General features: G+C 43.3%; 4 protein-coding genes across 9 annotated transcripts; 3 read left to right on the forward strand and 1 right to left on the reverse strand.

The window, feature by feature from the left end:
* The first annotated feature begins 206 nt into the window (after nt 1-206).
* Nucleotides 207-56,609, forward strand: MXD4 (MAX dimerization protein 4). Of its 3 annotated transcripts, none has more exons than XM_074951809.1 (6): nt 207-412; nt 943-1,039; nt 20,369-20,398; nt 41,574-41,688; nt 48,338-48,497; nt 51,061-56,609. In XM_074951809.1, the coding sequence occupies exons 1-6, from the start codon at nt 349-351 to the stop codon at nt 51,207-51,209; spliced, it is 615 nt and encodes a 204-aa protein (XP_074807910.1). In that variant the 5' UTR covers nt 207-348; the 3' UTR covers nt 51,210-56,609. The 3 variants fall into 3 exon arrangements, with proteins under 3 accessions (XP_074807910.1, XP_074807909.1, XP_074807911.1); XM_074951808.1 differs by having other exon boundaries at nt 209-412; nt 940-1,039; nt 51,061-56,608; XM_074951810.1 differs by having other exon boundaries at nt 274-412; nt 873-1,039.
* Nucleotides 56,610-61,736: 5,127 nt separating this feature from the next.
* Nucleotides 61,737-75,212, forward strand: HAUS3 (HAUS augmin like complex subunit 3). 3 transcript variants are annotated; one of them, XM_074951804.1, is made up of 6 exons: nt 61,737-61,842; nt 63,106-63,212; nt 63,772-64,774; nt 68,190-68,632; nt 71,906-72,134; nt 73,764-75,212. In XM_074951804.1, the coding sequence occupies exons 3-6, from the start codon at nt 63,863-63,865 to the stop codon at nt 73,995-73,997; spliced, it is 1,818 nt and encodes a 605-aa protein (XP_074807905.1). In that variant the 5' UTR covers nt 61,737-61,842; nt 63,106-63,212; nt 63,772-63,862; the 3' UTR covers nt 73,998-75,212. The 3 variants fall into 3 exon arrangements, with proteins under 3 accessions (XP_074807905.1, XP_074807904.1, XP_074807906.1); XM_074951803.1 differs by lacking the exon at nt 61,737-61,842 and having other exon boundaries at nt 63,108-63,212; nt 63,775-64,774; XM_074951805.1 differs by lacking the exons at nt 61,737-61,842; nt 63,106-63,212 and having other exon boundaries at nt 63,348-64,774.
* POLN (DNA polymerase nu) lies at nt 62,018-266,139 on the forward strand. The gene is made up of 23 exons (XM_074952070.1): nt 62,018-62,050; nt 63,106-63,212; nt 76,935-77,081; nt 89,042-89,106; nt 91,091-91,606; nt 96,582-96,778; nt 105,841-105,947; nt 115,699-115,856; nt 122,651-122,719; nt 137,763-137,823; nt 138,378-138,442; nt 155,787-155,870; nt 156,806-156,895; nt 166,861-166,917; nt 167,767-167,820; nt 168,072-168,137; nt 211,475-211,532; nt 213,325-213,402; nt 214,273-214,387; nt 244,745-244,827; nt 249,873-250,004; nt 263,263-263,373; nt 265,976-266,139. Exons 3-23 carry the CDS (start codon nt 76,940-76,942, stop codon nt 266,137-266,139), a joined length of 2,472 nt encoding a protein of 823 aa, XP_074808171.1. The 5' UTR covers nt 62,018-62,050; nt 63,106-63,212; nt 76,935-76,939.
* A 61,409-nt stretch (nt 266,140-327,548) lies between these two features.
* Nucleotides 327,549-388,285, reverse strand: NAT8L (N-acetyltransferase 8 like). Of its 2 annotated transcripts, XM_074951806.1 has the most exons (3): nt 387,763-388,279; nt 385,051-385,215; nt 327,549-337,741 (listed from the first exon to the last, which is right to left on the reverse strand). In XM_074951806.1, exons 1-3 carry the CDS (start codon nt 388,094-388,096, stop codon nt 337,374-337,376), a joined length of 867 nt encoding a protein of 288 aa, XP_074807907.1. In that variant the 5' UTR covers nt 388,097-388,279; the 3' UTR covers nt 327,549-337,373. The 2 variants fall into 2 exon arrangements, with proteins under 2 accessions (XP_074807907.1, XP_074807908.1); XM_074951807.1 differs by lacking the exon at nt 385,051-385,215 and having other exon boundaries at nt 387,763-388,285.
* Between the last annotated feature and the right edge of the window lie 166,424 nt (nt 388,286-554,709).

The raw sequence follows: 554,709 nt of genomic DNA on the forward strand, positions 1-554,709 counted from the left end.
TGCTGTTGCTAAGCTTCGGCTTCTAAATTGTTACTGTAGTGGCTGACCTATCAGGGAGAAGATTCAGATCTGTCAACATTCTGTCTCCTAACCAGAGGGCGCTTGTCTGCCCTGATTGGCTCTACCTTAGGACTAAAGCCCGCCTCTGCCTAGAAATTCTGCCCATGATTGGCTATGCCAGTCGCCCTTCGCCTGTGTGTCAAATGTAGGTTGAGAGAGGTGGTTTATATAGGGGACTTGGAAGTCCCCAGCCCGTGAACTCAGTGCAGTTTTAATGCTCATTGCCTTCCTCAGCTGTTTGAAAGGCAGACATAGAGTTTGGGGGTAACTCAAAGAACACACATAAAAATGGAGCTGAACTCTCTATTAATTCTCCTGGAAGCAGCTGAGTATTTGGAAAGAAGAGACAGAGGTATTCAGAGAAATGACTAGCAGGCACTTCTAAACATTTCACTCTCTTTGTTGCGTGGGTATTCGGACGCCCTTTTCTCTGAGTCCATATTTCCTTCACCTGCAAAGGTGCCATGGGATTTAAACATGTTTTTGTCAGATGCATTGCGGGGGGGAACAAATGCTATTTTCTTGCAAAATCTTTGAACAAACGAGCCGTGGCTCGAGTCTGTTTGGACTGTATGTATGTTGCAGCATTTAGTGTAGGTTACATTGTTGTGCATGTTGCCGTTTGTGATTGCATTGCAGTTTCCCTTCCCCCTTGTCACAGTGTTACAAGATGTGCATGATTTAGCCAATTTTTTTTACTATTTACTCGGATGATCCTCCTATTCTGGCACTTTTTGTTTTGTTGTCTTTCTTTTAAAAATTCCGGAATGAAATCCAAACAAATCAACCAAAATTTTTGTTTTTTACCCTAGCGTTCCTGCAAAGGAGGAAAAAATGCATGGGAAAATATATTGCCACTAATGCTGACTTTGTCCCTAGAAGCAGAACATGGCTATGCATCAGTGTTACCCTTCGATAGTGACTATTCCAGAAAGAAAACAAAGGCAGGCACGCTGGCCAGAAAATCCCAGAATAACAGGTAATAGATGTACCGTCATTTTCCACAGTGAACTGGCAGCCTTTCCTATATGTCTAGCTTTGTGTGTAGCGCATAGATGCATAAAAATAATAACTAATCCTGTGTCTTAGTTCCCAGTAGTCGCCATTTTCCCCCTGTATGGGCTTGGCTCTGTTTTGATCTCTCATATAAACACTGCCACGCGTACACCATCGCCTTAGCACTCACTGCCTTTCTAAACCATCTGCACTCACGCTTCTTCCCCTGGTTTGTTAATGGGTGTGGGCGCCTTGTTTTCCTATGTATTTTTAAAGTAATAATCAAAATCCTGACTTCCCTTGCAAATTCCCTCCCCGTCCTTATTTACAATCTCTTTATTGCTGCGAGATCGAATGCAGCCTCCAGTCGCAGTGTAACGCTGGGATCTTGATGGCGGGGGAAGAGTGGAGGGGAAGGGGAAAGGAGGGAAAATTTATCTCCTAGTGAACTTGGATTTATGTATGTATTTTCAAGTGTTTGAGTGAACTTGACCTTTCCGGAGGGTCTGCTGCACCTTTGCTCTGGTCTGTGCATCGCCTGCACGAGCGAGTCCCTCTGCATGCAGTTGAATTACAGTGCATGGTTACATTATTATCAGCTGCCTTTTTTGTTTGTTTGTTTGTTTGTTTTTTCTTGCAGCCACTACCTGTTCTGTGATCACCCTTAGCTCAAGGTTTTCTGCGCAGCCTCCCTGCAGCTTTGTTTGCCTGACCGGGCAGTGCTCAGAGTGCACTGTCTACGTGCAGAAGGCTGTCTTAAAGAGACAGCGCCTCCTCTTTACGTAGGAATTCCTTCTTTTCTTGCGCTTTATGTTCTTACACACACACACACACACACACACACACAAAATATGCCCAGATGGTTCCCTCCTTCTCCAAAGCATTGGTGGTCTGCTCTTTACAAAACGACTCCTTTAAAAAAATTGTTTGATTATGATGAGCCCTGCAGAATAGCCTAAAATGAACAAAACTTGCACATGACTTATTTTCCAAATGAGAGGAAAGTTAGTCTGATCGGGCCAGTTGTTTGAGCTCAGTTAGTCCAGCATAAATCCTGCACAACCCTAGTGTGGTCAATGGGATTACTGGCAAAATGGGAAAGTAGAAAACAGCCCAGTTACGGATATTAAATTTTGAAAATATGAGCTAAACAAAAATCCAGCATCTCCCTTAGAAACATACAAGATCACAATGAGCTATGCTTGCAGTAACCGCTGCAGGGCAATGTGCTTGAACACAACTGAGGAAATACAGGGTGTAAATCCTTCCCTCCCCATCCCTTACTCCAAACAGTGCTGATATTTCTGGGGATATAAATTCGGGAGGAGGGGGTAATAGTTAAATTGGTGTACAAAGATACAAGATCTGTTTATTTTAAAGGGGTGTGATCAGGCATCACAGGGGTACCTAGATTTGGAGACATTTTTCATCTCTGTACATTTCTCCATATTGTACAAAGGCAGTTAATTTAAACAGAATTCTTAGGGTTTCTAGTTCTAGAGTTCATGGTCTTGTTCTGATCCTTCTTTCTTGTATGCAAGAGACAGAAATCTGTATAACTTGTGGAAGCATTATTCCATCATTTCCTTTCTTGGGTTTCTCGCTGTCCACAGCAAAACAATCATTTATTTGAACTGTAAGCTGCTTTTAGGAATTTTTAGCAGAAGCTATGTAATCTATCTATTTCAGCAGAATTGAAAAAACAATTGTTACAGGTTTGGTAGCATTATTTATTAAAGCCAGAACACACATCACTACTGACAGATACCATTGTCTGTCAGATATTTCTCACAGTTTTTTTTCTCACTCTGATTCTTGTCGTGCACACCCAAACACTTTTTAAAAAAATGCATAATGATATTTTTATTATTTTCCTGCCAGCTTTATCGTTTATAGACTAGAAAGGGCTCATTCATACTAGGGTAAGGCAACACCTCTGGAGAAGTAGGGCCACAAATTCAGTCTTAGTGTTTAGTTCACCATGGATATTTGTTCACACCCTAAGGAAAACAACAACCACCTCCGCTGGGCATACCTGACAATCTCTCTATAACACAGACCTCTGGCTGGAAATAGCAGGATCTTGTGATAAGGTACATTGGCAGTCCTGCGTTGTGCTTGCCTACAACATGCACTTGTGTTTCAAGTTTAAGTAACAGGTAAAAACGGGCATCTCGACCTATGAGCTTATGATCCCAAATTCAAATCACACCACTGCTGTTATTCGTATTGGGAGCACAGGTGCCGGAATTAGGGGTGTTGGGGGTCTGCTGCACCCCCGGGCTTGAAGTGGTTTTCATTAAATGCAGGGTTTATAGTTTGGTTCAATGACTCGCAGCACTCCCACTATAAACATTGTTCCAGCACCACTGATTGGGAGCTAATTTAATGGTTATTTAGATGTTGGGTCACAGCCTCAGAGTGCACAGAATTTGAATGTAGTGTTCAATTTGATCATGCAATCAAATCTTTATAAGCAATTCAGGAATTAAGAGGGGTAGACAACTGGCCAGAGTTCGGAGGATCCTGGGGTGGGGGCAATTGCATAGTGCAAAATTGCACAATGTTATTTTTCAGTAATTTGGTTATTTCTAAATCCGATTTCTTCCAGCAGTCTCAGCAGGTTTGAAAACTAACCTTTGCATATGTCATTTGAGCACAAATAAAAGCACACAAACAATTGTTTTTAAAGCCTGAAAAGCATCTCTTTCGTGCATGGATAACTCAAAAATCGGGCACAGAATTGTATCAAACTTAAAAAAATTAAATTAGCCTTTGGACTGAGAACAAGTATGAAAAATTTCCTCTCCCCAAACAAGTTACAGGCAACTGGACACACGTGCATATCGGGGAAAGTGTTTCTTCAGCCGTAGCTCTGGCCATTACCAGAAAGCTATAATTAGACAGTCCATTGAAAGAGTTCATAATTTTTACATTTTTTTTGTTTGTTGATGTTTGTTTAAAATATTACTTGTCAATTTTTAATTTTATGTTGATAGAGGAAACATTTTCATGTTACTGTGAAGATGGTAGAAAATGCTGCTTGATGCCATTTTTTGCCCCATCTTTGTATAATATATATTAAATTTATTTATGATGAATTGATCTATAAATTTCCTTTTATGATTTGTAGTTTCTTGCCCTTGAGTCAGGAGCTCGCTCGCTCGCGCTCTCTCTCTCTCTCATATATATATATATATATATATAATGTTCCCACTTTACACAAAACAGAATTGAAAGGTTTTTTTAGTAAAACTTCTTTGTTTATATAGCGTTCTCTCCTGAGATTTGGAAGTGTTCCCCTCAGATGATTATGACGAAAATCCCCTAGTAGATGAAATTGGATTTTTGTTTTCCAATCTGAATGGATGATTTGAGAAAGGCGCAAGTTTGTAATTGATTTTCCAGGGTAGGGGAGGTAAACCCAGGTCAGCTCTTCTTGTAATGGTGATAACTAGACAGTATTTAGTTGTAGTGCAGAAAATGTCTCCTCTTGATAGACTAATAACTGTAGTTCCTAAAAGCAATACAGTGGAGCTCATTAACATGCTTGCTAATATGCTGTTGGAATAAAATCAGGCTAGAAAAAATGTCATATTTAGTAGAGTTGTGCCTTGGAGGTTGTAATGTTAAACTTTCAAATGTCTTTCCAGTGAGTACAGTGGGTGTAATGAAATGGATGTATTGCAGATGTCTGCAATTTGTTCAGAGGGAATATTTCACAGAAGCAGAAAGTCAATGAAGTTCAGAAGCTTACTTGGTTGCAGAAAGTTATTTGTTAATAGGAATTCACTGTAGCTTTCAGATAATTGGAGCTTTCTTGTTTTGTTTCCTGTTTGTGATGCTGACTTAAGAGAGATAAGCCTATACATTTTTGTGTTTATATAAGGGGAAAAACTGGTAGCCTGAACTGACCCCCTTGTGGACAGTGGCCCACATCGCACCACCAGCACATATAACAACTAGACAGGCCTGATTTTCCACTGCCTTGTACTTTGTGCAGTCTCTTATCACTGTGTATAGTGGGTAGCATGACCAGAAAGCAAGTGTGAAAAATCAGGATGGTGATGGGGGTAATAAGCACTTATATAAGACAAAGCCACAAATATCGGGACTGTCCCTATAAAATCGGGACATCTGGTCACCCTAATAGTGGGTGTAAAATGCCCATTGTACCTTTATGTGAGTGTAAAAGACTGCACAAAGCAGCAGACCATCAGGCCCAATGTGTGTTCTGTGCCCATGAAAAGATCAGAAGTTAAATTAATATGCAGAGTAAAACCTTAGTGCTCAATGCCTGTCTATTGGGTCACAGTTAAATTTACTGGCAGAGCAGGAAATGGAAGTCTGTGAAGTAGCCTGCTTGGCCTGTTAATTTAGGAGCTGATAAAAAGGAGGGAAAATGAAAGCAAAACTTAGGCTTATAAATATCCCCACTGCATCTGTTGAAACTAATCAATATTTGATAATGGTTTTTGTATCAATAAATAGAGTTGTGTACAGTGTACTCTGCTCTGATGAAGGGATATATGTGCAAAAGAAGGTGTTGGGTCAAAACGGTCTGATGTTTCAAATGAAAACATTGTTTAATGTCTCCATTCTTTTGTTAATATTGCACGTCTGTCACTGCAAACCAGTCTCTGGCCCATATCTGGCAAGCTGCTCTTTGCAGACTAGAGGTGTGTGAAATTGTTCAGCCAAAACTTTCTTAGCCAAAAAATGCAGATTTGGTCAACTGAAACATTTTGTGAATTCATGTTGACTTTGGTGAATTGTTTCGGTTGCAGTGGAAAAAAGAAGAAACTCCAGAAATGTCAAAAGGAACCATTTTGACATTTCTGAAATGTCTCATTTTGATTTTTTCCAAGCTAGATTCATATAGCAAAACCGGTGAATGTGCCCCTCTTATAACCATTAGCCCAATACTTAGGGCACTCACCTGGGTTGTGGGAGTCCCAAGTCTGAATCTCCACTCTGGAGCAGGGACTTGAATCCTAACCACTGGACTATCGAGTCACTCTGTCTCTGGCCCAATGGCTATTAAAGTATTTCATTTAAAGTAGCACACCTTCAGCAAGAGCGGCTGAGAGATCCACTCCAGAATAGCCTGTGTGGTAGGGCACTCATCTGGGATGGGGAAGACCTGGTTCACGTCCCTGCTCCGAATCAGGCAGAGCAGGGATTTTGAACTTGAGTTTCCTACAGTCTAGGTGGTGCCCTAACCACTGGGCTAAAGATTATAAGAAGAGCACCAATTCCCTCTCCTCCGGCTGTGAATCTAGCCCTTTCTTTCTTTTCATTTTATTAAAAATACCCAAAAAATTTAGTTCAACCCAAAACAATATTTTTCTAACTTTTTTGATTCACTGAAAATTCTGAAAGTTTGAATTTAGTTCAGCCTGAACTGAAAGCCTATTTTGATTTCCTGCCCTCCCCCCTGAACTGTCAGAGACTGACAATTCAGTTATGTTCCGAGCTCCAATGCAGATAGACCTCTACACCCAGAGGAAGCAACTTAGGGATCAGCGCCTATTTTCCTTCATTTTTAAAATGAAAGGCAGAGAATAAAATACCATAACATCCAGACTGTGGAAACAAAACAATCTGCTTTGCACTCTCTAAACTCAGTGTATCCTTCTTGTTATTTTCCCCCCAGGAAAATGAGGCATGAAGGAAAATGGTCTATATTACAGAATGCATTAAAAAAATTAAATAATGCTAGTGGTACACTAATAAAATTGTAAGTTGATCTATTACCAATGAGGAACTATAGTATATACGAAAGTAGCAGTCTTTATGTGGTTTTTTTTTTTTTTTTTTTTTAAGAAAGTTACCAAATGAGAAGTAATATCAGGCCTTCCTCTTACACCCAGATTTATCATACAAACTTTTGAACCTCACTAGAGTCAAGGCTCTGCATAAGGAACTGCACCAATGTATCTATTTGCAGAATCCCAGCCCTCATCCATAATACTGACAAAATTCTGCTTTGAGGTGGAACTAAAAGAGAAATATTTTTAAGAGATACTATGTGGTCAATTTTTTTAAAAAAAGGGTGGGGGTGAGGTTCAGAATAAATGAATGCAGAACTGAGTGAGGCTGTGCTCTAACCACTCAAATATCAGGTAATTCCAAAGTTAGGCCCTGATCCTGCAATATACAGCCCCGCTGCAGATTGGTGTGCTGGCACCAAGTTCAAGTAAAGCTGATTGAAACCTTCAACTTGAAAATACAACCCTATCTCTGCCCCACGCATGTCTATTACATTGCAGACTCTTATTAGATGATCACATGCTGTGTCTTGAATAATGCATTGTCATGTTTATTTGTTTCAGAGTAGCAGCCGTGTTAGTCTGTATCCACAAAAAGAAAAGGAGTACTTGTGGCACTTTAGAGACTAACAAATTTATTTAAATATGTTTATTTGTGTGTTTTTCCTCCAATGTGGATATATATGTGTAGCATCTTGTGGAACTTACCACTCTCTTTGTTCTTGTGTTTTGGCCTGATCTAATATTTCTAATATATTTTCAATGCTGACAGTACACCAGTAATGCTAGGTGTCGCTCACCATCATTTTAAGCACACTTTCTACAATGCTGCTCTAATAGACATGGGGCTTAAAATAATGGTGGCAGCCAGTAACTTATCTATGGCTCCCAGTGTTTGAACTGCAGTAGTGCCTGGAGCGCACAGACTAGGTTTGACATGACAGAAGAGGAAGATGAGACAGATGGGTGGGGGAAGGGGAGAGGAAGATGAGTTAACAGGAAAGCAGTCAAACTACAGAACATTGTGCAGAGGTCTCTGCTCCCCACCTGCACAGCCAGTGTCAGCTGGTAGGCAGGGTCATAGTCTTTTGACCTTAATTTTGATATTTCTTTACATCTGAGCATTTTAACATGTAGTCTTAACATTGCACTAACACGATATCTGAAAGGTAACTTCCTAAGGGTACCTTTTTAAAAAAAAAAAAAAAAAAAGGAATAAAGATGAAGAGGAGAAAGAGCTTTTGTCTTCACTATTAAGAAACTGCTGGTTTGTAAAATATTGCAATTGGAGCATGTAAATGCCATAATCTATAATTACTTGGCTAGAGACTCTTTAGGTGCTGCCATCCCTGACTCCAACTACAGAAGAAAACATGCCCCTTAATCCTATTTGATAATTTGCATTTTAAAAGAATCAGAGCTTAGAATTTCACACCTGGTTAATCACCATTTAACTCCTTGGTACTAGATAATGAATGCTAATGCTGTCTCACCTATATCCAGTTGGGATCCAGGAAGTGGGCAGACTGCTAAAGGACCTCCCCTCAGTCTAAGGGGCGGATCCACAGGTCCGGGATTCCAAATCATTGCAGGGGACAACTAAAGATATAACAGGAACAGGAGTGAGGTCACAGGGTTAAATGAAGGGAACTGGATAGGGACGCTGAGCAGAGAACCCCAGACAGCGCCCACTGCTTCTTGAAGGTGTCAAGGGAGCCAGCGGTCGCTGCCCCGAGGAACTCTGCCAAGATACGTGAATGAACTGAGAAGCAGAAATAGGGTTTCCTGCAGCCGTGAGGCCTATCAGCCAACCTCCTCTCCCTGGTTTTGCAGATGGCCATTTTGGCCAGGGCTAGGAGGAGGTTGACAAGGAGGTCCCGTGACTTTGTGGGGCCATGGATAGGGAGTGCATAGATGAGAAGGTGAGGGGAAAAGTGCAACCAAAAATGTAATAATATATCTAGGAGGAATTGGAATAGGGGCTGCAACCTGGCTGACTCCAGATATACGTGCGCCAGGGTCTCCCTCAAGCTGCAAAAGGGGCAGGTGTCTGGGAGGGGAGTGAACACTGCCAAGTACACGCCTATGCTCACGGCTCCGTGAAGGAGCTGATGTCCCCGGTGGGCCGCAGGACCAGGGTGGAATATAGGCTGACCCACCGGGGTGCCTCACCCTCCAGAGGTGGCAGGGGGTCCTGCCACTTTGTGTCGGGGCGGGATGCGAGAGTGAGGACGTGAAGAGTGTGGAGCATGAGCATGTACAGATGTTTCCTTGGTGAGGTCCGGAACCGAACCGGCTGCAATTCATGCATCCAGCTCGCGGTAAAGGGGTGGGATAGCCGGGTAGGTCCACCGGGCAGGGACCCGATGAAAAGGTCCTGAGGGCCTGTGGTGTAGGGTGGGCAGGGCACGCCCTCTCTCAGGACCCGGTCGAGGAACCCTGAGCAGTGGGCGGTAAAGCAGCCCTCAGCTCCTGAAGTATGCGCCGGGGAGTATGAGGCCTGGAGAGCCCCAGGCGTTGAGTGAGTGTCAGGGGATCCAGCCAGTCTCCCTGGTCGTAGTCCAGGAGGTCTCAGACTTTGGTGACTTCTGCCAGGACCAGCCTCTGGTGCACCGAGGGGGACTCTGCCACCTGCATATGGAGCTGCGGGTTGTGTAGCAGGGGCTCTGCGAGGAGATCCACCTCCCCGGTGGCTGCCACGGACCTGGTCACCAAGAGCAGTTTCCAGGTCCGGAGGAGGTCCTGGTAGAAGACTGGCAGCCCGGAGAGGTCTTTTGGATGGAGCTAAAAGAGCTGCTGGTCGTATTGGAGCCCTTGAAAGCGGCGCAGGAAGGCATGTGCCAGTACACTCCATGCTGGGCTACCTGCACCATAAAGGAGCCTCTTCAGGGCCTGGAGGCGGAAGCCATGGACCTGAGTGTGCAGGCACTTCAGGCCCTGTTCTCCCTCCTCCAGGGGCAGGTGGAGGACCCCTGCAGAGAACCAGTGCAGTCCTGGCCAGAAGAATTCCAGAACACCTAGATAGTAGCCATTTCTATTTGCAACAGCTGCTTTGCATCTTAAAGTAGCCAGAGTTTCTGTGGATCTGGCCTCTCTTCTTTCTCCACAGGAAATGTTTGTGGCAAACATTCCCCTACCCAGTCCCTTCTATTCTTCCTCTGCTTCTGGCTCGCCAAACACAGTTTTGTGCTGAAATAACAAAAGATATGGATTAAAATCACTTATTTATTTTGGTGCAAGTATGTGTGTAAATCTGCCCTTAGATTTCTTCCCATCTGCCCTCTGGGTTGTGTGAAAAGCAGAGGATACAGGATGAGGGGTCGCAGAAATATTGGTTCTCACTGGGGCAGTGCTCTGTGCTTCTCAGAACTGACGGGGTGAAAAATAGTAATTACTTATATCGAGCTTTATCCTCTCAAAGAACTATACAACCTTTCCTGATGAACCCTCATCGTGTGGGGAGTTAGGTATTGTAGAACTATTAATAACTCCCATTTTACAACTGGGAAACTGGCAGGTTATGTCAGATCTCAGATTTTTTCAATGCCTAAACCACCCCATATAGCAGGGGTGCTATAACAATTTTTGTAATGGGGGTGCTGAAAGTAGAAGCCAAGTATTTGGTGGTTGTTACTACTTCAAGCCACAGGGTGCTGCAGGTCTCTATTTGCTTCCTTCCACACCAGTCTCATGTTGGGGGTGTAACACATGGCTAGAAAGGGTTAAACATCCTGCAAAATAAATAACCCTCAAAAGAAATGTGGAGAGAGAATGTTTGTGTTTTTGTGAATTTACATCTGTATGAGTAGGGTCCACAATGTAATCAACAGTCCCTGTCTGTGCTGTATTCTGATAATTCAGAGATCAAAAGAACATTCTAGCATTTAAATGAATTGTAAACACGGGATATCTCAGTATTCATCTCTCTTTGAAATGTACTGTGAATGGTGGAGGAACAAACAAATTGCCTTATGCTAAGTACCGGTGATGGACCTTCAAAGTCATGCTAATTACCTTTTGAACGCCAACTTGTCAGAAGACAGGAAATTGTATAAAAGATCCTTGGGTCCTGATTCTGTTCTCTCAGATATGCTTAGGCTTCATCAGGGGAAGTTTGAGTCACAAGACGGAGGTCCCAGTTATGCTGGTACGTCCTGAGTAAGATATTTGGATATTGGACTATAGTCTGTGAACTATTTCTGAAAGAACTCTTTGCAACTACAAAGCTCACCATCTATGCTGTGAATCTGAACCTCAATGAATTGAACTCATGTCTGTATGTATATTGATCTTTTAACCATACTCTCTCTCTCTCGCTCTCTTGTTTTTTAATAAATTTTAGTTTAGTTAATAAGAATTGGCTGTAGCATGTATTTGGGTAAGATCTGGAATATTCAATAACCTGGGAGGTAATGTGTCCGATCCTTTGGGACTGGTACAACCTTTTCTTTTATGTGATATAAGATTTTCAGAAATCCATCGTATTTGACTTAGGCACCTGGATGGAGCCCTGAGGCTGGATCACTTTAAGGGAGCTGTGTTATTTGGACTTCTGAGTAACCAGTGAGATAGTAAAGAAGCTGTTTTATGCTGGTTTGGTAAATCTAAGTATTGGAATATCCACGAGCTTTCTGGGGATTGTCTGCCCCATTCTTTGCAGTTCACCCTAATGGAGTGACCACACCTGGCTCCCCACTAGGACCCTGGTCACAGTGGTGTGGTCATGCTTGGATACACATTACCACAGGTTTTTGGATCAGAACCACACGCTTGTGAAAAATTTAATTTTGATATTGGAGCGCTTAAGGGTTAAAAATCAGTTACAGTGAGTGACTCATGATCAAGATTCTGACAGAAAAAGCCTGGAAGAACTGTGCTCAAAGAGGGAGTTGTCATTTAAGAAAAAGGCCTAGAACAGGAACTGAAAAATCTGTTAATTGCCAGTGATAAAGAAGCAGACCCAGTGAAGATGCTTGCAGTGAGAAACCAGCAGCTAGCACTTGAACAAAAGCAAAAAATAGCTGATCTGGAAGGAGAAGTTGCTGAAAGAAAACACCTGTGTTTTGACCATGAACAAAGAATGGCATATATTCGATTGCAAGAACTAGAAGCTAAGGCAAAAGTGAAAAACTTAAGCTCCAACTCAACAGAATAAAGGAACAACAGGAACTGTATCATCCTGAAAAGCCAGCTCCTCTCAACAGCAAAGGTGGGGATAGAATCTATCCAGTTGGTAACAATGTTGGTATGTTGTTTGACTCTAAGCAGTTGTCTGTGTGTAACCAAATATACCCCAACACTGTCACCTTCTATGTAAATGCTTTTACTGTGAGCTCAGGTGGAGGTAACCCCATAACTTGTGCAGAGAATGTAAAAGTCAATGGAAAATGCTGTTTAGGGCAAATTACAGCTTCTAACATCACTCTTGTTAAAGCAGATCTTCTCAAAGAGGAAGATTACTTACCAAATAGGAGTGTGAATGTTGTAATCCTCTGTGAGTTTACTGTAAATGTGCCTTTAGCCAGAATCCATCTTGAATGGAATGGTGTTAAACATGAAGTTATAGCTGGTGTAAGGAAGCTTATTGCCTAAGGATCTTTTGATTGGGGATGATATTAAAGCTTTGTTCAGTCAGGTTGACATAAATCAGTCACAGGACAGAAATAATCCTGAACCTGTATCTGCTAGGGGCAAGGATTTGCCTATGTTGGGTTTCTCCAAATGTTTGTCTGAGGAAAATAGCTGTTTGTGCAAAAAAGCAGTGCATCTGTGGAAGAAATTTCTGAGTGTCTGTCTGGTACCTCACAAGTGAATCTGGCATTAGATAAGGCTCAGGAAGATGTTTCTCTAGAGCAAATTTAAAGTTGGTGACCAGGTTAAAGCCCTAACTGAGGAAGGAAGGGGTACATTCTTGGTGAGTGATTAAATTGTTGGCTGGTAAAGCTTGGGAAAGTAAGCCTGACCATGTAAAAGTGATATGCTTAAAGAAGCTCAGTGTAATACGACACTATTTGTGGAAAACAGCAGCTTATCTGTTAAGGGAGGGAAAGGCAAAGAAAGTTTTTTTTTTTTTTAGATGAGCGTAGGCAGCCTTTTGAGTTGATGGCTTTGTCTAATCAGCGGTTTGGGAAGGCAAGGTTAGTGGAACATGAGTATCCCCATATCTTACCTATTACCAGTGTGGAGAATTGTGATGGTGAAGGAAATGTTCCTGTGTCTGTTAGGGGTAATGACTTGCCCATAAAGGGAGCTACCCCAATCTCCAAGCAGTTGTCTATGAATAGCCATGTGTGCTGGGACAAAGGAAAGGATATCCCAAGCTGTTTGTCTGTTAAAGGGGAATGTTTCTCCAGCTCTTTTCTGTCTGTAAAGCAGACAGAAGAAGCCTGTCAGCCTACGATGGTTGAAAATTTATCAGTTGACCCAAAGTTGATTCTGGATACAACTAAGCCCAAGAAGGAAGTGGTCCTAAGTTTGTATCTGCTAGGGATGATGACACTGCAACTAGGTTACATTCAGTTGATGTCCTAAATAGCTCCCAGAGACCAAGCGATTCTTATGCTTCTATTTTGCCTGTTGCTAGTGTGTTGCTGGGTAAAGATATGACAACCTTGTCTGATCAGAGTGATGTGATATACCCAGGGCACAAGGAAAGCATGAAGGTAATTTGACTGTTACCTACTGACAGTGTGGAAACGTGGAACAAGGCAGAGAATACTTCTAATCTTGTGACTATGAAGTCCAGCAGGTTACCTGAAAGAGGGTTGTGTGAAAATCCTCCTGATGGGCCAGAGGTGATTCTGGATGTGAGTGAAATTCAGAAGAAGTTTGGTGATTTGTCTGTTGTGCCAAAGTTGGTTCTAGACATAAATAAAGCTCAGAAAAAATCTGTTGCAGTGCATGATATTGCAAAAGAAAAGGAATTTCGTAGTGAAGTCTTTGAAGTCTGTGAAAAGGAATTGTTTCCAGTGACTCTTAATGGGCCATTGTTGATAGTAAACAGTCTCTCTTCTGAGGAAAGTGTGATGGTGCCTAATGGCCAGAGTCTTTCAAATGTGTATGAATCCAATGGGCTTGCTTCAGAAAGACCCAGTGTGGATAGCTTTGAAAAGATTTCAGATGTAATAAAAAATGTTAGGGAGTTTAAACAGCCCTGTAAGCTTAATCAGCTTGTTGGGGAGACGTTGTTGGAACATGAATGTCTCCATGTTGATTCTGTAAATAAGCAGTTTGTGACTCAGGTACTGAGAAAAGATCGGGTTACTGGTTTTTCAGCGCATAACAGCCTTATAACTGAACCCACAAGGATGCAGAGGAGAGCAAGTAAACTCTCATCTCTAGACAATTTGAATATGACTTGTAGTCTCTTAGTGGACTTGACATCTGTTTCCATGTGGAAGCAGAGGTTGGTAATGGAAGGACAAAAGAACCTTGAGTCTAACATGCTAGTGAAAATGGATGGTATCTCTTTAAGACCGAGTCCAGCCTTGGAATCGGTGAATCTTGAGCATCTGAAAACTAGTAAACAGGCTAGTGTCTGTGTTGATGCAAATTACCTGACTGACTAGGGGGAGAAAGACTTGCCCATAGCCCTTAGCAAAGAGGAGGTACCCAGCCAGCCAATGGATTGTTATTCAGGAGTTCAGATTTTGACCCTACTGGACAGGGAGGAAGGGAAGGATTAAACATTGCAAATAAAAGCCACAGGTTAACCATAAAATACCAGAACCCCAAGGAAGTGGTTAAACTAAAAGCCTATGTTAAGGAAGACCCTGAGGTCAAGAAAAAGCTACAAAGGTTCAAAAGGGATATTGAACAACCTGATCTAAAGAATGATTTGCCTAAACAAAAGACTTGGCATAACAAAAACTGATTGTAAATGTACACTTGTAATAAATTTGATGTTAATGCTAATATTAACTTTTGTGACTGTGGTGCTGATACCAAGAACTGTAAAAATGTAGAATGTGCAGGGTCTATTGGGAAAACCCTTGAACATGTTGGGAGTAATACGTAAGAACTCATGGTGTAAGAGCCTTCATGGTTATACTGTTTCATTGACAACACACTTTATGTTAAAAGGCCTGTTGATGCTGATATTTTAGTTAGTGCCTGTATCTAATCTTGAAACTGTACACAGCAGAAAAACCACCACAAGCTTGAACTGCGGTGCAAAAGGGGAAACTGAGGTACAACTCCTCACAGCCTTCATGGCTGAATGCCAGAGTAAGTGCTCTCTAAAGAACATTAATGGCTATGTTAAGTCAACACATAAACCAAACCCTGGAATCACTAAAGTGTTTCACAGAGTATGGACTAAGTTTTTAACTTGGGCCAAAGCGTGCCTCAATCATTTGCCTTACAAAGAATTCAGTGTAAACACAAATGATATCAATGTTGGAAGGTCTTAAAGGTGTATCCAGGAGCTCTATTTGCTCCCTTCCACACGTTGGGGGTATGACGCATGGCTAGAAAGGGTTAAACATCCTGCAAAATAAATAACTCTCAAAAGACATGTGGCGAGAGAATGTTTGTGTTTTTGTGTATTTACATCTGTATGAGTAGGGTCCACAATGTAATCAACAGTCCCTGTCTGTGCTGTATTCTGATAATTCAGAGATCAAAAGAACATCCTAGCATTTAAATGAATTGTAAACACGGGATATCTCAGTATTCATCTCTCTTTGAAATGTACTGTGAATGGTGGAGGAACAAACAAATTGCCTTATGCTAAGTACCGGTGATGGATCATCAAAGTCATGCTAATTACCTTTTGAATGCCAACTTGTCAGAAGACAGGAAATTGTATAAAAGATCCTTGGGTCCTGATTCTGTTCTCTCAGATATGCTTAAGCTTCATCAGGGGAAGTTTGAGTTGCAAGACGGAGGTCCCAGTTATGCTGGTACGTCCTGAGTATGATATTTGGATATTGGACTATAGTCTGTGAACTATTTCTGAAAGAACTCTTTGCAACTACAAAGCTCACCATCTATGCTATGAATCTGAACCTCAATGAATTGAATTCATGTCTGTATGTATATTCATCTTTCAGCCATACCCTCTCTCTCTCTCCCTCCCCCCCCTTTTGTTTTTTAATAAATAGTTTAGTTAATAAGAATTGGCTGTAGCATGTATTTGGGTAAGATTTGGAATATTCAATAACCTGGGAGGTAATGTGTCCGATCCTTTGGGACTGGTACAACCTTTTCTTTTATATGATGAAATAAGATTTTCAGATATCATCATATTTGACTTAAGCACCTGGATGGAGGCCTGAGGCTGGATCACTTTAAGGGAACTGTGTTGTTTGGACTTCTGAGTAACCAGTGAGGTAACAAAGAAGCTGTTTTGTGCTGGTTTGGTAAATCTAAGTATTGGAATATCCACGAGCTTTCTGGGGATTGTCTGCCTGATTCTTTGCAGTTCACCTTAATGGAGTGACCACAGCTGGCGCCCCACTAGGACCCTGGTTACAGGGGGGCCTAGGAATTTTACTACAAAGCTCACTTAGCTACATTCATATGTACAGTGCAGTCTGGAGTCACATCATAGCTTAGTGCAGCAACGTTGTAACTTCACTTGTACCCAGGCAGACTTTCAAACATGTGTAAGACTTATAACAATTTTTTCTTTAACTTAGCAAAGCATACCCTGCACATCAAGGATTCAGTCTATGCAAAAATTTTTGTTGAAGGATTCCGCTGCTTTTTCTGTTCTGCTACAGTATACGGGTTGTTACCTTTGTCTGCTCCAATAATCCAAGTGTGATGTACGCTGTACAGTCTGTCTTATAGCAGGCTGATTTCTGGAGCGACGTTGGAGCTGATTGGCTGTGTCAGATTCAGGTCAGATTCATCCTAGGTTCACCTCTAGTGACTTCCATAAAGTTACTGTGCAGTAGGGATGATTTAGCCCAACACCTGTTTCATCTGCTATGTAAAACGCTTTATGTGAGCAATTTTCTTGTAATTTAAGCGGATATGCTCATGAGAGCTTTGGAAATCTTTTCCTGCTGAAAGATTATTTCCCTGTATGTGTGTCTTTACTGAACAGTTAACACGGGCTCTTACTGGGTTTTAGCCCAACCCCCCTACCATCCACACAGAAAAACTTTTTATCCAAGTTTGGAGGATGCTTTAAACACAGGCCAGTTTTGTGTAGAGTTTGCTTTGCTGTTCTAAGGCCAAAAATCACAGGCCAGTGTCCTTCTCCTCTGCCAGTGCCACCTCCTCACCCTGCAGAGGGGCACCAACAACCTGCAGCTTCACCCTCCATCATGGCCTGGTGCGGAGGTGGGGCCCTGGATGGAAGGAGGGGGTTGGAGAGTGAGCCCGTCCCACTCTCACCTCATAGTGGCAGCTCCTGTCTCCTCCGAGCCCGTCTCCCTGCTCTGAGCATTGCAACCTGGCACAAGGACTTGCAATGCCACTCAGGTTGGCCCAGCCGCCCCTCCTTCGTGATGGGGAGGGCAGGGACGAAGGGGAAGGGCGGCTAGGCCAAACTTGACTGAGCAGCTCTGTGACCTCGTGTGCTGGGTCACAACACCAGGAGCAGAGCTGGGCCCAGCCCCGGGGAAAGAAACCACTACTATGGGGTAAGCGTAGGGAGGGCTCGCTTTCCAATACCTTTCTCCTCCTCTGGGCCTCCTCTCCGCACTGGGCCTGTGACCCGCCTAGAACCTTTTCACAACCCTCCATTCGGGAAACACTGGGTTAGAATCCAGGCTCAGCTTTAACTTGCGTTGGAACCTGCCCACTTTGCCCCTAGGATGCCGGCAAAATCACTGGAGAGCTAATAGTGCCTCAGTGCCCTTTCCACAGTTCTCCCTGAACAACCAACAAATTTTCCTGCAGTTGACTGGGAAAGAATTCTGGAGCATTTCAGCACAAAGAAGCATGGAATATGCCCACAGACACACAGGGGCAAGTTCAGAAATGATGCACACACAGTTATATGGAGAGGTTTTACAGTAGGGATGCCACACTGGTTGGTTTGTTGCAGGGTTGCTTTTTTTTTTTTTCTGGGAGCTAAATTCTGTCTTTGTTTTGGGGGTCTGTGTGTGTAACACAACTACATAATAAGTGATAAACTGATAAAAAGGCAGATCACATTTTTGGTCTACCACTGTTGGTCTGATTACGTTTAAATAGTTTTCACGTGATTAATTTGAGCAGGAAATAATGTGTATATGTATTCCCATTGTTTCACTTTATGATATGGTGCACTTAGTTTAAGATTTAAAATATAAAGACATTTTTTTTCCCAAAAAGATACCAACTCGTATATGATCTGTTCAACTCTCACTAAAATCAATGGGGAGGTTTCCACAGAAGCCTGGATTGGGCTCAGAGGCCCTGATCCTTCAAAAGTTTACACGTTCCGACCCTTATGTGAGTAGTCCCATTTAAGTCAGTGCATAAATGTTTGCAGGATTCGGGCCATAGTGGGTAGACTTGGACCTGGAAAAAACCATTTCAGGGTCTGATCATCAGTGATTACTAGGACACTACCAAATTCACGGCCATTTTGGTCATTTCACGGTCATAGGATTTTAAAAATAGTAAACTTCATGATTTCAGCAATTTAAATATGAAATGTCACTGTGGTGTAATTGTAGGGCTCCTGACCCAAAAAGGAGCTCTGTGTGTGTGCGTGTGTGTGTGTGGGGGGGCGGCAGGGGGTCGCAAGGTTATTGTAGGGGTGGTTGCAGTACTACTTTTGCGCTGCTGGGCGGTGGCGCTGCCTTCAGAGCTGGGCAGCTGGTGAGCGGTGGCTGCTGGCTGGGAGCCCAGCTCTGAAGGCAGAGCCGCCGCCAGCAGCAGCACAGAAGTAAGGACGGCGTGGGATGGTATTGCCTCCCTTACTTCTGCGCTGCTGCCTGCAGAACTGGGCCCTCAGTCAGCAGCCACCGCTCTCTGGCCACTCAGCTCTGAAGGCAGCAGCAGCGCAGAAGTCAGGGTGGCATGATATGGTATGATCACCCTTACTTCTGCGCTGCTGCTGGTGGGGCGCCGCCGCTTTCTGACCACCCAGCCCTGAAGGCAGTGCAGAAGTCAGGGTGGCAATACTGTGACCTCCCACCCCTGCAACTCCCTTGTGGGTGAGGACCACCAATTTGAAAAACGCTGGTTTCCCCTGTGAAATTTTTATAGTAGGGTAAAAGCACACAAGACCGGATTTCATGGGGGAAGACCAGATTTCACGGTCCGTGACATGTTTTTCATGGTCATGAATTTGGTGATTACACGATCCTAGCTTTGCTTTCCCTGTGCAGCCAGATGGGTACATTGGTTGCAGTGTTCACATCAATAAGAAATTTCAAGTATGCTGCAACATCTGTGTGGGCGGTTTGCTTAAGAGCCAGCCACATGCTTCTGTAGGAACGATCGATGACCCTGTGCTGCACCTGGTAACTACACATGTCTTAGAATGGACTGTGCTCTTTACACCTAAGGCATGAACAAAGCAACCTCTGTCAGCACACAGTGCACAGAACCTGGTTCGGTTTCTAGCATACTGTTGGAAAACTGATTCAACAAAATCTGCTGGCATGGATCTTGATGCTGCAGTGTGTTGCACCCTAAAAGCTGCTGCTGCCGCCTTCATATTCATGATCTTCACACACTGGAATAATAAACATCTATTTCCATTCTCAGAGAACTAGAACTACTGGTCCAGGAAATGACTGGTTTTGTAACAGTGACAATAATTTCATCTGAGAAATGTTTTTAATTTCAGTTGTATAAATAAATGTAATTAGTGTTTCTGTCTGAATCTGGTGGGTTTTTGTTCGTTTGTTTTTTTAAACGGAGTTTTTGATAGTAGATTCAATTTTTCTAGAATGGGAAATGGTCCTAATTTCTTGGAAGTTTTATTTTTTTAAAGTTCTAGGTTTCTCATCGATACACAGGTTTAGCAAAAGAAAAGATACATCTTTTCTGCATTAAGACTGATATTCACAATTACTCCAGCTTTTAAATGGTGATTTTTTTTTTAAATGCTTCCCTCAGGGTCTCCCAGAAACTAAGTTTTGAGTCTGTTCTTTTGGGATTTCGTCCCTCTCATTCTTACAGTTCTTATCTTTTACCAATTAAATCTTGCAACTGTTTTGTTTGTTTGATCTTTTTTCCCTTTTCTCCATGGCTGAAAATGTTGTGTGGTTTGTTTCTCGTACCACTTGGGTCAGATTAAGAGGCAGAAGTGTACTTAGTGCCTGAAGACATTTAAGAAACTTTTCTGTACAAATTGTAGTCTGTGCAAAAAGATTTACCCATGCAAATGGAGTAGTTAGATATTCTAGGGAAACAACTAAAAAAATGTTGACACCTTGAAGTCTTTCGAAAGCTATGTTAAAAGCAACCAATTAAAAACATATATTGCATTAAAATCCATGTGAAGTCTAGGCTTTAGTTTAGTTTATAATCTGTTTTAAATTGCAGGCTTTTAACATCTCTTTTGAAAGCCATATAGGTGACATTTTTAGCTATTCTAAAATCCAGTATTCATCATTCTAAAATATTTTTTTTTCTATTTTTAATAGGTCATCACACAACGAACTAGAAAAACATAGGTAAGTCATGAAAAGAAAGTGAAATTATCTAGAAAAAGCATCGTAGATGTTAGGACGACCATGTATAGACAGGGATATGGTGTTAGAATGGTGTCCTGAATGAATCATCTAAACTTATAGTTGATTAATACTGTACTTATAGAAGTATAACTTTAATATTAATGATATTGAAGAAGTTGATTCCCCTAGTTGTTTGCTAGCAAACCTTAAGAGTTATTAATACAATAGAAATTGAGTTATCATGATTAAGCTGCATGAATTTGGGGCTAGGGGAGGAGTATGAAATGCATAATTACTTTACTGTTTAACAACACTTAAAGTAAACTTATGTGTCACAGAGGAAGGATTTAGTCTTGCAACTCCCACTCTATATAAACTGGTGCAAACAAATTTCCCATTAACTCAGCTTCCTTGTAGAGACAGCAGGGTCCATCCAGAGGATTATGTTCAGGGCTGGAAACCAGGGCTAGAAGTGTCTGCAACACTTTGAAAAACTATTACACCTCTACCCCGATATAATGCGGTCCTTGGGAGACAAAAAATCTCACTGCGTTATAGGTGAGACCGCATTATATCGAACTTGCTTTGGCCCCCCTGTTCCTTGTTCCCTGACCGCCCCCTCCAGAGACCCCCCCCCCATCCCTAATCACCACCAGGACCCCACCCCCTACCCAACCCCCCTGCTACCTGTCCCCTGACTGCTCGGACCCCTATCCACACCCTCCGCCCCCTGACAGGCACTCACCGGCAGCGGCGGGAAGCGGAGCAACGCGGCCCCAGCCCGCTCCACTCCGCCACCTCCCAGCCGCAGCGCTCCGCTTCCCGCTGCTGGTGAGTGCAGGGAGGTTGGGGAAAGGATGCCCCCCGTACTCACCCGCAACTGGAAGCGGAGCGACGCGGCTGGGAGCTGGCGGAGTGGAGCGGTCTGGGGCCGCATTGCTCTGCTTCCACCGCTGCCGGTGAGTGCGGAGGGGATCCCTTCCCCCAAGCCCCCTCCCCCGAGCAGCGCGGCTGGGGCTGGGCAAGGGGAGCGGGCTGCTCCCGGCCCCCTGCTAATCCCCCGGGCCACTCTGGGACTGCGGAGCCCCCCAAAGTCCCCCCCCCCACAGCTCCTGCCTCCCAGACCCTGCGGGGGGAGCCCCTGACTGCCCCCGAGACCCTCTGCCCCCTTATCCAACCCCCGGCCCAGCACCCTTAACATGCTGCTCAGAGCAGCATGTTGGAGCTTTACTGCGTTGTATGCAAACCCGCGTTATATCTGGTCGCGTTATATCGGGGTAGAGGTGTATTTATTAATTAAAGAAGTTCACAAAACCCTTTAGGCCCAGAATTTTAAATAGACTCTTCATAACTATAGTAACAGCTACACAAGTGCACAATTTTGGGGTTTGGACTCTATAGAAAAAAGAGGCCATGGATCCTAAGGCAGTTACTGGAGCTGAGGACAATGTATGCAAACAAACTATGGCAGTATAGAATAGGTGACAAATATGGCTCATTAAATTATGCACACAGATTTGATGCATTCTTCAGACTACGTGAAGGGTGATTGATAGTTACTCTTACTGTGTTGCATCCAAAGGGAAGGGTAATATTTGTAATGTTGACATTTTCTTCCTGTCCTATCCCAAAATAGGACAAAGTACCTTAATCACAATTTCTTTATTAAAGTTCCTGTCCCTGTGCTTTCACCTTGTTGTTTTTTTCCTCCTTCTTGTCTTTGATCTTCCATTTAATCTCTTAGTACCCTTCCTTGCTCTCTCACTACCAATCTGTCCATCTTTACTGAGTATCCGTTTTCCCCCATTCCTCTTTTATTATCTCAGCATGTAGTTTCCTATTTCTCCCTCTGTTCTGGTCCTGAGCACATTTAAGCAGCACGGGCTGGGGGAGGCATTAGCACTGCATGCAGGTGCAGGAAAGGAGTGATTTTTTTTTTTTATATGTGTATAATCACATTTCAGTTTCTCACTTTGAGTTCTGCAATGCGTCTTTTCACATGCATGTCAATAGTACTTGCCACTGTGGCATTATCTCTCTGCAGTTTACTTATTTTCACATTGGAACTGGAAGATATAGCTTCTAATTGCATTCAGTTAGGAATATTTAATTGTAGTTACATACTGCGGGTCCTAAAGTTAAACTGTAGTTAAAGCCAAATTTTCAAATAGCCTTAATCCAGCCTGCAAACATGAATGTGTAAAATTAAGAACATAAGAATGGCCATACTGGGTCAGAATCAATAGTCCATCTAGCCCAGTAACCTGTCTTCTCACAGTGACCAATGCCAGATGCTTCTGGCAGTTGGAGATTTAGGGACACCCAGAACATGGGTTTGCATGCCTGACCATTTTGGCTATCTGCCATGAATTTATCTAATTCTTTTTTTGAACCCAGTTATACTTTTGGCCTTCACATCATCTCCATGGTAACAGGTTCTGTGGGTTGACTCTGTGTTGTGTGAAGAAGTACCTACTTATGTTTGTTTTAAACCTACTGCCTGTTAATTTTGTCAGGTGACCCCTAATTCTTGTGTTATGTGAAGGGATAAAATAATGTTTCCCTATTCACTTTCTCTACACCATTCATGATTTTATCCCCCAGTCATCTCTTTTTCTACGATGAACAGTTCCAATCTTGTTAATCTCTTTTTATGTAAAAGCTGTTCCTTCCCCCTAATAATTTGTTGCCCTTCTCTATACATTTTCCAATTCTAATATATATATTTTTTAGATGGGGCAAAAGGCGTGGGCATCCCATGGATTTATATACTGGCCTTATGATATTTTCTGTCTTATTATCTATCCCTTTTCTAATGGTTCTTAACATTGTTAGCTTTTTTGACTGCCCCTGCATGTTGAGTGGATGTTTTCAAGGAACTAACCACGAAGACTCCAAGATCTCTTTCTTGAGTGGTAAATCTAATGATTAATGACCCAATAATTTTGTATGTATCGTTGGGATTTTATTTCCAGTGTACATTACTTTGCATTTATCAACAATGAATTTCATCTGCCGTTTTGTCACCAGTCACATAGTTTAGTGAGATCCCTTTGTAACTCTTCAGTCAGTTTTGGAGTTAACTGTCTTGAGTAATTTTGTATCATGTGCAAACTTTGCCATCTCTAGGTACCTAAACTCACTCAGTGCTTACATTTTAGGGGAAATAAACGTTTACCCAATGCTTGTGTTCCTGCTTCTGGGCATGAGCATCGCTGCCTCGCTCTAGGCGACTGGGTGCCTATCTGCCGCCTAAGTCCCAGAGCAATTCATGAATGGGGATAGACTTGCTCAGAGGCTGCCTACTGGATTGGGTCCCATTCAGAATCTGGCCGGAGGAGGAAGTGGTGGTGCTCACCTTAAAACTTGTAGTCCAGTGATTAGAACATTCGCTGGGATGTGGGCGACATCTTTTTGGCCCAGTGACTGTTTTTATCCACAGTCACTGGGCCGGAGAGAGCTAAAGAGGGAATGACTCTGTAGCCCAGTGGTTATGGCACCCACCTGAGAGGTGGGAGACCCAGGATCCCCTGCCCCAGTCACACTTTCATTGTTTATCCACAGTGGAACAGCTTCAACAGGAGAGACCTAGCAAAGCCCACATCAGAATATCCCATAACCCAGTGGTTAGAGCCCTGCTTCTGAGAGGTGTGGGAGACCCCTGTTCAAATTCCTTCTCACCCACCAGCAAAGAGGGGAACTGAGTCTCTAAAAGTTATAAGGTGGGCACCCCCCTCCTCCTCTGCCATTTCATCCTTCAAGAAATGTCTTCGGCACGTAAGCCTGCAGGCGGCAGGTTCCTGTTTGTAGAACACTAACGAGAGATAGGCGCCTCCCTGCAGCCCTGACTTAAGTTCTAGTCTCTGAGAGAGGGGCAGGGCTTCGCAACACCCTGACTGTGAGAATCTCCCATTGGCTAGCGTAGGCGGCTCCTGACCTTGTGTGCTGACTTCTGTTGATTGCATCCTAAGGTGCCCGTCTCTCTCCATTCATTGTATAGGGAGCCTGGGCGCCTGACTTGGCTTTGTGGATCACAGTGTTGTTCCTCTGTTTTTTCCACTTGCCTAAAAGTTCCATGTTACAGTGCCTAAGTCCCTTTGTGAATCCAGGCCCTAAAAATCTGGAGTAGAGTTTAGTCTTGTGCATCATCAACAGAACTGTTTATTAAATCGCCGTCAGTTACAGCTTTGGAAACCTACAAAGAGCAACGGGTTTACCCAGGTGTCATGCGGGGCATCATTTGAAGATCATGAGCGTTCACAAGTATAACAAAAGGTCTAATTTGGCCTGCGAATCCTTAATAGTGATAATGGCATGAGAAATCTAGAACCCAGGTTGAATTTTCAGGGCTGACCATTAGAAATGCTTCTTTTTTTTTAAATTGTATACTGAGCACAGAATCCGTGATGGACAATAAACATGGAATTCCATAGTGCCTTTTCTTACAGTCTGCTTTCAGTGTGTATCCAAAGGGATCAACTTAAGTTTCAACCTTCAGTTTATTGTAGATTGAACTGGGGCCTCAATTGCAGGAGTAATAATCCTTTTCTGAACAGTGAGGCTTTACCTTCAAACTTTTTTTTGGTGTAGAAAGACTGGAAGGATGGCCTTCTTCCCAAATTAAGCTCTCTACTTACTAAGCATTGTACAGTGTATATGTCCCTGTTATAGCTTGTGAAATATTACCCTTTTTCATTCTCGTTGGCTGGGACTTGTGCATAAAAATCTGTGTCTTAAATTTATTGCACAAAATTCTTTCGGGGTCAATTAATTTTTAATCTGCTTTTTTCCCCCCTGAAGCAGATATGGTGGTTTAGCTTGTTGCAGACTGGTTATCCAAATCTGCTCTCAGTTTTAGGGAATTCAATGGGAGTTAGGCATGCCATCTGAGAACAGAATTGGGCCTACTGTGTTGTGAAATATGCAGTTCGGGTTCCAGAAATAGTGCTAAATGTGAACATTTAACCTAGCAGATAATAAACAATGCTAGTGAAAAGCATAATGCTATCTCTTCATAGCAGTCTAAATTGGATCAGTTCTTTCAATGCTTTTGATCCAGGTAAAGCATCATTTTTTGGCAAGTTTTGTTGTATTTTTTTTTTTTTGGTTATTTTGTTTGGGTTTTGTTTTGTTTTTTAATAGATTAAACTGAACTTTGTAGGTATATATATTTTATAGCTGGAGACCAAGCCCTATTAGACAGCAATAGCAGGCTTCCAGGGAGTTCGTTGGGTTTTTTTTTCAGTGTTAAATAGTTACTTTTCCCCTACGCTTACATACATATCACTGTAGCCCACAGCCTGCCGCTCTGGAGATCAAACAATGACAATTATATCATACCCAGGAGTGCAACCCAGAAATATACCCTACAATCAATGGCCACAATTATTAAAAAGGGATGTGCAAGAGGGGACTGGCCCTTGGGATGCATATATATATATGTCGTAGTTTGTCCGCTCTGGCCCTTGGACCTCTTAAAGCTGGGAGCTGAGTTGCAGATCACATGCTTGCTTTCCTAGATGGGATATAATTACTCATTGTAAATTCCATTGGGAGGGTGGGGGTAATCACCAGGGAGGGAGAAAAGCTATTTAAATTAAAGGATGATGGTTGCACAAAAACAAATGGGTATAAAAGGCCCAGGAATAAATTTTAAGTTGGAAACTAGAAGAAGGTTTCTAACCATCAGAGGGGTGGAATAACACCCTCCCCCCCCCATAGGAATGATGGGGGCAAATAATCTTAACTAGTTTTAAAATGGAGCTTGATAAGTTTATGATCCAGATTATATGATGGGGGTGCCTGGAGATTTCAGGGGACTCAATGATCCAGGCGGTTCCTTTCAGTCCTTTGTCCCTATGTAGTCATGTGCTGCACAGGAAATCACATATAAAGCTTCCTGCCTCTTTGGCAGAGAAGGGAGACCCTAAGGTCAGGGAAACAACTGGGAGGGGGCTCTCTGAACCTGCTCGGCAAAAAGCCTAAGATGGAGGCATGCAGGAAGCAGGAACTGGCTAGGGGGAAGCCTTGGCTGGGGATGGCTGTGAGTTCCTGGAAGGACTTTAAGAACTGTGACTAGTGATTGGGAAGAGCAACTAGAGGAGAAGGGTGTGTCCTTTCCCGTCCTAGATGGTGGAAACTAGGCTACCCTAAGGGGAAGGGTATGTCCTTTCCCCTCCTGGCTGGCCAAAGCCTCTGGGGGATTAGTGCCCAGTGTGTTTCAGTTGCTTTTGTTTTGTGACCATTTTGTGGGTGGTCCAAGTTATGCTCTGTGACATACCCAGGGTACAGTCCAGACTAATGAGTAGCTGTGTCACCTCTGCCCTCTAACCTGGGGTGCCCTTTATGCTGCTATCGCCTCCAGTCTGGACAGCTCACAAACAGCCTCCAGCATGCAAGTCGCTCCCAGCAATGTCTGTATGTGTGCTGCAGCCAACCAGCCACACCTTGGCTCTTACCAGCCTTGGTTATATTGCATGGTGACCCTATGAACCAGGCATACTCCAGAAATGTATGTCCTTTACTGCCCAGGCCTCTGCTGGACAATACAAGTTTATACAAAATCGGTCATTTTATGAAAGAACAAGGAGCAATGGTCTCAAGTTGCAGTGTGGGAGGTCTAGGTTGGATATTAGGAAACACTATTTCCCTAGGAGGGTGGTGAAGGACTGGAATGGGTTACCTAGGGAGGTGGTGAAATCTCTATCCTTAGAGGTTTTTAAGGCCTGGCTTGACAAAGCCCTGGCTGGGATGATTTAGTTAGTGTTGGTCCGGCCTTGAGCAGGGGGTTGGACTCGATGACCTCCTGAGGTCTCTTCCAACCCTAATATTCTATGATTCTATGAATAGAAATGTGATACACATAGCTAGTTACCCCAAATGGAGTTTCCCAAACACTTCAATTCAAACCGACCAGATTAGCTATAACAATAAAACAAGTTTATTAACTACAAAGAGAGAGATTTTGAGTGCAAGAAATGAGGCACAAAGGCCAGAAATGGTTACAGTAAAAATAAAGATAAACTGCAACTGTTAAATTCAAAGCAAAGTTTTTCTCACCACACTCTCAGCAGTCTGACTAAACTTCTTAGGTCAGGACCCCTTCAATAGTTACTTCCTTTGTTCCTTCTGATGCAGTAAATCAATAGGGAGAGAGAGGAGGGTGTCCTTTGGGGTGTCTGCCACTTCTTTTTGTAGTCCTGCCCCCATTCTGAAAAGCATTTCCCCCTGGGAGCAACGTGACAGGCAGTTTGTATGGAAGGGAACTCCATGCTGTATCTTTGCTAAGTTTTACTCCTGGGGGAATTCTGCGCCACTGCACACATGCAGAATTCATGTCCCCCGTGGATTTCTTTGCTTCCCTGTAGAAAAATGACTTCTGATGAGGAAGTAAAGGGAAGCTGCAAAAGTGGTCACCCACCCCTCCCCAGCAGTGTAGTCATGTCATTTTGGGTACCCAGAGCAGCTGGTGGAGAGGTAAATCACTGGGGTAAGGGAGGGCTGGGGATGCTCCGATTAGTGGCTCCTACCCTGTGGTGGGCTCAGCTGCTAGTCCCAGCTGGACTGAGGGTGGGGGATGTTGTGACTTCCTATTTCCCTGCAGGAAAGGGCTGGGTCCAGGGTTAGGGCCAACCCCAGAAACCTCCGCTAGCTGCGGGGAGCTTCACCCGCCCCCCCCATTTCCTGCCCACATTGCTCCTCAGCCACAGGGGAAGGGATCACTGTATTAATTAATTGCGATTGGTTAATCTCACTGTTAAACAATAGAATACCAATTGAAATTTATTAAATATTTTGGATGTTTTTCTACATTTTCAAATGTATTGATTTCTGTTACAACACAGAATACAAAGTGTACACTGCTCACTTTTTATATTATTTTTATTACAAATATTTGCACTCTAAAAATGATAAATAGTATTTTTCAATTCACCTCATACAAGTACTGTAGTGCAATCTCGTTATTGTGAAAGTGTAATTTACAAAGGTAGACTTTTTTTTTTTAAATAACTGCATTCAAAAACAAAACAATGTAAAACTTTAGAGCCTACAAGTCCACTCAGTTCTACTTCTTGTTCAGCCAATTGCTAAGATAAACAAGTTTGTTTTCATATACAGGAGATACTGCTGCCTGCTTCTTATTTACAATGTCACCTGAAATTGAGAACAGGCTTTCACATGGCACTTTTGTAGCCGTGTTGCAAGGTATTTACATGCCAGATATGCTAAACATTCGTATGCCCCTTCATGTTTCCATGCTGATGATGCTCATTAAAAAAACCCAACCCATTAATCTATGTCTCCTGTTCTGTTTTACCCATATTCTGCCATATATTTCATGTTATAGCAGTCTTGGATGATGACCTAGCACATGTTTGTTTTAAGAACACGTTCACAGCAGATTTCACAAAATGCAAAGAAGGAACCAATGTGAGATTTCTAAAAATAGCTACATCACTCGACCCAAGGTTTAAGAATCTGAAGTGCCATCTAAAATCTGAGAGGGACGAGGTGTGGAGCATGCTTTCAGAAGTCTTAAAAGAGAAAAACTCAGATGTGGAAACTATAGAACCCGAACCACCAAAAAAAATCAACCTTCTACTGGTGGCATCTGACTCAGATGATGAAAATGAACATGCGTTGGTCTGTTCTGCTTTGGATTGTTATCGAGCAGAACCCATCATCAACATGTACCCATGTTGTCTGGAATGGTGGTTGAAGCATAAAGGCACATATGAATCTTTAGCACATCTGGCACGTAAATATCGTGTGACACCAGCTACAACAGTGCCATGCAAATGACTGTTCTCACTTTAAGGTGACATTGTAAACAAGAAGCCGGCAGCATTATCTCCTACAAATGTAAACAAACTTGTTTGTCTGAGCGATTGGCTGAGTGGACTTGTAGGCTGTAAAGTTTTACATTGTTTTATTTTTGAATGCAGTTATTTTTTGTACATAATTGTACATTTGTAAGTTCAACTTACATGGTAAAAAGATTGCACTGGCAGTACTTGTAAAAAAACAAAAATAGTATTTTTCAGTTCACCTAATACAATGCAAATATTTGTAATCAAAAATATATATATAAAATGAGCGCTGTACACTTTGTGTTCTGTATTGTAATTGAAATCAATGTGTTTGAAAATGTAGAAAACATCCAAAAATATTTAAATAAATGGTATTATATTTAACAACACAATTAATCGTGATTAATTTTTTTAATTGTGCGTTTAATCAAGATTAAAGTTTTTAATTGCTTAACAACCCTACTTTTTATACATATTATTAATATTCCTAAATGTAAAGGTAACATAGTCTATCATAGCAGAACTCAAAAAGCTGATCTAATACTACTGGAAGTGCTTTGGTGTTGGTCTCTTACACCAAGCAGCATAGAGTAAGTCAAGCATGGTTTTAATCCATTTCTATTGGGAAATCTAAACTCAATATGTTTTATTTGTTGGCTAGAAGCAGGCAGTGGTTTAGGTGTTTTGCATTTAGCAGTGAAACCAATATTCAATCTTAAGTGCTAATGTGTGACACTTAAAACAGACTTTCAGGTGCTTGGCTGTAGGTTTAGCTGCCTAACTTTCAGTGCTCAAGTTTAAAATTTAGACTCATAACTAGTTCTGTCCTGCTATCACCAGATGTTTCTCAGGATATTTATGAAGCAAGACAATTTTTTTTTTTTTGGGCGAGGGAGAGAAAAGATTGTAAAAGCTGTTCCCTACCTTACCACTCCAGAACGATGGTTCCAATCTTCTACCTGACCACATCCTGTCTACCACAAAGAAATACCAGTTTCATGCTGTTAAATGTAAAGGGCAATAGAATGGAACTGCCTTTATATCAAGGACCTACACACTCTGTGGCAAGGTAAATCTAAATTCTGTCGCAAGGCCCTTTTTAATCTGCCATGCTCCAGGTTGGGAGACAAGGAATTCTGCAGCAGTTTGGGGGAAGTATTAAACAAATGAAAGTTTACAGTTTTTTATTTCATTACATTTGAAAATGAATAATAGAATCAGTAGAGTCCTTTGTGCTTATATATTATGTTCACTTTATTTTACTCTTGCCCCCCTAAATTTTCAGTTTTCTTTGTGCTGGGGACTGCTATATTAACACCTAATTATGTTGCAGAAGCTAAAGGTTTTGATAGATGGGGTTTAAGCGGTGTAGGAGAGGCTTGGGCCATTGATATGTTCACATCACTGAGGAGGGTTTTTAGCTTCTCTGTTCTTGCTCAGGGCATTACTCAGTCATTGCTTTGCAGAGAGATCTACCAAATGTTGTTCATTCCAGGGGAGCAACACAACTGCCCTGTTCTGACATCAGCATTATAAATATTAACGACTTCCACAGCTCTAAACACAGGCAGAAAGCTAGAGCTGCTTTAGCATTCAGTCTGCTTGTATACACTCAGGTTCCCGCCATTTGGGTGACCAAATAGAAAGTGAAAAATTGGGACAGAAGGTTGGGGGGGCGGGTAATAGGCGCCTATATAAGAAAAAGTCCCGAATATCGGGACTGTCCCTATAAACTCGGGACATCTGCTCACCCTACTGTCATTACATATGCACACCCCATGTGCTCAGACCCTGCGACGGCTAAAACTTCAGGTGCTGAGAAGGGATTATCACGAGCAGGATGGCTCCAGCAGAGAGAGAAGCTCATCTGGGCATATACAGAAATGTCGTTGAATAAAATTTCTGTTTTTTGATATTTAAAAACTCTTCCCCCCAAATATGATTTTTTTTCTAGTAACTAAAATGTTAGTTATATAAACTGAGTCAGAGGCCTAATCTTGTGGGTACCTAGAAGCAGTCATCTGATTAAAAGTTACCTGATTTTCAGAGATGCTGGGCACATACAACTCCCACAAAAGCCAGTGAGAGTTAAAGGCACTTGTTACCTCACAAAATCAGATGTTTAGTTAGGTGCCTAACTATAGAATTAAATTTGGGTACCCAGCTTTGAAAACAAGGTTCTGAGCTACAATAGCAGCATAGGTGTATCCTGCCCTCGCTCCCTGGAGGAATTCCTGTTTGTCTGTGACATTTGCCTGGTATATGGATAGCTCTTAGAAGTCAATAGCTGGCACCTAAATATTTAACTTGCAATAATAAGGATATTCTACCTTGCCAGGATATCAGTAAAAACACACATGCATCTATCTTATCTGCTTATCTATTCTCTAGTTAACTGTGGGTAGGAGAAGGGATTTAATGTGGATATATATTGCCTTCACCCACTGATCACTGTTTCTTCTGGGTGATTAGCAAAGCAGGGTGTGTACCTGCCACCAACTTTGTGTTTTGTCATAAAGCAAAGAGGATATTGTTTTCAGCATTTATGGATACTGTCCCTAATTAATCTCCATATCTAACTTGGCCTGTCTTGCCATCAACTCAGTACCACCTGCTAAGGGAAACGGAGTGTTTCAAAAATGCCTTTTCTTTTTAGTAAAAAAACCCCAAGAAATCCTCTATCATTCTTAGACTAAAGACTTGCTGAGAGCCCAGTACTGTGCGTTGTTGATTTAGTCTGTGTTGCAGCTCAGATTTGCTAGCATTACACTTTTTTTTCTAGATCCCTTCCTCTTGGCCACAGTCCAGAGACACAATGTCCTTGTTTAGCATTTTGATGTGGGGAAACACTGATAATTAAAGCAGGTTTCAAGCCATGAGCTGATTTGTAAGCAGCAACTTGCTCCAGGATGTGTGTTGTCAGTCGATAAATACCCAGTTGGTGTGTGCTGAGCGACAGTGTGTCTTGTGCCTGATTATGCACAGTGTGTGTGCGTACATGTTGATTGAACCCACACCCTAGGGGGAGTATTGTTTTAAATTAATAAAGTAAATATATAGAAGAATGGAGATGTCATTCTCCCTTACACTGGTATAAAACCAGTTTAACCACACACTGACTTTAGTGGAGTTTCTCCTTATTTACCGTGGTATAGTTTAGGGCAGAATCAGGCCCTGGAGTATTAAGACATATGTCCAGGATGTGTGTATATATAAAGTAATGGAATTAAACCTATAATGTACCAGCATCTGAATAAATAGGTTGTGCAATGGAAATCTCATTGCCCTCAAGGGTTTGTTGGACTGGGCCTTCAGTTTCCTTAGGCACCTGACTGACTTATGAAGATTTGGGATTTTCTATTTTGCAGAGTTAACAAATAAATAAAACCAAAATTAAAACAGATGGATTTGTGGAGCTGTGTTACATGGGGAAAAGAGTTCCAGCATGTTAGTGTGCAAAATGAGTGAGTGAAAGGCTATGATGTGGCGGTAAGCCTTTTAAAAAAAACAACTTTGAAGAAATGAACCCATTAAAAGTCTTATTTTTGTAAATGCTGTTTCCAGCCCTCTGTACGCTTGTGCATGTATATTTGTGTGTGTATTTTCAAGAGTTTGCATAGTTCTCCAAGAGGCGTTGCTGTTCATCTACCTAAATTATATAGGTGCCATGGGATGTAGGCATGCCATTGGATTTTTTTAGTATACTGAAGAGGAAATAATCTCAGCAAATCCTGTATGAATGCACCTTTTTCATTCAGATGTATTTTTTCATTGTACAAGATGTCATTGGAGTTATTGCTCAAAATTTCTTATACTTAAGAGGTATATACGAGGATTGGCCTCTTTCCTACTTCTGTTCACCATTTCAGTAGAGCCACTCATAGCCATATCAAACAGTATGGGGGTGGGGGAGGAGAAAAAGGGATAAAACAGGGAATATCTTTAAACAGAATTTCCTTTTATGCAGGTGATAAATTTAATATACCATCTCAAACCTTCAAAATTAATGTCAGTTATTCACAACAACAAAAGAATGGTGCTTTGTTTCCAGCTGTAAGATAAATGGACATGCAACAAAAGATCTAGGCCCACTTCACACTCTTCTGCAAAAAAAAAAGTCACAAAGGGTGAAAACTTACTGGTTTGTACAACCAGCAACAGAACCAGCGTTGTCAGACCTTGCAGATTCTCAACCAGGTATGTGCAGTTAACTATGTGAAAACAGATTTATACATATATATTTATATAAGTTGATTCTTAGCTGCTGCCCAGATGGGCAAAACCACAAATGGAATGAGCGTTGCCCTATAGTTCAAATTGGAGCCTAACATTCTGCGTATAATCAAGATGGTACCATGTACAAGTGTCAGTAGGATAAAGGTGCAGCGCTGAGATGGTGGGACAAAGATACCTTCAAGCCATTTTTATGCCTTCCATACTCTAGGTTGCTCTGAAAGTCATTGCAGTGCTCAGAGTCTGCTTTAATTTACCACAGTCTTAGCAACTGCCTCTAACTTATGGCAGTACTCGTCATTCCTGCTTGTGTCTGACATGCCTCTATACCCCTAGTTTACACCTACCACCCCTCCTTTGAAACCCATACAGGGTGTCATCAAACAACTACAACCCATATAATCAGTGGGGACCCCATCCTGAAAGAAGTCTTTCCTGCATTCCCTCTTTTGGCTTCAAACGATCCCCCAGCCTCTCCAAGTTCATCATCAGAAGCAAGCTCCCTGCAGACCAGGACATACCAACTCAAAGCAGCACCAGACCCTGCCAAAACAGATGCAAAACCTGAAGACATATTTCTACTGCTACAATGATCAACACTGCCCACAACACACCTTTCGAGATTCATGGGTCCTACACATGCTTATCACAACATGTGGTGTATACCTCATCCAATGCACTAAATCCCCCAACACCAATTATGTGGATGAACCCAATCACTATTCTCTCAACAGGAAAATGATAAAAGATAAAAACACCAGATGACCTGTAGTGTGAACACTTTTCACAAAGCAGTCACTCTATATCTGACCTCTCAGTCCTCATCCTTAAAGGAAACCTGCACAGCACTTTCAAAATACGAGTATGTGAGTTTAAATTCATAACTCTGCTTGACAGTAAAAATTATGGTCTTAATAAAAACACTGGCTTTATGGCTTATTACAGCAATCTGTAAATGCACTAACCCCCTTTTTTTGTCCTATGACTACAGGGGTTTTAATGAGCCACTTCACCTTGAATGGTCCCTTAGCACATATTCTAACTACTTATACTAAACCATCTGTTCATTCTTGTATTTAGCTGTGATACTCTGAGTACCTTTCCCAGACCTGAAGAAGAGCTCTGGGTAGCTCGAAAGCTTGTCTCTCTCACCAACAGAAGTTGGTCCAATAAAAGATATTACTTCAGCCAGCTTATCTCTCTAATATGCCTCTATTCTGGCATATACAGCCAGGTGTTGTCCCTGTGCTAGGGAATTCTCTGGGGCTGCTCCGCCTCTTTTATCATATTGCTCCAATTCTTTTTCTCCTAGTTTGCTGATGTGTCAGCACTTCACTGTTATTTAGGAAACATGGTGGCGTGACTATCCCTTTTTGTCTCTAAAGGGCAGCCATCAGTGGTACTCATCTGTGAACTGATTGTGAGAAAAACGCTGTAGAGACTTTCTGCCAGGCACTCTCTTTCTAATGAGTCAAGTACATCCCTGACACAATGCAGTCTGTGTTCACCTGTCCCCAACTTGCTCCAGCCCATCTTTCTGGATGCTGCTGCCAACTTGCAGAGCTGGGCAAGAATTTATACATTTGTGGTATTACAGATATTTCCCCGTATTTATGTTTGCTAAAAGATGTAGGAATAGTTTCTGGTGTCACACAAATATTCTTCTATAGCATGGACAAGCTTCAGACTTCAAAGGAAAAAGGCCCAAGTCAAAGTTTTGAACCTGGGCTCAGGATAGGTAGTAATTAATGTAGTCCCATTTTTTAAGAGCTGAAGTATGCACTGAATACTATGGAATATAAATTTGTGTACAGTGATCTAAACCAGATGTCACCATTCTGAAAAAGGATAAATACACAGGAGACTGAATGTAATAGGTAGTCAGTCTTTTCTTTGTCTTCTGCAGGAGGTTTTTGTAGAACAGGTCTAGGTTCCCAAGTCCTCAATCTTCTTGTTTTACTTCATAGCCGGTAGGCAAACTTTGACAATAATGTAATTTAATTAGGTGGTTGGAGAATGAGGTTCCATTACAACCAACCAATCAACTGGATGGTATATATGGTGGCTCTTGTTTATTGAGGGTCATGTTTTAGGGCTTGAAAAAAATACCAGTTGCCTACTTTTTAGAAAACTGAACCTATTAAAGCTAATAAAAATGACAGGGTTTCACCAATGTGGTCCCTGGTAAGAATTCAGAGAATGGATAAGGTTCTACACTGTCCCTTCCTATGGTTTCCATTTTTGAGTTATCCTCCTACATGGTTAGCTCCAGTGACCCATCTCTACTTTTGCTCAAAGCTTTCTTTCCACTGAATCCACCCCTTGCTGCAGAATTGTGCTCCAAGCAAAAAGCTTTTGTTTTTAAGAAAAAACAAATTTCTAGTTGTCTGGTTGTGAAGAAAAGCTTGAAAATGTGAACCAAGCATGAACTGATGTAGGGTTGTGTTCCTGAATCTGTAGACAGCCTGAAACGTTAGCTCAAGAGATGTGAACAGCACCACTCATTTCAGTGGGGTGTATACACTGAAGCTAAAAGATCATTTTAATGTCAACATTGTTAAGTTTTTCATTGTTGATCGTTTTAGAAGATTTGTCCAGCCAATGTGCTTATGCCTCAAACCCAAGCCACCTCCTAAACCTTTCCAAATAAAAAGCCCCAACTCATCCTTATCAAGCTGCAAAAACCGTTCACCTTCTTTCCAGATTGCTTCAGCCATGCAGATGCATGGACAATATAGAAATCTGCTGTAGAACACTGAAAATGTAGGGAGAGAATGAAATTAATGCTACTATTAAAGTAAATAACACAGGGGCTACTGCACAGATTGTATGACTGACTTTCAGAGCTATTTCACTACAGTCCACCTCTTTTTAAATTAAATTAAGCAGCTACAGTTTTTCCTGTGTGCTGTGCCAGAGTAACACACACTCCACAGACCTTGCTGCAGAATTTAGGTCCAGGGGCCCACATGAGGTCTTGTGTGTGCATTTAAGGCCTGATCCAAAGTCCTTTGAAATCAATGGAAAGCCCCCTTCTGATTTCCAGGGACTTTGACTTATACTCCATGCACACAGAACAACTTGCAGAATTGAGGCCTTAGTGAGCAAAAAAACGGTACATCTACCATAAAATGTGCTACATATATATATCTTTTTGTTGTTGTTGTTGCTTGCACAATAGAAGCACGGAGGTCTGCTATAGATAGAGAACACTACTGAATGTTCAGCTTTTAGCTCTAAGGCACTAGACTGTAAGCAACTATTTCACATATCTCATAGCTATCAGAATGTTCAAGTGCAGCACACTGGGTGCCTTGCCATGGTACAGTGCCTTAGTACTAAGAGTTTCTCTTCCCTCTTCATTAGGGCGAAATTGCTATATAGCTGAAGCATATTGTGAAATTTGAATTCGACTTGGGATTCACTGTAAAATATTTGTTGGAAATATTTATAGGGAAGGCAAAAAAAATAAAAATAATCAGGACTCTTTCTGACTGGGGCCTGGACTCTTTGTGGCTGAATAAATATGGAAAAAGTAGAATGTCATGCTTTGAAAAGCAAAGTTCATACTGTCTTACATTGCAATTAATCTTTTTTTAAATTGTGTCTAGGCCACAACTGAGTTGGTTTCTCTAGAAACATTTCTTATTAGCATTGATTGATGCTTTCCTTTTACTTACAGAATACTTTAAACAACGATAATTTTATATTTTCATAGACACAAAATAACTTTAATTAGCCTGTAAAAATATTATTAGAATCATAAATAGGATATATTTGATACCTCTCCTTTAAGAAAAAGTGTTATAGAATTTAATAGGGATTAAGGCCCTCATTCATCAATGCCCTTGAGCACAAGCCTATCGTTGGGCAGATAGTAAAACACACACACACAGAGAAAGAGTAAGGCAATTTACAGCAAAACCCTTAGCTCAATACATACAGTGTGACCAGGTGTAAAATATTAGTTGCTATACAGAATGATAACTGTATTGATTAAAAAGATGTTAACTGCAGGAGCAGGCACAGTGATTCAATGAAGAAAAGGCCTGATCCTGCAACATGTAAAACTTTTACTGACTTAACTCTTTAGGATTGGCCCGTAAGTCATTACAGGGTAAACATTCCACGAATGATTTCTAGAGGTGACCTGCATTTTAAAAAAATTATATGAAGTTACATTTAACAAGGAATGAAAATACTACATATTTTCAATGTGACCAAGTTCACATTGCTGTAACACTTCCAAACTCAGTACCTCTTCGTGAATCTCATTTCATCATACATGTAAGCGGGGGAATAGTCCTGCTATTGTGGGGAACTTTCCTGGCTTCTGCACTACCCCGGTGAAATGGGCTAGCGAAAGGATCTGAGTCCTCGCTCCCACTTCCTTTACCCAGTGGCCTCCCTGCTCTTGAGGACTCCCCTTCCACACTCCTGTCTGGCAGAGTCTTCGTAACCCCAACAAGGCTGGGCCCAGGATTCCTGGGGGGCTCGACCCCCAACCCTCCTGTGGTCACTTAGGACAGGGGCTAGGGTGTCCCCACTCCAGGGTACTCTCTCTGCACTGGGCACTTCTCTGACCCACTGACCATTACATACAATTTAAAGCAAATGAAATTATTTAATCAACAATTAATTTTAAAAAGAATAAGGGAAAATGAGAAAGGTTAAAGGAAACACTCAACCCACTCTGTGGCAGGGAACATCCCAAACAGTGTCTCTGGAATGTCAGGACAGTTCACAGTCTGCTCCTTGTAAGTCCCAGGCCGCCTTCTCAGGCCCTGGCTGTGCTGCAGGGATGCTGTGGGTTGGACACTTGCTGTGCCGGTGGCCACACGCTCTAGGTGGCAGGGCCCTTCTTCCCAGTGTTGCCCCCGCCCTGTCAGGGTTACCAATCCCCCTTCGAGTCTGGCCTGCAGAGCCTCTTGGCTGAGGCATCTCCCTGTGTTGGGCCCGCTGTCCAGGGTCCCCCCTTGCTCTCCCCAGCTGCTCACGACACCCGGCTCCGGACTGCTCCAGCCCCAGCTCCAGCTCTACTCTGTCTTAGCTCCAGCTCCACTCTGCCCCAGCACGGCTGCTGCTCTGCCTCCAGCTCCCTGGGCTGCTTCTTTGGCCCCTCTGGCTCTGGTTGCTGTAGCTCTGCTCCCAGGGCAAGTCTGCTGTCTCTGGGCTGTGCCTCTGGCTTTGGGGCTGCAGCTCTGCTCCCCAGCTCAGCTTGGGCCCCTGCTTTCTCCTTAGCTCGGCCCCACTCAGTCTGACCCAGGCAATTCCAGCTCACACTTGGCCTTTTCAGACTTGGGGTCATTGCTTTACCTTTGTTTTATGTAAACATGTATGTACATTTATCAGAATAGTTTAAGCTTTTAGCATCAGGAATACGTATATATTGAATACATTAGAAAACAGTTTAAGGAGATCTCAACTTCCAGGCATTAAGTTGGTTTCCAACCAGTTAGAATCTCATTTATGTGGAGCTGGCTCTGAACGTATCCATGCTTTGGAATACTTATCAAGATTATTAAAAGTGAAGACATTTTAAAAATGTAATATGCTTATCGCTGTTAAGGTCATTTGTCGTTTTGTATTTTTCTCACTGATCAGTGAAAAGAGTCTAGTCAGTTTCTGTTAGTTTTTCTTTCTGGTTAGTATGCACAAATGCTGCAATCTCTGAGTTGCACATAATACAGAGGAATAGATGCTTTACAAATAAAGAAATAGATAAAACTATTTCCACTGGAATTAGTGTGTGTTCACTCAGAGAGCAAGTAAGCTTAGTAAAAAGGTTCCATTTTTATATGAGTTTTTCTGGATTAACAATACAAATCCCATTTATTAACAGTCCTGTATATTTCTACATAATTTAGCTACTCTTAATCTATTGATTGCTAAAGTACAGTTTATTTAACTTTTTACTGCACGACTTTGTGTTCTAGTCTCATCTGCTTCATTGCTGCTTCTTCCTTAATCTCCACTTTCCTGATGTATGTGCAAAAATCCTGCTGGTGCATCTAAAGTCTGCTACTTGCACACACAAATGATTGTGTGCAAAGTTAGAAAATTTCCCTTTTGAAAATGTTTCCCCTAGTTTCATCCAAGAAGCAAATTGTTAATTCAAAAAAACAAAACAACCCCAGACACCTTTTAGAGGTTACAGATGTATAGACGATAAATCTCCCGGGTTGAAAGTGTCTGCATTTGTAGAAGTAGACTCTAATAATGTTATTTAACCTTTCAGATTGGTTTAAAGATCAGAATCCGGGCCCTGACTCTGCAAGCTGCTTAAGTATTCCTGTGCAATGGGCTGCTCATGTTTAGAGTTAGGCATGTACTTGAGCAGGTTGTTGAATTTGGCCCTATTCATGGGATCTTTTCCCATTTTTAAAGTTTAGATTACGAAAGTAAAGCCTTGTATTTAAACCAAAGATCCCATGCACAGACAGGAAGTCTTGTGGTGATCTTTCTCCAAAGACATCACATTTTTCAACAGCGTTCTCCTTTCCTGATTGGCTGAAGGAGGAAAAATTATCTCACATTAGCACTTTTTACAGTTATGCCATTTTAATTCACACTTATTGTATTAATTATTCATATATGTTAATCTCTGTGCATTCAATAAAAAGTAACTAATAAGTGTGATGTATCTAGTCAGACATGCAGTACTACAGATGTCATATGTTTTGCAATTATCTGTATTTTAATAGTTCATCTGTCATAAAAAGTTAAAAAATTTTTTTTCTACGTTTGTCTTCTGTCTTTGTTCATGCAAATTACATGGCCTTTTATGCATTAATAAATTGTGTTAGACTTTGTTAAATGTTGATGTTGAACACTTATTCTAAATAGTAATAAAAAAAAGCAAAGTGTAAGCAATTTTTGTTCAGAAGCATATAATTACCATGCTAAGATGGTTGGATGTACTGCAGCATGTAGCAGAATTTAAATGAAAAGTTATATCTTTGCAGAAAATGATTATTTATGGCATATTTGTAATTTTCATTAGTAATTAATTATTATTACTGCTTCTGGTGGTCTTAGGCAGCTTTAGGATCATCAGTCTATTAAGACTTTAATCTTCTCTGATGTTAAAAAGGCCCATTCATGCTAACACATGTGAAGAATGCTGATTTTAATTTCTCACTGAGATAAGACTGACAGAAAAGGGCACAAGATTACAAACATTGCTTAAGTAATTACTTGGATATCCATGTCATTGTAAAGATACATGGGAACTTCATATTGCTTCTTGTTCAATTGTATGTACAAAAAAGTAGGAAGTATTTATTTTTTAAATGCAGAAATATACTCTTGGAATGTTTTGTTTTATCACTTGGTTTGTTTTAGGGTTCTAAAGTAAAAATATTGAACAAACTGTTTTACTGCCAGCCAGTTGGTGAAAGAAAACACAGAATGCTTTAAAAACACACACAGAATACCAGCTTATAGATGTTTATCATCTTTCTTTTTACTGATGAACTGGGTGGTGTTTAATGTAGAAGGCAGATTGTTGTAGCTAGAAGTGTTACTTACGAAGGAATATTGTAGTAAACATGACAGAATATGCCATAGTTGTAACTGCTCATTTTCCCCTTTTATTTTTAGTGCAAACACCATTCTTGATGTATGGTGAAAGATAGAACATATATATATATATATATTTGGAGGGGTATATTTTCCCAGGAGATAGGGCACAGGAATGGGAGTCAGGAGACATAGTGCTCGATCCAATTCCCGTTTAAGTCAATTGAAAAACTCACTCTGACATGAATAGCAGTTGGATTGAGCCTGTTTTCTCTTCCTGGCTCTGCCACTGATTCACTTTGTGGCCTTGGCCAAGTTAATCCACATCTCTGTTTTTGTTTCCCCCCTCTAAAATGGGGATAACGATTCATACTCACACTTGCAAACTGCTTTGAGATCTAGATATGTAAAGCACTACAGAAGTGCCAGCTATTATTTCAAGTGACCTGAAGCTTTGGGGCCTGAAGCTTTGACAAAGGGAGAGGAAAGGAAGCCATTGTTGTTGAATCAACTTCTATACAGAAATCCAGGCAAGCAGATGGTGTTTGTATACAGGATATGCTATCACAGAGTAACTTTTCTACAACATTCTTCATTTTTAATAATTTCAGACGGGCTAAACTCCGGCTATATTTGGAGCAGCTAAAACAGCTTGTGCCTCTTGGGCCAGATAGCACCAGACACACCACTCTAAGTCTGTTGAAAAGAGCCAAGATGCATATCAAGGTAAAAACAAAAATATCCATCCATACTTTGTTTTCTTTAAAATAGAACCTTCAGGAATATGTATTGGTTGAAAAGGAACTTTTTTTTTTTTAGTTTTTTACAGTAAATCCACATGTAGTATTTCTGATCTTCCCTATGTCCACGTCTTTATTAAACACTGTGGTCAGACGTTTGGCTGCGTGTGTTCTTTCAGTATGCTGTCCCAGCTCCGCACAGATAGCGGAGACAGCAGACTTTGACTGAACTGCCCAGTAACCACAGACTCAGTTTGTAGCGAAGGAACTTGGTCAGGTTTATTGTTGATGAAGCACGGGATTGGTGTCTTATACTTGCTACAAGTACACTCAGTGCATGTATGCCTGTGACAACAGACGCAGCTCAGTTAATGATGGGACTTTCCGCTGTCCCCCTCGGCTGGCCAAAGACACTCCCTCTGAGGTAACCTCTTTATACACCAATACAAACAAGTTATGTATTCCTTCTGTGGTGTATCTAGGTGTCACCCTCTGACATATTTGGGTACCACACATTGCCTTGTACCTATTGGTTTAATCAAAACATATTTATCCATCATGCTGTCATCCTGACCTTATCGTTAAGATGGGTCAGCGTGTTCCTGTTATCTTTGAGGAATGTACTAGTATCGGGTTTTCTGGTACCACCCTTTTGGAATGTGTTTGTGTGTATATTCTTGTATCTAGCACTACTTAGGAATATATGTTTCTGCAATATCAGTTCTGTTCTTGCCAGATTCTGTGAGCAGGGCCTGCCTCTTGTTCACAACTTAACTTTGCTTTATACCTAGGGTTGCAAGGCATCTGGTTTTCGACTGGAATGCCCGGTCAAAAAGGGTCCCTGGTGGCTCCAGTCAGCACTGCTGACTGGGCCATTAAAACCGGGTCGGTGGCGCAGCAGGGCTAAGGCAAACTCCCTGCCTGCCTTGGCTCCGCGCAGCTCCCAGAAGTGGCTGGCATGTCCCTGCGGCCCGTAGGTGCAGGGGTGGCCAGGGAGGCTCCGCACGCTGTCCCTGCCTCGAGCGCCGGCTCTGCAGCTCCCATTGACCGGGCACTGCGGCCAGTAGGAGCTGCAGGGGCAGTGCTTGCAGGTGTGAGCAGCGCGTTCTGCATAGAACCACCTGGCCACACCTCCGCCTAGGGGCCGGACATGCTGGCCGCTTCCAGGAGAAGCGCAGAGCCAGGGCAGGCAGGGAGCCTACCTTAGCCCCACTGCACTGCCAACCAGGAGCTGCCTGAGGTAAGCACTGCCTGGCAGGAGCCCACACCGTGAACTCCCTGCCCCAGGTCAGAACCCCCTTCTGCACCCTAACTCCTTCCCAGACCCCAACTCCCTGCCCCAGCCCTGAACCTCTTTCCAGACCCCACATCCCCTCCTGTACCCCAACCCCTGACCCCAGCCCTGTGCCCCCTCCCACACCCAAACTCCCTCCTGGAGCCTGCACCCCAGGCCTGTGCCCCCTCCCGCACACATACTACTTCCCAGACCCTGCTCCTGCACCCCAGTCCCCTGCCCCAGCCCTGAGCCCCTTCCCTGACCCCAGCTCTGAGCTCCCTCCCACACCCAAACTCTCTCCCGGAGCCTGTACCCCAACCCCCTGCCCCAGCCCTGAGCCTCCTCCCACACTCGAAACCCCTTGGTCCTGGTCCCAATCCAGAGCCAACACTCCCAGCTGGAGCCAGCACCTGCTCCCGCACTCCAACCCCCTGCTGCAGCCCAGTGCCCCCTCCCATACCCTGAACCCCTCATTTCTGGTCTCACCCCAGAGCCCGCACCCCCCAGCCAGAGCACTCACCCCCTCCCGTACCCTAACCCCCTTTCCCAGCCCAGTGAAGGTCGGGGAGAGTGAGCGATGGATGGAGGGTGACCGGAGTGAGTTGCAGGCGGGGCTTCAGCAAAGGGGCGGGGCAAGCGTGTTTGGTTTTGTGCAATTTGAAAGTTGGCATCCCTATTTATAGCAGCAAAGCTTTTACTCCTACTTTAGCCCAGGCCTCGGACCAGGCCTTAGATGCAAGGCCTTATGTCTCAAGCCCTCTGGATCAAGTATTGTTTCATCTGAAGTAACACTTTAAAAATGACCTTGCAGTCCCAAGCATATAAAATGTTGATTTCTGCTCAGTCTCTGCTGGTTTATACTCTGCCTTATAACCATAATGCACAAGTCAATAATGGCTGTTCTCTGATTTTTTGAAAGGCTGGGGGCAGGCAGGTATGCTACTGCACTGCTGTTAATGTAAAAGACAACCCTATTCACGGCTGAAATAACTGATGGAGTGGAAAAGCTTATTACTATTAGTAACACTATGTGCCCTGTACCTTGACGGTCATTAAGAAGAAACTGAAAGATGGCTCCTGCTTTCAAAATATTTTTTTATCTGCTATACTAATTGAGTATAACAAAAATTACTTAAAAAAAATTCTGTTTTTATATCCAGTATTGTAGTCATTCAGTTGGTTCATTCTAAAGTTACAGCAAAGTTCACTGTGTAATGAGAAAAGTGTTAAAGGGAATATAATACTTTTTAGTAAAAATGTTGAAATATGATGGAAGAAGCCTGCTGTCATACAGCATTGTATTAATTATGCAGCTAACAGGAGTGGAACATATAGTTTTTGTCAAATATTGTAGATGAAGTTAAGCAAATCCATCCTTGTTAGTAATAAATATATTAGGGAGATCCTCAGCTGGTGTAAATCATTATAACTCCCATTTCCTTCAACAAGGCTACACAAATTTATACCAGCTGAGAATCAGGCCTCTCATAGTTTAGATTAAAGTGAATGAAAGGCCGTGAATGCTCTTTTTGTTCTGGTCTGCAAGTGATACTACCTGTATTGGGCCTTTGTACTACAGAATTCAGAACTACAATTTGCTTTGGAAAGTGACAAGTTTGTGTGATTAACCATGGAAACATCATTCAGATGCCAGTAAAGCTAGGAATAAATGCCCTTTGCTTGCTTTGTTCCTTGACCACGCTGAACATTATGATTAATCTCCAATTTTTGGAAAGTGAATAGTTTTTCTTTTTAAAGAGTTAGACTGAACCTATTCCTCTCGAATGGCCACTGGATTTCTTCTCTCCAGCAGGTGTAGAGGCTTTTCAGATTGTCAGCAATTTTCTGAAGACTGGCTGGAACTGTTCTTGTAGCTGCAATGACAGTCACACTAGTGCTTGTCTTCCTTCACTATTGCTAAAATGGCAGAATCACTTTAACAGATTTTGAACATTCCCTTCCCTTCCCCCAACAGACCTTACTGAATGAGGGAGGCAACCTAGTGACAGAGGATGTGGAAAAAGCTAATGTACTCAATGCTTTTTTTGCCTCTGTCTTCACTAACAAGGACAGCTCCCAGACTGCTGCGCTGGGCATCGCAACATGGGGAGTAGATGGCCAGCCCTCTGTGGAGAAAGAGGTGGTTAGGGACTATTTAGAAAAGCTGGACGTGCACAAGTCCATGGGGCCGGACGAGTTGCATCCGAGAGTGCTAAAGGAATTGGCGGATGTGATTGCAGAGCCATTGGCCATTATCTTTGAAAACTCGTGGCGAACGGGGGAAGTCCCGGATGACTGGAAAAAGGCTAATGTAGTGCCAATCTTTAAAAAAGGGAAGAAGGAGGATCGTGGGAACTACAGGCCAGTCAGCCTCACTTCAGTCCCCGGGAAAATCATGGAGCAGGTCCTCAAGGAATCAATCCTGAAGCACTTACACGAGAGGAAAGTGATCAGGAACAGTCAGCATGGATCATGCCTGACTAATCTAATCGCCTTCTATGATGAGATTACTGATTCTGTGGATGAAGGGAAAGCAGTGGATGTATTGTTTCTTGACTTTAGCAAAGCTTTTGACACGGTCTCCCACAGTATTCTTGTCAGCAAGTTAAAGAAGTATGGGCTGGATGAATGCACTATAAGGTGGGTAGAAAGTTGGCTAGATTGTCGGGCTCAAAGGGTAGTGATCAATGGCTCCATGTCTAGTTGGCAGCCAGTGTCAAGTGGAGTGCCCAAGGGGTCGGTCCTGGGGCCGGTTTTGTTCAATATCTTCATAAATGATCTGGAGGATGGTGTGGATTGCACTCTCAGCAAATTTGCGGATGATACTAAACTGGGAGGAATGGTAGATACGCTGGAGGGCAGGGATAGGATACAGAGGGACCTAGACAAATTGGAGGATTGGGCCAAAAGAAATCTGATGAGGTTCAATAAGGATAAGTGCAGGGTCCTGCACTTAGGACAGAAGAACCCAATGCACAGCTACAGACTAGGGACCGAATGGCTAGGCAGCAGTTCTGCGGAAAAGGACCTGGGGGTGACAGTGGACGAGAAGCTGGATATGAGTCAGCAGTGTGCCCTTGTTGCCAAGAAGGCCAATGGCATTTTGGGATGTATAAGTAGGGGCATAGCGAGCAGATCGAGGGACGTGATCGTTCCCCTCTATTTGACATTGGTGAGGCCTCATCTGGAGTACTGTGTCCAGTTTTGGGCCCCACACTACAAGAAGGATGTGGATAAATTGGAGAGAGTCCAGCGAAGGGCAACAAAAATGATTAGGGATCTGGAACACATGACTTATGAGGAGAGGCTGAGGGAACTGGGATTGTTTAGTCTGCAGAAGAGAAGAATGAGGGGGGATTTGATAGCTACTTTCAACTACCTGAGAGGTGGTTCCAGATAGGATGGTTCTAGACTATTCTCAGTGGTAGAAGAGGACAGGACAAGGAGTAATGGTCTCAAGTTGCAGTGGGGAAGGTTTAGGTTGGATATTAGGAAAAACTTTTTCACTAGGAGGGTGGTGAAACACTGGAATGCGTTACCTAGGGAGGTGATAGAATCTCCTTCCTTGGAAGTTTTTAAGGTCAGGCTTGACAAAGCCCTGGCTGGGATGATTTGATTGGGGATTGGTCCTGCTTTGAGCAGGGGGTTTGACTAGATGACCTCCTGAGGTCCCTTCCAACCCTGATATTCTATGATTCTATGACCTATATTTTCACTGAAGTCCTGGATAGAGTTTTCAGTCTGACTGTGAATCAAGAGTTAAAGTCAAAGTGTTCCTAAGAGCTCAGGTTTGTGGCAGATAAGTAGCAGCTGGAGAATAAGGAAATCTGATCAGCTGGGCTCAGGTAGTTTGATAAATCAACAAGTGTAGGTGGATTAATCTCTCTTCCAATTGGTATGTTGTATGTATCTATGTATAATATATATATACAAATGGTGCCTGGCCTTGGACAAGCCTTAATGTGAGGCAAATGTCCAAGATCAACAGTGCACATTATTCCTTCCTTCAAAAGGTCAATACGTCTATTTTATGATGGCTACTCTGAAACAGCAGGATCTTTGAAATCATTCAGGATGGCAACCTGCTGTTTGCTCTACACTTTCACGAAGCACTCTCCTCTAGAAAATCAGGCATAAACAAATTGATATGGTGAGCGAAGAGTCCTTCCAGCAACCACGGTCCTTCCTAATAAGTCTCTTGAATTTTGGTAATCATGTGAAGGCATGTAAAGTGGGAGTTTTCTATACATACCCTTACTGCTAATTCCTGCATCATTCTGGACCAACTAGCAAAAAGAATGACATATTTTTGATTGTTAATGGAGTTGGTCTCTGAGGAAAATATATTACATGTACACGTGAAAGGTCTTGATTTGTGGATATTTTTTGCATATGATTCCAAATTTCTTTATATTTACTTCCATGTTAGTGTAGTATCTTGTTCCGTTTTTTCCTCCATAAATACCTTATGTGACTTGGCAAAAAGGCTCAAGACAAAATGGCAGAAAATAATTGACATGAATAATGCAGCCATCTATATAAGCAACACGGTACAAATGTTGGGGCTGTTTTTCTTTTGAGTATTAACTGATCAGTAACTTCTCTTATTAAAACTAGAAGGGAAATTTTGGGTAGACAATAATTATCTTACTGGCTTTTTGTCTACGACATTTGGCTTTACACCTCTATTTCATAACAAATGTATGAACAGTACATACCAAGGAGAAATTTGGGGGAAAGCAAATAGACCATACAAGTAGAAAATTCACCATTAGCAAACCATTTCCAATGTAATGATATTGCAGTATTGCCTAACTAATGAGAACCTTAAATAGTAAAACTTCTCTGACCTGTGTTACGCAGGTCAGACAGTGATCAGAATGGTCCCTTCTGGCCTTAAAGTCTATGATTAAAACCCCTTTTACACCTAAGGAACCATTACATTGTGACTGAAAACTGGTTCTTGCTTGTTATTTTATTCTGTATTAATCTAATATGGTCTGTTTTTCATTTCTTTTGTTAATGATTGGTACAGTGATTTAAGTATTTCCCAGCACTAATGTAACAATAATTGGGTCTTAGTCTGAGAGAGCCTTGCCAGTTGCTCAGCTATTTCTAAGGGATATTTTCAAAGCATAGGTGTTCTATTATGGGCCAAACTCACTGCTGGCTTCCGCAGTTGAAACTACTGAAGTCAGTGGAACTAAAGAAAAGATTTTGGCCCAACATATATGTTTGGTTTTTTAAAAAATATTACATATATATGAGAAACATAGATTGAAATATTTTGAAACAAGTTACTTACATTTTAAAATTGGTATATGTTAATGATTTAATTATTTATTTTTCACCCCCAAAGAAATTGGAAGAACAGGACCGAAAAGCTCTAAATATTAAAGAACAATTACAGCGGGAGCACCGCTACCTCAAACGCAGATTGGAGCAGCTATCCGTGCAGGGCATGGAACGTATCCGCACTGACAGTATGGGATCAACAATATCCACTGATTCTGAACAAGGTAATCTAACAAGAGAGGTCTCCTGGTTTATTAAAACTTTGGACCAGCTTCTTCCACCCTTACTCAAATTTAGTAGTGTCTTATGCTACGTGCTGTCCCATTGGAATCTGTTCTATTCTGAGTAAATTCTTATGTCATCAGTGGGACTAATTACAAAGTAAGGTTACTACTTCACATGAGTAATGCAAAATCTAGCTGAGTGTATTTATGATAATCAGTAATCAATGCAAGTATTAAAAATGAAATTTACTCCAATATAATGGATTATCGTTAAGAACTTTTATTGTCTTCTGTATTGCACATTATAATTTTGTATTAAAAATTAGATTGTAAATATGTTTATTCTAATATATATTGGTAACATATTAGAAAATGTATTACAGAGTAGATGTATTGTAGTTAATATAATCCATGACTACAGCACATTTTCCAAATGCTGTTGCCCATCGTACTTGAGACTAAGGGCAAGATCCTCAGCTGCTGTAAATCTTTGTGAATTTATTGAAGTCAATGGACCTATCCTGATTTTCACCAGCTGATGATCCAGCACATGATCTAGTAGCTCATTTATCAGTTTCTACAAGGGGATGTGAGCAGCACTGTAACAAGGCAGGATTGTAAAGGCAGTAAACCATATAGAAATGTAAGAGTTAGAGTATTGGCAGCTATCTTACTGAGTGAATAACAACATAAATTCCTCTATGCCATGATTTTAATAACACATTGTGGGGACTATTCTCTCCTGATTAGTGAGATGAGTTCCCACTAACATTAATGGGAATTTTACACCTGCATCAAGGATAATATCCCCTGGTAGATATTTATCTTCTCTGTTACTTCTTGTATTACATTTTTTATTTTGGCTTGAAGTTATAATGAAGGATATAGTCAGTGTTTATTTTCTTAAGAGGTAATTATGTCCTTTTTGAAGACAGGTCCCAGTCTTGCCAGCTGTGACTTAAGGGTGGCATGTCAAATTTACCTTTTTTATTTCCTGGTTTTGATTACTTGCTGTCACAAGTTAAATTTATTACTTCAATAATAGTTTTTGTTTATAAGTAACTGCAGTGCAATTTTCTTTATGTCATATGCATGTACCATACTGGTGCCTTGGACTTGATCCTGCACCTTTCTAAGTCAGTGGTAGTATTGCCATTGACTTCACTGGGATTAGTGTTGAGCTCTTGGAATTAGATGTAGATATCCTCGGTCAGGGTGATAAGAGTTCAGTCCAAAAGTGGTCCCATTGGAATGAAAGGGACTGTTTGTGAAACAAGGTGCTGCTTGTTGTGAGCAAGAATGTCAGAATCTGACCCTTCATTAGGACATTTCTTCAGATGGCTGCTAAGTCTCTAGTACTGCTTGTCTCCTGGTTGTTTCATGTTCTTCCTCCTCTGGATAATAAGCAGAGCTAGTTGAGATTTTTCAAACAAAAAATCTTTAATTGAAAAACAGCCTTTTCTAAATCGGAAATCTTCAGAAAAATGTTTTCAGTTTTTCCACGGAAGCTGAAAGACAAAAAATTTAGTTCATTTTTTCATTCATCAGTTTATCGTCCCCTCCCATAACCCTTTTTTCAGTGGCAAAATCAAAAAAGGGAAAAGGGAGAAGGAAAATAAAAAAAAAAAAAAAGATTTTCTTTTAATAAAAAATTGAAACTTCAAATAAACAAAACATTGTTCCACTTTGAACCCCGTGGAATGAAAATTTCTGAAAATTACTAAAATTTTGGCAAAAATGTCTGTTTTTTGACCAGCTGTAATAATACATTCAGAGTTTTGTACTGCCACTTAGTATTTGTATTGCATGCATTTTTGTCAGTTTTTTTTAAAATTTAGCATTACATGGTTAGAGTTGTTTTTGTGAAGGATTGGTAAAATGGGCATATCTTCCCTTAAATTATATTGCTTAATAGACTGTTTTATTTCTGTGTAAAGCATTAGTCAGACCAGAAAATGCTTGAAAATTTTGTCCAGGATGATATTGACCACCAAAAGTTTGGGCTGTGTGATTCAAAGTATTAGTCATAAAATATGGATTTTTCAACTCTATGGTACCCTCCCTTGTTAGTTGTTATTACTTAAACTTGTTACCAAATGATGGATTTTCAGTGGCTTGTGTGAAATGAGTTGTTGGTATCAGTCCAATTCTTAGGGGACAGATATACCATAGCTGTCACTAGCTGTCACCTTTGTTGGTAGTGTCAGCAGAGACAGCTAGTATTAAATTGTCTTGGGAGCTAAACTATTATTTTTCAGCCCTAGAGATGATCTTTCCACATCGTGAGATAGTCTCTTCATACCAGGGTTCGGGACAGTATGAGAAAGCCTTTAGTGCTGATGTCATGTTGTATTTGTTATGTGGATAAATATGTAGAGGATTTAATTCCTAGGGCTGTCGGTCTGGTACTTTTCACTAAGACTGAATTTAAAAATATTATTTGGGAAAACTAAGTGTGGTTTGAGTTTCACATTAGGCTTTTAATAACATGTTCAATATCAGCCCACAGTAACTGACTGTATTCTCTACGTTTCTGAAAATCTGCCTTTTGTATTTCATTTAGAAGTAGACATTGAAGGAATGGAATTTACACCAGGTGAAATGGACAGTATTGGAAGTGCCAGTGATGTTGAAGACCACTACAGTTTGCAAAGCAGTTCAAGTGATGGTGGCTATACACATTCCCGCAGACTTAATGCCAGGCTCTCATAGTGCCTGAGTTACCAATTCAGCTCAGGACCATCTAACTGAAGCACTTATAGAAGAAAATTCCAGAGGTGTCAACTGCCACTCTTCCGGGAAACCCCAACCACAGCACTCTGAAATGGAAGTTTCGTACCCACGGTTCCCTGCGCTGTAACCACAATATTCGATATTGTAAATCATGGTTTTGCTGCAGAGAACTGTGGTTAGGTACAGTTGTGACTTAAAGCTAGCTTGATGTAGCCATTCTGCAAATTTTAAAAAATCATATCATTCCATGCAAGAAGTATTAAATTCAAACTGTTGGAAGCCTATGATGGCATAAGGAAGTTTAATAAGAAAATCATTTTGATTTTGCAGAAACCATTTTCAAATATTGAAGAATAAATGGAATCTATGATGTGTTAGTGATTCAAATCTATAAAAATTCAACTACTTTTTTTTCTTGGTTTTTTTCCTTCATGAAAAATTATTAATGCTTTATAGCAGGCTGTAGAGTATAAATTCTTTTACTAGTTGTGTTTGAGAGAGGCAGACAGAAAAAAATCTCCAAATCTCAGATGATCTTTAGAAAAAAGATCATATTAACAAGTCACTACTGTACTTCAAAATGGAGAGGAAAAAAGCCAGCTCTAATAACGACTTCATGTGGGATTATCTCAACTTTCTTTTGCTTTTTGCATTCAGCATCCAACCAGCAGCAAATCATTCTCACCGTGATAACAGAGCTAGCACAAAGCAACATTGCAGTGTTAACCTGTTATCATGGAAGAGATGACTTTTGAAACATTTCGGTATTTTTTGTAAAGAATACAGAGCTCAAATGAGCCAAATTTTGATAATTTAAACCTCTCCTTACAAGGAATGTTTGCTAATGTTTCTTTTTTCCTATTTATAGCTACCAGTACATTTTTATGGAAGGCATGGCTTATAATTACAGTATTCAGCTAGAGGATAATTAATCATTTTTTCTTCTTTTGCACGCTATAATTGCATTTTCTTTTGTTACATAAAGTGCAAAAAAATAAAGTGTATGCTGTAAAACAGCAAAGTTTTATTTAGTACTCATCAAGCTGTTCAGAACATATTTACCGAAATTGTAGCAATACTACGAAGCTGTATTTTAATACAACTTTGGCTTAGTGAAGTCATTAGAGCTTGGCTTGCTGGGTAAGAAAAATGGACCAGTCTTTGCATTATCTGTATAAAGAAGGTCTTTTAAAAAAAAAAAGAAAAAAAAAAAGAAAAGAAAAAAGAAAAAAAGCTACAAACACTTCTAGAGAAGTGATTTTAGCAAGTGTAGTCTATATTTCCTGTAAGAGATTTTGTATTATATTTTCCTAAATGTTCTCATTTACTTGTATAGGGAGGGGAATGGTACAGACCCAAACCAGAGTCTCAGGGACTCTTCACCCTTGTCATATTGTGCCTTGGTGACCATTTATGTATGTCTCTCCTTTTTCATTGTTTAAAGGCAACTAAGCTTTGTTTCTTTCAAGACCCTCTGTTTGAATGGTCAGTTGTCCATCTTATTACAAATGAAGCACTGAGAGTTATAAATTCTCTCACATCCAATCAGTGTGTCTTTTTAGTACAATTATAAAATTAGGTTTTGGTGAGAGGGTTAACCATTAATTACATTATACTTCATAGAGGCCCTCCCTTTGATTCTTCAGCACAGAGATCTACATTTTGTTAGCTTTTTGAACCAGGGTCTCTGTGAGACCAATATTAAATGGCTATGGAGACAAATGTATTGTATAATGCTATAGGATGTCTAACTGTGGTACCATTTTAATATTCAAATATAAAAAACTCATGACATACTGACCATAATGATCAAAACAAAGATTCAGTTGTTCTTTCAACATTAGACATATGTGCCCTCCCTTTGGCTTTTACAACAGAGAGTAGAAATATGAATACATTTTGTGGCAGCTTACAATCCTTGTTTGCACTCTCGCTTACTGCTTGGAACTTGCCAACAAGGAAAATGTATACTTTAAGGTTACATAACCTAATTTATGGCCATTCGTACTTTGGCTTTGGGGAGGGGGCCTAAGGTTATAAACTCTGGCAGCTGAATAATAAAAAACAACAATTAACCTTTTCTGTAATGCAGGTTTTGGTATTATGTTATACACCGTTGCATATTACTAAAATCCTCATTGTTGGGGAAAACACACAGCAATATATTCATTGTGTGTAGCTGACAAGCAGCAAAAATTACTAGCTCCTTTGGTGCATATGTAACTAATTTCCAAATCTGGAAAAATTAAGTGTTTACTTTAACACACGACTGTTAACAGGGGGGGAAAAGGCTAGTATATTGTTGCTGTTCATTTATTATATAATGAACACATTCATAAATTGTAAAGTGTTTCCTTTTGTGACAAGCAGCTCTTGCACAGAACCTCCTAATAAAAAGAGATTTGAAACTCACAGAAGGGGAGTAGAGATTTTAAATCCAACATTGTTGTACCTTATGTTGATCTGAAGTTCTCCTTTTAAAGATGAATGTGCTAATTTAATGAGTTCTTCCACGCTGGGTATCCATGGCTTTGTAGATCTTATATTTTCAATAAAAATTACTCCAATAATCTGAATGGAAATAAAAAGGGTTTTATTTGTTTTTACTCTTTTGCATATTATTATGGTAACCATTATCAAGACAAAGAAATATGGTATCATTTTCATGGAGTGTTTGTCTTAGTTAAAGCCTGATGTAATATGACACTTTCAGACATGGGACCCATTCCTGCAAATCCTTCCTCATAGAAGTAGTTCCATTGAAGTCAATGGCACAACTGATGTACTATTTGCATGAGTAAGGGTGTGCAGGATCAGACCAATAGCCCAAACAGTATCATTCCCATAGCAAAGTGCTAACAGCTCTCTCCATCTCCCTTTGATTTCTGTGGCGATGGATGGATTCCTATGATTCTGTTCCAAAACATTATTCTCCATCCTATTCAGCAGTGTTATGACATTACCTTATGGCATGGCAACTAGGGATGAATACAGTTTCCTGTTTTGCTTTGTTTTTTAAATAATTTTAAGGTGGATGTTTGTCATTCGTTTTGTGTGTAATTATTAGGGTTGTGATCAAAATAGTACAGCAAAAAAGGGAGGAGGGATGGGAGAGAGACATTTAATCATTTTCTTGGAGTAACTGCTCTTAATCCAATCATCCTGCCATGTTGTGTTATATTGTTTTTAAAATTGAGAATATCACATTTCTAAGTTTCTTTCTTTTGCACTTTCTAAATGTGGAAAGTTGTGAGGTCTACAGGCGTATGGGGCTGGAGCTTCTCTCCCATGGAAGAAGGCCTGGAGGAAATTGCCATGAAATTTTCTTCGCAGAATTTTCTCAAATTGTTCCATAAGGAGATGAGGAGGTTTGACTGCTCTCCTACCCATGGAACAAGGAGGAAATTCTGCCTTCAGAACCTGCAGGTCCCAGGGTATCTGCAAGAGGCCAGGTCCCGGCCAGGATCTGTGCCTCTACACTTGTTCTGGTGCCTATTGTTCATCACCTCCTCAGCTCTACTTGGGTCACGTTGTGAGTATTTTCTGTACCACTGCCTGGGTGGGGCAATGAAAAAGTCAAAGCAGCTTAAGGCAGCATTTATTTTTTTCAGATTCCCCACAAGACTTAGGGGGACAATGGATGTCCCATCCTACCCTCCCCAGGTGTGTTTCCACAAATTAATGGATGGCTAACCAACCTACCCTCCCCTTTTTAGAAGAGTAAGATCTGTGCAAGAACTGGATACTGTATTTCCTTATGCAAAGCTCCTACTGACTTCAATGTGAGTTTTGCCAGAGTGAAGAATGCAGGAATGGGCCAAAAAAAAATTAAATCTGTGATATGCCCCCCCCCCCCAAAAAAAAAAGAAAAAAAAAGAGTGATAGGGCTAAAATTCATGTCTGGTATTTACAAAGATACTAAATGTTAATTTCTTATTGTAAAACTTTCTTCAGATTTGGAAGTATTGTCTGCTAGGACCTGGTACAACTCACACTTAAGTTAAAGAAAAGACTCTCACTGACTTGAATGGGTATTGGATCAGGCATATCAACTGCAACTTAATTTTTTTTGCAAGCAGGTAGTTTGTAACAATCTGGAGAGTACATATGACAAATGGAGAATTTTTTGTTTAATAAATATTTACGTGGTTTTTGTTTTCTTTTTTCCACAAGTTCTATCAAACCAATGTTATTTTAGTATTTTTCAGTTAAAATGATAAAGTAATTAATCACAACGTTTTAAAAAACAGTAAGATTGTGTACATGTGAGTTTGGTCTACAAGTGTGCTCTTGTCTACTACACCAATACTTGCTCAACTGTGGAATACAGTCCCCAGTTCTTTTGCAGTTGTATAAAACAGTATATACGGATAGGACGAGTGATCATTTGACCCTTTTATCTATGTTAAATCAATTATTAATCTATTTAATTGTCACTGTTTTTTTCCTCAAAGGTCATTTCCATGTGCAAATAAAATGCTTCTCAATTATGAACCCAGTCAGCACAATCACTGAACAAAGGATATTAATTTTATATAATTGTTTTGTGAAGTCATTACCTTATTAATGTTTAAAAACCAAATTTCAGAATCCTTCTTAATTATATTTATTTACTGCTAGAGGCCAGCACCTTGTGTTTAAAAAAAATTGTGTCAAAACATTCAATCCATCAAAAATGTCCTTTCCAAAACTGAATGAATGAGATTTCACCAACAATGAATGTGTGTTAGTGTGGTTAGTGAATGAAAGGCAATATTCCTAATTGATAGCTCCAACAGAAATATCCAAGTTATGTGTACTACGTAACTGCTTAAAATGAAGGTAAAGTATAAGGTGGGACCTACTAGAAAGCATTTGGTCATGTGGGCCTGTCATTATCCTAAATTCTAGAAATGAATCCCAACGAAGATTACTGGTGACCCAAGCACACCTATAGAAAACTTGGTAGTGAATCATAGTGAAGGCAGTCTAACTTCAGAACTTCAGCCTTCAACTTTGCATAGGTAATGTGGGTATAAAATATGGTAACATTCAATTTATGTGGTTTAAAGGGTCTGTGCAATAAGTCTTAATGGGTGATATTTCACTACATGTGAAGTACAGGGTAGGCACTGAAAAAGAGCCTCCTGCTGTGGAGGTTTATGTTTCTGGTGAAATTCTAGAGGTGTACTGGGTGCGTTCTGTGCCAGAGCCATTGGAATATATATCTGAAAAGGAACGCTTCATAGCTTCTAAGATGTATTATATTGTAAAGATTCATTTGTACACACGTACATGGTGCATGCTACGTGTGTAGCACACGCTGAAAGAATTGTGTTATATTATTCTTTCCTTGTAATATAAATACAATTTTTATACCTGAGATTTGTGGTGGTTTTCAGTTTTAATTTTTTCTTCTTTCATCATTTGTTTTGTTTGTGTACTTTTCCTTTTCCTTGCAATTCATTTCACACAGGGTTAACAAACATTTTATAAAAAGCTCATTGGTAAAAGACCCTTGCAAGTCTTCATGGTGGTGCTATAGCTAGTTTGGAGCTACCACTCAAAGTTCTCTGCTAAATATACTGGCCCAAATAAAAATGCTACCTAATTCCACTTTAGTCAATAGCATTACACCAGGAATTAATTAGGCCCATTATTTTAAAAGAGTTGGGTTTTTTTTTCTTAACATGTATGCCCAGAACTACCCTAGAACATGCATACCAATACTGTATTTGTGTGAAACCAAACCAAACTAAAAAAACCAGACATTAATTTCTGCTCTAAATATGAAGAAAATATAACCACTTAAAATCATTCCATCTGTATACAAGGTATAACCAAAATGAGGCGTTAACACAGCATAGAAAGCTGTATGTTTGACTAAAATGTGTTTTACTAAACTGAGCATAGACCTCACATCAAAAGTGGTAGATATCCTGATTAAAGACTGAGTTTTTGGCCTGCTAATGTGAGAATAAAAAATAAATACAGCAATTTAACATGCAAAAGCACATTGGTTATATCATTTCATATTGAATTGGTATTCAGCAATATGATCTCACTTGTCTTTGTTCCATAGTGAGTGCTTCTTACCCATATTTCCTGTGCAGGTTTAAGACAGATTTATTTCAATACATAATAATTTAGGTTTTAACTTGTAATGAATCACAAGAAATTTGTCAAATTGCAATTAGCCTGGATTCAGATGAGTTGTATATCAGACTGAGAGTCTTTGTTCTTCTGTAGAATCACTAAAGATTCTTACACAAAACATAACTGAACCTTCACAAACTATTCTTTCAGTAGAGCTTTGAAAATGCAGGTGGTGCAGAATGCGTACAAATGGCAATTTAGCAAATTATTAGATTATAATAAATTTTTAATAGAAAAAAGGATTTAATCATCTTAATTTGTTATTTTGACCTTCGCATATTTTGGGGCAGTACTAAGGTGAGGTGAGTAGTGCGGGACAGCTGCGGTAATAATGAATAATGAAAGATAATGTGACAATACTTTCATAAACAGCATGTAATTTGTGGATTGTACGGGCCTAATCTTTTAATATATTTATAATTTGTTTTCTTTACAGTTAGGATACATTTGATCTCCCAATTAATGGTGGGCTGTTTTGCTGGTTAAATATTAAAGTGCCTACAACTTTGAAGTATTTATTAATTGGGCAAACAAACATTTTATACCACTGTGCAACTCAATTTAAATTTGAGAAAGAGCCATAGATGGTAGATTAGTCTCATGATGATGTAGCCAACAATTTCTTTTAGAATAACCAGTTTACAGGGGTTTTAGTGCAATGTTTCAACTGATTTGCTCCAAATTCTATGCTACCTATAGCTTTTGTAATAACCCTCTCAATTCCACAATCCTTTTCAGTTTCAAAGGATACTGGTCCAGGGACTCCTCTGCCCCCAGGTGATTATGGGTTGATGGGTGAGCTAGGGATGGGGCCTGGCACTAAGGTGGGTAAGCAGGCTGGGTCTGGGTCAAAGGGTAGGGGCTTCTTCCCTCTCGTCCATGAAAGGCTCAGCTCCAAGACAGAGTAAGTGGCACTGCAAGAGGCTAGAAAGCCATCTCCACAGCTTTTTGCAGTGCCACTTCCCTCATCCCCCTCACTGTGAGGGTGGGGAATAGCTACTCTGCAATTTGATGCAAGCAGAGCCAAGGAAGCAGAAACAGAAGGGAAGGGGCAAGAGAGCAAGTTACTCTTCCCATTCTTTGCCCTGGCTCCTAGTGTGTGTACAGAAAACATGTCAACTTGTAATGAACAAAAAGAAAAGGAGTACTTGTGGCACCTTAGAGACTAACCAATTTATTTGAGCATAAGCTTTCGTGAGCTACAGCTCACTTCACTGGATGCATAAAGCCGCAAGTACTCCTTTTCTTTTTGCGAATACAGACTAACAGGGCTGCTACTCTGAAACCTGTAATGAACAAAGACCACTTAGTGATAATTAAAATGATTTTTTATTAGCCCAGCTATGGGCTTTACTCTAAACAGTGTCCAAGAGATTAACCCTCCAAGCACGCCAACTTCGTGCATCATGTATGGTAATTACACTAGCTAAACCAGTATCACTAGTAGTAAGAGATAGACAGGGTAAATAGGGACCTGAAGAAGAAATAGAATAATGTAAATGATGCCATAACACCTCTCCCTTTTTCTATTTACTTGTTTTTAGAGCCAAATTTTGCTCCTTACATACCAGTATAAATCAAGAAATTACCTCCAGATTTACACTAGAGTCTGGCTTTCTCAGTTTTTTTAGTTTCTCACTACCATTCTAAATCATATTGGTAAATATCTGTTACACAAAAAAAGTTTGTTTAATCCAACTGCACTAACATTTCAGGTTGGAAATCAGCAAACCCAATATAAAATATGGGCACATATATTCTGTATATGAAAATTTGTATCCAACAGCACGCAAGGAAAATAATAAGCACTGTGATTTTTTAGCAGCACCAGAGTCTCAGCATTGAATCTCTATTGTTCCTGTAGATTTTGCTTACGGTTTGGTTGCCAAACTGTTTTACATAGTAAATGTATCATTATAGAATTGTTAGAGACCTCTTAGAAGTGCTACATTTATAATGAAAATGAATCCACATAACAATGACGTGTTCTGCACACCACATTACCAGATAATGGCTAATACAGCAAGGATCTGCTTCAAGAATTCCTTAACTACTGCTGTTTGTCCAAAGTTACAAGCTGATGTGGCTGTGAGCAAGAGTGACGACACTTCTGTTTGAAAATGACTGCTGGGACAAATGCAAAAAAATAAGTTGCTAAATAGTTACAAATAAGTTCAAAATTTTTATTTCAATGCTTTCATTTCAGTTGGTATTAACCATTGTTTTGCATAGTAAACATTTGAAAGCAACAAAAAGCCAAAGCCTTCAATGAGACAATGTAAGAAACAGCAATTGCTCTCACCTAGCACTGAACAAAGTACTTTATTAGAATAAAGAAAAGTATTATTCCTAAACCTACTTTCTCTTTCCGACGCAGAGCATCTACTTGGACTTTCCCCATCCCCTTGCCTGCTTAGTTTCCTTCTGCAAGTTAAATGAAAACAATACACGTGCCTTGCCTTCATATCTGCTACCTATTTTTATTTACTCACCCTTTTTTCAAAGGCAATAATAATTGACAATTTTTCTTTACAAACTTCAGTGAAGATCATTTATGAGACTTGGAATGGAAATAAGAACACATAGTGGTTTTGCAATTGTATCCTATTAGTCTGGGAGTTTAATGAAGAAAAATCTCACTCCAGATGCAAGTTAGGTACAGAACGGTAAGGAAGGTGTCATTTGGGTCATAAAAATCTACAGAACCATAATTTCAATGGTGTGGGAATTTGCCCAACCCCCTCCTTCCAGCTCCAAGATCCTCCAGTTGGTGGAAATTCTGATAATACAATGTCATTGGAAATGGGTCAAGTGGGGTATCAACTTTCTCACACAAACACAATGGTAACAAACATGGAAAAGCTAGAACGATTATGTGGATACATATTTGAGAAAATGTTTAGAAGTCAATTGTTTTAAATTGTATTTTAACACATAGCTGCACCATATTTTATGTAGAGTTGCCGTTGCCATTCTAAGCACTGGTCTATTATGTTTCGTAGAGTGAAGATCTGGTCTCTGCATCCCCACCCTTTCCAAAAACCAGACTGCTCTTTTCTGAGAATGCTATCGATTGCCTCTGATATATGCTGGACTATGATCTTACAGAATACTTTGCTTGGCACAGATAAAAGTGTGATACCATGTCAGTTATTACAATCACTGAGAGTTCCTTTCTTTGGTATCTTCACTATAAGCCCATTGGTCCACTTATCTGGCACTTTTTCCCTTTCCCAGACTGATGTAAATAGAGGGTCCAGGATAGACACTGCTAATTTAGGATTTACCTTGAACAATTCTGCATTCAAATTATCCTTGCCAGGAGCTTTCCCATTTTTTAAGGCTATGATGGCTTGAATGATCTCTTCCTTAGTTGGGATGTCTCTGTTGATATCAGGATCTTCTTCTGCCTCCTGGATGTTTGCTTCCTCTTTAGGTGGCTCCCTGGTCAGCAATTCTTTGAAATGCTCTGTCCAGTGCACTTCTTGTTCTTTCTCAGTTGTTAGTGGGTGGCTTTGTTTGTTCCTGATGAGAGTATTTATTGGTGTCTGCCATTTACCACTGATAAGCCACATCATTTTGTAGATGGTTCCTTGTTCACGGGCTTCGGAAGGAAACTAATTCCATCACCAGAGTAGCAATAAGATGTACAGCTGAAGGCAAGCAAAAGCAAGGCCATCCACAAACAACATGGCAAAGAGCTGTGGAAGCCAAGCTGAAAAACCTGGCGCACAGCTGGGGAACCACTGAAAGACTTGCCAGAAACACACAGGAGCGGAGGAGCTTTGTATACCAGGGGCATAACAGGACCATGATGATGACACAGATGCACTCCTTACATAAAAATTAAAAAAAGACCTTGATCTCTGATAATCTTAGGGAACTTAGCCTTGACATTTAGGACTGAAAACCTTTTGTTGTGCCTACACGTCCTTCATGCCTTACAGCTACGGAACCAAGTGAGCTAGGATTAAAAGGTCAGGTTGCTGCTCTACTCTCCCCTCAGGTGTTCTCAGAACTAAGGGCATTGAGGTGTTTTGCTCCGATGGGAGTTAAGCACCGGCAGCCTCAGCTCCCTTTGTAGCAAACTTCTCCTATTTCAACGTGGAACCTAAAAATGACCCCAATGGGTTCCTTTTGCTTTGTCACCCCTCCCCCCACCCGCCAGGCTCCTAAGGCGGAGAGCCCTAAATCAGTCAGCGGCCCCACCTCCGCGAGACGGAACGCGCGCTGGGACACGCCGTTTCTCTGCCATATCGGGCTGACGGGGAAACCTTGCATGCTGGGTAGTTTAGTCGATGCCGGCCGCTGCGTTCTCCGGCGAGCGTTGCATTCTGGGTAGTGTAGTCTCCCCCCCCGCCCCTCGCTCAGTGTGTCGGAGAAATCGTGGCGTACGGTGCTTGCGCCGGCCGGCTGCCAAAGGCCCCGAATAACTCCGCCCAGTGCTTCCCCCTCAGAGCGGTATCGCGAATCCGAGGTGGGTATCGTGCTCCGTTCCGCCCCCTGTCCCTTCGGGGTGGGGCAGTTTTCACCGCGTGGCAGGAGTTTGAATCGCTCTCGCGGGTGCCGCGCTAACGGTTTCCCCTCGCCTCAGCGCGGCCGTTGGCCCGGCCTTTCCCTCGGGCACGGCGAGGTCACGGTGCCCTTTTGGGCCGTTCTGTTTCCGAACTGGGGCGAGCCGTGTGGTGAGTACCTGGCAGAGGGGTGGCTGGGCTGGCGTCTGCGGCGGCTTCTCGACATCCAGGCCGGCAGGGACCTCCGTTCCCGCGCGGCGCGAGGGGGCGGTGGCTCGCCGGCCGTGAGTCCCTCCCCTGCTGCTGGCTAAGCCGGGAGCGCCCGCGCGCGGTAGCCGCGTCGCTCGCGGCCGGAGTGGGGGGGGGCAGGTCGTACTCAGCGTCGCTACCTTCGGGCCTGGCGCGGTTATGACTCCCACCGCTCCTGCCCTGCCAGGCCTGCCCCGTCGGCTGAGCTGCCCGTGCCTGTGGTGGCAGCCGCTGCGGCTGTTGTCGGGGGTGGGCTGCTTGGCTGAGTGAAAGGGGCCTTCAGACTGACTAATAGGAGTGGGTTTGTCGCTTGTTTTTTAGGAGGGTCATGAAGTCTTGAAGGATTTTATAATCCCGGATTTTTTAAAGTGTCTCTTTGCTTGTTTCAGAGTAAGAGCCATGTCAGTCTGTGTTCGCAAAAAGAAAAGGAGTACTTGTGGGACCTTAGAGACTAACCAATTTATTTGAGCATAAGCTTTCGTGAGCTACAGCTCACTTCATCGGATGTCTACTGTGGAAAATACAGAAGACATTTGTTTTTATACACACAAATCATGAAAAAATGGGTGTTTATCACTACAAAAAGTTTTCTCTCCCCCCACCCCACTCTCCTGCTGGTAATAGCTTATCTAAAGTGATCACTCTCCTTACAATGTGTATGATAATCAAGGTGGGCCATTTCCAGCACAGATCCAGGTTTTCTCCCCCCCAAACAAACCCACTCTCCTGTTGGTAATAGCTTATCTAAAGTGATCACTCTCCTTACAATCGGCAGGAGAGTGGGGTGGAGGGAGAGAGAACCTCTCTAAGGGGTCCCAGTGTCACTAGATGGGACAGAACACCACAACCAGGAGGCCTGTGGGTTATATGTGCACCTACCCCCCCGCCGTCCCCCACCACCACACAATTGACAGCTCTTGTTATTCTTAATCATTCAAAGTGGCTTTACTGAAATCTTCTTCCCTGTCCCCAAACAGGAAATAATTGATGAACATTGGAGTATTAAGAGAAAAATAAAAAGGTTTTAAAGGACACATTTCTAGGGGCTGAAGGAAAAATCTTAAGTAATACTTTGAAGTGAAAGGTAACTGACTTTTTTGTATTTTATCACATTATATAATATTGGTAGATTTTACACTTTATCGGATATCTGTTCTTAAATACCATGTTTTAAAATGTTGCTGTGATTCTAGGATATCTAGTTGTAGGTCTGGATTGTAGGGAAAGCTTTTAATTTAAATCAAGCAGTTTTGCATAAAAGTGCACTACTTTCTTAGGCTGTAATCCTGCAAATACTTACTTGCTTAACTTGACTAACACTGAGAAATCCCACTAAAATCAGTGGGACTACTCACAGTAGTGAACTTAAGCAAGTGTTGGGACTTCACTTGGCATCAAAATTGCAAAGCAACTGAAAATATTTTTGTTAAATGGTTATATTTAGAAAGCAATTATTATAATTCAGGGATGGCTAATTCAGTTTTGTAAATGGGAGAATTGATATACACTGTGCAAATCCTATTAGCATGGTATTTCCTTATTTGTGATCTGACACTTGCTTTTTTCTGTGCAGTGCCTTTCTTATTAAAATCACTGTATACGTATTTTAAACAACTTCTTTTTTTTATTTACCATTGGGCTAGCAGACAGACTCCAGATTTTCCTTGTGTTTGGATATTTTTTTAAGGCTGCTTGTAGATCTTTATATTCATAGCAAAAGTGTTACTTATAATCATGAACAGTGGAAATCAATTTGTGGAAACTCTGAAGAAAGTTGGTTATCCAAAAGCTGCTCAACTTAATGGAGAAGACTTTGACTGGTTGTTTGAAACTGTGGAAGATAAATCATTTTTGGTATGGTTTTGTGGAAATGTGAATGAGCAGCATGTGTTAGCTGAAAAAGAACTGCAAGCTTTTGATGCTCTTCTTAAATCTGGCAAGCCTATTTTAGAAGAAGAGGCTTTGGATGAAGTTCTTAAAACCTGCAAAACCTTTGATTCAAAATCAAGTAGCATGGAAGAAGGAGAACTTCAGAAGCTAGAGGAAGAGTTTCAAGCTCTTCAGAAAATTAAAAACCTAAACATTCATCGTCGTAATAAGCTTCAAATGATGGCCTCAACAAACAGCCATATGTCACTGAAGTTAAATGATAAAGCAGAACAAGCAGCTAAAATTCTGAAAGAGGGACAAGGAATTTTCAATGCTGTAAATACTAAGATAAATAATGAACTTCACTCTCTTACTGAAGGAGTTAAGAAGTTGACCTTTTTCTTCACCTTTTCTGACTCAGAACAAGGGTTAGGTCCTCATCCAGTATTTTTATCCCAACTTGCCTTGGATAAATATTTGTGTCAGGAAGAGAAAAGCACTGCAGCACTTACTTCATACACAAAAAAACAGTTTTTTCAAGGTATATCAGAATTGGTTGAGAGCTCAAATGAAGAAAATTTCCAACTTGTAGATATAAGCAAACCATTAATTTGTGATGAGAACAATGAAGTCTGCAAGGAGAGACTTGAGATGGCTAGGCTGCAGATGGCATATATTTGTGCTCAACATCAGCTGATTCAACTGAAAGCTAAAGATATAAGCATAAACTCAGCTGTACAATGGGCAGAGAATAATCTTCAATCCTTAAAGAACAAGGTAAGCTGTTAAAGAGAATTATGTAATCTAGTGGAAGTCTAAACAAAACCTAGACTTGTTGTTTTGGATTTAACAAAAGAATAACTGACGATTACTCACTTTTTAACTTGAATTGTATTCCTTTAGTAGTAATAACAAATTTTAATTGTTATGAAATATCACCGGATTCTGGTGCATTTAGCAAAATATAATTTCTTAGGTATCAAATGGTGGTAGTACCACATTTGCTAGCTTTCTATAAATGTAGTAATTCTAGAAATATTTTTAAATAGCTGGTTGGTCCTTTGATTATGTACAGTTGATTTCATTTGATCGATACTATATGACAGAATGGAGAGCCTACTGCATGTATATAATATATGAATACAAGTAGAGGTTGAGTTTAAAATTTTTTGTTGCATGTTGGGCAAAAATTAAAAATTCTTCACACAAAAGGTAGATGGGGTGTGGCAGGTATTAAAAAGTTATGCTAAACAAGAAAAAGGGGCAGGAAAATGTTTCCTATTTTAAAGTTACAAATTACTGTTTTGAATCTGGCTAATCACAAATAGGATTCTGTTTGACTAAAAAGATTTTATCTTCCTATATTGATCACACCATTCAGGATTTTCTGTTTGTTTACTTTTTGGAATGGTAGTTCTAGATGTCCCTTGACTTTCACAGAGGAGCCATCGTTCCTTGAGAGAAAGAAGTCTGGTGGCTGGGAAAGTGGGGGGGAAACAAGGATCAGATGTGTCTGCAAAAGTTTGGCTGACGGAAGGAAACATTTTGTTTGGGAGGTTTGGCATGGGGAGCTAATTTGTAAGGCAGGAGTGTGTGTGCAAGGGAGCTGGGTTGGCCTGAGGGAATCGGATTGGAGGCCATGCCACACTACTAATGGAAAACACTACATACAGAACCAAGAGGAAAGGATGGGTTGGATAAGACTGGTATCTCAAAAAATTTCCAAAATAAAACTCTAGTCATTTTGGAATCACCTTATGAAAGTGTGGTGGTGATTTCCCTCCCCACCATACAACTTTAAAACCTTGGTTATTTATCTGGTACCGTAAGAATTGTTTCCAAATGGCATAATGGTTCAGGCTACGTTTTAGTCACGGGTATTTTTAGTAAAAGTCATGGACAGATCATGGGCAGAAAACAAAAGTTCACAGGAACCTTAGTCAATGGGAGCTGTGGGGCCATGCCTGGCTGCTGGCACAGGCAGCATGTGGAGCTACAGGAGCTGAGGGAGAGGAGCCCCCACCCAGGTAAGCAGCAGCTCCAAGCCCTGAGCCCCCTCACACTCAAACTCCTGCTGCTGGAGTTGGGGGGTGGGACAGAGACTGCCCCAGCAGCAGTCAGTACGACTGACCCCGGGGCTGACTGAGCTGCTCAGGCAGCTCCTGGGCCAGCCACGCGGTGCTGCTGCAGACGTCTTGGAGATCCTGGAAAGTTGCAGAATCTGTGACCTCTGTGACAAACACGGAGCCTTAATAATGATTGATGAGTAGGACTGTGGTTCTGGTAAGAGAGACTGCAAAACATGGTTGTAAAAAGTTTTGTTGTCTTGGATAAGAACATGTCTGCCAGTTCCTACTCCTTTCCTCAGCAGCACAGAGACAGCTAGCATTGTTGTGAACGAGGTCATCGGGCACTACCTTCGGTGGTTGTGATTTTCATTGTTCTGAAAAACTTAGGTATTAAAAAACAGTGTTTAACACACATACATTGTGATTCACATTTAATTGTATTTACTTCTCAGACATAAAAAGGCTCACATTGTCTAAGATGAAAAGCTGCCAATTCTAAGTAAAATACAAACACAATAGCTGAGCTGACAAATGACCATTTTTTTTAATCTAGCCTTAGAGACTGATATGCTAATGTTTTAGCTTCAGCACCTAGTTTATTATGAAACATTTAGAAAACCAGTCTGAAAATGTGATTAAATATGCTGCATGGTGTGCTGTCTGGACATCAGAGCAGGTATTAATTGACAAAACTCTGAACTCAACTGTTCTGTCCTCTGATTTTACTTCCATAATTTTCTACCACTTTGATTCAACAAATGGTGGCAGATTTAGGGTAGAAATCTGGATCTTCAATTTTATGCAGTTTATGGTGTAGGATTATGTTGCAGCCTATTCATGTTACAGAAGTCGTAGGGTTTTGAACCTGAATTTGGAATCAGTCGTGTTAGCTAAATAATGGAAAAGTTCCATAATTTCTTTGAATTATTTTTGATTCCAGTCTTGCTTGTTCCAAGTTTTTTTGTAATTATTAGATTATGCCAGATTTCCATGTGACCGTAGAGTCATCAGCCTGTAATCTTTCTATGTAGTCTGATCCACTTGATTTTGGAAGTTTAGTCTCTTTAGAGTTTCTTGTTGTGTAAAACATGAGCTATTGTTTTGATCAGTCCTTCTTGTGCTTACTGAAAACAGCATACTTTAAGATAGTTGTACGCAAATATAAAGACAAAGGTTTTCTTGACTGCTCCATCTAGTGTTACTGGGAAATAGAGGATCCAGTCCCCATACAACCAGCTGTGAGGCTGATGGTGGTTGCAGAAGAATTTCTGAATTTCCAGAACGTATTTTTGGCACCTCAGGTGTATTTTCAAAAGCTCAGACACTGCATCTCTTGAGATTAAATCATCATTATTTGTTTTATAATAGGATTGGGGCACTGTACAGACAAATAAGACATTTATTGTTCAGAGAGTTAGAATCTACATGTCACGTTACTACAAGACACACAAACAAACTGGTTGGGGGAAAGTATAGATGGTGAGAGCCATAACATTAAAATTTAGCTGAAAAGAGAATCTCAAATCACCCACCATTTCCCCAGTCAATGCCAGAGAGAAGTGACTTGTAGCCATCACATTAATTCATGTACAGTATTTCTATTTATGGATGAGTAACTGAGACGACCCTGATAAGTCTTCATGAAAAAGACACAGCTTCTGCTATCAGGAGTGTTGTGAACCCATTGTAAACTAGCTTCCATCAGCTGGGCATGTTAGTTGTCGTATTTGTACCTGAAGGATTTTCACTATGCAAAATTTAATATATATTTTGTTCAACACACCTTTCTCATTAACTGCCAGCAGCAAATGGTTTAAATTATAACACTTTAATGTTCTAAGCTAGAATCCATTAGTAGGTATTGAAATATTCATATTTGAATCTATTTTTTATCTCTGTAATAAAATATCTGATTACTTTCCACAGTCCTATGGAAATATTTCTTTGGGTCTTTCCTTAATCTTACATCTCCTCAGCTATTTTCCATTTGACTTGTTAATTGTATGATCCTTAATATGGAGGTAAAACTAAATTCTTTAGGGAAAATGGGAAATGCATGGAACATGAATAAAAATGTTAGTCGTCTTTGAATATATTCTTACAAGTACTTTTGCTTTTTGTAGACTTTTGGAAAAGAAGAACACCTTGAGGCTAGAATCTGTAGTTTAAACAGTGAAATTTCAAAAATAAAAAAACAGCTAACTCAAATAAATAATGAAATACTGCCTTCCCTGGTGAAGGAGAATGCACAGCTATTGAACATGCCTGTGGTGAAAGGCGATTTTGATTTGCAGATTGCTAGACAGGACTACTATACATCAAGACAAGATCAAGTATGCAATCAGTTGCTAAAACAGAAAGCATCATTTGAACTTCTTCAGCTAGCTTATGAAATTGAATTGAGGAAACATCGGGATATCCATCGTCAACTCGAAAACATAATACAAGATCTGAAACAGAGCAGCAAGGCCCTAGAACAGAGACTGGAGATGATGTCTGACCCACTTATATCTCGGCATGCAGTACCAAGGAACACTATTGATTCAAGGGATGATGTCTCTCATAGGTAAATGTTGTACAGTGGTTGTCAAACTTTTATATGAAGTATTATGTGGGAGCTAGTAGATCTCAGTGTAAGTTGCCTACCATTTGCCATTATAATCTTCTTGCAATCTCTTACTGAGACACTCTAACTGCAAGAGGCCTTTAAAATTCCTACCAGGGACAAATCCCTGTGGCTAGAGACTTGCTTTTACTTGTCCTGTGAAATTCTGTTTGGATTTGGCTGAAATAGTTCAAATTGCCATTTCCCTGCTTTCCATGGTATTGCTCCGGAATACTTTAGCAGCATGCCAGAATAACTGAGTGTGACTGTTCTAAGGCCAGGCCCATGCTACAGTTGGGGTAGCAGAACACACTGAACTGGGAATACCTAGTACCAGCTAGAGCAGGGTAAAGACGGCGAGTACCAGGCTGGAATGAACTGCCCCTTGGATCAAGTATGAGACTCCATCAGCCCAATCCCACCCCTTTAGTTTACCATCGGGGGCAGGATCATTCCCATCTCTGAGGGGGGTACAGAACTGGGTTTGGCTCCCCCCAAATACTTCCAGGCCCAACATAGCCCCAGTGACCACCGCCCTACATTGGAATAATAGGATTCTCCTGCTTTTAGCTGATATAGCTATCTAGTCCTGTAGCTCAAGTGGTCGGAATGTGGTGGGGTGCTGTAGGTTCAGGATTCAAACCCTGCTGATGAGACACATTGGGAGCTTTTGTTCCAATTGTATATTTATAGACTTATTTTTACCTTTTAAAAAAAAAAACCTATTAAAATACATAACAAAATAACTATATTAAAAGAACACTTTGGTTATGGTGAAGCTCTCAGAAGATAAGAGAAGTTGGATTTATGGTTCCCTGTACAATTTTAATTCTGCTCCCTTGGTAAAACTGCATGTATATTCATAACTTGAGTCTCATGGTATTTGGGTTTTACTTAAAGCCTCAACTTTTTGAATCCGAGTATTACATAAAAATCTCACTTTTCATTTAAAAACAACAATGAAGTCCTCATGGTTGTGCAGAAAAGCTTGAAAACAAGAATAGAGTGCACCCTAAAGGCTCAGAAACCAAAAGGCACATGAAAAGAACCTTTGGCTTAAAAATTAGACATATTTGTAAAACGCATATCTTATGATTTTGGGGGGCATGACTCATGAGTTTTGAGTGTTTGCAGTTAGCAGTAACTATGATACTGTAGAACAGTGATTCTCAACCTGAGGCCCAGTCAGCACAGAGCTCTGGCCCATGTGACATCCTCAGGGCCATACAAGTAGTATTGGATGCGGTCCACAATAGTAAATAAGTTGAGAACCGCTACAGTAGAACCTCAGAGTTACGAACTCACCAGTCCACCACATGTCTCATTTGGAACTAGAAGTATGCAATCAGGTAGCAGCAGAGATGAAAAACTAAAAAAAAAATAAAAAAAATTGTTTAACACAGTACTGAGCTGTACTTGAGTTTTTTTAAGTAATTTGACAGAGTAAGGGAACTGTTTCTGTGCTTGCTTCACTTAAATCAATGGTTCTCAAATTTTTCTACTCGTGACCCCTTTCAAACAGAAAGCTGCTGAGTCTGACACCCCCTTAAATATATAAAAATGTTTTTATATGTTTAACACCATTATAAATGCTGGATGCAAAGCGGGGTTTGGGGAGAAGGCTGACAAGTTGCGACCCCCCACGTAATAACCTCGTGACTCCCTGAGAGGCTCCGATCCCCAGTTTGAGAACCCCTGATTTAAGATGCTTAAAAGCAGCTTTTTTCTTCTGCATAGTAAACTTTCAAAGCTGTATTAAGTCAATGTTCACTTGTAAACTTTTGAAAGAACAGCTATAACGTTTTGTTCAGAGTTAGTCTTCGTTCCTGAGGTGCTCATAACTCTGAGGGTCTACTGTACAATCTTTAATAACATGATTACATACATTTTTTTCTCCCACCTAATGCTATAAGAATGCAACACAATATAGGAGACATCATTATTTTCTGAGTAACTGCTGTCCCCTCAATGATACAGTCAATTAAAATATTAGCTTTGGACTAGTTCCCTCTTCATATTTAGTTATAAATGCCATGTTGAAAATTTAATGAAGATTAGTATGGATTCATGGCAGGTATGTCAAGGTCCAAAAGTAGATTGATTTACAGAGATACTGAGAATCTCCCATTTCCACTGAAGTGAGTGTGAACTACAGTTGCACAGCACTCTTGGAAAATTAGGTCGTATTTTATTTGGTGTCAAAATAGGGACTGAGATTTAGGCACCCCAATTTGAAAATGTAGGCCCTAATGTACAAAACTGGCTTTGTTTTGATTCAGATTAGCAGGTACAGCAGTATGAGTGGGTTGGGATGCTAGAGAAGTGCAAGGTAATTTTATTCTACAGATCTATAAACTACTAAGTGATAAAAGAAAATCTTTAATACTGTTAATTAATTCAATTTTTGATTGTATTGCTAAAATAGTAGAATTTATGGCAACATAGAGCAGTAACAGTGTACCAAATTCAGATGCATCAGTGTCCCAAAAGTAAAGAATACCATTTTAAATAGGTTAGCGGTTGAGTATGTAGAGTTCTACCATTTACAGGAAGGAACATGTGTTACAAATTCACAAGTACTCTATATTTTTAGGGATACTTAAAAATTACTGCCATTAGAGAATTATCTTAAAATTCACTCCTGTCAGAATCCGTTTTACCATCTATTAAACAAGTAATTCCTAAGATTACAGCAACTGAATAGAGGACAAACATTTTTCTGATTTTTTTTTTTTTAATGTATTTGAAAGTACTTTGTAGCTAGTTTCACTGCTTACCTTTTTATACAGTCTTTTTTTCTTGTTTGTGTAGGTTTTTTTTCTCAGGGAGAGTTATTTTTCAAATATAAGAAAATGCTTGCTAAAGCACAAAAATTGGCAGTGGGACTTGGGTAGGTGTACTGTCCTCAGACTACTTTTAAACTAATTGTTTTTAATAGACTAGATTTCAAGATGACAGTGTCCCTTTAATTGTAGCTTGAAATATTTCCATCTCCTACCAACCAAGGCTTAAACCAAAAAATTAGGGTGGTCCTAGAAGTGACCAGGAGCAGCTCAGAAGTTAGCAAGACGCATAATTCTGACATTGTTGGGCAGGACTGTACTTACCTTTTCAGCAGAATGACTTCCCAGAGATGAATGTGCAAAAGCTCTGTCTTAACTAATCAACTGATGGCATAAATGTGTACTGAATTTTTTAAGATGAACGCTGCATCTCAAATTTTTGTCACTGTAGGCTATACCAGCTTTTGGAAGGAGAGAATCCGAAACAACAATTGTTCAGAACACATGAAGGCATTCAACAAATGGCTCAGAAATTAAAGCAAGACATTACTTCAGTGCAAGATCAGCTAGCAGTATCTTCTCAAGAACAATTTCTCTTTTTGTCTAAGCTGGATAGTGATTTAGATGCACTTTGTGACTCTCTGTATTGGGGAGGAAATCAGATCTTGCTTAGTAACCAGGTAAGTCCTTATTGTAGAATTACAGCTATTGCTACATTAGTAAGCATATTTTGCAAATGATTAGTTATACAGACAAAAGGGTCTGAACATGTAATGTAATATATTTTTATCTATTTCACGAATTAATACTTCCTTTAGTATTAAAGAAGTAAAAGTAGCTTTTTTCCAAATGTGTAATGATCATATATAGGTCATCATTAGCCATGGCAGCTTAACAACTGATGTATACCTCTTTGTAGGGTATGTGTTTCATCAGAGTATATTATGTCATAAATTGCATCTATGAATTTCTAATAGAAAAACTTAAGATGTTTCTTTCCTGCTACTGTGGTATGGTTTGATGGAAATCTATGGGCTGAAAGATAATGTTACACTATCACTTTAACAATCTATAGTAATAATTTTTCCTGGCAGCAACTCTTTCTAAGAATGTCTTTGTTCTGTGTTCATATAGTGCAGGGGAGGGCAAACTATGGCCCGCCGGCCGGATCCGGCCCATCAGGGCTTTCAGTCCGGCCCACAGGATTGACAGCCCTGTGGTGCAGAGAGGTTAAGGCAGGCTCCCTGCCTGCCCTGGCCCTGTGCCGCTCCCAGAAGCGGCCGGCACCATGTCCCTGCGGCCACTGGCGGGGTGGGGGTCAGAGGACTCCGTGCACTGTCCTCACCTGCAGGCACCGCCCCCACTGGCCGGGATCAGGGAACCGTGGTCAATGGGAGCTTCGGGGGTGGTACCCACAGGTGAGGGCAGCGTGCAGCGGAGCCGCCAGCCTCCCCTCCCCTGGAGCCGCTGCCAGACATGCTGACCGCTTCTGGGAGCGGCATGGGGCCAGGGCAGGCAGGGAGCCTGCCTGAGCCCTGCTGCGCGCTACTGCCATTCCAGAGCCGCTCGAGGTAAGTGGTGCCAGGCCAGAGCCCGCACCCCTCAGGCACCCGAATCCCCTGCCCTGAGCCCCTTGCCACACACCCTGCACCCCAACCCCTTGCCATGAGCCCCCTCCTGCACAACACACCCCCTCCTAATGTGGTCCTGGCCAGTGACTAGGCTCCATGATAATACAAATAGTAATAACAAGACATTTGCATTGAGTGCTTATAACATAATAAAATGAATAGCCTACCTGCGCTAAAAAAAATTAAGATTAATTCAAGCTATGAAGCAGTGAAAGATGGAAAAATACAGGTGCCAATAATCTGGTTCCAGTTTAAATCTACAAAGTATTATTTTTGTCTAAGTGTGAGGAGTAGTTTGTAGAATTGTAACCACTTTTAATGTGAGTAAAATTGTTCTACCGTCTTGATCCAATACAAAACAGATGGATAGATTCTGATACTCTTGTTCACATTAAGTACTAGCTGTCTCTATTTGTAATCTCACTTAGTTGAGTGGGACTATTTGTAAAGTAAGATACTACTCAGTGTGAGTAAGGGTATTACAGTCTGGCCCAGATGAGCTCTATAAATCAAATGACATTCATTACCTTGTACTTTTGCTTCTTTTCATTAGGCATATCCTGTGTGCTGTGCAAACCTGCCTCCAAAACTTAATTTGTTTTATATTTTAGTTTGAATTAATGTATCAACAACGCAAATGTAATAAACTTTCCTTTTTTCTTTCTTTCTTTCTGTTAGGAACTAACAGAGCAACTTTATCAACTAGAAGTGAACTTAAATAAACTAAATCAGCTTATTATGGATCTTCTTGCTGATGTAAAGGCCAAACGAAAGGTTTTAGAGACAAATACACTGCATCAGATGGAAAGAAAATTGTATGTGTATTTTTTCAAAGATGAAGACTATTTGAAAGCTATTGTGGAGAAGCTAGAGCATCAGTCTCAGGCTCAAACCATTGGTCTAGAGGATTAAACATTAAATGCATCTTTGTTCTACTGTTAAGATGTGGACATATTTAGTGTAGACTTTTTATGATTCAATGGAAAAACAAACTGTTTTGATAAACTAATATATCATTATTAGCCTTATCAAGAACAGACTGTAAGCCCCTGTATAGCTTTTGGCATACAGAGACTTTGGGTTCATACTTCGGTTTTGAGGGTTTGCTTTACAAGAGAGAGGGAATGCATTAAGTATCTAGATACTGCTAGACTACATATTACCCTCTATTACTTAATGTGCAGAGTAAAATGCAGATTCCTGCTTCCATGATGTGCTTTTCCTTTGTCTTCAGATGTTATGAAATCCTCTTCATGTGTGAAGCGGATGGTTTTCCTAATAGTAAAATTTTACAGTAATTTCTGTCCTGCGATCCTTTGAGAGGACGTAAGGTGCAGTTGTGCAAAAGTGACAGCATGTTTGATTATAGACCAAGTGTGTCTGCATTTTTTTTCTACAAACTGTCCAAAATCCTTTGGATTAATTGATTGCCCTTCTTTCCCCTTCTTGCTATTCTTTCAAACTCTTCCTAGAATCTTGACGCTCTAAGAGCAAGAGTTTTGAACTTGCCTTTTTTAGCAGGGTGTCCCAAGGATGTTTGTGTTTAGCAGATAATTAATCTGCTATGATCTGTTTCTTTTTTTGGCTCACTCTAGAATTTGTAGTAACACAAATTTCAGAATGTTTTAATAACTCTGCCAGAATTATTAAATTTTTAATGAGAGAGATTTTTTGACTCATCAACTGCAACCCCAAGATATGTGTAGCAAACTATATAGGAAACTTACTACAGATTAAAGAAAATTTAATGTGATTGCACACAGTTATGATGCCTTTTCTCTGCTGTGTCCATTGGATCTGGATCCTGATGGGAGCAGCAGTTCTTCTTGCTTTCAGGTCATATACAGATATGTTTATAATATGTATTTGGTAAAGGGAAGCAAATTAAGACTGACTATTTTTATAACTGCAGGTAAAATTATTTTTAGTGTATAAATAACATTTTAAATTTGTTTTTAACTGTAAAATTGTATTTGATTACCTTTCATCTTTAAATGAATAAGAGCATAACCTCTGTTAAAAGTATTAAGTACTTTAAAATATTTGACGTTTGTAAGTCTGCACTGTCTTTTTTTGAACCCTGTTAAATGTTTAATCATCTGGACTATAAACAATAAATCATATCAAGGGTAAAAACACTACAAGTTAATGGAATGTGTCCTCCTACACCCTTTATTAAAAAGAAAAAACACAATATGTGCATTTATATCCTTAATATTCAGTGATTTAAATCCACAAACATAAGAACGTTTCAGGTTAAGGGTGGGATTTGGTTGTGAAATGCATAACATTTCTATATATTCTGATCCATGGTATATTGTACCTTTTTGCCTGCCAAATTCTAAATCTAATCTAGGTTTGCCACCTGAGGTAAGACTGACCCCTCCCACAAGAGAAAAAGTTAGTTTACATTTAAAAAACCTCTTCCTCTAGGGAGAAGCTACAGACCTAAGGAACAATCTCTTGACTGTTGTTTTTCTATCCAAGGTAGGAAAAGAGGCTTGGTCATGACTATATGACCATTCTTGACTTGAGACATATACTGGACAGAGATGACCATAGGCATTGCAAATCTTTCTCCTGAGCTAAGATGAGTGGTTCCCTTTAAAGAGGGAGAAAATACTGTCTGATAGAATTTGATTTGGAAATGTACTAGTCATGTGAAGGGAGCCAAGAGTGGCCAGTGAATAGTCAAGACCTCTGTATGGGAATAAGTTATTTAACCACTACTGAACTTCCAGTTGTATCCACCAACACTATGGAGTTTGAACCCCAGTTGAGAGCTTGAACCCCTAGAAATACTGTAAGGCATGCTATGTAAATATTTGTAGTATCTTGTAAATGGTTCAAAATGTTACCCCTATTGTCTGAATCTCCATGTATAATTTACACTGATAGTCTTTTCTCTACTGACATGAACGATTTTGCTTCTCATGCTCTCCAGTGGCCCATGTGATTACATTCTGTACTTATGTTGCATCTAGATATTATAGAATGTGATTAAATGCAGGCCAATTGAAATATAAGATCCCAGACCAGTAGTAATATATGTGGAGGTTTAAACATCAGAGAACAATTGAAAATGCTGAACTTTGTGTCTAAATAATCGGCTCTTCTTTCCATCTTTTAATGATGTTTCAGCCTTCTGAGGTTTTTTTGCTTTTAGCCTTAAGACTTGAAAACTGTTTAGAGGTGTTTGCTTTGCTGTAAGGATAGAAAGTAATGAATATCTGCATGCATTAATTTTAGATCTTCATTAGAAAACAAAGACACACATGACATTGTTTTGGAGTTCTTGTCAGACTGATTCTTAAAGGCACTGTGTGTTGCTGAATACACCTCTTAAAGGCTGTGACTACCTCTTTTTGAAAATCTGTTGGTAGCGTGTATCAAACTGTTTCAGTCATGCTTCAGTGCTTATTTCTCTCAAATTGGCAGCTGCCAGTACTCATAAGAAACTGTTTGACAAACCAATGTGCATACATGGTAGTAAGGGAAAAAAATCAGTTTGTATATTGATATTAAAGTCTCTAGGTCAGTGGTTCTCAACCTATTAACCATTGTGGACCACATATGCAGCTCTCTGTGTTACGTGGGCCGTGTCCACACACACACACACTATTAAAAATATTACCTGTATGGCTCTGAGGATGTTACATGAGCCACAGCTGTGTGCTGATTCAGCTGCAAAAGGTCACAGGTTGAGAACCGCTGCTCTAGGTAGAGGGTGGATATACTAGATATTATGTATGCATTATCCATTCCATTTTCAGCCTTATGTAATAGATGCTAATTATTTCATGATCTTAATGTCTCTTGTATAATACACATGTGATATCTTGTATTCAGGGTTGATGAGAAAAATGGAGAGTTACAAGGAGTACATAGGACATGACCTTTGTAAAGTGCCGCTATCAAATATTGCTCAAAGGATTATGTCAGCAATGCAGTCTGTTCCTTTAGAGGAAGCTCAGAATAGCAGAGAAGGTGAACAGAGTGAGTAACTTGTTCAGTTTTTAACTTTGTACTATATTATGTATTTTTGGAAATGGATCATGAAAATGGAAAGACTTAAGGAAAAATTACCTTTCTTAAACACTCACTTTGGCATCTTGAGGGGTAAAAGTAGAGTTTCAATGGTTTTACATAGAAATATCTCCAACACTAAGGCCTTGTCTAAACTACCCAGTTTTGTCAACAAAAATCAACTTTCATCAACAAACCAGTGGAGGTGTGCACGCTGAAATGCTCCTTCCACTGATGTAACTCCCCTGTTATGCCGACATAATACAACCACCTCATCGAGAGGCATAGAACTCTTTGGGATGTAGTTAGTGATACAGCATTAGTGTGGACACTGCGCTTATGTTGCCGTAATTGGCCTTCAGAGAGTGTCCCACAATGCCCATTCTGACCGCTCTGGTTAGCGCTTTGGAGTCCGCTGCGCTGCAGGTACACAGACATGCACCCCATCTCTGTTTAAAGGCCTGGGAACTTTTGAAATTCCTCTTCCTCTTTGCCCGGTGTGTACTGTTCACACAGCATCTTCCCAGCTGACTATGCCGGCTTTCCACAACAGATGCACTCCTGCTTGGAGTCGCCAGAGCTGTTGGATCTGCTAGGTCTGTGGGGAGAGGAGGCTAAGCAGTCTCGGCTTCACTCAAGCTGTAGGAACTTTGATATCTACGAGCAGATTGCTCATGGCATGCAGGAGAACGGACTTGAAAGGGACACGCAGCAGTGCTGTGCTAAGATCAAGGAGCTGAGGCAGACGTACCAGAAGGCAAGGGAGGTCAACTGTTGCTCTGGTGCATTGCCGAAGACATGCCACTTCAAGGAGCTGCACACTATCCTTGGCTGTGACCCACTGCCAAGAGCACTGTGCAACGGGGTTCTCTGGTGTGATGGCAAGTTAGCAGGGAGTTGGAGCAATCAGATTTTTGAATTGCTCCGCTCCGGCACCAATAGTGACTGCTCCGACTCCGCTCCGTACTCTGACTCAAATTAATTTTTAACTAAATAAAAAAGTGCATACTGTAATTTTGAGAACATTATTTTTACTCACTTTTAAAACAATTTAAATGTCATCAACAATGATACAAACTAGAATCATTCATAATTCATTCTGTAAAAAATTATTGCAGCAATCAAGTAGTCTTTCATAGCCTGCTGCAAATCATTTAAAAAACTTTAAAGCTGAAAACAGTTGCTCTACACAGGTTTGAGTTGTTGGCATGCTCAAAGCAATTCTACAGGCAGCCTGAATGCGGTGTGGGTAGTCTCAAACAGACTTAACTTTTAGCCTACCAATAGACTCCATCGCCTCACAATCTTCCCGAAAAGTTTCTCTTGAAAAATGCTTCATTACCATTATGAATTGCAGAAACTCGCCGGCATCTTTCTTGTTTATCCAATTCCTTTTCGAAGGCATCATCTTCTGAAGAATTGGTGCTTGAATTATCTCCATTTTCCTGTAATGGTTGAAGACATCTCAGGGACTGATGCTTGAACAAGTTCAGAGTGGAGATGGAAGTTTGAGAACAGCCTGCTATTTCTGAAGGATGTGAACTTTCCGAAACTGCAAATTCGATTGACTCCTTTTTGTGTTTCGTTTTCTTCAACCTCTTTTGCAGAGTTCAAATGTAGCAATAGATTTTGGGTTTTGAGTCATTGAGCGGGAGCCCTTCCTTTTGCCTTTTGTATTTCCCTTGAGGTAAAAAGAATCCAATACCGTGGGTCAACATAAACCCCAGCAAGGAAATGAATATTGTTAAAAATATTGTTCGCATTTCTGCATGGAGGATAGAATTCCTTCTGCAATTTGTTCACCATTTTCTTGCAAGAATTTTGACAGTTTTCACTATCCCTTCATTAAAACTCCTGGGATTACATCAATAGCTTGAAGATTCACGGTTGTTTGGTTTGGCTTTGCCAAGAGGTCTCGCAGGTTCTTCACTTCGTCCCATTCAGCTTTTGTTAACTTGAGTTCTCTTGTTCCAGCAGCAGCCTCTTGTTCACAATAAGATTGAAAAACGAAGCCGATCAATCATCGCAAATGTTGAACCCCAGCAAGTTACAGTATCCAATGATTGAGTTACCCCATGTAGATCAAGCAGAACACTTTGAGTACTTGGGGTTCGTAGTTTGACAACGACTTGTCGAATTTTTGCCAGTAATTTCTTCGCATTTTCTCTGTTCAGTCCGTCGAAGAGGTGTGAATACCACCCCTCATTAGTTGGACTTGTGAGTCGTCCTCCTGAAGCCATGTTGGAAATATGAGGCTAGGGTCATTAACCCATTGCGCAGCAACATCCATGTTGAGTTTAATTTCATCCATTCCTTTAGTTCCTTCATCAGGCAAAATAGCTTCCATTCTGTCCACATCCCTGTTCTCAGAGGTAGAAATGGTTTCATTGTCCTCGCTGAAATTTTTGATGGCACACATCATGTTTGCTGCATTGTCAACGCAGATGCTCAGCACTTGCATTTGACCCCAGATTTTTCTAAAATAGCTTTTACTTGACTTTTCACGTATGAAGAATTGTGACGCCCTTCAGTGTCGATTATGTCCAAGATTTTTACCACAGCTTTATCTTTTCCTTCTTTGTAGTATTGAGCATTGATTGCAAGGAAATTTCTGTCTCCACGGGTTGCCTAATCCATTTTCAGGTAGCACAGTTTTTGCTCCAAAGCTTTCTTGAGCTCTTTGCAACCAGACTCAACTGTGTTGACAACTAAATGACAAACCGCATCGTGCCCCGTCGAAACACAAAGCTGCCGACCCATTTCACCTGCAGTTTTTTGGAATCCTTTGTTCTTTAGCCTGAATGTAGTGAGCAGTGTTGAACTCAAGCAAATCATCTCCATCAGCCCTTCATGGAAAGTATTGGCATCCATGGTGATTGTAACCTTTGAGGACTTCAAATATGAGTCAAGTTTTGTTTGCTCAGTTATGCGTTTCTTCTCAGATGAAGCTCCGCAAAAAATCTTTTCTCCAGGAGTTTTCAAAGAGCCAGATGAATGTCATTTAGCCGTGTTAGCTTTCTGTTTTTGCTTCATCTTCCTGGTCCTTTTTTGTAACCAGAGCCGCATAGTTTTCAGGATGGTTACGTTTTACATGCTGCCAAAAGTTGTAACTTTTCGGCACTTGCTTCACTTGTCTTGAAGCTACATGGTTTGAGCTCGCCATTCACTTTTCCACTTTGCATGTTGCCGATTTCTTCTTTGCTTTTCCCAAAAGCTCAAATTTGGGCTTTTTTTCAAATTCAAAAGTAAAGACGTCGTTTAGATCCTTTCCATAAATTGGCTATAAGCCATGGCCAAATCTTCTTATACTGCTACTGCATCCAAATGTTTCTTGTTATGATCTTCAAAAAGCAATGAACAAAAGCATTACATTTGTTTATAATGTACCTGCTCTTGATATCTTAACCACTGAGGTACTTCAAATTTATTTTGGATTTTCTGAACAAACATGATCACATTTTCTTTTTACACAATTATTAAAGTATATTTTAATATTTTAACGTGTTTCTTGCAGTTTACAATACAAGTATTTTTAATATACTTTTTTTATAAATTGCAAGTTTTTCTTTAATATCTCAAACTCTTTAATATAGATATATCAATGAAATTTGGTATGCGCTGTAGCGTTAGTACATGCTGTCGCTGTTCTGCAACATTAATTGTTGGGAAGTAACGAGGCTACACATTACAAGGTTGAAAATAAACTGTAACGGGAAAGTGGATTCAAATTGCAAGCACAGTCCTTTAGTAAAGAGAACAAATTTTCGGAAATATGTTTTTGCTTCATCAGCCTGATTAGATTATACAAGATAGAACCTGTTATTTGCTCTATCTTGTATAATGTTTCCAGCCTGATGAAGGAAAAACGTTTCTGAAAATTTGCTCTCTTTACTAAAAGGACTGCTTGCAATTTGAATCTGCTTTCCCATTAAAGTTTATTTCGAACATTCTATCATACAACATCATTAAAAAAAATTATTTAAACTACAGGCATCGTGAACTGGGGGGGACTGGGCCAATTTTATTTAATATTTTTTAAATCTTCGCCTGTTTAACAGATACAACCATGGAATGTGGTTTAATGCTAAAACATGCATTAAAATGCATAAATACTCTTAATTTATTTTGTATAATTAACCATTTCCGAGAAAACTGTTTAAAAATTTTAAACTGCTTAGATGCTTAGAATGATACAAACAATTTTACTTATTACTTATTTTTAAAATTTATGGTTCCAAAGTTTAAATGTAGTATTAAATAACCAAAAATTATCAACTTATTATGGAACATATTACCGCTTGTAGCCAGGGGCAGTCAACGACAAGCCTTTCAAAGTGTTTTTGAGAGATTAATCATCAATTAACTTTTCATCACCTCCTTGAAGGGACACTAGCTCCCTTAGGAAGAATTTTAGGACATGTGTTCACAAATGTTTTTTCTTAAAATGACCTAAGGATTCACCCCCAAAGTTGTGTTGGACATTTTCCAATCATTCTGGATATATCACAAAAATCACTCCTAATTTATGCAAAAGTTTACTGTATATTTATATGCCTGCTGCACGCGACTTTTTCAGTAAATGTAAAATTACAAACAACGCTACCAAAAGACCGTTGAACAGATGACATATAAAATAAGTCTGCCAGAGTGATATGGGAGCAGGTACAAATGAACAAATGTACCGGAAACGGGAGCCCGTGTGAGAAATGAGCTTAAGTGGTTAATATGTCTTGCAATATTTTAATATATCAATAAACAAAAATATTTTTTTCAATATACCTGTTTGATATCTAAAATGTTGCGTCTTGCGTCACACTTTTCCATAATCGCAGCACTCATCGCGTCTCGTTGATCAACCCTTACAAAAGAAGTATCAACACATACTTATCTAACTAATCTACGCGAGTACGTACTCGCCTAATGTTGGCACGAGGGTGGGAGCAGTCTGCAGTGTTGCCGGATGTCTGATAATTATCAGATTCTTTAAAACGTATCTCCAAAAAACTTGGTAATTTTGTATCTGTACATTAAATCTTGACTTTGCCGAAAGTGAGAATAACTGTGATATATAAAATAGATGTTAATATCAATTGTTATACAAGCTGAAACTTTTGGGCACCTTTAGGACTTCCTTGCTAAATATCATTCATTTTGGATTGAAAGTGAAGGGGGAAAAAAAAAAAGAAAACTGGAGCAGTCAAGATTTTCTGTGCTCCGGCTCTGCTCCAGCTCCGGGCAAAAACCTGCAGCTCCACTGCTCCATGCTCCAGCTCCAGGCTCCGCTCCAAAGCCCTGTAAGCTAGGACCTATTTTTGACTCCAGAGGGGTCTATCCAGCCCCAGTACTCAGGCTCTGGCACACATGAAGCCGGAGAGGCAAGCTCTGGTAAGCACCCATTTTGCTTTCATACTGCACAGTGATTGAGGTCTCACTGTTCCTCGGACGTTCCTGTTAACTGCTGGAAATGGCCCACCTTGATTATCACTACAAAAGGTTTTCTCCCCCCTTCCCGCTCTCCTGCTGGTAATAGCTCATCTTAAGTGATCACTCTCCTTACAGTGTGTATGATAACACCCATTTTTTCATGTTCTGTGTGTATATAAATCTCCTCACTGTATTTTCCACTGAATGCATCCGATGAAGTGAGCTGTAGCTCACGAAAGCTTATGTTCAGATAAATTGGTTAGTCTCTAAGGTGCCACTAGTACTCCTTTTCTTTTTGCTAATATCTAGCCTAATATTTCCCTGGCAGCAGATTAAGCCTGTTATTTCTTGTTTTACCGTTGATGGCCATGGAGAACAATTGGTCACCATTTTCTTTATATCAGCCCTTAACATACTTGAAGACTATTATTAGGTTCCCCCTCAGTCTTCTTTTCTCAAGACTAAACGTACATAGGTTGTTTTTTTAATAAGTCAGATTTTCTAAATCTTTTATAATTTTTGTTGCTCTCTTATGGACCATCTCCAATTTGTCCATGTCTTTCCTAAAGCTTGGTGCCCAGAATTGGATACTCTACTCCAGCTGAGGCCTTACCAATGCTGAGTAGAGCACAACAGTTACCGCCCTTGTCTTAAATACATACATACAAAAGCAGTCAGGTATAGTATATACATGTACTCTTGTTTGTAGGTTGTTGGTCTTGAATTTTTTTTTTAAAATGGAGTTAGTTGGGCACTGTTCTAAAGACCAACCAAACCAATAAAAAGTTCTTACTCAAAGGAACATAAAACATTAGGAACTGTACCACAGTCAAATATACCTAAACATGACACACACGTCATCTAAATATTACATTGCCATGAGGTGGACTGACAGAGAACATATTACTTATTCCAGGCCAACAGCTGGTAGTGAAGATCTGCTTTTTTGACCGCCACGTTTCCAGTTTTTAACTTTTTTTTTTTTTAAAGTATCTTGCCTAAGTAGATTTTCCTTTCCGTAGTCCATTGAGGCAGTAACCCCTGTAATATGTTCAAACATGTCATGCTTGAACCAAACTCTTCCATTTCTTTATTTGCTTCTTGGGCAGGTGACTGACTCATCTGAGAAAAAGAACACCAATGCTTCAGGAATAATTAAAGCAATATGGAAACTTGTGTTTGGAAAAAAATTGTGATTTGTCAGCAGCAATATCTCTTGACCCAAGCTTCAAAAACTTGATGATAAACCATTGGGCTACTTGCTAAATCGTATCTTATGTATGATGCAGTAGTAGCTGGAAGGTTCATTTGTTATCTAAGATGTACTTTCTAATTCTAGAATGGTAGTGATTTGTACCTAAGCATTACATCTCAACAAGAACCTAAACTGTCCTGAGTTAGCCTAATGAAGTCATGCTTTTCATGTTGTTGCTCGTTATAACTTATATATACCTTTCAGTACTCTTAAACTGTCAGAACTATAAAAACATAATTAAGAAAAAGCTACAATAGTAGATTTAGTCATAGCTGTAAATTTATGTAATACAATTTACACAAAGTGGATGACAATCTAAAGATTTCCAGTTTGAGAAACATTAATAAAAATAGTCCCTGGACAAAGGTTGCAGTTCTGACTTGGCCTGTTATTACATCCTGACAACCCCAAACATACCTACCAAATAAAAGTATACAAATACATATGCAACAATATCCATAACACTTTTTAATCAGTCTTGCCCTCCAAGACCCCAGCCCTCCTCTCAAAGGGATAAGCTTGCTGCCTCTATTCTGTTCTCAAGCCCCTACTTCCTTGGAAACGAGGGACTGAGTTCTAGTGTAGGTCCATTTTTCTGTGTGATATTATGTTGCTCTGCTGCTAGATCTTTGTGATCTCTCTTCTCTTCATATTTAAAATGAGAAATTAAAGGTATTACTTTTATAAAAGAAAATGTAGACAATTCACAGAACTCTTTTGTAGGTGGAAAAGAGAAAGTAGATATAAAAACAGTAACTTGTAAACTTGAGGAAAAACAAAAAATAGAGTACCTACTTCTAATTAGAATTGTCCTACTTACCTAAAACTGAATACTTTTAAAAACAAACTTACAGAAAATACAACATTTTTGTGAAACCACTTTCAACCTAGTAAACAAGGTCTTGATTATTCCTATTCTATACTTTTAAAAATAAGTTTACAATTTGTGCTCTATTCTGAGAATTTCCTAGGTTTAAGCCTGTTAATTTGTATGATAGATGGAAAAAGAAGTCAATTCTCAAGAACAGGTAGACTCAAAATGGAGAGGAATCACAATTTTCTGTTTTAACTGTTTTTCCTGACACACACAATTCAACTTCTGAGATAAGCCTTTTAGAAACCCCTCTATGGAGACACTTTTAGACCGTATTTTATTGTAATACATGGAGAATTGAATGTGATTTTGCTAATCTCTTGGAAGTGCCTGTTGGAAAGTTTGTATGTCTCTATTTCATCCAGAAATTATGGGCTTTATGAAGGAATTTACTGAGTGAAATTCTATGGCCTCTGGTATGAGAGTAGATCACAGTTGTCTTTCTTCTAGCCTTTAAAATCTTTGAAAGCGAAGATAGGTTTATATTGCCATCTAGTGTCATTTTTTTCAGACTGCAGGAAAAAATATACAAAACAGAACTAAGGTTGGATATTAAGATACAGGTGAGAGCCACTGAACAGTGCATGGTGAGGAAGGTATAAGTGGGCAAAACTAGAGATTCCCTTGGAATAAAATCTAGAACGTTAATGGATTATTTTTTTTAATTGCATTAAATGAGGTCCTTAGCAGAATTAATGTTTTACAATTTTTTCTCATTTAATATTGTCCACTGATCTTCATCCTATAATGCAACAGTGTAGTATAATTTATTTGATGTTTATTAGCTTTATGTTTTTAGCGTCTGGCCTTACTGAAGGAAAGGTCCCACTTACTACAGTAAGAGTTTTACCTGAATAAATACTTCAGAATTTGGCCAACTTGTTGCTTTTAAATAAATAGTAGAACTTACCTATTGGTTGCCTGTTTCATTGTAATAGCAGTTTGATATTCAAGATATAAATAAATATAATTTGCTTTATAAATACACATACTCTGTATATATTATGGTGGAGCTGTAGTGATACCATAGTTAAGGTTGTGGCAACATTTATATTTTGACAAAACTGTGAAATGGGTATTTTTTCAGAAATGTAAAAGTGTATGTGTGGAGCAGGGAAACGCCATTGAAATTAAAATTCATTGTATTTGAATTTTTATGTTGGTTTGGTGCAGATCAATTTAATACATTTGGATACATTACATGTTGATGTAAAAATGATCAATCGATTTTTTTAATAGGATAAGGACTATTTTGGGTGCCTTTTGTTAAAAATGTACAAGTTCCAAGGGGTCTGAGTTTTGCCTCACACATTACATCTGCTAAGTAGGACAATATTAACTAGAAGTAGGTACTCCTATTTTTTGTTTTGTTTTTTTTTGTTTATGCGTTACTATTTTTTAATTTTGTCTGCATGAAGCAGACATATTAAGCACTCTCAACACTATCATCAGCATGTGACAAGTGTTGTCTGCATTGTAGGACTTCTATATAGTATAATATATAATATTGGTCTATGGGAAAGTTCCCTGAGCTGCAAAATAGGAGACCATGAGGTGAAATCTTCTCTACTGAGGGTGCTTTATATTTCCATTACGTTCACCACCCTTATTACCAAACAAGGCTGTGATCCTAACCCTGGAAGGCAGGTAAGTATGAGCTGCTGCTTCTATACCACCCCCCTGGCCCCCATTGATTCCACTTTTACAAATATGTTAACAGCAAAATTACATAAGGTCATTCTGATATTTGGGAATGTAGAACCCAGTTCTGTAATGTGGTAGATCCAAACCGTACCCACTTAATCCCCTTTTATATGCTTTGGTTATCTCCTCAAAATCCATTATAGTGGGACTAGAATCCAGGATTCCTCATCTCTGGTTTTCTACAGCTGTCTAGCAAAGAGTGGTGTAATCCAATGGGAAATTGCCAAGTTGTCCACCCCGGCCTTACTGTCTGGTCCATAGAAAGGCTAGCTCAAGTCTTAAGGGTCTCGGGATTCTACAGGGCCAGGTTTCAAACCCTTGCTGATGATCCATGTTGGGGGAAGCTGCTGTGAATGTATGTGATACTAGAGGGTTGCACGTTTCATTGTTTCTGTAGCCCAAGCTCATTGTGCAGACCAGGAATGTAAGTTACATACCTCCATGTGCCATCCCCACTCTGGCTCATGCAGGCTGAGGTCTGTGTATTGTTTAACTCTTTAAGTGCAAATGGCATTTGAGAGGAAAAAACATGCAGTGAGAATCTGTGGAATGTATGGCTAGATTAGAGCCTATAGCCATTTACAGTGTACTGCCACAGAACTTAAATTCAATTGTCATTTAAGCTGCTCGTCTTTTTCTTATATATTATATATATAATCTGTTAGTTATTGAACCCAGGGTCAAACATAATTCCTCAAATGTTTGGGCCTATGCTGTGATAAATCATAAAATTCAAAAACATAACATAATACACCTACTACATATGACATAAAGATAAGTGGTGAATTTAAATTAAGTACCTCCAAACAGCCATAAGAAGGAGTGTTGAATAACCCAAATATCTAAAGCAGGAGTATTTTCAGTTCATCTTGCACTCACCCCACCTCATGCCAGGGGTTGTGCATCTCCCCTCCACCTCTCCTCCCATGCCAGAGTCTCTATGTGTCTCCAAAGTAAATTTAGTCTCCCACTGGATTGGAAGGGATGGGCAGATAGCTGGTGCCCTCCCCCACATGGAATAGGCTTTGGGGAAGCAAAGTACTAAGAGGGAGGAAGGAATAAAACCTCTTTCATTCTCCTCTCCCTCTGGCTCCCCCTGATATTTCTTTTCTTTCTGTCTGGGAGATAAATCTTACAGGATATCAACATTTTAAACTCTATTGGGATATGGGCAGAGCTGAGATGGAGGTTGGGGATAGTGTTGGGATGGAAGGTCAGTTACTGAGCTGGTTAAAACAGCTAAGTGAGCTAAGCAGATGCAAAGGGGCTCTGTGTCCCTCATTTCCACTTTCCTGTTTGCTGATTCTCTCTGGTCCCAAAAAATCAATAGGGTTCTGCCCAGAACTTTCCTTGAAATTTTGGAATCTATCAAATATGGTGCTCCAAAGTTATTGGGTTACTTACAGACAAACTGAGAAATTCTATCGAGTTGAGTATAGGGCCTTGTTCACTCTGCCAATTTTTTGAAACAATTTAATTCAGCAAACTGGAAAAAAAAAAATTCCAGCATGTGGAATGGTGCTGATCCCCACATGGGTCATTAGCAGGGTTGGGATATTTAGATACACGGCACAGACCTCTATCACTTGAGCTAACTGGTAGCTGGTAACGGTAGTAAGTTGTTATCCTCTGGGCCAGCAGCTAAAAGGGGCTGGCGTGCACTTTGCCAATGGGTTTCATGTCTATTTGCTAGACAGCAGAAAAATGCTGAGACTTTGGAATACCAGTTTCAGTTCCAGGTTCTGGAGGGAGATGTTCTCTAGAAGCTATATACCCTTCTGTCCCTGTTCACCCTTTAGGCTTGTCCCTGTCCCCCTTCTGCTCCTGTTCTGTTGGTGTCTATCCTTGTTCTCCTTGGTTCCTATCTTCCTATCAACTACCCTGGCTCCTGTCCCTGTTTCCCCTCTGTTCTAACCTCTCCCAGCCTACTCCTGCTTCTTATCCCTTTGCATTTGATGCAGATTGTTCTTGTTCCTCCATCTGTCTTGAGCTCTGGTAAGCTCAAGAGGAAAGAATTTCCTTGCTCTCAGTTCTGGTGCCTAGCACCAGAGTGCATCACCTGCTGCCAGAAGGGTCAGTTATAAATAAAATCCTGCTCAGCCCTAGCAGTTCTTCTGGGATAAGGCATGCTCAGGCACTCTGTGGGAATGAAGCATGCGCAGTCTGGTTGACACACAGGATTTGTGTGCACGAATGGAGCCTCTTGGTGAAGGAGGACTCTTTGGAGAATAAAGCTGCCAGCCTCTAAGGGTTAGAATTGTATATGAATTGCGATTTTTCAGATGCTTATAACTTGCCCAAATGTGAACGAATGGATTTTTCACAGGAATGGGAAAACGCACATCCTTAACACCAGAGACTGACCTCTGCCAAATGTCAAGCCCTTGCAACAGCACACAGAGGTATTAATGCATCTCAGCAAAGTTGTGCAGGTTTTTTCAACATGGGAAAAATGTATTTTTCCTTATAATTATTCTAGGAAACAGCCGAATGACTTTAACACAATCTTTTTTAAAAAATTTCAGCCTGAAGCATATAAATGGCAGGGAAAATTTCAGTGCAAAAGCTTAAAGTTTGGTGAAGTTAAAAGCAACTGAAAATAGGGCCTTTTAAAGGAAAGTTTTTGGAGATCTTAGCCATAGGTATTGCTGCCACTTTTTTTTTTTTTTTAAGGTAATAGTGAGAAGATGAATGAGTATAAATTCAGGGGAAAGAAAATCACTTTGGAGAATGAAGAGGCAAGTATATTGTAAAACTAAGGAAAAAGTTCAAAAAATGTACTTTTTATGTTTTATTTTCCATCATAAATGTTATAAACAAACTCTGTGTGTATGATTAGTCACCCATTCAGACAATATGCATCCTTCTTCTAGCTTTCTGTCTTACCTCTGTCATCCAGCTAGCAGCAGGAGTCTTGGTTCCAGTTCTGCCTCCTTTGTCAGCTCACTCTAATGACTCCCAAGTTGTCTCTAGCTGTTTCTCCAGGAAGAAGCTGGTATTACTTTTGAGGTGCCATTTCTTTCCACCACTAGTGTAATATGGGGACTATGTTTACCTTGCTTCTTTGTGGCTCCTGGGGACATAGCTGTAGTCAGCCATAGGAGGTGAGTGGAAAGGGTATATTGTGCATGCAGAGTCAACCCTGTCCCACCCCCAAAATAAACACACTCAGAGGCGTATATTCTAACTAGCAGAAAGAGAATTATAGTGAGCAGAGGAGGAAAGGAGACATGCCCAAATTTCTGCTTCCTGTTTCCAGCAAGAACATTTTTTACCCTAGGAGCCATAGCCTGGAACAGTCAGGATTACAGTATTGCCAGCCCCAACTGTTGAGAATTCATGAGTCAAACCTTTCCTTCCTCCCAAAATGACATTTTGAAATAGAGTAAATTAATCATTTTGTTTGTCCTGCCTTTGAGCCTTTACAGGAGAACTGTCACCCACAGTTTTATGTGTAATACTTTCAGTGTCAATTTAATTCAATTTTACATGCACACAAAGTGAACACAAAAAATGTAGAACTCGCTGCTTCCTATTTGGCAGTAGAATTCACTCCACTGCATCAGCTGATAGAATGTTTGGGTGTCATGCTAAGGATATTCCCTCTCTTTCAGCCTTAATGGTGTCCTATTGGGAACAGGGGCTCTGGAACAATTTTTATAGTGGGAGTGCTGAGAGCTATTGAACCAAACTGTAAACCCTTCATATAATGGAAACCACTTCAAGCCAGGGGGGGTTCCAGCACATGTGATTGGGAATGCTGGTTGGGGCAAACTCTTTCTAGTGCCCCCCACTCCATTCACTTCAGATTCATTCAGTTTGTCTTCTTCCCTAACCAGATACTATCAGTCTAGGGTGACTAGACAGCAAATGTGAAAAATCGGGACGGGGTGGGGGATAATAGGAGCCTATATAAGAAAGAGACCCAAAAATCGGGACTGTCCCTATAAAATCAGGACATCTGGTCACCCTATATCAGTCAGAACCATTAGCTACATTGATGGCAGACAAGCCACATACAAGAAGACAGATTTTTCTGTTAATCGTGTTTGGTTATCAACGTGTTCCCAGAGTGTGTAGTCTCAGGCTAGAGAATTGGTTTCATAACTTTGAAGCTAGGGAGCATGAGGAATAAGCTGAGGAAGGGGAAATTAATGTCACATTTTTGGTACCCTGCTTGATAAATGAGGCGAAAGAGTGAATGGGCATGGAAAATAAGCTTCCATTTGGCCTCTGAAGACTGTCTTTCCAGGTCATGGATGAAGCACTTTAATCTGAATGATAGAGAAGCTTGTACAGCAGCTGCTAATACCAGTTTTGCAGTCAGTAGGCTGTTAACTTTGCACTTTCCATGAGCCCTGTAATTCACTTAAATATGACCCCAACGGTGACAATTGAAAATAATAGTAATTTTTATTACAAATAATATAAAGGAGGAGAGTGATTTTTTTAAAGGGATACATATTTAGTCTTTATAGTGTTTTCTCTTTGTTTTTATAGTCTTGTTAAATTGAATCTTTCTATCTTAATAGAACTCATAAAATGCATCAGGCAGATTTATTTTAAAATGAAAGTAAGACACTATCAACATATTTGTGTTTTTTCTGCATAAATCATTTTGAAAAGCTTTTCAGGAAATGTTAAATTTATATTTGCTTAATTTTCTGACCTATAATACTAAGGTGAATAATGTATCCACTAAAAAGTTTTTGGTTCTTCCAGGAGATCCATGATTTTACGGCTGTATCATTAAATATGAATACCAGCACTGCAAAAAGCAATAGTCCGTTAGCTAGTACAGAACTGACGGACAAAATGTTCTGTAATCAAAACACTAAAATAGTGAGCTCAGTATTGCTCACTTCTAGTATGAGCACTTTTATAAATTACCAGGATGTAGACCTACCAAAATGGGACTATACAGAGAGAAACTCGTCAGTACAAAGAAAGAAAAATAAGAATAGTGAGAATAATAAAATCACCAGTCTTAAAAGGAAACAGGATATATCTACTTATTGCTCATACAAGATGGAACGGTGGTTACCAATGAAAGAAGATGTTAATTCACATAAAACAAAGCATGATTGGGCTGCTGAACAAGCAGAAAAAACATTTTGTGACATCAGAAATTTAGGACATGAGGAAAAAAGCCAGTTAATCACAACTATAAAAGAGGCAGTAGCTCTGGTAGTTACTATGGTATTTCAAGATGGTTCTTCACAGCTGAGCTCAGATCAGGTTAGTGAATAATAATCTGTTTTGTTTTATGAATTTAAGAAAATGTTCATACTAGAGCTGTGAAAAATGTGTGAAACTTGCCTGATTTAGAGTTTCGTTAAGCTCTGACAAGGATCAATAAATGGTTTGAGAGAACTTGGCCAATTTGTGGAGTTTTGAAAAATATTGATGCAAAACCAGGTGAAACATAGAGGCTCCAGGTGAATTTTCTTTTTAGATTCAAAGCAAAACTCATGGAATGTAGAACCATATGGGTGAATATGTTGATGGGTATACAGATCGACTCACTCAAGGAAAGAGGCTTTATTGGGGCTGATTGTACAGAGAAGCCTGGAGTCAACATGGAATGGTGTTTGAGGACTTCAGAAATCTGCATAGGTGGTGATTCTTTTGGATTAATCAAGAATTTTATGATTATCAGGCCAACAATTGGTCTGTCTCAGGTGGTTATAGAGTCTTCTAAGGCTGGATATGTGGAGTATGCAGTGCAGTATGGAGGGTTGGATTACCCGTGTCAGATACTTATGGTTTCCTTTGGTTTGAGGTTGGGGTACATGTATTCCAACTGGAGAGGGACCTGATCTAATGATCCTCCTTGAATGGTGGTTGGAACCAGGATGTTTTCAGGTATCCTTAAGGGACATGGTTGATTCCCAAATGACTACTCACAATGGTTAGGAGTTTTTTGTCTCCCACTACTGGTACAATAGCTCTTAATAGCCACCCCCCTTTGCTGGCTTTTCTCTCACAGATCAGTCATCTAGGTACGGGTATACCTGCACCTGCCTCCTCTAGAGGAAGTCTGCTATGACCGACATGCATTTGGTGAATACCTGGGGGCTGTTGACAGATCGAATGGGAGGACTGTGAACTGATAGTGTTTGAGCACAAACTGGAGAAAATGTCTGTGTGCAGGTCGAATGGTTATATGAAAGTATGCGTCTTTCATGTTGAGTGCGGCGTACCAGTCTCCGGGATCCAGGGAAGGTATAATAATGCTCAGGGAGACCACGCGGAACTTCAACTTCACCATGGAGTCTGAGACCCCCTTTTGCCTGGGGGATTAGGAAATAATGGGAGTAGAAGCTCTTTCCCCTTAGCTCCTGAGGAATCTCCTCCACTCCCCCTATGGCGAGGAGCGATTGCACCTCCTGGATAAGGAGTTGCTCATGAGAGGGGTTCCTGAAGGGGGGGGTGGGAGAGGGGGAAGGAACAGAATTGGAGAGAGTATCCCACTTCTATCATGCAAAGAACCCAGTGATGCTATGTTATTTGGGACCAAGCATGGTAGAAGTGGGATAGACGATTCAGAAAACATGGTAGCGTGGTGGGTGTGCCGTCCTTGGGCACATCTTCAAAAGGCCTGTTTAGAGCCTGTTTAGACTGGCCATGACCTTGCCCGAAGGGGGGTTGGAAGGTTTCCGCCTGCCGTTCCTGCCCCTTCATCTATAAAAATCCTGCCTCAACCGAGGAGGATATAAGCACTGTTGTTGTGGTTGAGACTTAAAGTGCTTGCATTGGGTTGCCAGCGTATGCATTCCCAGCGACTTCATGGTCGCCCTGGAGTCTTTCAAGCTCTGCAGCTTGGAGTCTGTCTGCTCTGAAAAAATCCCCGCGCCCTCGAAGGAAAGGTCCTGTAGGGTTTGCTGCACTTCCGGGTATAAGCATTAAAATATGTTAATTCGCAACTACATATACTATAATATACATATATGCTAAATATTATATATAAATCTTTACTAAATTTGGTGCTCCTCTTTGCTAACCAGGAGGAAATACTATATCTGTAAATATTTTATTTAAGCATTTATATAGCTCAATATAAATGTATTCAGATTCTAAATTTTTACATTTTTATTGTGTTAGAATATGAAAATTTACCATTGATTCTGAAGCCATAAGGGACCATTGTGATAATGTAATCCATGCGTTCTCAAACTTCATTGCACTGCAACCCCCCTTCTGACAATAATGTTACTACATGATCCGTGTCGGGGGAGGCGTGGAGCCCAAGCCCTGGGGAGTGGGAGAGAGGGCTTCAGCCCTGGGTCCAAACAAGTCTAATGCTGGCCCTGGTGACCCCATTAAAATGGGGTCCTGACTCACTTTGGGGTCCCGACCCACAGTTTGAGAACTCCTGATCTAATCGGATGTCCTGTATAGCACAGCCTATAGAATTTACTCAAAATAATTCCTAGAGTATAGCTTTTGGAAAAACAGCCAATCTTGATTTAGAAATTATCACTGATCCATTTCTTATTGTACTAGATGCTTAATTTTGTATTCATGAGTTGTATCAAGCTGCATTTGAATTGAAATTGAAATTCAATTAAAAATACACAGAACTAGCACTTAATTTTTTTTTAATTAAACGTGGCTACCTTAAATGTGTTGGATACATAAGGGGAAAAAAAGTAAATATATCAAAACATATTTTACATTTAAAACTGATTTATGAAGCAAAGTATTAACTGTAGTTAATGAATTCTCAGATTGTTTCTGGTTTCCATGTGCCAGATTTTCAGAGGTATTTAGGTACCTAGTAGGATTTTCAAAAGTCCCTAAGCAGGTTAGGTGCCTAACTCCCATTGAAATCTGTATTTTTAGCTGTCTAGCTGCATCTTCTGGTGCCTAAATACCTTTGAAAATCTAGCCACATGCCCTTCAAGTTTTTTAGAATTAGTAGAGCTCATTGTCTCTCAGCTGGTTTTTGTTTTCCAATCTATAAATAATCTTTTCTGCTTTTTCATCTCCCGCTCTGTTTCTCAACTTTGAATGAAATATTCCCAATGAAGTAAATATTATCTCTGCACCTCTTAACTGAAACCAAAAATAACCAATGCAAAACCTTTTCTGCACAACAGAAACTGAAAATACTTATATTTGGAAAAATGTAAATATCAGCATCCACTCTATTATGAAGACCACAAGTATTGTAGATACTTATTGTAGTACATGGTTTTGTGGCATATTTATAAAGCTTGTATTGATCTTAAAAAGTTAGTCCCCCTCTCCCATTTCTGTATATACTTTAAAAAACAGCATCCTCTAACTCACTAAAATTTGAGAAGGGTGCATTTTGATGCAGGGTGGGGTTTTTTTTTTTTTTTTGCTTATTTAGAAGATGTTAATACACTATAGTAATGTTAGGCCATACTGCAGTTGTGAACAGGTAAGGTGCTTGAGCAGAAGCTCCCTCAACACAAACTCAGAGAGTCACTGGCAGGTATTTATTGAGATTTCCCTAACTTTGAAATTCACTGCTCTACCTTGGTCCACCAGAAACTTCTGGACAATAAGGCAAAGACCATCTTTTTCCTCCAGGTTTTTGAGAGTGTTTGTGCCGAGAGTTGGAAGGGTTAATTTATTCTACTATTCTCATATTAGTAGTTGGATGTGTATGTACTTATATGTCAAGATGTTATGACTAGTCTTTAATATTATATAGTATTTTATACTGTGTTTGTTTTCCAATGGGATGAGTATCCAGGGTTAATGACTTAAATTATAAACTCTTGGGTCAGGGACCATCTTTTTTATTTGTGTTTGTACAGCGCCTACGACAATGAGGTTTGGTGCATGACTGGGGCTTATAGGTGCTACCATAATAGAAATATGTAATAATATTGAAGACTGTCAAGCTATTAAAAAAATGAATTGTGATTAATCGTGTGATTAATCGCACTGTTAAACAATAATAGAATACCATTTACTTAAATATTTTTGGATGTTTTCTACATTTTCAAATATATTGATTTCAGTTACAACACAGAATACGAAGTGTACGGTGCTCACTTTCTATTTTTGAATACAAATATTTGCACTGTAAAAAAACAAAACAAATAGTATATTTCAATTCATCAAATACAAGTACTGTAGTGCAATCTCTTTATCATAAAAGTTGATCTTACAAATGTTGAATTATGTACAGAAAAATAACTGCATTCAAAAATAAAACAATGTAAAACTTTAGAGCCTACAAGTCCACTCAGTCCTACTTCAGCCAATTGTTTAGACAAACAAGTTTGGTTACATTTGCCAGAGATAATCATGCCTGCTTCTTGTTTACAAGGGAGAAGAGGCGTTTGCATGGCACTGTTGTAACCAGTGTTGCAAGATATTTACGTGCCAGATGTGCTAAAGATTCTTATGTCCCTTCATGCTTCAACCACCATTCCTGAAGATATGCATCCATGCTGATGACTGTTTCTGCTTGATAACAGTCCAAAGCAGACTGGACCAGTGCATGTTCGTTTTCGTCGTCTGAGTCAGATGCCACCAACAGAAAGTTGGTTTTCTTATAACGCCAGCTACAACAGTGCCATGTGAATGCCTGTTCTCACTTTCAGGTGACAATGTAAATAAGAAGTGGGCAGCATTATTTCCTGTAAGTGTAAAGAAACTTGTTTGTCTTAGCAATTGGCTGAACAAGAAGTAGGACTGAGTGGACTTGTAGGCTCTAAAGTTTTACATTGTTTTGTTTTTGTTACGTAAAAATCTACATTTGTAAGTTGCACTTTCACAATAAAGAGATTGCTCTACAGTAATTGTATTAGGTGAATTGAAAAATACTATTTCTTTTATCTTTTTTACAGTGCAAATATTTCTAATAAAAAATAATATAAAGCCCTGTGCACTTTGTATTGTGTGCTGTAATTGAAATCAATATATTTGAAAATGTAGAAAAACAGCCAAAAGTATTTATAATAAATGTAAATTGTTGTTCTATTATTGTTTTACAGTACGATTAAAACTACGATTAATCGGAACTAATTTTTTAATCTAGTTAATTTGTTTTGCATTAATTGTTTGAGTTAATTGCCATTAATTGACGGCCCTAAAAATGTGTGTTTTTTTAAATAAATGTAATGTACGTAACACACTGCATCTAGGGAAATGTGGAAATTTCTATATAGAATTGCATAAAGGTGCTCAGTAGAAAAATATTACTCATCTTAATCAATTGTACTTATAGGGCGTAGTCTCATCAGTAAGAGGAATTGTTATGTTAATAAAGAGACAGACAGATCAACTTTGTCCTTCCAATGGCTCTTCAATTGTTAATCCAATTGTTTGGGATGCCTGTACCAGAAATGATAAGTTTATTTATTTAAAAATAGAGCACTCTTCTGTTTGGGAGCAACAGGAACAGACTCATAAGCAGTACATCAGGTGAGGGAACAGACAATAATCTTTGTTCTATATGTGTGTAAATAGTAGTGATGTTGATTGTCACTGTTGTCTAATACTACAACAAATGTCTAAGTAATTCTTCTTCTTTGAGTGCTTATTTGCATGTGTTCCATTTCTAGTGGCGTGAATATGCCCCATGTGTAGGGTGACCATATTTCCCAAAGGGAAAACGGGACACTGCGTGGGGCCCGCTCACCCAAGCCATGGCCCCTCCCCCTCTGCACCTGGGGCTGTCCATTCCCTGCCATCTTCCCCCCCTGCACATGGGGCTGGCCTGTGCCCTGCCTCCCCTCCCCACAAGCACAGGGCTGACCTGAGTTGCTGGCCCCAGCACTGCCACCACCATGCACAGGGCTCTTACCTGACCCCAGCCTGCTCCCCATGTGGGGCTGGTGTCATTCTTCACCTGATCCCTGCTGCCTCCCACAAGGCTGGTGTCGCTGCTCGCCTGAACCCTACCTCCCCCCATGCGGCTGGCATCACTGTTTGTCCATACCCTGCCTGCCCCCTCTCCCCCGGCTGGCATCGCTGCTCGCCAGAGTCCTATTCACCCCCCCTTCCCCGCCCGTGCACACACTCACATTCCTCTCTGCCTCTCTAGGGGTGCACGCTGAACTTTTGCCAAAAAAGTCACGACGGCTGGGACAGGGCTTAAAAAAGGAAGTCTCCTGGCCAAAACGGGACATATGGTCACCCTACCCATGTGCTAGAGATCAGAATGCTTTAGCCAGCAATGTTGTTTGGTTGCATCTGCTCCGCTGGTGGCCTCAAAGGTATAAAGCGGGGGGGCAAAGTGTCCAGCTGGCCCTCAGTTCCTTTCAGCTGCTCCTGGATGTGAGACTGAGCCAGCCAACAATGTCCACTCTTTTTTTCCAGTTGCATATTTTATTCTGACTTTGTAAATAGTTAATTATTTAGACTAGATATTTAGTATAGTGATGAGTGTAGGTTTCAGCTTTCTCTAGGTTCATTTTTTACCCTGTATGGAAGGTGGGGATGGGTGGGTCTGGCATGATGTTGGGACAGAAAAATCCAGGCTTTAAAGTTAAGGATATGTAAAAGAAAAGTTTAAGAATTGTAAAATCCTTACAAGAGGACAACTAAATCTAGGGACATCAGGATGAAGTTCCTTTTAGAGAAAGCTATAAGGCTGGTCTCTGAACCAGATGGGAGACAGGATCCGTCTAGTCTGGGATTGTCCTCAGGGAAAAGTGTCCCAGTAACTGCCTTTATTTCTGGGGCTCTGCCTGCTCCTACCTCTGTGGCTGCGAGCAGGGATAGGCATCACACCTCTCAGGAGCACAGAGGAAGATCTCTCAAGATTCCCTTAAAAGAGAGAGGATTGGTTCACTTCTTTATGTCTTCAGGAAGAAGAAAGCTCTGAAAGCAGCCCCTCCCTTCTCTTTCCAGCAGGAGGCAGCCTGGAAGGCTTCTCTGGTGTCCATGTTATTGGACAATTGGTTGGTGAGAGGATCATCTCCAGAGCAGGTGATAAGCAGTGTTCAGTACATCATACTTCTGTTGTCCAGATTGGGACTGAGAGTGAACATGGAAGTCTCATTTAATTCCAACACAAAAGAGAGTTTATTGGGACTCTAATCGATTCCATGATGGCTCGAGCGTACCTACTGCAGGGCAGATTCAACAATAGGTCAGAGTTGATAAATGAACTGCAAAACAAATCTACTTCAAGGACATGTCTCTGGTTTTAAGGTCACATGGCTTCAGGTACTCTGGTGACCCCAATTATAGATTTTTTTTTTTCTTTCACAGATTCATAGATTCCAAGGGACCATTGTGACAGTCTAGCCTATCTATATAACACAGGCCTACTAGTGCATATCTTTTAGAAAAACCTCTAATCTTGATTTAAAATTTCCAGTGATGGAGAATCCACCACGACCCTTGGTAAATTGTTCCAGTGATTAATTATTCTCACTGTTTAAAAAAAATTACACTTTATTTCCAGTCTGAATTTTTGCCTATGTTCAACTTCCAGTCATTGTATCGTGTTGTACCTTTCTCTGCTAGATTGAAGAGCTCATTATCAAATATTTGTTCCCTGTGTAGATACTTATAAACTGTAATCAAGTCACCTCTTAACCTTATCTTTTGCTCAGCTAAATAGATTGAGCACCTTGAATCTGTCACTGTAGGGTATGTCTTCCAATTCTTCCAGTCATCATGCTTGTGGCTCTTCTCTGGACTTGTCCAGTTTATTAACATCCTTCTTGAATTGTGGACACTAGAACTGGACACAGTATTCTTGCAGAGCCAAATACAGAGGTTAAAATAACCACTCTACTCCTATTCGAGATTCCTCTGTTTATGCATCCAAGGATAGCATTATCCTATTTGGGCAGTGTCATTCTGGGGCATCATGTTCAGCTGTTGATACACTAGACCGTGTCTCTGTTGTCGTAAGGGGTGGTAATGGATGGATTATCACCCTGATGGCCACAATATAGATATGAGGGTACACATACCTCAAGAAGTTTTGAACTCCTTCAACTGGTGGAAAGATCCATATTAGGTCTGCAAGGGATTTCTGTTCTCCTCAGAATTTACCACTAAGTCAGTAGTGACGGATGTATCATTGCTGGAGTGTACAGTACAGGGTCAATGGTCTCAAAGAGATGCTTGGGTTCATATCAGTGTCCTGGAGCTCAGAGCAATATGGCTTGCCTGCATGGCCTTTCTACCTCATATCAAATATCAGAGTGTTCAGATGAGAATCAACCATACCACCACAATGTTTTATGTAAACAAACATGGGAACCAGATCAACAATGTTGTGCAGGGAAGCAGTCGATCTATGGAATTGATGTATCCTGCACAACATAATACTAACTGTATATCACCTTCCAGGACTATACGACATGCTGGCAGACAATCTAAGCAGACCTATTTCTCCGAATCATAAATGGTCCTTAGAGGATTTGGTCATCAAGTCCATTTTCAATCAGTAGTGTCTGTTTGCAGCTGACCAGAACAAGAAATACAAAGTATTTTGTTCCAAGGGAGGACAAAGTCTGAGTTCTCAAGAAGATGCCTTCCTAATCCCCTGGGTTCAGGCCATATTGTATGTTTATTCCCCCAGTTCCTCTGACCCTACGTGTGTTAAGGAAGGTCAAACCGGACAAGGCCTCAATCATCCTAATAGCCCTAGACTGGCCCAGGCAATACTGGTTCAAGGAAATCAGAAATCTCTCTGACACCTCCAGTATCTACCAGACTTAATTACTCAGAATAATGGGACAACATTTCATCCAGATTTGTTGTTCCTAAACCTCACAGCATGGAAACTCTCTGGCTAACAGTTCTGTTGATATATACAGCATATTGATTCAGAGCAGAAAGGAGTCTCCGAGGACTGAAAAATGGAAATGTTTTTCATCCATTCAGTAAACTGTTGCCCATGAGAGACATCAGTCCCTCATATCAAGTATCTATTATTCTTAAAAACTTTTGGTTTGTTGCTAAGCTCATTACGTGTGTGTTTGGCTGCTATCTCTGCACATCATCCACCAATTCACGACCATCTCATCCTTCAGTTAAAAAGTTTGTGAAAGGTCTTCTGAGAGTTTTTCCTTCAATAACTTATTTTACGTTACTTTTATCTTGGAATCTTAATGTGGTACTTATCTCCTTGGAGGGACCTCCATTTGAGCTATTAGCCTTGTGCTCATTACTCCTTTTGTCTATGAAGATGGCATTTTTTGTTGCAGTTATATTGGTAGGCCCTACCAGTTTTATGGCCATGAAAAACATGTCACAGACTGTGAAATAAGCCTTTCCACAAGAAATGTGATCTCTCCCATGTTCCTGGGAGCACCCCAGCTGGGGGCTCCTAATTGCTAGTCCCAGCTTGGCTGGCAAGACACAGGACTTGTTCTTCCACAGCACAGCCACTCTCGGGGGGAGATTAGACCCACCTCTGCATACCTCCCGCTGCTGCAGGAAGCTCCGGGGCTGGGCAGCATCCCCGAAGCTTTCTGCAGCCAGAAGAGGCTTCTGGAGGTGGTGGGTCCAATCTCCCATGTACTGTTGGGAGCACCTCAGCCAGGTGCTCCTAGCTGCTAACCTGTGTTGGGTGGGGAGATGAGACCTACCTCCAGTGGCAGCGCAGAAGTGAGGGAGCACAGGGAGATCAGTCTCACTTCCATCTGAAATCGTGATATTGACCAATTTTAAAATCCTCCGGCCTTGAAATCGACCAAAATGGACTGTGAATTTGGTAGGGCCCTATAGATCGGCATGCAGGGTCTGGGAATCATAGAATATCAGGGTTGGAAGGGACCTCAGGAGGTCATCTAGTCCAACCCCTTGCTCAAAGCAGGACCAATTCCCAATTTTTGCCCCAGATTCCTAAATGGCCCCCTCAAGGATTGAACTCACAACCCTGGGTTTAGCAGGCCAATGCTCAAACCACTGACCTATCCCTCCCCCAACCCATGTTTTCCACAGTCCAGGCTAGTGCTCTAACCACTGGACAATCCTTCCTCAGATAATTGCAAGCTCTATGGTGAAACCCCCATATATAATTTTTCACAGCGTTAAAGTTACACTCTGGTCACAACCTAAATTTCTTCCCAAAGTAATCTCTGACACTTATTTAAATCAGTCCATTCACTTACCTGTTTTTTCCCAAAGTGTGAGGCTGCATTACATACTCTGATGTTTTCCAAGCTCTGTCTTGTAGGGTTGCCAACTTTTTAATTGCAGAAAACTGAATGCCCTGGCCCCGCCCCTCGCCCACACCCCTTCTCCAAGGCCCCGCCGGCCGCTCACTCCATCCCTCCTCCCTCCATCGCTTACTTTCCCCCACTCTCGCTCACTTGCTCATTTTCACTGGGCTGGGGCAGGGAATGGGGTGTGAAAGGGGGTGAGAGCTCCAGCTGAGGTTGTGGGCTCTCAGGTGGGGCCGGGGATGAAGGGTTTGGGGGTAGAGGAGGGGGCTCCAGGCTGGGGCCGAGAGGTTCAGAGTGCAGGAGGGAGCTCAGAGCTGGGGCAGAGGGTTGGGGTGCAGGAGGGGGTGCGGGCTCCAGGTGGCTCTGACCTCCGGTGGCCCCAGCATTTCTTGGGGACTGAGGAAGACCTCACGGCTCCCAGAAAGTGATGGCACGCGCCTCCAGCTTCTAGGCGGCGCGGTGGCCAGGTGGCCTCTGCAAGCTGCTCCCGCCCACAGGCACTGAACGCCGCCCGGAGGCGCTGTCCCAAGCGCCGGCTCCACAGCTCCCATTGGCTGCAGCCACGGCGTTCCCAGCCAATGGGAGCTGTGGACCTGGTGCTGTGGGCGGCGCCTGCACGCAGAGCCTCTATGGCTACCCCTCTGCCTAGGAGCTGGAGGGACATGCTGCCATTTCCTGGGAGCCATGCAGAGCTGCTGGGCACAGAGCCTGCCTGCCCACCTTAGGCCAACCAGACTTTTAGCGGCCTGGTCAGCTGTGCTGACTGGAGCTGCCAGGGTCCATTTTCAACTGGGTGTTCCAGTCAAAAACCGGATGCCTGGCAACCCTATCATTTTGTCTAGAACAAAACCATTCAGAGAACCTCCTAGGCTAGGGAAGTAGAGCCTGAGCCCAGGCTGCCTCCCGATGAAGGATTAGCCAGGGGTGGGGAAGGAGAGCCCAGGCAGTAGGGGGTCTGGCAGTAAGCCCCAGGCAGTGGGAGGTCTGACTGTCCCCTTTATCCCCTCCATCCCACCTCCCGGGTGTGCCCAGCTCTTCTGCAAGAGCTTCAGCCACCAGGGGCTGACAGCTGGAGCTCTTCCAAAAAAAAAAAAAAGGGGGGGGGGTGGCGGCAGCACAAAACTTGTGCCTCCCTTGACACATTCCCATGCCTTCCTTGGAAGGTGCGCCCCATAGTTTGAGAACCGCTGTAATAGAGTACAGGCCACTTCCGCAGCCTCTGAGAGGGATAACTGTAGCTGATATATGTAGGGCTACTACTTATAGTAGTATACATACTTTCACTAGCCAAAGCCATTATGCTTTAGTTCAGGAATCTCATTCAGATGCCCAGTTTGGGAAGGCTGTGTTGCATTCTCTATTTAATTAGACTTGCAGTACTCTGCTCCATCTATTACTTACTGCTTGGGAGCACATGTAAACAAGCATTCAAAATGGAAAGTAAAGTTACTTTTAGTAACTGGAGTTCTTAGAGATGAATTGTTTACATGTGTTGCATAACCCACTCTCCTTTTCCCCACTACTATGCAGACCGATAGCCTGGAGTTGATAGTGGTGCTGGGACTGAGGGTGGTTGGTCACCCTTTTATATCGCATAGTGAGAAGGCCTCAAGGTCATCGGGGAGCAGGTGTGACCAACAGACACTGCTGGCTAAAGCCTTCCAATCTCCAGTGCATGGGGCATATGTATACAACTCGAAGTGGAACACATGTAAACAACACGTCTTGAATAGCTCTAGTTACTAAAGGTAAATAACTTTCCTTTCCAATTTTATTTTTCTTTCTTGCCTATGGATGTTGTACTTCATTTCTGGGAGATTTTTGATGGGCGTTCGTAAAGAGACCATATGAACAGGATTACAGCACAGCTTTTGAACTGTATTCATAATTTTTTAAAATTTTTGAATAGAGTAGATTTTTTAAAAATAGCATTTAAGATTCCTGAGGATATTCCTTAGCAGCCGGTAGCAATTTTTATAACATTATAGATCAAAAGTTCAGTCTAAATTATAAGATAGTGTTGTTTAAAGTATAAATCTCTCTTTGCTATTGCCACTTAATTTTAAAGATTGCATTTATTTCTTTTAAATATCCATTTTTTAAATTTAATCAAATTCCATTGTTAATTTATTTAAAAAAATTAATATATTATTATATGTCAGACTTTGGGAGACACAGGACTTAGAATTCTAAAGGGACCAGAATGTAATGTTAGTCAATTTTTTAAAATTTATTAGAATTTAGCTAATTTACCCTAATGACTGGGAGGTCTATTGTGAATTACTGAATTTTGTAAATGAGCAAAAAGTAAAAAACAAAACAACAACAAAATCAGATTATAAAGTATAATTAATTTTGACAAAGTATAAGATGGAGGACAGGGACTTCGGTTCTGTCGCAGTTCTTGAGTTAACTATATCAAAGGGCAAGTCACTTTATTTTTTTATGTCTCTCTCTCTCTCTCCATCTATAAAATTGTAAATTTAAAGATGCTAGTTATTACTATTCATATTCTGCTAGTAATTTTAATGTAAATTATTATTGTTTAATACTTACACTGGGCACTGTGCTGTGCAATTCAGAAAAATAGAATAATCCCTTCCTTAAAGCACTTTCAAAAGTGAAGTTTCAGTAATATGAAATCCCAGCATTAGTTTTTCTTTCAGATTATAAATTGTGCAACTCATCAGTATACTACTGTATACAATAGTTCACCTCTATAAAACCAGCATATCATTTTAATGTGGAATCATTAGCATTTAGACAAAACCTATATCTATTAGTCCACTGTTATTTAAAGCTTTGTTTACTATTAAACACAATCTTTTTTGTCCATGAGAACTCCTTTTAGTGACATCCTAGTTTTGATTCATAGCAAAGTCTACATAAATCTCCCTTCTTTTTATAACTGTGCGTCATAAATTCTTAAATACAGCACAGGCAAAGAAACTGTAACTAGTTTGAGAAGGACGAAAAGTAGTGTGATGCGCTTATGCTTTCCCAAGGGATCTTAGAGCAACAAGCAGGTTATATTTAAATATCACTTTGTACAGTGTTAAAATATTGACAATTTGTTTGTAGCTTTCAGTAACTGTTTAAATCATGGTTTCACTAACGTGCCTGCATAAACTGCTGATTTAATTTATTTTAGCACCATTAGCATGGTTAAGTTTGTTATGGAGATGCCACTTGTGGCTTGATAAGAATATTGAGTTGAGTTTTGCACTTAAAGTAGGGATTTTTAACCCCTTTGCTATATAGGAAGAATACATCATATCCTTCCTAAAATTACACCTCTTTGAATATAGAATTTTCTGAGAATTTATAAGTGAATCTGTTAATTAGTCTAGGAATGGTTAAGAAACAGGCCTTAAAATCTAACAGCGGGTGCTATTTTTTTTTTTTAATTTGGACTCAGATTCTCTTAATAACAGAAAAATGCACAGGTCTGTTTGAGCCATGTCAACAACCTGTGGCATTCCTGCACAATGTATCCATTCCGGATATTTGCAAAGCCGCCACATGGGCCTCAGACCATACCTTTGCCAAACACTATGCCAATACACACGACCCCAGAGCGGATGCCATAGTAGGCCTTACTGTCCTTTCTGCTGCTACCATGCACCTAACTCCAAAGTCCCCCCAACCATAGTGGGTACTGCTCTACTTTCACCTTGAGTGGAGCACCCACAGAGACAGCACTTGAAGAAGAAGAGAAGGTTACTCACCTTGTGCAGTAATTGAGGTTCTTTGAGATGTGTGTCCCTGTCTATGCTCCACTACCCCTCCCCTCTACTCTGGAAAAAAGAGGACTCTACGGTAGAGGAGGAACTGAGGGGGTCATGCTGTGCGCGCACTGAACAGACTCCAGCAATGCCACGAGACAGCAGCTGCGCATGCGTGGCCTGGCTAGGCACTGCTACTGAAGATGTCTAATCAATGGCGCTGGGACGCACCATCACCTAGAGTGCAGCACCCACAGGGACACACATCTCAAAGAACCTCAGTTACTACACAAGGTGAGTAACCTTCTCTTATGAAAGCATATCAACTAAGTGGTTATTTGAAAAACATAATTTAGGGGAAAAAAGTTAATTTAGTAAAATGAAAATACAATCCTGTTTTCCTATTCATTGCTCAGCAGAAGCAATGGGGAGGGAGAGGGAAACCACATTTATATCTAATCCCCGATAGCCTATTTGTACAAGAAGTAAGAATCCTTATTTGTTTTAACTAAATAAGTGATATTAATTCATGTTCAACAGAAATGTACATAATGTAAATTTTGCATTCAGTAATATGAAAAAATGAAATGCTCAGTTAGTGAATTTATTTTTATATCTTATATAGGGAAATACTATTTCAAATACTACACTGTACTGTTGTTTGCTTCAATGCAAAGGATTTTTTGAGAACACTGCTTCATGTTTATGGTGATGATATTAACTGGAAACAAGGTAAGATGTTTTGTGCCTAATTATGCCATCTTTGCATTGGCAAAACTCCTATTGAAATCAGTGTATAATTGATAATAAATATACTTTATTAAAACAATTATACAGTGACATTAATAGTTTTACATGTAATTTTAAAGACAGAATCATATCAGAACTGACCCTTACCCACTCTTTCTGGACCGGGGCTCAGAGACTTTTGCGTTGCTCTGCCCAGATCATGGGCCAGAACCTCTAACTGTTTGCTGCTCTGTCCTGACTATAGGCAGGAGTCAGAGACTGGTTGGTGCCTCGCTCTGCTTGAGGATCTGGGGCCCAGAGACTCATTTGCTGCTCTGCCTGGACTGCAGGCCAGAGCCATAGGCTGTGCAATGCTCTGCTAATTCCCTGACAGTGAGCAATGCACAGTGAGTGGCCTCCCACTGACCCAGAGTGGGAGGGACTACTGCTAACCCACTACGCAACCGTAAATCTCTGACTGCCAGAGGCTGGGAGGGGAAGATGGGGGTGGATCTCTCCAAAATTGTCCTGTTCTGTATATTCCCTTTGAAGTTCTGGTATCTGCCATTGTTAGAGACAGGATACTGGGCTATATGGACCATTGGTCTGACCCAGTATGGCAGTTCTTATAATTTTGGAAGTCTCCAGGATTCTTTGAGTAGTGTCCTGACGGGTGCTCCACTGTCGGTGTGTCTGCATCCCTGCACTGCTGATCGGAGAATTTTGGTAATAGTATCCATTCCGTTTGCGCATGCGCTGCTCCTCACCTGGCACAAAACTAGCCAACGTGCCTGGGCGAGTCCTCCTCAGTGCCTTCTCAACCATCCCTGGTTAGAGATGGAGCTGGAGCTGTTCGTTTGCAGATTAACTCTTTCAGAATTGCTATTTTTTATCTTCCCTTGAAGCCTTTTTTCTTTCCCAACTTTATTTGCATTTTATTTTGGCCTTGCCTTAAAAAACAAACAAACAGTCTTCTGCCAACACCCTGGACAAGGGTATGCCCGGCTCCCCAGGCTTCAAAAAGTGCCTCAGTTGAAAGGAATCTATCCCAGTGACTGACAGACGCTCGCAGTGTGTTCACTGCCTGGAAGAGAAACACATTCCATAGAAGTGTTTCTTGTGTCAGCGACTGAAGCCCATATCCAGGAAAGAGAACTGAGACTCAAACTTCTACTCATGGAGTCAGGTCTTCAACCTCTGGAGTCCTGGCAGGAACCCTCACCGCAACCCTCTCCTTTGAAGGGAGGTGAGTCCAGGGAGACACCTGCGAACCACTCACATAAGGCCTCTAAGAAAAGGTTTGCGAGGCCGCATAGTGAGCCCCAATCAAGCCCAAAACAATCAGTATCATTGGTACCAACGGCACCGAAGCCATCTATATCTGGTACCATGGGCATGGTGGTACCAAGTTGACAGAGCAAGTTGGGCTGCCTAAAGACCCAATGGGCACAAGCAAAGAAGCTCCAGTACTGTGGGGGGCATGAAAAACATAGGCGTGTGCAGCACAAAGGTGGACAGTCTCAGCCACAAATTCCCACATGACCACGAGTGGGAAATAGATTCAGTGTTCCTCCATGACATATTCCAACAATGGGGGACACCGACAGTAGACCTATTAGCTACTTACAAGAACAAGAAATGACCACAGTACTGCTTTAGAGTGGGGATCGGACAACGCTCCATGGGAGATGCTCTCCTCCTTTTCTGAGACAAGGGTCTTCTTTACACCTTTCTCCCATTCCTTCTAATACTGAAAGTCCTGTTGAAAGTGAAAAGAGAGAAAACAAACATCATATTGATTTCTCCCACCTGGCCCAGACAGAAATGGTACCCTTACCTGACACAGTTGACACTGTGCACCTATGACTCTTCCAGTCACTCCTTACCTGCTATCCATCCCAACCTGCGGATTCTTTGACTCAAAGCCTGCCTCCTTCATGGTTCCAGCACATAGAGACATCTTGCTCTGAGGTGGTACAGGAGGTGTTATTACACATTAGGAAAGGAGGTACTCATTGTACCTACCTACAAAAGGAAAAGGTTTCAAATCTGGTGTCGGCCCAAAGGTGTCACCCCAAATGCAGCCACCCTACCAGTAGTCCTGGACTACTTGTTGACTCTCAAGAAATCGGGTCTCTCTCTATTAGCTCGCTAAAGATTCACCTAGCAGCAATTGAAACCTTCCACCAGCAGGTAGAAGGGTACTCAGTCTTTTTCTATCCAACTACAAAGAGGTTTCTCAAAGGCATAGCAGACCTCTTTCTCTAACCCAGACTTCCCAGTCCTCAATGGGTCTCAACCTAGTGTTAAAAGGACTGACTAGACCTCCATTTGAACCCATGAACACTTGTTCATTAACTCTCCTTTCAATGAAGACAGCATTCCTGATCACCATTACCTCAGCAAGAAGGATCGGGGAGATAGTGGCTCTAATGGCGCATCCCCTGTTCACTGTGTTCTTCTCTGACAAAGTCACTCTTAGACCACATCCAAAGTTCATTCCCAAGGTGACTTCAACATTTCATATAAATCAGCTTATTTGGCTTCCAACCTTTTATCCCAGACCTCATCAGGATAATAGGGAAGGCATCCTCCATACGCTAGATGTGAGGAGAGCCTTGGCCTTCTGTTTGGACAGAACAAGAGATTTCAGAAAGTCTCTGAGACTCTTCCTCTCCATTGCAGATAGGTTAAAAGGTACAGCGATTTCAGCTCAAAGACTCTTCAAATGGGTCTCGAACTGTATTAAGCTCTGTTACCTGATGCGTAATGTAACACTCCTGTCTTCAATATGCATGCATTCTACGAGATCGGTTTCCTCTTCCATCACCTTCTCCAAGGATATCAGAAAATCTGTATCAGAAATCTGCAGAGCAGCTACCTGAGCATCTTGCACATACCTTTGCAGAACATTATGCCATCCTGGGGGACTCGACTGCAGATGCCAGATTTAGTGCCATGGAGCCAGCATCTATAACAGTCTCGACTCTGAAGCCCCAGTCACTAGTGGTGGGCACTTCTCGGGAGTCACCTACAGTGTAGAACCCGTAGGGACACTACTCAAAAAAGAAGTTACTCACCTTTGTGCAGTAATGATGGTTCATCGAGATGTCTCTCTCTATGGGTGGTCCACGACCCACCCTCTTCCCCTCTGTGGTAGAGAAGGAATCGAGGAGGGTTTGCCTGTGCATGTTGGCTAACCTCCTGGTAGACGAGGAACAGCTCAGGTGGAATGTACAGTGATACCAAAGTTTTCCAATCAGCAGCACAAGGATGCAGACACATCTACAGTGGAGCACCCATAGGGGGACACACCTCAAAGAACCATCATTACTGCACAAGGTGAGTGACTTCTTTCCCTAGGTTCTTTGTTCCCTTTTCCTTTGTTCTTCTATGACTGGAAAATTTATGGATTCATGGAAAACTCTCCTCATATGTTTTAGTCTCTAAGCGTAGGAATCCAGTTAATATGGCTTCTTTAGAGAAAGGATAACCTGTAATTGTGCTTCTTGGAAGATATCTTCTGACCGGATTCTTACTCATCCACCTGTGTCCCCTCACTATTGAGGAGGAGGCAATAATTTTTCAAAAGCTGATTCTTTTTTTCTGATGGACTCCTCCTACCTTATAAATATTCGTTGACTGTTAGTTACACTTAGAATTTAGGGATAACTCCACTTCCTTCTCTTGAAGAAACTACATTAGAGTGATCCAGGGAGTACTGAGGCATTGGTAATTGGTCTCAGAATAGGGCTAAACTACCTGGGCTTCAAAAACCCCAACTCTTTGAGATTTAGGGGGTTCCAACTTTCTTTGCACTAGCGAGTGGAAGTAGAAAAGTAGGAATCTGGTAAAACAATACAGTCAGACAAGTAGTATTACAAGTAAATAATTATCCCTTCACTGTAGAAACTCAACTTTGAACTACTGGTATCACCCAGTTTATTCCTCAAATTTAAATTCTCTACCTTTTAAAAACATCTCTTCCCAGGCACTCAACAAAAGTATGAGTCATAGAGTATTGACTGTAATTTAGATCTTAGTTTTATTGTCATAGGAATGTGTCTTCAAAAAAGATGGGAAAGTGCTACTTTGCAAAACCTTTTTTTTTAGTCTTTTGCTATAATGTAAATAAATTTGAAATATTCTTCTTTGAGTGCTTTCTTATGTCCACTCCGTGTTAGGTGTGTGCACTGTTGCCGGCGATTTTTCCCTCCGTGGTATCCATTGGGCTGGCTCTAGCACCTTCTGTTGCTGCGTGCTTATGCACCGGTAAAAGGGGCACCACCAGCCACAAACATTCTCAGTTCCTTCTTACCGCCCATGACAGTTGCTTGAATGACCCGTCTTGCTTTGGCAAGGCTTCTCCCCAGTAGTTTTTGGACTATAACTCTTAGTTTATCATTGTTTAGAGTATATAGTTATTGTGATTAATGTTAGTGTACATAGTTACTGTAAATATTCCCTATCATCAAGGGACATGCCTCTGTCCCCGGGCTTCAAACCTTGTGCCTCCTGTGGCAAACCTATGCCCATGAGCAATCTGCACTCCAGCTGGTTGAAGTGCTTGGGGGAAACTCATGTGAAGGACAAATGCCAGATCTATTGGGACTTCAGACCCCATACTAAAAAAAGACAGACACATCAGGTTGATGACTATCATCATGGAAGCTCCCCTCACACCTGCCTCAGAGCTGAGCTGCTCTGATTTGGCACCGAGCACTTCGGTGTCAGTGCAAAGTGCTCCTCCAGAACCAAGCTCTTCCTGGTAACGTTTGACATCTCTGGTGCTATGGAAAAAGCACAAAAAATAGCGCCCCATAGAGGGCGCTCACTGTTGCAGAAGAAGGACAAGCGGGGGGTGGGGAGGAGGAGGGAAGGAATCACGGTGAGACCTGTGCCACACTTCCACTCCTGGCTCCGTGATGGCACCATCAACTATGCCCAGAGCATTGAGTCCGGTGTGGTATCCTCCGCTCACACCCGGAAGCCACCGTGGCACCAGCAATCTGACTGTTCCATCAACAGGAATTTACTATCTCTCCCGGTCCCCCTGCCCAACTCTGATGGGATACCTGCCAGCTCTGATTACTGGAAGGAGCAAGGAGCATCGAGCTCCTTCCCGGCACTGGGCCCTCCAGCACTCTCTAGAGGCAAGCTGTCCCTCACCCTGATGTCCCAACCATCTCTAGTCTGCCACAGGTCCCTGGATCCCCGGCATCACATGGAGGCAGAGGCAGGTACCACTGTGCCATGGTCTCTAAGAGAGGACTTCTCTTCCAAGTCTGAAAGGGAACCCTGTGTGTAACCTCAGGGTCACCACCAGTACCCAGTCAACATGCCACTGGACTTTGGTACTGGTCCCCCAGATGGCACCTGGCCAGCAGGTTGCTGACTGATACAGTGGCCTTACAGAACCCCTGGGGCTTTCCCCTCATACCGGGTCTTCCCTTCCATTGCCTCTCCTACTCAGATTTCCAAGAGGCAGGCTTCTGCTTCTTCCCGCCCGGCACCAGACCCCGACTTCTACAGCCAAAAGTTCCTTTACTGAGCCCCTCTCTGCTTCCTCATCATACCCCACTCACAGTGGTTGTTGGTCAGTGAGGACCCAGGGTTCAGAGGTGCATCTGTGTGAGTTCCCTTCCCACCTGGGGAAGAAGGCACCTTGCTCCGCCATCTGAGCACTTGGTCTGGCTGGCCGCCTTGCCGGCCGCCGCTTCTCTCCACGAGCCTCCTCACCAGCTGCTGTTCCTCTCACCAGTCACCGTCTGCTACCTGCCTCTATGCTGTGACCTCTGTAAGTCAGGCTCTTGAGAGTACACCCAACCCTTAGTGACTTTCGGTTCTTAGTGAGCAATTAACATAACAAAAGACTCCTAATGGAGCCTATTTAGCTCTGTCTTTGAACTGTGGGGAGGAACAGGTTAAACCAGACTGGCGACCCTTAGGGAGAGTCCACACCTCCTGGCTGGGACACCTGTCTCCACCCCTCTTACTTTCACAGGTATCTGACATTTGAGCCCTTGGCTTATTGAGGTCCTTTCAGCTGAAGGTGACCCCCTCATTTAGGACAGTTAAGCACAGTTCTTCAAGTACTGTCCCTGTGGGTGCTTCAGGTGTTGGTGCATCCCGGCACTGCTGATCAGAGATTTTTGGTTGCAGTGCCTGGTTGGCACGCGCATGGGCAGTAGCTGTCTCGTGGTGTCATTGGCGCTTCACCTAGCACTCGTGCGGCCCGACCCCCTCAGTTCCTTCTCAACTATCGTCGGCTGCAGACGGCGCTCCAATGGTAGTGTCAGAAAATAACTTACAAGATGCGTTTACTTATCCCCTTTACTCCTACAATAAAGAGAACAACATTGATAACAACATTTCACTGCCCCTGCTTTCAGTACTAAAGTGATTTGTAACCCAACACCAGCCAAAGTTGATCACTTTGAGCAACACAGCTCTATCTGCTGGATATCTAGGCAGAATAGGTGTGTTCATGTAAATACAATTTGCTCCTGAAGTCTCTCCCCTTTTCCAACTAGCTGTTGGGAGAGTTCATTCAGACCTTGCTTATAACTCTACCCACCGATTGTGTTAGCAGCCAATGAGAGAGACAGGCAGGGCCAGCTGAGTGCTACCCCCAAACAAAAAGACGCCAAGAAACTGGGTCTTTTTGGAAGAAAGGATTATTCGATGGGTAGCCTCCAACTACGTATCTCTAACCAGCAACCTTTGCTGAGGAGATACAACTATTATCTGTGGGACTCCTTGGGTAAATTTAAGGACTCCCTGCCTCAAAATTAAAGGCAGCAGGTCATTGCCCTCTTGGAGGGTAAGAATGGGCTGGGACCTCTCTCCAGGCAGCTCTGGATGCAGCCAACTTGGCAGCCAGAATAATGGACTCCATGAGGTGGTGATCTTGACTCCTGTCCTTGGGACTTCCTCACAAAGTCCAACCATCCACGGCCACTCCTTTGAATGTTCCTCGTTATTCTTGGAGCAGATGGACACACGACTTCACAGCCTGAAGGACTCAAGGGCCACCCTCCAGTCTTTAGACCTTTACGCTCCGATGGCTTCCAGGAAGTTATTCAGGCCCCAGCAGCCTCCTCATTCTCAGCATCAGAAGTTATCAACTGTGCCAACCACTCCAGTCCACCTCAACCTCCCAGCCAGGGTCTCAGAGGTACTCTGAGGGGCCCAAGTGGCCCTTTTGAAGGTGTGCCGTCACTGCTTCAGATCCAACTTCCCTTTTATTTTTGGACTGTCTGTCCCATTTCAGCCTAGTGTGGTCCCACACAACCTCGGACCATTGGGTACAAAGTACAGTGACAGTCAGCTATACCCTTCAGTTTTTGTCTACCCTCCCTATCACCCACCATCCCCGTCCCTCTTCAGGGACCCTTCTCATGAGCAATACTTCGTCCAGGAGGTGCAATCCCCCTTACGAATGGGGCCCTGGAGGAGGTTCTGCAAGACGTGAGAGGGAAGGGGTTTTACTCCCAATATTTCCTTATCCCAAAGGCCGGGAGGGGCCTCCAGCCCATTCTGGACCTGTATTGCCTCAACAGATATCTCAAGAAACTGAGCTTCTGCATGGTCTCCCTGGCCTCTATCATTCCCACTCTGGATCCAGGGGACTGGTATGGCACCCTCGACTTAAAGGACACATATTTTCACATTTCTATCTTCCATGGCCACAGAAGATTTCTCAGATTTATTGTGAATCAACACCACTACCAATTCACCACCCTACCGTTCAGCCTCTCTGCATCCCCTTGTGTTTTCATGAAGTATATGGCAGTAGTAGTGGCCTTGCTCAGACGGCGAGGCATCCAGGTCTATCCATAACGCGACGACTGGCTGACCAAGCTTCGGTCAGAGGCTCAAGTACAGAACAGCATCAGCACTGTCCAAGCCACCTGCAGAGCACTGGGTCTGCTGATAAACAAAAGCCAACTCTTGTCCCAGTTCAGAGAATAGAATTTATTAGGGCAGTGCTTGACTTGACCTAAGCCATGGCCTTCCTGCCGGAGACCCGATTCCAGACCATATCGGACCTGATGTCCGATGTCATGGTCCACCCAATTACGACAGCTCGGGTTTGCCTCAAGTTACTGGGGCACATGGCTGCAAATACTTACATGGTTCAACATGCAAGATTGTGCCTCAGACCCCTCCAGATGTGGCTAGCTTCAATGTTCTCCCCGAGCAGACAACACTTGGATTCAGTGCTAACAATTCCTCCCCTGGTCCTTGCCTCCCTGGACTGGTGGAAAGAGTCAAGATCAGAAGTGATGGGGGGTGCCCTTTGTTCCCCCACAAACCGTCAGTGTCTTTGGTCTCAGATGTGTCAGACCTAGAGTGCGGAGCCCACCTCAACAACTTCAGGACTCGGTCTTTGGTCCCAAGAACTCTCCCTGCACATAAATGTAAGGGAGTTCAGGGCGATTCACTTAGTATGCCAAATGTTCCTTCCTCAGATCTCAGGCGAGGTGGTGCAAGTCCTGACAAACAATACTGCAGCCATGTTCTATATCAACAAGCAGGGAGGGGCTCAGTCCTTGACCCTGTGTGGACATGAGCCAGCACCCACAAAGAAAAATTAGCAGGTGCTTAGCACCCACTGGCCGCCAAGCTACCCTCCCACCTCCCCACTCCTGCCCATTGGCAGCCCTCACTGATTAGCTCCTTCCCCTTCCTCCCAGTGTCTCCTGAACACTGTGGAACAACTGTTCAGCAGCATGCAGGAGGCGCTGGAAGGGAGGGGGAGGAGTGAGGATGGGGCACACTCATGGGAGTGGGTGGGAAGAGGCCGGACGGGGTGGAGCAGGGGCAGGGCCTGGAGCTGAGTTGGGGTTGAGTACCCTGGGGTAAATTAGAAGCTGGCGCCTGTGGTCTGAAATCAAGGCCCTTATGTTGGAACTACTTTACACAGTGTTCTTCAAGGACAAGGTCCAACTGTACTCCCACCCGGCCTTCCTGCAAAAGGTGGTGCACAATTCCATAGCAACCAGGCCAACTCTTCGTAGCGATAGAAGAAAGGAGAGGGCTACCTGTGTCAACCCAGAGGATCTCGTCCTAGATAACTGCCTGTATTCAGGCTTGCTACAAGCAGGCAAATGTCCTGCCTTCAGCCATCTTAACTGCTCACTCCACAAAAGCTCGGACTTTGTCAGCAGCATTCCTCATACAGGTCCCAGTCCAGGACATGAGCAAGGCCACAACCTGGTCATCAGTACATACCTTCACATCTCACTATGCCATCACTCAACAGGCCAGAGACGATGCCAGATTAGAGAGTGATGTTGCAGTCAACATGTCCATGAATTCTGAGCCTATCTCCTGGGGTACTACTTGTGAGTCACCTAACGTGGAATGGACATGAGCAAGCACTTGAAGAAGAAGAAAAGGTTACTAACCTTTTGTAACTGTTGTTCTTTGAGATGTGTTGTTCATGTCCATTCCATGACTCTCCCTCCTACCCATCTGTTGGAGTAAACCAGCAAGAAAGAACTGAGAGGTTGTGTGGGTGGCGGGGTATCTTGTACCAGCGCATAAGCGCGCGGCAGCAAAGGGCACTAGTTGGCCCGACAGATACCACTGAGGGAAAAATCTCTGGCAATGGTGCATGCTGTGTGCACACATCTAATGTGGAATGGATGTGAGCAACACATCTCGAAGAACAACAGTTACTAAAGGTCAGTAACCGTTTTTTATTAAATCAGCAATGAATGATTAAAATAGTTTTTTATTTTTGTAGTGGCTGATTGTGTTGTGTTAGATCCAAGGATTGCTGCATGGCTGATAAACCCCAGTGACACTGTCCCCTCTTTTGAATATTTGATACATAAGCATTTTGAAAAGCCTGTCTCAGAAAGAACAGTGAATATGAATGCAGATTCCTTGAGAAATACATTGGTAAGTAGTTTTTAGAGACTCATAGTCAGATAAACCAAACAGTGAAATAGTAAAGATATTTAGATACTTTGTAAGGTACAGTAGAGAAAAATATACCAGAAAAATACATGCAGGATTTTCTTCTGAGAGCGAAGGGTTATCTTGGTTAGCAATATATGCCAGATAATTGGTATAGAAGAATCAGGGCTTGTTGTATTCTGTGGGCCAATGGAATCAAATTCCCTATGAGTAGCTCCTAAATCCTGCAGAACAAACCCTAAATTCCATGGCAACATTAATTAATGTTATCAACATGAAATCTCCTTTGTTCTCTTCCTCCCACTCCTTGGCTGCAAGCTGGACTGCAACTCTCACTCCCAGCATCTCCAATGCCCTGCTGCCTCGTTGCATGGAATAGTACAGGGTGCATGCATCATAATCTAATTAATTCTCCTTTGTGAGGTAAATTGAAAAGAGAGATGCATTTGCAGGCAGAGTGCTGGTAGGGTGAGAAAATACAAAATGTTGAGCACTTGGCTGCAGCAAAATGGTGAATTCCATGCCAGAAATGCTGAATTTCATGGCATCTTGGGAAAATGTCAAATTACATAGCCATGGGATCATGGGGAACTTTATGTACAACTACACAACATGCACACAGAAAATCTGTGAATTTGTCACAGTCAGTATGATAGAAATTTTGTTTAGTTGCTGCTCTGATGACTAGGAGATTGCTGAGCAATGTTTGGTTGCCGAGTTGCTGGCATTTGTTGTGAATTCTCACTTAACAGAGTGAGAAGGCTGTCATCTTCCACTCTGGAAGAAATATATGGCATGAGGCAATGGTAATTGCCATTCCAAAGCGTGAAAAGCCCCCTGATGAAGCGGGAAGCTATAGGCCAATTTCTCTACTATGTACGACCTATAAACTTCTTGAACATATCCCCCTCAAAAAAAACGCCCTTTTGCTGAGCCAATTATCTCTGTCGAACAGGCAGGCTTCTGGCCAAAACTTAGTTGTTGTGACCAAGTTCTGGCACTCACAACTCACATTGAGGCTGGCTATCAAAAAACCCCCTAAAGACTGGTGCAGTATTTGTTGTCCTGTCATCTGCGTATGATACTGTATGGATTAAGGGCCTGATGCTGAAACTTGCTAAAATTATACCTTGCTACCAAACACTTCACCTGCTGTGGACCATGCTGAGTAACAGATGCCTGCGGATGTACCTGGGTAATAAGACCAGCTCACCTCGTAACATAGACAAAGGGCTACCATAAGGCTCTGTACTTGCACCAACCCTTTTTTATATATACATAAATGAGATACCTCCAACTAAATCACGAAAATTTGGATATGCAGATGATCTTGCCATGACGATCCAAGGTAGCTGCAAAGATCAAAATGAGAGCCAACATAATCCTGAAATTAGCAGGTACAACCTGGAGTGCATCAGCATCAGTGTTGTGAATATCTGCAGTAGCACTTGTATATTCAGTAACTGAATATTGTGCACCAGTATGGATCAGATGCAGCCGCACATGACTTGTGGAAACACAGCTAAATACTGTGATGCGGTGCATCACGGGAACCCTTAAGTCGACTCCAACACCGTGGCTACCTGTTCTAACATTGCTCCCTCCTGGCTTGGAAAGTAGATTGGGCTAAACAAGACTTAAAAAATAAGCACCGTGTGCCAGATCCCATGCAGAAGGTTCCTGGGTTTGACCTTCCACGCTCATCTTGGTCAATTCTGAACTGAATTTGTACCAACCATGGTAGATGCAGATATCTAATGAACAAATGGAAAATCAAGGACTCCCCAGTGTGTGTGTGTGTGGTTCCCCACGACAGACCATCAGACATATCACTACCTACTACCCAATTTATAAATATGAAGGAGGCATTACTGCAATAAATTCTGCTATTACTGATGTAGTCATTTGACTCGATCAACTTCAGGTGAAATTGTAGTTGCTGTTCTACACTAGTCATATGAAAGAAGAAGAATAGAAATGTTTTGTCTATTTAATGAAGCTTTTTAAAAAAATAGAATTCTTAATTGTTAGCCCTGCTGAAATAGAAATGTTCCACAGAAATCATCATTCTGCTGGCAAAACTTTTTCATGAACAATGTTATGTAGCCAAGGGTTTGGGGTCATATTTTTGGCCACAACAGTGTAGTCTGAGCAAAAATTTGAGACCCAGTTTGGAGAGACAAGGCTTCATAGGATGTGTTATTTATTCTGGGAGTTTAGAGAGTTAGGGAGAACTATTCAGATCTCAATCTGTGTCCAGTAGTCTAAATGAAGTGTTATTTTTGATATCACTAAAACAGTCTTGTCTCTTGTATACCCTATAAGAATGCTTTAAAAAATTCCAAAACATCTAGCTTATCTGAGGAATTTTATTGACTGATGCTGTAGAAATCCTTCACTGAAATTAGGTTTCGGAGTAGCAGCCGTGTTAGTCTGTATTCACAAAAAGAAAAGGAGTACTTGTGGCACCTTAGAGACTAACAAATTTATTTGAGCATAAGCTTTCATGAGCTACAGCTCACTTCATCGGATGCATTCAGTGGAAAATACAGTGGGGAGATTTATGTACACAGAGAACATGAAACAATGGGTGTTACCATACACACTGTAAGGAGAGTGATCACTTTCTCCTTACAGTGTGTATAACAACACCCATTGTTTCATGTTCTCTGGGTATATAAATCTCCCCACTGTATTTTCCACTGAATGCATCCGATGAAGTGAGCTGTAGCTTACGAAAGCTTATGCTCAGATAAATTCGTTAGTCTCTAAGGTGCCACAAGTCCTCCTTTTCTTTTCACTGAAATTAGTGGAACATTTAGATTGAACGTACAGTAATAGACATGTCTTGAAGTTCTTATTAGGTATCCTAAAACACTCATGTTTAAAAAGTGTATTTTTGTACTGCAAGGTGCATGCAATACTCAGACATAATGGGAGTTTTCCTCTACTTCCTCCCATTTATTGTGTAGCTGTCTTGTTGCCTTCTGGGGGTTTCCACCTTCTGGCTACTACGTTACTTACTCTTCTTTGTCTTCTGTGCCAATCCCCTCCCTTGCTTGTGACTGCCTCTGTACTACATCATTCTATGTGAACCACAGCTGCATTTCACTCTCCATCCCATGGCGCATACAGAAGGGAATGAAGTGGTGTAGCGTAAGCAAAGGGAGGAATGAAATAATCAAGTAGTGTGTCATAGGAGGAAAAAGTGGGCAGGTTAGTAAAAGACAGAGGAATGCAGCAAGTAGACGAGAGAACATCCAGGAAGAAGAAGGGCAATAAGAAATTGGGGGAGTATGGTGAGTTAATAATATGGAGAGAACACTGGGCATGGGAATGGGATGTACAGAATGAGAATATCATTTTAAGAAAGAGAGCGGAGTATAAGAAAAGAGGAGAGGTAATTGAAAATGGAAAATACTCCCAGGAAGCGGGAAAGAGAAATGGGCAAGAGATTCTACTCTTTCCACAAAAAAGAAAAATGTTCAAATTTTAGTGAAAAATATATATATAGAGAAGACAGAGTAGAGCCAAGCAAGAGAAGGAAATAAGAAATTAAAAAAATTAAAAAGGTAAATGAGATAAGTACATCTTGTTGCATTTCCCACACGTCTCTTATTTTGGTGGTTAGGAGGAGGAAGTGATAATTGTTAATTTTACCCTACCCTACCTAATTTTATTTAACCTTAACTTTAGTCTAGTCAAGCAGTCAACAGAAGAGAAACATTTTACAACCAACTAGATTAACTGAGAAGAGTTTTCATAAATTCCATGCCAGAGTGGCAAGTAATTTTCTCCTTTTCACCCAAGACCACTCACACAGCCTCTCAAAATTTAAAGCTCTGCAATGTAATCTGATGATCAGCACTATTGGGTTTAATGGAAATGAACTGTATAGACTGCCTAATTAAAAATACTGGACACTTCTGCAAGAGATGAGGTGACAACAGTTACCTTGAACTAGTTTTCATGATTAAAAACTTTGTTTTTGAAGGCTCATTCACAGAATGAAGATCTTCATTTTAAGGAGGAAACATCAGTTTAGTTAAATAAATAAATAAATAAATAAAATAAAGGATGATGCTGTAGAAGAGATGAAAGACACTGAGTCTGTCTGTACACTTGGAGCTAGGAGTGTGATTCCCAGCTCATGTAAACATACTCATGCTAGCTCTGCCTCAAGCTAATGTGCTAAAAATAATAGTGTAGACACAGTAGCATGGGCAGTGTTGAGTGCTTGCATGGGCTAGCCTCCTTGAATATGTACCAACCAGTTCCAGGTATATTTGTACTTGGGGAGGCTAGCCAATGCAGAAACTACAGAACCCAAACCACCAAAAAAGAAAACCAACCTTCTCTTGGTGGCCTCTGACTCAGATGATGAAAATGAACGTGCATCAGTCTGCACTGCTTTGGATTGTTATTGAGCAGAACCCATTATCAGCATGGAAGCATGTCCTCTGGAATAGTGGCCGAAGCATGAAGGACATATGAATGCTTAGCATACCTGGCACATAAATACCTTGCAATGCTGGCTACAACAGTGCCATGTGAATGCCTGTTCTCACTTTCAGGTGACATTGTAAATAAGAGGTAGTATTATCGCCCATAAATGTAAACAAACTTGTTTGTTTTAGCGATTGGCTGAACAGGAAGTAGGACTGAGTGGATTGCTAGGTTCTAAAGTTTTACATTGCTTTATTTTTGAGTGCAGTTATGTAAAAAAGATTCTACATTTGTAAGTGGCACTTGCATGATAGAGATTGCACTACAGTACTTGTATGAGGTAAATTGAAAAATACTATTTTATCTTCTTTACAGTTCAAATATTTGTAATAATAATATAAAGTGAGCACTGTACATTTCATATTCAAAGTTGTAATGGAAATCAATATGATTGCATGGCTATTGAGAGGGAAGCATAAGCAGTCATTTTATCCTCCAAGATGGTCAGCACTCTGCTGGTCTCCTGACAGACTTTATCACTAAAGGCCTACTCTTCCACATGGGTATGGTTAAACTCCTGGAGATAAACAGAAATCCCAAATACCCTGGAATTCCAGCTATTCTGGATTTTCTTCAGGACAGTATAGACAAGGGACTACAGTTATGCCTTTGTTTTTTATCTATCAAAACATGCTTCTTGGTCACTATTATGTTAGCTTGACAAGTCTGAGTTGGCAGCTCTATCCATACAGCAACACACTGTTCCATGATGACAAGTTGGTTCTAAGGACTCCAGAATCTTTCTTACCAAAGGTGAGATTTCTCTTTCCATACCACACAGGAAGAGATCCTCCCATTATTCTGTCCAAAGCCCCAGCATCCTACAGAAAAGCTGTGGCATATTCTGGATGTATGTAAAGCACTTAAGAACTACTTCAAGTGCAATGAATTGATGAGAAGATCAAGCTCCTTGTTTGTATTCTTTCACCCAAAGTGCCAAAGCCTTTTGGCATTCTACCAATCACTGGCCAGATGGATGAAGTTATGTGTAATGGAGACACATGGCATCAAGTTCACCTATTCCTGAAGACTTCTGAGATCTCTACCAATATCATCTAGCAGAAAGGATGTATGCCTCAACTGAGGAAATCTGAAGGTCTCCAATCTGGTCTTCTGTCAACAGCTTTATCAAACATTGTAAGATGGATTTTCTATCCCCTGCAGAGGCCTCTTTTGGAATGAAGGTTCTGCATGTGGTGATACGAAAATAACTTGCCATGTACTTTCAAACAGAGTTCTCTATTTCAGTCTGTTTTTTTGGTCCTTTCTTTCTTATAATTCATTACTCGTTACTTCCTAAGCATCGTATAATTGAGATGCCAGGCTACAGAATGTCGTGGCTTACCTGGTGATCTCCTTTTTGCTAGCAGCATCTCCCACAATTCTACCCGTCCCTGATGAGATTCCAGTAGCCAAAGGACAACATTTATTTTATGTCTACAATTTGTGGGCCAGATAGCCTACTGTACGTAGTTCACTGACTGGCACTATTGTTACTAATCATATTGTAAGAGTTTCTACACAGCTTTGGAATGATTCTTCTGGTGTGCAGCTGGAGAAGGGAACATAGCCAGCATGAGCTATGCTGCAACTCTGAACTGCCTTCATTTTTTCAGAGAGGAGGGGAACAGCCCAGAGTCACAGAATTGTGGCAGATACTGCTAGCAGAATGGAAATGATCAGGTAAGAAACTTTCCATTGTGTAGACATGATGGTAGAACTTTTGAAAAGGGACTGCTCAGTGCAACAAAGATAAGTCTATTCGCAGGACTTAAGGCTGGGGACTTGCTGTATATCTAACTGTATCGCAACAGAGTGGGGAGAACACTTCCATGGACTAAAACAGGAAGTAAGGCACAGGGGAGGAGCATGGCTCCATCCCATAATGCTCTCGATAACCCAGTTAACCCTATCATGATCACTTTGCTACAAGAACTTTAACTTTAGTATCAAAAGCCCAATGTTACAATATTATCTCTTAAAAGTAAGTACACCTCTTCAATATTCATGCTCAGATTGTGTTCCCAGGTGCGGTATGTAAAATAAGGAATACATTAAGTTCCAAATATTCCAGATCATACTTCCCCAGGAGCTCTTGAAATGTGATTTATCAGTGGCCTAAGAATATTACTAGATATGCAAGAGTTAGCATCAGTAGGTGCACAAGGAAAAATGCTTTCATGTTGGTTAGTCACTTAGTATTGAAGTAATAATCTTACCAGTTTTATATTAGTAATTGAGTATTCTTGATTTATTTATTTTTAAATCAGCACCAGAACTTGGTTCTAAACTTGAAGATACTTTACAGCATAATGATCGATCTGGCTGATGAATTACAGGTAAGATTTTCATAGCAAAATATACCAAAAAATTGTACCTACATAGTGATATGGTGAATGAAAAAAACATTTGTGATTTACCTTTAATTAAAAGTAAAGTCACAGTCTATATATGGAAAAAGACAAGAAGGCCTCATATGTTAAATATTATTAGACACTGAATCCACAAGTGGTGCTGTTTTCAGTAACAGAGGCACTCCCATGATTTAGGGCCATGTGTGCTAAGTGGGGTTCACACAGATTTTGAAGCAGTGAGAGCTAATGAAGGCTGTTTCCAAATCATAGTGTATATCTACACTGCAGTTGCCTCCCACCTGGTTAAACAGACTAGCATTAGTTCTGTTTGAGATACCGTGCTTAAAATAGCAGTGAGCAGGTTGTTGCATGGGTGGTGACTCAGGCTAGCTATCTGAGCCCAAACCCGCCTGACCTTTTGTCTGAGCTCAGATGGCTAGTCCAAGCTGCTGCTAGTGCCATAACCTCCTCACTGCTGTTTTTAGCTCTGTGGCTAGGGTGAGTCTCTCCATCTATGCTGGGAGGGATGCTCCCAGCTGCTGTGTAGACATAACCATAGAATTTAAGGCCAGAAGGGATCACCAGATCATATAGTCTGACCTCCTGTATATCACAGGCCATCAACACCATCCAGCCACCAGCACACCCCAAACCCAAGAACTGAAATTAGACCAAATTATCAGGAATCTAAACTACTGTGTGCCAGAGTCAGAGAATAGGAGGGACCAAGGTGCACCAATGCCTGAGGCCCCTGTAATGGCCTGTGGTTGGCATCAGAAGATTATGCCAAAAGTGTTCTCAAGATGATTTTATTTGTTTAATTTATAAGACCACAAGAGGCACCTATTTCATCTTTCAGTGCCACTAACATTTAAGTACATGCACAGTCAATATAAATCAAAGGGAAATAAGTAAATAAACCTATAGCCAAATAAAATGAAAAGAAATATTACACACTCCTTAAATGTAACCTCCTTAAGCAAGCTTTCTCTCCCCAAAAGGTATCTTAAAAAGATGAGCCTTGCAGTATATGTCTTGAATATCAATAAATACAGACTATTTTGGACCAAGGAGGAAAAATTCCAAAAGAACGGAGCTCTCACAGAAAATGGCCTGCCAGAAACCCTCTCTCTCATACTTAGGAATGTAGGAATTGCCATACTAGAACAGACCCATTTTATGTTTATTTCAGTATCCTATCTCTGACAGTGTCAAGCACTAGATGCATAAGAGTAAGATGCAAAAAACACTAGTAGTACGCAGATATGGGATAATCTGTGCCCTGTGAAAACTTTGACCTAACCTCTAATTGTTGTTAGAGATTGGTTTAAACCCAGAGTCATGAGGTTTTATATCCCTTCCAATATTCTTCGTTAGTCTTTATTGTTATAACTGAATATTCTAATTATCCACATAAATGTCAAAACTTTCTTTAAATCTTTCGGAGTTGTAGGCCTTGTGGCAATGAGTTCCATGGTCTAATTTTACAAGATGAAATTCAGTAAAGACAAGTGTAAAATACTACACTTAGGAAGGAAAAACCAAATTCCCAAATAGAAAATGGGAAATAAGTGACTAGTCAGTGATACTGCTAAAATGGATCTGGAGGTTGTAGTGGATCACAAATTGAATATCAATCAGCAGTGTGGAGCTGACAGATATACTGGGTATACTAACAGGAGTGTCATGTGGAAGACATGGGATTGTTCTGCTCTACGTTGTGCTGGTGAAGCCTCAGCTGGCGTATTGTCCAATTTTAGATGCCACACTTAAAGATGTGGACGAATTGGAGAGAGTCCGGAGGATATCTACAAAAATGATACAAAGTTTAGAAAACCTAACCTATGAGTAAAGATTTTTAAAAAAGTGTATGTTTAGTCTTGAGAAAAGAATACTGAGGGTGGGGGTAACTTGATGGCAGTCTTCAATTACATTGAGGGCTGTTTTGAAAAGGATGGTGATCAATTGTTCTGTATGTTCTGTATGAAGCATAGGACAAGAAGTAATGGGCTTAATCTGCAGCAAGGGAGATTTAGATTAGATATTAGGAAAAACTTTCTAATTATGGCTACATCTATCCTTGCACGCATACTCAGGTACGCTTCCACGTGTACCCCATACCTGTACTGAGTGTCCATGTATGCTGTACATGTGTATACCACCATCCACACTGCCGGTGTTTGGTATGTGATGTTAGCACTACCATTTCAGGGGCATATCCCAGGTTTCTGTGCATCAGAGGAGAAGCTCTAGGAACTGCCTTGCTATTTGGTATTGGTGCTGTCCTCCACCTTCATATATTTGCCGATGGCAGTTCCTGTTCACCTCTCCCTTCTGCCAAACTAGGTGGAAGATGTGGAGCAAGTGAATGATGATGTGGTTCTGCTCCTGCTCCGTCTTGGGGACATAGTTTTCTCCGGTGCAATAGGCAATGTGATGGGGCAAGGCCAGCTGGCTATAGAAAAGTAGTGGGAGATAGCTATATTAGCTCCAGGCTAAACAAATCCCTGGTACCAGGATAAGTGAAATGGCAGCTGCTCCAGGTCAATTAAGACACCTGGGGCCAATTAAGAACTTTCCAGAAGGCAGGGAGAACGTTAGGTTGATTGGGACACCTGAAGCCAATCAGGGGGTGGCTGAAACTAGTTAAAAGCCTCCCAGTTAGTCAGGTGAGTGTGCATGTCAGGAGCTGTCAGGAGTGTGCATGTCAGGGAGGAAGTTGTGCTGTTGGAGAGACTGATTAGCACACATCATATCAGGCATAAGGAAGGAGGCCCTGAGGTAAGGGTGAAGTGGAGCTTGAGGAAGTGAGGGCTGCTGTGGGGGAAGTAGCCCAGGGAATTGTACATGTCATGTTTCTAAAAGGTCAGATACCATAGCTGATACTATTAGAGTCCCTGGGCTGGAGCCCGGAGTAGAGGGTGGGCCCGGGTTCCCCCCCCCCTCTTTTGCCCCCTGATTAATCACTGAGACTGGGAGACAACAGAGACTGTGCAAGGAAGGATAACTTCTCCTCCTTTCCCTCTCTGGCTTATGATGAAAATGGCTCACTAGACTGTGACCCTTGTCTCTAGAGAGAGAAGGGTTACGTGGAGGGTCACAGTGAGCCTCTGAGGCTACCGAAATCTGCCAGGAAACGCAGAACCCACGGAGGCAAGGACAGAGCTTTGTCACAGCAATCAGTGAGAGATACTGGATGGAATTGTGCTAGAACTTTTTGAAAAGCCAAAGACAGCTGACCAAGCAGGTGACTGACAATCCACTATGGTCCCATGGAACAGATATGGTGTCTACTGCTATTGCCATGGTATGCCCATGAGTAGACTGCCGCTACTGGTCCAGGAGAATGAGCACGATGTGGTAAGATCACGTGGTTTTGGAAACCTGGGATTAGGAGCAGTGGGTTCAGAACTTCCGAATGAGGAAGCAGACCTTGATGGAGTTGTGAGAGAGCTTGCTCCAACCCTTCAGTGCCAGAGCACTTGATTTTGGAAAGCCATACCAATACAGAAGTACATGGCTTTTGCCTTGTGGAACCTGGTAACACCAGCTGGCTTCTGGTCAGTTGCAAACCAGTATGGGTTTGGGAAGTCTACTGTCAGGGTCATGGTTGTACAGATTTGTGAGACAAATAGTACTGTCATCTAGCCACGAGTGGTTGCCATAATCCAAGTACTGGACATTATAGCTGGATTTCAGAGAATAAGGTTTCCGAACTCTGCAAGGGCCACTGATGGCATCCATATCCCAATACTTTGCCCACCAAAAGGAGCAAGTGAGTATGTGGGCCGAAAAGGTTACTACTCAATCATTCTTCAGGGCTTAGTGGACCACAGAGTTCATGAACACTGTTGGAAACACAGTAAAGATTCATGACACCAGGGTGCTGAGGAGATTGGGATTGTACTTTGGGGGAAGAAGGGACTTCATTCCCTAGAAACTAAGCAGTACTCTACAGTGGGTTTGTGCCAACAGTTATTTTGGAAGACCCTGCATACCCACTCTTAGCTTGGCTCATGAAACCGTACCCCTGACATCAATGACCCTGGAAAAAGGGAACTCAACTACAAATTGCATAGATAGCGAATGGTCATGAAGTTCAAGTCTGGGTGGCTGAAAGTTCGATGATGCTTACACACCAGTCTGGATGCCAGTGTGGCCAATGCTGTTCTCATAATTGTGGCCTGCTGTGCCCTTCACAGCATATGTGAGGGTAAAGGCGGGTACTTCCATATAGTGTGGGCACAAGAAAGGACTTGTTTGCAAAGCGTTTAGACAGCCAGATCCTGCCTGCTTGCATGGTGGTCCTGGTTCTTGGAGGGCAAGAAAAATCTGGGATACCTGATGTGCATGCATTCTGGAACAGTGGGATGCAGTGGGTGACTTCTGCATTTTTGAGGGACAATATCACACCCTATGGAGCTGCTGGAGTTGCACAGGAGTGACCATAGGCACATATTTGGGTGTGAATGTACCTTTGTGGAGGATAGGTCCATCAATGGCTATTGTCCAAGATGGTCAGGGATGCAACCGCATGCTCTGAGTGTCCCTAAACCTCTGACTGCCAGAAGCTGGGACTGGATGATGGGATGGAAGATTTGATAAATTGCTCTGTTTATTTCCTCTGAAGCATCTGGCACCAGCCACTTTCACAAGACAGGATATTGAGCTTGATGGACCAGTGGTCTGACTCAGTATGGCTGTTCTTATGTTTGTGAGGGTTTGGTTCCCTGTAATTGTGTAATTAGCCATTCATTTCTGTAACTATTGACTCTTTATGGACAGTTGTGGCAGGGCACCTCCACAGCATTAACACTATGGGGCCTGAGTTTTTGCTGTGGAGTGTGTTTACTCAGTTCTGTTGCCATCATTATAAAATGCTTTGGTGTTAACGTTAACATCTGTTTTGAAGACTATATTAAGGGGAGCACTCAGTCAGTTTCAATGACCTTCAAAACAATTCTTTAAGGGTTTGGGAGGGGCTTCAGAAATTCTTTTAGCATTTGACTGAGTGCAGAGATAACAGCACTTGTCAGCTATTATGCATGAGTACACCCAAGGTTGAAAACTGGCCTTGATTTCCTGAGAGTGGGGGAAGAGGGTCACTTCGTCACTGTTCAGCGTCTGTTGGCTTTACTGTCACTTTAATTGTGTTTCCTCCTTGTTCTATATATGAACCAAGCAATAAAGAAGTTTACTTAACCTGTTTTGTGTCTTCTGTTAAAACTATTAGTGTGTTCTGGGCACAACTTTAGCTATCCCTCTGGTGTATTCTTTGGAATCCTTATATTTACGGAACTGTGGTGGCGGCGAAGTGGGCATGGGAGGGACAAAGAATTCTTTGCAGTCTGATGGCACCACTGAGTTACACAAATCAAAACTGTACTATGTATCATGGGGCCCTATCTTGAACCTGAATAAAAAGTTCCCATTTGTCAGGAAGGAGGATCCACACATAAGAACATAAGAATGGCCATACTGGGTCAGACCAAAGGTCCATCCAGCCCAGTATCCTGTCTACCGACAGTGGCCAATGCCAGGTGCCCCAGAGGAAGTGAACCTGACAGGTAATGATCTAGTGATCCATCTCCACCCTCTGACAAACAGAGGCTAGGGACACCATTCCTTACCCATCCTGGCTAATAGCCATTAATGGACTTAACCTCCATGAATTTAGCCAGTTCTCTTTTAAACCCTGTTGTAGTCCTAGCCTTCACAACCTCCTCAGGCAAGGAGTTCCACAGGTTGACTGTGCGCTGAGTGAAGAAGAACTTCCTTTTATTTGTTTAAAACCTGCTGCCCATTAATTTCATTTGGTGGCCCCTAGTTCTTATATTATGGGAACAAGTAAATAATTTTTCCATATTCACTTTCTCCACACCACTCATGATTTTATATACCTCTATCATATCCCCCCTTAGTCTCCTCTTGTCCAAGCTGAAAAGTCCTAGCCTCTTTAATCTCTCCTCATATGGGACCCGTTCCATACCCCTAATCATTTTAGTTGCCCTTTTCTGAACCTTTTCTAACGCCAGTAGATCTTTTTTGAGATGAGGGGACCACATCTGTACGCAGTATTCAAGATGTGGGCATACCATGGATTTATATAAGGGCAATAAGATATTCTCTGTCTTATTCTCTATCCCTTTTTTAATGATTCCTAACATCCAGTTTGCTTTTTTGACTGCCGCTGCACACGGCGTGGACATCTTCAGAGAACTATCCACGATGACTCCAAGATCTTTTTCCTGATTAGTTGTAGCTAAATTAGCCCCCATCATATTGTATATATAGTTGGGGTTATTTTTTCCAATGTGCATTAGTTTACATTTATCCACATTAAATTTCATTTGCCATTTTTGTTGCCCAATCACTTAGTTTTGTGAGATCTTTTTGAAGTTCTTCACAGTATGCTTTGGTCTTAACTATCCTGGGCAGTTTAGTATCATCTGCAAACTTTGCCACCTTACTGTTTACCCCTTTCTCCAGATCATTTATGAATAAGTTGAATAGGATTGGTCCTAGGACTGACCCTTGGGGAACACCACTAGTTACCCCTCTCCATTCTGAAAATTTACCATTTATTCCTACCCTTTGTTCCCTGTATTTTAACCAGTTCTCAATCCATGAAAGGATCTTCCCTCTTATCCCATGACAACTTAATTTACATAAGAGCCTTTGGTGAGGGACCTTGTCAAAGGCTTTCTGGAAATCTAAGTACACTATGTTCACTGGATCCCCCTTGTCCACATGTTTGTTGACCCCCTCAAAGAACGCTAATAGATTAGTAAAACATGATCTCCCTTTACAGAAACATGTTGACTTTTGCACAACAATTTATGTTCCTCTGTGTGTCTATTTGTTCTTTACTATTGTTTCAACTAATTTGCCTGGTACTGACATAAGACTTACCGGTCTATAATTGCTAGGATCACCTCTAGAGCCCTTCTTAAATATTGGTGTTACATTAGTTATCTTCCAGTCATTGGGTACAGTAGTTGATTTAAAGGACAGGTTACAAACCATAGTTAATAGTTCCACAATTTCACATTTGAGTTCTTTCAGAACTCGGGTGAATGCCATTTGGTCCCAGTGACTTGTTACTATTAAGTTTCTCAATTAATTCCCAAACCTCCTCTAGTGATACTTCAATATGTGACAACTCCTCAGATTTGTCACCTACAAAAGCTGGCTCAGGTTTGGGAATCTCCCTAACATCCTCAGCTGTGAAGACTGAAGCAAAGAGTTCATTTAGTTTCTCTGCAATGACTTTATCGTCTTTAAGTGCTCCTTTTGTTTCTCGATCGTCCAGGGGCCCCACTGGTTGTTTAGCTTCTTGCTTCTGATGTACTTAAAAAATATTTTGTTATTACCTTTTGAGTTTTTGGCTAGCTGTTCTTCCAACTCCTTTTTGGCTTTTCTTATTACATTTTTACATTTAATTTGGCAGTGTATGTTCCTTTCTATTTACCTCACTAGGATTTGACTTCCACTTTTTAAAAGATGCCTTTTTATCTCTCACTGCTTCTTTTACATGGTTGTTAAGCCACGATGACTCTTTTTTAGTTCTTTTACTGTGTTTTTTAATTTGGGGTATACATTTAAGTTGGGCCTCTCTTATGGTGTCTTTGAAAAGTGTCCATGCAGCTTGCAGGGATTTCACTCTAGTCACTGTACCTTTTAATTTCTGTTTAACTAACCCCCTCATTTTTACATAGTTCCCCTTTCTGAAATTAAATGCCACAGTGTTGGGCTGTTGAGGTGTTCTTCCCACCACAGGAATGTTAAATGTTATTATATTATGGTCACTATTTCCAAGCAGTTCTGTTATAATTACCTCTTGGACCAGATCCTGTGCTCCACTCAGGACTAGATCGAGTGTTGCCTCTCCCCTTATGGGTTCCTGTACCAGCTGCTCCAAGAAGCAGTCATTTCAAGTATTGAGAAATTTTGTCTCTGCATTTTGTCCTGAGGTGACATGTACCCAGTCAATATGGGGATAATTTAAATCCCCCACTATTACTGAGTTTTTTATTTTGATAGCCTCTCTAATCTCCCTTAGCATTTCATCATCACTATCACTGTCCTGGTCAGGTGATCGATAATAGATCCCTAGTGTTATATTCTTATTAGAGCATGGAATTACTATTCATAGAGATTCTTTGGAACATGTGGATTCATTTAAGATTTTTATTTCATTTGATTCTACATTTTCTTTCACATATAGTGCCACTCCTTCCCCTCCCCCCCCCATGACCTGTTCTGTCCTTCTGATATATTTTGTACCCCGGAATGATTGTGTCCCATTGATTGTCCTCACTCCACCAGGTTTCTGTGATGCCTATTATATCAATATCCTCCTTTAGCACAAGGCACTCTAGTTCACCCATCTTATTATTTAGACTAAGGAAACTGTAACCTTTATTAAAAGCGACACATGAAATGTAAAAGTGAAACTTGTTTTTTTTAAAGGAACTGCACATGAAATTACAAGTGGTCTGGCTTCCTGAGCACCATGCATGCTACTGTCTCTAAACCCATCTCATTGCCTTTCTCCTTCCCCTTCCCAACAAGGGGGGGAACAGGTGCGGAAAATTGTCTGGAGTAGACAACCAGGGATGTCTCCTGTGCAGGGTTTGGGGCTTCTGGGCTTCAGGGATTGCTGGGCTTCAGGGATTGCTTCAGGTAACGGTTCGTTGTTCCTCTCCTGCATGTTCAAGGGGTTTCCTTGTTAGGGGTTTAAGGTAGTAGTGGAGGGTGTTGTGTCGGGAGTCCTGCAGGCTCCTCCCAGTCACTTGCGGGTGTGGGTCCTCTGCTTCAGTAGCACCCTGGGCAGCAGCTAGAAGAGGAGGAGTAGCAGAGGTGGAGTCCTAGAAAGTAGCAGTAGTCACAGCAGCAGGTGGGCCCCAAATTCGTTTGGCCATCAGTTGTATTAGTGACTGCATCGGCAAGGTTCCATTCTCTTTGGGCAAGCTCCTGTTCCCTTTAAGCCTTCTCCTGTTTCCTTTGGGCATGCTCCCTTGCCCTGTGGCATGGATTCTGTGTCTCCTCCTGCTGAAGAACCTGAGCCTCCCATGCCAGGAGAAACTCAAATGGCTCCTGGTCCCTCCTGTCCATGCAGTGAGCATGTACTCTAGAGCAGTGGTTCTCAAAGCCGGTCCACTGCTTGTTTAGGGAAACCCCCTGGCGGGCCGGGCTGGTTTGTTTACCTGCCGCATCTGCAGGTTCGGCCGATCGCGGCTCCCACTGGCCGCGGTTCGCCGCTCCAGGCCAACAGGGGCTGCGGGAAGGGCAGCTAGCACGTCCCTTGGCCCATGCTGCTTTCTGCAGCCCCTATTGGCCTGGAGTGGCTAACCGCGGCCAGTGGGAGCTGCGATCGGCTGAACCTGCGGGTGCAGCAGGTAAACAAACTGGCCCAGCCCACCAGGGGGTTCCCTGAACAAGCAGCGGACCGGCTTTGAGAACCACTGCTCTAGAGTCTTTCTCCATCTGCGTCTGTCATCTCTGTGGTGATATTCCTGCCCTCCTAGCAAAATGGTTTTCCTCTCAGCAGCTGAAGGGCCTTCCAATTCTTTTATTCATTTTGAAAGAAGCTAAGAAATCCCCACACATAACATAACTTTGTTATAGAAGGCCACAATGTCTGTACTTTTTTGCATTTCAAGAATGCGACTGTTAGACTGTTCTTTGTTCTCAAACAACTTTTGCAGCTTCCAAAGAAGGAGCCGAGGCTAATAATGGTAAGATACATCTAGGAATGTTTTAAAAATATTATAATGTTTACAGTGTCTCAAAGGGGCAGTTGGAGTGGAGTTCAGTTCCTTCCAAGAGTTATGTTACCCGTTGTCAATTTCTTCTTTAAAGGCTGGTCATCAGAGATGCCTTTTCAGTCCTTGAAGGAGAGCCAACAATCTATGCCAGAGAAATGTTTCTGCTAATTGTCACCCCTCTACATATTGCTGCTTGGAGGGTTTGGTCGGCTATGAAGTTGGACCAAGTACATTTGTGCTGCTGTTGAACTTCAAAACAAGCTGGTATTTCTGCTAAACCAGACATTTGTTGAAATGTGCTTACAGGCAGGGCCGGCTCCAGGCACCAGCAAAGGAAGCAGGTGCCTGGGGCGGCCAATAGAAAGGAGCGGCACTCCATCAGTTATTGGGGCGGCACGTCTGGGTCTTCGGCGGCGAGTCCTTCATTCCCTCCCTTCCACTTCAGCAGCTCAATCGGGATTTTTTTTTTCCCCACCGCTTGGGGCAGCAAAAAAGCTGGAGCCGGCCCTGCTTACAGGATTGGGAAGGCAATTTGACAGGAAATTGATGATATTCTAAGCCTGCAGATGGAGCTTCCATGGAACAGGAGAAGCAAACCCCTCCCCCCGCAATTCCCGCCCCCCGCAGCATCAGAATATCCAATCCCGGTGTCCCCCGAACAGTGGTGAAAGGCTCAGGGAAAGAAAGACACACACCACAACTTCTTTTTGTTCCTTGAAGCTTCCAATCAACACTGCGAGCCACTCACCTGTCCATTGCAAAAGGACATGGCATTGTGTTAGTGCTACCTCCGGAGTGCATCTCTCACCCACCCACATTTCTCATGGCTCATTGGAACAGTTTAAAAAAAAAAAAAAAGTAATCTCCAAAGAGAGTGAGGACTGCTGTGATGTTCCTCAGACATCCAAAGGATTCCCTTTCCCTTCCTGTACCTAACACACGTGCACCTTTGTGCTGCGTGGCTCCCAGTTGTAAGGTGACAGGAAGACTGAGGTGAGGCAGGGTTAACTCAGGTAAATCACTTAAACTCTTTTGTAATCTTCAAAGGAGCCAAAGACCGCTGTAACTTTGGACAACCATCAGGTTTCTACAACTGTCCTATCCTCAACTGGGCTCTTTCCAAACCTGCCCTCTCCCTTTTCCCTGGTCCACAGGGCCCCAGGACTGTCACTGACAGCATACTGGCTGAGAAATGTACAGGCACAAGGGTAGTTTAAAAGTCTTTTTTATAGCCTCTGCCAATATGTAATAGTGGTTCATACAAATTCTATAAAATCATTGCTTTATAGCTGCCTCTGCTTGGGGACCATTTTGGGGTGATGCAGAGCCAGGCGCTGGGCTTAAAATCAGGTATATCGCATTAGAGCAAGAGGGGATACTGGCAGGGAAGGTGGGGGGGGGTCTACTGTAATTTACCAGTCTTTGGTGCTCATTCCTGCCATGCCTCGGGATCCTCCTCAGGCTAATTGGGGGGCTTGCTCAACTGGCTTCTCTGGGTAGAGGTGCAAAATGACACGCTCCTCTTCATCTGGGTCTTTCAGTATTCCTCCATGGTCCCTTGCTGCCTCCTTGCCTTGCCCTGGTCCTCATCAGCATCCTGTCAGATGATGAGGTTGGCAGGGTTGAGGAGGGGGTTGACCCACTTCAGGCTCTGTACTGTGAACCCTGGAGAGCACCCTGTCCAGTTCATCATAGAAAAGGCACGTATGACAATCCCATCTAGAGTGAATGTTGGAGTCCTTTTGCTCTACGGTACAGAGCCTCAGGTGCTTCATGTGTTCCTAGCATTGGGCTGGAGTCCAGAGAATGACTACTTTCTCCAGCCTCTGTAACGTTTCCTGGTACAGGAGAAGACGTAGAGGATGGTATTGTCTGACCACACATGTATCAAGACTGCTGTGTGCTTGGCAAAGCAAGTGGCTGCTCTCCAAACATTATCCATGGTCACCTGTACTGATCAAAGGAGTGCAGTGAAAAATCATTCTCAAGTGGTCAGCACAACTTGCTACTAGTGGTGACAGCAGAGCAACAGGGACCTTTTGTAGATGTGGGTAAAGGTTAGGCAGAAAAGGGTTCACTGCATTGTGGGAATGGGGCTGGAGGACCACTGACAATTTTTCTTCTTCTAGTGCTTGTTCATGTCCATTGCATTGTAGGTGTGTGTGCTCGCCACATGCACTGGTACCGGAAGTTTTTTCCTCAGTGGTATCCATAGGGGACCGGCTCAGGTGCCCTCTGGAGTGGCGCACGTATGCACCGGTATAAGGGACGCCAGCGGCTCCCCCTCTCAGTTCCTTCTTACCACCAGTGATGGTGCTGGAATGTCTCCTTGCTTTGGCAAGCTTACTCCTCTCAACTGTGCCTAGTTGTGAACTTTTTGTATATAGTTGTTAAAAACTTTGTTGTTAAAAAGTTTTATAGTTCCCTTAGTGTAGAGTTAGTGATAGTTTGTTAGTTCCAAATGGGACTTAGCCTAGGGACGGGCATACCCCAGTGACTGTTGCAAGAAGCCCATGCTAGTCAGTGATCACCATAGAAGCTGTCTGAAGTGTTTAGGGGAAATCCACGTTAGCGACAAGGGTTGCATCTGCAAGAGCTTTTTCCGCAGACCAAAAAGGAGCGGGACATTAGCCTCCGAGCACTACTTATGGAGTCGGCCCTTGCACCGGCCTCAGAGCCGACCAGATCGGACAATGCTCCTAGCACCATGGCTCAGTGTGGAGTGCGCTGCTGACACTACCCTGGCATGGCCTTGCCAGCATTGGTTTGGCACGCTCATGGACCTGGCAGTGGCAGCCCCATCGCCACTTCCCAGCCGCCCAGACCTACTCTTGCGGGATTACGGTCAGCTCCTGCATCCAAACCTTGCCTCTCTCCACCTCACAGCTTGGATGCTGGGTGGCTGAATCCAGAGGAACAGGCTTGCTCTAGTCAGGTATAGCAGGTTCTCTTGGAAAGCAGAAAACCCTCCACTAGAGTGATTTACCTGGCAAAGTGGAAGCATTTCTCCTGCTGGGTGTCGGAGTGCAACATCTCCCTGACCCAGTCATCTCTGCAGTCTGTCCTGGATTACCTGTTCTACATAAAGCACCAGGGCCTCACCTTCTCTTCGATCAAGGAGCACCTGGTAGCCATACCAGCCTTCCATCCTCACATTCAGGGTAAATCGGTATTCTCGCATGAGATGCCGATCAGGTTCCTGAAGGGCCTTGAAAGGCTCTTTCCGCCAATATGGGACCAGGTTCCCCAATAGGACCTTAACCTTGTCCTCTCCAGGCTCACGGGGTCCGCCATGGCTTCTTGTTCCCTATCCGACCTGTTATGGAAGGTCGCATTCCTTGTAGCGCTTACCTCGGCAAGGCGTGTCTCCAAGATTAAAGCCCTCACTTCAGAGTCGCTGTACATGGTATTTTACAAAGACGAGGTCCAGCTGCGGCCCCATCCAGCTTTTCTGCTTAAGGTAGTGTCTCACTTTCGTGTCAACCAGGATATCTTCCTCCCAGTGTTCTGCCTGAAGCCTCATTCGACCAAAGAGGAGAGGTGGCTGCACACTCTGGATGTCAAGCATGTCCTGGCATTCTACCTGGAGCACACCAAGCCCTTCTGCAGATCGACCCAGCTCTTTTTCGCGATAGCTGACAGGATGAAGGGCCTTCCGGTGTCCTCTCAGAGAATTTCGAATTGGATTACCACCTGCATCCATACTCGTTATGAGTTGGCTCAGGCTGTGCCTCCACTGATTGTGAAGGCCCATTTGTCTAGGGCGCAGGCATCTTCGGCTGTCTTCCTGGTGCATGTCTCTGTCCAGGATATATGCAGGGCCATGACGTGGTCTTCACTACACACATTCATGATGCATTATGCCATCACTCAGCAGGCCAGAGATTATGCTGGCTTCAGCAGAGTTGCGTTGCAATCAACACATCCATGAACTCCTACCCGCTTCCAGTGGTACTGTTTGGGAATCACCTACAATGGTATGGTCATGAGCAAGCACTCGAAGAAGACAAGACAGTTACCTTTTCGTAACCGTTGTTCTTCGAGATGTGGTGTTCATGTCCATTCCATGACCCACCCTCCTTCCCCACTGTCAGAGTTTCTGGCAAGAAAGAACTGAGGGGGCGGGGAGCTGGTGGCGCCCCTTATACTGGTGCATACACGCACCACTCCAGTAGGCACCAGAGCTCATCCTCATCCACTGCGGGAAAACTTCTGGCACCAGTGCATGTGACGAGCACACTCACCTACAATGGAATGGACATAAGCAACACATCTAGAAGAACAACAGTTACAAAAAGGTAACTCTCTATTCTCCCTCCTCCTTCTAACAACCTTTTATGTACTTGAAAACGGTTACCATATCCCCTCTCACTCTTCTCTTCTCCAGCCTAAACAAATCCAGTTTTTTCAATCTTCCCTCAAAGGTACTGTTTTCTAGACCTTTAATAATTGTGTAGCTCTTCTTTGGACTTTCTCCAATTTGTCCACATCTTTCTTGAAATGTGGCACCCAGAACTGGCCACAATTCTCCAGTTGAGGCTTAATCAGTGTGGAATAGAGTAGAAAATTTACTTTTTGTGTCTTGCTTACAACACTCCTGCTAATACATCCCAAAATGATGTTTTCTCTCCCCCACCCCACAGTGTTGTACTATTGACTCATATTTAGCTTGTGATCCACTATGACCCCCAGATCCCTTTCTGCAGTACTCCTTCCTAGGCAGTCATTTCCCATTTTGTATGTGTGCAACTGATTGATTGTTCCTTCCTAAGTGGAGTACTTTGCATTTGTCCTTATTGAATTTCATCCTATATACTTCAGACCATTTCTCCAGTTTGTCCAGATCATTTTGAATTTTAATGCTATCCTCCAAAGCGTTTGCAACTCCTCCCAGTTTGGTATCCTCCACAATCTTTAAGTGTATTCTCTGCTATTATCTGTGCATATAAATGTCTCAGCATGAATATGAATTTACATTACAATGAGTATTTCTCTTTATATATCACTTCAAAGAATGAGACACGTGCTCATCATTAGCATAATTGTACCTCTCCCAGGAAGACTACATGTTTATAAGCCAGATTGTGATCCTGTTATTCACATAGAGTAGTAGTTCACTCCACATTCGGTCCCATTTACTTAATAGTACTACTTGTGGATTCACGTAGTACTCATGGTGAATAACAGTATCTCACCCTGGCCCAATTTCATAATTAAAATAAGTTTATATTGAAAAGATTTTGTGTTCTGCCTTACAGGTTCAAGGCTTGTGGAAACTCTTTTGCACTTTGGAGCTTCCCTTGATAAAAATTTTGGCAGGTAAGAAAATGTGAGTAAAATATAAGATTGTTCAACAATTTTTTCAGACAGCATTTTCTAGTATGATTTATAATGCTTGATAGTTAAATAGAACATTGCACCTTTAAAGTGCTATATAATCATCATTATATCATCCTCACAACACTTCTCTAATGCTATTTTCCTCATTTTACAGACGGAGAAACAGAGCTTCAGACCAAAACTGTCAAATTTGGGTGCCTAAAGATAGGCACTCAAATCCATATTTAGGTACCTAGAAAAGCATACCTCTGAAAATCAAGCCATTTTTCTAGGTACTTAAATATGGACATATGTGCCTAATTCTGAACTTTGCACCCAAGTTTAAAAAATTTGTCCTTTGTGACTTACTCAGGGTCATATTGCAAGTCAGTGGCAAAACTGGGAGTAGAACCCAGGAATTCCTGGTTCCCAAGGTGATGCTTAGTTCATTATACAACACTATTTTTTAATATTATGGCTTGAATATAGAATTGATGCCTCTAAGGTTTTTTCAAAATTATATTTTGTTCTCAGTTATATACTTGTATTTACAGTGATGGAAACCCATAAAATACATGTGAATAAAGAAGAACTAAAAAGAACATCAGAGATTCTAGGGGTAAACTATTGTATTTCCTTTTTTGAAATTTTGCTACATATAGTGTGAGGACCACTCCCCCATTGACCGGGAGAGGACAAGATTATAGTTAAAAAAAATATTTTAACATTCATTTCCATTTTGACTTTGTAATATGTTCTCCAATTAACAGTCTTGTAGCCCGTAGGCTTTTGTTGTATGAAAGTTCAAATATAGGTGTGGGTCCTCTGATATATTGTAGCTAATGATGAGTTAACTTAAAGTTGGGATAATTTTAAATTTATTTATAAAAGCAAGACATAGATCTATTTGCCAAAACCCTTTATACGGCAGATAGTTTATTGTTTTATGGGTAAATTGGTTTTCTGATTTGAGTGTCCATTCACCAAACCTCTTTGTTCCTATCTTTGTTCTTATCTGTTAGTATTCCTGCTTTTGGAGTAATACTTTGAGAAGAAGGTATAACAAAGCCTTATAGGGTCAGATTTGACGACCAAAACAAGTATTTTCATAGGTTTGCCTCCACATAGGAATTGCCATGCTGCGGTATTGCCATCTCCAAAATTAAAAAAAAAAATCATGAGTCAACCCCCCTGCCTTCCAACATCATGAGATTTAAAAGTAAATATTGTGTTTTAGTCTTTGATTTTTTGAATTCCCCTTGCCCAACCTTACTGTATGTGTGTGACAATTAGTGTTGGCAACTCTCCCAAATTTATGAATTACAGTGATTTTAGCTCCTGTTGCCTGAGGGTGCGGAGTTCCCGCTTCTCCCTAAAACCACAAAATTCTGATCTATTAAATCTCCCACCCTCACATCTGCCCATCCCCTGCAGTCGAGCAATTAATTCTGCCCCTCATTCCCCACATCAGTTCTGCTCCCTGACCTCCCCTCGGGTTTTTCAGCACCCTCTCTCAAGGCTAGGGTGTGTGTCTCTACTGGGGCTTTTCCACCCTCTTATTCCCCTCCTACTAGGCTTGGTGTTGCAGGGAAGGTGAGGATGGGGGAATATTAGGAAGTAGACTGACCCAGAGTTCGCAGAAGGGGCAAGGAGAAGAGGGAGCAGAACCATCCTGAGCTGCCAGGATGTTTCTCCTGTTTCCTCCCCACTGCCTCTCCTATGAGAATGGTCTCAGCTGCTCCCTCTCCTCTACCCCTCCATTCTTCTGGCACCTGAGAGAAGGGGAAAGAGAGATATGGCTAACTCTCGCAGCAGCTCTGATTGGAGGATGGGGAAGTTGGGGATGGCAGCCAGTCAGAGGGTGTTTTCCTCCCAGTAAGGACTGAAATTTGCTAAAGGGGTGGCACATCTTGCATCATAGTGAGACTGGCTCCAGTCTCAGCCAAAAGCATGTTACTTGTGAGAAAATCGCAAGAGTTGGTAGACCTTATACTAGATCAGATCTGAGATCCAGCTGGTTCAGTATCCTGTCTGACAGTGGCCAGTACCAGATATTTCAGAGAAAGGTATAAAATCCCTGCAATGGGCAGATGTGTGATATTCTGTCATATAGCTTCTCTTCACATTCATCACAAATGAGTAATGCCTCTCACCTGTGAAATCTGTGGGTGGTTCAATGTTGATGCTGAAGGTTCCAGGACTAAGCCCTACCCTTCAACTCAAGCCACAAGAGTTTCTGCCTTTGGCAGTGGAACAAGTTGGCGGTTCAATTTCTCATCACCACTTTGTTGTATAATTGTAATTTTTACTTGTTTTAATGCAGTGGTTACTACCTTTCAATTTCTGCCTTTGCTTTCTCTCTCAAGAATTGAGGAATCACTAGAGTTTTGAGTTTCTAGCCCTCTAGTTTCTCCAGTGCAACCACCTCTCTTGTGGGTTCCCTCTGGCTCCCACCATAGCAGCAGTAAAGCCCTGCAAGCATCAGGCTAAGTCTAAGAGTTTCTACGGGCAGCTTTGAGGAGCCTCAGAGATCAAGTTATGTCTTCCTGCTGCAAGCTCCTGACCCTTCCTTTGCCAGCACAATGGGCTCTGAGTCATTTAGGCATGCAGAGGCCTAGACCACCACCCAAAGCAATGACTCCACTGTAGGAAAGCTTGATGAGTTGTATGAGGATTCCCAGGGAGAGGAAAACTCCTCACAGCTTTCTGGAGTGTGCAAAACTTGCCCACAAGAGACCAAGTTCCAAAAAGCTAGTATCCCCTTCATAAGGCAGCAACGCATATTGTTAACAAGCAAGTGGTTAAAAAAAAGGGTATAAAGTCTTCCTCTTTTGCCTTCCCACCCTGAAGGAGTGTTTGCTGGGGCGTTTCTCATACACAGAAGCTCTCATTGTGCTCTCTATCAGGCTCACTGCTCCCAGCTCCCCCAGCCCCGCCGCCCAATATACAGAGAAGTCTGTTACATTGTAGTCTGATGCAGAACTTCACAGGAGTAACAGGAATTATGTCTGTCTGGTTTTCAGCCCATGTAAGCTGATAGACTCTGAGCCCTTTTCCCTACCTATCAGGTGAACATAAGAATGGCCTCACTGGGTCAGATCAAAGGTCCACCTAACCCAGTATCCTGTCTTCTGACAGTAGCCAATGCCAGGTGCCCCAGAGGGAATGAACGAAACAGGTAATCATCAAGTGATCCATCCCATCACCCATTCCTAGCTTCTGACAAACAGAGACTAGAGACGCCATCCCTGTCCACTGGCTAATAGCCATTGATCCTCAATGAATTTATCTAGTTTTTTTTGGAACCCTGTTATAGTCTTGGCCTTCACACCATCCTCTGGCAAAGAGTTCCACAGGTTGACTGTGTGTTGAATGAAGAAATACTTCCTTTTGTTTGTTTTAAATCTGCTGCCTATTAATTTCGTTTGGTGACACCTAGTTCTTGTGTTATGAGAAGGAGTAAATAACACCACCTTATTTACTTTCTCCACACCAGTCATGATTTTATAGACCTCAGTCATATCCCCCCTTAGCTGTCTCTTTTCCAAGCTGAAAAGTCCCAGTCTTATTTATCTCTCCTCATATGGAAGCTGTTCCATGCCCATAATCATTTTTGTTGCCCTTTTCTGAACCTTTCCAATATATCTTTTTTGAGATGGGACGACCATATCTGCACGCAGTATTCAAGGTGTGGGCATACCATGGATTTGTATAGAGGCAATATGATATTTTCTGTCTTATTATCTATCCCTTTCTTAATGATTCCTAACATTCTGTTAGCTTTTTTGAGTGGATGTTTTCAGAGAACGATCCACAATGACTCCAAGATCTCTTTCTTGAGTGGTAACAGCTAATTTAGACCCCATCATTGTATATGTATTGTTGGGATTATGTTTTCCAATGCTCATTAATTTGCATTTATCAACATTGAATTTCATCTGCCATTTTGTTGCCCAGTCACCCAGTTTTGAGAGATCCTTTTGTAGCTCTTCGCAGTCTGCCTGGGACTTAACTATCTTGAGTATTTTTGTATCATCTGCCAATTTTGCCACCTCACTTTTTACCCCTTTTTCCAGATCATTTATGAATATATTGAATAGGACCGGTCCCAGTACAGTCCCCTGGGGGACACCACTAATTACCTCTCTCCATTCTGAAAACTGACCATTTATTCCTATCCTCTGTATCCTATCTTTTAACCAGTTACCAATCCATGAGATGACCTTCCCTCTTATCCCAGGACAGCTTACTTTGCTTAAGAGCCTTTGGTGAGGGACCTTGTCAAAGGCTTTCTGAAAATCTAAGTACGCTATAGCCACTGGATCCCCCTTGTCCACATGCGTGTTGACCCTCTCAAAGAATTGTAGTCGGTGGGAGGGGGTCTTTCTCATCCCTCCTTCTCAACATATACTCTCTCCACATTAAAGCATACGGAGTACTTCAAGCAGTCTGTGCCCAGAACAGAGTCATATAATGTATCATGCAGCTGCACTACTGCAAGATAACAAAGAGGTAAGAGAGAAATCCCTTCCCATATTCAAAATATCTCCTCATTACTGAGTAAAGCCCCAAATGGTAGTAGGTTTCTCAAATGGTTGCTAGGGAGTCTAATAGTCTTCAGAGTTCTGGGTGGCCTAGTGGGTAGTGTACCCAGTTTCCAGTCTCACCAGGCTTTCATTCCAGTTCTTAACCCTTGTATATGGCTTAGCTTCATCTCAGGGATTTCAATATCCTTACCTTCTCCTTACTAGAAGGGGAGTGGGGTGGAAATGAGGCTTATGCCCCTCCTGCAACAAGGGAAGTTGGTAGGGGAGCCCAGGCCCTTCTAGTCCACTGGGCTCTGACACAGGGCCCTATAACAGAGTTGCCTCCTGGCTCACTTTCTATCATTTTGCCTGTCTCTCATCTCCAAATCTAATATAGGATAGCAAAAGAAAAGCACTAAACCTTCATTTCCAACCTGGCTCAGCAGGCAGTCTTCTTCCTCACAGGGAGTCTTCTTTGGCACCTTTATTCAAGAGCCCTTAGGATAGGTCTGTCTGACTCCCCAACCTTCCTTTTTGGAGCTGATTTGCTCCCTTTTAAGCTTCCTCTCCAGTTGGAACATGCTCTTCAGGTCTGGAGGGCATGTGGGGCCTACCACGGCCCAGTACTGTCATATTGTCAGGGGCACCAATTAGGGAGGGCGGGGGGGCTCCTGCCGCCCCCGAGTTTCATACATGAGGTGTACTAACAGGCAGAGCTCTTAACTGCACAAAATTAGTGTGGAATGTGAGTTCTGCAGAAAGGTGCTTCTCCCAGCTTGTGCCCTGGGGCAGGGAGTCAGTGTTTTGTTTACAAGCAGAGGCAGGGTGTTTAAGATAAGAAAGGGCTGGTAATTAAATTAAGGCTCTGGAAGTGAAGTGGTTAGATGAATCCCTGCAGGGGTAATTGAAGAGAGAACGCAGGGGACTCAAAATACAGCTAAGCCCTCTGAGCCAAGTTTACATTCAGAAAAGAGGGAGATGTGAGGGAGGTAGATGAAAAGAAGGGGCCAAAACTCAGGGAACGGATAGCAGTGGTACAGAGAAGTTCCCACTCTACTGTGGTACTTATGTAGCCCCATCACCATAGTATCTGAGCGCCTCAAATCACAGCCCCTCCGTGAGGTAGAGCAGTGCTGTTATTCCCATTGCACTGAGAGACACAGACTAAAGACCAGATTTTCAAAGGTATTGAGGCACCTAGTAGGGTTTTCAAAAGAGCCTAGAAGGTTAGGTGCTTTGTAAACCCCACTAGATGCCTAGCTGTATCTTTGGGTATCTAAAAACCTTTGAAACTCTGTCCCTAAGGCACTGACCTGAGGTCATACAGGAAGTCCATGGGGGTCGGGGAGTAGAACCCTGGTCTCACTGGACCAGCCTTTCTCTCTGCTGCAAGCTGCAAAAAAGAAGACTCAGATGGGAGCAAAACCAAGAAGTCCAGTTCTCAGACTCCAGCAATTGGTCCCAGGTGATTGGGAAGGATGTCATGGTTGATGGTATGAAAAGCAGCACAGAGGTCAGGAATGATGAAGAAAGAAAGAAACAGAAAGAATCAGAGTCAGATGAGAGGAGAGAACTTAACCTCCAATGGGTAGCATGTTGTGCCCCGGGCTCGGTTGTACAGCAATGGCTGCTGTGCAATTTTAGATTTTAATTGAAAACCATTTTGTTTTGTCACTTTTTATTCTGAGTTTAAGAAAAGAAAGGAATGAGAAAGTTTCATATGAGTATCAAATGTAATTCTACCTCAAATTCTTAGGGTTTCAGCTGTATTCAGGCCAATTCCAGAACAAAGAACAGAAATTGCATCCACAGAGTCCATAAAGTCGATGATTATTGTCATGGTTTGTATTATTCACTGGGCACCATCTGTGTGCTCACCACAGTTCAGAATATGCCAGAAACTGTAGTCCCTGAGCCAATGCATATAAAATGTCTAACTCTGGATAGGATGACTCAGATATTTAAGTACAAAGTGTATAGTTATTGAGCACATGTTAATATCTATGAATGGAGATGCTGACAGCAATAGAAGTTTTACTGGATTAAGGACTAGAAGATTTGACCCTTCAACTTTCTTTCAAGAGGAAGAGCTGCACAGAGCTTCTGTACCTGTTTATTTTCCTTTCCTTTCCTGCCTGCTGTGGCCCTGATATACCTCAGAAATCTTAATTTTTTTCCTCAACTTGAAAACATGGAATTTTCTTGGTGTTTCGTTTAAAACATTCTCCTGTGAAAACTGCAAAAAGCAGAATGTAAATAAAAAGGAAATCAAATCTATTATTTTTACATAATCTCATTATTTTAAAGCCAATCTCATATTGTTTGGTGAGCCTGGTTCATGATTTTTGAACATTTGGGGTTGGCAATACTATGAAAGTGACTTGGAAATGTCAATTTCACTCCTATTTTAAGTTAGTTTCTAGTCTATTATTTGTAGTGGGGTAACACCCCTAGAGCCCCAGGCAGGTTCAGAATAATCTCATGGGGCCTTGTCCTAATAGGATGTTTCCAAAAGTTAAAGGATCTGTGTCCCTGTGGGTGTGCTGCTACCTGCTCTCCTTCCCTCTACTTCGGAGTTCATATATACACTCTGTGGTGGAGAAGGAACTGAGGACGGTTTGGTAGCACCGCACTATGTAGCTCCCAGGAGTGACACAAGTCTGGGAGAACGCATGTGTGACCCAAAGGGGCACTGCTACTGAAATTCTCCGATCACAGGCAAAGGAACGCACATTCACCTAAAGTGGAGCATCCACAGGGACACCCATCCTGAAGAACCTCAATTACTACACAAATTACTACTCTCTCTTAATAAAGAAAACCTAGTTGGTGACCAGCAAGTGGCTCATCTAGAGATCTGATTTGAGTGTAAGAAGTCTTGGGTTCATATTCTGGTCAAATCCTTAATGTGATTTGTGACAAGAACAATGGCTCTAACTCTGTAGCTATAACAAAGGCATGTTACACCCATGAATAGCAGTCAATCATCGTAAGCAGATACCCTGTGTATCCAAATGAACAGGTATGCAGTTGTTTGGGAATGTTAGAAAAATTGGTAGCTGAGAATGCAGAGGGGCCTTGTCCCTTACTGGCAAAGCCAGCATAGCAGTTCATAAGTCACTGCCAAAACCAATGGTGTTGAAGAAGGGACTGTTAGCCAAGCAGAGGGGAAAATCTGGAGCAGAGGCTCCCAAGGAAACCTATAAACATTATTTTTTCCAAACCAAGAGAATTCTCAACATGACTAAGACAAAATGTTTGCAGTGTTGTAGCCATGTTGGTCCCAGGATATAGACGAGACAAGGTGGGTGTTATAGTAAAACACAACTTTGTCCTCCAAACCACCATCGAAACGGCCAGAAGGGCGTGGAGGTAGCGCATGGTAGTGTGGCTCGACCTGGCTAATGCCTTTGGGTCCATGCCCCACCACCACATCTTTGCCACACTCCAGGAGTTTGGGATGCCCGAGAACTTCCTTCGTGTGATCCGAGAGGTGTACGAGGGATGCAGCACCACCATTCGCTCGGTCGAAGGGGAGACTGCCGAGATCCCGATCCGGAGCGGAGTTAAGCAGGGCTGTCCCCTCAGCCCCATCATCTTTAACCTTGCCATGGAGCCATTGCTGCGAGCAATCTCCAATGGCACAGATGGCTTCAACCTCCACTGTGAGAGGGTGAGCGTCCTGGCTTATGCGGATGACCTGGTCCTGACCGCGGACGACCCAGAGAACCTCCAACATATGCTAGATTCCACCAGTCGAGCTGCCGATTGGATGGGGCTCCGCTTCAATGCAAAGAAGTATGCAACTCTCCACATCGACAGCAGCAAAAGGGACTTGGTGCAGATGACAGGGTTCCAGATCCAGAGCAAGCTCATCATCCCCCTGGCAGAGGGGCAGGCGTACCAGCACCTCGGCACGCCGACAGGTTTCCGTGTCCGGCAGACATTCAAGGACACCATCAAGAAGATCTTTCAGGATGCCGCCAAGATGGATGCCTCCCTGCTAGCACCGTGGCAGAAGATAAATGCCCTGAACACCTTCCTGATCCCCCGCATCTGATTCATCCTAAGGGGATCCACCATGGCGAAGGTACCCCTCAACAAGGCAGACAAGATCGTCCGGCAGCTGGCAAAGAAGTGGCTGTTCCTTCCCCAGAGAGCCAGCAACGAGCTGGTCTACATCGCCCACAGGCATGGCGGTGCCAATGTCCCTCGCATGGGCGACCTGTGTGATATCACGGTAATCACCCAAGCCTTCCGTCTGCTGCCGTGTCCCGACTCCATGGTTAGGAACATCGCAGCAAACGTCCTCCATGACGCAACAAAGAAGCCACCTTCCTGAGCGGTTCCCTGGATGGCGAATTTGGACGGGATGGGCGTGACATTGCTTCACTGTGGTCCCGTGCTCGCAATGCCACGCATCGCCTGGGGAAGCGCATTGGCTGCTGCTGGGAGTGGTGCGAGGAGTGCCAGGAGCTGGGAGTCCTGGTGCTGCAGATCAGGTCCAACGACAACACCATCGTCACCCCGAGCACCCAGGGCATGCGGGAGAGGACCCTGAAGGCAGCCATCCACTCACTGTACATGGAAACCCTGAAGTGTAAACCGGACCAGGGTAAAGCCTTCGAACTGACCAGCAAGTGGGACACCAGAAACCACTTCCTCGCTGGGGGCAGCTTCACCCGTTTCGCCGACTGGCAGTTCATCCACCGTGCCCAGCTCAACTGCGTCCCGCTCAACGGAGCCGTCCGCCATGGGAACCGAGACAAGCGTTGCAGGAAGTGCGGCTACGCCAACGAGACCCTGCCCCACGTCCTGTGCAGCTGCAAGCCCCACTCCAGAGCCTGGCAGCTGCGCCACAATGCCATCCAGAACCGCCTGGTGAAAGCCATTGCACCGTGCCTGGGGGAGGTCGCTGTGAACTGCGCCATCCCTGGTACTGACAGCCAGTTGTGACCTGACGTGGTAGTCACCAACGAGGCCCAGAAAAAGATCATCCTCATCGATGTCACGGTCTCCTTTGAGAACAGGACCCCGGCCTTCCGCGAAGCCCAAGCTCGTTAGCTGGAAAAATATGCCCCCCTGGCCAACGCCCTGAGAGCAAAGGGCTACGAGGTGCAGATGGATGCCCTGATCATCTGAGCCCTGGGCGCTTGGGACCCCTGCAACAAGAGTGTGCCACGGACCTGTGGGATCGGTCGACGCTACGCATGGCTCATGTGGCGCCTCATGGTCTCGGACTCCATCCGATGGTGCAGGGACATCTACATTGAACACATCACCGTCCACCGACAGTACCTGGAAGTGTGAGCCGGTACGACATCGTGCATCAACTATGGGAAAGGGACTGAGAGACTTTTTCCATTGGACCATATGAACTGGAACCATAAACTCACTAAACATTTAAATTGGAAAAAATTTTGAAGGAGAAGGTAGTTAAGGTGGTTAAGGACATTGAAGTCAATGGTAAATGGGACAAAATACAACATGGTTTTACAAAAGGTAGATTGTGCCAAACCAACCTGATCTCCTTCTTTGAGAAAGTAACAGATTTTTTAGACAAAGGAAACGCAGTGGATCTAATTTACCTAGATTTTAGTAAGGCATTTGATACTGTGCCACATGGGGAATTATTAGTTAAATTGGATAAGATGGGGATCAATAGGAAAATTGAAAGGTGGATAAGGAATTGGTTAAAGGGGAGACTACAACGGGTCCTACTGAAAGGTGAACTGTCAGGCTGGAGGGAGGTTACCCATGGAGTTCCTCAAGGATCGGTTTTGGGACCAATCTTATTTAATCTTTTTATTACTGACCTTGGCACAAAAAGTGGGAGTGTGCTAATAAAGTTTGCAGATGATACAAAGCTGGGAGGTATTGCCAATTTAGAGAAGGACAGGGATATCCTACAGGAGGATCTGGATGACCTTGTAAACTGGAGTAATAGTAATAGGATGAAATTTAATAGTGAGAAGTGTAAGGTCATGCATTTAGGGATTAATAACAAGAATTCTAGTTATAAGCTAGGGACGCATCAATTAGAAGTAACAGAGGAGGAAAAGGACCTTGGAGTATTGATTGATCATAGGATGACTATGAGCCGCCAATGTGATATGGCCGTGAAAAAAGCTAATGTGGTCTTAGGATGCATCAGGAGAGGTATTTCCAGTAGGGATAAGGAGGTTTTAGTACCGTTATACAAGGCACTGGTGAGACCTCACCTGGAATACTTTGTGCAGTTCTGGTCTCCCATGTTTAAGAAGGATGGATTCAAACTGGAACAGGTACAGAGAAGGGCTACTAGGATGATCCGAGGAATGGAAAACTTGTCTTATGAAAGGAGACTCAAGGAGCTTGGCTTGTTTAGCCTAACTAAAAGAAGGTTGAGGGGAAATATGATTGCTCTCTATAAATATATCAGAGGGATAAATACCGGAGAGGGAGAGGAATTATTTAAGCTCAGTACCAATGTGGACACAAGAACAAATGGATATAAACTGGCCACTAGGAAATTTAGACTAGAAATTAGACGAAGGTTTTTAACCATCAGAGGAGTGAAGTTTTGGAATAGCCTTCCAAGGGAAGCAGTGGGGGCAAAAGATCTATCTGGCTTTAAGATTAAACTCGATAAGTTTATGGATGAGATGGTTTGATGGGATAACATGGTTTTGGTAATTAAATATTCATGGTAAATAAGCCCAATGGCCTGTGATGGGATATTAGATGGGGTGGGATCCGAGTTACCCAGGAAAGAATTTTCTGTAGTATCTGGCTGATGAATCTTGCCCATACGCTCAGGGTTTAGCTGATCGCCATATTTGGGGTCGGGAAGGAATTTTCCTCCCGGGCAGATTGGAAGAGGCCCTGGTGGTTTTTCGCCTTCCTCTGTAGCATGGGGCATGGGTCACTTGCTGGAGGATTCTCTGCTCCTTGAAGTCTTTAAACTACGATTTGAGGACTTCAATAGCACAGATATAGGTATGAGGTTTTTTGCAGGAGTGGTGGGTAAAATTCTGTGGTCTGCGTTGTGCAGGAGGTCAGACTAGATGACCATAATGGTCCCTTCTGACCTAAATATCTATGAAAAACATACCCCCATACCTTGGTGTCTGTGCTTTGACCCGTTAAAATTTTACCCCCAATTGGGGAGATTGCAGATTATGTATTCCTTACGCCACCTGTTCCTAAACCAAATTTTGCACCCCTTGATAATCTGTACCTTATTCCCTGATAACAAGAAACTTCTATGCTTAAACTCTGTACCGTTTTCTTTTTACTTCTACATCATCTTAATAAAATTATTAAATCTTTTATTGACCAACTTCTGTTGGTCTTGAATCTGAAGAAGAGCTCTGTGTAGCTCAAAAGCTTGTCTCTTCCACCAACAGAAGTTGGTTCAATAAAAGATATTACCTCATCCACCTCGTCTCTCTCAAAGACAAAGTGAACATTTGTGCATGAGTTATTACAATTCCTGTACAGTCTTGATCTTCTTTTTGATCTACCCTTTCCAACCAGAGTCTTACATGGCTGGTAGTAGTCATAGCATGGCTCATGTCGCAAGCTACACATCTATTTCCATTCATGGACAACTTACCTGTCAGTGCCCTGTCCAGAAAAACATACCCACTCGTAATTCACCAGCTGCTGAAAAGGATTCAAACCCACCAGATGTTTAAAATCAAGAAGAATTTTTTAAATCCATTACAGAGAACTGCTCATGCAGGGGTAAAAACAGGCATGACTCTGGCCATAATTTTATCACCACAGTAAAGATTTGCAAAGAGCCAAAACGTTATTGTATCAGTCATTTCCTGTCGGTGGTCATTCATAGACAGTTATTGCCAGTGGCTAGGATTGTTGGTGACATGCATGGAATTTCACAAAATGTGCCTCCAGAAATTCCTTCTGAGGATATGGAATCACTCACATGATGCGATGCAATGCAAAATTAAGCATCTGTAACAGGGTCAGTCATCTCCTGAGCCCCGCTCATGGCTGAGGATGCCTCAGTGGTTCCCTGCATCAGTTTCTGCTCTCAAGTAGTGCAGTAACTTCATATGCAATCTCTTCTCTATCAAGAATACCGCTCCTTGGGGCTAATTTATTATAAAAAGAACCTCGTGAAAACCGGTCCGTAACAAAAGTCCTAACACAAAATCAATTTCTCACTTCCAGTGCAAATAGTCATTAAGTTCACCTGACATCTCAGCCTTTTATGCCCCACATCCATACACCAGTACCTTTGGCCATATCTGGACTGTCAGCCTTCTTCTGTCCCTCTGGCCTTGGGCAGCCACCCCAGCCTCTAAGCTAGACTGCAACCCTGCTCTTCCCCACAGGAACCCCCACAGCCTCCCTGCTGGGACACTTCCACAGCCCTCTCACTGTTCCTCTAGGTTCAGCTGTCTGGCCCTGGAGATGTCAGTGGGTAAACCCTTCTGCTGCTCCCCTGCCTTCAGCCTTCTCTGGCCCTTGGCTCCAGCTTAGAGCAAGTGGGCAGCTCCCTGTGCTGCTCCCTGGCCCTTCAGCCCAGGCTCTCTGGGATGGAGACACCAGACAGCAAACTCCTCTTGCTGCTCTTCTGCATTCAGTCTCCACCCAGTAACAACATACAGTCTCTACCAGTGCTCATTTCCTACTCAGTCGTCTCCTTCTAGGCAGCCCTGACTCACTAGGTCTTCTTTTCTAGAGCGCTATTTTAAGTCCAATTGGCCAAACTGGAGCGTGCAGGTAAGGCATGAGCGCACTGGCCCTGTTCCCTCTTAAAGGGTCAATATCACCCCATGACAGCATAATTCCCAGGTCATATCCAAATGTCCCTTTATGAGCAGTAGTTACAAACATGTTGAAAGACCATTGGTTTTCACTCTAGACTCTTGCAGGGACAAGCCTTGCAGGCTGGGCAACATACCTGCAAGACAAACTTCCAAAATCTTTGAGTACACATCCTTTTAATTCACGTAATTCTGTCAGTGTTGTGTCCGATCAAAAACGTACGAATGGCCACACAGGATCGGACCAATGATCCATTGAGTCCGGTATCCTGCCTATGACACTGGTCAGTACCAGATGCAAGAAACCCTACAGAAGGAAGTTAGAGAATATCCCAGAGGGGAAATTTAGTCCAATAAGAGGTTTGCTTATGATCTGAAGCATGAGTATTTATATTCCTTCCAAAACCAGGGAGTAATCAGGAGTCAAAGCTTCTCTGTAGCAATGGAAATAATGTTCTGGGCAGAAAAAAATCTTTTTCCTCTTTTCGGTATCTGTGTCTTTAAAAAAGAGAGAGCTGAAGTCGTCCTCCTAGTTCTACATTGGCTCACAAGGCACTTGTTTGGACTTGATAGCCCAGGAACCTCCATTGCATCCGCAGAGGTCAGACCTCTTAAAGCAGACTCCTTCATCTGGATCTGGGCCACCTACTGTTACAGCCTGGGCATTGGAAGAGAAGTGTTGTTCAATGGGGATTCTCCATTATCCTCATTGCCACATTTTGGTATCCAGTCAACTCAACCAAGAAATTTCATTCATCTGCTCAGATTACATTTCTGATCTGAAGGGAAAATCTCTGGGGGCAAGAACTGTCTTTTGTACAGTTCCCTGCACAATGCAGCCCAGCCCTGACCTCTAGATGCTATCATAATAGAAAGAAATAATAACAATAAAGTTCTGGAAATCTTATCTACAGTAGAGTTGCTCCAAGATGGTTGCTTGGAGTCCTAAAACCAAGTATCACAGAAAAGTGGGTAACAGCCTTAGGAGCATTCTTTAGTTCGGCGTTGAATTGAGTATAATTAAATGTCAAGATTAATCAAAATGATAAATTAAATAAAACTGTGGCTGATTTCTCTAGTTACCATTGCCTTCAAAAGACAGGTTTTGGCATTAGTTCTGCTGTCTATAAAAGAAGTACATTGCTGCTGTTGTGAGGAAAAAGTTGTTATAGCTCCAGAAATCATTCTGCCCATGGTAAATTCTTTTTCTGCAATTCCTGGGAAATAGTTCTTCCACCATTTTGCTCTAATCCAGTGATTCCCAAACTTAATTTGTTCACTTACAACCTTCTTAAAATATGGTTGTGAAGTGATTTGATGGAACATCAAACCCATGTTTCACCAGAGATAATTGTATCAGTTTAGGGAACCATTTTCTAATCCTTGGCCTTCCTTTGGAAGGCTGTGGCATAAATGGGCATTCCGAGACCTCTAAAGATACATCTCATGCATACAGAGTACACATACCAATTGTATCCTGTTTGTCTCATTCACTCCAAAGTGGAAAGGTGTTAAGACCTCAAGGGTGCTGCAGGCAAGATGTTAAAAGATATGTGAAACCATATACCAAGGGACTCGGGATGACTTCTTCAAGGCTCCTGGTATCACTGTCAGAAGAAGGAGGCTAAGCCACATCTGAGGAAGATTGGCAAAGTAGATTTCCATTCCTCTGCCGCGGCATCCTTTGGTAGGAAGGTGCTGTTGGCTTGGTTCTCAAATAATTATTTAAATTATGAAGCATTTACTATATGGGAGGTGGAACTTCTATTCCTATTGTTCTACTGTTTAATAATAATTAAAATTCTGCTTTATCCTTTCCTCTCCTACTTCTGTGAATCACTGCTCTTTGCTTTCCATATGTGATGAACTAGTAGCTGAAGGCCCGTGCTGTCACACAGGTGTAATTCGTAAGTTGTATGTGTGGGGAAAAAAGCCAAAAGTGGCTGAAAACTTAAAAGATGGACACCGAATCACAGTGATGATTGAATCTGGTGATATTCTAAACAAAAGGAACTCGCCATGCTTGCACCTGTTTCCAACAGAAATTCTAGGCTTCAGAGTGATGTTTGGGGTTACTGTATGTGCTGGTTGTATATGGATAGTTATGTTGATTTAGCTGAGTAACAGTTGAGCACGTGGATGAGGCAGTTGGCCAAGTAATCCACCATCTGTGCAGTCTCCCTCATACAATGAAATTGTTGCATGCTAATTGGCTATAGAGTTAGAATGGTGATTGGTTGAGTTAACCTGTGATATCACAATGGTTTGGGACTCTTGGCATGGCATAGATACATGCCTTACTATAGCTGTACACTGCACAAGTGTAATATGTAAAGTCAAAATGGCTGAGAACTTACAAATTGCTTGGTAACAGACTGTGAAACCTAGTGATGATTGAATCTGGTGATATCTGAACAAAAAGAGCCCTCAACGATGCTTGACAAACCTAGAATCCTAGAATCTTGTTATATGGATAAGTACAGAAGCTGTGCAGCAGAAACAAAAAATTCTTTTCTGATAATTGTCTTTCTGTTTGCAGCTTTTCTCCTCATTCAACCCATCCGGATAGTCTAAATGACTGGAATACAAATTAGAATTTTTCTCCAAAGGGGGACTGTGATGGGGTGATCCACTCACTGTCAAGAAGGCAGCGTCTCCTGATTGTTCTGGGGAATAGCTCACCAGGTCAATGTCCCTTCCTGCAATTGCATGCCATCTCTCCATGGATCTGCGGCCCCTCTCTCATCCCACTAGCTGCTGCAGCATCTTTGTGATTCAGCCTTCTGGCCAGGTCACTAAGTTGGTTCCCCTTGCAGGGTATCAAAGTCTTTCCCTGCTAGCAGTCCTAGGCAGTCTTCCCATTCACTACCTCGGTGCCACTTCCTCAGTGGCTAGCAGGGAAACCCAGGCCTGCCCTCTACTCTGGTTTCCGGCTCAGTGACCCTCTAGCCAGCAGTCAAGACCTGTTCCCTTCTAGACTTTATGACATTTCCCTGAGCCCTGTCCTACCTTCCTGGTTTCCCTCCTCTGGGTTTGCCAGCTCAAATGCACCTCCCTTCTCCCAGGGAGTGACTGTAGACATTCCCAGCAGTGCCCCTCTGCTGCCAATTTCCTGTCTTTATTATCCCCGCTCAGCTCATTTCCCCTCAGCTGGGCTTCCTCATTGGGTCAGGGGATTGCTTAGCCACCTGATTCCTCCTAGCTATGGCCTGTTGGGTTAAATAGCTCCCTTCTCAGTCTGCATTAACCCTTTCAGGGCAAATGTGGGGTGAACACCTCATCACAGAGACTTAAAACATTTTTTTTTGGCCTTAAGGTTAGGCAATATAATTTAAAGTTGTTGTTTTAATGCTAGTAATTGGTGGTTGAAGAGTTTTTACAGCTTTGTAAGAACTTTTCTGTGGCCTGAGTTGGAGGGTGGAGATTAGTCCTGAAGCCTTCAGAAACAACATAAAATCACCTCCAAAGTCCACAGGCATTACTCCCTTGTGATGAATCAGAAGAGAAAGTGATAATTTTGTTTCTGTTACCAGGTAAACTATTTTTCAGTTTGCCTCCATATTAGGGTTCATCCTGTTCTATAGAGATTAGCTTAAGACCTGCAGCATGAGATTCAATATCACTTACAGTTTTTCATCAGTAATTATATCTCTGGATATTCTTGTTATCCATATAAATATCCAGTCCCTTTTTGAATGTTGCTAATTTTTTGGCCTCAGCAATGTTCTGTGGCAATGAGTTCCACAGTCTTATTGCATAATGTATGAAAAAAGTATTTTTATCAATTTTGAATTTTCTACACTTTTAATTTAATAGAATGTCCCTTGTTCTTGTGTTGTGAGACAGAGAAGAGAAGTTCCTGATCTACCTTCTTTATACTATTCATTATTTCATATACTTTTATCTCATCCCCTCCCATTTGCCTTCTTTTTAGGTAAACAGTTGAAGGTTTTTTTCAGTTTCTTCATCTGAGAGTTTTTGCATGCCATTTATCATTCTTATTGCCCTTCTGTGAGCATGTTCCAATTCTGTAATATCTTTTTTTTAGATGAGGTGGTAAGTGCTGCAACAGAGTATTGTGGATTCGGCCACACCATTGATTCATATAATGGAATTGTAATATTTTCTGTATTATTCTCCATCTTATTTCTTATGCATCCAAAAATCTTATTTGCTTTTTTGACTGCAACTGCTCATTCAGCAGAGGTCTTCACTGAGCAGTCCACATCATAATGCCTAGGTCCCTTTCCTGAGCTGATACAATTAATTTAGAAATTTGTAAAGTGCATGAGTAGTTTTAATTTTGCCCTCCAATTTGCATTCCTTTGCATTTATCAACACTGAACTTAATTTGCTATCATGTTGCCCATTCACCTAGATGGTGTAGATCTCTAACGTTCTTCACAGTCCTTTCTGGTCCTGACTAACCTAAATAACTTGGTCCACTGCAAAGTTTGCTAGTCACTACTCATTACTCAGCCCCTTTCCAAATCATTAATAAATTACGTTCTCCAACCAAACATAGCCAAAAATGGTGACACATACAGTGATCAAATTGCAAGTAAGTAAAAATAGTCCTGAATGCTTGTTAAATTAGACTGTAACTCTAAATTGAACAAAGTAGTGCAAGTGGAATAATTATGATGTACCAATTTTATAGTTGCGATTGAAAGAGCTTGAGCAGGAAGCCCATCGAGCTGCTGGACAAAAATTCCTATTGACCAGCAGTAGTCAGCTGAGAGAGGTACTGTTTAGATTGCTACCTTTCTTTAAATTATTAACACTATAAAATATTCATGGAGACGGATTATAAAGCAGTAATGCTCACAACTTTGGAAATCTTGTCCTTATTGTACTAGTTATGTCATTTTATGATGATGATGGAGGATATGTCATCAGCTTTCTCACAAACATAGCGTTGCCCCTTTTTGACTTGAGCAAAGTTTTGGGTCCTGGGGATGTTCCAACTGGAAGAAGAAATTGATGGAGACTGGTATTTTCTTTGATGAAGTCTTGTTTATTTCTTACAAGGAATGTACAAAGTCCTGTGACTCTGAATGCAGAAGGAACCAAGAACAAAAGGAGCAATTTCTTAGCTTAAGTCCCTAAGCCTTGTTAGCCAACACCAGATCAAAAGCTCTTTCACTAGCTTTTTCCAGCGTCACACCATGCTTCCAACCTCCAAACTGGCTTTCTTGTCTGTCCCTCTCTCTCTGTTCTTGTCTGTTCTCTGTTTCTGTGTGATCTGCCTTCACACACAACCACACATCCCAAAAAAATATTTAGCTGAAAGTTCCTATGCAGGATCACCACACACCATTTGTCTTAGATGGGGGCTTATGCTTGCTGTCATGTTAACTGAAGGGTGAGTTCATATCTGTCAATCTCAATGGGGTTTTAACTCAATCCATAACAAGGTTTCACCCAAGTCATAGCAATAGCAATATATTTGACTCATCTGTTTTAGGCATCTTTAAAATTAAAGATCTGTTTGATTTTGATAAATACAACAATTTTACAAATATCTAACAATTTTTACCCATTTTGTTCCCTCTTTGCTACAGAATGCTTTTTGTTTTCTATAGAGTTTAAGGCCAGATGCACAATAGTAATGCTCCATTATGTTTCAATTTTCAAACGTTTTCATCACCTTGAAATATATATTTTTTGTTAATATAGGTATTGTTCGAAAAACTAAAGCTCCATATGCTGTGTGAGAAAGTTCCCAGAACTGAGATGCAGCATCTTCAATCCACTTCTGAAGTTGTGGTGAGAACTGAAAGGTTTTTTAAACATATACCTAGTTTAGAATTCGCTAGCATAACAAAACTCCTAAGTATGTATTTGTTGTTTTTTAAGTTTTAAACTTGATTCAAATTTACGGTCTAGTTTACTTAGTTCAGAAATTGTCAAACTTTTTCATATGATGGAGAGAGATGTCTTATGGATGAACTTACTGCTGTTCATGATCACATTACATCCCTGTGGCTTCTACAGCAATAATGTAAGGAAAAGTAATATTAAGAAAGTGTGTAGTGTATTTCTAGCTGTCTTTTGATGCAATTTAACATCTGAAAACCAGGAGGAGAGCTGGCAGCCAGCTTTCCAGGCAGCTTTCTGCTGACCACCAGTAAGTATTCTTGGGAATTGCCTCTGGACATTGGGGTCCCTTGTCTTAGTTTAGTTCTATGGCTCTCGTGTGTCTGGAACATTTGACTAACTGTATGCATGAAAGGCTGGGAAGGTGAGAAAAATTGATTGCATAACTTGGAAAAATGACATAGTAGAAAGACATTTAATGGAATGAAGTTGGAAAGGCAAAAATATAGACAGGCTTGGAAGGATTAGATTTTAATCAGTAAATGTTGGTAAACATCAATTTTACCAACCACACACAAACAAAAAAATGTTTCCATTGATAATAGAAATTTACATCTAGGCAAAGTAAGAAAAATGCTGCTTGTGAACTTAGAGTTTGATCAAGGATATTTACTTTGTATATTTTGACATCTGATATTAACAATTTGTGTTGTAATAGTTATGAAGCTTTAACTTTTTGAATCTCAAAGTCTATTGTTATTAAACAATCCTGATCTTCCCTTTTCTGATCTCTCCATAATTTCCTGCAACTGTGAAAATTTATATTGATAAAAGAAAAATGCTTAAAAATAACCATAGATATTATCCGTTGAAACTATTAAAAAAAAAATCAAATGATGGAGGCTCAGATAGAGCACACAGTGAGTGCAGTGCAAGAAAGAGAAAGTAAGAAAAGAAGAAACACAACTGTAAACCATGCAGGAAAAATTACATCAAAATCTATTATAGGAAGGATAAGAAAAAGTGAACTCAGGAACAGAAAAAAGGCATAGCAAAAATGAGAAACACAGTAAATTACATTTTACAATTATTAAGTAGAAAATTGATTGACAGTTTATTACAAATAAATATCGTACTTAAGAAACCATGCATACCTGTTTAATGCTCTCATTTTACAGGAGTATAACCTTGGGGGTCTGTTATTACATTGGTGGTTTTCATCCTTGTTATTTTCAATAATAATAGTGAGAGTTTATAGGAATACAATTTATTTATTTATTGCATCAGTAGACTTGTCATTTGCTTAAAAATTTTCCTTCACTTTCTGAATTGTCATAATCTCATTTTAGTTTTCTTGTGCCAGAAATTAAAAAGAATTTTTGTCCAATGTAGGTACTGTTTATCAATAATAAAAAGGCTAGTGAAGAACTCAATTGCTCCTGATATTTGCAGGCTTAATATAGAAAATCTGATTATAATTCTATTTAGCTACTACAAGGCTTTTCAGTGATAATGGAGTACTCTCTAGCTTTTTGGCTATAAAGTTCTTAAAATTCCCCAGAACCTTACCTTGGTATTGCCGGGAAGATACACCTAATGGCAGGTATTTTTTCGCCTGTAGAAGGGACTCTCTTGAACTTGGCAGTGGGCTGCCTAGGTATATTTTAACTTTCAGGATTCCTTCCTTGGTTTTTAAAAATATTTATTCACAGGCACAGGCACTGGAACAGACTACTAGGTAACAATACTCACAGGCACTCATGGAGGCAGTTCACTGGAGAGATTTTGGCACCAAAGTGCTCCCTATAGATCGATAGCTTGGAACTCTGCCAAAAGTCCAGTGTTTTGCCTCCATTTGGTAGAAGCACCTCACTCTGCTGTTTCTGCCTGGTTTGTTGAGAGAACCATCAGACTCAGATCTTGGAGACAGTCTATTTCCCGCTTTTTCTGTCATCTCTCTTCACCCTTCCATCTCGGAGGACACAGACTGATCTACCTCAATGGTGGACCAGTTAGGAGTAGGCAAATGCAACTTGTCTGCCAGTGTCTTCCTCCAGCTGCAAGATATACCGGCTGAACTATTAGCACGGGCTATCTCATTAGTGGGTGCAGCAGCTTTTGTTGGTCCCTCTCTGGAGATGGCACAATTGTTCAGCCCTGCTAAGTGAACAGCTCTGTGGGATGACATTTGATGCCCGTGGCTGGAATAGGAATCACCCTTTTTTTTTTTATGTACAGCCTTCTTCACATGAGGCCTTTTCACTAGGGCTGTCAATTAATCACAGTTAACTCACGCGATTAACTAAAAAAAATTAATTGTGATTTAAAAAAATTAATCACGATTAATCAGTTTTAATCGCAGTGTTAAACAATAGAATATCAATAGAAATTTAATACATATTTTTGATGTTTTTCTACATTTTCAAATATATTGATTTCAATTACAACAGAATACAAAGAGTACAGTACTCACTTTGTATTTTTATTACAAATATTTGCACTGTAAAAATGATAAACAAGAGAAATTGTATTTTTCAGTTCATGTCGTACAAATACTGTACTGCAATCTCTTTATCATGAAAGTGTAACTTACAAATATAGATTTTTTTGTTTGTTACATAACTGCACTCAAAAACAAAACAATGTAAAACTTGAGCCAGAAGTCCACTCAGTCTGACGTCTTGTTCAGCCAATTGCTAAGACAAACAAGTTTGTTTACATTTACGGGAGATAATGCTGCCGCGCTTCTTATTTACAATGTCACCTGAAAGTGAGAATAGGCATTCACATGGCACTTTGTAGCCAGTGTTGCAAGGTATTTACGTGCCAGATATGCTAAACATTCGTATGCCCCTTCATACTTTGACCACCGTTCCAGAGGACATGCTTCCATACTGATGATGCTCATTAAAAAAAATGCATTAATTAAATTTGTGACTGAACTCCTTCGGGGAGAACTGTATGTCTCCTGCTCTTTTACCCGCATTCTGCCATATATTTCATGTTATAGCAGTCTCAGATGATAACCCAGCATATGTTGTTCATTTTAAGAACACTTTCACTGCAGATTTGACAAAATGCAAAGAAGGTACCAATGTGAGATTTCTAAAGATAGCTACAGCACTCAACCCAAGGTTTAAGAATCTGAAGTACCTTCCAAAATCTGAGAGGGACAAGGTGTGGAACATGCTTTCAGAAGTCTTAAAAGAGGAACACTTCAGTGTGGAAACTACAGAACCCAAATCAACAAAAAAGAAAATCCTCCTTCTACTGGTGGCATCTGACTCAGATGGTGAAAATGAATGTCTGTCAGTCCGCACTGTTTTGGATTATTATTGAGCAGAACCCGTCATCAGCACATCCTCTGGAATGGTAGTTGAAACATGAAGGGACATATGAATCTTTAGCGCTTCTTGCAACGCCAGCTACAACAGTTACATGTGAACGCCTATTCTCACTTTCAGGTGACATTGTAAACAAGACGCGGGTAGCATTATCTCCTGCAAATGCGTAAACAAACTTGTTTGTCTTAGCAAATGGCTGAATAAGAAGTAGGACTGAGTGGACTTTGTTTTATTTTTTGATGCAGTTTTTATATACATAATTCTACATTTGTAAGTTCAACTTTAATGATAAAGAGATTTCACTACAGTACTTGTATTAGGTGAATTGAAAAATACTATTTATTTTGTTTTTTACAATGCAAATATTTGTAATAAAAATAAATATAAAGAGAACACTGTACACTTTGTATTCTGTGTGGTAACTGAAATCAATATATTTGAAAATGTAGAAAGCATCCCAACATATTTAAATGGTATTCTATTATTATTTCACAGTGCGATTAATTGTGATTAATTTTTTTAATCTTTTGACAGCCCTACTTTTCACCTGTTTCTTTGGCCTTTCATCAGCTCCAAGAATCTTCTTCAACCTTTCTGGGGTATGATTATTGCCTCCTTCAAAGATGAGGTATCTGCATTTTTCACTACTTGTATGATCTCTCCATCAGATCTCAGTGCAGACAGAAGGTGATTTTGGGCTCACGGAGAGAGAGGTTCTTTAACAACATGAGTTTGTGAACAATTAGGACAAGATTCTTTTATCCCATTCACAAGATTTGACACCTTGGGGCCAGGCTCTGTTCACTCTCAGAGTATCTTACTTCTCTTAGAGCAACAAACATCAAACAGCTACTTCAGACCCTACTGAGATCTAACTACAACAATTTGGTAGGCCCTTGGTCTCCTAGGATTCAGATACAGTTTGACTCCTGTTTAGATATAGTTAAGTGAGTGATTATTTACATGAGGCCTTTTCACCTGTTTCTTCTATCAGTGTGAGTTCACTTGACCTATTCAGTCCTTCAGTTCATGATATGGAGCAGATATAGAAACCTGACCAAAGGGAAATCTTTGTCTGAAATTCCTGAATTCAGGATCACTATGAAAGCCTGCCTGGCCAATTTGTGGGTGCACATGGGTACACTTTCCTGTTGGGAAAAATGGTTCCTCTCTGGAATACAAGAGGAGCACTGTGGATAAGGGATAAGACATAAGATGCCTAGTGACCCCTGCAACTGCCACTGCCACTCTGAGTTAGTTTCTCAGACCTGAAGAAGAGCTCTGTGTAAGCACAAAAGCTTGTATCCTTCACCAAAAGAAGTTGGTCCAATGAAAGATACTACCTTATCCACTAGCTGTAGCTTATGTAACAAAGTAGCACCCTCAACTGTCAGTTGAGAATGGAAGTCTTTTGGACTGACTTAATTGAGTGAAAAGTTGGAGTGCAGTACTTTCAGCTTTTCAATATATTCATGCGGAAACTCGACATTCAGAACTGTCTCCAAGGAAATGAGAACTGAACAACAATTTGCAGCAGTCTATATTCCAAGATAGGGGATACCACAGACAGAGTTTTCTATATCAGTCAAAAACAAAAATGTGGACTACTTCTGATTCAGAGGCTGGGAGACAAAGTCATGGAAAAACCTGTCTTCTGTGTCATAGGAACATAGGAATTATCATACTGGATTAGATGCATGGTTCATCTAGTCCAGTATTCTGCCTCCAACAGTTGCCAGCACAGTATACGTAAGAGGAATGTGTGATAAACCTCACAATATGCAGGTATGAGGCAATCAGCCCCCCTGCAGGTGTAATCTAATCCATAATAGTTAGAAATGTGCGTAAACCCTAAAACATGAAGTTTCATCTCCTTTACTAACATACTCTGTTAGTTAGCATTAACTATAATAAATCTGGATGCTCTTGTCTGTATAAATGTCCCAATCCCTCTTTGAATCTTGTTTAGTTCTTGTCCTCAGCAACAAGTCCTTGGTAATGAGTTCCACAGTCTACCTAAGTGTTGTGTGAGATACTATTTCCTTTGATTGATTTTGGATTTGCCACCTTTCAATTTCATTGGATATTTCTTTAGTCATATATTATGAGACATGGAGAACAGATTCTTCTTTGAGTGGTTGCACATGTGCATTCTGCTCTTGGTGTCTCTGTGCCCAGCACACGGTCATAGGAAACTTTTTCCCTCATCAGTATCTCTTGGGTGGCTCAAGCGCCCTCTGCTGCCGCACACCACTGCATGCAGGTATAAAGGGCAGAACCACCTCTGGTCCCCGATAGTTTTTTTTTTTTTTCTTACTACCCGTAACAGTCATTGGAATGCCTGTCAATTGCTAGAGCAGTTTTCTCTCAACCTTTATGTACATAGTCTAGTTATCGTTAGTTGTTACTGTCGTTAGTAAGTTTTAGTAGTTTAAACATTTTGCTTTTATTGTTTTTCCCCATTTTGGGGTTCTGTTGCCAGTACCGAGTCGTGCCCTGATCACTAGGCTTCAAACCATGTGCTTCCTGTCAAAGCCTATGCCTGTGAGGAACCTGCACAACAGTTGTTTCAAGTGCTTGGGCAAGGCATATACGAAGGACTGATGCCGGATTTGACCAGAGGAAGATCTCCACCCCCACAAACTCTGTAAAGCAGGGGGAAAGGGAGTCGACTAGAGTGCAAGAGAGAACCAAACATTCCTCCTCCAAATTAGTGCCTAAGACAGCATCACTAATTGACCGTAATGCAAGAATGGGCACCGTTGAGTCCCGTTCCAGAAACTACACTGTCAACTTCAGCATCATCGCATCGACCAAATATGATCTCAGTGCCAACTATGCCAGAGTGTGATGTTCCCCTAAGGTATTATCTGGACCAGTGATCTGCTAGGTCACTCCAATCTTTGACTTTGGGAGCCAGCCTTACCCTGCTCTGAGAACCCCCACTTCTGGTCTGTTCACACAGAGCCTCTAGCATGTAAGCTGCTCCTTGGATTCTGCAACTGTATGACACTAGCCAATATCTCCGGTCCCAGACACAACCCTGGGAATCTCCGCCTTGCAGTGTCCAGTTATGCCTGTTGGATGCTGCAAGCTTATGAGTTTGTCAGTTTAACAAAGAAATTGATATGGACCAGGCTTGTTATCCCAAGGGGAGTCTCTGACACACTTCAAACCAAACACACTGCTTCAGGTAGAATAAACAAACAGATTTATTAACTACAAAGATATGTTTTGACTTATAATCACTTAAAATCTAACAAGTAAGATTTGGTCAAATGAAATAAAAGCAAAACGCATTCTAAGCTGATCTTAACACTTTCAGTACCCTTACAAACTTAGATGCTTCTCACCAGAGACTGGCTGGTTGTCCTTCAGCCAGGCTCTCCCCTTTGATCCGCTAGCACTTCAATCACTTGCTGTTGGTGGTGTCTGTAGATGTAGGTGGAAGAGGGAGGAAGAGCATAGCAAACATCTCTCCCTTTTATCATGTTCTTTCTTCCCTCTTGGCTTTGCCCCCTCCCCGTCAGAGTCAGGTGAGCATTACCTCATCGCAGTCCCAAACTGACCAAAGGAAGGGGGGGTGACTCACTTGAGTCCAACTAATCCTTTTGTTGCTGCTGAGGCCAGCGTCCTTTGTTTCTGTGAGGCTGGGCTGGGTTTGTCCCATACATGCCTTGATGAGGTGCTATTAGAGAGTTTTTGCCTGGACTTATTTTAAGCCATGAAGACACATTTTCAGCCTCATAACTATATACATGAAATTACAACCTATAACATTACTATAACATTACTGTAACAACAATTACTATAACATCACTATAACAACAATGTTCAGTGCATCATGAGCCTTCCGAAGACACCTGACATGACAAACTTTTGCAAGGGATACCACACAATCATTTAAGGATGAACATGGGGGCATGCTGGGTGTTCCCCCGAGGTACAGAGCGTCATACACAGGCATTCACAGCAGTGAAGAATTTACTCTGCTTCTTGATGCCAGACAATCCAGGAAGTTTTTGGAAAGTGTATGGGACAATTTCCTGGTGCAAGTGCTGGAGGAACCAACTAGGGGCAGAGCTGCTCTTGACCTGCTGCTCACAAACAGGGAAGAATTAGTAGGGGAAGCAAAAGTGGATGGGAACCTGGGAGGCAGTGACCATGAGATGGTCAAGTTTAGGATCCTGACACAAGGAAGAAAGGAGAGCAGCAGAATACGGACCCTGGACTTCAGAAAAGCAGACTTTGACAAACTCAGGGAACTGATGGGCAGGATCCCCTGGGAGAATAACATGAGGGGGAAAGGAGTCCAGGAGAGCTGGCTGTATTTTAAAGAATCCTTATTGAGGTTACAGGGACAAACCATCCCGATGTGAAGGAAGAATAGTAAATATGGCAGGCGACCAGCTTGGCTTAACAGTGAAATCCTTGCTGATCTTAAACACAAAAAAGAAGCTTACAAGAAGTGGAAGATTGGACCAATGATCAGGGAAGAGTATAAAAATATTGCTCAGGCATGCAGGAGTGAAATCAGGAAGGCCAAATCACACCTGGATGTTGCAGCTAGCAGGAGATGTTAAGACTAACAAGAAGGGTTTCTTCAGGTATGTTAGCAACAAGAAGAAAGTCAAGGAAAGTGTGGGCCCCTTACTGAATGAGGGAGGCAACCTAGTGACAGAGGATGTGGAAAAAGCTAATGTACTCAATGCTTTTTTTGCCTCTGTCTTCACGAACAAGGTCAGCTCCCAGACTACTGCACTGGGCAGCACAGCATGGGGAGGAGGCGACCAGCCCTCTGTGGAGAAAGAAGTGGTTAGGGACTATTTAGAAAAGCTGGACGAGCACAAGTCCATGGGGCCGGATGCGCTGCATCCAAGAGTGCTAAAGGAGTTGGCGGATGTGATTGCAGAGCCATTGGCCATTATCTTTGAAAACTCATGGCGATCGGGAGAAAAAGGCTACTGTGGTGCCCATCTTTAAAAAAGGGAAGGAGGAGGATCCGGGGAACTACAGGCCAGTCAGCCTCCCCTCAGTCCCTGGAAAAATCATGGAGCAGGTCCTCAAGGAATCCATTCTGAAGCACTTAGAAGAGAGGAAAGTGATCAGGAACAGTCAGCATGGATTCACCAAGGGCAAGTCATGCCTGACTAATCTAATTGCCTTCTATGTTGAGATAACTGGCTCTGTGGATGAGTGTTGTTTCTTGACTTTAGCAAAGCTTTTGCAATGGTCTCCCACAGTATTCTTGCCAGGAAGCTAAAGTAGTATGGGCTGGATGAATGGACTATAAGGTGGATAGAAAGCTGGCTAGATTGTCGGGCTCAATGGGTAGTGATCAATGGCTCCATGTCTAGTTGGCAGCCGGTATCAAGTGGAGTGCCCCAAGGGTCGGTCCTGGGGCCGGTTTTGTTCAATATCTTCATAAATGATCTGGAGGATGGTGTGGATTGCACCCTCAGCAAGTTTGCAGATGACACTAAACTGGGAGGAGAGGTAGATATGCTGGAGGGTATGGATAGGATACAGAGGGCCCTAGACAAATTAGAGGATTGGGCCAAAAGAAATCTGATGAGGTTCAACAAGGACAAGTGCAGAGTCCTGCACTTAGGACAGAAGAATCCAATGCACCAGTACAGACTAGGGACCGAATGGCTCGGCAGCAGTTCTGCAGAAAAGGACCTAGGGGTTACAGTGGATGAGAAGCTGTATATGTGTCAAAAGTGTGCCGTTGTTGCCAAGAAGGCCAATGGCATTTTGGGATGTATAAGTAGGGGCATAGCGAGCAGATCGAGGGACGTGATCGTTCCCCTCTATTCGACATTGGTGAGGCCTCATCTGGAGTACTGTGTCCAGTTTTGGGCCCCACACTACAAGAAGGATTTGGAAAAATTGGAAAATGTCCAGTGGAGGGCAACAAAAATGATTAGGGGACTGGAATACATGACTTATGGGAAGAGGCTTAGAGAACTGGGATTTAGTCTGTGGAAGAGAAGAATGAGGGGGGATTTGATAGCTGCTTTCAACTACCTGAAAGGGGGTTCCAAAGAGGATGGATCTAGACTGTTCTCAGTGGTAGCAGATGGCAGAACAAGGAGTAATAGTCTCAAGTTGCAGTGGGGGAAGTTTAGGTTGGATATTAGGAAAAACTTTTTCATTGGGAGGGTGGTGAAATACTGGAATGCGTTACCTAGGGAGGTGGTGGAATCTCCTTCCTTTGAAGTTTTTAAGGTCAGGCTTGACAAAGCCCTGGCTGGGATGATTTGATTGGGGATTGGTCCTGCTTTGAGCAGGGGGTTGGACTAGATGACCTCCTGAGGTCCCTTCCAACCCTGATATTCTTTGATTCTATGAAAAGTCCCCTCCTGTCCCACTTCTCAGCTTCTAGAAATTCTGCTTGACCTTTAACACTACTGATGCTGCTCCTAACTACTAAAAGAGGTAGTATTCAGGTTTCAGCCATCTAGAAATCAGTCAGTATTCTAAATGCTAAATTAAGTTTGTTAACATAACAAAATTTAATTAAATAACTAGCACACTACTAAGTCAAATTCTTTATTTATTCTCCAGTTAAATAAACTGCAAGATCTTCATCCATTGCCTAAGATAATTTTAGAATACCGACAGGTGAGTTCATTTTTCATAAAGAACATATTTGCATTGAAAGCAAGAATTAACTGAAGAAAAATATAGCTTTACTACACCACTTGTCTGAGAATCTTTTGGCTAGCATATGATTTCACGTATTTCTTTAAATCTTCATATTTCTGGAGCAATAGGTAAATTCTTAGTATGAGTTCAAAAATAAGTTTGGTTTGCACGAGATTTTTTGCAGTTAACAGCTGAAGCCACATTTTTTGTTAAATGTTCGTTGCACAAACAATTTTAGAAAACTTCACTAACAAAATTGGTTTGGTGATACAGTGCACTGCCAATGAGAAAATCTGGAACAAGAAAAGAGCTCGAGATTGTAAGGGTCTACATCAGTGGACTTTTTGATATGTTGCTATTTCTTATTTTTACAGTAGTCTGCTGACAATCCATCACAGCATTAGTTTAGTATGCCCATTTCAGTTAACAATTGGGTTTTCAATGGATGTGTTTCCAGAGTAAAACTAAAAAATCAGTCTTTGGCTTCCTTGTGTCATCCTTTGTTTCTGCATCTCTGAGTGCCAAACTCTAAAACTTTCACACTGCAACACCTGCATAGCCAAATATTCAGACTAGAGCCAAATATTCAACACCATTAAAGTCAGTGTATTGAACCATTATTGAATATGTCTGTCATCCTCTCTATTGAAAATGTTTTGCGGTATCTACACATTTTCTATAGTTGTCAATGGGTTGAAGAGTATGAGTTTCCACTTGAAAACCTCTTATAATTTACATAACTCTATATATATATATATATATATAGAGAGAGAGAGAGAGAGAGAGAGAGAGAGAGAGAAGTACTAAACTCTTTTTCTAATTTAGGTTCACAAGATAAAGTCAACCTATGTGGATGGACTACTTTCATGCATGAAAAAGGTAAGAATATAAAAAAGCTCCCCCTGTAAATTTGAGTATTCTATATAAGATGCTTTGAAATAATTCTGAAGTTTTTTAAAATTATAACATTTTTATTAAAAATATGATCCTTGTTTCTACTTATATGGAAATATTGATAACATAGTATATATAAGCTTTAGAGTAAAATTTCATTTTCACATATTGACTTCTGCAACAATTTACAACATGCTTTTATATTTGTATTTTTTTTTTTTTTTACTTGACTAAAGGGATTTATTTCATCTACATGGAATCAGACAGGAACTGTGACTGGCAGACTTTCAGCCAAGGATCCTGTAAGTGAGTGTTTTAGAAGCCTTCTTCATTCAAAGAAAGTGTGGTGAAAATGCATTTCATTGTCAGCCATGTCCAATAGAGGGCTCCAGGTTAGCTAAATGGAAATATACACTCCCTTTACATAATTTTGCTTCATGCTCTTTAATATGCATGAAAAATTCCAAACTAGTATTCCTTTGGCTATCAGAGGGATCAAAGAACTAGTAATTTCAATATTGTATGTAGATGGGAGAGAGGAACAAAATATATAGTTAAGTGGGTATTGCACTTTAGACAGATTACATTAAATAATATTGACAACTACTTTTAGAACAGAGTATAATATTCATTGCTTAGCATTTAGGTTACCTAAAAGAGACAGGGATATTACAAATCCTCTGTTCTGAGCCATGTAGCCTCTGGTTCCTGATATTGTTAGAGCAATTAGTGAAAACTTTTGACCTGAGGTACAGCCATTGTGCTCTGCAAGGACAGCAAATCACACCCACACCTTGTAACATAACCCTTCATGCCTTTAAACCCAATACATAAGATGATACTTTTTCTTTGAATTTCTGTCTCATTAACTTTGTTTCATTTCAGTGTCTGTATATTTATTCTATTTATTTTTTCTTTTCTTTTTTTAATTTTCTACCTTAATTCTTTACTCCTTGTAGCTAGAGCTGTAATGAGTGCCAGATCACACCCATTATATAAACTCCTGTTTTCAGTTGCTCCTAATTTTCCAAAACTTTCGTCTTTTTGGATTGCAATTCTGAGGCCTGGTCTCTGCTTCAAGGTGACTTTTTTATTTAAAAGGCTTAAGTAAAACTCATCTGCCATTTGTTTAGATTGCAGAGAGTGACTGGATTTGACTTTTGAGTCTGACATGTATTTGGTTTGTGACATTGGTCAAGTTACATAATTTCCCTTTTCCATTTGTGAAATGGCAGTATTAAGGGGAGTTGGGATCTTTCTACTGAATAGGTCAGCCTGCCATTGAGCCTTATCTGCATCCTTCTGGGGCTTGCACGTCTTAGGTCATGTCAACTTCACTGGGTCAAAAAATAATAAACCAAAAAATAAATATGTATCAGATCTTATCAGTATGAATGTTTAAAATTAATGACATTTTGCTATTTCTGACATTGTAGTGTACATGTACAGTAAAAAGGAGAAAAGGCTAAACCTGGTTAAATGTATTTAAAATAATGTGCCACAATTATTGCTAATAGCTTTGGGGAATGTAAAGATTAAAGAATGAGGGAACTAAGGCAGAAACTTAAAGAGAGATCAGCACTTAACACATATATTTAAGATGTGCTAATTGTTCTTACCTTTCTTATGTTAATGCAAGTGGGTCTATATTTCATTTTATATTGAAACCTAACTGGTTTTCTAACCTAATTCTGGATATCTTGAATTACTAAATCATATTAAATGTGATTACTTCTTATGACATTGATGGGACCCCATAACTACCTAGATAGACAGAAACGTTCAAGAGGCATTTATACAAAACAAGTACCTTAGTTCTAATAGTACTGACATGTCTTTTAATAAATAAAACTAATTTGATTTCTGTTCATGCCTTTTTTGAGGCAGAGGAACATGTTTGCTTATAAGTGCACTGTGTATATGAAGTTTTTAAAATGTTTCAGTATGACTTCTCTGACATTACAAAGTATCTTGTGCATGTTTCTTGCACAAGATTGTATTTTTAGACATTTTCATTGTCAGCATTAGATAACATGCCATATAAATTGGCTGTGGGTATGTGGCAAACAGAAGAAGGTTATGCATTTTTAACCTGAGCTCTTCAAAGTGTATAAATGGAGGGACAGGAGGAGAAAATAGTGTTTTTACACTCCAGCATTCAAAATTATCGTCATTTTACATTATTTACATTATACTTTTCATGATTTTGGTTTATAAATGTTTGTGAAAAAGCACTTATGTCTGACATACTACAGTCCGACAAATGAACTAGGAGAATGCTAAAAGGTTGATGATTATTCTGTCTGTAACGCAGTATAGTTCAACTAAACATAACATTTTTCTTTTGTATTTCACAGTAAACTGATACTTGCATCGTAGTATGTATTAACACTATGACCAGAATTTCCAGAAGTGGGGCCAGAATTTAAAAAAACACTCTGCTGCCCTTTAGGCACCTAAATAACAGTCAGCACTCTTCAACTCTTATTGAAAATATTGAAATTATGGTCCCAGTTGTTGGTGCTGGGCACTTTTGAAAATCTAGCCAATATCTTCCCTCCTGTTTCAAATAAACAAAACAAAATTTTTCTTATAGTTTTCATAAATATACAACTAATATACAATTTTTGCAGTGATTGTCAGCTTCTGTTTTCACTATTATGCAAAAATATTGAAGGGACGACTATACAGGGTCTAATTTTGACCAGGATCTCACAATGTGCTCCCTTATGTGAGGTTAGTCTTACTGCACTACCACCATGTTCTTATCAACTGTGCAAATTGCACCCTTACTTATGCTGGCAAACTGTGCATTTAAAGAAGGTTGAGTTTTAAAAATCTGATCCATTTGTGTTTTCTGTGTGAAGAGTATAAGGCACAAAAGAAACTGATGGGCATTTTGTGTCTCATGTTCACATCTCCCATCATGAGCATGCTTGAGATCATCACAAGACATTAGTCAGGACTTCCCGGCAGCTTTAATACTTCAACAAGGAACAGAGATATACTCCTTTGTTTTTCAGGCCAAGTCTAGCAGTCCCCCCAAAAATCCCCAAACCCCAACACCCCACTAAAAAAGTAAGGAGTAACAATTTAATGAAGAATTTACTTGCCTGCATTGTCTCTTCCTACGGTTTGTGGTTGGTCAGACATGCTACCAGTTCGTGGTGGTCCCATTTGGCCTAGTGACAGCACCAAGAGTGTTTACAAAGTTCATGGCAGTAGTCGCAACCTCCCTCAGATGTCAAGGTATCCAGATCTATCCCTAACTCAGCGACTGGTTCATCAAGGGCCGCTTCAAAGAGCAGGTGCAGCTCAGTGTCGCAAGGTTGCGAGTCACTTGTCAAGCTCTGGGCCTGCTGATAAACAAAAATCAACATTGGTTCCTGTTCAGAGGATAGAGTTCATAAGAGCCGTCCTTTACTCCACACAGGCCCGAGCATTTTTATCACAGGCCAGGGTCAGGGCAATGTCAGATCTGATCCAAGTCACCGCACACCTGCTCACTACAGCTCAGGTCTGCCTCAGACTCCTAGGACACATGGCTGCGTGCACCTATGTCGTCTGGCATGCAAGGCTGCAGCTAAGGCTCCTTCAAATGTGGCTGTCATTGATCTATTCTCCAGCCAGACACCCTGTGGACAGGCTCTTCACGATCCTGCCCCAGGTACTCACCTCCCTTCAAAGGTGGTCCAAACTGGATCCAGTGTTGGAAGATGTTCCATTTGCGACTCCTCGACCCACAGTTTCTCTGGTGTCAGATGAGTCTGACCTCAGTTGGGGTGTGCACCTCGGAGCTCCCAAGACTTAGGGCCTATGGTTGCAAGAGTTGTCGCTTCACAGAAATGTCAGAGAGCTCAAGGCCATCCGCCTGGCTTGCGAGGTATTCCTTATCTATCTGTCTGGTCGCGTGATGCAGGTGCTGACAGACAACACGGCCTCCATGTTCTATGTCAGCAGACGGGGGAACCCACCCATCAGCCCTTTGTCAGGAAGCCCTATGCCTGTGGGACTTCTGCATCCAGTATGCGATCTACCTGGAAGCCTCCCGCCTCCCCGGTGTTTGGAAGACACTGGCAGATTACCTCAGCAGGTCCTTCTTTCACTACAAGTGGTCATCAGGATGCTCTTCTAGAGGTGGGGAGCTCCCCAAGTGGGCCTGTTCGCTACCAGGCAGAACAGAAAATGCCACCAGTTTCACTCTCTGCAAGGCCTTGACAGTGGCCCACTATCCAATGCCTTTCTCCTGTCATGGTCGGGCACTCTGATGTATGCCTTCCTGCCAATCCCTCTGATCAGCAGGGTCCTTTCCAAGATCAAGAAGGATAAAGCTCGGGTCATTAGGATCGCCCCGGCCTGACCTCATCAGCATTGGTTCGGCACGCTCGTGGACTTGACCGTAGCAACACTATGGCCTCTTCTCAACCGTCCAGACCTGCTCTCTCAGGATCACAGGCAGTTGCTGCACCCGAATCTCACCCCTCTACATTTCACAGCATGGATGCTGGGCAGCTGAACTCTGAGAAGCAGGCCTGCTCCAGTCAGGTCCAGCAGGTTCTTCTGGAAAGCAGAAAGCCCTCCACTAGGGCTACCTACCTCGTAAAGTGGAAGCGCTTCTCCTGCTGGGCGTCAGAGCGAAACATCTTTCCGGTCAGCATGTCTCTGCAGTCCATCCTGGATTACCTCCTTCATTTAAAGCATCAAGACCTTACCTTTTCATTGATCAAGGTGCACTTGACGGCCATATTGGCCTTCCACCCTGACGTCCACGGTAGATTGGTATTCTCACATGAGAGGATGATCAGGCTCCTGAAGGGCCTCAAAAGACTGTTTCCTCCAGTCCAGGATCCAGTTCCCCAATGGGATCTCTACCTGGTCCTTTCCAGGCTCACCGGTCCTCCTTTTGAGCCTTGGGCCTCTTGCGCCCTCTCTCGCACCTGTTGTGGAAGGTCGCATTCCTTGTAGTGATTACCTCAGCGAGGCAAGAGTCTGAGATTAAGGCTCTTACATTGGAGCCCCTGTACACGGTGTTCTACAAGGATAAAGTCCAACGGCGTCCCCATCTTGCTTTCCTGCCAAAGGTGGTGTTGCACTTCCATGTCAACCAGGACATCTTCCTCCCAATTTTCTGTCCAAAGCCCCATGCGTCCAACAAGGAAAGGCGTCTACACACCCTAGGCATCCAGCGTGCCCTGGCTTTCTACCTTGCGCGTACTAAGCCCTTCCGCAGATTGACTCAATACTTTGTTGCAATGGCTGACACAATGAAGGGCCTCCCAGTGTCGGCTCAGAGGATTTCATCCTGGATCATTACCTGCATCCGTACCTATTATGAATTGGCGTGGCTGGTGCCTCCACCATTAATAACTGCTCACTCCATGAGGGCTCATGCATCATTGGCCTCATTTCTGGCCCATATCCCCATTCAGGACATCTGTAGAGCTGCGACATCGTCGTTGGTGCACACCTTCACAACGCATTATGCTATCATCCAGCAAGCCAGGGATGACGCTGGATTTGGCAGAGCTGTGTTGCGATTGACTTGTCTATGAACTCCTACCTGCCTCTGAAGGTACTGCTTGGGAGTCACCTACAATGGAATGGACATGAGCAAGCATTCGTAACTGTTGTTCTTTGAGATGTTGCTTATATCCATTCCATGACCCACCTTCCTTCCCCTCTGTTGGAGTTCCAGAAGAAGGAACTGAGGGAGGGAGAGGGCCGGCAGCACCCCTTATACCAGCGCATATACGCACCACTCCAGAGAGCACCAGAGGCAGTCCCCTATGGATACAACTGAGGGAAAAACTTCAGGCGAGCACACACCCCTACAATGGAATGGACATGAGCAACACATCTCGAAGAACAATAGTTATGAAAGGTAACTGTTTTTTCTTTTGTGTTACAGTAAGCTGAGCTGCTCTGATTCTTGCCCAGTGAATTGTGAGATAACTTGTCTGTCCCTCTGGACACATGGATGGAATTTTGGGAAGGCATTGGAAGACTGTCGGCACTCAAATGATTTAGTCTGCATCCTGAGTGCATGGCAGGTTACTCTCCAGGTGAAAGTGGAAACCATGCTAATCCACACCCCACCTGTGCCAGCTAACCCATTTAAAAATCACCACTTAACTTGGGTGAGAGGCTTTTGTGTGTGGATGGGAGAAGGAGTTAGGGACAGCACCCAAGTAAGAGCGAGAAATATCCCCTGTGTAATATGGTTGATATTCAGGCAGTGAAGAAATTTTAATGGGGCCATTGAGCCCAAAGATGGCATTTGCATGGCTAAAGTCTGTCACTGAATTCACTCAGAGTAGAGATGTAATCCATCATGCTGACAATTATTTCCTTCCAAACGTCCACAAACACTGGTCTGGGAAATCAGCAGGAGAGATCTGTCCTTCTGTGGGGAAGGATCACAGACTTTAAAGCATAATATTAGTGAGTATCCATAATTCCTCATGTAGTGCTAATACATACATTTCACAATGATATTAATCACCAATGTGTCACCAGTTCACATATGATACCTTATGTGACCCATTTTAGATACAGATTATGACAATAATGAGTTAGCATACACTGGGCTGGTCAAGCCAGCTGAAACTCACAGCTACATACTAGGAAGTCCCTTGCCATCTGGCAGTGAGATACTCTTAAGGTTACACCTCCCCTCTTACAAAACTGGAGGAGGGTTAACCACTGGCTGACCTGGAGGCAGCAGGTCAGAATCATCTTTCCTGGACAGGGCATCTGCCACCATATTTTCTTTCCCCTTTATATGGCAAATCCCGTTTTGTCCCCTTTGTCTGCTCATAGTATCCAAGACATCATATAAGAATAGCCATACTGGGTCAGACCAATGGTCCATGTAGCCCAGTGCCAGATGACAGACATAATATCAGTGTCCCCGTAATTTCACCTACAGTGTTGTTCCAAACATTTCACAGTGAAATCAATGAGCAAACTATATATTACATGTCACCTTTTAAATAAATACGACACCAGGATGTGAGGTGTAGTGAGTATGTCAGAATTGATAAGAGTGGCCAAATACAGTGGTGTTGTAGGCATGTCCCAGGATATTAGAGAGACAGGGTGGGCGAGGTAACATCTTTTATTCGACCAGCTTCTGTTGGTGAGAGAGACAAACTTTGGAGCTACACAGAGCTCTTCCTCAGGTTTGGGAAAGGTACTCAGAGTATCACAGCTAAATACAAGATAGAGCAGATAGTTTAGCATAAGTAGTAGTAAACACACATTCTGAGGGACCATTCAAGGTGATGTGGCCCATTAACATTTTTGTAGTTATAGGACAAAAAGGGGGGGTTAAGGGTTACAGATTGTTGTTATAAGCCATAAATCCAGTGTCTTTATTAAGACCATGATTTTTAGTGTCTAGCAAGGTTATGAATTCAAGCTCCCAGGCTCATCCTTTGAAAGTGTTGTGCAGGTTTCCTTTGAGGATGAGGACTGATAGGTCAGATATAGAGTGATCGCTTTGTGAAAAGTGTTCACCCACAGGTGATATGGTGTTTTTGTCTTTTATCATTTTCCTGTGTGAGTTCATTTGAGAGCATAGTGGTTGTCTGGTTTCACCCTTATAGTTGTTTGTTGGGGCATTTAGTCATTGAGTGAGGTACACCATGTGTTATGATAAGCAAGTGTACGACCCATGAATCTTAAAAGATGTATTGTGCGGGGGCACTGATCGTTGTAGCTGGGGCCAGAGTTACACCTTATGAACCCCAAGGCACAGCATCTGCAGCACCGCTGCTTCCCGCCTATGGCTGACCTTCGTGTTGCACACAGTTTTAGAGAGGTAAGGTGCCCCTAGAATGCCGGCGCCCCAACACACATGCCTACTGTGACTAATTGGAAATCTAGCCCTGGTTGTAGAAGTTTTGTGTTTGTTGTTTCTGGCAGGGTCTGGTGCTGCTTTGAGTTGGTGTGTCCTGGTCTGTGGGGAACTTGCTTCTGATGATGAGGTAGGAGTAGTTGGGTAGTTGTTTGAAGGCCAGAAGAGGGGGTTCAGGAAAGATTTTTTTTCAGGATGGGGTCCCCATCGAGTATGGGTTGTAGCTGTTTGATGATACACTGTATGGGTTCAAGTGTGGGGTGGTAGGTGACAATTAAGGGTGTGTGGTCGGAGTGGGTTTTATTTCTATATTGAAGCAGGTTCTCTTGAGGTATTTGGGTGGTCCATTCCATGATGCAATCTACTTCTCTGGTGGAGTGTCCTTGTTTGGTGATGGTAGTTTTGAGTGTGTTAAGGTGTATATCCCAGACTTTCTCCTCAGGGCATATTCTGTGGTATCTGAGTGCCTGGCTAAAGATAACAGATTTCTTTGTTTGTTTTGGGGTAGTTACTAGACCTATGAAGGTAGATGATGTGATCCGTGGGTTTCTTGTACATAGTTGTCTGTAGGATTCCATAGTGAAGTAAGAGCAAAGAGCAAAAAGAATGATAAAAGGTTTAGAAAACATGACCCCCTGAGGACAGGTTAAAAACCTGGGCATGTTTAGTCTTGAGAAGAGTGAAGTGGGGACCTGATCAGTCTTCAAATATGTTTAGGACCATTATAAAGAGAACAGTGATTAGTTGTTCTTTGTGTCCATTGAAGATAGGACAAGAAGTAATTGGCTTGATCTTCAGCAAGAGAGATTTTTCTATCTATAAGGAATAGGCTACCAAGGGCAAACACTCGTCGGGGATGGTCTAGGTATACTTGGCCCTGTTTCAGTGTGAGGCGGGAGATGGACTAGATGATCTCTCAAGGTCCCTTTTCAAGCCCTACATTTCTGTGATTTTGTGACTTACAGTAACTTTCCACTAGCCCGTCCCCCAGCAGCTCCACAACTCTCAAATATTTCTTTTTGGCTTTCAGTGAACTAGACTTTACCCTGAATAGATCAACATGCTCGACAGTCAGTGCATGTGACTTTTGATGTTGTTTTTTATTTTGGTTTTTTGTTGTTTTATGCAGTAGTGTTCACATTATCTCCCCCTCCCCCCATGACCCAGTTTAGTTTAACTTTGTTTCTTCTATTTTTCCTCAACGCTGGTGTGTCTGGAGTTTGATTTCTTCACCTGCATTATAAATATACAGTGCATAGCTGATTCATTTCTCACTAGCAGCAGAAAGCGATGTATAGTAATATAGCACATCCTTAAACAACAGTGCATTTTGGAACTGTGATCTTTCTGTAGGCATTATAAATGTTTATTTACAACTGGATGACTGAATACATTTTGTATTTGTGAAAAGCTAAAAATAAAACACTTTAACTCTTCAGTTAAATTCCTTTATTACAGTACCATACCATTCCTAGTTATCCTCTTTTCATTCTGATGTAGATAATCTGTGTTTATTATAAATAGAGCTAATGGGGGTCCCTTTTCTGAGTATATTTTTATAACTAAATAAATTCTTTTCTTGAATGAATACATATGTTAGAATCTTACCTTCCATTTCTGCATGCTGCTGTTTTTAGTTATTTTGCTGCTAATCTTCTTATTAAATGTACTGACTACATTCCTAAATTAACAGTGAAATAAAAATTCACTTGCTATTTTCTCCATCTATCATAAGATGTGACTTTCAGCCTAAGAACATTTATAGCAAAAGAAAGTCATAACAGATGTTAGGAAGATTTCAGTATGGAATGGCATATTAATTGAAATAAGGATATACAAGTACCTTGCCTTTTATTAAGATGATAGTTGCTATTCTATCATGTATCACTATTGCAGTGATTCTGTAAAACAGATGCAGCTTTGATAACTACTCATGAAAGGTTGTATGATTAGTTTTTCCATGTTCCCTTGTTTTGTTTTTTTTTCTCGTGTCTTCTCTCATGTTCAGGATGGAGAACATGGCAATGTTCTGAAAATCTACAAATATATTTCAAATTATTTATTGTTTTTAATAAAATCACATCTCCAAACAATATTTCAGAACTAATGTAAATGAGTGAACAAGCTGAAATTTAGCCAAGCATACATACTGTTCGACAAGTGCATACTCTATGATTAAAAGATCCTGTGGTCCTTGCTATGGAAGATACCTGCTACAGGTTGCATCTGCCCCGGGTACGTATGCAATGAAAGACCTGATAATAGCATAAAAGAGTGTAGAAAATATTTACCTTATGGTAGTGGTGTTATGTGCATTTAGAATTTTTGAAAATTTATAGCCAGTTGATTTGCTGATTTTCATTTAGTGAAAGGAGAATTCTCACTTCCTTTTTCTCCCTCTTTTCGTATTGTCTTTTATCCTGTATACTTGGGCTAGTCATGTGGCTCCACTGAGCATAGAAAATAAGATTTCCCTAATCACTGGGAATCCAAGTACAAACCCTGTTCAATCCAGATTAATGTGGCTGTCTTAGACTCAGGAGCCACAGAGGGGGTGAATTTTGCCTAGTGAATTTTGCAAGGGCTGATCTATTGGAATTTGATAAAGAGTTTATTAAAGATGCCAATGTAAATGGCAAGATATGTCAAGGGTGCAGGTACACTAATGCCCAGATTTCTCTGGTCAGAAAATATATGGTTTTGGAAGCTGATTTCCACCTAGGGGAAAATGTTATACTCCTTGAATTAGGAAAATTTGAAGCCACTGTGCCTTTTAGCCTAAATAGAATTGGAGTGGGAAAGTTTAAAAGGTACTTCAAATATTAGTATAAAGGATACCATTCTGGTGGATATGTTAAAGGGTAATAATAAAGGTCTTTGCGTAAAGCTGTTAAAATTATAACTCTCAGTAAGAAAGAGTATAATTGTGAGTCCCCAAACACTGACCTTGTAGGAGGAGAAGCCTCCGTAACCTTAGTGGCAGGAAGTAGCAGCTGGTCTTCAGAGCAGGGAGTTGAGAAATCAGCCTCTTTGTGTAAGACAGCTTTGGATATAAACAAAAACACAGCAAAGTTTGCCACAGAGCAAGATGCTGATCTTCTCTAGAAAGTATAAAGGAGGCTATCTGCACTGATGCCCCAACAGCGAAAACAGGGGTAGGCTCTTTATGTAAGAGGGCAGAGTGTACACAGAAGCCACAGTCGGGAAGAATTGATGTCCTGGGGAACCCTTGAGTCAATTTATAGTTCCCCAAAGGCATCATGCAGAGCTGCTACAATTAATGCACAATTGCCCATTTGCAGGTCACTTGGGAATACAGAGAACTTATGAGGCTTAAGAAAAATTTCTGTTGGCCCCATATTCAGGAGTTAAGTAGTATTGTAAAACTTGTGACCAAGAAGTGGAAGAAACCAACAGGTTGCCACAAAGCTCTGTTGCAGCCTTTGCCTGTGATTAAAGAATTACACTTTACAGGGTCATCATGGATATCATTTCCTAGGCCATCCAAAACTGGGAAAAGATACATATTAGTTGTCAATTTTGCTGCCAGATATCCAGAGGGCAGTCACCTGGCAAATGTGGAAGTTGAGACAGTTGCAGATTTACTGTTCTCTATATTCCGCAGGGTGGGCTTTCCAAAGGAAATCCTATCAGATAGAGGGTCAAATTTTATGTCCCTGAATATTGAGTGAATTGTGGAAGAACTGCGGGATAAAACAGTTAAAGTCTGCTCCTTACTACCCAGAGACAAAGAGGTTCAATGGAATTCTTAAGTCCATGCTAAGAATGTATGTGGACAGAAAAGTTGGAGATTTCAGAAAGTGAAATTGGAGGTTCTTGTGGCTGACCCTGCTATAGTACCTTTCATAAGGGATTAAATGTGTTTTAAATCTCATCTGAAATTTTTGCTAAGGATGGTAACAGATTTTTTTTTACGATAATTAAAACAATATAACTCTCCCTATATTTTTTTCCTAGGCCTCACAGGGGAAATGAGATTGCACAGACTAGATATTAAAAGGATATAATTAGTATTTGGAAAGAACTAAGCCTTACTGTAACTTTGTTGTTTAATTGTTGCTTATGGAGAGAAGTCCAAAGGCCAAAGCCCTCTTAGTTCATTGTCTTTATGTCTGTTATGAGCAGGGGGTGAAACAGAAAGATTAAGAAATCATTCTGAGAGGAATGTCTACATCAGCTGCTTGTCTGTGTAATATTTCTATTCTTAAAATTTTATCAAGTGGGCACCTAGACATTTTTTCATTTTAGAACTGATTTATAGTCGTTGTTTGGGAGGGCAGTGGCTCTATCCTTGTTTGAGTTCTTCTAAGCAGTCCTGCTGAATCATGATACTGCTGACTTAGTTTAATTCAGTATTGATCTAAAGAGGCACTTCACGAAGGAGGAAAGAAGGTTACTTACTCTGCAGATCCACATGACTCTTCATTCTCTCTTCTGTAGAGACTTTTTTGGGATGCCTTGAGCCAGAAAGGAACTGAATAGGGATACAGGGGGAACATTTTATAGACTGAGGCCATAAATTATCTAGATACTTGCATGTGGAGAAGTGCCCCCTACTGGCTTCATTGTTATCAATGATTCTGTAGCTTATGAGTATGGTGTATGACTCCTACAGTGTGACTCTGAAGAAGCAATATATAAGAACTAACTGGTAAGTACTTTTTCTTGCCTTTAGGAAACACAGTAATCCATATATTTAAAATATCTTGCCAAGAAAGTCTCATTGAAAGGAAACATATCCTTTTTAATACTGCTTCTTTTGGAGCAGAAAAGAGAGGGGTAGAAATACACATCCATAGCATCACAACAGTTGTACAGTTAAGACTGTAGCATATTTTAGAAAGTCCTCATATAATAAAAGTTTTAGTTAGGAACAGATGCACGATTTCTATGCACAGTTGGAAAGAATTCTAGAACACTCAAGCGCAATCGTTAGTATTTACTTAAATTTAGGCATAGACATTCATCAAACAGTGATCAATGCTTGATCTAAAGGTATTAAATTTTTCTGTTTCAGCTACAGGAACCAGTAGGCTATGACTCTCTTCTTTTAAATTCTAAAAGTTCAAAGATACATTGTACATTTGCACGATTATCTGAAAGAAAGAATACACTTTGTATGAAGATAAGAGTACTGTTATGCACAGCCTTCATGTAGTTAGACACACACGTTGCTTATCCAATATTGATACTGTGAAATGGGCAAGTAATGTTACAGTATAGCCATTAAACTTTGTGCTGTACCTGTTTTAGTATGTCTTGATAAATAAAGAAAAAAATTGGGTCTTTATTGAAAAACACCATGGAAATTGGCACATAAGTGACACTTCTACCATGTTCATTTGAGGCATCTAGTTGAAAGGCTTCTTTTAACATTATCTAGAGTTAGCAGCAAGCATTTTTCAGATAAGTATGCTGTGACATCAGCTTCACTAAAATAATGGTAGATTGTCTTAACAGGGATGAGAAATTGGACTGACTTTGTCTAGGCATATTCTTAGACCTTTGGATCAAAGCAATTCAGTGTCATATTTTTTAGCTGATACAAAACAATGCATCACTCAGATGTGCTGACATGTTGATAGAGAAAGTCAGGACACACATGCCATTTATTATAGTAGATCTCTGTTCTTTGAGTATCCCTTGCATTCAAAGCATATTTTAATTTTGGATCATGTTCCTTTTTATTTATTTGTCCCAATACTATGTAGTCACAAGATGACTATGACTGCATTAGTACTGCCAAAAGAGTCTTGGACTTTTTTATGTACATGTTGTCAAGTTCTAATGTGTTTACAGTTCTTTTTGCTGTTTTAAACTTTAAAAGTGTTTGAATTAAGGTTTTAGTGCTTGTGAAAGGAGCTGGATTTACATTCTTGGAGACTAAAATGCTCTATCCACCTTCTTTTGTTATTGTTGGTGTTTGTCTTAAAGTGAATCATAGAAATTTAGGGCTGGCAGGGACCTCAAGAGGTCATCTAGTCCAGCCCCCATCTGCTGAGGCAGGACCAGGTAAACCTTGACTATCCCTGACAGGTGTTAGTGTAACCCAGGGGTCGGCAACCTTTCAAAGAAGAAGAGCCATTTTTTTGTTTTTGGCTTTGACCAAAGTATTTTGAGAGCCGCATCACACACAAAGCTACTTGTAGAGTTAGAATTTATCAACTAATAATAATTGAACATATTAAAGTTATTACTACTCACCAATAGTTTCAATGCGACTAGAATCTAGGTGCTTCAACAAGGACTGTACCAGTCTGTCCACAGCCTGGGTATGTAGCCACAGTGTTAGACCATGGTGGGTCCATGCCGCTGCATCTGCACTGCTATCTTTAGCCAGGGTAGCTGGATTAAAGCTATCAGAGCTGCAGTCATGCTTCTGATGGCAATGTAGGCACACCCCCTGTGTTTGTACAGCACCTAGCACAATGGAGACTTGATCTCAGTTGGGTCTACTGAAAAGTTACTAACATACAAATAAGTTTGGACCCATCTCTCCTGCAAATACTTGCATTCAGATTTGGGTATGTTAAAATGCATTTGCTACAGGGCGTGCAGTGATGTGACAATCCCTCAAATGAGGCTCTGAATAAGGCCAGTATCCTGGAGGGGGGTCACAGTAATGTGATGTCACTGTACAATGTGTGTGCTCCCTGGGGGCTGAGTGGTCTCTGCCCTTCTGAATCACGGGGTGCCAGGAGCATTGTGTACCTGAGATGACACAATAACTACGCCCATGCTGCAGTGGATTATATGCTTATGAGAACCTCACCCTGGCTTTGTATTGGACTCCGAAACCCCTGCATGCAAACCTCCCACCTCTGCTGATGGGTGCCAGTCTTCCTTGATTAAAAAGCAGGGGATTGGGGTGCAGGAGGGGGGAGCGGGGTCTTAGTTTGGGTGCAGGAGGGGTTCTGACCTGGGGCAGGGGATTGGGGTGCGGGAGAGTGTGTGAGGTACAGGCTCTGGCAGGGAGGTGCTTATCACAGGCGGCTTCCACCCGGAGGCGCAGCAGGGCTCAGCAGGCTGCCTTCCTGCCGTGGCCCCAGGCCACTCCCGGAAGCGGCTGGCTGCTGTCACGGCTCTGTGTGCCTCTGGCGGGGGGGAGGTGGCTCCACGCGCTGCTCCCACCCCCAACACCATGCTCATAGCTCCCATTGGCTGAGAACTGGACAATGGGAGCTGCGGGGGCAGTGCTTGCAGGCATGGGAAGCACATGGGGACCCGCTGCTCTCCTTCTCCCAAGGGGGATGTAGAGACATGCCAGCAGCCAGCCACTTCTGGGAGTGGTATGGGGCCCGGGCCGGCAGGCAGCCTGCTGAGCCCTGCTGTGCCGCCGGCTGGGAGCCGCCTGTGGTAAGCACCTCCCTGCCAGAGCCTCCACCTCGCATCCCTTCAAAAAACGGCTGCCCACAAGGGGACAGCCAAAGAGCCGCATGTGGCTCCGGAGCTGCAGGTTGCCAACCCCTGGTCTAACCTGTTCATAAAGAAACCCAATGACAGGGATTCTACAACCTCCTTAGGAAACTTGTTCCAATGCTTAACTATCCTTTATAGTTAGAAAGTTTTTCCTAATATCTAACTTGAATCTCCCTTGCTACAAACTAAACCAATTATTTCTTATCCTATCCTTGGTGAATATGAAGAACAATTGATCACCATTTTCTTTAGAACAGCCTTTAACATATTTGAAGACTGTAATTGGGTCCCCCCCACAGTCGTCTTTTCTCAAGACTAAATATGCCCAGTTTTTTTAACCTTTCCTCATAAGTTAGGTTTTCTAAACCTTTTATCATTTTTGTTGCTCTCTGTGCTCTCTCCAATTTGTCCACATCTTAAAGTGTAGCACCCAGAATTGGACTCACTACTCCACAGTGAATGAGCATACTGACAAGAATGTAATGAGAATTTACATAATTAAAGCAATTGAACAAATGAAGCATTGAGAATTCTATGGTAACTATAACCAAATTATTAAAGGTTGTTATTTATTATTACCACCATAGCACCTAGGAGCCCTAGTCAAAGACCAGGACCCCATTGTGCTAGGCACTGAACGAACAAACAAAACAAAAAGACAGCCCCTGCCTCAGAGCTTAATTATGTGAGAATTGCCTTTATGATACCCACTGTAAGTTCTGTGCATACCTTTGGCAATTTTGGAAAGCAGCGTGCATAATTAAGGCTAAGATTATATCACGGATGTCATGGAATCCATGATTTCCAGAGACCTCCATGACATTTTCTGCTTCAGGCCCCGCAGTTTCCAGCTGCCACGGGGAGGAAGGGCGGGGGGACAGGACCCCAGGACTCTCAGCTGCTGCGAGTGGCAGGGGGACCCCAGAGCCACAGCTAGGGTGACCAAATAGCAAATGTGAAAAATCGGGACAGGGGGTGGGGGGTAATAGGTGCCTGTATAAGGAAAAAGTCCCAAATAAAGGAATGTCCCTGTAAAATCAGGACATCTGGTCACCCTAGCCACAGCAGTGGTGGGTGCTGGACTCCCCCTCCCCATTTTGTCATAGTCATTTTTAGTAAAAGTCAGGGGCAGTCAGGGCTTCCGTGAATTTTTGTTTATTGCCTGTGACCTGTCTGTGACTTTTACTAAAAATAATAACTGACAATCTTAACCTTATGCACAATCTATGTAACATAGCAAACTGCATAATTAATATAGTGGCGTGGTCTGTGTGGAAACTACAAATCCTAGCATGCTTTGTTGCATCTTGATCTCAAAAGCTTGGAGCATCATGTGATGGGATCTGTAACACTGAAATAATAAGATGAGGGCAGAAACACAGCTAAACCCTATTTAGGTATTTGGGATGATCTTTTTATATATAGTTACGTAGTTCGGGGTTGTAGTTGGAGATAAATAGTGCAAAGCTTACAAACACCTACTGTGATACAGAAATCAATACAGAGGAAAACATTTCTATTTGTAAAAAACAGACTGGTAGGCTCCATCACAAATTTTGGAAGCACAATATGTTTTAATCAGTCTTCTAGCCAACAGCCCAAAACTTCAACCGAAAAGAAAAATGTAATGTTTAAATAGCTCATTCATACTTGGCAAAATTTTCCAGTTGGCACCAATCTTACCTCTAAAATTAAGGAAGTCATTTTTCTGCTACAGAATTTTTGAGTGTACACAAACTGAATAAGTGTGCATATAAAATGTATATGCATAATTTTAGGGGCTATTTTAAAAAAAAATTCATACTCCATTTATTTGCTGCTATTTATCCTTAACATACTACAAGGATAACATATGAACAATAGTTTAGAACAGTTAAAATTAGTAGCTCAGAAATGATTTCTGAGTGGGGGACGTTTAGGTTGGATATTAGGAAAAACTTTTTCACTAGGAGGGTGGTGAAACACTGGAATGCGTTACCTAGGGAGGTGGTAGAATCTCCTTCCTTGGAAGTTTTTAAGGTCAGGCTTGACAAAGCCCTGGCTGGGATGATTTGATTGGGGATTGGTCCTGCTTTGAGCAGGGGGTTGGACTAGATGACCTCCTGAGGTCCCTTCCAACCCTGATATTCTATGATTCTATGATTTTTCGCACAATCCAAGATAATATGAACTAAAATATATTTTTAGAACATAATAAAATATTCACTTGTGGCCAAATTCACCGGTGGCCTTTTGCTAATGCACATCCTGACAGATAGCTCCTCAGGGAAGTTTAGCCTTTTGAAGGGAGATTTATACTATTGTAAAGTACCTGTAAACCTTTTCTGTTCAGAGAGAGACAGGTGACCAGCACAGTCACAAATATGAGCTATTTTGACTGCTTTGTAGGTTTTGTTAAGCTAGCTGGGGATGTGCTGCTTCACTTTGTTTCCTAGACCAATGGTTTTCAACCATTGTTCCATGAACCCCTGAGGGTCCGCAGACTAAGATTTCCATAGGGGTCCACACCTCCATTTGAAATTTTTGGGGGGTCTGCAAATGAAAAAAGGTTGAAAACCACTGTCTTAGACATCCTCTGCTGGTGGTGCTACTTTGGAGCTCTGGTGCAAACTAAAACTGCCCACTCAGTCCCTTACGGAAATCCTACTTGATTTCCACTTCCACTTCCACAAAAACACTTGCCCTCTCCCAAGTGAATGCCCCTGGAGCACAGCAGCAAAGGTTGATATAAGCAAGTGTAGTTTGCATCTTCGTGTCAACAGGATGAATTTGGATTTGTAAATGCCTTTGAAATTATATTGCACACATCTATAATGTGGCATAATAGAATTTCATTAATATCTTCCCTTTGAGGGTGCTAGATCTTTTCAGTGTGAAAACTGATGAGATACTTCACTCATTGAAAGATTCCTGGGCCATACTCTCACTTGCTTCAAATAGAGACCATCACCTGATTCCTTTTTCCATCAAAGAATCTTGGAGCCCCCAGGAAAGAGGCAGTGCTTGCAGAAATGGAGACCTCCTGCCTGGGCTACTATTTTATCCCACTCTGCGCCTGCTTCCAAACAACCATTTTGATGGGTTGGTCAGGAGTTGCACAATGACCAGACTAAAGGTTAATAGATTTGTCACCCTTCTGCCAGTCAGAGTTGGCAGCAAAAAGGGCCGGGTTCAGTATCTAGGGGTTCCTTTTCAACAATACGACACAAAACCGGCTCGAGCTCCCACCCTGTGACCTGGGACAATGACACACCACTGCCTTGGTGCCTCTAACAAGCTTCCCTCTTACAAGCTCAGAGTCTGAGAGTAGCAAAAAAAACTTTTAATAAAAGGAGGGAAGTAACTGGGCATTAATTTGGGAAAACATCACACAAAAGGTTCATAAACATAAGCCATTAGCAAAAGACCCATCCCCAAGTAAGTTGTGCAGTGCCTTTTCCCTCAGATTCTTAAATCCAGCAACCAAAAGTCCCTTTAATATGGCCGTCCTTTCTCTGCACCCCACTCACAGTTGTTCTCCTTGGTCAGTGCAAACCCAGAGTTCAGAGGTACATTTGCAGAGTTCACTCCCACTGTGAGTGGAGGAGGGATAAGAAGCACCTTACTCGATCCACTGCCTTGGCACTTGCTCGCTGCTCCTCTTCATTGGCTGCCCTGCTGGCCAATCACCATGCCTCTCTGCCGGGCTCTGCTCCTCTCCGCCAGCCGCCCTGCTGGCTGATTACCATGGTGCTCTGTGGGGCTCTGTTCCTCTCTGCCGGCTGCCTTGCCAGCTGATTGCCGCACCTCTCCACTGGCTGCCCTGCCAGCTGATTGCTGATCCACCAGGATGTCTTCAGGTCCCACCACTTAACACAGCTCTCAGTGATTTCAGCTGTTAGTGGGGGAGCCTCACTGCTGGTGCACACTGGACAGTCTCTTGTATCAGAGAGACTGTACCAAAGCAGGTCTAATGCTTAGACCTAAGTATCAGTGATTTCAGCTCTGGGATGTGTAACAAGATTCTCAATTGAGTCTAAATTAACTCTTGTGTTACACAGTGAAGAGCAAAAGGGTCAAACAGTGTCTAAGACCCTTAAGCAGGGCTCACATCACCATGTACAAAGTGGTGTCCACCTCTGCTCAACTCACTGGGCTTTGGAACCCATGTCCCCTGCCTAGTGAGTGCCATTTAGTTGAGGGAGAGTCCCTCAATCGGGGTATGCCAAGTACATTTCTGGTGCCCTTGATTCACACAACAAGGATGCGAACTCTTGAAGGCTAGACAGGTTTTTCCACCCCATTATGGTTAAACTTCTTAAGGACCTAATTTGTGTTTTGCCACTAGTAAGGGAACTACCTTCCCCATGGGAACTTAATGTAGTTTTGGCAGGTTTAATGAAATCGCTCCCGCCCCCCCACCATTTGAACCCATGGGAAGCTGCTCCTTATTGCACTTATCTATAAAAACTCTTTTTTGGTAGCAATTACATCTTCTAGAAAAATTGGAGAGGTACAGGCTCTCATGGAAGTATGGCAAGAGACTACCCTGGCTTAACCTGAAGATCTTCAATGATCTAAAACTCAAAAAAAAAAAAAAAAAAAGTCCTATAAAAAGTGGAAACTTGGTCAAATTACAAAGGATGAATATAAACAAACAACAAGTATGTAGGGACAAAATAAGAAAAGCCAAGGCACAAAATGAGATCAAACTAGCTAGGGACATAAAAGGAAACAAGAAAACATTCTACAAATACATTAGAAGCAAGAGGAAGACCAAGGACAGAGTAAGCCCTTTACTCAATGAGGGGGGAAAGACAATAACAGAAAATGTGAAAATGGCAGAGGTGCTTACTGACTTCGTTTCAGTTTTCACCAAGAAGGTTGGTGGCAATTGGACGTCTAACATAGTGAATGTTAGTGAAAATGAAGTAGGATCAGAGTCTAAACTAGGGAAAGAACAAGTCAAAAATTACTTAGACAAGTTAGATGTCTTCAAATCACCAGGGCCTGATGAAATGCATCCTAGCATACTCAAGGAGCTGACTGAGGAGATATGAGACATTAGCAATTATCTTTGAAAAGTCATGGAAGACTGGAGAGATTCCAGAAGTCTGGAAAAGGGAAAATATAGTGCCCATCTTAAAAAGAGAAATAAGGACAACCTGGGGAATTACAGACCAGTCAGCTTAATTTCTGTACCTGGGAAGATAATGGAGCAAATAATTAAGCAATCAATTTGCAAACAACTAAAAGATAATAAGGTGATAAATAACAGTCAGCATGGATTTGTCAAGAACAAATCGTGTCAAACCAACCTAATAGCTTTCTTTGACAGGGTAACAAGCCTTGTGGATGGGGGGAAATCGATAGATGTGGTATATCTTGACTTTAGTAAGGCTTTTGTTATGGTCTCACATGACCTTCTCATAATCAAACTAGGGAAATACAACCTAGATGGAGCAACTATATGGTGGGAGCATAACTGGTTGGAAAATCGTTCCCAGAGAGTAGTTACCAGTGATCCACAGTCATGCTGGAAGGGCATAGAATCATAGAATCATAGAATATCAGGGTTGGAAGGGACCCCAGAAGGTCATCTAGTCCAACCCCCTGCTTGAAGCAGGACCAATTCCCAGTTAAATCATCCCAGCCAGGGCTTTGTCAAGCCTGACCTTAAAAACCTCTAAGGAAGGAGATTCTACCACCTCCCTAGGTAACGCATTCCAGTGTTTCACCACCCTCTTAGTGAAAAAGTTTTTCCTAATATCCAATCTAAACCTCCCCCATTGCAACTTGAGACCATTACTCCTCGTTCTGTCATCTGCTACCATTGAGAACAGTCTAGAGCCATCCTCTTTGGAACCCCCTTTCAGGTAGTTGAAAGCAGCTATCAAATCCCCCCTCATTCTTCTCTTCTGCAGACTAAACAATCCCAGCTCCCTCAGCCTCTCTTCATAAGTCATGTGCTCTAGACCCCTAATCATTTTTGTTGCCCTTCGCTGGACTCTTTCCAATTTATCCACATCCTTCTTGTAGTGTGGGGCCCAAAACTGGACACAGTACTCCAGATGAGGCCTCACCAGTGTCGAATAGAGGGGAACGATCACGTCCCTCGATCTGCTCGCTATGCCCCTACTTATACATCCCAAAATGCCATTGGCCTTCTTGGCAACAAGGGCACACTGTTGACTCATATCCAGCTTCTCGTCCACTGTCACCCCTAGGTCCTTTTCCGCAGAACTGCTGCCTAGCCATTCGGTCCCTAGTCTGTAGCGGTGCATTGGATTCTTCCATCCTAAGTGCAGGACCCTGCACTTATCCTTATTGAACCTCATCAGATTTCTTTTGGCCCAATCCTCCAATTTGTCTAGGTCCTTCTGTATCCTATCCCTCCCCTCCAGCGTATCTACCACTCCTCCCAGTTTAGTATCATCTGCAAATTTGCTGAGAGTGCAATCCACACCATCCTCCAGATCATTTATGAAGATATTGAACAAAACCGGCCCCAGGACCGACCCCTGGGGCACTCCACTTGACACCGGCTGCCAACTAGACATGGAGCCATTGACCACTACCCGTTGAGCCCGACAATCTAGCCAGCTTTCTACCCACCTTATAGTGCATTCATCCAGCCCATACTTCCTTAACTTGCTGACAAGAATACTGTGGGAGACCGTGTCAAAAGCTTTGCTAAAGTCAAGAAACAATACATCCACTGCATAACGAGTAGGGTCCTGCAGGGATCGGTTCTGGGTCCGGTTCTGTTCAATATCTTCTTCAATGATTTAGATAATGGCATATAGAGTACACTTATTATGTTTGCAGACGATACAAGCTGGGAGGGGTTGCAAGTGCTTTGGAGGATAGGATTAAAATTCAAAATGATCTGGACAAACTGGAGAAATGGTCTGAAGTAAACAGGATGAAATTCAGTAAGGATAAATGCAAAGTACTCCACTTAGGAAGGAACAATCAGTTGCACACTGTGATACAGGAGGGCCAGGGAGCAGTGGGAGAGTGCTAGAGCGGAAATATATAAACTCAAGGCTAATTAAGGCGTGATTCCCCGTAGACTAGGGAAGGTGGCTGCAGGTTAATTGGAGCACCTGCAGTCAATTAAGGCCCTGTTAAGAACCTAATAAAACCCCCTGCTTCAGGCAGACCGAGGAGGAGGAAGGAGAGAGGACTGGAGCTTGGAGGTGTGCTGTGAGACTTGGAAAATCAGAGAACCGAAGTAAGAGGGACCCTGCCCCAGTAGGGGAGGGAGACTCCCTTCCCCAGCATCTAAGCACTGCAGGTACCCCACCCAAGGGGGAAGAGGGTAAGAACCCACAGGAGTTGAGAGGGGCTGGGGCTCAGAGTGAGGAGCAAACCCAGACCCCTCCCCCGCTTCCCTTCTTTACCACCTTCCTGGGACTCTAGTGGGGCCATCGATGCCCCAAGAACAGGGGCAAGGGGTGGCATCTTAGCTCCCCACCAAGAAAAGTGCAGGACTCACCAGACTAACATCGGCCATCTTGTCACACACACATACAAAATGGGAAATGACTGCCTCGGAAGGAGTACTGCAGAAAGGGATCTGGGGGTCATAGTGGATCACAAGCTAAATATGAGTCAACAGTGTAACGTTGCTGCAAAAAAAGCAAACATCATTCTGGGATGTATTAGCAGGAGTGTTGTAAGCAAGACATGAAATGTAATTCTTCTGCTCCACTCCGCGCTGATTAGGCCTCAACTGGGGTATTGTGCCCGGTTCTGGGTGCCACATTTCAAGAAGGATGTGAACGAATTGGAGAAAGTCCAGAGAAGAGCAACAAAAATGATTAAAGGTCTAGAAAACATGACCTATGAGGAAAGATCGAAAAAACTGGTTTTGTTTAGTCTGGAAAAGAGAAGACTGAGAAGGGACATAACAGTTTAAGTATGAAAAACGTTGTTTCAAGTAGGAGGGAGAAAAATTGTTTTTCTTAACCTCTGAGGATAGGACAAGAAGCAATGGGTTTAAATTGCAGCAAGGGTGGTTTAGGTTGGACATTAGGAAAAATTTTCTAATTGTCAGAGTGGTTAAGCACTGGAATAAATTGCCTAAGGAGGTTGTGGAATCTCCATCATTGGGGATTTTTAAGAGCAGGTTGGACAAACAGCTGTCAGGGATGAAATAGATAATATTTAGTCCTGCCTTGAGTGCAGGGCACTCAACAAGAGGACCTCTCGAGGTCCCTTCCCAGTTCTATGATTCTATGTACAGCCCTGGCAAACACTGCTGGCCAAATAACTCTGATTTTGAGCATATGAAGTATGTGTGTACCATAAGTGGAATACATATTTACAATACAACTCAAAGAACTCCCATTACTGAAAGATTAGTAACTTTTTTTTTATTGTAAAATAGGAAAAGGTGAACTAAATAGTTTTAAAATTTGTTTTAATAAATTAACATACAGAGTCTGTAAACAAGACAAAAGATGTATTTGTAGACTTATAAATAAATGTGCATAGCTATTAAAATAAGAATTGAAAATCAATTGCTGCATATCTGCGAAGACCTGAGGTTAGGATTCTGTGTTTCTCACCTGTTGACATCACAGTGAAGGCCCCAATTCAGTAAGGCACTTAAGCACATTTTAGATTCAAATGTGTGATTAGTTCCATTGATTTCAATGGAAGTCATGGAGGTGGAAGTTACATAAGTAAAATTTATAACTTAATGTTATTTAATCTGTAGGGACAATACTTACAGATTACTGGAAAGCAAACTAGCCATATTTTGATTGGATTGGAATGTCATTTTTTCAACTTTTTAAACAGAATTCATAAGTAATTCAGCAACACTTAAAGCTGTAAAAATTATATTTATGTTTCAAAAATAGAAAGGTTTATGGCATATGTGGCCAACAATCATTGACACTGCAAATAAATGTCCAGGGATTTTTGATCAGGAAAAAAAAAACCCAACCAAAACTCCACTAAATTATGTACTGGCTAATACATGTTGTTTTCTTATGAACTTAGTAAAATTAAACAGACTAAGAAAGTAGCTGTGGGAGGGTTACTAAAAAAAAATCTGATTTATAATAGCAATTGAACTTCAAGGTTATATGGAATCAAACTATAGAATACTGAAGCTTCCAGTCAGTGAACACAGATTAATGTGGTCTCCTCTCTCTGGTGAAAACCTATTAAGGAAAGTGATTTTCTCTAGATTATATAAATCTAATGCAATCTGATACCATAGGGTAATATCATGTAAGACAGCTTCACCACAAGTCATGCCAAGGGAGCCAAAGTCTCTCCAATAATGATAATTTAAACACATACGGTATAAACACGTTGGGATTGTGAATTTAAACAAAACTGTTCAGCACAAAAAGAAACATCACAAATAAAATTCCAGAAGTAGAAAGTATTCTTACATATAAATACCCCTTACTCTTTTCCCTGTGATTTCCCACATGGCTTTGTTCCTAGAATTATAAGATAGAAATAGTGCCTAATAAATATGAACACTTCTTGGTTATGATACATCATTGTGGAGTATAGTACTATTCTAAAGTACCACCAGATATTCTAAAGCACCAGGTAATCTGTAAGTAAATTAACCAGGAGCTGTGAGGTAAGCATCTTTTTAAGGCTGACTAAAGGCATGTAGCAAGTGTTTCAGCCCTGCTCTCTTGCCATACTGGGAAGATCCTTTGGGTTAGAGGAACGCAAATGTGTTCTGACAGCTGTTTTTAACATCTTCATGATCAGTTCAGAAGTCAAGTAGGATTAGCCTTCTTTGCAACCCAATGATTTTAGTACCAGAGACTTTTTTTGTTCATTCCCTGCGCTGTTTGTGACCTTTATAGAGAGTTCACAAGAGAGAAAAGCTCCTTGAGCCCTTCTTTGCTACAATGCACGCCCATAAAAGGGCTATGGACAGTCTGCCCCTTTATTAGAGGGCTCTGAGTAAGTGGAAAGAACTGGAATGTTTGGTGATACAAGAGAGCATATGAGTAGTCCCTACAGTCGCTATTTTCCAGAACATTCAGACTTCACTGAAGGTACTTGCATACCTCAGAAGTGTAAATATGTACAGACATTCAGTTCAAATAACCATAGTTAGTGGTAAGTAACCTTTATTCACTTTCTCAGTGAAATACCTATAATCACCTCTGAGTATCTGACCTCATTTACCCAAAATGTTTATGGCTATGTGAACTTTCTTGCGTATATTTGTATTTTTCTAGTACTGGAAAAGATAATACAGGGTTGATCTAAGCTATTTCCTTTTAAATCTGGAGAAATATTACTTAGAAGAAATGAAGATGAGTTTTCTTTACCTGTGAACCTATTGCCTGTAAATCTTACCTCCTGGCCTGTAGTAGAGTCATGGTACTCTGCATGAGAAGTACGAACTTAATATACTACAAGTAGGATTTAAATAGTTTTTATAGTTTAGAGGGATATTTTTATTGTCTGTTACGTTGATTGACAACCCTTTCATACTGCAATAAATTTAAAGGCTTGATCATCTATATTTGAAAGCAAGGACAAGCTAGAAAATCAGAAATTTTGAAATCAGAATTTTGTAAATGCTGCACATAGCACATGCATGAGAAACAAAAATCTAATCTCTACTATCAAAGTGCGGATTGCTACCTTTATTGTAATGAATCTAGAAAAGAGAAGGATGTAGTGAGAATTCTTTTTCAGGAACTATCGGAAGATTTTATACTCATTCCAGTTTATTCTGTCTGCAAAACACATCTACAGCCTTCTGATTTTCAGTGTGATAAGTATCGTTATATAATCATCTATTAGAGAAGAAACATTGTATCTTGAAGTCGGGACCTATTAATGGATTAGTAATCAGTGCCTCAACTCGAACAAAGTGATGATGTGTTTACTGTTCTAAACACTAAGACTGGAACTGGTTGAAAGGTTCTCTTCCTCTATCCCTCAGGGATGCAATTACCCCATCTAAATGTTTAAAATTATTTTTTCTATATTTCATTTTTCTAATACTTTTCAATTGTCCAATATTTTTTCCATTTTTCAAAATTTAAAAGCATTTTCTCAGCATTAGTTTTTCTTGCAGCTTTTAGGCAAGTTGTTTTTCCGTATAACCACCGTGATATGTGTAACATTACTATTTACTATTAACCCCATATTTTATGGTCATAGTGATCACAAGTACTTTGCTTCTAAAAAGACAGCAACTTTTCCCAGATACTTCTCCAGGCACTTTGTCCCTAGAACTCTGTGAATAGAAGCATTCTCTCAGGATTGGAGCACAGAAGTGAATTAGTGCTTACCATGGTGTTACTGAAGATAGACAGAATAGGGCAGAGGTCATTCTGCTGGCTTGCATGAGACCTTGTCATTGGCTCTCCAGAATGATGAGTCTTATCACTTACTGTGTGTGGAAGCTGACTTAGACAAGATCTCAGTGTAGGCCCTATTCACTTTTCCAGTCCAGAAAATCCAACTCAAACAGACTGGAGATTGAATAGCTCTAGTATCTAAGAAGGATTTTTGTTGTGTGACAGGTACACAATCTCTGAAATACTCCCTGTTTCAGGAGTACCATCTCTCACTGGAAGGAAGAGAAGCATATTGACATTTATTATGGATTTCTTCATTCATCCTCATGTCTGCAGGCTTTTCTTTACAGGGTTTTTATTGGCCTGATGGTGAATTCCCTGCTAGTGCATGCTGTCACTCTTCCTGAGTTAATTGCACCTCTGCCCCCCTTGTGGCCTCCTCGAAGGCACCTTACTTAGGTCTCAGGCCTACAGCTGTCACCTTCCTTGGCGCGGGATCCCACAGTCCTCTCCCTGTAGGCCAGGGCCTTACACTGCAGGCTCCTGATGTTCACCGTGATCACCTCAGCAGATCTGACTTCAGTTCAGCACCTGAAATTCTGTTGTCCCTGGGCAATGAAAAGTTTATCCAGTGGCACAGACAGCTTTCATAAAGTAAAGTTCTATTTATTCAGAACAAAAGGCATTTCAGAGAAAATGCCTCTCAAAAACAATAAGCAGCTTATATGCATGCTTAGCTTACCAGATGGTCAACTATCTTCCACATGGAGACCCTAGCAGGGATTAAGTACTTAAGAGCCAAGCTGCATGCAAGACTTCCATTGTCTGTTGGTAAAGGACTGTAACCTATCAGAGTGTTGTAAGCCAGTATGTTGTAGTCTTCTTTCAGCCAAGTCTCGTGGAGTGTTACTTAGCGTGGGTTCTTCTTCACTTATTCTACTTTTTCTCATTCTTTCATGCTTTTACAAGCTTTTCAAACCGAGGGAAAGGAACTTAAATACCACAGTTCATTGATAGATCTTGCTCCCTTCTTCTTGATAGGTGGAGCCATAATCCTGATAGTTACAGCTCTTTTGAATAAGATGGGTGAACAGGGTTATGACCAACTGCATTACTTGTGAGTAATCTTTCCTTTTTGAAAACCAGTATCTGTGGCTTTGTCCTCAATGAAAATGTATGCCTTTAATTTGTTAGTAGCCACTAGGTGGCAACTACACACAAGTCAAACCAGCTACTTGGTACTGCATATGCGCACTAGTTCCAAGTCTGATGTTGTTGCCATGGTGACTTTGATCACTGCCATACTTCCCCTATTTTTTGTACTGCATACTCTATCTCTCTAAACCTTACAGACATGACCTTGGGAAATGTATCTTTTTTACTGTAACCATTTGTCTCACAAAGTTCCTGTAGAAATGTTAATAGCCACGTACTATTTTTATTCTTCTACACTGAGAAAGCTACCATGACCAATATTCAAACAATAGAATTTTTCAAATGGTAAGTCTTATAGTACATATTTTTCATCTTTCTGTAGTATAATCTCTCTAGAATAGCATTTCCCAACATAGGAGGTGCTAGTCTGGTTTAGGATGGCCCGGTTGGGGAAGTCTTCATTGTCTCCCCGCTGCAAATGTACTGCTGCAAGTGGAGTGCAGTTTCCCTCCCTACTTCGGCAGCAGCCATGATCCGTAGTAAAGGAGCAGTTCATAAGTACAGGTCTTCAGAATCAGGAAGCAGCTCACCGGACCAAACTTTACATCTCTTCTCTCATGACACTTAGCTGAGTGGTGGGAGCATGTCTTGGCTCCACAGAGCAACCAATAGGTGCCCCTCTGTGATGGAGTATACAAACCCCTAGGGTTGCCAACTTTTTGACTGAACAAAACCGAACACCCTTGTCCCGCCCCTTCTCCGAGGCCCTGTCCCGCTCACTCCATACCCCCTCCCTCCGTCACTTGCTCTCCCCCACCCTCACTCACTCATTTTCACCAGGCTGCAGGGAGGGTCCCTTTTCGACCAGTTGTTTGGTTGAAAACTGGACATCTGGCAACCTTAACCCCACACTGGACAATAAGGGGTTAAGGAGCTGTTCTGGGCTTAGGCAGCTCTGCCATGGCATAACTGCAAGGCATGCACAGGCTGGAGGAGGAACTTAAAAAGGGGACAGAGCAACTTTTGTTACTTGTTGGCAAACCCAGGAAGAAAACAGACCTTCAGCCCTCAGCTCCCGAGGAAAGGACTGACTGAAGGCAGGAGCTTCCCAGACCACCGCTGGCCAAACGCCCCTCCCTGAGGGAAGGGAGGGCCAAATTCAGATGCACCTTGAGAATAAATCCTTTCCCTCTATTTCCTATTAACTCAGTTTATTTGTGTTAATTCCCCTTACTTATTTTGTTCATGGAGGACCTTAGAAGAGGACCTTTTGTTCATGGAGGACCTTAGAGATTCTCAAGTGACCTGGCTGGAGGGTCATGTCACAGGAAGAGGCAGACTGCCACAAAGACAGATCGGCTGTTGGCAGAGACACCCAGCGGGGAGAGAGCTACTACATCACTCCTGGCCATAATGAAGTGCCAGCAATGAGTCAGTCCTTTCGCACCCCCACTTTGAAGATGTAGGTAAGGACAGCCCGCCAAAAAAAGGGGGAAGAAGAGAGAGCAAAACTTCATTTAAAAAAGACAGACAAAAGAGGAATAAAGACAAAAAATGAAAGACATAGAAACTCTGCTGGGAACATGGTATGCAAAGTTCTGGACAGTGTCTGTCCACCAGTCTGTCACAAGAATCTCCAACACAAAAGTGCTGGGCAGCACTGCTTCAGAAGGACAAAAGTACTAAGCATCAAAATGTGTTCTCATATGTTCCCTTGTAGGGTTTGGGTTCTTATTGGAGAGTTCTCTGCATGAATTTCACCAGAGCTCTGAGAGAGTAAAATACCCTGAAAGGGATAGGAAACAAGGGCAATATCAATATGTAATTATGTTCTGACAGTGGAACTAGCAGAGCTATCACTAGTGCTAGCATTGAAAATGTGAATCCAATCCAGGAGAACAAGATATTCAGAGAATACGGTAGAAGATGTGACTAAGTTCCTCCTCTATCTTGGTGGGTCTTGCGCTTATTGGCGGATTTGCTCTCCTTGGAGCTTCATGGTAGCCCTCAGTTTGGCTGTTTTCGTGAACCCACAGTCCAGGTCAACTCCTCCCATGTCTGACCAGGAGTTGGGAGGTTTGGGGTGAACCTGGGCCTGCCCTCTACTCTGGGTTCCAGCCCAGGGCCCTGTGGAATGCAGCTATCTAGAGTGCCTCCTGGAACAGCTGGGCGACAGCTTCAACTCCCTGGGCTACTTCCCCATGGCCTCCTCCCAACATCTTCTTTAGCCTCACCATAGGACCTTCCTCCTGGTGTCTGATAATGCTTGTACTCAGCCTTCCAGTAGTATGCCTTCTCACTCTCAGCTCCTAGCGCCTCTTGCTCCCAGCTCCTTACGCACGCACCACAAACTGAAGTGAGCTCCTTTTTAAATCCAGGGTGACCTGATTAGCCTGCCTTAATTGATTCTAGCAGCTTCTTGATTGGCTGCAGGTGTTCTAATCAGCCTGTCTGTCTTAATTGTCTCCAGAAGGTTCCTGATTGTTCTGGAACCTTCCCTGTTACCTTACCCAGGGAAAAGGGACCTACTTAACCTGGGGCTAATATATCTGCCTTTTATTACTCTCCTGTAGCCATCTGGCCCGACCCTGTCACAAAGACTTCACAAGCATGTTTTGTTGCTGGTAAACTAACTTATTTTTGCTGAAATATTCAAATCATGGGTTAATAAAATGGAACTTTGCTAGAAGCATATGGAAATTTTGGCTTTCTTTGAATATTAGGGAATGTGGTTGAATTTCTGGGGCAAGGTTTCTGAAAGTAATTGAACCTGGCAAGATTAAAGCAGTGGTGAATATTTTCTTTTGCTTGCTTATAAAAAAATTGATTTTATTAACACTTGTGTGTTAGTACAGATCAAAGTGTTAAATGTATAAGTGTGTATTCAGATGTTTAAACTTCATGAAAACTAGTGGAATGTTACTTGTATTGTTTTCACTTATCTGTTTCTGTTATAATGTGACAGCAAACATTTACATTGTATGTACCCTGTAACTAAATAACCCCTCAAAGAAATCTTGTGGAATGCCAATGAAGGACCTAAGGCCTTCAACAGAAAAAAGCTAATTTCAAAGAAATGGCCATTATGTATCATGGTTGGAAGTCAAAAGACTAAGTGCATTCCTCACATACCATCAAAGGAAAAGCTCAGGTGTATAGAGACACTGTCAGCTTGCTTTATGTGTGAAGATACTAAAAATATGGATTCAAAGAATACCTCTGAACGGTTTTGACTCTTTCAGGGAAGTGTACCAGATGCAAAGTGGAGATCCCCAGAGACAATCTGGTTACCCTGAAAGACTTTTGGGAAACTAATAATTTATTACATCACTGCCACCATTTGGAGTTACAAACTGTGATTACCAGCATTGTCTTTGGTGTAAGATCTGGAGTACCAATTGATCTGGGGTAAGTAACTGGTCTCTTGGGATTGGGAGAAACCTGATGGTGTGATTTTTTTTGTTTTAATAGCATTTTATCACAAAGTTGTTTGTCTGGGTGGCAAGATAGACTGGAGAGGCTAAGGGGACTGACTGTGATTCCATGGTAAGACTGTCTTGCCCTGAGACAGGCACTCACAGTTCTGAGCCACTCCAGGCAACGTGACACTAGGACCAGAGAATATTTCCTAGCAGTGTCCATTTGGTCCATGCATGCACCTTCACTCTCCTTATGCTCTTCACTGAGGGTATAAAGGGGGATGCTGGCCTGTCACTGTTTTAGTTCCTTCTTACTGCTTGTGGTCTAGGAGAGAGATTCAGTGTTTGTGCTGACTTCTACAGTGGCAGAGAGCATATCAAGGATCCCCGGCTTCAAGAATTGTATTGACTGCCAGAAAATGACACTCATGAAGCTGGTATATACACAACTGCGATGAAGCAGAAATCCAGCAAGCCCCAGTTTAGGCAAAGACACCAGCCTCCACTAACATTCTGCATGAGCTGTCCTGCAAATGTCAGAGAATGCACAGAGACATAGGCACCAACTCCATAGTGGGCTCAAGCACCCACAGCAAAAAAAAAATAGGGAGTGTTCAGCACCCAGCAACCACAGCTGTTCAGCAGTGCCACCGATCAGCTATTAGGTGGCTGCTGGAGGTGCTAGGGGGAGGGTAGAGAGCAGCAAGTGGGCAGGGAACCTCAGGGGATAGGGCAGAACGGGAGCAGGAAGAGGCAGAGCAAGGGCAGGGCCTCGGGGGAAGGAGCGGAGTGGGGGTGGAGCACCCACCTGGAAAAATAAGTCAGTGCCTGTGCACAGGGAGCTTGTCCAGGGGCAGTCGTCTTCTGTCTCTCAGCCAACTCTGGCTCCTAAGTTGGTGTTTTGATGAAACTCTCAAGAGCCAAGCACAAGCAGCCCTGTTGGATTTAGACTAGTCTCATGGTTCTTCCCCTCACCCCCTTTTGGAGAGTGAATATCCCACTATCTATTAGCCTGGACAGAGATCACCACAGACAGATGGGTATTAGAAATTGACTCATCTCATGAGTAGGTTCCTCTGCAGGAGGCAGAGTCACTCCTTCAACTAGGGATTATAGAACTTGTGCTTCCAGCAGCAAAGGGGAAGGTGTTATTCTGGAAGTACTTCCTCATATCCCAAAAAGACAGGGGGGATGAAGACCCGTGTTGGACCTCAGGGAACTGAACAAGTTTATCCACCATGTGGAGTTCAGAATAGTCACCATGTCCTCAATTATCCCCTCACTAGATCCAGGAAATTTGTTCAGACCTCTCCATCTCAAAGACATCTGTTTTCACATGAACATCCATCTGGCACACAGGAGATTTGTGAGGTTTGTCTCCGATTAGCAACCCAGCCAGGAACTGGTGCTCCATTCGGATCCTCAGTGGCACCAAGAGTTTTCATCAAGTTACTGTTAGTGGTGTCAACTCACTTACACCAGCAGGGAGTGGCAGTGTACCCCTGCTTTGATGATTGGTTCTGTCATGGGGCAGGTGTGCCCCGTCCCCTTTTTGGGATGGGGTAAGAGTTGTTATAGACCTGCTGCTAAGTCTGCATGATCACTCTGGGTTTCGGGGTAGTGTGGCCTAATGTCCAAAGTCAAAATGGCTGCCCTCTCCTTCCAGGCTGTGTGGCCCAATGGCCGAAGTCTAGATGGCTGCCCTCAGGTGCGGGCTATGTGGCCTACTGACCAGGGTCTATATATCTGCATAGTCTATCGGCCAGGGTCAGTATGGCTGCCTTTCTGCTGGGGTGGCCTAGCAGCCAAAGTCAGTATTGCTGCCCTCTTCAGCAGGGCTGATTGGCCTAGTGGCCAGTCAGGGAAGTGGGCCACCACTTAGGGGTGGGAGGCAGCCAGGTCAAGGGACCCAGGCCCTCCCTGCTCCACTGGGGCCCAGGCTGGGGCCCTGGAAGTGGCAAGTGTGCTCACCACTGAGTCAGTGGGGAATCTGACCAAAACACACTGATGCCACCAGCACAATGACTAGTCCCTGTGAGCTACTTCCTACCCTGTCCTGGTGCATTGGCCCAGATGTCTCTGGGCTCCTTGGCCTGGGCAGCTTTCAGCCACTCCAACACTCTTTGAGTGTTCATAGATGCTTGGGCATCTACCTGGGTTTCGGCACCTCTTGGTTCCGCCAGCTGGGGCCTCTGCAGTTCCCAGGGTGGAGCCTGCAACGTGCATCCTCCCTCCTCGGTAGTCAGCCCTGAATGAGCTGGGCTGCTCCCTTTTATGCCTGGTCTCTAGTCGGAGTTTGCCCAGCAGGGCTGAGAGGTGTGGCCTCCTCAGCTGAAAGGGAGGAGTTAACCCCTGCAGTACCAGTGTGGGGCAGGTGCGCCCTGTCACAGGCTCCTACAGGTAATATTTTACCAGGTAACTCAGGAAGTGACCACAGTGCTTCTGGACTTGTTCAAGAGGCTAGGTCTCAGGGTGATCCTTGAAAAGTCTACCCTGGAACCAATGTAAACTATAGAGTTTATCGGGGCAATGCTAGATACAGTATTGGCCAGGACATACTTATCAAGAAAGAGATTGTCTGGTATGAGCAGACTCTCACAGTAAATTCAGATGAACCCCAGGACATCCGTGTCGTCTTACCTGGTCCTGTTGAGTCATATGGCTGCAAAAACATACATGGCCCCATTTGCAAGACTTCACTTCAGATGCCTACAAGGATGGCTACAGACAGCGTACGCCCCAGGCAGACACAGTCTTGACTTTCTAGTCATGGTTCCTTGAAAGGTCCTGGACTTCATCTGGTGGAAAGATAGGGGTGTATGGATGTGTGTGGGGGCTTCCTGTTTAGTTCCCCACTGCTAACAAAGACGATAACAATGAGTACATCCCTCAGAGGGTGAGGGGCACACATGGAGGGGCAGGTAGTGTAAAGGACATGGTCTCCTCAAGAATCTATGCTCCATATCATCATATTGAAGTTTAGAGCAATCAGGCTGTCCTGCAAACAATTTCTCCTTCACATTCACAAAGCTGGTTAGAAAACCATTCCCAGAGAGTAGTTATCAGTGGTTCACAGTCATGCTGGAAGAGCATAACGAGTGGGGTCCCGCAGGGATCAGTTCTGGGTCTGGTTCTGTTCAATATCTTCATCAGTGATTTAGATAATGGCACAGAGAGTACACTTATAAATTTTGCGGCCGGCACCAAGCTGGGAGGGGTTACAAGAGCTTTGGAGGATAGGATTAAAATTCAAAATGATCTGGACAAACTGGAGAAGTGGTCTGAAGTAAATAGGATGAAATTTAATAAGGACAAATGCAAAGTACTCCACTTAGGAAGGAACAATCAGTTGCACACATACAAAATGGGAAATGACTGCCTAGGAAGGAGTACTGCAGAAAGGGATCTGGGGGTCATAGTGAACCACAAGCTAAATATGAGTCAACAGTGTAAAGCTGTTGCAAAAAAAGCGAACATAATTCTGGGATGTCTTAGCAGGAGTATTGTAATCAAGACACGAGAAGTAATTCTTCCGCTCTACTCTGCGCTGATTAGGCCTCAACTGGAGTATTGTGTCCGGTTCTGGGTGCCACATTTCAGGAAGGATGTGGACAAATTGGAGAAAGTCTAGAGGAGAGCGACAAAAATGATTAAAGGTCTAAAAAACATGACCTATGAGGGAAGATTGAAAAAACTGGGTTTGTTTAGTCTGGAAAAGAGAAGACAGAGAGAGGACATAACAGTTTTCAAGTATGTAAAAGGTTGTTACAAGGAGGAGGGAGAAAAATTGTTTTTCTTAACCTCTGAGGATAGGACAAGAAGCAATGGGCTTAAATTGCAGCAAGGGAGGTTTAGGTTGGACATTAGGAAAAATTTCCTAACTGTCAGAGTGGTTAAGCACTGGAATAAATTGCGTAAGGAGGTTGTGGAATCTCCATCATTGGAGGTTTTTAAGAGCAGGTTGGACAGACACCTGTCAGGAATGGTCTAGATAATACTTAGTCCTGCCATGAGTGTAGGGGAGTGGACTAGATGACCTCTTGAGGTCCCTTCCAGTCCTATGATTCCATGATTCGTAGCCAGTCAGTCTAGATGTTTTGAACAATATGATGATAGTCTGTTCCATCAACAGGCATGGAGGGGCATGCTGCTCACAGCTATATGTGGAGGCCATTGTCCTGGTGCATACCTCTGTAAATTGCCCTATGATCCATCTGCCAGGACTTCAAAGTACCCTGGTAGATCCCACGATCTGAGAAGATGGTGGAGGTGGAAGCCATGATGGTGAAGCTTACTCCTTTCCCTTCTTTCAGTTAGCAGTTGTCCCCCCAAAGGTCTAATTTCTGATACTCTAATTTTGGTTAATTCATATCTGGTCCCCCACTTTTCTTGTTCACCAGGCATCATCTTAACATAATCCTTGAGTTATATTAGTGGGCCTTTTTGATTTTTTTTCTTTTTGCACATTTCCCCATCAACATTTGTTGTTACAGGTTATTTTGAAACTTTTTGAATTTTCACTCACTTCTACTTTTTTACAGTTGAGCTCACAATTAGGGTAAATTTGTAGGCCCAGTTATTACAACATAATCCTCTTGCGTGTCCTTTCACAAGGACAAAGTATCCATGAGGCTGTACTTGAAGTTCATCCCTAAGGCAGAGTCAGACTTTCACATCAACCAGTGTATCCACTTACCTGTGTCCTACTGTAAACCACACACCAGTAAGAAGAAGTGAAGTGGCATCTGGCATCTTGCTGTCTACAAGACCTTTCCATAAAGGTGGCAATTTTGTACCTGATCACATTGGCTAGAGGGTAGAGGAGTTAGGGGCACTCATGGTAAACCTATTGCATTAATTTAGGCTGTCAAAATGGATCTCAGGATGCATAATATTTTGCTATGAGCAGTACAATGATTTACTGGGGGAATTCAGTGCCACTGCACAATGCAGAATTTTGAAGAAATTAATGTTGGGCATGCAGAATTTCCTTTTCTCCCCACAGAAATGGGCTGCAGAGATGTTGACCACCACTAGGGTCTGCTGGACTCAGCAGAGCTCAGCTTGCAAATAGAAGACAAGGCTAGGGGGAGAGGGAGGGAACTGGGGGGTTCCCAGCAGCTGCAATTCCCAACACACCCTGAAGGAGGAAGGTCTGTGCAAGGAAAAGTCTGGAAAGTCTGAAAAGCAGGAAAGTCTGTGCAAGCCCAGAACCCAGCATCAAGCCATTTCTCCCTCTGGATCCCTGGGATCTAGGAGGGTAGGATTGGTAAGTGTCTTGGCGGAGGTGGGGGATACAGCTTGCTCTGGGGAGGAGGGGGCATGGCTGGCCTCTGGAGGGAAGGGGGTGTGAGTGTCTGAGATGCTGGGGGTGAGGGGATGTATGTCTGGATTTGGGGGGGGCCTGTGGCTGGCCTCTGGGGAGGAGGGGTGTGAGTGTCTGGGCTGGGGGCGGCTCATGGCTGGGCTCTGGGGGGAAGGAGGTGAGAGTGTCTGGGCTGGGGTGGGGGCATGGCTGGGCTCAGCTCTGGGGAAAAGGGGTTGTGAGTGGCTGGGCTCTGGAAGGGAAGGGGCAGAGAAGCAGGAACTGGGTTTTCATAGGGGTTTCTTTAACTCTCTTCTCCTGGGGGAATTTTTGTATGTGTCTGTAGTGTTACAGACATACTTGCTGACAGATTTTTTGAAACAAATTACCAAAATAATTGAAACTGGTGTGATTATAAAGTGTTATTTTGACAAATAAAATTTGCAGAATTTTAAAATATTGTGCACAGAATTTTTAATTTTTTGGCACAGAATTTTTAATATTTTGGCGCAGAATTTCCCCAGGAGTAGTAATGTCCTTCTTGAGGGCAGCATGAGAGCACATTCAATAAGAGCCCAAGCAGCCTTGGTAGCTTCCCTCAAGGATGTCCCTATTATTGACATCTGTAGAGCAACGACTTGGAGTTCTGTATACACTATTAGCTGCCTTGGATGCTTCCCTGGGCAGGTCAGTTCTGCATTTCATTGTGGCATAGGACTCCGGGTACCTGCCTCCTTGAGAAGGACACTGAATCACCTGAAGCACTCAAAGAAGGTGTCAAGGTTCCTTCCCCACTCTGAACTCTAGGGTACAGATGTGGGGACCTGCATGAAAACCTCCTAAGCTTACTTTTATCAGCTTAGGTTAAAACTTCCCCAAGGTACAAACTATTTTACCCTTTGCCCTTGGACTTCCACTGCCACCACCAAACTTTATTTGGGTTCCTGAGAAAACATTGTTTGGAAATGTCTTTCCCCCCAAAATCCTCCCAACCCTTCACCCCACTTCCTGGGGAAGGTTTGGTAAAAATCCTCACCAATTTGCATAGGTGACCACAGACCCAAACCCTTGGATCTTAGAACAATGAAAAAGCATTCAGTTTCCTTACAAGAAGACTTTTAATAGAAGTAAAAAAGAATCCCCTCTGTAAAATCAGGATGGTAAATACCTTACAGGGTAATTAGATTCAAAACATAGAGAATCCCTCTAGGCAAAACCTTAAGTTACAAAAAAGACACACAGACAGGAATATTCATTCTATTCAGCACAGCTATTTTCTCAGCCATTTAAACAAATCATAATCTAACACATACCTAGATAGATTACTTACTAAGTTCTAAGACTCCATTCTTGTTCTGTCCCTGGCAAAAGTATCACACAGACAGAGAGCCTTTGTTTCTCCCTCCCCCCCTCCAGCTTTTGAAAGTATCTTTTCTCCTCATTGGTCATTTTGGTCAGGTGCCAGCGAGGTTACCTTTAGCTTCTTAACCCTTTACAGGTGAAAGGATTTTTCCTCTGGCCAGGAGGGATTTTAAAGGTGTTTACCCTTCCCTTTATATTTATGACAGAAGGAAACTTGCCTTGTAGTAACTGGAGTTCTATGAGATGTGTTGTCCCTATGTGCAGTAGATTATCCATCTTCCTGCCCCTCTGCCTCAGGTCCTACTGGTGGAGAAGGAACTAAAATGGCAATGGAGAAGCAGCCCTCTTTATACCATCGGTGAAGCACACAAAGGAGAGTGGGGGTGCATGTGCAGACCAAACACACACTGATAGGAAAAATTCTCTGGTCCCAGGTTATGGAGTGCATGTGCAACCTGAAGTGTACTACACATAGGGAACCACATTTGTTCTTATATATAAAATATATATTTCTCTAGAAAGATGATTGAGCAGTCTACTGAAATTTGTAGGCTCTTTTTTAAATTTTTATTTTTACACATGGCTATCACTATTCTTTATCTGGCATTTCCATGTACAACTACTACATTTTAAACTAATCCCAGAGTTCTCTTGTTAATCATCCAGTAGAATAGCTTGCTTTTTTGATTCATAGATTCATAGATATTAAGGTCAGAAGGGACCATTATGATCATCTAGTCTGACCTCCTGCACAACGCAGGCCACAGAATTTCACCCACCACTCCTGTGAAAAACCTCTCACCTATGTCTGAGCTATTGAAAGTCCTCAAATCATGGTTTAAAGACTTCAGGGAGCAGAGAATCCTCCAGCAAGTGACCCATGCCCCATGCTACAGAGGAAGGCGAAAAACCTCCAGGGCCTTTGATCATCTAGAAACAATGAGGAAATGCCAGTGGTGGATTCTTTCATGACTTGCTTTTTCTTCCCTGTTTAGAGCCTCAATTCAGAGTAACATAACAATATTATAACTTGGGAGAGAATGGTTTTGTTTCTGTGTTACTTCTTACAATCCTGTGGATGTCTCCATCTAACATCATAGGACCATAATCACATGTCAAGATAGCATTTATGACATGGTTACAGTATTGTACTCGATACATAAATTAATAGGCTGTGCAAAGTGCTACTAGAGAAGTTATAGCCATATTCCTAAGGCACATCAACCATCCACCTCTGAAATAATAAATAATACTTTTAGAGAACTGTCAGACTCAAGTAGTGAGAAGATTTTTATGAAGAGGCTTCTTTTAAGTTCCTTATCTTTGTTTCTCTACCTTCTTAAATCTCTAAATGCTCTTAAAAATCAGCATTAACTTGCACACATTTTCCAAATTCTCTTCTGAAGAGTTATTTAAATTGTAATTTGCTGACTATTTTACATGAGAAAATAGGTGCAGTATACATTTTTCTTGCCTTGGGATTGCATGAATGGAATTTTAAGAGACATTAGTAAAACTTCTGAAAACACTAAAATTAGCATGATGAACACTCTACTTGCATTTGGTTTTCAGTGAGAATAGGATTGTAATACAGCATCCTTTTACCTTGGTAAAGTAATTTTTAAGGAAATCTGTATCATTTTCACTTTGTGCAGGAATTTGGAAATTCACAAGTTCAGGCTCTCCAATCAGCAGGAATAACTGAAAGTTATTGTTTTTAAAGTTTTTGTTTACAAGTGGCATTCCTTAACATAGAGCTGGACTCGCACATCTTGCGAGCAGTGTCACTCGCCTTGTGAAAGCCCAATGAAAAAGAATATAAAATAATATTCAATATTTGAATTGTCAGAAGAAAAACCTTTAAGCCAAATTTTTCAAAAATGGGTAGGTAGACTCTTAAATCTGTACCTAGAAATATTTGAATCAGTGATCTGATTTCAATCAGTGATCTGATTTTCAAAAATGCTGAGCATCCAGCAGCTCGCACACCCACTTAGACTGTCCACATTATTCACATTAACAAGCACATAGACACCCATTTACTATACTTGTTTTGTGCACATAAATGTGGATTATGTGCATACAATTTATGTAGCTGTCATTTTGAAAATTTATCCCTGGTATCACAAACCACATTATTTTACATCAGAATGGCTATCAACACAAATGTTTAGAACTGCTACTTTCAAATCAAGAATTAAAAAACAAAAAATAAATTTCAAAACTTTTATTCGTGGTAATAAGTGTTTCTTTCCTTGTCAGTCTGCACATTAGTGGGCTGAGAAAAATGTTCTTAGTTTTCTTGTAATGTGAAAAAATAATGGACTTAATTTAGTAATGCACTATATATTTGTGTGTGTTGTTTAGGCAGAGGCCCATCTTGTACACATTGACAGATTGACAGAGCCAGAAGAGTACCTAGAAGTCACCTACTACAGGACAGGCCCAACAAAGAAAATAACAGAACGCCACTAGCCGTCACCTTCAGCCCCCAACTAAAACCTCTCCAACGCATCATCAAGGATCTACAACCTATCCTGAAGGACGACCCATCACACTCACAGATCTTGGGAGACAGGCCAGTCATTGCTTACAGACAGCCCCCCAACCTGAAGCAAATACTCACCAGCAACCACACACCACACAACAGAAACACTAACCCAGGAACCTATCCTTGCAACAAAGCCCATTGCCAACTGTGTCCACATATCTATTCAGGGGACACCATCACAGGGCCTAATAACATCAGCCACACTATCAGAGGCTCGTTCACCTGCACATCCACCAATGTGATATATGCCATCATGTGCCAGCAATGCCCCTCTGCCATGTACATTGGTCAAACTGGACAGTCTCTACGTAGAAAAATAAATGGACACAAATCAGACGTCAAGAATTATAACATTCAAAAACCAGTTGGAGAACACTTCAATCTCTCTGGTCACTCGATTACAGACCTAAAAGTGTCAATTCTTCAACAAAAAAACCTTCAAAAACAGACTCCAACGAGAGGCTGCTGAATTGGAATTAATTTGCGAACTGGATACAATTAACTTTAGGCTTGAATAGAGGCTGGGAGTGGATGGGTCATTACACAAAGTAAAACTATTTCCCCATGTTTATCCCCCCCCACTCCCCACTGTTCCTCAGACATTCTTTTCAACTGCTGGAAATGGCCCAACTTGGTTATCACTACAAAAGGTCCACCCTCTCCCCCTCCCCTGCTCTCCTGCTGGTAATAGCTCACCTTACCTGATCACTCTCGTTACAGTGTGTATGGTAACACCCATTGTTTCATGTTCTGTGTGTATATAAATCTCCCCACTGTATTTTCCACTGAATGCATCCGATGAAGTGAGCTGTAGCTCACGAAAGCTTATGCTCAAATAAATTTGTTAGTCTCTAAGGTGCCACAAGTACTCCTTTTCTTTTTGCAAATACAGACTAACACGGCTGCTACTCTGAAACATTTAATTGTGAATACCGTCATAGTGGTACTGGGGGAAATCATTTTTACTTTTTCCTATTTTATTCCATTATAAGTGTACATGGATTGCTAAAATTTTAACTTAATTTACTTTTTAATTTGATTGCATACCTTTTAGTTTTAAAAAAAATGGTTCTGAGTTCAAAACTGCATAGGGAGTGACTTTTCTTATTTTGAAATTGTACATCCCTGCTCCCAGCATTCTTGAATCCTCCAACATATAACTTTGGCACATTCATCTAACCACTGAGTTATGTACAGATGTATTATATGAACTGATAACAATTGGGTTGACACACATTATCATATGCTAGATGTTACGTGTCATGTATTGTCAGATGCTGCCTGTCTAGGTGATGGGGAATAGTGTTACAAAATAACAGGAGGAAGTTATCACGGATGTCATGTTTCACACTTCACTGATAGTCCTTACTGTTTGCAGTGATACCTTTCATTGGTAACTCTTACAGGCTGTGAATCCAGGTCTCTAAAAGTGAAGGCTAAATTATTATCCCTTTGACACCTAGCCCTGCATTGTCTTCTTTACCGATAAGCTAGACAGTTCTCAGCTTTTATACTTGTAGATTTGCTGTACTTAATAAACAACCCCTTCCATAACTTATTATAAATTTAAAAATGCAACTATAGTAGGTAGTGTAAGCTCATGATGCTATAGTATCTGAAAATAATATTTGAGATAAAACAGGTTAAAATTTAAAAAAAGCTTTTTGTCTGAATTATTATGTTTGGTGGTTCATCCACAAATCAGGATCAACATGTAAGAGTCTTTCAAGGATAAATAATTCCTGTAGAATTCAATTTTATTCCCAAAAGAGAAGACAACTGTGTTAGAACATCTTACAACTTTGGAAAATCTTAGATTTTTACTTGAATCCTATCCTTACATAAAGCATGATTCATCCAGATATCCATTCTCATTGTTCAAAGTTTCACAGTACGCCAGAAATATTGTAGTAAAGAAGGGCAAAGATCCGCAGGTGTCTTTCTTGTTCAGTCACAGAAAAATTGACAGCAATGTATGCCCACTTGCTTTTACCAGGTGATGGTTCCAAAGAAAAGGGTGAAGAAAAATGTGGAATAGCAAATAAAATGGTAAATATAGGGCAAAACTTTGTCCTGTGTTGCAGAGGTGTGCTAGTAGAGGAAAAGAGTGTTCAGAACCCTTAATTTTCCCAGGGCTTAAATTCTCATTGAGTATTTCCCAGAGCCACAGGGCTCGGGGCTTCAGCCCTGCAAGGCACACCGGGGCTCCTGAGGGTTTGAAAATATTTACCAGAGCTCTGCTCTGGACATCTCCGGCTGAATTTAAGCCTGGCCCAGGCCCTTCCCATCGGTGTATCAGCAGAGAGGGATTTTGCTCTAGATTTAGGGTAAGATTCTGGCTGACTGCCCTGGCTGGTGCATCACAGTGCTGGGGGAAGTGATCTGCTAGCTTGGGAGTTTGATCAGCCTTTCAGTATGTAAGCCGTAGTCTGCAGCTAGGATGAATATTGTTTCTCTAAAGGAGCAGAAAGGTGTACCCAGCCATGTGTTTCCCCCATTATTCCAAGTTGCCCTGAAGCATCCTGTCCTGCGCTGACAGATTGGCTCCAAGTATATACAGTACACAGAATGGCTACTTGGGTTAACTGAAAACATATTTTTTAGATAAGCAAAATAACAATTCTATGTATTATGATATGAAAGAGTCCAGATTTAACCTCGTACCCTAATTTAATGATTCTTAAGCCAACATGAGTAACCTGCATATATGGCAATCACTCCACCCAAAACTTACCTCGAATCTCTCTTATCATAATAATGCCTTCTCTTCTCTTAAGCTTTTTGGACTTTCTCAATTCTCCATCATGTAAGTCTTTATAGCCTTCTCTTCTACTTAATATGGCTTTCCAGACCACACTCAATTTTCATAGTTTTGCTGTGCTTGCTTCTCTTTCTCATCTGTTGATACAATAATTTAGTTACCCTGCTTAACTCCACTAGACTCTCTAACACCCCAATTCCATACTTGAAATTTTAGTGTACATTTCATGACGTACATGTGAGTGTATGCCGTACATAATTATCATTTCCATTAATTGGGTTTTTATGTCATATAATTCAAAATCTTAATTTTACATTATGTACTGAAAAATTAAGTATATGTATATTGTCAAAATATAGTTCAAATATTGTTTAATATAAAACAAACAAAATATGTTAATGTTATATAATCAAATTAATATTTGACGTTCTGCTAAATTATACTTTTAAAATATATTTTCAATTCCTGTAAATTTTTACTTCCTGTTATTTTATTTACAGAATATCCAAGGTATCTCCAAGCATCCAGTTCAAATTATTAAGAAGCAATATGTAAAAGGTAAAGGTAAAAGTTTTTGTTTATGTAGTTTTATAAAAGGACATGCATTTATCTAAGTAAGTGTTTGAATAAAAATATGTGATCAAGTACTATTAAGGCATACCAACATCTCAAAAATGAAGAAAGACTACATTCTAACTGTGTAGTTATAATACAACATTATCTTTTAAACTAATCTTTCCGCTGCTTCTTGCAGGTACAGAATGTGGGTTTGCTGCCTCTTCCTTGATTTATGCAAGCAAGTTCATCAATTTAAATATTCTCTGTTCTCCTGGCCAGTCCCCCTACCTTCAGTTTGTGTTCTTTTCCCACAGTTTGGAGCTTGCATAGTTGTAATGGAACCAAGTTATCATGCCTTATCTTACTAAGAAGTTTTCCTGTGCTTTCATCTCAGAAAGCTTCTCCTAGGGAGGTGCCAATGCTAGATTGACTAGGCCATGTAAATCAAACTAATGGCTAAGGACCAAAATATCCTTTGATTGCTTGTCAGATGGATGCTATAAACTGGATTCAAGGAAGATAGTACAGAGAGGGCTGTAAGTCCTAGGGAATCATGACCCAAGTGATAGAGAAAGGACTGGACCCTCAACAGTGAACCGTAGTGTAAGAGAGACTTGCTTACATAACCTTTTCTTCCCGCAGGTAGCTGCACAGGACCACTGTGTAGAACTGCTGCTGCTGCTTTGTTGCTCTTGGTTTTTGGAGGGAGTAGTGGTTGGCTTTGCACTGGAGGCTTTGGAATAGGATACAGTTCAATATAATGAAGCAAAAGGGTTTATATAAGTGCAAGTGAAAGGAGGAGTGGAGTTTGGAATAACAATAAAAACCTTAAAATGATAAGAGTCTATCTGAGATGAGAAAAAAATCTAAATTTCTAAAGCTGGCAATTTGTTTGTAATTTCCCATGTTATTTTTAGCTGTCATCTGTACAAACAGTGGATACATACGCATGCTACCCAATGTGTACTACAACACATAGGCAGACCTAGACTGAGTCTGCCAAAATTCATTAATGATGCTCATGGATCATATGTAAGGCGACAATTTAATCATGAGTATTTTTAGTAAAAGTCATGGACAGGTCATGGGCAAGAAACAAAAAATCACGGCCCGTGACCTATCCATGACTTATGCCATAAATACTCCTGAATGAATCTTAGGGGAAGGGGCACTGCTCGGGGGGGAGACCTGGGGGCCAGCAACTGCTCTGGCCACCGCCATGGAAGGGGGAGCCCCAGGGGGCCAGTGGCTGCTCCAGACACGACATGGGAGGAGTCCTGGGGGGCCAGTGGCTTCTCCGACTGCCACCGGGGGGGGAGGCCCTGCGGGGGCCAGCAGCTGCTCCGGCCACTGCCAGGGAGTGAGGAGCCCCGGGGCCAGCCGCTGTTCCGGCTGCCTTGGGACTGCTACTGGGAGCCGCCAAGCTGCGGCAGCTCCAGCCGCCCCTGGGACTGCTTTCCTACACCAAGTGCCTTTCCTACACCAAGTGGAATAGGATTCCAGTAATGCATTCACTTTACTTGTCATCCTGTCCTTTCTTCTGTAAAGACTCAGTACACATGGAAATAATTTCCTAGGAAATTGTGTCTGCAGTAGGAAATTAATTCATTATTTATTTGTAGAGTACAGGGTAAGTGCTGTTAGATGGCTTAACTTTTCAATTCCTTGCATTTGTGGTGGTCTGTCAGATAGGTCCTGTGCTTAGCAACCTTGCCTGTTTTACAACAAAGTTTTATTATTGTTTTATTTTGTTTCTGTGATGTAATATATGTTTCTCCCATCTCCTCTCTAGGAAAAGAAAATGAAATAGTAACTATTTCTCCAAGAACATTGTTTGTTTCAGCTAAAGGATATATGTTCTTAGCAGCAGGTAAGAAAATTTCCATTATAATTGTTTATTATTAACAAATGTCCTGTGATATCTGCTGCCAGTCCTCTTTTGGATGCCACTACATCTTCATTGACCTTGTGAAGAAAAAGCATTGATGTTAAGTGTAGTTATCTTCAAGAGTGGCCCATTCCTCACAAGCAGAGTCTGAATGTCTCTGTATTATAGGCAGTGCTGGTAGCAACATCTATCTGTAAAGCTACCTAATACTTTTCAGCATAAGCACCTATAACTTTGCCAAACTTTAATCATTCATTCAGAAAGTTTTCATGCCTTGGGCAAGGTTAATTCTCGCTAGAGCTGTCAATTAATCACAGTTAATGCATGTGATTATTTCAAAGCAAATTAACTAGATTAAAAAGTAGTCAGTCAATTGCAGGTTTAATCACACTGTTAATAGTAGAATACCAATTTAAATGTATTATAAATATTTTGGATGTTTTTCTATTCATCTCATAGAAGTCCACTCAGTCCTACTTCTTGTTCAGTCAATTGCTAAAACAAACAAGTTTGTTTACATTTATGGGAGATAATGCTGGTTCCTTTTAATTTACAATGTCACTTGAAAGTAAGAACAGGCATTGTAGCTGGTGATGCAAAGTATTTACATGCCAGATATGCTAAACATTTGTATGTCCCTTCATGCTTCGACTTGTAGGCGCTAAAGTATTACATTGTTTTGTTTTTGAGTTTTTTTCACAAAAGTATAACCTTTTGTGAAAAAACATGAATTCTATAAAATTCTGTTGCCCTGTAACTGAAAAATATAAGAATGGAAATAAATATGGAAAGGATGTTAAAAAGTATAATAGAAAAGTTGCAAGGGTACTAATTAAGAGTTTTATTTGCTAGATTTTTCCCATATTGAATTAAGAATCCTTGCACACCTATCCTGTGATCCAGAACTTCTGAAACTATTCCAAGAACCTGAAACCACTGATGTGTTTACTACACTGGCTTCTCAATGGTAAGAGTACATTTACACCATCTGATGTAAACTAGGCCAGTGGTTTTCAACTTGTCATCTGCAGACTCCTGGGTGTCTGCAGACTATGTCTAAGATTTTCAAAGAGATCCATACCTCCATTTGAAATGTTTTAGGGGGCCACAAAAGAAAAATGGTTGAAAACCAATGAACTAGACCAACAAAATGACAAAAGTACCTTCAACTTTTGTATTACTGTATATTCATAGTGAAATCTTGTATTTAGAAACAATACTTATTTTCTTGAAAATTTGTTACTTTTTCAAAAGATTGGGAGCGGACAAGCATACCAAAAGGATTTCAGAATTATGAAAGGGTATTGGGGTTCCTCACCCGTGTCCTCCAAAGCAATGCAGGGGTTCTATTCACCCCCTTCTCCTCCACAGCTCTCATTACCATTGGCTAATAATATGAATAATCTGTCTCAAGACTCAAATAATACTGACCTAGATGAGCCTGACGACTAGAACTGGTCAAATAACTCATTGCAAATAACATGTTATAAATGTTGACAATCTGTTATTGCATAATTATTCACAAATACATTTTAAAAGGATCGGCTCAGCTGTTGACCTAAATTAGCTTCGTGAAGGATTACAAAACATCTTTTCTCTCTGTCAAGTCTCCTGATGATAATATTCTCTCTAATTACATCACAAGTATTTTGAAAACCTTAGACATCTGCTAAAGGTGTTGGAAAACAAAGTTCTACCTGTACAGAAAACAGAGAGGACAGCACTCATGGGATTCTTGTGGCTCCAATCGGGGCTTATCTACTTGTTGATACTTCCGTCTCCTGGCAGAGCCTCAGAGAAAGAGCAGTGTTTCACTCCTTATTTAATTAAGTCCTTCTCAGCCCTGTCCTTGGGATTATTACTCTTTGTTGATCTCCAGAGAATGAAGAAAAAATGGTGTATTTCTAGTAACTGCATTATTTAAAGTGTATATTTATTAGTAAGGCTATGTTTTAGTCACAGGTATTTTTAGTAAAAGTCATGGATAGGTCATGGGCAGTAAACAAAAATTCACGGCTCGCGACCTGTTCATGACTTGTACTATATACTCCTGACTAAATCTTGGGGTAGGGGTAGCCTGGGGGTGCCACGGGTGTTTGGGGATGGGCGCTCGGGTGGGAGGTGGACAGCGCGCGGCCTGGTACCCCCACTGGTGCTGGGGAGGGGTGGCGGGGCTGGCAGGTTCCCTACGTGACTCCATGCCTCCCTGGAAGCAGTGACATACCCCTCCCTCAGCTCCTAGGCAGAGACGAGGCCAGGCAGCTCTGCACACTGCCTCCACCCCGAGCACTGGCTCCGCAGCTCCCATTGGCCAGGAACCACGGTCAATGGGAGCTGCAGGTGTGGCACCTGCAGGTGGAGGCAGCGCACAGAGTCCCCTGGCCATGGCTCCGCCTAGGAGCCAAGGGATGTTGCCACTTCCAGGGAGCACCTCCCGAGATAATACCACCCTAAGCCCTCACCCCCTCCTGTGCCCCAACCCTGAGCCTCCTCCCACATCCAAACTCCTGCTGCTGCTGTGGGGGGACGGCGGCCCGAAACTGCCCCAGCAGTGGCCGATGCACCTGGCCAGGCACACGGGCCACTGCAGAAGTTATGGAGGTCACAGAAAGTCACAGAATCCATGACCTCCATGACAAACTCGCAGCCTTACTTATTAGTTTGTATATGGTAGTACCTAGAGACACCAACTGAGATTGGGACTCCATTGTGCTAGGCACTTTACAAACATGCAATAAGAGATAGTCCATGCCCCAAAGAGTTTACAGTCTCAATAGACAAGATAGATAAATGATTGGAGAGAGAGGGCGTAGCGTACAAGCAGAGTGAACAAAGTGATGGTCTGCAAGCCTTATGTAAATTACCCTTTTTTTTTGTTTTTCTTTTTTTTTAAATTTGTTTGTATGGAATTTTGTTGGGAGCAAAGGGGGGAGAGAGGCCATCCACTGTAAAGGGTGTAAAAACCAGTCCGGCACTGATAACATCATCAGAGTCCATCAGTCCCAGCATCTGCTGATTTTCTCTGCTACTGAGTTTCTACTAAAAGAAAAGGAGGACTTGTGGCACCTTAGAGACTAACAAATTTATTTGAGCATAAGCTTTCATGAGCTACAGCTCACTTCATTGGATGCATCCAATGAAGTGAGCTGTAGCTCACGAAAGCTTATGCTCAAATAAATTTGTTAGTCTCTAAGGTGCTACAAGTCCTCCTTTTCTTTTTGCGGATACAGACTAACACAGCTGCTACTCTGAAACCTGTCATTATGCGAGTTTCTACTGTTTCCAAATTTCTGCAGAAGCACACTTCCAACCCTCATTCTCCCTTTCTCTGGAGTATTTACCAAAGAACTCTGAAGTAGTGGAAAGAAACTGAGGGCAGATGAAGTTGCGGTTTCCCACCTTACGATTCTTGAATCAATGCAGGTGGGATGGGTAGCCCGATGGTACAAGACTCACAGATGCGCAGATCCCCAGGAGTGGAGCTCTAGAAAGACAATCGACTGATAAGAGCACACTTGTTAGAAAATAATTGTTAGATTCGATTTTGAGCATCTCCTGATATAATTAAGTGTGACATATTATCATGTCATTGGAACCTCTTGAAATTAAATCCTTATTTCATTTTGGAGGTATATTGTAAGTATATGCATGAATATGAATCAAATTTTGTCTCAGTTCTAGGCAGGGCTCCAGATATGTTATTCTCGTCAGTAATCTCACAGCTCTTGGCAGCTTCCAGCCTCGTATAGTTGCTACACAGGAACTTCAACTTCAATGAAATGTTACAGTCAAATATTTTTATCAGATATGAGTGTGATGATGAGTCTACAAAACTATTACATAATGATTCTTCAAACAGTGGCTGCCTTCTCTTTTCCACTTCAAGAAAACTTTCTGTTTGGAAGCAAGTTTATAATATACATATTATTATGATAATTATTAATTACAGAAACCCCCAGTGACTTTAACCAGGATCGGGGACCTAGTGTACTAGGTTCTGTATGAGCACACAGACTTTCTGTAGTTTTCTCTCCTTGTTGCTGGTTAAGAAGTCTTCTATTAAAAACAAGAACTTTTAGAATATTTTGTCATTCCTAATTCTTATTCAGCTCTCATAGTCAGAATCCTTAATTTATGACATATGTTTAGCTGCTGTGGAAACGATTATGATATTGCAAAGAGACTTATGGTTTCAGATGGGTTATAAGCTGTATGGATCCAAACTAACATTTAGGGACATATTTTAAAATTCATGCCCTACATTCTGCCTGGAAAACATTGAGTATCTGAATGTGTGCAAATATCTAATTTCCATACACTAGGGTACAGTTTGTGTATGTGGTGGTTCTATGTAAATACATGGCAAATAAAACATAACAATCTAAAAAACAGTGAACAAAATAGCAAAGACAAAAACACTGAGTACACTGTGTTTAAACATAGCCAGTACAAACACTGGTAAAACAAAAACATCTAGTAGATAAAATATTTTTCCAATTATTAAAACCTTACAAAGGTTAGAAGACAGTGTTTGCTTATTGCATATTAAGTTCAGTAATCAAAGAAATAAGCAAATAAATAGTTTTTATATAAAACTAAAATTAATTAAAATGTAAAGATCTTGTAGAAGGAAGTTGAGTGCAGGTTAGTTGTGATTTGTAGTTACACAATCAAAGACACTGTTTTGCCCTTTGATGGCTCTTAAGCAATGATTAACTGCTAACACTACCCATATGAGAAAGCACCATGATCTACTAGAAAGAGATACCTGCACCTGGGCCAGGAACTCCTCCTATATTTCAAGTCTTGCTCTGCCACTGGCTCTGTTTGGTCCTGGAAATAACTTGATATAAATATTTTCTCTGATTTTCCCACCTCTGTAAAATAGGGATGATAATACTTAGCTCACAGCAGTGTTCTGAGAGCTAATTCATGTTTATACAGTGTTTTACCTTTTTAAAGTGCTATATAAGTTCTCAATTTTATAATTATATATGTCAACGTATCGCAATAATCTTAAAACAATAAATGAGTTATTTGAATTTTCCCTTTAAGATGATTGTGATTCAAACAGAATAATTTCAATGCTAATAAATTAAGACTTAATTATAGATCCTATGAGGTTGACTTGTCCATGAGAGGCAATAGGAGGCACATTCATCCTCCCTGCCTTCCCCACAGGCCCACTGTATCTCCCCAGCAGTGCGCCTGAAAAGCTCTTGTCAACTTCGCTTTTTCCCTGATGGCTGAAAGTGAAAGTGACAAGATCCTTCCAGGCAGGCAGCAAGGAGCCCAATTTTCAAAGGTTTATAACTTTCAAGGCCAGAAGGGACCATTGTGATCATGTCTGACCTCCTGTATAACACGGACCATAAAATTTCCCCAGTAGAACTCCTGTTTGAACTAGAGCATATATTTTTATTTTTAAAAAAAATCCAATCTAGATTTTAAAATTGCCAGCAATATTCTGGATGGAAAATGAAAATTTTTTGTCAAATTGAAATTTACCTGTATCAAATTTTGATTTTACGAAAAGGGCATTTTCTGTTGAAAAATAGTTCCAGTGGAAAATTCCCAACCAGCCCTTTTATCTCTAACAAAGACAACCACAAATACATTGCCCTAGTGCACCACTCATCATCAAATACAGTGAAGTTCAAGATTTTGGTCCTGATCTTCAAAATCCTTTATATAATTGGTCCAAGCAACCTGCAAGATCACCTCACTCTCCATAATCATGATCCCCCATGACAGTTTCATTTCTCTGGAAGAATAGAACTGTCACCACAAGACTGAGACTCATAAGAGGGAAAATGAAAACATTCTTGGCAGCTGTCCGAGCACTGTAGCGTTTACTGCCACAAGAGATCCAAATGACAACCAACTCAGAGTAAAATGTAAATCTGACTTCTCTGACCTAGCCTTCCCACAATAAATGAATAATAAGCAATTTTGTTTAAAAATTCCACTGAGAAGAAGGAAAGAGAGAGTATGAATTAAATCTGGGAGGCACTCAAATACTAAGGTAAAGTGCTGTATAATTCCTAGCTAGACAGAGGGATCAATAGTTTATGAATTCTCTGTCAAAGATAGACTGGGATTAAAGAATAAATGAAGTTAAAAGTCAATGAGTCCTTTTGGTGTCCTGTGGCAAAGTGTTTTTTGCTGGCTGCATTGTGGCTGTAGATCTCTGATATAAAATGGAGCTTTGTTATGCTTCTCAGCTGGGGAGCAGTTCACCACCACAGGATGTGCTAGTCCTGGTCTTGGCATACCTATTTATGAAAGCACTTAAGCACAGACTTAACTTTAAGCATGTGCTTAAGTACTTCCCTGAACGGGGCCATCAGTACGTGGCTGATATGTTCCCCTGAGTCAAACCACTGGAATTCACCTTTCTGCTTTAGTTATTTCCTTTTAACTTGTCCAGAACTACTGAACAAAGTTCTTTCTGCTGCTTCTTTCTCTGGTGTCTGACTAGGTCTCCCACAGTTCTTTCAAGAATTGCCCATATAGATTTGTGGAAAATGAACTACTAATAATCTTCAAAGGCAGTGTGTTTGAGCATAACTGGTTAAATAATGATTGAAGCCCTTCTCTGCTAAATCAGACATCAGGCTAGAGGCCAAGTCAATAATATTGCATAAATGTGTGAACTGAGCTTTCAGGTATCAGCCTTAAATATTTTGTTATGCAGCAGAAATGCTGCTTTCGGACCTCATGCTCTAAGACATTCATGTGCAGAAACCAGCAAGGTCATAACAGGTTTGAATCCACTGAGACAATCTCTACTCAGACTTGTCTACGTATACCACAAACACCCTAAGAGATTTATGAAAAACCTTTGTCCTGTCTAAATAGTAACTAAGAGACCATTTAATATATAGCCTGTATAACCTAGCCTCGCCTGTAAATCATAAGGTTTAGAGAAAAACTCTACTAAATAGTAGTTTTACAGATGTATTAAGGTGAAACTCCAACACTACCTTAAGTCATAAATTTAGAATGAGAATGCAGAGCCACCTTATACTTATGCAAAAAGAAAAGGAGTACTTGTGGCACCTTAGAGACCAACAAATTTATTAGAGCATAAGCTTTCGTGAGCTATAGCTCACTTCATCGGATGCATTCAGTGGAAAATACAGTGGGGAGATTTATATACACACAGAACATGAAACAATGGGTGTTACCATACACACTGTAATGAGTGATCACTTAAGGTGAGCTATTACCAGCAGGAGAGCAGAGGGGAGGCGGGGGGGGGGGGGGCCTTTCCAGCAGTTGACAAGAACGTCTGAGGAACAGTGGGGTGTGTGTTGAAGGGAATAAACACGGGGAAATAGTTTTACTTTGTGTAATGACCCTCCCACTCCCAGTCTCTATTCAAGCCTAAGTTAATTGTATCCAGTTTGCAAATTAATTCCAATTCAGCAGTCTCTCGTTGGAGTCTGTTTTTGAAGTTTTTTTGTTGAAGAATTGCCACTTTTAGGTCTGTAATCGAGTGACCAAAGAGATTGAAGTGTTCTCCAACTGGTTTATGAATGTTATAATTCTTGACGTCTGATTTGTGTCCATTTATTCTTTTATGTAGAGACTGTCCAGTTTGACCAATGTACATGGCAGAGGGGCATTGCTGGCACATTGGTAGATATGCAGGTGAATGAGCCTCTGATGGTGTGGCTGATGTGATTAGGTCCTATGATGTCCCCTGAATAGATACGTGGACACATTTGGCAATGGGCTTTGTTGCAAGGATAGGTTCCTGGGTTAGTGGTTCTGTTGTGTGGTTGCTGGTGAGTATTTGCTTCAGGTTGGGGGCTGTCTGTAAGCAAGGACTGGCCTGTCTCCCAAGATCTGTGAGAGTGATGGGTCATCCTTAAGGATAGGTTGTAGATCCTTGATGATGCGTTGGAGAGGTTTTAGTTGGGGGCTGAAGGTAACGGCTAGTGGTGTTCTGTTATTTTCTTTGTTGGGCCTGTCCTGTAGTAGGTGACTTCTGGGTACTCTTCTGGCTCTGTCAATCTGTTTCTTCACTTCAGCAGGTGGGTATTGTAGTTGTAAGAACACTTGACAGAGATCTTGTAGGTGTTTGTCTCTGTCTGAGGGGTTGAAGCAAATGCAGTTGTATCGTAGAGCTTGGCTGTAGACAATGGATTGTGTGGTGTGGTCTGGCTGAAACCTGGATGCATGTAGGTAGGCATAGCGGTCAGTAGGTTTCCGGTATAGGGTGGTGTTTATGTGACCATCGCTTATTAGCACCGTAGTGTCCAGGAAGTGGGTCTCTTGTGTGGACTGGTCCAGGCTGAGGTTGATGGTGGGATGGAAATTGTTGAAATCATGGTGGAATTCCTCAAGGGCTTCTTTTCCATAGGTCCAGATGATGAAGATGTCATCAATGTAGCGCAAGTAGAGTAGGGGCATTAGGGGACGAGAGCTGAGGAAGCGTTGTTCTAAGTCAGCCATAAAAATGTTGGCATACTGTGGGGCCATGCGGGTACCCATAGCAGTGCCGCTGATTTGAAGGTATACATTGTCCCCAAATGTGAAATAGTTATGGGTGAGGACAAAGTCACAAAGTTCAGCCACCAGGTTTGCCGTGACATTATCGGGGATAGTGTTCCTGACGGCTTATAGTCCATCTTTGTGTGGAATGTTGGTGTAGAGGGCTTCAACATCCATAGTAGCCAGGATGGTGTTTTCAGGAAGATCACCGATGGACTGTAGTTTCCTCAGGAAGTCAGTGGTGTCTCGAAGATAGCTGGGAGTGCTGGTAGCGTAGGGCCTGAGGAGGGAGTCTACGTAGCCAGACAATCCTGCTGTCAGGGTGCTAGTGCCTGAGATGATGGGGCGTCCAGGATTTCCAGGTTTATGGATCTTGGGTAGCAGATAGAATACCCCTGGTCGGGGTTCCAGGAGTGTGTCTGTGCAGATTTGGTCTTGTGCTTTTTCAAGGAGTTTCTTGAGCAAATGGTGTAGTTTCTTTTGGTAACCCTCAGTGGGATCAGAGGGTAATGGCTTGTAGAAAGTGGTGTTGGAGAGCTGCCTAGCAGCCTCTTGTTCATATTCCGACCTATTCATGATGACGACAGCACCTCTTTTGTCAGCCTTTTTGATTATGATGTCAGAGTTGTTTCTGAGGCTGTGGATGGCATTGTGTTTTGCACAGCTGAGGTTATGGGGCAAGTCATGCTGCTTTTCCACAATTTCAGCCCATGCACATCGGCGGACGCACTCTATGTAGAAGTCCAGTCTGTTGTTTTGACCTTCAGGAGGAGCCCACCCAGAATCCTTCTTTTTGTAGTCTTGGTAGGAACATCTCTGTGGGTTAGTATATTGTTCAGAGGTGTGTTGGAAATATTCCTTGAGTCGGAGACGTCGAAAATAGGATTCTTGGTCACCACAGAACTGTATCATGTTCGTGGGGGTGGAGGGGCAGAAGGAGAGGCCCCGAGATAGGACAGATTCTTTTGCTGGGCTAAGAGTATAGTTGGATAGATTAACAATATTGCTGGGTGGGTTAAGGGAACCACTGTTGTGGCCTCTTGTGGCATGTAGTAGTTTAGATAGTTTAGTGTCCTTTTTCTTTTGTAGAGAAGCAAAGTGTGTGTTGTAAATGGCTTGTCTAGTTTTAGTAAAGTCCAGCCACGAGGAAGTTTGTGTGGAAGGTTGGTTTTTTATGAGAGTATCCAGTTTTGAGAGCTCATTCTTAATCTTTCCCTGTTTCCTTTAGAGGATGTTGATCAGGTGGTTCCACAGTTTCTCTGAGAGCATGTGGCACAAGCTGTCAGCATAGTCTGTGTGGTATGTAGATTGTAATGGATTTTTTACCTTCAGTCCTTTTGGTATGATGTCCATCTGTTTGTATTTGGAAAGGAATATGATGCCTGTCTGTATCTGTACCAGTTTTTTCATGAAGTTGATAGATTTCCACTCCATACGGCTAAATTCAGTGCCTCGCATAATGACAGGTTTCAGAGTAGCAGCCGTGTTAGTCTGTGTTCGCAAAAAGAAAGGGTACTTGTGGCATCTTAGAGACTAACCAATTTATTTGAGCATAAGCTTTCGTGAGCTACAGCTCACTTCATCGGATGCATTCAGTGGAAAATTACACAAAGGGTCATTACAGAAAGTAAAACTATTTCCCCATGTTTATCCCCCCCCTCCCCCACTCCCCATTGTTCCTCGGACGTTCTTGTCAACTGCCGGAAATGGCCCATCTTGATTATCACTACAAAAGGTTCCCTCCGCCCCTGCTCTCCTGCTGGTAATAGCTCACCTTACCTGATCACTCTCATTACAGTGTGTATGGTAACACCCATTGTTTCATGTTCTCTATGTATATAAATCTCCCCACTGTATTTTCCACCGAATGCATCCGATGAAGTGAGCTGTAGCTCACGAAAGCTTATGCTCAAATAAATTTGTTAGTCTCTAAGGTGCCACAAGTATTCCTTTTCTTTTTGCGCACACAGACTAACATGGCTGTTACTCTGAAACCTTATACTTATGGAACACTGTGTAGAAAAGCTTAGATATCAGAACTTGGATTATAGTTACTATCCTTGCTGATTGAGCCACTAGGAATGCTATCTTAATGTGTGAAACCAGAAAAATTCCTTTAATCACAATACCATGCTTCCTTCCTGGATAAAATGGTGACATAAGCCTAGGAATCTCAGTAAATATTACTTTTTCAGGGCCTTCTCCAAATTATACAAGCTATTTGAGGATAACAGCAATTACTGAAGCTCCTTAAACAAACATATATAGTGTAATATAACTGCAAAAATAAATCTTCTATTACCCTGAAATGCATATTTCCATTTCAGACCCTGGTGTCAGAAAGATAATTATCTCTGTAGGTAATCATTTTCAGGAAGTGACTAAAGATCTAATCATGTCCCCATATATATGCTGTTCCATATGAAGTTCGTTGGTCTACTCTAAAGAAATCCCTACGAAACTGTAGCCTCGGAAGCACCTCCTGGCAACTAAAGAAGATAGATTGTTGGAAAAGTGTGGTGTTTACTAGTCAAGTTCAAGTACTTTTCAGCTCTTCCAAGTTCACTTTCATTTCAGAGTTTTATCATCTGAATCTGGGAGCAAAGAGAACATTTTCGGAGTGCTTGTGTGTGCAGTAAATTCTTTCTTATCTTCTACAGATTAAAGATAGGATGAGAATACAAAGTTTAACCATTTCTATTATAAACCACTTAGTACCATGAAGACAGAAGGACATATTAATGAAATTCCAGACCTATATGTGGTATGCATTGAAAGAGAATTACCTGAATGATGTAGCTAACTGCCAGTATTCTAATATTAAAATAGATTATCCCCAGTAAATAGTATATAATTTAACCTACACACATTATGATGATAACAATCTCTCTCCATATGTACAATGATGCATTTGTCCTTCACTGCTATTTATCTTTGATGCTACAAAAACAATGTTATAAAATATTAAGACTGAAAGTTTAATGACTTAACCAGATTCTGGATAGGACTGATTAGTCTGTGGTAGAAAAGGCTTAGGTCAGGATTCAGTCTTGAATTTCTTTTAGTGTGATTGATGTGACTGGCTTCTCCTTTCTCAAAAACTAACAATAACAAGAAAATTGGTGTATGATTCTGAATGGTGAAATTGAAGTTGTTTATAAAAATGAAAGAAGATATAATTTTGTGGTAACATAAAGTGCTCAAGACTTAGGGTAGTCGAGGACTGAGAGAACTCTGAAGGGATTGACAGTGACCCAACTTTTACTGTTCCACTTTATGGTTTGCATTTTATAAAAGCCAAACCCACATGAAACCCCTTCAATGTACCCCTTTCCTCCCAATCTGTTTCTTCCTATTCAGGCCCTGAGCCGCCTCTCTTTGCCATTCCTTGCTCCATTGATGGGTAAGTTATAGATTTCCTGCTTTCTGGGTAATGATGCTTCCTGCACCCTGTCTCTTCAGGTAGGGCCACTGCTCACTTAAATCCACTGGGTCTTCAGAGAGGTCAGGAAAAGGTCTGTCCCCTTCAAAGGCATCCAGAAAGAAGGGGACGCACCCTTTCCCTTTATACCACTGCTAGAAGAAGTAGCAGAGGAAACAAGTGCCCCATAATTAGGATAGTGCATGTAAGCAATGGAATCCAAGTGGATCTATAAAACTCCTCTTAAAAGTTAGTTATTTTGAAGAGTGTTTCTTTACATCTTGTCACAGGATGAGCTTGGTTGGCTCCTTAAGAGGACGAAGTTCACCTCACTTCTGTGGATATCGCCTCTGCCAAAACCAGAGGAATCTGAGAACTTGGAAGTCATGGGAACTGTAGGCTGCCGACAGAGCATGTTGGGTATAAAAGGCTTGCTTTTCTCTGTCTGAGGGAGGTCAGGGCAATGGTCAGACATGCAGTGAATCTCTCTGGCAAGGAGGAGACAAGAGACAAGTGTGCTGATGTTGCTGAAAGGAAAGGGCTTAAGGAAGAAGCCTGCAAAAGTAGCCTGGAGAGGAGCTGAAGAAAGATCTATTGAGGAACCTTTCATGAAGGGGAGAAAACTGTTGAAAAAGGGACGAGATGTTCACCCAGACCCTGTTGAGTGGACTGTAATGCAGAGATGTAATGTCTTTTCCTTTTGGACTGCTATATTGTACTCTGGGAGAGGGAGGATTTTCGTTCAGCTGAAGGGTTAAACCACCCAACTAATAAGATAAATTGAGGCACTGGCCATATCTGATAATGGGAAGATTGCCATTTAGTCTAGCAGGAGCTACAATGAGACACCGTGACTGTGTACCTTCTCCCTGCTGGTTCAGGCTACTTCCTGATCCCCCAGAAAAGCAGTGGATTGTGGTGGACAGTAGTTCTACCTAATGCAGCCCTAAAAATATAATATAGAAGAGGAATTGCCTTGCACTTCCTGAAGACCTCTGGAAAGTCAGCAGCAGCAAGCAGAAGGGACACAGAAATGAGGGAGAAGCTGTGAGGGGGTAGAGGGATATGAAAGGGTAGGGTGCCAGGGCTCTTCAAGTCTGGAGCTAGGCTCATTGTATCTATATTTAGGTAGATTTTGGCCTACCCTTATTTCAGGTGAATTAAGGGTTTTTCAGGACCTTTTGCACAATCCTAGTTGTTGCCCTGATTCCTCTATATAAATTTACAGTAGCATATATTAATGCCAGTCCTTAGGCTGATTTCCACCTACTGTTACTTTTAAGTATAAACATCAGTCACAAGGGGAAAGAAATTAAGACTAGTCCTAATTCTAATACTTAAAAATTGGAAGCTAAATTTTAATAACAGTAGATAATAAAACAGGAATGGAATATATACATTTTACAAAGGAAAAATTGCTTTTACATACAGGAAAATGTTAGATAATAGCTACAAAGCCAACAACGATTACTTGTGCTTACCTACATATTTTTATAAATATATTACCAACAGACTCTCACAGTGTCTCACATTACTCAGGAGATGTCTGGGCTTCTGTTCAGGTAGTCTAGGGAATCAAGCAATCAGACTTTTCTTCACTGTCTTATGGATGAGACATATCAGCCTAGGGCTCCATCTTTGTCGACAGGCTTTTCAGGCAGTCACAGACTATTCCATGTGCTGCTTATACATAAGTTAGAGCACACTGTTTCCTGAATGTGGTTGCCCAACTTCTCACTGTTCTCAGTATTGAGCTCCAAACTACATTTATTCTGAATAGGTTTTAACAATTTGCTCATTACCATTGTGTCTGAGCACCGGCTTCCAGTAATGCATTAGGGCAATGTGACTACACTTCTGTCACATGTTGCTTGCTCTCTCATCCTCTTCCCATAGAGAGAGGAGTGGAGTGTCTTATTTTAGTAGATTTGTTTTTTGTTTTTTTGATAAATATACCTGTTGTTGTGGGTTCATATTAGATAAGTGAAGGTCACAGAATTGCTCTTTGCACTGGGAGCAGAAAGTGGTGAGGTTTGTGATAGTCCTTAGTTCTAGTTCATTCCACAGTCTCAGACCTCCCCCAGAGAAGGTTCAGTTCCCACACAGATGAGCTTTACCTTACCATTGAGAGTTCCATTACACCAGCAAAGTGAAGTTGTCAACCACAGTATTTATCGCAGAGTTTTAAATGGTCTTTAGGTATCCTGGGCCCCGGCCATGGGGAGCTTTGAAGATAAGGACTCAGACCTCATTTGAAATTCTATGGGAAGCCAGTGTAGAGAGAGGAGGACATGGGTGGTATGCTCACTGTAGCCTCTGTGACTGAGGAGACCTGCTACAGTATTAGTTAGAGTTTCCTAAGTGCTAAGATTTGATGTCCAGTTACATTATGCTGTTGTAGTCCAGTTGTGAGGTGACGAAGGCATGAATAACTCAGGCCAGAATGGGACAGAGTCTCCTAGCCAACTGGAGAGGGTAGAAAACTTTACTCCTGGCCATTGCAATGTGAGAGCTCAGTGAGGAATCTAAGACTACTCCTAGACTATGGACTGAATTGATCAATTGTGGATGTAAACATTGTGAAAAGAGACTGCACTCAAACTACTTTCCTCTGCCCACCAATATCAGTATCACCTCTCTTTTGCTCTAGTTCAGCTTCAGCCAGATGTTCTTTATCCATGAAATGATCTCATCCAAGCACTGGGCCATCTTGGTGGTGGTCATGATGTCATATGTGCTGGGGGATAGTTAGAGGCAGAACTGTGTGTCATCTGCATATTGCTGCCACTTAACTCCTTGTCATCTGACCAGTTCACGTAGTGGATGAATGTAGATGTTGAAAAGGACCAGAGAGAAACTTGATCCTTGTGGAACCCCGTAAGTTAGGGGTGGAGAGATGTAGTTTCCCATCACTGCTTATTGGATGCATCACTCCAGGAAGGACTCAAAATGTTTTAGTGCATTACCTGGGATTCCTGCCATCTCCATCAGGCAAAAGAGCAGTATCTCATGGTCAACAATATTGAATGCTGCAGAGAGGACCAGGAGGATGAGAATGGATTCTGCCCTCTATCTATTAACAGGAGATCATCAGTTCCATTAAAGTAGTTTCAATTCTGTGTCCTGGCCTAAATCCAGATTGTGCTGGGTCTGGGATGCTGGCTTCAATTAAATGAGCTTGTGGTTTAATTTTTGGTAGCTTCTCCATGAGTTTGTTCAGGAAAGACAAGTTTGACACTGGTTCAAACACTAGTACTGAAGTATCCAGGGTGGGTTTCTTCAGTGTTGGTCAAGGAGGAAGGGACGATTCCTTCTCTGAATGAGGCATTGGTTATTTCAGTTAGGAGTGGCACCAGCTGTTCATGACTCTCTTTCGCTTGCTAGGGTGAGTTCCTTTATTTCCAAAAGATGGAAAGAACCCATATCTCTGTTTTCTTGGAGCTGCAGTGAAGTTGTCTTTCAAGCCACTGGACATAAATAGGGCTTGAAATCTAAACCTCACACTAGTAAAACAATATGCCAATACATATCTCTTCCCTGCGCCTCTGTACATTGCAATATTGCAGTGGTTTCTAGGATCCTTCCTTTGAAGAAATAGGAGAGAAGTTGGCTTATGTATCATATATGTAACCCATAGAGCTTGTGTGATTGGCACAACTTGTACAAATTGGCTGGCCAGGCCTGATGTTATTGGTTTGAAATTGGAGTTTTCCTTCTCCTGGGTGTGCTGCCTGCCACTGCAGACAAGCTGCACCTACCTGATAGAGGCATAGAGAGGTGATGTGACCTGCCCAAGATCACCCAGCAGGTCAGTGGCAGAGCAAGGAATGGAACCTAGGTCTCCTGAGGCCCAGTCCAGCACCCTGTCCATTGTATCATGCTGCCTCCCACTCGAACACCCACTAACAGTGTGGCTCTGAATTCGCCTTCCAGTGGTTAGCCCATGTATAGAATTTGATGAGTCTGCTGTAGCCTTTGAGCTATGAACCCTGGGGGTTTTTTAGCTCAGGCAGTAGAGGTTCATTTTAAATTCAAAGGTCTTTGGTTTGATCCTAGCTGCTGCAAGGTCCATCGAGGGGCATCACATTACATATACTCTAACCTTTTCTTTTACGAACACTGGAAAAACTGGTTATGTGGTAGTAATTTAATCATTTTTAAATTAGTTGAATACCCTCTAGTCATTTTCTTCTGTTGAGACGGATTTGAAGAAATAATTCCTACTGTATTTTTTTAACCTAAGAATGATTTCTACTTGCCCATTGTCTCTATTGTTTTATAAGCTAAGTTTAATTTCTGTTCTAGTTTTTATTTCCAAAATATCTTTAATTCTATATCTTGTGTTATTTCTATTTTGTTTATATCAGACTCTTCCATTCAGCACTGCTGTTAATGAAATGAGAAATGGGGTACAGGTGAGGTGCTGCTCAAATATACTACTGAGGGGTACAGCTCATGGCTCTTAGAAGAGGTGGTTTGAAAACTGCTCTATCTGTTAGTAGGATTTTGTGCACGGTCCAGATTCCTCTCCCATTTTGTTACCAGCAGCACTGATTGGGCAAGCCCTTCCGTGTTTAGACAGAGATTAAAGACAAATTACTCTTGTTATTTGTGCAGAGGACGAGAATGGTGGCTGGAATAAGCAATTGAAAAATACAATTTAATTGTGATGCAATTTATTATTTATTCACTTATGATCCCTTCCTTCCTCAGGGGCAAGGATGAGTGGGGAGACATAATGAGTCTAGGACAGATGGAGTGAGAGGTTAGGAAATAAGGTGGCCATGTTTCACATGGGTGTATGGATGGGGAGTTCTGAGGACAGTACAGTCAGGGATAAGAAATTTTTAGTAGCCAATAGAAGAGAAGCAGACTCACTCAGCAGACATGTTGTGATTGACCACGAGTGGGAACTTCATGATTCGATAGTACATGACATCTTTGCTCAATGAGGGACCCTGACCAGAGACCTATTCACTTCACAGGTGAACAGCAAACGCGTGACATATTGCTCCAGGGGAGCCCTTGGCTACAGCTCCCAGGGTGATGCCCTCTTACTCCCCTGGTTGGACCAACTCAGCTACGCCTTTCCTCCACTACCACTCTTTCTTTGAGTACTACACAAGATTCAACAAGACAGAGCCATGATAATTCTGATCACCCCACAGTGGCCCAGACAGTTCTGGTTCCCCAGTCTTCTCTATTGATCACAGTAGCAGAGAGACTCAAGGGACAGGCCATCTCCACCCAGAGAATCTCTAAATGGATTTTGGGGTGTATTAAATTCTGCAACCAACTATCCAGTCTATGTCCCCTTACAGGAGTACAAGCTGACGCCATGAGGGCTCAGGCTTCGACCTTGGCCTCCCTTCAGAATGTGCCACTCATTGACATATGTAGAGAGGCATGTGTAGTTCTTTACATACCTTCACTGTGCACTACGCATTAGTACAGGACTCAGCCATGGATGCCTCCTTCAGCACAGCAGTCCTCCACACTACTATACCATCCTCATCCTTACACCCTCATTTAATTTAGGTACTGCTTGTTAATCACCCTCAGTGGAATACAAGAGGGACTACCACTCAAAAAAAGAAGAGGATGTTACTTACCTGTAATTGGAGGTTCTTTGAGGTGTGTAGTCCCTATCTGTATTCCACTTCCTACCCTCCTTCCCCTCTGCTACTGATCTGCTGGATTTAAAGTGGAGAAGGAACTGAAGACACGGTTGGTCTGCCCCATCCTTTATCATCTTGGACAGAAGCATGAGGAGAACCAGGGCGCATGCGTGGACCAATGGACACTACTTTCAAATTCTCCTAATCTGGAGACACAGAGAGCATGCATAACTCCTCAGTGGAATACAACTACACTTCAAAAGACTTCCAGTTACAGGCAAGCAACCTCCTCTTTCAACTATATTTATACTGAACTGGAGTGGCCTCAGCCAAAAAGAGTGCAGAAATGCTGTGCAGTTACTGACTAGGTAGAGCATGTGCAACCCTTTGCACTCTGGTTTATTACGGCATTTAAATAATCCACGTTCTCAAGTTTTTGTACCCAGCTGACCAAAGAAAAACATAACCTAATTATGTTTCCAAAATATTTAAGGGCAGATACTGCCACCCTTACTCATGTGGAGTAGTTCCTTACTCCAAAATTAGCTTAATTGATATCAATAGGTCTTCTTGTGAACTGTAGTACTACTCATTGTGAGCAATAGTACTAGGTTCTCTGGCTCTTAATAATTAGATATTTTGATTATATAATTGTGGGCTAGATTTTGGCAGAGCCCTACAGTTGTAACAGTGCAGAACTGTGTGGCTCCAAAAGAAGGCCTGGAAGCATTCTTCTGGAAAGATTTCATAGGATTGTATTTGAGAGAGAAGATTTGATTCTGAATGTTCCATAACAGAAACTTTAATTCTTGTGGGGGATAGCTATAGCTTATTGTAATAATGAAAAATGTTAACAGAGTTACTACAGCTATTAATGAAGACATGGGTATGTTTTCAGAAGTGAAGCTCTGGAAGAAAAGAATGGAAGATATCATACTCTGCGAGTTAATGTTGTGCCTGATCCAAGCAGGCCTGATCTTAAGTAATCAAATTTCTCCGAAAAACAGTTATTCAGTCTGTTATCCTCATTATTGTTCCTTAAATTCTGTGAAGTAAAATTCTTCCTGGAGCTCCCCAGCTCACAGGGAGTGCAATACCCTTAAGAGGTACAACATACTTTCCCTCACACACAGCTGGAGGGGACAAGATGGAGCCCTGATGCCACCTATACTTTGCTCCTCTGCACCTATTGCAGCACAATGCACCAATGGGAGAATAATAGAGAGCAGCAGCTGTGTATTCCTCTGGACTGCAGTTCTATTTTCCGTTCTCCCTACTCCTGTTATATACTCACTTATCGGGTAGGCAGAATCTGGTCCTATTTGAAGGTGCTGCTCCTTAAATCTGTTGTATCAATGTCCTCAGCTAATAATTCTGGTTTATGAGTTTATTTAAACCAGTATATGATTTGTAATCATGCACATAAATTTGAAGCATCTCAGGCTGGTTATCTAAATAACTGTAATGATAACAGATTGAATCATTGTTCTGGGTAAGTGTGATTATTTAAGACGTTGCATACTTGGATCAGGCACAAAGCACTAACCCTCAGAGTATCAGATCCTGCATTCCTTTCTTATGTAGCATCACTTCTGAAAACATACCTGTTTCTTAATTAGTAGTTACAGTAACTGTTGGAATTTTTATATTAGTGTAATAAGCTACATGTACTCTTCACAGGAATGTAAGTTTCTGCTATGGAAGATTTTGAAATCTCTCAGCTACAAGCCTAAAGGGATTAGTGGGACTATTGTAAATATTATATTTAATGGTTTTTGAAATAGTTATTTCACCTTTGAAATGCCTACTTTTCATATGAGGCAACTTTGGCACCAAAATGTGCTATGCTCTTTCTTTCTTTCTTTCTTTCTTTCTTTCTTTCTTTCTTTCTTTCTTTCTTTCGAAAAGGTCAGATTTTAATCTATAATATACTGTAGTCATTACCACTGAACTTGGAAAATCCAATATTACAATTGCAGATCTAACAGATTTTTCCACATACGTATTATCACAAATACAGTGTGAGAATAGAACATGGATATAGGTACTGTACAAAGACTGGATTCTCACATCATTCTGAAGTGTTCAAAAGTTGTGATCTTAGAATTCTGGAATCATAGAATCATAGAATATCAGGGTTGGAAGGGACCCCAGAAGGTCATCTAGTCCAACCCCATGCTCGAAGCAGGACCAATTCCCAGTTAAATCATCCCAGCCAGGGCTTTGTCAAGCCTGACCTTAAAAACCTCTAAGGAAGGAGATTCTACCACCTCCCTAGGTAACGCATTCCAGTGTTTCACCACCCTCTTAGTGAAAAAGTTTTTCCTAATATCCAATCTAAACCTCCCCCATTGCAACTTGAGACCATTACTCCTCGTTCTGTCATCTGCTACCATTGAGAACAGTCTAGAGCCATCCTCTTTGGAACCCCCTTTCAGGTAGTTGAAAGCAGCTATCAAATCCCCCCTCATTCTTCTCTTCTGCAGACTAAACAATCCCAGCTCCCTCAGCCTCTCTTCATAAGTCATGTGCTCTAGACCCCTAATCATTTTTGTTGCCCTTCGCTGGACTCTCTCCAATTTATCCACATCCTTCTTGTAGTGTGAGGCCCAAAACTGGACACAGTACTCCAGATGAGGCCTCACCAGTGTCGAATAGAGGGGAACGATCACGTCCCTCGATCTGCTCGCTATGCCCCTACTTATACATCCCAAAATGCCATTGGCCTTCTTGGCAACAAGGGCACACTGTTGACTCATATCCAGCTTCTCGTCCACTGTCACCCCTAGGTCCTTTTCCGCAGAACTGCTGCCTAGCCATTCGGTCCCTAGTCTGTAGCGGTGCATTGGATTCTTCCATCCTAAGTGCAGGACCCTGCACTTATCCTTATTGAACCTCATCAGATTTCTTTTGGCCCAATCCTCCAATTTGTCTAGGTCCTTCTGTATCCTATCCCTCCCCTCCAGCGTATCTACCACTCCTCCCAGTTTAGTATCATCTGCAAATTTGCTGAGAGTGCAATCCACACCATCCTCCATGTTACTGAAATCTTGTAATAGACTTACAGTGGCTGTGATTAATTGTATTTTTAAGAAACATATTTGAGGCTGTTTTCAAGACACTACTCATGGTGTTTAAGGTACTTAATTAAATTGTTAATGTGTTGTATACAGTGTACACAATAAAAACTATAAATTATAGGGCAGTGAGGTAAAGCATAATGATCTTTTGATGGAAGAGATCTGGAATTTGCACATTAATGAGCTATAAACCCAAAATTCACAATGACTTGATTTGCATACTTATAATATATCTAACATACCCCTTTATTATTATTTATTGTCTTGCTTCAGGGAGTGAAAGAATATTTTTCTAGTAGCAAAATGGCCTTTCATCAATACATGTATGACATATTTGCAAAAGAGAGAAATGAGCAGTCTCCTGGCTTTGAGGGTGAACTGGCAAAGTTCTCATATGTCCTAATGAGTGATTGATTATGATGAAGTTTAGCAGACATAACAACACCTGCCCTATACTGTCTTAAGTACTCCAAAAAGATGAGAGTTTCTTCTTAGTAGTTTTTGTGAAGTAGAGGCATTAAAACACTCAAGCATGGATGGCCTCACTCTATTCAGTCAGCTGTAGCAGTTAGGAATGAGTTCTCTTCAGCTCCTGATAAATTGCACAATTAGTTAGGGACATTGTGGTTAGAGATGAGCCTGAACCAAAACTGTGAGTTCAGATTAGAGGTCATTGCTCACACATCTCTCTATAGTGGACAGAATCTGAACACCCTTAAATTTGGGAAGGTTCAAATCTAGATTTTGAACCCTCAACTCCAGGAGTGTTCAAATTCTGGATTTTTAGTTCAGATTCTTATAGAAACATAAGGTTTAGATCTTGGGTTCTGGTTCAACCACATCTTTAATTACAGCATGAGTTTTTCAATTAGTTTTCCTCCAATATTTTCATTGGATATTGCATCCCAAAAGTAACTGGTAAATACTAAAATATATTCTTTCTTTGACCTTCTCAGAATCAGAGTTTTAAAGATATATTTAAGCCCTAATGATTTCAAAACATCCAAGACTGTTGAGCTGGAATATTTTAACAGCTTTGCTTTTGCAGCAAAGCAATTTCTATCTATTTTAAAAACTCTCTTGCAAGAAGCAGTAGTTGATATTAATGAAATGTAACAGTTGTCTTGCTTTGCATTCTGACAGACTGTCTGGATGGCAGCTTACAGCAATTTCACCATGTTCCTCACAATTCCCTTGAAGATATGCAGCTGTGACATTTGTTTAGACTAGCAGATAAGGCACAGGGGGAAAGTCTTTGAGAAGAATACTTGCTTCTGTTTTTAGATGAGTTAAACAATAGCATGAGTGAAACCATTTTTTTTAACCAGAAGTTTAACAAGATAGCTTAATTTGATGTCAGGACTGGAGGATTATTGTTGTTGTACAATACTTAGTTTCCTATAATTGATCTAAAACTGCTGAAAAAGAAGCTATAACTTTAATAATTTTCTCCATTATGCATGCAACAAAATAAGTGGGCTTTGCGATAGAATAGGACAATTCCATCCTAACAGTCCTTTGTCCCAGCATCAGTGTATGACTCTACTAATTCCACAGACAGATATGTATAAAAGAGGCCATTTTACTATATTCTTATTCTGTTGCTTCTTTTGCTTTAAGAAAATAGCATGTGTTGTATGGGAACAGAATATAGTTTGGCATGCTGACTTTAGTTCATTTTATTTCATTATTCTCAGTTAACCCTTTTTTCTTCACCTTTTAATGCTAAGGTCAAGCTGTATCTTGCTAAAATTGAGAATGAATAGGTCTGGTTGGGCATATATTACTGGTCCATGTCTTTTTGAAAATGGTCTGAAGTGTTAAAGCACAGCTGGACAAAATTTATAAACAGCTGCATCTCAGGACTGCACACATCAAATTGAGATTTACATTCTTGGATTTTTTGGTAAATGGAAGCTGATGAGCTAATGCGTGTATGCTGTATACTAATACTCTGAATTAAGCAGAGTAGATGTCAAATAAATTAAATACAACATTTAGAAAACACAGGTGTAGCATGTGTAATTTCTAATCTTAAGAGCTAGAAAGCCTTTACTGCTTGATCTGGAAGTAATGGAATGTTTCTCAGTCATCTCTTCACACAGCTAGATGAACTACTCTGCTACTGGAGTTCTGACTCCAAACCCAGTCCCTTTCAAGAACATCCCATTCCAAACACTCCAGTTTCCCTTCTGCCTGTAGTTCAACAGAACGTGGGCTTCTTTGATGTCTCATTCCCAAAATAGGAAGCAGGGAGAAAGCAGATGTATTATGCCATCCATCTGAGTTTGTTCTTTCATTCCTGCCTTCAGCCTCTACCATGCTCTGGGTTTGGAGATTCAGCCAAGATCATCTTTGCCCATGGCACAGGCAGCCTCCTTTGTCTCTGTGGGAAGGCCTCTGCAGAGTTCCTGTATGAGTTGCCTCCTTGTATCAAGACCAAGACCAGAAATGATTTGATATAGCCCTTTCTGGAGTTGCTGTATTATCTCCCAGAATGGCTTCCATTCCTCCTTCAATGGCTGAAGCCTCCACAACAAAGCTAGTTAATTAGGTGTGGCAGGCAAAGAAAATGGTCCAGTAGTGTTGATCTGTTTACAGTGTCAGAGATGCAATCTCTGAGAGATGCTACCTCACCCAATTCATGGAACCACTCTTTGTTCTTTGACATGATGTTTCACTATTCTTTCAGGTCCATTGCCCACCCCAATGGTGTTTACACTGGGACCTGAGCTAGTGTTTCCCACTTCCTTTCATTCTGTATTCACAGCCACAAAGAGTGAGACAGAATAATTCCCCAGTTAGTTAATTCATCCAAGGACCTGGAAATAGATCTTTCCTACTCAGATCAGTTGGCAGACCTGAGACAGTTATAGTGGTGAGAAGACAGCCACATTCCCACTCCTGCAGCAGTGAAGAGGGGGAGACGAGCATTCTCAAATTTCTCAGTTAATGTCAGAGAACCTAAAGTTCTTAACTGGAAAAAGTCCAGAACTCTTGACCTCCCAGCAGAGTTCTCTGAGTTCTTGTTTGTCTCAATGTGGAGAATAACTATTTCCTAATGCCTCCTGATCTCCTAGATGTCAAATGTCCTTGGGTTTAGCTTGATGGTGAAAACCTCATTCTCAAGGTGGTTCACAAGTTTTACTGACTCCCCAAGGAATGCTTCAGTAATTTATACTGGCAATAGACATAATATAGGACATAGCCTTGGATCTAGTCTCATTATCTGCATCTCTCTTGACCCACAATTTGGTAAGAAGAGAGCTGGGCAGTACAGGAGGAGATGAAGCTGTTGTGAAATATTGAAAGCTAGACTTTATGCCCATTTTAGAGATGATTTAAGAATAAAGAAATCAATCCTGATACAATACAGGCCAAGGAAAACATTTGAACCCTCTGCTAAAGTAGATAGGTTAGGAAGGACAGGGGACAGGCAGATGGGTGAAGATCAGGAATAGTTAAGTAGTGTACAGGAAGGAAGTTCGTAGATAGATAACAGGCTGGATTGGGAAGAGGAAAAGAGGGATTGAGGGAGGAGATACAGAACCACCTCTACCACAGAAAGGATTACAAGAAGCTGGGAGCACTGCAGCCTTTTGATCAGAAAAGCTGTATTCGATACATCACTGTAGCAGAAGGTTGAATAAAAGGGCTAAATTAAATTGAATTAAATTGAATCCAAATTTAAACAGTTTCCTAGGGAGACTATGGTTATACTGGAATACGTGCAATCTTGGTTCCTTTATCTCCCAGATACCATGGTTAAATTGTCTAATGGAAGACATTTTTCATCTGTGCTACATTAGTATCTTGCTTTAACCATGAAACTGTATATCGACTTTCAGAAAAAGGACTTTTTGGCATGAACCTTACACTAGCAGCAGGATGAACTAGATGATGATGTAACATATTTTTTCCATCTGTCGTCTGTCATTCCAAGGTATATAGTGGCTCATATATTTTACCCACTGTAAATGTAATCCTATCTACATCATTTAAGGAATAAATTTACAGTATTTATCTTATGCAATCAACATAACAGTATCCACATAAAACTGGAAGTATTTCTAAGCCTTACAGCTGTCACCAATTATTTAGAATTCCAGCCAAAACACAATCTCATGTGCCAACATTCCAGACATACACATACAATATGACCAACCTTTAACCCATAGTAAACAGCAACAGCTGTTTAAAAACCCCACACATATAGTATATATTTCACTCTTATTAAATAATAGAAATATATTTCTTAGAGAACTGATATGCAGTCATTACAGTCATACGTACATTTGTGCTAGAGTGGTTCAGAGCAATGCTCTGAGTCTGACAATTTATATACCCTCCAGTCAAGTGACATCAAGTGCAAGCAGGAAGGAGGGTGGAATAGCATGTGGTTGTGACACAGTGCTTTTATTAGTGATAATCCAGAAGTAACGTGAAGAGTCAGCATTCGATCTGAGTGTGATGAGACCTCCAATAAAAACACCCTTCTGAAATAATGACTGTTATTTTCAGTTTAAAAAAAGTATTAATGTTGAGAGCCCAATATTGTCTCCCTGTATACTCTAACAAGAGGGCAGGTAGTTTGAGGATGTGTGTGCTGTTCCTTTAATTCGGTAGCAAGAAGCCAGGCATCATGGGGCTGTTTCCCCTTCTGGAGGCTGCTCCACACGGCTGATGACAGCCTTCTTTTATAACAGTTTGCTCCTTTAGCTCAAGTGAAAGAGGTCTTTCAGTGCTATGTATGTGAAGATTCAAACACTGCTGATGACTGGTGTGTGTGTGTATGGGGAGAAATAATATATAAGATATGTAATTAAACACTGTATCATAATACACACATGCAGGGAGGCAGAATTAAGGTTTCACAGGTAACTATTATCCTTTTGGTCATTCCCCAAAGTTCATGACCATAGGATGGGGATGTAGATCGACCTGTAAACTGAGAGCTTCGTCTGAGAACTCAGCTGCTGCTTCACCACCATGGATCAGTACAGTGCCCGCATCACTGCCGCCACCACACCAATCTGCCGGTTGATCTCATGCTCCCACAGAGATCTTAGGTACAAGCGGCGGAAATGAGATTTCTCCACAGGGTGGCTGGGCTTATTCTCTGAGACAGGATGAGGAGCTCGGCGATTTGGGAGAGCCTTGGAGTAGAGCTGCTAGCTCAGGCACCTGATAAGGATGCCCCCTGGGAGACTTCGTTTCAAACTCTAACGGGCACGTCCCACTGGGAAGAGGCCCCGAGGCCAATCTAGGACATGCTGGAGGCATTATATCTCCCGGTTGGCCTGGGCGTGCTGAGGAATCCCTTAGGAGGAGCTGGAACCTGTTGCGGAGGAAAGAGAGGTGTGGTCCTCCCTACTCTCAGTGCTGCCACTGTGACGCTCACCAGGAAAAGCAGCATAAAGAAAAAGAAGAAGAATGTACCTATTATTCTTGCATTTCCTAACTTTTGAGTGCTTAATTTTGCAATCTTAATGTTTTAAGATAGGGGTTTTTTGTATGTAATATATAATATGAATCCTTAAGTTATTGTGAGGACCTTAGAATAGATGTAATTGTTGAAATGATTTTATACCGCAAAATTGTATTTAGTAGTGATGTTACATGTTGTGTTAATATTTGTTTCCATGTTATTTTTTTAATTGTTTGTATCTTGCTTAATGGGAGTTGTTCCTTTAAACACAGAGTGGTACACTTAATTGCAGAGTATTTTCAGGGACTGTCTCTTTGTTCAGTGTTTGTACAATGCCTAGCACAGTGGTGTTCTGGTTCATGACTGGGGGCCTAGGACTATGGTAATACAATAAATAAATAAATAAATATAAATATGAGACTGAGAGCAGTGTGGAAGGTTTTTCCTGTTTCCAGAAAGTGGAATAATTTTTCTTGTGTAAGCTCCAAAAAGAAAATAATTTAATTTAGTCAACTTATCTTTCAGGAAAGCAAGCCTCATTATTGAAAGTGTAACATTTGGGGGGATTTGCTGTCTGAGGGCTTTGCTAGTGAGCTACAGTCTTTCTCCTGTAGGTTACCAGTCTCAATCTAGCCCAGCTCACCAGGTATTAAAGCCTGTTCCCATTTGGTGACCCATATAGGAGAGCAGTTTGGTGACACTCCATCCCTGTTCCCACACCACCAAGCTTTGCCTTAATTGGCAGACTTAGCAGAGAGGCCAAGAACTGCATGAGTGGGCCATGGAAACTGATCTATCCCAGTTTTCCATAGAGGTAGAGTGCTTCAGATCAGGGCTGAGGCATACTAGCATGTTGTTGTGTGTTGGAAGTTTGTCCTGCTACTTCCCTGTATGTACGACATTCACCAAAGCTGTCACACCAGTTCCTTTCACCAGCATACATTTTTTTTAAGTTGAAGTGTATATACAGTTCAGTTAGTTATAAAATGCAAATAGCCCATTACGAGACATCACACACAGAGCTCTACAAATCTTGGCAGCTACACATAATCACACAGGGGCAGCTCTGTAATCTTTTCTGTTGTGATTCTTTTTCAGCATGTATCACTCACAGCTCCTTTGACAAGGTCTACATAATGCTGCCAATATCCTTTTTTATTATATTTATTGCAGTCAGCTTCTCAGCTGGAGAACCTTGCCCAGGAATGCTGAAGTGTCTTAGCACATCTTTCAAAGGTTGATTTCCATTCATTGTCACATGTTCCCAACATCTTCTCTGAGTTGTTCAGGTTTTTTTGTTTTGTGGGTATTTTTGAGCTTTTTTGTTGAACCACAGTGCATTGAAATATGCATCTTCAGATTCCCTTTTTATATTTTGTGAGGGATGTTCGGGTTTTCCAAGGAAATGTACGTCAGAATTTCTTCATTGTTTTGTTCTTACTTTTCTGATCTAGAGTTAGGTCTCATATCATCATCAGTATGTTGTCTGCCTCATTTCCCATGGTCTATATAAGAAAAAATGGTATTCCTCATTATAAGTCCTGATGCACTAGAAACTGTTTGAGATGGCCTATCCATTCTGACTACACTAATGAATCAACAACGTTAAAGTTTTTGGGGGGAATATTATTGTCACTGACCTTGAAAAGTAACAAATTATATATGCTGGTTTTAATTCTTCTTTCTGACATTAATGTACTTTTAAGGCAGCTTGTTCTTCCCCTCCCTCATTGCTACTATACAACTGCCCCCTCCGTGTCTATTTCTGTTGGATTTAGGCATCTTTGCTGAAACTGCTCTATTTTTGGCTTGCAGCCCATGTCTCAGAAGAGCCACTTCTTTAAGGAGTTTACATTTCCTGGCCCTGCCTGCTATTCTCCTTAACTGTATTCTGCACTGGGGATTTTGCTGACCTCATAGCCTTCTTAGAGTGCTTAGCTCTTCTAGTGAGAGCTGTAAAACATTAACTTTGTAAGTGCCTTCTAGTACAAGGACTCCATTCTTTTTTCTATCTAATAGGTGTGTATCAGGTAACATAGGAAGCAGTATCAAGCAAAGGAAGGTACTCCACAAGCAAACTGTTGTTGTGGAAAGATATGCAGGCAAGGATGGACATCTGAGGATGAGAACACAGATGGGGAAATGTTGTACGTGTTGGAGATGGACAGTTGAGAGAAGAAGTGGGGGTGGGGACGGATGTTGATGATGAACATGAATTTGACAATGGAAGAGGGATAAAAGGAAAGACAAGGTAGAAGAGGGAAAGAAGAGGAAGAAAACCAGGAGACTGAAAAAAAGAGGTAGAAGAAGGAAAAAAATGGAAAATCCAAACTTTTGGACAACGCAAAGTTGAAAAATGAGGGGAAGAAACAAAAGAAGGCTAAGTATAGAAGGCTTCATGTCAAAAGTAATTACAATTTGTGTTTTCAGGGAAGGACCCCTGAATCTCCTTGCTAGAGTTCAGAATCAAAGCCTCCAACAAATTCTTTTGAGTTCTTCTCTGCACTGATCTCTACTCCGTTGACATGCACTCATCCCACCTGCCTTCTCCAGATACAGACAATTCTGATTTAACTGCAGTCTGTCTTCATCTGAATGTCTAGGGTTAACAGCTGAACGCCATTTGGGCCTAATCAGCATCTTCCCTCAGGCTCAAGTTTATTTAAAAAAATGCATCTAGACCACACTGCTGATTACTGTGTGGGCCAAATTCAGACCTGGTGTATGAAGATGCAACTCCATTGGCTCTGTCTGTTTTGCATTATACCACAATTCAATTATATAATGAAGTTTTCATGCTATTTGCATATATCATTTTCTTAGAGCCTATAGTTACGGTATCATTATCCCAGTTGCAAACAGCACTAGCTTACCCTGGATACCATGACATTGCATAACATGAAAGATGAAACTCAAATTAAAATAAGATTCTTATCTAGAAATAGATTTGTACAATACCTCCTACAACAAATCATATTTGTTAATGTAAAAATAAACACATTGCCAGTAGAAAGGAGGTTAAGGGGGAAAGTCCATTAGGGATTTCTCATCTGACAGCTGCATTTAGGAGAAGCTGACCCACCAGTGTCTTTTCATTCTTCAAAGGAATAACATCCCCCTGCCAACCTCACACCTCAGGAATGCTACTCTGAATTACAGAAGGAATCAAATATGCTATTAATAAAACCAAAAATTGTGAGGATAGGCAGGGAGACAAGTTATTTTCATTTTTAGGCATGACAAACAGTATTTAATTGACTCATGACTTGCCATTTGCTCAAACATTTGTGAATTATGCTGTCTCTTGCTTTATTATACCCCGTTTCTATGTGTGATACACACACATTTAAACTTGCTTAGAGTGCTAGACTTAATCCCTTACTGCCAAATACTGGAATTCCCCAGTCTGACACACAAATACAAGTGTTGACTCACCATATTATTTTTAGCACTATATTAAAAGGAATGATATCAAGTACTAAGATTTTAATCACTTTGGGGACAGCATATCCATATCTCCTGAATAATAAAATATGAGAAAATGTTAAATTTAACAGTGTGTGACTGGCATGAGTGCAGACTGCATGGACTGTTTGAGATAAGGCAGCCAACAAAAGTGATATTGATGAGTCTTACTAATAGGAGACCTCATTTCAGCCAACCGCTACAAAATCTTAACTGGGCTGTCATGAGTGAGCACCATTATTTGAGTGAGAATTGCACGTTGTGTGGATTAGTTAAATCTGACTGTGTGTGTATGTATGGATATATGTGTATAATTACTGGTAAATTAAGAAGTATTTGTAAGATGTCATAAATCTAGGTTAGGACTGTCAAAAGTACCCTATTTATTTGAGCATGAGCTTATAACCAAATAAATTGGTTAGTCTCTAAGGTGCCACAAGTACTCCTTTTCTTTTTGCGAATACAGACTAACACGGCTGTTACTCTGAAAAAAGTACCCTAGTGACTTAGGAGCCTTGGTCCTATTGACTCTCAAAGAGATGACTTCTAAGTACCACATCACTTTGAAAATGAGGTTGAGGCTCCTAAATCCCTTAAGCACTACTAAAATTGTACCTCTAGTTTAGTGTCTCATAAATAACATGAAATAGGGAAATGCAAGACGTGGTTCCTCCATAAAGGACCTACCTTTTCCTTGCTGCATAAATCATGAGATCAAAGAAGGCAAAATAACTTTTAGGACTGAAGGCGTCTATGATAGTTTTCAGTTTGGAGTACCTGTTTTTCCCTTTTAAAACTGTGAATAACCCTAAACAGTGGGAGACTTACGTATTTTCAAGAATACGCGAAAAGCAATCCATTCCCAGGAGAAATAAATAAATATTGGGGGGAGGGGAGGCAGGAGGAGAAAAATATCACAGCCAAAATGGCTTCTCATTAACTCACATAGAGCATTTTATCTACAGTCTCTCTCAGAAAAAAATGAGTCAAAGTAGTTTCCTCAGACTTCAGTGGTAGACTTAGACAATTTTGAACCAGAAGTACAGGTCCCGATCTTGCAAACATGTAAGCATGTTCTTAACTTTACTATCATAAGTAGTCCTGTTGATTTCAGTTGGACTACTCATGGTAGTAAAGTGATGCACATGTATAAGTGTTGGCAGGTTTGGGACCTTAATATGTTACTTAATTCAGGTGACTAATATCAACCAACTCAACTTGAAAATGCAGTGCAAAACCTTGCTGTGAATTTTTATCTAACTATCCAAACAATGTAGAAATCTGCATTCCAGATCTTCAACATTTTCACTTGTAAGGAAAATCCATGCAAATTACTGAATTTTCACAGAATCTCAGTGGAATCAAAATAGGCACAAATATTTTCCACAGTTCTAGTCCTCAGTCAAACTTTTCCAAACTTCAAATATTTGGGTTTGATTTTTTGTTCAGGTCAAGGAATATCAAAGGGTTGGGTCAGTTCTTATTTGATCTGAACCAGTTCATCCATCTCTAATAATAAATTAATCTTTTAAGAGCAGATGTTTTTCCAACCAAACCATTGGTGGAAAAGGGAGATAAAAGGCCAAGATTAGCCTGGTTCACTAGAGACAACATCCCCCACCAAATTATATGACAAAAAAGCTGTGGATTCAAAGGCCAAGATTAAAGCCTCCTTGAGCTTCTGTTTATATGCTACATGTCTGCACTTATTAAATTATTGACTTTAAAATGTATTTTCAATTATGTTTGGAATATATATTTGCTTTTAACTAGCAATAGAAGATGAAAACCATATTATATTTGTGCTTAGGAGGGGTATTCCAAGTGAACAAGTGAAGCATGCAGATAGAGAACAGGCAAAGCGTGTTGTCTACTCAGTAGTTTATGGAGCAGGTAGGGATCTGTATAGAACTAGAGACAAGTTTATTCTCACTACTGTTTATACATTTTTAGATGATTAACTAGAGCTGCAATGGATTTGAGTTAATTTAAATTTTTTAACACTAGCCATGCACTGAATTTCTGAAAGTGAATAAAGTGATCTCAGAATATAGCATCTTGATTTTTTGGACTATCATAAAATAGTCTACTTAAAAATCATTCAGAATAATATAGCAGCATTAACATAATATGAAAGTTATTCCCTGGCTAAGTTGATGCATTGACTTATTTTGCATTTTGACTTCTAAGTACATCTGAGCTACTATAAGGAGACTCATGAGTCAATGTAATTCAAACATCTGTCTTTACCTACCTAAAATTAGTATAATTCAGTGTGGAATATCCTCTGCATACCAACGGTGGATGCACACATAGAAGATGAAAGAAGTTGTTGTTGAATCAAGGTCAGAATTTGGCCTTGAATGGTGTATTTTTATTAAACTCTCTGTACTGTACCATAAGTATAAATACTATTTACAAAATATTGTAGGAAAAATAAGGTCCCTGCTCTTTGGAGCTCAGAATCTAAGTCAGACAAAAATTACATACCACAATTCCTTTAATATTGGTAAAGTTTCTGTTTTAATAAAATGGGCTTCTCCTGTATACTTGACTATCATGATCTCATATCACTATGTGAAGGATTTCCCGTTATTATCCCATTTATTTAATTATTTAATCTATCTTTAGATGTGCTGATTTTTTCTTAATCTATTATAAACTACTTCAATTTATATAGCCTTCCTAAAGGTGACCTGCAAAAAGAAAAATAGAGTTTGTTTCCATGTTACTTCTATACAATGTAAAAGGAAGGTCTCCCCCCTCAAAAGATTTTGGCTGAAACAAGTGAAGATTTTGAATAAAAATCACTTCCCCTCTCACTTTCTTGGAATTTGTCTTATTAATAAATATATTATTCCAAAGCTTAGATTTCTAATGTAAAGAATAAATAGAAATAGCTTTCAAGCATTTCTACATCATGAAAAAAAATAAAGGACCCAAACCCAATTTTTATTCCTTTGCATGTCACCTTTAATATTTATTTGGCTGATAGACTGACAAATGCTAGTGCTCTTAAAGGCAAATTTACTAACACAACTCATTGATTTAACTGTTTAATAAAGCATTGAAATAAGAAATCTGGTAGCAGTATAGACCATAAAACATTAAAAACTAGAGCCGTACAGTAATATACACTTGTATGTGACTTAGAATCATAGGGTTAAGGGACTGCAAAGGTTATGTTGTCTAACCCGCTGCCAAGGTGTGGGATTTGTTGGGTCTAAACCATCCAAGACAAATGGCTATCCAGCCTCCTTTTGAAAACCTCCATAGGAAGTCTGTTCTATTGTCCTACTGTTTTTACAGTTAGGAAGCTTTTCCTGAGATTTAATCTAAATCTGCTATGCTGTCATTTGAGCCCATTGCCTGTTGTCCTGCCCTCTTGGCAAGAGAGAACAACTTTTCTGCATCTTTTTAATGGCAACCTTTCAAGTATTTGAAGACCACTATCTTGTCCCCACTCAATCTCTTCTTTTCCAAACTAAACATACCCGGTTCCTTCAACCTTTGCTCTTATGGCTTGCATTCCATCCCTTTGATCATCTTTGTCACTCACCTCTGGATCCTTTCCAGTTTCTCCACATCCCTTTCTATACATTGGTGACCAAAACTGGACAGTCCTTCAGCTGAGGACTAACCAGCGCTGAGTAGAGCGGAACTATCCTCTCCCATGACTTGCATTCTATGCCTCAGTTAAAGCAACCTAAAATTGCATTTGCCTTTTTTGCAAGAGCATCACATTGCTGACTCATGTTGAGGTTGTGATCCGCCACAACTCCCAGATCTTTCTCAGGAGTGCTGCTCCCAAGCCAGTTATCCCCCATTCTGTATTTCTGCATTTGGTTTTTCTTCCTGAAGTGTAGTACTGTACCTTAAATTTGTCTGTGATGAATTTCATTTTGTTGTCTGTACCCTAGTTCTCCAATTTATCTGGATCCCTCTGAATTTTAGCTCTATCCTCCAAAGTGTTGGCAACCCTCGAAGCTTTTTGTCATCTGCAAATTTGATCAGTATGCTACATCCAGGTCATTAATAAAGATGTTAAACAACACCAGACCCAGAACAGATCCCTGTGGTACCCCACTTGAGACCTCCCTCCAATCTGATACCATTCCATTACTAATTACTCTTTGTTGGCAGTTGTTTAACCAATTACGTATCCACTTAATGGTGGTTCCATCAAGCCCGCATTTCTCCAGCTTACTTATCAGAGTGTCATGTGGGACTATGTCAAAAGCCTTGCTGAAGTCCAAGTATATTACGTCCACCGCATTGCCCCTATCCACCAAACCAGTTGCCCTGTTGAAGAAGGAAATCAAGCTGGTTTGGCATGATTTGTTCTTGGTAAATCCATGCTGGCTGCTAATGATTGCCCTTTCATCCTCCAGGTATTATCAAATTGAATGTTTTATACATTGCTCTAGTAGCTTCCCACGTATTGAGTCAGACTGTCTGGTCTGTAGTTCCCCGGCTCCTCCTTTCCCCCCTTTTCAAAGATGCAGTCACATGTTATTTTTTATGAGAAGACTGAAGCAAAGTAGGCGTTGAGGAGCTTTATCTTTCTATCATCTTCTGTTACCAGCTCACCTTCTCCACTGAGCAGCGGACTCGCGCCGTCCTTGATCTTTCTTTTTTGTCTCACACTTCGTAGTCTTCAGGAATTCTTCCACCATTTCAGAGAGCTCTACATATTTACAAATTTAGTTATGTTTGAAGCGCAACATCGCAAATGAAGAAAACAAAATGGTGATCATATCATATATAGTTCTTTTCTGGTTGTTGAGCCTTTAGATTACACTTGGGTCACATTTTCAAGGTCTTCCATGAGAACTAGATATGTACTTAAAAAACAAAAACAAAAACCCTGAGACATTCACCTAATCACTTGCCTCCAGAAGCTAGTACTTTAACACACAAACTGAACAGCATGAGAAGTGACAACACTACAGACTTCCTGTCTACTTTGAAGCAATTCACTTCACCTGTCTGTGCCTTGTTCATCTGTAAAAAAATATGAGGGGCACCAAAGTATCTGTTAGTTAATTAATTCATTAAATCCTAAATTAGGCCATGGCTGTATGTACAGCACTGCAGCGATACAGCTGTACGGATACAGCTGCACTGCTACAGCGTGTCTGGTGAAAACACTATGCCGACAGGAGAGAGCTCTCCTGTTGGCATAATAAAACACCATCTCCATGAGTGGCATAAGCTATGTTGGCAGGAGAAGCTCTCTCATTGACATAGTGCTGTGCACATGAGTGCTTACGTCAGTGTAACTTATGTCGCTTAAGGGGGTGGAATATTCACACCCCTGAGCCACATAACTTTTGCCAACATAAGTTGTTGTGTAGACATAGCCTTTGTTTGATATCCCTCTGTGCAATATCTAAGTGTTTGGGTGGACGAAGGGGAGACAAAAAAATGAAAGAATTTGTATTTTCAGTCTTCTAAGATGATTTTTTTTAAAGTGTAAAGCTATTGTTGACACTTTCTGTCCTTTTCAGTTTTTCATTGCTATTGCTGATTAATTTGCATGTTTTCATATGTGATATTTTAACCTATTTATTAAATGTTCTTTGGATGGGAAATGTGGCCAGCTTAGACATTTGTTACAGTTCTCTTGTGAAGCCACAAGCAGATTCCTAACTGGTATTGAGAGACTGGTAATTCTGAACAATGTTTTCTGAACAATGAATGAGAAATTTTGGGGAAGTGGGTGAGAGTTAAATTAATTGGTCGTCAAACAATAATACAACAGTGGAATAATTCCATTAGGAGTCATCCCAGATGTCTTGCAAATTTCTGATTCTTGCACTTTGGCTAGATTTGTTCTTCTAGGCATCAGTGCAGCTCCTGACATAGCTGAGTACAAAATGCTAGAGAATTATTATGAAATGCATATCAGACTGACAGTGATGGCATTTGGGTGGCTGAAATCTTACTTCTCTCAAAAACACCATCTAGTTTCTCTTGACATTATTACTGTGACGACTAATATTTTATATCTCTGGTGCTTCAAGACATTGCCTTTCAGCAAATGTTATTTGCAGACACAATGCTGTCAGTAATGTTGATGTATGGTTTTATTTGCACTTGAACTACTTGGTTCATAAATTTCTTTAAATTGTACTTCTTACCTTTTAATCTCATAGCATGGAAAACTTTGATCTCATTTTTCTCTCATACTCCTTTGCTTTATCTTGTTATAGATTCACTTTGATATAGTTTTACTTATAACACATATCTAGATGCTGGGTAAGTCTTGTTGCGACTTTCTCTATGCTTCCTTTAAAATCTATCCTTTCTTTTCCATCCCTCCTGCTAAAACCTGGGTCCATGCCTTGGTCATCTCTTGTTTCAATTACTGAATTCTTCTCTTTTGCTTCCCTGCATTGCATTTCTCCAGCTTGTCCAAAACACCCTACCTAAAATCATTCAGCCCCATCACCAGCATCCTCACATCTCTGCATTCACTTCCCTGCTTATTCAACATTAAATTCAATCTTCTAATCCTCGTATCAAGGCTCTGCATAAATCTACCCCTGACTAGTTTATGAATAAAAGTGAACAAAACTAAGAACCCTACAGGATACATGTTATGAATCTAAAATACAGATATTATCCTAAAATTTGTATTTAAGCTATTAAGATGTAATATGCAGTGGGGAAAACCTCTGCTGAGTTACACCCAAATTCAGTAAGGTATTTCAACGACGAGTTTAGTCCTTTCTTAATCAGTTAAAACACTTAAGCTTAAAATGAAACATATACTTAAGTAGTTTGCTGAATCAGGACCTTAATATATGTGACCATCCAAATTTGTGAAAATAACTACACTGGTCATATTCCACTAGTCAATGTACAGTTCAGTACTAATATTTATAATGAAGCAATATTTAAATGATTTTCTGTTCTACATTATTGTGCACAAGGTAAAGAACGTCTTGCTGGATGTCTGGGAATTACTCCTCTTCAAGCTGGTCAATTTATAGAGAGTTTTCTGGTGAAATACAAGAAAATTCATGACTTTACAAAGAAAACCATTGAGCAATGCCACAATGAAGGTAATAAAACCTATAAGATACATTCTTGTTTACCGTTCAGCTGCTATGCTACATTTTACAATGAGGACAGAGATTCAACTCAGATAATGCTTGCAGGATGAGAGAAAAAGTTGAAAGAAATGATGAAAATATCCACCCCGATGAATGTGGTCTGCCCTGTGCTATGCTGGCAAACTGGGAGGATCTGGTTGGATCCACCACAGCTGCAGCTTCCCAGATATTGTTATTTACCAGGAAAGCTCTTCATCATTTGTGAATGGCAAGAAGTTCCTTTCTTTTTTAATATGGCTCTCAAAGTCCAGTTATCTATATTTATACTTTGAGATTAGTTTATTGCAATGCAATGTACATACCACCATATTGTCAAACTAGTAAGAAGTTGCTGCTAGGGCATAACACAACCTGCTTAGTAAGCACTGTTTCACAAAGAGAGCACGTTACACCTATGGCCTGTGATCTGCACTGGCTACCCCATGATTTCTTGGTGAGCTTTTGGGTATCCAAGGCTATAAAGCCCTAAAAGATATGAACTCAAAACACCATCTGTCTATCCCATATCATGTCACAGTAGATGTGATCATCTGAAGAGTCTAAGCTAATGTAAGCGGGGGAATAGTCCCACTGTTGTGGGGAACTTTCCTGGCTTCTGCACTACCCTGGTGAAGTGGGCTAGCGAAAGGATCTGAGTCCTTGCTCCCACTTTCTTTACCCAGTGGCCTCCCTGCCCTTGAGGACTCCCCTTCCACTCTCCTATCTGGCAGAGTCTTCGTAACCCCAACAAGGCTGGGCCCAGGATTCCTGAGGGGCTCAACCCCCAACCCTGCTGTTGTCACCTAGGACAGGGGTTAGGGTGTCCCCACTCCGGGGTACTCTCTCTGACCCACTGACGATTACATACAATTTAAAGCAAATGCAAGTGTCATAAATATAAAGGGAAGGGTAAACACCTTTAAAATCCCTCCTGGCCAGAGGAAAAACCCTTTCACCTGTAAAGGGTTAAGAAGCTAGGATAACCTCGCTGGCACCTGACCAAAATGACCAATGAGGAGACAAGATACTTTCAAAAGCTGGGAGGAGGGAGAAAAACAAAGGGTCTGTGTCTGTCTCTGTGATGCTTTTGCCAGGGACAGAACAGGAAAGGAGTCTTAGAATTTAGTAAGTAATCTAGCTAGATATGCATTAGATTATGATTTCTTTAAATCCTGAGAAATTAAGCTGTGCTGAATAGAATGGATATTCCTGTCTGTGTGTCTTTTTGTAACTTAAGGTTTTGCCTAGGGGGATTCTCTATGTTTTGAATCTAATTACCCTGTAAAGTATTTACCATCCTGATTTTACAGAGGTGATTCTTTTTTACTTCTATTAAAAGTCTTCTTGTAAGGAAACTGAATGCTTTTTCATTGTTCTAAGATCCAAGGGTTTGGGTCTGTGGTCACCTATGCAAATTGGTGAGGATTTTTACCAAACCTTCCCCAGGAAGTGGGGTGCAAGGGTTGGGAGGATTTTGGGGGGAAAGACGTTTCCAAACAACGCTTTCCTAATAAATAAATCCAGATAAACGTTTTGTGGTGGCAGTGGAAGTCCAAGGGCAAAGGGTAAAATAGTTTGTACCTTGGAGAAGTTTTAACCTAAGCTGGTAAAAGTAAGCTTAGGAGGTTTTCATGCAGGTCCTCACATCTGTACCCTAGAGTTCAGAGTGCGGAAGGAACCTTGACAGCAAGTTATTTAATCAACAATTAATTTTAAAAAGAATAAGGAAAAATGGGAAAGGTTAAAGAAAACACATCACCCTGCTCTGTGGGAGGGAACATCACAAACAGTGTCTCTGAAATGTCCGGGCAGTTCACAGTCTGTTCCTTGTAAGTCCCAGGCCTTCTTCTCAGGCCCTGGCTGTGCTGCAGGGATGCTGTGGGTTGGACACTTGCTCTGGTGGTGGCCACACGCTCTTAGGCTCTAAGTGGTAGGACCCTTCTTCCCAGTGTCGCCCCCGCCCTGTCGGGGTTACAATCTAAGCCTGGCCTGCAGAGCCTCTTGGCTGAGGCGTCTCCCTGTGCTGGGCCCACTGCCCAGGGTCCCCTTCGCTCTCCCCAGCTGCTCACCGCACCCAGCTCCGGACGGCTCCAGCCCCAGCTCCACCACTCGGTTTCTGCACTGCTGCTGCTGCTCTGCCTCCAGCTCACTCAGCTGCTTCTCTGGCCCCTCTGGCTCTGGTTGTTACAGCTCTGCTCCCAGGACAGGTCTGCTCTGCAGGCTGCTTCTGTGACTGCTCCCAGCACTGACCTGCTTCGTGGGCTGCTTTTCTGGCCCCTCTGGCTCTGGTTGCTGCAGCTCTGCTCCCAGGGCAAGTCTGCTGTCTCTGGGCTGCTTTTCTGGTCCCTCTGGATCTGGCACAGCTCTGCTCCCAGCTTAGCTTCGGCCCCTGCTTTCTTCTTAGCTCGGCCCCACTCTGTCTGACCCAGGCAAATCCAGTTCACACGGAGGACGGGACCTCCCTGGCCTCCTGACTCCCTGATTAGCCTGCTCGCCCTGTCATTCAGGCTGACCTGGAGCATTGGCCTCTCCCCATTGTTCCTGGGGACTATCAGTCTCAGGGTCCTGATTTCCCATAGACCCTTCCCCTTTTAGTACTGGGAGCTAGCCAACCAACACACCCCCACTGAATGTTAGTAAGGGGGCAACAGTCCCCTTACACTAACAATTTAGTGGCTGTCCACACTTAAAGCATTGCCGTAGCGCAGCTGCACCGGGAAAATGTTACTTATGCCAATGTGAGAGCTTAGGTACTCCACCCCCCAAGAGATGGTGGTTATGTCAATGGAAGAAGCCCCCTGTCAACATAGCACTGTCTATGCTTGGGGTTAGGTCGGTATAATTGCGTTGCCCAAGGGGGTGGATTCTCCACTCCCCTGAGCAATGTAGTTATATCAACATAAGTTGGTAGTGTAGACCAAGCCTTAGATTTGGGTTGGTGGCAGGATGTCCTTAGTGAGAGGGTTTTCACTTTAGAATTAACTTTTTGCTTTTGGTCCATCAGAGCACTAGACTCAACTGTTCTTTTCGCAAACTTTCTCAGAGGAGAAAGTTGGTTGTAGGATGATAGGATAGTGTAAATGTCTGTCTTTTCAAAGGTTGATCTGGTCTGTTAATGTCTGTGTTGCTACTTTTGGTAGTGCATCTAGAGTGTGTGATAGGCATAACTGAAAAATCTAAATATATAACAATAACCATTTAGTGCTCGATCTAGGCAAAGTTATTGACATGTTGACTTTCTATGCTTGGTTTTGAATTTGTGTGCATATGCACATGCATGAAGGCATGTAGAGCTGTTCAGGAAAAAAGTAATTAGCAACAAGACAAGGCTGTTCCTAGGAGCATTGGTACCCTTTGGTGCAAATGGCGTTAGATGCCTCCCCAACAAGTTGCTTAGTCATTTACTTGGTGCTTCCTTCCTCACACCAAACTACCTGATCTCTTTAGATGTGTCACTTCATCCTAAAGTTTCTCTAAGTTCTTCTTTGAGTACTTGCCTATATATATTATTACTCCTGGGGGAATTCTGCGTCACTGCTTGCACGCAGAATTCATGTCCCGCACAAATTTCTTTGCTTCCCTGCATAAAAATGACTTTCTGATGGGAAAACAAAGGGAAGCTGCATGAGCGATCATGTGCCACTCCCCAACAGCATGGGCGCATCGTTTTGGGCACTTGGAACAGCCAACGGAGAGGTAAATCACTGGGGGGAGGGGCAGGCCTGGGAACTCCCCAGCTGGTGCTGGGTCAGACCCACCCCTCATCTGCCCAGTCCCTGTGCATCTGGGACCCCATACTCAGACTCCGCCCTGCTGAGCTTCACCCCCACACACACCCAGAACCCCCCCCCCACTGAGCCTCCCACACCCTAGCCCCCACCCTGCCTAGCCTCACCCCCTGCACCCAGAGCCCCCATCACCCCCACATCCGGCCCTTCCCGGCCAGTTGCTCCTACCCTGTGCTGGGCTCAGCTGCTAGTCCCTGCTGGATTGGCGGCAGGGTAGGAGTGCATTTCCCCTGCACAGAGCAGCTGGGGCTGGACCAGGGACAGAGCTGGATCAGACCCACCCCCAGAAGCTCCCCCAGATTTGCACTCCTTCTGCTTCCTGCCCTTATTTCTCAGCCATGCGGGGAGGGGTCACTGTACAGGGAGCTGCTCCCCCATCTGCCTACTCCCCAGGCATCTGGACCCCTGCCATTCCCCTCACCTCTGCTTCCAGACCCTCATCCCTGCATCCAGACCCTCACCCCTGCACCCAGGCCACCCTCTGTTGAGCCCCCCTCACTTGAATCCCAACCCTGACAAGTCCCACCCCCTATGCACCTGGACCATCCCACAAGCCAGTCCCACCCAGACCCCCATCCTACTTAGCCTGAACCAGCTGCACTTGTACCCCCCCGCCAAGCCCCAGTCTCCCAGCACCCAGTCTCCCCACAACCAGAACCCCACCTACTGAGCCGCAGCCACATTCACCTGGACCCCCCCTGCAGAATCACATTGCCCCTGCACCCGAACCCCCCCCCTCCCCCCACAAGCCCTTGTTCATCCAGATCCTCCCCGCACCCGGACCCACCCACTGAGCTGCTCGCACCCAGATCTCCCGCACAGAACCCTCTCACCCTACACCTGGATCCCCCCCACATACACTAAGCCCCTCCACACTTGGATCCTGTCAGATTGAGCCTGCCTGCCCACACCTTGTACACCTGACACGGGGCTGCTAACCCTGGTGAGTTGCTTCACCTGCTACTCCTGAGGGAATTCTGAACCAAAACATTAAATATTCTGTACCAAAAAAATAAAAATTCTGTGGACAGTATTTTAAAATTCTGCAAAATTTATTTGTCAATAAATAAATGTGGAGGCTCCAGCATGGCAGTGGGGAGCACAGGCCACTGGCTGCATTGAGATGGGAGACCACACTCCAGCCTTCCCCCCCCCCCCCACCAAGACACAGACCTCTGGAGCGGGCCCAGACCTTGCGCTATGTCAGGGTCAGGTGCAGCCTCACTGCTAAGTCTGTATCCCAGAGGGGAACGGGCTGCAGGGTGATCTCCCACCTCTGTGCAGCCAGTCGCCTGTGCTCCCCACTACCATGCTGGAGCCTCCACATTTATTTATTGACACAAAATCTGCAGAATTTTGCAGAATTTTAAAATATTGTGTGCAGCATTTTAAATTTTTTGGTGCAGAATTCCTTCAAGAGTAATATTATATTTCACTGTTGGTCACATGCGGCCCATGCGGTTAAGATTGGAGTCTTTTGGCCAGCAGTGTCTGCTGGGGCCATTCATGCATCCTGAATGTCCTTGCACTCCCATACTACAAGCATAAAAGGCAGTGCAGGACCAACCACCACTCACCACCTGGGGCTCCAGTTGGGGAGCAGGGTTGGGGCGCAGGGGCTTGCCCCACTTTGGCATCTACCCACCCGCAACCCCACTCCCTGGCAGGAGCACCAGGTGGAGTGAGGCAAGCCCCTGCGCCCCAACCTCGCTCCCGGGCAGGAGCGCTGGGCAGGTGGAGCGGGTTGGACCACGGGGGCACCTATTTTTCCGGGAGTGCCCAGTTGGCCAGGGCCCCTGGGCACAGCTCCATTGGCCCAGTGGTTATGTCACTGCTTCGCCTCTCTCATTAATTCACTCCTAGGGTATGGATACTCACTAACGACAAATGGGGATGTGTAGAGGGCACATGATTTAATACAAGGAGAATCTGCAGCTCTTGGCCCAAAGAAACCCATACTCCATGGTCCTGCAGCCACAGATACTAAATACAGTTCAAGAGCACAAATGCTGGCTGACTGCATCGAAGAAATATGTAGAATTTTTGGCTCTTGAATTGGATTATGGCTTTGTAACTCTGAGGCTGAATTTTTGTGGGCCCACAGCCATCAAGTCTGTTTATTTAAGAATAGGTTCTTTAGGCTGTTTTCTGCTGGAGCACATCATATATCAATAAAATGTAGTATAATTTGACATCAACAGGGTTCATTCTGGGAACAGAGGTCTTATTCAGCAGGTATCTCAAAGAAAAAAAAAGAGGACAGGTTTTACAATTTTACAGTAATTTGTAATGAATAAGAAGATGAACCAATTCCTTCACTACCCCAAACAATGACTTATGAAAATTTAAGTTTAATAAAATAAATATTATACGATTTGTAAAAGTGCACTGGTCTGTTGGGTGCATGCATACATCCTAGCTCACATGTCATACTCCTCAGCCCTGTCAGAAGGGAACATTCTGGGACCTGTAGTTTCCCCCAGCTGGAGCACATGACCAGGAAGGAGTTATGGGGCTGAAGGAGCATGTGACTGCTTTCGGAAGGGGATTATATAAGAAGAAGCCTGATCTCACTCTGAGAAAGTCAGGGTAGAGACATGACCTGGAGGGAGACTCTCCAAAGTGTAGGACTTGAGAAAATTGTCACTGTAATACAAGAATCACTGTAGTCACTCACCAGGCCAGTCCTGAGTGGCTCTTGTTCAACAACGAAGTTTCAGATGCCCATCCCTGCCAAAAGACATCCCTATTTCCATTCAGTTATGTGTATAAGAGACCAGGTAGATAAGAGAGAGATCTGCTTTGAAACTTCATTGCAATTAATAGAATAGATTTTGAGGCACTTAAGGCATTACCCACTGCAGATAATCAAGCAAAAAGAAAGTTATTTGCCTGTCTGGTAAGTGGACATGATGTAATTTGGTGGGTGCTTGGAGTCTATCTAAAAATGGATTTCAATACAGTCCTGCCATAAGAAACGCCTGCTCTGGAAGCTTCCACTAATGAATAGTATTTGGTAAATTGGAGAGAGAGTCCAGAGGAGAGCAACAAAAATGATAAAAAGTTTAGAAAACCTGACCTCTGAGGAAAGGTTAAAGAAACTGGGCATGTTTGACCTTGAGAAAAGAAGACCAAAGGGAGGCATGATAACAGTCTTCAAATATGTTAAGGGATTTTATAAAGAGGACAATAATCAAATGTTCTCCATGGCCACCAAGGGTAGGACAAGAAGTAACTGGCTTAATACAGTTTCATAACTGGCCAGGCTATGGTGTGACAGTTGTGTGTGTTTCTCTTTGATGCAAACCCGCCCCCTTTGTTGATTTTAATTCCCTGTAAGCCAACCACCTTCCCCCCTTCGATCACAGCTGGCAAAGGAAATAAAGTCACTATTGTTTTGAAACCATGCATTCTTTCTTTATTAATTAAAAAAAAGAAGAGATAAGTGATAAGGTGGGTGGGGGAGGAGGAAAAGACAAGGGCACATTGCTTATTGTAGCCACACTACAAATCAAAACTGTTTGAATGACAGCCTCTGTTGCTTGGGCCATCCTCTGGAGTGGAGTGGCTGAGTGCCCGGAGCCTCCCTGTCCTCCCCCACCCCCACCCCCTGCGTTCTTGGGCGTCTGGGTGAGGAGGATATGGAACGTGGGGAGGAGGGCAGGCGGTTGTACAGTGGATGCAGCGGGGATCTGTGCACTTGTTGGCTTTCCTGCAGCTCCACCAGATGCCTGAGCATGTCTGTTTGCACCCCCATTAGCCTCAGCATTACATCCTGCCTGTCTCATCGCGTTCACTTAATGCTTTCCTGGACTCTGCCACTGAATGCCTCTGTAAGCAGTGTCAGGATGAGCTCCACCCTGACATCTGGTGGTGAGGTGTGGCAAGTTGTGGAAAAGAACTTCAGGGGCTGATCTCATTTGCATAGTCACACCCACCCCGCCTAGAATGAGGCCATAGCTGCCCAAATGGTCACTTTGGCTGCTGTGGGATCCTCAGTGTCTCTGTTATTGGGGCAGGAAGAATAAATTATTACCCTGATTATGGGAACTGTGCTTGGAACTGTACTTGGCCTTTTGTTATGATGGAGGGACTCACCATCAACTAAGTAGCACTCGCTAGGCAAGGGTCATGGGTTCCAAAACTCTGTGAATTGAGAGAGGCTGGGGGCAAGTATTAATACTTGGTGGCATGGGCCCCTGGGTGAGGGCCTTACATGCTAACTGCACTTCCTCCTCTCTCCACTGTGGAATTCCAGAGCTAATTTTGATTCCATTAGGAGTCTAGTTACAGGCTGCTGAGCTCACTTTGGGCTAATGGTGCACTAGCACTGAGGCTCCCCTACTACAAGCAGAATTCACCAAAGAGCTGAACTGACTAAGAGCTGAAATCACTGAGCCTTGTGTTAAGTAGTGGGGGAGCCTGAAGATATATTGTGGAGCAGTTTGCGGGACGGCTGGAGTGTCTTGTGGACAGGCTGGTGGAGCAGTTCATAGGACGGCGGGAGCTGCTTGTGGGATGCGGAGCGGAGCAGTTCATGGACCGGCTGGTGGAGCAGTTCGTGGGACGGTGGGAGCTACTTGTGGGCTGCAGAGCAGAGCTGAGCGAAGCAGTTTGTGGGGGCGGCTGGTGGAGCGAAGGCCTATGGAGCTGTCGGGCGGTCAGCTTTACATCATGTAAGGTGCCCCTTATCTCTCTCCCCCTCACCATCTCCACCCAGGTTGGGAGGTAAACCTCTGCAGATAAACTTTTGAACTCTGGGGCTGCCCTGACCAGGGACAGAGACTTTTGGGACTTTGGGGTTGCTGGACTCAAGAACCAAAGGGAAAGGACACGCCCCAATTTGCTTGGGGTGGGTTTTTTTTGCTCATGGGTTGTGTTACGAATCCTGTTGATGGTGTTTCCCCAACATAATGCCACATTGTTTCTCTCTGTTATTAAAAGGCTTTTTGCTACACTCAGACTATGTGCTTGCGAGAGGGGAAGTATTGCCTCTTGGAGGCGCCCAGTGGTATATATTTGTCCCAGGTCACTGGGTGGGGGCTCGAGCCGGTTTTGCATTGTGTTATTGGAATGGAACCCCTAGATACTGAACCCGGCCCTTGTTGCTGCCAACTCTGATGGGCAGAAGGGTTACACCTCCATGCATTCAGCTGTGCCCTATCAGTGCGGGAGGACTGCATGATCTCGGAAAACATGTCATTGCGAGTGACATCACACATGGCTGGGCAACAGAATTCGGTTTCCAGGCAGCCATGGTAAGGCAAAGGGTACACAGGTTTGGCTTCAAACTCCTTCATAACATGTGGGAATGTTTTCAAACTGCAGCATCTTCCTTTCCCATAGCAAGCAATGCCAGTTGGGTTTGCCATTTAAAAGGAGGGGCTGCGGTTTTTGGGTGGATGTGCCCCTACCCCTCCGCATGGCTATTTGGGATGATCCCTTTTAGCCCAGCATGAACGGGGTCCTTTTACTGTTCCCTTACAAAAATTCCCCTATTTCAACCAGGTGACCATGAATGATATCACTCTCCTGAGGCTAACACAGAAAGATAAAGACTGAATGTTGCTTGAATGCGACACAAACCCGGGACCATTCGCTGCTATGCTTTGTGCTGCAGTGATTCCATACTACTTGCTACTGGCTTGGCGTGGTAAAGTGTCCTACCATGGAGGACGAAATAAGGCAGCCCTCCCCAGAAACCCTCTGCAAAGGCTTTCAGAGTACCTCCAGGAGAGCTTCATGGAGATGTCCCTGGAGGATTCCCGCACCATCCCCAGACACGTTAACAAACTATTCCAGTAGCTGTACTGCCTGCGAATGCATCCCAAGTCTTCAGGGCAAATCAAACATTAAACACTATTGCTTTTAAACCCTGTACTGTAATTACAAATGTGCACTCACCAGAGGTGCCTTCTCCGCCTTCAGGGTTGGGGATCCCGCCTTGGGAGGGTATTGGCTCCAGGGTGATGAAAAGGTCCTGGCTGCCAGGGAGAATGGATTCACCGCTTGCCTGCTGCGCATTCTCCTCCTTCTCCTCTTCCTCATCCACAAAATCCTCCTCTGTGTTACGTGAGACTCCCCCCTTGCAGGTGTCCACAGACAGTGGTGGGGTAGTGGTAGGGTCCCCCCCCAGAATGCCATGCAGCTGATCATAGAAGCGGCATGTATGGGGCTCTGACCCAGAGTGACTGTTTGCCTCCTTTGTCTTTGGTAGGCTTGCCTGAGCTCCTTGACTTTCATGTGGCACTGCTGTATGTCCCTGTTGTAGCCTCTGTCCATCATGCCATGTGCGATTTTGGCATGTATATTGGCATTTCTGTTTTTTGATCAGAGTTCTGTCTGTACAGATTCTTCTCCCCATACAGCAATCAGATCCAGTGTCTCCCGTTCTCTCCATGCTGGAGCTCGTTTGCAATTCTGGGGGGACTGCATGGTCACCTGTGCTGCTGAGCGTGCCATGCTGACCAAAGAGGAAATGAAATTCAAAAGTTCCCGGGGGTTTTCCTGCGTACCTGGCTAGTGCATCGGAGTGGAAAGTGCTGTCCAGAGCAGTCACATTGAAGCACTCTGGGATAGCTCCTGGAGGCCAATACTGTCGATTTGCATCCGCACTACCCCAAATTTGACACAGCAAGGTTGATTTTAGTGCTACTCCCCTCACCGGGGAGGAGTACAGAAGTCAATTTTAAGAGCCCTTTAGGTTGACGGAAAGGGGTTGCTTGTGTAGACGCATTCATTATAAAATCAACCTAATGCAGCTAAATTCGACCTAACCCTGTAGTGGAGACCAGGGCTCAGAGACTTCTGCAGGCTGAAAATGATCTGGGAATGTCTGAGGTTGCACAGTTCTTTCTCTATGAGGTGGAGCTTGGGAGAATGCCCATGATAAAGACTGCACAGTTTCCAGTATGGCAGTGCAAGGATATTATATGGATAAGACATAAAGGCCCAAGGAAAACACTATGGTGTTTAGGTTTGTAGGAGACCCAAGACTCCATTTCTGACCCATAGAATTCAGAAGAAGAGGCTTTAGGGGGATAGATAGATGATCCCTTCCCACTGTGTTGTGAGTCAGATGAGGAATAAGAGAATTCTACCTCTAAAGGAGGGGCTGCTGAGGCAGGAGTACTGGGTGTAACGTTGGAGCGGATGTTGTGCGGGGGAAGAGGTCAGTATTGATGTAACAGTGGACATGCATACCAGAGGAATGTTAAGTTCAACCAAAAGTAAACAACACTCCAGCTCCTCCAGAACCTCTAGATCCTTTGGAACCACACATTTTCCTGGCACTGATTTAGGTGGTATGGTGAATTGGGCTCAGGTATAGCCGAATGGGGTACCCAGTGTCAATGTACTCCATGTGTCATAATAGTAATCGGGGCCAGGGAAGAGGTTGCCACTGGTTCCCAAGCACTTGGTGCTAAGTGCTGGGGCCAGAGCAGAGCCATGGCCCACCCAGGCCCACCTGTGGCTATGCCCCTGGGGCGAAGTTGTAGATATTTGACATTTTCTTTTTCAGTATATTATCCGAATTGTCAAAGAATATATATACTCACCCCAAAATTCATAACATACTTTTCAATACAAACATTTTATAGAAAAAATCAACAGATTTGCCATCTATTGTTACCAGTCACAGTGAAGAAGAGTGCATTGTCATCAAATGTGTTACTTTAATAACTGCAACTGTAATGCTGTGTCAGGAAAATTACTTTTCTCAGAACAAGGTGGGTGAGGTAATATCTTTTATTGGACCAACTTCTATTGGTCAGAAAGACATGCTTTCGAGCTTACACAGAGGTCTTCTTCAGGTCTGGGACACTTACTCAGCTAAATATAAATGGAACAGATTGTTTAGCATAAATAGTTAAGACATATTTCAAGGGACCATTCAAGGTGAAGTGGCCTATTAACACCCATCCAATCATAAGGAGGAAACAAAGGGTGGGAGAAACAGCTGGTGGGGAAGGTTGTTAGTGTGTGCGATATTTTTGTAATAAGCCATAAATTCAGTCTTTATTTAATCCATGATTTTTAGTGTCTAGCAAAGTTATGAATTTAAGCTCCCCTGCTCAACTTTTGAAAGTGTTGTGCAGGTTTCCTTTGAGGATGAGGACTGATAGGTAAGATATAGAGTGATTGCCTTGTGAAAAGTGTTCACCCACAGGTGATATGGTGGTTTTGTGTTTTATCATTTTCCTGTATCCTTTTCTCAGAATAGCATTTTCAACCTCTTTTTATAACAGCATATAATTGATTCAGACTTCTACTCACAGAAGACATGCTGTTCCTTGTTTATTCTTTGCAATGCTTAAAAAATTACTATCACCATAGATTTTTAGAGACAAGGTGGTTGAGGTAATATCTTTTACTGAACCCAAATTTCTGTGGTGAAAAAGACAAGCTTTCAAGCTACACAGAGCGCTTTTTCAGGTCATCACATCCTCCACCAACAGAAATTGGTCCAATAAAAGATATTACCTCACCCACCTTGTCTCTCTAAAATCCTGGGACCAATACAGCCACAACACTGCACATAACCATAAGCTGTCATTTCATATCATAACTGCATTAATAAGTTAGTTCTACTAAAGAGTAGTGGATTACTGCAGATATTTAAAGCCATAAATAACTCCTAAGCATCCTGTTTGATGAAGTGCTACTCAAGCAATATATTTTTGATTAGATCTACTTAAAATAATATAGCTTTCTTTTCTTGAAAGATGTGTCAAAAAACCTTCCCACTTCTGTGATAATGAATCCATGTATATAACCAGCAAAAGTCCCATAGCTAAAATCCTTGGCTGCGAGCCAATGCAGAGATGGAAGACACCTGTCTCTACTTGAGTCCATTATGAGCTGTCAGCTATGATATAACCAGTATAGCTATACCAGCAAACCCTCCTAGAGGAGGTGCAATTTTTACTGGGAAGGGTTGTTTTGCTGGAATTGCTTATACCAGTTTCCTGAATAAAATAAGTTATATCAGCAAAAGGACTTTTTGGCATCTCAGTCTATACTAGGGCTTTTGCTGGCATTGGCATGTTGGTTAGGGGTATAATTTTTTTTCCCCACAGTCCTATCCGACATAGCTATACCAGCAAAACTTTTAAGTGTAGACCAGGCCTGAGCAACTTCAACCTCTAATGATTTGAACTGGAATTGAGTGTGCTTAATGCCTTGCAGGGTCAGAGTAATGGAGATATCAGTGATATGTGGTTACATCCACATTTCACTCTACCAGTCAGACTACTTTTGAATAGCTGGGAAACAAATGTTGTGCATCAAGTGACTTAGACTATTTTCAGTATTCAGTAATATTGGCCAAAAGCATCAGGCAATTGCTGACAAATGTATGTATGACAAATGGAAGATTTGTTTCAAATCTCATATTTAACCACTCCATTAACGCTGTTTTCTATTTTACATATCAAAAGGATATGTGGTTTCCATCATGGGACGTAAAAGACACTTGCCTAATATCAATGCTCGAGACTACAGACTACGTGCTCAAGCAGAGAGGCAGGCTGTCAACTTTGTTGTCCAAGGTATTTAAAACAAAAAGTTTAATTTCCTCTGGCTGGGTGGAGGTTGAGAATTGAAGTCAACAAACAAGAAATAATAAATGGGTGGCATGAATTAATTTTGTATTTTACAGCTTTAAGTGACAGAAGTATGAAACACTCACTAGCCTGTAGAGAACAAGAACACAATGGTATACTACAATACTGTATGGTAGCTAGCTGTATGAGGTGGAAGATTTTCAAATGCAGTTTTCCTAAGGCTGTCTCTTTTTGGTTTCTTTGTCAGTTTGTGACTGAGGGCCTGTCTACACTTACAGCCCTGCAGTGGTGCAGCTGCAGCAGTTAGTGAAGACACTACCTATGCCAACGGGAGAAGCTCGTATTCCACCTAACAAAGAGGTGGTAGCTATGTCGACAGGAGAAGCCCTCCTGTTGACATAGCGCTGTCTGCCCTGGGAGTTCAGTCTGTATAATTGCATTGCTCAGGGGGGTGGATTTTCCACACATCTGAGAGATGTAGTCATACAGACATAAATTTGTCATGTAGACCATGGCACAGAAACAAGGGTTTCAATGGTTTTACTACTAAGAGATTCAAATTTTTATTTTTTCAGATTTCTGTTTTTTGGGAAATACCTATTATAAGGGACTTTGTATTGTTTTATTATTATTTCTGTTGAAACCAGGGCTCATTCTTCATGTGTAATGTGCAGGAAGAAAGCATTAAAGAGTTAAACAGGTGTTATCTTCGCAATATAAATTAGCAAACTTGCCAAACAAAATGCAATAAATCCACATAATTTACTTATGTAAGTCTGCTGAGTTCAAACCTCATTTGAAGTAACATGGTGTCTTTAAATGACCCTTGCTGCTGCTTTAAGAGGTTGCATTAAAAATCTACAGGTTTTTACTTATGTAAAGAGCTGATGTTGGTATGATTAGAGTGGAGCTGTGAACCCTATCATGCAAATGAAAAATGTTTTTTAGACATGTTTATGAAGGTGCTTCTCATGAAAGTGGCTTCAGTTTTCCTTTAGGAAGGAACAATGAGTTGTTGGGTTTTTTTGCCCTCAAACTTTCTTTCTTTTAATGTTTTGTTTTCAAAATAGGCAAATTAATTATGTAATATTCTGGACTATTGTCCGTTGGCAGCTGCATCTTACAAGGAGGTGTAGAGCATCTGTGACTGAAGTCAGTGGGAACTGAGGACACTCAGCACCTCGCAGAAGACATTTGGTGTCTTGCAGGACTGAACCCCAAATTTCAGACAACAAATTTGGGTTTTTCATTATTGAAACACCAGAAGAGAATTTTGTAGAATTGGTTGAAACTTGGAATTTCCATTCCACAGGACATTTCAAAATTTTCTTTTCTCCTAAATTGAAATGAAATTTGAAATGACCGTATTGTAGCTTTCTATCGACTTTATCATTTTGACTAAATATATTATATTATATTTATTTATTAATATTCAAAACACTAAAGTAAAAATGAAGCACTTAGACCTCATCAAAATGAAATGTTTCAGTAATTTATTGTCAAAAATTTCAATGAAATTGATATGTTCCCACAAAACGTTTCATTTAGTTGAATCAGCATTTTCCAGTTGAAAACTGTTTGACTGGAAAGCTTTCAGCTATTTACAGAATTCTGATAGGTATTTCGGAAGGGTGTTAAAATGGGTTTATAATTTAAAAATAATCAATTTTTTAATAGTAACAAAAAATTCCTTCTACATTGAGATTTTAATTTCAGAATTTCAGCTCTGAGATAATTTTTAAAAACCATATTAAACTCCTCTATTTACACTGACTATAGTTACTGTGGTAAAAAATACAGTACTGATTTCATATAGTAAGGTAGCATCTCATCTTGGTGACAACTTATGCTTAAAAGACTATATTTGTTATGGCACAAATAGTGAAAGGAATGTATGGTGTACCAATTTGAAATGGCTGTCATTGGCTTTGACATGATTATTTTTTGAAGATATTTGTCTTACTAGCCATTCCCTAGCTCAACTTTCTTAACTGAGCTTCTGTCGTCTTTTCTAACTCTATTCCATAGATTTATTATAGCTTTAACTCATGAAACAGTGCCTTACCATAGCTAAAATCTAGGTTATTTAGGCTATTAAGCGCTTTGATTTTTCTCGTAGATAAGTTAAGAAACTCCTTTTCTCTCTCTCCCATGCACACGGTATGTATATTTGGGATGATTCATGTTTCAGGGTGTAAGCCAACCTTTAATGGTAATTCAGAAAATAATTTCTTGGGGGGGAGTAGGCTATTCCATAACTTCCTACTAGAGGCTTTCTTGCATCTTCCTCTTTTGAAACAGTTGGTACTAGCCACTATCAGAGACAGAATACTGTGTTTCGCTTGACCATTGGTCTGGTCCAGTCTGGCAATTCCTGTGTTCCCATATCAATATTAAAGATTAATTCATACCTTCATTAATAGTATTAATAAGCATTTTTTATTCTTTTGTAGTACTGAATCTTTGTTAACTTTATGGAGTCAGTTTCAGACCTGCTGTCATTTTGCATAGTTCAGAGGACTAAAGAGCTCTTCCTCCCCGCCCACCCCCATATTTTATATTTAAAACAGATCACTTTCTTTTGTAGGATCTGCAGCTGACCTTTGTAAAATGGCTATGGTTGAGATTTTTACCTCTGTTGCCATTTCTCCAACTTTAACAGCCAGGTTAGTAAGCGACGTTCTTTTTCATTTTATGACAGAAGTAGCCGAGATAAAGGGATTTTATTCTTTATTGTTCCATGTAATATGACATATTGTACCTATACTTTAACTATGACTTTTCTTTCTTATTACTGTATTCAGCTAGATGAATGTTTAGTATGCATCTGAATCGTTTAACAAGCAAGGGCTGATGCTATTACTTTATAAAATTTACTGGAAGATTTTTGTTTATATTTTTGTGCTCAAGTAGATTTCTGTGTAATTCTATCCACATATACTGTGCCTGGTCATCAGATATAATGGAGACCCACAACTTCATTTGAAATCATTGGGAAATGTCTTATAGAATGTAAGGGAAAGCTAATGCATCACAATTTCCTTTTGTTAGTATAGCTATGCACAGTTGGGCAATAGATCACAGGACAGCCTCCAGATTCTTATATATCACTCGCAAGAAGAATAGAACCTAATGTTCAGTCATAAAAGATAGAACTATTGGTGCAAAAAGTCACTAAGCGTTATTATTATTAGCTCTAATAGAAAAAAGCTGTCAATGTTCCTTCCCCACTCTGAACTCTAGGGTACAGATGTGGGGACCTGCATGAAAACCTCCTAAGCTTACTTTTACCAGCTTAGGTTAAAACTTCCCCAAGGTACAAACTATTTTACCTTTTGCCCTTGTACTTTATCGCTGCCACCACCAAACGTCTAACCGGTATATTACTGGGAAAGAGTCCGTTTGGAAACGTCTTTCCCCCCCAAAATCCTCCCAACCCTTACACCCCCTTTTCTGGGGAAGGCTTGATAAAAATCCTCACCAATTTGCATAGGTGACCACAGACCCAAACCCTTGGATCTTAAGAACAATGGAAAAAGCAATCAGATTCTTAAAAGAAGAATTTTAATAGAAGAAAAAATAAAAAGAACCACCTCTGTAAAATCAGGATGGTAAATACCTTACAGGGTAATTAGATTCAAAACATAGAGAATCCCTCTAGGCAAAACTTTAAGTTACAAAAAGACACAAAAACAGGAATCTACATTCCATTCAGCACAGCTTATTTTCTCAGCCATTTAAAGGAATCAGAAGCTAACGCATATCTAGCTAGATTACTTACTAAGTTCTAAGACTCCATTCCTGTTCTGTCCCCGGCAAAAGTATCACACAGACAGAGAGAGCCTTTGTTTCTCCCTCCCCCCCTCCAGCTTTTGAAAGTATCTTGTCTCCTCATTGGTCATTTTGGTCAGGTGCCAGCGAGGTTATCCTAGCTTCTTAATCCTTTACAGGTGAAAGGGTTTTTCCTCTGGCCAGGAGGGATTTTAAAGGTGTTTACCCTTCCCTTTATATTTATGACAAAAGCCTTGAAGGCAAACATGGGGGAAAAAGAAATGAATCCTGGTCTTTCATAATGCTTGGTATGTGGTCAAATAGAACTTGAGGAATCTGAAGTAGAATTTCTGATAAAAGCAGAGAACAAAGGTTTGCAAAATGTCAAAGTTTTTATTGGAATATTTTTATGTGATATTGGGATTTTTGTAAATAACATATCAAATCATTCAACAGGACTTCTCATTTAATCAAAAAAACCCAGGATTTGGCCCCATAAATATACTTTACAATAATATAATACTTAGATTGTGAGCTCTTTGGGACCAAGACTGTCTTTTTTGTTTTGTATTTGTACAGCACCTATAACCATGACTAGGGCTCCTAGTTCTATGGTAATGCATATAGTAATATTAAATAATAATGTAGCTCTTTACATTTAAATATATTTGTTATTCCTTAAATATTTACCCATACATACATCTCACAATGATTATGAGCATGAATATTAATAAGTTACAAGTTTCAGTAGAGACCTCACATGCTACCCTTCATGGGTAAATACCATGAAAGTGAGATATTTGGTGTAGTGTGTTTGTCAGGTCTGAGACATGAGCTGCTTATAAAGAACAATGAACCCTTTGCCTCTTGGCACCAATAGGCCTCTGTATCACACCTCCTATCTGACATTAACACAGTAAGGCTAGCTGCTGGCTATTTTGCAGGTGTCAGTTCTGAGTGCTCTTTCCTGGACAGGGTGTCTGCTACTACATTTTCTTTCTTTCTTGTGTGCACAATCTCCATCTCATATTCCTATAGTGCTAGACTCCATTACCATAGCCTAGAGTTGGTACCTTTTGGTTATGTGTAACCACACCATACCAAGAGAGTGTGGTGGATCAACCTCAGCCTGGACCAGTCCACACAAGAGATCCACTTCCTGGACACTACAGTGCAAATAAGTGATGGTCACATAAACACCACCCTATACCGGTGTACTTACCTACATGCCTCCAGCTTCCATCCAGGACACATCAGATGATCCATAGTCTACAGCCAAGCCCTAAGATACAACCGAATTTGCTCCAATCCCTCAGACAGAGACAAACACCTACAAGATCTCTATCAAGCATTCTTAAAACTACAATACCCACCTGGGGAAGTGAGGAAACAGATTGACAGGGCGAGACGGGTACACAGAAATCACCTACTACAGGACAGGCACAACAAGGAAAATAATAGAACATCACTGGCCATCACATACAGCACCCAGCTAACACGTCTGCAGCACGTTATCAACGATCTACAACCTATCCTGGAAAATGATCCCTCAGTCTCACAGACCTTGGGAGGCAGGCCAGTCCTCGCTTACAGATAGCAAATACTCACCAGCAACTATACACCACACCACAGAAACACTAACCCAGGAACCAATCCCTGTAGCAAACCTCGTTGCCTACTCTGTCCCCATATCTACTCTAGTGACATCATCAGAGGACCCAACCACATCAGCCACAGCATCAGAGGCTCATTCACCTACACGTCTACTAATGTTATATATGCCATCATGTGCCAGCAATGCCCCTCTGCCATGTACATTGGCCAAATTGGACAGTCCCTACGGAAAAGAATAAATGGACACAAATCGGACATCAGGAATGGTAACATACAAAAGCCAGTAGGAGAACACTTCAACCTCTCTGGCCACTCAGTAACAGATTTAAAGGTGGCAATTTTGCAACAGAAAAACTTCAAAAACAGACTCCAACGAGAAACTGCTGAGCTTGAATTAATATGCAAACTAGATACCATTAACTTGGGTTTGAATAGAGACTGGGAGTGGCTGGGTCATTACACATATTGAATCTATTTCCCCATGTTAAGTATCCTCACGCTTTCTTGTCAACTGTCTAAATGGGCCATCTTGATTTATCCCTACAAAAGTTTTTTTCTCCTGCTGATAATAGCTCATCTTAATTAATTAGCCTCTCACTCCACCTTTTCATGTTCTCTGTATGTATGTATATATTTATCTTCTAATTATATGTTCCATTCTATGCATCTGATGAAGTGGGCTGTAGCCCATGAAAGCTTATGCTCAAATAAATTTGTTAGTCTCTAAGGTGCCACAAGTACTCCTGTTCTTTTTGCAGATACAGACTAACACAGCTGCTACTATGGAACAAAAAGAGTTAGGCACCTAACTCTCTGTTTTAGGATCCAAGTCCTAGCTTTGGCTCCACCGTGATGCACAAAACTTCTGTTGAGCCCTGTAGGCACCTAAACTCACTCAAGCCCTAAGTTTTTTGCAGTAGTTCCCTATGTGCTTCTGTTTCTGCCTCTGGGCATGTGCACTGCTGTCTCCCTGTAATGGTGTCTTTTCCGTGTGCTGCCAGTTGTAACTCTGCCACTTGCTTTTCCACCGCTGGTTTTTCATTTGTTGAAGTCTGGTCTGGACCATTTCTTTTGTTCGATGATATGCAGCCTTTCTAGCTGCCAAATCCTTGTTTGCTATGTAGTCTCGATGGGTAGTATGTAGTGAGTTCAAGAGTTCTTTGATTGCCTGCAAACTTGAGTCACTGCTGAAGAGCATTAATGACAGATTTATGCTGCTCAACACTGGTCTTGTTAAAGGTCATTATGCTTCTGTCATCAGCGCATTTGCCCCAACAATGATCCATCCAGATAAGGATAAGGAGGACTTCTATCAAACCCTTGATAGCATCCTCAGTTCAGTCCCAGTTAATGGTAAACTGATCATTTTAGGTGATTCCATCATCACAAAACTAACATTTGTACTTTCTGTGACCTCCTATGTGTCTCCCCTTTCAAGATGTGAATTACTGCATACGTTTTCCTTAGAATACTTTATAAAAAAATCTCTTGACAGAAGGTTTAATCTGTTTTGGCATGCATGGAATCTATTATATAATGATATTCTGGTGATGATCACTGATTGCATCTGTTGAGGCACTGGGAAATGAATAGGTACTTAAATTGTTTGTTTGCTTAATACACATCAGGTTTTGGTGTGAATTCAGGCTTGCGTGCATAGGATCCTTTGTTATCACCCAACTCCGGCCCCAATCCTAGTGCAATTTCACAGAAGGTGGGAAGAATGATGATGTAGCACCGCAAACGCTAGATGGGGGATCATGGTAATTTTCCTGTTAAATCTCCATAGCACATAGGACATTTGGTCAGTTTTGAAAGGGTGTTGTGGGCAGGCCTTGTACCTCCAAAAGAAGCACTACTGTGGTAAAGGGTATAATAGAGCGTACTGCTGGGAGCACAGGAATGAAAGTCTAAGGTCAGCTCAGGAACTGTGAAGGCAAGCCTGAGTCAGCCCTGTTGTTGCTCCTCCACAACAGCTAGTATGGACCACCTGCCTCTGGTCTCTTCTCTGACAAGTGGCCCTTCGATCTGGTGCCAGCAAAGAATTTCCTGTCAGAGGATTTATCTGGGGTGAGAGAGAGACTCTCTGTGTTACAGACTTGTAGCGGGAGCAAGAAAACCTCATTTATCAGACATCTTCTTAGCTGCAGTTTAAAGGGCTGCTGAAAGGAAAAGAGATCAGGTGTGCGCAGACCAGACCACTAGCTCTGCAGGGATAGGTCGAAGGGAGTTCATTGCTAGGGCCAGCATTACTGACTTCTGACCTTTTCTTTGCAGTGCTCCCTTTATATCCTAACCACAGCACCCATCGGTGCCCCTCAGGATCCCATCCACCCTATAAATGCTCCCAAATAAAGCTAGCCTGGGCTAGTGGGTGTGTTGGAACTGTGTCTCTCTCTTCTTCCCCCCAACAAAACCACCCCATTGCCAGATTGCTTGTGTGGTGGATAGGAAGAGAGGGGTAAGCAGCTTGCTTTTCCCCTTGGGCAGGAATAGGTCTTTCTGGCGCCCAGGTTCTCTGAGAGGGTTCACAAGTGCTGTTTGAAACAGCTGTCTTGTGTCGTCTTTCTGCAGGCAGTGCTGTTCTTCCAGGTGCCCTCTTGGTCACACTCTACTGTTGACATAGAAAGCAGTTTTTCACGCATTGCAGGGCTTCTAGGACAAAAAGGGAGCAGTGCTCTCAAAACCATAAAACAAATACCTTCTAATGAACAAGATTAGTGATTTACTGTTTCCTGAAATTTGATCTTTGTGATTTCAATATCTTTTTAAGGAAAAATTAATACCATATTTAATGTTTCAAAAAGCAATTGTTTTGTTTTAGTATTAAAAATACGCCTTCAAAATGTTACACTGGTCTAGCTGCAGAGCATGCTGCACTTAATCATTCTTTTGCAGTATAGCCAAAGAATTAATTAAGCAAATGTAAGCCTTTAAATCAAAATCTTAGGGAGCATTTAATATCGCCTGCAGAAAAGGAAACACAGTTAATTTGAGCCTAACTTGTAGTAATGAAACTATCCCATCACTGATTCTGGCAAAAGAGTGATTCCAGTCACTCCTGTTCCAAGACTGTACTGGAGAAGATAGGCTGATTAGCCTACTGGTTGGTTATTTAAACTGTCGAAGCTCGAATCCCAAATTATTCTCTCAAAATATCTCACACACAGCTACTGTGATTATACTCCCCAAGCCTGCAAAATGCATATGCGCACTGACTAGAACTGAGGTATTTCACAGCTAATCACTTGTGTCTTTTTGGTACTGTATCAAACACACTGAATCTATAAACAGCTGTGATGATTTTCTCTTTGAATTATACTTATGTAGAAGTTAATGCCCCATGCTATATGGAGTACAGTGCATTATATAAAAAGGTTTGTACATTGACAACTCCACAAAACAAAGACCTGTACTACATAGCTTCAAGAATACAAAGTGCAATTTTGAGCTTATAAAAAGACAGAGGGATGAGAGTAGAAGGAATATCATATTAGTTCATAAATTACAGAAGGATTAGCAGAGACAGTTGAAACCAGGAAAATGGTGTATAGTCTTCCACCTCTACACAGTACCAAACTAGGAAATTGTGTAATGTATTAATAGCGTTACCTAGCATCTATGCAGACCCTTTCATCTGAGGGTCAAAGGGTTTTACAAATGTTAGTGTATCAAACCTCACACATGAGATAAGTGAGTACTGTCCTAGTTTTACAACTGAGTATACTGAGGCTCATGCATCATTTAGCAAGACACTCACAAAAGAGACTAGGAAGAGAACTAAGATCCGAACTTTTAGCTCTGTGCTGCAGCTGACATAGGGTATGTCTGCACAACAATGTAAGCCTCGGGTTAGTGGGACGTGAGTCAGCTGAACCCTGTCAGGGAACACTGGGCTTGAGCATCTATACTGCATTTTAACTCTAGGTTAAAGATTTTCTTCTCAAACCTAGGGCTCTGGCATCCACTCTGCAGTGCATAGACTCGAGTCAAAGTAACCCTGTCCCATACATTGGGGGTATCGGAGGATACCCCCAGGGGAGGTTAAGCCTCCCCTAACCCAGGCCGTGGCCTCGCCCATGCTCCGCCCCAAGGCCCCACTCTTGCTCCCTGTCTTCCCCAAAGCCAGCAGGGGCTCAGCTCAGGCTAGCGGTCTGGAGCTGGGGGCTTGGGCTGGCTGGTGGCCCAGGATGGCCGACAACCTGTGGCAGCTCGGGCCAGTCAGCGGACCTGGGGTCAGGCGGGCTCTCGGGGCTAGCCACACAGGTGGCGTGGGCCAGCCGACAACATGGGGGTCGGGTTGGCTGGCACGGCCGGGGCCGGCTGGCTGGCAGCCTGACAGTGTTTTCCCCAGGAATTGAAATTAGGGGGGGTGTTCTAATTTACAGGGGTGTGGGAATCAGGGCCGATGAGGGGTGAGACCATGAGGGTGAAAGTGGGCTGTATTGCACCATAGTAAAAACTGAAAAATGTTTCATTACCATTTTATTAGATTTAACTCATGTTTTAAAATCATCACACAAATTAAAGTTGGCTACTCAAGCCTTCTACGAAGCACTACAACTACAGCCTTCTTGGTTTCTTGTTACAATTTTGCACAACTCTATTAATGAACTTCTTGAATGCAATGTGTTCATCTTTGGTGGCTTCTCGTGTGTCTGGAACTGCCATTCCTTCAATTGATATGCTCATTAATTCATTCACATGATCAGGCAGAAGGCGACTTCTTTCAGAAGACAAAATTCTATTCAATGATGAAAAAGAAAGCTCAATTGTAGCTGTTGTGACTGGGAGTAGCAAGAGATGAATTCCTACTTCTTTCATCCCAGGAAACAGCATAAAAATTGGGTAGAGCCACTAGTGATGTTAAAAAAGAAGTTGAAGTCAAATCTTCATTCATTCGTCGTATGATATTTCACTCTGTGTTCAGATTCTCTATTCTGTCCTGAGCACATGGCAGCCCCATTGCTGGTAGTGCCTCACTCCACTCAACTGTCGGTGTGTTATAGGACAGAGATCTGTAAAAGCTACGTAGAGGTTGAGTAGAATCTAGAAGTCGCTGTTGTCAGATTTTTAAGAAGCAAGTCTGTGTACTTGTCTTAACAAACATTTCTTGTCCCCTTCACTTAAGGATTCAGTATAAATGCCTTCATTAGTCAACTTCTGGACTGAAGTCTTTGCTTAGGGTTCTTCCAGTACTTTTTCAATGGATAGATCTCTGATTGATCCAAATGTAGCTTCTAGACAAAAATCTAATACTGTTGTAGCAGATGCCCGGATGGCATTGTTCAATGACCCAAGTGGTTTCAACAGTAGACTTACAAGAGAGAGAATGGCAAAAGTAATCCACCAGCCTCACTACTTAGATCCATCCCATCTTGGTAGATACTTTCCAAAGCCAGTAATAAAGGCTGGAGTAATTTTAAGACAACAGCCAAGGATTGTTCATGAGAAAGCCAGAGGGTTTTCCCAGGTTGGACTAATTTGAACTTCAGTCCCAGTGTGTCTTCTATATTTTCCAAGATATTCAGTCTTTTTGGACTCTTGCTGAAAAAAGAACATAATGAACACATTAAATTTATAGCTTTTTTAATGTCTTTTGAAGAGTCTGCAGCTCGTACTAGCGCTAGTTGGAGTAGATGGCCTCTGCAGTGTGTATTGGAGAGATTAGGGTTACACTTTTCTATGAACAAAGCTTGTACTCCACCATGTATTCCAGAGAAATTTGCAGCTCCATCAAATGCACAAGCAGCCATCTGTTTGGCGTCCAATTGACAAGCATTTAACTCTTCTAAGATGTGGGTTGTCATAGATGCAGCCAATATGTCTTCTATAATTGAACATCTAGAAATGCATCTACTGGCCTACCACTGACATCAAGATAACATACACAATGACTTAATACTTGATGCCCATTTGCATCGGTGCATTCATCAGCCATGTGTGCAAATTTGAATGTGGTGAGAGTGTTCTTCACTTTTTCAACTGTTGAGTCTTTCACTGTTGCATCACATGCTTCTAGCCAGTCAGTTGAGTGTCTTGCAGAAAGATAGTGAGCATTTGCTGGTCTTGTTTGGAACCAGTATTCAACTTCAGGATGAACAAGCGACAATGCACTTAACATTGGCCTCCAGTTTGTAGTGTGTGGTATCTCTTGCTTAAATAGAAAGTATGGTGCCACAGTCATGTTTGTTCACATGAACTGTGTTGTGTCTTGAGCATTCTTAACAGCCTCATTAACACTCACCAGTGTTGTCCTTGGTCAGTGGATACTCAGAGTTCAGAGGTACTTTCACGAGTTCACCTCCCAGGTGGAGGGCAAGAAGGCACCTTGCTCGTTCCTCCAGCTGCTCACTATTCGCTCTGGCCCTGTTGTTCGTTGTACCACTGTTCACTCCATTGCTCTGTTGCCAATGGCCCTGCACCATCACCTTCTGCTGCCACCTGCCACTGTGACCTCTGTGAGTTGGTCTCTTGAGGTTCCACCCAGCTCTCAGTGATTTCAGCTGAGCTCTCAGTGAGGGAACCTTGCTGCTAGTGCAGACTGGGCCGTCTCTTCCACAGAAACACTGTCCCACAGCAGGTCTAAGCACTGAGACCTGATTATCAGTGATTTCAGCTGTAGTGGTCACTTAACAAAACGAGAGACTATCTATGGAGCCTAATCAGTTCTGTCTTTAAACAGTGGAGAGGGGCAGGTCAAATAGTACTTGTGACTCAGGCAGACCATCAAGCAAAACACCTGTCCCCACCCTCTTTTCTGATGCCCTCAATCAGCACAGGCTAAGTACAGTTCTACTGGCCTTTACTCCATATAGTAAGAATAACAACATTTCATTAAACCCCCCTCCCCCTGCATTCAAGTGATTTGTAACCCAACCCCAGCCAAAATCTATCACTTTGATAGCTCTGTTTGCTGGATACCTAGATAGATTAGGTGTAAAAGTAAATACAGTCTGGTCCTGAAGCCTTTCCCCCCAGCTGCCAGCTCATCACTAGCTGTCAGGGAGAGCTCATTTAGACTTTGCTTACAAATCATAATTTGAAATTATTAGGTTGGCCAACATCACCAAAATGAATGCACTGACATTGGCATAAAAACAACAGCTGTATAAGGAAGCTAGTCTATGTTCATACTTTTCAAATCTATTATACTTTTTCAGATACACATATTTTATCATACATTTTATATGCTTTTAAAGTGTGTATTAATGTTTCAATTCAAATGTCCAAACAATCACTAAATTGACAACACTGCATGTAACTAGTTTACAGAACTAGTTGTAACTGGGAGGGGGGGTTGGGGAAATTCGGGGGGGGGGGTAGGGAAATCCCTGCTTGGGGAGGTTTGGCTGGGGCTCCTCTAGCCACAGTGTGTGGGGGAGCTTGGGGCTCTGGCAGGTGAGGGGACAGAAGGGCGAGGTAGGGGCAGCGCCTCAGGTGGAAGGGGTGAGGCCAGGGGCTAGCCTTCCCAAAGGGGTAGTTCACGCGCCTCCCATGCTCTATCCCAAAGTGCCTAGCACCCTCCCCCGCCCCATGTCAACACTCTAGCCCTATGAATGAGCTGCACTATGGGAAAACTCTACTGCCCATCCTGTTTCCTAGCTGTGGTGATGTTATTGGTGGGACTCAGGTGCTCAGAAGGAGCAGTTGAGTACATAACCTGCAGAATTAGCGCCTTTGGTGGCTGTCTCAGTAGCATGAGTGCAGTCTGAGAAGGCTTTATACTGAATTACCATCTAATCTGAGAATTGGGCTCTCTACCTTTTGGCTGAGTCCCATTAGCAGGAAAATGCCCCCATGCACCTGTTCTGAGGACAGCTAGGCCATCAGTCTCCAGGGCTGTCAAACTATTAAAATTAACCATTGCAATTCTTAATTTTTAAAATGGGATGTTCAGTGAAGGTGTTTTTGTTTGATTGATTTTATTTATTTATTTATTTTTGTCTCTTTGTTTTGAAGTTTGACGTAAAATGTAGGTTTCAGAGAAAAAACACATGAATGCCCCAGCCTGGCTGCTGCCGGTTGGAGAGCAGTGAAGTATATCCCAGACTGGGGTGCAGTGTGCTCCAGCACTGCGCAGGAATCCTTATTCCTGCCCCCACCGCATCCCAGAAGGGATAAGGGATCCCTGAAAGGCTGTGGGGAAGTTTTGGGGCTGACTCCCACTCACTGCCCTCATGGTGTATGCTGTCCAGGAGCCTCTGCACATGCAGCCCCGGGGGGGCCCAGGAGTAAGGGACAGAGAATAGAGGGGGACCAGAAGCTGCCTCCCACCTGTCAACTTTGCTCCCTGCTTTGGGCAAGCTCTGCACAGCAGCCAGGAGGAGCCAGAGCCACAGGGAGGTTTTGGGGCTGGCTCCCACTCATCTCCCTCACAGTGCATGCTGTCCGGGCACCCCTGTGTACACAGCCCCAGGGCAGGCGGGGGAGCCAGAGAGTGGAGGGGGACCATGCAACTGCTCTGCAGGGAGGGGGAGAAGCAGGGATGGGGATCATCCCACCCCCGGCCATACTGAGCTGGAAACTGGGCCCTTCCCCTCCCTGCAGGGCAATAGACTGCGCCACAGATTGTCAGCATAGAGAGGACCAAGGAAGTTGCCCCAGGGAACTCTGGAATACATCTGGAGGACTTGTGGGACCCGAGTCAAGCTGGGGCCACATGCAGACAGGAAAGCCATAGGGCTTGGACCCTCCAACCCTGCAGGGTTTTGGGACCCTAGGTTCGAGCCCTAGGTTAACCCAACTGGTGTGTGAATGCAAGGGGGGGGGGGTTGGCTTGAGCTCAGGCTTACATTGCTGTGTAGATGTACCCATAGTGGATGGTCATGTGGCTTACAGAAAGCACTAGGTTGCGACGTGAGAAATATGGGTTGAATTCCCAGTGCTTCCTAGGTCTTTTGAATTTTGTTCCTTTGAAATCAGTTTGAAAGCAGTTTTACTGCTGATCAAAGTTTGAGTGTTTTAAAAAATCACAACCTTATCGCTCTGTGCTTCATATCCCCGTTGGTAACATGGGGATAATGCTATCTTTCCCTTTAGATTGTAAGTTTTTCTGTGAAGGCACTGTTTCTTATAATGTATAGGTACAATGTGCTGAAGACAATAGGGTTCCAGTCTTGGTTGGAGCTCTAGGCACTACGGTAATAATAATTATAATAATTACCAGTATAACACATACTTTCTGTATTTATTTAATCAATAAAGTTAATAGTTTTCATTTATTGTATTACTTTACAATATACCCAGAAGATTTACAAACAAAATTTTTACAATTCTTTGTGATTTGTGACCTTTAATATTTCATTTGAATGGTAGAGAGGAAGCTAATATAATGATTTATCTATTTATTGGAAATTATAACATTTCATCTGGCTGTGTTCTCTTGCCACAGACTATATTGCCCTCATTCATTTCTTTCAGTATTCTATGCCCCAGTTTTGTTAGAAATATGTTAATCTGTTTCACTCAGCCTCTGATCATGGTGTGTAAGTGACTAATAATTTAAGATCTATTATTAGCTCTCCCCACACTGTTAGTCAATGTCATATTATTACTTAAAGCAGTGTGAAACTATTGATGCTATTTTATCTAAAGCTGTAAAAAGTTAAACCTAGTAACCATTCTGATGTTTCAGCCATTTCTAAGAAAAAGGTCACTTGACAAACTGTTAGGTCTTAATCAAACTGTGCAATAAGCATTGAATTTAAATGTAATATGTGGATTGCACAGCAATTCAGAAATAGCTGGTACTATTTTATGGTCCTTTTTAAAGAGAGAGATAATTAAAATAGATAATAAAGTAAATTGAGCAGGATTAAAATATGATCACATATAACATTACCTTCTACGTTTGGCTTATGAGTGGGAATTTGGCTCAAGGAAAATCTATGCCAGATTCCATGCACTCTACAATGGAAATGATTCAGTAGAATTTATTAATTATTGCTATTGCGATTGTATCCTTGTACAAGGATTAGGGCCCCATTGTACTGAGCGCTGTACAAACAAATAATACAAAAACAGTCCCTGCCCTTGAGAGCTCACAATTTAAGATTTAGACAATATGTAACCAGTAAATAAACAGAAAAATTGGAGGGATGGTGGTGGGAGAGAAAGTAAGAGTAGAGATGGATATATTGCCTAAGTTAGTAAGTACAGTAGTCACAGGTGGTTGCCAGATGGTAGTGATTGTTACTGTGATGCGTACAACATATACTATGTAAGTTGTTTAATCCTCTGTGATGGATAGTGTTCTGCAGAATTCATACCTACTGACTTTCTCAGGGTGCTCTTTGATGGGGTGTATAGATGTTATACACTGTGAAGATAAAGAAGGGGTTCATACAGGATCAAAGAGACACAGGAAGTGGTTCAGTTAAGCACACCTGCAGCTACTATAAAGACTTCTGCTTTAAGGCAAAGTGAGCTTGGAAGATGGGGTACTAAGGAAGAGAAGAAAGCTCTCCCTAGGAGCCTTGAGGAAAAGGCTCAAGAAGCTGTAAGCCAACAGATCCTAGCAATGGCTGAATCTGTGGAGGATAAATGCAGTGTTATTATAGCAGCGTCAGTCCCAGGATATTAGAGAGACAAGGTGGGTGAAGTAATATATTTTATTGGACCCACTTCTGTAGGTGAGAGAGACAAGCTTTTGAGCTACACAGAGCTTTTCAGATCTGGGACAGGTACTCAGAGTGTCACAGCTAACTACAAGATCAAACATATAGTTTAGCATAAGTAGTTAGAACATATTCTAAGGGACCATTCAAGATGGAGTGGCCTCTTAACACCCCTGTAGCCATAGGACAAAAACGGGGATTAGTGGGTTACAGATTGTTGTAATAAAACATAAATCCAGTGTCTTTATTAAGACCATGATTTTTAGTGTCTAGCAAAAATATGAATTTAAGCTCCCAGACTTGTCTTTTGAATATATTGTGCAGGTTTCCTTTGAGGATGAGGACTGATAGGTCAGATATAGAGTGATTGCTTTGTGAAAAGTGTTCACCAACAGGTGATAGGGTGTTTACTCTTGGGGGAATTCTGCACCACTGCATGCCTGCAGAATTAATGTTCTGTGCAGATTTCTTTGCTTCCTCACAGAAAAATGACTTTCTGATGGGGAAACAAAGGGAAGCTGCATGAACAGTCACGTGCCCCTCCGCAACAGCATGGGCATGGGTGGAGCCCCACTCTGGGGAGGCTAGCTCCAAACCTTGATTGCATGGTGGATGCAGGTAAAGTGGTACAACAGGGATCAACAGAAGTGCTGTGTGAAAGCAAAGGAACTGTAGCAGGCATACCAGAAGGTCTCATCACATTACAGTGACTGACTATTAAAGTGCACCTTAAGGCCTCCCTCAGCTGCATATCTCCATGTTGAGCTCTTCAAATAGGCCCTGTGTCTTGCTGTGCAAACTCTGCAGACAGCTGCTCCACCTCTGCTCTCCACTCCAGCAAAAGCTTTTCCCTCTTGTGTCCTGCATATTATCTGTGAGGCAAACAGGCAGCTATAACCATTGGGATATTTTTCTTACTGAGATCCAGTCTTGTGTAAACAACGCCAGCATCCCTTCAGTCTACTAAAAGGACATTCAACAGTCATTCTGCCCCTGCTGAACCAGTAGTTAAATCTTTCCTTGGTGCTGTCGAAGTGGATGGTGTATGGCTTCATGAGCCAGGATCACTATTGGCATTTCAGCATTGCTATTGGTAATCTGCTTGTTGGGAGAGAATGTCTCTGTTTGCAGCTTTCTGAACAGTCTGTGTTCTTAAAGATGCAAACATCAAGCACCTTCCCTGCCCAGCCAATACTGATGTCAGTGAAACATTCCCTGTGATCCACCAATGTTTGCATATCCATAGAAAAGTAGCCATTTCTATTGATGATACTCTGTGGCAAGGTAGGCAGGGATATGGCACCATCTTTCTCCCCATCACACTTCGGGAATCCCATTGCTGCAAATCCATCCACTATGTCCTTCACATTGCTGAGGGTCACAATCCTGCAGAGCAGGAGACAATTAATGGCTGTACACACTTGCATGACAACAGCCCCCACTGTGGATTTTTGAACTCCAAAATCATTGCCCATTGACCAATAGCAATTTGGCATTGCAAGTTTCCACAGTGTGATCGCCACTCGCTTCTCCACTGTCAGTGGAACTCTCATTTTGGTCCCTGGGCTGGGGTGAGGTTCACACGCAGATCCAGGAATGTGGCCTTTCACATCCAAATGTTCTTCAGCCACTGCATTATGATGTGATCCCACCAGTCAAAGCACATTTCTCAGACCCAGAAGTGCTGCTCCCCTATCTGCATTGCTCCATGAATGCCACCAACAACCTTGAACTGGTTTTCACTATGTGCTACAGCAATCTGTTCTCCATGAAATCATCATGCTGTATGGGTTTGTGGGTTTAAAAAAAAGACAAGAAGATTATGGGATTGAGAAAGTTGCAGGCGGAAACTTGAGGCCTTGCTCCCAGTTACTGCTGCATGACTCATTTCTGCCCCATCATGCATGGCCACTATTTCCCAGAAGATAGTGTGCTGGACTATTGTGAGTTGCACACTGGGATACCTACTCATGACACAGATGCTCCTGGTGAATACAGCAGTGCCAAAGCAAGGAACCATGTGTGCACGCACATAAGTGATATACTAACCGTGGCAGTTTCATGCCAATGCAACTAGTATTGAGCAAAGTTTGTTGTGTAGACGTGGCCCTTGTCACACCACTGACCAACATAGTTATGCTGGCAAAAATGTGTTGTGTGGACCTGGTCCATATATTTCAGAAAAGTAACTAAAGAAACAAAACAAAAAACTGCCTTCTTCATTTAGTAAATAATACATTTATTTTCTAGGAATGATTGCATTCAATTTAATGTTGGCATCTAGCATATGGCAACAGTTATATGACAATGTGAATTGAATTCTTTTGTGCTAAGGCAGGAGCATAATATTAATGAAATCTAAAGGCTCTGTGACTAACATTAAATTCTTTTTTTTTAGGTTTATTGCCCAAATTCATGATGAATTATTGTTTGAAGTGGAAGATTCTCAAATTCAGGAGTTTTCAGGTTAGTACAATCTAAAACTTTTTCATTTCTTTTCTTATCAGAATACTTTCAATTTGTGAATATAAAAAGTTGGCACAAAAGCAGGAACCATATTTCTCTTCATGATTTACAAAACATGTACAGTGCAGTCCTTTCTGAGGTTTTCCTAACTCCGTCTATGTGATATACAAAATCTTATATACTGCAGCTTATCCAGAATTAATCAAAACACCATTGATTTGAATGAACGAACCCTGAGAAGAAAAATAAAAACAGTGTGGAGCCTAAAAACAGTAAAATAGTAATCGTTTCTATAATGGTTCAGAAGACCTGAAAAGAAAATGGAGAAAATAAGTCTAAAAGCAGTGATTTAAATAGAAGAAATGAACAAAAGTGGTTGAAATTTCCAACAAATATAAGGTTAAATAGTAAGGTTGACCCAATGCAAAAGAAATACTGAAATCCTTAATGTAGTTAGTGCCTATTAGTTTCCTGATTTTTTTTTTCTGCTTTTTTTACTCTGAGAACTTTATGATGGATCTTCCAGGCTAAGGATCAGTTGAGTTCATGCCTAAATTTGTATCCTGTAACCTGGCATACTTCCAAGCATTGTTTCCTAATCTAGAGATTGATTCTGCATCTGGTTCAGATTTAGCTAGCCAAGAAGGGCACTCATGAGGCTGCAGAGTCTCTTCTCCAATGAGGAGTGGTGAAATTATTTCTGTGAGGCACTAAATGTTTGTTCACAATCTTCAATCTAGTTCGAAGCTGAACAATACCCTCAGCTAAGATAATCGGTATAAGGTCATGAATCGTTTCTACTAATTGGCACAATAAATATTTTCCACTGTAACCTAAGTCTCCCAAATAAAAATGACGTTAACCTTTTCTCTGTTGTGTTAATTTAAACAAGGTAATTTGCCTTATGAGTCTCACTTCATCATGATTCCCCTTATGAGTATTAGTTCATAAGGAGAACAGAGACTGTCCACCTAATCAAAACAAAGAACATGAGAAATATTTAAGCCTACTTTATGGGGGCAATGTAATGAATTAGGTTAATGTATTAGTGTTTGACCTCTGAATACAGGAGTTCAAATCTGGTTTGAATTATAAAACCACTATATCATTCAGCACAGATTATAGAAGAGGATAGTGGCTGAGATACCAGAGTTTCAGAGTTGTATGCAGTAGTGCAGTCATTGGCCGAGATCTGTGGGGAAACGTACAGACCTTTCCTACTCTATTTTAGGCCTGTTTTCATTAGCAGTAAAATTATTCCAGTAAGATAAAAAGTATATCTATCACCCAGAGATTCTGTTTTTATTGGGTCAAATTGTGATCTTTGTTACAATAGTGTGAATCAATAATAACGCCAGTATGATCAACGGAGTTATATCAGGTATGACTGAGAGAAGAATTTGGCCCATTGTGTAGAGAATAGTCTTAAATTATCTCAGTATAACTAATAAGAATATAATTTTTTCACTAAAAACAGGAAGAAAACTATTAAATTGTTAAATATTTTCTAAAATGTGAAATGAACTCAATGATCATAAAAGTGAAGGACTAATGGCACTAAATCTCGGCAGCTGCAGCGTCTAATGCTTTTAAGATTGTGCAGGCTTCTTCCACAGTCTACCTCTCTGCTGATTATCAATCCCCATGTCATCCCAGTCCTGAATCTCTACTGTTCAAAGGTTGATGACTGTGTGATATTGTACAGTATTTTTAATATCATGATGTTGACAGACATATATTGAGGATTTAGATAAGGCCACCAGACTCATTTTCAGATGTGACCTCATTCATGTCTTCACATGTGAGAGACTAAAGTATTAATATTCTTTGTCACTGAAGCCAGAGGTGGTTTCCTAAACCTAGATTGTGCTGGAGTCTCAAACAGCTCCTGGTTCATGGTATGGCTGGACCCTGCCTCGCCCACATCATCTCCTCCCTCCTCCTTCTCACTGTTCATGACAGGGGTGTCTGTCAGGGCTTCTCCAAGGTATCCAGGATGGTCTGCAGGGTGCTGGTGGTGTCTCCACCGAGTGTGGCATGCAGCTTGTGGTAAAAATCGGAGGTCTGCAGTGCGGCACTAAACTAGGGCTTTCGCTTGATCTAAAGTAAAGAAAAAGAAGCAACTTTGCGTGCAACCATTGTGGAATAATAATGTCCTCCTTATCTGCACTGGCCTCTGTATTTCCTCCAAGACCAAATGGAGAATGAGCAGATAGTTATAATTCCTCAGACCTCACTAAGGAAGAAAGGGCCATGTCAGATTCAACAGATATCTCTCAACTTCTCAGAAGCCAAAGTTTTTTATACAATTACATCAAAACATTCAGCTAACTCTCTGAACTTGTCTAACTATAGAGGATGGTTGGGAAAGAAAGCAATGTTTTAAAACAGGAAATAATGAAAAGCACTTCTTATCAGTGAGAATATACCAAGGTAATAAAATTGGTTGCTAACCATGTTATGTCTGTTAGACTTTCTAAATCAGAATCCAATCTTGGAGATTGGTGCCTAAAATTGATCCTCCATCAGCTTTCTGTAAAAAACAAAACAAAACAAAAAAAAAACCTCCCCTGTCCCTCATTTCTCATAAAGGATTCACTGACCTTGCAGGAACTACTGTCCACAGCTCTGACATGAAGTGTGGCACCTCTTCTAAACTCCTAACTGCTGCCATATACTCCTCCTGTGCTTCTAGAGAGATTATGATTAGGTTTATTGATTTTTAAAAAGTCTCCAGACACAAGAATTTAAGGAGGATTTTAAAAGTACAAGATTTAATTTCTTTTGCAACAGAGTTGGGGGTTTTTGTTTTTGTTTTTAAGATGCATCAATTGATATACTGTCTTTTCTATCTCAGAATTTGGATTACAGGGTACTAGTGGAAAGAACCCTTTATATTTAGTGGCGCCGCTTTAAATTCCTATCTTTCTTCTTTTCCCTCTAATTTCAAAAATTACTTGGCACTCTAACATAATTATGAGGTATAATCTTTATCAGATAGCAATAAAATATATAGAGCCTTGCAAATCCATAGATATCCACTTTATATTCACAGATATCTGCACCCGCGGATGCAGATGCGGTTGTATTGTTTGCCATCTTTGCAGATTGCAGATCGGACATGGATATAATTATTCAGATTCAGCTAATGCCAGTGAAAGTTTAATTTGCTTATATATCGCATTGTCAGTTCATCAGCGAAAACTGAAATCATCACAGTGTCACCCCTCTGCACTTCCTTGCAGTTGCCTCCGGAAAAGATCCCAAACTCTGTATTTGAAAAGCCAATGAAAAAAGAAATTCAAAAGAAATTAAGTGCTGCTGCATACAGTTTGAAGGGAAAGGAGAAAGGCAAATCACCGGTTTGGAATATATTCAGATTTCTTATTCATGAAAACTGAGATACTATGCCTGGATGTGTCGCATGTGTTGTGTGCAAAAAAGTCTGTGCTTTTACTAGCCATAAAACCGGTACTTCAAACTCACTTAAACATAAATGTAGTCCAGAACTGGGATCCAGTTTGCTCAAGATATTCCCCAAGAAATGTCAGTTTTCAGAGTAGCAGCCGTGTTAGTCTGTATTTGCAAAAAGAAAAGGATTTTTGAATGCATCCGATGAAGTGAACTGTAGCTCACGAAAGCTTATGCTCAAATAAATTGGTTAGTCTCTAAGGTGCCACAAGTACTCCTTTTTCTTTTTCCCCAAGAAAAGTGTCACTATCAGACAGGACATGAAGAGAACCATGACTCAGGAATTGCTGAAGTTTGTAGCAACAGACACAAGACTTTTCAAGGTAGTCAGCGGCGAGGGATTCCTTGCATATTCTCAATCTTTGATTGACATGGGTGCCAAATGGATGCACATGCGCTAATACGACATTCCACAACATTACCCTCAATCTGTGGACAGATGATTACAGAAAGATTGCCTATTTGGGAGTAACTGTTCATTACACAGACCCGCAACAGTTGGGAATGGTGGAGCAGGTGCTTTGTGTGACTCAGTTTGACAGCAGGAAACCAAACACTGCAGAGAACCTTTTATTCTTTTATGCTGTTATTCAAGCACTCAGAAGATTTGATATACACAGCATTACCAACCAGATGGTTTTTGATATGGACCAGGGAGAAAATGTAGTGGCAGCCCTGAAGTCCTGTGTGTGAATAAGCTGCTCAGCACACATTATAAATACTGTACTTGAGCACACTACCAAACCGACAAACCAGAAAGAGGAAGCAGTAACCAAACTGATCCACGCAAGCCAAAATCTCGTTAATTATTTCAGGAGATCTGGACTTCAAAGCAGACTGCCAAAAGTCTCTGAAAGGAGATGTAGAAACATCATGGAACAGCAAACTACTCATGTTTAAGATAATCGAGGAGCAGTGGGACAGAATATATGAAATTTTGACAGAAGAGGGGTATACTCAGCTCACTGATAGCATTGACCACAACACCTCGAGCATCTTAATAGAGTTCCTGCAGCCTTTCAAGGAAGCATCATATGCGCGAGAGCAACCATCACAGCTCAGTCTCCACTTGGTGCCAGTTTTGTACAAAAGGCTGAAAAAGGATCCCCATTCTTCTGTCACTGATGAAAATAGTCTACGTCAACTCAAATCCAAAGCCTTGCAAAATCTCATTGAAAAGTTTGAAATCTAGCCTATCCACAGAGTAGCGGTTTTCCTGCACCCACAAATGAAGAGGATGAAAGTTTTCACTGAAGAGGAGAGAGATGAAGTTTATCACAAGCTTGTCTGATTGCAGGAGAAAAATATTCCTGCAATGAATCTTATCCTTCTTTCGTCAGCTACACAAACACCATCACCAAGAGAGACAAAATGGTCACATACAGAGTTTGAGGATTTGGATAGCGAGTGTGGAAATGACGATGATGAAGTATCAAAGTATATCACCCTGAAGCTGACGAAGAATGAAGATGAACAACTGCTGGAGTGGTGGAGACAACACAAGCACAATTTCCCCCTTCTTAGTTGAGTTGCATGGTTTGTGCATTCCATCCCTGTATGCAGCACACCCTCCGAGAGAGCCTTCTCAGTCTCTGCTTACACAATTAATGAGAATCATACTTCATGTAAGCCAGAAACTGTGGCTGATTTAATGTTTTTACCAGTAATATTTAAAAGAAAATCAATTCTCCCAGGGAAGACATTTGAGAGGAAGTCCCTCAATTCAGGACTGTTATACGTCACAAGCTAAATAGGTGTCCAACTTTTTTATTTTATAGTTCAGTTTGTAATTTTGAGCATTATTGACTTGAGATGTTTATTTTATTATTTTTTATGTAAAAGGCTATTTGTTCTGATGCATGTTATATAATAAGATTGATGTTTAAAATAGTAGTAATAACAATAATAGTGTGCCCATTTATTAAGCCATATAGCTTTCTTATATAGTACACATTCATTCACACAGATGCTCCTCCTAAGAGGCACAGTGAGATAGGGTGCTGATGCGGGTACAGGTGCAGATGCGGATACATATAAAGGTGGAGTGCAGATCGTGGTCCAGATACAAGTCAATTATTGAGGATGCAGATCCAAATTTTTGTATCTATGCAGGGCTCTAAAAATATAATCCAAGTTTTTTAATTGTTTTGGAACTGATTGTTCTTCAGAATCCAGATATCAGTAGATTTAGATTCATATCAACTCCTTCAATTTTTCGTACTAATACTCAGGCAACCATGTCTTCTACAAGCACAGAAAGCAGTAAATGACAGATTCATTATTTTCAAGATCTGGGGTGCATAGTAAATATGGAGAAATGTCTTTGATACCAGTTCCAAATCTGTCTCATTTAGGGGTTGATTTTGACACCTGTAAAGTAGTTATTGGCCCTACCTCAGAGAGTAAAAGTACATAACATCAATGCACAAAATGTTATATTTGCATCTCAGCAAGAGATGTAGTAAAAGTGTTAGGTCTGATAATCTCTTGTATAAACTTAGGCTGAAATCCTGGCCCCACTGTAATATTCAGTGATTTCAGCAGCGTATCTACCACTCCTCCCAGTTTAGTGTCATCCGCAAACTTGCTGAGGGTGCAATCCACACCATCCTCCAGATCATTAATGAAGATATTGAACAAAACCGGCCCCAGGACCAATCCTTGGGGCACTCCACTAGATACCGGCTGCCAACTAGACATGGAGCCATTGATCACTACCCGTTGAACCCGACAATCTAGCCAACTTTCTACCCACCTTGTAGTGCATTCATCCAGCCCATACTTGCTGACAAGAATACTGTGGGAGACCGTGTCAAAAGCTTTGCTAAAGTCAAGGAATAACACGTCCACTCCTTTCCCTTCATCCACAGAACCAGTTATCTCATCATAGAAGGCAATTAGATTAGTCAGGCATGACTTTCCCTTGGTGAATGGAGGGATGGTCCAGAAGTTAGGACATTAGCCTAGCATTTGGGAGACGGCTTCAATTCCCTGCTCCCCTACAGATGACCTTGGGCAAGTCATTTAGCTTCTCTGGCACGGATTTCTAAAGGTATTTAGGTGTTGCTGTGCTATGCCTGCCTATTTGAGGTGCCTAAATCTCATTTCCAAAAGGGTTTTAGGCACTTAGGAGCCAAAGTCTCATTGATAATTGATGGGATTTAGACTCCTAAAAGTCTAAATCCCTTTTGAAAATGAGATTTAGGCTCCTAAATCTGTTAGATGCTGATACTGAATGCAGCAATGCCTCAATACTTTTAAAAATCTGGGCCTCTGGGCCTTGTGTAAAATGGAGATAATAGCATTTCCTTCTCTCACAGGGGTTTTGGGATGATAAATACATTAAAGATTGTAATTCCCTTTGGGGTCTACTGATGAAATAGGTATAAAAATAAAAACTTGGTATTATTACTTATTATTAGTATTGTCTTCACTCACCATATGCGTACGTTCCCGACATAATGTCATCAACAGTGCAAGGAATTTTATTGGGGATTTATGGGCTGTAGGAGGTGAGGATAGTACACCTCATAAGTTTTGGCCAGCAGATGATTTTGAGTCTTTTGAACTTCGTGTACTGCTGTAAAGGGTATATAGTAAGTTGATTTTCCTATAGTTTGGACAGAGACACATGGTGTGTGATGTCACATAATGGACAATTGCTGTATTTGGGTATGGGGGGCACATATTCTCCAGACATTGCCCAACATTCACAGATCCTTCTGTGTGTATATATGCAGTATATTTCTCCATTCAGGGGCCTAGCCAAGCCTTAATTTCAGGATCCAAACAAGAGGTTGTTTTGCCATTCATTAAAATATCCAAATTTGGCTAGGTCATGTTCCTCCTTGGTAATTCATGTAATCAACAGGGATGTGGTGTACATTTGGCACTAATTCTTATTTGCCCAAATAGAGGAAATGGCAGTAGAGTTGTTTGGAAACAATCAGACAGGTTTTCCCATTAGATAATGCCAATTCGTCAAAATCAAAATGTTCTACGAAGACAGTTCGATTTTGGTGAATATGCTGACTGAAATCAAGCATATTACTAACCTGTCTTTCTTCCTGCCAGCTTGCACCCTGGCTCCTCAGCAGTCTTCCTGGCATGGTGTGTGTGTGTGTGTGTGGGGGGGGTGCTATCAGACTTCTAGCTCTTCGACAGCCCACCTTGCTGCCTGATGGGGAGCCGACAGCCTGGAAGCCCTGCAAGTGCTGGTGTCTCCCAAGCTGCTAGACTTGCAGCTCAGCCCAGAGTCCCAAGGCTTGCTGGGGCTGTAGCTCTGGGGCTTGGGACCCCAGTGCTTTCCCTTTCCTAGAGAATTTTGAAATTTTGGGGTTTGTTTCAAACTGGAACTAAACCACATTTCAAAATATCAAAAACTTCCGTGAAACGGAATTACTTTTCTCCCCACAGCTGTCAGTGGCAACATACTTACACATTTCAGCAAATAAGCAGTGGTCACCTTGAATGTGTTAAAGCCTATAGTGGGAGTGTGCCTGTTTTGGAGGAATACAAAGTAATCTCCTTACAATATAGGGATAGTCAGGTGGCTATGACTGTAAGGTCTGATCTTCTGCTGCATATTCCATATCTGCCCAGCAGATCTGAGAGGTGAGCTTTATCTTTTAATAATTACTAAGGAGTGTTCCCTCTATAGAATCATAGAGTTTAAGGCCAGAAGGGACCACCAGATCATCTAGTCTAATCTCCTGTGTATCATGGGCCACCAGCACTCCCCAGCACCTGCACACTAAACCCAACAACTGAAATTAGACCAAAATATTATAGCCCACAGGCAAAGAATAAGGAGGACTGAGGTGCACTAGTGCACAAGGTCCCTGCAATAGCAGGGAATTCATTAAGTGACATATGTATACAAATAATCCTGGGAAGTGACCTGCACCCACACTCTGTAGAGGAAGGCAAAAACCCCCCAAAGTCACGACCAATTTGGCCTGGGGGAGAATTCCTTCTGAACCAGGCAATCAGTTAGAACCTGAGCATGTGAGCAAGAACCAGCCACCTACATACCTGAGAGAATGCTTGGTGCCACCTCAGAGCCCTGGCCCACCATGCCCAATGTCCCATCTCCAGCCATGGCCATCTCATATGCTTCAGAGGAAGGAGATTGAAATCCCTTCCTGACTCCTGCCAGTGGATAGCTGAAACCCTGAAGCTTATAGGAACCCCATAAGATATAAACGGGAAGTGAGCCCCAGGACTTCTGAGCTCTGCCTCCTCCCATCACAAACAACCCCGTCACATACAATTGCACTCATAAATTTGGTCAGTTCTCTTAAAATTAATTAAGTTGCTTGCCCCCACAACTCCTATTCATACCTCATTACACCCATTACTGAGCAGTGCAATTAATCTGAAGGGCATTTACCACCAAAAATACTTTCTGTGCATTTTTGTGTAAACGTCTCTGTTTTACTTCCTTATCTGTGGTGTGCAATAGCACAAGTTAATATAATTATATGGCAATTTTTAGAATTAGGTTCTGTCTGTGCATTTTTGGTAGAAGGACTGAATCTAGGAATTCCTTGTCCTTGCATTTATGTTGATCTGGCAAGTACAATACATGTAGATTTGGGTAATATTTCATACATTTCAAAAGGTAAAACATTTTCAACAGAAATAATTGCTTTAAGTGTAAAACAAACAAACCAACACATACCAGAAAAATCAGACTGAACATAGCCATCTCCTTTTAAAGCGCAATTGGTTTGATGACTCAAGACTTTGTCTTTAGTTATCACAAGTCCAGTGTCTTGGATTTATTTAATCTGAATAAAAATAGTAGGCTTATGGCCAAATTCTGTAAATCATTATTTACTTAGCTATAATTTGATGCACTTCTTGGGAAACTTGCCAACTACATAAGGAAGGGCACATGTTCAAAAGAGGGCTACGATAATTGGAAGGAGAAAAGGAGGAACTGGCCTTCACAAGAAAGTTACAGTTTCCCTTCTCTAAGAATTTTATTTTTCATACTCTCTCATGGATGAAAGATTTTTGAACAGATTCTTCAATGGAATTGGTTCAAACAAGCTTTTGTTCCACCTACAGCATTCATTCCTTCTCTTCGCACCTATTTATAACTTCTTCAGTAAGTATATTTATTCTGGTCATTACCAAGAGAATGCCACTAGTTGTTAATATTTCACTTCCTCTGATTTCCTCCACCTCATCTCACCCCCAACAATGCTTTTGGGTAGTGACAGAGTACAGAGCATAGTAAACATGACATTACCGGCATTTGTGAAGCGAGCGGGAATAAAAATAATCTGTGGGATACTGTAATTCCTGACTGTAAACTATACTGTATGAAACAATATGTCAAATTGCAGAGGTTGGAGTCGAATTCTACAGACAGAATTGAAATGACGGGATATGTCTGCCTGCACAATAACTTTTTATTGTTATTATTTATAATGCCCAAAGATGTATTCGGTGCTTCACATCAATGAGCAAAAGAGAGTCCTTGCCCCAAAAGTTTTACAATCTAAATGTTAGATATGACACAGTGAGGGAAGTAATGAGCAATAGGAAGAGGAGGAGGCAAGGAATTACAAAGAAATACAGTAATATGATTACATGGTTATTTAGTGTAGGCATTTAAACATTGTGGTTCACTTATGTTGCCTTGTAATGTATAAACAGATAAGGAAGATAAAGCTAAGAATGGATATTTATTATGGGTATGGGGAGGTGACTTTTCAGAGGAATTTTAAAGAGGAGAGATGGTGATTTGGAGAACCAGAGAAGGAAGGGGGTGGTGTGAAAAAGGGAACAGAGATGTCTGAGAGAAAAATAGATGAAGGGGATCATTGAGGCTGGCATCACTGGTAGAGCTAAATCGAGGTCAAATAAGTGTGAAGGGACAGAGTTATACAGGAACTTGAAGGCGAGAATGAGAAGCTTAAATCTGAAGTGATTGAAGTAGAGGAACCAGTGGAAACATTCAAAAGTTGTGGGGCAGCTCGAAGGGCTAGGAGGATAAGTGTAGTGATTGTGGTTAAGTGGACAAATTAATCAAGACACGGCGATGGACGTCTCTTGCAGTTCTGCGTGTCTGTCAGACAAAGAGTGAGTCTAAATTCAGTCCTCCAGTACATTCTAACCAGGTAGAAGAATAAACTCATGGAACTTGGTTCCTTCAGGAGTCCAAGCAATAAATCAGCACCCAGAGATAAGAACACCATGCAATCCAGCACAGTTTTGTATAGTGTACCCCAAAATGGTTTACGGATTTACATAATAAATAACAGTAGAAGAAAAAAGTTGAAGTATGATAGGCAAGAGAATGTTTTTTCAGATCATATTTTTAAGAGTCTGATTTTATAAGACAGTGATATAGCAAGACCTTGATCCCTGAAGTTTGAGGGGTCTCTGGCTGGACTCTGTAGAGGAGGGATTGGCAGAGAGGAGGCCAGTGCTAGATGAGAAAAGGGAATGAGAAGCAGAGCTGAGAGAAGAAAAGCTGTGAGGTAGACTGAGCAAGTCCACAGAGGCTTGTTTTAAATAGGTTGTAGAAGTGAATGAGGACCCAGTGAAATTGTTCATGGTGTGGGCATTCTGGACTCCTAATTTTGTAAATAAACGGGCAGCAGCATTCTGGGCATATGAGAGGTTTCAGAACTCAAACTAGGGAAGACAATAGAGAAGGGTATTACAACAGTAAGGTCTTGTCTACACTACAAAATTAGGTCAACCTACAGCCACCGCAGTAATTCAGTTGGCTGTTGGTGTCCACACTACCCTCCTTCTGGCGGTGGAGCACATCCTCTTCAACTGACTAAAGTGGGGCACTGACAGTGGATTGTGGGGCACTGATAGCCATGCAGGGCTACAGCTGAAGCCCCACATCCACCCTGGGGTGGTAGTCCCAGCTGTGAGCCCCACACAAGCTCAGTTTCACAGCACAGAGCCTACCAGTGATGAAATTGACATTCTTGTCAATTTCAAGCAGCTATTGTCTCTGCTCAGAGATGCTGCACTCTTGACAGCTCTGGGAGCTCTGTGGAGAGCTGGGAACCCAGGCTCTCAGTGCCCAGCAATCTGGCTGGGAGCAGGGAGCCTGGGCAGCAGCCCACTGGGAGTCGGGAGCCTGGGGGGGCACCAAGGCTCTCAGCAGACAGAGGGGAGCCCAGGCAGCAGTCCACTGGGAGCAGGGAGCCAGGAACTGGGGGAAAGCAGGGCTCCCAGCAGAGATCCCAAGGAGCAGCCCACTGGGAGCCAAGAGCCCGGCGGGAGAGAGGAGCTTGAGCAGCAGCCCACTGGGAGCGGGTAGCCAAAAGCCCAGGGGCAGCCGGGCTCTAGCTGGAGCCCCTGACCTGCCCTGGGGTGACAGCCCAAGCTGTGAGCCGGGCACAGGGTTCCTAGCAGGGAACCTACCAGCCTTGCTTGTCAATTTCATGGCTCCAGCAGGGAGCCATGAAATTAACAAGAATTTTAGCCAATAGACAATGTAGGTAACACAATGTCTACACGGATATCGCATCGCCCTAACTACACCAACTTTAGCCCTGTGCCTCTCGTTGAGGTGGAGTTATTATGTTGGTGTAGTAGGGCACTTACATTGGTGGGAGCAAAGCTGTAGTGTAGACACTGACATAGGTCGACATAAACTGCCTTATGTCGACCTAACTCTGTAGTGTACACCAAGCCTCTGAGAGAGAGAAGATTAAGCATGGATTAGGATTTCACTGGACATAGACTAAAGACAGTGTTGTGGTGGTGGTAACAGCAACAGCCCAGGTATCTCACACGGAGGATTGTTTAGCTGGCATTGGTCTCTTTGGTTCATAGAATAAGAGAGCTCCAGTCTTTAGTGACACAGCCTATGTAAAATGTATTATTGTTTTTGTTAGTTTTGTTTTAGACCCAGTTTCACATATTTAAAATTTAACCATACTTTATTAGGAAAGAAATGCCAAGCCATACAACTTTGAACTACAGCAATCAGACATTCTCTACATACTTATGTCTCTTTGAAGTGCTGTGCTTTGGTATTTCTTGAGTTTCAAACTTCAAAAATTATTTTTAGTTGAAAATATTATAGATATTAGAAGATATTTTTAAAATTGTCTCTAAAATTGCTAATTTCATTTAAATTGAATATGAGTTTTATTTAAAAGTAACTGGACTCTTCCACAACAGAAAAGGATTTCCATTTTATTTCTTTGTTTGATATACAAGAACAATTTGAGTAATTTTTGAATAGTCAAATGTGTATTCAATCTAGGAGTAAAGACTGTATTCAGCATGACACAAATAAAGTATTTTCTTTCTATATAATAGTTCTAAATTAGAAATTAAAGATGAATATATTCAAACTTTTATGCCTTTATTATAGCACTTGTAAAAAGAACAATGGAATCCCTGCAGCAAATCAAAGCCTTAGAAATGCCCCTAAAGGTATGGACAATTCTGGATTGAATTACATTTACCCTGAAGACTCTATCATATTGGCTTTTACAGGTTACTGTTAATTATTTCAAGAACCTATAGTTACTTTGGAATTCACTTCACGAGTTTCTTTTTAATATCTGCAAGTACTATAGACTTAAAATCACAGTAGAAGCTCTAAACACAACTGACTGAAAGAAACCCTTCTCTAAATTTCTAAGGCCATGTCCAGATTCTGACATTTATGTCAACATTGTACTGTGATCGCTCTAACATCTGTTTCATTCATTGCTGTGGAATTCCTGTTTAGAGTGGAAGAATGAAAAATATGAGAAATCATTTATATCCTGCAAAGGCTTTCTAAAATGTGTCTCAGACATCCTGTATTGAAAATCTATTCCAAAACACCTCTCCTCAGTCAGTTTCAGTTAGATCCAAACCACAAAAAGTACTCAGTAATTCAGTGCTGCTTGGTATATTTAACAGTTTCTTCACAGCAAAATCCAGGTTTTGTTTTATGAGTTAAGCTACCGACTCAAGTACTGGACATCTGACTGCTTCAGAAGGCATGTTTTCCAAGCCATGATTCATGTAAATGGCAAATACAATGTACAGAAAGTTTAAATAACTGCTTACATTGTATCTGGCTTTCCTGTAGACTGAGAACTGTGGCTGGTGCCAGATGCTTCAGAGGGAATGAACAGGGCAATTTTTGAGTGATCCATCCCCTGACATTCAGTGCCAGTTTCCAGCAGCCATAGGTTTAGGAACACCCAGACCATGGGGTTGCATCCCTGACCAGCTTGGTTAATATCCATTGATGGACCTATCCTCCATTAACTTATCTAATTCTTTTGTGAACCCAGTTATACTTTTGGCCTTTACAACACCCCCTGGCAACAAGTTCCACAGGTTGACTGTGTGTTGTCTGAAGACATACTTCCTTATGTTAGTTTTAAACCTTTGCAAATTAATGTAATTGGTTCTTGTTGTTATGTGAAGGGGATAAATAACATTTCCTATTCACTTTCTCCACACCATTCGTGATTTTATAGACCTCAATCATATCTTCACTAAGCCAAAAACTCATTCAACAAAGTTATCTTCCTTGTTGAATTATGTAAGAAGATATGGATTTTAGTCAGTCACAGCCCAAAAAATTGAATCTGTTCCCCTCACAGATTATGCTGAAATCCCAGTGTGGGTTGGCCAAGATTTTTTTAAAGTGAATAGTGATTTTGGGTGCCTTAATTTTTGTTTAAAGAAAAGGAGTACTTGTGGCACCTTAGAGACTAACAAATTTATTTGAGCATAAGCTTTCATGAGCTACAGCTCACTTCATTGGAAGCATTCAGTGTAAAGTACAGTGGGGAGATTTATATACACAGAGAACATGAAACAATGGGTGTTACCATACACACTGTAACGAGAGTGATCAGGTAAGGTGAGCTATTACCAGCAGGAGAGCGGGGGCGGGGGGGGAACCTTTGTAGTGATGATCAAGGTGGGCCATTTCCAGCAGTTGACAAGAACGTCTGAGGAACGGGGGGGAGGAACGGGGGGGGAATAAACATGGGGAAATAGTTTTACTTTGTGTAATGACCCATCCACTCCCAGTCTTTATTCAAGCCTAAGTTAATTGTATCCAGTTCGCAAATTAATTCCAAATCAGCAGTTTCTCGTTGGAGTCTGTTTCTGAAGTGTTTTCGTTGAAGAATTGCCACTTTTAGGTCTGTAATCGAGTGACCAAAGAGATCGAAGTGTTCTCCGACTGGTTTTTGAATGTTATAATTCTTGCCGTCTGATTTGTGTCCATTTATTCTTTTATGTAGAGACTGTCCAGTCTGGCCAATGTACATGGCAGAGGGGCATTGCTGGCACATGATGGCATATATCGCATTGGTAGATGTGCAGGTGAACGAGCCTCTGATAGTGTGGCTGATGTGATTAGGCCCTATGATGGTGTCCCCTGAATAGATATGTGGACACAGTTGGCAAGGGGCTTTGTTGCAAGGATAGGTTTCTGGGTTAGTGGTTCTGTGGAGTGGTGTGTGGTTGCTGGTGAGTATTTGCTTCAGGTTGGGGGGCTGTCTGTAAGCAAGGACTGGCCTGTCTCCCAAGATCTGTGAGAGTGATGGGTCATCCTTCAGGATAGGTTGTAGATCCTTGATGATGCGTTGGAGAGGTTTTAGTTGGGGGCTGAAGGTGATGGCTAGTGGCGTTCTGTTATTTTCTTTGTTGGGCCTGTCCTGTAGTAGGTAACTTCTGGGTACTCTTCTGGCTCTGTCAATCTGTTTCTTCACTTCAGCAGGTGGGCATTGTAGTTGTAAGAGTGCTTGATGGAGATCTTGTAGGTGTTTCTCTGTCTGAGGGGTTGGAGCAAAAGCGGTTGTATCGCAGAATTTGGCTGTAGACAATAGATCGTGTGGTGTGGTCAGGGTGAAAGCTGGAGGCATGCAGGTAGGAATAGTGGTCAGTAGGTTTCCGGTATAGGGTGGTGTTTATGTGACCATCGCTTATTAGCACCGTAGTGTCCAGGAAGTGGATCTCTTGTGTGGAATAGTCCAGGCTGAGGTTGATGGTGGGATGGAAATTGCTGAAATCATGGTGGAATTCCTCAAGGGCTTCTTTTCCATGGGTCCAGATGATGAAGATGTCATCAATGTAGCGCAAGTAGAGTAGGGGCATTAGGGGACGAGAGCTGAGGAAGCGTTGTTCTAAGTCAGCCATAAAAATGTTGGCATACTGTGGGGCCATGCGGGTACCCATAGCAGTGCTGCTGATTTGAAGGTATACATTGTCCCCAAATGTAAAATAGTTATGGGTGAGGACAAAGTCACAAAGTTCAGCCACCAGGTTTGCTGTGACATTATCAGGAATACTGTTCCTGATGGCTTGTAGTCCATCTTTGTGTGGAATGGTGGTGTAGAGGGCTTCTACATCCATAGTGGCTAGGATGGTGTTTTCAGGAAGATCACCGATGGACTGTAGTTTCCTCAGGAAGTCAGTGGTATCTCGAAGATAGCTGGGAGTGCTGGTAGCATAGGGCCTAAGGAGGGAGCCTACATAGCCAGACAATCCTGCTGTCAGGGTGCCAATGCCTGAGATGATGGGGCGTCCAGGATTTCCAGGTTTATGGATCTTGGGTAGCAGATAGAATACCCCTGGTCAGGGTTCCAGGGGTGAGTCTGTGCGGATTTGTTCTTGTGCTTTTTCAGGGAGTTTCTTGAGCAAATGGTGTAGTTTCTTTTGGTAACCCTCAGTGGGATCAGAGGGTAATGGCTTGTAGAAAATGGTGTTGGAGAGCTGCCTAGCAGCCTCTTGTTCATATTCCGACCTATTCATGATGACGACAGCACCTCCTTTGTCAGCCTTTTTGATTATGATGTCAGAGTTGTTTCTGAGGCTGTGGATGGCATTGTGTTCTGCACGGCTGAGGTTATGGGGCAAGTGATGCTGCTTTTCCACAATTTCAGCCCGTGCACGTCAGCGGAAGCATTCTATGTAGAAGTCCAGTCTGTTGTTTCGATCTTCAGGAGGAGTCCACCCACTTTTTGGAGTCTTGGTAGGAAGGTCTCTGTGTGTTAGTATGTTGTTCAGAGGTGTGTTGGAAACCAGTCGGAGAACACTTCAATCTCTTTTGGTCACTCGATTACAGACCTAAAAGTGGCAATTCTTCAACAAAAAAACTTCAAAAACAGACTCCAACGAGAGACTGCTGAATTGGAATTAATTTGCAAACTGGATACAATTAACTTAGGTTTGAATAAAGACTGGGAGTGGATGGGTCATTACACAAAGTAAAACTATTTCCCCATGTTTATTTCCCCCCTTCCCCCCCCCCCAGATGTTCTTGTCAACTGCTGGAAATGGCCCACCTTGATTATCAGTACAAAAGGTTCCCCCCTCTCCCCCCCCCGCTCTCCTGCTGGTAATAGCTCACTTTACCTGATCACTCTCGTTACAGTGTGTATGGTAACACCCATTGTTTCATGTTCTCTGTGTACATAAATCTCCCCACTGTATTTTCCACTGAATGCATCCGCTGAAGTGAGCTGTAGCTCACGAAAGCTTATGCTCAAATAAATTTGTTAGTCACTAAGGTGCCACAAGTACTCCTTTTCTTTTTGCGGATACAGACTGACATGGCTGCTACTCTGAAACCTTAGTTTTTGTTTGTTTAACCTGAGACACCTTAAAGGTACTTGATTTTCAGAAAGTGCTGAGCCCTCTCAAATGTCAGCCTCGCTAAAATGTTTGAAATGGAGTACCCCAAAATGGAGGCACCCCAAGTCCCTAGTCACTTTTAAAAACTTGGCCATACCCCCTGTTTGCAAAAATTGAGTATGTAACAACAATTATTCACTGTTTGAATATTCCTCGGGGCAAGTATTCACAAGCCACAACCTCAATATATAGAAATGACACTAAGCTGAGGGGAGAGGTAGATATGCTGGAGGGTAGGGATAGGGTCCAGAGTCACCTAAACAAATTGGGGGATTAGTCTAAAAGAAATCTGATGAGGTTCAACAAGGACAAGTGCAGAGTCCTGCACTTAGGATGGAAGAATCCCATGCACTGCTACAGGCTGGGGACCGACTGGCTAAGCGGCAGTTCTGCAGAAAAGGACCTGGAGATTACAGTGGACGAGAAGCTGGATATGAGTCAACAGGGTGCCAAGAAGGCTAGGGTGACCAGATAGCAAGTGTGAAAAATAGGGACAGAGGTTGGGTGGGTAATAGAAGCCTATATAAGAAAATGCCCCAAATATCGGGACTGTCCCTATAAAATCGGGACTTCTGGTCACCTAAAGAAGGCTAACAGCATATTGGGCTGCATTCGTAGCAGCATTGCCAGCAGATCGAGGGAAGTGATTATTCCCCTCTATTCGGCACTGGTGAGGCCACATCTGGAGTATTGCGTCCAGTTTTGGGCCCCTCACTACAGAAAAGATGTGGACAAATTGGAGAGAGTCCAGCGGAGGGCAACGAAAATAATTAGAGGGTTGGGGCACATGGCTTATGAGGAGAGGCTGAGGGAACTGGGCTTATTTAGTCTGCAGAAAAGAAGAGTAAAGGGGGATTTGATAGCAGCCTTCAACTACCTGAAGGGGGGTTAAAAAGGTTGGAGCTCGGTTGTTCTCAGTGGTGACAGATTACAGAACAAGGAGCAATCATCTCAAGTTGCAGTGGGGGAGGTCTAGGTTGGATATTAGGAAACACTATTTCACTAGGAGGGTAGTGAAGCACTGGAATAGGTTACCTAGGGAGGTGGTGGAATCTCCATTCTTAGAGGTTTTTAAGGCCTGGCTTGACAAAGCCCTGGCTGGGATGATTTAGTTGGGGTTCGTCCTGCTTTGAGCAGGGGGTTGGACTAGATGACCTCCTGAGGTCTCTTCCAACCCTAATATTCTATGATTCTATGATTAAATTACATACAAAAAGAACATTAAGGTTGCAAAGTCAATCACTGAAAAGTTAGGAAATGCCAAGATTAAAATTGCCCAGGCACTCTTATTTACCCCTCCTTCAAATACAAAGATGAGGGGGTAGGAGGTGGAACATTCAATGACACTGAAAGGGAATGAGTTTGTAACTGGTACATGGAAATACTTGGTTTACACAACACATAATTAATCCTTGGAAGTCATTGCCATGAGGTGGTATTGATGTAAGAACTTAGGAGGGTTCTAAAAAGGGATCACGGATGATGCAAACATCTCAAGTTACACAAGAGGATATAAATCTTCATGTTTCAGGGCATAAACAACCACTAACTGGCAGGGGTTGGTAAGAAAAAGTTCCTATGGGCAAAATGTTACACATCTGCCTACAGGCACTGACTCCGTGTGTGCTCCAGGGCTCAAGCACCCATGTGAAAAAATAGGGGGTGCTCAGCACCCACCAGCCGCAGTGGTTCCAGGGCCAGGCTGGCTGCCGATCAGCTGTATGGCGGGTTCTGGGGTGGAGCAGCAAGCATCTGGTGGGAGGTGCTCTGGGGAGGCAGAGAGGAGTGAGTGGTGGGCATGCAGGCAGGGCTTTGGGGGAGGGGGCAGAGCAGGTGCAGGAAGAGGCAGAGTGAGGGCAGGGCCTTGGAGGAGGGGGCCTGAAAGGTTTCTTATACCTCCCTCTAAAGTATCTAGTTCCAGACACTGTCAGATATCGGACTAACTGGACTACTGCTCTGATCAAATATGGCCACTCCCACAATAGCTTGGCATTTCCCAAGTAAATGACAAGTACATCTAGAACAGGTGAAAGGAAATCCATGCTCAGACAATATGTAGTGAGGAGTTGGGTTTCACTGAAATTGCTGAGCGGAGTTTACTGAAAAGTTAGGAGTATTTTTATGACCAAAAATATATGTAACTATATCTGGTTAAAATAAGAGTAATCAACATCTCCTGCTTCAGGGCATCCCTGTGGGACTCAGAAAGACCTTCTCCCTCTAATGCACAATAGGCTAGGAGCATTATGAAGGTGTTTCACCTTCCTCTGAAGTATCAGGTTTGGATCAGTGCCAGATATCGGATTTAATGGACTAATAGTTTGAGCTGGTAGGGTAGATCCTGTGCTCACTAAAGCAAAAATCTGTTTTTGTTGTTGTCATATTTTATCTTGTATAATGAGAATAATGCTTCTGAGATGTGAATGATGAAGATGATAAGCTTTTATAAAATGCCTCAGTATATACCTAGCATCTATTTCATATGTATTTATATGCTCTGTTAATCTGAATATTGCCCCTTTAATATGGAGAAGGAAATGTCACAAAGTAGAGCACACACAATTTTAGTGGAGAGAGGTTTTTTTGTTTGTTTTGGAAGGACAAGATACTCTGTATCTTTTAAGTGGCTTCTTTTCCAAAATGTACAGTTCCTGTTAATGAGGATTAACCAGTACCAGTGATCACAAATTAACTGAAGTAAACAAAACTGAAGGCCAGAAAAGTAAATGGTAAAGAATGGTATCTTTATGATATTCCTGGCAATGATGTAGCTCCTAAACCCCCTCCCCCCCATTTTGGGGTTTCCTTTTGAATTTAGTGAGATGTGTGGGCACATTTAAAGACAAATTGTGGTCCTAAATGTTATAGCTTTTTAATTAGGAATTGTAGTTAATGATAATTAAATAAAAATAGACATTAATTAAAGATATTTCAAATTAGTGAAGCTCGTAGCCTAGATCAAGAACTCCAAAAGGAGAAGCAAAAATAAGAATATTCTCACTATATGCTTTTTATTTATTTGTTTAAATCTTATTGACAGGTCCCCTTGAAAGTGATTCTTACCACTGGAAAGTCATGGGGTTGCATGACAGAATTACGGGAGATGTAAAACAACAGTCATCAGGGATGTTATTCAGTATCAGTACACATCATTGGCCTATACTGATTCTTTACTGAATCACTAGGCAACAGCTCTGCTGGATCTTTCATAAGCACCTAATACTCTGCATGCGAATTTTTTTACTTCATTTTGTCTGTAGCCCTAGGCAACAGCAGTAAGATAAAACTGGTTTTTACCAGTTCATTGTGTTTCCTTTAGCCAAGGTAACCAGCAGGGAGCTGCTTTTGTTCAGAGCTAAATTACCACATGTAAGAAATGAAGCAAGACAACATTAACCCTTCGGGAACATAATATATATTTAATTCATACACATATGGCATGTTAACATTAAATATTTTGTCAGATGCCTTTATGAATGCAGGATAGTTGAAATAACTCAACTACACAATTTTAAACTTACCAACAGTTTTATTCAACATGTTATTGTATAATTTGTGAATGACGTGTCTGTTTGGCTTTTATGAGGCACTGTATTAGCTTTCTTCAGACAAAAATGGTTATTCAACCTTAAATCATCGTTAGGTTTTTTAAGCAAAACAGGTAGACAGATCCTGGATGCCTAAATGCTTTTCAAAGAGCCAGGCCAACAGTTCAGGTAATTGCTGCTTGAGTTGGTTTTTTTCAAACTCAGGGTATATGAATTTACCCAGTATAGAATATGTGCTTGAGTGAATGAGGAATATTGTAGGAAAATTCACCTAATTTATTTAAAATACAGAAATATTACTAGATAATTGTTTATGATAAAGGTTTAGGTCCAAAATTGGACTTACCTTTCTGGCTTAATGCTTAGATTTATGGTTGATAGCTTAGTCTTGTTTAGTATTGCTTGTTCTGTAAATCTGTTGTTTTATGCAGCATTACTAAAGACCCAATCCTGTCTGGTCCTCCTGAGAAGTGCAGACACCATCAAGTCCCACTGACCTAATTAGAAGTTAAGGACACACACAGAGCCTTCCAAGAGATGCTCAATACCTCACAGGATTGGGCCCCAAATGCTTAACGCTTCAGTAGTGTCATTTCAGCTTTAGATTCCGTGCAGTGAAACAGTTTATTGTAGTTTTAATTTGTATAATTAAAATTGAACAATCTTTTTATTGTGTTAAAAGGCATTAAACTATGAAAACAATCAGCTTCATAGCCATCATTTTATTTCTCATGTTACATATTAATCATGCTTAACCTGTCAGCCAAAGTGAGTCAGCAAGTTGTTTCTAAAAACTGATTCTAACTGTTTTAAAATTAGCAACTGGCTTCTAAACAAGTTAGAACCTTCTACCTTTTAATTATAAGCCGGATCTGTGGCTGGGGTAAATCCGCATAGCTCCACTGACTTTGATGAAGCCATGCCAGTTTACATGAGCTGAGGATTTGGCTATATTTTCAATAACAGCAAAGAAGTTGGGACAATTTTATTCTCCTTTATGCTGCTTTACATATTGGTGTAAGTATATTTGATCTACAACACTAATTCTACATTACACATTATGAACACATTTAATATAACAGCAAGGTAAGTTTCAATTAAAGAAGAGAAAGGCACTTTCATGCCTGCTTCTATGCTGCTTTTATATCTGGAATGCCCTCCGAATCAGTGTGTCGTGCCCCACCATCTTCTCATTCAAATTTCTTTGGAAGACCTACTCCTTCCATGAGCCTGCAGTCCCTAAACCATGTTGATCAAATGCTGCCTTCTTAAGCCCAGCATTATATGACAGAAGGAACAGGAGAAAAAGAAACTCTAAGTCAACATCTTCCTCTAGCTCACCAGCGGTGATGATGATAATTCTTAATAGATTAAGTCGCCTATTCCTAAATTAACAATTAAAATTGTGGAGCAAGTGCGAGAGAGACATTGAATGAGGGCTGGACATAGAGAGAGAGATGGTTTCAACTCCTAGGGCACAGGCTACCAAAGCAGCTAACTTGGCTTAGTTCCCTGATTCCAGGAGAGGATTCTCAGCAGAGAATCCTAAGAAGAGGGAGGGACCTATCTCTGGCCCATCAGCTAGGTGCACCAAGTCAGTGGCTTACGTGCCTCAGTTCTGCTCCTCTCTCAGTTCTGCTCCTCTCCTCAGCAATTCAGTCATTTCACTCCTGGCTAGTTCAGGACTACTGCAATTCTACTGCAGGTTGCCTAGGGGTTAAGTGTTGCAATGCTGAATGGAGCAATGCCTAAAGAGTACCTTTGAGAATCTGGGCATTAGAGCCCTTCCGCACTCACTGCACCTTGTAAGGATATAGACCAAGTGTACGGTGGCAGTATTATTTGACACGGTATCTAATTATCTAAGATTGTGCTGCATGCCTATGCACGAGGAAGTAGAGTAAAGGTTGTGTGTGCAACCTTATAATCGGCATTTCGTGACATCTGAATGCTTGATTGTGCAATCTTAGCAGTCTCTTGATATGGGATTTTTAAATACTGTAGAATTCCCAAGGCTTTTTAAAAGAAAAAGAGAAGAAAAAATACATATATTCTGGAATTATTTGGCTAGACACTACTGGGAGCTTCCTGCCCAGTACAAAGTGTACACTCAGTGGGTCAAGGGTTTCTGTGGATTAAATGCATACATTAGGAGATTGTATTGTATGAAGCACCGCTCCAGAGGAGACCTTCCTTCTAAATGTTGCTGAGATCATGCTCTTCTTAAGCACTGGGCATAAAGGAAAGTGCAATTTTCAAAGTCTTTTAACTTGGTCAGATTAAGGCCAGGTATCACTGTAACACTCAAAGGCATTGGGCAGCAAGTGGTATTGCACTGTCAAATTTCAGATTTCCACTCTCACTCATTTCAGCTGCAGTGCTGTTCCAAAAAAGTCAGAAAAATGTATTTATAATGAGGGAAGTATATTTTCCCCACTCTCCTTGTCTTTGAAAATGACCGAATAATGCTCGAAAGTGACCAAAAAAATTCACTTGTGGGCAGAGACTAGATAGGGAAAACTTCAGCTTGTTATGTGAAAGTTTTAGAAAGCTTTTGGAATGGGCTTAGAATGGAAACACATAGGCAACTTTAGTAGTATATGTCATTAGTGCTCTAGCTATAATAATAATAATAATAATAATCTATTATGTATTAGTATGTGATCTATTCCTGAGTTAACAATAAAGGACTAAAAGCAATTAATTCTGTGCATATTATTGATAATTCTGCATTTATATTGCCCCTTTCATCCCAAAGAATTCCAAAGTTCTTTTCAAATTTAGAAAACCAATATCCATATTATAGAGGTATCATTTCACTTAATTGGAATGCACCTCTGGGGTGAAATATAGTAGCTATTTAACAGCTTACAGCAGCTGAACACAATAAGTTTAGAGCAGGAAGTTAAGGATACCAAAATATATTGAAACTTCAAGGAAATTTAAGATGAGCAGAACATCAGCAAAGTGGAATTTATCCACATTATTAGGGTCAACTTGCCTGTTCTTATTAAAAGTGCCATGGGATTTTCAGTTATCACAAGTGGGCAGAGCCTCACTTTACATCTCCGCTGAAAATGGCACCATTAACATCACAATATCCCACTCACAGGACATTGGCGCAATTGTTCTATACTGAGTCATAGGAAAGATTACTATCTACCTTTAACTGCCCACACTAACTGAAGTACCTAGTCGTTTGGAGATCTCCCATTCAGGTACTCACCCAGCCCAGTTGTGAGATCTTACTAGATCATAGCACAAGATGGTATAGATTCACCTTAAAGGACAGACTCAACTGGGATTTTTTAAAATTGACTGAATTTTAAAAATTCAGTTTTCTGATTGAGCACCGTTTAATAGCATGTCCTGATTTTACATTTCTTTTAAAAAAAAATTAAGGAACAACAATAACAACAAAAAAACATTAAGGTTAGAGCACAAGCCAACAAAAGTCACATTATGCTATTTTCAGGTTCACACTCAACATCTTCAGTTTACTCTGTGAATTGGCTGAGGCTCTAAGGTTGCAATCCTCAGCCTCCAATTAGCATTTGCAGGCTATTTTCAGTTCGGGTCAAACCCTTACATTATTTAAATATAGTTTTTAATTATTTGAATACTTGTAAGTCATTTAATTATATTATCATTTATTAATTACTATTAATAGTAATTATTATTATAATGTTTGTGGGCGGTTCAAGAAAATTGTTTGTTTTAATTTCTAAAATTGTGCCTAAGTCCCATTTTCAGAATTGATGTAGGAGCCGGAGTTTCACTGAAAGTAAGTGGAACTTAGACTCCTAAATGCCTAAGAGCTTGTCTACATGGTGTTTTAGTCTGCACTAGAGGGGTATAAATTCTAGTGTGCACAAGTGTGTTGCAGACTAACTAGCCATGTGGACCCTGATGGCTTGCACTAGAAGTTCCCTAGTATGTGATAATGTACTCCTGTTGCAAATAGTGCTATGTTAATGAGCACTAGATAACTTTTAGTTTGTGCTAGCAGGGTCCACATGGGCCAGTTAGTGCATGAAGTGCTAGTGCGCACTAGAATTTACTGCCCTCTAGGGCAGATTAACACACCATGTAGACAAGCCCTCAGTGACTTTTGAAAATGGGACCTGGGCTTCTATTGAGAGTCAGGTGCCTAAAAACCTTTGAGGATCTGGGGCCTAAGCACTTTTTGAAATTTTGTTCCAGTCTCATGCACAAGCAATTTAAAAAAATCCAGTCAGCTCAAGTAGAATCAGTGCCTATACTAGACCTCACCTTAACACACCAACTGATGTATTGTCCCCATTGTTGTAGTCAGTGTTGTAGCCATGTCGGTCCCAGGATAGTAGAGAGACAAGGTGGGTGAGGTAATATCTTTTATTGGACCAACTTCTGTTGGTGAGAGAGACAAGCTTTCGAGCTACACAGAGCTCTTCTTTTGCGGATCGCAGCTCAGATGCAGATAAAAATTTTATATCCTCACACGGCTCTGCAGCACACACTCACCCGAACGGAGCAGCTGCCACCCAGCCCTCAGGCTCCAGGTCACCTCTCTGGATCACGCAGCGGTAGGCCAGGCATTCTGGGGGTCTCCAACTTGCTCGGATGGAGGAGGTAAACTACAACTCCCAGAAGGGAGTGAGCCAAGCGCCATTTTGAAAGAGGTGTGGTTGTTCTTTAAACTAGCTGGCGGCAATGGCTGCATGCATTAGAGCCGCCACAACTGCGTAGGGTGTCCGAACCCACCACTGGGAGGGCGGTACTGAATAGAAGGGTCCAGCATTGCAGCCTCCCTGCCTGAAGTGGGGAAGGAGGTATGGTGGGGGCAGAGCCGGCAGCAGGGCAGGAGGTCTCTGGGGAGCAGTGGGGCTGGAGGGGGGGATGGTGGTTGGGGGTTTGGCATACCCTGTGTCACTGCTACGGAGTGACCTGTGTAGCTGTTTAGAGCCCTGAAAATCCCTGGATATCTGGAGATGTGGATCTCCACAGACAATTTTTGCCGATCGGATGCTGATACACCTTATTGTATCCACGCAGGGCTCTAGAAGTGACCCATTAACACCACTGTCATCATAGGCCAAAAAGGGGGCTTAGTGGGTTACAGATTGTTGTAATAAGCCATAAATCCAGTGTCTTTATTAAGACCATGATTTTTAGTGTCTCTGAAAGTTATGAATGTAAGCTCCCAGGCTCGTTTCTTGAAAGTATTATTCAGGTTTCCTTTGAGGATGAGGACCGATAGGTCAGCTAGAGCGTGATCACCAATAGGTGATAGGGTGTTTTTGTCTTTTATCATTTCCCTGTGTGAGTTCGTTTGAGACTGTAGAGATTATCTGGTTTCATCCACATAATTGTTGTTGGGGCATTTAGTACACAGGACGAGATACACGACATCTTGAGATAGGCATGTGTAGAACCCATGGTTTTGAAAGATGTGTTGTGGTGGGTGTTGATCATAATATTTTCTTTTATCTATCATTTTCCTAATGGTTCCTAACATTCTGTTAGCTTTTTTGATTGCTGCTGCACATTGAGCAGATGTTTTCAAAGAACTATCCACAGTGACGCCAATATCTTTCTGGAGTGGTAACAGCTAATTTAGATCCCATCATTTTGTATGTATAATTGGGATTATTTTTTCCAATGTGCACTGTTTTTGCACTTATCAACATTGAATTTCATCTGCCATTTTGTCACCTAGTCACGCACTTTAGTGAGATCCCTTTGTAACTCTTTGCAGTCATCTTTGGACTTAAAACTATTTTGAGTAATTTTGTATTGTCTGTAAATTTTGTCACCTCACTGTTTACCCCTTTTTCCAGATCATTCATGAACATGTTGAACAGCACATGTCCCAGTACAGATCCTTGGGGGACTCCACTGTTTACTTTTCTCCTTTGTGAAAACTGACCATTTATCCCTACCCTTTTTTCCCTATCTTTTAAGCAGTCACTGATCCGTGAGAGGACCTTCCGTCTGATCACGATTGTTTACTTTGCTTAAGAGTCTTTGGTGAGGGACTGTGTCAAAGGCTTTCTGAAAGTCCAAGCTTGATCACCCTTGTCCAAATGCTTGTTGACGCCCTCAAAGAATTCTAATAGATTGGTGAGGCACATTTCCCTTTACAAATGCTGTGTTGACTTCCCCAACGTATCTATGCTCATATGATAATTGTGTTCTTTATGATAGTTTCAATGAATTTGCCTGGTACTGAAGTTTGGCTTACCCCAGCCTTAATTTCCAGGATCACCTCTAGAGCCTTTTTCAGAAATAGACATTAGATTAGCAACCTTTCAGTCATCTGGTACAGAGGCTGATGTAAGCAATAGGTTACATACCACAGTTAGTAGTTCTGCAATTTCATATTTGAGGTCCTTCAGAGCTCATGGGTGAATACTATCTGGTCCTGGTGACTTCTTATTGTTTACTTTATCAATTTGTTGCAAAAACTCATCTTTTGACACCTCAGTCTGGGACAGCTCCTTAGATTTGTCACCTAAAAAGAACAGTTCGGGTATGGGGATCTCTACCATATCCTCTGCATTGAAAACAGATGCAAAAAAAATCATTTAGTTTCTCTGCAATGGCCTTCTCTTTCCTGAGTACTCCTTTATCTCCAGGGAGATAACATAAGTTATTTATTGGTTGATAGAGCTCTGTTGATACCATACTTAATAATTTCAAACATAAGTTAACCAAGATGTCTAGGGTTTTTTCCACCTTGAATGCTTCGTTTAATTTATCTTATTATAGATATTAAAGGACTGTCTAAATAAACCTTGATTATATATATTCTAGACCAATGAAGTCCATTAATATTGCTACTCAGTAAGATGCAATCGATGAGACCCATATTAGGTAGAAGACACATCAGTAAAAGTTACATTTGAATAAAATGCTGCTTGTGTTAACTGAACTGCATATTTTTATAGAATAAAATAACTAACTAATCTTTATTCATAATTAATTATGGCATCTGGAACACTAGATACTCAGTCAAAATGTCTCTCATGCAGCAGCATTCCAAGTTTGAGACATTGTCTTTGTGGAATCAGTGTTCTTTTGGAACAGTATGCAGTTATATTCCAACTTCCTTTCACCACCTTATTTGTATTAACTCGAGGGGGATGGAGAGCATGAATTACAGGCCAGATCTGTAGATTTCACCCTACATGGTAAACGGTACTGTAAATATTTGCCTATTGGCCTGTATGAAATATTATCCTAACTATTTCCCTATTAGCATGTGTGCACTATGTTAAATTAACAGTACATTCTTCCTCACCTCAACAGAGATTTTTCCATATTTGAAAGGAAGAATTTTGTACAGATTAAGCTCATGTCCTGTTTTCCCTTCAGACTTCTTTATACATGCACAAGATATAGAAAAATCTGTGTAGAGGCTTTGGTGACATAATGAAATCCTTTGACACAAGGACCTGATGGAGGAAGAAACCAGCTCCATGAATATTTTGGTAGGGTATTAGCATATTGAAGTGCTTTGATTAACTTTCTTTAAATGAAAACCAGACACAGGAATTACCATGCTCATTTCATAGAAACACATCTTTATTTTTTTATTACCCAGATATGGCGCCATTTTTCTGTTGGCCCAGATTTTCCTTGATGCTGTAGTATTCATTAGCAAGATGTTAGACTATACTACTATGGAGTTGTGCTTTGTGGAATGTGCAGAGTCTATGAAGACAAAAATCCGTAAAGAAGATAGAGAATTTGTTAAACTATGTAAACTGCAACTGGTCAATCTTTGAACAGAGGTTGGACATACCTTCTCAGAAACAATGACCATCAGCATGTACAGGTTTCAGAGTAGCAGCCGTGTTAGTCTGTATTCACAAAAAGAAAAGGAGTACTTGTGGCACCTTAGAGACAAACAAATTTATTTGAGCATAAGCTTTCATGAGCTACAGCTCACTTCATCGGATGCATTCTGCTCAAATAAATTTGTTTGTCTCTAAGGTGCCACAAGTACTCCTTTTCTTTTTGTGAATACAGACTAACACGGCTGCTACTTTGACACACTCTAGACTAAGCAATGTGAAAGGAATGCTTGCATTTATGTATAGATTCATTCTTTCAATGAACGCAGTGGGAGAAGTGTGTGTATGACCATATGCAAGAGTAGGCAAGTAGGAGTAGGCAAGAAAAAGTTACCCACCTTGTGCAGTAATGATGGTTCTTCAAGATGTGTGTCCCTGTAGGTGTGTGTGTGTCCCTGTGCTGCTGATTTGGAGAACTTTGGTAGCAGTGTCTGTTAGGCCCGCACATGTGCTGTCTCTCCTCGTGCTGTGCTACAAGGCTAGTCAGCGCACACAGGCTAAGCCCCTTGAGTTCCTTCTCTACCGCAGAGTCATTGACAAAAATTCCAATGTAGAGGGGTGGAGAGTGGGTTGTGGAGCACCCATAGGGGGACACATCTTGAAGAGCCATCATTACTGCACATGGTGAGTAACTTCTTTTTCTTCTTCGAGTAGCGTCCCTATGGGTGCTCCATTGTAGGTGACTCCCGAGCAGTATCTCTCCTGGAGGGCTGGGGCTTTGGCGTCGAGTCGGTAGTTACAGTTGACAGTACTGTGGAACCAAAGATGACATTGGAGGCAGAGTCCCCAGTAATCGTAGTGTTCTATGAAGGTATGGAGTGATACCCACATCGCCGCTCTACAGATTTCTGAGAGGGATATTCTTGAAGAACGTGACGGATGAAGAAATTGACCTTGTGGAATGCGTGCGAATAGCATCTGGAGGGGTCGTGTTGCAAATCTGATAACATTGTCTAATGCAGTCCGAGACCCACTTAGAGAGTCTCTGGGCTGACATCACTGAGCCCTTGGATCTTTCCGCCATAGAGAGGAACAGCTTCAGAGACTTCCTGAAAGCCTTCATCTTATCCAGGTAAAAGACTAGTGCCCTCCTGACATCTAGTGTGTATAATACAGCCTCCCTGTTGTCATGGTGAGGCTTGAAGTAAAAAGTCAGAAGGTGAATCGCTTGGTTCATATGGAACAGAGAGGTTACCTTAGGGATGAATTTTGGGTTTGGCCTGAGCATAACCTCTTCCCAAAAGAATACCGTGTAGGGGGGATGTGCCATCAGAGCCACTATTTCTCCCATCCTCCTAGCTGAAGTGATTTCTATCAGGAAGGCCATTCTCATTGACAGGTATGTAAGTGAGCAGGTGGCTGTAAATTTGAAGGGAGGCCTAGTCAGACCTTTCGATGGCAGGTTTAGGTCCCATGTAGGTGTGGGATGTCAGGATTGTGAGAAAAGGTTTACTTTACCCCTGAGGAATTGTTTAGTGATTGGGTGTGATAGCACTGAGTACCCTTCTACTTCTTGGTGGAAGGCTGCTATAGCTGCTAGATGGACCTAAGCAAATTGAGAGATAGTCCCAGTTTTGTTAGTCAGTACATAATCTCAGATCTTTGGAAGGGTCGCAGATGCCAGAGAAATTTGTTGGGAGTTGCACCAAATCTGAAACCTGGACCACTTTTGCAGGTAAGTACAGCGTGTTGAGGACTTTCTACTTGTAGTAATACCTCTTTTACCTCCTTTGAGCAGGAGTTCTCCGTGCATTGGAACCATGAAGGAGCCAAACCTTGAGGCAAAGAATGCCCAGGTTGGGATGTAGAGCATGTCTTTCATTCTGCAAGAGGAGGTATGGAGTGGATCAGAGAGAGATCGGTAGACATGTCATGAGTTGTGACAGATAAGGATACCAAGTCTATCTTGGCCAAGTGGGAGCAACCAATATGATGTGCACTCCTTCCCTTCTTATTTTTAACAGGACTTTTGACAGTAAGGGGACTGAAGAAAAGGCATAAAGAAGGCCCCTGTCCCAGGGAGGAAGGAGAGCATCGCCTAGAGTGTGTTCTCCTATCCCTGTTCTGGAGCAGTAGCATGGACATTTCTTGTTCAGATGAGTAGTGAACAGGTCTGTAGTTGGTGTCCCCCAGCATCTGAATAGGTTGTGAAGTACTGCTGGATTTATTTCCCATTCATGGTCATGAGGTAACTTGCTGTGACAGGTTCAGTCACAGAGACCCCCTTGGGACTGTCACCTGATGTGATGAGATTACCTCTGAGCCCGTTTTCCCTGCCAACTTGGGACTCCAGAACCCTGTCTTGTTGAGCCAGACACACTAATCTGCTGGAACCCAGACTCAGGGTCTGAACCACACCCCAAAGTTGCAGGCTTTAACTGAAAACCACTCAGCAAGTTACCTATCTCCAACATCCAGACAGCCAGTTCCCAATGGGATCCAAACCCCAAATAAATCCATTTTACTCTGTATAAAGCTTATACAGGGTAACCTCATAAATTGTCTGCCCTCTATAACACTGGAAGGGAGATATGCACAGCTGTTTGCTCCCCCAGGCATTAATCACTTATTCTGGGTTTATCAATAAACAAACATGATTTTATTAAGTATAAAAAGTAGGATTTAAGTGGTTCCAAGTAATAACAGACAGAACAAAGTAAGTTACCAAGCAAAATAAAACAAAACATGCAAATCTAAGCCTAATACATTAAGAAACTGATTACATATAAATCTCATCCTCAGAGATGTTCCAATAAGCTTCTTTCACAGACTAGACACCTTCCTAGTCTGGGCCCAGTCCTTTCCCGTGGTACAGTCCTTGTCATTTCCAGCAGACATCTTAGGTGGAAACTAGGGGTTTTCTCATGACTGGAATCTCCTTTGTTCTGTTCCACCCCTTTTACAGCTTTGGCACAAAGTGGGAATCCTTTGTCTCTCTGGGTCCCACCCCTCCTTCTAAATGGAAAAGCACCAGGTTTAAGATGGATTCCAGTGTCCGGTGACATGATCACATGTCCTGTGAGACCCCTAGTCTCCATTCTTCCAGGGCTGGCCCGCACATACCCCAAAAGGTTTGCAAGTAAACAGAGCCATTCACAGGTCATTGATTCTGAAGCACTCTTAATGGCTTCCACTTAACATGTTTACATCAGTAATATGAGTTTATATCTTATTCTCCTAACTCCAGACATAGAAATAATACATGCATACAAATGGGATGGACATACTCAGTAGATCATAAGCTTTGTAATGATACCTTACAAGAGACCTTTTGCATAGAGCATATTCCAGTTACATCATATTTACACTCATAAGCATATTTCCATAAAACATTATGGAGTGCAACGTCACGGTTGGTGTCCCCCAGCATCTGAAGAGGTTGTGAAGTATTGCTTGATTTATTTCCCATTCATGGTCGTGAGGGAACTTGCGACTTAGGCTGTCCATTATCGAGTTCTGTGTGCCCGGAAGGTAAGCTGCTGATAGTGTAATGTTGTGGGAGATGCACCAGTTCAATAGCCTTATCCCTCTGGCCAGAGGGAGGGTGTCCTGGCTCCTCCTTGTCAATTTATGTAATAAGAATGGCCATACCGGGTCAGACCAAAGGTCCATCTAGCCCAGTATCCTGTCTTCCAACAGTGGCCAATGCTGGCTGCCCCAGGGGGAATGAACAGAACAGGTAATCATCAAATGATTCATCCCCTGTCACACATTCCCAGCTTCTGGCAAACAGAGGCTAGGGACACTAGCTAATAGCCATTGATGGACCATGCATGCTTTGGTGTGTGTTCCCTCGATCAGTGGGAGGAAATGGGCACAGGTATTTCTGACTGCCCTGAACTTGAGGAGGTTGATGTGAAGGGATATCTCCGTGGGCAACCACTTGCCTTGTGTTGTAAGGCTGTTTAGATGTGCACCCATCTTATAAGGGATCCATAGGGGTAAGACGGGGGAACTTGCACAAAAGGGATCCCTTTGCAAACATTTTCTGGGCATTTCCACCAGTCCAGAGATATCTTGACTTTGATAGGCAGTGACACTGGTTTGACTAGTCTGTCTCTGTTTGGTCTGTACACCGAGCTGAACCACATCGGTTGACATTGCATGTGAAGCCTGGCATGTGGTACTACTGCTGTGCCCATTGCCATATGCCCCAAGAGTTGGAGGCAATGCCTGGCTAATATTTGGGGGCTGATTTGTATGAGGAACCTGTGCTGAGGTATGATCACATTGACCTGTAGTGGGTTGAGGTCGGCCCCTATGAATTCCAGCCACGGCGGCATCTTACTGGAGTGCCCTTCACTCCTATCTTTGGCAGTCGGTACCATTGATTCGGTGCCTGTCCCCATCAGGTCCTTAGGTGCATCAACGATAACTGCCACTCTGGATCTTTGTGAGCTGGGGATACCAGGCTGGGATTGTCTTTGTTGCTGATGGTACCGATGATTCTGAGCATGCCAGAGATCTTTTGTGGGAAGCTCAGGGCTCACTCTGGGGACTTCCCACTCTCTTTTTCAATTACTTATGCAAGGGGTTGGTGTCTGATTTCTTTGACCACAGTCCTTAGATTTTGAGGTCTCTGAGGACAACTCATGTTTCCCAGGTGATTCTCAGCATATCTCAAGGGAGGGTTGGAGGGATGCCTCCATGAAGATGATCTTCTGTCTTAACTTCTTGTCCTTTCGAGACCTGCGTCTAAGTTGTTGGCATTGAGCACAGTTCTGTGGGATGTGGCATTGCCCAAGGCAGCGTATGCAGCGAGAGTGCTTGTCTACCACAAAGATGGCCTCTTTGCAGCAGTGGCAGTCCTTGAAGCCCGGTGAACTGGACATACCCCATTGGGGGAAGGGGACCCCAAAGAAAAAAGGGAGGAAATAAAGTCTCTTTTTTTGTGTGTGTGTGTTGTTTTTTTGATTGGGGTAGAGAGCATAAAAAGAAAGATTACAGCTAAGATTAAGGACACTAACTAACTACTAGGAATGCTAAAAAAGTTAACGATTGCAAATGGACTGCAAATAGCTCCTTCACTAGCCAGGGGCTGTTGAGAAGGAACTGAGGGTTGCGGGGGCGGGGGGGAGGATTAGCCCACACTCACTGGCTAGCCTCATGGCAGGGCAAAAGGAGAGACAGCACATGTGTGGACTTAATGGACACTGCTACCAAAGGTTTCAGAGTAGCAGCCGTGTTAGTCTGTATCCGCAAAAAGAAAAGGACGACTTGTGGCACCTTAGAGACTGCTACCAAAGTTCTCCGATCAGCAGTGCAGGGGCACAAACACATCTACAGTGGAGCACCCATAGAGACACTACTTGAAGAAGAAGCAGTGGTGTACTATGATAGGTGGATGTACATATGCTTTTATGTGCTGTTAGACAAGGCATTGAAGCATATACATGCTTCTAATAATCAAAAAATGCTTATAATGAGCCCAATGCTTTCTGTGTTTAAGAATGTTTGCTCTGAACAGAATGCTAACCTTTGCACTATCTGTGCAGTAAAGATCCATGAAGAATGCTATGTTCTTACCTTCAAGATTTAGATGATGCCTACTGATTAAGTTATATTGAGATGAAAAGAATAATTTCATATCTGCATTGATATAGTCTCTAGATTTGCATAGCTACAGGACAAACCAGGTGGCAATCCAGTGATGGATATAGAGAAGCTTTTCTTCAGGACCAACAGGGCTAGAAGTTTTTTTTATGGAAAGTTTAGATATTGCAAAATACAGCAAATGCTGTAGAAACCTAAATCTGCCCCCAGCTTCATATTGTTTCTAGTGAGGAGTCAGAAACAACCACTAAACAGTGGGGATGACTTTCCTACTGCAGGGAAAGCTATTTCATAAGATTACTTCTACAAGTACTTTTGAACTTTAAAAATTGAAAACGAATCTTACTAGATTCAGAACCTCACCTGCCGAAACATTTTTATAATTGGCAAGGAGTGTTTGTTTTAGATTTTTTTTTTTTTAACTGTTTGGTGTGTTTAAACAAAATCCACAGTTGTCCTAAGGAAAATGACCTCACTGAAGGAGTTTAAAAATGCACTCTTCCGAGCAATTAACTCCCGAAGTGCTCTTCAGAAGCACTTTGTTTTGGCCTACCCCTGCTCCTGTTAAAGCCAATGGGTGTTTAACCTGAATTCAATGGGAGCAGTGATAGGCCAGTGCTTAGCCTTTTGGAAAATTCCACGCTGAATACACTGCAGTCTCCTTGTTGCCTTGTTTTTAAATTTTTGTGTAGGCCAGGCTGGCTCCAAACATATTTGTGGGCTCCCATGAGGAATGATTGTAAAAGACAGGAGATGACACAGAAGTTGTCTGTGACACAGCTGCACAGGTTTCATTTACAATATTTACAAGTTTAAGTTGCAGATGGAGGTGACTGCTGTTATACGGTTGCCAGGTGTCTGGTTTTCGACCGGAAAGCTGAGTCAAAAAGGGACCCTGGCGGCTCCAGTCAGCACTTCTGACTGGGCTGTTAAAATTTCAGTTGGCGGGGCTGGCAGGCTCCTACCTGGCTCCGTGTGGCTCCCTGGAAATGGCAACTCTCTGGAAATGGCAATGTCTCTCGGCTCTAGGCGGAGGCACAGCCAGTAGGCACCATGCAGTGCCCCTGCCCTGAGTGCTGGCTCTGCAGCTCGCATTGGCTAGGAATCGCAGCCAATGGGAGTTGCAGTGGTGGCGCATGTGGGCAGAGGCAGTGTGCAGAGCTGCCTGGCTGCGCCTCTGAATAGGAGCCAAGGGTCATGTCACAGCTTCTGGGGAGCTCCCAAGGTAAGTGCCGCCTTGAGCCCACACTCCTCACCTCCTCCTGCACCCCAACCCCTGCACTCCTTCCTGAACCCCCTTCCACACCCAAACACTCTCCCAGAACTCACATCCTGCATCCAACCCCCTGCCCCAGTCTGGAGTCACCTACCACACCATGGACCCACCCCAGAGCCTGCACCCCCACTCCAGAGCCTGTACCTCTTCCATACCCCAACCCCCTACCTCAGCCCTGAGCCACCTCCCACACTCTGAATCCCTCAGCTCCACCCCCCCCCAGCCTGGAGCCCCCTCCCATACCCTAAACCCCCTCATTTCGGGCCCCACCCTGGAGCCTGCACCTGAGCCAGAGCCCTTACCCCCTCCCGCACCCCAACCCTCTGCCCTAGCCCAGTGAAAATGAGCCAGTGTGGGTGGGGCAGAGGGAGTGGGGATGGAATGTGCAGGGGGCAGGGCCTCAGAGAGGGGGCAGGTCAGGGGCAAGGCCTAGGGGAAGGGGCAGGGCAGGGGCAGGACAAGGGTGTTTAGTTTTGTGTGATTAGAAAGTTGGCAATCCTATGCCATTAGGGTACCCACAATGGTAGCCCTAGGGCAAAAAGAATACACACAAGTGCACATAAAATAAATTCTAAAGGAAAAAAAACCACAGACTAAAACACAGTGGGTAAAAACAGCTAACAAAAGCCAAAACCAGCCAAGTGCTGCTCCCACTAAAAGGGAACTGTCACACTAGCTCTCTGTTCACATTGCTGTCTTGAACTACTGGGGCTTGAATTAAATTTTTGTATGAATTTGGGGCAAATATAAAAAACTGTTTTTAAAGTTTTAAAAATAAAAAATATGAAAAACTTTAATACTTTTTCTTTACAGGGTCGTTATTCATACTAGTCTTGCTAGTCCTTCCCTCCAGGCAGAGAGGCACAGAGACTAGGATCAGGACCAGCTGTGCCCCCAAAAGACTGGGACAACCCTCCAAATTGAACCACACACACATCCCTCCCTAGACTAAACTGGACCAGACTGGACCAGACCCACATTCCTCCCCAAACCAAAACCACCAAACTGGACTAGATCCCCTTCCAGCCTCAACTGGATCAGATCCCTCTATGAACAGACCCCTCTCGACCTGAACCACCCCACTGCCTACCAGAACAGGGCTCCTCCCAAACCTTTATTCGCGAACCAGACCGCCCCCGAATCCGCAGCCAGACCACTCTCAGGCCCCCAACTCCAGAATCACCCCTTGCTGTTGATTTGCCCCTGTTCTCCTCTGAACCGTACTGAATCGAGCCAGGCCACACGTGGCTGCAGCTTTGCTGAGTGCAGCTCCCCACCGGGCCTAGAGCATAGGCGAGCCAGGGGAGCTCAGGTCTCCCCAGGGGCACTGGTAGGGGGATGTGGCGGGGAGGGCTGTGGGAGGTCCAGTCTTCCCTGGGGCGCTGATGAGGGGTATGGGGCAGGGACGCTGGGTTTCCCCCAGGGGTGCTGGTGGGTGTATGGGGCAAGGGGATGGGTCTCCTCCAGGGATGCAGGTGGGGGGCATGGGGTGCTGGGGCTCCAGCTGCTCTGCGGGGCCGAGGCTGAGGAGGCTTACCTGGAGCAAGGAGCACCCACTGGTCAGGGTGCCCATCTGCTGGGTGCCAATGCTGCTTCCTGCCCAGCATGGTCTGGGATCCCCAACTCTCCCCGGCCTCTGCGTTCGAATAATGGCAGGGCTGGGGCAGGTGCACGGGGCGGGGCAGCTGCATGTGCAGCATCCTCCTGCCAGCGCTGCCCCCCTGGCCTGGCAGGGGGCCCAAGAGCCCAGGGAGGAGGCGGTGATTGTGCGATCTGCACACAGGTGCCACGGGGGAGCCCAGCTGACTACACGGCAGCCAGAAACCCCTGACCCAGGACTGCCAAACCCCCTTGCCCCAGCTATGAAATGGTATTAGCTGCTGGAGTGAGGCAGGGCCGGGCACCCCATGCTGCTGCCCCCCGCTACCTCTGACTGCTCTGTTCAGGGCAGAAGCTGCTGCTCTCACCCTACAAACCTGCTCTGGGGTGATGGGCCCAGTGTAGGGTTGCCAGGCATCCAGTTTTCAGCCAGAACGCCCCGTCAAAAAGGGACCATGGTGGCTCCGGTCAGCACCACCAAGCAGGCGTTAAAAGTCCGGTTGGTGGCGCAGTAGGGGCCCAGGGCTAAGGCAGGCTCCCTACCTGCCCTGGCTCTGTGCTGCCCCCGGAAGCGGCCCCTAGGCACTGGAGTGGCCAGGGACTGGGAGGCTCTGCGTGCTGCCAGCTCTGCAGCTCCCATTGGCCAGGAACTGCGACCAATGGGAGCTGTGGGGGGGGGCGGTGCCTGAGGGAGCGAAGGCACTGCATAGAGCTACCTGGGTGTCCGTGTGCCTAGTGGTCGCAGGGACCTGGCGGCTGCTTCCTTGGAGCTGCAGTAAGAGCTGCCGGGATCCTGCACCCCCCGCACTCCCACACCCCTGCCCCAGCCAGACCAGCGTCCTCTCTTGCCCTCATCCCTGGCGCCATCCCAGAGCCCGCATCTCCAGCCAGAGCCCATACCCCCTCCTGCACCCCACTCCCCTGTCCCGGTGAGTGCAGATGGGAAAGAGTGAGTGACAGAGGAAAGGGAGGGGATGGCGCAAGCGGTGGGGTGGGGCCTCAGGGAAGGGGAAGGGCCTCAGAGAAGTGGGCTGGGTAGGGGTGTTTGATCAGAAAGGTGGCAACCCTAGCCCGGTGCCATGGAGCCACTGGCACCATAAAAAAAACCTGGTACTGTTTGTTGCTCTACAACACGGGGTCATACTTCCACCCCCAAAGCCGTGCACATTCCTGGGTAGCGCATCCACGATGCTGATGTATAGAAACAATTTTTTTTAGGGCACCATATTTCTACTACATCAGGAGCAGCAACTTCAACCATTTTGCTGTTCTCTGTTTAGCAAAATGGTTGAAGTCAGCTGTTCTGCTCAAGCTTCTTCGGATCAAATCCAGCTGGCCTTATTTACATGAATAGGCTTAGTGAGTAAATTGAGCAGGATTTGACCTTTAAGGACTACCAACAAGGGAGCAGTTAAAAAAAATTGACTTGCTATAGCCATCATTTTTAATTAAAAGTAATATGTGATCACATATTATTTGGCGGTTCAGCTGTCCCACTTCAATTGAGCCAGGGATGGCAGGTTCTAATTTTGGATGGCAAGAGCCAGTGTAGATATGCTCCTGGGTTTCTACTGCTGCTACTCAAGGCTGTGGCCAGATAAAATGGGACACAGGACAAGTGACAATGACTCAGAGGCAATCCAGTATGTTGTGGTCGTCTCTTCTCCGCTCCTACATCCCTTGTGCTTCTCCGCAGGATCTGTTATTTGAAGAAGGCTAATTCATCTCTTGTCACTCGTTCCTGTTTCTTAAAATCCAGCTGAGCGAAAGGAGCTGGACTGGGGTGTAAGTAGTGCAGTTGGTTGTTCAGCTCTCCCCTTCCGTGCCTTGGCAGGTGGAACCGTAATGCTGACAGTGAGGCATTATGGGATTTGACAGGAGGTATTCTTCCCTTATTGCCCATCAAACCTCTGCAACACTAGCCCCCATTTCTGAGAGGTTGCAGGAGCACAGTTCACTGTTGGGACTCTGGCTTTAGGTGGCTGCTGCAGACACTGCAGCTTCATTGGAAGCAGCAGTTGAAAGGGAAATGCTTGCTGCTTAAGCAGAGGTTGGTTGCCCTTTTGCATCCAATGTGCTTGGAAAATACTGAACTGTCCCCATTCAGCATTTTGAATCTACAGCTACTTTGCTGCAGTTCCAAACAGAATCAAGCACAGAAGAGATCAGAGCTGAGCCTTAAAGGATGAATGACCTAATTTCTTTAATAAGGAAAAATAAAATAGTACAGGAAACTCAAGTCTCCTTCTTCCCGCCCACCAAGCGCCAACCTCCTATTGCAGGCTTCAAACCAGCACCCCAGTCGTTACAGGCCCATATTAGCTACAGAATTGTTGTTCACAAGATTTACTGGGGCCCTGAGCACAAAGAACATTTGGGCTCCCCACAGCCCTCCCTGCCATGTGGCCCCACCCCTGCTCCTCCCCATCCTGGGGCTGTGGTAGGAGCTGCCCAGGGAGTCCAGGCCACTGTGGGATGCCCTGGACCCTCCACCTGCACTGGGTGGTGTGCCCTGCAGGGGGCAAGGGCAGGGCCAGGGTCTGTTCTTGGGCTTCCCGGTCCCCTCCCAGGGCTCCCTGGGCTCCCCACAGCTGCTTGAGCTTCCTGGGTGGCTCTTATTGCAACCTAAGATAATGGTCCCCAAACTGCCCCCCCGGGGGGGCATGGAGGAACGTTCGGGGGAGGTGCTGGGGGTTGGGGCAGGGTCAGCCTCCACGGGCGAGTGGGGGGAGAGAGCCACCCAGCCCTGCTCTTCCCCCAGCTCTGCTCCAGCCCCACCCCACCCCTGCAGACCAAATAAGGGGGGGCACAACTGAAAAAATTTGGGGACCCCCCCCCCCAGCCTAAGGTTACCATACATTCTGTTTTGGCCCCGGATGGCCCAACTTTTATGGCAACACTGGGCAAGAGCAAACTGTATAAATGCCCAGTTTTGCCAAAAAGGGGCTTGCAGCAGGGGGTGGGACGGGGGGTGGGACGGTGAAGGGCAGGGCTCGGGACAGCCCTCTGCAGGGGAGGAGGGGGCTTGGGCAAGTGGCTCGGGTTGGCTCCGTGGGGAGGGGAAGGGGGCCAGAGAGAGGGGGCTTGGTCCAGCTCCTCGCGGGGCAGGGAGTGGGCCAGTACCAGGTTTACAGTGGTGCCATGCCCACACCGGGAAGGGGCCCATCATGGCCCCATCTAAGCCATCCACACGGCTGGGTCTGGCCCACTCCAGTGCCCAGGACTTGCTGTGTGAGCAGCTCCCAGCCAGCAGGTCCCGCTCGCCTTTAGGTGGCTCGCTGCCCAGCAGCTGGGCTGGGCGAGTTCTCAGGGGTCATTTCCCGGGGTCTGTCCCTCTCCCCAGTGTGGCTCCGGCTCCGAGTGGTCTCTGTTGCCCACCACCTGTGGCATCCTGGCTGCCTCCCTGGGGCCAAGCCGCTTGGGACCGGTGCAGAGGCCAGGCTGGTCTTGGCCGGGGGGCGTGGGGAGGGTTAGATTGGAGAGCTTGGCCGGACCCCGCCAGGCAAATGGGTCCTGAGGGAGCCTAGTTGGGGCAGGCCCCACTCCGACTCCGGCCTGACTGATCACGTCACTCCCAAGGGGCTGGAGCGATCCTTGCCCCGGGACCAGGGGACATAGAGGGGTGCTGGGTTTGGGGTTGTGGGAGGGCAGAGTGGCACAGCATGGGCCCTCCCCAGAGGGGAAGAGGCACACTGGCAGCCCAGGACCGGGTGGGCCTCTCTGTGTGTGTGTGTGTGTGTGTGTGGTGGGGGGGGGGGGGCGGCTGCCCTCATGCTGGGCTGGGCAGAGCGGGGCCGCCCCAGTGCACTGTGCCCCATTGCCGTGGCTGGCCCCTTCTGTCCCCCTGTGCCATGCCCCATTGCATCCATGGGGGGGGGCCACAGGTATGTTTGGCACCAGGCCCACAAAAGGTTAATCTGGCCTGGATGGTTGGGGGTGGGGGGTGGGTGGAAGGGAGGAAGGGGGGGGTCTCGGGCCAGCTCTGCGCGGGGGAGGGAAAGGGACAAGGGCTTTGGCCAGCGCCACATGGGGCTCGGGCGAGTGGCTCAGCCAGCTCACGTGGTGTCAGGGCGGCAGGGGTGGGGGGAGTGTATGTGTGTGAAATATACTCACTCTACACCAGCTTCATCTTACAGCCTGGCTGCGGGAGGGGGAGGGGGAGGGGGGGCGCTCAGGGGGAAGAGGAGCAGGGCTGAGGGGTGGGGGGGCCGGGGGGGTGCGGTGGGGGAGCGCGGAACGAGCAGCAGGGGAAGGGGCCAGAGTGCTGGTGTTCTTGCAGGGTCACCAAATGAGCCGCCGCAGTAATCTGCCACTGGATGGCCAATCCGATCAGCAAACTAGAAGGTTGAAAGTTGGCTGCCTGAATGGGCAGACTCGCTAATGGTTCAATTTCCCACCTGTACAAGTTCAGTAAGGAAAACTTAAACTAAAGAAAAGCAGCTGGCTCCTACCTGTGTCTAGACTATCTATAAGTAAGTTATAAAACCTGCCTGGAGGGGCCAGTCAGGGTTTCAGCAGTAAACATCCAGTAGCCTCCTTTGTGAGAAATCTGTTTCAACAAGCAAGTCATTCAAGGGCCTTTGCATCCAGAAGGGTAGGGCTACAGCTTGGACTAAAAGACGTGGAGTCGTTTTGGTGTGGCAGTAGTGGTGTATTTTTTCTGGATGAGGCCAGTACACAATGGTCTGAGGCAAAGGACAAATTCACCTTTACTGAACATTAGCCTCTTCCTTCTGCTAAAAGGGAAGGGTGCCAAAGTTTAACAGCAGCACCGGGGAAAAAGGGGCAATCCTCTAGTGAATGTAGCTGGGGACGCTGGGGAATATGCCCAGCTGGGTGCCAATACTCTGGGAAGGACTGCAAGGAACCAGTGACCATTTCTGCCTAGGTATATTCTCTCAGCAGTGCTCCAAACAGGGTCCATAGGTCACCTGCTGCTAGATTTATCAATGGCCCACTTGGCCAAGGCGTCCATGGGCCAACCCTTTCTGCATGGTTGTAGTTGTCTATCTGGCCCCCTTAGTGCACACCTCATGGCATGGTAGAAGGGCTCTATGACCGTGTGTGTGTGAGAGAGCCCTGCCCTCCTCCCCCAAGTCATGCTGGCCATAGAATGCGTTAGTTGCGATGGAAGTGCCGGGCTGCCGTGGACAGGAACAAGCCAAAGGCAATTGCTTCTCCTTTGTGAGGAAACATGGCCGTAGTACTACTACTAATGATGCGGTTGTGAAAAAGGCCCTACTGAGCAACGCCGTGCTAGTTTGTTGCCAGGCTTTCATTTCAGTTACATTTACTTGCTCTGAGGGGCTTAACGCCAACGCCTTTTCAGTGCCGTTTAGCTTTGTTTCCAAGGAAGAGTGGGTGGTGAAAAAAACGAATGCAGCTGGCAGACGGCCTGCTGCTTAGGGCTGACCAGCTTAATGACTCCCTTGCTGTTTAGCCAGTGTTTGTGCACTGGTCATCATTTTAATGTTCATTGCCAGCATCCTGCACTATGCACCGCAGCGTGGTCCTGAAGTCCCGCTGTGCTGACAGGCTGTGGAGCTGGCAGTGCATGTCATGGACATCAGTCAAACATTCTGCCGTCATCGCCCGACAGGCTATGAAGCGGCACCATGCCAAGGATGCCACTTGACACTGACCGTATCCATTTACGGTTCAGTGAGAAAGGATGGTCCAGTAGTTAAGGCAGGCAGCTGGGACCCAAGTTCAAGGGCCTGTTCTGCCATAGTCTTCCTGAGTAATGTTGGGCAAGTATTAGTTTCAATGGGCATTAGGTGCCTATGTACACTGAAGCTACGGGCCTGTTTACTCCATCTGTAAACTGGGGATAGCAGTGCTCTTGTACCACAGAGGGGTGTTGTGAGACTAAATCAAAAGTGTTTGGCTATTAAGGTAACAAGGGGTTGTACGCTGTCTATAATACTTGGAGCCAGAACTAGGCATTTTAGCGCCTGGGGAGAGCAAGCATATTTGTGCCCCCTACCCTTCTTTTTTGCATCATTTTCCCCCCCTGGGTGGCTGCCCCGCTCTGACCATACTTATTTCTGCAACACTCAACATGTGGCACACGCCCCTGCCGAGCGACTGCAAACTGTGGAGGGGCAACGTGGTTATTTTAAAACCCCTCCTCCTTGGCTAGTAATGGGGCAAAGGGAGCTGGCGCAAGGGCTACGAGGCCTTCACAAATTTGGATGTTGAGCCACCTGCGCACCTGCCTCCTGCCTGACCTGTCCATAATCACAGCTGCGCTGTGGCTCAGGTCGGGCCTCAACAGCAGCTGAGCGGCAGCTGCTCAGGTAAGGAGGGATTTCCCTCCCTCACCCCCCCCCCCCCCCCGTTACAAATGTGTATTTTATGTTTTGGTCAAAAACCCACAAGGTGAAAATCTTTCACTTGTCAAAAACCAACCAGAGCGTTTATTTGAATTTTCAATAAGCCCATGAACAATTTTTTGATGTGTAATTTTTTTTCACAAAAATAAATATGTTCTTTTAGTTATGCCTATCAAAGAGAGAGTGCGAGTGAGTGAGAGAGAACATGCGTTTCTGTTCAAGGTTAGATAAACCTTTGGGATAGTTTTTAATCCTCTTCTGAACTTGCCTGTCCACCTCCAACCTACGTTAATGGATTTCTTTTTACATATAAAGGCTTAGACCCCAGTTACAGGTTAACCACCACATTTAATTTTTCAAAGCATTTTTTACAGCCTATGTCAGAGGAAAGATACTGCTCCAGAAACTGAAAAAACGAGAGTCCCCTCCTCCACAACTAAGTCAAAGGCCTTTTAGGGTTTGTTTTTGGGGTTGTTTTTTTAGCACAGGTACCAAAAAAAAAAAAAAAAAAGTCTTGCCCTGCAGGCACAGCTGATTCCCTGGGAGGGAATTTGCACAGCTGGAATCAGGCTAAACCCTAAATGGCCCTACGGAGACCTCAGACACAGCAGTGCAATCGCCCTCCCCCCATGGTTGTACACTTGTATAATACAGACACAGACCAGGGGGCAGCTTTTTATATCACATCCTCAATACACTTCACTGCATGGCTCCAACCAGCTGCTTGAATGCAAGCTCAGCAACAAGTCAAGTGAGCGATGCAGTGATTTAAGCGGGAGCATTTAGACAAGGATTTCATCTAGGCACAGCACTGGGGGGGGGGGACCTGGGGGGGGAATCTACAGCTCATTTTACCAAGGCAGCAGGAGCACTAAGGCAAGTAACTGCAGAACCCACTAAGTTGGAATCACCTCTTAGGGTTATGGCTACACTGCAGCTAAGAGCATGCCCCGGGCCCAAACACACAGACTCTTAATACTACCTCCACTCGAGCTAGTGTGCTAAAAATAGTCTAGACCCTGCAGCACCAGCAGAAACTTAGGCCACCCCACCCCCCCACCCCTGGGGCTGAATTTGGGCAGCTAGCCTGAGCCTCCACGTCCAAAAAGCTAGTTTTAACACCATTAACCAGGCTGGGTGGCATACTCCCCACTGCAGTACCCATACCGACATGTCCCTGTGGTAGGAGACACTTGGACCAACCCCACTGAAAGGGTAGTGTGCTGTTGAGTTTCTCCTGGCATTGTAAATCGGCTTTTAGGAGAAGTTTCTATCACCTCAGTGGGGCTCAGTTTAGCTTATTTGTATTATACGGTGCATTGACTGAGGGGTAGAGGCTGGGTGGTTTTCCCCCCCTAATTCACATTTCCCTACAGGCAAGGGGTGTTAGGAGGATAAATACATTGCAGCTTGTGTGGCACTCAGGTAATAGGGACAGGGGGTCAGGTAAGTATCTAAGGTAGAAGGAGATAAAACAGCTTTTTAACCAACTACACCAACCAAAAAATGTGAGGATTTGTAATGGGTATGTTGTCTGTGCTAGTTTAACTACATTAAAAAATAAATAAAAGGAAAAGAGACATTGAAGAGAACAAGAGGGAGGGTGGTCTTGGGGGTAACACTAGCCTGGAATGCAGGTGATATAGATTCTATCCACACGTGACCTTGGACAACTGGTTTTAACTCCAGGTTCTCAGAGTATATAGGTGCCTAACTCCCATTGAAATAATGGAATTTAAAACCTAAATACTTCTGAGGATATGGGTCAAACTCTCTGTGCCTCATAGCCCTGTCTCCAGAATGAGGATAACACCTCTTTTTTCCTCTGTCCTTTGTTCAGAATGTAAACTGTTTCAGAGCAGGAACTATCTCACACCCTGGGTATAAACAGCACCTTGCACAATTAGGCTCTGATCTCAGCTGGGGCTTTAGCTACATCTGTGACTAGTTCTAGTATTGAGCACAAATTCTCAAGCAGTTTCCACAGGCATCAGCAAGAGCCTCAAGAAGCAACTCCTCTTAATTACCGTACTGTATGTGATTCCAAGCCAATAGTCTGTCAAATGCAAAGCTTGTCTTGGCAGACTAATGTGTGTGAACACAAGGCCTAGTTGTGACTGTCTATTTACCAAATACATATCTTCAGAAGAACACATTTCTAGCTATGATGGGATTAGTCAGTGAACCATGAGTGCCTGGGGATGGTAAAACGGAGGCATGTATGACACATGTATTTCCTATTTGCCAGTGGGGGGTCAGGGGGGGTGAAGAGAGAGAGAGAGAACTGGTATTTTTACTGCAGCATTTCCACCACTGACAAAAGCTTACGAATTTTCTGAAATTTCATGTACTCTAAGAACAGTCAGTAATTTCACTGCAATGCAGTTTAGAAATAACTTATGTAAGTTTTAGATTTTATTCATTCACACATTTACAGCAGTTGCTTTCATATTACAATTCTTTCATCTTTTCAGTTTTCACTTATAAAAAATTAACCGAATAAACCTTATTTATCCAAATTTATCACAGCAGGTCTGGTTAATTTTCACAGTTACAACGGCCATCAGAAACAGAACTTAAGTACCTACAAGTCATTCATTTACAATATCGAACTTGGTTCTTCTTAAAGACACACTGCATTCATTTCAGAGCTGAGTGGATACAGTGTGTCAGTACTCTGCTAACGGAAGATTGAGTAGAGAGATCACTATATTGAGTAGCAGTTTATAGGCTGGGACTCCAATGCCTAAAGATATACTGAGGAGTAACTTGCATGTACAACATTTCTTGACACATGCTGTAGTAACTGGTTTGTTTTGATATGGACAGTATGCGAACGTTTACCAGCAGCACTGATTATCCTCATTGTGTGCTGGCACAGAAAAGTACATTCCTTTAGTCTATCTGCTGCTATTGTTGAGTCAGAGTTGTAGCGTAAAACTGGATTAGGAGACTGCAGAAACAGACACACTGCTCTATGCTACTTTTGACAGTGCTCTCATCTATCTGCTGACAGGACAACCCTCTCCAGCTAGGAATGGTGGATTACTTTAACTTACTTTTAAGATTCTACCAAGAAGATACTGCGTTGTATAAAGACTTGGGGTGTTTCTATTGTCTTCAAGTTGGATGATCGTGTATCAACAAGTTCATTTCCAATCTGACCTCAAGTCTCAAAGACCAATGGCCCATGATAGTACTTAATTCTGATCCCCAGTTACAATAGCAGCACTTGATTGCCAGCGTGTTCATTACTATGTCTTCATTTACTACTTTCCCGTTCTCCTCCCCCCGTCTTTGCAAACACACTCATTTTCTTTACAGTGGTAATTATTGCTGTTTTAAAGTATGTTCATAGGAGAATACGTCTTTAAGGTTTTGCAGCCGCTTCCTGTTACAAAGTACAGCACTTACCATGCTGAACATAGAAAACACAAGACTTATTTCACATTGGTCTTGTAGAGGTATGAAGAGATGCAGAACAGGAGACTGTTGAGGGGAGTCTGAGTTTCCATTGAGGAGCATGTTAAATCTGATAACCCATGATTTTTACTAGGAGAGCACTCGCTTGGACACTAACAATTCTGCTAATCTAGCTCCAATTTTTTTCAGTTGACATTGAATGGATATTTCTGCAAATGCATACTACACAATCTGTTTAACACTACAAAGAAGTGATTTTACCTTAACTGCATTAGTTTCAAGAAGATTTTTTAGCCTTAATAAAATAACGCAAGCACACAAACTGCTTAAAGATAACAGCCCAGTCATAAGAACAACCAAAACGCAGCGGATGCTTTTGTTATTAAAAAAGAAAAGAAAAGAAAAAAATACATACAAGGCAAATGTCTAAACTTAGCTTTGGCTAAAGGATATTGAAAACAATATTAGTATATAGTCATCATGCTTACAGCTGCTGATTTCACATTCAAACATGTGTTACTTATAAAGAAATTTACAACTGCATTATGTATTTGTTACACTGTTGATTTAATTAACTTCCACCTTTTACTATTTAAACTTTAACAGTAAACTCTTTCCTCTTCAAAAAACTATCCATGTTGCAAACAAAGCAAGCATTGATTTGTACACTCCAAATGTTGACTTCTAGCTTATTGTTGACTTCAAGTTATTGTCTTTTAACTACGCTCTCAGTTGTTTACATTGCATGCTAGCTTATTTTAATTTCAGCTAAAGATGCTTAGAAAGATAATTCAGGTAAGTCTTTTAGTGGCAGAGAGGGAAAATACAACATCTATACATATCCCGCTCACTGAGGAGAGGTAAAAACCTCTGGCTACAAACACAAGGGTATGAGATTTCTTGATCAAGGTTTGGTGTGAGTATGGTTTGAGAAGAAGGAAACTGATCCTTTTGCATTTTCAAACTGATTTAATAATTGCACATCCATTAATTTTTCTTTATGTGGCATAGTATATGCAACCCCAAGACTCCAGATGGCTTGGAATCAAAACACCTTTATTAGACTTTAAATAGAGTGCATATCAATAGCATTAAATCAGGCTCTAATGAAATGCAGGCTGAGCGCAAATTTAAAATTAGACTGTTAATTCAAAGGTAACAGGAGCTGGCTCTTGCCTTTGTGTGTCTAGCAATTCTGAACACCTTGCAGAAAGGACTAGTTATCCAGTCATCTGCATCTCAGCCATAAACTCTGGAAAAATTAAAAGGCAGAAGATACAGATCATGAACTGATACGGTTCAACGCTACAAAGGACAATAATAAGGACAGTGACAGCCTTCTGTAAACATCTAAGCAACTGACTTTCATTGATCAGATTTTTTTATCCGATTGCCTGATTCTGCTCCCAGTGAAATCCGTGGGAATTCTGCCACCCACTGCAGTGGGAGCACAAGGATCTAAGGGCCTGATTCTGCAAGATGCCGAGCACCCTCCATTCCAACTGAAGTCACAGGGACTTGAGAGTGCTCCTCACTGCATGGGTTTGCACCCTAGAAGTGTGCACTTCAGAATAGCAGCCAGCCAAGGCCTAATCCTGCATCTCATGTGAGTAATAACAATACTTGGATCTCAAGGAGTTTTGCAAAAGTGACCTGCCTCAGGTCACCCAGCAGGTCATTGGCAGAGGGAAGAACACAGCCCAGGTTTCCTGACTTCCAGTCATTTGCACGGTCCATGCTCTGTCACTGATGTGCATAAGGGCTGCAGGATTGGGCCTCTGGACGTTAATATGTTACTCATGCCACTTGATCCTTTACAAGGAAGTTGCACTAATTTTTACATTGATAAGCTATTGTACTCTACTTTCATATGGCGTTTCAGTGACCGTTTCAGTGACCATTCAAATAAATAATTTGTTGTTGTGACATTGCAAGATCACATATGCATAGAACATTGTTACGGTATTTTACATTTTAGTTAAATTCTTGTTTTCATTTCAGATAAGCACTTTTAAGAACCAAGCTTCATCCTGCAACTGTACAATCAACTAATCAAAAACTGTTCAACCCTTGATAAGATTTAACTACATAAAATGCCAGGCTGTTACACAAATACTCATTTTAAAATCATACAGGCAAAGTAATGAACTGATGTAGATATTTGCTAATTAGCAATTTTAAAATCAACTTAGTTCTACAAATTAATCACAAACACAGTTCTTGGAATTAAGTTTCATTCCCACAAGTTATACCCAATAATTTTGTTCCATGGATGCACTAGGAAGGAGAAACTTATTCTACTGACACATGTAGGACTCTGTGCATAAAAACAGTATCTGGAGCCCACAGTCCTGTGTGCAAATAGAGACTGCAATACAGTTATGGAGAGGGGAACCTAGGAAGCATTAAAGTGGTATTGAAAAATAATATTGTACATACCCTGTAGCAGTAGCAACCTAGGGGAAAGCCCGGCGTCATCCCTCTCAGTGCAGAATTCTGAAAGCTCCCATGGCAAGAAGCACTGTGAAGCGCCTGTCAAAGCGGAGATTAAAGCGGCCATTTCTAAACCTTCTGCAGGTGCTGACCATTTCACTAGCAGGGGAATGGCATGAGTTTGTGACAATATCAGTTGAGGAAGCCTGGAGAAGATTAGAACCCACCTTCCATACTGCTTTAACCACTTAGCATCACTGAATGGAGCTGAGCAGAGTCAGGGGCCTGGATTCCTGCTGCTCAGGGTTAGATGTCAATGAGACACATGGTTTATAGGTGGCACTGCTCAGAGCAGGCGCCAAGGGGCCGGTTCTGCCCCCCAGTTTAGCATGCACACACAACTCCTGTTGTTTCAGCGAGAACTGCCCAGGTGTCTCCCAAGGAGGGCTCAGGTGCTAATGAAGTCAATATTAGACACATGTGAATCAAATATTTATTTTTCCCTTTAGTGATTTACAATTTTAAGAGGACTATGCAATATATTAGACCCTGATCTTGCAAGGAGGGTTTAGCCAAGAGGATCCTGGTCCTGACCCCGACCCCAGTCGGGTCTCCTGCAGGAATCCACACACATGGAGCTCATGGTAGGATCAAGGCTGCAGGCAGGAAATCTATGTTTGGCTGCTAAACGAATCACCAAAACAGAATCCTGACACTAAAATAAAAATTAACTAGAAAGCTGCAACCGTGACGCTGACAGTGCAGAATGGGGCAGAGAGCAGGGATAATCCATTTGCATGCATGGGAAAAGCAGACAGTGGCTCAGCTGTTGTAAAATACTAAGTTCTATTACTTCTTAAAAACATTCTCCAGCTGAACTCAAGGTGGTTATAAACTCCAACCCTTATGATGAGAGAGAGAGAGAGAGAGACACACACACACACACACACACAATCTGTGATTGTTCCACCACACTGTGCATCAGTCTGGAGGGCTTGCATGGAAATACTAAAATGGCAGCCCCTTTTCTCCCATTGACAGCCTGTTCATAGACAGGGAATAGTAACAGGTGTCTAAACACTGTTAAAAATTCAATTTTAATGTAGTCTCTTATTTAGTACATAAATTAACTCTCTACAATGTTAGAATAACCCCCCTGGAAAGATCCTGTAAAGGTTCTTTCAATTGCAGACTTAGATTGAGGGTTTCTCAGGGCAGGGACGGTGTCTTTGTATAGCCCCTTACACACTTACTGCTGTATACCAGTGTTAAATAACAACAGCCAGTAAGAGGAGGTTACTTACCTGCAACTGGAGGTTCTTCAAGATCTGTATTCCACTGTGGGTTACGCACACACACCGTGTGTCCGGAGCTGGAGAATTTGAAAGTAGCGTCTGTTGGTCAGCGCATGCGCCCTGGCTCACTTCATGCCTCTGACCCAGGAAATAAAGGGCAGGATGGACCAAATCGCCTCTCCAGTTCCTTCTCCACCCCAGATCAGGGAAGATCTGAAGCAGAGGGGAAGGAGGGAGGGATGTGGAATACAGATAGGGACCACACATCTCAAAGAACCTCCAGTTACAGGTAAGTAACCTCCTCCTTTTCTTCGAGCGATGGGCCCTCTAGTATTCCACTGAGGGTGATTAACAAGCAGTGTCTCAGCAGGAGGAGGGTGCGAGGAGGCAGACACTAGGGCTGAGTGAAGGACAGACATTCCAAAGGAGGCATTAGGAGAGGAGCCCTGGACTAGGGCATAATGTCCCGTAAAGGTGTGAATGGAGCTCCACATGGCTGCTTTACCCCATCAAGGTGGGGCCCTTCATGACGCGATGCCATAGTCGCTGCTTGTGCTCTTGTGGAATGAGCTTACCCCATGGGGTGGGGCGGGAAGGTTCGATAGTTGATAGCAGAATAGGATGTAGTTAGAGACCCATTCGGAAACCCTTTAGGTGCAGAACACTTGTCCGCCGATTCTTTCCATTGTAGCAATGAATAGTCTTGGCGATTTCCTGATTGGTCTTGTTCTGTGTAGGTAAAAGGCCAAGGCTCGCTGCACATCAAGGGTATGGAGTGTCTGTTCCTCTGAGGAAGCGTGTAGTTTAGGGAAGAACACAGGTAAGCGGATCGACTAGTTCAAGTGAAACTCTGCAACAACCTTGGGGGAAATCTGTACAAAATGCTAGAACTATTTACAAAACTAAATCCTATTTTAAAGGCCAAAGCTGAAGCTACAGACAGAGAGGTTCTGATCCGGACCATGAGGCAACAAGAAGAAACTGGAGAGGTGCTTGGTCTGCCCCGCCATTTATCCCCTCGGTTGGAGGCACGAGGTGAGCCAGGGAGCATGTGCAGACCAACGGACACTACTTTCAAATTCTCCAGTTCCGGACGCATGGTGCACATATATAACTCACAGTGGAATACAATAGGGACCATCACTCAAAGAAATGTTCAAGCAGAATGAAGGAGGACTGGTATTGTCACAAGAAGTCCACCCAGCAATATGGCCTCCAGCAGCAGTAGGTTCAGAGCAAGCTGCATTTTAATACATAATGCAAAGCTGGGAGTTTTCGTGGTGAGAAGTGTCACCTCACATGTGCTCTGGGGTTCTCGCAATGAGAAAAATGGATGTAACTAATCTTTTATGATGCCATTTAAATATATAAAATCTGATTATGGATGGATAAAAACACAAACAAGTCTTTGATCTTGCGGTCTCTATGCAGACTGGGAGACTTGCCCGGAGGGACTGCAGGAGTTGGCCTTTTGGCCCAAACTGGGCCCTCTGATGGGAAGGGATAAGCATCAGTAGTCTGTAGCCTGAAGTCCACAGAGATTCTACAGGAAATAGAGGGGATTATCGGGCTCCAAGGCTGGGTCCATATTAACATGCTTGGGGAAAGTTTCCCCAGAAATGCAGGTCCAACAACTAAGACTGCACTGACGGGTCCAGTGTTTTTAACCTCTGAGTTGTCTAACCATACTCAAAGGAGATCTAGCAAACAGCAATAAAGATACCCAAGCCTTGTCTACACTAGCACTCTCACTCCTGCTACCAGAGGTGAAGCTACTGTAGCAGCTGGAGAGTTCCCAGTGAATGTCAGCACAGACAGGGCTTAGATTAGTAGGAGTTCTACCAATCACTCTGGTGTCATGGTTTGGCAAAACGAAAGCAAGACATTCAGCAAGAACTACTTCCGTTTGGAGATAAAGCTAGTGAACAGGACAGACAGCAATGGCTCCTGGTGTTCTCACCAAACAAAATATTCCAAAATGCATTTCTGACAAAGCAGGGGTGACTTCACACAGGCATTAAGAGAAATAAATTTGCACAACAATAAATCTCTGAGAGGCAGCATCTTGATTCCGGTCATTACAACTTCGGTGCCCTGCCCACCTGTTCAGAAGTACCGAGTTCCCATAGCGCCTTCCAAGTTGCATATTGTAAAAGCATTATCTCGCTTATGCAAATCAAAGGTGTTATGGTCAGAGATACAATAATAATGTTACATTTTAACTGTTTTGTTTTTTTTAAAGAAAGTTGGTGACTTAACTGTGTTTCTGTCTCTGTGGGAGTTTAGGGCATTTGAACCAGTTTTGGCTTATGACATAGATATGAATGAGGCATATTACAAAGGCACAGGTATCAAATAAAACCAAGAACATTCTTTTAATTAGTCACCCCAATAAAAAAACAACAATTAAATTTATGTATTTTCCCCTTCATTAAGAGACTAGTTATTTTCATTATCTGGAAAGGTTTTAGTGCAGTGACTCTACAGCAACTGAAAAAAAAATTAAAAAAGGCACAAACTTTTTTTTCTTTCACGTTTGCTAACACTTTATAATGGTCTATTTTTACCCAGGTTAATAAATCACTGAAAGCAGCAAGAAAATATTATGCCAATTTCTGTACACTATACAAAAACCCCTACCCTCCACTTCAGGAGAAATGTACAGCATTGAAAGACTTTTAAAAATATATAGTAGCCCACAAAGAAATTGTGTTAATTAAGCTCTTGGTCTCCTGACATAGTGCCCTCCATTATCTACTTTCTCCCTTTATTATTGGGACAATATACCTTAGGGCACTGCCATTTTATGTATGGTATAGATTGAGGCAGGCAGAAATCCAGGGCTGAGAGTGTGAATTGCTTAATAGAGTAATAGGACAAAATCTTCTGACTCGGATGTGTCTGCACCTACCCCTTTGTACCCCCGACCCTGCTCGCCCCTTGACCTGGCATTGCGTATGGAGGCTGGAATCTGTTCTCCCACCCTGCTAGCTAGAAGCAAGAGCAGACAATGAATGAAAAGGGTGGGCTCAGGAGACTAACCTCACACCCTCTCATTAGGCTCAAGTTTCTCTACTGAGAAAGCTGCCTTTCTCCTTAACACTTGCTAAGTATGTGCAGGCTTCTTCCAGATTGAAAGAAGCACCCATGGAGATGCTCCCATCCTTGGTAAGCAGGAATTGCACAGACAGTCCTGAGTTTGGCTCTCCAGTCTACCTGGCCAGTACCATAGGCTACCAGCCAGTTAGGAACTAATGAACTGTGGACCCAATTCCTACCTTTACATTGATGAATTTCAGTGCAGGAAAGACCCTGGACTTGAAGTGAAAGGCTAGCATTTTGGTTTCCACCTCACAATATAATTCACATGTGTGTTCTGTCCCACTTCTTATTAGTTAAGCCTTCTGTCTGGTCTTCCTTTCTTTCTAGTACCCTTCTTACTTGTCTCCACTATTTGATTTGACAAGGATAAATTTGTTTCATCCTCTCTGAAACTCTCCTACCTAGTTGCTTCTACTATAGTTACAAGTGTTAGTAACATACGTTCAGTCCCTTATCAATTTCATCATGGTTTTTTTCCCCACACCGCACACACATAATACTTCATAGAATAGTAACTTTTTTTTTCAGGAACTTAACTTAAAGGGGGTTTCCCTTTAAAGGTTATAAGATAGTTGAACCCCTCCACCCACCCCAAATTAAGTGCAACCAGAAATGTTTTTAATATTTCTGATACCACATTTTAAAAATTAAAACCTACTGATTTTCCCCCCGACATAATTCATGCAAAGTTGTTATTTGTTTAAATAAGTTATAAAAATTGGTATTTCAGGCTAGAAGAAGCTGTAGTCTTGGTTATTCTTTTGTTGGCAGGCACTGTACATACATATTAGGTACAGACACATGCCGAATCTGCTTTGCATTGCTTTTTGCATTGTACAATTCACAAATCTGACATCATTAAAGCAGTTAGTTACCTTTTATGGAAGGCTGCAGTGAGGCCATCTATAATTATTAAACAGCAGCTGGTTAAGATAATATGTATGCTCCCCCCCGCACACTCCCAAAATGCAATTATCTGTCACACATTGCTTGTCTGAAGTGTTTAGATTTGGTGCTCACATTAATGTGCAAATGTGTTGCCATAGGAACTGCAGCCTCCATTATGCTTCAATGACACCATTCAGCAAAAGCCAAAACAAATATAAAATTTAAAAAAATTAAAAAAAAACCCAAACAAACAAAAAAACAAACAAACCCAGAAGGCAGCAAAGAGAAACTCCAATGCACATGCAGAAGTCTGGCCCAGGACTGCAGGTTATGCATGGATATAGAACAGCGCAGGAGATATTTAAGTTTGATCTTACTTTACAATATGTTACAATGGGACTCAGAGTTCAAATGGTTCAAGTCTGTTTGCTGGCTTAGGAAGGAAAATGAGAATGGAGAAAAAGTCATGGTTACTGGATGCACCAAGGTTCTTTCAGATATTTGGCAGAATGAGGCACATCCAAAAAAAGTGCAACACCAGTGCCTGGATGGCAGTGCTGTGTGTTTGAGTGCGTGCACACACTTCCTCTTCATGCATTGTAGCAAGCGTTTTTTCACATTTTCTTTGAAAACTATTAACCAGTAATTTATTGTAAGATGAATGCATATTTTAGTTACTGGTGCATGAAATACTGAGAAATGCATTCAAGTAATATTTCTGCACTTACTGTATTATGAATGTCATCACTACATTATCTTACATTTGGAAAAAAAAATACTATGTACACCAGACCAGTGGTACTATTATGTTTGTAAGTTTCTGTGCTTTATGTAGGTACCCGGGTAAGATTGGGACAACAGGCTGTAGGTCCACTCTGACCTGCCAGGTCATTAACACTGTATGCATTAGGAGAGCAGTACTTCCAGCCTCAGCACCACCACCTACAGCATGCGAGGAAGGATCCTTATTTTGTACAATCAAGCTGTACAAAGCAAATTAAAAATGAAATGAGGGAATGAAACAAACAATTGAAAACAAAAACAATGAAAAACAAAATAAGGGCAATTTTGGGGGGATGGGAGAAAAAACTTTTTTTTTTGCTTTTGTTTTTATTCTTCGCGCAGCTGCAGGCGGTAGCGGTGGTAGCGAAGCTGGAAAAACATTCTCTCTAGTATGGAATGCGTCATCCCAGGGAGGGTGTAGTGTTCAGTGATGCCCACATGTTTGAACCCTAAGGATTCATACAGCTTGTGGGCTGCCATCTTGACAGCTGTGGTTCCCAGGACAATGGAAGAATAGTTGTTGAGCATGGCAAACTCCAGCACTTTGCGGCCCAGGGCCTTGGCAATCCCTTTACCCCGGAAGTTGGAATCTACGGACATGCGGCGCAGCTCCATGGTGTTGTCTTCCTCGTTGCCTCTCGCAGCCACAATTCCCACCACATTTCCGTCCAACACAGCTACCCAGAAGCAGGAGCCTACAGAAGACAAAGCAGAATCTGAAGCTGAAGAATGCAACTGCCCTTCTGCATAAGCCTACCTGGGCTTAATACATCACCTCAGGCTGACACAAAGCCAGATTATAAAGGTATTGAAATCAATGGGAGTTGGGCACCCAACCTACTTAAGTGCTGTTGACAATCCTACTGGGCACCTATCTACATATTTAGGTGCCTAAATACCTTTGTGCATCTGGCCCAAAATTGCTTTCTTAAGACTGATAAGAGATTGTTATTGCCCAAGAGGGAGACGTGTAAAAAAAATCTCCTCCAATTTGAAATATAAGACTTCCTATTTGAGACCAAAATTGTAAAGGACATTAGACAATACACCAGTGTAGCGTGACCAGGGGAATTTGTCCTCAACCTGCACCAAGATTTAATTCTCAAGTGAAAGCCTGAAAATATGTCAAACTCAGGAGCTCACTTCTCCTAAATCATATGGGAAAGATGAAGTGGAACCATCCCATATGCCACCCTGCCCTATTAGAAGGTTATCCATTATAAGGGTGTTTCACTTATTTCAATAAAGCACACAAAGGGAATTTATTAACTCTCCCTAACACAACAACATTACATATCTTTGGTTTCTTGGAACGGCCTTAGTTAGAGGGAGCTCTGTGTTAAAAGCAGCTACAAAATGAGCTTCTTTATTGTAGGTTTTACTGCAAAATTCCTTCTTTGATATAGCCAGCATTGTCAAAGGACTCTATTTCCATGGGACATGTGAATAGCTTGTGTACAGTACAAGTCAGGATAAATCCAACATAACGAGAAACTTCAGCCTAATGCAGTAACTGAGTAGCCCTGCAGCCAACCGCCTTCAGCTGTGGTCTCAAAGCTAAGCAGGGCTAGGTGTACTTGGACAGGAGATCAACAAAAAAAACCCAGTAGCTGGAGGAAGTTATATTAGTGATTTAGTAGGCAGCATTCTTCCCCTCTGAATCAGTAATGAACCAGAGCCCGTCACAGTGTTAAGGAGTTACTGGGCATGTTGTTGCCTTTCAGGTGAAATGTAAAACCAGTCATGTCATTTAGTGTCCTACAGTGCTTTCCTCCCAGAGCATGGATGTTGATCCTAAGTGGATGTCAGAATTCCCATTGAGTACTTGCAGTCTGTCTACTTAAAATTTCCATGGCATTGTCAACTGGAAAAAAAAATTACCTACCTTTCTGTAACTGTTCTTCAAGATGTGTTGCTTATGTCCCTTCCATTCTAGGTGTGTGCGCGCCCATGTGTGCAGTCGTCTGAGATTTTTGCCTTAGCGGTATCCATAGGGTCAGCTGAGGCACCCGCTTGAGTACCGCGCTCATGTGCTGGTATATTAGGCGCCAATGACTCTTTGTCCTCTCAGTTCCTTCTTGCCAGAAACTCTGACAGAGGGGTAGGAGGGTGGGTAATGGAATGGACATGAGCAACACATCTTGAAGGACAACAGCTACAAAAAGGTAAGTAACCGTTTTTTCTTCTTTGAGTGCTTGCTCATGTTGATTCCATTCTAGGTGACTCACAAGCAGTAAACCTGGAGGTGGGCTTGGAGTTCACAGTCTAGTGGCTTGCAGCACCCCTCTACTGAAGCCAGCATTGTCCTGGGCCTGCTGGGTACATGCGTAATGGGATGTAAACGTGTGGATGGATGACCAGGTGGCCGCCCTATAGATGTCCTGGATAGGCACCTGGGCTAGGAAAGCTGCTGTAGAGGCTTGCGCCTTGGTTGAGTGGGCGGTGACAACCACTGGAGGGGACACCTTTGCCTGATCGTAGCAGTAGCAAATGCAGGCCGTGATCCAAGAAGAAATTCTCTGAGTGGACACCAGATGACCTTTCATCCTGCTGGCCACTGCAACGAACAATTGCATTGACTTGTGGAATGGCTTGGACCTTTCAATGAAGAAGGCTAGTTCCCTCCAGACATCTAGGGAATGCAATTTTTAATTTGCTTGGTACAGCTTTAACCATGTACAAAATAGCTGTCAGGTGAAGCACCGCCAGGTTCGGATGCAGAAGACTGCGTGGTTTTGGGACAGCACTTCCGGCAGGAGCGGTAGCTGTAACAGAGCAGCAATTGAGAGGTCCAGCAATGTGCCGAACCAGTGCTGGTGCAGCCTAGCTGACACGATGAGGATTACCCCGCCCTGTTTGATTTCATGAGGACTCTGAATTAAACGGCATTGGGGGGAAGGCATATAACAGAGCCCATGATCATGGGAGCAGAAAAGCATCTGGCAGGGAGCCTCTGTCAATCTCCTGAAAGGAGCAGAAAACGTGGCATTTCCTGTTCTGCTTGGACGCGAACAGGTCCACCTGGGGAGTCCCTCAGCTCTGGAAGATGATGCTGATCACTTCTGAATGGAGGGACCACTCGTGTCTAGACGAGAAGATCATGCTGAGGCGATCTCCCAAAGCATTCCTGGCCCCAGGGAGGTGTGCGGCTACGAGAAGGATGTTGTGTTGTATACAAAAGTTCCAGAGCCTGAGGACTTCTTGGCAAAGGGCAGATGATTTGGCTCTGCCTTGCTCGTTGATATAGAACATAGCCGCTGTATTGTCTGTCAGCACCTGGACCACCCTGCTTTTTATGTGAGGTAGGAAGGCTTGGCAGGCCAGGCAAACCACTCTGAGCTCCCTGACGATGTGTAAGGAGTGATTGTGACTCGACCAATGACCTTGCATGTTGAGATTGCCCAGGTGGGCTCCGCATCCCAGGTCCGAGCCATCAGAGACAAAGGTCACTGACGGGGAAGAAGCTGTGAGGGGAACTCCCTCCAACACCGAAGCAGGATTCTGTCATTATGTGAGTGATGACAGTACGTGGTCTGGGACCCTGACCACACAGTCCATGCTGTCTCTCTTGGGGATGCAGAACAATGCCAGCCACGCCTACATAGGCCTGAGATGGAGATGCGCATCCCAGACCACAAGTGCAGGCCGCCACATGGCCTAGCAATTGCAGGCATGTGTGACCGGTGGTGGGAGGGTGGGCTTGCGTCCATGAGATCAGGTCTGCCATGACTTGGAACCTAGCCTCAGGGAGCAAGGCTGTGGTCTCAGTAGAGTCGAGGACCCCTCCAATGAACTCTACACACTGCACTGGAATTAAAGTTGACTTTTTCTCATTTATTAACAGCCCCAGGTCGCAACAGATGGAGCAAACCAGGTTGAGATGATGCCGCACCTGATCCCGAGAAAGGCCGTTAATTAACCAGTCATCGAGGTACGAATAAATTTGCACCCCTTGGCACCTCAGCGGCCACTGGTGATATGCACTTTGTAAACACTCTCGGGGCTGACAAGAGACTGAAGGGCAGCACCGTGAATTGAAAATGGCAGTGACCCAACAGAGAACGGAAAAAACGCCTGTGACCCAGGAAAATGGAAATATGCATTCTTTAAGTCAAGGGGGGTGTGCCAGTCTCCTGGATCCAGGGAGGGAATAATGGAGGCCAGAGAGACCATGCGAAACTTCAGCTTCTTGAGAGACTTGTTGAGGCAGCACAGGTCCAGAATGGGTCTGAGGCCCCCTTTTGCGATTAGGAAATAGTGGGAGTAGAACCCTTTCCCCTTCATGTCTGGAGGGACCTCCTCTACTGCCCCCAGGCTTACGAGGTTCTTGACCACTTGAACGATTAGTTGCTCGTGAGAAGGGTCCCTGAAGAGAGACCGGGAAGGGGGAGTAGGACAGAGGGCTGGCCATGAACTGCAGGGTGTAGCTTGAAGATATTATGTCGAGCACCCAACCGTCTGAGGTCAGCTGCGACCAGGCCGATCGGAAGGGGCGCAGGCGGTTGAGGAAAGAGCAGGGGGGTGGATCCTGGGAAGTGACTGGGTCGCTATCCTCGGGTGCATCCTCAAAATGCCTGCTTCTGGCTTTCGGAAGAACCAGGCTGAGCAGATGAACAGGTCCTTTGTCTCTGTCCTTCTTTCTGTAGGAGCTGGACCGAGGGATACGGGGAATGGAGGGTGGCATGGGAATATTTAAGGCCATGGAGCCGTGCATCAGTCAGCTCTGAAAAGAGCCCTGCTCCCTCCAACAGGAAACTGAAGGATAGTCTGCATCTCCTGGGATAACCCAGAGGACTGTAACTAGGAACTGCACCTCATGACCACCGCAAAAGCGACTACCCTGGCTGCCGAGTCCGTAGCGTCCTAGGCCATCTGGAGGGTGCCCCTCATCACCACTTTTCCCTCTTCCACCAAGGTGGCGAACTCCTGGGTTCAGTCCTGTGGGAGGCCCTCCTTGAACTCGCTGATGGAGCCCCACAGGCTGAAGTTGTATGTTCCTAGTAGGGCCTGATGGTTAAACACCCAAAATTGCAGGATGGCTGTCAAATAAATTTTCCTGTCAAACAAGTCCAGCCTCTTGGCATCTTTATTTTTCGGTGTGCTGTTCACCTGGCCCTGTCTGAGCCTTTCGTTGACAGCAGACATGACCAGGGACCCCCGCTGGAGGGGGATGCACAGGTACTCAAATCCCTTTGCTGGGACATAGTACTTCTTTTCCTCCTTCTTGGAAGTAGGCGGAATGGAAGAGAGGGTTTAACCACACAGACTTAGCAAGTTTTAGGACCCCTGGGTGGACAGGTAATGTGACCTGGGCTGGGGTGGAAAAGGGCATGACATTAAAGAGGTTGGACTCCTCCACTAGCTCTTTGACCTCCGAGTTTAGGTTGGCAGCCACCCTTTTGAGCAGGGCTTGGTGCTCCTTGGAGTCATCAGGGGGCTGCTTGTTTGCGAGGGGCCTGCCACCGCTTCATCTGGAGATGATGAAGACAACTGCGCCGCAGTGGGAGGGGCAGCTTCCCTTGGGGATGGCTCTTTGGGCATCGGGCCCCCACTCTGTCATCCCTGCGTAGGATTCTGCACCGTGCTCCAACTCCGGTGCTGGCTGTGCCAGGGGCAGCTTGTCCGATGCAGCCTGGGAGGAACGGTGGGAGTAGGGACGGGCATAAAAGGTACATGCCACGGGTTCCAGTACTGCCACTGGGCGGGCCACTGCCCCTGCCTCCACCGCAGGAACCATGCCAGTCTCGCAGCCTGGTGGTGATTCACCTTTGTTGGTGAGGGGTTGAACTGTCCTTCAGACTTGGACCATTGCCCTTCCAGTGATCAGGGCGGAACTGTAGATGCCGCAGTCTGCCGACTTACCCTTGTCAGCGACTGGCAAGGAGAGGGTGAGGAACTGTCCCTGCCCAAAGAGCAGTACCGGGGAGCTGAAGATCGGTGCCACATCTGAGAACAATCCGGCACTGGGGGGGGTTGGAGAGGATTGACGCCTGGGAGACTGCCTAGGTGATGGTGATCTGCGCCGTGGCAATCTCTGGTGGAAGGCCCGATGATACTGTGTGTACGAGGATCGGCGTCGTGACTCACGTATCCTGTGCCTCGCAGGTGGACATCTTGGCGTCAGGGACCTGGGTCTTCTGACAGGGGACCGAGGCTGCGGTGATGGGGATTGACGCCTGTGGTATGGGGACCGGGGATGCTCCGCTGCTTTAGGGGACAGTCCCATAACTGGCTTGCCCATAGATGCCATGCCTTAGCCAGGTCCATCGCCTGGCTTGGAGTCTGCGGTGCCGGCCGGCCTGCTTGCTTTGGCAGCCAGGCCAGCTTCGGGCGCAGATGGCCTTATGAGATGGCCTACTCCCTGGAGTCGGAGGTGGGTCCCTGGCTGGGCTAGGGGGTCCGACCACACTGGTGCCCCCAAGTAGCTCCGGGGCGGGCACGTGGCCTAACACAGGTCCTTTGCCCAAAGCCCCCTTTTTCTGCAGTGCCAGCGGGCTCGTTGACTTTGACCGCTTCTTAGGCACCAGTGAGGGGGAATGGTGCTGGGTGGATTCCGGTGTCGGTGGAATGCCAAAGTGCGCACAGATGCCAAAGTGCCGGGTATGGAGTCTGATCGAGAGGGCTCCGAGGCAGGACAAAGCACAGCCTCCATGAGGAGGGCCCTTAAGCGAATATCCTGTTCCGTTTGAGTGCAAAAGTTTTTGCAGATCCTGCACTTGTCCTTTCTGTGGGACTCCCCCAAACAGCTATCGTGAGGGTGACTAATGGGTATTGGTTGGCTGCACAATGAGCATGGCTTAAAGCCTGGGGGATGGGGCATGCCCTGCTCCGAGGCAAAGTCCCAGCTGGGACTCTAACTCTTAAACTACTACTGTAACCCTTGACGTAATGGTCTAACTAAGTACCTAAAAACTAAAAACAAAGGAGACAGAACTATGGACTGTAAGAACCACTAACACTCTTGTGATGCAAGACAAAGTGCTCAGACCAACTCTCAGGGGCATTAAGAAAGAACTGAGAGGGCGTAGGGTCGGCGGCGCCTAATATACCAGCGCACGAGCGTGGCACTCAAGGGGGCACCACAACTGACCCTATAGATACCGCTAAGGCAAAAATCTCCAACTGTACACGTGGGTGCCCACACACCTAGAATGGAATAGACATGAGCAAGCACTGGAAGAAGAATATTATTTCTCACTCTTGTGCACTGCTGAGCTGTGTTTTACTCTACAGGTGACTTCACATGAATGGTGAGTGAAATAATCCCTAAGAACAGTAAACAGTAGCATCTATGTGGATGAAATATGCTGTGCAAGGGAAAATCACCATAAAAAGGAAGTGTTAACCTAATAAGCAATTACTTTCCTAGAAACAGCAAGCAAAGCATGTCTACAGCTATCGTCCTTGGGTGCTGCTCTTATGGTAAGAACACTGCCTGTTGCCGTACATCAACACACTGCCAGAAATGCAGAGAAGCACGATAAACTTGACCATTGGAATGACGATAGTGGACACTTGCTCTGAGCATGCCCACAGAAGACCCCTGGCAACAATGCAGCAAGGTCTAAGCCTTCCATAAGCATTGTCCCCCTAAGTAAATGTTTCCACCAATAACAACCCTACTTAAATAAAAGACAACACAAACAAGGACTCCAACTTAACTTTGACCTCTCCTCACACAGTTGTACTGGTTTAAATATAACTCCTCTTCTCTGACTGCAGGCTCACTACAGGGCTTACATAAAAACACACTTTTTAATAAAGCCAAAAGATGGAGCACGTACGTGAGCATGCTCAGTACCTAGATAGACAGGCACCCATACATCTTAAAAATGAAAAACACTTCCCAAGCCCAAAAAACATTAACCAACCCATCCCCTCAACCCACACCTGAAGACATCCCCTCAGTCACATCTTTTCCTTGGAAAGCAAGCAGGGCTTGTGGGGTGAGCCAAGCATCACCAAACCCTGGCGCTGGAGGAACAAGGAGGGAAGCGTGTTTCAAAGCCACTCACCACTGACAATGCTCTAGCATTGTTCCTGACTATTATTATCAAGTTTCTTAGGATAGTGCCTAAGGACCAACCAAGAACAGGGCCCCATTCTGATAGGCACTGCACAAAACACAGAGTAGTAGATAATCCCTGCCCCGAAGAGCTTGCCATGTGACTAGACCAGACAGACAGGGTGGGAAAGGAGTAGAACACTGTCATGTTAGCGCTACAAAATAAATAAATAAATATAATTGGGGGTGGGCCACAGACGGAAAGAAAAGTGGAGAGGAAAGGAGGTAAGGGGGCTCAGGAAGGGAAGATTTGGAGTGAAGCTGAGGTGCAGAGACTGGTCCAACCCTGCCCCTCAAAGAGCCAATCAGTACAGGGCAGAGAAAGTTGAGTCAGAACTGTAGTAAGTTCTCTGAATGTCTGATGGTCCTTGCTTGGGTGGCATCTGCAGCTGCTCCTACTGGCCAGGGTCTGTCTGGTTCCACTCTGAAGTTTGTCCCTCCCCCCAGCCAACGCCACATGGCTGAGGGGAGGGGGTCCTCCCCTGCACAGTTCTGGGTCCCAAAGGGTGCTCCCAGCTGGGCCCCATTTTACCCCTTCCCAGCCCAGTGCAGTGGTCCCCGCTTTGGCTGCTTCTGTTTCTCTCAAGTGCCTCATACAACATCAGGGGTTGCAGTAACACACGACTGGAAGTGCATCTCTCAGGTAGCCTGGATCAAAAGTATTTAGGGCTTTAATAATCAAACCCACCACAAGCTTCACTCAGAAACCTGTCAGTAGCCAGTGCAGATCCCAGAGCAAAGACATAATGTGCTCTCAGGGAGGAACAGGGAAACTGAAAAGGATGCCCAAGCTGCAATTTCTGAATGGTGTTGCCCAATGGAGAAAACACTGCAACAATCTAAACTTGGAGTGGCAAGAGTATGGATTAGTCCGGGGAGGTCTGCATCCAAAAGGAAGAGGTGGAATCTGCTTGTTAGATGTTGATGATATGATGAAATGCACATGACCACTGTTGCAATCTGAGAACCCAGTAGCAGCATGAGATCCACCAAGAATCCCAGGTTACAAAAAACTTAGAAACAAAGGATAGATGTGCCTTGCTAATCAGAGGTACTGAAATAATTTCCTCCAATGACCGGAATGCTTATTGGGTGGGAGAAGCCAATGGAGATACTCCAGATTTACACTGATTCACATTACAGTAGTATTTGGCCCCAAGAGCAAAACATGTTAAATTTTGTATTAATAAGTTTGATCAAGGAATTAATTAGGCAAGGCTGAAGTGGATAAATTCTCCAAATGATGTTTCAGTGACGGCAAAAAATTCTCAAACCTAACTGAAGAGCTCACTGTACTCTATATGAAGTAATTTCTACTTTAGCATTTAGGGCCTAATCCTGCAAAACATCCTTATCCGTATGAGCAACCCCACCCCCACCCCCCCGTGGCTTGAATAAGGCTAATCAAGCAATAAGGACAATTCACAAGAAGGGGGGGGAGGTGAGAGACTTGGTCCCAGGTTGACTTCCCTGAATCTTGGCAACACATCAGGTCAATTCTGGGAGTCGACACGAGAAATATGATTCACTGGGAAGTAATAAGATGTCCTCTGCTCCCCCAGTAATTCAGATTGCTGCCTGCCCAGCAAACTGACCCTTGCCAGCCCTGGAACCAGAATGGCAGTAAACGATGGTGCCACTAAACCAGACTACAAGGCTAGTTCCAGATCAAATGTAGTTTGTTGTTCTATCAACACAACGCACCCCCTTTCCCTCCACTCCACTAAACTCAGAATGGAAACTGGGCGGGAAATGGTTTTCCATCCTGCTAAAGTGTTCAGATATTTTTTTAAAGTTTCCTATTTCAGATCAAGAGATGGGCAGGGTGCAAAAAAAGTGTTCAGATTAGCCAATAATCCAGTGGTTAGGGCAGTCACCTGGGATGTAGGAGACCCAGGTTCAAGGCCCTACTCTGCCAAATTCAGCAATTCCATCCTAAACCTGAGAAGTTATTCTCCACTGAAACATGCACACATTCCCATTAAGTATCAATTTTGACAAATCAGCATTTTCCAACAAAAAAATATTTGGCTGAAAAATTCCCAACCAGCTCTACTCTCAACACAATGACGTATGGCACAGTTAGGTTTACAGAAAGACTAGGATGAGGGATGGCGCCTTTGTCCATGACACAAATGCCCCTTTAAGATTTAGAGACACGTAAATCAAGTATCCTCTGAGATTCCTGCTTTGTTTTTAGCAAATTACTGCAACAATTTTAAACAGGAAAAGAAAATCTATTTTTAAACCTGGGTTATGAAATTGCTTCCCATTACTTTTTTCCAATGCAGGTCTGTTGCTGAGCATAATTTGAAGGGGAGCAAACTGGTGGTAAACTGCTGACCTGAGATCCACCCCCCAAATAAGACACTGGCTCAGAGAGTGAATCATCACATTTCAGAACAACAGGAAAACTCTACCTTTTCAGCCTGTCTCTTAACGGTCAGTTTAGCCTGTGCTGATTCACAGGCCTATCACTAATTCTTCTTGGTGACTGGTCCTTCCATCTTGCTGAATTAGTTCTAGAAGCACTGCCACTAAACAGAATCACTACCCTCAGAAGTTCAAATCTGAACATTCTTGAATGAGGACTGGCAAAGGCATTCAGGGGGAAAAGCCTCCTATTCCTTCCCTGGTGACATTTTTCGTCCATGGGGTGGAAAATGTGTATCTCCTTCCCCCGTTTATTCTGAAATTACAGATATGAGTCATAGGCCTGCAGCCTTTCTGCTTTTCATACATTTTTGTCTGGACTGAAATAAAATAGCTAACAGATCTTTCTTGGCAGAAGTAGGCAACAGAATTAATAGGGTGCTATTAATACCAGGAGTTCACATTTTATTCTCGCATAAATTGGTTTTTGCTGTTTGAAAATAATCATGACTGGAGAGATGAATAAACACCTTGTCAATGACAAGCCTCCATTGCAATACCTGTTCCTTTTTAATTTTCCTCAACTTCACCCTCATCTACCTTCATAGACTTAGAGAGACAAGGTGGGTGAGGTGACCTTTTATTGGATCCACTTCTGTTGGCGAAAGAGACAACAGAAGTTTGTCCAATAAAAGATACTAACTCACCCATCTTGTCTCTCTAATATGCCTGGACCAACAAAACTACAGAAACAAACACCCACAGGCTTAGCTCCTTTCCATCATCCACCACTTCCACCCAGCTTCAAATACCGTCAAAATTCTTGATCTTGCCCACTTATTGCAAGAAAGTCTCCTTAAACTAGCCCTTCTTTACAAACATCTCTAATTGTGTTCTTTAACCACCTTCCTCTACAGATACCATTGCTTTCTTCTTCTCTTCACTGTTTCCCTGATATAATGGCCATTCTGGGGCGATCATATGGTCAGTGCCTTGAAAAACAGCAGGGATTCCCAGGTGTCCATTACACAACAAAGGGCATGTCTAGAGTGCAATCACAAGGTGTGATTCAAGCTAGTTCGGGTATGTCTTCTCAAGCTGCAATCTAGCAGCTTTATTGGTGTATCTAGCAATCTTTATTGGTGTAAGCTTGGGTCTTGGAGCAGTGAAGCCGTGGCAATGCATGCTTCAGCACGGGCAGTACAAGCCAGTCTGGGACCCAGAGTAATTACTTGAAGGACTAGCCCAGGCTGAAGCCCACAGTGCCCCAGGTTTGCTGCTCAGGGACCCAAGCTAGCTAGATTAAAGCTATTTCCGGTATAGCTACAGGAACTGCAAACACATCCCATGATGGCAGTACAGACATAAGTAAAGGAGGAGGATGGATGGCCCAGCAGTTGAGGGCGCTCATGTAGGACTTGGGAGATCTGGGTTCAATTCCCTCTTCTGCCACAAGACTTCCAGTGTGACCCTGGGCAAGTCAGTTAGGATCTCCTCTATAACATGGGGGTAATGACACTACCCTGTCTCACAGGGGTGTTGTGTGGTTAACTTCATTAAAGATGGTCAGGCACTCAGATACTGGGGGCCAGATAAGTTCCTAAATTAGATAAAAAGCTCAGGTTTTAGATAAGACCCCTTCTAGAGCAGGGGTTCTCAAACTTCATTGCACTGCGACCCCTCTGAGAACAAAAATTGCTACACGACCCCAGGAGGGGGAACTGAAGCCTGAGCCCACTCGAGCTCTGCTGCCTTGGGGGTGCCAAAGCTGAAGACCAAGGGCTTCAGCCCCAGGCAAGGGGCCTATAACCTGAGCCCTGCTGCCCATGGCTAAAGCCCTGAGGCTTGGGCTTGGCCCTGGGCCCCAGAAAGTCTAAGCCAGCCCTGGCAACCTCATTAAAATGGAGTCGCGACCCACTTTGGGGTCCCAACCCACAATTTGAGAACGGCTGTTCTAGCAAATGCTAACTATCATTGGCCAAATTTTTATTGGTGTAAGCTGGTCTAGTTCCCTTGACTTCACTGGAGCAGAGCCAATTTACACCAACAGAGTATTTGGCCTGACCATAATTCTGACCATAATTCCAAGGGCTCCAAGAAATTTGTTACCTCTAACATAATAAGCTTTGTCCTCTACCCCTGTGATCAAAGAACTCAATGGACCAGAATCACTGATATGCTCCAGCTGCTTTGCGCCACTCTGGGTTTACTGCTGCTTCGCATCGCTAATTTAACTGGCCACTTAATCCAGGTTTATGGCTCCTTTCGGCTGCCAGAGAAGCACAAAGCAGGCCCAGAGTGTACTGGTGAATCTAGAGCCTTATTTCTTCCATTAATGTCAGCTACATCACTTCAGGTAACTACTACCCACAGTCTTTCTGTCCTTCCAATATCTCTGTGCCAGAAGGCTCTGTCAGACAATAAAAGCACCTCATGCCTTCATCCTATTCTCCTTCAAACCTCACCTCCCGTATCCCGGGATAATTAACCACCTGCCCACTCGTACATTCCCAAATACCTTCAATGTGCCACACCTCTCTCAAAAGTCCCTTCAGACTCCTTTGAGAGGTCTTCCCTTTCTGACTACAAGCCTGGTGCAAGTTCTCCCCACACAGCCCTCTTCAATATTCTCAGCATGGTTCACACTCTCCTGTCACTACTGAGTCATGATTATTTCTGCTCAAACATGGCTTTCCTGCCTTTACTTCCTTGTATCCAACGTGGAATTGAGATCAAAGGATCACCACCTCCAGCTCAGCACAATTCCCTGAAATTCTAACCTTCTCACCCTCCTGGTTTCAACTCCAGCCACTACAGCAACCTTTCTGTAGCCCACAATACAGCCTCCTCTATCCTCCTCCCCTGCCACTAAGCTATTTGACTATACCTGCCCCTGTTTATTCTAAAATGCAACACACTTTTAATTCTAATCTCTCCCCACCCCAAGGGAAAAAAAAACTATTATACCCAACATATGAGTGAATTAACCATAACACAGCCCTTTTCAGCCCATCCCACCCTAAGAGTTATTTACTTCGTCATAATATCCTTCATTCAGTAGATCCAAGATAAGGCAATTCCCTGATTGTTAAGGTGTGATGTTTTGGGGTCCACCCAGACCACTAAAATGTTCTGTCTCTGCCCACCCTTTAACTTCAGGGGTCTTTATGATGAGCAGCTTTGGTTCAATTCCCTGACATCAACAACCTGCCCACAAGCATAAGGTTTCACCCTCTCTCACCAGCCTAATTACATCTTAGGGTGACACCAAGAGCTCTTCCAGTCCTGGGTTTCCCCAAACACATCTCTCCTATGTTCTTAATTACCAGACACACAGAATGATCCTCTCTGGTTTGTCACCCCTGAAGATGTGAAACCAGCCCCCCAGTTATCACATCATTTTGGCACACACACTCCACACGGTTTGCACATCAGAGATCTGCTTGGGATAAAAACAACATTTAAAAGAAAAAAAACACATATTCCAAGATGAAATAGTAACAGAAAGCAAACACAAGTTACACAGAAAACAAAACCAAGAGACAACTTCAGCCTTTGCACTTTCATATTAGATAAAATCCCTTTTCTAATAAGTTACCTATTGTCTTAGAACAGTTTCCGAGGATACCCCCCAGCTATGGGAGGGATCCCGTGCTCACAGACATCATCTTACCTCGAGCTATCCCCCAAGTTCTGGATAAAAAAAAACAACAACAAAAACCGCTCAGTTCCAAGCCAGTTTTTAAAAAGCTTTTTCCTCCCCTCACATTTGTCCACGGTGACTCTTGGTTAGTCAGAGAGGGGAAACTGCTTCCCGACTTGATGTTGGACGGTCAGGATGTTCTTTTCCATTTTGAGTTGTCTCAATGTCATTTCACCGTCTCTAATGGTCCACCAATCTCTTCTCCTGGGCTGGGCAATGGATAGTTACTCAAAGTCAGTTTCATGTAGATAACTAGTTTAGGGGGTGCCCTTCCCTGTTTGACATGGAACTGAAGCTGCACCAGTTTTCTACACACAAATACATACACTCCACAATCAAGCCTGTATACGTATCCACATAACAATTACTCCACTTAGAACATTACAAGCTTTCAAAAGACACCTTATTGTACTATAAAAACCTATCCACTTACACAGTATGCAATCAGTTGGTTGTACTGCTTATTTGGGGGGGGTTGGCCTTCTGTTCGCCCCTTGGGGTGTCTGGACTCTAACTGTCACATAGGGGCATCACTGAGCTCAACTTCACTGTCCTCCCATAAGGAATACAGAGGTTAGTTTCTGCTCTCATTTTCTGGACAGTCACATGTCTGTAAATCCTATTACAGTCACACCCAAAACATCCCCACATGTGAACTTTGCCAAAAAAAGGGGTTACTTAGATCTTCACCCTCTTTTGTCTTTACTGCAACTCCCAGGCTTCTCAAGAAAATTTTCTGTAGTATCTGGCTGATGAATCTTGCCCATATGCTCAGGGTTTAGCTGATCGCCATATTTGGGGTCGGGAAGGAATTTTCCTCCAGGGCAGATTGGAAGAGGCCCTGGAGGTTTTTCGCCTTCCTCTGTAGCATGGGGCACGGGTCACTTGCTGGAGGATTCTCTGCTCCTTGAAGTCTTTAAACTACGATTTGAGGACTTCAATAGCACAGATATCGGTGTGAGGTTTTTTTTGTAGGAGTGGTGGGTGAAATTCTGTGGCCTGCGTTGTGCAGGAGGTCAGACTAGATGATCCTAATGGTCCCTTCTGACCTAAATATCTATGAATCTATAAGTCCACATATTCAGCCTCTCTAAAAATGTACTAGCTCACCTTCTCATTCATACTCAAAAACACAAACACCCACCCAACCCCAACTCTTCATTGATCCCCAGCTTGGGTATTCAGTAGTAATTCTCCGGACTGCAAGAGGGTTCATGTTTCCTTCACTTAGGAGGGAAAAAATCAAATGCACAAATACAAAATGGGGAATAACTGGCTTGTAATATTGCAGAAAAGAGCTGGTGTTATAGGGGATCAAAAATTGAACATAAATCAATAGTGTGATGCTGTGGCAAAAAACCAAATGTTATTCTGGGATGTATTAGCATGAGTGTCGTGCATAAAACATGGAAGGTAATTGTCCTGCTCTATTTGACACTGGTGAGGTCTCAGCTGAAGTATGGGCACCACACTTTAAAACAGATGTGATCGAACTGGAGAGAGTCGAGAGGAGAGCAACAAAAGTGATACAAGGTTTAGAAAACCTTGTATGAGGAAAGGTTAAAAACCCATGTTCTGTCTTAAGAAAGGAAGCCTGAGAGGTGACCTGATAACAGTCTTCCTATAAGTTAAGGCCTGTTATAAAGAGGACATGATCACGTGTTCTCCATGTCCACCCAGGGAAGAACAAGAAGTATTTGGCTTAGTTTGAGGCAAGAGAGATTTAGGTTAGATATTAAGAAACAAAAAACTTTCTAAGAATAAGAACAGTTAAGCATGGGAATGGGTATTCCACATCCTCCCTTGGTAACTAGTCATTGGAGGTTTCTAAGAACAGGTTAGAAGCCAGGGATGGTCTAGGTTTATTTGGTCCTGTCTCAGCATGGGTGGATGGATTAGACCACCTCTGGGATAAAGCACCTCTATGACTATGATAAAGCGAATGAACATTCTCGATCAGTAGGTAGCATGCTGTACCGCCACTGAGGATGCACAAGTTACAGCAGTATAACAATGTGTCTCTACCTATTTTGTACTGCTATTCAGATGCCTCTTCATTCAAATCAAAGAGCTTTGAATTCAGCAGAAACTAACAGCTAAAAGCTACATTAAAAGCACATATGGATGGTGATTTATGTCACAACTAAAAAAAAAAAAATCTGAGTTAAGGCTATGCAACATCCTTAAAAAGAAGATCTTGGACAGTCCTGTTTCAAATATTTATTGCTAACATGTTCATACATCTTCCTCCATTTGGTCATCTTTTGAGGTTGATGGTCAGCCAGAGGTCACTAGAATTACAGCGCATACCAGTGGTAGGTAGAGAGGCAGGTTTAATCATGTACTGCTGGCAGTGTATTTAGCAGTCAAGACAACCTCCAAAAAGCAGCCACCCCCTCTCTTAAGAGGCCACATTAAGGTATCTCCAAGGTTCACCACAGTACAATTTTGCTTGAGCTGTATTTAAGTCAATGGGTCACAAGTCAATTTAGAGAGCATGTAAATATTGATATACGTTATGCATCAGGAAGTTGGTGTTGCTCAACAGGCCAAGATGGGGGTCGTAACAGGATAAGGAAAGAAAGATAAAGCAGAGAGATGGCTCCTTTTATCTTATGCCTTCTTACAATTATTTTCACTATCTTTGGTGTGCTAGAGACCACTTGTTTTATTTTAACGTTTTACACTCTCTTGTTGGTTGTTTTTCCTTTTTACAACCACACCTTACTGTATCCTTGGCAATAATTTACGCCACCCTGCTAGCATGTAACAAACATCTACATCAACTGAATCAAGTCCCAGTTCTACTAAGCATCTGAACTTTTGCTGGTTCTCTGGATGGTCACAAGACAGGTTGTATTGTAAGGAGTGGAACGAGGCAGTCATAAAACCAGAGCATGAACAAGGGCAATTTCAGCGGTGTAGAAACCACACCAACCAAATGACAGAAAGACTAATGTTCTAAACATTTTATATTTGGTTTCTTAGCTTTTGAAAGGCTAGTATTACACTAAGACATGACCAGCACATGCCATGGCAGTCTTTCTAGTCTACTGCTTAGATTTAAGAGTGATTTTCTGCTTCTGGGAATTTTTTACTTTTCCAACAGATTGTAGTTCATCTAACCCTGCCTTGACCCCCATCCCTCATTGCTGATTCCCATCTCAGATTACTTCAGTTCCCCCTTCCAGAACACAGTGTAGTTTGTGAAACACCTTCCATTTCTACTCCTCTCTCTGGCTGCACAAATCCACCCACCATGTGCTGCACAGCGACAGCTCTCTCCCACAAGCCATCAGGGGCGGTGGATGAAACCAAAATTATTTATTTTTATTGCAATTTCTTCTGCCTCTTTAGATGAATGAAAGAGCAATGGGCGGATGGGTGGGAAGATTGGAACCAGCAGTGGAAGCAAAGAAGAGAAGTGAGAGGGAGAAGTGTAAGAGGAGAGAAAAGTGAGACACCACACAGGAAAAGTACTACAGAATGTAATAAACTTAAAATCAATTTCTTAAGGTTTCTTGGGACATTTAATAGGAGTCTACAGAAATTACCCTAAAAACTAGTAAAATTTAATAACAAATTATGTCTTTCCTATTATAGGATGATTGGGAAAAAAAACTATAGGAAAGTTATTTTCTTTTACATTTTACCTGAGGGTGTGTATATATGTGTTTTAAATAAGGGCAGGGAGAACCTTCTGTAGTATTTTTGGTGGAACATGGTCCAGTGGAAACATGAGAAATTCCCAGAGGTTGGAAATCCTTCATTCCCAGAAATGGACAAATTAAGCTCTGAAAGTCAGGGGTAATGTTAGTATTTCACATTCCCATTTTATTTAAAGGAATCAAGCTAATATTTTACAAAATTTCTCCTTTGTATTTCACTTATTCTCTTTCTGGAAACCCCATTGATTCCTACAGAAGTAGCTGCTGAGACACTGGAATAATCTAACCTGTGAGGAAACCTTATTAATTTTAAGCAGGGGAATCAACAGCAGCTCCCTGTGAAATATTGTCAGCTTGGAAGTCAAGTCATGTCCAAAAAGAAAAAAAAAAGGAAAAAAAAGACAGACTGACAAATACTTTCAGATGCTGTACCTGAGCCTGACAGCTGCTGCCAAGTTTTGCCCATTCAAGAATGGAATTTTCAAAAATACTCACTACTGGACTAACCTCTCTCTTTCAGGCAAAGCTGCCATCAACATCAATGGGAACAGATTTAGACCAAAATGGAGCACTTCTGAAAATCCCACCCTAAAACCAGATTTTTCTTAAGGGCCAGATTGCCAACCCCTGACTGACACCGCTGATCAGTTACTCACACAATCAGACCTGACGACTACAGTATCGCGACTTGCGTAAGTAAACTGCTTGCCAATGCAAGTAAGATGTTCACAACCTGACCCCAAATGCTTTTCTCTTCCCTGCTGTTGTGTGAAAGCTCCACATGGACAGGAGAAACGGATTATACAGGGAATAAATGCTGCCAAACGTACAGAGTATTCAAACAGAAAAGAGAAATCAAGTCTCTTTCAGTTTGGTAACCTTAGCTACTGTTTGTAGTACATAAAAAGAACAGGAGGACTCGTGGCACCTTAGAAACTAACAAATTTATTAGAGCATAAGCTTTCGTGGGCTACAGCCCACTTCATCAGATGCATACAATGGAACATATAGTAAGAAGATTATATATATATATACACACACACACACACACACACACAGATAAGTTGAAAGTTGCCATACAAACTGCGAGAGGCTAATTAGTTAAGATGAAATATTATCAGCAGGAGAAAAAAAACTTTCTCCTGATGACAATAGGTCATCTTAACTAATTATATATCTTCTTACCATATGTTCCATGCTATGCATCCGATGAAGTGAGCTGTAGCCCACGAAAGCTTATGCTCTAATAAATTTGTTCGTTTCTAAGGTGCCACAAGTCCTCCTTTTCTTTTTGCGGATACAGACTAACACGGCTGCTACTCTGAAACTTGTAGTACATGAAGTATTTTCAGACAGAAATATGACTTAAGTGGACAATGTCCCTTTAATGGTGTCTGTAAATTAACGAGTATGTTCCATTCTGTTTTAGCAGGTCTCAGTAGCATAAACAATCAGCAGATGTCCACCTACAACTCAAAACCAGTTGGCCAAGCTACCGCAGCACACTGTACAATATGATATACTACAAATATAATTTACCTGAGACAGCCAAAGGGGAGGGCTGCAAGGGAATTACCATGAGGGAAACATGGAAAGCAAAGTGAACACTGTGTGTTCATTGGAACCCGGGAGAGCACACAATGACTGGGAAACAGCATCTGTTGAGTTCGAGATGAAAGTTAACGCCAGCCTATAAGGTCCCCTGCCTCCCCCTGCTGCCGCGTTCCACTCAGGGAAGGTCCCATCCAGGCACAGAATTTCATGCAGAAAGGGGGGTCTCAAGCTCCTGTATGGCACTATCCCCCTTCCTGTCTTCTGTCAAAGGTGACCTGTGGGTTTGAACAAAGGGAAGGGGTGGGGGAATGGCTAGGGCCTAGGGAAATGCATGCCATTCCTGCCCTCTAGCTCTGCAGATTCACTGCAAGAGATAACACAGCCAAGGAGTTCTATAACAATCTTTTCCATAGAGCAATCTCCATCCAGTAATCTTCCTCCTACACTCTGTAGGGAGAAAATATCACCCTCGGGGCTTCCCAAAGGACAGGGCCTGTAATGTTGACAAGCCCTTGCGCAGTGCGTGTTTGGCGGGGGGGGGGTCTCTCTCTGCACCCCAAGTCTTCTGCATGTCCACCCATAGATCTGTCACAATCTGGTCCCTAGTTAGTAAGATGAATTAGCATGTCTCAAAATCCCTTCTCCAAAGGCCCACATGCTGATCCAATACAATGATGTTGCATTGCTAGGTTGTGACATTTCAGTGCAACAAGTTGCAACATGATGGAGCCTTAATTATATCCCCTTGGGCAAATACTAACTTAGAATTTTTGAATTCCAATTCCATCTCTGCATGAGATTCTGGGCAAGTCACCTGGCCTCTCAGCTGCCCTATCTGCAAAGCAGGTGTAGGAACAATCACCTACCACACAGGGGTATTTGAGGATTAGATATATAAAGTTTGTAAGACACTATATAAAAGTGCTGTGGTGAGTATAATTGTCTTGTTTCTCAAGTATCTGTTATTGACAATCACAAATTGTCCTTCACAGCCTGGGAGTTTGTCAATATTTAGAAATGACCAGGTGGCAAAGGAGGTGTATCTCATCTTTCCACCAGATCCTTTATAGATACCTTTAGGGTGAGAAAGAGACAGATACCATGGCAGGAAGTGAGCACAGAGGAGATCCCTAGGCCAAAGCGTTCTGTGCAGAGCCATGGACGTTTGTGGTGCTATTTAAATCATTTTGACCTTTTATCTTGCAGATATGCTTAAAAAAGAATAGAGCAACTTACCAGTCCAGGCAAATTTCTCCATTTCTCTATGATTAAAGGGACATGCCAGGCAGATTAAACATATGCCAACCAAGAAAGCAGAGATTTCTGGGGAAAGCATTGTCTGTTGCAAAATAAATGAATGCTGCTGATTTTACAAGTTTCAGGCATATATACAGGACATCTACCTTCTGTCTGGTCACAAAATCTAGATGCTCTTGTCTGAAGAGAGCCACCAAGGCTAGATGGCATTTGTACCAGTTGTAGATGATTGAAATTGTGTAACTAATCAGCATGAAGGCTGACATACATTTTTACAGGGCATCTCTTTCTCTCTGATAATCAAGTTTCTCCATTCTCTGGGCCTGCCCTTGTATTTTTCTTCTTGATTTCAGTAGGGCCAGCATTTCTTTCACTCTTAGTCACAAGTCTATACTGGACCTAGGCTGAAAGACATTATTGTGGAACTTTCTGTCAACTAAAGAACTTTACAATAGTTTGTAGCTGCCTAGCATTGTTGCTCAAAACATGCTACATTTCAGAGATCCTGGATACCCAATAGGACTTGCTAGTTCTAATACCTGTTAGCATCCCTCTCAATCTGACCAGGCCTAAATGGGGAGACACAAATACCTAAACTGAAGGGGACACAAAAATTATTCAACATGAAATTAAGAATGTCGTGGGATCCCTTCCTTTATGTAAATAACTCCGTATAACCTCACTTTCATGATTCCTTATTTCTGATATAAATAACTCTCAGCAGTAAGATGACGGGCACTAAATCGGTCACATCCCTTGAATCAGGCAACATTTGAAAGACATGCTTTGGAGAGCTGCTGTCTAGATGAAATCTAGAAGGAGATAGATGTAGAACAGAAGGATCAGCCTCCAGCCAGAAATGGAGCTCAGCTAGCTATCCTTGTTCCTTCTTTCTTTTTCCTTTCCCTTTCTCTTTGTCTGTCTTCATCTCAGGATGAACTGTCTGGTGGTAAACAGTTTTTACTAATTTAATTAAACTGTAAAAAGATCACATGCTCATTTGTCTCCCCCCTACCAGGCAAAACGTCTGAAATTTTATCATCAAAATGAGCAGAACTCAGAGCACACAGAACTCCTGTAACAACTCCCTTCTCATCTAGAAAAAGACAGGCATTTAACACCTCATCCCCCAATGATCTTCCCCCATAATCTCTGCTCCTATGCATTCCACTTCCAATCAGTCCTGGACAGGTCACTTCATGTGCATTTTTAAAACAGAGTTCAGAATTTTAATGCAATCAGAGTGAGATTTCATAAAAACCTCATACACTGAAAACAGATTTACTATACATCACACGTAGCCAGGGAGTTGGGACTTGAACTCTTGTCCTTGCTCCTCAAACACAGGCCTCTGTCACTTGAGCAAAATGAAAACTGTTAACATGCTCTGGGCTGATATCCTCTATGGGACAGTTGCCAGTGTTCACCATCACTCACCTCAGTCATACACAACATCCCCTACATTACAAGTATTACAGCCAGTGCATTGCAAGATTCAATCATCTCCCTGCATATCAGAAAACTGCCCCAAGAGAGTCCAATCCAGAGGCAGAACACTAGCGCTGCTCTCATGATTATATTTTGTCTGAACCTTTCTTTTCCATGTCAGCATCTGAGCCCAGGCCTCCTGTGAAAACTCACCACATTGTGTCAGAGTTTGTTGCAGATCCAACTCAGGTGTGAGTAGCTTGCACAATACCTGGGTGTGCTATTTATGGCTTCAGCCAGTCACGCTAAGTCAATCACTTTCTTCACCTAGAAGTTCATTCACAAGCATTTTAAATATGAGAAAGGAGATTAACAGCAGAGGTTCCCAGGCATTGCAAGACAACCACTCTAACATAAGTCTTTAAAAAATGGAATAAATATTAGCCAGAAATATATATCTATCATTCATATTTAATCTTCAACTAAGTATTGAGAAAATATTAAGTGAATGACTCTTTAAAAGAAAAAAAACAGAGAGAGGGGGTGGGGAATGTTATCCTTCAGGGACCCCTACGGAACTTGGAACTGTTGCACTTGGGTCATCCTTATGAATTCTACATATTTTTTCATACAGTGATGATGCATTTATTTAATCTGGCTTTTCCTTTGGCTTGCTATTTGGGAGAGAATTTATTACCAGTGCGGTTGAGCAGAAAGTGAGGGTGGGTTGGATTTATTGCAGTTGTCAGAGAATCAACCGAACAATACTTGCTCCTCTTCTCAAACTGCCCCCGAAGTAATTAGCATACTTCAAGAACATCTTGCCATTTTATCTAATTTGTTTTGTCCCAGGAGTCAGTCTCACTCTCACACACAGACAGAGAGCTAATTTCTCAAGATTTCAGATTGTGTGTTAATCTGTAAATTATAGTTATTAAATACTTATTTGCCCAGAAAAAACCCCACACATCACAGCTGAAACTACATGTGTCAAGGCTCATTCTGTAACTCTCTGAAGCGGCAAAGGCCAAATCCTACCCACAAACATCTTCCAGCTGAAGACAATGGGAAGAAGGCAGAATTGGGAGATTTATAGCAGAAGACACTAACCACTAGGTTAAGTAGCCCTAAAATAATGGAAATGCTGGACACAATTCTCCTCTAAGCTTCACACTCCTATATGTCCACTGACTACAGCTGAGTTACTGTAGTAAGTGAAAGGAAAAGTGGGCCCAAAGACATTACTTAGACTAGACCCTTGAATCATAGAATCATAGAATATCAGAGTTGGAAGGGACCTCAGGAGGTCATCTAGTCCAACCCCCTGCCCAGAGCAGGAGCAATCCCCAACTAAATCATCCCAGCCAGCCAACAATGAATGCAATCAGCCCAGTGCCAGCATATCATTTCTGCATCTTACTATTTAGTTGTTTGATGAGGGCCCAGCCCTGCATGATGCTGAGTGTCCTCATCTCACACTGATAACAATGGGAGGGAATGGTGCTTAGCAACTTTCAGGAACTGCTCAGCACATACCAGAATCAGGCCCCTAACGAGACAGCTGGAAACATTTTTCAATTGAAAAGATGTAACCAGCAGAGTGGAGATAAGGCTCTGATGAAGCACTGATTATGTGAAATCTAGAATTGCAAATAGCAGGAATTTTAAAACGTGCATTTTGGCCTTTTTGTTGGTGATGGTATGGCAGATTATGCCTTTAAAGGCCTGGGCTGTAGGAAAGGGAGTGCAAAGCCACACCATCTCAAGGGAAGCACCAAGAGGCAGCCAAATGGCCCAGGTACCTTTCTGTAGAGGACAGCGTATTCTGCAACACCCCGTTAAAAGGTGCAGCATACTCTCCACACCATAGCGGACCAGCTGCGCTGGCCAGAACATAAGGGAATGCACATAAGTTACTCCTGGAGAAATTCTGCGAACAATGTGTTAAAATTCAGCAAAATTCTGCATATTTTATTTGTCAAAATAACATTATATAATCATGCGAGTTTCATTTTGGTAATTTATTTCAGAATACCTGTAAGCAACTGTGAGTGTAACAATATAGACAACAAAAAAGATTCCCCCAAGAGTAGAAAGTTAAAAAAACCCACTCTACCTAGTTCCTGTTTTACTGCCCCCTCCCCCTCCAGAGCCCAGCTATGAGGCCCCTTGCAGCCCACACACCCGTACCCCCTCCCACCCAGAGTTCAGCCACAGGGCCAGACACCCACACAGAGTCCAGAGATGGGACACCGCCCAGCCCAGACACCACACCCTTCCCATAGAGCCTACCTGTGGGACCTCTTCCAGCCCACACACCCATACTCTCTCCCCCCCAGACCCCAGCCACGGGACACCCCCAGCTCAGACACCCTCATCCCCTCCTCCCCAGAGCCCAGGCGCGGGGCGCCTCCGAGCCCAGACACCTGCATCCCCTCCCTTCCAGAGCCTAGCCATGGGGCGCCCCCCAACCCAGACACCCACATTCACTACCCCCAGAGCCCAGCCACGGTGTGCCCCCGAACCCAGACACCCACACCTCCCACCCCCAGAGTCCAGGGATGCTGGGTCCTGGGCTTATATGTACTTTCCTGTACGTCACCTCTTCCTTCAGGACGACCCGGAAACTGCAGCTGCCTAGAGCCCTCCAACTCCCCCTCTCCTTCCTCCCCCATACAGTGTCCTGTATTTTTTGTAAGCTGGGCTCTGCCGGCTCCAGCAGCCCCTAGTGGCAGCCAGCAGCTCTTCAGCACCAATTCTGCAGAGGAAAAGGAAATTCTGTGCAGAACACTAATTCTGTGCAAATTCTGCACTGTGCAGTGGTGCTGAAAGAATTTAATGGAAAACCAGAAGAAATCAGCAATGTAGTCCACCAAAAAAAGGTACCACCTATCAGCCAGCCAGAAATAAATAACTGCAGCCTGTCTGCTGAGAAATGATTAGAAAACCCTCAGGGGCTGGTTCACACTACAGACCTATGTCGGTGTAACTGTGTCACTCAGGGGTGTGAAAAATCCATCCCCTATCGTGCCCTTGTCCCATGTAGACAGCACCATGTGAACGGGAAGACTTCTCCCATTGACATAGCTACTGCCTCTCAGGGAAGTGGATTAACTACGCCGGCAGGAGAAGCTCTCCCGTTGGCGTAGCAGTGTCTTCACTAAAGCCCTGCAGCATTGCAGCTGCCCTGGTGTAGCTGTGCCGCTTTAGCGTTGTGTGTAAAGACAATCCCTCATTCTAACAGTTACAGGAGGGAAAGCAGGGCTCCCCAAGCTGTGGCAGAGAGTGGAGCTTGATGTTCCACCCACTCGCAATTTAAGACGATGGCACGTGAACCATAACGTTTGGGAGCCGTGGATTGGCAGAGCATGCTTCCCCCGACCCCTTCAATGAGCAACTGAAGTTAACCAGTAAACTGAAGATGCTTTAAATGTAGGCTTAAAAGCCTGCTGAAGCGTTTGATAAAGCATGGAATTCCAAAATGTACAATATTGGCCAAATGCTGTCATCAGTACCAACTATATAACCTCAGTGAAATCAATGGGGCTGCATCAGCAGGAGGGAAGGCAGGCTTCGTCTCCAAAAGTCTACCAAAAAGGGGGGAGAGGGGGAATTCAAGATTTTGATCATGAAAGGTATAAATAGAAGGGTCAAATAAGGTAGACACCTGATTTATTATAACTTAGTTCTGCAGAAAAGATTTGACAGTTTAGAGATTTGATTCTGTATTCCTTACACATCCAAAATTCTCAGTGAAGCTAATGAAGTGCAGGGTCAGACCCTCTGTAAATTAATAATTTTTAGGCAGGTGCTTAAAAAAAAATCTAAATCTAGCCACGCTTCATATGTTACATTCCAGATATAAAACTATCTTCCTAGTACCAATTCTGGAAGGCAGCTGCTAAGCATTGGATTCTCATGCTATTAGTTTACAAAATAAATTTTATGTTGCTGTTTTGGGTTTTTTAAGAGAACTATATAAAATGAACATTGTTAATGCCTGGTTTCTACCATCCTGTATAAATCTACTACTGTGACTTTATTGCTTTCTGGATGTATTAAACATAGATGAGCATCATTCAATTTCCACAGATTGAAAGAACTAGGAGAGAATTAGAGAACATCTAGATTTATTTGTAAACTGACTGGTTTTTATCACAATGTGTACTTTTACTGTTATAAAGACAATAAACAATAATCAAATGAACTAGTCTTAGTTTAGAAGATGCCTTAATCATCAACAAAGAAAAACCTTGGACAAAATATATCAGTCCAAATCCTGTTCACCTTATTCACATAACTTATTCTGGTAACACTAGTTCTGGCCAGAAAGCAAGAATTCCAGTTCGTGAAAAACTGGGGTTTCAGAATTTGTTTCCATTCCACATCAGGGTGAAACCAAGACCTTTTTAATTTTTTTTTTTTTTTTTTTGGGGAGAGAAAGACAAAAATCATACAAGAGACCCAGCTCCCAGTGCTTTAGGAACTCACCTTGGATGTGGGAGACCCACGTTCAAGTCCCTGCTCTCAATGTCAGGCAAAGAAAGGACATGAACGTGGGTTTCCCATATCCCAGGTCAGTGCTCTAACTATATGGTCAGTCTTGCTCTACCCCAATGAATATTTATTTATATGAAGTGGAACAGCTCTAACATGAGACTCAGAGAGAAAATGACTTGATAGCCCAGTGGGACTTGAACCTGGGTCTTCCACATCACTGATGAATACCTTAACAACTAGGCTACCCTCTCTCTCCCACCTAAAAACCTATCCTGGATCTGAGAAACCCTGTTGACAAAAAAGTTTCATCAAAACTAATACGTTTCTGCAAAAAAAACGTTCCATTGAAAAATTCCTGACCAGCTCTGGTGGACACCAATGGGACTTGCCCAATGAGCAGGACACAGTCCAAGATACTTTAGCGGTACGGTCTAGATTACACACATCTAATATGAGGCATAAAATGATGTTTTAGGACAGAATAACCAATTCCAGCCAGGTAGAAACAAACTAAATATTTTGCGTATTAAAATAAGTTAGAACTTTAACATTTTTGCTGTTGTTCATTATGGGCCTTACTTCTGTTCCCACCAGCATCAGTAAGAGTTCTGCCATTAACTTCAGTGAATGCAGGGAGGGGCCCCTCTATATTTTTTTGTTAATTAAATGGTCTCATTTTTATTGGGTGTAAATTCTCTCAACTTTGACAAGACTCATATACATTTTATTGCACTCACTGATCAGCCCTCCAAACAAATATGTGCAAACAAGTACCACTAACCGAAAGAATCACGTATTTACCTGTAAAGTGTTTGAATGATCTGGACATCATTATTTTTTCCCCCTCCCAATGTGGTAACTGGAAAAACACCCATTGACTTGAACTGGTTTCAGATCAGGACCCTAGTTACTACAGTAACAGGTGCTAGTTAATAAATAAATGACACTTTAATGGTATACAGCAAACACCAGGGCCCTGAAAAATCTTTGACATCAACATTTATCTTTATTAGTTTATCAGCTTTACTTTCTTGAGTGTTCTGAAGTTTTTTGGCTGCTTCACTGCAGAGGGAGAACCTACTTTTGCATTTTCTTTAATCTAAAAATGAAAAGCTCATGCTGCATTGTATGCCAGCTTGCATTTCTTCCTGCAGTTAAACCAAATTAAAACAGGATGACATCTTTCAGCTAATACAAAACATAAGACTGCCCCCAGCCTCTATTCTCTATTAATAATCCATTGGAGTGAACAACCATCAGTGATGTGGAGTTATAGCAGCTTTAAAAACCACCTTGAAGGATGTGTTACTCAAATGCCTCTAACTGCCAGTAACTGGGAGTGGATGACAGGGAATAGATCACTAGATAATTGCCCTGTTCTGTTCATTCCCTCTGAAGCATCTGGCATTGGCCACTGTTGGAAGACAGAATTCTGGGCTAGATGGACCTTTGGTCTCACCCAGGAGGGCTGTTCCTATAATAACAGTCAGAAAAAAAATGGCTCAAGCCACAGATTCAGTACAAACTACAAAATAAAAATACGTAGCTGGTTTCCTAGAACCAGCCTTGGGCAATGATTTTTCCCCCCTATTTCTGGCACTGTAGCTCAGAACTGCAACCTGTGTGTGTGGACACATACATACACCCTCCATGAAATACAAGCAAGTATTAAATAGGCTGACAGTTAAAAATCAACCACCCCCAACACTCAGATCACACATTTCATACCATGGAGTTATACCAATATGTGCAGCATCGCATATCAAAATATGGAGTCTGCCACAATACACTGTAGAAAGGAGAAACCTAGCTGGATTTGTATAGTGCAGCACTATGATCCTTTGTTGCATTTCTCTCAGATACAGCCCCAAGACAACTGCTTCTCATCCTTGAGGGCCCTCATCTGTGTGTTTATTGCACAGATCAGTACTGTCCCCCCTCTGCTTCGATATCGATATGAACCCCCTTTGGAGACACAGACAGGACTACAGGCTTCATTGGCTACTACCTACTGATGACACCCAGCGCCACATCGCCTCATCTGCAGACACAAACACGTTAACACAAGAACACCTGGATAAAGAGTAGATAGCTCAAAGTAAGTCCAGGAAAGACTGAAATGATGCTGTCAGAAAGGGGAAAGCACTTCGATGAGCTAACCAAGACAACAGCCCCTCCCTCCTTTGAAGGACCCACCTTCTGTTCACAAAAGTACTACATAGTCTTGAGGCTAATCAGGCTCCTTACTAATCCTGGTCCCCCAGGTAGAAAGAGTGATGAGAACTGCAGTATTCTGTCTACAGCTTGCAAGGAAAACATGCCCTTCCCCTTTGTGGGGAAGAGCTAGCCAGAATGTGCTATGCTAGTCACCTCTGCAACTGGGAGGTAGAAGCTGTGCAGAAACACCAGTTTATGCAATTTTGCCCACCTCCTGAGCAAGACAATCCACTGCACCTTCCAATGGCTCCCAGTTTGCTTCCTGTGCCATTTCAAGGCCATGGACTTTAAGGTCTTCAAATACTTAAACACAGCCCACAACAGTGACTCTCCATTCTCGACCCACCAGCACACACGTACTCTTCCAGAACAATGGAGCTGACAATGAAGCAATCAGCCACATACACAGCTTTGTACATTAGAGGTGCTTCCTGGTGGAACAACCTACCAAGATAAGGCTGCAATTCTCAGTAACAGTATATGGCGCTCAGTTATCATGATTATGAATACAAATAAAATAAAATGGATAACATAAGGCAATGCCGCCAAGAAGCCCTGAGTATGTCAATACAATTCTTTCTTCTGGCCTGACTTTTCAAGGTGCTGAGCACTTGCAGTTCCTGTTGACTTCAGTGGTACCTGGGAGTGCTCAGCACTTTTGAAAATCAGGCCACTAATGTCCATTAATAAGCTCAGTAACATTGCAGGAAATAGTCACACTGGTTTCTTATGGAGAATAAACCCAAGGTCTCTTCCATTGAAGCTGAAAACACCCTATGAATTCAATTCATTAATTGTAGCATCCTTCCTTGGTTATCTCTCAACTTCTTTGATCTCTCTCACTCCATGCTGTAATCTAACACCCTCTTGACTGCAGTCTGCCTGCTTTTCTGGATCCGTTGTAAACAGTGAGTCCCTGGGGGATTGTTATATTCATACCTACCACATACAGCCAATTCCATCCATGGTGTAAGATTATTTTGGTGGAGTTGCATCTGCTTATGCCAGGGCTGAATTTAGCCCATTTATTCAACAACTTGCTGATAGGAGCATTACAACAGTGGTATGATTTAACAATGCAGCAAATCACTCAAAGCTTCACCTTGTTCTGTCGTTCGTGAATTACGTGACTCACGAACACAAAGCCTCCTGCACTCCCAAGTACTTCTATCTCCGCCTATCTGAAATAGCACCACAAAAAGTAAAGAACCCATTGAGCAGTTTCTCTGGAAAGCATGGGCCTGATTTATCCCTGCAATACTCCAATCTAACTCCCATGAAACCAATGGAGTTACACTAGTGTAAATCTGGAGTAACACAAAAAGTGAATCAGGCCTACGTGCATATTACTGCTGGCTGTTTTTGAGAATGATGTGCCACCCTTCTTTGGGCAGATCAGGCCGAATTCATCCCTGCTGTAACTCCACTGACCCCTCTTACACCATGGATGACACTAGCTCATTTATTTTAAGCGTGATGTCATTCAGGAGAGAATGCTGCATCCATAAATACATGAACATCTCTCAGGCTAGGCACAGGCTACAGATCTGCTCTGTATGACGCACTAACATTAAATAACAATCTGGGTTGTCGATTAATCGCAGTTAACTCGTAGTTAACTCAAAAAATTAATTGATTAATCAGTTTTACTTATACTGTTAAACAACAGAATACCAATTGAAATGTATTAGATATTTTTGGATGTTTTTCTACATTTTCAAATATATTGATTTCAATTACAACACAGAATACAAAGTATACAGTGCTCACATTATTTTTATGACAAATATTTGCACTGTAAAAATGATAAAGAAATAGTATTTTTCAACTGAACTCATACAAGTACTGTAGTGCAATCTCTTTACCGTGAAAGTGCAACTTACAAATGTAGATTTTTTTTGTTACATAACTGCACTCAAAAACAAAACAATGTAAAACTTTAGAGCCTACAAGGTCCACCCAGTCCTATTTCTTCAGCCAATCGCTCAGATAAACAAGTTTGTTTACATTTACGAGAGATAATACTGCCGGCTTCTTATTTACAATGTCACCTGAAAGTGAGAACAGGCATTTGCATGGCACTTTTGTAACCGGCATTGCAAGGTATTTACATGCCAGATCTGCTAAACATTCGTATGCCCCTTCATGCTTTGTATGCACCATTCCAGAAGACATGCTTCCATGCTGATGATGTTCATTTAAAAAAGTGTGTTAATTAAATTTTGACTGAACTCCTTGGAGGAGAATAGTATGCCTGTTTTACCAACATTCTGCCATATATTTCATGTTATAGCAGTCTCAGATGATGACCCAACACACATTGTTTGTTTGAAGAACACTTCAATGCAGATTTGACAAAATGCAAAGAAGGTACCAATGTGAAATTTCTAAAGATAGCTACAGAACTCAATCTAAGATTTACGAATCTGAAGTGCCTTCCAAAATCCGAGAGGAACGAGGTGTGGAGCATGCTTTCAGAAGTTTTTAAAAAGCATCACTCCAGTGTGGAAACTGCAGTACCTGAACCACCAAAAAAAGAAAAATCAACCTTCTGTTGGTGGCATCTGACTCAGAGGATGAAAGTGAACATGCATCGGTGTGCACTGCTTTGGACAGTTATTGAGGAGAACCCATCATCAGCATGGACGCATGTCTTTTGGAATGGTGGTTGAAGCATGAAGGGACATATGAATCTTTAGCGCATCTTGCACATAAATATCTTGTGACGGTGGCTACAACAGTGCCATTTGAACGCCTGTTCTCACTTTCAGGTGACACTGTAAACAAGAAGTGGGCAGCATTATCTACTGCAAATATAAACAAACTTGTTTGTCTGAGTGACTGGCTGAACAAGAAGTAGGACTGAGTGGATTTATAGGCTCTAAAGTTTTACACTGCTTTATTTTTGAATGCAGGTTTTTTTGTACATAATTCTACATTTGTAAGTTCAACTTTCCTGATAGAGAGGTTGCATTACAGTACTTGCATGAAGTAAATTGAAAAATACTATCTCTTGTTTTTTACAGCACAAATATTTGTAATAAAAAATAAATATAAAGTGAGCACTGTACTCTTTTGTGTTCTGTGTTGTAATTGAAATCAATATATTTGAAAATGTAGAAAACATCCAAAATATTTAAATGGTATTCTATTATTGTTTAACAGTGCGATTAATCATGTGGTTAGTTTTTTTAATTGCTTGACAGCCCTAATAAAAATTACACATAGAAATCCCTGATCAAAAGTGAGATCAACCCTTTCTTTTGTTATATGCTCAGACCACACCATTATGGCCAAAAGGTCATCCTATAAATCTAGTCCAATTATTCACAACTTTGTAATGTTAATATAGCAACATTTATAATCAAGTTACATGTTGACAGGATTTCATTAGCAGTAGCTTCAGATTAAAGATCAACCAAGATATGTGAGGACTTGAGAGAAGAATGTAAAACAAGTCAATGTGGGATAGCAAATACCCAGGTGTATCCACGCCTCTCCACTATACCTAATTATGTGAGTGAGGGGAACACAGAATGCAATTAGAGGCAGCAGGGCTGCTGAAAGGAAACACTTTTCTATGCAGAGTATACTCAATCCGTGGAATGCCCTTCCCCGGGATATTTGAGGCTGGCAGCTGAGTAAGCATTGAAAGAGGACCAGACTCACGAATGAGATTAGCATCAGCTGTTACACTAGCTAGGTTTATGAGAAATAACGATCTTAATGAATCAGAGCATAAATTTAACAGCATTTAGGATCAGGAAGACTTCCCCAGTCCCATGCACTATGACGGATTTTTGCCTTCCTCTAAAACATTAGGCTTAGACATTATGGTGTCTCATGCTTAGGCATGGTAGAATGAACATTCGCTCTCAGTCACTGTCAAAGATAGGATACTGAATTAGTTGGACCAACTGTCTCTTCTTGTGTGCCAGGACCTGGGCTCTCCTGAAGGAGAGAATAAACACATTGCAGGGGCGCTGATAAGAATCCAAAGCAGTCCCATGAAGATATGTTTATTCCAGCATTGCAGTAAAATGCTGTATGGTGATGCTGAAACAAGATTTCTATATAAATCCCCCATCTGTCACTTACAGGCCTGGTCTACACTACAAACTTTTGTCAACCTAAGCAGTGTTAAGTTGACCTAATAATGTATGTGTCTACACTGCCGAGTCCCTCCCGCTGACCTAAGTGGCCTGTAAAGTCGACTTCTGTACTCTACCTCCATGAGAGGAGTAGCGCTTGATTCAACATCCATGGAGATAGTGTAGACACCGCGTTGTGTAATTTGAATGAATTATCCTCCAGGAGGTGTCCCACAGTGCTCCACTGTGACCGCTCTGGAGAGCGGTTTCAAAACTCCACTGCACGTCAGCCAGGTACACAGGAAGCAGTTGCTTCCCTGTTAAAGACCCTGCAAGTGTACCAGAAGACAAGGGAGGCGAACAGTCATTTTGGTTCTGCCCCACAGAAATGCTGCTTTTATGAGGAGTAGCATGCGATTCTCGGCGGCGATCCCACCACTACCCCAAAACGCTCCGTGGATACCTCCCAGGAGCCCCGCGTGACCTCGAGCAACAATGAGGACACTGTTGACAAGGAAGAAGAGGAGGAGGAGGAGAATGTGAGGCAGGCAAGCGGAGGATCCATTCTCCCCGATCACCAAGAACTGTTTTTAACCCTGGAGCCCATCCCTTCACAGGATCAGTTGGTGTCAGAGCAAGAGGCTGGGGAAGGCACCCCTGGTGAGTACACATTTCCAATCAAACTCGAGGGGTTACATGCTGTTATTTTTTATGTTTAATGTGAACAAAAAAGTATGTGTAGTGGAGGCCACTCCAGCTACGCAGAGGGTGCTCTCCGAAAAAGACTGTTTATGTGCACGGGGACGGCCCGGGAATCCTCCCTGGAGATCTCTAGGAAGCGTTGATGGAGGTACTCTGCAATCCATTGCAGAAGGTTTCTGAGGAGGGCTGCCTTATTTCGTCCACCACGGTAGGACACTTTCCCGCGCCACTCCAGTATTAACTCTGCTGGCATCACTGCAGCACACAGCATTGCAGCATCAGGACCAGATCTGTACCCAGATGCTTGCAGCATCTGCTCCCTTGCCGCCTCTGTTACCCTGAGGAGAGTTACATTGCATAGGGTCACCTAGGGGAAACGGGAAGTTTTGAATGCTATCCCTTAAACCACAAACAATTCAACAAATAATCTGCCCCGTTTGGTGAAATCTGGGTCACACAACTACGTTTTCCCAAAGCTGCCGTGGTTGTGGTTGGAAGGGATCACCGTATATTGCAAGCAAAGGGGGGGGGGGGGGGAGGGTGGCGGCTTCCTGTTTTTCTCCATTCCCTCTGCCCAGCCCGGTGCCGCTTTTCTAAAAAACAAACTATTTGGAGTTTACAGGGGATAAAATGCACTGGAGGGGACAGTTTGGTAAGGAACATCACAGATTACTCTGTCACATTACTCTGGACCATTGCTGAAACTGGTTTTCAAAGCCTCACGGAGACAGAGCCCCTTGATGTGCTTTTCTTTTTGCCCTGGTGTCTGGCAGCTCAAAATTGGCTGCCAGGCAATCTCAGCATCACAATGGTTATTGTGCAGTCTGGAAAGAAAGTCCCTGCTTGCAGCTTTCTGAACAGAACTATGTTCCTAAAGATGCGTGCATCACGCACCTTTCCCGACCATCCCCTTTTGATGTCAGTGAAACGGCCCCTGTGATCCCGCACTGCTTGCAACACCATTGAGAAGTACACCTTTCGGTTTATGTACTCTGATAAGGTGGTCTGGTGTCAAGATAGGGCTAGGCATTCCATCTATCGCCCCACCGCAGTTAGGGAACCCCATCGCGGCAAAACCATCCACTATGTCCTCCATGTTGCCCAGAGTCACTACCCTTCTGAGCAGAACTCTGTTGATGGCCCTGCAAACTTGGATCACAACAGATCCTACAGTAGATTTACCCACTCCAGATTGATGCCCCACTGACCAGTAGCAGTCTGGCGTTGCAAGCTTCCACAGAGCTATCGCCACTCGCTTCTCCACTGTCAGAGCAGCTCTCACTTTGGTATTGCTGCACTTCAGCGCTGGGGAAAGCTCTTCACACAGTTCCTGGAAAGTGGCCTTACACATTCAAAAATACTGCAGCCACTGCTCGTCATCCCATAGCTGCATAATGATGCGTTCCCACCAGTCAGTGCTTGTTTCCCGGGCCCAGAAATGATGCTCAACCGTGTCAAGGTGAGGTGTGACTGTTGCCAGCAACTGCGAATTGCTCTGCTCTAGGTCTTCCAGCAGGACTCCTTGCATGGCAACACGCTGTTCCGTGTGGCGGCTCCTACATCGGCTGTGTAAATACTGCAGGATAAGGAGCGAGGTATTTGTAATGCTCACAACAATAGTGTATAGCTGAGCAGGGTCCATGCTTATTGTGCTATGGTGTCTGCGCGGGTAACCCTAGCTTACAAAAAAAGACACAAAAAAGGCTTGGCTTGTTTGCTGTTGATTTCAGGGAGGAAGGGAGGTAAGTGCATCATGGGAAGCTAACGCAATGTTCCCATAACCACCAATGTTTTGGTCCCATAAGTCATTGCAAGGCCAACCCAAAATTCCACCTGGCTACGTGCACTGTGAGATAGCTACCCACAGTGCAGTGCTCCGTGCGTCAATGAAAGCCCTGCTAGTGAGGATGCACTCCACCGACACAATGAGCCTAGTGTGGACATGCAAGATTGACTGGCTTAAATCGGAGGCTTGATGTCCACTTCCATGAAGTCGATTTAACTTTGTAGTATAGACATGGCCACAAAAACATGACAAGAACAAAAGAAGAAAACCTCCACAAAATGTTGGCCCCGATTCAGCAATGCCCTACCCTAAAGTAAACAAGTAATCCCATCTCTATTCAGAGGAGCACGAAGCATGAGCTTGACTCTCACGGACAACAACTGGATTTAAGCACTTTGCTGAATTAGGCCTTTAATCTGAACTTTCTCCTACTTCAGTCTCAGCCCAGAAGTGAAGTTTTTGGATAAACATTTTCAGAGCCTTTCTCCTGAATGAAAACCAGGGCCTTTGAGATGCTGAAAGACACAGCTTGATGTGACCCTCAGAACACCTGCAGGTTCTGAACCACAACCAGATTTTTCTTCCAGACCCATTAAGTAAATCTAGTTGACTTCAGAGGCAGGAGAAGTTTGAAATGACACTTTAAAGAATACATCTTTTAAACAGTTTGGACTTTTTAATTCCACCTGACGACTGTTAAATCGCCCTTTTCTTACATCACTAACATCCCCTGGTTTTCAGCCTTACAGCATTTTATAAAAGTGTCATACCACTAGCTTTATAAACTCAGATAGTGCCACAATGGCTTACTCTTTAGCTAAGCCCGTTTAAGCCTGGTTAGTGCTTGGACGGATTAGTGCCTGAAAATGGCAGGTGCTCTACTTTGTTTTTTTGTCTCGCTGGTATCAAAAGCTGCACAGAACTATTTTATTATTGATGTTATTTTCTTTTGGAAGACTAGATGGTCAGGGGCTTCTCCAGGGCTCCACTAGTAGTGTTATGCAGTGTTTCTGATGCTGTTACCTTGTTCTCTGGTGGAATCATTGAAAAGAACAAAATATCCACTAGCCTACAGCTCTACTGCAATTGACTGTTGTTTTTCTACATTTCATAAGCTAAGCAAGGTTTGGCATGGTAAGTACCTGTTAACCTCATAAAACCAACAACCATCCCATGAGACATGTCTCTTATGCAGTCTTGATTTCAGTGGTTATTTTACATGTCCTATAGAACCACTTCTTATAGTTCTGGTTGCACTGATCCTTCTCATAGGAACTGCCATGCTCTATTGGACTAGTGGTCCGTCTAGTTCAGTGTTCTCTATCTGACAGTGACCAGCACCAGACACTTTAGAGAAAGGGGCAAGAAACTCTGGCTGTTTGCAGTTAAACTGTCTCCAAGGAAAGTGTCCTCCTAACCTCCATGTGTTAGAGGCTGCTTTATGCTCTGAATCATGAGGATTTATATCCCTTCTAGACCTCTTGGTTGTCTATTGTTGGGGTAGTTTTTTTTTTAAATATTTATTATAACTCTGGATGTTCTCATTTTCCACATAAATGAAGAGGCACTATAATAAGCATCCTCGAGTATCTGAACATTGTAAACTCCAAGGAAAGGAAGACCTTTGGTGGGAAAGGTGGGGGGAGGGGAAAGCAGGGAGAAACTTCCTGGGCTCTGGAACAGTTACCCTAACAAAATGTGGGAAACCCCCACAGTTACAAAAAGTTCAAAACAAGTCCAAATTCACTGGAGAACATGACATGGGGATGGACAAAATGGCCTAACGGAATTATAGAAATTAGAGATGCAAGTGGCCTACAGTATGACACAGTTGTAGTGCAGTCTATGTTAGCTGACTAGTAGGACATAACTTGCTGATCATACACTGAAAGCACTGGGGGATGGGGAGGGAAGAAAAAGAAGGACAGGTAGAAGATAATCCAAAGACTTAGTAACGAGTCACCAATAATTCAACACTACTACCAAGTTATTACATAATAGCTGTTCAGATCTCTATTGTATGAGATGCGTGGTGGTGGTCACTTTCTAGCGGACAGCTGTTCCATCACAAAACCACCACCAGGACAACTAGCAGTGAGACCTACAACTGCATATGCAGAAAGGTAAGTACTCACACCCTGGAGTCCAAGTCAGATTCAAAAGTACATTGATGGGACAGAGCCGGAGAAGCTTCCATTCTTGCAACTTGTGATTCTGGTTCTCTCTCTTTGTCTCTCTGAGAGAGAGAGAGAGAAAACTCTGTTTCCACTGATATAAGTTAGGTACCTCACACAAGCCACAGTCACTTTAACAGAAAAGAAAAAAGAAAAAAACCTGCCTGATGGTTGTTTGCTTTATATTTCAGGAACTTTTATAGTGTTTTAAATCCATATTTTCCAATAGTAAAGTCCTGTTCAGTTGATTTTTTAAAATACACAAAGCTAAATGAATCTTTTCTGTGATCCATTTTTTAAAAATTCATATTTTTCTACTTGCCGAATTAGGCTTAAAAATATATCAAACCCTAACTTGCTGTTAAATTGTAGGAGCTCTCACACCCGTAAGAAGGCAGAATTGTCATTTCCTGCCAGGTATTTCTACACTTTCCATTCTTAAAAGAGATGTTGGTCACATTTTATATTGATGATACATTGAAAAATTGCTTATAAAAAGATTAAATGATTAGCAGATGTTTTAATAAATGGTTAATCAACTTATTGTGAGAGTCCAACAGGTCAACAGGCTGCTTATAATCATGTCTTATAATCATCTAACAGAGTATGTCTACACAGCAAAGGCTATGCATGGACTAGCCTGCCCGAGCTAACTTGAATCCAGCTAGTGCAGGCAACAGCAGCAGTGAAGACAGGGCAGTGCAGTCTTCAGCATCGGCAGTACATGCCTGGCACAGCTCCTGGACAGATACGCCGCTTGCTAGCACGTTCTGAAACCCATGTTGTGCTACTGGTACCCACACTAGCTGGATGCAAGGGAGTTCAAGTAGGCTAGCCTGCACACAGCTTTTGCTGTTTAGACATACCCTTATAGCCCTGGTCTACACTTAAAATTTATATCAAACTAGCTATGTTGCTCCGGGGAGTAAAACATCCACACCTCAGAGCACCATAGTTAAACCAACCTTCCCCCAGTGTAGATGCAGCTATGTCAATGGTCAATGCAGATTACCTACACGGACACAAAACCCCCTTCTGTCAACATAGGAAGAGTCTACACTACAGAGCTACAGTGGCAGAGCAGCAGCTGTACCACTGCAGTGCCCGTAGTATAGATATGCCCTAAGCCCAAGAATCACATGCTTGTAACCATCTACGACACATGCCACTCATATCTGTATCGTTTATTTAAGCATTATTAACTGTTTTCTAAATGTTAAATTATTCATATAAAACATAACTGAGGCTTTTTAGTGATTTTATTTTGCCATTAGCAAAAGTTGTATCATGATTGGCACTGAATAGGAATAACAGATGTGTGTGTGTGGGGGGAGAAAACACTTTTTGCTCGTTTTAGATCAGAAGATTAAAGAATGATCTCACTAAGCACTTGTCAGAACAAGATTCCTGAGTAATTCGTTGCTTCTTGCAAGAAAAAACTAAAACTATGCTATGAACCACTGGTGAACTTTCCACTTTATTCCTTAGATCTTTAAAAAAAAAAAAAAAAAAAGCACAACAAAAGGCTTTACAGTGCTCTCCTAACTACTACAGAACCAGGTATTGACAAAATGTTCGGCTATGTTGCTCTCCCCTGCAGCAGTCTGGGGTTACATCTGATGATGTAGCAGTACACAGCTTTGTTATGATTTTTAAAAAAATCTTCAGTAATACTGCAATACAAAAAGAAATCCTGTGTTAGAGACAGCCATGGACAGTACAACCAGGGTAACAGTACAGCCAAGATTTTAAAAAAATAAGTGCCTAAACTTAGGTTCCTAAATCTTTATTTAGGCATCTTATATGTAAATGGTGCTGAGTACCCACTCATTACCTCTCACTGAGGTCAATGGGAACAAATAGCGTTTGGCACTTTTGAAAATCAGAACTCTTATTTAAGTACCAAATAAGGATGTAAGGCCAGATTTCCAAAGGTATTAAGTCGCCTAAAGAAGCAGATAGGCACCCACTGGGACTTTCAAAAGCACTGAGATGCCTATCTGGCTCTTAAGGGTGCAGATTTTCAAAAACAGGAGCTAAAAGTCAGACTCCTAAATCCAAAGTTGTGTCTCAATGGGTGTCAGCACTTCTGAAAATTCTGCCACTTATTTAGGTACCCAAGCATGGCGCCTCATTTTAAGACCCTCTTTGAAAATCTTAGGCTAGGAACCTAACTTTAGGCACCCATTTTGGCAATTATTCCTAGGCAAGGGGATGAGAAGAGGGAGAAGAGGACATAAACATGCAACTGGGAAAAAAGAGCCAGACACTGGTTGCAGCCATTGATGCCAATGCTTCACTTTCAAACTCGGGATTATATTTCCACACGGCCCCTTAGGATGTACATTAATACACACAAGAGAAGCTGGCTAGTAGAATGCAGTCAGAAAAAATTATGAGAAATCAAAGTGTTTTTAAAAGCTACTCTAAGATGTAGAGCAAACAGAAATGAATGATGCTACCGTAATTTTACTTTTAAAATGTCCTTGAGTTGCTTTTGTTTGAAAGTCTTGAAAAAATAATTACCTCTGAGTAACTGCTGATGTCTACTTTACTCCACTTGCAACATCCAGCATGACAGTTTAATTAATGGCACTTTTATATATGGGGGGGCTATTAAAAACCTTATAATACTGATACATATGGCTTGTTATTGGATTCAAAAAATCACAACCCACCAATCCCATTATTAATTTAATATATTCTTGCATTATATATATATATATATATATATATATATATACACACACACACACACACACATATACAATTATGGGCTATATATATATTTTAATCCAGGTTTTCTAGTAACACAAAAATAATTTGTTATTGCATATTGCAAAATGTACCATGAGGAATCTAATGTTAATACAGGAAACTATCAAAGATGGTACATCTCAAGTGAGATCTGCTTTTAGTTTATGGATATACATATTCAAGAGCAGAATTCTGCACATTAATACCCTTCCTGTTAGCAAAAATGGAACAGACAGACAAAGCTGAGGGATGGAGCTTGATAATGCACTTCTGTCCCATTTGCACATATGCAATCAGGCTCTTGAAGAAACCCCACACACTAGCTAGGTAAAACGAACAGATGACATCAAATTTTGCAGTATTTCAACCTTTACTTTGGGGACTTTATTTTTTCATGCTCAGGTGGGCAATTAAAAAGATATGGCATTTCAAAGGAAATAACACTTTAACGGTGGTAGCCATGAGAGTTTCTGTATCTAACACACCAATGAAGTTATACAACAATCTCAGAGGAAATCCTTACAACCAATTTGTTAACATGGGCAAAAACATTTTTTTCTCAGCTGACCCATTTTTGTTAATTTTTTTTCAAAGAAAAATACAATACATAAATCCTGTCAACCTGAGGCAGACACCCACACAGCATGGAAAATTTCAGCCCAAACAGTTTAAATTGCGCAAAGTTATAAGCAACTGAAAACAGAGCCTTATAATGGAAAATATAAGGCAATTTTAACTCCAGGTGTTCCTACCTTCATCCTCTTTAATAAAGCAATTGTGTGAGGGTTTCAAAATAGTTTTAAAGATCTGACTTCTCAACATAAAAGACCCTCTAGGGTCCTCTAAGACCCGGTGGGGTAGGAGGGTCCCAAAGCTCAGGCTCCAGCCCACACCCATAAGTCCATACAGCATTAAAACAGCCCCCAACCCAAGTCAGCTGACACAGGCCAGTCGTGGGTTTTTCTTTGCTGTGTAGACATACCCAGCATAACTCTACTGTAGGCAACAGGGCTACCTACACGTGCAAATGTTTTCAGGATGGGGCCCTTCATTTAATATCAAGGGGCCAGGTTCTGAACTCTCTAAACTGGTAAGGAGGCAAATGGTGTTCCAGTGGCATAAACCCATTGTAAGATGAGAGGAAGCAGGCCCTAGAACTACAGCATAAAGCACAGAATTCTCTGATCTCTAGCTAGACAAGAGGCCACCAAAAAGAAAATTCCGAGATAAAATAAGTTACCAATACTTCTCTGTGTAACTGACCCACTCCTTAGTTAACTGACAAATAAACTCACTGGACAAATTTCTGATCTCAGCTAGACTAAAATAAAGTCACAATACTGGCAAAACTTCTATCAAATTCACTGAAGTAGGACAGGGGTCTACCTCTCTGGGGCTCTGCCCTGTGTAGCTGTGCCACTCAAGGAAGAGACCTGGAAGAAATTGTACTTGAGTCACCACTTCTCCCTTGCTCCTTTTTCTTGCATACAGGGTGCAACTTACCTTCCCCCTTGTGCCAGCCTAACTCTGCCCATTGGTGCATTGAGGGCAGCGGTACATGCTCTGCCCATTTCCTTGGGAGGGAAAAGGGTGGAGGGGACAGGGAATGCAGGGGCTGTGCTCAGCACCAGACCTGGATTCAGGAGGGTGGGGTCTTATGTCCTCTTACTCTCCTGCCTGGACACGTAAGACAAGATCACAATCTAGTCACTGACTGAGCTGGTCACTCTGAAAGCCTGCACCAGTTTCGTTAAATAAATTCAGTTAAAATGGTTTAGATAAACCAGTATAAACTCCTGTCATTTCAATCTAAGAGTAGCTTACTTCACTTTAGATTAAACCTGTTCCTGGTCAATCTAATAGGAGTCAGAGTAGCAGCTGTGTTAGTCTGTATTCGCAAAAAGAAAAGGAGTACTTTTGGCACCTTCGAGACTAACAAATTTATTTGAGCACAAGCTTTCGTAAGCTACAGCTCACTTCATCGGATGCATTCAGTGGAAAATACAGTGGGGAGATTTATATACATAGAGAACATGAAACAATGGGTGTTACCATACACACTGTAAGGAGAGTGATCACTTAAGGTGAACTATTACCAGCAGGAGAGCGGGGGGGGGGGCACTTTTGTAGTGATAATCAAGGTGGGCCATTTCCAGCAGTTGACAAGAATGTCTGAGGAACAGTGGGGGGTGGGGGGAATAAACATGGAGAAATACTTTTACTTTGTGTAATGATCCATCCACTCCCAGTCTTTATTCAAGCCTAAGTTAATTGTATCCAGTTTGCAAATTAATTCCAATTCAGCAGTCTCTGGTTGGAGTCTGTTTTTGAAGTTTTGTTGTTGAAGAATTGCCACTTTTAGGTATGTAATCGAGTGACCAATCAAGTGTCCACATATCTATTCAGGGGACACCATCATAAGGCCTAATCACATCAGCCACACTATCAGAGGCTCGTTCACCTGCACATCTACCAATGTGATATATGCCATCATCTGCCAGCAATGTCCCTCTGCCATGTACATTGGTCAGACTGGACAGTCTCTACGTAAAAGAATAAATGGACAAAAATCAGACGTCAAGAATTATAATATTCAAAAACCAGTTGGAGAACACTTCAATCTCTCTGGTCACTCAATTACAGACCTAAAAGTGGCAATTCTTCAACAACAAAACTTCAAAAACAGACTCCAACGAGAGACTGCTGAATTGGAATTAATTGCAAACTGGATACAATTAACTTAGGCTTGAATAAAGACTGGGAGTGGATGAGTCATTATACAAAGTAAAACTATTTCCCCATGTTTATGCCCCCTGCACCCCCTGACTGTTCCTCAGACATTCTTGTCAACTGCTGGAAATGGCCCACCTTGATTATCACTACAAAAGGTTTCTTCCCCACCCGCCCCCCACTCTCCTGCTGGCAATAGCTCACCTTAAGTGATCACTCTCCTTACAGTGTGTATGATAACACCCATTGTTTCATGTTCTCTATGTATATAAATCTCCCCACTGTATTTTCCACTGAATGCATCCGATGAAGTGAGCTATAGCTCACGAAAGCTTATGCTCAAATAAATTTGTTAGTCTCTCAGGTGCCACAAGTCCTCCTTTTGTTTTTGCAACAGGAGTGTGTTCACAGCCTTTTACACCAGTTCGAATCAGTTAATAAGACTCCATATATTAAGTTGCAGCCACTCAGAATACAGAAAAATCCTAAATACCCAGGCTAATGTCAGATTTTAACACATTTAACCAGAATTCAAATGATAAAAAGGCTAGATTTACTTGGCTTAAAAGTGATCATCCTTTTTAGTGGCAACTACTTAATTTTCCATTGGTTTTCCAGTCTAGATCCCAATCTTTGAAGAATCCTGAGCCACTGCAAAAATATACAAAACATCAAAACTGTGAAAGAATGTTACAGTTAAAACTTAAGAAGACACTGTGAAATTGATTAGGCAATAAAACTGTCATACCACAAAAGTACTGTACACAAAAATCCAGCTGTGCACATCTTATTTATGTTAAGAACTACTAGAGGCAGGGTTCAATTTCAAATTAACTTCTCACTGTTGCAACTACTGATTTAAAAACTTAATTACATCTTAGAGCCCACACATGACAACATTAGACTCAGAAATTTTCTAAAGACAGATAAGTGAATCTATCATTAAATGTAAGGCTAGTCACTTCCAAAAATTCAGCTCATCCATTTCCCTGACAGGCAATAAAGATTAATTTCTTTACACTAAAATCCAAGTCACTCACAATTAACAATGATGCCCCGTCATCTGTAATGTTTTCCCCACTACTCTTTCTTAGTATCTGGGAAGAGTGTGTCAATGCTATGATTTCAAACATGAAATGTTAGTCTTTTCACATTTTTAAAATTAGAAAGACAAGATTACTTACAGCATCAGGGTGTTTTAATAATCTGCTCTTATGCACTAAATCCCCAATCCAGGAGAGTACTAAACATATGAGTATCCTATTAAAGTCAGTTGCAGTCAATTGGATTACTTCTGTGCTTACAGTTAAGTGTGTGCATAAGTGCTTTGCTGGATCAGGCCCTAAATAATGGGGCAAGTAAGAGAGAAAACTGAAAAACTGAGTTTTGTCAAATCTAATTCTGCAAAACTCCAGTCAGCATTATGTATTTATCTGTGTATACAGAGCCCATCTCCAAGTATCTGAGCACTAGAGAAAACTTAAAAACCAGCAATAACTAAAATACATTTGGGACCAGTGGATCAGAAAGAAACAGCTATTCTACAAAACATGTAGAAAGAAAAAATAACTCAACACACCAATAATGCAAAGAATTGCTGAACATTGGGTCTTCAAGCCTGATGAGTAAGTAATGCATTTATACCAAAGGTCATGAAATAGCAACAGAGGCAATTCACTTCAAAGCTTCCGTTAGTAATTACTCTGGCTGGGATTTCAAAACACATTGGAAGCGGTGTCCTTTCTGGTTAATGTCTGTAAAAGTGACCCCATATACTGCCTACTGAGTCCCTAAAGATCAGATCTTCTGGGTCATTTTTAAACAGTGTTTTGTCATATTTGTTCACTGTGGGCTATTGCTATATCTGGCCTACAAATGCCATATATACCACGTCTGTACGTCTCACTGTACAACCGGGCTCTGCTCCTCATTAGGGCCTCTAGGAGCTAGTGCACTACAAATAAATAATCCTGATCCCATCAAAGTTAATAGCAAAACTTCTTCAATGGCAACATGATCAGACATTATGGTTCTAGCAGTTTCAAGACTGGCCATCTGTCCTTTTTCTGATGTACCACTGTATGAAACAAGCAGTGTCCCCATATCCTCCACGTTCAAATTCAAAAATAGCAAACACTTACATAGGGATTATCCAAGGAGCCAAAGGGAGTTAGGCATCCAACTAATTGAATTTAATGGGAGTTGGGAACCAAGTATTTGAAAATCCCAGGCTTAACGTTTATCTGTCTTGATGTTTATGTTCCACTCAAATATTAGGATTCCATTTTTTTGTGTTTTTTCACTCAGTCCTGAGGACAGCATGTATTCCCTCCATACCTGCAGAGAAAGGTTTGCAAGTCTGCCAATGATACAGGAATATTTTCATGGAAAAATAAAGGGATTTAAATCCAGTTTTAAGCAAAATAATGGAGAACACAGAAGACTCTGGTGAGCTTGTGAAACTTATGGGAATTCACTCACACCTTGGTTTCAGAAAAGGTGTTAGCAAATTATCTATGTAGTTGCTGTCAGTACTGTACAAATTGTAACAGGGAGCCAGCACTTTTCATTTGAGAGCACTGTAATAATTTGTGGCTTGTGTCCTAACAGCAGATTATCAGGAATAAAATACTTGTGGTTGGAATTTGTATATCATCACGTCTGCATGTTGTGCAAACTGATAGAATATAATTGGCTTAGCATACAACTGACTTACTCATCCACACTCCAAGCCACCTCCAGGATGTAAGCAAACTTTACAATCTCAGAAGCCTACCAGATTCAAGGCAGTGCTGGAAAAGTGACAGTTCGTCTTGATATCTTAAATCAAAGGGAGGGAATGTGAAACTGAAAGCTGTATATGTTTTGGGAATAGGAGGGAAGGGTGAATTTGATGCTCATGAAAATGGAGGCCAGCTAGCATTAGATAGGGTTCCACATTGAAAAGGGAGGTGCATTGGAAGCTTCCCCACACATATAATAAAGCTTGCACCTAGTAGCTTCACCACTAAGCCTCAATCCTGACCTGCAGTTTCAATCCCGTTCTGGCCCTGAAGCTCTCCTCAGCAGAGGCTATGAATTGTGCCAAGTTGTTCAACACTTCTGACATGAGCAACCCTTTAATAAGCAGTACTGATACTATAAATCTGGCGTAAACCTGCCATTTAAGGCACATTTGAACCCTGCCTACTCGTGTTTAAATTCTGACAGATTAAACCAAGAGGGAACTCCATGAGTTTATTCCAAAATTGAATGACCCATGATGTCAGTAAATAAAGGCAGAGTTTAACACTGTAAAAATCAGATGCGTCTCATTCATAGCGAGAATGTGATTGCACTGATTACTTGTTCTCTGCAGTAATGTAAAGCAAATAACTACTGAAGTTTCTCATTCTTCATCTGAGTACATTTTCTAACTTAATTTTCTATACATACTAATGCTGTAAATATATTCATTGAGATTCATAACTTGAGCATTAGCCATACAACTCACAAGCGTTAATGAAAGATGCATGTCTAAAAACACTTTTCAAATTCAGATTATACCCTTTGTCAAGAATTCCAGATCACTTGTCAAAAAAGCTGCACAAGAGCCCACACTTTCTTTCATTAATAACCACTGCAGAGGTTAAACATTTTTCAGTTTTAACCCTTATTTTTAAGGTAGCACCTCCTTTAATGAAGTTTGACATTTTAATTACATGCACACTATACATCAGCCCCAAATCAGTCAATTGCTATAAAACACTGATCTTCCCAATTTAAATTAGACACTGTAGAACCAGACATAATATTTGTGAGAACCAGTTAATGTATTTAGATGAGAAACAAGATCTGAAAGAAATTGTTCAAAGGCGTATTAATATTTTTATTACAGAATGAACAATTTTTTTAAAGAATACTGAATGTTGGAAATGAAGAGAAAAAATGTACTTGGTTGTTGTACTATAATATGTTAATCCTCTAGAAATGGCCAGTAGGAGGATCTTGCACTTGCAGAACAGAAATGTTGCAGGGGGAAAATGAAAACACATTACAAAAAAAGTCTACAGTAGCAATAATAACCTGGCTTCAGAAAGTTACTGGCCATTAGCTTTGCACTCCTAACCAGTCACTAATGAAATATATTTGTAGCCTCAAATATTAATCACCCATATTAGATATCAAGGGGAACTCAAATATCCCCATATATTGGTGCCTATCATAAATTAAAACAAAAAATATATATAATTTAAAAACAAGGTTTTCCCTTTCCTCTGTTTCTTTGACAGATTCCTGTGACAATCCACCTTCTATTAGTGAGCATTTAGGAGACCCTAACAACATATTTACGTAACAAAAAATAAGAATTATATAACACACAGTACACACACATTATGAATATATAGATGCATACACCACATGTGCAGATAGACAGTACCTCTTTACCTACCTGCTTCATACCTCTTCCAAAACACTTGTTTATGGGAAGTTCTTCTTGAATGATACATGAAAATATATAGACTAACTAAAATGTGTGGCTCCCAAATCTGAAGTGGTGGTATGCATGTGGGTTCTTCTAAGCAGTTTTGCTAAAATTCCTTCCATCTCCCTGTCCCACCCCGTGCTGGATGCTGTCAGCTGGAGGATGCATGGGCAACTTATAGAGTCCAATGGATATAATTCTCATTATATAGAACAGACTGGCGCAACTACCTTTAACACAAAAGTGCATCACAAGGAAACTATAGGTCCAGCATGCAGTGCTTCCCCATGATCCCAGCTACTATGCTAGAATGCTGAAATTGAGCGAGCACTGCATTCTGGAACCTGTAGGCTCCCTGGGCTGTATATCCGTATTAAAGATTAGGGTGGTTCCTCATATTTTGTGCAGCCAGCAGGTTGCATTCTGGCCATTTGTAAGATTTCTCAGTGCTGTTGACATGAGAAAAGCTATTAAAAGGCCATTTTTCCATGAGCAGGATTTGGTGAATGTTCCCTCCATGGAATTAATACTCACCTGGTGGTTTCATGTAATAATTCTCAATATCAGACATGTCCGTATGCAGCGCGCACTCGAGATAGCTGAGGATAACTTTTCTACTGAAGTAGTACCTCATACCCATCAGAAAGATGGGCAAACAGCAGGTCAGCAGCAAGGACTTGGTCACAACAAAGCATATTACTATGGAGATAAGGAAGAGAAATAAACGATACCTGTCAGAAAAGAGAATTTAGTGTTGATTTCGGAATAGAAACCCATTTTAAAAAAAATCAGACATAACATACATTTGTACAATATAAACAAAAGCTAATCAATTTACATTTTCACAATAACGTATTTTAGATTAATAGCACATTTTTCATTTAAGAACAGCCTGTAAAAAGTTTTATTTAAGACTCCCAATTCACAAGTTACTTTAAAAAAATTCAACTATAATAATTATATCACATTTGATGAAGGATTTTGCAGTGTGTTTCTGTAAAAGCTCCCATCCAACTTGCCACAGTTGAAAAATCCTGCAAATATCGTTGCGTCACACAAATATCAAAGACAGATGGTGTCTCTATTAAGATATGCCTGCGATTGCTGCTCAGACAAGATTTGACTGCATCACCAGTCCCTGCAGAGAAATCAAAGCACTAAAACCAAGATGTCCACATGTGACTTTCCATTTCTACAGCACTACAGGGGACAAAGCACAACTGTGACTAAGGAAGATATTTTGCGCACAACACCCAGTAGCTGTGTCCTTATTAATTAATTTATTATTTTGGTCACTGGAAGTTATACAGGTTTTCCAGAAGGTCCCTAAGGGCCAGTCATCCCAAAACCTTACACTAGCCTGCTTCAGTATCAGGAAGCAACATAATGCAGGCCTACCGAAAATAAAATAGCAGACAGCACTGAGATGGCTGCTTTCCCCATCATCACTTACCACTTTGAAAGCTGTGAATCTTAAGCAAGGATTTTTTAGATCAATCACATAGGCACACAGAGAGAGGCGGGCATAGACTTCATTGTTCTCAGGTGCATTTAGTATCTTACCAATAATTACAAAAAGTTACCTGACATTCTTTATCATTCCCTTCTCTCTCCCTGGCCCAAAAGGTGAAGGAACCAGCCGTCTTGCCGCATGCAAAGGGCAAGGGCATGAGAGAGAAAAAGGGTCCACATGGTGTTTTCTTTGGGGGGGGGGCTTTTGCATTGACGGCAACTGACATTATCTTGCAGAGGTAATTTTTTTTCAGCTATTAAACCCTATCAAGCAGCAAGTAAATATCGGAACAATCTAGTTTCCTCTCGGCTGTCAGCTGGCCAAGGCAGGGATCCCGCCTTAGTTTACGTTTTACGAAGCTTTCTAACTTGCATCAAACCCGAAGATGCAATGTTTAATAAACTCATAAGGCACGCGGCTTTGAATTAATACTAAACCGGCAGCTCTTTGCAATACGCGCTGGTTACAAACAACGTCTCGCCCCTCGACCCCGCTGAGGTCAGGGCCCCGCGCGGCTGCATGCCGCAGGCCGACCCCAGCCGCCGTCTCTGCAGCCAGGAGGTGGCGCGAGACCTCCCGGGTCCAGCGTCCCGCAGCGGCGGCGTCTCGCGCCCGAGCCCGGCGGTCTCTAGGTAACGCTGGAACCCGGCTGCAGCCGCTGCCCCGCCCAGGTGCCGAGAGAGAGCGGGGAAAGCTGCGGGCGGAGAGCGTCGGCGGCGCCGCTCCCATTCATCGCTTCACCTCCCCCCTCCCCAGCGCAGCGCAGCGCAGCATCCCGGCCTGGAATAACTGGAAAGGCGAGTCTGTCTGCGGCGCGCAGGGACTCGCCGCCGCCGCCGCCGCCTCCCGCACCGGCGGCAGCAGCTCACAGCCCCGCTCCGGCCAGGCTGCGCCGAGAAAGCGCCGGGCGCACCGGCCCCGGGCAAGCAAACCCCCGCAGGCTTGCAGAGAGGAGCACCCGCCGCCCCGCCCCACACTTCTCCCCCTCCGCCCGCCAGTGCAGAGAGACGCACACAATACACACCCCTGCACCCCCTTCCCCAACAAGCTGCAGGGACCCCCCCCCCTTGCGCGCGCACACACACACAGGCAGAAGCAGAGCTCGCAAGTCCCTGCCCCCGAAACCCAGTCCAGGGATACCTCTCCTAGACACCCAGAGCCACCGGAGCCGGCTGTGTGCCCCTCTCCCTCTAGAGGGAAGCCCCTTGGACACGCAGCCTCTCAGACCTGCAGAGAGCATCCGCCCCCAACTTATCTCCCCGGAGGACGCTCCCCACCCCTAGCCAGTAGCCACGCGCACCCCATGTGCAAGCAGGGAACCCCCACCCACACGTTGCTCGCAGGCTGGCTGCTGCCCACATGCGGAGTGCAGGCTGGGTGCATCGATCGGTGTTGCACACTCCGCTCTGCAGTGATCTCCAAAGTGGGGCTCACGATCCAGTGCTTCGTTCCTGCTCCTCGCAGTCGCCCGAGGTAGAGATCCGCTGTTTGCAATATTGCGACTTTTTAACTGACCTGACTTTTGCACCATGACGGGATAAGATGCTGAGGCTGCGGCTGTTCTTTCCCACCAGCACCAGCAGCTCTGAGACAGCAATTCTGCACCAAATATTAATAGGATCGATGCAGGGATGGGTTCTCCATCCTTCAACACAGATCTTATTACCATTCTTCCTTTTTATTACAATTGCTGAACAAGTGTGCCCCCTAAAAAAAAAAGTGAATATACTTACTAGCGAGTATCCCATAGAGCAACTGAATTAGGGGCTGGTGTTTTAACCCTCTAAATGCGGTGTTAGGAATCCTTTCCATGATTCCTTCATAAAATATACGGCGCACCACCTCTTGCTCGGAAGGATGAAATTCTCGTATATAAACGTTGTCTTTCCTGAAATCCTCTTCCACACCACTCAGAGAAGCTGCGGAGGAGGAAGGTGAGCCGGATAAGGAGGGCCACATCTGGGAGGAAGACACAATGATCGCATCTTTTTTGGATCCTGAAATTGATTCATGATCTTCCGCCACAATCTTAGTCTCACAAACCATTTTGGGAGACGAACAATGCATGCAAACTGGCCGAGAAACAAAAAGGAGCCCGGCTTTAAATAAGAAACAAAACACGCCAAGCAGTAACTGAGAGGAGCAGCTTTTAGGAGTGCGAAACAAACGGAGCTGCGTGGAAAGCGAGAAAGGAGGGCCAGTGCATTTTGGAGAAGTATTTATAATGCAGCAGAGCCGGTGCAATTCGGAATCAGGGGGTCCCTCAGGGTCCTAGCGTCCTTTGTATTGGCTGGCAGGGGTCACCATGTGATCTCCAGGGGTGGGGAGGAGAAACACCTCCTTTGGCTTGCGTTTTATTGCTCATTACTACAGCATGCATTTCATTTCCTCTTCTTTTAACTATCCAAGCCCTGCTGGGGTATACAGATACTACGCAAATCTGTCAGAGGTGGGCCTGTCTCCTTGGAGAGGGGGAGAATATGATTGACTTTGTTTAGCAAGGGCTCTGACTGAGGTTCAGGTTGACACGTTGCAGAGTTCGCAGCATAAAATGTCTGGCATTTAGATAATCTAGAATTCTTCTTGAAAACTACCTGCTCCTTAAAAGACTACCAATTCCTGTTTGTTTCAGTAAAATCTATGTAGGAAAAACATGCACAGATTGTTCTAGAAATAGTGACTTATCTGAAATGTCTCTCTCTGTATATACATGCTTGTATACATTTACATGGCTGTATGTATATAGATTCTTGTGTATACATGCGCATATATAGCCAGTTATCTAGAACATCTGTCTAAAAATCCACTGGTATATACCTGTATATTCATTATTCTGCAGCATGGAATCTCATTAACGGTCTCAAGAAAGTGGAAAACTTGAGATTGATTTGGCACCTAATCGTAGTGATTCGAATTTGGTCTCAAAGTATGTATAGTTTATAATGCACGAAGTGCGGTATGTATTTATTAATAAGGCCTTATATCAAAAGCGATAGGGGTGACAAACTAATGACAACTTTGAATTTTCGTTAGGGAACATTCTGGTTTCAAAATGCATTTGCTTACTTTTTAAAAAGTAACTAACACCTGGCTAAGTTCCTGCTGGAGACCACATTCAGCTGGGGGGGAGTTCGCTTTTCTTGAGTGGGAGAGCGAGTCACTCACCACTGCGGATAGTTTCCGGGGATTAATTCTTTCTTCCCTCCCTTCGTGCATATAAAAGCAGCACTCTCCACCCCCAGTCCCTATTTCTAAAAATACACCGCTCAGCTCCACAGAAGTAAACAGCGATCTCGAACCCACGTGAACAATATTCAAAGGGATTTTGGTGTGGCAAACATTAGGGGATTGCTTTCCTCGCCCGATTGTTCCCCCTCCCTCCCTCCTTACAAGAAAACAATCAAAAGAAACATTTTCAGTTGTCATCAAATAACACACACACACACACACAAGCTTAGGTCGCGCTGAACTTTTCTCCAGCAGGAATCCCGTGCCTTGCACTACGGCGCTGCATTGTTTTCCGCCGGGCGCCAATAAAGGTGAGTAACGTGCCCCAGCCCCCGCGGTAGTCAGCCCCCGGGGCGCACTCGGCCAGCAAGCTCCGGCGCTCCACTCCCACGATGAAGCGCCCTCGCGCCTCGGACTGCCAGGGCAGCGCGTTTTGCTCCTCGGGCGGCTACACGCAGGGTGGGGGGTGGGGGTCTCCCTGCCCGGGACAACCCTGCGCCCGTTACTCGGGCTGTGCATTGGCCGGAGCCTCCCCTCGAGGCTTCCTGGAGAATTAGGGCTCGGCGAAGCCATTCAAACGGGCGGACCCGCCAACTCCAGCAACCCACAAGGAGCTGGGGCTGGAGGAGGGGCGCGGACCCGCAGGAGGAGGAGGACTCTAGTCTCCGCAGCGCCCAACAGCTCAGTCTGTCCCGGTTTCAACCGGCCGGGACAGCATCGCTGGTCTCCCCCCACTCCTCCAGCTCCCTCCTCCGCTTGAAGCATGCGCCTTGCAGCTTCAGTGCAGGTAGGGGCTTAGCCACTGGCTTGCGCGCAGCGCGGCTTGGCGAGGAGGCGCGTGGGGAAGGGGCTGGCGACAGCGCTTCCCAGCTTCATTAATGCGGGCGGCGAAGAAAGGAGCAATCGCCCGCCTCTCCCACTGGAGCCCAGGCTGCTGGCATGAGCTGCCTTCTCCCCAGGCTGCCGGTTCCCGCTGGGTTTTACTGCAAGAGGCTGGAGCACCAGGCGCCGGCTACAAACAGTGGTGCAGGGGTTGGATCCAGAGAGATTTGAAATTTAAGTGCCTGCGAGTGGAGCTGCTCTTCCGTTAACAGCCATGAGATCAAACAATAGGAATAATGCCTGGCAATAAAGGAAATGTTTGTGGTTTGATAACTCTTGAATTATAATCGCCCTGTGTTTGTACTGCTGAGAATTTACTAGGCAACAAGACAAGCACAGCGGCTGTTCAGTGTATTGATGAGATCAGTAACTGGTGAAAAGCTAGGAAACAAAGGTAGGAATAAAATGGTCAGTTTTCACAGTGGGGCCAGGTAAATAGCAGGGTCACCCAGGGAACTGTACTGGGGCCAGTGCAGTTCAACATATTTATAACTAAGCTGGAAAATGGGGTCAACAGTGAGGTGGCAAAGTTGGTGGACGATACAAAATTACCCCATGGTAGTTAAGTGCAAAGCTGACTGCAAAGAGTTGCAAAGGGATCTCACAAAACTGGGTGACTGAGCAACAAAATGCTTGATGAAATTCAGTGTAGATTAGTGCAAAGTAATGGACACTGGAAAACATAATCCCAACTATACATATAAAATGATGAGGACTAAGTTAGCTGTTACCACTCATGAAAGAGATCTTGGAGTCATCGTGGATAGCTCTCTGTGAAAACCTCTGGTTAATGTGCAGCAGCAGTCTAAAAAGCTAGCAGAACATTAGGAACGGGCTAGATAATAAAACATAAAATATGGTAAAGTCACTATTTAAATCCATGGTACGCCCACACCTGGAATACTGTGTACAGTTCTGGTTGTCCCATCTCAAAAAAGATATATTAGAATTGGCAAAAATGATTAAGGGGATGGAACAACTTCCAGATGAGGAGAGATTAAAAAGAAGGGGACTTTTTCAGGTTGGAAAAGAGATGGCTAAGGTGGGCTATGAGGGAGGTCTGTAGAATCAAGAATGATGTGGAGAAAGTGAGTAAGGAAGTGTTATTTACCCCTTGACCTAACACAAGAACCACAGGTCACCAAATAAAATTAAGAGGCAGCGGGTTTAAAACAAACATAAGGAAGTACTTCTTCACACAACGCACAGTCCACCTGGAGAACTCATTGCTAGGGATTGTTGTGAAGGCCAAATTTGTTACTGGGTTCAAAAAAAGAGCTAGATAAGTTCATGGAGGATAGGTCCACGAATGGCTGTTAGCCAGGTTGGTCAGGGACACAACCCCATGTTCTAGGTGTCCCTATACTTCTGACTGCTGGGACTGGATGATGGGGTGGAGCACTCGATAATTACCCTGCTCTGTTCATTGTCTCTGAATTATCTGGCACTTGCCACTGTCAGAGGACAGGATGCTGGGCTAGATGGACCACTGGTCTGACCCACTATGGCCATTCTTATTTTCTAAAATCTAAAGGCAAACACTGAGCTGAAGTATTCTTCTTTTTAATTTACAGCCCTTTAGGTCTTGTCCCGACAGGAAGGTTAATCTGCAGCTTTTTGCTGCATCAGGTAATTATGCAAGCCGCAGTAATAAGGTGCACACAGGATGGTGTGCCCTGTCAATGTGCATCTTTGTGTATGCATGGCAATTGTTTGCTGCTGACTATGGGCATGGTATTCTTGGAGAGTATCCTGTTCCTAATGTTCTGTTAGTTTTTTTGACTGCCTGCTGCTGCATGTTGAGCGGATGTCTTCAGAGAACTATCCACGATAACTCCAAGATCTCTTTCTTGAGTGGTAACAGCTAATATAGACCCTGAAAACTACAGACCTCAGGCAAGATCTTTACGTCTTTGAAGTATATTTTAAACAATATTTAATTTTCATCTAGCTAGGCTATGTAGAAGTCAGAGGTCCATATATTTTTGTTTGATCTCTTCTAGTCAGACATTTCACTTTCCTGAGACAACTAGCAGTGTGCAATTGTTGTTTAATAATTAGCCAAGATACATAAAAATCAGTAGTAAGAACCCATCCCATTCCTTTTTAAGAAGAATAATGTCCTGGATGTATTGTAATCACTGAAGCTTCCTCCCTCCCATCCAGCCCAGGACTCCCCTATTTTACCTGTCTGAGGGCTTGTGTACATATAGAATTATTCCTGATTAACTCTATGTGTGAACATCCTTATTCCAGAATAGGAGTTAATAGAGTTAATCAGGAATAATTCCATGTGTATGCAAGCCTTTAGCACTTACCCAGATACTACAGTGATGAGAACCATGTATCTCACAAACACTGATTAATGTATTCTCTCAACACTCCTGCAAGTACTACTACCCTCATTTTACAGACAGGGAACAGGGGCACAGAGATATTAAATGACTTGCCCATGGTCACACAATGAGTCTGTGACAAAAGCAGGCATTGAACCAGATCTCTTGAATCTTGGTACTGGCGTAACCACTGGCATAACCACAAAACTGTTCTTTCTCCTTTATTTTAAACCTAGATTTTCAGATTTCACTAGAAACTGGAGGACACTAGAAGCTCTAACTCTGTTGCTGAGCTGTGGAAAAGAAAGGGAGGAATTAGTGAAAGAGCAGTCAACCGTGACTGACTGAAGCAAATGTCAATGAAAAGTCAGGGCCCAATCCTGCTCTCATCCTGCAAAACTCCAATTGACTTTAAAGGGAGCCGATTTGGGCCCTAAGAAAAGAAGGGAAATTGTTAAATGTTTGGCAAGCCAACTGCTTTGCCAGGGGCCTTGAGTATTTTAGAATGCAGTTGTCATCCCAAGTCACTAAGCATTTTCCTCTTCATTTACTTCTGCTTCTCCAGAACCTAAGGGTGTATCTAACCAGATGGCATGACCTTCCCATGAACCTGATGGATCTAGCTAATTTAATTAAGATGGACATTCTTTTTTAGAGTCCTGGATTTTATTCAGCTGCTGTCAGCCCTTCTCCCTGTTTGGTATAAGAAGACAATTTTTATGGATGTTTGATGCATTCCTGCGGAAAGGCAAAAGCCCCAGAATCAGTCTGAGTAAACTACACACGGTTGAGAACTGGAGAGATCTGAATATTCTACACAAGAAACTTTACAGTTGGGTGGCCCTATTTGTGACTGACTCCACTTAGAAGAATTAGAGACTAAACATATCAAGCTAGTAAGCACTGGAAGTGCTTCAGATTTGATCTGTGGTAATGGGGAGTCACTTGCCATAACACTTTGCAGAGCATAAGAACAAAAGAATGACCATACTGGGTCGGACCAAAGGTCCATCTAGCCCAGTCCATTTAGCCAAGCTACCAACAGTGGCCAATGCCAGATGCTTCAGAGGGAATGAACAGAAGAGGTAATCATCAAGTGAACCATTCCCTGTCGCCCATTCCCAGCTTCTGGCAAACAAGGTAGGGACACCATCCCTGCAACCCAATCATAAGAGAAACTCCGAAGGTGTGGTACTTGATCACAAAATCTTTCTATCCCATCCCAGAGAAATGCACTACATGCATACTCTGTGAAACTTTTAGGTGTCAAAGATGGGAGTCAAAGGGACTGAGCCAGATCAGATCTTTTCTTCTAACCCAGACTACTGCAACCTTTAAACAAATGAAACTTCCTCTGCTAGAAAAGGGCTTTTATATGTTCTTCCTTAAGGAGAGGTATACTCCAGGGTAGGTCCCCTTTCAACCAAATCTTTAGTGGGACAAGGTGGGTGAAGAAATATCTTTTATTGGACCAACATGGTCTCTCTCTCACCATCAAAAGTTGGTCCAATAAAAGATATTACCTCAACCCTCCTTGTCTCTCTAATATCCTGGGGGTGACACTGCTACAGCTACACTGCATAGAAGGGGTGCTGGCACAATTTGTTTAGTGGGGGGGTGCTGAGAGCTACTGAACCCTGTATATGATGGAAACCACCTCAAGCCAGGCCGTGCTGCTGCACCCCCAATACCAGCACCTATGCTGCATAGAACCAAATTTTTGTAAGCCATTGCTCGCAGGCCTGCAGACATCCAGATGACTTGAGGAGAGAGGCTCTGGTGTGACCTGCAGTGTAGAACCTTGGGCTGAAACCCCTGGTACAATGGCTAGGTCTCAGTAATACAAGCCACTACAATAATTTTACCATTCAGATTTGGTGATTAATCAATTTAAAGCAGAAAGAGCACCAAGTTCTGTGAAATGCAGAAAATCTATAGCCTCCTTCTTTCATTACCTGGGACTTCTCCTGGGAGGCAGTTTTGTGTTGTACCCTTAATATCTCCATCATCAGAAAATCAAGGAACATATCAAGATTTACAAACCTTTGTTCTTAATTAGAAAGAGCTATATCTCTCCAGAATTCCTCAGATCCATGACTTGGCTCACAGATCTGAGAATCTTCTCATACTTCCACTAAAAACTTCTTCAAGATACTGAGCACACACTAGCATTTGGCCGGAGAACCTGGGCATGGACACTCTGATAACCCACTTGTCAAGAGTTCTTATCTGTTGTGTCTCTTCTGGAACCTATGGAGGCCGTATACGCTGAATTTCATCTGCGTAGGGTTGGGAAGGAAGAAAAATGTAAATTGATCTCTGACTTTGTTAATTTGTGAGATGGGCATATGAATACAAGACAATTTTCTGTGTCTCTGGGGCATAAAAATTTCTTGCTTAATCCTAAAAAGGGATTATTTAGGATATGTCTATACAACAAAGAAAAATCTGTGGCTGGCCTGTGCCAGCCGACCTGGGCTTGGGCTATCAGGTTGTTTCATTGCTGTGTAGACTTCCAGGCTCTTGCAGAACTTGCACAACATTTCCTGGTACTAAACAATTAAAAATTTTAATATCGGCGAAAGGCCAAAGCAAATCTGAAATTTTAGTTCAATGGTTCCGTGTACTTCATTGAGAACATTGTGTTGCGTTTAATGATTGATCATTAAATCATCTAGGGAGCTCTAGAAAAGGATGTGTTGGGTTTTCATAGTTTATTCCTTATATTCACTCAGTGTATGGCAGTGGTTTTCGACCTTTTTGCATTTGCGGACCCCTAATAAATTTTGAATGGAGGTGTGAACTCCTTTGGAAATCTTAGACATAGTCTGCGGACCCCCAGAGGATTACACTAGATGACCCTTGCGTTCCCTTTTAACCCTATTATTCTATGACCACAGATTGAAAACCACTGTTCTATAGTTATGACAACCTTTCATGGACCCCGTAAACATAGTCCACGGCCCACAGGTTGAAAACCACCGGTAAAAGGCATTCTGCAACACTGCTGAGTACGCCCAAGAGCTCTTGCCACATCACTGCACATTTTGTCTCAATTGATATATAGAAGTTTCATTTTAACCCTTTATAACCCCCTTATTTACTGCTATTTTCTCCACAGGCATTTAAACTGTTCTTTGGGCATTTGGGAGCATGGTAAATAGGATATGTTCAGCCTAGTGCCCCCAATGTCTAAAAATCAATGTCTAATTACAATCACAGTGTATAAAAACCCTATTCTAACCAATTCTGAAATGCTGTTTTCACTCCCAATGTACACAGCTTTGCCTATGCAATTATAAGACAGTATTTGCAGTGCCACGTTTTTTCTAAGAGTACTGGCATGGAACAAACAGCATTTTGGAGGTTCATAAAGGGTTAAAACCATATCTAATGAAGGACGAATTCTCTCTAAAGGGTACGCCCCATGCCATTCTGGTTTTGGATTACACACATGGCTATACCTATGGTTTGCCCAGTCTCCTCCCATTCAAATAGTAAAGTGTGTGGCTGCAGCTTTGCCTCCGGCAGTGATTTAAATGCCCACATATTTGTCAGCATGGAATGTAAATATGGCCATGGGGAAAGCACCTGTTTTTAACCCTATATGGTCAAGGCTCAAGTCAGGTCTGATTTTTCACAGGTTTTTCTGTCATTCACTTAAAATGATCACTGGTGTGACTGTTCTTTGTATTTACAGAGCACCTTTCAGGTAAGGATCTGAATGAACTTTACCGATTGACTGAATGAGTTAGGGAGGGAAGCTTTACAGTACCCATTTTACAGATGACTAAACGAAGAGGTTAAGTGACAACATGTCTATGCAGAAGTGATTCCAAGTCCCTCAATCTAGACTAAATTTGATATGAAATGTTATGATGAAGCTAAATGAAGCATTTTGTTCCAGGTCAAACTCATGCTTTGTTCAACTCCAGACAATTTTCTTTTTACTTTTCGATTAGCTAAATACTTTGAAAAATTTCGTTTCTGGCTTGATTCAAAATGATTTTCCCTTCACCCCTCGCCCCCGCCAGTTTTTCAGAATTGTCAGCAAACTGAAAACCCCATTATTCACACAGCTCTAATAAGAACCCCACAGTAGGGAAATAGGGCCAATCTCCCATCCCGCTACCCCCTGATTTCTAATAGAGATCCCTGAAGAATAAGTTTTAATATCCCTTCTGAAATGTTTGTTTTCATTAATTATAACAACTCTGGATATTCTTTATAGCCACATAAATGCCCAATCCCTTTTTTGAATCTTAAATTCTTGACCTCAGCGACTTTCTGTTGCAATGAATTTCCCACATTTTGATGTCATTGAATAGCCTCTTGGTCTTGTGTTACTGGGTGCAAGCAAGGTAAAGTGGATTTCTAAACCATACTTAAGTTAACACATTCTCACTGGGTGTGTGATGTGCAAGGGAGACTCAGTGAACAGAAAGCTGGGAAGAAGTTGTTGGGATTATGGTAAAATCAATCACAGGTTAAGGTGAAATAAAGCAACTTTAATTTATGCCCCTTGTTTTCACCATACAGGGAAGAACAGGAATAACTTGCTTGCAGGGACATACTACACTTACGTATCTACTGTCTCTGTTATTGATCAAGATCACTGCAGGGATCTGGAAGAATTTCTTCCCCTCCCCTTCCCTCCCCATATACAGCACTGCACAGCTGGCTAGATGCATTATGGGAATGCAAAATACCAGAATAGGTGGATCAGAACAGTGTGATTTTTGAGTATAGCGACTTTTATGTCTCATACGCAAGTCCTTGCTGAAGAATTAGGATTCCTAGTTTTCCTTGTGCAGGCAAGGCCTTAGAAGTCTAAAACTGACATCTCCTGTGAAATAGCTTAATTTAGCTGCACATGTACCATTGTTTTGCTTACAACAGGGAAAGTGGAGGTTGGCTGCTGACATTCAGGTGCTACTTCTTTTTCACGGTGTTGTAATTGTAGGGATCCTGACCCAAAATGGAGTTGTGTGTGTGGGTGGGGGAGGTCGCAAGGTTATTATAGGGTGGAGGTTGCGGTACTGCTACCCTTCTGCGTTGCTGCTGGCAGCGGCAGTAATGGGCAGCTGGAGAGCGGTGGCTGCTGGCTGGGAGCCCAACTCTGAAGGCAGAGCCGCTGCCAGCAGCAGTGCAGAAGTAAGGACGGCATGGTATGGTATTGCCTCCCTCACTTCTGCGCTGTTGCCTGCGGAGTTGGGCTCCCAGCCAGCAGCCACCGCTCTCCAGCCACCCAGCTCTGTCAGGGTATGGTATTGCCACCCTTACTTCTGCGCTGCTGCTGGCAGGTTACCCCCTTCAGAGCTGGGTGCCTGGCCAACAGCTGCTGCTCTCCAGCCACCTAGCTCTGAAGGCAGCACAGAAGTAAGAGTGCCAATACCGCGATCCCCTATTTGCAACTCCCCTGCAGCTTTCTTTTTGGTCAGGACCCCCAATTTGAGAAATGCTGGTCTTCCCCCATGAAATCAGGTCTTCTGTGTGCTTTTACCCTTTACTATACAGATTTAATGGGGGGAGACCATATTTCACGGTCCGTGATGCATTTTTCATGGCCGTGAATTTAGTAGGGTCGTATTAATAACATCTCTGCTCCTCCTCTAGCTCTCTTGGCTTGGCCTGAGCCCCTGTCCTGGCTGCTCCTTTTGTATTAATCTACCTCTCTTGTCTTTGGACCTTCTTCCACCCAGCATGGAATCACCTCCCTTGTGTATGCCAAGCAAACTTCCTTCAGCTCCCTTCTCAAATCTTGTGCAAAGTCTTTGCTGCAGTCTTACTCTACCTCCCTCTCATATTGGCATGCCAGGTGCTATTTCAATCAGATTTGTCTTGTCTGTGTCCAGACTAGACTGTAAGCTCCTGGGAGCAGGGTCTGTGTTTTGTGTATTTGTAAAGAGTCAAGCACATTGCTAGGTTCAATAAATAATACTCTAAATATATTAGGGGTTTCCTCTAGCACCCATCACAATAGTACTTAAACACTTGTACTATGGGTGCTCCTAACAATGCCTAGCCTTTATCTAGTGCTCCTCATCAACAGATTCCGAAGTGCTTTACAAGGAAGGTCAGTATCATTATCCCCATTTGACAGGTGGGGAAACTGAGGCACAGAGAGGTGGAGTGACTTCCCAAGGTCAGCCAGCAGGACAATGGCAGAACCAGAAATATAGTTTGGGTGACCTGAGTCCAGTGCTCTATTCGGTGTTATATGTACAGGTGTATTATAATTGTATATAATGTTAAGCATATTATGTGGCTGTCAGTAAAGGTAGTGTTAACAGTCTATTTTTATGCTACACTGTGACACAAATTTTGCAACTATTTCCTTTCCAAGCACCCACAGTATGGCCTAAATTCTCCCCTACCAAGGAGCAAGGTTCTTGCCCAGCCTGTAACCTGGGCTGGTCCGAGGCCAGCGAGCAGGGCAGCCACCCTGGGCACCAGCTTCCAGGGGGACTGGACTGCTGTTCCACTTGGCTTTTTTTCCCCACAGCTCTGATGGGCCAGCCATTTTTGCTCTGCTGATTGGCTATTTTCCCCCACCTCTCTCCACTGATTGGCTAGTGGGTTTTTTTGGTTTTGTTGCATGGCCACTAGGGTGAGGGTGGAGGGGTGGCTGAAATTGTTTTCTGCCCTGGCTGGTTGGGCAGCTCCTGTCCATCTTCTGGCACACATCAGCTAAAATCCTTTTTTTCCCCCATTGCTACCACCACCATCTTGCTGAGCAACCAGCAAAATCCTGAAGTCACTTAGGGTATGTCTACACTATGAAATTAGGTCAATCTTATAGAAGTCGATTTTTAGAAATCGATTTTATACAGTCGATTGCGTATGTCTACACTAAGCGCATTAAGTTGGCAGACTGCGTCCCCACTACCGTGGCTAGCATCGACGTACAGAGCGGTGCACTGTGGGTAACTATCCCGCAGTTCCTGTAGTCTCCACTGCCCATTGGAATTCTGGGTTAAGCTACCAATGCCTGATGCGGCAAAAACATTGTTACAGGTGGTTTTGGGTACATGTCGTCAGTCGCCCCTCCCTCTGTGAAAGCAATGGCAGACAATCGTTTCGTGCCTTTTTTCCATGCAGACGCCATACCACGGCAAGTATGGAGCCCACTCAGCTCAGCTCACCATCACCACTGCTGTTGTGTCCTGGGTGCTGCTGTCAGCAGATGGTGCAGTAGGACTGCTAACCGTCGTCATCCACCGCTTCTGCTGCAACTCTGCTCTCCTGCAGATACCATACCATGGCAAGCATGGAGCCCGCTCAGCTCACCGTCACCGCTGCTGTTGTGAGCATTGTAAACACCTTGCACATTATCCTAGAGTATATGCAGAACTGGGCTAAGAGACGCCAGCACGAGGAGGATTTTGATGAGGACATGGACACCGATGTTCCTGAAAGCACGGGATGTGGCAATTGGGACATCATGGCAGCACTGGGGCTGGTTGATACAGTGGAACACCGATTCTTGGCCCAACAAACAAGCACAGACTGGTGGCACCGCATTGTTGCAGGTATGGGATGATTCCCAGTGGCTGCAAAACTTTCGTATGCGTAAGGCCACTTTCCTGGAACTCTGTAAGTTGCTTTCCCCCACCCTGAAGCGCAGGAATACCAAGATGAGAGCTGCCGTGACAATTGAGAAGCGAGTGGTGATAGCCCTGTGGAAGCTTGCAATGCCTGACTGCTACAGGTCAGTCAGGAATCAATTTGGAGTTGGCAAGTCTACTGTGGGGGCTGCTGTGATCCAAGTAGCCAATGCAATCATTGATGTTCTGTTATCCAGGGTAGTGACTCTGGGAAATGTGCAGGTCATACTGGATGGCTTTGCTGCAATAGGGTTCTCTAACTGTGGTGGGGTGATAGACGGAATGCATATCCCCATCTTGGCACCGGATCACCTTGCCAACCAGTACATAAACCACAAGGGGTACTTCTCAATGGTGCTGCAAGCACTGGTGGATCACAAGGGACGTTTCACTGACATCAACGTGGGATGGCCGGGAAAGGTGCATGACGCTCGCATATTTAGGAACTCCGGGCTGTTCGAGCAGCTGCAAGAAGGGACTTACTTCCCAGACCAGAAAATTACCATTGGGGATGTTGAAATGCCAATAGTTATCCTTGGGGACCCAGCCTACCCCTTGCTCCCATGGCTCATGAAGCCGTACACAGGCAGCCTGGACAGTAGTAAGGAGCTGTTCAATTATAGGCTGAGCAAGTGCTGAATGGTGGTAGAATGTGCCTTTGGACTTTTAAAAGCTTGCTGGTGCTGTTTGCTGACTAGGTAAGACCTCAGCGCAACCAACATCCCCATTGTTATTGTTGCTTGCTGTGTGGTCCATAATATCTGTGAGAGTAAGGGGGAGACGTTTATGGCAGGGTGGGATGTTGAGGCAAATCGCCTGGCATCCGATTTTGAGCAGCCAGACACCAGGGTGATTAGAAAAGCACAGGTAGGCACACTGCACATCAGAGAGGCTTTGAAAACCAGTTTTATGACTGGCCAGGCTTTGGTGTGACAGTTGTGCGTGTTTCTCCTCTATGCAAACCCGCCCCCTTTGTTGATTTTAATTCCCTGTAAGCGATTCCCTCGTTTGCGATTCTGGGACTGCATGGTCACCTGTGCTGCTGAGTTCGCCACGCTAACCAAACAGGAAATGAAATTCAAAAGTTCCTGGGGGTTTTCCTGTGTACCTGGCTAGTGCATCGGAGTTGAAAGTGCTGTCCAGAGCAGTCACAATGGAGCACTCTGGGATAGCTCCCGGAGGCCAATACCGTCGATTTGTGTCCGCACTACCCCAAATTTGACCCAGCAAGGTCGATTTTAGCGCTACTCCCCTCGTCGGGGAGGAGTACAGAAGTCGATTTTAAGAGCCCTTTAGGTTGATGGAATGGGGTTCGTTGTTTTAAATCGACCTAACGCAGCTAAATTTGACCTAACCCCATAGTGTAGACCAGGCCTTAGGGTATGGATACACAGCAACTGGGAGTGTGCTTCCCAGCATGGGTAGACAGATGCACTAACTCAAGTATAGTCCCATCCACCCTCCTGCGTACATACTCCGGCAGCTAGCACACAGAAGCACCCTCCCAGCTGTGTGTAGACATACCCCGAGCTGGGGACGTTAAGGTTGCTTTTGCAAATGCAGTTTTGCAAATGCATTGCCAACTCTTGCAATTTTATCGCAAGTCTCATGATCTTGAGGATTTTGTCAAAGCTCTAGCTCCCAGAGTCATGAGATTGGGAAAGAATCTCATCTTCCATTAAAAAAAAAAGAGAGAGAGTAACTCTCTGCCCCTCATAGTTTCTGAGAAAAGCTTAAAAATGTGACCCAGGTGCACCTAAAGGCTCAGAAACTAGAAAGCAAATAAAACGAGCCACAAAATTACAGTATCATTTCAAAATCTCATGATTTTTAAGCTAAGCTCATCATATTTTCAGGCTTGACTCATGATTTTTGAATGCTTGTGACCAGCAGTACTGCTTAGCAGAGTGGGTGGACCCTTCCCCCATGCCTAGACTACAAACACTGGTGGCCCAACCACAGCCTGAAGGCGGGATCCAGCCCATGGGATGATTCCGAATGATTTTCAGCTGCCTGCAGCCTGGCTTCCTAAGGCAGCTGTGAGGCCTCTGCCAGAGTCTCCTCCCTGAGTTGGGAGGGTAGCTGTTTTCGAGTTTCTGCTGTGAGCATATCTGTGTATTGTGTTTGTCATAAATATAAAGGGAAGGGTAACCACCTTTCTGTATACCGTGCTATAAAATCCCTCCTGGCCAGAGGCAAAAGCTTCTACCTGTAAAGGGTTAAGAAGCTAAGGTAACCTCGCTGGCATCTGACCCAAAATGACCAATGAGGGGACAAGATACTTTCAAATCTGGAGGGGGCGGGGGAAAGGCTTTTATCTGTCTGTCTGTGTGATACCTTTGCAGGGAACAGATCAAGGATACAAGCCCTCCAACTCCTGTAAAGTTAGTAAGTAATCTAGCTAAAAAATGCTTTAGGTTTTCTTTGTTTTGGCTTGTAAATTTGCTGTGCTGGAGGAAATGTGTATTCCTGTTTTTGTGTCTTTTTGTAACTTAAGGTCTTGCCTAGAGAGATTCTCTATGTTTTGAATCTGACTGCCTGAAAGATTATCTTCCATTCTGATCTTACAGAGTTGTTCTCTTATCTTTTTTGTGTTCTTCTAATAAAGTTCTGATTTTTAAGAATCTGATTGGGTTTTTTGGGTCTTAAAAATCCAAGGGGTTTGTGCTCATCTTGTTTATTCTCAAGCATCCCCAGGAAAGGGGGTGTAAGGGCTTGGGGGAATATTTTGGGGAAATAGGAATTCCAAGTGGTCCTTTCCCTGTTCTTTGTCTAAAACACTTGGTGGTGGCAACGTTTTACCTAATCCAAGGGCAAAGACTTTGTGCCTTGGGGAAGTTTTAACCTAAGCTGGTAGAAATAATTTTAGGGGGGTTTTTCATGCGGGTCCCCACATCTGTAACCTAGAGTTCAGAGTGGGGAAGGAATCTTGACAGTGTTTATGGTGGCATGTGCTTTGTGAATTTTAAATAAAACATGGTGCAACACTGATCCATGTGCAAGGGTACAAGTCACTGCAGAGAACTGCAGGCAAGAAAAGAAAAACTGATGCAGAGAACAGGGCATTTCAAACTAAGTTGTCAACATCATCCATCGAGGAAACAGCACAGAGGCAAAGAAAATGTATCCATTTCCTTCAGGAGTTAAATGCAGAATATGAAGGTTTTCTTCTCTGTTCTCAATTTCAGTGGCTGGGTGCAGGAAAGTGCCTTCTACATTTTTTTCAACTTAGAAAGCAGATCCTTGCATTTCTGAAAGAAGAGAAAATAAGCAAAACCATCCCATCTAAGAGCACTTGAAAGACCCAGCATTTCTTTGCTCACTGTCCCCTTCTTAACAGATATAACAACTCATCTCAATATGCTCAGTCTCAGGCTGCAAGATAGAGATCAGAATATTTCTGCTGTTCGGGGCCATGTTGACACCTTCCACAGAAAACGTGGAATTTTCAACGCATCCCTTCAGAAGAACAACATTATTCATTTTCCATCATGCAAGGAATTCTCAACTGAGATTGATTACGCTGATTTTTGCAGCTTCCTGGAAATTATATCAGTCGAGTTCAGTATCAGTTATGCAGATTTTGAGAGTTTGAGATCCAGCATTCAACTGTAGTACAACAATCTGATGGAGGCACCACCTATTGCCTGCCCACATCTGAAGGCCCCTCCCACAGCCTAAGAGGAGGAGCTACTGAACCCAGGGCTCAAATAATGACAGGGGACAACAAATGAAAAACAGGGACAGGAGTGAGGGTCACAGGTTCAAAATCAGGGATCCAGAAGGGGAAACTGAGTAGAGGACCCCAGATGGTGCCCACTGCTCCTCCTCTAGGGAGCCAGCAGACAAAGCCCAGAGGAACTCTGCCCAGGTATGTGAACCAAGGGAGGAGCGGTAATAGGCCACACAGTCGCAGAGCACCTCCCCGTCCAGCATCCTCCTCCTGATGGAATAGATGGCCGATGGAGATACCCCTTGAGCAGCAACAAGATCTTCAGCTAGAGCTGTTTGAACTGCAGACTGATCCGTTTTTTCTTTCCATGAAGAATGAATTGCATGGAAACGTCTGGAAACATGTTCCTCAGGATTGGTTTCCCAATTTAAGACTATGCACTGAAGCTGTGTTCAGTGTTCAGAAGCACATACATCTGCAACAGTGCAGTCTCAGTAAGGAAACATATGAAGTCAAAACATGGCAACCAGCTGGAGAATGAAACCCTTGGCTGCTGTCTCCAATTTACCACTATGAATATTGATGTCAACCCTGGGACTCTGGTGCGAAAAAATCCTTTTCCTCAAGGTTCTCACTGTGAGGTGAGCTATTCTCTTATTTAATGTAATTTTATTACAGTACTTCTTAACCTCATTATTGCCTTACTGGCTAAATCCTCCTAACTCGAGGGAAAAAACAATCTGATTCTAGAATCTGGAATTATATTTCTGTACCTGGCCCGCAGTGGTGCCCCAAAGCTAGCATCCAGCGCACAGCACTGAAAAGATTGGACCAAGTCTGCAAAATTTAAAATGAATGAAAGTAAATTTTTGCAGCTGAAAGGAATAGAAAACAAGATGAAAGATAGAGCCCTAATAATACAAAGTCATTCTGAGAGTTTCAAGCTTAATCAGCGAAATCAGTTCTCTCCAAACAGCTGGAATGCCTAAAACAAGTGTAAAGAGAAGTATAGCTTTCACAAACAAATCATCGGCGACAGTGTACAGAGCATCATAAACATAGGAAGGAGAGATCAGGGACTCTCAACACCAAATTCATTGATCATGTAAGTGGATGCAACTTCATTCAAGTCAAGGGAGTTATGTCTGCTTATTTCAGCTGTGAATTTGTCCTTTTGACATCAAATGATCACCAGTGGAGCAAAGTGATTTCCTGCAAACAGAACATGATGCTCTCTGTAACTGAGTTTATATTAAATTATATTCTAGAAATGCAGTCATTCCTGTTTAAATAGTGTTGTAATTCACTCATGAGTAACGAGTACAAGATATGGAGGAAGGTGGATGCATAGTGGATCTGCAGTCATGTCATCTCATGCAAGGATTCTTGTCAGTTCTGACAGCTAAACAGGGAAGGAATGGGGCAATACTTTAGTACTGCCAACCCTATGTGTTCTAACATCATGTGTCAGGACACAAGAAATCATGAGACTGGCTTAAATAAATAAATGGTGGGTTCTTTTTATCTGCCTTCTGAGCCTTTGAGATTCACTCACTTCCTGTTTTCAAGCTTTTCTCCACAATCAGGAGAACTAGAAACTTCCCTTACAGAAAAAAAAAAAAAAAAAAAAAGGAAAGACAAGAAAGACGAGAGACTCATGCAATCTCTTGATTCCAGCAGATGGGGCTTTAAGAAAAACACCAGCTGTCATGATAAAATTGTGGGAACTGGCAGCACAGATATTTGGGTGGAGAGTCTTTTACATGCTGCAGGATAGAGTGTAGGGGATTTGGTATGTGACACTTTTTTATTATTATATGTTGGGTGCTAACAGGCTGCTCCACACTGTACAAGACACATAAATACAGACATTTCCTGCCCAAAGGACGTCACAATCTAAAGACTAGAGGCACTGGGAAACCTAGAGGAGGAGTTTTACTCTTTCCTTTGAGTCAGCACTGACCAATGCCACAGCATGGTGCTAGGGGGCAGTGTGGGGCTGGATGTGCTATCTTTCAGATAAAACTGAGGTCTTCATCATTTGTGACCATTAACAATCCCCTGGCACTTTTACGAGAGTGAACGTGTTAGCACGAGTGCCCTGGACAAGTTCCAACAGGTGTAATTATAGCTGTCGACAGTGATGAGCATGGTATAAGAACCGACACAGGAGAGTATATAGAACAGAATAAATTCTCCCTGCTGTTTCAGCTGGATACAGTGGGACCACTCCTTAGCTGGGGTAAATTGTCCTGGAGTTATGATCATTTACACCAGTTGAGGATCTGCCCTGGTATTCCTGGCTTCCAGTTCAAAACAAGTGTATCCTGTGGTTGTTCACTGTCAAACAGTTGCTGTGTTTATGCCTATCAGTTTGCTGAGTTTGTAAAGTAGGTTTGCCTTCTTTTAGGATGAGAATTGCAATATAAACATACATGGCTATAATTATTTTGATAGCATTTGGCAGTATACAAGCTTATTTGAAAAAGCAATCACTTGATTGAAAATCTACTCAAGGAAGCTGTGATAGAAGAGCTTGTCACAACCAAAAAGGGTCTCTGATGGTGTTCAGAAATGTCATGCAACAGAGAAGCAAGGAAGGGGATAATACAGGCCTGAGAAAGCAGGATGCATCCCAGCTAGAGCTGTTGATAGCTATTATATAGGTTACCCTGAAAGAAGGGAGAAGAGGGGGTGAGGAAAAGATGTTCTCCTGGGTTGCCTGGATGAAGACATACTCTGTCAAGCCTAAAACCCCCAGCCCTTATCACCAGCACATCCCTCTGAATCCTCACCCAAGGAAATAGATGAGATCCCATCCTGAAGGTCAACAGATTCAGGCTCTTTTGAGCCACGGGGAAATTAATTCTAAACTGGAGGGTCCCTGGTAGAGGATATCCTGCAAGCAGCTCCCTGGATGTCAAACCTGAGGGGGCTTGGAACTGAAGACTTCTGCTGATCTCTCTGCAGCAGCACTGCAATTATACAAGATGCCCATTGATATCTTTTGGACCCAATCCAGGTGAGCCTCTCACTTCTCTTTTCATCTTGGATTGTATCTAATTTTCTCTACCACAAAGGCTGGAGTGTCTTGGTACCCAGAAGGGAAAACTGGGGTGGAAACAGCGAAAAGGCAAAGTCATCTAGCGGCAACACCTAGTACTGAGTTGGTTAATTCCACTGAATTTAAGAGAGATTTTTTTTTCCTATGGGTAAACACCACAAAATTTGGGTGGCTGAGGAAAGGTTGTAATTACAAAGGGTCACTCCACCCAGTTCCCTTGAGAAAGCTCAGAGGGCCAAGATGTTGAGGAGCCTGCTCTTCCAAGGATGCATACTTCACTCGAAGATGCTAAAATTAAATCTCGTGTCTTTATCTCAAGTGCCCTGAGCTTCTCTTCAATATTGTGCAGTGCTGCTGGGTTTTTGACATTATATATAAAATCATTTCCCCTCTCTGGCTAACATACAGCGCTAGATATTCTTTTCCCTTTTCTTCCTGCAACAAGATTGCTCCAAGACCCACTGACTCAGTGGCAAAAATATGCATCTTTAGCAGAGATGGCTTCAAGCTTCACAATTCTAATAGTGAATTTGAATTATACAGCATTCTGGTCCTGGCGACTGGTATTTGGAGCTAGGCTCCGCTCTGCTTCTTAGTGTTAATGGTGCATAGCAACACTGGACTTTGAGACAGTCAAGGCGTAATTTTATTACTAAAAGTTACTGTAGCTGCTGAGAAAATAATAGCATTTAAATTATTTTTGTCTCCCTGAATTTAGAACTATAAGTATAGTGACCTCACGTCGTATGACTGTGGATTAATCCTCATGTTAGGAATTCTCAGTGCAAATGTAGCAAATAGTCCCAATAAATGAATGACTTCAAGGGTATTAACATGCATTTTGCCTTCAGGACATAGACTGCTTGTCACCCACAGCACATGAGAAACAAAACATCTACAGGGAAGAACAACAGTATGCATCTATCTTATTTCTAGCCACAAGATTCTCTTAATTGCCAGTAGGGTTCTAGCTTTTAACACCTGGGTATTAAATGGAACCCCAGTATCGGATATGATTATTTGTTTGCTGGTTTGTACTCTGAGTGCTGCAGCTACCAAAATAAATCCTATCTTGCTTTCTTTGATGGCTTCCCTGGATAACAAATGAAAACAAACAGCTGTATTCAAGGGTTTAGTTACCCTGGACAAGAATTCAGATGAATTTTCTTTCACTGGCAGGACTCTTTCTGCTACAATATGAAACGCTTTACCTGTTGAATGACTTTCTATTCAGCCTTGGTTTTTCAATACAATTTCATAGGTTTCTTCCCCTACCCTTTGCTGTACACAGATTGTGCAATCTGTAACAAGGGCAAATTTATCTGAAAATTAAAAGCAGGTATCAAATTGACTCTAACTGCTTCTTTCTTGTGATCTTGTTACCAGATCTTATGTTCAGAGACCATATCAACTGAAATAAAATCCTTTTTCGTCTTAGCTCCATGTAGCTTTACACTGAGACATCGTATATTGAAAGCAACACTCGGTGAGGGGATCGGGGAGGGGAGGTCGGCTGTCCATCTGTTTGTTAATATATATGAATTTAGCCCTTATGAAATGGGTTTGATTCTTTGGGCTCTTGAAGTCCTCTCTGAAAAACAAAGGCCCTGGTAGTAAAAACTACAGCACAACAGCTATAGCCTTGAATCTGGAGCTGGAAGGATAGTTAGCAGTGAGAAGGTAGTTGTCTTCTTGCTCCATGGCCTACCAGCTGAGACTGTCAACAAGGGTGTCAGTTGTGGTGGGGGTATTTTACTTTTTGATGCACACTGGTTCATCAGGATTGAGCTCCCCATTGTGATACAAACAAGCAAGAAGACATGGTGCCTGCCCTGGAGAGCCCATAATAATAATAATCTGGGCTGGAGGCAAAGTTCTAGTGTAAAGGTGAAGGGTTCCCGTGTCACATGTCCATTCCCCGAGGTATCCTGTCCCCAATTTAAAGGATAACTATCCAGGGCCAGGATTTGATTGATTTTGATCTCACATCTGTTTTTTCCCCAGTATGCTGAATTCTTTATATTGGGTTTTTTGGGTTTTTTTTGAAATAGAGCTTCAAATTCTTGCTCTTGAAAAACAAATATTAACATGGCAGGCAGCAGCCCAGCTGCCACCAGTAACCCTACAATAACAAACCTACTCTGCAATAACAACCCAGTCTGGGTGCACGATGGAGGCAGGGGTAAATCAGCTAGGAAACAGATTTCAGTATAGGGTGACCATATTTCCCTATGCTGAACACGGGACACCTGGTAAAATTACTCATAGTCAAGCAAGTTCAATGGCAATCAATCAGAACTATGCTGTACAAACGTTCAAATTAACGTCAAGTTGACTGAGCCCATGTTAAAAAGAAACACTGTGTAGTTGGATTCTTTTTATTTACTTTCTTATCTTTAAGGCTTTAGGGTTCATACAGTAAGAGGTGACACACACACACACACTCCCGTACACCTTTCAGGACAGACCCGACCCTCCCTGCCCAGTGCTCTCCGCCCTCCATGTCTGGCTGGGCCCCTGGGACAGACTCGGCTCTCCTGGTACCTGGCGCCGTGTTTTCCCAAGGCAATACATGCGGGGGTGGGCTTGCAGGGTCACAGGCCCCCCTCCCCAGAATTTTGCCAGGGTTCACACCAGAATGTGGCCAACAGCAGCTTTCCTGCACTGTGAGAGAGGGAAGGGACTGAAGCTGCTTCCAGCCGCAGGGGAGGTGGGGGGAAGGGATGACCTGGCCCATGTCTTTGCAGAACTCATTTCTCCCTGCCCGCCCCCTGTCTGGAAGCAGCTTGTCCCTTCCTGCCCGCACAGTGTCAAAAGCTGCTGCTGGTCACCAACATAACCCAGCCACCTCCTATCTCCTGGCCTGGCTCCAGGGTGAGCAGGAAGGGATGAAGCCCTAAGGATGCATTGTGCACCAGGGCCCTGGAAACCTGACAGCAGGGACTTCAGTGAACCCGGCCAGAAAGGTGGCTCAGCAGAGGAGGAGTGATGGAGCAGCCCCAAGCTCCCTAGGGGCAAGACCCAGGATGTTGGTGGGGGGGAGGGGGCAAAGAGAGTGCTAAGCCCCTGCCCGGGGGGCTGCTTTGGAGCCTGCAGGGCCAGGATGCGAACAGGCTGGAAATTGCTTCCCCCCCCGCCGCTCCAGAACTTAGCTGAGGGGCGGAGAGGCTTCCCCATGCTAGCGCTGTCCAGGGTTTTTGCACATGCAGGACTCGGCTACTGGCCAACACCCTGGGCCGGAGAGTCTTGGGCTTTCCTGGGGTGCCAGCCCGGCCAGAGGCAATGGGGGAAGGAAGGAGCCTGCTGGTCAGGCTGTTGATGAGCTGATCATTCCGAGCAGGGGCTGGTTCTCTGCACAGCACGAGGAGTGGGATGAGCCCCGCCAGGGGGGATATGGAAGAGCTGCCGGGGATGAAGGGGCAAAGCAGGGAGAGGAGAGAGAAAGGGGGAGCACGTAAAGGGCTGATGAATGTCCAGCAGAGGTGACACGTAACTGGCCACCGCCTGGCACCCGCCCGCACTCACCAGCCACCGCAGCGCGCAGCCAGTGCCGTCCAGAAATCGGATGGGGGATGGGCCCTGCTGGCCGAGAGCCGGCACGCAGTGGGGGCTGCACTGATGGACCAGCAGAGGGAGTGGCTGGCCCTGTGTGCTGCACCTTTGCCCCGCCACCAGCCTGATGAGCCCCAGCGTGAGCCACTGGTCCCCCGCCAGTCACTGCTGGTGGGCGGCTGGCTAGCAGGGATCCACCCAGCAGCAGGACCCGCCAGTACTGATGTGGTGGGAGAGACAGAAAATACGGGACAATTTGCCCATTTTTAAGAAAAAGTCAGGACACCTGCAGGAGGGCTTAAATATGGGACTGTCCCTTTAAAAACAGGACATCTGGTCACCTTATTTCAGTACCAATCTTCTAAAGAGTTATTTTAAATAGAGAAGGGGAAATGATTTTATATATAAGACCAAAAACCCAGCAGCACTGTGCAGTACTGAAGAGAAGCTCAGAGCACTCGAGATAAACACCCAAGGTTTAATTTTAGCATCTTCAAGTGAAGTATGCATCCTTGGAAAAGCGAGCTCCTCAACACTTTGGCCCTCTCAGCTTTCCCAAGAGAGCAGCTAGCATCTGCTTCTAAATACAATTTCTGTATTGGTAGCTGCATTCTGTTGCTGGTCAGTAATTGGTTTGCCAGTTGATCAGTTGCTCATCATTGCCTGAGTGTTCTGAGGCTGAGAAGCACAGATCAGTTCATTACAGCAGAAGGAACATATGCAATATTTTGAAAATACCCACAAACAGAGTTCTTCCCCCCCCCCCGCCCAAGACGTTCCAGCAGGAGAGTGGGGTGGGGGAGAGAAAACCTTTTGTAGTGGTAAACACCCATTTTTTCATGGTTTGTGTGTATAAAAAGATCTCCTGTACTTTCCACAGTATGCATCCGATGAAGTGAGCTGTAGCTCACGAAAGCTTATGCTCAAATAAATTGGTTAGTCTCTAAGGTGCCTCCTTTTCTTTTTGCGAATACAGACTAACACGGCTGTTACTCTGAAACATGTATAAGCAGTATAATTCCAGAGATCTTGGAGGTCATTCTTTGGACAAATGAGTCTGATTGATTGGGGGATCTGCTTTGAAAGTACTTAACTCCAGGTTCTCCAAGTATTGAGTGCAGTGAATGTATGAGCTGTCCAGCTAGCTTATATAGAGAAACACTGCACTCCACATTCCAAAAGACTAGAGCACAGGAAGGAGAATGCCAGCAGCCACTAATTGGATTGCTGCTTCTTTAAAGCCAGCTGGTATTTATTTAACAGTGCACCAGGCTTGGGGAAACCAACTCCAGACTTTAAAGCCATTCATCCAAACAAAATGTCACATCTTCGCAGCACACTTGGCGGGTAGGAGATCCAGAGCATGGCGAAGAGCCTGGTATAATCAACCTTCATTTAACCAAAGTTCAGCAGATGAGCACTGAAGAGTTCAAAACATTCTGCAAACACCTCATGTGAAACAGATACCCACATAGCACTCAGCACCTAGATTGTTCAGTGATAGGTGCTTTATGAATTCTGGTATAGACAGAAATATGGAAGAGTTATATGAAAAGTACTACATGCATTTCCCAGTTAGATAAACTGAGATGGGGAGAGGTGAAGTGACTTGCCTCAGGTCACATAACAAGGAAGTGACAGAACCAGGAACAGAACCTGAAGTCTTGATTCAGACACCCTGGGCCCAGTTCTTTTCTCAGCTGGAGGAACTCTGAATGTAGTGGTCAAACTGAAAACACATTTGATCCTTTTGAGGTTTATTTCTGTTATACCTTTAACCTTGGGCTACAACCCTGTAACTCCATTGATTTCAGTGAAATTTCTCCTGATTTCATAGAATCAGGGAAATGTAGAGATGGAAGAGACCTTGAGAGGTCATCTAGTCCAAGTATACCTAAACCATCCCGGATAGGTGTTGATCTAACCTGTTCTTAAAACCCTCCAATGATGGGGATTCACAACCTCCCTTGGAAGCCTGTTCCAGTACCTATAGTTAGAAAGGTTTTCCTAATATCTAACCAAAATCTCCCTTGCTGCAGATTAAGTCCATTACTTCTTCTCCTACCTTCAGTGAACATGAAGAACAATTGATCACCATCCTTTCTGTAACAACCCATAACATATTTGAATTCTGTTATCAGGGCCCTGTTCAGTCTTCTTTTCTCAAGACTGTAACATGCCCAGTTTTTTCAGAGGTCAGGTTTTCTAAACCTTTTAGCGTTTTTGTTGCCCTCCTCTGGACTCTCTCCAATATGTCCACATCTTTCTGAAAGTGTGGTGCCCAGAACTAGACATAATACTCCAGCTAAGGCCTCACCAGTGCTGAGTAGAGCAGAACAATTGAAACTATTGTTAATTACATGAGTTTGTTGCTCTGCATTTTTTTTGGATCTTAGAAACTAACCTTGGTGTGGATGCTGCATACAATTAAGCTGTGATCTCCCACACAAGTTGCTTTTTCAGCCACACCTATTCCATACTCTTACCAGTATTACAGATGCCTCAAATGTGCTAGGAATTAACCAAACACATAGTAAGAGCGCTCCTGCCCCAAAGAACTTGTGATGTAAATAGGTAAAAGGCAGGAAGGGAAGTGACTCACCCAACAGTCAGTTGTTGTGAACTAGGAATAAAATTTAGGGCTTCTGTAACCTAAGCCAGTGCCTTATCCACAAGCTCATGCTGTCTCTAGAGGTAGAGCTAGGGTCTATAGTCTACCAGCACAGTATACCATTCTGTGCTCTAGTACAGTGTTTCCCAAACTTGGGACACTACTTGTTCAGGGAAAGCCCCTGGGGGGCCGGGCCGGGCCGGTTTCTTTACCTGCCGCGTCCGCAGGTTCGGCCGATCGCGGCTCCCAGTGGCCACAGATAGGCGCTCCAGGCCAATGGGGGCTGCGGGAAGTGGTGGCTGTTACGTCCCCCGGCCCACACCACTTCCCGCAGCCCCCATTGGCCTGCAGCGGCGAACCACGGCCAGTGGGAGCCGCGATTGGTCGAACCTGTGGACACGGCAGGTAAACAAACCGGCCCGGCCCGCCAGGGGCTCTCCCTGAACAAGCAGCGTCCCAAGTTTGGGAAACACTGATCTAGCAGATAATTCTGTTTACTGCTTGCCCCATGTTATTTTCAGCAAATCTCCTGAAAATAGTTCACTCCCCATAACTTGATTGGCTATGCACAGCAGGGAGTGTACTCAGCAATTTACCAGTGGGATTTTAGTTCTTGTTTTGTACAGTAGAACCTCAGAGTTATGAATACCAGAGTTATGAACTGACCAGTCAACCACACACCTCACTTCAAACCAGAAGTATGCAGTCAGGCAGCAGCCAAAACAACAAAAAAGCAAACAGTATGGTACTGTGTTAAACATAAACTACTAAAAAAATAAAGGGAAAGTTTTCTGACCACTGGGGGAAGGGAGGGGGAGCTCATTGTGCCTACCAAGACCCTTCCATGTGCCCTGCCCAACCTAGAATGTCTCACTGTACATTAGCCACCAGGAGATGCTATAAGCAATGCAGATACTATTCTCACCTGGAATCATCATTGTCATCATCTCCTTACTAAGGTCAGGAACTCAAATTGACAAGAGTGCATCCAATCTGGATGTCCTGCACATTTGCACAAGGATGCTACTACACACACTGCTGAGCCTGTTTGACTAGAGGGAGGCTTTAAAGATTAATACACAGGGATTCCAATGCCAATCAGATCTGCAAATTATATCAGTTAACTCGCAATCTGCTCTTGGACCACATTCCTCACTACAACTCCCACTTGATAAAACCATCTTTTGCCTTGAGATTTTCTTTCTATCCATCTCTCTGGGAACTGGGCATCAAAAATCTGTATATTAACATCTGTTGTAAACCCAAATTCTTGTCATCTCAATTTCAGTGTACAGACAAAGAACGACTCTCCATGGTTATGTGAGTCTCTTTTCAGTTGCCTCAGTACATCAACAAGCTGCTACAACCAACCCAGTGTCCATCTGTTATTCATACAATGCCAGCTATGTATCATCCTGAGTCACTTTATATTAGATCCAGCTGTTCTGGGTGATACGCTATTTGACTGTTCAGCACTTATCTATTAAGAGTTCATCAGATGCAAGGTTGACACTGTCTAGTAACTTAAATGCTGTATTTTCTTGTGTAGGGGGATTTAATCCACCTGTTTTAAGCACCAGCACCTGAAGGACCAGTTGGTTCCTGCTCAATAGCATGAGGTCACCGTAATGTCTCCAGACTTCCGGCAGCATCAATCAATCTGGCCCTGAAGATTTAGTGAGTTGGTTAGCTTGGAAGGTGTAGTTCACTGGCTTAAGTATCAAGTTTAGGCTGCCTGGAGCCCTAGGAACCATGGGTTTAAATCCTAGGAGGATCTGCTAATGCTTTCCACTTTCAGTCTAAGGTGATATCAGTGGGATGCTTCTAGAGAGAAAAACTGGGTATTGTGCAGCAATCCTGCTCCTAGAGGAAGGATGCCAAATGCCCGAGAGAGTGCCAAAAGGGCAGGGGCTGTAACTGACCACTGCACACATTAATTAAAAAAAGAAGCAGCTACCTAAGGAGACAATGAAATACAGGGACATGCACGTGTAACCCAAACACCTTCTGGGTGGGGTGTTCTGTCCCATCTAGTGGCACTGAGACCACTTAGAAAGAGAGAGAGAAACTGAGTCTGCTCTACAGCCTTAACAAACAGCCAGTTGGCTTTGGACTCGTGCACTAAGCTCCTGAGATCCCAGGTTCAATGCCACCTGCCGACAACCAGGGTTACACACAAACCTAAGGCTGGGTCAACCCTGAAGATTTTGGTAGTTATCACGGTCAGGGGCGTGATTTGTACTGACATAGCTGTGCTCCTCCTGGGCTTCCTGCTGCTCCCCTCTCTGGGGGGCAGAGGTGGCTTTTTCCCACCTTCCCAGCAATGGCTTTCTGGGGCAACTTCCTCTAGTTCATGTACTTGACACCTTCTGTCAGCTCAGGTGGCCTAGTGGGAGAAGCAATGATGGGTTCCCTCTGCTCTGGAGAGTGGTTGGCCTGCTCGCGCAGGCCATGCCTGCTGCTGGTGCAGAAGATATGAATGAGGGCAGAATCAGACCTGCAAACTCTGGTGTTGTCTTTACCCAAATCCAAAGAGCGGGTAACGCTAGCTCAGGGTAAACACACAGCTTCTGTCTTATGCTTCATCCCCCTGATTGCTTTGTGTTCGAGCTGGTCTCAGGGTAGTGCCAGTGTTACCTATCTCTTGCCTTCTAGCACAGCTACCTGGGGTCTTTCCCACATGTTCTTCTGTAGAAGCTACAGACAGGCATGGAGCTGAATACTCAAAGGGCCTCTTTTGGGAAGACTGCAGAAGATGGGGGTACCCAGTTTGGGGGCCTGAGACAACAAGGGGAATTGTCAGAACAGAATGTGGGTACTAACGCTTCAAAAACCTGCTCTCAGCATTCACTGCTGACAACGTTGTTTGATGCCTCAGCTCAGCTGGGTACCCTCAAACCCTCCCTATGGTGTGAGGCTGTACTGCTGTTTCTTCCTGTTTCTAAATAGCCTGCTGCTGTCTTCCACCCCTCTTCCAACGGTATATGACAAACACAGGGTGGGTCTCTTGCGGTGTGCTGTGACAGTACAACAAACTCATCGGCTCCTCCAGTGCTAGAAAAGCCTCAGTAATAGATTGTGGGGGAGGGGAGGGGTAACTAAAGTTGCCTTAAAGCAGCTTTTCACGTTGTGTGCCTGAATGTGGAGCTTTATGTATGTCAACAAAGATAGCTCTGACAGAACAACTGTGGCAAAAACTCCAGTAAGAGTCTTGTGAAGATTTCCATACCTGCCCCCTCCTCCCCACCCCACACAATTTTTTCTGCAGGACAGGGGAAACAGGGCCCTGTGTGAACAGTGACTGTGTCTGGAGGACATAAGATTGGTTTTAGTCTGGGACATTCATAAGAATGGCATGTTTAGATGAATCTACTATCTTAGTGAAACTGATTGTGGAGGAACAGCTGGTCCTGCTAGGAAAGGAAGTCAGATAGTGAGATGCCAGCTGACAGACTAAACAGAGTGGGCCTGGCTTTCCTCCCACTTACAGCGGCATAAATTACGAGTAATCCTAATTAAGTCACCATTTGTCTCGGTGCTAGTAAATCCATTTTAAAAAAGAGGCTGGACCAACCTAGAAGAAAGATTCAGAGGAGTAATGCCCTGGCTACTTTGGGCCCAATCCTGAGACATGGCTGCAGGGGTCAGCACCTCTCAGGACTTGGCCCTTCTCTCCTAAAACAAGTTATGTGTGTAGTTTAGCAGATGAAAACACTCATCGAGAACTAGAGAATCCTGGGAACCCAACTGATAAAGAATCATGCCACAAACAGTGATAAGGCTCATGAACAACATTTTCCACAGCAAGGACGCCTCCTTGTGCCTGATGAATCCTTCTGGAGGGGATGCAGCAGATAACATCGGGCAAGGCAAATCTCTCCGTGCCACGCTAAAGGCCTTTCACAGCAAATGCAGGAGTGCACCAAGCCCGGCAGCAGCCCTAGGTAAAGTGTCTGATGATGTGCTGGCCTGCGTGGGGTGTGAGAGACGCCAGAAGTGACATAAGAAACAACAGCCAGGTCCTTGTTGCTGAGGCCAGTGGAAGCTTTCTATGAGAAAACATACCCCTGTGACAAAGTTACACACAGCCTTCGTAAAAGACAAAAGTCTTCAAAATAAAATCCAGCCCCTGGATTTCCAGAATCAAACGAACATTTGCTATTTGTATTAGAGTCGTGCCTAGATCAAGGTTAGGGCCTCGGGCTAGTCACTGTATAAACACAGAGTAAGAAGAGACAGTCCCTGCCACCGAGAGCACACAATCTAAATCGACAAGGCAGACAAAGGGCAGGAGAAAGGAAGTATTAGTGTTATCCCCATTTTACAGGGGAACCTGAGGCAGAGAGAGATTATGTGATTTGCCCAAGATTACACAGGAAATCTGTGACGGAGCTGGAGATTGACCCCTTCCCCCGAGCCCAGTCCCTGAACCATCAAATCATCTTTAAAATCCTCATCTGCTCAACCTACCAGCACAAAATACCCCCCAGTGTTCCCAGTGATATGGATCCCCCAGGACCTAAAGCTAGATATTGCAGGAACCCAATCTGTACTGAGTGGGCATACAGCATCAAAAGAACTACAGCAATAAATAAGGAGCTGGTGGCCAGCAGAACCATTATTGCCCATTCCCAGACATTCAACATAAGGGGAGAATTCAGGTCTGGTGGGAAACTTCATTGACTTCAAGTTGTACCTCTCACACCAGGTTTCAATCTAGTCCATGGAGTATTTGCCAGTTGGGACCAGAAAACTAAAAGATTTTTCAGACTAAAACTGTGTAATGTTATTTACCACACATCTCAGTCCTGACACCCAAAAACTGGAGCCGCCTCGATGCCTAGTGGTTAGGATATGACAATGGCGATCAGGAGGTCTAATTTCTTGCTGGGGTTTGCAAAGGTATCCAAGGAAGTCATCTATCCAACTGTAATAGGCTCTTAGTTGGAGCTGGACGCTTATCTCTCTTAGGCACCTTTGAAAATGCCAGTCTCTGTTCTAGACTGTGCCTTTGGCTTGCTGTGTGACCTAGGGCAAGTCACTGAACCTCCCTGTGTCTAAGGTCATTGCTCCTATACTATGATGAAAGGTGCCAGAGTATTGGTACCAATTCAGACATAAGGGACTCTCATCCAGGACAAGAGTCAGATGGGTGAAAGCTTGCCCCTTAGACAGATGGTGGCTCAGCTTGAATACACTGTCAGCATTCAGTGCCAGGCTGTGCCAGTGCAGATATGCATGAGAGGGAGAGGGTGCAAGGAAACTCTCAGCCCCTTGCAGGGGCAGAGCACAATGGTATCCTTGCATCCGTGGGGGGCAAGGACTCCCTACGGCTAGTGCGGCTGCCTATGCTAGCATCTCCAAAGGGTTCTGGGAAGGGGTGGGGCCAAGGCTGCTCCCTGCACTGGAAAGTGGAGCTACCCAGGTACTGAGACGCAAGGATATCATACATGGAGCTCCGGGAGTCAGTTACAGTGCCTCCCAGAGGCCCCAGTGGAACGGAGCATCTTTTCCCTGCCCCAAAATGGGTGAGTATATTCCAGAGGCAAGACTGTGGGGTGTAGTGCTAGGACCAGCATTGTCAAAATTGTTCTGATATGTTTACTGCTAATATTATTGTTTGGGTTAACTAGCGCATTGCACAACTGTGCTTTGGATAATCCTGGTTGTAAGTGTACACACTGCAGCACTCCATGCAAAACAATGTCTGAGTGTAATCTGCCCTAACTGTGCTGCTGGAGTTGGGTGGGAAACCAGCTTCCTGTCCCATGAAAATTTGAGATATTGAAAAAAGTCCCCAATTGGCACAAAAAGTGAAAATCTTGAAAATGTTCAGAAGCTGGAAAAACAAACCAGTTTTGTGTTAATCAAAATACTGCATTTTGATCATTTTGAAACATTTCATTTTGATTTCAACCATTTTTATGTATTTTTTTTATTATAGGTTAAATTTCAAAATGACACGTTGTTTCAAACGGAAGAACTGGAATTTTTCCACTTAGAAAATATCACAACAAAATGATGACAATTGCAAAAGAAAAATTTCAGTTGAAAAATTAATTGAAACCAGCTTTCTCAGGAAAAATTTCAGTTTCAATGAATCAACATTTCCAATGAATATTGTTTTGTTGAAAAATTCCTGACCAGCTGTACTGGCAAGCTTATTCGAACAGCTGCCATCCAATAAGATCAAGACTAGGCACCTCTTGTCAGACTATGTCACCCTCGCAAGCATGGGAGGGACAGCTGCAGCATAAGGAATGAACTATGCAAGTTCTCTTATGTTTCCCAGATTTGGTTGCAATCCACCATGCTCCTGACTTCCTCGAGGAATCGTCTTGGTTTTTGCCCTATGGCTGTGCTTCCAAATGGGCTATCTTCATTTGTGCTGCTGTTTCCCAGCCTGCCCACCCTGTGTGAACCTGTCACTAGGATGAGCACAGGAAATTGAGAGCGGTGAGTGGAACTAAGGAGTGTGCATCAGCCCACTTGCATGCCCAGCTGCCTCAGGTCAATGCCCCATCAGACAGTGACAACTACAATATTCAGGGGAAGCGAAGTCACAGATGAGGCTGCCAGGACTGTGGTCAGTGGTGTGGGGAGATGTAGCAAAGTTGTCACTCTCCAGCGCACCTGCTTGTGGCCAGATTTAGTGCTGCAGCAACTTTGCCTCAGTTTCCCCAGTGTTTGACCTACTCCAGCTGCAGGAATGACCTGGCCCTCTGGTCAGACCACTTTATGGAGTCCAACCCCTTCTGAGGGCCTTTTACCAAAATGCAACAAAAATATGAAGACAACCAACCCTTGGGCTCAGCTTGCTGTCTCTACCTCACAGGCAAGCCTTGGCCACTACAGTCTGTCACTATGCTCCTGTGCCTCAAACAAAACCTCACCGTCCAGGGGCTGGCACTTTCCTCCCCTTACTCAGGGGGTCAGGCAGGCTGCAGCTCATCAGGGATCCTAACTCCAATCGGGCTCCTGACCATTCACAGGACAGCTTGTTTGCTTTACTTCCCCCACCAGCCTCCATGGGCTGGAGTTCCCCCTTTTCCTTCTCTCAAGCTTAACAGCCAAGCCAGAGGTGACAGGAGGTGGCTAATTCAGCCTCAGAGGGCTGGTTATCCCTTTCCCGTTAGGGACAGGGTTTACACACTTCATCACAGGAGGCGTTCAGGGGGATGGTAGCACTTGCAGATTTATCTCTGAAAGACAGCTCCAGGAGAAGGTTTAGTTAGTGCCTGAGGAAAGTTAACTACTCAGTGGGAAGAGGTTACCTTTAACTAAGTCATATATTATCACTATGCAAGTTTTACATGACACTAATCTTTTAATGAGCTCCAAGACAAAGCAGATATTTCAATGTTAATGATAAGAAGAAATCAGTTCCCCGTACAAGGTATGATTGTGCCTTGCTGGGGAAAAGTTGTATTTTCTATGCATATTTGGGCCCTCTATGGTCATAGAATCCCAGAATTGAGTCCAGTAGGATTATAGACTTGCTCCAAACAATGACCACAAGCAGCCTGGAGAGCAGGGATCCCAACCACATCACAGAGCAGAGGAGAAGCAAATCCCACCTAAAATGTCAAAGAAATTAGAAATGGAAAAGAACTGGAGACGATTTAAATCCATCCCCCTCAAAGTGCAGGATTGCGCCACATGCTGTTGCTCCCTAAATTTGCCAGTACTTTGTGAGGGGCACGTTTAAATGGCTTGAGCCATATTGCAGGCCCAGAAGTAGCTCTCCCAACTCTTGTTCCAGAGGACTAGTACTACCTGAAAAAGTCGGCACATGGAGCAGTGATCCCAAGAAGTGCAACAAGAGACAGTAATTAGAGTCGATCATTTTTTTAACCTCCACTGGGTTGGAATTAGTTACTGAACTGATTCATGGGACACTCCAACTATATGCTTTATTATCAGGCAGATATGTTCTTTTAGTCTCTCCTACAGCTGGTCCTTTGCCTAAACTCTGCCTCCCAGGTTTCCTCGATAACACAGTTCCTTTAGGGGCTGCCAGACTGCCAGGGACTGTTCTGACCATGACTGTCCTCAGGGTTTTCCTCTGGTTTTCAGTATTCAAGAGGGGATCAGATAACAGGCATCAGGGTTAACTGCTTGAACCTTTAACTAGCTAGGGCTGCTAAGGCAGAAATAGGCAGGGCCTGGGCACCTACTGAGGGATTACCGCACTTTGGGTACTGTTGCCAAAAATTTCACCTAATTTGAGTCCCGCTTGAGACACCTATAGTAACATTCCTGTCCCAGGAGCAAGATCTTCTCTTGGGCTAAAAAGGGGAGGACAATTAATATAGGCCAACATGTTCAGAAATGGCCACTAATTGTAGGTGCCTATATTTTTGAAAGCCCAGTTTAGGACACTCTTACTTGTGTAGAATGTTCCCTCCAAAGATCTCAAAGTGCTTTACAGACATTAATGAAGTAAGCTTCACAATGCCAAAATGAGGTAATGAAGTATTATTAGCCCCATTTTAGAACTAAGAAAACTGAAACTCAGAAGTATTAGGGTCTTGCCTAAGTCAAAGAGACAGTATTTGGCAAAACTGGGAAGAGAATACAAATCTTCTGGCTTCCAATCCTGTGTGATAGGCATAAGATAATTCCTTCCTCCAAAAGCTAAATGTAAACATAGCTTTTTCCCCTCAAGCTAATCAGGTGGTTCAGGCAAATATTTGGAAAGACAAGCAGATGCTGCAAACCTGCAGCAGAAGGGAATGAGTGACAACTTGTCTGTTAAGTATCACATGAAAGGTTTAGGTGTGGGTTACCCATCAGATGAACAAGGCTTTGCTTATGTCTTGGACCTTACATGCTAATGGTAGAATGTTCAGTTGGGCTCCTGCACATGAGACTTGTATGTCAAAGTATGACCTTGATTTTGGTTGGCGCCATCCATTTTGTGTGCTAACTGTCATTTTGTGTTCCATGTTGGGGAAAAACTGTCTTGGCCTGACAAGATCAGGCTGCTTTAGACACTGCATGTTCATGTCCACAGGGGGCTCAGAGACAGCTAACAATGAAAGAGCCAGCAAGGGCATCAATATTTGATGACTCCTCCCTTCTGGAACAATGGCTTTTCTACCAGCAAAGCTAGTGACTTTGAATGGACTCTACACAGAAGCCTGTCTGGGAGCTCGGGGCTGGAACTCCCCAGTCTAAGCTCTTAGCTGGGAGAGCCGCAGTTTCTCCACCTGGCTAATGAGGGGAGATTTTATTTAAGGAGGGGTCCTCTCTGGCTGGGTGTTGTCTCCTTGGGGTTCAGGATAGTTATTTTAGGATAGTCCCTAAACATGTATTCTGGGATGGGGAGTTTTGCCTGGACCCTGGGGGCCTTTTTGTAAGTTAATAAAGAAGCAATTGTTGAGACCTGATGTGTGTTGTGCTCCCGCCACGCCCTGAGCAGCTGTAACGTATTGGCGACGAGGTGCCCTGACTGACACGTGGATGCAGTGCTGTGTTGCTCCTGAGGAGCTGCTTCCCAGGACTGCCTGTTTTCCTGAGAGGGTACAAGGGGTCTTGCCTCCCTGACAAGCCGGGGAAGTGTGGAGGTGCAGACTCTGGGTTCTTCAGCCACACAAGGGAATGGCGAGTCATGGCAGGGTGGATGAATTTGACCCTCAGAAGGAAACCTGGACACACTACATAGAATGTGTCCGCTGTTACCTATTGGCTGATGGTGTCACGGACGAGACAAAAGGGAAGTTTATCCCCCGGAGTGTTGAGAGTTGTGAGACCCGTGGACTCATTCATAATCTCCTGGAGCCCAGGACTCTTGAAACAGTGACATTTGATAGTTAAAAGTAGCAACAGATCATTACAAACCAAAACCGTCTGTTAGTGTCCTGCAGTTCAAGTTTAACTCCTGTGTCAGGGCACCTAATGTATCCGTCTCGCAGTTCGTGGCAAATCTATGCCAGCTGGCAGCCCAATGTGAATTTGGAAATGGTTTGGAGGATATGTTGTGCAACTGCACTGTTTGTGGCATCAGGAATGAAGCTATGCAGTGGGGGAGTCTTGCAGAGCCTACTCTAACACTCCAAACGTCCATGACTATTGCTCTGGCACTGGAGACGGGTGCCAGAGGCACCCATGAACTTTCACAAATCCCTGCAAAGTGGATCAGCAAGTTGGGAGATAGGAAAGGGACAGACAAGACATGTCAGGGAGGTCCAACCTCCAGATCGGCTAATGCTAGAGGGAATAGGGAGTTCTACTGATGTGGGGGGATCATTCTCACATGGAGTGCAGGCATAAAGATTCAGAGTGTCATTGTAAAATGAAGGGATATTTGGCTAAGTGCTGCAGAACTAGAGGCAGGGAATGTGGGGATATCTGGTAGAAGAGGGACTAGGACATACCATGCAAGAAGCATCAGCTGGGACCCTGAACCGGAAGAGGAGGAGCCAGATGAGGTGTATGCTCTCTTGAATCAGACAGACTCTTGTAAGTAACTGATCCTGGTCAAGCTACAGTTGAATAAGCAGAAAGCTTGACACAGGGGCAGCAGCTCTGGTGCTGGGGCAAGAGACCTACAAAGTTGTTGCTGATGTGTGACCCAGCTTGACTTTGTCCCCTACCCAAGCTATACTCAAATCCTTCACCAGGGAGAAAATTCCTAAACTGGGGAGGGTCGAAATCAAGGTGAGGTATGGGGCCCAAGAGGGCTCATCTCCCTCTCTTTGTAGTAGCTGGACCAGGGCCAGAGCTTTTTGGATGGAATTGCTCTCCACTTTGAATCTGGACTGGAAAAGACTCCTGGGACCTTTGTATCACAAAAGCGCAGGAGTGATCAGTGACCTTTTGGAAAAAACATGAGCAAGTAGTTAGAGAAGAGCTGGGAGAACTCTGGAATCTGAAGGTAAAAATAAATATAGATTCCATTCCATGCCCTTGGTTTTGTAAGGCCCACTCTGTTCCTTATGCTCTACAAGCCAGAGTAGAAGAGGAACTGTGACGTTTAGAAACTTCAGGGATTATACGGAGTGAAATTCTCTGAATTGGCTGTACCTATAGTAAAAGCTGATGGTTCCATGCGTATATGCTGCAATTACAAACAAACTGCAAACCAGGCTACCCACTTGGAGCACTATCCCATTCCTTGACTAGAAAAGCTTTACTACAAGCTGGCGGGTGGAGTCTCATTTTCTAAGCTAGATATGTTGCATGCTTACCAACAGTTAGTCCTGGATGAAGACTTGCAGGCTGTGATCACTATCAATACACATAAGAGACACTATAGGCACTCACACCCACTTATCATTCAGGATTTCCTCTGCTTGAGCTATCTTCCAGTGGGTCATGGAAGGATTATTGGCTGGATTGTGCCATGTCATGGTATACCTCGACAATGTTTTTGTGACAAGGGAGACATAAGTGGAGCATCTAGAGAGTCTAGAAAAAGTCCTGCAAAGGTTAAGGGAAGCTGGATTGTGACTCATGCACTAAAGGTGTGTTTTCATGGCCAAGGAGGTGGTTTATTTAGGCCATGGTGTTTTGGGGAAAGGACTGTAACCATTAGAAGAGAAGGCGAAAGCCATCAAAGAAGCTCCAGCTCCGAAAAATGTGAGTGAGCTCAAGGCGTACCTTGTCCTTTTAAACTGTTATGAACGATTCATAGCAAATCTGCAAGTGTGGCCTGCCCCTTTCATGCATTGCTCAAAAAAGGGTCAGAGTGGCACTGGGGTAAGGATCAGGAGATCACCTTCAAAGAAACCAAAGAGTTTCTGAAGTCAGCCAAACTCCTGGTGCATTTTGACCCCAAGCATGCCCTGTTACTTACTTGCAATGCTTCACCCTATGGTGTGGATGCAGTACTTTTACATTGAATGGAAGATGGGATTGACAGGCCCATCTGCAATGCCTCATGCTCCTTATTGTTGGCAGAGCAACGGTATTTCCAGTTCGATAAGAAAGCTGGCTATATTCTTTGCTGTCAGGAAGTTCCATCAGTATCTCTATGGGCAACAAACTATAACAACTGACCATACACCACTTTTAGGATTTCTGGAGGAGGCCAAAGCTGCTTTCCCTTTGGCTTCTGCACACCTGCAATGTTGAGCTTTATTGCTAACAGCCTACCAATATCAGCTGATCTATAAGCCTGGACTTGCAACTGCTAATGCAGTTGGCCTCAGTTGGCTGCTGGTGGGTAGAGCACCAGAAGACTTTCCTGTACCTCAAGTGGTGCTCGCTTTAGCCAGAGTAGAAGAAGCTCTACAAACAACTAAGCAGATCACTCAGTGGACTAAATGAGATCCTGTTCTGTCTCAGGTCTCATTTTGTACAGAACGGATGGCTTGAGTTGATGGGCTCTTCGGACATACAGCCTCTTTTTCACAGGCCTTGGGAACAAAGTCTCCAAAGCGGGGTTCTCCTCTGGGCATCACAACTCTTAATACTTCCCCAGGCAAGAAAGTTAATACTGGAGGAAGAGCACAGAACTTGCCATGGGAAGACCCGAATGACGCTCTGGTCAGAAGTTACATCTGGTGGTCAAGCCCAGAGAGAAAGAGAGTGAACAAACAGTACTGGGCTGTGCCACATAACAACAGTTAAGAATATTGCCTCTGGTAGCAGACCTATCACCATGGCAATGTCCAGGAAGGCCTTGGATGAGACTATACATAGACTATGCTGGTCTCTTCCTTGAGTCAATGTTCCTTGTTGTGCTGGATGCACATTCTAAGTGGATGGAAGTAATTTTGGTCAGAGTAGCTACCTAATTTATAACTATTGAGGAGCTTTGTTTCTTATTTAGAACACATGGACTCCCTGAGTCTGTGGTCTCTGACAATGCTAGTGTCTTTACCAGTGAGGAATTTCAGACCTTCTTGAGGGCTAATGTGATCAAACATATCACATCCGCTCCCTACTACCCATCCACAAATAGGCTGTTCAGTTCTTTAAGAATGGACTTAGAAGGGTTACTAGACCAGGGTTGCAGACCAGGCTGTCTCAGTTTTTGAGTAATTAGAGAACAACCCCTCATGCCATAATGGGGGTATCGCCTGCGGAAGTACTTATGAGGCAGCCAGTATGTACCAGCTGGAGTTTCTTGAAACCTTGCTTGGAGAAACAAGTGCATCAACATCAAGAAAATATGAAATACAATCATGACCGTCAACAGGGCACATACTTTTTGACTCTTGGAGTACTCATTCAGGGTCACAATTTTGTGGAAATGCCCAAATGGCTGCCTGGCACGGTCATAAAAGCTACAAGAAGCAAGGAACTTGAGTCAGGCTCAAAGGACTCCAGCCAGAGGATCAGCATATGCTACTTTTCCTGTGATTCACCCAAGTTCAGAGTTGGGGAGATAGAGTCTACTCCTGTTGGAGCATGTACTGGAGTGGACCTCTCGAGGGACTCTCAGTCTCTTAGAATTACGGTATCTGTAGCATTTTCTCCTCTCCTGGGTATGCCAGGAATATCTACTCCAGTCTGCCACCACTCCATGAGACAACACAAACCCCTAAACTCTTGAATCTGTAGATAGTGGGTGACTTGGGCAGAATAATCACCTTTTCCCTTTTTTGCCACACAAGATCAGGCAGTCTGCCCAGCACCTCTAGTTAGAGTTCCAGTTACTATATTGAGCTGTTGATTTTCCTATCAAGAAACTTATGTTGAACTTTAAGGGGGAGGGATGTTGTATGTTCAGGGCAGTTATTTTAGGATAGTCCCTAAACATGCATTCGAGGGTGAGGAGTTTTGCCAGGTTGCTGCGGGCCAATTGGTAAGTTATAAAGAAGCAGTTGTTGAAACCAGACTTCATGTGTTTTGCTCCCTACATACCCTGAGTGGCTGTAACAATGGGGGAGGCTGAGCAATGCCAGAAATAAAACAACCAAGCCCAGAAGACAGGAAGGGCTGCCTGGCTATGGACTCTGGCCAAGCTTAGGGCTCAGAGGAGTGGGGAGTTCTGACCAGGGGACTTGCGTTCAGAGGTTTGTTGTTTTCCAAAGGTCTCTAACACTTTACTGTTCTTCAAGAGTAAAAGTCTCTGTGGTTAAGAAATTCCTCGGCTAAGGCTGCAGTATCTGCCTTACTGTCACATTATCCCTGAGAGGGTTAATTGAGAAACCAGTGCTCCCACAGCTAGATGGACTCTGGAGGAACATGTCTAAGCAACTGGGGGCTGAGAAGGGATGTGGCACCGATTTCAGAGCCTATGGTGACGGAATAGCAGGGTCCCTCTGCCCAAGGAGGGTGTCAGACATGGAGGGCCTGATCCTGGGAATTTGCCCGAGAGACACAGAGCGAGAAACAGTGACCAGTCAGTACACAGATCCAGGGGATCTTAGAAGCACCTGGGCCAGGGCTGGGGTCCATTCGATGAGGAGGATTGCGCCAGGTTATAACAGCATGGCCAAGGTCTTCCATCCAGGTTCCCCAGTCACTGTAGTTACAATGATCAGGGCTGCCTAATGGTACAAGAGAAAGTTTGGAAGTGTGAGTCCATTCACTTTCTCTCAGCTATATGGCATGGTGTTATTCTTGGCTGCCTAGCTGCCTGGAGGAAGTGATATCCAACAGTTCAAAAGGGCAAAATCTCTCTCTGGGAAGGGTTTAGGGAGAGTCTAAAACCTGAATGAGAGTGCATTCATTTCATTGCCTTTACTCTCCCTATTAAGGAAATGAGCAGGCACTTCCTTATGGCCAGGTTCTGTAACAGTGGTATAATAGTCAGCTTGTAGCTCTTGAGAGACTAATCCGCATGTATCTGAAAGCACTATCCTTCCAGCTGGAGCCCTGAAAGTCCCTGAAGAAAGGCTAGATAAACTTTAGCTGTGATGTATTTTGTAGGCTGAGGTCAGTGATATTAATAAAAAGTTAATTCATACTAAACAAAATTTATTCCTGCCCCATAACAATCTTCCCCCTTTGTTAGTCCCATAAGTAAGTACGGTAAAAGCTAGGGTTTTGAAGAACGGAACATCAGGTGTTTGTTTTGATTTTTATGCTCTAGGGCTGAACCCTGATTTACCCATTTGGATTTAGGCCTAGGTGATATATTTCCTGCAGGAATCCAAAGGCATTATTCCATTTTTTCAGGTGCAGCAAAACTCTTTTCCATTTTATGCAATCAGTCAGCCCACTGACATGTAAGGAAATGCCTTCCCATTGTGTATAACTCCTTTCCTTTTCCAGCAAATATTATCTACTTTTTTCCTAATCCCTCCTCCGTCCAGGGTAGCACTGTATTGTATCTTATTTCATACCCTGTTGGTCAATCTCTCTTGACTGTAAGAAGGTATGAAACACGACTGAGTTTCCCACCTCTGTAATTTTCTCCATCAGATCAACTCTTTTGGTCCCATTAGAGAAGTCCAAACGTAATACGTTCAACAGCATAAACAGGGCAACTTGTTTTTACAACTGTCAAAAGACTTCCTCGAAAATACACCTAAGAGCACAGATATTCTGAGAATTTAGTAGTCTGTGGGTCCCTGGGGGGTCAGGAGCAATATTTTTAAAAAGGCAAGAGCAGCTGGAACATTAACATAACTTGCCAGGATTTGATGAAAAGATGTCAAGTATTTGCAGAGATGAAGAAACAAGGTTCACTCTGTGAAGATTACTTTTCTAATTTCTGGAAGCAGAATAAGACTCTGATTTCTCTACCTGAGGTAAACAGTGACTTAGTTTGTTTGAATGTTTCTTCTTTAAATAAACAGTTATACTAAATTCTTTACTCTTCTCAGGTTTGCTCTTTTGGCAGCTCTCTACGTGTGTAGCCAGCTTTCTGGTTGCTTTTACACAAAAGTGTGATCCAAAGCCTGTTGCAGTTAATGGGAGTCTTTCCATTGTTTTGAATGACCTTTGGCTCACTCCCCAAGACATCTTTAAGAAAAGTTCAGTTTGTTTCCAAAGGAGGCATGTGGCTTAAATACTATGATTTGCTGACATATATGGGTGCATGGCCACTCACCCCGGATTTGGCAGATTTAAAGCTCTTGGAATCTTGCTGTCCCAGGAGATGCAGTTGTATATGCTGGTTGCACGTAAGAGAGGGCACAGTCAGACCTTCAGGTAAAGTTTTTTCTCCTTTCAGTCATTCTGCTAATTAGTTGTCTATATGATCTGGGAATTAATTCCTTGGCAACTGTAATGCTCAAACTCTGTACCCTTTATCAGCACGCAGACATCTGCACAGTTTCTGACACTCCTGAGGATTATAGCACTACACTAACTCCTTTTGCCTTAAGAAAAGGAGTACTTGTGGCACCTTAGAGACTAACCAATTTATTTGAGCATAAGCTTTCGTGAGCTACAGCTCACTTCATCGGATGCATACTGTGGAAACTGCAGAAGACATTATATACACAGAGACCATGAAACAATACCTCCTCCCACCCCACTCTCCTGCTGGTAATAGCTTATCTAAAGTGATCACTCTCCTTACAATGTGTACGATAATCAAGGTGGGCCATTTCCAGCACAAATCCAGGTTTTCTCACCCCCACCCCCAAAACACACACACACACAAACTCACTCTCCTGCTGGTAATAGCTTATCCAAAGTGACCACTCTCCCTACAATGTGCATGATAATCAAGGTGGGCCATTTCCAGCACAAATCCAGGTTTTCTCACCCCCCCACCCCCATACACACACAAACTCACTCTCCTGCTGGTAATACCTCATCCAAAGTGACCACTCTCCCTACAATGTGCATGATAATCAAGGTGGGCCATTTGTGCTGGAAATGGCCCACCTTGATTATCATGCACATTGTAAGGAGAGTGATCACTTTAGATAAGCTATTACCAGCAGGAGAGTGGGGTGGGAGGAGGTATTGTTTCATGGTCTCTGTGTATATAATGTCTTCTGCAGTTTCCACAGTATGCATCTGATGAAGTGAGCTGTAGCTCACGAAAGCTTATGCTCAAATAAATTGGTTAGTCTCTAAGGTGCCACAAGTACTCCTTTTCTTTTTGCGAATACAGACTAACAGGGCTGTTACTCTGAAACCTGTCCTTTTGCCTTACCTTTTTCCACAGTCCTGGGAATTCTGCGGCTCCTTGTGAGAGCCATAGACTTCTGTACTTCTGCTCTGTGGCCCTGTGGAGAGAGTCACATTATATTAGTGGATGTCTAAGGAGTATGCTACACAGTATTTCGCTGAATATGTATCCTACTTCCATGCTGACAATGCTCTGAATTACTATTTTTTTTTAAAAAAATCATTGATGTATGTGTCATTTTGTAAAGAAAGAAAATGTGGGAGTGAAGATGACCTGGAGAGAAATCCTGGCTCCATGGAAGCCAATGGCAAAACTCCCATTGACTTCAGAGGGGCCAGGATTTCAACCTTGGAGAACTCCTGTGCAGGGACATAAGAACATAAGAATGGCCATACTGGGTCAGACCATCCAGACCAGTATCCTGTCTACTGATGGTGGCCAATGCCAGGTGCCCCAGAGGGAGTGAACCTAACAGGTAATGATCTAGTGATCTCTCTCCTGCCATCCATCTCCACCCTCTGACAAACAGAGGCTAGGGACACCATTCCTTACCCATCCTGGCTAATAGCCATTAATAGACTTAACCTCCATGAATTTAGCCAGTTCTCTTTTAAACCCTGTTATAGTCCTAGCCTTCACAGGTTGACTGTCTGCTGAGTGAAGAAGAAGTTCCTTTTATTTGTTTTAAACCTGCTATCCATTCATTTCATTTGGTGGCCCCAAGTTCTTATATTATGGGAACAAGTAAATAACTTTTCCTTATTCACTTTCTCCACACCACTCATGATTTTATATACCTCTATCATATCCACTCTTAGTCTCCTCTTTTCCAAGATGAAAAGTCACAGCCTCTTTAATCTCTCCTCATATGGGACCCGTTCCAAACCCCTAATCATTTTAGTTGCCCTTTTCTGAACCTTTTCTAATGCCAGTAGATCTTTTTTGAGATGAGGGGACCACATCGGTACGCAGTATTCAAGATGTGGGCGTACCATGGATTTATATAAGGGCAATAAGATATTCTCTGTCTTATTCTCTATCCCTTTTTTAATGATTTCTAACATCCCGTTTGCTTTTTTGACTGCCGCTGCACACTGCGTGGACGTCTTCAGAGAACTATCCAAGATGACTCCAAGATCTTTCTCCTGACTCTTACCTTAACCAAAATTAAAAGCTATGCTTGCTTTTCAGAGCAGATGGGAGTTTTGCCATTGACTTCAGTGGGGCCAGAACTGCACCCAGAATTCCCAAGGGATGACTTGATGCAATTAGACACATATTGGGCCAAACTGAAAAGCAGCTGGTGCCGGGAAAGGTAAAGTACACTCTCCTCCATGAGCTAAACTTACTTTGTGACAGCAACTGCTCATGCCTGTAGAAGGCTGTGCTGAAGTTCCTATCCCAGTAGCAGCTTTAATTCTCCCTAGGAATTCCACGGATAGAAGCCCCTGTGGGAAGCAGTTGAACTGGTGCTCTGCTAGTTATGCCTCCCTTTTGTCCAGCACCACCCACTTTTGGGGCTGCACTTGCCCTTTATCCATTCTCACACATCCTCTGCATGAGGTTGCGGCACTTTCTGCCAGTACTACCTGGTCCCCTGGCAGAGTTTCCACCACCAGGGTCCTCAGCCAGAGTTTATGCCTGTATAAACTGGAGATTGAGGAGGTGAATTCAATCCACTGGGCCTACTTTCATACTGCATCACTCCAGCGTTTACATCAATATAATTCCATTGAAATCACTGGTGGAGGACAGGAACAGTGAACAGTCAGGCCCACTGTATGAAAAGCATTTTCAGCTGTACCTAAATGCAGTGTAACAAGAACATCCTTTATTCATTCACTGTATTTTTGATGTTTCTTATCAGTTTCATTATTAGAGCAAAAGGATGTGAAAATGGAAGTCCACCCACATAGATGTTAATACAAACCAGGTGAAATGGCTGGTAAAATGGAGGTGAAAGGGCTCAATCTATGCAGTGCTGAGCATATCCTAAGAGACGCTGAACCCACTCAACTCCCAGTGAAGAGGATGCTCAGTAGGATTTAAGGGTGCTCAGAATTTCTGAAGAGATGCTTGGCACCTTGCAGGATGGTGTCTTAAAAGGGTGAAGAAGCAATCAGCAGAACAAATATACATAAAGACGAACACATTTAGGGCACGTCTAGTTTAGGAAGAGATGCTGGGGTTAGCTAACTGACATTTTCCCTAGTGTAGATGGACAGTAATTCTTTTAAACTGTTTGATCAAGGTCAGAAAAAGGTCGTGGTTAGGACAAGTTTATAAAATATGTTTGTTAACACGGACAGCTTTTTCTGGCCTAGGTAAACCCTTAACAGAGATAGCTGTTTTATTGGGACAGCTACCAGGGAGCTGAATTAATTTAAAATAGTGAATGACAATGATTGCTGCTGCAATGGGACATCATTTGCAAAAAAAAAAAAATCATGCCATGAAGATGCATGAGACAAAGGAGTTAGATGTGGTTTAATACGATGCTAAATAAGTGTGAAATTTTTAAACATCAGTCTCTTAAGTCCAGAAGTTTCCAAAGCAAGATTACAGGTCTAAAGGAGTAGGACTTTATGTTGTGAGCAGCCAACTAAACTCCCTGAGACTATTTGCTGAGTAAGGTACTACAGAGCATGAGAGAATCTGGCCCTTAGCTCTTTACATTTTTTGAAAGCCATGTACAAAGTGCTAAGTATGACTAATACTATATTTGAGTGCATCCAAAGTAGGAAACTCACAAGGAAGTCAATGAGTTTGCTAAGAAATAAAAAGGGATAATCAAAGGGGTGAAGGAGGTTTGCAGAGAAGATGATGCATGATTTCTTTGCCTCCCTCTTCACCCCAAAGGACGATTAAGGAGCAGTCGATCTCGGGTTACCCTTCCCAGATGTTGATGGTAAGGCACTGCCAGATGCAGAGGTGTTTAAAAAAGACAAACAAACAAACAAACTGATAAGGGGATGACTTGAGGGACTCAATGTCAATATATCACCAAGATTGGGTGGCAGGCACCTAAGAGTTCTGAAGGAAAGAACTAAAGACCAAAGTAGATGACCTACTAAAATTATGCAGTTTATCACTAAAAACACCCACTATCTTGAGAACTGGAGGCTGGCCCAGGTTGTACACATTTAATTTTTTAAAAAGTAAGTACTAAGTGTGATTCCTGGAATTAAACTGTTCAACTTTACTTCAAGGAAATACATTATAGAAAAATATTATAAATGTCAGTACCAACCAGCAGAATTTCTATAAGTGGAAATCACATCTCTCTCTTTTGCTAGAATTCTTTCAAAGAGTTAACAAAATAGTGGATAAATGAGAACCCAGTGGGCTTTCAAAAGGCTTTTGATAAAGTCCAACACAAGAAGCTATTGAGGAAACTTGGCAAGCGTGAGGTGAAAGGTAAAGTCCTGTCATGGATTAAAAACTGGTAAGAGATAAGAAGCAAAGAGTAGGAACAAATGGTCAATTCTAAGCAACGGAAAGAGATTAATAATAGGTTGCTTCAGGGACTAGAACTAAGGCTGGTGTTGTGTGTATTTATTAATAGCTATCCAGGAGGCAAAGACATACTGATGACACAAAATTATTCAGGACAGTCAAGACCAGGAAGAAGTACTAGAAACTCAGGAAAAAACTAATTCATGGTCCAATTTTGCAAGGGAATTGAGAGTACTCTGGATGCCTTAGGAGATATTCTGCAGCATGGGGCCCTAAACTAGGTAATTGGGCAACATGATGGCAAATGAAAGTCACAGTAGACAAATGCAAGGTAACGGCTTCAATGGAGATATGAAAATTTACACCAACTGAGAATCTGCCTCTAGGAGTCACTGCTGGCAGCTCAGTGAAGATGGCTGGTCAGTATGCAGAAATTAGTGAAAAAAGCAGTTATACTAAGATAAAGTTAGGTAATAAAGCTCTCTTCTAGGATAGAGATGAAGTGAATATAGAAAATAATATAGGCCATTCTATAACATGGTAGTATAGTCTCACCTACAATATTGCGTCCAATCCGAGCAGAAGTTCCACAGTGGAGTTGCCTCTGTTTACACCAGGGCTGAAATAGTCCCTGATCTCAAAGAAGACGTAGCAGAAACTGAGACGGTACAGAGAAGGTCAAGGCACGTGACTAATGGAAGAGGAGGAAAGTTGATAATTTTTTTTATGAGGAGAGTAAAAAGACAATTTATAATTTATTTAATAGAGACAGAGTATATCAAATACAGGATGGGACAGAGAAGGCAAAGTGGACACTCCTATCTACCCTTTCCCATGGTACAAGACCTAGAGGGCACTTTAAATTAAAAGGCAACAAACAAAACAAGAATACAAGGAAGCACTTATTTACACCACATTTAATTAACTTGTGATTAACCATAAAATTAACCTGCATAACCTGTTCATAGACTGTAAGGCCAGAAGGGACCATCAGGATAATCTAGTCTGACCTTCTGCACATTGCAGGCCACAGAACCTCACACACCCACCTCTGTAATAGACTGCTCACCTCCGGCTGAGTTACTGAAGTCCTCAAATCTTAATTTAAAGACTTCCGTTTACAAAGAATCGACCATTTACACAAGTTTAAATCAGCAAGTGACCAGTATCCCACGCTACAGAGGAAGGCAACTGCCCCCTCCTCCCAGGGTCTCTGCCAATTTGACCTGGGGGAAAATTCCTTCCCGACCCCAAATATGGTGATCAGTTAGATTCTGAGCCTATGGGTGAGAGACACCAGCCAGACACCTGGGAAAGAATTCTTGTCGTAACTCAGAGCCCTCACTATCTAGCGCTCCATCTGTGGCCATTGGAGATATTTGCTAATAGCAGTCATGGATGGTGCATATGCCTTTGTAGGCAGTCTCATCATACTATCCCCTCCACAAACTTATCAAGTTCAGTCTTGAAACAACTAAGGTTTTTTGCCTGCACTGCTGCCCTTGTCCTGTTTCAGAACTTCACTCCTCTGATGGTTAGAAACCTTCATCTAATTTCAAGCCTAAACTTATTGATAACCAGTTTATATCCATTTGTTCTTGTGCCAACATTGGCCCTTAACGTAAATAACTCCTCTCCCTCCAATGTGTTTATTCCTCTTCTGTATTTATAGAGAGCAATCAAATCTCCCCTCAGCCTTTGTTTGGTTAGGCTAAACAAGCCAAGATCCTTAAATCTCCTCTTGTAAGGTAGGGTCTCCATTCTGCTGATAATCCTAGTAGCCCTTCTCTGTTCCTGTTGCAGTTTGAATCATCTTTCTTAAACATGGGAGACCAGAACTGCACACAGTATTCCAGATGAGGTCTCACCACTGCCTTACATAATGGTAATAACTCTTCCCTATCGCCACTGGAAATACCTTGCCTGATGCAAGGCCTTGGATTGCATTAGCCGTTTTCATGGCTGCGTCACATTGGCAGCTCATAGTCTTCCTGTGATCAACTGGTACACCCAGGTCATTCTCCTCCTCTGTTATTTCCAACTGATACACCCCCAGTTTATAGCAAAAATTCATGTTGTTAGTCCCTAAGTGCATGACCACTGCATTACTGCTGCAGGCCAACAGCTTAGTAAGACTCCAGCAAGGATTAGATCTTTACCTGGAAAATGGAGCATAGGTAATTGCAGGATGAAATGACAAAGGGTATAAATTCTCATTCCTTAAGCCACAAGCCAATCACTATTTGGGGTAGGAAGAGATTTACTCCTGAGGTGCATAATGTTGGAATTAAGTCCAGAGTGGGGTATGCTTTCTTTTGAGGTATCCTTCACTGGAGAAATTATAAAGGATAAAATGGACCATATTTGATCTAATAAAATAAATAATAAATAACTAATAACAATCCCTTGATCTTCTTTGTCCCTCCCATCTAGGGATCTCAAAACACTTGACAAACATTGATAAATTAAGCCTCACAACATGCCTCTGAAGTAAGTCTTATTATTCCCATTTTACCGACGGGGAAACTGTGGCACAGAAATGTTATTACACGACTTGTCCAAGGTCACTTAATAAGTTAACGGTAGAGCCAGAATTAGGCTCTACAACTCCTGACTTTCAGTCCAGCGCTCAGGTGTAAAAATTCCTGTGTTCCTATGAAACTGCAAGGCGTTATTTGTCCTTTATGTAAGGGAAAGTGAGGCAATTCTTGAACTTTACATGGGGCAAGTTAAAGTAGTGACTGTAGAGGTGCTGCTGGCCAGATGGAAAGAGAATGTGACTAGGTTAAACCTATGAAACATAAGCAGGGACAGATTTTTTTTCTAAATGAAAATTAAATGGTCAGAAATTGATTTCCTAAATGAAAGGGTAGGGGATTTCCATGTGCCTGTCAATTGCACTGGGTTTTGCTGTTGCATGTGGGAGCCCCACTCCCTCTGATCAGCACTCTTCTTTACTTGCAAAAAGAAAAGGAGGACTTGTGGCACCTTAGAGACTAACAAATTTATTTGAGCATAAGTTTTTGTGAGCTACAGCTCACTTCATCGGATGCATTCAGTGGAAAATACAGTGGGGAGATTTATATTCATAGAGAACATGAAACAATGGGTGTTACCATACAGACTGTAACAAGAGTGATCAGGAAAGGTGAGCTATTACCAGCAGGAGAGTGGGGTTGTGGGGGGGAACCTTTTGTAGTGATAATCAAGGTGGGCCATTTCCAGCAGTTTACAAGGACAGTAGGAGGGGAAATAAACAAGGGGAAATAGTTTTACTTTGTGTAATGACACATCCACTCCCAGTCGTTATTCAAGCCTAAGTTAATTGTATCCAGTTTGCAAATTAATTCCAATTCAGCAGTTCCTCATTGGAGTCTGTTTTTGAAGTTTTTTTGTTGAAGAATTGCCACTTTTAGATCTGTAATCGAGTGACCAGAGAGATTGACGTGTTCTCCGACTGATTTTTGAATGTTATAATTCTTGCCGTCTGATTTGTGTCCATTTATTCTTTTACGTAGAGACTGTCTGGTTTGGCCAATGTACATGGCAGAGGGGCATTGCTGGCACATGGTGCCATATATCACATTGGTAGATGTGCAGGTGAACGAGCCTCTAATAGTGTGGCTGATGTGATTAGGCCCTATGATGGTGTCCCCTGAATAGATATGTGGACACAGTTGGCAACGGGTTTTGTTGCAAGGATAGGTTCCTGGGTTAGTGTTTTTGTTGTGTGGTGTGTGGTTGCTGGTGAGTATTTGCTTCAGGTTGGGGGGCTGTCTGTAAGCAAGGACTGGCCTGTCTCCCAAGATCTGTGAGAGTGATGGGTCATCAGTCTCTAAGGTGCCACAAGTACTCCTTTTCTTTTTACGGATACAGACTAACACAGCTGCTACTCTGAAACCCTTCTTTACTTGCCACTCTGAAGTGTGTGCTGGAAGAAAAATGGAACAGAGTGCTGGTCAGGCCCAAGGGTCTATAACAAACTGATTCTTTTCTTGAGGGGATTAATCTCTGGAAACTAGAGGATTATTTGGAAAGACCTTGGATTCTCCCATGATAGTATTAGAAATTAATTAGGTGCATGCAGTAAGGTAATTAGGCACATGCAATTAGGTAAGACCCAAGTGCCCAATGGTTGTTCTCTTGAGTTATATAAGAATTGCCAGACAAATTGGTTCTCTTTTTGATCATGTGATTCCCATTTTGACAAAGGCCTTATTTTGCACAATGCAGGAACTTACCAAATAATAATTTTTATTATTTCTTTAGCACCATTGATATGCAAGGCACTTGGCAGGCAGGTAGGAAGACATGGAATCTAATTTCTGGCACATCTTCAGTCCTGTTGTGTCATTCCCGGCATCACAAAAAGACCATAAAAGGGGTTCCAAACACATAGCTGAATGCTCCTCTTGAAACGGGACATTTAATTGCTTAGGTAGAGCACAGTTCTTCACTAAAGGAAAGACCGTCCCTAGGGGTTGTGGGGCCCAGGGCAGAAATGACAAATCCGTCCCTTCGGGGACCGACCCATCACTTCCGGGACTGACCGCGCCGGCCAATCGTGCCGGCCCACAGGGTCCCCCAAAGCGCACAACCTGGAGCAGTCACCCCAATTTGCCATACCCAAGGGATAGTTCTGACTAATGGTATCACTATATTATCACCAACATTAGGTAGGATTTTCAAAATCACTGAGAGTTTACCAATGCCTTGTGCTTCTGAAAATCGCACCCAACAACCATGTAATACAGCTGAAAACCTGTACAAAACCTGCAAGGCTATTTTGGTGAGTAGGATCAAAATGCATAAAAACACACTGATAAGTTAGCACACATTCAAAGATGCAGCTTGCAAGCTCAAACATGAATCAAATATAAATGGCCGTCAGATGCCATTTGTCTCATTCTTATCAGTTGTAGTTCAAGAGACAGATTAAATAATTCAGTATTTAATGGGCTGAGGTAATGATACGTATAACTTCCCTTTTCCTGCATCTCAGTTCCAGCACAGGACAGAGTTCTATCTTTTCAGAACTCTTCAGGGGAAAAAAAGTATTATACAGAGGGCTTCCAAAAGTGAAGTAAGCTAAACCGAATTAAGGCCACTTCAATTCTGAATCAGAGTGTCTATACACAGGTATAAAGCAATTGAACTAATCCACTTTAAATTCACACCTTTAATGAATTCAGATTAATTTTCCTGAGTGTCCTGTGTATACAACCCAAGAATTGAACCTCTGAGCGAAGATATGCAAAGCCCTCAATGTGGGTGGTAATAACAGCTGCCAGTCAGCCTCAGAAGGTGAGTACCATACAGATTCTTAGTGAACAAAACACTTAATAAAAACACATTTCCAAAAAATATTAGAAATACATTGATTAATGTTCTTAAACAAAACTATTAGGTAGTAAATTTATTTGTGTTCTTTATGCTGCTCTTACATGTATTTCAATGAGAGATTCTGATAAAACAATTATGCTTTTGTACTTTGGCAACCACATACAGTCACATTCCATTCTGCTCTCGCAGGGATAGTTTCTCTCAGTCTCTATAGGGGGGCCTCAAAATGCATGTGTGTCCATCACCTGGATTCTCCAGAGCCTGAGGAGAATGGCAGTGTCTCAGCAGAATCTCCTCAACAAACAACAGGCGGAAAATCCATAAAGCCTGCCCGTATCCAAACTGATATAGGTATTGGAATGCATCCGACACAGACACATCTCTTGGTCCTGTGTTGATCAGCTGCTGAGTACACAGGGCTGTCTCCACCTCCTATATTCATAACTTTTCCCCTGACAAGCTCTGATTGGCTCAGTTCTCAGATGTGGAACCTGCAAGATTGCTTGCCTTCAGTAGAAACCCTCTGTGCAGCTTCAGAAACAGCTTCCTGAATATGTCCGGTAACTACCACCCACCTACTCCAGATGTCTTTAAACCCTTCTAACTAAGATGACCTGCCCTGCTCTCTGTATGCATGGAGAGACAGACAAGATTCAGCCAAAATCCTTGTCTCCTCCGCACTGCGTCTTTCCTTTTATTTGGACATAAAATAATCAAATGCTGGTGTATAAGCACATGGTTTGTAAGTGCACTTCAGAACTGCCAAGAGATGGCCAGCCATGCCCATCAGATGTTTATCGGCAGTCTACCAGTTAAAAGACTGACCAAATTTCTCCTCCAGTGAAGATTCTGAATCCAAACACCCATAGCAGACTGTATTTACGAACCATTGCAAAGACTTTCTATCATAAGTGGCACTCAGAATTCAAACACCCCTTTGATTCCCAAACTCCTTGCAATGCCCCCCCCAAACATCTATGCCAGGCAGAGTTCTGACCCCAGAGTGCTAGAGAGTGTGTGAAGTTAACTAGGGACTTCACTATTGCTATTGATTTTATGTGGAAGATACTCAAACACTGTGGTGATAGGCAGCAGTATAAAATTCTAAAAAAGAAAAGGAGTACTTGTGGCACCTTAGAGACTAACCAATTTATTTGAGCATGAGCTTTCGTGAGCTACAGCTCACTTCATCGGATGCATACTGTGGAAACTGCAGAAGACATTATATACACACAGAGACCATGAAACAATACCTCCTCCCACCCCACTCTCCTGCTGGTAATAGCTTATCTAAAGTGATGATCAATAAGCTATTACCAGCAGGAGAGTGGGGTGGGAGGAGGTATTGTTTCATGGTCTCTGTGTGTATATAATGTCTTCTGCAGTTTCCACAGTATGCATCCGATGAAGTGAGCTGTAGCTCACGAAAGCTCATGCTCAAATAAATTGGTTAATCTCTAAGGTGCCACAAGTACTCCTTTTCTTTTTGCAAATACAGACTAACACGGCTGTTACTCTGAAACCTGTCATAAAATTCTAAGTTAGTCAGGCCTGGTCTACGCTACATGGTTAGGTTGATGCAAGGCCGCTTACATCAACCTAGCCGTGGATGTGTCTACACTTAAATTTTGCTCCTGCCAACATAACTGCCCTGCTACGCCGACTTAATAACACCAACTCCCCAAGAATCAAGGTCCATGTAGTTAGATTGAGGGAGTGTCAGTGTAGACATTCCATTACTTATATCAACTGTTACTGGCCTCCAGAAGCTGTTCCACAATGCCCCACGCTGACCACTCTGGTCACTGTTGTGAACTCCACTGCCCAGGGGCCAGGTGGACAGGAAGCTGCTCCTCCCCTTTAAAGTCCCATGAATTTTTTAAATTCCTTTTCCTGGTTGCCCGGCTTGGCAAGCACACCTAGCAACTCTCCATTGTTGTGTGCAACTGCCCAGCTGACCATGGTGGCTACCCTCTGAGGACGCGTTCCTTCCAGGTATTGGATCTCCTGGGCTTGTGGGGAGAAGAGGCCATGCAGGCACAGCTCTGAACCAGCCACAGAAACGTTGACATCTACGAACAGATTGGACGGGACATGCAGGAGAAGGGCTACAACAGGGACCAGCAGCAGTGATGTATAAAAGCCAAGGAGCTGCAGTAGGCATACTAGTAGACAAGGGAGGCCAACAATAGATCTGGTGCAGAGCCGCAGACCTGCTACTTTTACAAATTGCTGCATGTCATCCTTGGCGGAGACCCCACCATCACCACCGGCAAGAGCTCTGTGGATTAGGGTTGTCAACTTTCTATTTGCAGAAAACCAAACACCCTTGCCCCGCCCCCTATTCTGCCCCTTCTCCAAGGCCATGCCGCTGCTCACTCCATCCCCACTCCCTCCAACGCTCGCTCTCCCTCACCCTTGCTCACTCACTCACTTTCACCAGGCTGGGGCAGGGGGTTGGGATGCAAGAGGGGGTGAGGGCTCTGGGTGCGGGTTCTGTGGTGGAGCCAGAGATGAGAGGTTTGGGGTGCAGGAGAGGGGTCTGGGCTGGGGTGCAGGAGGGGGTGAGGGCTCTGGCTGAGGGTGTGGGCTCTGGGCTGGGACTGGAGATGAGGGGTTTGGGGAGCAGGAGAGGGCTCCAGTCTGGGGCAGGGGCTTCAGATGAAGAAGTGGGTGAGGGCTCTGGGGTGGGACTAGAGATGAGGAGTTTGGGGTGCAGCAGAGGGCTCCAGGCTGAGGCACGGGGTTGGGGTTTTGGAGGGGGTATGAGGCTCTGGGCTGGGGGTGGGACCCCAGGGTGGGGCCACAAATGAGGGGTTGGCTCTAGCTGGCGGTGTGGGCTCTGAAGTGGGGCCAGGGGTTGAGGCACGGGAGGAGGGTTCAAGGTACGGGCTCTAGGCGGCGCTTACTTCAGGTGGCTCCTGGGAAGCAGTGACATGGCCCTCCGGCTCCTAAATGGAGGCATGACCACATGGCTCTGCACGCTGCCTGTTCCAGCAGGCACCACCCCTGCAGCTCCCATTGGTCATGGTTCCTGGTTAATGGGAGCTGCTGAGCTGGCGCTGGGGTGGGGGCAGCACACAGAGCCCTCGTGACCGTCCCTCTCCCTAGGAACCAGAGGGAGATCCTGGCAGCTTCCCGGGAGCCATGCGGAGCCTGGCAGGGAGCCTGCCTACATCGCCAACTGGACTTTTAATGGCCTGGTCAGCGGTGCTGACCATTGCTTCCAGGGTCCCTTTTCGACTGGGTGTTCCAGTTGACTCAGGATGACATGTTCCAGGAGATCCTGCAAGCCTGTGCTGTATCAGAAAATGAGACCAGGGCCTGGAGGATGAGCCCTGCAGACAGCATGGAGAAGAAAAGAGTGGAGAGGAGAAAGGCCTGGCAGTCCAAGCAGGAAAAAGGAGAGGGAGATGCACCAGGACATAATGGGGCTTCTCAAGCAGCAAACAAATGCTGCTGACTCTGGTGGACCTGCAGATCCAAGATTCCTGTGCTTGCCTCCTTATGCAACTGATACACAACTAAATATCAGGACCTCCCTACACCCCCCCCCCCACATTCAATGTGACATCAGGGGCTGCTGCACTTTCCCTACCACTCCACCCTGGGGGACATTAAAGGCAACCACAGCTACTCATACACTGAAGTGTGAAATACATGGTTGATGTATGTGTACCTGAAATGGACATGACTGTTCTTTCCCCTTCATAAGTTGTGTTTCCTTAATTTGTTAAAAAGAAAAAAGTAAAGGAGTACTTGTGGCACCTTAGAGACTAACCAGTTTATTTGAGCATGAGCTTTCGTGAGCTACAGCTCACTTCATCGGATGCATAGCATATCGTGGAAACTGCAGAAGACATTATATACACACAGAGACCATGAAACAAAACTTCCTCCCACCCCACTGTCCTGCTGCTAACAGCTTATCTAAAGTGATCATCAAGTGATCATCAAGGAAGGCCATTTCCAGCACAAATCAAGGTTTTCTCACTCTTCCTCCCCCCCCCCCCCACACACACACAGACACACATACAAACTCACTCTCCTGCTGGTAATAGCCCATCCCTCTTTAGAGGTTTCAAAGAGGGATGGGCTATTACCAGCAGGAGAGTGAGTTTGTATGTGTGTCTGTGTGTGTGGGGGGGGGGGGGAAGAGTGAGAAAACCTTGATTTGTGCTGGAAATGGCCTTCCTTGATGATCACTTGATGATCACTTTAGATAAGCTGTTAGCAGCAGGACAGTGGGGTGGGAGGAAGTTTTGTTTCATGGTCTCTGTGTGTATATAATGTCTTCTGCAGTTTCCACGATATGCTATGCATCCGATGAAGTGAGCTGTAGCTCACGAAAGCTCATGCTCAAATAAACTGGTTAGTCTCTAAGGTGCCACAAGTACTCCTTTTCTTTTTTCTTTTTACGAATACAGACTAACACGGCTGTTACTCTGAAACCTTAATTTATTAAGTTTATGAAGTTCTAACTATTTTTTATTTGCCTGGTTCATGTTACAGAACAAAATTCTATTTTTAGAACATAATTTATCTTTATTAGTTCACAACATAAGTTGCCTGGTCTGAGCAGGTCTGACATCCACCAATTTCCTGTTATTTCATTTTGTCACAGAACCCATAACATCATTCTCAGACAATATTAATATTCTGGCTCACTGTTAAAGTAGTCTTTCAAAGCCTCCATGAGCCCATATAGCACCACGTTGAGCTCTTCTTATAGCCCCTGTATCAGGCTGTTCAAATTCAGCAGTGAGCTCCTCGACCATGACAGAGACTTTTCCCTCTTGCTTCACTGATATTATACAGGACACAGCAGGCAGCTATAACCACTGAGATCTTTTTTTCACTGAGATCCATTCTTGTAAGTAGACAATGCTGGCAACTCTTCAAATGACCAAGGGAACATTCAACTGTCATTCTGCACCTTTTGAGCCTGTTTTTGAAATGCTTCTTGGTGCTGTCAAGGTGGGCAGTGTACAGCTTCATGAGCCATGGGAGCAAGGTGTAGGCTGGGTCGTCAAACATCACTACTGGCATTTCAACATTCCCAATGGTAATCTGCTGGTTGGGGAAGAAAGTCCCCGGTTGTAGCTCTCCTGTGTTCCAAAAGATGCGTGCATCATGTACCTTCCCTGACCAGCCCATATGGATGTCGGTAAAGCATCTCCGGTGATCCTTCAGTGCTTGCACAACCATAGAAAAGTAGCTCTTTCTGGTGCTAAAATAGGGATGTGTATGCCATCTATTGCTCCACCTCAGTTTGGGAACCCCATTGCTTCAAAAACATCCATTATGTGCTGCATATTACTCAGAGTCACAGAGCTGCATAGCAGGAGGCGATTAATGGCTCTGCACACTTGCATGACAACTGCCTCTGCGATGGGTTACCCGACTCCAAATTGATTCCCGACTCACCGGTAGCAATCTGGCATTGCAAGTTTTCACGGTACAATCGCCGCTCACTTCTCAGCTGTCAGCGTGGCTCTCATTCTGGTGTCCCTGTGCTGGAGGGCTGGGGCAAGTTTGGCACACAGAGCCTGGAATGTGGCCTTGCACATCCAAAAGCTCTGCAGCCACTGCTTGTCATCCCAAACCACCCCTCGGTGCTTGTTTCTTGGGCCCAGACCTGGAGCTCCATTGTCTCCAGCTGCTCCTTGAATGCTGCCAGGAACCTTGAATGATCTCTTTCTACATCCCACAGCAATCTAGCCTCTGCATCGATATAAGCAGATATGGACTATAAGGTGGACAGAAAGCTGGCTAGATTGTCGGGCTCAATGGATAGTGATCAACAGCTCAATGTCTAGTTGGCAGCCGGGACCAAACGGAGTGCCCCAGGGGTCGGTCCTGGGGCCAGTTTTGATCAACATCTTTATTAATGATCAGGATGATGGGATTAATTGCACCTCAGCAAGTTCACAGATGACACTAAGCTGCGGGGGGGGGGGGGGGGGGAAGGGTAGATATGCTGAAGGGTAGGGATAGGGTCCAGAGTGACCTAGACAAATTGGAGGATTGGGCCAAAAGAAATCTGATGAGGTTCAACAAGGACAAGTGCAGAATTCTGCACTTAGGAAGGAAGAATCCCATACACTGCTACAGGCTGGGGACCGACTGGCTAAGCAGCAGTTCTGCAGAAAAGGACCTGGGGATTACAGTGGACAAGAAGCTGGATATGAGTCAGCAGTGTGCCCTTGTTGCCAAGAAGGCCAATGACATATTGGTCTGTATTAGTAGGCACATTACCAGCAGAACAAGGGAAGTGATTATTCCCCTCTGTTCGGTACGGGTGAGGTGACACCTGGAGCATTGCATCCAGTTTTGGTCCCCCCACTACAGAAGGGATGTGGACAAATTGGACAAAGTCCAGCAGAAGGCAACGAAAATGATTAGGGGGCTAGGGCACATGACTTATGAGGAGAGGCTCAGGGAACTGGGGTTATGTAGTCTGCAGAAAAGAAGAGTGAGGGGGGATTTGACAGCAGCCTTCAATTACCTGAAGGGGGGTTCCAAAGAGGATGGAGCTAGGCTGTTCTCAGCGGTGGCAGATGACAGAACAAGAAGCAATGGTCTGAAGTTGCAGTGGGGGAGGCCTAGGTTGGATATTAGGAAACACTATTTCACTAGGAGGGTGGTGAAGCACTGGAATGGGTTACCTAGAGAGGTGGTGAATCTCCATCCTTAGAGGTTTTTAAGGCCCGGCTTAACAAAGCCCTGGCTGGGATGATTTAGTTGGGGATTGGTCCTGCTTTGTGCAGGGGATTGGACTAGATGACCTCCTGAGGTCTCTTCCAACCCTGATATTCTATGATTCTATGATAAGCTCTCCTGGGGAGGATGCACACTACCAACACAAGGAACATAGTGTGCACATGCACAAGTGATGTAATAACTGTGGCGGCTGAATGCTGATGTAACTTAGGTCGACATCATTTTGTAGTGTACAGATGGCCTCAGACTTAGGGTTCTACCTTACTCAGGCATTTTTGAAAATGTACCCTGAATATTTGTATTAGCAGCTCGTTCACTTTATTTTTCAGTTTCTTCAGAACTCCTATGTGTATCCCAGGCAGTCTTGTGGACTTGTTGTTCTTTAACGATTTTTATTCCAATGCTTTGTCCTTCAACACTTTAGTCTTTGACAGTGCATTTTTAGTAACTGAAAAGAGTAGATATGCCTCCAACATCCAATTATCTTTTCTAATTTCTATTTTACATTGAACCTACCAAAGTTTTATGCTTCTTTCTATTGGTCTCACTTGGGCTGGATTTCCATTTTCTGATGGATGACTGCTTTGGCTCAGCCAACTTTGCCATTTAACCATCCTGAATTTTTCTATTGTCTTTGTAAAGGGGTTCACTCACTGCAGGAGCACCATCACAGTCTTCCTGTTTTCTTTTTTGTTTAGGAGTCTGGCCACCCTTCTATGACTCAGTTATGGCATACTTAAGTTATCTATATGCTGAGTCTAAGGATGAATTACTGGCCCTATTCAAGTCAATGGGGTGTTACCATGGATTTCAATAGAGACAGGATTTCACATTAATGTTTTTAATTTCCTCACTTTAGATTTAGTGTCTTTTTAACTAGCTTCTTTTTTTTAATCCATCTTTCTGAAGTTTAGTGTCACAATGTTAACTCTTGATATTGTCCCTTCCCTAAAGATGAACTTAATTATACCATAGTGATCATCACGTAGGGCTAGGTTTTCAAAGATGCAGATAGACACAGTGGATCTGCAAAAGCACCCAGGCAAGCACCTATGGCCTATAGAGTCAGGCACTTTATTTACATAGGTGCTTTTCAAAATCCCACTAGGCACCTATCTGTATATTTGGGCACCTAAATATCTTTGAAAATCTGGCACTGACTGGCTAGTTACTCTTTCAACCAACTCCTGTGTGTTATATTTAGGACTCAGTCAAGAATAGCTTCGCTTTTTGTGTGTTCTAGAACTAGCTGTTCCAAGACATGATCATTTAACGTATCAAGAAATTGCTTCTCTAAAACTTGTCCCAATGTGACATTTGACTTGTTTGTATGTGGGTAGCTGAGATCACCCATCATTGCCTTTTTTAAGAGACTTAGTTGGCTCTCTGCTATCCCTAAAAACTGTTCAGTAAATATGCTTTTCCTCCTCAAGGGACTATAGTACAACCCTTCTAGTATATTTTTATTCTTACGACTTAGTGTTGCCAATTCTTATGATTTTATCATGAGTCTCATAACGTCTGGGTTTTATCTTTAAGCCCCAGCTCTGGGGAGCAACCGATTAAAGGAGAATCTCAGATTTAATTTTTTTAAAGTAAGTTTCTAGTCCTTAAAGTTAAGGGCGGGAAACTTGAAAATATGAACCAAGAGTAAACTAAAGGCTCACAAATCGGGAGTTGTTGTTTTGCAAAATTTGTAACTTTGGTTAAAAGTATCACGCTTCTATTTACCGTGTCACACATTTTTGCCTAACTGGAGCAGAGATATTAATAGAAAATAATGATAATCTTTGCAAAGTACAAATACTGTAAGATTTCGGTGCCAATTTTCCTTGGAGACTGAAACCACAGTCTCTCACATAGCATTTGTCTAAATGAACTCTTTGTACGCAGCATGAAGCTACGCTGTAAGCCTATAAGCCTTCCCGGGGAAGTGCCAGTACTATAACTATTTGGGAATGCGGGGCTGTGGCAGAATGAGGCCATGTTTCCAGAGCTGGTGTTTATGTATGTGGAGTGTAGCGATGTTCGTGTCCTAGAAGTATTTTAGAACAATGTGGAACTTTGTGTTTTGGTGGAAGAGAAAGTTAAAACAAATCCTCATGGGGAACTCTCCATTTGGGGCTTCCAGACAACAACATGCCAACAGCAGCACTCCGGGTAGAAAACGTGATTGGGCACAGGAAAAGCTGACTTAGGAAGAAAAGAGGAAGTGAGATCCAGGAGGTCTGGAGACACAAATGGGCCATTCAGCATGACCAATGGACTCTTATCCTTTACTGAGTAAACTGTTGCAGAGCCCAGCCCAAAGGGATTTATAGGCCAATCAGGAAAGTTCACTAGCAATAAGAGAAGTTACTGGAAGTGACTGTTTGCAGTAAAGCTCTGCACAGCTCCTACGCTAGTGTTTCTACACCTCTGTGTCAGACCCTTCCCAAGAGAGTGCAAAAGGAACACAGAAGTGAAAAATTTAGTAGGGAGCTGCAATGTAATACAAGGGATATTCAGGTCACAACGTCTATGTGTGAAGGAGAGCAAACCAGTAGAATAATAAGTATGTTGAGTATAATAAACAATCAGTGGACCATCATGACAGCCTGGTGATGTAGGGTAAGAGATGTAGGGCTTAATTAGACTCTAATGCAAGTGGAGGCAACACCAGTGATGTTAACTAAGTTGCCCCCACTTATGCTAGCACTGAATTTGGCCCCAGAAACATAACTCAGCACTGAATATATCAAAAGAGACAGCATCCAGCTCAATTAGACTCTGATCCTGACTGGGGCTTCGGGGTGCTATTGGAATCAAAATAATTAATAATAATTAGGCAAAGCTGTTGTAAGATAAATTCTATTATCATGTCTGATCAATATAAAAAAATATGAGAAATGACAATATCTGACAACATCTTGAAATCCCCTGCTTTGTCATGCTCTGAAATGAGCTCATTTCCTGCGTCCCAACACAGGGTGAAATTCCCACTGAGTTTGCTGGGAGCAAGATCTGGCCCAGACGATCAGCAAAATGGCAGCATTCTCCAAAAGGGACACTATCTAGCTTCATTTTCAGGGACTGGGTTCTGAAGTGGATGCTAGTACTTCCAGACGTGGCTGAACATTCATTTTTAATATGTGCACCATATTTTTATTCCATCAGCATTTACGTGCAGCTATAGTTCTCCATTAGTACATGAGCCTAAGCATGTTCCATTCATCCTGGTTTTCAGAGGACAATCCCTTAAAAAATAGAAAAATAAACAAGCCCAGTCCCAGTTGACTGTAAGGGAAGTGGGGGAGAGAGTAAGAGAGACAGAAACATATTTTAATGTGTATACTGTAGTTTTGGGATGTGCTCTAATTCCATTATGATGGATACTATAAAAGAAGATAGAGGGATTGTCATAAATATAAAGGGAACGGTAATCACCTTTCTGTATACAGTGCTATAAAATCCCTCCTGGCCAGAGGGAAAATCCTTTCACCTGTAAACGGTTAAGAAGCTAAGGTAACCCCACTGGCACCTGACCCAAAATAGCCAATGAGGGGACAAGATTCTTTCAAATCTGGAGGGGGGGAACAAAGGGTTTGGTCTGTCTGTGTGATGCTTTTGCCGGGAACAGATCAGGAATGCAGCCTTACAACTCCTGTAAAGTTAGTAAGTAATCTACCTAGAAAATGTGTTAGATTTTCTTTTGTTTAATGGCTGGTAAAATAAGCTGTGCTGGAGGGAATGTATATTCCTGTTTTTGTGTCTTTTTGTAACTTAAGGTTTTGCTTAGAGGGATTTTCTATGTTTTGAATCTGATTACCCTGTAAGGTATTTACCGTCCTGATTTTACAGAGGTGATTCTTTTACCTTTTCTTTAATTAAAATTCTTCTTTTAAGAACCTGATTGATTTTTCATTGTTCTTAAGATCCAAGAGTTGGGTCTGTGTTCACCTGTACCAATTGGTGAGGATTATTATCAAGCCTTCCCCAGGAAAGGGGGTGAAGGGCTTGGGGGGGATATTTTTGGGGAAGACATCTCCAAGTGGTCTCTTTCCCTGTTCTTTGTTTAACACTCTTGGTGGTGGCAGCATACAGTTCAAGGACAAGGCAAAGTTTGTACCTTGGGGAAGTTTTTAACCTAAGCTGGTAAGAATAAGCTTAGGAGGTCATGCAGGTCCCCACATCTGTACCCTAGAGTTCAGAGTGGGGAAGGAACCTTGACAGGGATCTATGAGTGTAAATATATTAATATTAAGGCCCAAGTTTAGCAAGGTACTTAAACACATGACTAGTCCCACTGAAGTCAACGGGAATACTCATATGTTTAAAGTTAGGCATTTGTCCAAGTACCTTGCAGAATCCGGGTTTGGGAGCAATTTGTATTTTAAAATATAAAAATTGGTCTTTGTCCATCAGATGAGTAAATAATTTGGATTTCGCATGAAATGTTATATGCAGCCTAAAGGCTTAGATACTAGAGTGATTGGTGTTATAGAAAACCCTCTAGAAAGAATGAGTTCAGGGAGTGTTAGGAATTCCATGTCCTTGTTGATACACTGACACTTCTTCGCTTAAAAGATTTTCTGGTAGAATGTCTGATTTTTAATATAATGTCTTAAAATTAAAAAACACCTGAAAATTTGCCAACATTTAATTTCACGGTTATTGCTACTAAAATCAAATACTTTGTGCAAACAGAACATTGCAAGGCCTGCACTCAGCATTCTATAAATACTGTTATTACCAGGACAACAAAATGCTCATTCCTAAATTGGATGGCGTGAACTCTGATATTTAAAGTATGCTCTCCTCTTCTTGCCTGCTCCCTCTCTCCCCACTCGCACTCGACTCTCAGATTGAATCTCACCATTCCTTATCTTCTATTATAGTTGATTATTTTTAGACCCTTCGTCACACTGAAAGCATGGTGATAATAATTATATCGCCTAAATGTGTCCATATTGGTTTATAATCAGTGATGAACTGAATATCCCATCTTCTACTGATGTTTAAAACTGACTTGGGAAGCCCCTTTAAAGAAGCAATATATGTCATTCATCTCAAACAATAAAGAGTAACTAATCTGGTTGCAAACGGTAGTGATGTTCCATTGTATAGTGCCTTTTAGCTAGAAAGATCACAACAGCGCTTTACAACTGCGCACACTCACCCCCTCCACTGAAGTGCTTTGGAATGGAAGACAGCAGTTGTTTAACAGCAACACAAGAGTTTAGGATAAAAGGTGAAGAAAAACATCATGTTTAGTGAAACTTCAGATGGAATTTTTAAGTACACTAATCATCCTTGAATATTGCTACCCCCTTTGAGCCTAGTTCCCTCTGCATTCCCTATACAAGCTGCTGAGACGATGAAAGAATACAATAAACACTAGGTAACATTCTCTAACTACCTAAGGCACTATGGGAATGTTTTTTAAGAGTGACTGCTATAAGCAGAATGCAAGTGACGGAAGAGGGAGATTGTAGGAGAGGGAAAGGAGAACTGAGGAGGAGAAGGAATCTGAAAATACAGGCCTTCCCTTTGCTAATTACAAGGGTAGAAGGCAGTACAGTGTCAGAAGCCATTTTGCTGCAAGATGTGCCAAGCTGTACCTCAGCACAATCTTTCCCATCAAGAGGTAAGACCATGGCTATGTGAAAATAGCTTGAAAAAAATGTAGGGATTGGAATTTAGTCTCAATGCCAGACTATGACAGATCAGCTCTAAACCTGCTAACTTGATCACACTGGCCCAGGTACATGATCAACCCAGAGCTCGCTCATTTTCTGCCTATAAATGATAAAAATGCACCTGTATTGACTTTATGCTACGTTGAAGAGAGTTAACTAGCTGCAGCAAAGTATTCTGAGGACAAAGCCTCTACAGGTGTGAAGTTAATAGGATCTCAATTTAGTGGGTAGTGGGTGAACATAAACTGGAAGGACAAAGGGTGAACATGGAGTGAGAGGGTTGTTGAAGGAAAATGCAAAGGCTGAGCCCTCTAATCCAGGAAAAAGGCAAATTTAACTCTCTCTCTGTGTGGCAGTCTTTGTTACAATGGAACTCAACCCACAGACCTATGCATAATAAATGATCCCTTGTCAGATCACTCATTTCCGACCCATATGTTGGACAGCAATAAGATATTGCAGAGCTAATTCCAGTCTCACCCTGGTGTAAATTAAGATTAACTCCACTAAGGTCAATGAAGGTACATCTGTGCAAAACCCATGTAAGAACTGACTCAGATCCTGATGTTCCGTTCAGCTAGGGCTACAACTTAGTGTGATTATTTGATCAAACCATCGCTTGTGCTCCAACCCAGAACACAGCTATTCTCAAACTAACAACCTGAAGTTCTGGGCAGCAGTAAATACATTTACATAACCAGTGGGCAGAAAGTAGTGCAATCACAACAAGCTTCTGCATTATTTCAAGTAAGAATAAGTGAACCTTGTGAAGGTTGTGGGGTTTTTTGCAAACTAGATCACAAAGCTAGTTTGAGTTTGCAAAAGTTTTTTCTTGTAATTATGATAATGGAGTCTTTTCCCAAGGGTAATCTATTTAAAAAAATAATCATCTAGCTAAAGGGAATACCCTACTATATATCTGGATAGAAATGCACCCCTTCCCTCCTACAAAGCTAGGCTGGCACAAGTAAATATTCTGTATTGTGGATTCAGAGGCAGTAGCTTCTCCATAGCTAAGATTACAACCAGCTTCCATATTAAAGCGCTATTTTAACATTTCCTATAGCTTTGGTTTGGAAATTGGCATATTTCCTCTCAAGACTACAGAGAATATTTCTGGAAAGTCTCAAAAATACATTAAGCCATTTTTGAGTTTACACTCAAAACCTGGAATTTTGTCTAACATCCTTTTGTCTCCCTCTAATTCAAAAAGAATTGTTACTGCTCCTTCAAACTTCCCATGGAATTAAAGCTCTGTGAAAAGTCCTGGGTTTGCTATAAATAGATTATAATTAAGCATGTGGTTTTTGTTGTGAGTAATTTGGATCCCAATTCTGTTCCCACTGATTTTAGTGGGAGGTTTGCACCATTAACTCCATTGGAGCAGGGTCGTTCACTATTGTCCACATTTTAAAAAGTGGGCACCCAAAATTAATGGCCAATGTGAGTCTGAGTTTGTGAGGTTCTGGATGCAGTTTTTGTGCCATATGTGCATTCCATTTCAAGAGGGTAGGAAAGATCAATTTCAAGGACATCTGTTAGCAGCATGGTCATTAGCATGATGTGACCCAGGCCCTCACCAGCCCCTCCACCCCCCGGTATGCCAACAAGATGCAAGTGAAATGCCCTGGAGCAACTTTGCAAATCCTTAGTTTTTCCTGTAAGCTAGAGGATTTTCTTTTGACTCTCTAGCAGACTGGGTTTCATTAAATCCACAGTCCATTCTTTAAAAACTTCCATTTCTTTAATCAAGATTTCAAGTCTGCATTTTATAGATTCGTTTTATTAGTTTTATTAATTCATTTAGTTGCACATTTCTGCTGTGAAGTACTTTCACACGTCAGAGAGTCTAGTGTATACCATACACTTGGAAATAAGGGTCTCTCAGGGTTTTTGGAGGCAGGCAATGTTGGGAATGTCATCATTAAAAAACCCCAGTTGTTCCACCTTTACCAGACACCTGCTCTGTTATTGCATCATGATATATTGTACCCATTTTTTTTAAGATGGTGAGAGGAAAATGGTAAAAGGAAACTACAGCTTGCTATTGGTTTGAAAAGCTTCTGAGATAAGCTTTCCTCAGGTCTCATTCAAAATGTCTCTTCTGGTGACAGCTCTCTAGTGCCCCCTCATGATTACTGGTGTTTGATAGCATGATAACAGCTTGACCTCAGTGCTGTTACTCACATGAGGAGTGTTACTTACATGCGTACATGTGTTCAAGAGGGGGCCTTAAGAAACAAAAACCACCGCAACCTTGCAAGTGGTCCTTTATACTGTGCTTTCTAAAAAAAAAAGTATGTTTTCAAGAAGTACAGTCTCCGTTATAATCAAAGGAAATCAAACAGTGTAGTACAACTGATGCATTGGAAGGTGGTTCAGTTTTTATTTAACATTTATATTGCAGTCGGGCCTAGAGACCAACCAGGTGGGGGCCCTGTTGTATTAGGTGCTGTACAAACATATAGTAAATGACAGTCCCTGCTTTAAAGGGCTAGTCATAGTAATTATTGTTTTTATTACCCAAAGAGACTCTAGCTGTTCACAGAAGACTTGGAAAGACGTGGAGTAAAATCCTGGCTCTCCTGAAGTCAATGAAAAAGCTCCCATTGACTTCAATAAGACCAGGATTTCACCAATGGTCCCTGCCCTCAAAAGAGCTTATCAAGTAAATTGTAGCTACAATACAACCGGTAGGGAACAGATGGGAAAGGAAAATTACAAGAATTGGCCCCAAGGTTATTCAGTTTAGGCATGTGCACAGCTTGGTGGTTTAGTCAAGCTTATGTGTGCGTGAAACAAAGAATAAATTCAAATCCCTCCTTGAGACCCACTTCACTGATGATGTCTGCGAGAAATCAGCCAGTTAACGATGGCTAGGGGAGCTGGTTTCAAATTTTCAACGTTGTTTCTCAAAGTCTCAATAATAACAAAAAGGGATGACATTTTTGTGAAACTTTCTGAAAGAATTAAGTCTCTTTTTTTCAACCAGCTGTGATAGTTAGGCTGAGTGGCTGCTGGATATACCCGACCTGTATCCCTTAAAAAAAACATTGGTAATGTATGTAAAATATGTTATGTATAACAAATTGTAAATACTTTTTTTGTTCCCTTGCCACCCCAACCCTTCACATATTGCACCAACCAGCAAAATGAACAACATGGAACTACCAGCATCCCAAACACTTTGCTTGTACATTGTATCCTACTCCTATTTCTTTTGTCTGTTGCTTGTCCCTTTAGAGTGGAAGCACTTCAGGGCAGAGGCCATCCTTTGCTATGTATTGAGTATGACCATGACACAAATCATCATTGTATAAGACAATATTATTGACTCACTTACTGTGGGCATTGCAGAACAAGAGAGTCTTTGGGAGGGATTTCATTTAGGGACGAGCAGTTTGATAGGCCAGAGTTGGGAAGATGTTCTGTGCATAAGAGGGGACAGGGAAAAGGTGCAGAGATTGTGAGCAAAGTGAATGAAAGGGTTATCAAGGCTAGAGATGATTCAGACCCTATCTCTAAGAATGGTGATACTGTGATCAAAGGAGGGTGTTATGTGTGGGGAAAAAATAAATCAGGGACAGATTACAGGTGTATTCCATAATACCATGTCCAGATTACAATGACAAATAAATCAAGCCATGGAAAAGAGAGCAAGGGTATCCTGAGTGATAGGACTTAATGTCATTGTAATCCAGACCTACCCAACTAAGAAAACTAAAACCCTGCTGTTATATATGCTGATGAACTAACAATTAGTGACATTTTCATGTCCGACATATAGCAGGGTCGTTTTGAATGAATCATCCCAACTTTAAATTATCGCTAATGCTTTGTAAGATTTGGAATAATATCAGTGATGATAACTGTTATCTTTATCTGACGTTAAGGGTGTTTCACTAATAACTAACTCTTGTTAACCTGCAGAGAGCAGTGTGTGTCTGAATAAATTGTTCTTCAATGGAGTCATGTGCTTGAGATGTGAAACACGCCTTTTGTCCTTGTGGACCATGATGACTCCAGTGTTATAAGAATCTGTGATTTTTGCACCAGGAATGCAGACATACCTACTCAGGTTTGCTTCTAAAGATATTTTGGGAAATTGACAGCTTGCTCACATAGAAGTGATTTGTGTTGTGTTTGCTTAATGGGCCGAGACACTGAAATTGCTTTTGCAGTGGAAGTTTACAGAACAGTGCAGTAGCTGTGCTAAATGTGTGTATAACCATGGCAGAAATAATCCCCTGGCTCACTCGATGAGCTTTTCTGTCTTTGTTGAGTTTGCCAGTGAGTCCAGAGAAGGAAGAACAGATAACACAATGGGAATAATTAGGTAGGCCTGAACTGTAGGAAGCTAGAAGGAAAGCACTGGCAAACTTAGCGGATAACAGAAGCAATAGCTGAAAACCGTTTGCTGCAGCTGCTGCTGTTGTATAGAGCAGACAGCTTCCTGGGGAAACTCCTTTAAACAGACAACGCAGTGAAGGAGAGAGGCACTGAAGGTAGACCACAAAGAATTCCACAAACTTCTTTTAGAAAGATCAATACTGATGTATATATACAGCAAGATTATGAAGTGGGAGATTTAGAAGGCAGAATAGGGGAAGTACACATTGGGTATAGTGTTCTCCTGTCTTTTTATCCTGCAGACCATCTTAGGTCATCTCATAGACTCATCTGTCCTCCCAACAGACCAACTCCCCTGCTTGGCTCTCAAGATATTTCAGAGTAAGAATATGCAAAAATCTTGTAAAAGAAGAATCACTGCAGCAGGCCAGTCATGGGAAACCAGGTGATGACTTGCAGAAACCAATAAGCTTGAGAAAATGTTACACTCTCTATATCACAAGCTAGTTGAGAGAAAGAAATAAGAGCTGAATATGGGCCTGGGCCTGGGCCTGCAGCCCTTACTCATGGGAGTTGCCCCCACTGGGCCAAATTTCCCCAGGGTGTAATTCCATATACTTCAGTGGAATTATAAGAGAGATTAATTTGGGCCACTGGTTTCCATGGGGCTACAAGAGTAGTTCCTAGAAAGCAGATTGAAAGGGAGTATTTAAACAGCAGGTAAAAACAAGGAACATAGACATTCCTTTATTGGATCTAGTCCATTATCCTACTTCTGCACCAGATGCTTCACGTGAAAATATAAGAAACCCCATGGGGTACAGCTATGGAATAACCTGTCTGTAACAGGGTGGCCTGCCCCTAATTAGCTCTGCCCTCCTACATGTGGGCAGAGTTGTATCTAAGAAGGAGGCTCAGCAGCAAGGTGCTGACTGTGGAAGAGAGTGGCTGAGCTGGGTTGTGGCTGGAGCAGGAACCACAGGAGTAGCACTAAATACAGTGGCGGACCATGGAACCAGGACCAGGGTCCAGGGGAGTCTTGGGGCCAATGTTCCAGAAAAGGACTGGGGAGCTGAAGAGGAGCCCAAGAAAGACAAGGGCTGAAGCCCAGTGAGGGGTGGAAAATGTTTCCCTAGTGCTTAATTTTGTTTCTAGTTTTGAGTTCTACTGAGGGGCCTAGGGAGAAGCCCTGGTTACTCTGCAAAGGAAGTTTGCAGTAGCTGGCCGTGTTACTCCTGTAAACCTTGCAAGTGAAATATGATCCCTTTTCAAGTCTTTCACCTCCATTTTGTTTGCCAGGCAAACCTCTTGTGGAAAAGTCTTATAGAAAATAACAAACTTTCTCCAGGGTTCTTAAACCATCCTGTAGAATTAATAGAGAATTATATCCTGGCTATAGAATGCTATAGGCTGCTTTACAAGTTCTATAGACAGGACAGTATTCTCTGTCTGAAATGACCCAGGTTTTCAGAGTAATATCTATTCATTCTCATTGTTTAATTCCTATTGAATTCAATAGCACCTTTCCAGAAGTGACTGACAGGTTACTGTCGGGCTGCTCAGGAATGGAGGGGCTTCTACTTTTTTTCCTTAATGAAACAATTAGCTTTGAAATATTTATTATCATAATTACATACCTATAAATTACATACAAAGTGAGATATGGGGAAGAACGCCAAGAGTCGCTTTGGGCTACAAGCAGTATCCGAATTGCTAAACATTTTGGCAAAACTGGAGGATGAGGCTTTCTAAGCACAACACCCGCAGGGCTGTAAACTTCAGTCTCTTAATGGTTGCTTGCCACGGTGGACTAATTTGGGGAAATAGGTTCTCTGGAGAAGACACTTCCTTTGAACTGATAACATTCAGCCAACACTCCTTTTTGAAGTGGACTTGAAATAAATAGTGCATTCTTCTGCAGGGTGGTATCAGTTACAGCTGAAAGGGAAGCCAGGCTGAGCTCCTGGAAGGAGGTAAAGCCAATATAGCCTTTTATTGTCTATGAGGAGGGAGCCCCGCCTCCCACATAACCTCTAGTTTTTCACCTGTGCAAATGAAAGTGCAAGGAAACTATTCTCGCCAGCTTGTGAATGTACTCTACTCTAGCACACTTTGTCATGCACACGAGTTTCTCTGTCTGGGTGCACATTATAGGAGGACAGAACAAGCTGGATAAAACTACCTTTATACTGACCAAATGAGTCACATACGGAATATCACAGGATAAAGACTTTACCCCAGAGCAAGGCCCGGAAACTAAGATCACTCTAGGTCTCACATTCATAATGATGAATTTGTCCATCCTCAGGGAATCCCAGATAACAAGAGTCAGAGAAGCACAGAAGGATTTATGAAGAGGCTGTGCCCCTGCCATAAAGACTCATACTAGATTGTTTCTTAAGGCTTTGTGTTATAGACACCTCTATGTAAGGGCAAAATTCTGTGTTCAGGAACATGAATATAAATCCAGAGTAATTCCACTGAAGTCAGTAGAGTACACTGGATCTGTGCTGGAGTGAGTGAGTGAGGGCGTGCATGCCCACATGATATAGCTTGAATGTCTACACAACACCCAAGTACCTCAATAGTACAGTCTCCCCAGCTTTTCTAGGCATGAGACAACAGTTTCCATAGTCTCTTTTCTAACCAGTTACTACATTCAGGACAACTCCATTCCTCATTGAACGGTTCTCCCTTGGTATCATCACCTCAGGAGCACCTCTGCTGGTGTCTCACACACCCATAAATAATGCAATCAGAGAGGATTATTGTAACATTTAACAACACACTCTACAAGGCCAAAATCCTACAGAATATGAAACAAGATAAAAATGGGTGTGGAGAAAAGATATTTGGCTGCAAATCTGTTGAAGTGCATTGCTCTGGGTTGGCTTTTGCCGCATCTTTGTCATAGACTCAGACTTTAAGGCCAGAAGGGACCATCATGATCATCTAGTTTGACCTCCTGCACATTGCAGGCCATAGAACCTCACCCACTCACTCCTGAAATAGACCCCTAACCTCAGGCTGAGTTACTGAGGTCCTCAAATCATGATTTAAAGACTTCAAGTTAAAGACTGTGGCCAATGAGAACTGCAGGGGTGGAATCTGCAGACGGGGCAGTGCGCAGAGCCGCCTGGCCGCACCTCCACGTAGGAGCTGGAGTGGGGACAAGCCACTGCTTCCGGGAGCTGCTTGAGATAAGTGCCGCCAGAGCCTGCACCCCTGAGCCCCTCCCACGCCCAACCCCTGCCCCAGCCCTGATCCCCCTCCTGCCCTCTGAACCCACTGATCCCAGCCTGGAGCACCCTCCTGCACGCTAAACCCCTCATCCCCAACCCCACCCCAGAGCATGCACCCCCAGCCGGAGCCATACAATTTCCATACCCAGATATGGCCCTCGGGCCATAAAGTTTGCCCACCCCTGCTCTAGTAACTACATTTTTACTACTGGCCATTTCTAAACATTAGGCTTTTACCCATATTGCTCTCGCATGGGAGAATTGTTTTAATAATTTTGATAACAAGATTGTTCAAGACAGTTAAGATGACACTGTTGTTATTGGGTACCTTAATGTTCATCAAGTACTCCTGGTACACTGACTGGGGGGAGGGAGCCTCAAATCACAAATCAAGGCAAGTGAGGGTCTTTCGAATGGCTGGATATTGGTAGGTAGCATTCCAGAGAGATTCATTCAGAACAAAGCTCCAATATGTGCATAATTTATGGCATGAGAATACAATGAGATAAATTACCATGGTGTTATCTGAATCCCAACATTTGCCATGCTGCATTACACAGGCTTTAAATAATCTTTCAGGATCCATGAGACCATACTTAAAACCTTATTTTGAAAGAACTAGGACAGCAAACGAATTCTCTGGTTTGAGTCTTTTTTTTTAAATGAATGGTTTCAATTCAAATTCAATCTTTAAAAACTCATTTCTCTAGTTGCTCTTCTTTTTAAACTTTATATCACGTTTTTTGTGAAGCACATTGGTGCTTGCAAAGAGTGATTTAAATGACATTTTACAGGGGGGCCAGCAGTCAAACTACAGATCTGAATACCACCCCAAACCTACAATTAACTCCTCAGCCAAAAACACCCCCAAAGTCAGAAGATTTGATGAATAGATTTGAATGGGAAAGATGCAGCTCAGGCCCATCTCTATTAAATTTGCCAGACTGAAGAGTCTCACTCACTCCACTCAATTACAAAGTCATTTGTGATGCAATTAGCTGCCTGATTGCCAGCGCTGACCTTCAAAGATACACAAGGCTCAACCTGAATTGCCTAGATAATGAGCAGGAGAATAATAAAACAAAATAAACATTTAAAAATAATCTCTTCTCTTTATCTACTGAATTTCCCAACACTACCCGCATCACGAAGCTTCTAAAGGCAATTTAAATGTGTCTCTAAACTATCCTTTTCACTTAACTCAGGTTAGTAGGAATGCTTGGGATCTCACTTATAGTATACACCAGGAGTAACTCCATCATCAGTCGAGCTACAGGGCATAAAATCTCTGATCAGTCAGAATCAGTCCCTGTTTACCAGGGGGTTAAACATTCTCAGCACTTGAGGGACATAGTCATATGGATTGCCATACGTTTCTTATGTAAACCCTATGGCTAGAAGTAGAACTGACTTACCTGGGATTTCTCATTGCAGGCAAATTTCAATATTTTGAAATTTCTAGAAAACTGGAAATTCCAAAATAATTGGAAACACCACCATGAAATGTACTCTACAACAGCACCCTGGCAGCTGTTGATTGAAATCACTATAATAGCAGTGGAGTACTTGTGGCATCTTAGAGACTAACCAATTTATTTAGTCTCTAAGGTGCCACAAGTACTCCTTTTCCTTTTGGGAATACAGATTAACACAACTGCTACTCTGAAACCTATAATAGCAGTGAAACTGACAAGAATGTCAATTTCAGTCAGCAGCTCCCAGGGTGTATGGCTCTGGGGCAGGCCCCCCGGCCCATACTCCCTGGGCAAAGGACCCCAGGGTCTTCAGACTCCAGACTTGCAGCCAGACTTTTCCCCAGGGTGCCTGCTCAGGATTCAGGTAGCACAGGGAGCTAGCTTGCCTGACAGTCTGGAAGGATTCCTGGGATCCTAGGGCAGTCTGCATGACAGGGCTCCCTTGGAGCCATAGATCCTGGAAGCCCATTCCAGGACTTCCAGGTTCCTGGTTTTATGGCAAGGAGACTTGGCTTGAGCTGGGGCTCTGCAGGGTTCCAGGCTCCCTGCCTGATCTGGGAATAGACTGCCAGCTGGAGCCAGGGCTCACAAGGCTGTCAGTCTCCCAGTTCCAGAGCAGGGAGCCTGAAACCCAGGCTGCAGTGCAACAAAAAATAATGGACCCCAGGCAGTGATGAGCTGCCAAAAGCTGAAGAACCGGTTCCTTCAATCGCTCTGGGTCTTCGGCTGCACTTCGGCAGCAGGTCCTTCAGTCGCTCAGGGTCTTCGGCAGCACTGAATGACCTGCCGCCAAAGTGCCGCCGAAGACATGGAGCGAGAGACAGACCCGCTGCCGAAGACCCGGAGCACTGCCAGGTGAGTAAAAATTACAAAGGGATTCTCAGGGGAGCCTCTCCAGCCGACAGCTCAGGTAGGCCAGGCAGGATGGGCCCCTGGACCGGATGTGGTCTGCGGGCCGGAGTTTGTCCACCCCTTTAACAACCGGTTCTAAACCGGCTTCAAAATTTATCAACCGGTTCACGGGAACCGGTGCGAACCGGCTCCAGCTCACCACTGACCCCAGACCATTTTCACAAGCCATTTTGGGGTTGACTAATTGGCTTTTCTGATGAAGCTTTTGTCAAAAAATTTCTGCCCAGCTTTAGCGAGAAGCTTCAGAGGGAAAAGAGCTCTCTACTCCCTCCAGTCATGACAAGGGGACAGTGTTGCCATAATCAGCTTCATTTGCATAGGCTGCCTATCCCACAATTCCTCTAGTGACGCTTGGGAGGTCCCCATAAATATACATGAATTTGGATTTGGGCAGGGGTGGGTGGGTAGTAGGCTCCCAGAGAAGCTCAGAGAGGGAAAGAGCTCCTATCTCTTGTTGAAGAGCTCATTTCCAAGCAGCTAAGACTCTACTTGAGAGTCTGAAGTGCTCCCCGCCCATGGTGACTTTGTTGTGAGAGAGGATGCAGAGGACTTGTAGCAAGAGATGGCATCAATGGACTCAGGTGAAGCCCTATCTACTGAGCACCATAATAAAGGTGAATTACTAAGCTGGTTAGGTGATGATGCTACCAGGTCGGACCAGGCAAGTGACTCCTTTGGGACTAGAGACAGACTTAACAAGAGACACCTGGACTATTTCTACTTGCTGATCCAAACCATGAATGGAGTTTAATGGGGAAAGTGTGTGGCCAAGAGTATGACCTGCAGGACATTCTCGCCAGCAGGTTGGAAGGGAGATAGACAGACTGCTCCCAAGGAAGGTGGGGTTTTTTACTCTTTATTTCCATATCTTTTCTGTTGCTGCTTTTTGCTGAGTTTATGACTGTGTTCCCTGTCCCCTAATAAAGATTCCTTTGTTCGTAAATAGTCCCAGAGTGTTTGTGAGTGGGGAAGTTCTGCCTGTTAAGGACACCATGGGAGGGAGTGTTTAGTTTTCCCCAGTTCTGGGTGGGGACTCAACCAGTTTAGTTATTAAGAGAAACCCTAGATACAGTGAAAGCTGTGTTATCTGGCACTTTACCAACCGCAAAGCTCTATAAACCAGCATTTCTGATCTTCATTGAAAGTCTGGTTTATAGGCTGGTTGGCACAGGCCCGGCAGGCTCCATACCTGGCTTTGGTGGCTCCCCAGAAGCACTGACATGTCCCTGCTGCTCCTAGATGTAGGAACGGTGATGAGGGGTTCAGAGTTTGGGGTGTGGGCTCTGGGAGGGCTCGGGGCAGGGAGGTGGGGCACAGGAGGGGTTTCGGGGTGCTGGATCTGGGTGGTGCTCACCTTGGGAGGCTTCTCGCAAACAGAGACATGTCCCTGCTGCTCCTCGGCAGAGGCACAGCTAGGCAGCTTGGTGCACTGCCCCCACCCCGCTCCAAGTGCTGGCTCTGCAGCTCCCATTGGCCGGGAACCATGGCCAATGGGAGCTGTGGGGGCCATGCCTGCGCATGGAGATATCAGGACATGAAAAACAATTGATCACCATCATCTTTATAGATATTTCCCTTGGAGTTTTAAATAAGGATTTGTCCTTATCTATCTCGTCGTATTGTTTGTTAATGGAAGAGAGCAATTCATGTGTGTGTGGAGGGTGCCCTAAGAGCTATTCCTGTGTTGCTCTGATTTCTAGTAGTCAACCAGCCAGCTCCGGTTGCAGCCTGCAGGCTCCAGTTCTCCCATAATTACTTCTGAGTAGGGATGATCAAAGTTTTGGAGAATTTTTTTTTTTTTTGGCAAAAAGATTGATGATTGGTTTGTTTTATGAAAGATTGTGGTGGCAATACTATAGAAATTTTTCATTTCCAGAAAAATCCGTGATCAATAAACAAAAAAATGTGTATATCAGAAACCAGATTTTCAGTTAATTAACAATTTCAATATTTTTGATAAAAGTTTCCACACAAACATTTTAATGTCTCTTTTGAAAAAATGGTCCAATTCTGAACCTTTCAAAATGAAAAAACACTTAACAATTTTCCATTTCTCCCCCCCAAAAAGTACCTTTTCATTTTCCAATCAGCTTTATCCCTGTGATAGTTCCTCTCTTGTGCCTCTGGCCACTCTCTTCCACAGAGGCCAGTGCAGAGATCTTTAATCATTTTCCTGTCCCCAACTAATCATTTGGAAAATGAGGCTGTATAAACATGGGTTGAGCCAACAGGAGGGATTTTAGTCTGGGAGCGTGTGTAATTCCCTGAGTAAATTAATGATAGAAAGGGAGATGTCATTTGATTAGTAAAAATCCACAGAATCATAATTTCAATAGTATTGTCAGGCTGTCTGCCAGTGTCACGGGTATCACCCCCTGCAGTGTTGAGGGGGGACTTGCTGCCCCCCCATCCCCCCTAGCTCTCAGCTCCAGGTTCTTCGATTGGTGGAAAGTTTATAATACGTATTGTTGGAAATGAGTTGAGTCGGATATCCCTCAAAAGCCCTTTCTCCCACAAACACAATGGGATCAAACACGTCAAACCTAGAACAATCATGTAGATATATATTCGAGAAAACATTTAAAAATCAACGTTTTGTAATTATACTTTAACACAGGCATGTCAAACTTGCAGCTCTCACAAGGTTAACCTGTGACCTCCACTGACAGTATGGTGCTATCAGTTAATGCTCAGAACAGGATACCTGATTCATTTTTTTAGTGTTGCAGACTACTAGAAATGGAAGAAGTGCTTCAAGTTGATTTGCAGCAAAAAGAAGTGGTTCAGTGGTATTAATTATCAGCTCTTTTTTGTTATGCCAAAAGAGTTGTAATAAGGCACTGGTTAAGACATCAGCATCCAGCCAGAAATTACTAGGAGTCCTTGTGGCACCTTAGAGACTAACAAATTTATTTGGGCATAAGCTTTTGAGGGCTAGAACCCACTTCATCAGATGCATGGAGTGGAAAATACAGGAGCAGGTATAAATATATGAAAAGATTGGATTTCTCACATTTGGTAAGGCAACTCCCACCACAAATGGTATGGACAGAGTTACATAACAGAACATAATTAATTGCAATCCCCAAATTTATCACAAAATCCTTTTTTATTTATAACTTTGGTCTTGATCATTTTTCACCATCAATGGGGAGCTGAAGAGAATTGACTCGTAGCTGAATCTTCGGAGAATACTGCCGCGGAGGACCGGGTTAAACACAATGCTCAGTGCCATCTTAAAATGCTATAAGAAGTGCACACCAAATCCAGTTTATGGAAGGTAGGAGAGGAAGTACATCGAGTATCAGGAAAAAATGGAAAACGTCATAACAAGTGCCAGCTGTGAGCTAAACCTGCCTTATAGTAGGTCCCAAGGGCTACCTATCGAGAAGAACACCTGCATCTTCTGCAGAAAGCCAGAAACCTGAAAATATCCATTAAGCACAGTTTCAACAGGTGAGAAACTATATGAAGCAGTCACTCCCAGCAAGAATGTTGCATGGAAAGTAGAGTTAAGAGGATGCATTGACCCAAGAGACACACATGCATACAATATTGCATAGCACATCAAGTGGTACACTAAGAATGTCTGTAATGTGTTGGGTGAAAAAGTAAAAGCAACAGAAACAAATACTAATTTTACTACTGAAAACCATGTGACTCTGTTCATAAATTGCCTTGCAGAGGCTTTAATGAATGGGAAAGTGGTGGTGATGGCCAATATAGAGGCTAAGTACAGAGAAATATGTGCTTTTAGAGATCAAAGAGGAACAAATGCTGAGCAGAAAGGCTCTTAAAGCACTTATTGAAGATGAACTGTGAGATATGGACGTAGTTTTTAGCTATCGTATCCACAGATGTGAATCACAGCTAATATCCTTAAAAGCTGCAAAAGACCTGCCACTATGAAAAGCAGAAGAAAGTGCTGATGTCAACAGTGCTGATGTCCAGCTGCTAAATTTTTAGAGAACAGCATTCTATCCTGCAGTACGTGGGAGTTTCAGGGATCTACAGCTGATGCCCCAAACCTGACAAAATAACACTGTGTGACCTGTGCTGCTACTTTAAGTGGTGCATCGGTGGTCGCAGTGACCTCAACACCAGCAGGTTTGCTATTTTATTTCAAATCATTTTCTACGAGTGTAGTGGCCTTTCAGAGTAGCAATCATAGATGGTCAGGCTGAGGTACAAGCTCTTGACAAACCAGAAACTGTTAATATCTGCTGAGATTTTGTTGAACCCTGAAGTATGAGGCTACAGAGAAAATACTAGACCTATGACTAAGTCCACCTTGTGTTTGACATGTATGCAGAGGAATCAATTAAAAATATTACCAGAAAGAAGACTTCATGGTATTGCACCTGACCAATACAAACTCATTGACTCCTCACACATCTCTCGTGTCACTATTAAGAAGCTACTGCCTCATACTTGCACGAAGGATGAGTTAACTGCACTCCAGAATGTGAAGAACTGCTCAAAGAATTTTGTCTCTGGAGATGGTCTACAGCCATTGCATGCTGGAAGGAATCCACAGGTCTGCGGAGGCAAGCCCTGAATGAGGGCTCAGAGTTGACAATAAGAGCCCCAAAGAGCACTGTCAGGGTCCCTAGGGAAGGCAGGCAGTGGGGAGCTCCTGGGAAGAAAGCTGACATAGGCCTCCGGACCAGAGCATCTTACAGTTGAAGACTGGCTCCTGGGAAGGAAGTAGGAAGGGGAAGAGTATTCTGCGAAAGAGGAGACCCAGGAAAGAGGAACAAAGAGGGTTCCCCCTTAGGAAGGGCCTGGGAGAACCTGGCTGGTAGTCCCCAGGGAGTGGAACAGAGTAGTCTCCTGTGTGGGGATCCCTGAGTTAGGACCTACAATGGGTAGAAGAAACCCACAGAGAGCAGGTTAGGCTCCTGTGAGCGAAGTCCTGAGATAGCGGCTTATAAGAGGGAATAGGGAGACCCCAGAGTAAACTGCCCAAATCCTTGGGGAAGGATGGCAGTGGGAGAGTCCTGCTGAGGAAGAAGCAGCATCTCAGAAGCTTTGCAGTGGCCAGGAGAAGGGGCCCAGAAGCAGAAGATTTCAATAGCCCAGGAGGCAAAGCAGAATAAATGTATTAGCTTAGACTCTAGAGATTTACTTTGGAGTTTCACTTGCACCTGTCTGTTACCCCAGAAGGGACTGAAGTTTTATGTGACTTGGCCAGACCCTGGAAGATCTCATGAGAGGCAGACAGCCTGCAGGAGGCACTGAAAATGAGGATATTGGTGATCATAAACCCTGATGCAAGGGGACGCTCTAATCTAAGGGTAAATGTGCCCCCATCACAAGGCCCTGGTACACAATCTATGATTTTATCAGAGGGCCTGGGATCAAGGAGGAATACTGTATGCTAGCATCTACAGTGTCCATAGGCTGTCCTTCCGTATTAAAGATGATGGTGGCTGCAGGGTGCATGGTAGACCTCTGTGGACTGCCTCTGGCCCAGGAGTGAAACTTTGGCCCACCCCAGTCTATTGCTCAAATTCACACGATAGATAGTTCTGAGTTTGTGGGTGGCCTCCCCTGAACTGCCAAAGAGCCCAGCCCACTGCAAAACAAAGCCAGCACAAAACAAGGTTACAGGTTTCCCCCCTTTTTGTTTTTGCACTCGACCTTCAGCTCTGCTGGGCTGGAAGCAAACTGCAGATATATTTAGTGCTTTCTTATGCCACTGACATGACTCCAACGAGGAGGAACTTCCCTAACTTTGTGTGTCAAGGAGCAAGGACAAAGGAGGATCAAGATTTCTGTAAACTCTTGATAAAAATTCCTTGCTCCAGCTACGTGTTTAGTGTTTGGGGGCAATTTGCTCTGTCTATAGATTATAACACAGACTTCTAACGCCCTGAAAGAAAACAGCAACAGTTCTACCCTCTCACCTGCTTCAAGCCAGTTCAGCACCCAAGTATAGAGGAGAGCTGAAATACAGCACCAGTGCAGTGGAAGGGGAGTTAATCTATACACAAGAATGGTTTCCCCAGTGCTAACAGGTGCCATATAATACTGGGCTAGCAGGAGGATGAATCTTGCTTGGGCTTTAGTCCAGTTGGTTTCACATATACCAACTATCCCTTTTTAAGAGGGACCATTTTATACTCCTCTCCCACCAGAAAGCTCCTGTTTTTCTTAGACATTCTTTTTAAGTTTCAAGCACTGGTGGCTGTGGGCACTATTTTAGCTCCCAAAGTGGTCTCAGCCAACTGGTAAATGTAGGGTAATGTTTGTCATAAACATTATCAGCCACAGCTACTTGAGAAGCAATTAAGGGGAAAAGTCAGTCAACAATCCATTATGGGATACTTGACTAAACAAGTGATTATGGACTCTGGTAATTTTGACTGCATAGGGAAGATGGTACCCAGATGGAGACCTTGAACATTCAGACATACAAACCACAGTGCTGAACTGACAGATAATTCTAGCTGTGGTTAATCAAGGTAACTACGAGGATTCAATAGGATGCTTAGATTTCTTTACCTGGAGCTCACACCTCAGATATTCAAGCACCAAATGATGTTTTTTCTACCCAGTATGGGCAAACAGAGGATACTCCTAACAAGTTTATAGATACTTGTTGGTCCAAAAGGCCTAATTTCACAAAGCTGAGAATGAGTGGAAATGATCAGGAAGAAAATCAGACAGAAAAATATGAATGAAAATCAGAAGTTCCTTAAGATGAGTGTATTAGATAGCCATGACTATACAATCAAGAAGGAGGACAACTTGGGCCAAAAGCCCATCCTGGTTCAGTGGCAAGGTGAAGGCCACAAGTAGAAATAAAAAACCCAATGTATAACAAATTGGAGAGAGGAAGTAGATAGAAATTGATATAAACTAAAAGTTATGAAGTATAGAAAATTGATAAGGGAAGCTAAAGACGTCAAGGAAAAATCCATGGTTTGCAGTGTTAAGGACAATAAGGAGTTGAATATATCATAACAATGGTATTGGTCCTTACCTAGTGGAGATGGTAAAATTGTTAACAATTATGCAGAAAAAGTAGTGTTCAATAAATATTTCTCTTCTGTTTTTGGAAAAAAGTATGATGATATACTCATCACAGGAGGATGATGAACTGCTTCATTAGCAACTGAGAAGGAAGCTAAACAGCATTTACTAAGGATAAAACTCTTAAATCAACAGTTGTGGATAACTTGCACCCAAGAGTCCTAAAGTTGGCTCCGGATCTCTCTGGCCCACTGATGTTAATTTTTAATAAATCTCAGAATACCAGGGAAATTCTAGAAGACTGGAAGAGTGCTAATGTGCCAATTTTCAACATGAGCAAGCAGGATGACTCAGTAACTATAGACTAGTTAGCCTGACATCAAGCTTTGGATTTTTTGACCATGGGATGGTGTTCCAAGAAGGAGGAGTGCTAGGCAGAGACGGGCTCCACCTAATGAAGAGAGGGAAGAGCATCTTCGCAAGCAGGCTGGCTAACCTAGTGAGGAGGGCTTTAAAACTAGGTTCACCAGGAGAAGGAGACCAAAGCCCTGAGGTAAGTGGGGACGTGAGATACTGGGAGGAAGCACGAGCAGGAGAGCACAAGAGGTGAGGGCTCCTGCCTCGTACTGAGAAAGCGGGATGATCAGCAAGTTATCTTAAGTGTCTATACACAAATGCAAGAAGCCTGGGAAACAAGCAGAGAGAACTGGAAGTCCTGGCACAGTCAAGGAATTATGATGTGATTGGAATAACAGAGACTTGGTGGCATAACTCACATGACTTGAGTACTGTCATGGATGGATATAAACTGTTCAGGAAGGACAGGCAGGGCAGAAAAGGTGGGGGAATTGCACTATATGTAAGGGAGTAGTATGACTGCTCAGCGCTCCGGTAGGAAACAGCAGAAAAACCTGAGTCTCTGGATTAAGTTCAGAAGTGTGAGCAACAAGGGTGATGTTGTGGTGGGAGTCTGCTATAGACCATCAGACCAGGGGGATGAGGTAGATGAGGCTTTCTTCCGGCAACTAACGGAAGTTATTAGATCGCAGGCCCTGGTTCTCATGGGAGACTTCAATCACCCTGATATCTGCTGGGAGAGCAATATAGAGGTGCACAGACAATCCAAGAAGTTTTTGGAAAGTGTAGGGGACAATTTCCTGATGCAAGTGCTGGAGGAACCAACTAGGGGCAGAGCTCTTCTTGACCTGCTGGTCACAAACCGGGAAGAATTAGTAGGGGAAGCAAAAGTGGAGGGGAACCTGGGAGGCAGTGATCATGAGATGGTCAAGTTCAGGATCCTGACACACCGAAGAAAGGAGAGCAGCAGAATACGGACCCTGGACTTCAGAAAAGCAGACTTTGACTCCCTCAGGAAACTAATGGGCAGGATCCCGTGGGAGAATAACATGAGGGGGAAAGGAGTCCAGGATAGCTGGTTGTATTTTAAAGAATCCTTATTGAGGTTACAGGAACAAACCATCACGATGTGCAGAAAGAATAGTAAATATGGCAGGTGACCAGCTTGGCTTAATAGTGAAATCCTTGCTGATCTTAAACACGAAAAAGAAGCTTACAAGAAGTGGAAGATTGGACAAATGACCGGGGAGGAGTATAAAAATATTGATTAGGCATGCAGGAGTGAAATCAGGAAGGCCAAATCACACCTCAAGTTGCAGCTAGCAAGAGATGTTAAGAGAAACAAGAAGGGTTTCTTTAGGAATGTTAGCAACAAGAAGAAAGTCAAGGAAAGTGTGGGCCCCTTACTGAATAAGGGAGGCAACCTAGTGACAGAGGATGTGGAAAAAGCTAATGTACTCAATGCTTTTTTTGCCTCTGTCTTCGCGAACAAGGTCAGCTCCCAGACTACTGCACTGGGCAGCACAGCATGGGGAGGAGGTGGCCAGCCCTCTGTGGAGAAAGAAGTGGTTCAGGACTATTTAGAAAAGCTGGATGAGCACAAGTCCATGGGGCCGGATGTGCTGCATCTGAGAGTGCTAAAGGAATTGGCGAATGTGATTGCAGAGCCATTGGCCATTATCACTGAAAACTCATGGCGATTGGGTGAGGTCCCGGAAGACTGGAAAAAGGCTAATGTAGTACCCATCTTTAAAAAAGGGAAGGAGGATCCTGGGAACTACAGGCCAGTCAGCCTCACCTCAGTCCGTGGAAAAATCATGGAGCGGGTCCTCAAGGAATCAATTCTGAAGCACTTCGAGGAGAGGAAAGCGATCAGGAACAGTCAGCATGGATTCACCAAGGGCAAGTCATGCCTGACTAATCTAATTACCTTCTATGAAGAGATAACCAGCTCTGTCGATCAGCAGAAAGCAGTGGACATGTTATTCCTTGACTTTAGCAAAACTTTTGACATGGTCTCCCACAGTATTCTTGCCAGCAAGTTAAAGAAGTATGGGCTGGATGAATGGACTATAAGGTGGATAGAAAGCTGGCTAGATTGTCAGGCTTAACGGGTAGCGATCAATGGCTTTATGTCTAGCTGGCAGCTGGTATCAAGCAGAGTGCCCCAAGGGTCAGTCCTGGGGCCAGTTTTGTTCAATATCTTCATTAATGATCTGGAGGATGGCGCAGAATGCACCCTCAACAAGTTTGCAGGTGATACTAAACTGGGAGGAGAGGTAGATACACTGGAGGGTAGGGATAGGATACAGAGGGACCTAGACAAATTAGAGGATTGGGCCAAAAGAAATCTGATGAGGTTCAACAAAGACAAGTGCAGAGTCCTGCACTTAGGACGGAAGAATCCCATACACTGCTACAGAGTAGGGACCGAATGGCTAGGCAGCAGTTCTGCAGAAAAGGACCTAGCAGTTACAGTGGACGAGAAGCTGGATATGGGTCAACAGTGTGCCCTTGTTGCCAAGAAAGCTAACGGCATTTTGGGCTGTATAAGTAGCGGCATTGCCAGCAGATCGAGGAACGTGATCGTTCCTCTCTATTTGACATAGGTGAGGCCTCATCTGGAGTACTGTGTCCAGTTTTGGGCCCCACACTACAAGAAGGATGTGGAAAAATTGGAAAGCGTCCAGCGGAGGGCAACAAAAATGATTAGGGGACTGGAACACACAACTTATGAGGAGAGGCTGAGGGAACTGGGATTGTTTAGTCTGCAGACGAGAAGAATGAGGGGGGATTTGATAGCTGCTTTCAACTACCTGAAAGGGGGTTCCAAAGAGGCTGGATCTAGACTGTTCTCAGTGGTAGCAGATGACAGAACAAGGAGTAATGGTCTCAAGTTGCAGTGGGGGAGATTTAGGTTGGATATGAGGAAAAACTTTTTCACTAGGAGGGTGGTGAAGCACTGGAATGCGTTACCTAGGGAGGTGGTGGAATCTCCTTCCTTGAGGTTTTTAAGGTCAGGCTTGACAAAGCCCTGGCTGGGATGATTTAGTTGGGGATTGGTCCTGCTTTGAGCAGGGGGTTGGACTAGATGACCTCCTGAGGTCCCTTCCAATCCTGATATTCTATGATTCTATTATTCTAATCCTGGGCAAAATAATGGAAAAGCTGATATGGGACTTTAATCAATAGAGAATTAAATGATGAGAATACAATTGATGCTAGTCAGTGTGGTTTTATGGAAAATACATATTGTTAAATCTGATTTTTTGTATGTAAATATAAGTTTGGTTGATAATGGTGACTTCATAGATATAACATGCTTAGACTTTTATAAGGCGTTCGGCTTAGTATTGCACAACCTTCTTATTAAAAAATTTAGCACTATACAATATCAACTGAGCACATGTTACATGGATTAAGAATTGGCTGACATAGAATCATAAAAGTGTAGGACTGGAAGGGACCACAATAGGTCAGCTAGTCCAGTCCCCTGCACTCAAGGCAGGACTAAGTAATAACAACTAGACCATTCTGGACAGGTGTGTGTCTAATCTTTTCTTTGTTTCTTGCCCTATCCTCAGAGGTTAAGGAGGTTAACAATTTTTCACCCTCATCCTTGTAACAAGCTTTTATGTACTTAAACTGTTATGTCCCTCCTCAGTCTTCTCTTCTCCAGACTAAACAAACTCAACATTTTTCAATCTTCCCTCATAGGTCATGTTTTGTAGATCTTTAATCATTTTTGTTGCTCTCCTCTGGACTTTCTCCAATTTCTCCACATCTTTCCTGAAATATGGCGGCCAGAACTGGGCATAATACTCTAGTTGAGGCCTAATCAGCGTGGAGTAGAGTGGAAGAATGACTTCTCATGTCTTGCTTACAACACTCTTGCTGATGCAAAAAAAGTGAACATCATTCTGGGTTGTAACAGTGTTACACTTTTGACTTATATTTAACTTGTGATCCACTATGACCCCTAGTACTCCGCAGTACTCCTTCCTCAACAGTCATTTCCCATTTTGCGTGTGTGCAACTGATTGTTCCTTCCCAAGTGGTGTACTTTGAATTTCATCCTATTTACTTCAGACCGTTTCTCCATGTTGTCCAGATCATTTTGAATTTTAATCCTATCCTCCAAAGTACATTCAACCCCTCCCATCTTAGTATCATCCACACACTTTATAAATGTACTCTCTATGCCGTTATCTAAATCATTGATGAAGATATTGAACAGAACCAGACCCAGGATTGATCTCTGCAAGACCCCACTCAATATGCCCTTCCTGTGAACTACTGCAACTACTCTCTGGGTATGGTTTTCCAACCAGTTATGCACCCACCTTATAGTAGGCTATATTTCCCTAGTTTGTTTATGAGAAGGTCATGTGTTACAGAATCAAAAGCCTTACTAATGCCAGATATACCACATCCGCCGCCTCCCCCCATCCACAAGGCTTGTTACCCTGTCAAAGAAAGCCATTAGATAGGTTTGACACTCTTTGTTCTTGACAAATCCACGTTGACTGTTACTTATCACTTTATTATCTTCTAGGTGTTGGCAAATTGATTGCTTGATTATTTGCTGCATTATCTTTCCAGGTACTTAAATTAAGCTGACTGGTCTAATTCCCCAAATTGTCCTTATTCCGCTATATTTGCCCTTATCCACTGGAGTCTCTCCCATCTTCAATAGGTTTTGAAGATAATCGCTAATGGCTCAGATACCTCCTCAGTCAGCTCCTTGAGTATTCTAGGATGTATTTCATCAGTTCCTGCCAACTCTATAATAGTAGTCAATGTGAAATCTCTGAATTGGGGTTGAATTTCTGGTGGGGTTCTGCAGGAATCAGTACTAGGCCCAACACTGTTCAATATTTTTATCAATGATCTGAAAATAAATATCAAATCACTACTGATTAAAATATGCAGATGACACAAAGATTGGCAGAGTGGTAAATAACGAGGACAGAGAAATCATACAGAACCAGCTGGATCGCTTGGTAAGCTATGCCCATTCAAACAAAATGCATTGTAATACAACAATGGGGAAGGGGGGGCAGGATAGCTCAGTGATTTGAGCATTGGCCTGCTAAACCCAGGGTTGTGAGTTCAATCCTTGAGGGGGCCATTTAGGGATCTGGGGCAAAAATTGGGGATTGGTCCTGCTTTGAGCAGGGGATTGGACTAGATGACCTCCTGAGGTCCCTTCCAACCCTGATATTCTATGATTCTAACCAAATGTAGTCATAGCTAGGAAAAACAAATGCAGTCCATACTTACAGGATGGGGGATTGTATTTTGGAAAGCAGTGACTTTGTCCACTATACCCCTAAATCCTTTTCAATCAACTCAGCCTGCACTCACAGTGCAATGTTGTGGGGGGAAATAGCTAATGCATTTCTTGGATTTGTAAGAGGGAAGTAGTGAGTAAGAGAAGGGAGGTAATTTTTACATGGGTATAAGGCAATTAGTGAAATGGTCCTGGAATAGTGTGTCCATTTCTGGTGTTCACATTTTAAAAAGATTTTGGAAAAACTGGAGTGTGGAGAAAAGCCACAAAAATGATTTGAGGCCTGGACAAAAGGCCTGGTCTACACTACAAACTTAGGTCAACAGAAACCACCTTACGTCAGCCTAATAACATATGCGTCTACACTACCAGGTCCTTTCCGCCGACTAAACTCGTCTGTTATGGCAAACAAATTACTGACTTGGCCTCCAGAAGGTGTCCCACAATGCTCCTCAGTGACCGCTCTGGTGATCATTTTCAACTCTGCTGCCCAGCAGTCAGGTACACAGGAAACAGCCCCTCCTCGCTTAAAGCCCCAGGAACTTTTGAATTCCTATATCCTGTTTCATCAGCATGGAGAGCGCACCAGCCCAGCTGATCAAGCCAACTCAATGCCCCAAACGTGCTCCACCCTGTAGTACACAGGAGGTGGTGGATCTTATTGGTCTGTGGGAAGAAGAGTCTGTGCAGGCACAGCTACAATCCAGCTGAAGAAACGCAGACATCTACGAAAAGTTCGCACGAGGCATGGGGAAGAAGGGCTACACCCAGGGTGCGTAGCAATGCTGCATGACAATTAAAGAATTGCGGCAGGCATAGCAGAAGACAAGGGACGCGAACAGTCATTCTGGTTCTGCACCTCAGCCATGCTGCTTCTACAATGAGCTGCATGCGATTCTCAGCAACCATCCCACCATTACTCCCAAATGCAGCATAGATACCTCTAGAACTCTGAGGCCACGTCTACCCTACTCGCCGGATCGGCGGGTAGTGATCGATCTATCGGGGATCGATTTATCGCATCTAGTGTAGACGCGATAAATCGATCCCCGATCGCTCTGCCGTCAACTCCGGAACTCCACCAGGGCGAGAGGCGGAAGCGGAGTCGACGGGGGAGCGGCCGCCGTCGATCCCGCGCCGCGAGGACACGAAGTAAGTGATTCTAAGTCGGTCTAAGATGTATCAACTTCAGCTATGCTGAAGATACTAATTATGGTATTCTCGTAGCTGAAGTTGCATATCTTAGATCGATCCCCCCCGCCAGTGTAGACCAGGCCTGAGTCCCGGGCCACCTCAGGCAACAAGGAAGAGATTTTGGATGAGGAGGAGGAGAATGCGAGATAGGCAAGAGCGGGATCCATTCTCCCAGAGAGCCAGGAACTATTTTTAACCTTGGAAGCAGTCCAGCTAGTTACAGGGGAAGGCACCTCTGGTGAATATGCAATTCCATTCAAACTGTAGGAGTTACATGATCTTATATTTTATGTTTAATCTGAAGAAAAAGTGAGGGGCAGTGGGTGTCTGATTCCCAGTGGCCACTCCAGCTACAAAGAGGTTGACCCCCAGAAAAGACTGTTTATGTGCACAGGGATGGCCTGGGAATCCCCCGTGGAGATCTCCAGGAAACTTTCATGGAGGTTCTCTGCAATCCCTTGCAAAACGTTTCTGGGGAGGGCTGCCTTATTTCTTCTAGCATGGTAAGACGCTTTCTGGGGAGGGCTAGCAGCAGGACCATTATGAATGATTTGTTTTACAGTCATGCCTAGAAGCTCTAGTCAGGGACCAGGACTGCATTGTGCTAGGTGCTGTACAAACAGAATGGCACTGCCCCTCCCTCTGCACTAGCCTGCAGAACTGGCCAGACACCAGGGGAGTACGCAGGGGGGCAGACTATACCATCCAGAGGGGAGATCCAGCCAGTGCAAACTCTGTGCTCCAGGGAGAACCAGAAAGAATTGTGCCAGCTGAGGGCCAGTATCTGATACAATCTGGCCCTAAGAAGTTATCCAAATACGTGACTACTCTAACACCTTTATCGATTTCCCCAGAATCCCCTAATGAAGTTTGTGTGTTCTTTAACCAGGCTGAATAATCAATCCCCTCTGGTGTTAATGGTCTCGTATTTCTTTGGAGTCCATCTAATCAAGCCTGCTGATTTGCCCCTACCAGTCCAGCTTTGGAGGACACATTTCCACACCAGAGAAAAGGACTCAGCTCCTCCACCCAAAGGCAGGGATGGAACACTGATGTTGATGTCACTTTGCATTCCCTGCCCCGCACCCTTAGCCTTGTCCTTTCTGTCCAACAGGCTCACTGAGTTCCTCATTCACCCTGCTTTATAGGGACGGTTACTATTCTCTAGTCTAACAAACCCGTTGTCCACAGACTGTTAAGACAAACAGCAGGGAACAACACTTGTAAATCGCAGGTGGCACAGAGAGATTCACCTGCGTGTCTGCCTTTATATTATACAGTATCCCAGTTTATCATTAAATACTTACAGATCCAGATCCAGAGTTTGGATGTGTCCAAAACAGACTAGTAACTTGTCTAATAAACTGGATTTGCTTCCAGTTTGCTCCTTCTGTCAAACTATTGCTTGGCCTATCCCTCAAACAGGCATAGCCTCTTCATTATATGCTTTTAGTATTACAGTGAGGGGAAGGGGCTCTGTCATTTTCATTGGTTTCACATTAGCTGTACATTACTAAAAAAATAGGCACCGCAAGCCTACAGGTAATTGTGTGTAAAGAAAAAGCCCACACTCATTACACAAAACACACAAAGACAAGTATTTCCAAAGCACACAGCTCCCGGATTATGCACTACCCCAACTACCAAGATTTCAGAAAATTCTTCCCCATTCGGTTTCTCTGAAGGTACTGGAAGGCCTGCACCTGTAGGAATCAACATCTCCACCTCCCCTCCTTACAGGGACAATAAAGGGGTTCGATAGAAATGGTATTTTTCCTAATTAAGGGCTTGATGCAGGAATTACTGGGTGAGGTTTTACGGCCTGTGTTATTAGGCAGATCAGCCTAGGTGATCATTATGGTCCCTGGTGGCCTTAAAATCTGTGACTCTAATATATTGGCTATTCCTCCCTTTATTCAACATCAGTATATCTGTGACCAGACTGAGCCCTTCCCCTTCTTGCGAGCCTGTTCAGGAACCAGAATTCCCAAGGCCTCACATTGCCCTACTTACACATTCACTAGCCGCTAGAACATGGTACTTGGCAAGGAAACTCATCCTGCACCCTATCATAGGTGTAGGAGGTGTCACTTCTATCCTCTGCAAACACAAGGTCTGCAACATCTGGTGTTAGTGTATGGCATAACCTCTATTGCCATGATGTATGGGGTAACCCCTACCGTGAACATGGCTATAAAAGCCATCGGTTAATTTGCTTTGGAGCTTGAATTAATTGATCTTTCACATATATAGCATTATCCTCTTTGAAATGCCAGTTATTGGAGGCGGGGAGAGGGGTTTGGATTGTATTTTGTTCACTGTCCCTGTTGCTAAACGTATTTTGTGTGACAGAGTACCTGTTAGTGGCTTTCATGCCTAAAGAAATCTCAAAAGCCTTGCTTATTGTTTGTTTGTTTCATGTGCATAACACCAATTGTGCACTGGGCCTTGGGAGATTGGATCGGCTTCTGATTACTTCCTCTGAATAGATTTTTCTATGGGTACACATATGAAATACTCTTGAGGTGCCTCATCTAATGTACACCAATCTCACAGTGCAGTGAGCTCAGCTGTGCTATGTACCAGCTGACACAGTTTAGAAAATAACCATGGAGCCTAAAAGTTCCCCACAACAAGTAATGGCTTTGGCTGGAAAGACGTCTGAAGAACAGAGAAAGGTAATGCCTATCAGTCAGAGACACACTAATAGCCCAATCAAACTCCCAGTGAAGTCAAGGAAAAAAGACTCCCATTGATTTAAAGAAAGGCTAGATTGGATCCTTCACAAGCACATTACACAATGAAAGATTTATTGTTTTGCCTTAAATCTGAAAAGATTACATACAGTGAAAGGGCGAGCAATGTTATAAAATATGGCAAGATGTCCTGGGTAGTGGAATTTTACCACTAATAATTAAATATGGTACATGCAAGTTCTGTAAATAAGAAAATTTGCACTCCTGTGCTTTCAAAGAAGTTTGTATTTGTGCAGTGTAATGTTGCTATCTTATATTCATAATTAAAGGATAATCTGTTCTGATTTTCTTAAACGATAATCGTAAAAAAAAAAAATAGAAAAATGCTCAGTGAGTCAACTTGAAGAGTACTCCATTCACCCTGCAGACATGTAGATACTACTTGTAACTCCAATAAAATCCTCAATGGAATTCCTTCTGAGTAGAATTCGGGCCATAGCAGACAGATTTACTGCTGTAAATCAAGCTGGAGTAGCCTCAATTTTAGGTTCTGTGTTCTCTAGTGGAGTTTGTACAGCAAATATTTCCTTATCAATCAATCATTCCAATCAAGATGACTGAAGCCAAATATGAAAGAGAAAATCTTTATAATGAAAAGGCAAAAGGCAGCTGCTCTGGGACCTGATAAATGAAGTATTTCTTTGAGGAGAGAAAATGTGTGGACAGCAGACAAAGGCATATTAAAATAACCTGTTATGTACAGATATGGCAGTCCTGCAGAGACAGGCTTTGAACAGAAATGGATTCCAATAGGAAAAGCTGCACATTCAAAGCTTTCACACATAGCCAGTGCTTTTCTCCCCAGTGACTTCTTGGACAATGCTCTGTATCCTCTTCCTCGCAAGGACAAACAAACATACAACACATCCTCTGACTCTCCCTTTAGGCCCTATCTATGCCAAGAATAAGGAGTAATAACTTGAAAACAGTAATAACTAAGGGTATGTATCTAGGCTTGCTCAACTATGGGCAGAGGTTTAGTGATGAACCCACCTAACTACCCCACTGTAAAAACTACAGAGCCTTGTCTCCACTAGGATTTTACAGTAAGCATCCTAGTAACACACACTTTTTGGGAGGGTGCACGGCAGTGAAGACAAAGCCTGGGAATGCTTTGCAAGCCACAGGGGATGGTTTCTATTATATGCAAAGTGACAATTAGAAACAATAGAACAGCTAATCTGTTAATTGCCATCTTCTCAAACATATTATTTTCCAGTTGGGACTAGCTCTGTAATTACTTTAATCACTTTCCCAGCTGGGAGGCTCATCATGAAGAAGTTTTATACCCTGGCTTTGCCTACATTAGGAATTTGCCAGAATTCTAGCCTTCAGTGACCAGCCACCACTGTAGACCTTGTGGACAAGGAGAGCTGTGATTTGTACCAGAGCAGCTTACTCCTGCTTGACACTGAAATAAGCTGAATCAGTCACAGCGTTGTTTGTCAATACTAGGGATTAGCAGAGAGCCAACATGTACATATTATTTTCTTCAAAAAGTTAAGAAAAGCAAAAAAAAAATCACTTTTATGTAAAGTTTTGGATACGTTTTGAGGGTTTTTCCACAGGAAAAATGAAAACTGAGATTTTTTTCAAATGCCAGCTACTAAAACATTCCAGCTTTCATTTTTTCAGCAGCCTTCTTTCCCCCCACCCCACCAATCTATGAAATGGATCTTCTTGTAAAAGATTCCATTTGGTCTCAAAGCCACTTATCATAGAAGTCTGTTTCAATTAAACTGGCTCCAGCTTGCACTGGGTCCAGCTGCACCTGGGGGTGGCCATTCATGGCTGATTTCAGGGCAGCTCCCAGCAGACACAAGATCTGCGGCAAATATCAGTAGTGAATTTGCTCTCCACCAGCATTGACAACTACAGTTTACGAGAGAGATGAAAGATCAGGATTCCTGGGTGCACAATCCTCTCTAATGTCCCGAGTTGGGCAGGAAATCCCACTATATGGCCATTTTTCAGACCTTTTGCCACTATCCCTCCCAGCCAGTTTGCTGCTTTGCAATTTGGTGGCCATAGTGACATCTTCTCTAGCCTCCTGAGCTCCAGGGTACGTAGAGTTACTGTCTGTGGCATTGTGATTCCCTAAGACAGGGCTTGATTCTCAACAGTGGCAGTCTGTGTAAGTGCCAGGAAATCCATCGCCTTTGTGCTCTGAGGAACTGCTCCCTGCTTACACCCTAGTGGCTCCCCAACGTGGATGGGAAGTGGCAAGGCAATGACCCGACACCTATGCCCTGGCCAGCCACAAGGGGGAAATAAATTGCATCACACGCATCCTTTGCGCACATAAGGGGTGTGGCCTCTCGGGGCTCCTGTGGGGCAGTGAAGCTCTGCATCACCCCGTCTGATGCACTGCATTTCAGTGGCATGACCTAGCCATTTAGCTGTGGGTTCCTTAGGCTGAGAGGGAGAAAACCAAAGCTGGCAGCTAATAGTCTGAACACAGATTTGGGAACAAAGGACTTTACTACCAGAGGGTTATTTAACAGCTTTTGACCAACAGTGTGTGTCAATCATGCCCCCGAGATGCAGCGCAGGATAATTGCTCTGTTCAACACAACTAACCTTTAACAGAGAAGGGAAATGGTAGAACTCTGCCTGAGAGAGAGAGAACACGCCACAAATGTGATAAAATTATCCTGATTAAACAACTAGACCTATCTAAGCACAAGGACCTTGTTAAGATAAAGGAAAGCATTACTGCGCACTAGAGAGGAGAGAGCATTTTGTTCTGAACAACTCCAACCCATGTCTCGTCCTTCCCTAGAAGGATTTATTTCAGTCCAGATATATTTACCCTTTGTCCAGACCTCCAGAATCAAACTGCATCGCCAGACTAATGCTACCAGAGAAATCCTGAGAGCGCCAGCGCAGAACTGGAAATGGACCAAAAGCCCGTGCCATCGCTTCTGCATTCATGAGATCTGAAAAGTTAAACCACGGAGCAGACCCGCTGGAGACAAGACACGGAAATCCTTGAAGAGCCAGAGGAGCTGTGAAGGGACACTCTCTCACCCTGGTATGAAGGAAGCTAACGAGCTCCTCTGGGCCTGTTCCATGCCAACAAGCCACGCCTGCAATGCTTACTCAGCTTGGAGTGGGAGGAGCTTAAAAAGGGGAACTCACCGCAGGAAGGGCAGTGAACAGAAAGAAAGTTGCTCTGCCCAGGGATTGCTGCAGGCAGACTGAATCCAGCCAAGGAGGAGATAACCGTGAGACTCATGGCTCCCAAAGCTATCCTGGCTGACTGTATACAACAAGCCCTAGAAAGAGGGGTAGAAGCTAAACCCTGTGAGGTGGCAATAGACTCCGTGAGACTGACCCCTTAGAGCTGACTCTCTAGGGGCTGCCTCAGAGACTGGTTCTTGTTCCAACCAGATCATCCCCCTTTTGCAGGGGAAGGGGAGGAATGAGAGCCAAGCCCCAGACTGTGGGCAGTGGCCTGCAGAGAAGTCCCCCCAAAGACTGCCAACTGGGGGAATGGAGGGGGTACCCAAAGACAGTGGGACCCAAGGGCGGGGTCCAGAGAGTCCTTCCCTCCACCCCCCACCAAATTGGTGGAGAATGCAGGCACATTACGCTGGATACAAGGGGTCCAAAACAAAAAAAAAAATCCAAAACAAAGCCTCTGAGGTGATAGAGCTCAGCTGCTCCACACAAGACTTCTGGGTCACCTGGTGCACCTCTGGGCCCACGGGGAGAGGCTGATGTCGAATCATGTCAATATTTAATGAACCTGGAGAGAGTGCATTTCTTTCAGCAGGCGTCCACCTTCCTTGGCACTTTGGATCCTCACAAGTGCCTCCTCCTGGGCGAGACCACTTGGGGACTGAGAGGAGCCAGGTCACCATGGGCGTCCTCGGGGAGATGGTTGCACCAGATGTCTACCAGGGAGCGGTGGTCTACAATCACCCACCTTTACTTATGTTGGGGTGAAGGGCGATCAGTTGTGCCACTCCTAGTTGGACCGCATTTATTTTTCCTCGTTTCCATTCTTTGCAGGCCCACTCCTCCAGCAGTCCAGCAGACCCTGTTCTTGGACCACCATTTGATGGCTGCGATGGCCTCTCTTACTATAGAGAGAGTCCAGGGCTAGCCTACTGGCATTTTAATAATAGCTTGCAGGAGAACGTGGGCTTTGTGGTGTCCTTCCAGGAGTTCTGGCTGGCCTGGCAAGGGCAGAGGCGTTCCTTTCCCTCGATGCAGCATTGGTGGGATGTGGGGAAGGTTCATACCTGGCTTTTCTGCCGCGACTCCACCCAGGACGCCAGTCAGCTGAGGGATGTGGTGATAGAGCAGCTGGAGTGGGAGGTTTTGGAGGTGGTATCTGGCCGCCAGCCCCAAGCATCCATCCCTCTGTGGAGCATGCTGGGAGAAGTGGGAGGAGCTCCAGGCCCTCAAGGACCAGCAGGCTTAGGGCACCTTTGTTCGATCCCACATCCGACTCCTTTGGTAGATGGATCATGGCTCCCGCTTCTTCTATGCCCTTGAGAAAAAGAGGGGAGCTAAGAAGCATGTCACCTGACTTTTGGTGGAGGATGGCACCCCCCTCAGGGATCTGGAAGAGATGCATGGGAGGGCCTGGGCCTTCTACACCAATCTTTTCTCCCTGGATACGACCAATGTAGATGCCTGCAGAGTGCTCTGGGATGAACTGACTGTCAGCGCAGGCAACTGGGACCGGCTGGAGCTGCCTCTCGCACTGACTGAGTTCTCAGAAGCGCTCAGTCTCATGTCTACACGGGCTGACCACCATGGAGCTCTACCGCGTGTTCTGGGACATCCTCGGCATCATCTGGGCCAGGTGCTTGTGGAGCAGGGTTCTCCCCCTGTCATGCAGGCAAGCTGTGCTCACCTTGCTTCTGAAGAAGGGAGACCTCCGTGACCTTCGAAATTGGCATCCCATCTCTCCCCTCAGCACAGACTATAAAGTCATAGTGAAGGCCATCTCGCTGTGACTGGGGTCCATGCTAGCAGACATGGTCTACCCCGACCACAGCTACACCATCCCAGGCCGTACCATCTTTATCAACTTGTATTTGGTCCAGGACCTCCTGGAGCTTGGGTGTAGGGATGGCCTGTCATTCGCCCTCCTGTCCCTGGACCAGGAGAAGGCATTTAACAGGGTGGACCATGGCTATCTCCTGGGCCCTTTGCAGCCATTCAGCTTTGGGCCCCAGTTTGTGGGTTTTCTCCAGATGCTGTACACTTCTACAGAGTGTTTTGTCAAGCTCAACTGCACCCTGACCGAACATGTCAGCTTTGGGCAAGGGGTGCATCAAGGCTGTCTGCTGTTAGGCCAGCTTTACACTCGGGCCATCAAGCCCTTCCTCCATAGGAGGTTGACGGGGTTGGTGCTCCACGAACCAGAGTTGTAGGTGGTCCTGTTGGCGTACTCCAACAACATGCTCCTTGCGACCTAGGGCAGGTGGAGGCTTGCTAGGCAATCTACTCAGTGGCCTCCTCTGCCTTGGCCAGCTAGGTCAAGAACTCTGGCCTGATGGTCGGGGACGGGTGGCAGGCAAGCTCCCTCCCACCTGTGCTTCAGGCCATCTGGTGGAGCGCGGGTCCACTGCTCTATCTATGCATTTACCTTTCCACATCCTTCTGGAGAACTGGCAATATTTGGAGGGTAGGATGGCTGAATGGCTGTGGAGGACAGGACCGCTCCAGTGCTTTTCCCTGCAGGGGAGGGCACAGGTGCTTAACCAGCTAGTTCTGTCCATGCTCTGGCACCGGCTCAACACCCTGAGCCCAGCCCCAGGTATCCTGGCCATCTCCAGGAGTTAGCTCTGGAGTTCTTCTGACCAGGACTGTACTGGGTCTCCACAGTGTTCTGAGTCTTCCCCTGGAGAAAGAAGGACAGGGCCTGGCCTACCTCTGCAGTCAGGTCCATGTCTTCCACCTCCCGGCCCTGCAGAGACTCCTTTATGGTGCACGTAGTCTGTCATGGAGCATGTTGGTGCACATCTTACTCCGCCGCCTCTGATATGACCAGCAGCAGTTTTTTCTCCATCCAAGGGGTCTTCCACCAGACCACTCCAAGCTGCCAGTCTTTTACCAGGACCTCCTCTGGACCTGGAAGCTTGTCTCGACAACCAGGTCCATGGTGGTCACTCAGGGGGTAGATCTCCTCTCACAGCCCCTGCCACACAACCGCCACCTGCACACCGAGTTGGGGTAATCCCCCTCGGTGCACCAGAGGTTGATCCTGGCAGGAACCACAAGGATCAGAGGGTCCTGGACTACGACCAGGGGGACTGCATGGATCCCCTGGCATTCAGTCAGCAGGTGACGCTCTCCACCCCTCATGCTCCAAAGCATGTACTCCAGGAGGTCAGTGCAGCCTTATTGCCCATCTCTCAGGCTTTCCTTGAGCAGCCCCTGAAGGAAGGTGCTCCCCACCTGTCCCTCACCCCGGCCCTCCACTTGTTTCATTGGGCCCCCTGCTCTGCAAATTCCCTTAGATCCCCACAGCATAATCCAGCTGGCTCTGATATGCAGCTGGTTCATTTCTGAACCATGTCAAGGGCTCATGCTCCATACATTTCATTTCCTCACCCTCATGTCCCCCCGACACTAAGTGGAGGGACCTTTTACCACCTGTGGAGCGTGAGGAACCCTGGTGGGCCAGCCTGTATTCCACCTTCATTCCATGGCCCACTGGGAATATCAGCAACTCCTTCATGGAGTCATGAGCATGGGCATGTACCTGGCGCAGTTCACCCCTATTTCTGATGCCTGCCATTTCTGTGGCATGAGGGTGCACATTTACCTTCAGTGTGCCAGGCTGCAGTCCCTTTTCTGGCTCCTCCAGAACCTTCTCTTAAGGTTCTGACTGCACTTTTCATCTATGCACACCCTGTCCGTGGCCCCATGAAGTCACTAGACCTCCTTGTCAACTTCCTTCTGGAGCTGGCTAAAGTGGCCATCTATATCAGGAGGAGGATGCAGGATGGGGAGGTGCTCAGTGACTGTGGGGCCTATTTCCATTTCAGCCTTGTTTCACACCTTTGGGCAGAGTTCACTTGCTCCCTAGACACCTTTGAGGAGCAGTGAGTGCTGTCCAGGGTTCTCTCCTCAGTGTCCCCCTCTGGCTCCCTGATTTTGTACCTGTGACCCTCACTCCTGACCCTGTTATTCATTAGTTGTCCCCCATCATTATTTGAATCCCAGGCCCAGTAGCTCCTTCATGTAGGGTGGATTAGGGGCCTTCAGATGCAGGTGGCTTGTGCCTGCCTCCCTCCCAGACTTCAGTAGATGCTGCACCTACATGGAGGGGTTGATGTTAATCTCATCAACGTCTATGCCCTGACATCAGGCCCGGAGTAGGTGCGCTTCTTTTGGCAGGCGTCCGCCTTCCTCAGCTGCCTGGAACCTTGCGAGTGCCTGGTCCTGGGTGGGGACTTTAATACCACCTTCAAAGAGCGGGACCACTCAGGGACCATTCAGGTGCCTGACTGTTGCAAGCATCCTCAGAGATATTGTAGGCCACCACTCCCTGGTGGACATCTGGTGCAACCAGCCCCCTGACGACGATTCCACCTTTACTTATGGTCCAGGTGGAGACTGATCCGCTGTGCTACTCCTGGTTGGATCACATTTATTTGTCTCATTTTCATCTTTCACAGGCCCACTCCTCCAGCATTTGGCTGGCCCCGTTCTTGGACCACCATCTGATGGCCGTGACAGCCTCTTTCACCATGGAGAGGCCAGGGTCAGCCTATTGGCATTTTAATAACAGCTTACTGGAGGACATGGGCTTTGTGGCATCCTTTGGGAGTTCTGGCTGACCTGGCAAAGGCATGCCTTTCCCTTTGCACAGTGGTGGTGGGATGTGGAGAAAGTCTGCGCCTGGCTCTTCTGCCGTGACTACACCCAGGAGGCCAGCTGGCGGAGGGAGGGGATGATAGGGCAGCTGGAGCAGGAGGTCTTGGAGCTGGAGAGGCATCTGGCTGCCAGCCCTGGAGATCCATCCCTCTGCAGAACATGCCAGGAGAAGTGGAAGCAACTCTGGGCCCTCAAGGACCATCAGGCCCGAGGTGCTTTCATTCAGTCCCACATCAGTCTCCTTTGGGAGATGGATCACGGCTCCCACTTCTTCTGTGCTGTAGAGAAAAAGAGGGGGGCCAAAGCAGCATGTTCCCGGTCTTCTAGAAGGGAATGATACCCCCTCCACAGGTCCGGTGGAGATGCGTGGGAGGGCTAGGGCCTTCTACACCAGCCTTTTCTCCCAGCCTTTTCTCCCCAGAGCCAATTGACGCTGATACCTGCAGGTGCTCTGGGACAGACTCCCAGCAGTCAGCCCGGGCAACTGAGACCGACTGGCACTACTTCTCACTCTGACTCGGTTCTCAGAAGACCTCCATCTCATGCCCACAATAAATCTCCGGGCACAGACGGGCTAATCATGGAGTTCTACTGTGTGTTCTGGGAGATCCTCAGCCCGGCCTTTGCCATTGTCTGGGCTGTGTCTATAGGGGAGTGGAGTGCGCCTGCTGTCGTGGAGGTGAGCCATGCTGATGTGTCCCACCCCTACCAGACCTACACTGTCCCAGGCCGTACTACGTTTGACAGCCTTTATTTGATTCAGGACCTCCTGGAGCTTGGGTGTAGGGATGGTCTGTTGTTTGCCCTCCTGTCCCTGGACCAGGAGAAGGTGTTCGACAGGGTGGATCCCAAGTATCTCCTAGGCCTTCTTCAGCCATTCAGCTTCAGGCCCCAGCTGGAGGGTTTTCTTCAGGTGCTGTATGCCTCCATGGAGCGTCTGGTCAAGCTCAACTGGAACCTGTCAACTTTGTGCGAGAGGTGCGTCAAGGCTGTCTGCTGTCAGGCCAGCTGTAGATTATGGCCATTGAGCCCCTCATCCATAGGAGGCTGATGGGATTGGTTCTCCATAAGCCAGAGTTGTGGGTGGGTCCTGTCAGTGTATGCCAATGACATGCTCCTTGTGGTCCAGGACCCAGGCAGCCTGGTGCAGTTGGAGGCCTGCCAGTCCATTTACTCAGCAGCCTACTCTGCCCGGGTCAAGAGCTCTGGCCTGATAGGTCAGGGATGGGTGGCAGGCAAGCTCCCTCCCACCTGTGCTTCAGGCCATGCGGTGGAGCATGAGTCCACTGCTCTATCTGGGCATTTACCTTTCTGCCAGCCATCCCTTCCCACTGGAGGGCTGGCAAGATTTGGGGGACAGGGTGGCTAAGCAGTTGCGGAGGTGGACAGGACTGCTCCAGTGCCTTTCCCTGCATCAGAGGGTGCTGGTGCTATCCATGGTCTGGCACTGGCTCAACACCCTGAGACCAGCCCCAGGAATCCTGGCTCAGCTCCAGAGGTTGGCTCTGGAGTTCTTTGGGCCAGGACTGCACTGGGTCTCTATGGGGGTTTTGAGTCTTCCCCTGGAGGAAGTAGGACAGGACCTGGCCTACCTTCGCAGCCAGGTCCATGTATTCTGGCACCAGGCCCTGTGGAGACTCCTTGGCAGTGCAAGTAGTGTGGCGTGGAGCGTGTTGGCACATGCCTTTCTCCACCGCTTGTGCGGGCTCTGTCATGCCCAGCAGCTTTTTTTCCCCTTCTATCTCAAAGGTCTTTCAAGAGACTTCTCCGAGCTTCCGGTCTTCTACCAGGACCTCCTCTGGGCCTGGAAGCTGGTCTCGGCAACCAGATGTGTGGTGGTCACCGAGTGGGTAGATCTCCTCATAGAGCCCCTTCTACACAACCCCCAGCTTGGTGTGCAGGTTGCAGAGTCCTCCTCAGATCACAAGAGTTTGGTCCTGCAGGAATCACCAGAATCGGAGACCTCCTGGACTGCGACCAGGGGATTGGGTGGATCCCCTAGCACTTGACTGGCACCTGGGGCTGTCCTCCCCTCATGTTCCCCAGTGCGTACTCCAGGAGGTGAGGGCAGCCTTAGCGCCTGCCTCTCAGGTTCTCCTTGAGCGGGTCCTGAGGGAGGGTGCTCCCTGCCCACCCCTCACCCCAGACCCTCCAGACTTCTTCATCGGGCCCCTGCCCTGTGAGCCCCCTCCCTTCCACAACCCAAGCCAGCTGCGCACCCTGTAGCCAGTTCGCTTTCGAACCGCACCTAGAGAATAATTCTACATGCTTGTGTGCCACACGTTTCACTTCCTCACCCTCATGTCCCACCCCGACACCAAGTGACAGGACCTACCACCACCTGTAGAGGAGGAAGAACCCTGGTGGGCCAGCCTGTACTCCACGCTGGTCCCACAGCCCACCAGGGATATGGGTTGGTGGCTTCTTCATGGAGCCGTGAGCATGGGCGTGTACCTGGGGCAGTTCACCCCCATTCCTGATGCCTGCCCCTTTTGCAGCGTGAGGGAAACCCTGGTGCATGCTTATCTAGAATGTGCCAGGTTGCAGTCCTTATTCCAGCTCCTCCAGAACCTCTTGTTGAGGTTCTGGCTGCACTTTTCCCCACACCTTTTCATATATGCACACCCTGTCCATGGCCCCACGAAGTTGCAAGACCTCCTCATCAACCTCCTCTTGGCACTGGCCAAAGTAGTCATCTATAACATCAGGAGGAGGATGCTGGATGGGGAGGTGCTCTGCAACCGGGGGGCCTATTTCCGTTCCTCCCTTGTCTCACATAGGCGGGTAGAGTTCCTCTGGGTGATGTCCACTGGGTCTTTAGACAGCTTTGAGGAGCAGTGGACACTGTCCGGGATTCTTTGCTCAGTGTCTCCCTGTAGAATCCTAGTTTTGAACCTTTGACCTCCACTCCTCACCCTGTTATTTTTTAGTTGTCCCCTGTATTTAGTTGAGTCCCAGGTCCAGTGGCTCCTCCCACAAGGCTGGGGGAGGGGCCTTTAGAAGCTTGTGCCCGCCCACCTCCCAGAATTTCAATAAGGCCATCTGTGGAGGGTGACGAACCCAGTGGACCAGTCTGTATTCCACCTTAGTTCCACAACCTGCCAGGGATATCAGCTGGCGGCTTCTTCATGGATCTGAGAGCCTGGGCATGTACTTGGCATGGTTCACCCCTAACCCTGACACTTGCCTTTTTTGTGGCATGAGGAAGACACCAGCGCACATTTATCTGGAGCGCACCAGATTGCGGCACCTTTTACGGCTCCTTCAGAACATTCTCCTGAAGTTCTGGCTGCACTTTTCCCTGCACCTCCTGAATTATGCATACCCTGTCCATGACCCAATGAAGTCACAAGACCTCCTCATCAGCCTTCTTCCGGCATTAGCCAAAGTGGCCATTTATAAAACAAGGAGGAGGATGCTGGAGAGGGAGGTGCTCGGTGACCGTTGGACCTATTTTTGCTCCTCTGTCCAATCATGCATCTTGGCAGAGTTCCTCTGGGCCATGTCCGCTGGCTTCCTAGACACCTTTGAAGTGCGGTGGGCACTGTCCAGGGTTCTCTGCTCGGTGTCCCCCTTTGGTTCCTTGCTTAGGGCCCTATGACCTGACTCCTGTCCCTGTTTTTTTACTAGTCATTCCCCAGAGCTATTTGAGCCCTACGTTCAGTTGCTCCCTCCCTTAGACTAGGAGAGGGACCTATATAGATGGGCGGGCTTGTGCCCACCTGCTCCCAGATCTCAATAGGAGCTCCACACACGATGGAACCAAAGAAGTGGTATAGGTGGGTAACGGAAGTGCAGCAGCTCACCAAGATGGGTCTGGAGGATGATCCTGAAGCCTTTTTAATCACATTCAAGAGGGTGGCACTAGCAGCCCAGTGACCCCCAGAATGATGGGCCTTAATCCTAGCCCTATACGTGATGGGTTCAGCACAGGTCACCTACCATACTCTGGACTCGGAACGGGTGAAGGATTAAAAGCAAGTGAAGTCTGCCATTTTAGACTATCTGGATATTTCAGATGAAACCTACCGCCAATGGCTTAGGGCAGAGAGATACCAAGGGGGCCTGACTGTGCATGGTAGTACAGTGGTTGAAGGAGCACTGCTGGAAGTGGCTACGCCCAGAGGAACACCCGGGGACCCAAGTGGCTGAGGCCATTGTAACAGAGCAAATTAGAAAGATATTGCCCATGGAAGGCAGGGAATGGGCATTATGGCATCGCCTAGGGACACTGTCAGAAGAAGTTAGGTTAATTGTGGACTTTGTAGAGGCAGAAGAGTCACTCAAGGTAGAGTCACACCAGACATCAGCAGGGGTGAGCCAGTGCCCACCGCAGACCCTTTCAGGGGATGCGTCTAAAAACAGGTCCTCTCAGGCAGGTAGATTGCACCTTAAGACTGAGGCAGGCCTAAGAGGGCTAGGAGGCCAAGCACAAGGGCCACGCTGCCCATGAAACCGCCCGGTACCCAAGACGATGGAGGCAGGCCTCACAGGTGGAGGTCTGGCCAGCATCAGGCCTCCCTTTAATTAGGCAAGAGGCCAGTGACCCAGCCCAGTAACATGCCATTCTTGTGGGCAGACAAGGCACATAAAGAGAGTGTGTGCTCACTGATGGAATGTGTGTATGCTCAGAGCTGGACAGGAATTTCATGGTAGAACAAAGAAGTGAGTCCCTTTGATTCCCTCAGGGAACTGATGGGCAGGATCTCCTGGGACAATAATATGAGGGGGAAAGGAGTCCAGGAGAGCTGGCTGTATTTTAAAGAATCCTTATTGAGGTTACACAGGAACAAACCACCACGATGTGTAGAAATAATAGTAAATATGGCAGGTGACCAGCTTGGCTTAACGCAAAAAAGAAGCTTACAAGAAGTGGAAGATTCGACAAGTGACTAGGGAGCAGTATAAAATTATTGATTAGGCATGCAGGAGTGAAATCAGGAAGGCCAAATCACACTAGGAGTTGCAGCTAGCAAAAGATGTTAAGAGTAACAACAAGGGTTTCTTCAGGTATGTTAGCAACAAGAAGAAAGTCAAGGAAAGTGTGGCCCCTTACTGAATGAGGGAGGCAACCTAGTGACAGAGGATGTGGAAAAAGCTAATGTACTCAATGCTTTTTTTGCCTCTGCCTTCACGAACACGGTCAGCTCCCAGACTGCTGCACTGGGCAGCACAGCATGGGGAGGATGTGACCAGCCCTCTGTGGAGAAAGAAGTGGTTTGGGACTATTTAGAAAAGCAGGATGAGCACAAGTCCATGGGACCGGATACACTGCATACAAGGGTGCTAAAGGAGTTGGCAGATAGCTCAGTGGTTTGAGCATTGGCCTGCTAAACCCAGGGTTGTGAGTTCAATCCTTGAGGGGGACATTTAGGGATCTGGGGCAAAAATTGGGGATTGGTCCTGCTTTGAGCAGGGGGTTGGACTAGATGACCTCCTGAGATCCCTTCCAACCCTGTGATTCTATGTGATTGCAGGGCCATTATTTTTGAAAACTCATGGCGATCGGGTGAGGTCCCAGAAGACTGGAAAAAGGCTACTGTAGTGTCCATCTTTAAAAAAAATGGAAGGAGGAGGATCTGGGGAACTACAGGCCAGTCAGCCTCCCCATGGTCCCTGGAAAAATCATGGAGCAGGTCCTCAAGGAATCAATTCTGAAGAACTTAGAGGAGAGGAAAGTGATCAGGAACAGTCAGCATGGATTCACCAAGGGCAAGTCATGCCTGACTAACCTAATTGCCTTCTATGACGAGATAACTGGCTCTGTGGATGAGGGGAAAGTAGTGGATGTGTTATTCCTTGACTTTAGCAAAGCTTTTGATACGGTCTCCCACAGTATTCTTGCCAGCAAGTTAAAGAAGTATGGGCTGGATGGACTATAAGGTGGATAGAAAGCTGGCTAGATCGTCGGGCTCAATGGGTACAGATCAATGGCTCCATGTCTAGCTGGCAGCCGATATCAAGCGGAGTGCCCCAAGGGTCAGTCCTGGGGCCGGTTTTGTTCAATATCTTCATTAATGTTCTGGAGGATGGAGTGGACTGCACCCTCAACAAGTTTGCAGATGACACTAAACTGGGAGGAATTGTAGATATGCTGGAGGGTAGGGATAGGATATGGAGGGACCTAGACAAATTAGAGGATTGGGCCAAAAGAAATCTGATGAGGTTAAACAAGGACAAGTGCAGAGTCCTGCACTTAGGACAGAAGAATCCCATTCACTGCTACAGACTAGGAACCGAATGGCTTGGCAGCAGTTCTGCAGAAAAGGACCTAGGAGTTACAGTGGACGAGAAGCTGGATACGGGTCAACAGTGTGCCCTTGTTGCCAAGAAGGCTATCGGCATTTTGGGCTGTATAAGTAGCGGCATTGCCAGCAGATCGAGGAACGTGATCGTTCCTCTCTATTTAACATAGGTGAGGCCTCATCTGGAGTACAGTGTCCAGTTTTGGCCCCCACACTACAAGAAGGATGTGGATAAACTGGAGAGAGTCCAGCGAAGGGCAACAAAAATGATTAGGGGACTGGAACACACAACTTATGAGGAGAGGCTGAGGGAACTGGGATTGTTTAGTCTACGGAAGAGAAGAAGAGAAGAATGAGGGGGGATTTGATAGCTGCTTTTAACTACCTGAAAGGTGGATCCCAAGAGGATGGATCTAGACTATTCTCAGTGATAGCAGATGACAGGACAAGGAGTAATGGTCTCAAGTTGCAGTGGGGGAGGTTTAGGTTGGATATTAGGAAAAGAAATTTCAGTAGGAGGGTGGTGAAGCACTGGAATGCATTACCTAGGGAGGTGGTGGAATCTCATTTCCTAGAGGTTTTCAAGGTCAGGCTTGACAAAGCCTTGGCTTGGATGATTTAGTTGGGGATTGGTCCTGCTTTGAGCAGGGGGTTGGACTAGATGACCTCCTGAGGTCCCTTCCAACCCTGATATTCTATGATTCTAAGTGACCCTATGCTAAGCTGTGCATACAAGCAACTGACCCCCATAGATGGAGAAGTAACCGTCCCAGGGAGGCGATCTATTACCACACTTTGAACTCAGGAAGAATCAAACAGGGGTGCTGTGGGACCAGCTGCTAATACCGCACTGGTACCACTGGGCTATGTTGCAACTGGCACAGAACGTGCCCTGCACGGGTTACCCGAGAAGAGAAAAGACGTTGGCCTGGGTCTTAGCTTGATTCTACCAGCCAGATGTGCACCATGAAGTGAGAGAATATTGTTCCTCCTGTCCGGAATGTCAACTAGCTTCTATAGTCACTAAATCTGAAAAGTTAATCCATGTAGCAGACCCGCTAGAGACAAGACACTGAAATCCATGAAGAGCCAGCGGACCTGTGAAGGGACAAGCCCTCACCCTGGTATGAAGGAGGCTAACGAGCTCCCCTGGGCCTGTTCCACGCCAAAAAGACACACCTGCAAGGCTTGCTCAGCCTGGAAGGGGAGGAGCTTAAAAAAAAAGAGGAACTCACCACAGAAAGAGCGGTGAACAGGAAGAAGGTTGCTCCACCCAGGGGTTGCTGGTAACAGAGGGAATCCAGCAAAGGAGGAGATAACCATGAGAGAGACAGCTGCTGAAGCCATCCTGACTGATGGGTATACAACATGCCCCAGGAAGAGGGGTAGAAGCTAAACCCTGCAAGGGGGCAATAGACTCTGTGGGACTGAGCCCTTAGATCTGACTCTCCTGGGGCTGCCTGAGAGACTGGTCCTTGTTCCAGCCCGATCTCCACACACACACACACACACACACCCCACTTACAAGGGAAGGGGAGGAACAAGAGCCAAACCCTAGCCTGTGGGCAGCGGCCTGCAGAGAAGTCCCCCCAAAGACTGCCAGCTGGGACAGTGGAAATGATACATAAAGGACAAAGGGGATCCAGGGAGTCCTTCCCCATCCCGCACAGGACCCCACTGATGCCTAAGAATCATATCCCAGGAATCGGAAGGGAGAAACGTTGTGCATTGACCATTGAAGACCTAGAGTTACTACTTTGATCTATGACCCTGATATCCGTGGTCATCTCTCCTACCCGTCCAAGACCAACCAAAAACTTAGAGAGATACCTGTGATGAGCACAACTTCCCTGTGCACATAAGACTGAAAGTTTCAGCTGAGGCATAGTTCATTCAGAATGATTAACTGGATCATCTGCTGAGCAAATGGAAGTACACTGTAAAAGGCACCATGTTATCTATGTGGTCTGCTCATTTAATGATATAACAGAGCTTGTAACATGAGAAGGTCTGTAAGAGTCTGGCTGCTAATTTAATTCAATTCATTCACTGATGATGGATCCATATGTTCACTATGTGCCATATTTAGAGGGGCTTTTAATGGCAATCATGCAATGACTTGAACCATAACATCTATCATTTGGGCTGGTTCTTTTACCACAGTCAGCGGCTTCTTGGAAGCTGCTACTTGCAACTTAAAACGTTCAATGATTTTTCCACTTAGGAATTTTCCTGGGGTGTCAGGAGAGGGAACAAGGTTGGGATCACCACTGGATGGAGTAACCAGTGAGTGCAGACTAGCAGCAGAGCTGAATTCATCTCAAAATGCTTCTTTGTTGGGAGCCATATTCTGCTCCCAGTTATGAAGCTATCAACCTTCAGAAACTCCATTGGCTCCAATGGAGACCCTGTGAATTTATGCCGGTGTTACTGAGATTGGTATCTAGCCTTTTGTGAAGCTTTTCATAGGTCAGTTGGTCTGGTAACATTAGTACTGGAGGATCTGACAGCAGAAATCTCACTTTCAGAGTTGCAGTTTGAATTATTTGATGGTGATTTACGCCATTTGATTATTTGTGCTGGTTTTAGGGGAGACTGAATTCATACCTGATGAGGATCTGGCCCATCACTGCTTTGAGCTGATTTACTCTGTGGCGATTTCCAAGGCATACTGATGCATCATGTGATTAATTCTGGTGAGCAATTTAAACTCCAGTCTTTTGTGGCTAACTTGGAGATTAGTACTAGAGATATAATTTCTGTATAACCTTCTCCTCTGCACTACTACATTTGTGACAGCATTAAAACAATCATTTCTTAGCTGAGTTTAACAGTTCTCTACCTAATCCCAACTTCTCTCTCCCACTTACACCTCAAAATATTAACCTTGCAACTACTGCAAACTAAATATTCTCAATTAAAATTTTTTTCCTCTGGTTCCTTCCTCTGTAAGTGGGTCCTCAATTCTGTACCAACTTACTCCATTTAAAGACCATTACTTTCTTTAACATTGTTCGCTCACATTGGTACAATGACCTCATGGTGCACAGAATCACTGACTGGTGTATTGAGAAGCCATGGATTTTGCTGGCTTGAGAATCCATCATGAGATCTGGAAATAACAATAGTTAATGTTTGCAAAGTGCTTTGAAGATGCAAAGCATCATATCTTCATAATCTTCAAAACATCCCTTTCAGGTAGAAGAGTATTATTATTATTCCCATTTTACAGATGGGCACAGAAAGGGGAAGAAAGTAGATTAGAACTCTCCAGGTTCTCAATACCACTTTGCATATTACACATGATACAATCTAGAATATTAAGATTTAATGTTAGGTTTTAAATTGCCAAAAGCAACCCATGCTCCTCCTTAGCCCTGTGAACTCCTCTTCCTCTCTTTCCACCTCCCAGCACAAGCGTGACAGCTGCCTTGTGGCCGACACACTGGAGGTTGGACCAGGGACCTCCAAAATTAAAAGCATAAGCTGCTACATCTTGAGCTAAAGCTTTTGATCTGGGGCCTGTCACAACTCATATCCTTTGTGGATTGGCACAGCGTGGCACCTGTAACATACACTCATCAGTGGATTACATCAGGGGTTCTCAACCTTTCCAGACTACTGTACCCCTTTCAGGAGTCTGATTTTGCATACCCCAAGTTTCACCTCACTTAAACTACTCGCTTACAAAATCAGACAAAAATACAAAAGTGCCACCGCACACTACTGACAAATTGCTTACTTTCTCATTTTTACCCATAATATAAATATTGTGCTTACATTTCAGTGTGTAGTATATAGAGCAGTATAAACAAGTCATTTTCTGTATGAAACTTTAGTTTGTATTGACTTTGCTAGTGCTTTTTATGTAGCCCGTTGTAAAAGGAGGCAAATACCTAGATGAGTTGATGTACCCCCTGGAAGATCTCTGTGTATCCCCAAGGGTATGTGTACCCCTGGTTGAGAACCATTGAGTCACACAAGCAATTTCCTTTGTTCCATAAGAGACCATACCCATCTCTAGCTCCAATCTACTGTGTCCTCATTTCCTCCCTCAATCCATTTCAGCTTCCATGACTTCTGATATCTTTACAGTAAACAGAAGCACCTCAGATGTGTCATGTTTTTGTTTTTTCACTTTGTTTCTCCTTGTCCCTATATGGCAGCAATAACTTAATCGGATGCCACTGATATCATATAAGTCTCCCTCTTCCTCAAAATACAAATACATGTCTACGAGTCATTCTTGAAACAAGGTTTCACTAGAAGCCAGTGTGTATCGTGGCATCTGAAATGACTGGGAGACTTCCAAGTCTCTGTTGGGAGACTCCCAATGCCCCTCATCCACTGGCAACACACAAGTGGATTTCTGGCTACGTTACATATCATCGAGCTTTTCCCGCCAGTGCAAGGATCCCTCTTTAGCCAGCATATTGTTGATTTAGATTTCCTTTTCTTTTAGGACTAGTTATATAGAAATGTTAATAGTACACCTTAATCAACAAAAGAACGTTATTCTTGCCCGATAGTGGAAATAAAGGTACTAATGACAACTATCAGTTTAACATGTTCCACTTTAACAAAGAAAACTAAGTGGCAAATGAAAGTAACTTTGATCAATTCATTCAACAATGTAAAAAACTTTTTATATCCACTAATGCAAGAGCAAGCAGAAGCTTTGCAGTTGGGTTCCTTCAAGGTAGAGGCCCCCCAGTGAGTGGTGATAATTCTGAACACTCCCTGCATGCCCACCCCTTTGCTTGCCAATGGGGAGGGTTAGAAGCAGCAGGGCATGAGGGAGAATGGGTGAGACATCTATGTTTGCATATGGCATATGTGCCTCAGTGTGCTAGTGAGGTTCTAAACTACACCATTCCTGAGGTACCCTTATTCCTGCCACAGGGTTCTCATCACAGACCTGATCTCTGTGGTACTTGAGTAAACAAGGAGACACTCCACCAAAGCCAATGGAGTTACACTAGTGTGCAACAGAATCTGGCCCCACAAGTTACTTTATTTATTTACTCTTTTGATGTATATGAGATGTTATTCTGCAAAGAGGCACCCACCCTGCACTCTGACCGATTACGGATAGGAGAGCGCGGGTTGTTTCACCAATATAACAGACTGCTCATGCTCAGTCCATCAAGGAGAGAGAGAGAACAGCTGACAAATCCATGCTCCTAGAAGTAAATAAACTCCCCACACAAGCTTCCCCCTCCCATATGTTCTTAATCTAAACCGTTTAAGTTGTTCCCTGCAAAAGCATCATTGTGACAGGTGCCTTACAAATATATGTGTTGCAATAATATCCTTTAGGGATGGTGTGAAGACAGCTTTACCACTTTCTGTGTACGGCAGACTTGGGGCATGTGGGTAGACAACCAAAGTCATCTGAACGATGCTTGCATGGGCACCAGGTCTACTCTGATTCACCAGGTACGCATAGTGCCTGTCAAAAATGAGTTCTAGTCAAAAAGACCTGGGCAGACTTGCAGAAACATCAGTGGAGAACCCCAGTGAGGAATGCCAAAAGATTTCACGTGTGGGAACAATGGGGAAATATAGAGGAACTTAAAATAAATTGCATGCAGCAAAAAGCTAAGTTGGATACATCCCAAGTGCCACTCTGACACATTGCACCATTTACTGCTAATATTGCTGAAGGCAATAAACTGTAGCATTTCTTCTCTTTTGATTTGGTTCCTGATATGCTAATTCTCTTTAGAGAAGCAGGCAGGTCACTTTGCTAATTTACAATTCTGATTCCACTAAGCTTTCCCCTGCAAGCTAGCAAAATGTATTTGGAATGCTTGAAAGATAAGCTTAAAAAAATATTTTCACCATTGTTTATGAATGCTTACTATTAAAATAGTGTCCATCTTCTGGCAAACGCTTAAAGGGGAAAGCTTACAAAATGATTCCACCTTAATGAGGTTGCTTGTTGAAAAGAGATCTATGGATAGGTTGCTTGTTTAATGGATGGGTTGCCTGTTTAATGGATGATATTTGGAAAGTGTGGTTTAATGGTTAAAGCCCAGGACTGGATGCTGGGAGAGTTGGTTGTGTTCCCAGCTCTGTTACACATTTCCTGGGTGACATTTGAAAACTCCATCGTAAGTGGAGCTACCTAAACTGCCATGTGACTGTAGGATACCCAGCACCACACGTCTTGAGTCTTACTTTGAGCACTCACAGCTCCTGTTGGCCTCCATAGAGGTTTTGTGGTTGCCTATCGCCTCTGGAAAAAAAAAAATAAAAAATCAAGCTCTGAGCATATAGTAAGGCTAAGGATACATTAAGGGTCTGAGTCCCCATTTCTGAAAATAGCCCCAGACAAAGAGCATCACACAAGAAGCCATTTGCTCTGCACAAGGAGTAGTTTTATTGGTCCTGCAAAACCCAGGAACTATGCCGTGTATTGCTGAGTGCCACCTTCTGGCCCTTATCTGGTTACGTAGATTCAGACATCTGTTTTACAGAGCATTCCTGCACAGATATATTCCTATAAAGGAAACAGAATCATTCCAGTTAACTTTATAGTCTTTGAAATGAGTAGGCAGCTTTGCTGCTTGCCGTCTTTTGTTCTTTACACCACACACAAGAAGAAGGAACCATAAGGGCACAGCAGGGTTCAAATAACCGTGTTGACTAACCACACACAACATACAAGGTACATGCACACTGGTGCTCTGGCAGACTTCTGAAACACTGACGGTAGTAAAGGTGACTAGAGAGTTCACAAACTATTTAAAGGGTTACTACCAATTCCTATACACGGCACTGCTCTGCTGTTCCACTTGGAGTGGTTTTATTTTCGATCCCTTCCTTCTCTTGCCATTGTCCCACAGGTGATTCCTGTGTGGCTAGACTTTCTGGCTTTACCTCTGCCATCTCCCGAGGCAGTCATTGCCAGTTTGTCTGGTATTTGCATATGTTATGTTCACAGCATACACAGAGAAGTTAAAATTCAAAAACCTAAGAAATAAAGTTGTAGTACACTGCAAACTTCCAGCAAGGGTACTTTCTTTCTTTCGTTCCGTCCTCCTTTCTTTCTTGTTAGATTAAAAACAAGGGACGGACAAAGGAAAAGGAAAGAAAGGAAAGTTCCTCCCTAAAACAGGTACAACTCGCCCCATTATTCTAGGTTGGCTCTCTGCAGAACTGACTCTGATCACACACCTCCTACAGAACTCCCTACCTTGCAAGCAGGACCAGGAAAACCTTTAGGATTTAAAGTAACTGCTTGTAATTTTTTTTTTTTTTAAAAAACACAGTTGAATATACCACACTTCCTTGTGTATTCCTCAGTTACCAGACACACACACAGAAAAATCACAAGTTTAATCAGATTTCGCTGTGGCCAGTGGTGCCTCTCAGGGAGAGAAAGTGACAACCGACCTTTGTCTGGTTCCTTACTGATACTGTTTGGGTCACTCCCAGCAGAAGCACTTGCACTCTCTCCCTCGCTCAGCCACCATCTTCTGGCACCACCAGCACCTCCTCCTCTTCCTCTCGGCAATAAAACCTACAACCATTTTAACTGACTTCAGGGGCCACATCCTGTAACCATATCAAGCTTTCATCTGGTGATTGATTGGCGATCCCTCGATTTTGAGGATGATCTCTGTTACGGATTTACATAGATGACTCAGGAGTCTGATCCTGGAACTGCAAATCCGCCCACAGTAGGTACAGACATTTTGTGGCAGACCAGAAGCCTGCTGGGAGAAAGTTATTTCTTTTTCCTTCCTCCTCTCCCTCTTTTCAGCTTTGAGGTCAAGGCACTTCTCGAAGCGGACCACTGTCTGTTGGAGGATATGGCACCATTGGGGTGGGTTGGTGGCTTGCTCTTTCCAGCTTGCGATGTCCACTTCAGTTTTCTTAAGATACGCTTTCAGTGTGTCTTTGTAGCGTGTCCTCTGACCACCAAGGGATCTCTGACCAGGGGTGAGCTGAAAGTAGAGGGCTTGTTTTGGGAGGCGAGAGTCTGGCATCCACACACAATGTCCAGCCCAGCAAAGTTGGTGCATGAGGATCATTGCTTCAGTGCTGATGACCTTGGCTTCAGCAAGGATTCTGGTGTTAGTGTGGCGATCTTGCCACTTAATGCAAAGGATCTTCTGGAGGCATTGTTGGTGGGACCTCTCCAGACTCTTGAGGTGCTGTCAATAGGTCACCCAGGTTTTGCATCCATAGAGAAGTGTAGGAACAACAATTGTCTTATCGACCTGGATCTTGGCGTCCTGCCGTAGGTCACGGTCCACGAAAACACGTCGGAGCAATTTCCCAAAGGAAGCACTTGCACACTGGATCCTGTGCTGGATCTCACCATCGACTTTTGCATTTTGAGAAAGTTGGCTATCAAGGTAGCAAAAGTGCTCAACTGTCTCCAAAGTCTGACTCTCGGTGGTGATTTGTGGTAGGTCACGTGCAAGGCCTGAAGCAGGTTGATAGAGCACTTTAGTCTACTCAATATTGAGTAAGTCCTAGGCTTCAGTAAGCTTGTGCAAGAAAATCCAGTATGGTCAGTGCGCGCGAGGATGACAATCATCAGCATACTGAAGATCAGTAATGGATGCCCTGAAGACTTTAGACTTCAAGCCAAGACGTCGAAGATAAAACAGCCGCCCATCTAGTCTATATTGAATGTCAACTCCACTGGGGAGGTGATCTTCAACGAGGACCAGAATGACTGCTAAATAGATGGAAAACAGGGTTGGGGCAATAACGCATCCTTGCTTAACCCCAGTTTTAATGATAAAAGGTTCCATCTCAGGGCCATTACAGAGAACCGTGGCAATCATCTGATCATGGAGAAGCCTTAGGACCTTAATAAATTTTGGAGGGCAGCCAAATCTGGCCAGCACCTTCCACAGGGTTTCGTGATTGACAGAGTCAAAGGCCTTTGTCAAATCGATGAAAGCCATGTACAGATCCTGAATTTGCTCCCGAGACTTTTCCTTGATTTTACAGGCAATGAAGATCATGTTGATTGTCCCACGGGATAGTCTAAAACCACACTGAGATTCCAGCAATATTTCCTCAGCAAGGGGAAGTAATCAGTTGAAGAGGATACGGGCAAGAATTTTCCCTGCTGTAGATAGCAAGGCAATGCCTCAATAGTTTCCACACACTGATTTATCTCTTATCTTTATCTGATAACAGTTGATCAATGTGCCTCTTCATTAACTCCCCTTTTACCTCTACCAAATGTGTCACTGGTCCAAATATCTGCTTTACCACACTGTCCCCCCAACCCCCTTCACCCACCCACTGAGTCTTTTGAGTGGTAGACTGGAGTAGATGTACATGTAAACAAGAAAGTTGCAATGCAATATGGCAGGGGTCTCCCATCATTTGGGTCTAATGTTCATTTCAGCTTCTGCACAAAATACTGTGCCAATCAATTTGAGGAGGGGTGATAAGCAGGTGATCTAGTCTGTTTCACCCAATATTGCCATAGAAATGTCTGACATTCCTCAAATTGTGGAACGTTATCTGAAACAGCTCCTTAGGTAACCCACAGGTTACCAACATATTGCAAAGCACTCCATTGTTTTTACAGAGGAAGTTGTCATGCACACCACCTCCGGCCTCCAAGAATAAGCATCAATGGATGACTAAAAGTACATGTACTTTTTTTTCCTGCAAAGTCCATGTGCAGCTCCGTAGCTCACTTCAATGGGTGACACGGTGCCATTTCCGGCCTGTTTCAGTGGCTGTTATAGAAGTCACAGTAGCTGCTTTCCATTTCTATCTCGATCTGAAACCAGCCACTAAAAATAACTTCCAGCCACCCCTTTCATTCACACCACTTCTTGGTGCTACTCACATATAAGCTCCTTGTTATTACTTAGTCCCCACAGCAAATGGCCATTGTTCAAGGATAGTGTTTCAGGAAACTGGAGTTAAGGATTAAGGTGCTCTTTGGTTACGTGATTTGGCCATTCTGGCAGTGTATAGTGCATCATCTTAACCAAAAGGGGGTCTCTTCTTGTTTCCCAAGCAGTTTCCTTACTTGGATTAGCGAGGTCGTCTAGGAAAGTGATTCTATACAGAGAATTTACTTCGGTTTCCCCATGTAAAGGGGCAAACAGGACAGTGCATCTGCATTAGTATGATTTTTCTGGTGGTCAGTAATAAATGTCACACTGATAGGCAGCTAAGAGCAAAACCCGCTCCCGTTAGCCGGGGAGTGCCTGCCTGTAGGCCCAGTATTTTCATCAGTAGTTTACAAATCAGTGATGAGGGTAATTTTCCTCCCCCCCCCCATAGGTATTGGAAGAATTTAACCTCCAAAATGATGCCCAACGCCTCTTGTTCTGTTTGTGAATAGTTTCTCTCAGCCATTGATAATGTTCTGTAAGCAAATGCTCTGGGTTTCTCACTCCCATCTTTACCCACATGTGCAATGATAACCCAACTCCTCCGGGAGAGACATCACACCCTAGTGTCATGGAAAGCTCCAGGTTAAAATGTGCCACTAGACTGGAAACTGCAGAGTTCCTTTTTTGCTTCCTCAAAAGCCTTATTTTAATTTTCTGTCCAAATCCACATCATTTTTCCATAACAGGGCTGCCATCAGGCAGGCTGATGGTGAGTTTGGAATGGATTTTCCACAATTGTTTCTGGGCCCGTTATACTATCTAAGCTCCAGACATTCTGTGGTCTGGTGCATTCTCAATGGCTTTTGTCTTCTCTTTTAATGGACCTGCTGCTTCTGCATCTATACAATGCCCCAAGTAAGTACCCTGATTTTGGAAAAAAGCACACTCAACTTTAAAACCAAAAAAATTACAGTCTTTTTAGAACCTCCTCTAAGTTTTTTTTAAACGTTCCTTTGAATTACTCCCAGTTATTGTCATCCAAACAGACAACCACCATTTACCCCCTGCAGTACCTGATCCATTATTCTTTGAAACCCAGCAGGTGAACCGACTACCCCATAGGTAATCTTTCAGACCTAAATAGCTCCTTGTAGAATCATAGAATGTCAGGGTTGGAAGGGACCCCAGAAGGTCATCTAGTCCAACCCCCTGCTCGAAGCAGGACCAATTCCCAGTTAAATCATCCCAGCCAGGGCTTTGTCAAGCCTGACCTTAAAAACCTCTAAGGAAGGAGATTCTACCACCTCCCTAGGTAACGCATTCCAGTGTTTCACCACCCTCTTAGTGAAAAAGTTTTTTCCTAATATCCAATCTAAACCTCCCCCATTGCAACTTGAGACCATTACTCCTCGTTCTGTCATCTGCTACCATTGAGAACAGTCTAGAGCCATCCTCTTTGGAACCCCCTTTCAGGTAGTTGAAAGCAGCTATCAAATCCCCCCTCATTCTTCTCTTCTGCAGACTAAACAATCCCAGCTCCCTCAGCCTCTCTTCATAAGTCATGTGCTCTAGACCCCTAATCATTTTTGTTGCCCTTCGCTGGACTCTCTCCAATTTATCCACATCCTTCTTGTAGTGTGGGGCCCAAAACTGGACACAGTACTCCAGATGAGGCCTCACCAGTGTCGAATAGAGGGGAACGATCACGTCCCTCGATCTGCTCGCTATGCCCCTACTAATACAGACCAATATGTCATTGGCCTTCTTGGCAACAAGGGCACACTGCTGACTCATATCCAGCTTCTCGTCCACTGTCACCCCTAGGTCCTTTTCCGCAGAACTGCTGCCTAGCCATTCGGTCCCTAGTCTGTAGCGGTGCATTGGATTCTTCCATCCTAAGTGCAGGACCCTGCACTTATCCTTATTGAACCTCATCAGATTTCTTTTGGCCCAATCCTCCAATTTGTCTAGGTCCTTCTGTATCCTATCCCTCCCCTCCAGCGTATCTACCACTCTTCCCAGTTTAGTATCATCCGCAAATTTGCTGAGAGTGCAATCCACACCATCCTCCAGATCATTTATGAAGATATTGAACAAAACCGGCCCCAGGACCGACCCCTGGGGCACTCCACTTGACACCGGCTGCCAACTAGACATGGAGCCATTGATCACTACCCGTTGAGCCCGACAATCTAGCCAGCTTTCTACCCACCTTATAGTGCATTCATCCAGCCCATACTTCCTTAACTTGCTGACAAGAATACTGTGGGAGACCGTGTCAAAAGCTTTGCTAAAGTCAAGAAACAATACATCCACTGCTTTCCCTTCATCCACAGAACCAGTAATCTCATCATAAAAGGCGATTAGATTAGTCAGGCATGACCTTCCCTTGGTGAATCCATGCTGACTGTTCCTGATCACTTTCCTCTCATGTAAGTGCTTCAGGATTGATTCTTTGAGGACCTGCTCCATGATTTTTCCGGGGACTGAGGTGAGGCTGACTGGCCTGTAGTTCCCAGGATCCTCCTTCTTCCCTTTTTTAAAGATTGGCACTACATTAGCCTTTTTCCAGTCATCCGGGACTTCCCCCGTTCGCCACGAGTTTTCAAAGATAATGGCCAAGGGCTCTGCAATCACAGCCGCCAATTCCTTCAGCACTCTCGGATGCAACTCGTCCGGCCCCATGGACTTGTGCACGTCCAGCTTTTCTAAATAGTCCCTAACCACCTCTATCTCCACAGAGGGCTGGCCATCTCTTCCCCATTCTGTGATGCCCAGCGCAGCAGTCTGGGAGCTGACCTTGTTAGTGAAAACAGAGGCAAAAAAAGCATTGAGTACATTAGCTTTTTCCACATCCTCTGTCACTAGGTTGCCTCCCTCATTCAGTAAGGGGCCCACACTTTCCTTGGCTTTCTTCTTTTTGCCAACATACCTGAAGAAACCCTTCTTGTTACTCTTGACATCTCTTGCTAGCTGCAGCTCCAGGTGCTATTTGGCCCTCCTGATATCTTTCCTACATGCCCGAGCAATATTTTTATACTCTTCCCTGGTCATATGTCCAACCTTCCACTTCTTGTAAGCTTCTTTTTTATGTTTAAGATCTGCTAGGATTTCACCATTAAGCCAAGCTGGTCGCCTGCCATATTTACTATTCTTTCGACTCATCGGGATGGTTTGTCCCTGTAACCTCAACAGGGATTCCTTGAAATACAGCCAGCTCTCCTGGACTCCTTTCCCCTTCATGTTAGTCCCCCAGGGGATCCTGGCCATCTGTTCCCTGAGGGAGTCGAAGTCTGCTTTCCTGAAGTCCAGGGTCCGTATCCTGCTGCTTACCTTTCTTCCCTGCGTCAGGATCCTGAACTCAACCAACTCATGGTCACTGCCTCCCAGATTCCCATCCACTTTTGCTTCCCCCACTAATTCTACCCGGTTTGTGAGTAGCAGGTCAAGAAAAGCGCCCCCCCTAGTTGGCTCCCCTAGCACTTGCGCCAGGAAATTGTCCCCTACGCTTTCCAAAAACTTCCTGGATTGTCTATGCACCGCTGTATTGCTCTCCCAGCAGATATCAGGAAAATTAAAGTCACCCATGAGAATCAGGGCATGCGATCTAGTAGCTTCCGTGAGTTGCCGGAAGAAAGGCTCATCCACCTCATCCCCCTGGTCTGGTGGTCTATAGCAGACTCCCACCACTACATCACTCTTGTTGCACACACTTCTAAACTTAATCCAGAGACACTCAGGTTTTTCCACAGTTTCGTACCGGAGCTCTGAGCAGTCATACTGCTCCCTTACATACAGTGCTACTCCCCCACCTTTTCTGCCCTGCCTGTCCTTCCTGAACAGTTTATAACCATCCATGACTGTACTCCAGTCATGTGAGTTATCCCACCAAGTCTCTGTTATTCCAATGACGTCATAGTTCCTTGACATCACCAGGACCTCCAGTTCTCCCTGCTTGTTTCCAAGGCTTTGTGCATTTGTATATAAGCACTTGAGATAACCTGTTGATCGCCCCTCATTCCCAGTATGAGGCAGGAGCCCTCCCCTCACAGACATTCCTGCCTGTGCTTCCTCCCGGTATCCCGCTTTCCCACTTACCTCAGGGCTTTGGTCTCCTTCCCCCGGTGAACCTAGTTTAAAGCCCTCCTCACTAGGTTAGCCAGCCTGCTCGCAAAGATGCTCTTCCCTCTCTTCGTAAGATGGAGCCCGTCTCTGCCCAGCACTCCCCCTTCATGGAACACCATCCCATGGTCAAAGAATCCAAAGCCTTCTCTCCGACACCACCTGCGTAGCCATTCGTTGACTTCCACGATTCGACGGTCCCTACCCAGGCCTTTTCCTTCCACGGGGAGGATGGACGAGAACACCACTTGCGCCTCCAACTCCTTTATCCTTCTTCCCAGAGCCACGTAGTCCGCAGTGATCCGCTCAAGGTCATTCTTGGCAGTATCATTGGTGCCCACGTGGAGAAGCAGGAAGGGGTAGCGATCCGAGGGCTTGATGAGTCTCGGCAGTCTCTCCGTCACATCGCGAATCTTAGCCCCTGGCAAGCAGCAGACTTCTCGGTTTTCCCGGTCAGGGCGGCAGATAGATGACTCAGTCCCCCGGAGGAGAGAGTCCCCGACCACCACCACCCGCCTTCTCCTCTTGGGAGTGGTGGTCGTGGAACCCCCAACCTCAGGACATCGCATCTCATGCCTTCCAACCCCTGGGGCCAACAGGGGTTCTGTTGTTGTGTCTGTTCATGGTCAATTTTTTGAATCTGGCTCCAATGCCAGAGATTTGTAGGCTTGGAACAAGTCTAGTTAGGTACACTTCTCTCTCCCCGCCAGTTTTGCCAATAAATCTTGTGGTTTTGGAATTGGATATTGGTTCATTTCCAGCCAGGGGTGTATGACCTTATAGACCCTACAAATTCTTGTGCCGCTGTCACACTTTGGGATACACACAATAGGAGCATTCACTGAACTTCACAGGTGAAATTATGCCCTGCTTTTGCAGTTTATCTAGTTTCTTTTCTGCAGTCTCTCACAGAGTATATGGCATAGAAGTTTAGCCGTCAGGAACTTGGGCATGGCCTTGTCAGACAACTAGCCTTGCTGATATGCCTTTTACCACACCCATGTCTGTACTAAATATGGCTTTATATTTTTCTTTCAGTTTTCCCACTCTGTCTGGTATGCAGCATACTGCACTCAAATCCCATTTAAGCTTGGATAACCAGCGTCTGCCCATTAGTGGAGGGCCATTTCCTTCAGTTACAATTAACTAATGGTAACTAGATAAGTTACTGTGACAGGGAAACTGCCAATACTCCTATCTGCCCTTTACTATAGTTCTCTAAAAGCACATTTAGTTTCTTTTAGTCTTACTCCAGGAAATGTTCTTTGGTGCACCCCTTCGGAAATCACAGGCATTGCTGCTCCTGTATCTATTGTTGGCAGTGGTGTTGTAGCCTTGTTGGCCCCAGGGTTTTAGAGACACAAGGTGGGTGAGGTAATATCTTTTAGTTGATTTGATAAAAAAAATATTACCTCATCCACCTATTTCCCCTGCATCTATTTCCATTCTCCATGTCACATCATTTTCCTTTACATTAGCATAATTGGGGGATATGTATGTTCATTTTCCACCATAACAAGGTGCATCTGAGTCTGACTCCTCCACAGTCACATAACTAGTTTGGTGGCTCCTATTCGTAGTGCTGCCTGATTTTAGAGGTTAGTATATTATAAAATAGGCTCGCCAATTGATCTGACCAGAAGATAATAAGATTCTTGTCCCGGTGTCAGACTACACAGAATTAAATGTAGTGAGTTCAATATCTTGTAGGGACCCTCAGGGGGTATGGCAAGAACACTCATGCTGAGGACAAAACATGGTCTTAGAGACTTATTAAAATAAATGAAAAAGGCTGTCAAAGCTCCAAACCAAAAGGGGCATTCTTTACAGAAGCTTCCTAGATTAGCACATACACCCTTCCTTGGGGAGCTGGGGGTAAGAGGCAAAGGACCGTCTGCATCCCTGACATGCCAAATGACTCTGATAGTCCAGGTTCCTCTGTGCTGTGGAGACTGATGGTGAATAATAGAGCTAAAGTGTCAAATACCAAGTAGGTAAGTTAACAGACAGCCAAGAAACTCAAAGGCTAAAGGAGAAAAAGGCTAACCCGACATGGTGGTTTGCCCTGTTATAGGGCCGGAGGACTATCCTGAATATTCATACTAATAACCATGCCCAAATCTAACTTCCTCACCCACATAAGACTGAGGTACACTTATAGGGTAGCATATTCATACATATTGTGGCAAATTGCTGGCACGATTATGATGGGTCCCACGCTTCCTCTTCTTGTGGGGGGGGGCAGGGTGTTAAGGGGCAGGAAACTGCACCCTGAACTAGGGTATCTACTGTCCCACTAGTAACTCAGAGAAGGGTAGTGGAAAGGGAGGGACCCGGGCCCGCCCTCTTCTCCAGGTCGCAGCCCAGGGGCCCTAGGGATAGTGGCAAACCACTTGAACTACTGCTTCCCTCCACCGGGCTACTTCCCTCTCCTGCTCTTCAGCTTGTGGGCTTCCTGCCCTCTCTCTGCACAAGCTGGGTGTCTCTTTACCTAGGGTCTTGGTCTTCTAGCCAGCCATGGCACTTCTCCAAACTCTCCTCTGCTCCAACTCCTTCACCTGGAAGATTGAAGCAGGGGGGTTTTAATCAGGTGACTGGCTTCAAGTGCTCTAATTGGCTTCAGGTGCTTTTAATTAATCTATAGAAACCTTTCTTCTCTCTACAGAGAATAAGGCTTCTCCTCATCCTGGGACTTACATCTCTCTCCTATATCACTCTCCTGCTGCCTTCTGGCCATGCTGTATCACAATATTAATTCCAATTAGATCATTCTCAAACCTATTATTTCTTGCCCAAAGTGGTTTATGGTTGTCACTTCCATGTTTCTGTGGTGTACCCTGTGATTACCATTAAATCCAGACTTTCTTAGGTAAACATATCTAGTAATTCAATACAAAAATGCAAACCAAATATAATAAAACAAACCAGTAAATAAAGGCAGAATATAATGAAGTAAGCCAGCAGGTTAGCCCTATGGACTACAGTAGGCATAGGCGCTAATTAGCAGGTACTTAGCTCCCCACTACCACCCAGCATCTCTCCTCTGCTGGTGGCCCCACTGATTACTCCTCCCCCTCCCTCCCAGGGCCTCCCATCTGCCGCAAACAGCTGTTTTGAGGCATGCAAGTTGGAGGGGGAGGAGCGGGGGCAGACAGAGGCAGGAAAGAGCTGGGGCTAGGGCAGAGTGGGGCTGGGGGGGTTGAGCACCCCCCGGGTACAGGGGAAGTCAGCGCCTATGACAGTAGGCACAGATTCCTTCCTCTCCTCATATCCTCTGGTGTCCTGGGATGCACTGTGGCAAGCCCAGCTGGCATGTCCTCATTACCCCATTTATTGCACGGCAGCTTGTTAAAGAAACCTTGCTCCTGCCAGTAGGATGTCCCTAAACAGTGGAAACAAGGCTCCCTCCATTTTGTTTGAATCTTCTGAGTAGTGCTGAGCAGTTTTGTCCTCTTTTTCACCCCTTGCTGAGGGCCTTCTTCCCAGGCCTGGCACAATGGGGCCAGATTGTTTTCAAGTTTGGCACACTTTTGTAGATTTTAACAGAGCAGTTTCCACAGCTTCCTTGAGTGGCAGTTCCTTCTTATACCCAACATTCAGCAGCCTCCCGCTCTCTGAATTCAGCATGTTTTACTTCAAAAACAAATTGATCTCTGAGAGCCTCTTTCAGAAAATTACCAAACCAACAAGTAGCAACAAGAGTTTTTTCAGGCTTGCCAAAAATTCAGAGATGCTTTTGCCTTCTGTTTGGCTTCTCTGAGGAAACAAATTTAACGTTCTGTTAAATTTATGATAGGCGCATAATGCTTTTTTAAAAGCTCTATTCTGTACTTCTCCAACTCACCAGGTTCTTGTGTAAAAGAAGTCTTTAAGCACTGAAAATGTGGTTTTTACCACCAGTGTTAGGCAAATATCAGTATCTTCTAGAGCATTTTCATAAAAACATTGCTCAAGTCTGAGTATGTGCCACAAAATCTTCCTCCTTATTATTAAACTGGAAACTGTCCATATTGCCATACGTAGCAATTTTATATCTTTTTTTTCCATAATCCCATTCTTGTCACCAGTTACTGTTATGTTCCCAGCATACAAACAAAGTTAGGTAAAAATACTCTTGCTGGAAGGTTGCAGCATAACACTACTTAACATTTAGAACCTTAACACACAAGACCCCAGATACAGAGACAGACAAGCAGGCTGCTCCCTAAAACAGGGAGGCACAATCCAACTCCCTTTACTCTAGGCTGGCTCTTTGCAGAACTGACTCTAATCACGTTTCCCTAGAAAATCCCCTAGTCTGCAAGCGGCACCAGACTCTGAGGACTTAAAATTATAGCTTACAATTTTAACAGTTTTCAATATAGCACACAGGTGAGAGACTGGAGGATGCAGGTGGGGAGGAGAGAAACTGACTGAGTGTTTGGCAGGGAAGAGGACTGGGTCTGAGAGCTGGAGGAGGCAGGCAAACAGACTGGTGGCACAAGACAACTGGAATCCAGGGGGAATTAATTCAGCCTTCATGTATGTATGTATGTATGTATGTATGTATGAGGATATTGTCTTTAATTACATGATCACTTACTATTTTCTCCAGAGAACACCTGCCTCACTCTGTGCACAGGATGGAGCTACTCTAGAGATAATCAGGGTTGTGTAGTAAAGGAAGCTATTGTCTGTAGGACCCCTGCCTCTCTTGCTGCAGAATTTGGAAGGTGTGTGGTGAATGAGGCAGGGAATGACTGGAAAATAAAGGACCGTCTCATGATTAAGGCAGTTGAATTCTATCCTGGAGAACTGGATTCAATCCCTGCCTCTGCCACAGAGTTCCTGTGTGATGCTGGGCATGTCACTTAAACCAAACTTTTCACAGATGGCCATGAATTGCATGCTCCTCATTTTCTCAGTGCCTGACTTGAGACCTTGGGATCGGATTTGCAGAAGCAAAGAGCACTCCCAGTAGCCACTGAAGTCAACAGAAGCTTTGAACATATAACATGCTACATAATGCTAAATACTCTGGAAAAAAATCAGATCCCAGGTATCTCAAATTGGGTACCCAAAATTAGCGGGGTGGGGGGGCGGGTTTTAATCTTAATCTCTCTGTGCCTCAGCCCCTCATCTGTCCAATGGGGACAATATTCCCCCCATCTCCCGGGGTACTGTGGAGAGAAATTAATGTTTGTGAAGCAATAGGATAATCTAATGATGAGCACCATACAAAAGCCCATGAGGAATTCATAACTCTGACTTCAAAGCAGGGATTGAATAGGGTATAGTAAATAAGGGCTAGGGTCACATATTGAATAATAAGGAGAACACAAAATATTGAATACCAGCTCGCGAACTGAGCCCTGTCCATCCTGCGTGAATGAAGCAGGGGTCTTGTAGAAAAACAGTATGTGATCATGTATAAGGGGGCCAAATTAAAGTTGCACACGAACTAATTCTGGCATTTCTTAACTTTTGATTGCTTGATTTTGCAACTGCTCTTAATGTAGTTTGTGTGTGTATAATATATATTAGAGATCTCCTAAAGAGCACTCCTGTTCACAATTGCCTTCCACCTTGTGTAGTTATTTGCACAAGTGAAAAGTGAACATAAAGTGCATATAAAATACTTCCTTCCATTCTAATTTCATAAGCTTTCACCTCCCCAATTTTCACTGGTGTGGATGCAGGGCAGTGGAGAATCAGACCATCAGCATCTGAAATTGGGAACTCGGTTTTTGGAGGTCTCCAAAATCAAGAGGTCACATTTGGAAGTTTGGGTCTTAACTTCACTGTGCCTTAGTTTTGCCAGTCATACAATAGGTACAGTAATATCTATTTTCCCAGGGGGGCTTGAGGCCTAGTTAATGTTTGTTTGTAAAAGCCTTTGACATCCCTGGATGGAAAGCATTATTACAGCACAAATTATACTGTCTCAATTCAAGTCCCCAATCCTGCAGTATTTATTCTTATTTCCTGTTCTCATTACCCTACAGGGTGCATGCAGCTCCCCACACAAAGAGTATGGCAAATATAAAAGCCAAAGCATACATTAATTCTAGGCAAAATGATTAACTACTGATCTACCCCAAACTACCTACTATTGCTTTATGTTATAGAATAGGAAAATCCCCCTCAGATGACAACGCACTTGGTCACTGACCACTGATAACTACAGAGGGGAAAAATTAATGCATCAGTGTCAGATACTTAACAATCAACGAAAGAAAGAGTAAAAGAAAATGAGAAGGCCAAAGGCAGGAGCGTAAGAAAGGAAAAGATAATTTAAGAGAGATTGGCAGTTATTGTATCTTTAAGACTGAATTGAACTATTCAAAAGGGTCTCAGATTCAAACAAAGACTCTGCTATTACCTTCTCTATGAGTCAGCCTCTTAAGAGGCCACAGTTTGTATTGTTTCAGAGGAACAGCCGTGTTAGTCTGTATTCGCAAAAAGAAAAGGAGTACTTGTGGCACCTTAGAGACTAACCAATTTATTTGAGCATAAGCTTTCGTGAGCTACAGCTCACTTCATCGGATGCATACTGTGGAAAATACAGAACACTCTTCTGTATTTTCCACAGTATGCATCCGATGAAGTGAGCTGTAGCTCACGAAAGCTTATGCTCAAATAAATTGGTTAGTCTCTAAGGTGCCACAAGTACTCCTTTACAGTTTGTATTGTGAGAGCCATAGACTGGTTATTAAACATGTAATGCTACTTACCCTGTAATATTTTTTTAAAAAAATAAAAAATAAAAAAAATTTCAGCCTGTCTTGTTACATGCTGGGTTCACCAGACTAGACTGTCTTTGCTGTATGGGCAGGGCTCCTGGGGAGCTAGCTGGGTAAATTATGGGGAGCATTTAGCAGGGAACAACATTTTAGGGAGTCGTAGATCCAGGAGCATTTATTTTACGTTATCCAGCACAGCACTAGATTAAATGGCTGAGGCTGCAGAATAAACCACCAACTCACATTGTGACTTATCACACTGCATCAAAGTCTAACCAGTGCATGCATACTGGGCCAGGGTAGATCTCTCTTCCAATCTTGCCTTGACAAGGAGCCTGACAGCACAGTCTGGAGTTCCAGATTCCTGCCTCTGTTAACGGGGCCACATCCTGTTAGGCTGCAGCATCATTCTCTCTTGACTTTCAGATTTCTGGGAACCTAACCATGCTAATAGTAGAATCTTTCCAGCTGAGAGAGAGCTGTATTCTCCACACCACAGACAGATTATGATTGCATTTTATTTTAAAGTCCCTTCCTGCTGGAGCAGCATGAGGCGCAATAAAAATGTAAACAGCCTGAAGTTCCCCCTAGTGTGAGAAATAATTTAAGTCGGCTACCAGAGAAAACTTTCCAAGGTAAAGAGTTGTGCTCCCTGCTGACCTCCAGTGGTGTCACCCTATAATTGCATTTCCCCGTTATTTGCCTTTGAGCTCCAAAAGAAAGGGGGTGGGAAGGAGATTGAGGCCAGGTCTACGCAAGGATAGATCTAAGTACAACACCTGGATTGTGAACTCCCCAATGGCTACTTTGGCCCATAATAAAGGTTGGGATTGCAAAATTAAATCAAAGCTGGGCTAGGTTGTCTGCCTCCAGTCTCTCCCTGAAACAAAACAAACAAACGCACACACACACACACACTTGATTCAGGGGTGTTCAGATCCGGTTGTTTCTTTTTTTTCAGATCCATTGATGTACTCTAAAATATGTTTTTTTCATGTTGCAAGAGCTTGAATATTTGTGTAATTAACAAATGAAGAAAAGAATGATAGTGAGTTATTGAGAAATTCTCCACCAACTACCCCTCTGTCTAGCCATTATAGGATGGTAAATTTCCTGTGGGTGTCATGGGGGAAGTGGATCTGGAGGAACGACTTGGAGGAGGCAGGGACCACCACATTGCTGTTTGGATACAGAGATTAGAAGCCATGAAGATCTGACATTACTAAGTGAAGATGGCATGTTTGAGAGTAACTGACTCATTTAAGTGACTAATAAGGAAAAGAGCCTTGGTTATTATGTTGTGGAGCAAATACATTCATCCACTTTAACGGTAAAAAGAAGGATTATGCTTAATTCATGCACCTTTTAGCTCCTACTGATGAGGATTCAGGGATTACTCCAAAACATACCGCCTGAGTGAGCACTATAATGTATCTTCTCTTGTAAAACATGCCAAAGGTTGTGACAAATTACCTGCAAGCACATGTTAGAATAGGAAAATGATGCACATCCAGAGTAGGCTGCATCCCACAGGGTTTGCTTTGAATAAGGAATTGACAAAGTCATAGTGATGCTGTGAAGTTTACACATGCTTTCTGATACATATCGTGACCTACATTGCTTCACACAAATGATCTTTTCCATTCTTTGGAATGATCATTTATTCAAATCCAAATGCACTGAACTGGGGGGGGTTTAAATGGTATTTTCTGGTGTAGCACTTGGCATCGGACCCTGGAATAGCTTTTGAAACACCACCCAGACTCTGATAGAGGGGCCTACAACAAAAGGGTTTTATATTCTGTGTGAACAGGGATGTAACGTGGATAACTCTAGGCCCTCTTCTGGGCGTACTTTATGGACATCAGTGAAGTGTCAAACTTACACCAGAGGAAGTGAAAGCAGAACAAGGACCTCCATTTTTGGGAAAGAAAACAAGTTGGGAAGAATTGCCCAACACCTGGTTTTTCATATGAAACAGAGAAGTGGCAAGACATTGCTAAGAGCTAATCAGGTAAAGAACATGGTCTTTGGTTTACACAGCTTCCTCCCTATGGAATATAGAACCATAAAAATATCAGCCCAACCAGCCAACTGCCAAGGCAGGATGGGTCTGTATCAGATAGTCTGTTCTCCAGTACTTTGTCCAGACTCATTTCAAATGATTCAAATGGGACCTCCACCATTTTCCTTGGGGAGGCCGTGCCTCGGAGTCAGACAGCTCCCTGATCAGACAGTATCTTGCTATGTATTCCATCTAAGTGTACCTCCATTACACTATTCCTAGTTACAGCCCCACCCTGCTGGACTATCTGAAACAAGTCCTATTGTCTCGCAATATATGCAGAAGGTTCTCATTCCTCCACCCCCATTCCTAGGAGTTAATGAGTCAAGCTACACAGGGTTTTGTTCTGTAAAATGTTGTTTTCTTAAAAACAAAACAGGCCTTCCAGCCCATTGCTGGCTGGCCTGTGGTACTCTCATGCTCCGCTTTGAGCGCGAGCAGTTTTCAGCAAGTGAAACCTGTCCAGTTAATTGGCTTGAGAACAGATGCCTTGTTTCAATAACCACTTGAACCCTGCTGGCCATTCCAGGTAGTGCACCCCTGTTATGCCGCTGAATAGATCAGGGACTGCCAGGAACCATAAAGCTGGCCTGACCAGCCTGCTGAGGGTTCCCCCTGTGTAGGCAGAGTGGAGCTGGTGTACTCCACTCTTGTCATGGACAAAGCATGTCATGCAGGAGAGCCTCTATGTGCTCCACCCACTGGGGGGTGGATACCAGCCAAATGTAACTTAGAACAGCCCTGATGCTCACTTGATTGATTCCTGGGGGCAAACCAGCCCCTGGCTGGCCCAGGACTGGGGGAATACAAAGGTTGTGTAAGCCACAGATGCCCCCATCACTTCAGGTGCCAGGCCAAGCACAGCTCGTCTGGACCTGGGAACAGGGCCTGAGAGTTTATTAATTCTCTATTCAGAGAGAACAGCAGCCTGGCTGTTGGGATGGATAAGCCAGCGGCAGATGGGTTAAACCTACAAATTCTTGTCATTTGCAATTGCCAGGACCCTAACAGTTAAAAAAAGGAAGCTTGTGGAGGGGAAAACCCCTCAACAGCTTGGAAACACTGATGCATTTTGCATTCAGACTGTGCTGTGTGCAAAACATGTATCCAAATGTAAGCAGGGTCTGAATGAGCTCTCCCCTGACAGCTAGCTGGGGAAGGGAAAAGGCGTCAGGACAAGACTATATTTACATGAACACACCCACTCTGCCTAGGTATCCAGCAGGTGGAGCTGTGTTGCCAAAGTGATCAACTTCAGTTGGTGTGAGGTTACAAATCACTTTAGTAGGATGGGCAAGCATACCAAACATCTTGGCATGGCCATGGATTTTAGCATCCAGCAGACACCTGAGATACCATTGCGGAGATCCTACGGGATGTGGCCAAGATCAACTCCTCCCTACGGGCACCATGGCAGAAGTTCAATGCCTAGAACTCCTTCCTGATCCCCTGTATTTCATTTGTCCTGAGGGGATCTGCAGTGGCGAAGATACGGCTCAACAAGGCGGACAACACCGTAAGACAGTTAGTGAAAAAGTGGATGTTCCTTCCCTAGAGGGCCAGTAATGAACTGGTGTACATCTCACACAGGCAGGGCAGCGCCAACGTCCCTCGAATGGGTGATCCATGTGACCTTGCAGTGATTACTCATGCCTTCCACCCTCTGACTTGCCTGGATGCCATACTGTGGAACATCACAGCGAGTGCTATGCATGATGTCATCAGGAAGCGAATCACCAGGACCCCTCTGACCAAGATGTCGCCACCAACCTGAGCGGCTCCCTGGACAGCAAATTTGGGAGAGACAGGGGAGACTTTGCTTCATTTTGGACTCATGCCTGCAATGCTACGTGATGGCGAGAGAAACACATTGGCTGCCACTGGATATGGTGAGGAATGTCAGGAGCTGGGAGTCTTGGTACCACAGGTCAAGAATATGGAGCACACAATCATCACTCCGAGAGCTAGAACTATGCTGAAGAGGACTCTGAAGGATGCCATCCATTGGCAGTACCTGAAGATGGACCAGGGCAAGGCCTTCGAGGTGACATGCAAGTGGGATGCCAGCAACCACTTCCTCCCTGGAGGCAGCTTCACCCAATTTGCCAACTGGAAGTTCATCCACAGGGCCCGGCTCAACTGCGTCCCGCTGAATAGAGCCGTCCGCCACAGGAATTGGGACAAGCAATGTAGGAAGTGCGGCTATGCCAATGAGACACTACGGATGCAGGTGGGAATCCAATTCAAAATCCTCTGAGAGGACACCGGGAGACCCCTCATCCTGTCAGCTACCACAATAAAGAGCTGGGTGTATCTGTGGAAGGGCTGGGTGCGCTCCAGGTAGAAAGCCAGGGTGTGCCTGACATCTAGAGTGCGCAGCTGCAAGCACCATTCCAGAGCCTGGCAGTTGTGACAATGCCACGCAGCATCACTTAGTCAAACCTATCCCGCCACCTGTGGGGAAGGTTGGCATGAACTCTGCTATCCCTGGAACGGACAGTCAGCTACGACCGGACATCATCACGAAAGAGGAACAGAAGAAAATAGTCATGGTGGATGTCACACCCCCTTTGAGAACAGGACCCCGGCCTTCCACAACGCCCGAGCTCAAAAGGTGGGGAAATGCACCTCCTGGCCGATGCCTTGAGAGCTAGGGGTTATAAGGTTCAAACACACAGGCTGATCATCAGAGCCCTGAGCACATGGGACCCCAGTAACGAGCAAGTATTGCGGGAATGTGGAATCGGTCAGCGCTAAGCTCAGCTGATGCAGCAATGGTATCAGATGCCATCAGGTGGTCAAGGAACATCTATTTAAGACACATTACCAGACATCAGCAGTACCAGGAGAGATGCGCTGGAGTGCCATTGAGAAGTGAAGTCAGGAAAGTAACAGAAATACTTTTCTGATGGATTGTATTTACTGAGGGACTACCTGTCCTAAATTCTCAATTCCTGAGGGACAATCTACACTCATTGCTATATTTGTTTTCCACAAGCTACTCTTAGTATGACTTTTATGAGTGATGTACCTGAATTTTGGATGCTAATATTTTAACTATCATTAAATTTATTAACCTTAATTTGGAATATTGCAGATTATATACTGTATGTATTTGAGTTTTAAACTAAACTTTGTACTTTGGGATAATTTAAGCATTATACCCAGATGTAGACTCTTTCCTTAACCTGTGCATTAGATAACTTTAACATAAGCTTGAAGAAAATTTGAATGTGGGGTAATGAAAAGTTGTTATTCTTATTGTAAAAAGAAAAGGAGTACTTGTGGCACCTTAGAGACTAACCAATTTATTTGAGCATAAGCTTTTGTGAGCTACAGCTCACTTCATCGAATGCATCCGATGAAGTGAGCTGTAGCTCACAAAAGCTTATGCTCAAATAAATTGGTTAGTCTCTAAGGTGCCACAAGTACTCCTTTTCTTTTTGCGAATACAGACTAACACGGCGCCTACTTTGAAACCTATCCTTATTGTATGAGTAAAGGGCAGCCGAACTGTGCTTAGCCTGTCCTGATTGAGGGTAGCCACCCTCAACTGAACTGAATGCCAGACCCCTGTAAAAGTAGAGGGGGTGGGAACAGATCATTGACTAAGGTCAGAAGGGACCATTCTGATCGTATAGTCTGACCTCCTGCACAACGCAGGCCACAGAATCTCACCACCCACTCCTGTAACAAACCCCTAACCTATGTCTGAGCTATTGAAGTCCTCAAATTGTGGTTTAAAGACTTCAAGGTGCAGAGAATCCTCCAGCAAGTGACCCATGCCTCACGTTGCAGAGGAAGGCGAAAAACCCCCAGGGCCTCTGCCAATCTGCCCTGGAGGAAAATTCCTTCCTGACCCCAAATATGGCAATCAGCTAAACCCTGAGCATGTGGGCAAGACTCACCAGCGAGACACACAGGAAAGAATTCTCTGTAGTAACTCAGATCCCACCCCATCTAACATCCCATCACAGGCCATTGGGCGTAGCTACCACTAATAGTTGAAGATCAATTAATTGCCAAAATTAGGCTATCCCATCATATCCCTTCCATAAACTTATCAAGCTTAGTCTTGAAGCCAGATATGTCTTTTTCCCCCACTGCTTCCCTGGGAAGGCTGTTCCAGAACTTCACTCCTCTGATGCTTAGAAACCTTCATCTAATTCAGGGGTCGGCAACCTTTCAGAAGTTGTGTGCTGAGTCCTCATTTATTCACTTTAATTTAAGGTTTCGCGTGCCAGTAATACATTTTAATGTTTTTTAGCAGGTCTCTCTCTCTAAGTCTATATATCATATAACTAAACTATTGTCGTATGTAAAGTAAACAAGGTTTTCAAAATGTTTAAGAAGCTTCATTTAAAATTAAATTAAAATGCTGCTCTTACGCCACCAGCCCGCTCAGCCCGCTGCCAGCCTGGGGTTCCGTTCACCTAGGCCGGCAGCAGGCTGAGTGGGGCCTGCGGCCGGGATCCCAGCTGGCAAAGGGCCGGCAACCAGAACCCCAGACCAGCAGTGGGCTGAGTGGGGCCGGCAGCCGGGACCCCAGACTGGCAGTGGGCTGAGTGGCTCAGCCCGCTGCAACTCAGCCCGCTGCTGGTCTGGGATTCGGTCCGCTGGCTCCTGCCAGCCAGGGTTCTCGCTGCCGGCCCTGTTCAGCCTGCTGCCAGTCTGGGATCCCGGCCCTGCCCACATAGAGTGGGTACCTACCTTCTCCCTGGTTCTAGCCCATTCTCTTCCTTTCTCTCTGCACTGAGCTGAGGGTGGGAGTGCACTGAGCACAGGGCTGGGGGTGAAGGAGCAGGCTGGGGGTTGGGGTGTAGGGTCTGGCCAGGAGCTAGAATGAGGGAGGGGGCTCAGGGTTGGGGTTTGGGTGTGGAGTGTGGAGTGCTTACCTGGGCAGCTCCCATTTGGTGCAAGGGGTGCAGGTGGGAAGGTGGCGGGAGGGGGGTGCAAGAGTCAGGGCATGGAGTGTGAGGGGGTCTAGGTATGTGTGGGGGGTACTGGAGTCAGGGCAGGGGTCATGGGTGTGTGTGAGGGGGGAGCAGGGCTCAGGGCAGGAGGCTGGGGGGGTATAGGGGTCAGGGCAGAGGGCTGGGGTCGTGGGGGTGCTCCCAGCCCCCTGCCCAGAGCAGCTCACGGCAGGAGGCTGGAAGGGATATGCCCTGATTCCACCCCCTCCTTCTCCAAGGCCCCGTCCCCACCTCTTCTCTGCCTCCTCCCCGAGCAGCGAGCGCGCTGCGGCTCCGTTTCTCCCCCTCTCCCGCAAGGGCCATCAGCTGATCGGCGGCAGGGAGGAGGAGGGGCAGGAACTGAGCATGCTGGGGAAAAAGGCAGGGGAGGGGGGAGCTTGCCTGCTCTGCAGCAGCAGCAGGGGGCGGGGAGGGCGGAGAAGAGCGGGCCCACTGAATGCATCCGATGAAGTGAGCTGTAGCTCACAAAAGCTTATGCTCAAATAAATTGGTTAGTCTCTAAGGTGCCACAAGTACTCCTTTTCTTTTTGCAAATACAGACTAACACGGCTGCTACTCTGAAACCTATAGTATCTGGTTTCACTTCCTGCACCAGTAGCTCTAGTTCCTCCATTTTGTTACCTAGGCTCCTCGCATTAGTGTACAAACATCTTAATTACTGCTGTTTGGCCTCGCTCACATTCTTTACCTGATTAGGCACAGACATTCTACGGCCAGTATCACCTATTAGACTGGTATGTACAATACCCTTCCTCCTCATGTCCATTATCTTACCCACGGCTGTATCCTCTTACTTCGTTTTCTTCCCTCTCAATGTTAAAATCCGGCATGGAGATTACCTGGACATTTCCGAACCACCTCCCCCAGATTCCTAGTTTAAAGCTCTCTTGATCAGTTGTGCCATCCTCCATCCTAGAAGTCTATTTCCCACCTTACTCAGGTGAAGTCCATCCCGAGAGAACAGTCCTCTGTCCATGAATGCTTCCCAGTGGCCATACATCCCAAAGCCCTCCTTATAGCACCACTGCCTGAGCCATCTGTTGAGCATCATAATCTTGTCACACCTTTGATGCCCTTCTCTAGGAACAGGCAGAATCCCACTGAAGATCACCTGAGCCTCGATTTCCTTAAGCGTCTTCCCAAGCCTGGCATAGTCTCCCTTGATACATTCCAGTGAGAATCTAGCCGTATCATTTGTTCCCACATGAAGGACAATCAGTGGATTCTTTCCCGCTCCAGTTAGGATCCTCTTCAACCTCAGGTCCACATCCCGTATCTTAGCACTTGGCAGACAGCACACCCTTCTGTTCTCTGGATCAGCTCTTGTTACAGGCCTGTCTATTCTTCTCAGTAAGGAGTCCCCAATCATGTAGACTTGCCTTTTCCTGGTGATGGTGCGATTCTCCAGTCTATCCCCTGTTCCCTCTGGCTGCAAGTCCTCTTGATTCCTATTGTCCCTTGCAATCCTCTGCAACCCATCCCATATCCTCCTGGGGCTCATAATTGGTGTTATCTCCATTGACTCTTGCCCTCTTCCTATAGGACTAGCTGCTCTTCTCTTCTTCCTTGCCCTCTCACCTTCAGTGACCACCTGCTGTGCCCTTTCTTCATTTTCCAATTCCACAAACCTGTTCCTGAGCTCTGTTTCTCCTTCACTAGCCTGTCTTTTCCTCTGCCTGGTTCTCTTAGTCACAGATGTCCCTGCAGGGAGGTGTGGGCTCTGCCTAAGAGTCCTGGACATAGTTTAACCTGTCCCTCCCCAGATAGCGCTAATAAAGACTCAGTTGGGAGTCTTTTGTTTTGTTAAGTGATCACTAGAGCTGAACTCACATGTTGTGGGACAGCATTTCCGTCCAGCCTGCTTCAGCGGTCAAGTTCCCCCACTAAGAGCTGGAAATCACTAAGAGCTGGGTGGAACCTCAAGAGACTGACCTTCAGAGGTCACAGTAGCGAAGCAGATAGCAGCTGAAGGTGATGTGTGCATCAGCCAGCGGCTGGCGGGGCGGCCAGAGGCGCGGTGAGCGGCTGGTGGGGCAAGCAAGTGCCTTCTCTTCCCATCTCCCCCTGTGGTGGGACCTGAACTCACGCAGATGCACCTCTGAACTCTGGGTCTTCGTTGACCAAAGACAACCACTGTGAGTGGGGTGTGGTCGAGGGAGAGCGACACATTAAAGGATTTTTTGGTTGTTGAACTCAAGAACCTGAGGCAGAAGACACTGAGCAACATATTCTGGGGTGGATGTTTTGCTCAGGGCTCAATTGTGCTTGCAGCATTTTCCCAAACAGCGCTCGGTGACTTCCCTCCTTTCATTAATAGTTTCTTTTCTACACTCAGACTCTGCTTGCGAAAGGGGAACTGTTGCCTCTTAGTTGTGCCCAGGGTGTGTGTGTAATGTTCCCAGGTTACTGGGCGGGGGCTCAAGCCAGTTCTGTGTTGCATTGTTGAAAAGAAATCCCTAGATATTGAACCCAGCCCTTGCTGCTACCAAGTCCACTTGGCAAAAGGATTACACAAGTAAAGTATTTCTTCATAATAAATTGAACTAAAGAACCAGGAATAGAACACCTGCCTCCTAAGTCTGCCACTGCCCACTGAGTGACCTTCGGCATGTAACTTTACCTTTCTATGCCTATATTTTCCCTTTCTGCCTGCCTTTCTATTTAGATTGTGAGCCATGTGAAACATTGCATGAACAAAACATTTGAAGATGGGAGCATTTTCGTTCCAATTGCTTTTATTCGCTACAAATTGTGAAAATGCTAAATGTTTAAACCTCTCGAATTTCATTGCAAATACACCACATGCTGGTAGCGCTGAGAATAAGCCCAGCCCCACTTACTGCAGAATTGTGGGATCCCTGAAAAACTAACATCTCTTACAGTTCGGAATCGTATTTGAAAAATAATTTTTCATTAACAGTGGCTGCTGTCATCTCTCTCCCTGGCTCCAGTCACCAGCATTTTTCTGAGAGAGAGTTTGGTGGGATTACGCACCATCTTGAGTTTGACATAGCGTAAAGCAGGTGCCATTCAAAATCACTCACCCCAGTTTTCCTGCGGTCCAGTGCTAGGCCTCTCCTGAGCAAAGCCTGTCAGTGGTGGCAGACCAGTACAGAGTTGTTGGCAATGGCCAGCGGGGATGAGACTGTCTGTGAGCCGAATCAAAATTTTAATTCTGGTCTGGAAGTAAATGGCTTGTGTCTACTACTGCACAGCGGCATCCAACACAGACACCATCTTCTGGAGAAACCCCCTTCATCTGTGATGTTGTCTGCATTGGGGCTCAGCGGGATGTGGCAAACCCATTTCCCTCTAGCTTACATCGCGCTTTACCAATCTAATGAAACATGTTAATGGGGCAGGGGGGACATAAAATATTCATTTGATAACATTTATCGTTCAAGTTCTTCTGCTTGTAAATCCAGCATGACTACAGGATGGAGACTAGGGCCATGTCTACACACTAGAAGCATTTTACTGGTATAGCTATAAATATACCATACCAGTGGAGTGCTCTGAAAATGGATGCAGCTACACTGGCAAAGCTGTGCTTTGTACAGCTAGTCTGGCGGAAGAGCAGTTTTGCTGGCATAGCTGGGTCTGCCCTAGGAACATCTGTCAGCATAGCTATGGCAGTCCGAACTCACACCCTGACAGAGATAGGTATGCCAGCAGAAATCTGTAGTATAGACCTGGCCTGGATTAGAACCCCTGACAACAGGTTCCCTGGTTGCAATTGCCCCAAATGGTGCTGTTTTGTGGTTAATTTTTAAAATAATTTTACTGGGAGAGCAGATTCCTCCTATTCTCCTTTCCTCTGTTCCTCTTTAACAGCTCAAAGTTGAGCTGACCTGGATAAGGAGAGCTCCCTTTGTAGCTGGTTAATGACAGTCTTGGGCTGGCCAGAGATTGATGGGCAAGATCTTCAGCATGTTTAAGTTGTCACAGCTGCAATGAAGTCAGTGGGGGTGATCTACTGGGAATCAATAAAGCTATGCCAGTTTACACCAGCTGAGGATCCGGCCTATTGCAAGGGTCTGTTCCTCGCCGCCGCCCACACTGTTCAAATTGCTGTCTGACATCAACTGCCAGCCTAGCACTCTGGGTCCCTACCATCCTGAGGAAGTGAGGCAAAAACTTTCATTTTAATTAACCACATTTCAGCTATATTTCAGATCTCAGATGTGGTAAGAAATGCATCTCACTAGCAACCTTTTGGAGATCTGTGCCAAGCGGAACCAAAGCAGACAAGGAGAATGGTCTGGATGTGTTTGGAATAAAGATCCGAGAACAGGAGGAAAAACTTTAAATAGACAAAACCAGAAGAGCTCCTGGGGCAAGTGGATTCTTTCCAGTACTTGGACTGTTGCCAGGCAGATGGGTGTGCTATAGAAGAGCAGTACATGACACGGTCGACATTGTAGACACTTCCTCAGAGATAACCCTGTCGGAAAGAGCATGCCAGCTAAGCCACAATTTGGGACCCAGCCCCAAACAAAGCATTTCAAGTTTTTCATGCACTGTGCTGCCTCCGATTACTCACTGTGTGCTACAAGCTGCAATAGAGTTTGAATACTGACCCATCAACTGTACCGATTTACCCAGGATGTTTGAAAAGTCACTGGATTCTGGCTGCCAGCACCAGCAGGCCTGCAGCCCCAGCAGCCAGAATAAACTAAGGCGATTGAAGTCCCACCCTCTCTCCTATCCTGCTTTCCAATTGGCCAGACATCTTGGGGGAGGAGCAGCAGCAGGTGAAGAAATTATAAATGCAGTGGACTGGAGCACCAGGGAGTGGGGAGATCCTGAGATGGTTACAGCGAGTTAGTATAATGGCTTCTTCTGCAGGGACATGCCATGCTATCAGAGCTGATGCTGGAAACACCCACAAGTGACTTCTTTTAAGCTGGTGTCCTGTGGGTTTTCCTCTCTGCTTCCACAGTGGCTCCTGCTGCAACCACCCATGGGGTCTATTCAAGTAGCTGCCTCATTTATTCTTCTTTGCTCCCTCTGAGAACATCCATAGTCTTAGACCTGCTGTCTGATAACAGAGACAGGGCAACATGGGCAATAGCAATCAATGGCTAGAGTACCAGGGAGTGATCCAGGGATAGAGAAAGGACAGAAACTGTAGGAGACAAAAGGCAGCGAACTGGGGAAACAAAATATGTAGTTTTACCCCTCTGATGTGTCCCATGTAAGTGTCCCATATTGCAGAAAAAGGCAAAAACTCTAGGGTCTCCGCCAATCTGACCTGGGAGAAATTCCTTCCTGACCCCAAATATGGCAAATCATTTGGACCCTGAGCATGTCAGTAAGATCGACCAGATACCTGGGAAAGAATTCTCTGTAATAACTCAGAGCCCTCCCCATCCAGCATCCCATCTCCAGCCATTGGAAATATTTGCTGCTAGCAGTCACAGATTGCCTACAATGGCATGTGCTTTGTCTCATTATGCCATCCCCTCCATACATTTAGCAAACTCAGTCTTGAAACCAGTCAGGTTTTTTGCCCCCACGGCTCCCCTTGGAAGCTGTTCCAGAACTTCACTCCTCTGATGGTTAGAAACCTGTCTAATTTCAAGCCTAAACTTGTTGATGGCCAGTTTATATCCATTTGTCCTTGTATCAACATAGTCCCTTAATGTAAATAACTCCTCTCCCTCTGATGTATTTATAGAGCGAAATCATATCTCCCCTCAGCCTTCTTTGGTTAGGCTAAACAAGCCAAGCTCTTTGAGTCTCCTCTCACAAGGCAGGTTTTCCATTCTTCTGATCATCGTAGTGACCCTTCTCTGCACTTGTTCTTTCTTAAAGATGGGAGACCAGAACTGCACATAGTAATCCAGACGAGGTCTCACCACTGCCCTGTATAATGGTACTAATACTTTCCTATCGGTATTGGAAATACCTCGCCTGAAGCATCCCAGGAATGCATTAGCTTTTTTTCATGGCTGCATCACACTTCTTAAAAATTGCTAATCTAGTACCTATTAGCAATTCTCCAGTCATAGGGTATGACCCCCAAGTTTACAAAGTCATTAAAAATCCTTGTTATTGGGCTTGCAATTGCATCCTTTAGTGGGACTAAATTGCGGGGCCTGGATAATCTCCATCCAAGAATATTAAACTGTTTGAGTTTGACTTCCACCTCAGCTGTGGTAATTTCTACTTCCAAATCCTCATTTCCATTAGTCACCTTGCCACTACTCCTAAAGTCCTCATTACTCTTATTAAAAACTGAGGCAAAGTATTCATTCAGGTTTTGGGTTGTGTCTAGATTATCTTTAATTTCCACCCCCATCCTCACTGTTTAGTGGTCCCACTTCTTTCCTTGTTTTCCTTTTATTTATATGGCTATAGAACCTTTTACTATTGATTTTAAATTTCCTTTGCAAGGTCTAACTCTGCTTGGCTTTTGGCAGTTCTCACTTTTCCCTACACTTTCTGACCTCCATATTTGAAATGAGTGGAGTTGCACTTGTTTATGCCAGGTCTGAATTGACCCATGGAGTCTAATCTTGCCTGCCTGATTGGAAATTCTGACAGTATTTTACAGAAATATAACCTTGCAGTGGCGCTAAGCAAATCAGAGAAGTCTGTTCTGAAGGGGCCAATGCTGAAAAGACAAACAAATGGAATAGTTTCGCTCGTAATTTACTGAATAAATAATGTCCCATGTCTCAGATGGAGAAATTGGTTTGAAGAAATAAAGTGCCAGCTAATGAAATGCCACAAAGTCTCCCACAGACCAAAACAGAAAAACTTGCGAAAAGAAAAGATTACTTGATGGTTGCTGATGAAAGGAGGTGTAGAACATAGTTTAGACTATTGGGAATATGCTAAACACAGAGAAAGGCAAAAATCAGAAGTGCAGTGAACTGCTAGACAAAATGAGGCAGCCAACTTTGAAAGAGCTAAACAACTCCCAGAAAGTTTCTCCAAGTACTAAAAAGAGGAAAAGCTCTGTCAGCCATGACAGCTAATGCAAGTTGTAATTCTCCAGGGAAAAAGGGTAAAGGGGGGGAGGGGACAAAAAACAGAAGGTGGTAAGAGAAAGTAGTGACTAAAACATTTTGTAAAAATATGTCAAGAAAAACATCCTGGATAATGAACATGGGGGAGGAAGGAGGAAAGCATGATACGAGTAAGGAAACAATCAGAAATGAATTCTAAAATGGGACGGGAGGAAGCAGTGTTCTGATTAGATTAATGAGATTTCAAGCCATGTAATTATATTCCAGCAAACACAAAGATGGAGACTTTACGGTCTCTTCTAGAAAGCCAGATCAATCCATCACTCCAGAACGCCCTTTCAAGCAGCCAGTTCATTTTGCCTGTTGAAATGCAGTAGAAGGCAGGGGAGGTTTTTTGGGTTTTTTACCAAATAGTATCAGCTGCAGAGGGAGACGATTGGGGTAGACATTCTGGGGAGGGGAGGGCCAAGGTGGGGCTGGGGGGCAGAGGACAGGCTTTACCAGATCAGATCCTGAGCCACAAAGTTGAATTGGTGGGCAGGGATGATGCTTTTCTAAACTGTCCCTCTACTCCATGCTAGTGCCCCCTGGTGGCTGGGCTGGACCCTTCACTCTGGCAGACGCATGGGGCTGAGCTCGCCTGGCCCCGCCTCAGGTGTTCCTAGGAGACAGCGGTTCCTGCGAAGGCTGCACAGTAAAAAAGGCTTGGCAGCGCCAATGCCATTCGCCAGGCCACCACAGCCCCCTCCCAGGAACCAGCACCCCCAGGGTCAGCTCCTCAGCATCCCCCCACCCCATCAGCACCCCCATAGCCAGGTCCGAGTCCTCGGCATCCCCCATGGGCAGCATGCGGGAAGTCCTGGAAAGGCAGTGCTGTCCTCACCAGCTGACAGCAGTAGCAGCCTGAGCTTCTCCGCCCCTGCTATTCTCTATGGGCAAGGGGAGAAGACCCGCCAGCTCAGCACAGCACGGCCTCAGAGGCCACAGCAGCAGCCGTGCTACCAGCCAGCAGATAAAATTCTACCAGATGTGGTGGGAACAGGCAAGGGGGCTTCACCCCTGTCTGCTACGCCCTTGTGGTGCCCCTGAACACAAATAGGGATTACAAAGAAACTTGCCCTAAAATGACCAGTGCAGCAAAGCCAAACAGTTTCTTTGTACCATGGCACTAAAGTATTAAAACAAAAAGTCCAAGCCAATTTTTATTACAGTATTTTGAGCAAGCACATCCTATTTTAGTTTTATCAATGTCAAAGTGTTCGCTGCAACACCCACTGGGCTCCCTTGTCAGAACCAATACAGAGATCCTTAACAGGGGATACGACCATCCGTCAACGGCTGTTCACGCTGATCAGAGGCTCATTTGACTTTGTTCTCACATCTGCTCAGCACATGAGACAGGTCAGGTTTGTGGTCGGTCCCCAGTAACAGTCCCTTTCTCCCAGGGACTCTTTCACAGCTGTCACAATCTTCATTCTAGAGATGGAACTTTCTTTGAAAAGCCAATTTTGTGCTGCTGTTCCTTTTATATAAGCATCTTCAAGGAACTGAATCATAATGGCAGCATTGCTCATATATGCCAGGTCTTTTGAGTCTCTGCTTTGTATTGCTTCCATAGCATGAACAGTCGTGAGCAAAGATAGAGCTGCGTCTCATCTCATCAAAGCTACCGTTCATAGTCATGGGACCATAGAGCTAATGGTGGGGTTTCTGTGTTTATTAATGGAGGCACTATTGCTTTAAATACCTGGAGTAAGTAAAGCAAGGATGGGGAAGTCTTATGTAGTGCAGCTCTAGACCATGAGGTGGTTTATGTTTTACAGGAACAATTTTTGAATAGCTTGCACGGTTCCTGACTGCCCTGTTCTGAGGGCAAAGAGAAGGGTTGTCAGTCTGGCATATCTGAAAGTTAGTTTGCCAAAACCTGGGGTTGAGCAGGTGGAGGAAGGGTGGGGAGGAGAATACCCAACCATCCATTTTCTTGTCCTCTTAAAAGGACATACTGACTTTCCATTCCTGTATTCTTACATGCTTCCCCGTCTCTCTGCAGCTTTCCCCTTCCTTGCTTGGAGGCATGCAGAAGTTTGAAAAAGATTTGGCGCATGCTATAAACTTCCTGCTCACACAAACACGGACACACACGTGCCTGAATTAGACATGGCCAAGGAGAGCAGCTGGTATGACAGGGACAGCAAGACCCTGAAACTTTTGATTAAAATTGAAAGAGGAGTTGGCAAGCTCCATGAAGCTTCAGAGCTGTCTGAAGTGATGACTTTGCACTCTGTCAGAAAGCACTGACTATGCCATTCTCAACACCACTTCTAGTGGCTTTCAGGAAAACAAATGCCAAAGCCAAGAGAAAGATTGTTTGTTAGGTCTGATCAAGCTGAACTGCTATGAAAGGGGCTTCTGTGGGAGAACGCTAGCCTGAAATGAAATATTCACAATATGGCCAGCAAAAAAGTAGGTTGATAATTAACACTTTATTCCATCTGTTTGAGAAGGCATTTTCCAACCTAGCGGTGAAATCATGGCCCCACTGACGTCAACAACGAAACTCCCATTGATGTCAATAGGATTTCACCCTAGAATTTAACAGATGGTAAATAAATAAGCCTGGCTCAGCTTAAACTCAGGGCCATCCTCTGCCCTCACTCATGCACACGCAGTGCCGCTGATCTCCTGCCAGTCGGCTTGCATAGGTATAACCCAGGGCAGAATTTGTCCCATGGACTGTCAATGGGTCAATCACAATTAGATTCAAATATGTTGCACTGGCAGAGGGACAGTGTCATAGTATCTCTACAATGCCACCAGGTGGCAGTGCTTCAAAACGTTACTGTTATTACTGAACACAGACGTTGTTTAGTAATAAATTATTACTTTTTGCAGCATGAGAGGTAAAGAGGCACAGTCAACTTAAAAAGCACATGTTGAAAATAAACATATTCCTTAACCCATCTTAACACCACTTCAGATTATTAAAAGTACAATAATTTAAAAAATCCCAGTTCACCTGTCACCATTTAGACACTCCCATATGATGCTGATGGCAGGCATATAAATATATAGGTAGACTTCGCATTGCTCTTCTCTTAGGCAATGGAAAATCGGTTGTCAGTTTCACTTATGTTTATAGTCTATTTCATTTGCAGATTCTCAGTGTTGCAAAGGTTGGGTTTCAAACACTGAAGTGGAGAGTTCATTTAAGAAAACAGTTTTCGTTGTATTTTTAAATTGTGGAAGCATTTCTATTCTCACTGTCCCTTTAAATCTAAGAGGGTATTGCCCCTTAAAAGGTCAGCAGAAATGATGTACTGTAAAAGAAGTGTTCCCATCAGAGACATAAGGAGTAAAATATTTTCAGTGGTCACAGTCTAAGCACATAGCCCCTTTAAGAGAAAACTCTGTACTAAGATGGCTGGAGCAAGAGGTGCATCAAATCAGTAGAAGGTCTAGAGCTGGCAGCCAGACCACACTAACTCCGGAGGGGTCTGCTGCTGTATAACATCTGAGGCATCCCTGAACTCCCGAACTTTATGAGGGGCAAAACCCCTATATGAACGTTGTTGGACTTAGTTTTCTTGCACCTTTGTGTTGGTTATGCTTGAACCTCAGGAAAACATATGACTGCTGTGTCCAAAGCACGCAGTAAATGGTGAGCCTATGGTTAGAGAGGAAGGTTAATCCAAAGGTTAAGGCACTAGCTAGGATTTGGGCTCAATTCCATGCTCTGCCACAGACTCTCCATGTGACCGTGAGCAGGTCATTTAGTGTCTCTGTGCCTGAGTTCCTCAACTGTGAAATTGGCATATCACTTTCCCACCTCACGGTGGAAGGATAATTAATTACATTAAAGATTGTGAGGTGCTCAGATCCTATAGCGATGGGGGCCACATGGGTGCCTAAGACGGACAGTCTGCAGACCGGCTATCACAAAGGGATTCAGCCCATTTGTCACAAGTAAAGGCTTATTCATCCCTGTGCCAAGGGTGAGCACAAGGCCCATAGGCATGAGTTAAGTCCCCTTTGAGGGTTTAAATGGTGCATAAGCCTTGAGCTGTCTATTCACAGGAATGCATGTCACCCTCTAGTAGCTGCCCATGGTCTGTCGGTGAGATAGCCCCCATAACACTGGCAGCACTGAGTGTGGTGTAACAAAAGACAACTATGAGGATGAATGATGGCAGTGTGGTTGACCCCATCACTATCATCCTACCACCAGGAAGGCCTCTGAGGGTCCTGACCTCTCAGCGTTTACCTGGCAGCTCTCAGTCTCAAGATGGTTGCAGATTCACTGGAGAAAACCTTTTGTCACCCCTCTATTGTCTCTGCAGAAAGTCCAGAGAATATTCTATGCAGAGATGTAAAGAGAAGCGACATCTAACCTCACCATAGCATTCTTGTTCTGGTTTCACCTAGAACCATGACCAAATTGCCTGGTAATCTGTGTAACAGCCTCCACTAGGGTCCGTGGATACCAGCCTTTGCCACGTAAGAGGGGCATAACCTTTTGTAATGGGAATGGGAAAATAAAGACCCATCACCTATAACACTCTGGTGCGTCACACCCTCATTGCAGGCTGTACCTCACTGTGCGTCAGCCAGTTCAGAGAGAGAACAAGCTCTTACTCAGATCTTCTGCTGAAGAAAATGGTTTGATGTTGCCATAGGGAAAGGCTCTTCACATAGCACCAGCCAAGAGAAAACAACAATATTAGAGAGTGTCTCTCAATTGGCCCTAGTGGACAACTGTGCCCATAATTACAGAGATGCCTGAAATCCATCCCTGGCCACTTCTGGCTTGGGGGAATTGCAAGCCTCAATAACCTGGATGAGTGGCTATAAAAAGGGAGTTACTGTGAAGAACTGGCAGCACACCAAAGTGTTATGCAATTGTTTAAGGGAGGAGGGAAGACATTAAATCCAGCCATTGTCTTATTGGAGCAGAGCCCATTCTGTAGCTACTCATTGCTTGTTTAAACTTTTAAATTAAAGTTAACACATCCACATATTTTTGGCGATGCATCTGGCTAGTTTTGTATAACATGCAGCATAAATATCACAACTTCCTACTAAAAAAAAGAGACACCTGGTTAGGTTTCTAATATTTTTGCCAAGATATTATCCTCTGCCTTTCCCAAAAGAACTTGGCCCATCAGTGCACCCTGACAATCTTCCTGAGCATCATCAGAGATTTCAGAGCTTAAGTTGCTGAACAGTGGGCAAGTTCCAGTCCCCCCAAACATTTTCTAAGCACTGGATTTCCTGAGCAAAAGGTTTACGATGAAAATTAGCAAATGGTAGAACTCCTCGCACTTGCACTGCTACTGCTCAAGGACTGTTTGTGGGCTGTATGGGTCTCTTAAGAAAAGCAGCAAATCTCCTGCAAAATTTTGGCATTTGTGCAGTTTTGCTTTTGCTAACCTGTCTAAAGAGATGCAAATTTGATTCACCCTGTCAGTGTGTGGGTTTAAATCATCTGCTTGGGGTGCTTGTCTCTTTAAGAGACTGCCCCGTCTGTAACCTCCTGAGCCTGCCTCTGCAAACAATCCAGGCAGTTGCATCTGGGCAGCACAGACTAGATGGGGAGCTTCTCTTCTGGACGTGTTTAACCTGGATAAGCATGTCCCTGTTGTCATCCAAGCAGAATCTGCTTGGTGTGTTCCCCAGCTCATGCAGAGTGGGACCCTGCACTGGTGGAGAGATTCCCAAGCTGAATGACCCCCTTCTCACTCACAAAATCCCTGTATCTGTCTGCCCAAAATCCATGCAGCCTCTGGATCACTAAGAGAAGTGAGCCTGGAACCTTACTAAGCAGCATACGATTTACAGCAGATCCACAGGTGAAATCTGCAGAGACAGCCCCCTGTGCAGTCACAGTGCAATGCAGGGAGGGAAAGAGAGGGGAGCCAGGGGCAGGAACACAACTGATTCTGCTGTACTGCTGTGGCTGGAGGGGTAGTTGGCTACGCGGCCCTGTAGACAGGAAGTCCCTCATTGCAGCTGGGCAAGGGTTGGGAACCAGTGTCAGTGGGGATCCCTAGCCCCACTCCCTTTTCCAAACTTCTATTTCATACCCACCAATCCTTCTGGCCAGGAGGATGGAGGAGAATGTGTGGAGCTGTTCGATTTTTCCATTACTTTGTTCCTTCAGGACAGGAGTGGAGCATACATGCCTCTAACTGTAAGAGGGTGGAAGGCAGAAAGAACTACTGTTTACTTAGGTCTGCAATAGCATCGGCAATTCCTGGGCCAGCCCAAACTAGCCGTAGAATACAAACGCTATTCCCAGCACTGCATGAACATTCTCACGCGTGTACACAGTGATCCCAGCTCCACTGGAAGTAGCAGGGCTTGCCAAATAAACTGGTTGACAAACTTGGATTGGAGTCTGCCTCCTTTGGGATCAGTGGGTGTTTTGCCATCCATGCCAGTGTGAGAAGATTGGAGCATGGCAGTGAGAGAGGAGTAAAACAAACCCAAACTAAATACTTGCTAGCATCTCTTTTTCCAAGATTATTGTGATTAAAGATGAATTCCCATGTTGTTTAGTCTGAGGTTGACCTGTTGCCACATTATATCAGACACATCATTTGAAATTTATATTTGGAGGGATGGAAAAAAAAACCCAAGAGCAAAACCCTGAGGGCCTCATTCAGATTCTAAAATACAAGATCTATGAAACTATAATATTTTGCACTTCTGTAGCATCTTCCATCTGAGGATCTCAAGCGATACAGAATGAGAACTCATAACCACCCTGGCCAGAAAAGCTTGGCTATCCATCATTTTACAAATGTGCACAACCACGGCACAGAGAGGTCCTGTGACTTTAGGCCACGCAAGTAGTGTTGAGAATAGAATGCAGACCTTGACCCAACCCTGTGCTTTCAAGTCCCAAGAGCATCTGTGACAGTTACTACAGTTTTGTTGTCTACAAAGAGATTTGGGAGTCTGGCTAAAAATCTGATCTTGGCATAGGTTTCCCTGAGGGAGGTTTGTACTGTATGGATGGGATAGATTCTCTAGGGGCCCAGAAAGACTATTGCTGACTCTCTCATGGGACCCAAGTGGGAGACCCAGGGGTAGGACTGAAAGTGAGCTATGGGAATTGCCTTAAAAAGTCAAATAGGAAAACTCTGGCTAGAGAGAGCTTTCAGGGATGCTCAATATTCAGCCAGGGAGAGGTTATCTGAGAAACCAAGACCGATCAGCTGTTAAGAGTTCTCAGTGGTAGTCCAAGATTTTGGAATATCTATTATCTGCTTGTATCTTTTGCCAAAATCCATATTTATATACATTCTTGCTAAGCCTGTTTACATCATGTTTTTGTAAGCTTCTCTGCTGCAGGCTTGTATTAAAGTTCTGTTTCTGTTAAGCTCTGTGCTGAACAAGAGTCAGTAGGGGAGCTTGAACAGAAGCCAAGCCTCTTTCTACTACAATGCATTCTTGTATTGTATGAGCACATTTCTTACCTGTGAGCGTATGTCTCGCTCAAGCTGGAACCTAGGCTCCAAGTCCCTCCTCGCTCACAGAATTCAGAGCCTGAGCTCCAGCCTGAGCAGGACCATCTACACTGCTGTTTTTAGTTCATAGCGCAAGCTCAATTCAGTTGATCTGGGCTGTGAGACTTGCCGCTGAGAGATTTGGGAGGGTTTGTTATTTATTTTTGCTATGTAGACATACTCTTAGTGCCCATGGCTCAAGCAGAATACTTGTATAATGCATAGATATCTTTACTGGTGGTAACAAGTTAACATTTTCATTCTAGAAAGGCAGAACAAAAAAACATGAAAGTCTAAAATTCTCATGTTAGTTACATATAATTTACCATTGCTTGTAAAACCACCACCTTCTCTCTCCATTCTGATTATTTCTAGCATTATAGTATCTCGTAAAGGCCCAAGCTAACACAGGGGACCCATTGTGCTAGGTTTTGTATGTTCACATAGGAAGATGGACCTTGCCCCAAAGAGCTTACGATCTCCTTAGATAGGACCAAGGCAGTGTTACTAGCCTCATTTTATTGATGGTGACCTAAGGCATAAGAAATTATGTGGCTCGCCTAAGGTCACATGGGAAGTCTGTGGCAAAGCCAGGTGTTGAACCCAGATCTTCTGACCCCCATTCAGTGACCACCCTTCCTCTCAACAGTAATCTGTGATCTGGAGTAAGTGTGGTCTGGGTGTGCAGCATTGCACTTGTTCATTACTTTTACCTCCCTCATTTATACTAAAAAAGAAGAATCATTGAGAGTGGGGGCTTTTCATTATGTTTGTAGCACTTGTTTCACAAAAAACTGTTTTCTTATTGCCTGTGCGTGTTCCAGACTTGAATCGATGTGTTGTCTGTATTAATCTTTAACTAGCCTACACACCAAATGGACTGATCAGACAGCTTTGAGAGGAAAGAGGAGAGAAAATACAGCCATAAGGCAAAAAAAGCATGTAGGAGTTTAGTTTACAAAGCAGTCAAGCAGATCCATGGGCTATAAATCAAGATTAAGTTAACATGCCTTGGTTTAGAAGGACCCAAGCATTAAATAAAATAAAATTAAGTCCTTTATGATTTGAACATAATAAAAGAAATCTGCTGGCTGGTGTGACAGCAGAACATTGCTGGGAGGGTTATTTGTTAGATCTTTTTTGTTAAGGACCCAGTGGTTTGATTCTTAACATCTCTGAGTAAGCAATGTTCACACCAGGAAGCTGTTTGATCTCAAATCCTCTTAGCTTTTAGGAAACATCTGAAGTTCAGTCCTTTGCCATCAGGTTTCTGAAGCAATTCAGCTGGGTTTTGATTTGGATTGTGGGGAGGATGCGTGACCCCTGAGAGTTCTGGGCTGCACTGACCAGATTCCACGAGTAGCTGGGGACGCACTGGTTTGGCATTAATGGTGATCTTCAGAAACCAAGGGAAAGTGCCATGTGGTGTTTCTTAAGCATCAGGATGAGAGCACATTGTTTGGGGCTGATTCTGCCCAAATAGAATGATGGCCTTGCTACACTGTCAACCCACAACAAATAGATTTCTGCTGCCTATAAAATGGAGTAGAATTTCAGATGCTTTAGCTATGTTGGCCAGTTGTAACTGGACTGAAGATTTCCTCTCATTTTTTTCCTCCTTGGTGCCATAGTAATGTTTTATAGCAGGTTCTTTGTTCATGTACAGTGTGACATTGCACCCCATAAGGAAATGGAAATATGCTTATGAATGTATATATGACATAACTGGAATATGTTTTATGCTACATATGCCATGTAACATATCTTTGCAAAGGTTATGATCTACTGAATCTATTCCTCCTATTTGTATGCATGTATCATTTCTGTGTTCTAGGTTATGAATATCGGCTGTGTACTTGCTTGATTTCTAAGTAGCTTTAGTAAAGCATTAGGTCAGCGAGAAAGGAATGTGCAAGTTAATTGCCCAATCAAGAAAAACTTAACGAACAATGGATCTTGGAATGCTCCAATCCACATAAGAAGTCTACCTGAGGACATTCAGGGCAGCATGTGAACCATGGCTGCTACCTGTAAGTTCTGAGTCATGCACAGAAGTGAAAATAAGCTGGTATGGCCCGGTATGGTGTACCGGCAAGAGCCGGTATGCGAGACCGGACCGGCTTCCCCAGGTGGCAATTTAAAGGGCCTGGGGCTCCCAGCAGTGGCTGGAGTCCCGGGCCCTTTAAATTGCCGCCAGAGCCCCGCTGCCGGAGCCCCCGGGTAGCAGAGGTGGCCTGAGTGCCAGTAAGTCCTTTAAGTTACTTTCACCCCTGGTCATGCATGGACATGTGACTTGCCCATGTGACTCCAAAACTCCATATTGTAGCAGGGATTCTACACAGAGGGAGGGGTGTCCACCCACAAGAGAAAGTCTATTTAAACCCTGGGCAGACCCCTCCATTTTGTCTTCAGCTGGGTCAAGAAATATCCTTTGGGGGTGGAGAGGCTACCTGAAAGAAACTGGAACAAAGGACAGTAACCACAGGGATTCCTAGATTCCTAGATGCTAAGGTCAGAAGGGACCATTATGATCATCTAGTCTGACCTCCTGCACAATGCAGGCCATAGAATCTCACCCACTGCAAATCTCACTCCTGCGAAAAACCTCACCTATGTCTGAGCTATTGAAGTCCTCAAATCGTGGTTTAAAGACTTCAAGGAGCAGAGAATCCTCCAGCAAGTGACCTGTGCCCCAAGCTACTGAGGAAAGCGAAAAACCTCCAGGGCCTCTTCCAATCTGCCCTGGAGGAAAATTCCTTCCCGACGCCAAATATGGCGATCAGCTGAACCCTGAGCATACGGGCAAGATTCACTAGCCAGATACTACAGAAAATTCTTTCCTGGGTAACTCAGATCCCACCCCATCTAACATCCCATCACGGGCCATTAGGCCTATTTATCATGAATATTTAAAGATCAATTAATTACCAAAATCATGTTATCCTATCATACCATCTCCTCCATAAACTTATCGAGTTTAATCTTAAAGCCAGATAGATCTTTTGCCCCCACTGCTTCCCTTGGAAGGCTATTCCAAAACTTCACTCCTCTGATGGTTAGAAACCTTCGTCTAATTTCAAGTCTAAACTTCCTGGTGGCCAGTTTATATCCATTTGTTCTTGTGTCCACATTGGTACTGAGCTTAAATAATTCCTCTCCCTCTCCACTATTTATCCCTCTGATATATTTATAGAGAGCAATCATATCTCCCCTCAACCTTCTTTTAGTTAGGCTAAACAAGCGAAGCTCCTTGAGTCTCCTTTCACAAGACAAGTTTTCCATTCCTCGGATCATCCTAGTAGCCCTTCTCTGTACCTGTTCCAGTTTGAATTCATCCTTCTTAAACATGGGAGACCAGAACTGCACACAGTATTCCAGGTGCGGTCTCACCAGTGCCTTGTATAATGGTACTAAAACCTCCTTATCTCTACTGGAAATACCTCTCCTGATGCATCCCAAGACCCCATTAGCTTTTTTCATGGCCATATCACATCGGCAGCTCATAGTCATCCTGTGATCAACCAATACTCCTTTTCCTCCTCCGTGACTTCTAATTCATGCGTCCCTAGCTTATAACTAAAATTCTTGTTATTAATCCCTAAATGCATGACCTTACACTTCTCACTATTAAATTTCATCCTATTACTATTACTCCAGTTTACAAGGTCATCCAGATCCTCCTGTAGGATATCCCGGTCCTTCTCTAAACTGGCAATACCTCCCAGCTTTGTATCATCCGCAAACTTTATTAGCACACTCCCACTTTTTGTGCCAAGGTCAGTAATAAAAAGATTAAATAAGATCGGTCCCAAAACTGATCCTTGAGGAACTCCACTGGTAACCTCCCTGACAGTTCACCTTTCAGTAGCATCCGTTGTAGTCTCCCCTTTAACCAACTCCTTATCCACCTTTCAATGTTCATATTGATCTCCATCTTTTCCAATTTAACTAATAATTCTCCATGTGGCATGGTATCAAACGCCTTACTGAAATCTAGGTACATTAGATCCACTGCATTTCCTTTGTCTAAAAAAAATCTGTTACTTTCTCAAAGAAAGAGATCAGGTTGGTTTGGCACAATCTACCTTTTGTAAAACCATGTTGTATTTTGTCCCATTTACCATTGACCTCAATGTCCTTAACTACCTTCTCCTTCAAAATTTTTTCCAAGACCTTGCATACTACAGATGTCAAACTAACAGGCCTGTAGTTACCCGATTACTTTTTTTCCTTTCTTAAAAATAGGAACTATGTTAGCAATTCTCCAGTCATATGGTACAACTCCTGAGTTTACAGATTCATTAAAAATTCTTGCTAATGGGCTTGCAATTTCGGGTGCTAATTCCTTTAATATTCTTGGATGAAGATTATCTGGGCCCCCCAATTTAGTCCCATTAAGCTGCTTGAGTTTCGCTTCTACCTCAGATATGGTAATATCTGCCTCCATATCCTCATTCCCATTTGTCATGCTACCATTATCCCTAAGCTCCTCTTTAGCCTTATAAAAGGCTGAGGCAAAGTATTTGTTTAGATATTGGGCCATGCCTAGATTATCCTTAACCTCCACTCCATCCTCAGTTTTTAGCGGTCCCACTTCTTTCTTTGTTTTCTTCTTATTTATATGGCTATAGAACCTTTTCCTATTGATTTTTATTCCCTTTGCAAGGTCCAACTCTACTTGAATTTTAGCCTGTCTCACTTTATCCCTACATGTTCTGACCTCAATAAGGTAGCTTTCCTTGCTGATCCCTCCCATCTTCTACTCCCTGTATGCTTTCTGCTTTTTCTTAATCACCTCTCTGAAATGCTTGCTCATCCAGCTTGGTCTACAACTCCTGCCTATGAATTTTTTCCCCTTTCTTGGGATGCAGGCTTCCGATAGCTTCTGCAGCTTTGATTTAAAGTAATCCCAGGCCTCCTCTACCTTTAGATCCATAAGTTCTTCAGTCCAATCCACTTCCCTAACTAATTTCCTTAATTTTTGAAAGTCAGCCCTTTTGAAATCAAAAACCCTCGTTGCAGATTTATTTTTGTTAATCCTTCCGTTCAGTTTGAACTGAATTAGCTCATGATCACTTGAGCCAAGATTATCCCCTACAACCAATTCTTCTATGAGGCCCTCACTACTCACCAAAACCAAACCTAAAATGGCATCCCCTCTAGTCGGTTCAGCAACTACTTGATGAAGGAATCCATCAGCTATCGCATCTAGGAGAATCTGAGCCCTATTATTATTACTAGCACTCGTCCTCCAGTCTATATCTGAGAAGTTAAAGTCTCCCATGATCACGCAGTTTCCATTAGTATTTACTTTATTAAAAACATTAAAAAGGGCTCTGTCCATATCCAAATTAGATGCCGGCAGTCTATAGCACACCCCAAGCACTATCCCAGGGGAGGCTCTAATAGTTTTCTTCTCCAATGTAATTTTTACCCAGACAGACTCTGTCTTATCTATTCCATCGCTTCTTATTTCTTTACATTCTACCTCATCATCCTCCTCATCATTGATATACAATGCTACTCCACCACCTTTACCTTTATTTCGGTCTTTCCTAAACAGCACATACCCTTCAATACCTGTAGTCCAGTCATGACTACTATTCTACCATGTTTCTGTTATCCCTAGTTCCTCCATTTTGTTATCTAGGCTCCTCGCATTGGTGTACAAACATCTTAATTATTGCTGTTTGGACTCGCTCACATTCTGTACCCTATTAGGCATGGTCATTCTACAGCCAGTATAACCTATTAAACTGCTATCCACACTGCCCTTCCTCCTTATGTCCATTCTCCTACCCATGGCTTTATCCTTTCTTACTTTGTTTTCTTCCCTCTCAATGCTAAAATCTGGCGTGGAGATTACCTGGACATCTCCCAACCATCTCCTCCAAATTCCTAGTTTAAAGCTCTCTTAATCAGTTGTGCCAGCCTCCATCCTAGAAGTCTATTTCCTTCCCTACTCAGATGAAGTCCATCCTGAGAGAACTGTCCTCTGTCCATGAATGCCTCCCAGTGGCCATACATGCCAAAGCCCTCCTTATAGCACCACTGCCTAAGCCATCTGTTGATAGTCATAATCTTGTCACACCTTTGTTGCCCTTCTCTAGGAACAGGCAGAATCCCACTAAAGATTACCTGAGCCTCGATTTCCTTAAGCGTCTTCCCCAGCCTAGCATAGTCTCCCTTAATACTTTCCAGTGAGAATCGAGCCATATCATTTGTTCCCACATGAAGGATAATTAGGGGATTCTTTCCTGCTCCCTTTAGGATCCTTTTCAACCTCAGGTCTACATCCCGTATCTTAGCACCTGAAAGACAGCACACCCTTCTATTCTCTGGATCAGCTCTGGTTACAGGCCTGTCTATTCTTCTCAGTAAAGAGTCCCCGATCACATAGACCTGCCTTTTCCTGGTGATGGTGCTATTCTCCAGTCTATCCCCTGTTCCCTCTGGCTGCAAGTTCTTTCCATTCCTATTCTCCCTTGTAATCCTCTTCAACCCATCCTGTATCCTCCGGGGGCTCATATTTGGTGTAGTCTCTATTGACTCTTCCCCTTTTCCTATAGGACTAGCCGCTCTTCTCTTCTTCCTTGCCCTTCCACCTTCAGCAACTACCTGCTGAGCCCCTTCTTCATTTTCCAACTCTGCAAACCTGGGATGTGAGTGATTGCTGGACCAAGACTAGAAGGAGACTAGTCTGTAAAAGGAAGCTTCCTGGAACATCTCTGAGGGTGAGGTTTTATCTGTATTCAGTTTTCTTACTGTATTAGGCATAGACTTGCATGTTCTATTTTATTTTGCTTGGCAATTCACTTTGTTCTGTCTGTTACTACTTGGAACCACTTAAATCCTACTTTCTGTATTTAATAAAATCCTTTTTACTTATTATTTAACCCAGAGTACGTATTAATACCTGGGGTGGAGGGGGGGGCAAACAACTGTGCATATCTCTATCAGTGTTACAGAGGGTGAACAATTTATGAGTTTACCCTGTATACATTTTATACAGGGTAAAACAGATTTATTTGGGGTTTGGACCCCATTGGGAGTTGGTCATCTGAGTGTTAAGGATAGGAACACTTCTTAAGCTGCTTTCAGTTAAGCTTGCAGTTTGTGGGACATGGTTCAGACCTGGCTCTGTGTTTGTGGCTGGCAAGTATGCCTTGCGCAACCAGGCAGGGCTCTGGAGTCCCAAGTTGGCAGGGAAAGCAGAGGCAAAAGTGGTCTTGGCACAACAGTTGGCAGCCCCAAGGGGGTTTCTGTGATCCTACCCATCACATACAGTAGCTGCCAATTGTGGCATTATGTTGCTGCTTAACAGCATGGACAGTACAGGCCAAATTCTGCCTGAGTGGCAAAGCCATAGAGGTGGGAATGGAGAGGAGCTCCAATGCAATGGTTCCTTGAGTCATTCTGCCTGGGCAGGGCCTATGTAGGTTGAATATCCTGGTATCTTCTGGGCGAGAGGCCTTTTCCCTTCATCTCCTGCCCTCTTCTAAGACTGGAGCTGTGAGCAGCATGATCTGCATAGCACCTTACCACACCGTTACAAAGCAGTAACGTGCACTGCCAACTAGTGCACCTGCTACCTATCCCCTTGAGGGTCGTGGGGGGGGGTCAGGGCTATGACCGCCTCCCAACTCTGCTGGCGATGTACTCCGGGGCCACATAGCAGCAGGGGGCTTGCTGACCAAGTCACAGGCTATTGCTTCAGGGAGCACTAGCTTAAGTTGCTGGCTTGCTTCCATGTGGGTGCACTGGAGGGAAGGTGACTCTCTGCACACACACTCCCTCCTCCCCAAGCCAGCCATGCTAGGGCAGCTAGAATAGCCCGAGAGTTCCCATTTAGACACCTAAATGTCCAGATTTTCAAGAGCTCAGCACATTGACACAATAGGAGCTGCTGGGCTCTAAGCACTCTTGAAAAGTCCCAGCCTTTATTTAGGCACCTAAATTGGAGTTGAGCTCTTTTGAAAAATTGGCCCAGACTGTGGGTGCTGAGCACTTGAAGATCGGGCCCCATATGTTCAGTGTCTTTCAAGATTCCATATTTAAAACATTTTCTTAAATAAAAACAAAACTGCCTAATTGTTTTTCCCCTCCAATGTTTAAAAGTGCACTAAGAATAATACTGCAGTAAGAACCTTAAATTCTGCATTGTAAACTGCAGGTTTTTTGCAACAGTGTAAGTAAGGGTAATTTTAAGGCAGCTGTAGTCATAACTGATTAGCACAGGCACATTGCGTAGAAGGAGAGGACATTGCACAAACTGAGGTGAGCACAATTTTCTAGGTCATTCCCTGAAAAGTAGCACTGTGGGGTTTATTACAACAAATACATGGGTAATAGTTTGTGTGTTGTCTACAATATCTAGATGTTCTTCCCATACCCAGGGAGGCCACTTTATGAAGTAGTCCCTCTCTCCATAACACACTAAAGGCTTTTTCTATCTCCAGGAAGGTTATCATCATGAATTCTTTGGTTCTCATGTTTTGTGCTTCTGTCTCTATCCTTACAACATGGTCAGTCGCACTCCTACCTCTTCTGAGCCCACTTTGAGTTCCATCTATGAACCTATTTCTTTCTCGGTGTGCTACTAATCCCTCTGTTACCATTCTATGGTTTTACCTAAACCTGCTGTGAGGACAATTGATCTGTATGCCTCAGGTCTTGAGCGCAACTTACCCAGTTCCTCACTGGGACAATAATTGCATGGCCTTAGGTATTTCACCTTTTCGCCATATATGTTATTATATAATTTTAGTGTCACCCTCCAGCTTCCTTCACTTCAGTGTTTAAGCATTTCAAAGGTTATTTCATGCTTGCCTGGTGCACTACTTTTGCTCACCACCACTTTTTGGAGATCTCGCATACTAAAATTTTCATTTAAAATAACCTCCACATTCTCCCCCCACCTATACATCATGTCATAATTATCCTTAATGAATCTTCATTTCCTCTCCTTAATTTCTATACTCTCATCCTCATCACTACTGGCCTTTTTATATAGTGGCCAGAATTTTCGCTTATTACTCCTATGCCCTGCAACTACAAGGTTTGTATGATGTGGCTGTTACGAGGAAAATGAATGGAATAGAGTATGTTTATATACCTCTGCTGTACTGGTATCTTTAGCTTTCCCACAATATATTCTCCAGCTGTCTTTGTGTCATTTTATAGCCCTTTGTGAAACTTCCTTAATAGTGAGGACTTATGAAATATTAAAAATAAGTAAGGATTTTTTTTGCTGCCTTGTGTGCCTTATTCCTCTCCTTAATTACCTTTTCACATTCCTTGCTCCACCATTGACCACTTTTCCTATATAAGTAGGATCGGTATCCTAGGAATAGCTAGACTGGCTGTCTTTTTGATTCCCTTAGTAACATTACTATACAATTCCTCAATATATACATTGCTTCACTTTTGTTTCTAAAAGCGTTTCCAATTTGGGTTGGTTGTTTGTTTAAGATTTTCAAGTGGGGATATTGTCCTTGCCTTTGGAATTTCCTTCTCCTTGATATGTACTTAATATCAGGAAGTAGTAACTATCTACTCCCTCCTCGCTGTAAATTTCCCAGATATGTTTACTTGCTATGGTGCTAGAAGCAAATTTCCAGATCCAGGCATGAGAAGCTTCCATCAGCTGTACTGAGCCCGGTAGGGTCATATTGATCAATTATTCTTTTTAAAGAATTGCTCTAAACATTTTCCTTAGTTCCCCACTATCTGTTGTGACTATTCAGATCACCACAGACAATGAATGAGCATGTGACATCTGCAATTCTTTCAGGTCCATAGCCTCTCGTTTCCTGCCTGGATTATAAACACAACAAGCTCTTACAGAGATAGGATTGTTTTAGATTGGTATCAATAGCATTATCCTTAATATTTAGCTTTTTAACATCTACTTCAATGTAGTTCAGTTTCTTTTTAATGAAGGTGCAGACAGAGGAATAGGAAAGCGTGGGACTATCATATCTGTATATGCCATGTCCCAGGATTTTATAGCTTAGTTTTTCCCTCTTAACCAAGTCTCTTGCATGCATATCATATCAGGCTTTGTTTTCACATCACTAATATTTCTTTAATTCCTGCCCATGTGGTATTAGGCTCTGGGCAGTCCAGCCAAAAATAGTCACCATCATTCTTTCAAGCCTTCAATATTTCCTTCACTCAGGAAAGTTTGAAGGTATTCCACTAGTAGGTTGCTAGCCTGTACAGCAGCTATAATTATATATTTCTCATTTTCTGTTTTCATCTCAAACAAGCAGCATTACTTCAATCATATGTTTAATCAGTCTCTCTGTTTCTGTAAGTAGTATGTCATCTCCTTTTACCACAGTGTCACTTCCTTCCCATTAGTTTGTTGCTGGCTGTTCCCTTTCCCCATATCAGGTTTACCTTTTTAAAAACAAAAACGAACAAACAAAAAACCACACAGGGGGGAAAGTATCTCCGAGCAGCTTCTGCATGAGACGTTAGTAATTTTGTTAGATAGATATCTATCTCCATCCTCTGGCTTGCTTTGCCTCAATGCCTGCTCCACATGCTGAGCTGTGTTTTTCCTCCACAGTTGTAACATTTTTGTTCTATTCTTTCCTCACAAGGATTGTATGAACATTCACCTCTACAATTACTGCACTGTGTTTTTCCTTCACCATTATTTACTATGTGACCAAATCTTCGGCACCCATAGTCTGCGTTCCTTCTCCTGTGAGATGCTGTCAGATATCCTGAAGTCATTCTGTCTGGTAACATTCTTCCCTGAAATGTGTCCAGCACAGCTGTGGAGGACTTGCTAACACCTCTTCTGCTAATTAGCCTCTTAGCAGTTTTATCTTCATCTATTGCTTGCTTTATTTCCTCCTCTGCCATTTCAGTTAGTACATCATGTACTACCCCTCTTGTTTCTGTGAGGAATTTGGGTAGCTGACAGGTTATTTTTATTTTATCTAGCACCCTGGTCTAAAGGAGCTTCCCTACTTGCTCTTCGTTTTTACAATCTACTAGCAAGTCTCCACCAGGTAGTTTCTTAGCTCTTAATGTATCTCTAGCCTTTTTTTCCCCTCTGCAATCCTCAGGGGTTTAGATCCCCTATCTTCTTGTCCTTACCTAGGGATTTTACTATCACGTAAGTTTTCACCATTTCCCTTTCTTGCTCTCCTATTTGCTGCTCTTTTTTCTGGTTCCAGAGAATCTACCCTTTTCTTTTTTCCTGTTTGCATCTAGTCTTCCTCAGTGTTTTCCCTATCCTCATTGTCGAGTCTGGTTTCAGTATCATTTGTTATTTCTTCCATCTCACTCTACTTAGCCTGCCAGCCAAAGTCTTAGCCTGCTAGCTTGCCACAGCTCAGCCAGCAGCCCCATCCCAGCCCTTCTCTCACCACATCCATCTTCTGCTCCAGACTTCTTTTCTTTATAGTCATCACCCAACTCCCTCCTCAGCTGAGCTTCATCCTTAACTTAGTCTGGCCCATCCTTCAGGTGCAGCCAGTTGGGTTAATTGACGTCTGAGACCCACATTAACCCCATCACAATTGTATATTCAATGTTGTTTCAGTTTTGAAAGGATAAATAAACTCCCTCCATGCTTTGGTTGAAACTTTGACCTTGCTGTATATCTGATGCTCCAAAAATGCAAGGAGCTAAAAGGACTTTGGAGGAATGGAATTTAGTTTGCTGACATCATCAGCTTAGCTACCACATTTCATGCAGCTCAATGCACTATATTTTATGCAAGTTATTTTGAGTTAATTTGCATAGTTTACATATCATTTGCATTTGACCACAAACTTCAGCTTCTTGACGATATACCCTTCCCCAAGCAATGGCAGAGACATGGAGCTGCACAAAACTTGTCATCTCTGAGTATCTAGGGGTGCTGGGATAGGCGGGAGGAGCTCTAGAAGGTGTCCGGGATTGCCAGGTCTGATGGGTGGGTGCTAGGGTCAATGGGTGCTGGATGTGCTGATTGCTGCTTTGTCTGGGGTAACTGAGGGGTTGGGTGCTGTCAGGGGGTGACAGGGGTAGGTGCACGGCTGCTACGGTGTCTGTGCTGGGGGGTAGGTCTGGGATCGGGGTATTCTTGGGACTGAGTGAGTGCTGGAATAGGTTGGGAGGTGTTGTCTGGGAGGGAAAGGGATTTGGCTGGGGTTGTAGGCTATGGCTGGGTTACTGGGAACAGGGATTGGGGTTTTTCTGGAGGAGCAAGGAGTCTAGCCAGGGCAGAGATTGTGAGCTCCTGAGGAACACCCCACCACCACCACCACCACCACCTTCTGGAGCCACCTCTTGCAGCTGCTACCTGCACCCTGCTTGGATCTAGCAGAGGGAGCAGCCACAGTGGGGGAGACAGGCACGTAATCTGGCTATCTGTAGACAGGCTGCACAATGACTTTTAGTGGCATCAGAGGAAGTTACAGGTGAGATTCAGGCTGTGTGGCAAACAGGTGTGACAGTGCTGCCAAATGTGTGATACACAGGAGACTTGTCAGTGTGGCATCACTATCCCAGGGTCCCTGCTGAGACGGCTCTTGGTGGCTTTAGTTTCCCAGGTCCCCAGGGGAGGGGGAGAGACGACCCTGGGCTGGGTCCTCTCTTCCCCTCGCTGCAGTGCTTGCTGAAGCTGCTTCTGCTCCTGCCAACTTGAGTTTCTCTGCACCTGGGGATAAATTTCCAAACAGGAAAGCTACTGGCTCTGGGGGCGGGGCACCTGTAGTGCCCCTGGAGGAGGGGTGGAGACAAGTGATCAGGAACAGTCAGCATGGATTCACCAAGGGAAGGTCATGCCTGACTAATCTAATCGCCTTTTATGATGAGATTACTGGTTCTGTGGATGAGGGGAAAGCAGTGGATGTATTGTTTCTTGACTTTAGCAAAGCTTTTGACACGGTCTCCCACAGTATTCTTGTCAGCAAGTTAAGGAAGTATGGGCTGGATGAATGCACTATAAGGTGGGTAGAAAGCTGGCTAGATTGTCGGGCTCAACGGGTAGTGGTCAATGGCTCCATGTCTAGTTGGCAGCCGGTGTCAAGTGGAGTGCCCCAGGGGTCGGTCCTGGGGCCGGTTTTGTTCAATATCTTAATAAATGATCTGGAGGATGGTGTGGATTGCACTCTCAGCAAATTTGCAGATGATACTAAACTGGGAGGAGTGGTAGATACGCTGGAGGGGAGGGATAGGATACAGAAGGACCTAGACAAATTGGAGGATTGGGCCAAAAGAAATCTGATGAGGTTCAATAAGGATAAGTGCAGGGTCCTGCACTTAGGATGGAAGAATCCAATGCACCGCTACAGACTAGGGACCGAATGGCTAGGCAGCAGTTCTGCGGAAAAGGACCTAGGGGTGACAGTGGACGAGAAGCTGGATATGAGTCAACAGTGTGCCCTTGTTGCCAAGAAGGCCAATGGCATTTTGGGATGTATAAGTAGGGGCATAGCGAGCAGATCGAGGGACGTGATCGTTCCCCTCTATTCGACACTGGTGAGGCCTCATCTGGAGTATTGTGTCCAGTTTTGGGCCCCACACTACAAGAAGGATGTGGATAAATTGGAGAGAGTCCAGCGAAGGGCAACAAAAATGATTAGGGGTCTAGAGCACATGACTTATGAAGAGAGGCTGAGGGAGCTGGGATTGTTTAGTCTGCAGAAGAGAAGAATGAGGGGGGATTTGATAGCTGCTTTCAACTACCTGAAAGGGGGTTCCAAAGAGGATGGCTCTAGACTGTTCTCAATGGTAGCAGATGACAGAACGAGGAGTAATGGTCTCAAGTTGCAATGGGGGAGGTTTAGATTGGATATTAGGAAAAACTTTTTCACTAAGAGGGTGGTGAAACACTGGAATGCGTTACCTAGGGAGGTGGTAGAATCTCCTTCCTTAGAGGTTTTTAAGGTCAGGCTTGACAAAGCCCTGGCTGGGATGATTTAACTGGGAATTGGTCCTGCTTCAAGCAGGGGGTTGGACTAGATGACCTTCTGGGGTCCCTTCCAACCCTGATATTCTATGATTCTATGATTCTAAGCCCTAGAGTCCTGGAGTGATGGAGGGGAAAATAGGGGACCAGGCAGTCTGATGATGGTACACAGGACAGAAAAGAACCCTCCTCCCAGGGCTATGCAGGTTCTGCAGGGCTCGGAGGAGCACATAGGAGTTGTCATACTGGGTCAGAGCCATGGTCCAGCTAGCCCTGTACCCTCCCTGCGTCAGGGGCTGGCACCAGCTGCTTTAGTGGAAGGTGCAAGAAACCCTGCTGAGGGCAGTGAGGGGATAACCAGCCATCATGACCAACCCCCAATAGTTAATGAGTGGTTTAAGCCCTCAGGGAAGTAATAAAATCTTACTTTTTCCCGCTAAGGTCAGTGGATACGAGCCTGACCACTCACAGGGAGTAAGAAAGTGCCTTTGTGACAGTTGCTTTTCAGAGCAGAATTGCCCTTTTCCTAAGCAAAAACAAACAGCAACCCTAATATTATGCATAGTTCTGGGCCAAGCCAAGCCATTATTGGCAGCAAATGTGCTCTCATTGCATAAAGGGCTCATGATTATGTGGTTTAATGATTTCTGTCAAGGGCCGCTGCAATTAAACCATTCATGGAAAATTAAATTGAATAATTGTTTCAAAACACAATATGCTTCACTGTCATCTCAGAAGGGAAACTAAGGTCTTTATGGGGGCATAGGTCTTACAGCTCTTATAAACAGGGACACTGTTGTTTATTTTGAGTGTTTCCTTTTAACAAATGTGCCTCCCATTTTATAATTTATACTCAATCAGTATGGAGCAGAGATTCAGAAGTGCTCAGAGCCACCTTTCCAAGTGCTCAGCACCCACCATCAGGGCCAGATTTTCCAAAGATCTCAACTCCCATTTAGGCACTTAAATAAGAGCCAGATTCCGGAAATGCTCAGCCCTCAGCAGCTCCCATTGCAACATTTATGGCCTCCAAGTCCAGGTCTACACTAGAAACTTGACAGTGTAGCAATGTCGGTTCGGGTGGGATTTTTTTAACTGAATTTCTACACCAGCAAAAGGCCCAGTGTAAATGTAATTATACCATCAAAAAAGCCCTTTTGCCGGTATAGCTAATTTCGATCAGGGAACCAGTCTAAGTAATACTGACGAAAGCACGCTTACCATTATAAGCTACGTCTCCACTAGGAGGAGTGTGGCTATACCAGAAAACCCTTTCCAACATAGAGTAGGCCTTCTTCTGATGCCTAAGTAGGAGCTGGGCAGTTTTGAAAATCTAGCCCTAAAACAGCTTTGGAGACAGTGGATCAAGTTTACTGTTTAAAGTTCAAAGGTAAGAGTGAGTCACAAAGAGGACAAACGAGTTAGAGAATTAAGCTGGGAGAGCTGGTGGGGCACAATGCCACAGATGTATTCCCTCTACATGCTTGGGAGCTCTGGAAGGGATTGTGCTTCTGCGAGGTGCGGTGCTTCTGCAGTGTAGCCTCCCAAATCCATGTCTATGGTCACAATTGACAAGTGGGCATTAAGGACCTGATCCAAAACTCTTTGAAATCAAGGGAGTCGTTCCATTTGTGACACAGAGGCCCACTGGTGGTTCACTGGTCTGTGTCAGCAACTCTTGCCAGGCCTGACATGTCACACACATGTGTCATGACAGTTATTTAAAAGGTGACGAGTGCTATACAGTTTGAAATCTGATAACACACTGGTCTTTTATGTCACTATGGCATGTTGGTAACAACTCTGTCAGTGACATGATGGATACCCTCTGATATTATGGTGTGGCGTTATTGACTTGAACTAGGACCATATAGAACATTGTTGCATCCAAGGTCTTGTATAAAGGGGGCACCAAATCTTGTATAAAGGGGGTCAAATAAGGTGTCTAAGACAGGGTTATGGTTTGCTGGTTATGATTATGCTATCTATATGCATGTATCATTTTTGTATTTAAAGTTATAAGTATTGGCTCTATACTGTCTGTAGTTCAAACTTGTGCTATGCTTCTGGGTAACACCCCAGACAAGTTGGTGTCAGCTCTGCCTAGCGTGCTTGATGGCCCATTAAGGACCATCAGCTATACAACTGACCCATTGAGAGAAGGCAGACACGCCTTGGGACTCAGCAAGGTATGCAGGGACATGCCTATGGGCAGAACTCTGAGGTGTTTCCAGGTCATGTGATGGACAGCTTGTCTTTGGAACAAAGAAAGAAAGACCACATGGCAAGAGAATATAAAAAGCTGCTGCAGCTCCTCCCTCTTGTCTTCAATCCTGCTTCATACCTCGGGAGGGACTTTGCTACACTGAAGTTTTGAACCAAGGACTGAAAGACCCATCCCAGCTGTGGATGTTTGTACTCCAGAGATTTGATTTGAGCCTGCAGTTTATTCTACCACTGCTGCAAGCCTGAACCAAGAACTTTGCCATGACTGTATGTCATTGATTCCATTTAACCAACTCTAGCTCTCATCTATATCTTTTTTCTTTTATGAATAAACCTTTAGATTCTAAAGGATTGGCAACAGCGTGATTTGTGGGTAAGATCTGATTTGTATATTGACCTGGATCTGGGGCTTGGTCCTTTGGGATCGGGAGAACCTTTTTTTCTTTTACTGGGGTATTGGTTTTCATAACCATTTGTCCCCATAACGAGTGGCACTGGTGGTGATACTGGGAAACTGGAGTGTCTAAGGGAATTGCTTGTGTGACTTGTGGTTAGCCAGTGGGGTAAAACCAAAGTCCTCTCTGTCTGGCTGGTTTGGTTTGCCTTCGTGTGCACAGAAACCCCAGCCTTGGGCTGTAACTGCCCTATTTTAAGCAATTTGTCCTGAATTGGCACTCTCAGTTGGGTCCCGCCAGAACCAGCATTGTTACATATGGCCTGGAGACTGTAAACAGACAAAGGTGACAAAACAAGTTTCTTCTGTATAAATGGGAAGGAAAATATCATGGCAGATGCCCAGACCTGGAAAGAGGGCTTGGACCTGCTGCCTCCGGGTCAGCCAGTGGCTAACCCTCCAGGCGCTTTGTAAGGGGGGGAGGTGTGACCCTAAGAGAATCTGAGTGCCATAGGACCATGGGCTCACTAGTGTCAGGTAATGAGTTGCAACTGGCCTGAGCAATTCAGTGGACCCCAACTCACTGTGGTTATAATCTGTATCTAAAAGGTGTCATGTAATATGGCTCTGGAAAACAAATAATTTACTGATCATTAACATTCTTGCATGATGTATGTATGGGGTGTGTATTAAGAGTTATAGATATATGTCAGAATTATGACTAAAATGTGTTTAAACCAGGGATGGTAGGGGGAGTTGGTAAACAGGTTGCCCTAGACAAAGGAATGTGTATTTGCTTCTTTGACCAGCCCGGTCATCAGGCAGAGACAATGAAGGTACATTTACATGTCAGGCAAACAAAGCTATCAAATTAACAAGTAGGGTAGGAGACAGCATGGCAGGTAGACCCCAGAAGGAGAGAGAAGCTTAGTCTGGGATTTACCTTTCAAAGAATACATTGCAAAGGTTTACTGGTCTATAAAGATGGGGAGGTGGTGGGGGCAAACCTCAAGTGATAAGCAATTGAATCAACTGATTGTATACAATATGTATACAATATCACTGTATTATAGAAGTGTATAGACTGAGTTCTTTTCTGAAAGACATACTGGTGATTAATGTCATTGTGAAATGTATGTATTAACACTATATGGAGAAATATGGATACTTAATTATCTTATGCTTTAAAGTTTGTGACCAAACAGGTTTCCTCCCAGACACGAGAGAAGGCAGCTATCTACCTATCTTCAGTGAGATCAAGCAAGGTGTGACCAAAACCAGTGGAAGCCCCATTTACATAAAAATCAGCAAAGGGAGGGGAAGTCCACAGGCAGGGAAGAACAGCATGATGTCATCCTGCCTCTTGAAACATGGTCATTGAACTTTGGAAGATATAAGCAAAAAGAGAAGCCATCTGTAGCATCCATCACTAGACAGACAAAAAGGGCCAGAGCTTTTGCAAGCTGAGAAAAGATGGGTCCTTCAACAAACGGGGAGGGGGTGAAGTCTCTGGAAACTGAATATACACGAGAAACCTACTTAGGCAAAGATCTTTCACATAGGAAGATAAGGAAAGCCAGCACTTTGTACTTCTGTGGAAAGTCCTGACAAGGGAAAGTCAGCCATAGCTGGAAAGAAGAATGACTGGTGAGAGAAACCATCCTGAACAAAACCTGTACCTTGCTAGATTAAGTTTTAGAGGTTTAGGTGTGTGTTTTCACTTTTATTTGCTTGTAACCATCTCTATTTTTTTCCCTTTTACTTGGCATCACTTAACCAAAGGGGGTTGGATTAGATGACCTCCTGAGGTACCTTCCAACCCTGATATTCTATGATTCTATGATTAACCCAGGGCCTATTGTTAATAAATTTGTTTTATTTTTTCTATAAACCAGCTCAGTGCTGTGTTTGCAGGGAAGGGTATATTTACCCTAGTTAAGTTCATCAGCTGTGATGTGCTTTTGTCTCTTTAAAGGAACAAACAAACCTTATTATTTCTCTGAACTGTCCAGAAGAGGGCTGGACACTGCAGAGCACATGGTTGGAGGACCATTCAGGACTGGGAGTGTGTAGGGTCACCTTGCTGGTTGTAACCCAGGCTGGTGGAAGCTAGGGTGGGGCTGTAGACAGGCTGTTGGGATTGGAGATGCTGAACCAGGGCTGGCTGCATAGCACTCGGACACTCAGGGTGTGACCTGCATGCCTGTCTTCTGGCTGCTGCCATTGAGGTTATGAGCCACAACAGTAGGGCACATCAGGCACCCAGGTTTACAGAGCAGGGGGGGTGACAACCCCTCATTGGTCTGAATTGCACCCCACACCCCGTGACACCATAGACTTTGATGTTTTTTGGATCAAACTCTAAATGGGGTACAGGAGGGATGGGAAGCCTTGAGAGAGATTAACTTCTTTCTAGTCCCGATTGAAAACAACCCCAGTCCAAAGGAGCGAATGGAATATAGCAAAACCCATCGCAAGCCATCACTGAAGGAACTGACAAATCAACTGCATCACACCCACCCAAGGGGCTCCCCGGTGGTTCCATTCTTACCTTGCTGAGCATTGCAAGGCTAGTGTTGGGGAAGTGCTCCTCCTGCCTGAGGGATCTCTCTGGTGGGGTTCCATCCTGCCTCCCCTCTTGTTAAACATGTCCATGAGGCAGTGGCAGGGTGGGTGGGGTTAGGGAGGAGGCAGGGGTAGCAGTCCCTTCCTCAGTGTGCTGATGACACATAGCTTTATGTCTCCATCTCTGCTGCCCTGGCAGGACTGGATGATTGCAACACTCAGTGTCTGAGGGATTGGGTCATGGATGAGGATACACTGGCCGGGACTCAAGCCAGACCTGACTGAGGTGATGCTGCTTGGAGAAAGCAATCGGAGAGATGGTGGGGATAATTTCTGCCTCGTTAATTGAGGATGTGGGGATGGCTTTCGCTGACTGGCTTTGCTATCTGGGTGATCTGGTTACTAGCCTGCTACTAGATTAGGTAACAGTGATGTCAGCCATAGTACTTTAGGAGGTTGCACCTCTTTCTTTCAAATGCAGGCTTTGCAAATGTCATCCCTAATCTATTCTACATAGGTTCTTACATCATGCTCAACCCCAGAGTATCTGAGCAGCTATCTAATACCTGGCTCTTATAGAGCACTTTTTATCAGCAGATCTCAAATCGCTTTACAAAGGAGGGCAGTATCATTATCCCCATTTTCCAGGTAGGAAATTAAGACACAGAAAGGTGAAGTGACTTGGCCAAGGTCACCCAGCAGGCCGGTGGCCAACCAGGAATAAAACCCCAGGTCTCCTGAGTCCCAGTCTAGTGCTCTATCCATGAGACCACACTGCCTCCCAGTGCACCCTTGAACTTCTGCCTTTGCAACCTCAAATTTAGATGACTGCAGTGCACTCACATGGGGCTACACTTCTATCCATCTGGAAAGTACAGCTGGTTCAGAATCCAGTGGCCTGTTTGTTCTGTAGTTGTTGTTTTTTCATGAGCAAATTAGATCTGTGCTCTTGCACCTGCACTTGCTGCATCTTGGTTTTTGGACTGAGCAGCTATTTTGATCCATAAAGCCCTAAATGGCCTGGGAGCTACCTGTCTAAGAGACTGCCTCTCTCCTTGTGACATGCTGCCTTGGTTGCAATCAGCAGAGGCGCTTCAGCCCCAGTTTCTTTGGAATGAGAGATGGAAATGAGGAGTGGGCCAGCCTCCACTAGGACCTCTGGAACCCTCTTAACCCCTTGGTCTGTAGCAGCCTGCGTTTGTTAGCCTGGAGCGTGCATCACAAGGACTACAATGTTCATCTTTTCTCCTTTGCCCATACAGAAATTGGTAAGGCTGGGTCATACTGGAGTGGGACTCTGGCAGGGATTTGTTCTATATATGTTATTGCAGGGTTCCCAGATTTGATAGCCGGATAATTTCCAGGTTGGTTTGTTTACACGTATTCATAAAAGATTGTCAAGGGACTCCAGAGCATGGGATGGGTACTCTTATTGCAGAGCAGTAAAAATCCAAGTACATAACTGAGGTGGCCTTCTAGTAAAGCTGGAGCTGTATTGTACCCTGCACGTTTGGGGCTACGTCGGGAAAGTCTGAAAACAGGCAGTTGCCTAATAACAGTGGTCTCTTGCACTGTAGTCAAAGGCACCCACCA

Source organism: Natator depressus, chromosome 4 (genome assembly GCF_965152275.1).
Source record: "Natator depressus isolate rNatDep1 chromosome 4, rNatDep2.hap1, whole genome shotgun sequence".
Lineage (NCBI taxonomy): Eukaryota > Metazoa > Chordata > Testudines > Cheloniidae > Natator > Natator depressus.

Excerpts from the sequence above, each read along its gene's own strand:
- MXD4 (XM_074951808.1), top strand. The coding sequence starts at position 349 with ATGGAGCTGAACTCTCTATTAATTCTCCTGGAAGCAGCTGAGTATTTG. Across the intron at positions 413-939 it reads TTTGGAAAGAAGAGACAGAG|AAGCAGAACATGGCTATGCA; the intron begins GTATTCAGAGAA and ends CTTTGTCCCTAG. Across the intron at positions 48,498-51,060 it reads ATCCACTGATTCTGAACAAG|AAGTAGACATTGAAGGAATG; the intron begins GTAATCTAACAA and ends TATTTCATTTAG.
- HAUS3 (XM_074951804.1), top strand. The coding sequence starts at position 63,863 with ATGAACAGTGGAAATCAATTTGTGGAAACTCTGAAGAAAGTTGGTTAT. Across the intron at positions 68,633-71,905 it reads AGGGATGATGTCTCTCATAG|GCTATACCAGCTTTTGGAAG; the intron begins GTAAATGTTGTA and ends TTGTCACTGTAG. Across the intron at positions 72,135-73,763 it reads AGATCTTGCTTAGTAACCAG|GAACTAACAGAGCAACTTTA; the intron begins GTAAGTCCTTAT and ends TCTTTCTGTTAG.
- POLN (XM_074952070.1), top strand. The coding sequence starts at position 76,940 with ATGAGAAAAATGGAGAGTTACAAGGAGTACATAGGACATGACCTTTGT. Across the intron at positions 115,857-122,650 it reads ATTCCTTGAGAAATACATTG|CACCAGAACTTGGTTCTAAA; the intron begins GTAAGTAGTTTT and ends TTTTTAAATCAG. Across the intron at positions 214,388-244,744 it reads ACTACACTGGCTTCTCAATG|GAGGGGTATTCCAAGTGAAC; the intron begins GTAAGAGTACAT and ends ATTTGTGCTTAG.
- NAT8L (XM_074951806.1), bottom strand. The coding sequence starts at position 388,096 with ATGCATTGTTCGTCTCCCAAAATGGTTTGTGAGACTAAGATTGTGGCG. Across the intron at positions 385,216-387,762 it reads GCTCTATGGGATACTCGCTA|TAATATGCTTTGTTGTGACC; the intron begins GTAAGTATATTC and ends TTATCTCCATAG. Across the intron at positions 337,742-385,050 it reads TTATTACATGAAACCACCAG|GCTCCTGCTTCTGGGTAGCT; the intron begins GTGAGTATTAAT and ends TGTCTTCTGTAG.